We start from the raw sequence: 501,133 nt of genomic DNA on the forward strand, positions 1-501,133 counted from the left end.
CTCAGTCCTCCACATCACTCTCTCTCTTTCTCTCGCTCATTCTGGGTGGAATAGGGGAATGATTAGTGAGAACACATTCAGATTTTCCTTCCATGTGTCGTGCCAGCGAAACGCCTGTGTGCCCGCAGCATTTGGGACAGCTGTGCCAAGGAAGAAGTGGTGTTTGAAAGTGTGTGTGCGCATGTGTGTGTGTGTATTAAGGATTAGAAAGACTATGGTTCAAAAGCAACAGAGTATGATACAAGAAGCATAACCTGCGTAACATAAATGAGGAAGTGTGTATCTGGTTGTACAATGTGTGTGGTAGCTGAGTGTATTCATGCTCTGTGTGTTGTAGCTTTGTGGGAGTGCTTGTGCACATGCTCGGTGCTTACAGATCACAGATGTTTGTGTACCGATCGTGGTTCATCAAGGTGTGTGCAGACGCATGTGAGTGTGTGTAGACTTTGTGTTTTCAGTCGTGGGAAATCTAATTCTGCTCTTGCAGCCCAGATGTGCTGCATGGTGCTATGTAACCTGCCCCCCCCCCCCCCCCCCCCCACACGCACACACGCACACATACACCAACCTTAGCAGCCCCCTCTCCTCCCTTGTGCTCCAAACCCGCCCAGAACTCTGCGTTAAGACACATGTGGAAACAATTCAGTCAATGCCCTGAGCAGGGTAGCCCTCGCACACACAAACAGACGTGTGCACACACACACACACACACACACACACAAGGATACACAGTCAGTTCACACTCACCCCGCTCATATACTATGCACAGACGTACACACGTCCAGCATACGCTCGCATGTTGCTCTCATATGTCCCGTGTTGAGGCGCTCATTGAATGGCATTTGACAGTGTGTTAACTCTACTGTGATCCTAAACTGCTATCAGGTTGTCTACACTCAATCAGTAAGTCATGTGTATCCCCGGGATAGCTCAGGGTTTATGGAGAAGGTGAGCAGAGGGCTACATTTTCAGAACAATATGTGCAAAAGGGAGAGCCACAGATATTTGGGGCTGGTGTAACATTTTAATGATAGCTAATGTTATGTTAGTCTTTCATGCCAGTGTGTTGTCTGCTGTATAACCAGAAGGCGTGCCATGAAGCAGAGGAAACGATTAAGTTCTTTATTGGATGCCCATACTGTCATTACTGAATACATTAAATTCTTTAGAAGAATTCCTAATCACTTTTTTTAGATTTATTAGGCCCTTGGTTTTTTTTACACAACTGCATGCTTTCATTTTTGCCTTGAAGAACTATTATCTCTCTCTCTCTCTCTCTCTCTCTTTCTCTCTCTCTCTCTCAAGGACCACCATGGTAATTATCCTTTGGCTACATTTGTACGAATTGAATTGTATGTTCAGACAGGCTATTGGCAATATTTGCCTTTAAATTTAAAGACCCATGAGTGGTCATCATCAAAGTCTGGGACTGCTTATCTTTCAAACTGCCCTTAACTCAACATGTTTTTTATATCAGCACTGATCAGCCGGTTGCTTTTGTTAAGCCCAGTAAAAAAACAAACAAACCAAAAAAACGTTTCAATACGTTCCTCATTTAAACCATCCCTCGTTCATTGACAGCCAACAGGTGATGTCACAATGTGTTCTATAATGGAACCATGACACACGCAGTGATTCCAGTTCTCTGAGAATAACTGACTTTTTCTGAGAATTAGTTTGTTTTGTTACTTATCATAAATGTTTATGCTACTGTATTATGTACTATTTAGTTTCCGACTGGACTGAATTCCACAGATATCACTGATTCTCAACCACTTTTAACAACCAAATTGTGCAACTGCAGTGTCTCTTGATCTGACATGTTTGTGAAGTGAGTTAATTATGTTAGTAAGTTTTGTAAAACGTTTAATATTTTCCCAAAATGAAATTGAGAAGAACTGCTGTATACTTACTGTATGTAAGTAAATGTTTTTAACTAAAAATTAAAGTAATTTCCATGATGAGAAAATGTAACTAAATATTTTTCTGGCAATATTCTATTAACAGTGCTTATTTGATTCAAAGTAACATCATTTCTCGAACCAGATTACTTGAATTTATTGGTCCAATACTTGCTTCACTGCCTTTCGTTCTCTGCAACATCCAGTTTATGCTTTGTCTAATCATTATGTCTGGCTCAAACAAACTGCTACACACATTCATCCAATTTCACTCATTGTTTTATTTCACTACTTTTTCATCTTGTTTTAAAAAGTGCAGTCTGGGAAAGAGGAGAACTTTCATATGTATCTTAAGGTCCCTTTATATGCTGATGGTGGGGTTACCATCACTGCCATGTGTTTCTCCAGATATGGTATGGAGCCAAGATGAAGATGGTGGAGCAAATGGAACAGCGTGTGATAATGAGAGATAATCACACAAATCAATCAAGCAAACACACCCACCCAACAATCATTAATTTATCTAGTAACAGTTGTGTCTTTCCCACTATGATAAATCAAAATATCATGTGATGCCTCAGCAAAAGCTTATATGATTTAGTTTTTTACATGTACCATTTAATTTTGCTACAAAGAACTGGATCCAATTTATTTCATCAGCTACTGACATTGGCAATACCTGCAACAAAAAGTAAACATGAAACCATGAACATGTATATGCAACTAAATGGTCTGTTGACTTCAGTACAGTAAAGGCTTTCTTTTAGCCAGCATCTAGTGGTGTTTACTGGGACTGCACCGTGAGGCAATTTTATCAAAGATCCAGCTGTGGTGGCTGCGGCCTGACTCTGGTGCAGTGTGTGTGGAGAGGTTGTCCTCAAAAATAAACATTGCTTTAAAATTGAAAACAAGTAATATGCTTAGAATATAAGTCTGAACGCAAAATCAAACCACTGACTGAAAAAAAACCCAGTACACTCAGTAAGTACCAAGCATTGCTGTACTTTTCTCTTTTCACCTGCAGTGTATGGTCACACAGAGTTTGAAATGTGATAATCAAAGTGTGAGAAAGTGTGTGTCAGGTCAGGAGAGAGCAGAGGCTGGTTTGTTTTTGATATAACCAAAGTGCAAAAACAAGCCCATTTCTGTAATTTAATATTTCAATGCCTTCACATCTGGATGTGAAGGCATGTAAAAATGGAAAATTGAGGGGTGGGATATAAGACTGACATGGAGAGAGGGAGGAAGAAAGAGGAGAAAAAAACACACCCTCCTCTCCACCACACACATTCATATACCTTCACTCACTCACTGCTCACACACACGCTTGTCTGCGCACACACACACTTTTTAAGGTAACACAGGATGCATACTTGCTGCATGCACCTATATACTTCTTGTCTTTCGCTCTCTTTCTCCCTCTCAATCAGTCTTGCTTTTTTACAAATACACACACACACACACACACACACACCACTATGGGGTGACTGGTGTTGTAAGTTGGCGTGAGTGTGTAGGTGATCTGGGTGTGATTACTGCTTGGCTCTCCGACAGCTCTGATGATGACATTCAGTGCTTTGAGCTCCTCTGGCCTGGGCCCGCTCCAAACACAACCAGGCAGTACATTCTCTCTACCTCGCAACCATGCATACATGTGGCCTAGATACGACTGCACCACACACTATATTGTACCTACAGTTCAGCTGCAAATTCAGATTCTGGTTCAAGATTCAAAAGCCACGTCACCTTCTCTGTACACACACACACACACACACACACTATATACTCATCACTGTTATGTGTGTTTACAGCCCCAAGAATAAGTGCAACCTGCTCTTGAGTCTGCTGCTGCTCCTTAAATCTCTTCTATCGGCCTCTGTCTGTATTCCATTTTCTCCAAGTCTCGAATTGCTTCATTTAAATGCCAAGCTTTGGGAGCAGCTGTGTGTTGGATCGTTGCTATCAAGACAGAGTCAACATATACACACACAGACATGCACACACACCATTCTCTCAGTTGTGGGGCTTCATGCCCAGATTGTGTTAATCCTCTCTGTCCTCCACATATTTCTCTACACCCATCAACGTCAACGCCGCTTTGATGAAGATACGGACACACACATGCATGCACACACACACGCACGCACATGCACCCACGCACGCACACGCATGCACGCACGTTAACTATTCTCCATCATTATCATTGTTTCAGCTGGAGAAGAGTCAGCGCTTTTGTTTGTAATTACAGGGGTTTGAAGTGAAGAATTTTCAAGAAGAGAGAAAAGGATGAAAAAGGGAAAAAAGAAAGAGAAGGTCAGAAAAAAACACACCAGCATGTCTGTGACATATTAGTCACATTTTACCATAATTGTTGTTCGACCCCATCCCACACTTGTAAAAAAGAAGAAAAAAATACTTTGGGAATGCGCTTTGTAGTGGATGGCTTCCAAGGGTTGTCTGGTGTGTTCTGTACAAAGGGCAGAAGGAGCTTTGTGGCTGGCTGGTATGGCTTTAAAAACATTACAGCTATGGGTAGAGGCTTGTTCCGCTTCCTAAGCCTGGGGCTTCAGTTAGGATTGACCCCATCAAAGCAGAATAGATTGTACCATTTGTAGAGGTACTAAAGAGTCTTCAGCTGTAGTCTTTCAGTTTCCCTAAATTCAAAACGAATCCCTCAGTGCAAAACCCAAGATAAAGGAAACATGAAACCAACTCTGTTCCCCTCCATCTGGACATGTGGTGATAAGCCAACTTGATGATCTAAAAGACAGAAAAGCCAATTGATTGATTTACATTTCAACAGACCAATCGATTCAACAACAAAAAAAGTAAGCTTGTGTGTCAGAAGCATAAGCTTGTTTGACTGAGGCACCGAACTGTGCAAAAACTACACAGCTGAATGATGGCAGGCACGTGGCACGCAGCGACATCCACACAGCATGCAGCGATCCCTCAGCGTTCATAAAACACAAGCCTTGTTAAAGCTCGCGCCCCCACTGTGACGAGCAAGCGAAGGTCACAGATCTTGGATAAGGGTCGTCATGAGTCAAATCAGAGGACAAGGGAGACCTACTGTAGTAAACGATACTTATTCGTCCGACCATAATCCTTCCATCTTGCAGCTTGCCTCATTCCCATTTTTGATCACTTGTTTCCTGAACAATTCACGCACACTCTTATTCCAAAAATAATCACATGCATTTCTTGCATCATCTTGGATATAAGCACTGCTTCAACAAGCTGAAACTGGTTATGCAAAAGCTATATAATTCTCTGAAACATATGCACAAAAGGCAAAAACAAACTTCCACACATACAACTGCTTTTAAACTCAAATCGCTTGGGGAGGTGTGTGACCCATGTACGTCCTCTCCTGACTCCCAGTGTTGCCCAACAGGGAGTGTTTGTGTGGTATCCATGGGCAACGGCTAGAGAGGGTGGGGGAGGCTGATGTAAAGAGGCAGGGCTGCAGCCACACTTTCTACTCTGGTTTGTTTGCATGTCTGATTGCTGTATGTGTGTGTGTGTGTGTGTGTGTGTGTGTGTGTGTGTGTGTGTGTGTGTGTGTGTGTGTGTGTGTGTGTGTGTGTGTGTGTGTGCCTACTGAGCATGCAGGTGGGCTTATGCAAGATGCCATTGTGTGGCTATGTTTGTGTATGGCTGTGTGTGTGTATGTATTTGTGCATGCATGTGTGTGCAGAAGCAGAGTGTGGAAAGTGTTGTTGTCTACAGGCTAAATGTTACTGACAAGCACACACTGACTACTGGAGTCAAAAAGTTAAGCGCACTCTATGCTCTTCTCTCCCAGGAGACTCCCTCTCTCTGCTTCTCTAACTTTTTCTCCTCCCATTTTTATTTTCTATATTTTTCTCTCTGTCACACTCTCCTGCTTTTTCTCTCTCCCTGACGATTTCTTTCTTTTGCTTCCTCCTCCCTCCCTCCCTCCATCTCTGATGATTTTAACAGAGGTGTGACTCATTGGGCATCGAGCCACAATGTCAGGTAGTGAGAGGAGGAAGGGAATGAGGTGGAGAGGGAGAGAGAAAGAAAAAGAGAATGAGAGGAGGAAGGAGAGTTGATTTAAAAGTGGTGAGGTATAGCGCAAGTGTGTGTGTGGGGGGGTAAGAGATATGCAAAAAGGAGTGGAATGTGCGAGAGGGAAAGAGTGAGAGTGAAAGAGGGAGACTGGGGAGAGGGAGGGGTGCAGCTCAAGGAAAACATAAAAAGGAGGGAAATGAATAATTTCTGCAAATGGTTTCCGTCACGATTTACTTTTTTCCTCCTTGCATGTTTTCTCGATGGCTGCTCATGTTTTGGCCTTGGAGCACACTATGTGAGCTGACCACCGTGTTTATGTGCAAACCTGTTCATGGGCAGACCTCCATTCGTGCCTTTTTATGCTTTAAAGTAGCTAATTGCCGAGGGGGTCATTAATATGCGCCTGCCTCTCAATAAAAAAAGACCTGGAAGAAATAGAGAGGTGGAGGGACGAGGGATGGTTGGAAGCAGGGTGTAGAGGATGAAGAAGGGAAGTGGAGGTAGGGATGGGTCGGGAGGGTGGACAAAAGAGAAGAAGTGGTGTGATTATGAGGATTTGGTACGGAGACGGTTACACACAGGCACATTCATGTTCATGTAGCTTGTCAATCAGCTGACTTTGTGGCCCCTAAGGCAGGGGCTCTCCACTCTCATCTCAGCATTGGCACTCGCCCACACACACACACACACACACCACACACACACACACACACGCACTCTCTCTCTCACACACACACACACACACACACATACACGAACACACACACACACACACACACACACACACACACACACACACACACACACACACACACACACACACACAAAGACTTGGCTGATACTACAGATATTCTGATGTGTTCTTCCTTGTGATGAGACATTGTACTGAATGATTATGTTTAATGTGCCCTAAGGTGTGGGTCACCCTGAGGACACACACACACACACACACACGCACACACACATCCACAAAAACAAACTCACACACACTTGAACTTTGACTTCTGTCCTCACTACACACTGCATTTATGCCAGCGCCATGTCTCTGTCTCCTCTCTGTCTCCCTCTTTCCTTCCTTTTTTCCTTCATCGTGTTTTTCTTACTTCCCTCACATCTCCGATCACGTTGTTGACAATAACGAGAACTTATAAAGGTTAACTGATTAAATGTGTCTGCGTACTGGAAATGATGCAGATGTTGTTTCTTTTTCCCATCGAGACCAAAACATCCCCATGGTATTGTTTATGTTTCAGGTGTAGCGCAACTCCCTGAAGCCTCTCAACACTGCCCCCTTCAGATCACGTTGTCTTACTGCACACCGCTCTCAGAAAAGAGATGCCGCTGCTCTTCCACCTCTGCTTTACTTTAGACGGAACACATGGAAGCATGGGAAGACAACAAGACAGGCACCTACTGCCTAATTTAGGATGCATTTCAACTTGTGCTCATATTATCTGATGTGCACTCACTCCAACACTACAATTTTACTTTACGCGTATTTTGGTTTGGTGCTGTTATTGCCTCTTGGAGTGCCTATATATGCCCATTCTGATTAATTGGAGACCGGCCTGGTCCATCCAATGTGTATTTCAGCAGTGGTGACAGAGGCATGGGGAAGATCAAAGTCATCCTGATAGATTGCTATCGCCACTCCCACCTGTTCCCTCTGGAATTTCCTCCTTTCCCAGCATGTGTGCATGCGCGTGCACGTCTGTTATGTCTATGGGACTGTTTGTGTTTCTGCATGTGTGCCTGAGTTTGCATCTGTTACCAGGTGGACCTGTGTGTGAGTGTTTGTGCATGTGTGTGTGTGTGTAGTCTGTTTCAACACGTCTACAACTTGCGGGAATCTTATAATCTGGAGCTGGAATATGTGCTCATGTCTGTGTCTGTCTAGCCCTGCTCCACCTCTCTCTCTTACTTCCTCTCTCTTTTCTCTCTCACTCTCTCTCTTTTCTCTCACTCTTTGACAGCTCTAATAAGTTCAGTAGATCAGGTTACACCCCTTAATACATGCCAACTTCTCCCTGTTTTTCTCTTCTCTCATTCTGTCTTTTCGCTTCTCTCTTTTGCCCGTTACATGCCATGTCTCACCAACATGAGGATAGAGACACACACATACACTAACAGGGAGTGAGACACTGGACACGCACGCACTGTCTCTGTAGTCCTCTCAGGTTGCTGACATTTTCCATTTTTGCGCATATAAAGTAATAATAATAATATTAGTGGGTGTGACAGAGCAAGGGTCCATTCACTGCCACTGCCAGCCTCCTATAAATATCCTCCTGCTTCGGGGGAATTGGAGAAGCAGCAGAGACCTTCAGTTTACACAGCTGAGGAACATGTGGACGAAGCCCTCTCTCTCTCTTTCCTTCTTTTTCCTGCCTCTCGATTCCCCCATCCTGGCTCTTCATTTTCCTGTCATTTCACCACTTCTGCTACTGTGAGTGTAACATTTTTCTTCTTTCTTTCTATGTTTTGTCTTATCTCCTCTCACCTGTTTTCCTCCCCGGTGATTTATTATCTCTTTATCTTACATGGCGTCCCACCTTTCGTCTCAATTTTAAATCTCTCTTTTTCTTTTTTGTCTCTTCCGATATTGTGGTGACACCTTGGATAGAGTTCAGCAGTTTATTTTGGAAACTGCGGAAAGTGATGAGGTTAAGCTAATTGGAGGTGGAAGTCACCCTCCCTTTCGTCATGGCTCTCGGTTTTCTAGTCTCTTCACTTCACTTCCCTTTGCCTAAAGCTATCTCTCTCTCCCTCTCTCTCTCTCTCTCTCTCTCTCCCTCCCTCTCTCACTCTCTCTCTCTCTCTCTCTCTCTCAGAGAGTCAGAGGGGATATAGGTGGAAAGTGTACTGTGGCCAGTCTTTTATTAGTCTTTAGCTCCTCCTAGTGGACTTTCCATGTCAACGAGACAACATCCATATTCCTTTCCTTGAAAGATGACGTCATTCACAATTCAATCCGGGTATGCTGTGAACTGGTCCGGTCTCAGTTTCTCTAGAATTACGGAATATGCTAAAAGTTAAATTCCAATACATTGGCAATAGATCGAGTCGGAGTCATAACGTATCCTTTTTTTTGCGCATAGGCCATTCATGCAAAATACATTAAAAGAGTAAATAATTACATTTTTATTTTGGTTTCGTTATTGGTGTGCATAACTGAATAAACTAATCTGAATATCAGTGTCCACTCTTATGAATCATAATTTAGTCTGTGTTACTATACCACGTGATCTGCGATACACCTGCTTATTCAGGAAGTGTCTGTTTCACGTCATTTCACTTTTCTATTTCTCAGTAAATGTGGAAGTCACCCTCTCTTTCCACTGTCAAAGGAGACCATGTTGCTCTCATTTGAACTGCACCTTGGAAACAGACACCGTCAGCATGTCCACTAGTATTCTCACATAAATTACTTATATAAGTTTTACTCGCTGTTCCTTTGCATCGGTTTAGCTCAATGGTTACTTCCTACATCAAACGTATCTACTCAACCGGTCCGCGGGCTAGAGAGTTCAACCACGGGCGCTGTCCGATGTTTTTATTTATTTTCTCCCATACTTCTACAAATATAGATGTCTGTCTATTTTACAGTCGTCATGATGCCCAAAACAAACCGAATAGCACAATATGGTGACATATAATTTCCGATACATTGACACTGACAAAGTCAGTCATAACGTACATTTTTTGATCACAGGCCATTCATACAAAAGAAATAAAAGACAAGAAAATTATGGCATGGCATTTTCTTCAGGATTGATCTTGGTTTCTTTATTGGTGCGCAGAACTGAATAAGATGAGCTGAATCTCACTGCTCACTCTTTTATGAATCATCATTTAGTATAAACAAATCAAAACAAAGCATTGCACTGTCATCAGGGTTGAGTTACTATATCACGTGATCTGCAAGGTGCATAGACCGCGTTTGTGTCACGTCATTTCACTTTTCTTTTCTATTTCTCAGTAAATGTCCCTTGTTGTTTACCCAACAGTAGCGCGTTGCTCTCTTATGAACTGAACCTTGGAAACAAACTATCATAACGTGTCCACTATTTTGCTGACGTAAGTTACTTATAGAAGTTTTACTCGATATTTCCTTGCATCGGTTTAGCTCAATGGTTACTTCCTACATTTGACGTACATCTACTCTACCGGTCCGCGGACTAGTGAGTTCGACCATGGGCGCTGTCCGATGTTTTTCTTCCGTTTCTTTTATACTTCTGCTGAGCTCTTTATCTCATAACTACAAGCCACAACCCTTATCGTCACAACAACAACTTATGTCTGGGAGAAAGAACCTATGGTTGTGTCATGGTAGTGTAGTTTAGGAACTTAAACCCACACTATGAACTAACACGTGACCTTTTGTGAGAATACTTTCCCTTCATTATATACTCAAACGATGTCTTATAAATAACCGAATGAATACATTAAAAACAGATGTCCTCTGTCTGATTGTGATTTCACCACGAGAATAAATATTCACTGCAGTTGTTGTTATGGAAGTGTTGATAAAGGGTAATGAGAGCAGATCAGTCACAGACACTAGAAGTCGCTGTAAAACAGCTCAACATTTTACAATTTAACCTGGTGTTCTTGTGGTTTTAGTTACTCTCCAAAATGGATTCAAACTAATATATCAAGTGGGAAAAGATAGGTAGTTCTTAATCAAATTGGCTGATGATTTTAAGCATTACATTGGTTATTTAATTGAGTAACCTAAACGGTCCATTCTGATCTACACATGTCTATTTCAAAGTTGTCATGATGCCCTAAGCCAACTGGTATATGAATAATATTACATACTCTGAATCAATAACAATAATATTATTAATATTAAATATAATGTATTAATTAATATTAATATAAACGTGTATAATAGCTAATGATATTAATAAAATAGTGGTAGAAATAATATCGTTAGAGCTTTAGACTTTCCCCCATATGTTACCACATACAACATTTGGTTACAGAGTACTGGAAACGCTGTTTTGTTGTCCTCACTCTTTGGCTTCAGTAGCTGTTATACTAATCACATCCAGTAGATGGCAGACTAAGACCACAGATAAAAGAAAACAAGACCTCACACACTATACATACAATAACTAATGCCCTCTTATGGGGACAAAGGGACAACTGCTGAGAATTAATTGAAACATCCTGATAGGTGCTTCGGGATGTGTCAGTTAATGAGCTTATAATGCATTTCCCCCCGGTTTTCTTTTATATATATTGTAAGTGCCTGTGAGAGGCATATTCTAACACCCCTTCAGGCATTATTGTTTTATCTTATTTACTCCAATAAATTCATAAAGCCTGCAGGGACTATCTGTCACATCCAGCACCAGTAACACACCTCATCCTCTAACCAAAACACCACATGCTTAACTTATGTGTTGCCATATTCTGTATGCAAATGTATTGCGTGTTGATATTTTTTAGTTATATGTTTTCCCAAATTAACCTGATGAATACTGTTGGATGAAATAATGCATAAAGCCTCATGATGATGTTGATGAGTGGAGTTGTTATTATGTGTTTATATGTCTAAAACCTTTTGATGCATTGGGCAACTCAAACTATGATGCTCAAGACGGGACATGATTTACACATGAATCCTTTATGCTTTCAGTAGGTTGCATTGTGCAGGAGTGTTTTATGTTTTATAAGAACGACAGTAAAAACAATGTCTCAACAAATACAGCGTATCCTCTCTTTGGTCGCTGCGTAGAACATATTCATAACCAACGTCAACAGTAAAAAAAACACATATTTTATGTCAGGCTATTTATAGGATTATATATATTTGTCAATTGCATGGGAAATATATTAGATACATATACATTAATCAATTGCGATGTGTTGATGTTAGCTTGTATTCGTTTGACTGTATGTCTATATTCTGTATATTTTATCTTCCTAAAGATGTGTTCTCTGCACGCTGTATGTATTGAGAACAACTGAGAATCTGATTAAAATGTTCTTTATAATTTTCCTTGGGCTACTTGGCCAATTAAGTTGAGATTCTATAATGATAAGGTAAAATATCCAAAACTATATTATGCCTGTTTTAACAAGGACCTTAAATTATTGAACACACTGTTGCTGTGAGATTAGTCACTGAGACAGGCCTAATTATTTATTTGTTTACATTATCAGACAGTGCCCAGTAGATGGCGCTACAAGATGACAAACGGCATGCAATGAGTTGGTTTGAGAACATTGTGGGTTAAATAAGACGAAGCCTGTATCTGCTCAACTGAAATCCCTTAAAAAAGTGAACCACGTGCATCTTTACTTTTAAGCGTGAACGGATGACGCGTCAAAAGTTTCCCACCATTACTCCTCCACCAACCGTGATGCTCCCACCGCCACCCTCTCACCCCGTGACCCAGTTTCAGAGTGCAGAGTGACAGGTCACGGTCAGCTGGTCGGTGAGCAGTGTCAGAGGAAGTAATGGCTGTCTTTCTGTCGGACAATGGGGTGAGCAAGGCGATAGGGCCGGATGAGACCGGCTTAATGCTCCGTGTAATGCATGTTAATGTAACAGGCACCGAGGGACCGCCGGCCGGAGTGCTTTGGGATTATTTATCACAAAACATTTGTATTCTTCCGTCGGAGAACGGTTGATCCCGGATAGCTGCGCGCTAATCCTTCACTCCGTTAATTAAAAAGAAGAGGAAAGCAATGGAACTGGTGGTGGTGATTTTTTTTTTCTTTTCCAGAAATGTAATCATTTCTGGAGAAGCTTAACCATCTGCTTGAGGTTAAGTCTGCAAGCAGATTGTGTTTTCTGCTTATTTAAACCTGAGGATTTTAGTGTTTTTTTTTTCCTGAAAAGGGGAGGGTGTTGCATTTCAAGGGCTGCTTGTTTGAGAGACAGGTCGGGGACACTTTCTTGTTCCCAGGGAAAAGTACCAGTGACATATTATGTCACATATTATGCCACAATGAGACATTTAATAATTTGATAACATTCCAGATTGTACGCAGAAGAACACAAATGTGACCTCTCATGACCCTTTCAATAGCAGACTGAACATAAATTAGACAACAACTTCATCCATTTCCTCATTCCTGAAGTTACTCTTCTCTTAGCTACATATATATGTCAGAAACAACCACCATCCCCAAGTTGAGGTATTCCCACTAGGGATAACATTACAACATTATGAACATTGCTTGGTTTCCCCGATGATTCTCACAGAGGAGCAGCCATTAACACTATTTTCGACAAAGGACCTATAGTCTTCGGGTTTTGGGGCCAGTTTACCATAAAATGTAGCGTCTAATGAAAAAGAAAATGCTGTCCTGGGAAGTAGAAATGTTTGTTTCTTGTTCTTTCTCTCTCATCTTGCACTCCCCCCCCCCCTTCTTTTTTCCTGTATATCTAAGCTGAGCGTTGCACGGGGGCCAAGGCTGTGTCGTCAGTCTCAAGAAGAGACTTTCAGATTTCAAGCCACCGTTTTACATTAGGATGCCACTCGTGTCTGTCTAGAGACGAACGTGAATACACAAAGGCATCCTTTAGTTTATCTCTCTCTCTCTCTCTCTCTCTCTCTCTCTCTCTCTCTCTCTCTCTCCCTCTCTGTGGTTCAGTCTAACTGACCAGGATTAACAGGGAAAAGATCTGAACAAACATGTGCCGCACTCTAAAGAGGCCCGAGTTGTCCTCTTTGTCCTATAAAAACTACACTGCTCAGTCTAGTATAGTAGTTTGATCTACTGAAGTCACTGACATACCATTTTAGTCCTTGAACGCACCTCACAGCATCATGCTCGCCCTTTTCTGTCATCTGAAACATGTAAACACATCACCTATGGGGTATAATCCACAATAATACCTGATTAGAGACAAGTATGATTAAGGCTTTATGACATTGCTTTCATGTTGATTATGTTGATACATGTTCAAACCTACTTAAGTGAATTAAAGTCCTGTAACGCGCATTTCGATGAGTATCACCCGATCGTGATTGTCACTGTAATCACTTTCAGCACTAGATGTACTCATTTAAATATTAATTAAATTGAATATCCGGACGGATCAAAGACTCTTTTTGTAAAAAACAATTTCGTGTGAGATGATTAATGAATGGGACTGTTTTTGCAGTGTTGGCATTCATCTTCAAAGGGCTCTCATTAATAAGCATTACAGAATCCCAGGTGCCCACTGGCAATGGCCACTGGCCCATTTGAGGCAAAGAGAATGAGCGCTTTGGCCAGTGTATTTGTTTTTGTTTTCTGCATTGCAAAATGTAATAGTGGAACCATGGAGGAACAGCTTACACGTGGCTGTCATTATAACGGGGGTTATCACGAATCAAAGAACAATAATGTTAGCTCTAGCCATCCTGGGCCTATAGGGCTATGTGGTCATCAAGGCAAATCCTTCTCCATCCTCATCTGGTAAATGCAGCCTAGAAAACGACACCCACAACACTATTTGTCCCCTAATCCAAATCTCGCTCTGACGTCTGGTGTCAAATGTACGCCTTCTCGTCTCTTTAGTGGGTCAGAGGAACAGACACGAGGATGCGAAAGGGTTAAACGTCTCCAGTAATTAGAGTCGCACTTTGCGTCGGCGTCCTCCAATACGGAGCAGGGAGAAGCTACGTCCACCCCCTCCATTTCTCTCTCTCTCTCGCTCACACACACAAACAAACACACGCCTCCTCACCAGCTCCTCGGAGTGTCTCATACACTGGAAAAATCAAAGCGCGAGCCTCCCCACACTACCGGTGTTGCGCGTGGAGCACAACACAGAGAGAGAGAGAGGTGCTTTTTACTCTCCTCTCCTCTCTCGTCCCGCCATGTTAACTTACCCGCACACATTTATGATCCAAACTTACTTCTGAAGATATATTAATTTTGTTAATTTGGGAAAGGCGCTGTTTTTGTACTTTTTTCCTTTTTTTGCTGCACCTAAAGTAGAAGGACTGTATACGGCCAATGATGTCTGGATGAGGTGATTTGACGCACGCCGCTGAAATGGATCACATACTCTCCAGAGGCAGCTGGGTACCGGTGACTGGGCTGGTTGTATGTCTACTTCTGTGTGCGTGTGTTGTGGACCTGGTTCTTGCGCAAATTCGGTACTCCATTCCCGAAGAGCTGGAGCACGGAGCTTTTGTGGGCAACATTGCCGAAGACCTGGGCTTGGATGTGGCCAAGTTGTCAGCACGTCGGTTTCGTATAGTCTCCGGCGCAAAGAGGCAGTATTTAGAAGTGAACTTGGAGAATGGCATTCTCTTCGTCAACGAAAAGATGGACAGAGAAGATCTGTGTGAACGAAGCCCGAGCTGTTTTTTACACCTACAAGTGGTTATTGAAAACCCACTAGAACTGTACAGAGTGGAAGTGGAGATTTTAGATGTGAATGATAACTCCCCCAGTTTCCCATGGAGCGAGTTTAATCTTGACATCACAGAGTCGGCTGCTCCCGGCTCCTGTTTCCCGTTAGAGAGCGCGCAGGATCAGGACGTGGGCACCAACTCTCTGCGCTCCTACCAGCTAAGCGCAAATGAGCACTTTGTACTGAATATCCAGACGCGCAATGATGGGAGCAAGTTTGCTGAGCTCGTGTTGGACACCCCGCTGGACCGGGAACAGCAGAAAAGGCACGAAATGGTTCTGACTGCCTTTGACGGGGGGTCACCGGGACGCTCTGGTACAGCACTGATAACTATCACAGTGTTGGACTCCAACGATAACGTACCCGTATTTGACCGCTCAGTTTACCGGGCAAGTCTGGTGGAGAACGCACCGAGGGGGACGCTGGTGCTGAAGCTGAACGCCACAGACCTTGATGAGGGCTCCAATGGAGAGGTGACCTACGCTTTTAGCGGGCACGCACCCCTCAAGGTGCGCGAGCTCTTCAGCGTGGACCCATACACGGGGGAAATCCGAGTGAAGGGCATTGTGGACTATGAGAAAGCCAGTGTGTATGAGCTTTATGTGCAAGCAAAAGACAGGGGACCCTCGGCTGTGGCCGTGCACAGTAAAGTGCTTGTAGACATCCTGGATGTGAATGACAACGCGCCCGAAGTCATCCTCACATCAGTGTCCACTCCTGTCCAGGAAGACGCGCCACCGGGCACGGTGATAGCTGTCATCAGTGTTATGGACCGGGACTCGGGAGAGAACGGAAACGTTGACTGCCAAATTCCAAGCAACGTCCCCTTTCAGCTCCATTCATCTTTTAAAAACTATTATACTCTGGTGACAAGCGAGTTTCTGGACAGGGAAGCGGTGTCCGAGTACAACATCACCCTAACAGCCCGAGACTTGGGCTCTCCTCCACTATCCACCAGGAAAACCATCCTTGTTCAAGTGTCTGACATTAATGACAACCCCCCGCGGTTCTCTCAACCTTCGTACACAGTGTATGTGACCGAGAATAATGCCCCGGGCGCTTCCATTTGCTCTGTAACTGCATTCGACCCCGATTCGAACCAGAACGCCTATCTGTCTTATTCTATTCTCGAGGGTCAGATTCAGGGCATGCCCGTGTCCACTTATGTCTCAATCAACTCTGACAACGGTAATATCTACGCACTGCGCTCTTTCGATTATGAGCAACTTAGAAACTTTCAGATTCTGGTGCAGGCGCAGGACGCTGGTTTCCCCCCTCTCGCCAATAATATCACAGTCAACGTCTTTGTCTTGGACCAGAACGACAATGCACCTGTTATCGTGTCCCCGCTTCCCAAAAACGGCACCGTGGCCACAGAGGTGGTTCCGCGGTTAGTAGACGCTGGGTATCTGGTTACCAAAATAACAGCGCTGGACGCGGACGCAGGTCAAAACTCACGACTGTCCTATCAGGTGTTGCACGCTACGGACCCGGGGCTGTTCAGCGTGGCTCTGTACACGGGCGAAATCAGGACTATTCGCCGGCTCCTGGAAAAAGATGCAACAAGGCAAAGACTGGTAATATTAGTCAAGGACAACGGACAGCCACCGCTCTCTGCCACGGTCTCCATTGTCCTCAACGTGATCGACAGCGTGCCGGAGTCCCTGTCAGATTTCGGAGACCTCACGCTCAGCCCACAGCCCCCCTCAAACCTCGCTCTATACTTAATCGTGTCACTGAGCACAATATCTTTAATATTCCTTGTGGCTATAATTGTGCTCGCAGCAGTCAAGTGCTACAAGGACAGGGAGACCCTCAGCGGGTACAACCTCCCCCCGTTCGCCTGCTGCTGTTGTGCGGGGTTTCAGCCCGATCCGCCTCCGGAGGTGTTCAAAAAATCCAACCTCAACCTGCAGATTTCATCCGCGGCCAAAGTGCCCACGAACTGTATGGAGGTGAATGGAAACAGCAGTCTCTCCCAGTCTTATTGTTATAAAGTGTGCCTGACTCCCGAATCTGCCAAAAGTGACTTCATGTTTCTGAAGCCGTGCAGCCCCGGCAGCACGCCGAGGAACAACGAGGCGAAAAGCGCAGAAAGCTCGTGGAACGCGCAAAGCCGGAGCGCATCTGTGAACAATGGAGCAACTACTCCAAACGAGGTACAGTGAACACAGCGTAAGAGGCAAGAGCTTATGATATGCATTCAAACACATCTGGTTCACTCACTGCCACAACCAAAACCCATCTTAGTTTTCTAACTGATAACATGTGACATTCGCCCATGAAGGTCAAATCACGTGCATGTACCAGAACATTTAAACTAAATGTAAGCAAAGACTGAGCAAAGCCATGCTTTCATTGTCTTCTCTCTCTTATTAATAAGTGTATTACACACGTTGTCTCGACTGTTTTTATAATCATGGCAATAATGCATCCCAAGCGTGCAGCCTATGGTAATGTTGTGCAACCGGGAAATGATATGAGACGACGTGAGATTACATTCTAATTGACATGGTAATGAAAGTGTAAAGCCCCATCTAAAGGAGCATATTCTGTCCACACACCGTGTCATATGTTGGGAATGAAGTGAGATATCAATTACCGTGTGAGAGAGAAAGAGGAGATGTAGTTCAAGTCTTCACGACATGTTTTTGCAAATGAATTACACGAGGAAAAATACTTTAATAATAAGTCATTCACTTAATTATAATAGTTTGTGACCTCAGATATGAATACATCACCCAGTGCCACTTTTCACACCGTGAGGGAACATACCTGATTTCAGCACCTGAGTCTGAACAAAAAGTCAAGGTTATATCGGGCAAGGTGAATGGCAGTTATTGAATGCATCTGTCTTGGGTTCAGACAATTATTTTTCGACCAGTCGGGTTTGCGGCACACCCTTGTGTCCTCAAACTAACAATATAGGACAGATAACCTCACTAACTATGCCTCAAGGGCACAGGCACGGCCATTATACTACACACAAGGCCTATTCGCAAGGGGGGCTGTCCATTATTGATGAAAAATGGCAAATGGATGGTTTTGGGGAGACAGGGGAGGACATCCAGAGGGGAGGGGGCAAGGAGGGGGGAGGGGTGCAAGGACATGGCTGGACTGAGACGTGGGCCGCCTGTAGATCGGCCTCGATGTTGTCCTCTGAATGAGAGAGAGAGAGAGAGAGAGAGAGAGAGAGAGAGAGAGAGAGAGAGAGAGAGAGAGAGAGAGAGAGAGAGAGAGAGATAGATGGCTTCATATTTGTCGAGCAAGGTGGGGGTAGGAAGGGAGACGATGAGAAAGGGGAATTTACAGAGGCAGGACGTCTAGTGTTTTCTAATCATAATAGACGGGGCAGCAGACAACATGTACGTAATGCTCATTGTCCCCTCCCTATTTTCATCAAAACGCAGAGCGACAAAGACTCAGAGCTATGATACCATGTCTCCATCAGGCACACTGAGAAATGTCAGTTCGGTCACTGGCACATGCACCTCTGGCCACAAGAGGGATGTCGAGGTCACGGTGATTGTTCTGCCTGCAGCTATATGCTCCTTCGGGAGAAAGTGTCCTTCCTGTCGTTAATTGGTTCCCTTTATGCACCCGGTGTGAAACTTCTATACCCACATGAGTCGTCGCGAGGTTGTCTGTGACACTAAAACTATAAGACTAATCCCCATTAAACTATTTGAGCAGTACAAAACAGAAAGTACATGGGCCTGCTTAGATTGATGAATTGAAGGTGAAAAGAGCGATTAAACAAACATTCAAGCGCGTAAAACACGCAGGGCAGACGCGCGCAAGTGTGCGCGCGCGTGTATGCGCGTGTTGATTGAGCTCTCAGGGTTGTGCTGTTGCACATATACAGCTGCGAGGACCGCAAACTTTTCAAGGCTTTCTACGAGACTTTTAATTAAAAACCTTGCTCGAGGAGCATCAGGCAAATATTAATGTAAAAATGATGCATAAAATCCACAAAACAATGACGTGTGTAATTTTCCTAATTTCCTCCCTGGCACGGTTTCCTTTGAAGATTAAAATCATGTTTCGTTTCATCCCGGTGGGGTTCTAATTGGTTTTGTGCGTTGTTGGCGGGGAGTGTATTTTGAATACCGATTCTAATAATACGCTTACGTCGCATTCTCCGTGTTAACAACTTTAACAGAATTAATAGAGCGTAGAATCAACACTATGACACTCAGACCGGGAATAAATATCTCTCGGGTGCTCTCATTCACCTCTCACGCTGCGCCACATAGATACGAGCGAAACTAAGTGGCAATCGGAGCTGAAGGCAACATCACCGTCGTCGTTTGATATCAAGACCGATTTGATTGAGACGTGTATACTTTCAAGAGAGACATTTCTCGAAATAGACCTGGACAGTGACCATGCTTTATTATGTGCCTTTGCATGGGGATTTAAACATTTCACATTTGTTGTTGTTGTTGTTGTAAGAAACTGGAAATTAAATTTGTTTACATGTTGTTTTTCCTGCAGCTGAAGCAGCCGAATACAGACTGGACTCTTACGAAAAATCAGAACTCCTCCATTAAAAGGTAACATTTTTCATCTTTGATATTTGACCTTTGCACTCAGTCAACCCAACCAATTGTATGAAAGCATACAATGCTCGATAATAAGCTGAAGTTCACTCGTGTTAAAATGGATATAGACATTGAATTTACTATACGAGTAAAGTATGTTGTCATTACAGACTGGTATCTTGTTTGCAGTTATAACTCCATCAACATGGACGGCACCCTCATGCGTAAGGCCATGCATGCTGACCCAGAAAACTATGTCACATCCATGGCGCCTGGACAGTACTGGACCTGGGGTACTCAGATGAGAGGGGTGAAAGGTAAGAGAGGCCAAACATGGACTTATACAGGGGTTATACAGTATATATGCATTTAGCAAGTATACAGCACACCTCCATGCTTTTATGGAATGCCATCCTGTTTCCCTTTGTTCCCTAAATGGTTTGTTGGTGTATAGTCTTAATTCATCTCCGGTACATATATGATTCTCTTCATTATGGCTCCATTTATTTTTGTTGCCGTCGTCATTGTTTGTTGTCCTGACGGCAAAGCACTGAACTTAGTTTTAGAGAAGTGCTATGAGAATGAAAATACTAGACAGTCCTCTGTCAATATTGAATATTGCTTCTCCTCTCTTCTCTCCTCATCTATGTCATACAGACTATAAGATGTCTCCTTCGACCAGTGGGATCCCCTCTCGCCCCTGGACTCCTCGGTGCACACCTCCTCCCCAACAGCAGCAGCCATCTATCCCACCCAACCCTCAACCTCACCCTCAACCACACCCTCACCCTCAACCACACCCTCACTCTCAACCTCACCCTCAACCACACCCACACCCACACCCACCACCTGACTACCACCACAATGTGTACATCCCTGGGACACCATCGGGCTTTTGCACCCTGAGGCCCACAGCACAGCGAAGCGAGCTGGACGTCCATAATTCCTTCTCCACCTTTGGCAAGAGGCGACGTCTTCAGATGTCCCCCCAGGGAGAGGCTGCGATTATAAATAATGATCTGTACAATGACTGACTTGTCAATGACTGTCTGAATGGATTATTAAAATGGCATATAACCTGATATGAAAACAGAGGAAGAGAACATTCAGCGCATAGATTAATGAACGTATGATTTACAAGTTGGATGAGAAATACACAAGAGAAATAATGAATGAAGAATCCATTTTGCCTCAAATGCTGAAGGGAAATGAAGTATGATGGCTATTTATGTGACATGCCACAACAACAAGTCAATGTATGCCTATTATCATTATTATTATTATTATTTAGACAATCAAACATGGAGCAGCAATTACATTCAAAATGTTTTGAAAAAGGATTAGTGGACAATAATGTTGCACACCCTTATGAATTTATATTTTTGGTTTCATGAAATGAAAGAAGTGTTTTCTTTTTGTATATGTTTGTTTGCTGAGCTTGTGTGAATATTACAAAGTATAATAATGTATATGCAAGCTGCAACATGATGCAGACAATTGTAAAGAAGGGGGGATTTCCCCCACACATGTACTGTATACATTTATGAAAATAAAGTATTTTTTTCACAAGGTCTGTGTCATAAATCCTATATGTAATCCATAAAACTCGAAGCAAGCTGATCATTAGCATACTGATTTACGCCACTCAAACTCAGATTCGGTCGATCTGCATGAATAAAGCATTTAGATGTACGTTTATATGTATGATTAATTAGCTTGAGTCAATTATTGTTGGGGTGGTTAAAGTTTCACATCTACTCTTAGGGTGGAAAGCTTTCGCCTTGGTTAGCTGTTTTCTACAGTGAGGAATAAACATAGTCAAATGCTAACATATGCTAATTGGAGTGCCTGCATTTCCATTTGCCCGCGGAGAATATGGGGTTCATTAACTGAACAAACAGAACCTCTTCTCTCGAAATATCACTTTAATTAAGACCACGAACACGAATACAAGCATGGGGGGGGGGGGGGGGCTCAGCTCCAAATGCCATACCTGGATGTGAGCTAGAGGGCCTGTGACTTTTCTCTCTGTGCCCTTTTACATTTTACTTCTCAGGGAATTAGGTCCTACTATCAACAGATGAGAGCTGGCCACCGGCCATAAATGAGTAGGGTAATTAGGTCGTTGTATGGCTCAGACTGAAAATAATTCAGTTAATAAGAAAACGGGTGTCCGTAGAGAGCATGGGTGGGAGGAGGCTAACCTTCTCTGCAGTAAGGTGATCCATCGGGACGGCTGAAGGGGCAGCCGTATTTAGGTCAGCTTGGCTTAATTTCAGACGAGTGAGGAATTAGAGCTATGCTCCTCAAATAGAAGTGTAGGATCATTCTTTGTGCTCTTTGCTACAAGAACATTTAACTTTTTTTTTTTACACGTTGGTTCATTAATGAAAAGACATTTAGAGACACTAAATTCATGGATAATTCTAGAATGATATGGGCAAACTCCAATTTCGGTATCTTTTAAACGTGGAAGTTGTAGTGAAATAACGGTAATAAAATACATCAAATCCGCTCCGATTAACCTGTTACAGAAACATGCACCGGGCAACTCCTGTCACTATTTATCATTAAACCAGGTTGGTCATTTGCATTGGGAGCTGTCCATGGCCATGAGGCTGAAATTGTTTTGACCATGATTCTTTCCTAGCCAACTGCAAATTCTTCGGTCGTCCACCAGAGGGCGCGTATGCTATACTCAATACATATACTATGTTGTGGAGGCACACCATTTCTTCTTTAAGACAAGTGGTGGAAGAAGTATTCAGATCCTGTATCTAACAAAAAATTTGCTTAAAAAATAGTAAAACGTAAAGTAAAGTAAAACTATAAAATTAAATGGACATAAAGTATTAAAAGTAATGCAGAACATATTTACCCTGCGTGAGTGTTACAATGTTATATGCAGTGATGTGAATGAAACATTTGAATGTTGCAGCTGGTTGATGTACAGCTCATTTAACTACTTTATATACAGTTGGGTATCTATAACAATGCATCATATTCCATAAACGTATGTTTGGGAGTAACTATAGCTGTACAGGTTTAGAGTGGCTTTAAATATAAATATTCAAGTAAGGCACACGCATCACAAATATAACTACAGTATTTGAGCAATTGCACCTATAGTCACAATCCACTATTGTTTAATGAATACATACTCTTGTTATGTAGAATCCCACAAGCAATATACTTGTGACCAATTCACGTCCCAGTAAAATTAGAGTAGTGTACTCAGATTTTTAGCTTCTATTGCAGTCAAATACTGTATGATATTGTATACAAACATGATTAATATATAATCCCAATAAATGTCCCCATGTTGAGCATTAGCACCATCTTGTAACACTGGGGTGGCGCCATATTCCTCCAGCAGATGGCACCTTTGAGTAAGAATGATTGCGCAGCACAACAAACAAACAGACTTAGTTTAGAGGAGTGGATTTGGTTTACATTGTAACTCAGGGTATGAGGGTCTGGGGAGTTACAATGACGTCATCCAACAACCCCGTCAGGGGAGCGTGGCTGATTTCATTTCGGGGAAGAAAAAAAAGTCCTCTTTTTATTGAGACAGACACACTAGAACCACATCCAATTGAAGCTCTGTTTATGATCTCACTTTACATGGGAAAATACATTTAGAAATATTTCGATAAATTTACTTTACATCTCATGAATATCCAGATACTTTGTGCAAATACAGATTGCACAAACATGTATCAACACAACAGAGAGAGCAAGCTAATTAATTTCTAAGACTTGCTGCTGCTGCTTACAATTGAGTTATGAATAATGTATTATTATAACTGTCTGTGACTCCAGATGTTAATGTTAATTTCGTCCTTTATTTTCTTTTTGTATAAGTGTATGTCATTTTAGTATAAATCTTAGTGTAAAAGACATTTTTACGGATTTACAATGGGAGTGAGATCATCTCGGCAGCAATCCTTTTGGAATATCAACTATTTACAAATCCACAATTGTTAAATCAGGCTTTCATGCACAGTATGTACAGGGAGTTGAGCTCTTCCGTCTGCTTATTCTTACTCCACCATTGTACCAAGATGTGCTGTAGTCCCTGTTCTGAACCCTTCCATCTGGGCTTTAGAGTACCAGACGGGCCTCATTCCTCATCACCAGAATGTGGTTCAAATCCTTCTCCACAACATTTACACTTGTGTCCCTCGCAGCAGTGCGGTGAGCAGCACCCAGACACAGGTGCAAAGCGAGAGAGAGAGCCAGTAGTCGGAAAAAAAAGGCCAGAGGCCTGTCTATGGAGCATGACTGGAAAGGCATTTAGCCACAGTACCCCTACCCAGCCCTGCTCAACCCCACCCAGTTGCAAGTGTGTGCGTGTGTGTGTGTGTGTGTGTGTGTGTGTGTGTGTGTGTGTGTGTGTGTGTGTGTGTGTGTGTGTGTGTGTGTGTGTGGAGGGTTATAGGCATTGACACATTTTTCCCAATTATGTCTGACATGCAGTTTCTTTAAAGGCTACAGGTGCTGTGCTAAATGTATGTGTTCAATACAGATTCATAACCTTACATAAACAACAGGCTCTGGTTTCACTTGCATAACAATATCACAACTATTTTCACAGATGCTGTTAGCTAAGAGTTTCCTAATTGTTTTAAGATGAGCCACTATAGCCAAACCTGGAGCTTTGTCACCAAGTGACATAGGAAAGGGATACAATGTGGGTTGTCGTTGAGTTTGTTTTATTGTAATTTGATTCAATTTGAGTCACTTTGTTGGCTGCTCTCAACTCTAATAATATTATCCCTTGGAAGTGTCCTGCTGCATTTTCCTTTCAAACATTAAAAACTACAAAGTTGTGTTAGTTTTGGTCTGAACTAAGTTTAGTGTGCCAGTTGGAAGTATTTAAACATATTTTCTCAAACAATTGGTCTCACTAAAATCAGGCTACGATCTCAATTATGCTGCAGGGTCTTTTTGGATCAAGTATTCTGATATGTACTGGGATAGACATCAGAAAGCGTAAACCATACTGTATGGGCACGACATCGTTGTGGCTGCTACACCAGCTAGGATGGTTGGAAAAGTATTATGTCAAAACAAAGGGGCCGTTTCGAAAATAAATTGTACATTTCACCGAAAAACATATGCACACAGAAGAAAATGCTCATTGAATGAACATGTTAATAAATGGCAGATGATCAATTACAGGGTACTGCAACATTGTACATGCTGTACATCCTCAGTACGATGTCAATACAATACATTCCAGTTTTTTTGCATTTTGTGTTGCAATGTCCTTGCAAAGTAAAAAAAAAATGAAATAAAATAAGACAGAAAAAAAGTCTGTGTAAAAGATTATATGAATGGAAGCTAAAACATGTATCAGTGGAACAATGACTTTCCATGGCTCATTAGGGAAATACATGTTCCTTTTTATATATATATATATATATATATATATATATATATATATATATATATATATATATTTAGAAAAACTAGGCTTTCCCACAAACACAATACAGGATATTCTGTTAGACACACTGAAGATTTCAGACATATATATGACATGAGATATGATAGCATCAAAATATGGAATCCATCGCATACATCATATGTTACAGCCACATGTCACACCCAAACAACACTCATCTCTTGGGATCTTAAGGCTGCACCATCAAGAGCATTCCTGTGCAGGACAACGACCCCTCTTCCCAGAAAGTACATCTATCTGAGCCAAGAACAGCTCAACATGCACATATCTCATTATATTAGGTCATATTTGGTTCAGCCAAAAGATGCATGTGTACATACTCTTGCAGATACACACAATCGCAGATAAGGCTATCAGGGAAGATGGACCCCACAGCTGTGGGTCTTTATTTGCGTTGTGTAAAAGTCTCGTCTCAATTTCATCTCTAGTTGTGTCTCTAATTTGAATGATTCGTTGTTAATAAATTCAATATGAGGTTCTATAACATACAATGATCAAGTTGAATGTGATTTGACTCCTGATGAACGATAGGAAGTTTCTTTCTGTTTGGCTTTGGTAGTCTGTGTTGTCTCAAGCTGATACATTTTCTTCTTGTGCACACTCTGCATCAGAGAACATCCCAAGTCAGAGGAGAACAATAAAATAGTGATTTAAAATTGAATAAATCTCCCTCCCTCTTTTCACAAAACAACAAGAAACAAGAGGTTCAGGTAAATGCAAAAAATCTCTTAAAAAATAAAACCATTACCAAAGGTAGCATGATGTAAATAATTTGTACAGTAGACTGGGAGAGGTTACATAATATAATTACATGTATTGTCCATTTTCTTTATCTCTTTTCTTGGAGCTGACACTTTTACCATCATGGAATGGTTAAGCGGCTGGGTTCACCTAGTGGCCATCTTTTAGGTCTTACAGTTGAGTGCTATCTATCACCTGGCAACAGTGGTCGACACGATCTTGAACCATGACCTCAACACAAGCTGCAGAAAAGCCTGCAGGCACTTTACTTTCTGAGCTGACCAACACTTTATTGTACAAGACACTGACAGCTTTATTTTATAAACAACATATTGAGTCTATTTCTAACTTCTGTTGGATTTATTAGTCTGGGAAACTTACAGTGAAAACAAAAAAAGAAATGTTAAGATTAATTGCAGCTGCTTTCTTTAGCAGCTATATGACAGACATAAGACCAGCTGACCTGACCCATCTCTGACCCCACCCTTTTGGAGCAATTTGTTCTTCTCCCTTCTGGGCCGAGATGCAGCCCCCAAGATAAAAAACATAGGTTTACATTCTCCTATGCTCCAACTGCAATAAATACACTTAATTTGCACTGAACCTTAACTTGACTGCACTACTCAGTAACACTTTATCAGGGTTAAATACATATTTTTTAAATTAATGTCCAATCTCCTGTTGTGTTTGTGTGTTTGCCCTTAAACCAAAGTATATAATAATAATGAAACAAAATGGTAAATAGAGTGCACTTGTTAGTGCTTTAGTCTTCTGACCACTGGAAGCACTTTAACATTCACACAGTGATCAGGACTCCAACTACCCATTCACCCAACTGGAGCCATTTTTTAAGAAGCATTTACCCAGACTAGCAGAGCCGGGGATCAAACTACCGATCCTCTAATATGAGGACGACCCTGCCCTACCACTGAGCCAGAGTCGACACACACTGGCAGATTCATTCACTTGACCCGCATGTCTTTGAACAGTGGGTGGAAGACTGAGCACCCAGAGGAAAACCACTCAGCCACTTCCTTATTGAATATGAAAAACGCATATCAAAATCAATAAAGTGTGTGATGTCTGTGCTGTGAGAGTTTTTTCAGGTCTTCGCCAATAAAGCTGATTCTATCTGCACAGCTACTGCACGATGTTGAGTGTCTGTCACACGGTGTCACTGTTGACCACTAAAGCATAATGCATCCCTCTCCTGGTAGTCATGACACACCCATTTATAAAGGGTGTATTGCAGGACACAGCTTTTTGGAAGATATGCGTTTTATTTTATGATTACCAACACGACCCAAAGGCATGTCTTAAGATAATTGTCAGATCTTAGCATCACGTTTTCACAAACTGGAGTTCTTTCTGGCAGACGAAAGGATGATTTTTTGGGCGACGGTCTTTGTCCTGTCTGCAGTATGGCGCAGCGCTTTGTCGGTGACACGGTACTCCATAGCCGAGGAGATGGAAAGGGGCTCTGTTGTGGCTAATCTCGCTGCTGATTTGGGACTTGAGCTTGGAGGTTTGGCACAACGAGAGGTAAAACTTGATATTTTCCATAATAAAAAGTATCTCGATGTGAATAAAAAGACTGGGGAGTTGTACATCGTGGAAAAGATGGACAGGGAATATCTTTGTCAGACAAAAACTACCTCCTGTTTTCTAAAGCTTGATGTTATCATAGAAAGCCCTTTGCGGATCTTCAACATTGAACTTGGAATAACAGATATTAATGATAACGCTCCACACTTCCGACGAGACAGAGTTGAGCTCGACGTGTCCGAATCGGCCACACCAGGAGAGAGATTCTCCCTGCCTAATGGGGTGGATCCCGATGTCGGAATAAATACAATTAAAACATACAAACTCAGTAACAGTGAACATTTCACTATCGAAATTCAGACAGGCAGTGATGGAACTCAATATGTCGATTTGGTGTTGACTAAATCTTTAGACAGAGAGGAGAATGCCGTTCATAAGTTAGTACTGACTGCTGTGGACGGCGGGGTCCCCGTGCGCTCCGGCACTGCCAATATTATTGTGAGAGTACAGGATACGAACGATAATCCTCCGCGGTTTGACAAGCAGATTTACACAATTAATATGACAGAAAATTCCCCGATCGGAACATTAGTGAAGAAGCTTAACGCTACAGATCTTGACGAGGGTCCTAATTCAGAGATAGTCTACTCGTTCACACTTTACACATCAGAAAAAACACAAGACGTTTTTGAATTGGATCCTAACACTGGGGAGATAACTGTGAAGGGTACTATTGACTATGAAGACATGCAATTATATGAGATGCACATTGAAGCTAGAGACAAGGGGACGCATCCCTTGCTGGGGCAGTGTAAAGTAGTCGTGCACGTGACGGATATGAATGATAATTATCCTGAAATTACCATACAGTCCGTAAAAAACACAGTGGATGAGAACATCCCAGTAGGAAGTGTCATTGCTCTTGTAGGTATAAGCGACAGAGACACTGGCCATAATGGGAACGTAAGCTTATCCATAAATCAGCCCATGCCATTTATTCTTAACAAATCATCAGATAGACCCATGCATTATAAACTCATAGTGTCCGCCCCTTTAGATCGTGAATCAGTACCTGAATATGACATCAAACTGATTGTGACAGATGCAGGAACGCCGCCTTTGTCTGACAACGAAACAATAACTGTGCATCTACTGGATGTAAATGACAACGCACCACAGTTCCCTCAGTCATTTTATACTATACGTGTAATGGAGAATAACGCACCTGGGGCCTTGCTGAGTTCACTCACTGCGTTTGACCCTGACCTGCATGAAAACCAGTATCTAGTGTATTTCATCCTGGAGAGGGAGATAGCCAACACCTCCATGTCAATGCTGTTCTCCATCAATCCAGAGAACGGTAATCTTTACGCACTAAAAACCTTTGACTACGAGATCGAGAACGAGTTTTTTTTCCACATCGAGGCCAGAGACTCTGGCTCTCCTCCACTCAGCAGCAACGTGACGGTCCACATCATTATAGTGGACCAGAACGACAACGCTCCGGTTATTGTCTCTCCGTGGCGCGCGCACGGCTCGCTGGTGGAGGAAAAGATCCCCAGATCCACCGATAAAGGCTCTCTGGTGGCCAAAGTGATCGCCTTGGACACCGACTCGGTGCACAACTCTCGGATTACGTACCAGTTTCTACAAGTGACTGACGCCACCTTGTTCAGTCTGGATCAATACAACGGAGAGATCCGGACTATGAGGATGTTCAGTTACAGAGACCCGCGTCACCAGCGACTGGTTGTTGTTGCAAAGGACAACGGGGAGCCCGCTCTCTCCGCTACAGTCACCATCAAGCTGTCCACGGTGGAGACTGCCGTTAAGGCCTACTCTGACATGACGGAGGTGCCTCTAGAATATGACATCTTCTCAGACCTGAACCTGTATTTGGTCATCGGTCTGGGCTCGGTGTCATTTCTCCTACTGATCACCATTTTGGTCACCATCGTGCTCAAGTGTCAGAAACCCAAGCCCAGCAAAGCGGCTCCTCCCTGCAGGAACAGTGTGATCAGTGAGAGGAACTCCACCATCGCAGACTCCACTCTGGTCTCCAACGATGCCTACTGGTACAGTCTGTTTCTAGCAGAGACCAGGAAAGGGAAGATGGTGGTTAGACAGCCGGTGCCAAAGGGCTCCAGATACATCGTGTCCAGTCTACCAAGAGGCACAGGACTGACAAACACTAGTGACTCAGCGGCTTCCACTCTGCAGGTGAGAGTCCAATGTACACGTGTTTTTATATGTATAATGTATCAATATTTAGTGTTATTTCATTAGACATCGTAGTTATTTTAGGTCAATAACATTTATGAAGTTAAATCATGGATAGTGTTCATTAATTAATTAATTAGTTATCGTCAGCATTACTCATTTGAACTCACATTGAAACCAATAAACTATGTATGGTACACCGGTTGAACTGAGTTTGCAAGTCTTGAAAGCCTAAAGGGTGGCGCTGTTTTCTTAGTAACATTCCGGCTCATGAACGTCATGACAGTGAATCGTTGTCGTCAGGGAAGATCGTAAAACAACTGGAAAGCTCCGTGGTGCTGAACCTCACACACAATATGCGCTCGCTGCTTTCAGCACCGATACATCTTTGGGATTAAATTGTGAAAACATGCTCGAGACCAAGGCCGATAGAAAACAACCAAATATTAATGGACACGTACGTACTGTCCTTTGAAGTGCAGTAAACCCGCAGACAACAATGGAGTCCGTTGTAATGCGTTCTTGTAAAAGGTACGTCCTGCTCGTTATTCTTTTTTATTTCGTTGGTAACATATCGACTTCAGGGACTCATTACTCAATACCTGAGGAAATGAAAGAAGGATCAGTTGTAGCAAACCTTGCTACCGATCTCATCCTGGATGTTAAAACACTGAACCAGAGGAAGATGCGTCTGGACATCATTGCAAACAAGAAATATCTGGATGTGAACAAAGAGACTGGTGAGCTGTATGTTGTGGAAAAGATTGACCGGGAAAATGTTTGCAATACCAAATCATCAGCGACTTGTTATCTCAAACTGGAAATAATACTAGAAAATCCAGTCCGAATTTTTAATATAGAAGTAGAAATATTGGATATGAACGACAACGCCCCACAGTTTCGGAGAGACGCCATTCATTTAGATATATCTGAAGCGACGCCAAACGGAGAGAGATTCTCTCTCAGTAACGCAGTTGATCCTGATGTCGGAACCAACTCAGTGAAAACGTATCATCTGAGTGAAAGTGAACATTTTAATATTGAAGTTAAAACTGGCAGAGATGGGTCAAAATTTGCTGAATTAATCTTAACAAAGACTTTAGATCGAGAGCAGCATGCTGTCCATAATTTAATACTCACAGCTGTAGATGGAGGCACACCTGCTCGTTCTGGCACTGCACGTGTTATTGTTCGTGTTTTAGACACAAATGACAACGCTCCTACTTTTGACAAATTAAATTACACGTTAAAGATAATGGAAAATTCTCCCACTGGAAGCCTCGTTATTCATCTCAATGCAACAGATTTAGATGAAGGGTCGAATTCTGATGTAACGTATGCATATAGTTTATATACGTCAGAGAAAACACAGGAGACATTTCATCTGAATCCTTCTACTGGTGAAATTACTGTTAAAGGAATGTTGAATTATGAAGATTACAGGATTTATGATATGGAAATTATAGCAACTGATAGAGGAGCAAGTGCATTATCTGGACAATGTACTATTAAGATTCTGATTGAAGACATGAATGACAACCATCCAGAAATATCCATTAAATCATTCCAGAGTCCAGTCAATGAAAACATAGAATTAGACACAGTGATAGCTGTAGTTAGTGTCAGTGATAAAGACTCAGGTGACAATGGAGTGGTTGATCTTCATATTCCAGATAATATGCCCTTCAAACTGAGGGAGTCCTCTGATAACTATTATGAATTAGTAGTGTCACAGGCACTAGACCGTGAGAAGGTCACAGAATATGACATCACTTTCACTGTGACAGACAGAGGCTCTCCTCCTTTATCTGACAATGAAACGATGATGTTAGAACTGCTGGATGTAAATGACAATGTACCACAGTTCCCTCAGTCATGTTATACTATACGTGTAATGGAGAATAACGCACCTGGGGCCTTGCTGAGTTCACTCACTGCATTTGACCCTGACCTCCATGAAAACCAGTATCTAGTGTATTTCATCCTGGAGAGGGAGATAGCCAACACCTCCATGTCCATGCTGTTCTCCATCAATCCAGAGAACGGTAATCTTTACGCACTAAAAACCTTTGACTACGAGATCGAGAACGAGTTTCTTTTCCACATTGAGGCCAGAGACTCTGGCTCTCCTCCACTCAGCAGCAACGTGACGGTCCACATCAATATAGTGGACCAGAACGACAACGCTCCGGTTATTGTCTCTCCGTGGCGCGCGCACGGCTCGCTGGTGGAGGAAAAGATCCCCAGATCCACCGATAAAGGCTCTCTGGTGGCCAAAGTGATCGCCTTGGACACCGACTCGGTGCACAACTCTCGGATTACGTACCAGTTTCTACAGGTGACTGACGCCACCTTGTTCAGTCTGGATCAATACAACGGAGAGATCCGGACTATGAGGATGTTCAGTTACAGAGACCCGCGTCACCAGCGACTGGTTGTTGTTGCAAAGGACAACGGGGAGCCCGCTCTCTCCGCTACAGTCACCATCAAGCTGTTTACGGTGGAGACTGCCGTTAAGGCCTACTCTGACATGACGGAGGTGCCTCTAGAATATGACATCTTCTCAGACCTGAACCTGTATTTGGTCATCGGTCTGGGCTCGGTGTCATTTCTCCTACTGATCACCATTTTGGTCACCATCGTGCTCAAGTGTCAGAAACCCAAGCCCAGCAAAGCGGCTCCTCCCTGCAGGAACAGTGTGATCAGTGAGAGGAACTCCACCATCGCAGACTCCACTCTGGTCTCCAACGATGCCTACTGGTACAGTCTGTTTCTAGCAGAGACCAGGAAAGGGAAGATGGTGGTTAGACAGCCGGTGCCAAAGGGCTCCAGATACATCGTGTCCAGTCTACCAAGAGGCACAGGACTGACAAACACTAGTGACTCAGCGGCTTCCACTCTGCAGGTGAGAGTCCAATGTACACGTGTTTTTATATTCATAATGTATCAATATTTAGTGTTATTTCATGAGACATCGTAGTTATTTTAGGTCAATAACATTTATGAAGTTAAATCATGCATAGTTATCATTAATTAATTAATTAGTTATCGTCACCATTACTCATTTGAACTCACATTGAAACCAATAAAATATGTATGGTACACCGGTTGAACTGAGTTTGCAAGTCTTGAAAGCCTAAAGGGTGGCGCTGTTTTCTTAGTAACATTCCGGCTCATGAACGTCATGACAGTGAATCGTTGTCGTCAGGGAAGATCGTAAAACAACTGGAAAGCTCCGTGGTGCTGAACCTCACACACAATATGCGCTCGCTGCTTTCAGCACCGATACATCTTTGGGATTAAATTGTGAAAACATGCTCGAGACCAAGGCCGATAGAAAACAACCAAATATTAATGGACACGTACGTACTGTCCTTTGAAGTGCAGTAAACCCGCAGACAACAATGGAGTCCGTTGTAATGCGTTCTTGTAAAAGGTACGTCCTGCTCGTTATTCTTTTTTATTTCGTTGGTAACATATCGACTTCAGGGACTCATTACTCAATACCTGAGGAAATGAAAGAAGGATCAGTTGTAGCAAACCTTGCTACCGATCTCATCCTGGATGTTAAAACACTGAACCAGAGGAAGATGCGTCTGGACATCATTGCAAACAAGAAATATCTGGATGTGAACAAAGAGACTGGTGAGCTGTATGTTGTGGAAAAGATTGACCGGGAAAATGTTTGCCCTTCCAAATCATCAGCGACTTGTTATCTCAAACTGGAAATAATACTAGAAAACCCAGTCCGAATTTTTAATATAGAAGTAGAAATATTGGATATGAACGACAACGCCCCACAGTTTCGGAGAGACGCCATTCATTTAGATATATCTGAAGCGACGCCAAACGGAGAGAGATTCTCTCTCAGTAACGCAGTTGATCCTGATGTCGGAACCAACTCAGTGAAAACGTATCATCTGAGTGAAAGTGAACATTTTAATATTGAAGTTAAAACTGGCAGAGATGGGTCAAAATTTGCTGAATTAATCTTAACAAAGACTTTAGATCGAGAGCAGCATGCTGTCCATAATTTAATACTCACAGCTGTAGATGGAGGCACACCTGCTCGTTCTGGCACTGCACGTGTTATTGTTCGTGTTTTAGACACAAATGACAACGCTCCTACTTTTGACAAATTAAATTACACGTTAAAGATAATGGAAAATTCTCCCACTGGAAGCCTCGTTATTCATCTCAATGCAACAGATTTAGATGAAGGGTCGAATTCTGATGTAACGTATGCATATAGTTTATATACGTCAGAGAAAACACAGGAGACATTTCATCTGAATCCTTCTACTGGTGAAATTACTGTTAAAGGAATGTTGAATTATGAAGATTACAGGATTTATGATATGGAAATTATAGCAACTGATAGAGGAGCAAGTGCATTATCTGGACAATGTACTATTAAGATTCTGATTGAAGACATGAACGACAACCATCCAGAAATATCCATTAAATCATTCCAGAGTCCAGTCAATGAAAACATAGAATTAGACACAGTAATAGCTGTAGTTAGTGTCAGTGATAAAGACTCAGGTGACAATGGAGTGGTTGATCTTCATATTCCAGATAATATGCCCTTCAAACTGAGGGAGTCCTCTGATAACTATTATGAATTAGTAGTGTCACAGGCACTAGACCGTGAGAAGGTCCCAGAATATGACATCACTTTCACTGTGACGGACAGAGGCTCTCCTCCTTTATCTGACAATGAAACGATGATGTTAGAACTGCTGGATGTAAATGACAATGTTCCAAAGTTCCCTCAGTCATGTTATACTATACGTGTAATGGAGAATAATGCACCTGGGGCCTTGCTGAGTTCACTCACTGCGTTTGACCCTGACCTCCATGAAAACCAGTATCTAGTGTATTTCATCCTGGAGAGGGAGATAGCCAACACCTCCATGTCCATGCTGTTCTCCATCAATCCAGAGAACGGTAATCTTTACGCACTAAAAACCTTTGACTACGAGATCGAGAACGAGTTTCTTTTCCACATTGAGGCCAGAGACTCTGGCTCTCCTCCACTCAGCAGCAACGTGACGGTCCACATCATTATAGTGGACCAGAACGACAACGCTCCGGTCATTGTCTCTCCGTGGCGCGCGCACGGCTCGCTGGTGGAGGAAAAGATCCCCAGATCCACCGATAAAGGCTCTCTGGTGGCCAAAGTGATCGCCTTGGACACCGACTCGGTGCACAACTCTCGGATTACATACCAGTTTCTACAAGTGACTGACGCCACCTTGTTCAGTCTGGATCAATACAACGGAGAGATCCGGACTATGAGGATGTTCAGTTACAGAGACCCGCGTCACCAGCGACTGGTTGTTGTTGCAAAGGACAACGGGGAGCCCGCTCTCTCTGCTACAGTCACCATCAAGCTGTCCACGATGGAGACTGCCGTTAAGGCCTACTCTGACATGACGGAGGTGCCTCTAGAATACGACATCTTCTCAGACCTGAACCTGTATTTGGTCATCGGTCTGGGCTCGGTGTCATTTCTCCTGCTGATCACCATTTTGGTCACCATCGTGCTCAAGTGTCAGAAACCCAAGCCCAGCAAAGCGGCTCCTCCCTGCAGGAACAGTGTGATCAGTGAGAGGAACTCCACCATCGCAGACTCCACTCTGGTCTCCAACGATGCCTACTGGTACAGTCTGTTTCTAGCAGAGACCAGGAAAGGGAAGATGGTGGTTAGACAGCCGGTGCCAAAGGGCTCCAGATACATCGTGTCCAGTCTACCAAGAGGCACAGGACTGACAAACACTAGTGACTCAGCGGCTTCAACTCTGCAGGTAAATTAATTAATGTTCAAATAAATACATATCATATGCTTTGCACTTCATGAATAATCCCACAAATCATGAGTCTTTTGCCTTTTCCTCTCGTGTCCAGCAGTGAACATGTTATAACATGGAGGACACGTGAATGGTTGTTATTATTCTGGAAAGATCATTGTGTTTCTAATCTTCAAACTGCACATTCTTGGTACAGAAGTCAATGAAATATGTCATTTGAATACCGTTATCATTTTCTATACACTGATTCAATATTGTTATAACCTCCCTGCATATACATTCGATGATGCACATGCGTATTGTCTTGCACTTTAGCGTCGCTGTTCCCCAGTGTTACGTCCTCATCAGTGATTTCACTGGCACCATGACAGTTATTACGGAGACGGATCAGACATCGACAAAAGCAGGTTGGGCAGATCCTGATGCTGAACAAGGTTTAAGGATGTATAACGCACATATGTGACCAACGTTTTTTTTTCTTTTTCGGTTAATGTCTTAAAAGTGTATCAGCTTCGGATTTTTTAATGCTGCATCTTTATGGACTCACTGAAAATGATCATTTAATCAGCCGTGTAAGGAAAATGCATAACACTGGGAAGTCATGGAGGAGGTATGTGCCTGCGCTTTTGTTCATAGGTACTTTTGTGAACACGGTTAATTCCGTCACTCACTATTCTATTCCTGAAGAACTGGAGGAAGGGTCGGTCGTTGCCAATTTAGCTTCCGATTTAGCCTTAGACGTGAAGACTCTGAGTATGCGGAAGATGCGGTTAGACATCATATCCAGCAAACGATATCTGGATGTGAACAAAGACACAGGGGAGCTTTACATCGTTGAGAGGATAGACAGAGAGTATCTCTGTGCAATAAAGACAACGACATGTTTCCTAAAAATGGAGGCTATCGTTGAGAACCCACACCGGATATTTTATATCGAAATTGAGATAACGGATATCAATGACAACGCTCCTCATTTTCGACGAGACACTATAAATTTGGACATTATGGAATCCACCGCAGCTGGTGAGAGATTCTCTGTTAATAACGCTGTTGACCCAGACCTAGGATCTAATTCAGTCAAAACATACCTTCTGAGCGAATGTGAGCACTTTGACATAGAAATTCAAACTGGAAGAGACGGATCCAAATTTGCTGATTTAATATTAAAGACGGGTTTGGACAGAGAAAAGCAAGCAGTACACAATTTAATTCTAACTGCTGTGGATGGCGGAATCCCCACGCGCACTGGCACAGCCAGTATTGTTGTCCGTGTGGTAGACACTAATGACAACGCCCCAACTTTCGAAAGAGATCATTTTGACGTAAATATTATTGAAAACTCTCCCGTTGGATCTCTTGTTATTAAGCTGAATGCTACAGATTTAGATGAAGGGAACAATGCAGATATCGAATATACATTTAGTCTGTACACATCTGAAAAGACACAAGAATCGTTTAACCTGAATCCTTCCACTGGTGAAATAACAGTGAAGGGAATGATGAATTACGAAGACATTCGAAATTATGAAATGGAAATCATAGCAAAGGATAAGGCAGTCAACAGTTTATCAGGACAGTGTAAAGTAAAAATTACTGTAGCAGATATGAATGACAACCACCCCGAAATATCCATCAAATCATTTCAAAGTCCAATAAAAGAAAATGAACCGATAGACACAGTAATAGCTGTAGTTAGTGTGAGTGATAAAGACTCAGGTGACAATGGAGTGGTTGATCTTCATATTCCAGATAATATGCCTTTCAAACTGAGGGAGTCCTCTGATAACTATTATGAATTAGTAGTGTCACAGCCACTAGACCGTGAGAAGGTCCCAGAATATGACATCACTTTCACTGTGACAGACAGAGGCTCTCCTCCTTTATCTGACAATGAAACGATGACGTTAGAACTGCTGGATGTAAATGACAATGTTCCACAGTTCCCTCAGTCATTTTATACTATACGTGTAATGGAGAATAACGCACCTGGGGCCTTGCTGAGTTCACTCACTGCGTTTGACCCTGACCTCCATGAAAACCAGTATCTAGTGTATTTCATCCTGGAGAAGGAGATAGCCAACACCTCCATGTCCATGCTGTTCTCCATCAATCCAGAGAATGGTAATCTTTACGCACTAAAAACCTTTGACTACGAGATCGAGAATGAGTTTCTTTTCCACATTGAGGCCAGAGACTCTGGCTCTCCTCCACTCAGCAGCAACGTGACGGTCCACATCATTATAGTGGACCAGAACGACAACGCTCCGGTTATTGTCTCTCCGTGGCGCGCGCACGGCTCGCTGGTGGAGGAAAAGATCCCCAGATCCACCGATAAAGGCTCTCTGGTGGCCAAAGTGATCGCCTTGGACACCGACTCGGTGCACAACTCTCGGATTACGTACCAGTTTCTACAAGTGACGGACGCCACCTTGTTCAGTCTGGATCAATACAACGGAGAGATCCGGACTATGAGGATGTTCAGTTACAGAGACCCGCGTCACCAGCGACTGGTTGTTGTTGCAAAGGACAACGGGGAGCCCGCTCTCTCTGCTACAGTCACCATCAAGCTGTTTACGGTGGAGACTGCCGTTAAGGCCTACTCTGACATGACGGAGGTGCCTCTAGAATACGACATCTTCTCAGACCTGAACCTGTATTTGGTCATCGGTCTGGGCTCGGTGTCATTTCTCCTGCTGATCACCATTTTGGTCACCATCGTGCTCAAGTGTCAGAAACCCAAGCCCAGCAAAGCGGCTCCTCCCTGCAGGAACAGTGTGATCAGTGAGAGGAACTCCACCATCGCAGACTCCACTCTGGTCTCCAACGATGCCTACTGGTACAGTCTGTTTCTAGCAGAGACCAGGAAAGGGAAGATGGTGGTTAGACAGCCGGTGCCAAAGGGCTCCAGATACATCGTGTCCAGTCTACCAAGAGGCACAGGACTGACAAACACTAGTGACTCAGCTGCTTCAACTCTGCAGGTATGGAATGAACTCAATTCAACAGATATTTTTAGAGCATGTCCATCAAATGCAGACAAAAATGAATGTTTGAAACAAACTTTTTACAACCATTTTTGTTTTTGGCCTTGCAATGTTAAATATACCTTATATCCAAACTCTTGAAACATATACTTTTTTAGTGGTTCATATGTGAGTAAAGAAACACATGTAGCGTCTCCATACCGGTGAACATCCAGACATCGCCAAAATGTTAACATGATTCTTAAATTAGTTTTTGTAACATTATACAGAACAGGGAATTTGTAAATCTTGCTCCTTCAATAAATTAGTTTTTCTCGCACACGGATCAGGTAAACATTACATCTGTTATATTTCTCGAAACAACTGAGTGCCCTTCAGGTGGCAACATGACTTGAACAAACACATCTAATTACCGTCAGCATTGAGCAAATCCATTAAAATAGAGACTAAATCGCGTGGACAGAAATTATGTATTAATATTGCACTGGTTTTACGCGCACAAACCTGCACATAAACGAAGGAAATCATTGTGACATAAGTATTGCAACAATAGATTACCATGTAATATATGTGATATACAAAATTAAATTAAATACTTTAAAATATTTACATATTCCTTCAACAAAATCAAAGTAAAAAATAAATAAATAATAACAATAACACCTACAGTTATTTCTTCCACAGTACCAGGAAAGAAATGCCAAACGTTTGATTATTTGTTTACTTTTATCCAAAATTAGGTTTATACTGTACTTTTCTTTTTAAAACGAAATGTTGACTTCTCCGATATGTTACGAGGTGCAAAGGCACATAAAGGACATTTCATGTCGCTGCTCTCAACAAAAAAATATCTGAGGAAGTCATAGTTCTCGCGATAGTTTATTGGATGCTGGACAGGGAGACATAGGCAAATATCTGCTGATACCAGGATAAAGAAACGGGTTCCTTGAACACCTTCAAGGATTTTCATCATTGAATAAAAGGACTGTGTTTTTTAATTTTTCACCAGACGTCACATTTCAAGGGTTGAAATACGGATTCTTTACAATGGCCCGTCAGTATTCCGGGAGAGGGTACGTTTCAGTGATTCTCTTTCTTGCTGCCATGATAAACACGGTATCTACCGTCACCCATTATTCTGTTCCCGAAGAAATGGAGGAAGGCTCCGTCGTTGCTAATTTAGCCACTGATCTGGGATTAGACGTGAAGACTCTGAATAAAAGAAAAATGCGCGTCGACGTTGTTGGCAGTAAGAAATATCTTGATATAAACAAAGACACGGGAGAGCTATTTTTTCTGGAGAGGATAGACAGAGAGTTGTTGTGCCCTTCGAAGACCACTTGCTTTCTTAAATTAGACGCTACGATTGAAAACCCAATACGAATGTTTAATATCGAGGTCGAAATTATGGATATTAACGACAACGCTCCTCATTTTCGAAGAGGAACGATGCATTTGGACATCTCTGAATCAAGTCCCATTGGAGAGAGATTCTCATTGAATAATGCTGCAGACCCAGATGTTGGAACAAATTCTGTGAAAGATTACCATCTGAGCTCAAGTGAACATTTCTCCATTGAAATTCAGACCGGAAGAGATGGGTCGAAGTTTGCAGATTTGATTCTGAAAAAAGATTTAGATAGAGAGCAGCAGGCTGTTCATAATCTAATTCTCACTGCTGTGGACGGTGGCGTGCCCACGCGCACAGGTACAGCCAGCATCATTGTTCGCGTGCTTGATGTGAATGACAACGCCCCTTCATTTGACAAAGACAATTACATTGTAGATGTGATGGAAAACTCCCCGATTGGCAGTCTAGTAATGAAACTAAATGCCACTGATTTTGATGAAGGTTCAAATTCTGATATTGTTTATTTATATAGTTTATATACATCAGAGAGAACGCAACAGGTGTTTAACTTGAATCCAGAGAATGGTGAAATCAGAGTGAAAGAGATGATAAATTATGAAGATGTTAAACTTTATGACATGGAAGTTATTGCCAGTGATAAGGGGCCTAAATCATTATCTGGACAGTGTAAACTGTCAATTCAGGTGAAAGATATGAACGACAATCATCCAGAAATATCTATCAAATCATTTCAAAGTCCAATAAAAGAAAATTTACCGGTAGACACAGTAATAGCTGTAGTTAGTGTCAGTGATAAAGACTCAGGTGACAATGGAGTGGTTGATCTTCATATTCCAGATAATATGCCCTTCAAACTGAGGGAGTCCTCTGATAACTATTATGAATTAGTAGTGTCACAGCCACTAGACCGTGAGAAGGTCCCAGAATATGACATCACTTTCACTGTGACAGACAGAGGCTCTCCTCCTTTATCTGACAATGAAACGATGACGTTAGAACTGCTGGATGTAAATGACAATGTTCCACAGTTCCCTCAGTCATTTTATACTATACGTGTAATGGAGAATAACGCACCTGGGGCCTTGCTGAGTTCACTCACTGCATTTGACCCTGACCTCCATGAAAACCAGTATCTAGTGTATTTCATCCTGGAGAGGGAGATAGCCAACACCTCCATGTCCATGCTGTTCTCCATCAATCCAGAGAACGGTAATCTTTACGCACTAAAAACCTTTGACTATGAGATCGAAAACGAGTTTCTTTTCCACATTGAGGCCAGAGACTCTGGCTCTCCTCCACTCAGCAGCAACGTGACGGTCCACATCAATATAGTGGACCAGAACGATAACGCTCCGGTTATTGTCTCTCCGTGGCGCGCGCATGGCTCGCTGGTGGAGGAAAAGATCCCCAGATCCACCGATAAAGGCTCTCTGGTGGCCAAAGTGATCGCCTTGGACACCGACTCGGTGCACAACTCTCGGATTACGTACCAGTTTCTACAGGTGACTGACGCCACCTTGTTCAGTCTGGATCAATACAACGGAGAGATCCGGACTATGAGGATGTTCAGTTACAGAGACCCGCGTCACCAGCGACTGGTTGTTGTTGCAAAGGACAACGGGGAGCCCGCTCTCTCTGCTACAGTCACCATCAAGCTGTCCACGGTGGAGACTGCCGTTAAGGCCTACTCTGACATGACGGAGGTGCCTCTAGAATACGACATCTTCTCAGACCTGAACCTGTATTTGGTCATCGGTCTGGGCTCGGTGTCATTTCTCCTGCTGATCACCATTTTGGTCACCATCGTGCTCAAGTGTCAGAAACCCAAGCCCAGCAAAGCGGCTCCTCCCTGCAGGAACAGTGTGATCAGTGAGAGGACCTCCACCATCGCAGACTCCACTCTGGTCTCCAACGATGCCTACTGGTACAGTCTGTTTCTAGCAGAGACCAGGAAAGGGAAGATGGTGGTTAGACAGCCGGTGCCAAAGGGCTCCAGATACATCGTGTCCAGTCTACCAAGAGGCACAGGACTGACAAACACTAGTGACTCAGCTGCTTCAACTCTGCAGGTATGGCAAACTGAACACATGTTACATACAGATTTACTTCACTAATAGCCATCAAGTCCACTTACAATTGACCATTGTAATCCTAAACCTGTCATATCAGCGCTTGAGAACTGTACTTGCCCTTTCACCTTTTTTACGATACCAGTCCTGAAATGAACCACGCTTAACATGTAGAAAAAGTTATCATATTAACGTGTTGGATAAGTATTCTTACACTTGCTACGGCAGATAGTTTCTACTAAAATCTCTGTACATCGTGAAATGTAATAACTAATTTGATGATTATCTATACTCTTTTTTGTCATGCACTTTTTCCTACTTAAAGCTGGTTTATTTCTGCATAGATAAGGTATCTGGAGGAAAAAAGAGGCCAGACGTGGGGCATACGAACATTATATTATATTACAAGTAAATGGCAGGAGCAGCAATTATTTATGACACACACAGGGACACTTTTGCGACATTGTTTTAACCCACACCCATGTGCATAATATTTTAAGAGCACATAAGAAAGAGGATACTATTATACATAATCTACTCTTACAATCAGCATACACTTGTAAAAAAACAAGCAACCAAAGAGTTTTTAAAGAAATGTAAATATATACAATGAACAACATCTGAAGATTGCTTTCCATCTCCCACACATTAAATATAAATTAGAAACCAGAAATGAAACCTCTACAAAAGTAGTATTTCTAGCTTCTGAAACAGTCATACGAAATGCTTGCACCCTTTCTTAGTGTGACCTGCATGATATACCACACAACACCCAGAGTAAACTGGAGCCAGAGACTACGATATCAAAAATATAGGTTGTATTGATGGATAGAGTAAACTATAGTTTCATACAAATCCAAAGTGCACAAACAACAAAGTAAATCATGTGGGGCTAAACTGCAGTCAGGGAGGCCAGTGCAGTTTAATAACAAACAGTAAATAGTCCCATAAACCAAATAAAATGTATCTGTTCACAGCAACACAATAAGTGGCACAATACTAAAATGCCCATGTAAATTATATGGCTGCTCTATCTCTGTGTACCCCTTTCAGCCCATCACAAAACCCTGCAAGCTAAAATAAAAACATAAAAAGAAAGGCCCATGCAATTTACTACCTTAATAATGACACTAAATTAGGCCTGGGAAAAAAAAGAGTAGTTGCTCCTTCAAGTTCTCTTTAAAAACAAAATAAATATTAATATAGAAAAGGAACATGTACAAAAACATTTCATAAAAACATGCATACAAAAAAACGTGCATCGGAAGAGTAGTCCCCTCTATACTGATGGAACACAGCCCCCTCCCCGAGTTGAAAAACATGCAGGTGAGTTTTCTGGAGTCTCACTTAATTCTTCCACGTTAACGTCCCTCACCGAACACCGAACACGAAGACTGATAAACACATTTATGATTTAATACAATGAACTTAAAAGATCATATCATATTTCTAAAATCATGCTTTTGGAACATGCACAAACAGAAAGGAGAGTTTACTAAATGAGTCCCCTAACAAGGCTGCTCTCAGCTGCTCTCATTTGACTACTCAGGAAGAAAAGCCCAGGTGAGCTTCTCACCTTTTTTTATCAACTCTGCCCCTTATGCCTGGGTCCTTAATTGCAGGCTGCCTGTTTCCTGCCTTACCACATTAGTTTAAAACTAAATACTTTTTTAGGTGCAAAGGCTGACACAATACTATTTTCGTCGCTGCTCTCCGACAAAACATGTTCACTGATGAGGTCATCGTTTTCAGGGAAGTTTATTGGAGGAGGAGCAGTCAGATATTGTATTTAATTGACGTCACTCCTGTGTCTGCACGCATGCACCTTTTCTTTTCGGATCTTCGCTTCGTTTGTTCGTTTATCAAAAAGGCGGTTTATCCACATTTCAAAGCTATAAGGAATCTACATGATGGCGCATCATATCGGACATTCATGCGGGAGAGGGTACGTTTCAGTGATTCTCTTTCTTGCTGCCATGATAAACACGGTATCTACCGTCACCCATTATTCTGTTCCCGAAGAAATGGAGGAAGGCTCCGTCGTTGCTAATTTAGCCACTGATCTGGGATTAGACGTGAAGACGCTAACGGGAAGAAAAATGCGCGTCGACGTTGTTGGCAATAAGAAATATCTTGATATAAACAAAGACACTGGGGAGCTATTCGTTCTGGAGAGGATAGACAGAGAGTTGTTGTGTCCCTTGAAAACAAGCACATACTGCTTTCTTAAATTAGACGCTACGATTCAAAACCCAATACGAATGTTTAATATCGAGGTCGAAATTATGGATATTAACGACAACGCTCCTCATTTTCGAAGAGGAACGATGGATTTGGACATCTCTGAATCAAGTCCCATTGGAGAGAGATTCTCATTGAATAATGCTGTGGACCCAGATGTTGGAACAAATTCTGTGAAAGATTACCATCTGAGCTCAAGTGAACATTTTACACTCGAGATTCAAACCGGAAGAGATGGGTCGAAGTTTGCAGATTTGATTCTGAAAAAAGATTTAGATAGAGAGCAGCAGGCTGTTCATAATCTAATTCTCACTGCTGTGGACGGTGGCGTGCCCACGCGCACAGGTACAGCCAGCATCATTGTTCGCGTGCTTGATGTGAATGACAACGCCCCTTCATTTGACAAAGACAATTACATTGTAGATGTGATGGAAAACTCCCCGATTGGCAGTCTAGTAATAAAACTAAATGCCACTGATTTTGATGAAGGTTCAAATTCTGATATTGTTTATTTATATAGTTTATATACATCAGAGAGAACGCAACAGGTGTTTAACTTGAATCCAGAGAATGGTGAAATCAGAGTGAAAGAGATGATAAATTATGAAGATGTTAAGCTTTATGACATGGAAGTTATTGCCAGTGATAAGGGGCCTAAATCATTATCTGGACAGTGTAAACTGTCAATTCAGGTGAAAGATATGAACGACAATCATCCAGAAATATCTATCAAATCATTTCAAAGTCCAATAAAAGAAAATGAACCGGTAGACACAGTAATAGCTGTAGTTAGTGTCAGTGATAAAGACTCAGGTGACAATGGAGTGGTTGATCTTCATATTCCAGATAATATGCCTTTCAAACTGAGGGAGTCCTCTGATAACTATTATGAATTAGTAGTGTCACAGCCACTAGACCGTGAGAAGGTCCCAGAATATGACATCACTTTCACTGTGACAGACAGAGGCTCTCCTCCTTTATCTGACAATGAAACGATGACGTTAGAACTGCTGGATGTAAATGACAATGTTCCACAGTTCCCTCAGTCATTTTATACTATACGTGTAATGGAGAATAACGCACCTGGGGCCTTGCTGAGTTCACTCACTGCGTTTGACCCTGACCTGCATGAAAACCAGTATCTAGTGTATTTCATCCTGGAGAGGGAGATAGCCAACACCTCCATGTCCATGCTGTTCTCCATCAATCCAGAGAACGGTAATCTTTACGCACTAAAAACCTTTGACTACGAGATCGAGAACGAGTTTCTTTTCCACATCGAGGCCAGAGACTCTGGCTCTCCTCCACTCAGCAGCAACGTGACGGTCCACATCATTATAGTGGACCAGAACGACAACGCTCCGGTTATTGTCTCTCCGTGGCGCGCGCATGGCTCGCTGGTGGAGGAAAAGATCCCCAGATCCACCGATAAAGGCTCTCTGGTGGCCAAAGTGATCGCCTTGGACACCGACTCGGTGCACAACTCTCGGATTACGTACCAGTTTCTACAAGTGACGGACGCCACCTTGTTCAGTCTGGATCAATACAACGGAGAGATCCGGACTATGAGGATGTTCAGTTACAGAGACCCGCGTCACCAGCGACTGGTTGTTATTGCAAAGGACAACGGGGAGCCTGCTCTCTCTGCTACAGTCACCATCAAGCTGTCCACGGTGGAGACTGCCGTTAAGGCCTACTCTGACATGACGGAGGTGCCTCTAGAATACGACATCTTCTCAGACCTGAACCTGTATTTGGTCATCGGTCTGGGCTCGGTGTCATTTCTCCTGCTGATCACCATTTTGGTCACCATCGTGCTCAAGTGTCAGAAACCCAAGCCCAGCAAAGCGGCTCCTCCCTGCAGGAACAGTGTGATCAGTGAGAGGAACTCCACCATCGCAGACTCCACTCTGGTCTCCAACGATGCCTACTGGTACAGTCTGTTTCTAGCAGAGACCAGGAAAGGGAAGATGGTGGTTAGACAGCCGGTGCCAAAGGGCTCCAGATACATCGTGTCCAGTCTACCAAGAGGCACAGGACTGACAAACACTAGTGACTCAGCCGCTTCAACTCTGCAGGTACAGATGACAGCTCCTTTTACAACACTTTAAATAATAACCCCATATTCCTAAAATCAGTTTGGTGAGAAAAAATATCTGCTTATACTGCCATCATGGCAATGTTTTTCAGTTGCACTAAATATTGTGTGAAACAAGTAAAAGTTATTTCAAAGAGAATATTATACAATAATATATACATACACATTTGTATGATATGTTAAATACCTGCATTTATTGTTGAATTTAGAATTACGTTTGTGTTTGTGTGTATACTGTGTACACACATGTATATATTATACATTTTGTGTTTTCAAACAATGAGAAACTTCATTCTAAATTTAACAATTAATGCATGTATTTAACATATCATACCGGATACTCTCAGAAAAAGAACAACAAAACCAGTACACCGTATAGAATCATCAACAATTTAATTACATTTATGATTCAAATAGACAGCAAAAATCATTGGTCAATAAAGAAATAACCGTTATTCGAAACCACCGTGAAGAACAGATAAAAAATGAGGTTACAACTCAGATTTTGTGGTTGCTTTACAAAGCAGCACCTGCTAAAAAGGTTTTTCATTCAAACCGTTTTTTGTGTGACTTCCGTTTGTTGCCCGTGGATCAGTGGTACAGTTGTGTCTTGTTTTATTCACTCCAATGAAAACACAATCAAGTACATATCTGAAATGTAAATCTTGAACCCACTGTTTTTAGTAAACCTTTTTTTCCCCAGCACCAGTTCCATTTTATTATTGAATGATCTATCTATCTATCTATCTATCTATCTATCCATCTAAGATGGTAAGTATGCTGCTAAAGGAACAGACAATGATATAGCTAAATATAACATTGTTTTTAACCTACTTTCATAGACAAGCTGCTGTATCTGTTATCAAGGGTGACACTGACTATGCTTAGTCTGTGTAATTCTCAAAGTAAACATTTCATTCACTCTGTGATCATATATGGATACATACACATATAACCCTTTCTTGTGCTTGCAATGACCTGACCATTGAATTGCTTGTTTTGTTTCTCCCCACTCTTAAGTATCCTAAATGAGGAGTCCACACTGCAGTTGGAGGTATGCAGGAGTCTCACTCCCTCACCCTGGATGCCCTTTTTATGAATGATGTTACAGAACTTAGTGAATGAGTTGTTGTTGTTTTTGTTCTCAGTGGATCTTTTTTTTAAATGATCTTGTCTTGTTTAGTATCTTTTTTTAATGGCAAAGGGTTACTCAGTTTTAATAACACACGGCTTGTCAAATCTCCAGTGTTAACCTCTTCATGCCTACATTTTGATACTGTTACTCATTAACAGCCTCATCACAAAAGACCACTAAATGTGTCAATGCAAGCTAACTATCAAAGTAATTAGTACATTCTTCTGTCGGTATGTCATGATTATGTCCCTTCTCAAAGCCTAAACATATAGTCCTTATGATTTTTGATTGACCTCAGGGTAAAAAGACATTAGGTCATGATGATTTTGATTGTCTGCTAAACTGACTCTGTGTTCCGTTTAGCAGACAATCAAAAGTGGTGGTCCAGATGACATATTGACACCGTATTCCTGTCCTAGTCATTATCTGTGAAGTCACCGCACACACCTGTATCATAGGCTCATAGAGTATTCATCTTTCAACACAACAGAATAACATCAACATGCTGCTCAGCCTGTAGGTCATGTATCACAGTTATAAAAAATCCTTCACTTCAAATTCCAATGTTGAAATTAGCTGGCTTTGCATTTTTCACAATCTGGCTTTTGCTTTTAAAGCCTGGTTAATACACACATCAAGGACATATTGATATGCTGTTAATTAAATCACTATGTTCTCAAAAGGTCCTGTGCATGTTAATATCAATGAGTATTCATCCCGTACTGACCTATCACTAAGAGGTTATGAGTACATCTTATTTCTGAATGTGTATATGTTCGATTGGACTGTGATGTAGATGTATGACTGCGTTATGTATACTGTAAATCGACGTGGTGTCACTGAATTCACAGAATGACGATTTACTGTCTGTTGTAGTGTGAATTGTGACCTAATTCTTTGTGCAGGAGAGACGCAAAGTGAAACCAGTCACCCAGTTGCCTAGCAACCACTCTCCTTCACATAATACTGGAGCATGGTATCCATTGATAGACCTGCCACCTCACCACTACATGATCAAGGATCTGCCAAACCCCTCCACCCACTCTGTCTTCTGCCTGAAGTCTGCGTCACAGACATTGACTGCATGAGATGTGTCATTTTGGCCAGTCACAGTGCTGAGGTTTGTTTCCATATTTATTTAATTATTTTTGTCTAATTGGCAGGCATCCACCAGCAGCAGCAGCAGCAGTTCCACATAAGGCCCAACCTCCAGCTGTGTACTGGTTTGAATCCTTCACAGAGCAAAGGACAGACCCCAGCTCATTAACGCCCCCCATGTCCATCCTGCTCAGGTCTGATCCTTGGCTCTCACAATGTGTAGTTGTAATGCTATAACACCAAATGGACTATGGTGGCTGAACGAGGACCAAGCCCTCTCCCCTCTCTTTCTTAAAGCACATGAAAATCCAATGAACAATGCCTGCCTGCCAATTCAATATGCACGATAAGTCTGCATGGCTTCAACCTCACTCCAAGACCATCATACATCAAATATCCAGAGGAGATACTTGCAAAGAAGCAGACTGTATACAAAATTGCACATGTGGATATGTAAAGATGCCTCAACGAGGACTATTAGAGTGGACCCGGATGTTGAAATCCTCTTTAAAAATTAAACACATGTTGATTACATGATTAACCTCTGTGCTTTGTCTTGCCCCATAACAACATTGATGTATAATATTGAAGTTAAGTGAAACGGCACAAATAACTAAATGTCAGAAAAGCACCAACCTACAATGTAAAAGTATGAAACAAAAGGAAATCGTTTTTTTATAGATGTGGTAGCTTTTAGAAGTTTTATGTTTTGTACTTGTGCTTTATATGTGAGTGAGGCCTAAATATGAGTATTGAGTTAAGTTAGCCAGTACATCAAACCCATACAAGTGAAGCCTTCAGCAATTATGTATCTGCCTTTCAGTGGTTTTGGCATGAAATAAGTATTTTGATAGCTTTAGGTATTTTATGATACTGACCAATCCATTTTCTGTAGTCCATTTTTCTATTTAGTATTTTGCAAAACAATGATGAGAACAGAATAGAGAAGTGCAACAGCATAATACTTTTCAATGGATCCAGAAAGTTAAGTTTACTCATTTAAAATGTGCAGAGTGGGCTTTAACCTTCACTTGGACATTACTGTAGAGGGGTTGAGAGGATTTAACTGAACACAAGTGAATGCAGTGAGTGTTTGAGAATGGACTGATTAATATCTACTTATGACTACTGTATATACATCACAAGCATGACCATGTACTTTCACTTTTTTATTTTCAAAGCCAAACTCTGTATGTTCCTTCATTTCAATGTCTTCTGAGATTGTGTAACAACATGAAAACTCAATGAATGACTTAGTGTTTACTTACTAATTCTGAATACTGGTTTCATCCAATGAAAGCTGTGCTCATGTGTATTACTGACTACTGTGTGTATCTGCATATGAAACATATAAATAGGGATACAGATATGACTGGTATACAGTATAGACAGCATATATTTGTATCTATAAATATGCCTTTATTTGTCAATATCAATGCTGAACAGAAAAACAGTGGATCTCTTGTGCCATCAGATGTATGGGTAGTACTAGTATGTGAACCACTTCAATGATCAAACACCATGAAGTCAAACTCTTTAGCACAGCTCACATTGCATTACTTGTGTAACGTTGTAATCTTTTACAGTCAAACATCTACAAAAAGTGCTTTTGTACAGTGGTACTTTTATGGTGCAATGTGTAGTAAAGTGTAAAATGTGAGCTTATTGTATGCTGCGGTCTGTATTATCTATACAAAAACAAAATGGAACATTAAACTTAATGGTGAACTTGTGAATCTCTTGAGTTTTGCAACAAAAGGTACTGCTGATTATTGTAAAAAATAGTTTTCATTCCAGTTTACACAGCAGGTCAATGAATCTAGTACAAACTACGTGTGATGACAATAAGTCAAAGGCATACTTTACTTAATCATAATGCCGTTTCCACTGGTGTCAGCTAAACTAACTTAATTAAAGTTTCCCTTCACTTGATATATCCGTTTGAAAAACATTGATCTTATTTCTAAGGCCAAGGCTGACAATTCTGTTAGTGCTTCAACCTAACAGTCAAAGGAGAACACTGTCCAAACCCCACGAGCATTGTGGCTTTGCAGTAGCATTGCAGTCAATACTGTTATATATTTAACATTTCCAAATTCTAATAATGGGAGAGGATGATGATTTGAATACTCTGCCTACTCAAAAGCTTTGAACGGTTAAAAATAGCTACTTTTTCCTTTTAGAAAAGCAGCAAGAACACCTCATTTTAACATTCAAAAACATTTTCTTCTCCTATAAAATCTCCAGTTTTAATACCAGGAGGTACTACTCTTTCCACCATAGCTTCACATATGGTACAAGGCATTTCAGCCAATAAGTTATATATATATATATATATATATATATATATATATATATATATATATATATATATATATATATATATACAATTCTGATCCGATTGAGAACCACCAAGGGCTGCAGAACATGATATGGTAAAGGACTCTAGTGCATTTTTGATATATTTTCAAGTCAAGCATCATTTTTTAAATGAGAAAAGTGATTTTCTTATACAGTGAAAGTAATTCAAGTGCACAATATGTGTGTTAAAACAGGAAAGAGAGGCACTTGAGGAAGTCCATGACAATACCTCTCATGGCCCCAGCTAAGTGCCGTCTCTGGACCGTCAGCACATTGTGAGGACATCATGGCCATATTTATCCTAAAAAGAAACACAATATTAAAACTCAACCGAGCTCTAATCAATAGAGCTAAAGGCCACATGTTGTGTGTAGGTGCGGGATGTTTGTATTTAGTTTTTTTCCAAAAGGGTCTGTCTCTGCCTTTGTGCACACACATGACATCATCTCCCCAGAGAGATGAGCTCATGTGTGAGCAGGGCAGCTGGACATTTAGGCTCACAGGATGAGTTATTTTCACTGATTGATCCCCAATACCCTTAAATATTAGCACTTAAGGGGTGTGTGTCATTGTAATGATGTTTTTAAAAAAAAAGTGTTTTATATGGGGTTTAGTTTAGATAATATTATTTGTTTGGAGCAAAGTGGCAGCTTGAGATCCCCCCAAAAATGTTTCTCACCGCCTCCTGACACCGAGTGGAGACTCTAACATTGCCTGCTGTCTGCCTGTGAGTCCACTGGCAGACTAGAACCCGGATGCACAGCACAATGCACCAATGAGGAACAAAGCAATAGAACCACCACCAGCCGGCACTAGTAGGCTAACACATGTGCATCATGCAGCCCCGATGTGTTTTATGTATAGAATAAAACGGTGGTCTTATTTGCTATGCATCATTTTTGAAACTGAAGAAATAAAGATGATTTTAAGAGTGATATTTTACACGTTTATTTAACCAATATTGTCTGGGCTGTTTTCCTCTGATACATTCATTACAACATTATTATTTTATTATTTTTGATTAAATCATAAGGGAGATGTATACCTTTTTAAGAGGAATATGTATTGTATATGTTGTAGATAATGAACAGCATCAGGGCATGTGGAAACGGCTGACTTTCTTTGTCTGCAGCATTCACATCTCCTGCATCCCTCCCCCTCTGCTTCCTTCCTTGCTGAGCGCTGCTTGCTTTCAGCACCATGGGCAGTGACCAGCCCATTCGAGCTGCGTTGCCATGACAACGTGCTGTCTGTTCGCTGGAGGTCGCAGTGTGTTGAAGCTGCCTGTAATTTAATATTCTGAGATACCCCCCTTTCACATTCACAGCGCAGCACCCGCAGCGTGCAGACATCAGATGAACATTCTCTGTTAAATATTATCGATACATCTGCCTACCAAGGCCTGACCAGAAACTGAAATTAGGTGCTTTAAAACATTCTGTTAGCCTTAACGCAGCATGGGGGAAATGATGGAGGCACAAATTGGGAGGAGGTGTTGCACAATGCGGCAGCGCGTGGCCTAATTCCAGAACCAATACGTTGACTAGAATGTGGGAGGGCTGCGGAGATTCTTTTTTTTTATTTTTATTTTTTAAACTTTATTGGTCATTTTGTTTCCTTGCTCCCGTTACTGTGATTGTTATTTGTAATTATCTGTCATGGCTTATTCATAATCCCATGCACTGCAGCAGCATGGGGGCACAATGGCATATGAACAAATTAGAGTAGACATACGAGTGGGCTCGTCATAGCTGCATTTGCAGGTTCAATCCATGAGATGTCACTGCTCACCTCTTCAATAGGACAACCATTGTGGGAGTGTGCTGCATACCATAGTTTAAGCAGAGGATGTGAAGGTCATCTGATTTATCTGCATTAACACACAAAAGAACATGCGATTTATTTTAGGCTCCATCAGTTTGGAATGATGCAATTATTTTAAAGATATTTCCTGGAAAGAACTACGTAATTTGGCCATCAATATATACATAAATAGAGCCAGTGTTCAAGTACAGTTTCAATACATTAATTACATTTGCTGTCATAAATATGGAATGGGAATACATTATAGGTTGTTGTTGTTTTTAGTTTTTTGGAGTATTGCAGTTAATGTAATTAAGCACTATTAAGTGCGGTGGGAACAAGTACACATACTCATAGCATATACTGTCCTCCAACATCAGAGTGTGGTCGCTGTGCTCTCTCTCTCTCTCTCTCTCTCTCTCTCTTTCTCTGTCTGTCTCTATCGTTCTCTCTCTCTCGCACTCTCTCTGGCTCCGCCCCCAGGATCCATGCAGGTGACGCCGGTGATCCTGTCTGCAGATGAGCTGACAGCTGAGGGCAATTGGCTGATGAGAGCTGCGGGTGGATAAGAGGCTGGGGAAGCCAGCCAGGCGAGCTTAGTGTGCTATTATATAGTGCTCATCTTAATGTAACATTGCTATTGCCATATCGAGGGATACTGTGTTGCTTCCTCACTTTGAGGAAGTAGTTCTTGTTTCGTCTTTGGTTAATAAACCCACCTTTTGTTTATACCTTCGTTGCCGCTAGTTATTCTAAGTAACGCTATACACTCATTGTTACTCCCCGCTTCCCTACGGGATTCAATCGGGGAACCTACACACCTTTGCCCTTTTTTGAGAAGAAGTCACCAGGTGCTCAGGTGACTTATTAATAATAATAATAATAATACTTCGAATTTATATAGCGCTTTTCGAGACACTCAAATACGCTTTACATAAGGCATAGATAAACAGAACAAAATTAAATAGAAAAACAAGGAGCAAACAAATCAAACAAACAAACAGAACAGACATTTCGGGTAAAAAGGGAAGAAGAAAAAGAAAAGGTGATGTCTTTTAAATATTCCAATTCACTTTCGAGAAGGTGAGGATTAGAAGTCTACTGAAAATAGCTTATTTTGTCTTCAGATTTTTTCTTTATTTTTTTTGTTGAAAATAATAGAATAAATGAGAAACTTTTATGTTTTTATAGAAAAAACACAACATTTTCTCATTTATTCTATAATATGACCAGTTGTTTGTATTTAAGATAATTAAGGAGATTATACTCTCTTGCAATTTCTTCACTTCTGGTAGAATGCATTTGAGTCATTATTCCTTTATGTTAATGAGTATCCTTTTCTGATTAGATTGAGAGAGATGTAGGGTTTTGAATGGTTTACTGATACATTGAGTTTCCTGGAAAGACTTTTGCAATTTGGTACATCTAGAAAAAATAGAGCGTATTCAATTGTAGAGTTAATTACAATGAATTAAAGCACAACCACAGAATGTTTAACTAAATTCTAAAATTAGTCAAGGTTTGAATGTTTCTTTCAGGGAAATCTCATATTCACTATAATTCAGTATTACAGAGCTTTAGAGGAAACTAACATATGTTGCAGGTAGGAAAATTTAAATTGCTCCCGTGCATTCATTTTGTAATTGCTGTACTTTCATCTGACACACTTAAATTCCAATTGTTATTCTCTGAAATGTCTGTAGGGATAATTAAACTGGGATTTTACATTTCTTAGTAAATAATGGTTGTCTACGTTTCACATCTATGACAAAATTAAAAGACGACTGTTTTAGGCAAAGGTGATTTAAATGATAAATATGAACTGTTGTGGGAAACATGCATTGCAATGCAACAGGACACGAAATACAAGTGCAGGTTGAGCTATTTGATACATTGTTAAAAAGACAATAGCCTCGCTCTCAGTTTGTCTTTTTTCAGGATCCGCTTGTAAGAATTACACAGACATGCTAAAACAACAACTTCTCCATAACTGATGTGACTAAATGTTCGACTCCAACTTGGGGCGTAAACTACCTGCAGATGTGGACGTATTTCAGTAAGATCACATAGGCTGGTGGAAAACGTATTATCGTCACCGCACCATCATGACAGTGACAATGGGTGGTGCTGTTACACTATCTATCTACACGATGGCTGTGTGTGTGAGGGGGTATCATTAAGTGCATCCAGTGACGACCCAAAGAGACGGATTGAGAGACTGGACTAACACTCTTTCATTATTTTGTCAGAATGGAGGCAGAAGTAGGCCTTTCTCGTTAATTCTCCGTGAGAAGAATCTAAAAAAATCCGTAACAATTGTGTTAACGGATTGAAGACCGTTGCTTAAAAGGCTTTTTCCTAAAAATGGCGATAACGAACATCAAAGAACAATGGCTGGATGTGTGGATTTATTTTTCTCTGACACTGCTGATTGTGACTAATTTGGATGGAATATCTGCTCAAATACGCTATACCATTCAGGAAGAACTGAAATTAGGTACGGCAGTTGGAAATGTGGCAAAAGACCTTGGATTAGATATTGGACGACTGGCGGATAGGAATCTTCGTGTTGTGTCAGGAACAAAGCAGGATCTGTTTAAGGTAAATCCGAGAGATGGAGTTTTGTTAGTGAACCAGATAATAAACAGAGAGGACTTGTGTGCAAAAACGACTCCATGCATCACAAATCTGAAAGCAGTTGTAGAAAATCCCCTCGAGATGCACCAAATAACTGTGGAAATACTCGATGTAAACGACAATTCGCCGACATTTCATGAAGAAAACTACACATTAGAGGTGCTGGAGTCTGCCATAGTTGGATCTCGATTTCAAATGGAAGGAGCACACGACATGGATGTTGGTTTGAATTCCTTACAGTCATATAAGCTCAACCACAACCAGTATTTTCGCCTGGAAACGGAAGAATTTGGGGAGGATGGAAAGGTTCCATTCCTAATCTTACAGCGACCTTTGGATAGAGAACACTCCGCTCAACACCGGTTACTCTTAACGGCAAGTGATGGTGGTAAACCATCTAAATCTGGTACTATTAATATCACCGTTATTGTGTCTGACATTAATGACAACTCACCCGTGTGTGGTAAACAGAAATACACAATAACAATAAAGGAAAACGCAGCTGCGGGAACATTTCTGCTGACAGTAAATGCATCTGACTCGGATGCAGGAGTGAACGGCGAGATCGAATATTCTTTAAGGAATAAAATTAGAGGACTTTCGTCTGAACCGTTTGATTTGAATAGCAGAACTGGCAAACTAACGGTGAAAGGAAGTCTTGATTACGAGGCAAAGCAAGTCTATGAAATTAAGGTACTGGCTGCGGACAAAGGTGCAGTGTCTCTCTCCACACACTGCAACGTAATTGTTAGAGTGGAAGACGTGAACGACAATCAACCCGAAATAGACATCACATCCCTTTCAAGTCGCATTCCAGAGGATGCACCTCCTGGCACGGTGGTGGCATTGATGGAAGTGTCGGACCTTGACTCGGGAGTGAACGGACAGGTGGTCTGCAGTGTGCCCAGTCATTTACCTTTTGACTTAAAGCCGTCCCCTGACGGACAGTCATATTCGTTGGTCACCAAGGAAAAACTAGATAAGGAGACCATACACATGTATGAGATCACAATAATGGCTAATGATTTAGGGAACCCCACCCTGTCATCAACGAAGGTTATACAGGTAGATGTGCTAGATATCAATGATAATAGTCCTTTGTTCACTGAAAGCCCATATACTTTTTATGTGCCTGAAAACAACAAGGCTGGGATGCCATTTTTTTCTGTGAAAGCCGAAGACGCTGACGGAGGAGAAAATGCTGTAGTCACATATTCACTCGACCGCAAGAGTTCAGGGCCCACTATAATTTCCTTTTTAAATATAAATGAAGCCAATGGCACTATTTCCGCTCTAAAAAGTTTTGACTTTGAAACCCTGAAAACGTTCCAGTTCCAAGTTGTCGCCTCAGATTCTGGAACTCCGTCACTAAGCAGCAACGTCACAGTGAACGTGTTCATTCTGGATCAGAACGACAACGCTCCAGTCATCCTGTATCCAGTCAGCTCGAACGGTTCTGCTGAAGGTGTGGAGGAGGTTCCCCGCAATGTGAACGCAGGACACTTGGTGACTAAAGTCAGAGCCTATGACGCTGATATCGGATATAACGGCTGGCTGCTGTTTTCACTGCAGGAAGTTACTGACCACAGTCTCTTTGGGTTGGACCGCTATACAGGACAGATCAGAACACTTCGCTCATTCACAGAGACAGACGAGGCGGAGCATAAACTGGTCATACTGGTGAAAGACAATGGGAACGTGTCACTCTCAGCAACAGCGACTGTGGTTGTCAAAGTTGTGGAGCCCAAAGAGTCTTTTGCTGCCTCTGATGTTAAAAGTGCAACAAAGGATGAGGAGGATAACAATGTGACTTTCTACCTGATGATAACTTTGGGCTCAGTTTCAACACTTTTTCTCATCAGTATCATCGTCCTGATTGCAATGCAGTGCTCTAAATCCACAGACTACACTTCTAAATATCTACAAGAGACTAATTATGACGGGACCCTGTGTCACAGCATCCAGTACAGATCTGGAGAGAAACGCTACATGTTAGTTGGACCCAGAATGAGTATAGGATCTACTATAGTCCCGGGCAGCCACGCGAACACACTCATGCTCCCTGACAGGAGGACTCCTGGAGAGGTAAGACATATTTTCATATTTTGCATCATGCTTTTTTACAACGCATATTAAATGTTAATCTACAGGCAGAAGAAGATGAATTAGAATTTGTGTTTGCAGTTCTCTCCCCGCTTGTATGACATTGTGCTGTCCGTGGTGCTGAAATATAGTTTTGTGGGTGATTTTTTAGGAGAAGTTTAATTCATGGATCGCAAACATATGCAAATATTCCCTCGGACAGATGTTCTGAATGAACATTGTATTCCACATTCATCGTTACGTTCAGCCACTTGTTTTATATTAAGTGAATACATCGTTTTATTTAATCAAATTGAGATTTGGCCAGGATTACATTATGCGTCTCCTGTTCTAACAATTCATTTGATTACATGTGTTATTCTGTATCTTCATTAATTATCCAATAAGCACATACCTGACTCGCACGCTGATTAAGTGTGTCTTAAAAACATACCATGATGTGTTGGTTTTGTATAAGCCTCCTATGAGGGACGCATAAGGGAGGTTGGAATCAGCTAATCTCATGTTCAACACAACTGCACTAATTGCGTGGTCCATCGGGCATATCGTAATCTTTTTTAATAGATAAGGTGGTGAAGCAAACCATTTGGGATTTCATATGGTACTGTTGCCCACTGGTCACATGGTGTCAGTGTGGCCTATATAGTGGCAGTCTTGCTCATTCTGTAGAGGCCCTGCCCATCTCTGGTTCAACTCTTAAGGGGGAGGTATACGCTGACTGACGACACATCAGGCTATGTATCAAGTAATACGAACAGTGGTTAATATTTATGTTTGAAAAGCTTACATTTGAGAATCGTGACATGGATCTTATCAGACTGGTTCGATGAGCAATCGGTTCACTGAATTTTTCTATAAGAAAGTCTTCCTTTTTTGCTTCACAATGGGAGAAGGAAGACAAAGGCTCCGAGTGAGCTGCTGGTGGGTTGCCGGGATTCTGTTGCTGTGCTGTGGGGAGCGGATTCTGGGTCAGCTTCGATACTCGGTTCCAGAGGAAGTACAAGTGGGATCCCCTGTCGGAAATGTTGCCAAGGATTTAGGGCTTGACGTCAGCACTTTGACAGACAGGCGGTGTCGTATTGTTTCGGGGCCCAACCATGCTCTGTTTCAGTTAAACCAAAACAATGGAGTGTTGTATATTGGGCATATCGTGGACCGCGAAGAGCTCTGTGATGGCATCAAGGTTTGTTTGATAAACCTGAAAATTGTTGTCGAAAGCCCACTGGAAATACATTACGTCAGTGTTGAAATATTGGATGTTAATGACCATTCACCGATTTTTCCAGAAAGCGAGCAACAACTGGAAATAGCAGAGCATACTCCTCCAGGTACTCGTTTCCAAATCCATGCTGCTAGAGACCCTGATGTCGGTCCACAGTCAGTCCGATTATATAAATTGAGCCCAAATGGCTTTTTTGACACTGAAATCAGAGACAGCGAGGAGGACAAGATACCATTTTTAGTGCTGAAAAAGCCCTTAGATAGGGAGCAAAAGTCAGAACACCATTTTGTGTTAACGGCTCTTGATGGGGGAAGTCCGTCGAAATCTGGGAGTCTTAATTTGACTATAACTGTGCTAGATGCAAATGATAACCGCCCTGTGTTCAGCAAAGATATATATACTGTGTCATTAGATGAAAATGCCCCGATAGGAACTCTTGTAATACAATTAAACGCTACAGATTTAGATGAAGGATCGAACAGCGAAATTGAATACACGTTTGGAAAAACCCAGAAGAGAAAAGTGCACGATACATTTGAATTAGACAGCGTTACTGGTGAGATTCGAGTGAAAGGAAAAGTGGACTTTGAGGACACGGAGATTTATAGACTAGATCTGCAGGCATCAGATAAAGGCCAGCCACCTTGGACGGCTGAATGTAGAGTTGTGATAAAAATAAAAGACGTGAATGACAACCAGCCAGACATTGAGGTAACATCATTGTCCAACGTAGTAGCAGAAGATTCAAAGCCTGGCACAGTTATATCACTTATTAGTGTTATGGACAAAGATTCGGGCTTAAATGGGAAAGTTATTTGTAAAATCTTGGATAATGTTTCTTTTGATTTAACACCATCCATTGAGGAACATATGTACTCTCTTGTCACAAAAGGGCGTTTAGACAGAGAAATGGTGTCCCATTATGATATCACAATAACAGCTACTGACTGTGGTGATCCTCCGCTTTCCAATGTAAAATCCTTCCTTGTTCAGGTGGCAGATGTAAATGACAACAGGCCACTTTTTAGTCAGAATCCATTTGAACTTTATTTAGTAGAAAATAATGTCCCCGGGGAATTAATATATTCTGTTAGCGCTGCTGATAGTGATCTGAATGAAAATGCAGCAATAACATACCACATTGTGAGAGGTAAAGGGCTGCATCGTGATATGACATCTTTTCTGAATGTAAATTCGGAAAACGGACACATATCTGCGCAAAAAAGATTTGACTTTGAAACCCTGAAAACGTTCCAGTTCCAAGTTGTCGCCTCAGATTCTGGAACTCCGTCACTAAGCAGCAACGTCACAGTGAACGTGTTCATTCTGGATCAGAACGACAACGCTCCAGTCATCCTGTATCCAGTCAGCTCGAACGGTTCTGCTGAAGGTGTGGAGAAGGTTCCCCGCAATGTGAACGCAGGACACTTGGTGACTAAAGTCAGAGCCTATGACGCTGATATCGGATATAACGGCTGGCTGCTGTTTTCACTGCAGGAAGTTACTGACCACAGTCTCTTTGGGTTGGACCGCTATACAGGACAGATCAGAACACTTCGCTCATTCACAGAGACAGACGAGGCGGAGCATAAACTGGTCATACTGGTGAAAGACAATGGGAACGTGTCACTCTCAGCAACAGCGACTGTGGTTGTCAAAGTTGTGGAGGCCAAAGAGGATTTTGCTGCTTCTGATGTTAAAAGTGCAACAAAGGATGAGCAGGATAATAATGTGACTTTCTACCTGATGATAACTTTGGGCTCAGTTTCAACACTTTTTCTCATCAGTATCATCGTGCTGATTGCAATGCAGTGCTCTAAATCCACAGAATACACTTCTAAATATCTACAAGAGACTAATTATGACGGGACTCTGTGTCACAGCATCCAGTACAGATCTGGAGAGAAACGCTACATGTTAGTTGGACCCAGAATGAGTATAGGATCTACTATAGTCCCGGGCAGCCACACGAACACACTGGTGCTCCCTGACAGGAGACATACATCTGGAGAGGTAAGACATAGTTTTCGATTTTACATCATGCTTTTTGACAATACATAATTAATTTTAATCTACACGCAGAAGATGAATGTGGGTTGTTGTTTTCGGTGTTCTTCCCGCTGGTATAACATGGTGCTGTCCTTGGTGCTGAAATTTAGTTTTGTGGGTGATTTTTTAGGAGAAGTTAAATGAATGGTTCGCAGACATATGCAAATATTCCCTCGGCCAGATGTTCTGAATGAACATTGTATTCCACATTCAGTTAGTATCCTTACGTTCAGCCACATGTTTTGTATTAATTGAATCCATCGTGTATTTCATACAATTGAGATTTGGCCAGGTTTACATTAGCCTATGTGTCTCCTATATATATATTTATATCAATAAAGATACAGAATAACACATAACACATGTAATCAAATGCACAGAACGTGCATTTGATTACATGTGTTATTCTGTATCTTTATTGATTATCCAATAACCACACACACAAGTCTTAAAAACGTACCATGATGTGTTTGTTTAGGAATGCCTACGCCTCCTATGAGGGAGGTTGCAATCAGCTAATCGCATGTTCAAGACAACTGCACTAATTGCGTGGTCCATCGGGAATACTGTAATCTTTTTTAATAGATAAGGTGGTGAAGCAAAACAATTTGGGATTTAATATGGTACTGTTGCCCACTGGTCACATGGTGTCAGTGTGGCCTATATAGTGGCAGTGTTGCTCATTCTGTAGAGGCCCTGCCCATCTCTGGTTCAACTCTTAAGGGGGAGGTATACGCTGACGGACGACACATCAGGCTATGTATCAAGTAATACGAACAGCGGTTAATATTTATGTTTGAAAAGCTTACATTTGAGAATCGTGACATGGATCTTATCAGACTGGTTCGATGAGCAATCGGTTCACTGAATTTTTCTATAAGAAAGTCTTCCTTTTTTGCTTCACAATGGGAGAACGAAGACAAAGGCTCCGAGTGAGCTGCTGGTGGGTTGCCGGGATTCTGTTGCTGTGCTGTGGGGAGCGGATTCTGGGTCAGCTTCGATACTCGGTTCCAGAGGAAGTACAAGTGGGATCCCCTGTCGGAAATGTTGCCAAGGATTTAGGGCTTGACGTCAGCACTTTGACAGACAGGCGGTGTCGTATTGTTTCGGGGCCCAACCATGCTCTGTTTCAGTTAAACCAAAACAATGGAGTGTTGTATATTGGGCATATCGTGGACCGCGAAGAGCTCTGTGATGGCATCAAGGTTTGTTTGATAAACCTGAAAATTGTTGTCGAAAGCCCACTGGAAATACATTACGTCAGTGTTGAAATATTGGATGTTAATGACCATTCACCGATTTTTCCAGAAAGCGAGCAGCAACTGGAAATAGCAGAGCATACTCCTCCAGGTACTCGTTTCCAAATCCATGCTGCTAGAGACCCTGATGTCGGTCCACAGTCAGTCCGATTATATAAATTGAGCCCAAATGGCTTTTTTGACACTGAAATCAGAGACAGCGAGGAGGACAAGATACCATTTTTAGTGCTGAAAAAGCCCTTAGATAGGGAGCAAAAGTCAGAACACCATTTTGTGTTAACGGCTCTTGATGGGGGAAGTCCGTCGAAATCTGGGAGTCTTAATTTGACTATAACTGTGCTAGATGCAAATGATAACCGCCCTGTGTTCAGCAAAGATATATATACTGTGTCATTAGATGAAAATGCCCCGATAGGAACTCTTGTAATACAATTAAACGCTACAGATTTAGATGAAGGATCGAACAGCGAAATTGAATACACGTTTGGAAAAACCCAGAAGAGAAAAGTGCACGATACATTTGAATTAGACAGCGTTACTGGTGAGATTCGAGTGAAAGGAAAAGTGGACTTTGAGGACACGGAGATTTATAGACTAGATCTGCAGGCATCAGATAAAGGCCATCTACCTTGGACGGCTGAATGTAGAGTTGTGATAAAAATAAAAGACGTGAATGACAACCAGCCAGACATTGAGGTAACATCATTGTCCAACGTAGTAGCAGAAGATTCAAAGCATGGCACAGTTATATCACTTATTAGTGTTACGGACAAAGATTCGGGCTTAAATGGGAAAGTTATTTGTAAAATCTTGGATAATGTTTCTTTTGATTTAACACCATCCATTGAGGAAAATATGTACTCTCTTGTCACAAAAGGGCGTTTAGACAGAGAAATTGTGTCCCATTATGATATCACAATAACAGCTACTGACTGTGGTGATCCTCCGCTTTCCAGTGTAAAATCCTTCCTTGTTCAGGTGGCAGATGTAAATGACAACAGGCCACTTTTTAGTCAGAATCCATTTGAACTTTATTTAGTAGAAAATAATGTCCCCGGGGAATTAATATATTCTGTTAGCGCTGCTGATAGTGATCTGAATGAAAATGCAGCAATAACATACCACATTGTGAGAGGTAATGGGCTGCATCGTGATATGACATCTTTTCTGAATGTAAATTCGGAAAACGGACACATATCTGCGCAAAAAAGATTTGACTTTGAAACCCTGAAAACGTTCCAGTTCCAAGTTGTCGCCTCAGATTCTGGAACTCCGTCACTAAGCAGCAACGTCACAGTGAACGTGTTCATTCTGGATCAGAACGACAACGCTCCAGTCGTCCTGTATCCAGTCAGCTCGAACGGTTCTGCTGAAGGTGTGGAGGAGGTTCCCCGCAATGTGAACGCAGGACACTTGGTGACTAAAGTCAGAGCCTATGACGCTGATATCGGATATAACGGCTGGCTGCTGTTTTCACTGCAGGAAGTTACTGACCACAGTCTCTTTGGGTTGGACCGCTATACAGGACAGATCAGAACACTTCGCTCATTCACAGAGACAGACGAGGCGGAGCATAAACTGGTCATACTGGTGAAAGACAATGGGAACGTGTCACTCTCAGCAACAGCGACTGTGGTTGTCAAAGTTGTGGAGCCCAAAGAGGCTTTTGCTGCTTCTGATGTTAAAAGTGCAACAAAGGATGAGCAGGATAATAATGTGACTTTCTACCTGATGATAACTTTGGGCTCAGTTTCAACTCTTTTTCTCATCAGTATCATCGTGCTGATTGCAATGCGGTGCTCTAAATCCACAGAATACACTTCTAAATATCTACAAGAGACTAATTATGACGGGACACTGTGTCACAGCATCCAGTACAGATCTGGAGAGAAACGCTACATGTTAGTTGGACCCAGAATGAGTATAGGATCTACTATAGTCCCGGGCAGCCACGCGAACACACTCGTGCTCCCTGATAGGAGGACACCTGGAGAGGTAAGATTTTAAAAGCATCCCCCACAAATACTGCTCTTTCAATCATTTTGCAATTTTTTTCTATTGTCGAGTAAAGGAGACTTACTTAAAACAATCTAGAAAGCATTGCTCTGTTTAGGAACACTTGGTACATTTCTTTTTGACATCATGCGTCTCTAAACAGTCCGTGAGATTCTCACAAGTAAAGGATTGGGACATTGCGCTGTGTGAATATGATTGAATGTTGGTTATTCCTGATGGGCAGTAGCCCCCATCAGTGTTTGCATTGGAGTAAATGACAGTGTATATCGCTTCGTGTGGTCGAGAGACTAGAAAAGTCATAGTCCTTTTGCCATATTCATTACGCATGCGTTCGTTAAGAGACAAAGGGAGCGAGAAAGAGAAAACGAGAGAAAGAGAGACACGGAGAACAACAAACTAAATGTTAACTCGTGTTTTTATTATATCTTATCGGTCCGTATTATATTTTTGGGACACATATATTGTTGCAGACTATATATATATATATATATATATATATATATATATATATATATATATATATATATATATATATATATATATATCTTTAAAGTTACTAACTATGATTTGGACAACACTATATATTCTTGAATATATATATAGTCTATTTCGTTCCTTTAACGACCTGCGGGTGTCACTGTAACATTGGGAAATTATTGAAGAGGTTGTACCTCCCCTGGAAAATCTTTTGTCTGTCATTTACAGCAGGGCAAGGTATTTAAATTAAGCACGCCAGCCGACGGATTCACGTTATGCAGTTTTGTAATTATTCGATGGAAAACAGGTTGGACATAGATATTTTTCGTTGCAGTAAAATCCGTCATCGTGTTTTGTCAAAGTTGTAGTTTAATGATGGGGACCGACAGAAAAGGTGGAAAAATGGAGTACTACATTTTTGTGTTTCAAATGGCTCTATTACTTTTCATCGGAAAGCAGGCTTTTGCTCAGATACGATACTCTATTCCAGAGGAGGCGAAAGAAGGAACCGCTGTTGGAAATGTTGCGAAGGATCTCGGCATTGAAATTACCTCGTTATCTGACCGGCGGTTCCGTGTTGTTTCTGGATCAAAGGAGACATTTTTTGAGGTGAATCAGGACAATGGGGCTCTGTATGTCCACAGGAAAATCGACAGAGAGGAACTGTGTCACGGTGGTGGTGCATGTCTAATGGAGCTAAAAATCCTGGTTGAAAACCCCTTGGAAATGCACTATGTAGTTGTAGAAATTACAGATGTCAATGATCACTTTCCTAGTTTCCCCGAAAAAGAACAGACATTTGAAATATTTGAACAAACATTACCAGGAAGGCGATTCCAACTGCACGCTGCTCGTGATCCCGATGCTGGAATTTACTCTATTCGTACATACACTTTAACGGCAAACGATTATTTTGAAGTAGACATCCGTCAAAGTGATGAAGACAAAATTCCATTTTTAGTGCTGAAGAAATCGGTCGACAGAGAACAAAAGAATAAACATGCATTACTGGTTACAGCAGTTGATGGAGGTAAACCTCCAAAATCTGGGACACTAAATGTTTCTATTATTGTTCTTGACAGTAATGATAATCGTCCGATGTTTAGTAAGGAGATTTACCAAATTACAATACCCGAAAATGTCGTCGTCGGTACTTCAATATTTAAAATTAATGCAACAGATGCTGATGAAGGCACCAATAGCGAAATTGAATACAGCCTTGGAAAAACTTTGAAGAAAAAAGTATATGACATTTTTGAATTAGACAAATTAACTGGAGAACTCAGAGTAAAAGCAGTAGTGGACTATGAAGAAAACGACGTTTATAAACTTGATGTTGAGGCATCAGATAAAGGAACGCCTCCACTGATAGGTGAGTGTAGAGTCATAATAAAGATTAAAGACGTCAATGATAATGCACCAGAAATAGATGTGACCTCACTGTCAAATATAGTGTCTGAAGACTCCAAGCCTGGCACAGTCATTTCATTGCTTAGTGCTGTGGATAAAGATTACGGCGTCAATGGAAAAATTATAACAAGCATAACATCAGACGTGCCTTTTGAATTAAAACCTTCTTATAAGGAAAACATATATTCAATTGTCACTAAAGGATTTCTGGATCGAGAGAAGGTGTCACATTATGAAATAACAATAAAAGCCACTGATTGTGGTGAACCTCCCTTATCTACTGTTAAAACATTGAGTATTCAGATATCAGATGTAAATGACAACAGTCCACATTTCGACCAAAATCCATTACAGTTTTACCTGATAGAAAATAACATCGCTGGAAAGACAATATTATCTGTAAGCGCTACGGACAAAGACGTGAATGACAATGCAGCGATTTCTTTTCATGTAGTTAGAGGAGCAACTGAAAATGATATAACATCTTTTCTGAATATAAACTCTGAGAATGGAGATATTTTGGCTCTAAAAAGTTTTGACTTTGAAACCCTGAAAACGTTCCAGTTCCAAGTTGTCGCCTCAGATTCTGGAACTCCGTCACTAAGCAGCAACGTCACAGTGAACGTGTTCATTCTGGATCAGAACGACAACGCTCCAGTCATCCTGTATCCAGTCAGCTCGAACGGTTCTGCTGAAGGTGTGGAGGAGGTTCCCCGCAATGTGAACGCAGGACACTTGGTGACTAAAGTCAGAGCCTATGACGCTGATATCGGATATAACGGCTGGCTGCTGTTTTCACTGCAGGAAGTTACTGACCACAGTCTCTTTGGGTTGGACCGCTATACAGGACAGATCAGAACACTTCGCTCATTCACAGAGACAGACGAGGCGGAGCATAAACTGGTCATACTGGTGAAAGACAATGGGAACGTGTCACTCTCAGCAACAGCGACTGTGGTTGTCAAAGTTGTGGAGCCCAAAGAGGCTTTTGCTGCTTCTGATGTTAAAAGTGCAACAAAGGATGAGGAGGATAACAATGTGACTTTTTACCTGATGATAACTTTGGGCTCAGTTTCAACACTTTTTCTCATCAGTATCATCGTGCTGATTGCAATGCAGTGCTCTAAATCCACAGACTACACTTCAAAATATCTACAAGAGACTAATTATGACGGGACCCTGTGTCACAGCATCCAGTACAGATCTGGAGAGAAACGCTACATGTTAGTTGGACCCAGAATGAGTATAGGATCTACTATAGTCCCGGGCAGCCACGCGAACACACTCGTGCTCCCTGATAGGAGACATACTTCTGGAGAGGTAAGAAATATTGGAAGAATCTATTTTCTTCTCTGTTCGTTTTTTTCATTTTTAATCTGAGATTTATTGCAATGTACATTTAGTCACAAACTTCAGAACACAGGGCACAATTTCGTATTCAACATTGTATATGCAGTCTTTTTTCCTATACGTTTAGAATGGACGTATCTGAGAAGCTGAAAAACACATAACAAAAGAGTAAACGATAACATATAAGTCAATTCATGACATGCAGGGTAAACAAACCGTCTCAAGTTAATGAGATAACCGGGAAGAAAGATACTGTCAAAATGTATGTGAGCATATTCAACTGCTAAACGACACAATCCCTGTCCATGGCACTGAAGGGGTTTTCTTTTTTTCCCGGTCTTAATAATAAACTAACATTGATATAATGTGCAGTTCCATCATATTTCTGCAGTGATAAATAAGGTCGCGTGGTGTCAGTGTAACGTGATATCTCATCCTTAGATTAGCTTCGTGTCATTGCTGTTTGGTTCCACCTCCTGGCAACATTCTCGCTTCGATACTGACGGGATCGTTTCTGTGCTTATTTTGCGTAGATGGTCGGTTTCCCCCAATTTCTTTATATTTAGGAAGTCAATCTATATGAACGCATAAGGACGTGTTGGATTAATTCTATACATCGAAGCAGTTGTCCTTGTGATGGATTACTGATGTTTTCGGATTCAACCATGGAACAAAGAAGATACGAGAGACGCAGGGCGAGAGGATATTTGGTCGGCTGCCTGGTTGCGGTGCTTTTGTGGAGCGGAGCTTCTGCGCAAATACGATATTCCATTACTGAGGAAGTTAACGAAGGAACTGTGGTTGGAAATGTAGCAAAGGATCTGGGATTGGATAAAAGCACACTGAGAGACAGGAAGTATCGGATTGTTTCTAGTAATGCAAATCACCTTTTCCATGTAAATCAGAACGATGGTGTCCTGTATGTGAGCCGAAAGATTGACAGAGAAGAGATGTGCGCGCAGAGCAGTACGTGTTTAATTGATCTAAAAACCGTACTAGAAAACCCTCTGGAGGTACATTATGTCGTAGTGGAGGTGTTGGATATAAATGACCATTCTCCAAGTTTCCCGGAAAAAGAGAAAACATTGGACATTTCCGAATCTGTGTTGCCTGGAGTACGTATTCCTCTACAACACGCACGTGATCCAGACGGTGGTCTTTTCTCTGTTCAGCAGTATAAACTCAGCCCGAACGAACACTTTCGTTTGGAAGTTAAGGATAAAGGAGAGGATGGTAAAATACCTATTTTAATTGTGCAGAAATCTTTGGATAGGGAGGCAGCGGGGAGACATACATTAGTGCTAACAGCACTGGATGGAGGAAAACCTCCACAATCTGGGGAAATGGATATTCTAGTAAACATTTTGGATATTAATGATAACGCACCTGTTTTCTCGAAGGATGTTTATTCGGTGATGCTCGATGAAAATGCTCCAATAGGCACAACAGTCATACAAGTAAATGCAACTGATTTAGATGCCGGTCCAAACGGAGAAGTAATTTACTCGTTTAGCAGTATTGTGAATCGTAGATTATTAAAGCTTTTTGAAATAAATCCATCGACAGGTGAAATAATTGTGAAAGGATTAATAAATTATGAGGAGAGGGACACATATGAGATTGAAATACAAGCATCAGATAAAGGTATTGCTCCTCTGGCTACACAAAAAAGTGTCATCATCAAAATAGTTGACATTAATGATAACGCACCTGTGATTGAAGTTACATCATTTTCAAACTCCATCCCTGAAGATTCCAGACCTGGAACTACAGTTGCCCTCATTAGTGTAAATGACTTGGACTCTGGTCTCAATGGAAAAGTTATTTGTTCTATAGTTGAGGATGTTCCTTTTGCTTTATCACCATCTTTACAAGACAAAATGTATTCATTAGTCACAAAATCACCTCTGGACAGAGAGAGAAAGTCAACGTATGATGTCACGATTATTGCGAAAGACGCTGGCCAGCCTTCATTATCATCTGCAAAGACAATAAGTGTTGTTGTGTCAGATGTGAATGACAACCGTCCAGAGTTTTCACTGAGTCCTTATACTTTCTATGTCACTGAAGCTAATGAGCCAGGAGCCTCTGTGTTTTCTGTTAAAGCTTTTGACCGCGATGAAACAGAGAATGCTCTAATATCCTATCATATTCTCAGAGATGGAAGCAAAGATAATACATTTACTTCATTTGTCAACATTAATACAGAAAGTGGAGATATTTTGGCTCTAAAAAGTTTTGACTTTGAAACCCTGAAAACGTTCCAGTTCCAAGTTGTCGCCTCAGATTCTGGAACTCCACCACTAAGCAGCAACGTCACAGTGAACGTGTTCATTCTGGATCAGAACGACAACGCTCCAGTCATCCTGTATCCAGTCAGCTCGAACGGTTCTGCTGAAGGTGTGGAGGAGGTTCCCCGCAATGTGAACGCAGGACACTTGGTGACTAAAGTCAGAGCCTATGACGCTGATATCGGATATAACGGCTGGCTGCTGTTTTCACTGCAGGAAGTTACTGACCACAGTCTCTTTGGGTTGGACCGCTATACAGGACAGATCAGAACACTTCGCTCATTCACAGAGACAGACGAGGCGGAGCATAAACTGGTCATACTGGTGAAAGACAATGGGAACGTGTCACTCTCAGCAACAGCGACTGTGATTGTCAAAGTTGTGGAGCCCAAAGAGGCTTTTGCTGCCTCTGATGTTAAAAGTGCAACAAAGGATGAGGAGGATAACAATGTGACTTTCTACCTGATGATCACTTTGGGCTCAGTTTCAACTCTTTTTCTCATCAGTATCATCGTGCTGATTGCAATGCAGTGCTCTAAATCCACAGACTACACTTCTAAATATCTACAAGAGACTAATTATGACGGGACCCTGTGTCACAGCATCCAGTACAGATCTGGAGAGAAACGCTACATGTTAGTTGGACCCAGAATGAGTATAGGATCTACTATAGTCCCGGGCAGCCACGCGAACACTCTCGTGCTCCCTGACAGGAGGTATGCGACTGCAGAGGTAAGACATGTTTAAACATTATGAATACATTTTATAAATGTGATTCTCCACATTCATAGAAACATAAATCGTCTAACATCTCCGTGATCGTGAACATATTTTCTATCCACAATGATACAATGGTTATTCTTGTTTACACTGATAATGTTTCATACTATTATAATTAAGTATTTAAAATAGCATGCGATATGACAGGCGCATCGAAATTGTCTGTTGCTGTAAGGAGTTGAGATTATTCCGTGTTTGTGGTTGAATCGCATGGTGGCACTAAACAACCAGAAATACGCCCCACCTTAACCATCGGTCTGTGAGACTGCCTCTCTAGCGTTCAGGGGGCAGCCCAATATCCTCCGAATAAGCTTTGTACAAACAATGAACGCGTTCATACAACCGGCGGGCCTCGTAAAACGTTTTTTTTTCTTTAATTAATGTAAACAGTCTTTGTCACTTGGTATTCACTGGAGTTATACCTTTACACAAGACAATGGAACAAAGCGGACAGGAATCCTGGCGAAAAGGAAGACAATGGATGGCCTGGGTGCTGTCTCTGAGTCTGATTTTCGGCGAGGCATTGGGACAGATAAGATATTCTATATCAGAGGAGATCAAAGAAGGGACTTTTGTTGGGAATATTGCAAAGGATTTGGGAATAGATCCAATTATATTACAAGCAAGGGGATTTCGTATTGTTTCTGGCTCTACTGAACCCCTTTTCCAAGTAAACCGAAACGATGGGATTTTATACGTAAATCGTAACATTGACCGTGAAGAAATATGCCAGCGGACCAGTGCGTGTTTGATAAATCTTAAGACCGTCCTCGAGAACCCACTGGAGATCCATTATGTGGCTGTGGAAGTGTTAGACGTAAATGACCATTCGCCCTCTTTCCCGGAAGATAACAAAAGGATAGAGATTTCGGAGTCCACTTTACCGGGAACCAGATTCCAGTTGCATGCTGCTCTCGATCCAGATGGCGGAGTGAATTCCGTTCAACAGTACAAACTAAGTCCTAATAATAATTTTCACCTTGAAGTGAAAGACAGCGGAAAAGATGGCAAAGTGCCTATTTTACAATTACAAAGCCCGTTAGACAGAGAGGCCTCTAGCAGCCACACACTACTTCTTACAGCGCTGGATGGAGGTAAACCACCTAAATCAGGGTCCATGGAAATATGTATTGATGTTCTAGATGTAAACGATAATGCTCCAGTTTTTACAAAAGATGTGTACTCTGCAGATATACATGAACATGCAGCTATTGGAACAATAGTCATACGATTAAATGCCACAGATATGGATGACGGTTTGAATGGAGATGTCAGCTATTCTTTCGGCAATGTAAATAGTAAGGTACGTGAACGTTTTAATGTCGACCCGATCACAGGTGAGATTATTGTGAAAGGACAATTAGACTATGAAGTGGATGACAGTTACGAGATAAATATACAGGCATCTGATAGCGGTGCTGTTCCATTTAGAACAGAAAAAAGCGTTAGTATAAATATTAAAGACATCAATGACAATGCACCTGTAATTGAGGTGACGTCACTGTCTAGCAAATTGTCCGAGAATTCGAGACCAGGAACAACCGTAGCACTTCTTAGCATTACGGATTTGGACTCAGGAATGAACGGAAAAGTCCTCAGCTTTGTAAAAGGCGATGTCCCTTTCACAATAACACCTTCAATACAGGACAACATGTACACTGTTGTGACAAAGTCCCAGCTTGACAGGGAAAATAAATCGATTTATGATGTAACAGTAATTGCAAAAGATGCAGGCGAACCCTCTTTAACAACTGAAAAGACCTTGCGAGTTATTGTATCCGACGTTAACGATAACAGGCCAGAGTTTTCTATGAGGCAATACAATTTTTACGTCACCGAGAATAACCCTGCAGGAGTATCAGTATTTTCTGTAATCGCGTCAGATCATGACGAGGGAGTTAATGCTTTTATTTCGTATAATATTCTCAGAGATGCAGCTTATGCAAATACAGTGACGTCATTTCTCAACGTAAACTCCGGTAATGGAGATATTTTGGCACTAAAAAGTTTTGACTTTGAAACCCTGAAAACGTTCCAGTTCCAAGTTGTCGCCTCAGATTCTGGAACTCCACCACTAAGCAGCAACGTCACAGTGAACGTGTTCATTCTGGATCAGAACGACAACGCTCCAGTCATCCTGTATCCAGTCAGCTCGAACGGTTCTGCTGAAGGTGTGGAGGAGGTTCCCCGCAATGTGAACGCAGGACACTTGGTGACTAAAGTCAGAGCCTATGACGCTGATATCGGATATAACGGCTGGCTGCTGTTTTCACTGCAGGAAGTTACTGACCACAGTCTCTTTGGGTTGGACCGCTATACAGGACAGATCAGAACACTTCGCTCATTCACAGAGACAGACGAGGCGGAGCATAAACTGGTCATACTGGTGAAAGACAATGGGAACGTGTCACTCTCAGCAACAGCGACTGTGGTTGTCAAAGTTGTGGAGCCCAAAGAGGCTTTTGCTGCTTCTGATGTTAAAAGTGCAACAAAGGATGAGGAGGATAACAATGTGACTTTCTACCTGATGATAACTTTGGGCTCAGTTTCAACTCTTTTTCTCATCAGTATCATCGTGCTGATTGCAATGCAGTGCTCTAAATCCACAGACTACACTTCTAAATATCTACAAGAGACTAATTATGACGGGACCCTGTGTCACAGCATCCAATACAGATCTGGAGAGAAACGCTACATGTTAGTTGGACCCAGAATGAGTATAGGATCTACTATAGTCCCGGGCAGCCACGCGAACACACTCGTGCTCCCTGATAGGAGGACACCTGGAGAGGTAAGATTAAAAAAAATCGTTCTTTGCAATGTACGAGCATATGATTCTTTGCATTGATCGAAGTTTGCTTTTTATTGTTTCTCCAAAGCCGTTTGCACAGAGTAAAGTACCAAATATAATGTTCAACATAGTTGGAGTTTCGGTTATGGTCATGTCAAAGTGTTAATTTACATTGAGAGTTTTTGTAATACAAGTGGATAGTTCCTGTTCAATGCTCTCAGTTGTCTCTCTTGTTGGATGTCATTTACGTACAAACGCGTAACTATAATATATGTCATTTCATTAAGAACACTGTCCATGGTGCTGAAATGAAAATGGTCTGGATTCCCAGCCCAAAATGGCACTTAATCTGTATTTGGGAATATGTGGTGAGTGGGTGTTTGGCATTTGGTCCACGTGATATTCCAACTTCTTACCAACTGAATGAAAAGCTCGAATATGTTGCAGTGTTTCTATTGAGTTTACTATTATAGGTACATATTGCGGGTCTTCATGATGCTGCTGTCCATGGAACTGAAACGCATGATTAAACAGATATAACGTTAAAGAACACAATAACAAGTATTTAAATGATCAATTATTTGGCTATATATAGGCAGAGGCTTCGTAACAGAATGCATAATTGCAAACTATTAAAATAGTGCAGTTTACCTCTGGGTGTCACTATTACATCGGGAAGCCAACGACAGTTTTATCCCTCCCCTTTCAAGGCTTTTGTTTTCTACTGAACAGAGCACACAATATATTTGAATCAAGCACACGAGCCGATGGAATCACGCTTTGCTTTTTGAAAATGTGCGATATTCAGGGCGCTGGACATACATAATTGTTTGTTGGAGTAACAACCTGCTGTGTGTATATGTGTTGTTGGATAACGATGGGGATCGATTCAAAATCTCGGACAAAGGACTGCTCCTGGTTTGCTTTTTATTTGGCTCTTCTGCTGTTCGGAAAACAGACTTTGGCTCAGATAAGGTACTCTATTCCGGAGGAGGTACCAGACGGAACTGTAGTTGGAAATGTCGCAAAGGATCTTGGCCTTGACATCATCTCTTTGATTGCTCGGCGGTTCCGTGTTGTATCTGGAAGTAAGGACGCTATTTTTGAGGTAAACCAGCATGATGGGGCATTGTACGTCAACAAGCACATTGACAGAGAGGAGCTCTGTCATGGCAGCGGTGCTTGCCTGATGGAGCTAAAGATCCTTGTTGAAACGCCTTTGGAAATACACTACGTAATTGTAGAAATCACTGATGTAAATGATCACGCTCCTAGTTTTCCTGAAAGGGAACAGATATTTGAAATAGCTGAGCATACATTGCCAGGAAGGCGATTTCAACTGCACACTGCTCGTGATCCCGATGCTGGAATTAACTCTATTCGTACATACACGTTGACGTCAAATGAACATTTTGAAGTAAATATCCGTCAAAGCGATGCGGGTAAGATACCATTTTTAGTGCTGAAAAAGTCGTTAGACAGAGAAAAAAAGAATAAACATGCATTACTGGTTACAGCAATTGATGGAGGTAAACCTCCAAAATCGGGGACACTAAATGTTTCTATTATTGTACTTGACAGTAATGATAATCGTCCGATATTTAGTCAGGAGATTTACCAAATTGAATTACAGGAAAACGTTGCTGTTGGTACTTCTGTATTTAAAATGAATGCAACAGATCTGGATGAGGACACTAATGGGAAAATTGAGTATAGCCTCGGAAAAACCTTAGCGCGTAAAATCTATGAAATGTTTGAATTGAACAAACTAACTGGAGAGATTATCGTTAAAGGGGTAGTGGACTATGAAGAAAACGACGCATATGAACTGGACGTTGAGGCATCAGATAAAGGAACACCTCCACTAGCAGGTGAGTGTAGAGTCATTATAAAGATTAAAGATGTCAATGACAATCCACCTGAAATAGAAATAACATCATTGTCAAATGCAGTATCTGAAAACTCAAAGCCTGGCACAGTTATTTCACTTATTAGTGTCACGGATAAAGACTCGGGTATCAATGGAAAAATGATGTCGCACATATCGAATGACGCCCCTTTTGAATTAAAGCCTTCATATAAGGAGAACATATATTCAGTTGTAACGAAGGGAGTTTTGGATCGAGAGGAGGTGTCACATTATGAAATAACAATAGAAGCCACTGATTGTGGTGAGCCTCCATTATCTACTGTTAAAACACTGAGTATTCAGATATCAGATGTAAATGATAACAGACCACAATTCCAACATGCTCCTTTAGAGTTTTATCTGGTAGAAAATAATGTTCCAGGAAGATCAGTTTTCTTTGTCAGCGCAAAGGACGAAGATTTGAGTGAAAATTCAGCTATTTCATATCATATTGTCAGAGAAGGAATTAAAAATGACATAATGGCCTCCCTAAATGTAAACTCTGAAAATGGCCACATTTCAGCACTAAAAAGTTTTGACTTTGAAACCCTGAAAACATTCCAGTTCCAAGTTGTCGCCTCAGATTCTGGAACTCCGTCACTAAGCAGCAACGTCACAGTGAACGTGTTCATTCTGGATCAGAACGACAACGCTCCAGTCATCCTGTATCCAGTCAGCTCGAACGGTTCTGCTGAAGGTGTGGAGGAGGTTCCCCGCAATGTGAACGCAGGACACTTGGTGACTAAAGTCAGAGCCTATGACGCTGATATCGGATATAACGGCTGGCTGCTGTTTTCACTGCAGGAAGTTACTGACCACAGTCTCTTTGGGTTGGACCGCTATACAGGACAGATCAGAACACTTCGCTCATTCACAGAGACAGACGAGGCGGAGCATAAACTGGTCATACTGGTGAAAGACAATGGGAACGTGTCACTCTCAGCAACAGCGACTGTGGTTGTCAAAGTTGTGGAGCCCAAAGAGGCTTTTGCTGCTTCTGATGTTAAAAGTGCAACAAAGGATGAGGAGGATAACAATGTGACTTTCTACCTGATGATAACTTTGGGCTCAGTTTCAACACTTTTTCTCATCAGTATCATCGTGCTGATTGCAATGCAGTGCTCTAAATCCACAGACTACACTTCTAAATATCTACAAGAGACTAATTATGACGGGACCCTGTGTCACAGCATCCAATACAGATCTGGAGAGAAACGCTACATGTTAGTTGGACCCAGAATGAGTATAGGATCTACTATAGTCCCGGGCAGCCACGCGAACACACTTGTGCTCCCTGATAGGAGGACACCTGGAGAGGTAAGATTGTACAAAATCGTTCTTTGCAGTACACTTACGAGCATATGATTCTATGTTTGTGCATTTGTCGAAGTTTGCTTCTTATTGTTTCTCCAAAGCCGTTTGCACAGAGTAAAGTACCAAATATAACGTTCAACAAAGTTGGAGTTTCGGTTATGGTCATGTCAAAGTGTTAATTTACATTGAGAGTTTTTGTAATACAAGTGGATAGTTCCTGTTCAATGCTCTCAGTTGTCTCTCTTGTTGGTTGTCATTTACGTACAAACGCGTAACTATAATATATGCCATTTCATTAAGAACACTGTCCTTGGTGCTGAAATGAAAATGGTTTGGCTTCCCAGCCCAAAACGGCACTTAATCTGTATTTGGGAATATGTTGTTAGTGCGTGTTTGGCATTTGGTCTTCTTGATATTCCAACTTCTTACCAACTAAATGAAAAGCTCGAATATGTTGCAGTGTTTCTATTGAGTTTACTATTAGAGGTACATACGCGTCTTCTTGATGTTGCTGTCCATGGAACTGAAACGCATGATTGTGTCAAACAGATATAATGTTAAGGAACAAAATAAAAAGTATTTAAATGATCAATTAATCGGCACTATATAGGAAGAGGCTTCGTAAAAGAATGTATGACTTCAAATGATATATATTAAAATAGTGCAGTTTGCTAACTACCTCTGGGTGTCACTATTACATCGGGAAGCCAACGACAGTTTTATCCCTCCCCTTTCAAGGCTTTTGTTTTCTACTGAACAGAGCACACAATATATTTGAATCAAGCACACGAGCCGATGGAATCACGCTTTGCTTTTTGAAAATGTGCGATATTCAGGGCGCTGGACATACATAATTGTTTGTTGGAGTAACAACCTGCTGTGTGTATATGTGTTGTTGGATAACGATGGGGATCGATTCAAAATCTCGGACAAAGGACTGCTCCTGGTTTGCTTTTTATTTGGCTCTTCTGCTGTTCGGAAAACAGACTTTGGCTCAGATAAGGTACTCTATTCCGGAGGAGGTACCGGACGGAACTGTAGTTGGAAATGTCGCAAAGGATCTTGGCCTTGACATCATCTCTTTGATTGCTCGGCGGTTCCGTGTTGTATCTGGAAGTAAGGACGCTATTTTTGAGGTAAACCAGCATGATGGGGCATTGTACGTCAACAAGCACATTGACAGAGAGGAGCTCTGTCGGGGCAGTGGTGCTTGCCTGATGGAGCTAAAGATCCTTGTTGAAACGCCTTTGGAAATACACTACGTAATTGTAGAAATCACTGATGTAAATGATCACGCTCCTAGTTTTCCTGAAAGGGAACAGATATTTGAAATAGCTGAGCATACATTGCCAGGAAGGCGATTTCAACTCCACACTGCTCGTGATCCCGATGCTGGAATTAACTCTATTCGTACATACACGTTGACGTCAAATGAACATTTTGAAGTAGACGTCCACCAAAGTGATGACGACAAAATACCATTTTTAGTGCTGAAGAAAACGTTAGACAGAGAAAAAAAGAATAAACTCGCGCTACTGGTGACAGCAGTTGATGGAGGTAAACCTCCAAAATCGGGGACACTAAATGTTTCTATTATTGTACTTGACAGTAATGATAATCGTCCGATATTTAGTCAAGATACTTATCAAATAGAAATATATGAAAATACTCCGTTCGGTACTTTGATAATTAAAATGAATGCGACGGATCCTGATGAACGCAACAATGGGGAAATTGAATACAGCCTTGGAAAAACCTTGAAGCGAAAAATCTATGAATTGTTTGAGTTAGACAAATTAACGGGAGAAATTAGAATTAAAGGAATTGTGGATTATGACGAAAACGAAGTTTTCAAACTTGATGTTGAGGCATCAGATAAAGGAACACCTCCACTAGCAGGTGAGTGTAGAGTCATTATAAAGATTATAGACGTCAACGACAATCCACCAGAAATAGAAGTCACATCACTGGCAAATATAGTGTCTGAAGACTCAAAGCCTGGCACCGTTATTTCATTACTAAGTGTGACGGATAAAGACTCCAGTGTAAATGGAAAAATAATATCAACCATAACATCAGACGTTCCTTTTGAATTAAAGCCTTCTTATAAGGAAAACATATATTCAGTTGTCACGAAGGGATTTCTGGATCGAGAGAATGTGTCACATTATGAAATAACAATAAAAGCCACCGATTGTGGTGAACCTCCCTTATCTACTGTTAAAACACTGAGTATTCAGATATCAGATGTAAATGACAACAGTCCACATTTTCAACACAATCCTTTAGAATTATATCTGGTAGAAAATAACGTTGCCGGAAATTCAATTTTCTCTGTTTGTGCAACGGACAAAGACGTGAATGACAATGCAGTTGTATCATATCATATATTGAGAGAACGTAGTGAGAATGACATCATGTCTTTCCTAAATATAAACTCTGAAAATGGCCACATTTCAGCACTAAAAAGTTTTGACTTTGAAACCCTGAAAACGTTCCATTTCCAAGTTGTCGCCTCAGATTCTGGAACTCCGCCACTAAGCAGCAACGTCACAGTGAACGTGTTCATTCTGGATCAGAACGACAACGCTCCAGTCATCCTGTATCCAGTCAGCTCGAACGGTTCTGCTGAAGGTGTGGAGGAGGTTCCCCGCAATGTGAACGCAGGACACTTGGTGACTAAAGTCAGAGCCTATGACGCTGATATCGGATATAACGGCTGGCTGCTGTTTTCACTGCAGGAAGTTACTGACCACAGTCTCTTTGGGTTGGACCGCTATACAGGACAGATCAGAACACTTCGCTCATTCACAGAGACAGACGAGGCGGAGCATAAACTGGTCATACTGGTGAAAGACAATGGGAACGTGTCACTCTCAGCAACAGCGACTGTGGTTGTCAAAGTTGTGGAGCCCAAAGAGGCTTTTGCTGCCTCTGATGTTAAAAGTGCAACAAAGGATGAGGAGGATAACAATGTGACTTTCTACCTGATGATCACTTTGGGCTCAGTTTCAACTCTTTTTCTCATCAGTATCATCGTGCTGATTGCAATGCAGTGCTCTAAATCCACAGACTACACTTCTAAATATCTACAAGAGACTAATTATGACGGGACCCTGTGTCACAGCATCCAGTACAGATCTGGAGAGAAACGCTACATGTTAGTTGGACCCAGAATGAGTATAGGATCTACTATAGTCCCGGGCAGCCATGCGAACACACTCGTGCTCCCTGACAGGAGGTATGCGACTGCAGAGGTAAGACATGTTTAAACATTATTAATAGATTGTATAAATGTGATTGTCCACATTCATAGAAACATAAATTGTCTAACATCTCCGTGACCGTGAAATCTTTTTTCTAACTACAAGGATACAATGGTTCTTCTTTTTTACACTGATACTGTTTTATACTATTTGAATTCATTCGTAATATTTCAAATGTTATGTGAGATTACCGGTGCATCGAAATTGTCTGTTGCTGTAAGGTGTTGAGATTATTCCGTGTTTGTGGATGAATCGCATGGTGGCACTAAACAACCAGAAATACGCCCCACCTTAACCATCGGTCTGTGAGACTGCCTCTCAAGCGTTCAGGGGGCAGCCCAATATCCTCCGAATGAGCTTTGTTCAAACAATGTAGGCGTTTATACAGCGCGCACCGTGATTTTTCTTCAATTAATGGACATGTAAACAGTCTTTGTCACTTGGTATTCACTGGAGTTATACCTTGACACAAGACAATGGAACAAAGCCGACAGGAATCCTGGCGAAAAGGAAGACAATGGATGGCCTGGGTGCTGTCTCTGAGTCTGATTTTCGGCGAGGCATCGGGACAGATAAGATATTCTATATCGGAGGAGATCAAAGAAGGGACTTCTGTTGGGAATATTGCAAAGGATTTGGGAATAGATCCAATTATATTACAAGCAAGGGGATTTCGTATTGTTTCTGGCTCTACTGAACCCCTTTTCCAAGTAAACCGAAACGATGGGATTTTATACGTAAATCGTAACATTGACCGTGAAGAAATATGCCAGCGGACCAGTGCGTGTTTGATAAATCTTAAGACCGTCCTCGAGAACCCACTGGAGATCCATTATGTGGCTGTGGAAGTGTTAGACGTAAATGACCATTCGCCCTCTTTCCCGGAAGATAACAAAAGGATAGAGATTTCGGAGTCCACTTTACCGGGAACCAGATTCCAGTTGCATGCTGCTCTCGATCCAGATGGCGGAGTGAATTCCGTTCAACAGTACAAACTAAGTCCTAATAATCATTTTCGCCTTGAAGTGAAAGATCGCGGAAAGGATGGCAAAGTGCCTATTTTACAATTACAAAGCCCGTTAGACAGAGAGGCCTTTAGCAGCCACACACTACTTCTTACAGCGCTGGATGGAGGTAAACCACCTAAATCAGGGTCCATGGAAATATGTATTGATGTTCTAGATGTAAACGATAATGCTCCAGTTTTTACAAAAGATGTGTACTCTGCAGATATACATGAACATGCAGCTATTGGAACAATAGTCATACGATTAAATGCCACAGATATGGATGACGGTTTGAATGGAGATGTCAGCTATTCTTTCGGCAATGTAAATAGTAAGGTACGTGAACGTTTTAATGTCGACCCGATCACAGGTGAGATTACTGTGAAAGGACAATTAGACTATGAAGTGGATGACAGTTACGAGATAGATATTCAAGCATCTGACAGCGGTGCTGTTCCATTTAGAACAGAAAAAAGCATTAGTGTAAATATTAAAGACATCAATGACAATGCACCTGTAATTGAGCTGACGTCACTGTCTAGCAAATTGTCCGAGGATTCCAGACCAGGAACAACCGTAGCACTTCTTAGCATTACGGATTTGGACTCAGGAATGAACGGAAAAGTCCTCAGCTTTGTAAAAGGCGATGTCCCTTTCACAATAACACCTTCAATACAGGACAACATGTACACTGTTGTGACAAAGTCCCAGCTTGACAGGGAAAATAAATCGATTTATGATGTAACAGTAATTGCAAAAGATGCAGGCGAACCCTCTTTAACAACTGAAAAGACCTTGCGAGTTATTGTATCCGACGTTAACGATAACAGGCCAGAGTTTTCTATGAGGCAATACAATTTTTACGTCACCGAGAATAACCCTGCAGGAGTATCAGTTTTTTCCGTATTCGCGTCAGATCATGACAAGGGAGATAATGCTTTTATTTCGTATAATATTCTCAGAGATGCAGCATATGCAAATACAGTGACGTCATTTCTCAACGTAAACTCCGGTAATGGAGATATTTTGGCACTAAAAAGTTTTGACTTTGAAACCCTGAAAACGTTCCAGTTCCAAGTTGTCGCCTCAGATTCTGGAACTCCGTCACTAAGCAGCAACGTCACAGTGAACGTGTTCATTCTGGATCAGAACGACAACGCTCCAGTCATCCTGTATCCAGTCAGCTCGAACGGTTCTGCTGAAGGTGTGGAGGAGGTTCCCCGCAATGTGAACGCAGGACACTTGGTGACTAAAGTCAGAGCCTATGACGCTGATATCGGATATAACGGCTGGCTGCTGTTTTCACTGCAGGAAGTTACTGACCATAGTCTCTTTGGGTTGGACCGCTATACAGGACAGATCAGAACACTTCGCTCATTCACAGAGACAGACGAGGCGGAGCATAAACTGGTCATACTGGTGAAAGATAATGGGAACGTGTCACTCTCAGCAACAGCGACTGTGGTTGTCAAAGTTGTGGAGCCCAAAGAGGCTTTTGCTGCCTCTGATGTTAAAAGTGCAACAAAGGATGAGGAGGATAATAATGTGACTTTTTACCTGATGATAACTTTGGGCTCAGTTTCAACTCTTTTTCTCATCAGTATCATCGTGCTGATTGCAATGCAGTGCTCTAAATCCACAGACTACACTTCTAAATATCTACAAGAGACTAATTATGACGGGACCCTGTGTCACAGCATCCAGTACAGATCTGGAGAGAAACGCTACATGTTAGTTGGACCCAGAATGAGTATAGGATCTACTATAGTCCCGGGCAGCCACGCGAACACTCTCGTGCTCCCTGACAGGAGGACTCCTGGAGAGGTAAGAAAAAATGCATTGTTTCATATCATGTTTACGAGCAAGCCATTCCTACTTCCCCAGGAGTATGCACTTTGACACACATATGTCCAAAACGACGCCATACAATGACAGTTACAGTGGAGTTTAAAAACTAAACTAAACTAAACAGAAACATGATACCCCTTGCTTGTCTGTCACATTATTTCAGTTTCTTTAACGCTTGTATTTGTTATCTTTTTTATATGAATTAGTTAGTTAGATAAGCACATCTTTGGTAAAATTGATCGCTAACAAGAAGAGCAGTGATCGCTATCCATGGTCCTGTAATATGTTGATTTGACTATTTCGAAGCATATAATAGTCTACGGTTATAGACAAATCAGTAGTTTAATAGTAATTGCTTCAAAAGATGTAATTAGCATCAACACGAAGCAGCTCTTAGATTAGGCACTTTTGATAGAACGGTTTCTCAAAGTGTGTCTACATCTTTCCAGGTAGATTTGCTGACAAAACAAAACCATGTAATATAAAATAATTCTAAATGGTATACATGTTGTCCTCTTGGTGTCACTGTAACATCGGCGAGGCCATAACATACTTCGTCCCTCCCCAAAGAAAGCTTTTGTTTGCAACCTCACAACAGAGGATACATTTGATGTGAGAACGGGAGTAGGATGAGACCGTGTGGTGTTCGGATATAGAGAACAGATTGTTTGCATAAACCGGCTGTGGTGTGCATACTTTGTTGGATAACTATGGGGAGTGAAAGACGATATCGCTCATGTGACTATTGGTTTGCTTTTTATTTTTCCTTACTGCTGTGTTTCGGAAAGCAGACTTTGGCTGAATTGAGGTACTCTATCCCAGAGGAAATGAAAGAAGGTACCGTTGTTGGAAATGTTGCCAAGGATCTTGGTCTGGAAAAAACCTCTTTGATTGATCGACGGTTTCGAGTTGTTTCTGGATCTAAGGACGCTTTTTTTGAGGTAAACCCGGACAATGGTGCCTTACAGGTCCGTACGAAAATCGACAGAGAGAAGCTGTGTCACGGTAGTGGTGTGTGCTTAATGGAGCTGAAAATTCTTGTCGAAGACCCTTTGGAAATGCACCACGTAGTTGTAGAAATTACTGACGTAAATGATCACTCTCCTAATTTTTCTGAAAAGGAACAACAATTTAAAATAGCAGAACATACATCTCTGGGAACGCGATTTGAATTACACGCCGCCCGCGATCCGGATGCTGGAATTAATTCGATTCGCACATATACATTGACGTCAAATGATCATTTTGAAATAGAAATTAGCCAAAGCGATGATGATAAAATACCATTTTTAGTGCTGAAGAAATCGTTAGACAGAGAACAAAAGAATACACTCGAACTGATGGTAACAGCAGTTGATGGAGGTAAACCCCAAAGATCTGGCAAACTAAATGTTTCTATTATTGTTCTTGACATTAATGATAATCGTCCGATATTTAGTCAAGATACTTACCAAATAGAAATATATGAAAACCTCCCAGTTGGTACTACTGTTACAAGAGTGAATGCAATAGACCCAGACGAAGGGACGAATGGGGAAGTAGAATACAGCCTTAGTAGAACATTGGCACGTAAAGTTTACGAGATATTTGAATTAGATAGTTTAAGTGGAACAATTAAACTGAAAGGAGTCGTGGACTTTGAGGACTCGGAGATTTATAAACTGGATATTCAGGCGTCTGACAAAGGAACACCTCCATTAACAAGCAGGTGTAAAGTCATTGTAAAGATAAAAGACGAAAATGACAACAATCCGGAAATAGAAGTAACATCACTGTCAAATACAGTGCCTGAAGATTCAAAGCCTGGTACAGTTATTTCACTTATTAGTGTGACGGATAAAGACTCCGGTGTAAATGGAAAAATTATCTCACGCATATCAGAGGGCTTGCCTTTTGAATTAAAGCCTTCTTATAAGGAAAACATATATTCAGTTGTCACGAAAAGATTTTTGGATCGAGAGGAAGTGTCACTATATGAAATAACAATAAAAGCCACTGATTGTGGTGAACCTCCATTATTTACTGTTAAAACACTGAGTATTCAGATATCAGATGTAAATGATAACAGACCACAATACTCCCAAAATCCATTACAGTTTTACCTGATAGAGAATAACGTTGCAGGACATTCAATTTTCTCTGTTAGTGCAACGGACAAAGACGTAGATGAAAATGCAGCAGTGTCATACCATATTGTAAGAGGAAGGAATGAAAATGACGTAACGTCCTTCCTAAATATGAACTCTGATAATGGACACATTTCCGCTCTAAAAGGTTTTGACTTTGAAACCCTGAAAACGTTCCATTTCCAAGTTGTCGCCTCAGATTCTGGAACTCCGTCACTAAGCAGCAACGTCACAGTGAACGTGTTCATTCTGGATGAGAACGACAACGCTCCAGTCATCCTGTATCCAGTCAGCTCGAACGGTTCTGCTGAAGGTGTGGAGGAGGTTCCCCGCAATGTGAACGCAGGACACTTGGTGACTAAAGTCAGAGCCTATGACGCTGATATAGGATATAACGGCTGGCTGCTGTTTTCACTGCAGGAAGTTACTGACCACAGTCTCTTTGGGTTGGACCGCTATACAGGACAGATCAGAACACTTCGGTCATTCACAGAGACAGACGAGGCGGAGCATAAACTTGTCATACTGGTGAAAGACAATGGGAACGTGTCACTCTCAGCAACAGCGACTGTAATTGTCAAAGTTGTGGAGCCCAAAGAGGCTTTTGCTGCCTCTGATGTTAAAAGTGCAACAAACGATGAGGAGGATAACAATGTGACTTTTTACCTGATGATAACTTTGGGCTCAGTTTCAACTCTTTTTCTCATCAGTATCATCGTGCTGATTGCAATGCAGTGCTCTAAATCCACAGACTACACTTCAAAATATCTACAAGAGACTAATTATGACGGGACCCTGTGTCACAGCATCCAGTACAGATCTGGAGAGAAACGCTACATGTTAGTTGGACCCAGAATGAGTATAGGATCTACTATAGTCCCGGGCAGCCACGCGAACACACTCGTGCTCCCTGACAGGAGACATACATCTGGAGAGGTAAGATATATTCATGTGCAAAGTTTGAAATGATTTAATTGAACTGCTTTCTTACTAATAGTGCAAGGTACCCGTAACACTGCATCTGCTGGCTTCTCTTGTTACTACAAGCAATTGTATGCTTAATTTTCATTATTACATCCCTACATTTCTCTTGGGTTTTTTCTTGTTTTCTGGCGGTATGTTAAGTTTGTTTCATGTTGATTTTATACCATTTAATTGTTAACTCTTTCAACCGTCTTCCTTTGCTTGGTTTATCTATTTCACGCATGAACAACCCGAAACTATAACATCCTGTAATTGCAACTATGACAGGGTGGGTGAAAAACGGCTCACATTAAGCAGAGACAATTAAATAACTGGACAAAAGATACTGTCATAATATAAGGAACATACTCAACTGTAAAAACAACACAATCCCTGTCCATGGGGCTGAAGTGTTTTTCTTTGTTTCACGGTCTTAAAAACAAACTAACATTGATATAATGTGTACGACAACCATCACATTTCTGCAGTAATAAATAAGGTCACATGGTGTCAGTGTAACGTGATATCTCATCCTTACATTAGCTTCGTGTCATTGCTGTTTGGTTCCACCTCCTGGCAACATTCTCACTTCGATACTGACGGGATCATTTCTGTGCTTATTTTGCATAGAAGGTCGATTTGCTCCGATTTCTGGATATTTAACAAGTCAATCAATATGAACGCATAAGGACCTGTTGGATTAATTCTATACATCGAAGCAGTTGTCCTTGTGATGGATTACTGATGTTTTCGAATTCAACCATGGAACAAAGAAGATACGAGGGACGGAGAGCGAGAGGATATTTGGTAGGCTGCCTGGTTGCGGTGCTTTTGTGGAGCGGAGCTTCTGCGCAAATACGATATTCCATCTCTGAGGAAGTTAACGAAGGAACTGTGCTTGGAAATATAGTAAAGGATCTGGGATTGGATAAAAGCACACTGAGAGACAGGAAGTATCGTATTGTTTCTAGTAATGCCGATCATCTTTTCCATGTAAATCAGAACGATGGTGTCCTGTATGTGAGCCGAAATATTGACAGAGAAGAGGTGTGCGCGCAGAGCAGTACGTGTTTAATTAATCTAAAAACCGTGCTAGAAAACCCTCTGGAGGTACATTATGTTGTAGTGGAGGTGCTGGATATAAATGACCATTCACCCAGTTTCCCGGAGAAGGTGACAACGTTGGAGATGTCAGAATCTGTAACACCTGGAGTACGTATTCAATTAAAAGCCGCACGTGATCCAGACAGTGGGCAATTTTCAGTGGAACACTATAAACTGAGCGACAACGATCACTTCCGTTTGGAAGTTAAGGATAAAGGAGAATATGGTAAAATACCAATATTAGTAGTAAAAAAACCTTTAGACAGAGAAACTGCAGGAAGCCACTCATTGGTGCTGACCGCATTAGATGGAGGTAAACCTCCAAAATCTGGTGAAATTAACATTTTAGTAAATGTTTTAGATATTAATGATAACGCACCTATTTTCTCGAAAGATATTTATTCTGTTATGCTGGATGAAAATGCTCCAATAGGCACAACAGTCATAGAAGTGAATGCAACTGATTTAGATGAAGGTCTAAACGGAGAAGTAGTTTACTCGTTTACTATCAATCAAAGGTTATTACAATTATTTGATATAAATCCATTAACGGGAGATATCATTGTTAAAGGTTTAATAGATTACGAGGAGAGGGACACATATGAGATTGAAATTCGGGCATCAGATAAAGGTCTTGCTCCTCTGGCAACAGAAAAAGGTGTTATGATCAAAATAGTTGACATTAATGATAATGCACCTGTGATTGAAGTTACCTCATTTTCAAACTCCATCCCTGAAGATTCCAGACCTGGAACTACAGTTGCCCTCATTAGTGTAAATGACTTGGACTCTGGTCTCAATGGAAAAGTTATTTGTTCTATAGTTGAGGATGTTCCTTTTGCTTTATCACCATCTTTACAAGACAAAATGTATTCATTAGTCACAAAATCACCTCTGGACAGAGAGAGAAAGTCAACGTATGATGTCACGATTATTGCGAAAGACGCTGGCCAGCCTTCATTATCATCTGAAAAGACAATAAGTGTTGTGGTGTCAGATGTGAATGACAACCGTCCAGAGTTTTCACTGAGTCCTTATACTTTCTATGTCACTGAAGCTAATGAGCCAGGAGCCTCTGTGTTTTCTGTTAAAGCTTTTGACCGCGATGAGACTGAGAATGCTCTAATATCCTATCATATTCTCAGAGATGGAAGCAAAGATAATACATTTACTTCATTTGTCAACATTAATACAGAAAGTGGAGATATTTTGGCTTTAAAAAGTTTTGACTTTGAAACCCTGAAAACGTTCCAGTTCCAAGTTGTCGCCTCAGATTCTGGAACTCCACCACTAAGCAGCAACGTCACAGTGAACGTGTTCATTCTGGATCAGAACGACAACGCTCCAGTCATCCTGTATCCAGTCAGCTCGAACGGTTCTGCTGAAGGTGTGGAGGAGGTTCCCCGCAATGTGAACGCAGGACACTTGGTGACTAAAGTCAGAGCCTATGACGCTGATATCGGATATAACGGCTGGCTGCTGTTTTCACTGCAGGAAGTTACTGACCACAGTCTCTTTGGGTTGGACCGCTATACAGGACAGATCAGAACACTTCGCTCATTCACAGAGACAGACGAGGCGGAGCATAAACTGGTCATACTGGTGAAAGACAATGGGAACGTGTCACTCTCAGCAACAGCGACTGTGGTTGTCAAAGTTGTGGAGCCCAAAGAGGCTTTTGCTGCCACTGATGTTAAAAGTGCAACAAAGAATGAGGAGGATAACAATGTGACTTTCTACCTGATGATAACTTTGGGCTCAGTTTCAACTCTTTTTCTCATCAGTATCATCGTGCTGATTGCAATGCAGTGCTCTAAATCCACAGACTACACTTCTAAATATCTACAAGAGACTAATTATGACGGGACACTGTGTCACAGCATCCAGTACAGATCTGGAGAGAAACGCTACATGTTAGTTGGACCCAGAATGAGTATAGGATCTACTATAGTCCCGGGCAGCCACGCGAACACACTCGTGCTCCCTGACAGGAGACATACATCTGGAGAGGTAAGACATATGTACACACTTTTTAAAAATGATTTACTCTAACTGCTTTCTTACTAATCATATATGCAACGTGTCCTCCCTGGTTCGTGTTGCATAGCTTACCACTGCATCTGCTGGTTTCTCTGGTTTCTCCCGGTAATTGCGTCAGAACAAGTATGAATTATTCCCGTGTTAACTTTCTGAATGAGTATAGGATCTACTATAGTCCCGGGCAGCCACGCGAACACACTCGTGCTCCCTGACAGGAGGACTCCTGGAGATGTAAGATTACGAGTTTGTGATTGTTTTATTTATTCTCGAGCTTCTGGTACTTAACACTTGTTTAAAGTGTTGAACAAGACTCCATTGGCTGTGACTTGCTCTCTATCGCATGGAAGCCTTCACACAATCAGAATCTAAAAGTGTGAAACACGTTGGGATTTATGTTACTTTTTATGACATTGGGTTTAATTTTCAGATTGTGGTGTATTCACTTTTTTTATTATATAATTGCAATGATGCTCTTTTACAATGTATTGACAGCTACGTTCATGCTGATGGTAAGGAATATAGTGATACCCTTTGATTGGTGGTTCTATATAGGCCTTAAAAGTAAAAACAAAAAAGACGGACCAACGTGGCACAATGTGCATTTCCTCATTGTCAGACTGCCAAAGCACGACGTGTCTCAACGTGGGGATGTGTTGCTATGAACATTTGATAACGACTGCATTCTGTGTAAATAACAGTTCTAACGCTTGGTGTCAGTGCAGTTCAGGGATCCTGTGCATCTGACAGCACCTCAGGTCACGAGCTTTATTTGGACTGGCTCCTTGCATTTTACTCCGCATACTAGAGCGCAATATCGCAATTGGCATGCAAGGAGGGTTTCATTTTCAGCAGTTTTGGTGAAAAAGAAGACGCTGGGCATCGTTTAAGAACATGGCGGATTAGGTGTTGACATCACGAAGTATAGTTAATGGACAGGTCTTCGTCAAATGCAAGTCATGGAACAAAGAGGACGCAAAGTATGGTGGGCTCGGCAGTTTTGGTTTGCCTTCACGGTTTTTCTGGATGTTTTATGCAACGGAGCTTCTGCACAGATCAGATATTCCATATCTGAGGAGGTTCAACGGGAAACCGTCGTCGGGAATATTGCTAAGGATTTGGGACTAGATAAGAGTGCACTCAAAGACAGAGGATATCGCATTGTAGCAAGCTTAACTGAGCCCCTGTTTAGAGTGAATCAAAACGATGGCATATTGTATGCAAAAAGAGGAATAGACAGGGAGGAGGTGTGCGACCGGACGAGCCCGTGTTTGATCAATCTGAAAACCGTGCTAGAAAACCCACTGGAGATCCACTACGTGGTCGTGGAAATACTCGATATCAATGACCACTCGCCTGTTTTTCCAGAGAAAGAGAAAAGGCTTGAGATTTCCGAGTCGGCCTTAACAGGAGCGAAATTTCAACTACAGGCTGCGCGCGACCCCGACGTGGGCCAGTTCTCAATTCAGCAATATAAACTCAGCCAGAACGAATATTTTAGATTAGAAGTCAAGGATAGAGGTGAGGACCGTAAAGTACCATTTTTAGTTCTGCAGAAGCAGTTGGACAGAGAAACAGTCCGGAAACTGAAGCTACGTCTAACAGCTGTTGATGGAGGAAAACCGGTGAAGTCTGGCGCAATAGACATTGTTGTGGATGTGCTGGATGTTAATGACAACTCCCCGGTGTTTACCAAAGAGTTATATTCCTCTACACTTAAAGAAAACGCCCCCGCTGGCACTGTGGTGATTCAGGTAAATGCAACAGATATGGACCAGGGTGCAAATGGCGAAATTATATATTCATTTGGTCATGAAGTTGATTCTAAATTGAGGAATGTGTTTAGTGTAGACGCAAACACTGGTGAAATTAAGGTAACCGGTCAAATAGATTTTGAGGAAAGTAGAAGTTATGAAATTGACATTCAGGCGTCTGATAAAGGACAAGCTCCTCTAACAACTGACAAAAGTGTTATGATAACTGTTATTGATGTTAATGATAATGCACCTGAGATTGAAGTGACATCATTTTCTAGCTCGATCAAGGAGGACTCAAAGTTAGGAACTACAGTGGCCCTGATTAGTGTCAGTGATTTAGACTCTGGAATTAATGGCAAAGTCATTTGCACGATCAAAGAAGATGTGCCGTTTACTTTAGCCCCGGCATTGCAAGACAACATGTACGCTGTTGTGACCAGGTCGCAGATAGACAGGGAACATGTTTCCCAATTTGATGTCACAATTATTGCGATGGATTCCGGAGATCCATTATTTTCAACTGAAAAGACTATAAGCGTCGTGGTATCAGATGTGAATGACAATAGTCCAACGTTTTCATCAAGCCCGTATGTATTTTATGTCACCGAGAATAACAGCCCCGGAGATCCGTTGTTTTCAGTCAAAGCCTTCGATTGTGATGAAAGTGATAACGCTGTCATTTCATATCGTATTTCCAGAGAAGCAAGCGGAGATAATAAATTCACCTCATTTTTAAATATAAACTCTGATAATGGCCACATTTCCGGTCTAACAAGTTTTGACTTTGAAAGTCTGAAAACGTTCCAGTTCCAAGTTGTCGCCTCAGATTCTGGAACTCCGTCACTAAGCAGCAACGTCACAGTGAACGTGTTCATTCTGGATCAGAACGACAACGCTCCAGTCATCCTGTATCCAGTCAGCTCGAACGGTTCTGCTGAAGGTGTGGAGGAGGTTCCCCGCAATGTGAACGCAGGACACTTAGTGACTAAAGTCAGAGCCTATGACGCTGATATCGGATATAACGGCTGGCTGCTGTTTTCACTGCAGGAAGTTACTGACCATAGTCTCTTTGGGTTGGACCGCTATACAGGACAGATCAGAACACTTCGCTCATTCACAGAGACAGACGAGGCGGAGCATAAACTGGTCATACTGGTGAAAGACAATGGGAACGTGTCACTCTCAGCAACAGCGACTGTGGTTGTCAAAGTTGTGGAGCCCAAAGAGGCTTTTGCTGCCTCTGATGTTAAAAGTGCAACAAAGGATGAGGAGGATAATAATGTGACTTTTTACCTGATGATAACTTTGGGCTCAGTTTCAACACTTTTTCTCATCAGTATCATCGTGCTGATTGCAATGCAGTGCTCTAAATCCACAGACTACACTTCTAAATATCTACAAGAGACTAATTATGACGGGACCCTGTGTCACAGCATCCAGTACAGATCTGGAGAGAAACGCTACATGTTAGTTGGACCCAGAATGAGTATAGGATCTACTATAGTCCCGGGCAGCCACGCGAACACACTCGTGCTCCCTGACAGGAGACATACATCTGGAGAGGTAAGACATTTTTTTGTGGAAACTTTAAAATGATTTACTGTAACTGCTTTCTTACTAATCATATAACATATCCTCCCTGGTGCGTGATGCACATATGGGTCCTCTTGTTTCTCACGGCAATTGCGTCAGAACAAGTACGATTTATTCCCGTGTTGAGATCCTTAACTTTCTCTTTGGCTCTTTCTTATTTTATTGCAGTACATTGCGTTTGTTATGTGGTGATTTCATATCATTTAATTGGACGCTTTATCAACCGTCTTCTTTAAGTTTTTTTTTTCATTTGAAAGGACGGAGGAGCAACACCTGCATATGAAGACATGAATAACCCATGACAAATGAGTAAATGATAACATCCTATAGAAGTGCATTTATGACATGGTAGGGTAAAGAAACGTCTCAAATTAATGATATACAATCAAATAACCTGAACATAAAATGCTTTCTTAGGAACATACTCAACTACAAAACAACACAATCCCTGTCCATGGTGCTGAAGTGTTTTTCTTTGTTTTCCGGTCTTAAAAACTAACATTGATATAATGTGCAGTACAGCCATCACATTTCTGTAGTGATAAATAAGGTCGCGTGGTGTCAGTGTAACGTGATATCTCATCCTTACACGAGCTTCGTGTCATTGCTGTTTGGTTCCACCTCCTGGCAACATTCTCGCTTCGATACTGACGGGATCGTGTCTGTGCTTATTTTGCATAGATTGTCGGTTTCCCCCAATGTTTGGATATTTATGAACTTAATCAATATTAACATTGATGGAAGTGTTGGATTAATTCTCTACATCGAAGCAGTTGTCCTTGTGATGGATTACTGATGTTTTCGGATTCAACCATGGAACAAAGAAGATACGAGAGACGCAGGGCGAGAGGATATTTGGTCGGCTGCCTGGTTGCGGTGCTTTTGTGGAGCGGAGCTTCTGCGCAAATACGATATTCCATTACTGAGGAAGTTAACGAAGGAACTGTGGTTGGAAATGTAGCAAAGGATCTGGGATTGGATAAAAGCACACTGAGAGACAGGAAGTATCGGATTGTTTCTAGTAATGCAGATCACCTTTTCCATGTAAATCAGAACGATGGTGTCCTGTATGTGAGCCGAAAGATTGACAGAGAAGAGGTGTGCGCGCAGAGCAGTACGTGTTTAATTAATCTAAAAACCGTGCTAGAAAACCCTCTGGAGGTACATTATGTTGTAGTGGAGGTGCTGGATATAAACGACCATTCTCCCAGTTTCCCGGAGAAAGTGACAACGTTGGAGATTTTCGAGTCGGTGTTGCCTGGAGCGCGTATTCCTCTACAACACGCACGAGATCCAGACGGTGGCCTTTTCTCTGTTCAGCAGTATAAACTCAGCCCAAATGACCACTTTCGTTTGGAAGTTAAGGATAAAGGACACGATGGTAAAATACCTATTGTAATTGTGCAGAAATCTTTAGATAGGGAAATTGCAGAAAGCCAGTCACTAACGTTAACAGCACTGGATGGAGGGAAACCTCAACAATCTGGAGAAATGGAAATTATCGTAAATGTTTTGGATATTAATGATAATGCTCCTGTTTTCTCTAAAGAATTTTATTCTGTGATGCTGGATGAAAATGCTCCAATAGGCACAACAGTCATACAAGTGAATGCAACTGATTTAGATGCCGGTCCAAACGGAGAAGTAATTTACTCGTTTAGCAGTATTTTGAATAGTAGATTGTTGAAGCTTTTTGATATAAATCCATCGACAGGTGAAATAATTGTGAAAGGTTTAATAGATTATGAGGAGAGGGACACATATGAGATTGAAATTCAAGCATCAGATAAAAGTCTTGCTCCTCTGACTACACAAAAAAGTGTCATCATCAAAATAGTTGACATTAACGATAATGCACCTGTCATTGAAGTTACCTCATTTTCAAACTCCATCCCTGAAGATTCCAGACCTGGAACTACAGTGGCCCTCATTAGTGTAAATGACTTGGACTCTGGTCTCAATGGAAAAGTTATTTGCTCTATAGGTGATGATGTTCATTTTGCTTTATCACCATCTTTACAAGACAAAATGTATTCATTAGTCACCAAATCGCCTCTGGACAGAGAGAGAAAGTCAACGTATGATGTCACGATTATTGCGAAAGATGCTGGCCAGCCTTCATTATCATCTGCAAAGACAATAAGTGTTGTTGTGTCAGATGTGAATGACAACCGTCCAGAGTTTTCACTGAGTCCTTATACTTTCTATGTCAATGAAGCTAATGAGCCAAGAGCCTCTGTGTTTTCTGTTAAAGCTTTTGACCGCGATGAGACTGAGAATGCTCTAATATCCTATCATATTCTCAGAGATGGAAGCAAAGATAATAAAGTAACTTCATTTCTCAATATTAATACAGAAAGTGGAGATATTTTGGCTCTAAAAAGTTTTGACTTTGAAACCCTGAAAACGTTCCAGTTCCAAGTTGTCGCCTCAGATTCTGGAACTCCGTCACTAAGCAGCAACGTCACAGTGAACGTGTTCATTCTGGATCAGAACGACAACGCTCCAGTCGTCCTGTATCCAGTCAGCTCGAACGGTTCTGCTGAAGGTGTGGAGGAGGTTCCCCGCAATGTGAACGCAGGACACTTGGTGACTAAAGTCAGAGCCTATGACGCTGATATCGGATATAACGGCTGGCTGCTGTTTTCACTGCAGGAAGTTACTGACCACAGTCTCTTTGGGTTGGACCGCTATACAGGACAGATCAGAACACTTCGCTCATTCACAGAGACAGACGAGGCGGAGCATAAACTGGTCATACTGGTGAAAGACAATGGGAACGTGTCACTCTCAGCAACAGCCACTGTGGTTGTCAAAGTTGTGGAGCCCAAAGAGGCTTTTGCTGCTTCTGATGTTAAAAGTGCAACAAAGGATGAGGAGGATAACAATGTGACTTTTTACCTGATGATAACTTTGGGCTCAGTTTCAACTCTTTTTCTCATCAGTGTCATCGTGCTGATTGCAATGCAGTGCTCTAAATCCACAGACTACACTTCTAAATATCTACAAGAGACTAATTATGACGGGACCCTGTGTCACAGCATCCAGTACAGATCTGGAGAGAAACGCTACATGTTAGTTGGACCCAGAATGAGTATAGGATCTACTATAGTCCCGGGCAGCCAGGCGAACACACTCGTGCTCCCTGACAGGAGACATACATCTGGAGAGGTAAGACATTTGTTTGTGGAAACTTTAAAATGATTTACTGTAACTGCTTTCTTACTAATCATATAACATATCCTCCCTGGTGCGTGATGCACATATGGGTCCTCTTGTTTCTCACGGCAATTGCGTCAGAACAAGTACGATTTATTCCCGTGTTGAGATCCTTAACTTTCTCTTTGGCTCTTTCTTATTTTATTGCAGTACATTGCGTTTGTTATGTGGTGATTTCATATCATTTAATTGGACGCTTTATCAACCGTCTTCTTTAAGTTTTTTTTTTCATTTGAAAGGACGGAGGAGCAACACCTGCATATGAAGACATGAATAAACCATGACAAATGAGTAAATGATAACATCCTATAGAAGTGCATTTATGACATGGTAGGGTAAAGAAACGTCTCAAATTAATGATATACAATCAAATAACCTGAACATAAAATGCTGTCTTAGAAACATACTCAACTACAAAACAACACAATCCCTGTCCATGGTGCTGAAGTTTTTTTCTTTGTTTCCCGGTCTTAAAAACTAACATTGATATAATGTGCAGTACAGCCATCACATTTCTGTAGTGATAAATAAGGTCGCGTGGTGTCAGTGTAACGTGATATCTCATCCTTACACGAGCTTCGTGTCATTGCTGTTTGGTTCCACCTCCTGGCAACATTCTCGCTTCGATACTGACGGGATCGTGTCTGTGCTTATTTTGCATAGACTGTCGGTTTCCCCCAATGTTTGGATATTTATGAACTTAATCAATATTAACATTGATGGAAGTGTTGGATTAATTCTCTACATCGAAGCAGTTGTCCTTGTGATGGATTACTGATGTTTTCGGATTCAACCATGGAACAAAGAAGATACGAGAGACGCAGGGCGAGAGGATATTTGGTCGGCTGCCTGGTTGCGGTGCTTTTGTGGAGCGGAGCTTCTGCGCAAATACGATATTCCATTACTGAGGAAGTTAACGAAGGAACTGTGGTTGGAAATGTAGCAAAGGATCTGGGATTGGATAAAAGCACACTGAGAGACAGGAAGTATCGGATTGTTTCTAGTAATGCAGATCACCTTTTCCATGTAAATCAGAACGATGGTGTCCTGTATGTGAGCCGAAAGATTGACAGAGAAGAGGTGTGCGCGCAGAGCAGTACGTGTTTAATTAATCTAAAAACCGTGCTAGAAAACCCACTGGAGGTACATTATGTTGAAGTAGAAGTGCGTGATATAAACGACCATAGTCCCAGTTTCTCGGAGAAAGTGAAAAGATTGGAGATGTCAGAGTCGGTGTTGCCCGGAGCGCGATTTCAGCTAAAACCCTCGCGGGATCCAGACAACGGTCAATTCTCCGTGCAGCAATATAAACTCAGCCACAACGATCACTTCCGTTTGGAAGTTAAGGATAAAGGAGAAGATGGTAAAATACCAATATTGGTTGTTCAAAAACATTTAGACAGAGAAACTGCAGGAAGCCACTCATTGGTACTGACAGCATTGGATGGAGGTAAACCTCCAAAATCTGGCACTATGAATATTCTGGTGAATATTTTGGATATTAATGATAATGCACCTGTTTTCACTAAAGATGTTTATTCTGTTGTGCTTGGTGAAAATTCCGCAGTCGGCACAACAGTTATACAAGTGAATGCAACTGATTTAGACGAAGGACAAAATGCAGAAGTAGTTTACTCATTCAGCAACAGTATGAGTCAAAATATATTAAACATATTTGAGATCAATCCCTTAACAGGTGAGATCACTGTTAAAGGTTTAATAGACTATGAAGAGAAGGACAAATATGAAATTGAAATTGAGGCATCGGATAAGGGTTTTGTTCCTCTTACAACAGAAAAAAGTGTAATTATCCAGATAATTGACATTAATGACAACGCACCTATGATTGAAGTGACTTCATTTTCAAGCTCCATCCCGGAAGATTCCAGACCTGGAACTACAGTTGCCCTTATTAATGTAAATGACTTGGACTCTGGTCTCAATGGAAAAGTTATTTGCTCTATAGGTGAGGATGGTCCTTTTGCTTTATCACCATCTTTACAAGACAACATGTATTCATTAGTCACCAAATCGCCTCTTGACAGAGAGAGACGGTCAAAGTATGATGTCACGATTAATGCGAAAGACGCTGGCCAGCCTTCATTATCATCTGAAAAGACAATAAGTGTTGTGGTGTCAGATGTGAATGACAACCGTCCAGAGTTTTCACTGAGTCCTTATAATTTCTATGTCAATGAAGCTAATGAGCCAGGAGCCTCTGTGTTTTCTGTTAAAGCTTTTGACCGCGATGAGACCGACAATGCTCTAATGTCCTATCATATTCTCAGAGATGGAAGCAAAGATAACAAAGCAACTTCATTTCTCAACATTAATACAGAAAGTGGAGATATTTTGGCTCTAAAAAGTTTTGACTTTGAAAGTCTGAAAACGTTCCAGTTCCAAGTTGTCGCCTCAGATTCTGGAACTCCGTCACTAAGCAGCAACGTCACAGTGAACGTGTTCATTCTGGATCAGAACGACAACGCTCCAGTCATCCTGTATCCAGTCAGCTCGAACGGTTCTGCTGAAGGTGTGGAGGAGGTTCCCCGCAATGTGAACGCAGGACACTTGGTGACTAAAGTCAGAGCCTATGACGCTGATATCGGATATAACGGCTGGCTGCTGTTTTCACTGCAGGAAGTTACTGACCACAGTCTCTTTGGGTTGGACCGCTATACAGGACAGATCAGAACACTTCGCTCATTCACAGAGACAGACGAGGCGGAGCATAAACTGGTCATACTGGTGAAAGACAATGGGAACGTGTCACTCTCAGCAACAGTGACTGTGATTGTCAAAGTTGTGGAGCCCAAAGAGGCTTTTGCTGCTTCTGATGTTAAAAGTGCAACAAAAGATGAGGAGGATAATAATGTGACTTTTTACCTCATGATAACTTTGGGCTCAGTTTCAACACTTTTTCTCATCAGTATCATCGTGCTGATTGCAATGCAGTGCTCTAAATCCACAGACTACACTTCTAAATATCTACAAGAGACTAATTATGACGGGACCCTGTGTCACAGCATCCAGTACAGATCTGGAGAGAAACGCTACATGTTAGTTGGACCCAGAATGAGTATAGGATCTACTATAGTCCCGGGCAGCCACGCGAACACACTCATGCTCCCTGACAGGAGGACTCCTGGAGAGGTAAGACATATTTGATGAAAACCCTGGTTTGTTTCCAATGGATGTCTTACACTTACAGCATATATAGTAACAGTTTGCACAATTGACATTGTACACTTTCACTTTGTCCGTAAAGTCATTTTAACTCTCTGGGCTTCAGTGATGTAATCCAAGGACATGCATGATGTTTGACGGCGTTAAAAGTGGCTTAATTTGCTGTCCATGGTGCTGAGATGTTCTGCTCTGATGTCCAGATACCAGTTGATACCCTGTAAAAAAACCTAACAGACAAACCACTAATTTGTTAACAGTATTTAATTTCCACTTTTATGTTCATGACTGAACGGAATGGTATTTAAAAACAATTACACGTGAGCATCTAATATTTGAGGGGATGATGTCTCAAGCTCCATTCAAATGAGTCAACATGTTGTCTTTGCTTGTTAAATCTGCTTGATAAGGCGTTACCTCATCTGATGTCGGCTACTGATATTCACAGCTCCACAGGCAATGTAAATAAATATACAACTTTGGCAATGTGCTTTATAAAATATGGCTGTAGAAAGTTTGAGTTCCTTGCAGTGGGCAATGACATCGCATGGTGTCAGTGTGCATGGACAATAACGGCTTTAACTTCTCGTCACTTCTTTTTGGATCCACCTCTTTATTGCGCTCTCAGTTCGATGAAAAGAAAATCGCGTGGCGGCTTGCTGTGGTCTTTATACATATATTGACCATTATTTTTAACATTTTGTCACCAGGGTGATCATTTACATACACGGATGTGTTGGATTACTTACAACATGGTTATTTAATCCCTTGAGAAATCCATACGTGTTATTTTTAATCATGGAACAAAGAGGATGCGACACAAGAAGGGCGAGAAGACGGTGGGTCGGCTGCGTGGTTGCGGTGCTTTTGTGGAGCGGAGCTTCTGCGCAAATACGATATTCCATCTCTGAGGAAGTTATTGAAGGAACTGTGGTTGGAAATATAGCTAAGGACCTGGGATTAGATAAAAGCAGGTTGAAGGAGAGGACGTATCGGATTGTTTCCAGTGCTATGGAACCCTTTTTTTATGTAAATCAGAATGACGGCATTCTGTATGTGAGCCAGAAGATTGACAGAGAAGAGGTCTGCGAAAGAAGCACTATATGTTTGATAAATCTCAAAACTGTGCTAGAAAATCCACTGGAGGTGCACTATGTCGGAGTGGAAATTGTGGATATAAATGACCATTCTCCTTGGTTTTTAGAAAAAGAGAAAACGTTAGAGATTTCAGAGTCTGTGTTACCTGGAGCACGTATTCCGCTTCAAGCCGCACAAGATCCAGACGGTGGTCTTTTCTCTGTTCAGCAGTATAAACTCAGCCCAAATGACCACTTTCGTTTGGAAGTTAAGGATAAAGGAGAAGATGGTAAAATACCTACATTGATTGTTCAAAAGTCTTTGGATAGGGAGACCGCGGGAAGCCATGCATTAGTCCTGACCGCAGTGGATGGGGGAAAACCTCCGAAGTATGGTGAAATTAATATTTTGGTAAATGTTTTAGATGTCAATGATAACGCACCTGTTTTCTCTCAAAACATTTACTCTGTAGTGCTGAATGAAAATGCTGCAGTAGGAACAAAAGTTTTAGAAGTAAATGCAACGGATTTAGATAATGGACCAAACGGAGAAGTTGTTTATTCATTCAGCAACAGTGTGAGTCAGAGATTAATATACCTCTTTGATATAAATCCATCAACAGGTGAAGTTATTGTTAAAGATTCAATAGATTATGAAGAAAAAAACAACTATGAGATTGAAATTCAAGCATCAGACAAAGGCCTGGCTCCGCTGGCTACACAAAAAAGCGTCATCATCAAAATATTAGACATTAATGATAACGCACCTGAGATTGAAGTGACCTCATTTTCAAGATCCATTCCTGAAAATTGTAGACCTGGAACTACAGTTGCCCTCATTAGTGTAAATGACTTGGACTCTGGTCTCAATGGAAAAGTTATTTGCTCCATAGGTGAGGATGTTCCTTTTGCTTTATCACCATCTTTACAAGACAAAATGTATTCATTAGTCACCAAATCGCCTCTGGACAGAGAGAGACGGTCAAAGTATGATGTCACGATTATTGCGAAAGACGCTGGCCAGCCTTCATTATCATCTGCAAAGACAATAAGTGTTGTGGTGTCAGATGTGAATGACAACCGTCCAGAGTTTTCACTGAGTCCTTATAATTTCTATGTCACTGAAGCTAATGAGCCAGGAGCCTCTGTGTTTTCTGTTAAAGCTTTTGACCGTGATGAGACAGACAATGCTCTAATATCCTATCATATTCTCAGAGATGGAATCAAAGATAATAAAGTAACTTCATTTCTCAACATAAATATTGAAACTGGAGATATTTTGGCTTTAAAAAGTTTTGACTTTGAAACCCTGAAAACGTTCCAGTTCCAAGTTGTTGCCTCGGATTCTGGAACTCCGTCACTAAGCAGCAACGTCACAGTGAACGTGTTCATTCTGGATCAGAACGACAACGCTCCAGTCATCCTGTATCCAGTCAGCTCGAACGGTTCTGCTGAAGGTGTGGAGGAGGTTCCCCGCAATGTGAACGCAGGACACTTGGTGACTAAAGTCAGAGCCTATGACGCTGATATCGGATATAACGGCTGGCTGCTGTTTTCACTGCAGGAAGTTACTGACCACAGTCTCTTTGGGTTGGACCGCTATACAGGACAGATCAGAACACTTCGCTCATTCACAGAGACAGACGAGGCGGAGCATAAACTGGTCATACTGGTGAAAGACAATGGGAACGTGTCACTCTCAGCAACAGCGACTGTGGTTGTCAAAGTTGTGATACCCAAAGAGGCTTTTGCTGCTTCTGATGTTAAAAGTGCAACAAAGGATGAGGAGGATAATAATGTGACTTTTTACCTGATGATAACTTTGGGCTCAGTTTCAACACTTTTTCTCATCAGTATCATCGTGCTGATTGCAATGCAGTGCTCTAAATCCACAGACTACACTTCTAAATATCTACAAGAGACTAATTATGACGGGACCCTGTGTCACAGCATCCAGTACAGATCTGGAGAGAAACGCTACATGTTAGTTGGACCCAGAATGAGTATAGGATCTACTATAGTCCCGGGCAGCCACGCGAACACACTCGTGCTCCCTGACAGGAGGACACCTGGAGAGGTAAGACATATTTAGACAGCTGTTTTTCCCTTGCAAATACCTACATCCATTGACGCATTGGGCACTAACAACTGTGTTTTGGGAATGTGTTGATGATCAATTTATTGTTCATATTCAACAAACAATGTCTGTCAAATGTTCACTTTTGATATTCATAATGGACACAGCAGAAAAGTGTTCACTGTCCTTATTGAATGCGATGAGTAATGCATTCAGCCATGGTTAAGTTGAAGAGGCAATTACAACTATCAGTTAAGATGCAAGTTAAGTGGAAATATCGTCATCATGGTTGTATTGAGAGACAGCTTGTGATGGCTTCATAGTGAATGTAATTTCCTATTTGTTTAATTTAAACATAATTTTTATAATAATAATATTCATTGTATGGTGACCATTCATTATTATTGCACGTACATGTCTTCCTGGGGCCTTGATATGCTTTAGAATTGTATAGCATTGGATGTGTTGCCAGCTCTTTACTTTATCTTGGCAACTTTGATCCCTGATTAAGCCAGTGCCCATGGTGCATTATTTCATATAATTAATATAAATAATACCAATCCTTAAACTAAGGTGCTGGCTTTGGATATTGTGTAGTGAGATTGTTGATCGCATGGTGTCAGTGTAATGTAAAAGTCGGCATTGCATGTTCAAACTCTGCGCACTTTGGTTCCGCCTCTTGATGGATTCTTCAGTCAGAAATTAACACAATTGTTTATCAGTTGACGCTTGCCTTTGGAAATACTTCTCTCATGTCTGTCTTTGTAAGAAGACAATGAATATTTTCAGACATTGACGGATTGGATCCAGTGATTTTAACGCATGTTTTCGGGTACAACCATGGAACAAAGAAGATACGAGAGACGAAAAGGGAGAGGATATTTGGTCGGCTGCGTGGTTGCGGTGCTTTTGTGGAGCGGAGCTTCTGCGCAAATACGATATTCCATCTCTGAGGAAGTTAACGAAGGAACTGTGGTTGGAAATGTAGCAAATGATCTGGGATTGGATAAAAGCACACTGAGAGACAGGAAGTATCGTATTGTTTCTAGTAATGCCGATCATCTTTTCCATGTAAATCAGAACGATGGTGTCCTGTATGTGAGCCGAAATATTGACAGAGAAGAGGTGTGCGCGCAGAGCAGTAAGTGTTTAATTAATCTAAAAACCGTGCTAGAAAACCCTCTGGAGGTACATTATGTTGTAGTGGAGGTGCTGGATATAAATGACCATTCTCCCAGTTTCCCGGAGAAAGAGAAACATTTGGAAATCTCTGAGTCCGTGTTGCCCGGAGCGCGATTTCAGCTGAAACCCTCGCGGGATCTAGACAGCGGTCATTTCTCTGTGCAGCAATATAAACTCAGCCACAACGATTATTTCCGTTTGGAAGTCAGGGATAAAGGAAAAGATGGTAAAATACCAATATTGGTTTTGCAGAAATCTTTGGATAGGGAAGCAGCAAGAAGTAACTCATTAGAGCTAACAGCACTGGATGGAGGTAAACCTCCGAAAAATGGAAGTATGAATATTGTCGTAAACGTTTTGGATGTAAATGATAACACACCTGTTTTCTCAAAGGATATTTACTCGGTTACGCTCTCTGAAAACGCTCCAATAGGCACAACAGTTGTACAGGTAAATGCAACTGATTTGGATGAAGGTCAAAATGGGGAAGTGTATTACTCATTTGGTAACAGTGTGAGTAATACATTATTTAAGCTTTTTGATATAAATACATCAACAGGCGAGATAATTGTTAAAGCTCTGATAGATTATGAAGAAAAGGACAAGTACGAAATTGAAATTGAAGCCTCAGATAAAGGTCTTGCTCCGCTAACTACGGAGAAAAGCGTCATTATCCAGATAGTTGACATTAATGATAACGCACCTGAGATTGAAGTGACCTCATTTTCAAACTCCATCCCTGAAGATTCCAGAACTGGAACTACAGTTGCCCTCATTAGTGTACATGACTTGGACTCTGGTCTCAATGGAAAAGTTATTTGCTCCATAGGTGAGGATGTTCCTTTTGCTTTATCACCATCTTTACAAGACAAAATGTATTCATTAGTCACCAAATCGCCTCTGGACAGAGAGAGACGGTCAAAGTATGATGTCACGATTATTGCGAAAGACGCTGGCCAGCCTTCATTATCATCTGCAAAGACAATAAGTGTTGTGGTGTCAGATGTGAATGACAACCGTCCAGAGTTTTCACTGAGTCCTTATACTTTCTATGTCACTGAAGCTAATGAGCCAGGAGCCTCTGTGTTTTCTGTTAAAGCTTTTGACCGCGATGAGACTGAGAATGCTCTAATATCCTATCATATTCTCAGAGATGGAAACAAAGATAATAAAGTAACTTCATTTCTCAACATTAATACAGAAAGTGGAGATATTTTGGCTTTAAAAAGTTTTGACTTTGAAACCCTGAAAACGTTCCAGTTCCAAGTTGTCGCCTCAGATTCTGGAACTCCGTCACTAAGCAGCAACGTCACAGTGAACGTGTTCATTCTGGATCAGAACGACAACGCTCCAGTCATCCTGTATCCAGTCAGCTCGAACGGTTCTGCTGAAGGTGTGGAGGAGGTTCCCCGCAATGTGAACGCAGGACACTTGGTGACTAAAGTCAGAGCCTATGACGCTGATATCGGATATAACGGCTGGCTGCTGTTTTCACTGCAGGAAGTTACTGACCACAGTCTCTTTGGGTTGGACCGCTATACAGGACAGATCAGAACACTTCGCTCATTCACAGAGACAGACGAGGCGGAGCATAAACTGGTCATACTGGTGAAAGACAATGGGAACGTGTCACTCTCAGCAACAGCGACTGTGGTTGTCAAAGTTGTGGAGCCCAAAGAGGCTTTTGCTGCCTCTGATGTTAAAAGTGCAACAAAGGATGAGGAGGATAACAATGTGATTTTTTACCTGATGATAACTTTGGGCTCAGTTTCAACTCTTTTTCTCATCAGTATCATCGTGCTGATTGCAATGCAGTGCTCTAAATCCACAGACTACACTTCTAAATATCTACAAGAGACTAATTATGACGGGACCCTGTGTCACAGCATCCAGTACAGATCTGGAGAGAAACGCTACATGTTAGTTGGACCCAGAATGAGTATAGGATCTACTATAGTCCCGGGCAGCCACGCGAACACACTCGTGCTCCCTGACAGGAGACATACATCGGGAGAGGTAAGATACATATAATATTAACCATAATTGAACTACCTGTCTTTTCATTTGAATACGAAATGCAATAATGTCGTATCTGAATACAGCCACCCAGGCTAACATCAAAGTACATTGGATCATTTAGTACAGGAACACTTGTACTTCAATAAATGGACTCTGCCCTCAAGGATTTCCCTTCTATAAATGGTATCAACTGTCACTTAATTGCATTTTAATTCCGTAAAGCGTACAATGTTTGTGCGATTTGTATCACAGAGTTTACCCGCCTTCATCTCAGGCATTAATGTTTTTAACATTTTAGAGCCTTTAACGAACTTAAAAGTCAAATGTATTTTAGAAAATATATCCTGGCTTTTTTTGTGTTTATACATCAAGTTATATTTTTTACAGTTGCTGTCTTCTTACTGTTTCGGAAGTTAAGGTTTTTTCAATAATGTCTATCCCGACACCTCAGATTGCAGAAGGAACTGTCACTGTCCGTAGTGCTGAAGTATTTTTGTTGTTGTTGTTGTCTTTTTATTTTCTGTACATGTCACGGATATAAGGATTTAGTAGTGTACATTTTTCGAAATAATCTCTTTTTGAAGTGTAACTTTATTAGGCCATTGCTTAAGTACATTAACTTTTGCAAAGCTGTCCTCGTGTATGAACAAGCTGTGTGTCTCTTTTGCCTGTAGAGTTTTCGTTATATGAACTTTTGTCGTTATATTTTATTATCGAAGAGTGTTGCAATAACGTTTTGGATCGCATGGTGTCGGTAAAATTTGCAAAGTATGTGCCAAGAGCTTTTCGTCATCACCGTTAGGTCCAATCCTGTGTTTTTGCATTACGTGTCAAGGCTTCAACACAAAACTAGCTCTGTTTTATTCCACTGACTGTATTGGCGATGGAACGCGTTTTGCAAAGGAATAAGGCTGATTACATTTCTTGACCACGCAATTACAGATCTCGGAATTATTTATTTTTGTATGTACATTATGGAACAAAGCGGACGCATAGCGTGGATTGAACGATGGCGATGTGTCGCCTACATGTTGGCTTTCGTAACGTTTTGGAGCGAAGCTTCGGCTCAGATCAGATATTCCATTTCCGAAGAGATGAAAGAAGGAAGTGTTGTTGGAAACATTGCAAAAGACTTAGGAATTGATAAGGTTACGCTGAAAGATAGAGCATATCGTATTGTTGGCAGTTCAACGGAACCTCTTTTTCGTTTGAATAAGGACGACGGTGTCCTGTATGTCAGTAGGAAAGTGGACAGGGAAGAGATCTGTGAACGAAGCAACGCGTGCATAATTAACCTTAAAACCGTGCTCGAAAATCCTCTGGAAATCCATTACGTGGCCATAGAGGTGCTGGATGTAAACGACCACTCCCCTGTCTTTTCGGAGAAAGAGAAGCGACTGGAGATATTTGAATCAACGTTACCGGGAGCACGATTCCAGCTCCAACCTGCACGCGACCCTGATGGTGGTCAGTTTACTGTTCAGCATTATACACTCAGCCACAATGACCACTTTCGTTTGGAAGTTAAGGAGCGGGGCGAAGACCGTAAGATGCCCTTTCTGATATTAAAGAAGCAGTTAGACAGAGAGGCTTTGAGAGAGCACAGGCTTCTGCTCACTGCTATTGACGGTGGGAAGCCGGCGAGGTCTGGAACAATAGAAATACTAATTGAGGTGCTTGATGTTAATGACAATTCACCCGTTTTTACAAAAGATGTATATTCTGCTATCTTAAAAGAAAACGCAGCCCCTGGTACCTTAGTTATTCAGGTTAATGCTACTGATTTGGATGAGGGCGCGAACAGTGAAATTGTTTACTCATTTGGTAAAGAAGTGGAAATACATTTACAAAAACTGTTTAGCATAAACCCAGTGACGGGCAAAATTAATGTGACCGGTGTGATGGATTTTGAAGAAAATGAAAGCTATGAAATTGATATACAAGCTTCAGATAAGGGAACTATCCCTATGTCCACATACAAAACGGTGATAATAAAGGTTATCGACCTTAACGATAATCCCCCAGAGATTGAAGTCACTTCATTTTCCAAATCAGTTAGCGAAGATTCTAAAATTGGAACAACTGTAGCTTTAATCAGTGTTAATGATTTGGATTCTGGCCCCAATGGTCAGGTTTCCTGCTTTATACGTGAGGACGTTCCTTTCGCTGTATCTCCATCCTTGCAAGATAATATGTACGCGTTAGTGACCGAATCACGACTAGACAGAGAAGAAACGTATTTATATGAAATTACAATTGTTGCAAAGGACACGGGTGAACCATCGCTCTCATCGGAAAAGACAATACGTGTTGTTGTATCAGACGTGAACGATAACAGACCACAGTTTTCACTGAGCCCATACACGTTCTATATTACTGAAAACAATGACCTAGTAGCACCCGTTTTTTCAGTTAGAGCGTCTGACCTTGATGATAGTGATAATGCGCATATTTCATATCACATTCCGAGGGCTAGCAGTGGAAATAATGTCGGTCTGTTTTTAAATATCAACACTGAAAGTGGAGATATTTTGGCTCTAAAAAGTTTTGACTTTGAAACCCTGAAAACGTTCCATTTCCAAGTTGTCGCCTCAGATTCTGGAACTCCACCACTAAGCAGCAACGTCACAGTGAACGTGTTCATTCTGGATCAGAACGACAACGCTCCAGTCATCCTGTATCCAGTCAGCTCGAACGGTTCTGCTGAAGGTGTGGAGGAGGTTCCCCGCAATGTGAACGCAGGACACTTGGTGACTAAAGTCAGAGCCTATGACGCTGATATAGGATATAACGGCTGGCTGCTGTTTTCACTGCAGGAAGTTACTGACCACAGTCTCTTTGGGTTGGACCGCTATACAGGACAGATCAGAACACTTCGCTCATTCACAGAGACAGACGAGGCGGAGCATAAACTGGTCATACTGGTGAAAGACAATGGGAACGTGTCACTCTCAGCAACAGCGACTGTGGTTGTCAAAGTTGTGGAGCCCAAAGAGGCTTTTGCTGCTTCTGATGTTAAAAGTGCAACAAAGGATGAGGAGGATAATAATGTGACTTTTTACCTGATGATAACTTTGGGCTCAGTTTCAACTCTTTTTCTCATCAGTATCATCGTGCTGATTGCAATGCAGTGCTCTAAATCCACAGACTACACTTCTAAATATCTACAAGAGACTAATTATGACGGGACCCTGTGTCACAGCATCCAGTACAGATCTGGAGAGAAACGCTACATGTTAGTTGGACCCAGAATGAGTATAGGATCTACTATAGTCCCGGGCAGCCACGCGAACACACTCGTGCTCCCTGACAGGAGACATACATCTGGAGAGGTAAGCTAATTGCTATTTCCGATTCATGGATTTATGGATGAATTGCACATGTTCGTCATTATCTATTATTAAAAGTATAAGTTGTAATGATCAACATCACGTGAAAGTATCGGTCCATTCCGTCAAGTTTATAACTGTATGGAGTGCACTTTTTTCTTCTCTTTTATGCTCTCATTTTCAGCAGGCAAAAGACATCGCAGACGTAAAATATGTTTATTTTTCAAATGTGTTTGCATTGTCAGGTCAGCTCGCATGGTGTCACTGCTTGTGAACGTGAACGACTCTCGGTTTAACATCCTCTACGTCAGCAGTACCGAGCTATTTCGCGTCAGATACACTTGTGCGTGAGGGCAACGGTTATCACATATTTGTGTCGTTCACCAACCAGTCGAATATTGGGAACCTTGTTTGTTAAAAATGTGCGTTCCTGTGTAGATTCACATTTTGATATTTACAACCTTCGTTTTTTTGTTGTTTTTTTTAAACCAATATGGCACGACGAGGATGCAGCGCGTGCTTGGAGCGCCCGGTCCTTCTCATTCTTTGTTTGATTCTTACTTTTAATATCACTTCGGCACAGCTACGATACTCGATTCCCGAGGATCTGACGGTGGGTGCTGTTGTTGGGAATATCGCTAAAGATTTTGGGCTGGATACCAGTGCTTTGAATGCTAGAGGATTTCGCATCGTTTCCGGATCGACCGAACCCTTGTTCCAACTGAACAATAATGGCATCTTACATGTGTCCCGAAATATTGACAGAGAAGAAGTATGTGAACGGATCAGCACCTGCATCATCAACATAAAGACCGTGTTGGAGAATCCGTTAGAGGTGCATTACGTCGCTATTGAGGTTTTGGACGTGAACGACCACTCCCCCACCTTCTCTGAAAACGAGACGCATTTAGAGATATCCGAGTCTGCTTTACCTGGGGCGCGATTTCAACTACAAGGTGCCCAAGATCCAGACAGTGACACGTATTCTATCCAATTGTATAAGCTCAGTCAAAATGACCATTTTCGCCTGGAGGTTAAAGATAGTGGAGATGATGGGAAAATTCCTGTTTTGTATTTGCATAAACCGCTGGATAAAGAAACTGCAAGAAGTCACAGGTTACTGCTGACCGCCATTGATGGAGGAAAGCCTGCTAGGTCAGGAACCCTGAGAATCATCGTTCATGTGTTGGATGTAAATGACAATATGCCGGTTTTTGACAAAGACTCATATGTTGCAGTGCTGAATGAAAATGCTCCCATTGGCACAACTATCATGCAAGTAAACGCCACTGATTTAGATGATGGCTTAAACGGGGAGGTGGTCTATTCATTCGGCAATAATGTAAATAATAAATTACGTAAACTTTTTGAAGTGGACACTAATACTGGTGAAATTATAGTTAAAGGACTGATAGATTTTGAAGCAAAAGACAGGTATGAAATTAACATTAAAGCTTCTGATAAAGGACCAGTCCCCTTAGCAACAGAAAAAAGTGTTGTAATTACTATTGTGGACCTGAATGACAACACACCTGAGATTGAGGTGACATCCTTTTCAAGTGCAATTCCCGAGGACTCCAAACCTGGAACGACAGTAGCGTTGATAAGTTTGAATGATAATGATTCAGGTTTGAATGGAAAGGTGATCTGTTATATCAGTGAGGATGTCCCTTTTACATTAACACCATCTCTACAAGACAATATGTACTCTATAGTCACCAAATCTCTGCTGGATAGAGAGCATCAGTCCAAGTATGATGTTACAATAACTGGTAAAGATGCTGGTGAACAACCATTGTCATCTCACAGGACAATTAGTGTCACTGTATCAGACGTGAATGATAACAGTCCAGAGTTTTCAACAAATCCGTATACTTTTTATGTTATTGAGAACAACGTTGCAGGAGCCTCTTTATTTTCAGTGAGTGCTTACGATTGTGATGAGGGTGACAATAACCTTATATCATACAACATTGTGAGAAATGGGAATGAAAACAAAAAAATGACATCATTTCTTAACATAAACTCAGAAAGTGGAGAGATTTTGGCTCTAAGAAGTTTTGACTTTGAAAGTCTGAAAACATTCCAGTTCCAAGTTGTCGCCTCAGATTCTGGAACTCCGTCACTAAGCAGCAACGTCACAGTGAACGTGTTCATTCTGGATCAGAACGACAACGCTCCAGTCATCCTGTATCCAGTCAGCTCGAACGGTTCTGCTGAAGGTGTGGAGGAGGTTCCCCGCAATGTGAACGCAGGACACTTGGTGACTAAAGTCAGAGCCTATGACGCTGATATAGGATATAACGGCTGGCTGCTGTTTTCACTGCAGGAAATTACTGACCACAGTCTCTTTGGGTTGGACCGCTATACAGGTCAGATCAGAACACTTCGCTCATTCACAGAGACAGACGAGGCGGAGCATAAACTGGTCATACTGGTGAAAGACAATGGGAACGTGTCACTCTCAGCAACAGCGACTGTGGTTGTCAAAGTTGTGGAGCCCAAAGAGGCTTTTGCTGCTTCTGATGTTAAAAGTGCAACAAAGGATGAGGAGGATAACAATGTGACTTTTTACCTGATGATAACTTTGGGCTCAGTTTCAACTCTTTTTCTCATCAGTATCATCGTGCTGATTGCAATGCAGTGCTCTAAATCCACAGACTACACTTCTAAATATCTACAAGAGACTAATTATGACGGGACCCTGTGTCACAGCATCCAGTACAGATCTGGAGAGAAACGCTACATGTTAGTTGGACCCAGAATGAGTATAGGATCTACTATAGTCCCGGGCAGCCACGCAAACACACTTGTGCTCCCTGACAGGAGACATACATCTGGAGAGGTAAGATAGATCACTTCATCTCAAGGCAGTTCTGGTATGAATGCTGGTGATCGGTGAGATGTAAAACCTAATTATTACAGTGTGCCAAAAGTACTGAATCTCACCACATATTCAGAACAGATGAATGTTAAATGGACCACAGACATAAAATGTATCTGTGAGAGAAATGAGGAGGTTGTGCGTTGTGTAACTGTTAAGTTGAGTTGTTGGTTTACAAATGGTTGTATGGTTGGTTCTCACACAGCTTAGACTTTAACAGATTACTAAATAACACACTTGACTGCCATTAGTATGCTGTCTTTATATCTGAATGCTGTGTTGTCCCTGTAGTGAAATTAATATGCTATGTAAATTAGAATGATAAGAAGTTGTGTCTTTAAATAGCAGTGGACGCTTTCTTGTTGTACTGAAGACACAGTTGCTTTCTAAAACAAGAGAACCAAAGAAAACTCCTTCCTTTTTCCCCTAAGAAAATGAAAGCCTCTGGACTGTGCTTGTATATCACATCTGACTTTTTTCAGGCCGTTGATAACTTTGTATTCAGTGCGTTGACAAACTTTGACTAGAATTTTAAACTGTAATGGGTCTATTTCAGACTGTGCTTAGCTGTGTCGTAGTATTTTATAAACTGGCTGGAAAACATTAATGCATGTGAAATAGGTAACGGTTTAGTTCAGTTCATAGTTGTTCAGTTTATTCCAGTAACCACTTGCCCTTAGTGTTAGCTTAAAACATCAGAAGTCTCATTTGCAAACAATAAAAATTGTTTCTTTAACTAGTTCTGAAGGTTTTCCGAAAAACTGCATCATTGGAGCCACTGCATCAGATGTTCTTTCAGTACATTGATATTCATATAATGTAAGAAAGAGAGAGAAATTGTGGTCAGTGTTTTACATGCTTTTACACATATTTGTGGTTGTTTTCCCTCCGTGTGCCTTAGGGTTCTTGCGTGTGTGTAAAGGGAGTGACGGAGTGGCAAACAGAGTTACTTGAGGTCTGTGCTTGCTGATGTAGTTGAGGTGATTCAGTGGTCCATGAATGGCTGCAGCTATGGCAGAGAGAGGGGAAGAGAGGGGGCCTGTGGCTGGTGTGCAGTGAATCACAATGTACAGCCAGTCAGGTGGGGCTGAGGCTCTTTGCTTCAGCAGGGATCTTCACTCATTACAGGACCGCAAAGCAGCAAGCAGTATAATTTTACTATTTTCATTTGATTGGCTTGTTGTGCTTTGGAGCAATGCTAGACAGCAATGTAAGATAATGTATGTCTCCACAGTTTATGTATATATAATTATTATTATGATACACACCAGCTTCTGTGCAACTGATCCCTTTTGATTCAGTAAAGAAATAGGTCATATTTTATCACGTGTGTGCATGCTAGGCTTCTAGGCTGATTCTCGAACACTGTGTGTTGCCCATAGCAACACACAAGGAGATCCACCTCTATGTCTACTGGTTTCCACAGACTAGCATGTGCTCAGCTGTCTTAGCAACAGCAGCGGAAGAGGGAGGGAGGGGTGGAGAGCGCAGCAGAGGAGGGGGGAGGGGAAGTCGCTTTTGTACGGCTCATCTATAGACATCTCACACTATTTAATGAAAATGGGTGTATTAAGATGGAAACACATGGATTGTGTCAGTGAAATCTCCTTTGTAAATCAGGCAACAGATGGTGCAGATATCAAAGCAATAACGAAGGCTGAGAATAGTTGAGCTTCTAATTAGATATTGTACAGTATGGAGATCATCTTTTCTCTCAAACAACTGGGTGAACCTTAGATTTCCTCCCTAGAAATAATTTCCAGAAAAAAACATGTATTTGTACCTGTCATTAAATGTGTCTTTGTTGAAACCTAACGGAATACTTTGACCCACTAAGCAGCACGTGAAATAAATCTGGAAGCAGTGTGAATGCAAGAAGGAAAGCATCATATCAGATTCAGTGTAAGGCTGCAGCTCGGCTTCTGAACACACTTTCTCTGCGCTTCCTCTGTCCAGTTATATTCAGTGCCCTACTAGTCTGTGCGTATGTGTGCATATTTCATGTGCACTTGTTTGTGTGTGAGATTAAAATGTGTGAGGCATCATGTGTTTTGCAATACAGTAGCAGTGCTAAGCTGTGCCTGGACAGCAGATGCCCAGAAAAGATTTATTGATGCGATTAAAAATGAGTGCATCTCATTAAAGCTAAAAAAGTGCAGAGTGATGTCGCTGGATCACATTGGGTGTCACACAGTGAGCTGGTTACTTTTCCATGGCATTTCTAGGAGAAACAGGCAGCTTAGAGAAGAGTAGATGAAGGACAAGTATGAGCTGCATTCAGAACACAAGCACAAGGGGACGTGCCCTGGTCGGATGAATCAACACACAATGTTTGATTATGCACGTGCGTTGTGGTGATCTTGATTTTGATTTCAAACATTACTGTACAACGAGAGCCTATAAATTAAATATTAATGTCTCTCCTATATTCTTACATTTCCGTCCTGCATGCTCTCTTTGGCGGGGGTGTGGCTGCTTGCTCCAGCAGCTCTCTCTCTCTGCCTGGCTGGCTGAACAGATCTGTGCAGTTGTGATTGCATGCCGAGTGTCTGCACTGAAAATCCTTCACAGTGCAATGACCCTTGTGTTTTGTGTGTATGTTGTCTTTGTTAACTGGGTGAGAACATTTCCCTCATTAAACCGTATTCACGTGTCAGAGGGTGAGAGGGTGAGAGGGCAAGGGAACAAGCTAAATGTCAGTGAAGGAGGAGACACAGCTTGTTACAGCAAGACTGTGTACTGTACTGTCAGCAGCTTGAGATAAATGGCTCTATATTATGTGGCTGCTCTTCTGCATTTACACGTGCAGACATGCCCAAACCCTTTTTTGCCTTTGCTTTTTAACTTCCTCTGCATCAACTTCCCATTTTATGTTCACCTCTCAAAATGTGTTCTGTTGCATCATCTCCTTTTCATTTCACTGTCCATTCTTGACTCCTTTATGTCTGGATTTTTTAGTTAGATACTGCAATAGGAAGGCAACTCTACAAGACATCGTTGCTTCAATCCAGCTGTTCCGTCTCATGTTGTGAAATGCTTTTCCTTTCTCCATTTGTGCGGCTTCCCTCTCTGCCTTCTCACTATTTCTCTCCTCCTCCTTCAGTACCCTCCGTATTGATATCGCTCTAAGTTTCCCCCTCCCCCATCCCACTCTTGGCCTCCTTTTCCCGCTTTTATGTCTCCGTCCTTCGTTTCCCCTTTCATATGCCACCCTTTTCTGTCTCCTTATCATTTTCCGTCCGTTTCTTTCTGTAGTCTATCTCCTCTCTTATTCTGCCACATGCTTTTCAGCTCTGTGTTGCTGTGCCTCATGCCTGTAGGGTTGTGGCTGTGGATGGTGCATGTGCTGTTGTGTGTCAGTAGGGCACATCCTCTCTTATTGCTCCAGCTTTGTTGGAGGACGGCGCATTTCACATTGAGGTCAACAGCAGTGATGTTAATCTAATTTACACACACAGGAGGGTACATCGAAAACATACTATCTTTTTTGTTGACACTTCACATGTGCACACTCGTGCTCATAGAAGCACACACATTGCACACACTCACAAATGCCTAATCCACTTTACTGTGAGACACTTTCACAGAAGAAAGGGGGCTGGGAGAAAACCGGGAACAAGCAGAGCATGTTTCCTTTGGTGATGAGAGAAAGTAAGACATCCACTGTGAGACAATTATATCAATAAAAAATCAGATGTCCTGTATTGACAGAAAATAATTCTTATCATGAAGACATGAGTCAACTCTTGTGTTTTATAAATGGGAAGACTGTAGCAAACAGCTTTCATATTCCATCCCAGAGTTTCCACCACTGACATGAGACAGAGCACAGACAACAGCTTCCAAACATGCAAAATGTATCAAACAATAATGCAAGCTGACCCATTTCACTGGGAATATAATTATGCAGGTATTATAGCTAATGCTGGGATAATTTCAGTTTATGTGTCACACTGCTCATTCTGACTTGCTCAGTATACTGCATACATGAACCTATAGCCAATATGCTAGTTTGAACTATTTCATTATATCTGTGCCCTGCTCTCTACTGTCATGCTGTGCACACTTTAAGTCTCTATATACATATTTCATTAAGTGTGAACCTTGTTTTCCCTTGTTCCTTGAGATCAGTAATTGTAAGTCATTTATGGGCACTGAGATAAGCCCTCCCACCACATCAATATTAGATTATGTTCCTTTGCGCTCTCTTTTCCCATCATCTTTGCAGTTTGCAATCAGGAAAAAGAAATTCACATGCAGGCATCTATGGTTAGCAAACACAATTATTTAAAAATGTGATAAAGCTGAACCGTAGAGGGCACATATATAATGTTCACCTGTAACATTTCCCCAAATCAGCCTTATATGTAAAAAGAGAACAGGAGAACTTGGATCAGCTGAGGCTCTGGCAGAGCACACAAACAGCATTGAGGTCCACACCATCATCAATGTCACTTCCAACGCAGAACAAAAGGAAAAAAAGAAAAACAAAACATTGCTCTCCAAAAACACATCTGACATCTGTTTGATAACCATACTGTTAACTCAGAGTGCTAGGAAGCATTTCTGTTTCTGTGTCACCGAGTATTGAAGGTTGACTAGAGTTATGTTTGGCTGACGAGGCTCTGTGACTGGTGGTATATGAAGTTTGGTTGTTGACGATTATATTGGCATTGTGTTATGTAAATCCGCAGTTTTTGGTTATATTATATCATTCCACAAAAAACGGCATGCTGGCCAGATTCTGCTGAACAGTGTGATATGTACTTTCTGTCAGAGTGTGTGCATCGGTGAGTGTGTGTGTGTTTGCATTAGATGCCTTTCTTTGTGGACCATTCAGGTGATTGGTGTTGGTGAATCAGGAGGTTGTTGTTGTGAATGTCAGCAAGCACAGGCAGGAGTATTTGGTCAATAAGCAGTTTGTCTGTAGTGATGTGCTTTGAACGCCGCGGAGTAGCAGACAAGGGTTTGGAAAGTAAAATGAGTTGTCGATATCAACTAAGACTAAATGTAAATAACTCTTTCTCAGTAGTATATCATTAATATTTGTTTTACTTTAACTTGATGTACTTCATGTATCAAAGTTTAAAATGCTGCACCTTTATGTGAATATGTGACACTGTTAGATTTTAAATGTAGATAAAACCATTTTTTTAACTTCTTTAAACTGGTAACAACACAACACGCATCCGGGTTCATGGGGCAAAATCAGAGTCAGTGGGCCCAAAATTGCACTGTGAGCTGCATTCATAGCTATGGGCCAAGACTCCTTGGTACAGCTCCTTTCGCTCTTGTCATTTGTCCTAGGACTTGACGAGACTGGTTCAGAGCCATGTGAGGCTTTGATGTGAATTTGCTCATGCTACAGTACCTATTCTTAAGTATATAGGTCAAAGTTATATTTGTGAGCTCCAGCAAGTCTGACCTGCATGGTTATATTTGAATTATACTGTTACTAATACAGAAATAGTACATCTGTGTTTTTAATCCTTTTCTGTCTTACTCCCATCTCTTCCGTGCCTGATATTGTGTGAGCAGTGCTGACCCTTTCTCCTCCCCACCACACATTATATAAGCAGCTTCATTACTCTCAGTCCATTGCCTCATGGCTGTGTGGATGAGTATAGGTTGGACCTTTCCACTGTCACTTTACAATCACTCCACTGCAGCTGAATCAAGGCCTCTTTATATTGCGTTAATGAAAACCATCATATTAAATCCATTCTAGATAATATAAGCTTATCTTAGGGTTATCTTAGAGCTCTTCTTTTATTTTGGAATTAACACTAATGTCATAATTTACTTGCAATTATATTATTAATACAATTTAAGAAAAACACATCTGTGTCTGATGTAATAACCCGTGCTTGATAGCTTTGTTAAGTGCAGTTAAGATAAGTGCTATGTTTAAATAGTAGTTTATTTTCTGAATCAACAGAGACAGATGTAGGTCTGCACTGCACTTTTGGCATCGGTGCTCAAACAGCCACAACATCTGCTGCTGCGCTTAGGTCATGAGTGCATACCCGGAGGATTGAACTGACTGAGCAGCCAGTGCAAGACAGCATCTGCAGGACAGACAGGTATTTAGTGGAAAACAAGTGAAAATACAGTTGGTTAAATGTCTCCTTTATGGTCATCCTGTTGTAAGCGCCCAGTGTACTGAGATCTAAATGTATGGGATGGGGCTGTGATCTCCGATTAATAGAATGTATGAATGGGTGAGGGAAATCCAGAGTGAGCTGTTTAGACATTGGATTGCAGTAAGAGGATTGCTTTCTTACAGCAGTATCCCTGCACTGCTCACTGTAGAGTATATGGGGGTATAAGGCACAGTTGCTATACACTTGTCTGATTAAATATCGTATGCTGTATTCATTTCTGGTCATGCAGAAATGGATCGGATCAGATGTTGGCTGTTAGATGGATTCAGACTCTAGCTGCAGGGTTCCTCTTGCGCCCCCCCCCCCCCCCCCCCCCTATGTATTTTTAGTTATATATTGAGCTCATCTGGTCAAACTTTTAGAAAAATTGCAAAAGAACTGTAGTTTTTGTTTTTAATTTTCCTTAAAAGATACAATGTCAGTGATAAATAGTTGTACTACAAAATATCTCTTATATTAAAACAGGACAATGTAGTCAGTATTATATTTAGAGAAATATATTTCATGCTGTGGTCTTTTGGTGAAGCACAGGGAGTCACACTCCTGATATCAAGTGCATGTGATTACACAACGTTGATATGATCATGTAGACACAGAGAGAAAGTCATTTTTAACGCTAATTAAAGCTACAGCCTGAAACGTCTTCGCCGTTCTCTTCTTATTTTTCAAATGGTCTGAGCATCATTTGGCTCCTTCTGGTCATCTTCTGGAGTGTGAACCAGTGAGCTGTTCTGTTCAGTGGGTGAGTCATCTCATCCCACATGTAGCTTTTCATTTCGTAAAGTTGGTCTGCTGTGTTTATTTTTAGGCAAACCATCTGTCATGAAACATTTAAATCAGGGACTTTGCCATTTTTAGTTAAATCTATTACTTTATCATGACATTTGGGATATTTGTGTATGTGACTCCCTGTAACCACATACACTTGAACTGTGTATGTTTACATGTGTACCGATCGCTAAATATTCTGCATGTTTCCCGCCATCTTACCTTGTGGGTGCAGTGTATGAATAAAACAATGAGACATGGGTGTGGAAGATGAGTGTTAATGCTGTAAGCCTGACTCATATCCCACTCTCTCCTCCCACCGAATGGCTCCCCCTCTCCTTCTTCCCTGGCCTTTGTTCTTGTTATCACTACACCACTCTGCTCCAGCATGGTGTGCTTTCCTTCTCAAATTCACCTTCTACTGGTTTCTTTTCATTCCTTCAGTCCATCTCTTTGTTTCAGAATATATTCTTGCGCAAATAATCTCATTTCTGATTTTCTTTATCTCTGTCCTCCAACGGATCCTGATTTCATCTAGCTAGTACTCTCTCTTATGCCCCCTCCTGTCCTTTCATGTAATTACAAGCTGATAGAAAATGGCTGCCCGCTTTTGGAGACAGTTACTCTCTCACCAATCCTTTTTGTGTATGTCTGTTCTTCTTAGTTGAGTTGCTAATTACAATTCGAAAACATAGCTTTGCCCATGAGCCTTCGTTCTATCAAGCTCCTTCCTTTCTCCACTCTCTTTCTGACCACAGAGACAGCCTATCTTCTCTACACTACCTCCTCCCTCTGTATAATATGTAGCCATGAGTAGAGCTGAATGTCAAAGCACCTTCCTCTTTCTCTCAGTCTTATGCAGCAGTAAAAGAGGAAAGACGGGACCCCGCACTACCAAACCGTAGTCTGGCTCTTCACAGCCTCAGTCCTGGAGCCGATGATGGAATAATCTGAACCTATCCTCTTCTACTGTGCACTTGTATGTCCTATGTGAACCAAGAGTGGCTATTTCAATTATTTGTTGTTGAAATTACTTTGCATTAACAATTGTGAATGGCTACTTCATTTCCTGCGTGAGAGCTGCTATACAGCATACTGACCATGCATAGTTGTATATTACAAAAATGGTACTTTAAGCCCCTTATTTTTCATACTAATGTGTCTGCTGGTTATCACACTTAAATGTTTCATTTTTAAACACATAACTGCTTTTAAGAAAACCAACTTGACTCAAATGCATTTGTCTGGGTTTATTGAGGTCACAACAAAAAGTGGACATTTTATTTGTCTTCTAACTATTACAATTGCTCAACATTTGCCTTATCTTTAGTTAAGAATAGAGTTGTTGTATTCTTTGGTTCATGTTATGGTGCGTTTTGATCAGAGTGTTGCTTTGTTTGTTGTACTGTATAAAAACAACTCCACATGGTCCTGTCCTTTTCATATAATAAGGCAAAGACTTACTTGTTAGATAAGGCATTTGTGTTTAAGATTGTGTCGCAATATTGTTCTTTATGTTGGTTGATTTCATTGCATGCTATATGCACAAAGCAACTATCAACTTGCATCAAATGGACTATATGACTATATTGTTCTGTATTGTTAACTGACTCTTTATTGACAGTGCTTATCTCATTATGTCTCATTAAATGATGGAGCTCAGCTGGTTCCTTGTGTGCTGTGGCTTTAGTCTGTGTGTCTATGTGGCCTGCACTATTAGTAAACATGATTATGATTGACAATTACATATTGTTCTCAAGAAACAGTAATAATATTGCAGTCCATAAACATTGTTCAATTGGTAATTATTTAGTGCTTAATCATTTTGGGATCCAAGCACAATTCTGTGTCCACTTTAATATACATCTTATTTGTAATTATCTGATTTGAGGGTGTCTCCACAGGTTAGGGGATGATGCTTGTTGTGGAATTAAACATCACAATAATGTTCAGGGCTTTCTTGTGACGATTTAAAGATCTACAAGGTTGCTTACTTTTAGATGGTGACTTTTCCTGCGCTTTAATGTTAGTTTTGTTCATATTTGTGCATCTGCCCACTTCAAAGACTGGGATGATCTAATCAGTTTACACTTTAACTGTCACATAATGGAAACTATTGAACATGCTTAACTAAATGCTTCATTTCATTGTATGGTGACTTGACATTTTAAGGTACTTGTAGTTACAATCTATCTGAGTGACTCTCATGTCATGTCGTTTTGAATGCACAGTCCAGGTTTCAGTGCCATGCTGTTTGCTTCACATCAACAGTTGCTGTGTTTAGTCTGATGCTTTAGAGATCAGTGGGATTCAACAGCAGATAACCAGGTGCTACATGATACATTGAAAAGGAAAACAAAATGTTTCATGCACACCAAAACAAAATTGCCCACAGTAGACACTGCTAGATAATCTATGATTCATATTACAGATAATGAAGTGAGAACCTGCTTAATATGGGTATAGAGGAGAAAAGATGAGCAGAGACTACACACCTGTTAAAAAACATGATACCAAAATAACAAGGAGATTGGTCTGCTTGTTTGCAGACTACCGTAAACGGGTCTTTGCGATTAGACTGGAGTATAATTGTTCCATAAACCCTTGTTTACTCCCTAATGTTTGTCTTAATCCGGTTACACTTTGCTTTGTCCTCTAACTGAAAACTAGAGTAGTAGCCTGTAAAGTAACCTGTACAATATAAATAACTGTACAATGTAATCCTGCAATACATATTGACCTTTGTGGAAACAGATCTCCATGCATGTGGAAGTTAATAATATGTTGTAGCGAATGCTTTAAAAATCACAAAACATTGTCAGTGCTCCTTCAGGTGCCGTAAATAGGAACTTCCTGTCAAAGCCTATTTTCCATTCCGCCACAAATGTCAGTATCCCCAGTTGCCCTAGATTAAGGCTTCTGTGTGTAAAGTAATAATTCTATGTTGCTGCTCTAATGCGATTAGGTGGAATCATCTTAATGATGCCATGAAGGTATAGCTTTGAAAAGGCAACAGCACGCAGAGTAAACAAGGATGCCACTCACACTTAAATTCCAGGCTAATGTCCAGGCTCCACTTTTTTACCTTGTGCTCTTCTATTCTTGATGTGTTTTTGCCTTGGCCTTGATTGAGTGGATTACTAACCCTCATTTAGATACATGTAACAATTGTATTTTTGATGCTGAGAGGTGTTTCTAATGTTTACTCTGACTAAATAACGCAATGCGGTTCAACAGCACCATAAAACATCCAATAGACCATTAAGGTAAAGCAACATTGAACATGATAACCACCATGAATGCAGGATGTATTGCAGGACTGCATCAGTGTATTATTTTAGGTGAACCTAATACACTGGCAACTGAGTATATTCCCTCTACCCATCTATTTATCAAGAGCACACACCAACTAAATTACCAAACACATACAAGCTATAATGCACACTCGTGGTACACTTAACATCACCACATGATAAGAACTTTCTGTTGCTAAAGATGGTAAGGTGATGTCCATGTAGCTGTTTAAGTTTTGATGCTGGTAAGAGTGGAAGATGGTGTTTGCTATTCTCGGAGACCGGCTGCAACAGAGTTGAAGCTTAAATGATTGGTAGGCAAGTCATTACTTTATAAATAGTCATCTTCATTTTCTGTGGAGCAACTTCACAAAACCATTTCAGCCGTTTCCAACGTCAGATTCTCTGCAGGCCAGCACTCTCCTCTATTATTCAGAGCCTTTTTTTTTTTTTAAGAAATGGGCCAAGCCCTAGCACAGCAGGCCTGCACCTGCAGTGCACTTCACATGCTGCATATTCTCTACTGCATGACTGATAAAAAACTAAAAATAGGCATTACACATGGTGCCGTTGATATACACAGGTCGAATTTGCTGATGCTAGGGAAATATAAATGAGACAGCAAAGTGTGGATGAAGTGCTTTAGTTAGTTGCCCTTGGAAAGTGAATGATGTACACTAGTATGCATGTGCTCTATAAGGGACACAGCATATTCTGCATCATCTTCATTTGTATTGATGGAATTCTCTCTATTTTCTTTCCCTCTTTGTTTTGATATGTATCAAGCTGGATGTGAATGTGCAGTTATTGTTAGATACATCCACATCTCCTTTCCCATCTGGGAGACTTGACATTTTAATTTCCGCAGGCAGAGGAGATGTTTGAGACCAAGGCTGCTAGTGTATCTGTACCCTGATACCATTTTTGGAGTGGGTGAGCGTGCTAAACTAATACAAGGCATACGGCTTTAAAGCATCGCCTGCCTCAGACATCAGTGTGTGTCTGTGCGTGTAGAAACTGCTATAAAACAAAGACAATGGTAAAAACGCTCCCCCTGGTGGCATAATATGGTAAGGACATGCGCCTTCTATTTTGCCTTATGTGTCTGTGTGTCAATACATTCAATTATTTAGCTTGTTGCCACTCTGTGTGTGGCAGTGTATTGACTGGTATTGTTATGGAGTTTCTGTGTCATTATTGATCGGTGGATAGAGAGTCCTGTCCCATTTTACATTCTGATTAAAGCCTGACAGTCCCTGCCCTCTTCCCCAGTGAACTGTTTGATTGACAAATCTAGGTTATCCATGCCAGACTATGAAGATAGATTTATTCTTAATCCAATAAAAAATGTTTTGGTCAGGCAGTTTCTCTGTGTGAGTGTACTAAAACGTGTGTCCTCAGCCATATTCAATGTTTGTTTAAAATGGGTGAATGGCCACAATGTGGAAAATATATGTATTTTAATTTAATATAACTGCCATTTTTGTATTTGTCTGGTTGTTATTTAAAAAGAAAATAAATGCCTTGTCCTTGTTATAAGTACAGCATGTTCATAAAGATGGATACGATGGAGGAGGGTGTAGGGAGGGGCACTGATGGGGGCTGCATCTGCGTCACCATGGATACAAGAGGGGAACTAGTGAATCTATTATGGGTGCACCCTGTTACAGCAGCGATCTATCAGACACTGCCTTTGTCTCCAGGCACTGTTGAGCCAATCAGAGTGTCCATTACAGTCAAGCGATTCTAGTTGAGGAATCAGATTTCCATGCTACCTTTGCAGTTATCAAAGCTTGTTGTACATCCTGTTTTCTTTACACTTTTGATTAATGGTATGTTGATTGTGCTTCTGCTCTCATAAGATAACCACATTCTCACTGAGCAACAACTAACTATATGAATGGAATTCATGCACACACACTTTTCTCTTTTGTCCTTCTCTCTCTCTCTCTCACCAGTTATGTTACTCGCCATCACACCTCTTTTACACATGGAAATCTTACAAACCCTAATGATTCCCCCCTGCAGTTAAACTCCACAGACACACTGTGACTCATGCAGAGGGGTATTGCTTACCATGAACCGTACATTCACTGTTAAAAGGTTCAATGACTAAAATAGTAATTGCATAGCTCCATTATATGATGAAGAGATGTTGGCTTTTACGAACAGATGGCTTTTTACAATAAGGATCACCTGTAAACTGGCAATTTATGAATGTCCTTACTGAATGGAAACAATAGCTTGTGTTGGTGCGTTGATAGAGAGGCTAAAACGTCAAATAAAGTGACTGCAAAATTGTAAAGAAACAAAGTGCTGGATAGACATCTTATGCGGATTAGGCATATGGACCGAGTTCAAATCTAAAAATCACACTGTCCCAGCTCCCCATTTGGCCAATGACAGTTCATAACAACATCAAATGGAGCAATCACTCAGGCCGCAGCAGCATGCCGTTTCTCCGGCCTGTTGTTTTACACTCGAGTAACTAATTATGTGAGATTTGGGTATTGTGCCATTACTTCCCATATGAGTGAACACTGTGTTGGTGTGCCTCTAGTTTTATCTCAAGGGTATGTGCATGTGTGTGTTTGGGCATGCTCCATATTGCTGTGTCCTGGTTTTCATCTTGTTCCGGCTCATGTTACCCTAGACCCGCCCCTGGCCTACTTACTCCAGAAACCAGTGGAAGCGAGCGCAGATTCAGAAATAAATGATTGAGTAGTTGTTGGATTAAATATTAGAAGTAATTCATCTTCCCCAAACCTCTTTCTCTCCCTCTCTCTTTCTATACATCTATCATATATGATGTTATGGATGATATGTTTGTGTAGCTGTTTGTGTCTACCAGTCTAGTAAATATGTTCTATAGAGTGCTACTTGTGTCTGCACAGCTGGGGATCATAATCCTGCAAATAGAAACATTTTACAATTTTTTCTTCAAATACCAATGTCATATGTAGCGAGGGGTCATTGTTCCATGGGAAAGCAAGTACGCTCACCTTTATTTTTAGACTGGTTACTTCTTCATCTACATTCATCCCCTCTGTTTTATTAGTGCATCTTAGACATGAATTAGTGTACGGCTGCAGTTGGGTGTGGTTCTAGTCAAACTGTCACTAAAAATCTACTGTTATAGGAGTCATCACAGCTAGTTCTCAGAGAAATTGAAACCGTTCAGCAGATCAACACACAAAGAAAAAGAAAAAAATGTGAATCTCAGAATAAAAAAACATGAGGTTTGGTACTGAGTAAAGGAGGAGACATGGAGTAGGTTGCCCCCTTGTGTCGTAATGAGCTCGACTCCAAACAAAAACTGCACTATGACATCAGTATCGCGTCACATGAAGCAGGATGTAGCGTGTGGACTGAAAGAGTGGGGGGTGGTCCCCAGAGCCCTGGCCCAGAGTGGGCAGATACGGTGGGGTTGGGCATGGCTGAATGCAAAGGTCAAGCTCGCTGTGGGGGTGGAAAGGGAAGCAAGCACTGCTGTAAAAGTGAATCTGCCATAGTGAATATGCTGATGCAGTGCTACATTATCAATGCATGAGCAGCCCAACCGCAACTGGGGACGGCCTGGTGTGGTACAAGCGTGGTTTGAGTTTGTGTGTGTGTGTGTGTGTGTGTGTGTGTGTGTGTGTGTGTGTGTGTGTGTGTGTGTGTGTGTGCGTGTTGCTTGTCACAATCGGATATGATTTGTTTAGTGAGATAAAAGGACTATGTGAAAGTGAACAGTAGGAGATACAAATCTAGAGGTGGGTAGGAAATCCAGCGGCGTATTACTTTATATCCCATGCCTTTTGAAAAATAAACCCATATGCTTCGGCTTTAGTGAGGGTGTGGGTGTGCGTTTGTGCAAACATGCATCATGTCTGTGCCTGAGATGGCGTTGCTATAGAGACAAGAGAGCAGTGCAGAAGGAGAGAGGAGAAAAGGGGGGGGGGGGGCTCGCCTTGGAACATGTTCAGATAGCACCCTTCCCCCATCTACTCACACACAGATGGACAGCACAGTACACGCCCTTCTAACATGCATTAACTCACAAGCACACACACAATGATGGCAAAGGGCTATCATGAAATTCTTAGTATGGAGGAGATACATAATATAATTGGTCGATTATATGTGGTGGTTTGCCTTTAATAATGCATTGAACACGCCTAAAACAAGGCTGTTCACTGCTCCTGCCCAAGCTCTCCCAACCCCCCCCCCCTGTACTGCTCCCTCTGCACCTTTGATCACACTGCTCTTGATGCTGCTACTGTTTCTCCTATTAAATTCATCACGTGGTTGGTAAACCACTGACAGAGACGCAGGTTAACAGGCACATATGTATATCTAAACAATACATTTATTATGCACAGCTCCTTAAGGGACTAAATAGTGTGTATTTTCTTAACTACCCGTTTAATCACTTTAAATTATTCAGAAAATTCAATGAACATATCCTCAGGAAATGTGACTTGCATCTATGGAAAAAAACAGTGAAATACTGAGCCATGAGCACTTGGTTGTTTTAATCAACTACTATTTAATCATTTCAAGCAACACATCTCTTTTAGAAGACTATGTGTTTGAAAATGTTGATTAATTATTTCTGTATAGTGCTTACAGAGCTATTAATGGATTAATTGACCCTTCTGCAGATGCTTCCCCGAGGAGCTGTATCTGGCATTGGAAGAAGAGCTGATGTGTTCTCATCATCTTTTATTAACTTAATTCACAATCGGTGTTTCCTCCATATGGCCTAGTGCATTCAGGCCCCGATGTCGCTCTCAGGTTGGGTTCAATACTACACTCTCTGATATCCTTCATTCTGTGTGTGGACAATACCGAACAGTACTAGGTTTACTTGGGGATTGCAAATGTAGACATCTGGTTCTCCTTCCAGTCACACTCTTCCAGGAGATAATTAACAGACACAAGTGGTGTAATACACATTTACATGGCTTGTTTACATTTAACCTAGAAAACAAGTTAACAGCAGAGGCAGCAGGCCGCGAAGCAGAATCCCTGGAAAAATATAGACAGATTATCTTTAGAGTGCCGAGTAAACTGTTGCATCAGTGGTCCGTGTGTGTCATGGTGAGTTTATGAGTAAAATAATCCAGACTGAAGGCCTGTAAGGCTGGCACAGTATAGACAGTGACCTACAAATAAAGTATGACTCATTGAATTTCATCATGATCTGTCTCGTTCCGTTGGGCCAGGCGGCCTTTGTGTGTTCACTTGTTCACTTATGTAAATAAGCTGAATGTGCAATATAATCAGAGTCCGAGAAGAACATACTATTTTCCGTTGCCATACATAATTGAGTAAACAGGTCATCTTTTGTGAGCTATTATGATTATTGCATTTTTGGGTTTACGGATGACTGCGGCTCAGTGTGTGCTGGTTATTAATATTTTCAAATCAAATCATGTTTCCTATAATGGAAATAGGACAGGAGTTTCTGAACCCAGGCCTTAATCCTGGGATTACAAACGAGGGAATGTGCATAAGCTCATGACTACCATCTCTGTGGAAATGTGAAGAAACACTCAAATGCACCAAGTACACCGCAGCACGGATCTGCATGCAGCAGAACAAAAGTGTCCAATTAACTTCATGCAATACCCTCAAGGCAAACAAAATGAGAAGGGAAGGATGTAGTGAGAAGATGACATACTTATTTCTAGTATAATTCAAATGTTGAACAACCTTCTATTGCAGTTTGTTGTTATGATTGTGATTGCAATTATGTGTTATAAATAACCATTGTGCTATTCAGAAATTGCCAACCGAGCAGAGTGCCCAAATAAATAGCTGGATGATTTCTGCCCAAGGTGAAATTTTAGCAAAAGTGAATATACAAAAAACGTATCGCAGTCTCCGCATTAATGCACATTTCTGCCTAATTAAATAAATGGGAACAGGATTTGGGTAGAGAAGTGGACAATATGCTGTATGTGTGTGTGTGTGTGTGTGTGTGTGTGTGTGTGTGTGTGTGTGTGTGTGTGTGTGTGTGTTGCTTGTATATTTAGCAGCACTTACAATGATATCGAAATGGTATGGTCTGACGTAATGGCTGCTTAAATGGCTGCAACATTAGGCCTTCATCTTCACTGATCTCTGCATGTTGTCTATTTCACCACGTGGCGCCGCTGTTGATCCATCCGAGACAGCGCTACTCTCTGAAAGAAGTAGGCCACTCCCGTTTACAGGCGATTGGGGCATTTATTCAGTCTTTGTTAGAGAGGGAGCACGGTGGAACAAACACAGAATTTCCCAATCAAATTCAAAGCTCAGCTCGGTTGATATTTTCCATACTACCTGCAATATCCTGACTTGAATTCATATTCATGCTTAATTGGACAGAAACATGTCTTCGCCTTGTCAATGGAGATATTTTGGGATCTGTCTCGGGCTCTTTCTAGTGGAATTATACTGGGAAACGGTGTCTGGTCAGCTCTCCTATTCCGTCTCAGAGGAGGTAAACCTGGGGACTCCTATTGGAAACGTTGCAAAGGACCTAAACTTAAATTCACAGGAGTTGGAATCACGTATGTTTCAAATTGTTTCCGGATCAAAGAGAACATTCTTCGAGGTAAATCTAAAGACGGGTGTTCTGTATGTCAGTGAGAGAATAGACAGAGAGGAGCTCTGCGCCGAGGAAATTAAATGCTCAGTAAGTGTGGAAGCCGTCATAAATAACCCTTTGAAGCTTTACCGTATTGACGTTGACATTTTAGACGTAAATGACAATGCCCCATTGTTTACGACCAAATTGCAAAATCTGTACATCGCAGAGAGTACGTTACCAGGGGTGAAATTTGCATTATCTGAAGCAAGTGATGTAGATGTGGGGAGAAACGGGGTCAGTACTTACAAACTAAGCCAGAATGCACATTTCTCTTTGGATGTGCACAAAGCAGGTGACAGTGTGTCTGCTGAGTTAGTGTTGCAGAAAGCCTTAGACCGAGAGAAGCAGCCTGTGGTCACCATGACACTGACCGCTGTAGATGGAGGGAGTCCTCCGAAATCAGGCACCTCGCAGCTCGTTATTAATGTTTTAGACATCAACGATAACATTCCAATATTCAGTGAAACGTTGTATAAAACTAAAATCACAGAGAACACGCCATTGGGCACAGCAGTTATTGCCGTGAACGCCACCGATGCAGATGAAGACATCAACAGTGAGATTGTGTATTCACTGAGGAGCAAAGATCAAGATCACGTGCTTGATATCTTTGAAATTGAAAGTCGAACGGGAGTCATCAGGGTAAAAGGAAATATAGACTTCGAAGACAAAAGGGCTTTTGAGATACGTGTAGAGGCAAGTGATAAAGGGCAGCCTCCGATGTCTGCTCATTGTAAAGTGCTGGTAGAAGTGGTGGACGTAAATGACAATGCTCCCGAGATCACTGTGACGTCACTCCACGCCACAGTGAAAGAGGACGCTCATGCAGGCACCGTGGTGGCTCTCGTGTCAGTCTTCGATAAGGATGGTGGGAAGAACGGTGATGTGAACATTCAAATTAAAAACGGGGTTCCACTCAAACTCGAAACAAACTACAAAAATTATTATTCGTTGTTAGTTGACGGACCACTAGACAGAGAGAGTGTCTCTAACTACAACGTCACCATAGTGGCCACTGATGGAGGAACCCCGTCACTCTCCAGCACGAGTGTACTGTCGATACACATTGCTGATGTAAATGATAACCCACCTCGGTTCCCAGAGCCCCACATTAATGTATACCTGAAGGAGAACAGCCCAGTGGGAGAAATTATTAAAACAGTATCTGCCACTGATTCTGACGTGGACCAGAACAGCCACGTGAGTTATTCGTTTTTACAAAGTAGCCGTGACCCATCATCTACAATGGTGAATATAAATTCAGAGACTGGAGACATAGTCAGTCTGCAGTCTTTTAACTACGAGGAGTTAAACACCTTTCAGTTCAAAGTTCAGGCCACAGACTCTGGTGTTCCTCCGCTCAGCAGCAACGTGACTGTGAACGTTTTAGTCCTGGATGAGAACGACAACAGTCCCACGATCCTCGCGCCCTATTCTGAGCACGGCTCCGTTAACAGTGAGAGCATCCCCTATTCTGCTGAAGCGGGATACTTTGTGGCAAAGATCAGGGCTGTAGACGCAGACTCTGGATACAATGCGCTTCTTTCGTATCACCTGTCTGAGCCCAAAGGAAACAACCTCTTCCGGATCGGAACCAGCACCGGAGAGATCAGGACTAAGAGGAGAATGAGTGACAACGATCTGAAAGCTCACCCCTTGGTGGTGTTGGTTTCTGATAACGGAGAACCCTCCCTGTCAGCTACTGTGTCTATTGACGTGGTGGTGGTTGAAAGCACAGTTGACATCCAGACTCAGTTCAGACATGTTCCCCTAAAGGAGGACAGCTTCTCTGACTTAAACCTGTATCTGCTGATCGGCATCGTGTCGGTCTCGGTGATCTTTCTGCTGAGCCTCATCAGTTTAATAGCTGTCAAATGCCACAGGACCGACGGCAGCTTCAGCAGGTACAGCGCCCCAATGATCACCACCCACCCTGACGGGAGCTGGTCTTACTCCAAATCTACTCAGCAGTATGACGTGTGTTTCAGCTCAGACACGCTGAAGAGTGACGTAGTGGTTTTCCCCGCACAGTTTCCTCCTGTCGATGGTGAGCTGATCAGTATTAATGGAGGAGATACTTATACCAGAACTCAGACGTTACCCAACAAAGACAAGGTAAGAAAATGTTTCCTTTAGATGTGCTACTTTATTCTCCAGAGCTGCGGCTGACGTGAATCCCCGTGTTCCTTTTGTTAACATGTAGGAAGGAAAATACTTTGAACAATGTATTTGTCAACGTGTTGTATTATGTATATTAATGTGCTAACACAATATTGAAGTAAACATACAAGTTCTCATTCATCCGAGAGAACTGCCGTGTGTAGTTCGTTGTCCATGGTGCTGAAATGAGCACCACAGCTTGTTGCGTGCGCAAAACAAACTGTGGTGTGCTGTCTAATAACTATCGACATGTATTAATATATGTGAAGATTTTAGCACATTTAAAGAGTGTGTTTCTCTGAAGAACTTGCGCCTTTGTACTATTACACGTCCGTGAAGGATTACATAATGACATTCTACTTTTTGCTTATTTTGGTGTCCTTTGATTTTTGACTTATTGTTATCAGTATATTGACTTGGCCGTGTGACATGTGTTTTATCAGCTTTAGCATTTATTGTAGTTAATAAAACGACCACAAGGTGACATTGCAGACCGTCAGATGTAGATGTTCATGCTGCTTCAGGCTCCTCCCAGATTCAGAAGATGATTATGTTTCTCTGGGCTTTGTTACAAAGAGACGCAGCGCAAGAATGGACTGTGTGGCCATCATTTTGTCGGTTCCCACTCAAACAGCGAGGCAACTGGATTGTGGATCCTAGCTTTCATCCTGAACTATTACCCGGAATTGTGGACATTGGAATACAGGCACTGTTCACTTTGGATCAAAATATGTCGACGGGGATGTTACGGAGCCCTTTGGGTATTTATATACTCGTTGTTCTCTTGGATTGGTGCTGGGAAGCGGCGTCTGGGCAGCTCTCTTACTCTGTATCAGAAGAGGTAAACCCGGGGACTTCTGTGGGGAATCTCGCTAAAGATCTAAACATTAATGTCCACGACTTGGAGCCCCGTATGTTTCAGATCGTGAGCGGAATGAAAAGAAAATATTTCGATGTAAATCTGAAAACTGGTGTCCTTTATGTCAATGAAAGAATCGACAGCGAGGAGCTTTGTGCTAAATCTACAAAATGTTCTGTGAACGTCGAGGCAGTGATCAACAATCCACTGAAGCTTTACCGTTTAGAGGTAAATATAGTCGATATAAATGACAATACGCCATATTTCCCTGAGAAAGTGCAGTTTCTTAACATTGCTGAAAGTACCGTGTCAGGGGGGAAATTTGGATTTATAGGAGCATCGGACCTCGATGTTGGCAAGAATAGCGTTAGTACATACAAACTAAGTCCAAATGATTATTTTTCTTTAGAGGTCCACAAAGGGGGAGAGAGTGTGTCTGCACAGCTTGTGCTCCAGAAAGCTTTAGATCGAGAACAAGAACGCACTGTGAGATTAACAGTTACTGCTGTGGACGGGGGAAATCCACCCAAATCAGCAACCTCTCTCATCATTATCAATGTGTTAGACATCAATGACAACGCTCCGGTTTTCAGCAGTTCGTTATACAAGGCACGGATTTCTGAGAATTTAGCAGTCGGCAAAACTGTGATCGTTCTTAATGCAACAGACGCAGATGAGGGATTAAATGCAGAAATAGAATATTCTTTAAGGAATAAAGGACAGGATCGCATTTTACATTTATTTGAAATAGACTCGAAAACGGGTGCAATTTTTATCAAAGGTAAGATCGACTATGAGGAAAACCCCGCGTTTGAGATTCATGCAAAGGCCAGTGACAAAGGCCAACCTCCGATGTCTGCGGATTGTAAGGTGCTGGTAGAGGTGGTGGATCTAAATGACAACGCACCTGAAATCACTGTGACGTCACTACTAAACACAGTGAAAGAGGACACAGAAGTAGGAACTGCTATAGCACTCGTCTCTGTGTTGGACAAAGATGGAGGGGAACACGTTGCAGTAAAAGCTGTCATTCTAAACCAAAGCCCCTTTAAATTGGACAAAAATTATAACAATTATTATTCGTTAGTAGTTGATGGTCCACTTGACAGAGAAACTATGGCCGAGTACAATGTCGTCATCGTAGCAAATGATGAAGGGACTCCACCTCTCTCCAGCACCAGCATAGTGACCGTTCATGTTTCTGATGTCAACGACAACCCTCCTCGCTTCTCAGAGTCAATGGTTAATATATATGTTAAAGAGAATAGTCCAGTAGGAGCAGTTATCAAAACAGTGACTGCAATTGACGCCGATATAAGTCAAAATGGTGAGGTGAGATATTCTTTCTTAAAAAGTAACACTAACGTGTTGCCTCTCTCAACAATGGTGAATATAAACTCAGAGACTGGAGACATAGTCAGTCTGCAGTCTTTTAACTACGAGGAGTTAAACACCTTTCATTTCAAAGTTCAGGCCACAGACTCTGGTGTTCCTCCGCTCAGCAGCAACGTGACTGTGAACGTTTTAGTCCTGGATGAGAACGACAACAGTCCCACGATCCTCGCGCCCTATTCTGAGCACGGCTCCGTTAACAGTGAGAGCATCCCCTATTCTGCTGAAGCGGGATACTTTGTGGCAAAGATCAGGGCTGTAGACGCAGACTCTGGATACAATGCGCTGCTTTCTTACCACCTGTCTGAGCCCAAAGGAAACAACCTCTTCCGGATCGGAACCAGCACCGGAGAGATCAGGACTAAGAGGAGAATGAGTGACAACGACCTGAAAGCTCACCCCTTGGTGGTGTTGGTTTCTGATAACGGAGAACCCTCCCTGTCAGCTACTGTGTCTATTGAGGTGGTGGTGGTTGAAAGCATAGCTGACATCCAGACTCAGTTCAGACATGTGCCCCTAAAGGAGGACAGCTTCTCTGACTTAAACCTGTATCTGCTGATCGGCATCGTGTCGGTGTCGGTGATCTTTCTGCTGAGCCTCATCAGTTTAATAGCTGTCAAATGCCACAGGACCGACGGCAGCTTCAGCAGGTACAGCGCCCCAATGATCACCACCCACCCTGACGGGAGCTGGTCTTACTCCAAATCTACTCAGCAGTATGACGTGTGCTTCAGCTCAGACACGCTGAAGAGTGACGTAGTGGTTTTCCCACCCCAGTTTCCTGCTGTCGATGGTGAACTGATCAGTATTAATGGAGGAGATACTTATACCAGAACACAGACTTTACCCAATAAAGACAAGGTAAGAAAAGTATGAAAAGGCTATTTGTAATAATGTATTCCCGAGAGCTGAGGCTCAAAGCATGCTCCCTCCGTGTTTTATTTGTCTTCGTTGTAAAGTGAAATTACTTTGTGAGAAATACCCACAGTGTATTAAAATTAGCTGTCATGTTCAGTGCTACGAGCCAGTGCTAACAATATATAAGGTAATAAGACTTTCACACTACAGAAAGTGCGTTTCGCTGTCCATTGTTCTGAAAAAAGCACCACGGGATGCAGAGTGCGGATAGTGTATTGCGGAGTGTATATATTGTAAAAAGAGTAGTTTCATTTCCTGCCACATATATTTAGATTTTTCGAAATTATTCGTATTTATTCATGACATGTAAAACAAATTTCCCAATAGGAGATATTACACTAGCTTACTCCATTACTGTAATTACCTTTCCATGTGTTCCTTTCAGAAAATATCTAAATGTTGCAATTTTGAATTGCAATTAACATCTTCAGTTATCTATTTCTTCAGTGTGATGTAATGCTTTGCTCCAAATATATTAAATGTTTTTAAATGAATGCCTGGCTAAAAAGCTACACAAATTAACAGAGGAAGGTCTAATTGTATGGATAAGCAGATAGAAAGTCAGAAAGAGAACATGGGAAAATTAGAGTATATTAAGTCGAGATGTATAATTACTATTATTTGCCATATTTACAACTATATTTACTTTGACGGAATAGCTCTGTTTGAGTTGGTTAGTCATTCCATTGCTGCTGTAAGAGGTTGAATGTAGTTATTATACATCACCACATAGGGCCACTGTAGACCATGACATCTGAACGTTATTTTAGGAGGCGTATGACTCCTCCCAGAGACATGATGACGTTCCTCTGGGCTTTGTTACAAAGAGACGCAGGGCGAGAGAGAAAAGGGTGAAAGGCATTTCCCAGCTGCATATGCGAGAAACTGGAATGTGTACTTTCATTAGGATTTTTTGACGGGATTGGCTAACCTGGGATTTATGTATTTTTCGGGTTGGATTTAGTTATGTATCTCTCAAGCAAAGCAAACTGTTTTCGGATGTATCTTGTGGCCGTGCTGCTGAATTGTTGCTGGGAAGCGGCTTCTGGACAGCTCTCGTATTCCGTACCAGAGGAGGTAAACCCGGGGACTTCTGTTGGAAATATCGCCAAGGATCTAAATCTCAACGTGCAGGATTTAGAGTCTCGTATGTTTCAGATTGTCGCGGGTTCAAAGAGAAAATATTTTGATGTAAATCTGAAAACTGGTGTTCTTTATGTCAATGAAAGAATCGACAGAGAAGAGCTTTGTGCGAAGGCGACAACATGTACAGTCAATGTCGAGGCCGTGATCAATGACCCACTGAAGCTTTACCGGTTAGAGATAACTATAACTGATATGAATGACAATGCGCCCGTTTTCTCTGAACAATTGCAGTCAATTAACGTAGCGGAGAATACCTTTCCGGGAGTGAAATTTGGATTAATAGAGGCATCGGACTTGGATGTTGGAAAGAACGGCGTTAATACATACAAGCTTAGTAGTAATGATTATTTTTCTTTAGACATTCACAAAGGGGGAGACGGCGTGTCGGCCGAGTTAGTGCTGAAGAAATCCTTAGACCGAGAGCACGGCTCAGTAATACAACTCACACTAACTGCGCTGGATGGAGGGAATCCAAGCCGATCAGGAACCTCACAAATCGTTATCACTGTTTTGGATAATAACGACAATAATCCTGTTTTCAGTCAATCTTTATACAAAGTTAAAATGTTAGAAAACTTACCAACAGGGTCTGCTGTGATCGTTCTTAATGCAACAGACGCAGATGAGGGATTAAATGCAGAAATCGAATATTCTTTAAGAAGTAAAGGACAGGATCACATTTTACATTTATTTGAAATAGACTCGAAAACGGGTGCAATTTTAATCAAAGGTAAGATCGACTATGAGGAAAACCCCGCGTTTGAGATTCATGCACAGGCCAGCGACAAAGGCCAACCTCCGATGTCTGCTCACTGTAAGGTGCTGGTAGAGGTGGTGGATATAAATGACAACGCACCTGAGATCACTGTGACGTCACTACTAAACACAGTGAAGGAGGACACAGAAGTAGGAACTGCTATAGCACTCGTTTCTGTGTTGGACAAAGATGGAAGGGAAAACGGTGCAGTAAAAGCTGTCATTCAAAACCAAAGCCCCTTTAAATTGGACACAAATTATAAAAATTATTATTCGTTAGTAGTTGATGGTCCACTTGACAGAGAAACTATGGCCGAGTACAATGTCGTCATCGTAGCAAATGATGAAGGGACTCCACCTCTCTCCAGCACCAGCATAGTGACCGTTCATGTTTCTGATGTCAACGACAACCCTCCTCGCTTCTCAGAGTCAATGGTTAATATATATGTTAAAGAGAATAGTCCAGTAGGAGCAGTTATCAAAACAGTGACTGCAATTGACGCCGATATAAGTCAAAATGGTGAGGTGAGATATTCTTTCTTAAAAATTAACACTAACGTGTTGCCTCTCTCAACAATGGTGAATATAAACTCAGAGACTGGAGACATAGTCAGTCTGCAGTCTTTTAACTACGAGGAGTTAAACACCCTTCAGTTCAAAGTTCAGGCCACAGACTCTGGTGTTCCTCCGCTCAGCAGCAACGTGACTGTGAACGTTTTAGTCCTGGATGAGAACGACAACAGTCCCACGATCCTCGCGCCCTATTCTGAGCACGGCTCCGTTAACAGTGAGAGCATCCCCTATTCTGCTGAAGCGGGATACTTTGTGGCAAAGATCAGGGCTGTAGACGCAGACTCTGGATACAATGCGCTGCTTTCTTACCACCTGTCTGAGCCCAAAGGAAACAACCTCTTCCGGATCGGAACCAGCACCGGAGAGATCAGGACTAAGAGGAGAATGAGTGACAACGACCTGAAAGCTCACCCCTTGGTGGTGTTGGTTTCTGATAACGGAGAACCCTCCCTGTCAGCTACTGTGTCTATTGAGGTGGTGGTGGTTGAAAGCATAGCTGACATCCAGACTCAGTTCAGACATGTCCCCCTAAAGGAGGACAGCTTCTCTGACTTAAACCTGTATCTGCTGATCGGCATCGTGTCGGTGTCGGTGATCTTTCTGCTGAGCCTCATCAGTTTAATAGCTGTCAAATGCCACAGGACCGACGGCAGCTTCAGCAGGTACAGCGCCCCAATGATCACCACCCACCCTGACGGGAGCTGGTCTTACTCCAAATCTACTCAGCAGTATGACGTGTGTTTCAGCTCAGACACACTGAAGAGTGACGTAGTGGTTTTCCCCGCTCAGTTTCCTCCTGTAGATGGAGAACTGATCAGTATTAACGGAGGAGATACTTATACCAGAACTCAGACTTTACCCAACCAAGACAAGGTAAGAACATGCATTAAGTCAGTAATTGGATGGGAATTGATGTCGTTTTACTCAAAGTCCTTTTCAAAAGGGATTTGCGCCATGGCGGGTGACTACAACATGATAAAAACACTTCTGTTTGCGTTGCAAAATAAACACTCAACATGATTTGAGTATGTTCATGTGAATAAGCCTGCATGGTCTTAATGTTTTTTTGGGATTTGGGATCTCAGTCTTCACTTCATTTATAAACCCCAGTAAAACAATCTTTAACCTTAGTTGTTTCCTTTCCTTTTTTTGTGTTTTTTTATAGACAACGGCTATATTGTTGATGTTCTTACTAAACCGTCTTCCTGGAACGTTGTTGCAAAACCTTCTTTTGTAACAGCAATACTCGACTTGTGGATCTTTGTCTGGAAATGTTTCTAAAATAAGTCATATTGTCAAAAACATAGGGATGAAATGTTAAACCAAAGGATATGCATAACGTATGCAGTCATGCTGACTCTTCTTGGAGTTGTGGATTGACTTGGCATGTTCAATGATAATTGAAGCATGCAAGTCTAATACAGTTCATGTTCAGTGTAGTTATATGTGTCCACAAGGGGACATTGTAGACCATCACATTTGAACTTCCTCTAGTGGCTCGGGGCTCCTCCCAGATTCAGAGGACGACGCTGTTTCTCAGGCGATTGAAACAAAGAGACTTAGACGACGAGAGAGAGCGGTATTCTTATTGCAGAGGAAATATTCCAAACAACTCCTTTATGGGGGATATTGTATTTAGTTTCTTGATTTGATGGTCGTTATTGGCCGAATCTATGATTTTTCACAACGAATGGAATTATGCATTTGCCGAGCAGAACGAGCTCTGCGTGGATTTATCTCATGTGTCTGCTGCTGGATTGCTACTGGGAAACGGTATGTGGGCAGCTCTCTTACTCCGTCTCAGAGGAGGTAAATCTGGGGACTGTTGTCGGAAATATCGCCAAAGATTTGAACATCAATGTCCAAGACTTGGAGTCCCGCATGTTTCAACTCGTTGCTGGATCAAAGAGGAAATATCTGGAGGTAAATCTAAAGACTGGTGTCCTGTATGTTAATGAGAGAATAGATCGAGAGGAACTCTGCGGCGATGAACCCAAATGTACCCTCAGCGTAGAAGCAGTTATTAATAACCCGTTAAAATTGTACCGGATTGAAATAATAATTTTAGATGAAAATGATAATTCACCATCATTTCTCAGCACGTCACAGGTAATTAACATTACAGAGATTACAGCAGCAGGGGCTACATTTCCTCTGCATACGGCTGACGATGCAGATGTCGGAAGAAATACTGTAAATACCTACAAGCTGAGCCCAAATGAACACTTCTCTCTAGCCACGCACAAAGGAGGGAGTGTATCTGTCGAATTATTGCTTCAGAAAGTTTTAGACAGAGAAACACAGCCTGTGATTAAACTCACACTGACGGCCATTGATGGAGGAACTCCTGCTAAATCAGGGAGTATGGTAATTATAGTTAATGTCTTGGACATTAATGATAATCCTCCTGTATTCAGTCAAACTCTGTATAAAGCTAGTGTGTATGAGAACACTAAGATTGGAACATCAATATTCACTCTAAATGCTACCGATTTAGATGCAGGTCAAAATGGACAAGTGTTATATTCATTCGGTAATTTAGGTCGAGGGAAACAAACTGATCTTTTTGCAATTGATGAAAAAACTGGGACTTTAACGAATAAAAAGAATATCGATTTTGAAGAAAATAATGCTTTTGAGATCAGAGTACAAGCTAGTGATGGAGCTTCCTCACCGATGACCTCACATGCCAAATTATTGATTGAAGTTTTAGACGTCAACGACAATGCCCCTGAAGTTTCAGTGACATCATTGTTGAACACCGTGAGGGAGGATGCGGCCATTGGCACCGCTATTGCACTGGTTTCAGTATTTGATAAAGACGGAGGTAAAAACGGGATGGTGAACTGTGAAATTTCCAATGATGTTCCTTTTAAATTAGAGTCAAATTATAAGAATTACTATTCGTTGGTTGTGGACGGACCTCTTGACAGGGAGAGCAGATCTCAATACAGTATTAGCATTACTGCGTCTGATGAGGGCAGCCCACCTCTCTCTAGCACGAGCGTTATCAATGTACATGTATCAGATGTAAATGATAACATACCTCTATTTACAGAAAACATGATCAATATCTATGTGAAAGAAAACAGTCGAATAGGAGCAGTTATAAAAACAGTTTCAGTAATTGATGCTGACATCGATCAAAATGGTCAGGTGACCTATTCATTTTTAAAAAGTAACAGTAACTCATTGCCTCTCTCAACAATGGTGAATATAAATTCAGAGACTGGAGACATAGTCAGTCTGCAGACTTTTAACTACGAGGAGTTAAAAACCTTTCAGTTCAAAGTTCAGGCCACAGACTCTGGTGTTCCTCCGCTCAGCAGCAACGTGACTGTGAACGTTTTAGTCCTGGATGAGAACGACAACAGTCCCACGATCCTCGCGCCCTATTCTGAGCACGGCTCCGTTAACAGTGAGAGCATCCCCTATTCTGCTGAAGCGGGATACTTTGTGGCAAAGATCAGGGCTGTAGACGCAGACTCTGGATACAATGCGCTGCTTTCTTACCACCTGTCTGAGCCCAAAGGAAACAACCTCTTCCGGATCGGAACCAGCACCGGAGAGATCAGGACTAAGAGGAGAATGAGTGACAACGACCTGAAAGCTCACCCCTTGGTGGTGTTGGTTTCTGATAACGGAGAACCCTCCCTGTCAGCTACTGTGTCTATTGACGTGGTGGTGGTTGAAAGCACAGCTGACATCCAGACTCAGTTCAGACATGTTCCCCTAAAGGAGGACAGCTTCTCTGACTTAAACCTGTATCTGCTGATCGGCATCGTGTCGGTGTCGGTGATCTTTCTGCTGAGCCTCATCAGTTTAATAGCTGTCAAATGCCACAGGACCGACGGCAGCTTCAGCAGGTACAGCGCCCCAATGATCACCACCCACCCTGACGGGAGCTGGTCTTACTCCAAATCTACTCAGCAGTATGACGTGTGTTTCAGCTCAGACACACTGAAGAGTGACGTAATGGTTTTCCCCGCTCAGTTTCCTCCTGTAGATGGAGAACTGATCAGTATTAATGGAGGAGATACTTATACCAGAACTCAGACTTTACCCAACCAAGACAAGGTAAGAGTAACAAGTTTATAATCGCCTACAGATTAAGATTATACTGTGATTATGCTGTCCTTGCTTTCTAGTTAGTTATTTTTTAATTCCTTCTTTTCTGCATTTTTTGACATATAACACACAGTGTGAAAACAGATCTATGCCATTTTCACCTATTTCAAAATGGTGAAGTTGTGTATCCGTCATCGTCTACAATGTGTAAGCCAGTCTGTTCTGTTTAAGTTCGCTTTCCATGGTGCTGAAGTAAAAAAATAGTCAAACCCGGTTAATAAGATTGGTGTAGATAGAAGATTTGTACTGTATTTCTACACATCAAGGAAAGTTAGATAATTCTTGACCTGAGCTGCTGATAATGTGACACGGATTTTAAAAAAAAACTTTTTTACTTTTATTCACGCCCAGGGGCGTCTCTAGACCCCCTGGGGGCCTTAGGCAAGAAGGACCATGGGGCAAAAACATAATTCCAAATACAAATTAGCACCAGTTTAGACAGACTAAACTGACAGAAAAATTGATTTGATGCTGGTATCAGTTTTAACATTTGACAACAAATGCTTTATTATGGGAGAAAATATCATTGGCTTTGGCAGCAAAGGACTAACTTATTGTGTGGCTATGAATGTGTTTAGAAGAAAATGGCTGAATTCACTTTACACGGAATCTGCGGAGTGTCTGCTCTCTTATGCGACGCTGTTTCATTGTGTAGCATAATGCTACGTAGCGTTAGCCACCAAAACGCGCCAATCGGTTGACGAAATTCTGCGATATGAAATTTGATATTTGGTAATTCATTTAGTTAGTGTTTGGAGCTTATATATTCTTGTAGCCCAGATTATTCTGTTTAATTTGATGGCTATATTTGTTTGTGATCAGTCTTCGTATGAAGCTTATCTGTTGTTAAATGTTTTGATTTGCACCCGGGTTCAAGAGGTTGATGTGCAGTAAACGTATTTGGTGCCTGGTGGATGATGTTTGGGATGGCAGGCTGGCTGGCAGCACTACTTGTTCATAATGTAACACACATAGCTTCCACATTCCCACTTGCCACTGTCACGTTTTTTCTTTTCATCCTCTTATTGTTTTTTTTTTCGTTTCGTGTGCCCAGAGTGATATGTTCGCTTCATTTTTTCATTTTGTTTGTTTGTGTTTGACCGGCAACGCAGGTCGATGCCGGCTAGTAAGGTGGCCCCATTAGGGAGATTCCCGATGTGTCATTGCAGTGTCTACGGGGGTTTCAAGTTGTGTCGCTGATATGGAGCGATATCAGCCGTCTGTCGGGGCCCCCTACTAGCAACTAGCCAGTGACAACTCGGAAAGGGCCATGTGGGGGCATTTCCGATGCGTAGTCGTTGCAGCGTCTAAAGGGGTTCCATTATTTTGTCATTGACGTCGGCCGTCCCTCGGGGCCCCCTTCAGCTCGGGGCCCTAGGCAATTGCCTAGGTTGCCTGTTCAGTTGCGGCGCCTCTGTTCACGCCGGTTCTAAGTGTCCCGGTTCATCTCTCTTTTGACAATAACTCTGATGGAGTTTGTTTATGGTGGCGCACAGTTTGGCATCATATATATGGCCGAATTGTTTGCAGGGGTTGCTTGGTTTTGTTTCTCAAAGTCCACTAATGTACTTTATATATAAGAGACGTGTGTTACTTCCGTGCGGTATCGGCCTACTCCTTCATATTCTGATAATGCTTTCAATTTGCTATACTTACATTTATTTTGAGCATATCAACAAACATCCTTTGATAAATTATTATTCTATTGTTATTGTTGCTATTGCATTTGCGGTATATTGTGAAGGATTGCGTGGATTACATATCAGTTAAATAAGCATGCCAATCCCAAAGGTATAGTTTACCCTCATGTTGAAATGCATAACACGTTGCGTATTAACAGATAATACAATCAGCTTTTTAAAAAAAAACACGTGATATTTCCTATATAGCTTTCTGTTCGTTTTAAAATAAATTAGCCAGTTTTGTGCTGAGCATCAAATAGAGATGGCTTCTGTGACCTTGTGCTGTTTTTCCTTCTGGTTTGTAATGTAATGAATCCAAAAGACCATAGGGGGGCACTATAGACCATAACACAGATGATTGTATTTAAATACCCAGGCCCCTCCCAGATAAAGAGCGTCATGATGTCTTTCTTGTTGGGCTTTTGACACAAAGAGAGACAGAAGCAGAGCGCTACGGCTGAGAAATCAGCTGCATTGTGGACAAATCAGAGGAAAAAGGAACACAGTTTCAGTCAATACTCGGCATCCAAAAGACTTGGTTCTATGTTGGTTTCACGTCGGATTGGATTATGTCTTCGATTAACAGGCTTCCTGTAGTGGCATACGTGTTATTTGTGCTGCTGGGCTGTTACTGGGAAGCGGTGTACGGGCAGCTCTCCTACTCCATATCAGAGGAAGTGAATCCGGGGACATCTGTTGGAAATATAGCCAAGGATCTAAACCTCAATGTCGACGATCTGGAGTCTCGTATGTTTCAGATTGTTACCGGATCAAAGAGAACATTTTTCGAGGTAAATCTTAAGACTGGTGTTCTTTTTGTCAGTGAGAGAATAGACCGAGAGGAGCTCTGCGCTAAGGCAACGAAATGCACAGTGAGCGTAGAGGCAGTGGTAAATATCCCATTGAAGCTGTATCGTTTAGAAATACATATCCTAGATGTTAATGACAATTATCCGTCTTTTAGTGCTAAATCTCAAAGTATCGAAATAGCAGAAAGCACTCTACCTGGGACTGCATTTCTTGTGCTGTCGGCCTATGATGCCGATGTCGGCAAAAACGGTATTAATACATACAAGCTAAATAAAAATGAACACTTTTCGTTGTCTGTAAACAAAGGAGATAGTGTTTCTGCTGAGATAGTGCTCCAAAAACCTTTGGACCGAGAAAAACAGACTGTAATTAATCTCACATTGACTGCAGTAGACGGAGGGACACCTCCAAAATCCGGAACATCGAACATAATAATACAGGTCTTGGATAATAATGATAACACCCCGATATTTACAAAAACATTATATAAAACAAGTATTACTGAAAATATACCTAGTGGTACATCAGTAATTACAGTAAGGGCAACAGACGCGGATGAAGGACCAAACGGGGAGATTTCATATTCACTGAGCAACAAAGATCAAGACCATGTTTTAGAAATATTTCAAATTGATGAGCACACGGGCATATTGACAGTCAAGGGAAAGATTGACTTTGAAGAGCACCCTGCTTTTGAAATCCGTGTGCAAGCTAGTGACAAAGGCGTTCCTCCAATGGCAGCACAGTGCAAAGTACTAATAGAGGTGTTGGATTTAAATGACAACACTCCTGAAATAGCTATTACATCATTAATAAACAGAGTGAAAGAAGATGCCAAAATAGGCACTGCTGTTGCACTTGTCTCCGTCCTGGACAGAGATGGAGGTGAAAATGCAGCAGTTTATTGTGCTATTAAAAATGACAGCCCCTTTAGATTGGAAACGAATTATAAAAACTATTACTCGTTGGTGGTAGACGGTGAGCTCGACAGGGAGAGTGCTTCACATTATAATGTCACCATCACAGCTACAGACGATGGAATCCCTGCTCTCACGAGCACCAGTGAGCTTACGGTTTATATTTCCGACGTCAATGACAACTCGCCCCGTTTTTCAGACACGTTGGTCAATGTCTATGTAAAAGAGAATAGTCCGGTTGGAGAAGTTCTAAAACGAGTCTCTGCAGTTGATGCTGACATCGATCAAAACAGTCAGGTGAGCTTTTCGATAATCGAAAGTAACAGTAACTCATTACCTCTCTCAACAATGGTGAATATAAACTCAGAGACCGGAGACATAGTCAGTCTGCAGTCGTTTAACTACGAGGAGTTAAACACCTTTCAGTTCAAAGTTCAGGCCACAGACTCTGGTGTTCCTCCGCTCAGCAGCAACGTGACTGTGAACGTTTTAGTCCTGGATGAGAACGACAACAGTCCCACGATCCTCGCGCCCTATTCTGAGCACGGCTCCGTTAACAGTGAGAGCATCCCCTATTCTGCTGAAGCGGGATACTTTGTGGCAAAGATCAGGGCTGTAGACGCAGACTCTGGATACAATGCGCTGCTTTCGTATCACCTGTCTGAGCCCAAAGGAAACAACCTCTTCCGGATCGGAACCAGCACCGGAGAGATCAGGACTAAGAGGAGAATGAGTGACAACGACCTGAAAGCTCACCCCTTGGTGGTGTTGGTTTCTGATAACGGAGAACCCTCCCTGTCAGCTACTGTGTCTATTGACGTGGTGGTGGTTGAAAGCACAGCTGACATCCAGACTCAGTTCAGACATGTCCCCCTAAAGGAGGACAGCTTCTCTGACTTAAACCTGTATCTGCTGATCGGCATCGTGTCGGTGTCGGTGATCTTTCTGCTGAGCCTCATCAGTTTAATAGCTGTCAAATGCCACAGGACTGACGGCAGCTTCAGCAGGTACAGCGCCCCAATGATCACCACCCACCCTGACGGGAGCTGGTCTTACTCCAAATCTACTCAGCAGTATGACGTGTGTTTCAGCTCAGACACGCTGAAGAGTGACGTAGTGGTTTTCCCCGCACAGTTTCCTCCTGTAGATGGTGAGCTGATCAGTATTAACGGAGGAGATACTTATAACAGAACACAGACTTTACCCAACAAAGACAAGGTAAGATATTGAATACATTAAGGACTCTTTGTTTCACATTTTCTATCGGCAGAGGGATCATTTGTTACAATAAAATGCTGTTTTATGTCGGCCCACGACAAAGAGCCCTGGATAGCGGTAAAAAAACATCCATTTACACTTACTCTCCCTTTAAACTGTGACAGTAATACAAAGTCGAAGTAAACAAAGTTATAGCTTTTGTATAGACACATGTAACTGTACGGGTAAGAAAAAAAGAGCGGTGCTCTGCAGTGATCATGGCATTTATATTTAGCACTGACACTCCTTTTTTTCATCAAGACAAAAATCTAAATCTATATGTGCAAGTTTTATGGGTGTTTCTTTGTTGGTTTATGTTTTTAATTCAGTAATGTTTGGCTGCTGTTTCTTATTCTATGGGTGTGTCGCTGTCCTTGGTGCTGAACTAAACTTGTTAAACATTCGCAGGACATGATGCAAAACCAAACGTTGTTTAAGATTGTTTTTAAATATATTAACACATATATTTTGCAATAACGGTTCAACATGAAGTCACATATTTCATCATTTATCAGTCAGATTGCGCTTCAGTTTTGTCCGCGTTTTTGTATAAAGGGTTTCAGTTCATTTCTCAAAGATGCTGTCTTCCAAATAGCATCATCGTTAGGTTGTGAATATTTACGGTGCTGAGCGTCCTATATTATTTTACCCTTTGGTTTCAGCAATTGTTTCTTGTTTAAGGAACATTTTAATGTATAATTTATTCCAATGCCATTGTTTTATTAAGCATGTAGTTATGGTAAATGTCCACATGGAGACACTGTAGACCTCCACATGTGTACGGTGCCTTTGGTGTCGTTGGGCTCCTCCCAGATTCAGAGGACGATGCATCGCTGGGCTTTGTTACAGAGAGAGGTCGGACGACAAAGAGCGGCTGGCTGGTTTGATCATGGAAATCTCGACGTTTCAGATTAGAATATATCATCTTTGATCTTGATCTCGTGGTAGTTGTGGAATATTACCCATGTTGTCCTACATGCTCCTTCTCGATTAATGGAATTATGTATTTACCGAGCAGAACGAGCCCTGCTTGGATTTATCTCGTGTTTCTGCTGCTGGATTGCTACTGGGAAACGGTATGTGGTCAGCTCTCTTACTCCGTCTCAGAGGAGGTAAATCTGGGGACTGTTGTCGGAAATATCGCCAAAGATTTGAACATTAATGTTCAGGATTTAGAGTCCCGCATGTTTCAGCTCGTTGCTGGATCAAAGAGGAAATATCTGGAGGTAAATCTAAAGAGTGGTGTCCTGTATGTTAATGAGAGAATAGATCGAGAGGAACTCTGCGGCGATGAACCCAAATGTACCCTCAGTGTAGAAGCTGTTATTAATAACCCGTTAAAATTGTACCGGATAGAAATTATCATTTTAGATGTAAATGATAATTCCCCGTCTTTTCGAAGCACGTCACAAGTGATTAACATTACCGAAAGTACAGCAGCAGGGGCTAAATTCCCCTTGCAACGAGCTCACGATGCAGACGTCGGTAAAAATACTGTAAATACCTACAAGCTGAGCCCAAATGAACACTTCTCTCTAGCCACGCACAAAGGAGGGAGTGTATCTGTCGAATTATTGCTTCAGAAAGTTTTAGACAGAGAAACACAGCCTGTGATTAAACTCACACTGACGGCCATTGATGGAGGAACTCCTGCTAAATCAGGGAGTATGGTAATTATAGTTAATGTCTTGGACATTAATGATAATCCTCCTGTATTCAGTCAAACTCTGTATAAAGCCAGTGTGTATGAGAATGTAAAGATAGGCACGCCAATAATAACAATAAATGCTACTGATTTGGATGTAGGTCACAACGGACAAATATCCTATTCCTTTCTTGAAATAGACCAGGGGAAACAAACTGATCTCTTTGCTATCGATGAAAAAACTGGGACTGTAACAAATAAAAAGAATATCGATTTTGAAGAAAATAATGCTTTTGAGATCAGAGTACAAGCTAGTGATGGAGCTTCCTCACCGATGACCTCACATGCCAAATTATTGATTGAAGTTTTAGACGTCAACGACAATGCCCCTGAAATGTCAGTGACATCATTGTTGAACACCGTGAGGGAGGATGCGGCCATTGGCACCGCTATTGCACTGGTTTCAGTATTTGATAAAGACGGAGGTAAAAACGGGATGGTGAACTGTGAAATTTCCAATGATGTTCCTTTTAAATTAGAGTCAAATTATAAGAATTACTATTCGTTGGTTGTGGACGGACCTCTTGACAGGGAGAGCAGATCTCAATACAGTATCAGCATCACTGCGTCTGATGAGGGCAGCCCCCCTCTCTCTAGCACGAGCGTTATCAATGTACATGTATCAGATGTAAATGATAACATACCTCTATTTACAGAAAACATGATCAATGTCTATGTGAAAGAAAACAGTCGAATAGGAGCAGTTATAAAAACAGTTTCAGCAATTGATGCTGACATCGATCAAAATGGCCAGGTGACCTATTCATTTTTTAAAAGTAACAGTAACTCATTGCCTCTCTCAACAATGGTGAATATAAACTCAGAGACTGGAGACATAGTCAGTCTGCAGACTTTTAACTACGAGGAGTTAAACACCTTTCATTTCAAAGTTCAGGCCACAGACTCTGGTGTTCCTCCGCTCAGGAGCAACGTGACTGTGAACGTTTTAGTCCTGGATGAGAACGACAACAGTCCCACGATCCTCGCGCCCTATTCTGAGCACGGCTCCGTTAACAGTGAGAGCATCCCCTATTCTGCTGAAGCGGGATACTTTGTGGCAAAGATCAGGGCTGTAGACGCAGACTCTGGATACAATGCGCTGCTTTCTTACCACCTGTCTGAGCCCAAAGGAAACAACCTCTTCCGGATCGGAACCAGCACCGGAGAGATCAGGACTAAGAGGAGAATGAGTGACAACGACCTAAAAGCTCACCCCTTGGTGGTGTTGGTTTCTGATAACGGAGAACCCTCCCTGTCAGCTACTGTGTCTATTGACGTGGTGGTGGTTGAAAGCACAGCTGACATCCAGACTCAGTTCAGACATGTTCCCCTAAAGGAGGACAGCTTCTCGGACTTAAACCTGTATCTGCTGATCGGCATCGTGTCGGTCTCGGTGATCTTTCTGCTGAGCCTCATCAGTTTAATAGCTGTCAAATGCCACAGGACCGACGGCAGCTTCAGCAGGTACAGCGCCCCAATGATCACCACCCACCCTGACGGGAGCTGGTCTTACTCCAAATCTACTCAGCAGTATGACGTGTGCTTCAGCTCAGACACGCTGAAGAGTGACGTAGTGGTTTTCCCCGCACAGTTTCCTCCTGTAGATGGAGAACTGATCAGTATTAATGGAGGAGATACTTTTACCAGAACACAGACTTTACCCAACCAAGACAAGGTAAGAATATTTTTTTCTTTAGTTTAGTTTATTCAGTAAAAGTTGTGTTTCAATACGGCATTATATTTACTTGTATACGTCTTCTATAAGTTCCTAAAGTAAAACAAGCCATAACATTTAATACACATCATTCAATACACATATACTGCTCTGGAAATAAAAGCAATGTATTGCTTTGACATCATGTATCTAAATGTCTATAAACTATAAACATGGTATCATCACACAATTTAAATTAATAAAGAGATGAATTGTTAGATACTAAATTTGATATATTTTGGTTGATTATACATTATAAGACATACGATATCATAAATCATATGGAGATACCGTAAATAATAATTACACTGCTTATAATGTGCACTGAGAATATTTCTTCACATAAACACCACATTTAAAGTGAAACAATTCACTCACGGGTGGTAGTCTTGTCTAATTTTAATAGGGATCAAGAGGTTTTTTTAGGTATTAATGGCTGCTTCGACTCAAGTGTGCTTTGAATACCCCACTGCATCAGCATAACGAAACTCTATACTTCTGAAATATGTGGCGATTGCACTCTCCTTCGTTGTCAGGGCAACACGGTACACTCAGTAATGAAGATGCGGTCGTTTTTGACAACTATCACTGACAATAATGACGTTAATTCTAGTGGTTTCTATAGGATTAGTAATGTTTGATTGTGTATTTTAAAACATTGTAGTTATTTAAAATGGCCATGAGGTGACACTATAGACCGCCACACCGCCGGCATGTCAATGATGTGTGGAGGCCACTCCCACATTGAAAAGAATGCATTTGAGTCAGTGCTTTGTTAGAGACGCAGGGCGAAGGGAGATGAACATTGAACATATACGGACATTTGATTCGGTCTTTCTAGCGATCTTTTGGGCTCAATAAGCAACCAGCATATGGATTTGAGGATCTATGCTTTTTTCTCGTTGTATGGAATTATGCATCTGTCAGGAAGAAAGACCTCCATCGGGATATATCTGGTCTTTGTTGTCTTGGAGTATAACTGTGGAGCGGTATCAGGACACCTCTCTTATTCCGTTTCAGAGGAGGTAAACCTGGGGACTTCTGTTGGGAATCTCGCCAAGGATCTAATTCTTAATGTGCATGATTTGGAGTCGCGTATGTTTCAGATCGTTGCTGGTTCAAAGATAAAGTATTTCGATATCAATTTGAAGTCAGGGTTTCTCTACGTCAGTGAAAGAATAGACAGAGAAGAGCTCTGTGCGAACGCTGCAAAATGCATAATGAACGTAGAGGCTGTGATTAATAATCCACTGAAACTTTACCGCATTGAGGTTAATATCCTTGACATAAACGATAACCCCCCTTCTTTCAGTGCCAAATCCCAAACTATCGACATAGCAGAGAGCATATTGCCGGGTGCTAAATTCCCTGTCCTGTCGGCCTACGATGCCGATGTCGGGATAAATAGTATAAATACATACAAGCTAAATCCCAATGAGTATCTGTCTTTAGCAGTGTACAAGGGAGAGAGCGTGTCAGCCGAGTTAGTTCTTCAGAAAGCATTAGACCGAGAAAAGCAAGCTGTAATTAAACTCACACTAACCGCTGTAGATGCAGGAACACCGCCCAAATCCGACACTTCAGAGATCATTATTAATGTTCTGGATATCAACGATAATATACCGACCTTTACAAAAACATTGTATAAAACAAGCATTACAGAAAATGCTGCCATTGGCACGACAGTAGTAAGAGTGACAGCAAATGACGCTGATGAGGGGGCAAACAAAGACATTGTATATTTACTTAATTCAAAAGATCAGGACCAGGTTTTCGAAGTTTTTGAAATTGATTCAGAAACAGGAATAATAACCGTAACAGGAAAAATTGACTTCGAAACAAATGCTGCCTTTGAAATTCGTGTGCAGGCTGCTGACAAAGGCCAGCCTCCATTAACAGCACAGTGTAAAGTACTCGTGGAGGTGGTGGACCTGAATGACAATGCGCCTGACATAACGGTGACGTCACTGCTCAGCACCGTGAAGGAGGACGCTGAAATCGGTACTGCCATTGCACTTGTTTCAGTTCTTGATAGAGATGGGGGCAAAAACGGTGACGTCAAATGTGAGATATTAAATTATGTTCCATTTAAATTAGAGTCAAATTATAGAAACTATTATTCTTTAGTCATTGGTGAAGCTCTCGACAGGGAACTAATTTCCCACTATAAAATCATTATCAAAGCATCAGATGAAGGTACGCCTCCTCTCTCTGCTACCAGCGTGGTTATTATTCAGGTTTCTGATGTAAATGACAACAAACCTCGGTTTTCAGAGACTGCAATTAATATGTATGTGAAAGAAAACGGTCCTGTTGGGACAGTCTTGAAAGCAGTGTCTGCAACTGATACAGATGTTAGTGAAAATGGTCAGGTGAGCTATTCATTAGTCAGTGATAATAACTTAGCTTCGTTATCTCCAATGGTGAATATAAACTCAGAGACTGGAGACATAGTCAGTCTGCAGTCTTTTAACTACGAGGAGTTAAAAACCTTTCAGTTCAAAGTTCAGGCCACAGACTCTGGTGTTCCTCCGCTCAGCAGCAACGTGACTGTGAACGTTTTAGTCCTGGATGAGAACGACAACAGTCCCACGATCCTCGCGCCCTATTCTGAGCACGGCTCCGTTAACAGTGAGAGCATCCCCTATTCTGCTGAAGCGGGATACTTTGTGGCAAAGATCAGGGCTGTAGACGCAGACTCTGGATACAATGCGCTGCTTTCCTACCACCTGTCTGAGCCCAAAGGAAACAACCTCTTCCGGATCGGAACCAGCACCGGAGAGATCAGGACTAAGAGGAGAATGAGTGACAACGACCTGAAAGCTCACCCCTTGGTGGTGTTGGTTTCTGATAACGGAGAACCCTCCCTGTCAGCTACTGTGTCTATTGACGTGGTGGTGGTTGAAAGCACAGCTGACATCCAGACTCAGTTCAGACATGTGCCCCGAAAGGAGGACAGCTTCTCTGACTTAAACCTGTATCTGCTGATCGGCATCGTGTCGGTGTCGGTGATCTTTCTGCTGAGCCTCATCAGTTTAATAGCTGTCAAATGCCACAGGACCGACGGCAGCTTCAGCAGGTACAGCGCCCCAATGATCACCACCCACCCTGACGGGAGCTGGTCTTACTCCAAATCTACTCAGCAGTATGACGTGTGTTTCAGCTCAGACACGCTGAAGAGTGACGTAGTGGTTTTCCCACCCCAGTTTCCTCCTGTCGATGGTGAACTGATCAGTATTAACGGAGGAGATACTTATACCAGAACACAGACTTTACCTAATAACGACAAGGTAAGAATTTTGAAATCACGTAAACCCTTCATTTAATTTGAGTTAAATCAAAAGTCCATGAGGCTGCTGTCATATGTTGATCCATGCTTGTTATCTTGTTCCAATCTCCCCTCTTTTGCTCACTCAGCAAGTGTGTGTCACTGTCCGTGGTGCTGAAGACAATCTCTGATTGTGTTGAGAATAGAGTGTAAAAAGAAATTGGTAGGAGCGACATGTTTTAATCTTGTTCTCTAACGGTCATTTTGGATCTTTGCAATAACGTCTTATGCTGTTACAAAGTCCAGTGTGTTGTTAAAAAATAATTCTGACTAATATGACTATTTTGTCAAAAATGGTTAAGACAGTGTATGTTTGACCTATTTCGTATTTTATATCCTCTTTAAATAGTTAATCTGTTGAGTGAATTTGGCAAATCGTTTGTAATACGTAATGTGAATCCCTTACTTCCATCTAAACTTCAGGGATTCTACTGCAAATGTGAATATATTGGCTGATATGATGCAAACTATACTACATACAGTAAAAGAAAAAATACAATATGCAGTTTACAGCATTTCACTGTTGACGTTGAATAACAGTTGAATGTAGGCTATTCATAATTACCATAATTTAATAAATTAAAGTCACAGCAGATTATTTTCCACAATGCTTTAAAATCCGCTTTCCACCGTGCAGTCAAAAGTGCGAGATTGCCCATGGATTTTGAAATACGTATTTTCTTTTTATGTTTTCCACTTATTGCAATAATGTATAGTTCTATTTGTAATTACGTGCTCGTTGGCGTTCATGAATGAGGAGGTGTATGTTACAGTTGTTTTATGAGGTGTAGTTCTTATAGGTGACCACAAAGTGACGCAATAGACCGTAACAAAGACAGGTCGAGGCTCCTCCCTGGGTACAAACGGAATGACTGTGGATTTGTATCACAAAGAAACACGGGGGGAGAAGGGAGGACCTAATGGAGTCTTCCTCTCTAAACTGAACATCGAACTAGTGTTGGACTAAATATTGTCACATCTCATCCGTCCACGGTAACCAATTGTGGACATATGCTTTGTTCTTTTTCGGTCGGGATTATGTCTTCACAGAGTAGCAGGAGGTCCATTGTGACGTATCTTCTGCTGTTGATGTTGGATTGTTTCTGGAAAGCGGCGTCTGGGCAGCTCTCCTACTCCGTCTCAGAGGAGGTAAACCCGGGGACGAATGTCGGAAATATCGCGAAGGATCTAAACCTCAATGTGCAGGATTTGGAGTCCCGTTTATTTCAGGTTGTTACGGGATCCAAGAGGAAATACTTCGAGGTAAATCTCAAAACCGGATTCCTGTATGTCAATGAGAGAATAGACCGAGAGGAGCTTTGTACAGATGAACCCAAATGCACTGTAAACGTAGAGGCAGTTATAAACAGCCCACTAAAGCTATACCGCGTAGAGATAGAAATTAGAGACGTGAATGACCATTCTCCCTCTTTTACCACGAAATCCCAAATACTGGACATCGCAGAGAACACCTTGCTTGGGTTTAAATTCGCGTTGTCGGAGGCAAGCGATGCCGATGTGGGTAAAAATGGTGTCAGTGCGTATAAGCTCAGTCCAAACGAATACTTCAGTCTGTCGACACACAAACGAGGAGAGAGTTTATCTCCAGAGTTAGTGCTGCAGAAAGCCCTGGACCGTGAGAAGAAGCCACATATGCAGCTCATGTTAACTGCGGTAGACGGGGGAACGCCACCAAATTCAGGCACATCAGAAATTAAAATAAATGTACTCGATATAAATGACAATGCGCCAATGTTCAGCAGCACTCTTTACAAAGTTCAAACGTTTGAAAATATCCCTCTTGGTACGGCAATCTTCACCTTAAATGCGACCGACGCTGACGAAGGCACAAACAGTGAGGTAGTGTATTCTCTTCGTAATCAGGATCAGGAGCACATTCTAGATGTTTTCAAAATAGACCCTGAAACGGGGATCATTTCAGTGAAAGGGAAGATCGACTATGAGGACAGAAAAGCTTTTGAAATACGAGCGGAGGCAAGAGACAAAGCCCAGCCTCCCCTGTCTGCTCATAGTAAAGTGCTGGTAGAAGTAATTGATGTAAATGACAACGCTCCTGAGCTCACTGTGACGTCACTGCTCAAAACAGTGAAGGAGGACGCTGATGTGGGTATTGCCATTGCACTTGTTTCCGTTCTAGACAGAGACAGTGGAAAAAATGGGCAAATCAAATGTGAAATCTTGAATACGGTTCCGTTCAAATTGGAGACAAATTACAAAAACTATTACTCTTTAGTGGTGGACGGACATTTAGACAGAGAGGTAACTCCTCAGTACAATGTAACAATTTCAGCAACCGATGAAGGGAGTCCTCCTCTTTCAAACATCACCGTTGTTACCGTTTATGTTTCTGATGTTAATGACAATGCCCCAAGTTTCCCGGAAGATTTAGTAAATATTTATGTGAAAGAAAACAGCAAAGTAGGGACAGTTATTAAAACGGTGACGGCAACCGATGCTGACTTCAGCAACAACGGCCAGGTGAGCTACTCGTTTTTAAAGAGTAATAGTAAAACTCTGCCTCTCTCGACAATGATAAACATCAACTCGGAGACTGGAGACATAGTCAGTCTGCAGTCTTTTAACTACGAGGAGTTAAACACCTTTCAGTTCAAAGTTCAGGCTACAGACTCTGGTGTTCCTCCGCTCAGCAGCAACGTGACTGTGAACGTTTTAGTCCTGGATGAGAACGACAACAGTCCCACGATCCTCCCGCCCTATTCTGAGCACGGCTCCGTTAACAGTGAGAGCATCCCCTATTCTGCTGAAGCGGGATACTTTGTGGCAAAGATCAGGGCTGTAGACGCAGACTCTGGATACAATGCGCTGCTTTCTTACCACCTGTCTGAGCCCAAAGGAAACAACCTCTTCCGGATAGGAACCAGCACCGGAGAGATCAGGACTAAGAGGAGAATGAGTGACAACGACCTGAAAGCTCACCCCTTGGTGGTGTTGGTTTCTGATAACGGAGAACCTTCCCTGTCAGCTACTGTGTCTATTGACGTGGTGGTGGTTGAAAGCACAGCTGACATCCAGACTCAGTTCAGACATGTGCCCCTAAAGGAGGACAGCTTCTCGGACTTAAACCTGTATCTGCTGATCGGCATCGTGTCGGTGTCGGTGATCTTTCTGCTGAGCCTCATCAGTTTAATAGCTGTCAAATGCCACAGGACCGACGGCAGCTTCAGCAGGTACAGCGCCCCAATGATCACCACCCACCCTGACGGGAGCTGGTCTTACTCCAAATCTACTCAGCAGTATGACGTGTGTTTCAGCTCAGACACGCTGAAGAGTGACGTAGTGGTTTTCCCCACCCAGTTTCCTCCTGTCGATGGTGAACTAATCAGTATTAACGGAGGAGATACTTATACCAGAACTCAGACGTTGCCTAATAAAGACAAGGTAAGATATACCTCGCTTTGATCAAAATAAGTTAATCTTTTCTGCCGTTAAGTAACATATGTGCGTAATTTTGTTCCAGCGATATTGAGAAAAAACATTTCGTCATGCCTCCAGACTGACCGATGTCGTCTATGTGTTGTTCTAAAGTCATTACATCATTTGCATTCATTTCTAAGTCGATATCCACTTTACCTATGAAAAACACTTATCTGAAGCTATTATAACTATTCGATATAATTGAGATCTTGAGATGGGGGCGTAACTCTGACATTTATGTATCTTCTCTGTGCGATGCCAAACTTAACTATCTGGTTTTGATGGTGCTTAGTTACGTAGTTGTCCGTATTTTATTGAATATCAACTGTGTCGACGATGGTTTGACAGAAGAACAATTCCATTACATGTGCGACGTATATTTTCACTGTGTCTTAGGGTGTTTTGGAAAGTAATCTGCAGTTATTTGAGCAATGGCAAGAGATTCTTTAAAACGTCTCATGGTCGCTGTCCATGGTGCTGGAACAATGTTCTCTTTTTTCTGCTCTCTGTGTTGAGATGTGGGTGCTGTCTGTGGTGCTGATTTTGCAGGTTATTTTCCTTGTTTCAGCGAATACAGACTAAGGTCATGAAAAAAAGCATGAACAACAAGACGAATGTATTAAACTATATTTCACAGATAACAATGATCCTAAATAAAAACACAATTATCTCTTTTGGGTCGTCTTTCTCCATACAAAAGCTTCACGAGATGTCGCTATAGACCACGGAACAATATCATGGTCACCGTTCAGAAACTCCTCCTACATTTATGACAGAAGAAAACGTCACCATCTGGCAGTGCTTTGTGGAAATAGCCTATAGATGAGTGAAGCCCTGAAGAGAGAGGACCCGACACGAGAATACATAACAAACAAAAAAAGATAGTTTTCATTTTCCTGGAGAGTCCGAAAGGAAGAAACCAGGAGTCGTTGCTTTTGCCTAAGCAGCGATGGCTGCTCGGGAACCATGTAGTCTTGGAGGTCTGTTTTTCACTCTGCTTTGTCTCTGCGACTGGTCCGTGGCTCAGATATCCTATTCGATGTCAGAGGAGGTGGACAAAGGGACCGCGGTGGGAAACCTCGCGAAGGATTTAAATCTCAATATGCAGCAACTCCATTCCACGGGTCTTCAGATTACCTCTGGATACAAACAACAGTATTTTGACATAAATCATGAATCCGGAGTACTTTTCGTTAGCGAGAGGATAGATCGGGAGGAGCTGTGTCCTAATACGGTAAAATGCTCTTTGAATGTAGAAGCCGTATTGAGTAACCCTCGCAGCCTCCATCGAATTGAAGTTGTTATTAATGATGTCAATGACAATGCGCCATCTTTTCTGGAAGAAATAAGTACAATTGATATGTACGAGTCTTCATATGTCGGAGAAAGGCATCCACTGCCGATAGCGTATGACGCAGACGGAGGCGCTAACTCGGTGAAGACTTACACATTAAACCCGAATGATCATTTCTCTTTGGATATACAGAACATTGGTGACCAGAGTGTGTCTGCTGAGTTGGTGTTGCAGAAAACGTTAGATCGAGAAAAACAGGCTCTTATTGAACTCACACTGACGGCAATAGACGGAGGAAAACCTCCCAAAACGGGGACTTTACAGATACAAGTTAATGCACTGGATGTGAATGACAATTCCCCTTTGTTCAGTAAATCTCTTTATAAGGTCCACGTAGCTGAAAATGCAAACGCTGGAACAGCATTATTATCACTGTCAGCTATTGATTTAGATGACGGTGTGAATGGTCAAATCGTATACTCTTTCACAGAAAGAGGGCGTTTGAATCCCGATGATATATTTGCCCTGAATGATATTACTGGAGAAATAACCGTCAAAGGCAATATTGATTATGAGGAAAATCAAGCATATGAGATTCGTGTGCAGGCACGAGATAGAGGCACTCCTCCTCGCAGTGCACATAGTAAGATCTTAGTGGAAGTTATTGATGTCAATGATAACGCTCCAACAATCTCGGTGTCATCCCTCATGAGTCCAGTGAAAGAGGACGCTGACATAGGCACAGCTATTGCTATGGTAACGTTCACTGATAATGATAGCGGCAAAAATGGTGTGACAAACTGTAAAATTACAGGTTCTGTGCCATTTAAATTAAAATCTAATTATAAAAACTATTATTCGCTGTTGGTAGACGGGCCTCTTGACAGAGAGAGTGTTTCCCAGTTTAATGTGTCAATTACAGCGACAGATGAAGGAACTCCCTCATTGTCGAGCACCAGCGTCATTACTGTTCAAGTTTCTGACGTGAATGACAATCCTCCTCGATTCCTGGAGTCTATTATCAATGTGTATGTGAAAGAGAATGGCCCGATTGGAACTACTATTCATACACTGACTACACTAGATTTAGATTTGAATGAAAATGCGAAAGCAACATACCGCTTTATAGACAGTTCTACGAAGGCTACACAGATAGCTTCAATGGTGAATATCAACTCAGAGACTGGAGACATAGTCAGTCTGCAGACTTTTAACTACGAGGGGTTAAACACCCTTCAGTTTAAAGTTCAGGCCACAGACTCTGGTGTTCCTCCGCTCAGCAGCAACGTGACTGTGAACGTTTTAGTCCTGGATGAGAACGACAACAGTCCCACGATCCTCGCGCCCTATTCTGAGCACGGCTCCGTTAACAGTGAGAGCATCCCCTATTCTGCTGAAGCTGGATACTTTGTGGCAAAGATCAGGGCTGTAGACGCAGACTCTGGATACAATGCGCTGCTTTCGTATCACCTGTCTGAGCCCAAAGGAAACAACCTCTTCCGGATCGGAACCAGCACCGGAGAGATCAGGACTAAGAGGAGAATGAGTGACAACGACCTGAAAGCTCACCCCTTGGTGGTGTTGGTTTCTGATAACGGAGAACCCTCCCTGTCAGCTACTGTGTCTATTGACGTGATGGTGGTTGAAAGCACAGCTGACATCCAGACTCAGTTCAGACATGTCCCCCTAAAGGAGGACAGCTTCTCTGACTTAAACCTGTATCTGCTGATCGGCATCGTGTCGGTGTCGGTGATCTTTCTGCTGAGCCTCATCAGTTTAATAGCTGTCAAATGCCACAGGACCGACGGCAGCTTCAGCAGGTACAGCGCCCCAATGATCACCACCCACCCTGACGGGAGCTGGTCTTACTCCAAATCTACTCAACAGTATGACGTGTGTTTCAGCTCAGACACGCTGAAGAGTGACGTAGTGGTTTTCCCCGCACAGTTTCCTCCTGTCGATGGTGAACTGATCAGTATTAATGGAGGAGATACTTATACCAGAACTCAGACGTTACCCAACAAAGACAAGGTAAGAGCCCTAAAGAATGAACACTGTCAATCACTCAATGTTGTCTTTGACGTCTAGCTTCTGTTCCTCGTACATTAACACATTAATACGAACTCTCTGGCAATATAAGAAGTATAATAGATTGCATACATCTACAGTTTTTTTTAAGGTATAATAAACTGCTCAACGTAAAAGGCGCTCTCCGTGGTGCTGAAACCTATATGCGGGTCTCTGTCTCCTGACACGTGGTTGACTTCATGTACTTAAGACTAACTGTTATTACACGTGGCAGAGCTTGTTGGTGGGTGCAAGGGACGAAATGAAGGGTTTCGTCCTAAAAAATACCGAACAGCTTGTTTTTAAAAATGCTTTGTTTTGTATGTTTTTGTAGTGGAAGAACATTACTAAATATGTTCAACAGCAACAATTCGGAAAAGTCATACAAAAGTAAATTATTATATTACTTAACCGTTTCCTACTTTACAATAATCAATATATTACCGTCTCTCTTTCCAGTTAAAGCCTTCTTCTCTGATTAATTCATTCTTCTTTTCTTCTTTCTCTCATATCAGTATTTAAGTTTGCCAATAAACAAATATGCGGCTTCACAAAATCGATCATGACACATGTAGGTGTATCTTTCATGAAAACGCCCTTCCCGTGGATATTAAGAGTCCACTGTGGTCTGTCGAAGCAACGCAAGATGTCGCTCGAGACCACACATCGTGTTTATTAACGACATAAAACTCCTCCTCCGCTGTCTGTGAAATGGGAATCCGCCTGTATGTTTCGTGGGGGCTGGGTTATAGTTACTCACGTCCTCTTGAAAGATGGTCCATGAATGAAGAGCGCTTCACTGTCTTGTGGATCTTTTTCCGTTTTCGTGGATAAATGACGTCTGGTTCCCTGATTTTCTCCTCCAAACTAAAGGATGAGTAGTCATCAGTATAGCGAGGCCGTATGGATGCTGTGCGCCATTCTCCTTTGTTTATCTGACTGGTCTGGAGCTCAGGTTTCCTATTCAGTTTCGGAGGAGGTGGACAAAGGCTCAGTGGTGGGAAATATCGCGAAGGATTTAAACATCCAAACACAGCAACTGCAGGAACGGGGATTTCGGATTGTGTCGGCCTACAGTAAGAAATATTTCGAGGCAAATTTAAGAACAGGGCTTTTGACTGTTAACGACAGGATAGACCGCGAAGAGCTGTGTCCGAATTTACCGAAGTGTTCCTTAAATATAGAGGGACTATTGAGCCATCCCATGAATATTTATCGCATCGAGGTCATTATTGTCGACATCAATGATAATGCGCCATCATTCCTCGAGCAAACCCATGTGTTTAATATCTCCGAGTCGTCTTCAACGGGAGAGCGGTATCCGCTCCCAGTGGCCCAGGATGCGGACACAGGCAGCAATTCAGTGAAAACATACAAGTTAAGTCCGAACGAGCATTTCTCCATAGATGTGAGTAGCGGAGGGGAAAGTGCGTTCGCTGAGTTAGTGCTGCAGAAAGCTTTAGACCGAGAGAAACAAACCGCTGTTAAGTTAACATTAACCGCGGTAGACGGGGGGAAACCTGCAAGGTCCGGCACGATGCAGATTCTTGTGAACGTGATAGATAGTAATGATAACACGCCTTCGTTTAACAAACCGCTTTATAAAGTAACAGTCAGAGAAAGTGCACCCATTGGGACAACAATACTGACACTAATTGCAACCGATTTAGACGAAGGTCTACATTCAGACATCAAATACGCTTTAATGAAAAGAGTAAATGTTAACTACCCAGAAAAATTCATTGTTAATCCGGAAAGCGGTGAGATCACAGTGAATGCTAATTTGGATTACGAGGAAAGCAATGCATATGAATTACGAGTACGAGCAACAGACCAGGGGCCTTCCCCTCGCAGTGGTTATTCTAAAGTACTGGTAGAGGTTGTCGATATCAACGACAACGCACCAGAAATCTCTGTAACCTCACTAATGAATCCAGTAAAGGAAAGTGCTGAAATTGGAACCGTCGTTGCATTAGTAACTGTGACGGATAAAGATGGAGGGAAAAACGGCATCACCACTTGTAAAATGGAAGACTCAGCCCCTTTTACATTAACGTCAAATTACAAAAACTATTACTCTCTCACAGTTGACGGTCTCCTTGACAGAGAAATTGTAACACATTACAATGTAACCATTACTGCCACGGATGAAGGTAGTCCGCCTCTTTCTAGCACTGCTGTAATCAATGTGCACATTTCTGATATTAACGACAACGCGCCTCATTTCTCAGAAGCCAATGTCTATATTTACGTTAAAGAGAATAGTAAAGTGGGAGATATTGTAAAAAGAACAACTGCACAAGATGCAGATGCTGATGAAAATGCTAAATTGACTTATTCATTAATGGATAATTATCCGAAAAGTTTCCCAATTTCAACAGTTGTAAATATAAACTCAGAGACTGGAGACATAGTCAGTCTGCAGTCTTTTAACTACGAGGAGTTAAACACCTTTCAGTTCAAAGTTCAGGCCACAGACTCTGGTGTTCCTCCGCTCAGCAGCAACGTGACTGTGAACGTTTTAGTCCTGGATGAGAACGACAACAGTCCCACGATCCTCGCGCCCTATTCTGAGCACGGCTCCGTTAACAGTGAGAGCATCCCCTATTCTGCTGAAGCGGGATACTTTGTGGCAAAGATCAGGGCTGTAGACGCAGACTCTGGATACAATGCGCTGCTTTCTTACCACCTGTCTGAGCCCAAAGGAAACAACCTCTTCCGGATCGGAACCAGCACCGGAGAGATCAGGACTAAGAGGAGAATGAGTGACAACGACCTGAAAGCTCACCCCTTGGTGGTGTTGGTTTCTGATAACGGAGAACCCTCCCTGTCAGCTACTGTGTCTATTGACGTGGTGGTGGTTGAAAGCACAGCTGACATCCAGACTCAGTTCAGACATGTTCCCCTAAAGGAGGACAGCTTCTCTGACTTAAACCTGTATCTGCTGATCGGCATCGTGTCGGTGTCGGTGATCTTTCTGCTGAGCCTCATCAGTTTAATAGCTGTCAAATGCCACAGGACCGACGGCAGCTTCAGCAGGTACAGCGCCCCAATGATCACCACCCACCCTGACGGGAGCTGGTCTTACTCCAAATCTACTCAGCAGTATGACGTGTGTTTCAGCTCAGACACGCTGAAGAGTGACGTAGTGGTTTTCCCACCCCAGTTTCCTCCGGTCGATGGTGAACTGATCAGTATTAACGGAGGAGATACTTATACCCGGACTCAAACCTTACCCAACAAAGACAAGGTAGGCTATGTGCTGAATGCTACAACATAATAATACCATCATAAAACTATAATGTAACTTAATTTCCTTTATAAAAAAAAAAAAAAAAAAGCCAAATAATAACCTTGACTCACAATTCATTACCTGTGTTGAAACAGCCAATACCATAACTTCTTAGGAGACGTTTAATGCATGTTTAAGCCATCGTTATCTTGGAGATCAGTTGCCTCCAATAGTTGTGATACAAATTCTAGTCCTTTTAGAACTTGCTGCTTATGTTCTCTACTTATGCGGTCCATGCAGAAATACCAAACTTCTGTCATGTTCTAAGTAAACAGTTTGAATGTTAAAGTGTGAATATCAAACTAGTATATTATTTAGATAGAGCTCTCTGTGTGTGTGCAATTCAGCTGCAAAACCTGCCGTTAGTCCTGTTGAAAGTATTTAATTTGTGATTTAATTGATTAAAGCGGTTCTTTACCTGAATATAATCAGCAGTAAACTTTGCTCTTAGTTTGCTACGTTGTGTATCTGATATCATTCTACTGTGATCTAACATTTGCAACAGCCCCTGAAATCGAATGCAGTCTGACAAGGTGCTGTCCGTGGTGCTGGACTGTGTGTTGACAATTTGTATTTCATGGTGCCTTCAATCAAACTTGTTTCTTTAATTCACGATTAATTCTGAATATCGGACTTGTTTTAGTATGGCGTGTACACTCTGAAATTAAATTTGAAGTATTTTGTTGGGAGGATATATTGTAAATTAACAGATCATTTAGCAATTGAAAAATGAATCTTGAAAGTTGTTGCTCGATAAATATTTAAACCAGACTACTTTTGCTATCCGTTTAAAATGATATATGTGATACAACGGATTGCAATTGTATATATATATACTTCACCACACGATGTCGCATGAGACCATGAACATGAAAGTGTTTGTACTTCCAAAACTCCTCCTCCCTGCATGGGAACAAAATGAAATCGTCATAGACCATTAGTACACCCGCGGAAGGGGCAGTGACCAGGACAGGAGCTTCCAGAGACAATATTTATTCGTACGGATGTATCTGTACCGAGGATAGATGATCGACTGGCTTCAGGAGTTTTGATGAATCAATAATGTATATTCGACGACACAAGGAATACGACTGGATTCACCTTGTTGTGTTTCTTTGTCTTTGCAACTGGGCGGCTTCGCAGTTGTCCTACTCGATTTCTGAGGAGGTGGACAAAGGCACTGTGGTGGGGAATATTGCAAAGGATTTGAACCTCAATTTACAGGAACTAACGACAAGGGATTTGCGTGTTGTTTCGAGCTACAGTAAGACATATTTTGACGTGAATTTGCGGACCGGGAACCTCTTTGTTAACGAGAGGATAGACAGAGAGCAGCTTTGTCCGAGTGTGGTGAAATGCTCAATCAAAATACAAGCCGTTTTAAACAACCCGATGAGTGCACACCGCATAGAGGTCAATGTGTTAGATATAAATGATAATTCGCCCGCTTTCATTGAAACAACGTATTCTTTGAATATTTCAGAATCGTCTTTAAGTGGAGAGCGATATCTTCTCGCAATAGCAGAAGACAAGGACATCGGCAGTAACTCAGTAAAGACGTACAAGCTGAGCCAAAATGAATATTTCTCTCTTGATGTGCAGAGCGGTGGAGAACACGGTGTGTCTGCTGAGCTAGTGCTGCAAAAGGCTTTAGATCGAGAGAAACAGCCGGTGATCACACTTGTCTTAATGGCTGTAGATGGAGGGAAACCTGCTAGATCTGGTACATTAGAAATAAGTATTAATGTAATAGATGCCAATGATAATATACCAATTTTTAGCAAATCACTTCATAAAGTACGTGTACCTGAAAATACTTATATTGGAACAGTGGTAATTAAGTTAAATGCAACAGATTTAGATGAGGGCATGAACAGTAAGATCCTGTACTCGTTTATTAAACGCGGAAACATTGATCCATCAAATATGTTCGATCTAAATTCAGAAACAGGAGAAATCTCTGTGAAGGGGATATTAGATTATGAAGAGACGCCTGCTTATGAAGTTAGAGTTCAAGCCACTGATCAAGGCACATCTCCTCGTAGTGCGCATGCTAAACTGCTGATAGAGATAATTGACGTGAATGACAATGCCCCAGAAATATCTGTGACGTCACTCATGACTCCAGTTAAAGAAGATGCGGAACTGGGGACAATCGTTGCTTTGGTTACAGTGAGTGATAAAGATGGAGGAAACAACGGTGTGACTAACTGTAGGGTAGTTGAGTCTGTTCCATTTAAACTGAAGTCCAACTACAAAAATGACTATTCATTAGTAGTAGACGGCCCACTGGACAGAGAAAACACTTCTCTTTATAATGTCACTATTACAGCCACAGATGAAGGAAGTCCACCTCTGTCCAGTATCAGAGTCATTACTGTTCATGTTTCTGATGTTAACGATAATGCACCTCGATTTATGGAGCCTGTGATTCATGTTTATGTGAAAGAAAATAGCCCAGTAGGCTCCGTTATTCATACAATAAATGCGTTTGATCCTGATCTGAATAGTAATTCAAAATTGACTTACAAATTGTTGGAAAATTCTGCAAGAAATATTCCAAGTTCATCCATTTTAAACATCGACTCTGAGACTGGAGACATAGTCAGTCTTCAGTCTTTTAACTACGAGGAGTTAAACACCTTTCAGTTCAAAGTTCAGGCCACAGACTCTGGTGTTCCTCCGCTCAGCAGCAACGTGACTGTGAACGTTTTAGTCCTGGATGAGAACGACAACAGTCCCACGATCCTCGCGCCCTATTCTGAGCACGGCTCCGTTAACAGTGAGAGCATCCCCTATTCTGCTGAAGCTGGATACTTTGTGGCAAAGATCAGGGCTGTAGACGCAGACTCTGGATACAATGCGCTGCTTTCTTACCACCTGTCTGAGCCCAAAGGAAACAACCTCTTCCGGATCGGAACCAGCAGCGGAGAGATCAGGACTAAGAGGAGAATGAGTGACAACGACCTGAAAGCTCACCCCTTGGTGGTGTTGGTTTCTGATAACGGAGAACCCTCCCTGTCAGCTACTGTGTCTATTGAGGTGGTGGTGGTTGAAAGCACAGCTGACATCCAGACTCAGTTCAGACATGTGCCCCTAAAGGAGGACAGCTTCTCGGACTTAAACCTGTATCTGCTGATCGGCATCGTGTCGGTGTCGGTGATCTTTCTGCTGAGCCTCATCAGTTTAATAGCTGTCAAATGCCACAGGACCGACGGCAGCTTCAGCAGGTACAGCGCCCCAATGATCACCACCCACCCTGACGGGAGCTGGTCTTACTCCAAATCTACTCAGCAGTATGACGTGTGTTTCAGCTCAGACACGCTGAAGAGTGACGTAGTGGTTTTCCCCTCACAGTTTCCTCCTGTCGATGGTGAACTGATCAGTATTAACGGAGGAGATACTTATACCAGAACACAGACTTTACCCAACCAAGACAAGGTAGGCTTGAATTGAACGTTTCCATAATAGATTGGGGATTTTTTTTTATCCCGCTGAGCTCCAATTGTACTATTTGACTTATCAGTACTGTATTGTGATATAATGTTGTATTAACGCGTGGACGAATATGTAATCAAATGAAAGTGTCATCTTGGCAACAACACCGACTTCTCCTTTTTTCATCTGTTAATCAACAACTAATATCGTTTTTGATTAACGCAAAACTAAACTTTATGAAAGCTTTTGTATTTCATGGAGATCATGTTACTTCACTGAAAATGTAATTATTAAACATATTTCGTCCTGTGAGAGTTTGTTCCATTTAGCTTGCACTCCTCTTCAAGCAACTCGCCTCACTGCACACACAAATGGGCTATTTTAGGGTACTATTTTGCACATCTTGGTTCAAGCATCCAAATAACTAAATTGTCAGTTTGCGTCTAATCAGGCAATGTGGCAAAGTAAAGAGGAAATCGTTTGAATCTCCGTACATGAGATAGTTTCACTTTAAAACGTGTAATACTGAGTTGAAACCGGGCTGTCCATGGTGCTGGGTTCATATAGTTTCTGTACAACTCCATTGTGCCGCCAACCCGCTCTTTAATGCCCGTTGGAAAATGCTCAATGTGGCAACATGACCTGATCATGCAGCTCGTTACTTATATTGAGACATTCTCGCCATTTTGCTTAAATAAACGATATTTGGTTTTGTTGCCATTCTGCTGTATATCTTTTGTTTCACATTGAACCGAAAATAGCTTTTACGAATGTAACATGTTTGGAAATGGTGGTCTTCTTGATGCTGAAGTACGGCTTGTAATATACAGTTTCATGCCGTTCTATTCCGAAACAAGCACATTTATATAATTATTAGCTGTTTCAGTCAAATTACTTTATATTGCATTTTAATCTCACGACGAACTATTTGTTATGTTTTGGTTTTCTGGATCATTACAGTATTTTAATTGTGTGGTGGCTTATCTAGCTTTGGAAATGTCCATCAATTGATATTGTTTGCACACTTAACATTGAACAGAATATGTATACACTGAACATTGAAAACGTGGACGTGATGATTTCTTAACTAATGGTTCGTTATTTGAGGCCAATCACCGTGCGATGTTGGTTCGGATCCCCTAGAATATTATTTGTGGAGAAGTACATGACAAATAAATTGACCAAGCATAGAATATATCCATGATTCCCCACATGATGTCGCAGGAGACCGCAGATTGAAATGTCTCTGTTTATCCAAGACTCCTCCTCCATTGATGGTAAAAAGGAAAACGTCATCAGTCATATACACTCGGCACTCAATGGCGTTGTGAGAAGATAGGCTGGATGTTAAACGGAGCACATTTGCTTTTGAAGGAAATACTAATACGAAGGATTAATGATTGACTCGGTTCAGCTCTTTTATTGCAGCAAGGATGTATGTGCGACGACAAAAGGAATATGCCTGGATTCATATTGCAGCGCTGCTTTGTCTTTGTGACGGCTCTGTCTCTCAGATATCTTACTCAATTTCCGAGGAGGTGAACAAAGGCACCGTGGTGGGAAACATCGCAAAGGACCTGAACCTAAATGTGCAAGAATTAGAAAACAGGGACCTCCAAATCGTATCCGGCCAAAATAAGAAATATTTTGATGTGAATTTGCGCACCGGGAACCTCTTTGTTGACGAAAGAATAGACAGAGAAGAGTTTTGTCCAAATACGGTAACATGTAGCTTGAAATTGCAGGCCGTTCTGAACAATCGAATGAGTGCACATCGTATTGAAGTAAATGTTTTAGATATAAATGATAACTCGCCTGTATTCATGGATCAATCACATTTACTGAATATCTCAGAATCGTTGTCACCGGGAGAGCGATATTTTCTCCCAATAGCAGAAGACGCGGACACAGGCAGTAACTCAGTAAAGACCTACAAGCTGAGCCAAAATGAATATTTCTCTCTTGATGTGCAGAGCGGTGGAGAACACGGTGTGTCTGCTGAGCTAGTGCTGCAAAAGGCTTTAGATCGAGAGAAACAGCCGGTGGTCACACTTGTCTTGACGGCTGTAGATGGAGGGAAACCTGCTAGATCTGGAACATTGCAGTTAATTGTTAATGTTTTAGATGTCAATGACAATACACCCACTTTCAGTAAATCTCTTTATAAGGCACGTGTTCATGAAAATGCTCCTCCTGGAACTTTAGTAATTAAGTTAAATGCAACAGATTTAGACGAAGGCATGAACAGTAAGATCCTGTACTCGTTTATTAAACGAGGAAACATTGATCCATCAAATATGTTCGATCTAAATTCACAAACAGGAGTAATTTCTGTGAAGGGGATATTAGATTTTGAAGAGACGCCTGCTTATGAAGTTAGAGTTCAGGCAAGTGATCAAGGCACATCTCCTCGTAGTTCGCATGCTAAACTGCTGATAGAGATTATTGACGTGAATGACAATGGTCCAGAAATATCTGTGACGTCACTCATGACTCCAGTTAAAGAAGATGCAGAACTGGGGACAATCGTTGCTTTGGTTACAGTGAGTGATAAAGATGGAGGAAACAACGGTGTGACTAACTGTAGGGTAGTTGGGTCTGTTCCGTTTAAACTGAAGTCCAACTACAAAAATGACTATTCATTAGTAGTAGACGGCCCACTGGACAGAGAAAACACTTCTCTTTATAATGTCACTATTACAGCCACAGATGAAGGAAGTCCACCTCTGTCCAGTATCAGAGTCATTACTGTTCATGTTTCTGATGTTAATGATAATGCACCTCGATTTATGGAGCCTGTTATTTACGTTTATGTGAAAGAAAATAGTCCAGTGGGCTCCGTTATTCATACAATAAATGCATTTGATCCTGATTTGAATAGTAATTCAAAACTGAGCTACAAATTGTTGGAAAATTCTCCAAGAAATATTAAAATTTCATCTATTTTAAACATCAACTCGGAGACAGGAGACATAGTCAGTCTTCAGTCTTTTAACTACGAGGAGTTAAACACCTTTCAGTTCAAAGTTCAGGCCACAGACTCTGGTGTTCCTCCGCTCAGCAGCAACGTGACTGTGAACGTTTTAGTCCTGGATGAGAACGACAACAGTCCCACGATCCTCGCGCCCTATTCTGAGCACGGCTCCGTTAACAGTGAGAGCATCCCCTATTCTGCTGAAGCGGGATACTTTGTGGCAAAGATCAGGGCTGTAGACGCAGACTCTGGATACAATGCGCTGCTTTCTTACCACCTGTCTGAGCCCAAAGGAAACAACCTCTTCCGGATCGGAACCAGCACCGGAGAGATCAGGACTAAGAGGAGAATGAGTGACAACGACCTGAAAGCTCACCCCTTGGTGGTGTTGGTTTCTGATAACGGAGAACCCTCCCTGTCAGCTACTGTGTCTATTGAGGTGGTGGTGGTTGAAAGCACAGCTGACATCCAGACTCAGTTCAGACATGTTCCCCTAAAGGAGGACAGTTTCTCTGACTTAAACCTGTATCTGCTGATCGGCATCGTGTCGGTGTCGGTCATCTTTCTGCTGAGCCTCATCAGTTTAATAGCTGTCAAATGCCACAGGACCGACGGCAGCTTCAGCAGGTATAGCGCCCCAATGATCACCACCCACCCTGACGGGAGCTGGTCTTACTCCAAATCTACTCAGCAGTATGACGTGTGTTTCAGCTCAGACACGCTGAAGAGTGACGTAGTGGTTTTCCCACCCCAGTTTCCTCCTGTCGATGGTGAACTGATCAGTATTAACGGAGGAGATACTTATACCCGGACTCAAACCTTACCAAACAAAGACAAGGTAGGCTATATGAGCTGAATGCTACAACATAATAATGCCATCATACAACGAGAATGTAACTTCATTTCCTTTATAAAAACAAACAAACAATAAGGCTAAATATTAACCTTGACTCACAATTCATTATGTGTTGAAACACACACTACCATATTCTTACGAGACTTTTAATGCATGTTCAAGCCATCCTTATCTTGGAGATCAGTTGCCTCCAATAGTTGTGATACAAATTCTAGTCCTTTTAGAACTTGCTGCATTTGTTCTCTACTTACGCGGTCCATGCAGAAATGACAAGCTTCTATCATGTTCTAAGTAAACAGCTCGAATGTTAAAGTGTGAATATCAAACTAGTATATTATTTAGATAGAGCTCCCTTTTTGTGTGCAATTCAGCTGCAAAACCTGCCGTTAGTCCTGTTGAAAGTATTTAATTAGTGATTTAATTTGTCAAAGCGGTTCTTTACCTGAAAATAATCAACAGTAAACTTTGCTCTTAGTTTGCTCCCTCGTGTATCTGATATCATTCTACTGTGATCTAACATTTGCAACATCTCCTGACATTGAATGCAGTCAGAAAAGGTGCTGTCCGTGGTGCTGGACTGTGTGTTGACAATTTGTATTTCATGTTGCCTTCAATCAAACTTGTTTCTTTAATTCACGATTGATTCTGAATATCGGACTTTTTGAGTATGGTGAGTACACTCTGAAATTAAATTTGAACTATTTTGTTGGGAGGATATATTGTACATTAACAGATCGTTTAGCAATTGAAAAATTAATCTTGAAAGTTGTCGCTCGATAAATATTTAAACCAGACTAGTTTTGCTATCCGTTTAAAATGATATATGTGATACAACGGATTGCAATTGTATATATATATATATACTTCACCACACGATGTCGCATGAGACCATGAACATGAAAGTGTTTGTACTTCCAAAACTCCTCCTCCCTGCATGGGAACAAAATGAAATCGTCATAGACCATTAGTACACCCGCGGAAGGGGCAGTGACCAGGACAGGAGCTTCCAGAGACAATATTTATTCGTACGGATGTATCTGTACCGAGGATAGATGATCGACTGGCTTCAGGAGTTTTGATGAATCAATAATGTATATTCGACGACACAAGGAATACGACTGGATTCACCTTGTTGTGTTTCTTTGTCTTTGCAACTGTGCGGCTTCGCAATTGTCCTACTCGATTTCTGAGGAGGTGGACAAAGGCACCGTGGTGGGGAATATTGCAAAGGATTTGAACCTCAATTTACAGGAACTAACGACAAGGGATTTGCGTGTTGTTTCGAGCTACAGTAAGACATATTTTGACGTGAATTTGCGGACCGGGAACCTCTTTGTTAACGAGAGGATAGACAGAGAGCAGCTTTGTCCGAGTGTGGTGAAATGCTCAATCAAAATACAAGCCGTTTTAAACAACCCGATGAGTGCACACCGCATAGAGGTCAATGTGTTAGATATAAATGATGATTCCCCCGCTTTCATTGAAACAACGTATTCTTTGAATATTTCCGAATCTTCTTTAACTGGAGAAAGATATTTTCTCCCAATAGCAGAAGACGCGGACATCGGCAGTAACTCAGTAAAGACGTACAAGTTGAACCAAAATGAATATTTCTCTCTTGATGTGCAGAGCGGTGGAGAACACGGTGTGTCTGCTGAGCTAGTGCTGCAAAAGGCTTTAGATCGAGAGAAACAGCCGGTGATCACACTTGTCTTGACGGCTGTAGATGGAGGGAAACCTGCTAGATCTGGAACATTGCAGATACGTGTAAATGTATTAGATGTAAATGATAATATACCGAAGTTTAGCAAATCGCTGTATAAAGTAAGTGTACCTGAAAATACTGCTCGTGGAACCGTGGTAATAAAGTTAAATGCAACAGATTTAGACGAGGGCATGAACAGTAAGATCCTGTACTCGTTCATCAAACAAGGAAACATTGATTTATCAAATATTTTCGAACTAAATTCAGAAACAGGAGAAATCTCTGTGAAGGGCACGTTAGATTATGAAGAGACGCCTGCTTATGAAGTTAGAGTTCAAGCCACTGATCAAGGCACCACTCCTCGTAGTGCGCATGCTAAACTGCTAATAGAGGTAATTGACGTGAATGACAATGCCCCAGAAATATCTGTGACGTCACTCATGACTCCAGTTAAAGAAGATGCGGAACTGGGGACAATCGTTGCTTTGGTTACAGTGAGTGATAAAGATGGAGGAAACAACGGTGTGACTAACTGTAGGGTAGTTGAGTCTGTTCCATTTAAACTGAAGTCCAACTACAAAAATGACTATTCATTAGTAGTAGACGGCCCACTGGACAGAGAAAACACTTCTCTTTATAATGTCACTATTACAGCCACAGATGAAGGAAGTCCACCTCTGTCCAGTATCAGAGTCATTACTGTTCATGTTTCTGATGTTAACGATAATGCACCTCGATTTATGGAGCCTGTGATTCATGTTTATGTGAAAGAAAATAGTCCAGTGGGCTCCGTTATTTATACAATAAATGCGTTTGATCCTGATCTCTACAGTAATTCAAAACTGACTTACAAATTGATGGAAAATTCTGCAAGAAATATTCCAATTTCATCTATTTTAAACATCAACTCGGAGACAGGAGACATAGTCAGTCTTCAGTCTTTTAACTACGAGGAGTTAAACACCTTTCAGTTTAAAGTTCAGGCCACAGACTCTGGTGTTCCTCCGCTCAGCAGCAACGTGACTGTGAACGTTTTAGTCCTGGATGAGAACGACAACAGCCCCACGATCCTCGCGCCCTATTCTGAGCACGGCTCCGTTAACAGTGAGAGCATCCCCTATTCTGCTGAAGCGGGATACTTTGTGGCAAAGATCAGGGCTGTAGACGCAGACTCTGGATACAATGCGCTGCTTTCGTATCACCTGTCTGAGCCCAAAGGAAACAACCTCTTCCGGATCGGAACCAGCACCGGAGAGATCAGGACTAAGAGGAGAATGAGTGACAACGACCTGAAAGCTCACCCCTTGGTGGTGTTGGTTTCTGATAACGGAGAACCCTCCCTGTCAGCTACTGTGTCTATTGACGTGGTGGTGGTTGAAAGCACAGCTGACATCCAGACTCAGTTCAGACATGTGCCCCTAAAGGAGGACAGCTTCTCGGACTTAAACCTGTATCTGCTGATCGGCATCGTGTCGGTGTCGGTGATCTTTCTGCTGAGCCTCATCAGTTTAATAGCTGTCAAATGCCACAGGACCGACGGCAGCTTCAGCAGGTACAGCGCCCCAATGATCACCACCCACCCTGACGGGAGCTGGTCTTACTCCAAATCTACTCAGCAGTATGACGTGTGTTTCAGCTCAGACACGCTGAAGAGTGACGTAGTGGTTTTCCCCGCACAGTTTCCTCAAGTAGATGGTGAACTGATCAGTATTAACGGAGGAGATACTTATACCAGAACTCAGACTTTACCCAATAATGACAAGGTGAGTTTTTTGCAGCCTTTTAATCTTCTCTCCTTGCTTTCACATACATGACTTTCAAAACTCAGATATTCTCAACTAAGAATGTTGCATTCAAAAAAGAATATTACTCTAATTACATCTGCAAATATTTGAATTTTTCGAGATAACAGGTTTGCCTTAAGTTGTCAAATAGTGGACATATCCGTTAAGTATGTACATTATTTGCTTTCCATGGTGCTGAATACCTATTCGTGCCTTGTTTGTTCTCTTGGGTTACAATCCTAAAGCTCTTGCATGAATAATCCTTTCAATCATGTTTATGTACAGGCTATCATTCATAAATCATTAATACTTGAAAATATCTGAACTGCTTTCAAATATTAACACGTGACAGTATTGTTTCCTATATACTTGAAAATAATGTTGATGCCTTTGAACTCTGAACAAGTTTGATGTACCTTGTCCATGTGTTGCATTACAGATAGTTATCTCAGTAATTGTTCCGCAGTAATCTCATCTCATCGTCTTTGGTAAAAACCCTCAGGCAATGTACTACAGGTTTTAGACATGCAATGTGTGCAACTCGATTAGAATAACTAGTTTCATGTCCACGTTGTAACGCGTGGGGTCGCTGATGACCACGTGTTGTTGTGAGCGCGGCGTTTTCAGTCTCCTCCTTCCCGTGTGAAGCGTCAGCAGACTGGGAGAGCTTTGTGAGGAACAAGAGCGACGAGGAAAAGGAGAGAACTGGAGTGGATGGGATTTGAAATGTTGGCCGATCGAGTGGCGTTTTATGGATGAATATAATTTGCATCGCGTCACTTTCTTTGCCAGCAGCGATGGGCCGTGGAAAGGATGACGGGAGGCTCTGTTGGCTGTTTATCCTGTTTTTATCGGACTGGTCCGCTGCTCAGATATTCTACTCTGTTTCCGAGGAGGTGGACAAAGGGACTGTGGTCGGGAATCTCGCAAAGGATTTAAATGTCAACGTACGAGACTTGCAAACGAGGAATCTAAATATCGTGTCCGGGTACAGTAAGAAATATTTTGAAGCCAACTTTAAAACGGGGGATATGTACGTCAATGAGCGACTAGACCGCGAGGAGCTTTGTCCAAACACGATGAAATGCACGCTCAACTTCGAGGCGATACTGAGTAATCCTATGGTACTCCACCGCATTGAGGTGGTTATTGTTGATATGAACGACAACGCTCCGGCCTTCGTTGAGAAGTCGTATTCACTTAACATATCTGAATCATCACCCACGGGGGAACACTTCTTGCTTCCCCTGGCTCTTGACGCAGATACGGGAAGCAATTCAGTGAAGACTTACAGGCTGAGCCAAAATGAATACTTCTCCCTCGATGTACAGGGCGGCGGAGAACACAGTGCATCTGCTGAGTTGGTGCTACTGAAAGCTTTAGATCGTGAAAAACAAGCTGTAATTAAACTGTCGCTGACCGCTGTAGATGGAGGAAAGCCTCCTAAAACGGGAACCTTGCACATACATGTGAATGTTCTGGATGTCAACGATAACACGCCGTCATTTAGTAAAACACTTTACAAGGCGCGGGTGAATGAAAATGTGCCAGGTGGATCTTCGGTGATTCAACTTAGTGCGACAGATTTAGACGAAGGGGACAACGGGAGGATCACTTATTCTTTTGTCAAGCGGGGAAACTTCGATCCTGCAGATGTGTTTTTCATGGATGCAGAAACTGGGGAAATCGCAGTGAAGGGTTATTTGGATTACGAAGCACAGTCAGCATATGAAATTCACGTTCAAGCAACAGACAATGGGGGTTTACCTCGAAGGGCAAATGGAAAGCTGCTGGTCGAGGTAGTTGATGTGAACGACAATGTTCCGGAAATTGTGGTGACGTCACTCACGAACCCGGTTAAAGAAGATGCTGACATAGGAAGCGTTGTCGCCTTAGTGACAGTGACTGATAGAGACGGAGGAAAAAACGGCCAGACTCGCTGTGCCCTTATCGGTTCTGAACCTTTTAAGCTAACTTCCAATTATAAAAACTATTACTCTTTAGTAGTAGATGGACCTCTTGATAGAGAGGGACACTCGTTTTACAATGTCACGATTAGAGCTGCTGATGATGGGGCCCCGCCTCTATCCAGCACCAGCGTTATAACTGTTCAGGTTTCTGATGTCAACGATAACGCGCCTCATTTCCTTGAGCCCGTGATTAACATTTATGTAAAAGAAAACAGTCCAATTGGAGCTAGTATCTATTCGATAACTGCAGTCGATCCCGATATACATGAAAACGCAAGAGTAACATACTCATTAGATGGAGATTCAAAAGGTATTCCTATTACTTCTGTTGTCAACATCAACTCAGAGACTGGAGACATAGTCAGTCTTCAGTCTTTTAACTACGAGGAGTTAAACACCTTTCAGTTCAAAGTTCAGGCCACAGACTCTGGTGTTCCTCCGCTCAGCAGCAACGTGACTGTGAACGTTTTAGTCCTGGATGAGAACGACAACAGTCCCACGATCCTCGCGCCCTATTCTGAGCACGGCTCCGTTAACAGTGAGAGCATCCCCTATTCTGCTGAAGCGGGATACTTTGTGGCAAAGATCAGGGCTGTAGACGCAGACTCTGGATACAATGCGCTGCTTTCTTACCACCTGTCTGAGCCCAAAGGAAACAACCTCTTCCGGATCGGAACCAGCACCGGAGAGATCAGGACTAAGAGGAGAATGAGTGACAACGACCTGAAAGCTCACCCCTTGGTGGTGTTGGTTTCTGATAACGGAGAACCCTCCCTGTCAGCTACTGTGTCTATTGACGTGGTGGTGGTTGAAAGCATAGCTGACATCCAGACTCAGTTCAGACATGTTCCCCTAAAGGAGGACAGCTTCTCTGACTTAAACCTGTATCTGCTGATCGGCATCGTGTCGGTGTCGGTGATCTTTCTGCTGAGCCTCATCAGTTTAATAGCTGTCAAATGCCACAGGACCGACGGCAGCTTCAGCAGGTACAGCGCCCCAATGATCACCACCCACCCTGACGGGAGCTGGTCTTACTCCAAATCTACTCAGCAGTATGACGTGTGTTTCAGCTCAGACACGCTGAAGAGTGACGTAGTGGTTTTCCCACCCCAGTTTCCTCCTGTCGATGGTGAACTGATCAGTATTAATGGAGGAGATACTTATACCAGAACTCAGACTTTACCCAATAAAGACAAGGTGAGTTGTTTGTAACCCAAAAGTAGATTTATTTCTGTAGATTGTGTCATTACATTTCTCAAAAGCTGGATGTTGGGGAAATCATGTGGGATATTCTTCGAAACAGTTGCTGAACTATGTTTTTTTAGTTGTGAAGTCGTTGGTCAAGTTAGATACTGATGACCAGTGGTGACGCTGTCCATGGTGCTGAACTCTAGTTGTTACACGCTGCCTCGCTTTGATTGTATTTCAACCTATAGACAATGCATTACTTTGTTAATGTGGTCTGCCGTTGATAACACTTTTTAAGTTGTCCACTGAAATATAGTTTTCATCTGCTTTGATGTTTGGGCTATATTTATGTGTATACTATGCATGTCTATTTGTTTTTTGTATATTAGCACCAACATAACAGCCGGTGTCGCTCGAGACCACAATATGAATGTGGCTCCTTTTTCTCAGACTCCTCCTCCCCGTACGAAGCAGTAGTCCACCCGTGGTTTGTCAGGAAATATACACATGGTCACATAACAGCGACGGCTTCGTCTGTTAGTCGCCTAAAGTGTGGACATGTTGGAAAATGATCATTTCTTTCACTCTGTGGCAGCGATGGGACGCGCGAGACCAACAGTCACGATTTGGATACAAATAGCGTTGCTTTGTGCGTGCAGCGGGTCCGCAGCGCAGCTCTCGTTCTCTGTTTCCGAGGAGGTTGACAAAGGAACGGTAGTGGGAAATCTCGCCAAGGATTTACAGATTAACGTCCACGAATTGGAAAAACGTGATTTACGAGTTGTGTCTGGGAATTCTAGGAAATATTTCGATGTGGATTTAAAAACGGGTGCGCTCTATGTTTGCGATAGGATTGATCGTGAAGCGCTGTGCCCAAATACAGCTAAATGTTCCCTGAACGTCGAAGCCATTCTGAGCCACCCAATGCATCTGCATCGCATAGAGGTAAACATTATTGATATTAACGACAATGCACCGTCTTTTCGTGAAAGAGAGAAGACTTTCAACATATCGGAATCATCTTTTACCGGGGAGAGATATCTCCTCCCGATGGCTAATGACGCAGACACGGGCGGTAACTCGGTAAAGAGCTACAAGCTGAGTCTAAATGAGTATTTCTCATTGGACGTACAGAGCGGCGGACAACACAGTGAGCCGGCTGAGCTGGTACTACAGAAAGCTTTTGACAGAGAGAAGCAGTCCGTTATCCACCTTACTTTAACTGCTGTGGACGGAGGAAAACCAGCCCGGTCAGGGACACTTAAAATAGTGGTACATGTTATGGATATAAACGACAATGCTCCGGTATTTAGTCAGCCTCTGTATAAGGCCCAGGTCAGTGAAAACGCTCCATTTCAGACACCAATACTGACTGTAACTGCCACAGATTTAGATGAGGGAATAAATGGAGAGGTTGTGTATTCATTCATTGAAAAGGGGAATTTCAACCCCGAGGCTTTATTCTCAATAAACCCAGATACAGGGGAAATATGTGTAAGGGGAAAAGTAAACTATGAAGAAAATACAGCTTATGATATCCGTGTGCAGGCAATAGACAAAGGTACTCCTTCTCGAAGTGTGCATGGTAAAGTGTTAGTGGAAGTAACTGATGTTAATGACAATTTGCCTGAAATAATTATGACCTCTCTCATGAGCCCAGTTAGAGAGGACGCTGAGGTAGGCACAGTGGTCGCTTTGGTGACGGTGACTGATAAAGATGGGGGTAAGAATGGTCTCACGAGTGCTAACATTCTTGGGTTGGTGCCTTTTAAACTCAAGCTAAACTACAAAAACTATTATTCATTAACAGTCAATGGACCGCTTGACAGAGAGACTGTTTCTCAATATAATGTCACCGTCACAGCTGCTGATGAAGGCACACCGCCTCTCTCCAGCACCGCTGTTATTCCTGTTCAAATTTCTGATGTGAATGACAACTCCCCTTTTTTCTCAGAGCCAGTGATTAATGTATATTTGAATGAGAATAGTGCAGTGGGAGCTACGATCATTACTATAACAGCAGTTGATCCTGATACAGGAGAAAATGCTAAAGTAACATATTCATTATTAGATGGTATTTCTAAAATGATTCCACTAACTACTGTTATTAACGTCAACTCAGAAACAGGAGACATATTGAGTCTGCAGTCTTTTAACCACGAAGAGTTAAAAACCTTTCAGTTTAAAGTTCAGGCCACAGACTCTGGTGTTCCTCCGCTCAGCAGCAACGTGACTGTGAACGTTTTAGTCCTGGATGAGAACGACAACAGTCCCACGATCCTCGCGCCCTATTCTGAGCACGGCTCCGTTAACAGTGAGAGCATCCCCTATTCTGCTGAAGCGGGATACTTTGTGGCAAAGATCAGGGCTGTAGACGCAGACTCTGGATACAATGCGTTGCTTTCGTATCACCTGTCTGAGCCCAAAGGAAACAACCTCTTCCGGATCGGAACCAGCACCGGAGAGATCAGGACTAAGAGGAGAATGAGTGACAACGATCTGAAAGCTCACCCCTTGGTGGTGTTGGTTTCTGATAACGGAGAACCCTCCCTGTCAGCTACTGTGTCTATTGACGTGGTGGTGGTTGAAAGCACAGCTGACATCCAGACTCAGTTCAGACATGTGCCCCTAAAGGAGGACAGCTTCTCGGACTTAAACCTGTATCTGCTGATCGGCATCGTGTCGGTGTCGGTGATCTTTCTGCTGAGTCTCATCAGTTTAATAGCTGTCAAATGCCACAGGACCGACGGCAGCTTCAGCAGGTACAGCGCCCCAATGATCACCACCCACCCTGACGGAAGCTGGTCTTACTCCAAATCTACTCAGCAGTATGACGTGTGTTTCAGCTCAGACACGCTGAAGAGTGACGTAATGGTTTTCCCCGCACAGTTTCCTCCTGTAGATGGAGAACTGATCAGTATTAACGGAGGAGATACTTATACCAGAACTCAGACGTTACCCAACCAAGACAAGGTAAGGGTGACAGCACAGAAAAAATGGGCTACGGTTATGTAATGTTTAACTTTTTCAGTTCATGCGATTTAATTGCAAAAACATCTAACCATTCCCGGACTACAATGAAAATAAGTCTTCGACTTTATTGTGTGTCCTCGACACACATTTGTGTATTTCTGCGCAATTCAGTATACGTATCCACCAGTCATATTTTTTTAAAGGCAAAATGCTCCTGTCTAAATGTGTGCCACTGTGAACTGTTGGTCACTGATTTTAGCCCTTGTTCAACTTCCACCACTTTTGAACTTTCCAAAAAATGTTGCCTCTTACGCAATAATCTTTATTAAGGCTACCGACTCATGCTAGAATATCACCTGAGTATTTGTGTTGCTTTCTATTTGAGTTTCAGACGCTTTAAAAAAGATTACACTCAAGATCATCATTATCTGATCCTTCATTCTTGTGTTTCTTTGTTCTTGGCCCTGCCTGACCACAAGATGTCGCTATCAGCTCACAGAGTTAAAACCGTTGTTTTCTCATGCTATGCTCCTCCCTTTTCGTTGAGAGAGGTTTGCAATTCTTTGTTCGTCATGACAAGCACATTCTCACTGTATTGGTTGACTGTGATCTGTATGTATCACTGAGCAATGTTACCGCCTTAGCCAATTTTTCGACTTGACTTATTTGGCAGGCTGTGGACAGAATGCCACAAAGGAATATTTTCCGGCATTGGATTATATTTTTACTTCATGCATCTCGGTTATGGAGTCTTGCAGCAGCACAGGTTGCGTATTCTGTTACGGAGGAATCGAGCCCCGGTACCACTGTCGGTAATTTGGCGAAGGACTTGCATCTGAATGTACAAGAATTGGAGACTCGCGGTTTTAAGATTTCAGGACCTAATACGAGATATTTCGAAGCAAGTGTTAAGACTGGGATACTTTTGGTGAAAGACAGAATAGACCGAGAGGAGCTCTGCTCTCGTCATGTGAAATGTTCTCTGGAAGTGGAAGCCAGTGTGAACTCACCACTGAATCTCTATCGCTTTGAGGTTAAAATTGTGGATATTAACGACAACGTACCCTCTTTTCGGATACCGGGAATTGTTTTGAACGTGTCAGAGTCAGCTTTTCCTGGTGAAAGCTTTTCACTGGCAAAGGCCTACGATGCAGATGTCGGCAGTTATTCGGTCAGAGGCTACAAGCTGAGTCAAAATGAACATTTCACCCTGGATATACAGAATGGCGGAGAGCCGACTATGTCTGCTGATATGGTGCTGCAGAAAGCCTTAGACCGCGAGAAACAGCCCGTTATCAAACTGACACTGACCGCTCTCGATGGAGGGAAACCTCCTAAATTAGGCACATTACATATCACCGTTAATGTGCAAGATGTAAATGATAATATTCCAATATTTGACAAGCCGTTGTATAAAGCCACGGTGCTGGAGAACACACCGCACGGTGCCACCGTGATTTATGTCCATGCTCAGGATTTAGATGAGGGTCTGAACGGAGAAATAGTGTATTCTTTTCTCAATCACGACAGTGATAATGATGTCGATAAATTTGCAATTGATCAAATAACGGGAGAGATTACGGTAAATGGAGAATTGGATCACGAAAAAAGCAATGCAGTTGAAATCAGGGTTCAAGCGAAAGACAAAGGGGCAAATCCCAGAGCATCTCATTGTAAAGTACTCGTTGAAATCAGGGATGTCAATGACAATCCACCAGAAATATCAGTAACATCCTTAGTCAACGTGGTGAGGGAAGATGCACCGCGAGACACAATGGTTGGGCTTATAACAGTGAGAGATATCGACGCAGATAAAAATGGCGTTGTTCGGGTTAGAATAGTTGATTCAGTGCCTTTTTCAATTAAGAACACGTATAAAAATCATTATTCTTTAGTCGTAGACGGAACTCTAGACAGAGAACACGCTTCTCAATATAATGTAACAATAGCAGCAACTGACGAAGGGGTTCCGCCTCTTTCCAGCACAAGCGTTATTACAGTCCACGTGTCTGATGTCAATGACAACGCACCTCGTTTTAAGGAGCCCGTGATAAACATTTTCGTCAAAGAGAACAGTCTCGTGGGCGCTGTTATCTATACCATGACTGCAGATGATCCGGACGTAGACGAAAATGCAAAAGTAACGTTTTCAGTAATTAATAAAAACCTGAAAAACAATATAATAGGGTCAGTAATAAACGTCAACTCAGAGACCGGAGACATAGTCAGTCTGCAGTCTTTTAACTACGAGGAGTTAAAAACCTTTCAGTTCAAAGTTCAGGCCACAGACTCTGGTGTTCCTCCGCTCAGCAGCAACGTGACTGTGAACGTTTTAGTCCTGGATGAGAACGACAACAGTCCCACGATCCTCGCGCCCTATTCTGAGCACGGCTCCGTTAACAGTGAGAGCATCCCCTATTCTGCTGAAGCGGGATACTTTGTGGCAAAGATCAGGGCTGTAGACGCAGACTCTGGATACAATGCGCTGCTTTCTTACCACCTGTCTGAGCCCAAAGGAAACAACCTCTTCCGGATCGGAACCAGCACCGGAGAGATCAGGACTAAGAGGAGAATGAGTGACAACGACCTGAAAGCTCACCCCTTGGTGGTGTTGGTTTCTGATAACGGAGAACCCTCCCTGTCAGCTACTGTGTCTATTGACGTGGTGGTGGTTGAAAGCACAGCTGACATCCAGACTCAGTTCAGACATGTGCCCCTAAAGGAGGACAGCTTCTCGGACTTAAACCTGTATCTGCTGATCGGCATCGTGTCGGTGTCCGTGATCTTTCTGCTGAGTCTCATCAGTTTAATAGCTGTCAAATGCCACAGGACCGACGGCAGCTTCAGCAGGTACAGCGCCCCAATGATCACCACCCACCCTGACGGGAGCTGGTCTTACTCCAAATCTACTCAGCAGTATGACGTGTGTTTCAGCTCAGACACGCTGAAGAGTGACGTAGTGGTTTTCCCACCCCAGTTTCCTCCTATAGATGGTGAACTGATCAGTATTAACGAAGGAGATACTTATACCAGAACACAGACTTTACCCAATAATGACAAGGTGAGTTTTTTGCAGCCTTTTAATCTTCTCTCCTTGCTTTCACATACATGACTTTCAAACTCAGATATACCCAACTAAGAAGTGTGTAACTTGCGTACAGCCCGTCTCCTCCAGTATATTAAGGAGTGTTCCCTAATATTTGTTTCAGCAGCTTTCTTTTTCCTCCTCCTCTGGCTGCCTTTGGTAAAGCGCTATCCATGGTACTGAAATAGCCTGTTGATTGTGCTTATTATCGACCAGGACCTTCTCAGAGCACAACACAAAACGATATACAACGTTTACTAATTATTAACACGTAAAGTAACAGTGCCCATATATATATATATATATATATATATATATATATATATATATTGCACAGTGGACAATGACAATCTTTCAAAGGGAGCACTTCTTATCTGTAGTTTGAGGTGATACTGAGTCACTGAAACATAAAAACAATATTTAATACTTTTTAAACTAAAATGTGGGACACAAGCTATAACGTCGCTGTCAAGCGCCTTCCCCTGGTGCTCATGATTTGCAGAGCCCCGCCCTCGGTAAACTTTCAACATTAAAAAAAAATAAAAAATCGCGGACAAAAATAAGAGTTCAATTTTGCGCGGACGTATTCATTTGCTTTCACTGCCATCGATGCTGCTTGTATGCTTGATATGTGGCAAGAAATCAGTAAACAACAAAAGATGCACATAGCATTTGCTGAAAAGGATCAAGCTGAGATGAGCGAAAAAGAACGATTGCTGCAGCAAACTGAGCAAAGTAAAAACTCCGGCGTAGTGAGGACGCTCAGTGTAAACGAAGCAACATATATGCGTTTTAAATCGGAAATGTAGTGTTGACATGGCCTTTTTATTTCAGAGTTGTTTTATTTAAATAATAAGTTATTGCATTTAAATCACCCTTAACATTCTAGGTGCAGTGGGCTGCTGTAAAGTGCCCGGGGATAAACTGGGGGTTGTCTTGCTTAAGGACACTTTGACATGCGAAAGGTGGAGGGCCTTGTGGTTACAGGACGGCCACTCTACCCATTGACCAATAGGCCGACACATGAAAGTGGATTTTTTTTGGAAAACGAGAATAACTTCACTTATTGATGAATTTTAGACATTAGGCACAACATTATCAGACTTGTCTGCACGGTGCTCTCATGCACTGACCGGAAAGCAACGTTTAGTGCTCGGTTTAGGTAGCAGTCCAGAAACTGTTCTTCATATATTCCTATATATGTATATTCATTGTTTAATATAGTTTGTAAACTGCAAGGCGCCTCGACTAAATCATAGATTTGTTCACAGAAAAACATAGTAACAAAAAAACGCACAGAGACTGGTGGCCTGGGCAGGTTATTGCACACCGATACAACGTGGGGTCTGCATCACGAAATGTCAGCTAGATAATCACAACTCGCTGTCTGTAGACCTCCGAAAAAGCGTGGATTCAAATGACGACCCCGTCACTGGAAAATACGAGAGTACACATGTAGTATAACATGTAATATCTTCCCAATCCACTTGTGTATCATAACACACTTCTCCAACATCTCCACTAAAACAGAGCCAACACACTACTTCCGGTTTGCCATAAAGGCGCCACTGCATCCAGGCTCAGGTGAGCTCATTCATGAGTGATTTAGCTCCGAGCAAAGCAGGGGTTGTTTGGATTTAACATACACTTAAAGCGTGGGTTATGGATTTTGTTTACTTAGCCTTGGTGGTGCTAAGTTTATATCTTGAGAAATCCGTGGCGACAAATCACCATAATATTACGGTCAACTGCAGTCTCATATATCGGTGGTATGTTGAAAACCTAAACTGACCGGATATAAGTTGAACTGCTAAGCAAACAGTCGGGTTAAATGGGTCGATGCCACGAGGACGTTAACGCCAAAGAAACAGCTTGGTCTCAGAGGGGCCAAAAGATTTCCAGATTTTAAACACGCCATTTTAAAAAAGACGGTGCTTCTTCTTCGCCCACCTCTGGTCAGCAGCACTGCGCTCAGTTCTGCCACTGATGGCTTCAAGCGGTACTGCATCCGTTCTGATAACTAACGTTGTCTGTAGTCCACACGCGAGGCCACGTTGGACTCAGCACGCGTTGTATTGTCTTCCTCCTGCATGCAAATCACCTCAGTCCATCTGAGTAAGTATTCATGTTGTTACTTCATAAGCGCCTTACATGGACATGCAGAGTTTTTAGCATGTTGACCTTTGAGGTCAGCTGTAATCGAAATTTGGCTAATTACAAACTGTGCTTCATGTGATGCTCTCATGGCTAGGTTGTGCAAACCATAAGTAAACACTGCTAGTGACCAGCTTGTTGATGACCTGTGGTGACCTAGTTTCTTTCTTTTTGTTGGCCAAGTGAAACCAGGAAGTAGAGCTGATGACAATAGTCTTGATGTGGCATTACAGGGAATTATTGTTAGCAGCTATATGTTTATTGGGTTAGAAGTTGTTTTGATTTTCTTTGGTTTAGATTTTAGCATTCACATAAAACCTGTTGTCTGATTGCTCTCGTCCGTTATAGTTCTGCATTCAAGCTATAGGCAGTGCACTGTCTTACCCTTACATTAACTGTAGCCTATAACTTGATGACAGAAGTACAAACACCTTCATCAGCCTATCGAAATGTATTTCTGTAATACATGTAATCACAGGCTACATCTGCCCATATTGCTCTCTCTCTCTCTCTCTCTATGTGTGCATGCATGTATACTATAGCTGATTTAGCTTTGTTTTAGTGTTTTGTTCAGATGTTGGTGTGGAAGGCTCTGCACATTTACACAGGTGTTTTCTTCAGTTGGGAAGAGTTATGCTGGAAATGATGTGAGGTCACCAGACTACTTGCTGCAGACATTTTCACTCGTCATAGTAGTATTATTAACATTAATGACCACTCTGTTCTGTTCATGTGTCTCTGCAAACTGTTACAGTGAGCTAGGACCCTGAAACTGAAGCAGTTAAATTGAATTTGGCTATCATAAAATGTGTCATTTACACCTGGGCTTTCCTGACTTTTCATGTCAAAATGTAGTCTGTGAAGAAGGCCGATGAGAACGATGAAGGCACAATCTGTCCCACCTTATCGGGTGTAGCGATGTGAGGGAGATATTATTCAAGAACAATACATGCCCACACTGTTTTTAGCGGTTGTCAAATTCAGAAAAATAAGTGAAAACACCGTTGTGCGTGGATCATGGGTGTGATACAGCCATATTTGTTCTCTGTCTTTGATATTGCTTATTCATATTTGTTCCACTCTTGCAATTTAATGGATTTCTCCTGAGATAAGGACACATTATTCTTCACGTTATTCACCATTAGAGCTCTCAATTCTCTCCCATTTGTACTCCTAATATCCCTGCATTTACCCAGAGAAATTACATACATACATATGTTGGTTAAGTAACATTCTTCTTAAAAATCCACTGGTCTTGTATGTTTTTAACCTACTACGCCATTCCCCTTGTCTATAGCACTTCAAGACCATAGTGTATTGTGAAATGCAGCACCTTTTAGAGGATAGTGTGCTAGTGTATTTCTAATAATAGATTACTACCCTGAGAAAGGGTCACTGTTTGCCAAGCCATCTTTTTACTTTCAATATCAATGAATAGTGACCCTCAGAAATGATTTGTGTTCCTTGGATGCTTTTTCTCTGCTCTTCAAATAGAAGGGCTTACCACAATTTAATTATTAAAAGAGCATACTCGCATCCCCAGATGTTCTGTGCAATTGGATCCACTAGTTATTCATTCTTTCTTCTTTATTTTATCTTACTCTTGCCTGCTCAATATCTCCATTTTATATTGCTCTGCAATATCTCTCCCTTCTCTGTGCTGCCAGGACTCCTTCCCCTCCCCCTCTCCTTCACCAGCTCTCCCTGAGAAGGGGAGCAGCTGAGAGAACTAACAGGGAATTAACGTCCATCTCTGCAGACATGCGTGCCATCAGCCTTAGAGCGCTGTAAACACGATCTAATATATGTTCATTAACATCCCTAATGTGTGTACATAGTACTGAGTCAACCCTGATCCACTGATGCCAAATAGGACACAGTCGGTTTTGATTGCATTTATCAATGGTTAAATCTATCTTTATTTGTGTGGTATATATGTATCATATTTAATGGTGTTATCATCGCTCCGGACTGTTGGCGTGTGTTCAGACATTTCCAGTGAAGCTAACAGGCCCACATTGTGTTGTGGTGATCTATGATGCTTTGAGTGACTCAGACGAAGTGACCTCATTTCAGGGAGTGGTCCAGCACAAACAAGCGTGACAGCTCATCTGTCAAAACTCAGTTCATTTACTTCGTTCAGTGCGAAGGAGACTGAACCAGGGCGTCATGCACTCTCAAACAGACTTAACATATTGCAGGCCTATGCGTATGGGCAACGTGAAGCTCCTAAGTGGGTCAGCGTGTGATTTAAAAATGGCAGCGCGCTTCATGCGTCTGAATGAACCTGTGTTTTCGTTGCCTCGCTCTCTCCCACCGTTAAAGCCTCCGCTATATGTACACGCTCTCCATACTGTGGTTCCTGAAACAATGCCTGGAGCATTGTCTCTGCGTAAAAGTGGTTCAGTTTGCGTTCTGTGTGCTGCATCTCTGTGCATGTGAGAGAGGGGGGAGGGGCAGGTAATTTTCCGCTCCTCTCTGCAGCAGCAGGAAGCTTCAGCACCGATCGAGGTATCGGCTTCGCTCGGCTCAGCTCTCCCTCCTTCTCTGCTCTGCGGCTGGGCGGGGCCGACAACACCAAGTGTCAATCACAGCCAAACCGGTTGGGTGGGGCAAAAGCCAGGGCGGATGAGGAGGAGAGGCTTTTATCCACGCAACCATCGGAACACCGTGTTTCTGTGCCAGTGTGTTGTTAAAGGATATGTTTTAATGGAGAAGCAAAACCTCTGCTTTTTTTCTTTTTCTTTTTCCATACAGCAGATGTAGCCTGATGTGTGTGTTATATAGAACCAAGATGATACTAGATACACAGCTATTGGGAGAGCTAAGATGATGACGTGTGGTTTAGAGTGTCTGATGAAAGCTTCTACCTCTGCCTTCCCCGGTGCTGCATTAAATTATTGATTCTACAGTAGGCTGCATTATCCTGGTTGAAGCATATCTAAGTGGTTCACAGCTCATAGATTGCACTCCTACATTAGAGGCATTCACCTCAGTCATTTTGGTGCTGGTGACATATGGTTCGACAGCTGGACTAAAAGCATTACGTATTAACGTTGTTACCTCACCAATTGTAATACCACAACAGAGTAGCAGAGTGGTTGGCACATAATATATTCATTAGTCTTCTTCAGCCCACTGTCACTTCCTGTTTTTCTCCTTTACAAGGGTGTGTCCTTTGTGTGAGTGAGGTTAGCTGCTATGTGGGGTTACCATGGAGACTGTTCTGAGCCTTAATGAAATGATGAACTAGTCTGTTTCCAGGGAGCTGCCTGTATGTACCCACCCCCACCCAGACATCAGTCCCAGTATGGGATGTGAGATGCACGCAGGAAGGAAACAGGGTGGACACAATGGGGGATGAGAGAGATGGGGAGAGAGAGAGAGAGAGAGAGAGGTAGACAAGGAGAACGATGCAAACCAAAGATATGCAGCATCTTGATCAGAATTGCCCAGTCAGACGAAGGGTAAAGAAAGTGAGCAAGCCAGGGAGAAGTGTGCGTGATTAGAGAATCAGTTCTAAAAAGGAAGAGGGGTTTTAGGGAAAGTCACAAATACAGCAGCACAGACATCAGCCTTGAGCATTAGATAGTGAGAAAACTGGAGCTTCTGAGGATGAGATGGACAAAAAACACATTAAATTCATGCCCTGCAGCTGAGTGAGAACATCACAGGCTTGCAATTGGTCACAGATAAAAGGAAGAACTTATCACCATCCCTCCCCTTCTCCCCCCCTTCTACCAACCCATACACCCGTACTCCCTCTTAGTGGCATCGGGATGTTGTTGCAGTCATTAGATTAGCTTTGTCATGCTCAGAACCACGGGTTCCATCCTCTCCCATCCAGCAAGTATACAAAGCCAGGGCATCCTAAGAGGGAAGTATCCAAAGCCTGCCTGCATTTTCTGATAGCTTTGTTCAGTGCCACAACAAGAATCTGTTTGATTTATGCACAGGCTCAACCAGGACAAACAAGGAACTGTTTAACCCTTACAGGACCCCAGAGGGAGGGATTTGTGGCTACTTTTAGTTCTCTCGCCCTTTATTTCTGAAAGCAAGGTACACAAGGGATCAGCACAAACAGGCATACCCAGAGAATTACTGTGCCCGCTTATTGTGTCCACCTGAGTAAAAGGATTGTGTTTGCCTTGGGACTTTTGTTTTGGAGATTACAAAACAGAAAAGTTCTTGTGAGAAAAGTACACGAACACAACTTTATCAAAGTGGCATAAATCTATTTATAAAAATACCTCTCACCAGTTGAATTTTTGTGAATACAATTGACCAGTCTGTATTTTTTGGTTTACGTTTTAGAAGGTTTATTTAATTTAATTTGAAAGGGTGATGCTGATAAAGCAAGTGCTGATATGTTGGAGCAGATGACTGTATCTTGGTTGTTTATTTCCTTTTTTGGTGAGGGAGACAGTACCCAATGTATGTGAAATTTATAGTTATTGTTTTGATAAATATATACATGGCTTGCTAGTACTGATTACAGACAGTGGGTACGGTTGATTTTATCATAAGTATGCCTTGTACTGCTTTTTCTCAACTCACCTCTGGAGGGTGTCTTGCTTTATCCATAGCGGTCACTGTATTGAAAACGAGAGAGAGAAAATGACTGCCACTGCAGTCTGACGTCGGTGCCCTTCTCGCTCTCTCTTTCTCGCTATCCCTCTCTCTCTAACTCTATCTCTTAAACACACACACATTCATGGCTGGGATTATGTGTTAGTGCTTTGGCTTAATGAGAAAGACTGTGGATGGGCAGTGGGCTGATCACGTGTCCAACCCTTGTACTACCGATTTAATCCAACAGAGGGACCAATTTCACTATCTCTCTGTTCAATTTCTGCTCCCTCTTGCTCAGCCTGCCTCTCCCACCCATACAGTAGGATTGGATTTGCAGTGCTACTGGCATTGGCTTCTTCCTTTTTCCATTTACTAAAGCATACATTTTAAATTCTAAAGCCTTTTACTAAAGATAATGTTTTGTTGCCATACCTATTTTAAGTAGAAGCAATAATCCAAGGACAGCATTGTTATGATTGGCTGATGAATGACAATATTTACCCTTTCCATCAAAAACTACATTTTGATTTATACGCCCTATAATAACACTGACTAAGGGAACCGTTAATCTTTACAATACTTTACAGTTGTAAATGCTGTAACTTTCTCTTCTTGGACATGGTCTGTTTTGTCAGATTCTTCGTTTTGGTGCATCTTTTTTATTTAGCTAAATCTGAAAGCACATTTCCTAACACCACAGATGATGCCGCCCACCTACTCAACAGCCTGCAGACATTTCCTCCATTTTTCTCACTCACCTTATTTTTGAACTAGCATGTATAAAATGGAGAATAGTACCATTATCAACCTAATCCATAATACAATCAAACTGGCACTAAAGCATGACTTTATGACATTTTGAATAACATGGATATACAAACTTTGGTCCAGCAGTTTTGATTATAGCACGTGATAAATAATCTTTTCCCTCTTCATCCATCCAATGCTTTAAAATAGGGCACATTATGAAATCCATCTGTGAACCAGTAGGTTTAGTCAGTCAACGTCAGTGTAACCTCTGAGAGCCTGCATGTGTCTATTCCCTGCAGTCAGTGCATCTGTTTATCAAAGCCCTTGGTGGCTGTTCCCTGCCATTTAAGAATATAGGAACCAACAGCAGAAGATGCTCTGACATTCATTCAGACAAATTAGTGATGTCCTTAGATAGCGTTTCAATCTTTATAGTTGTGTACACACTGCTTGTGCCTACAGGCACAAATGCCCTTTAAGTTTACATGAATGCCTCTGTTTATATATGTGTTGACCGGAGCAGTGATGTAAGGAGTCCTGCTTCATGATAGCCCAGCCGTGACCCGTTTCTCTGTGGATCTCTGCTCTCATCTGACTCACTAAAATGTGGGGATTCCAGATAACAGACTCCGAGGCAAAGTAATATGAGTGGCTTTTAGAGTGGCCGCTTACAGTATTAATGAGATTGAGACTTAGTGAAGGGAATGTTATTAATATGGTGTCCGTCATGCATTATTGATGACATTGGGGGAGGTGAAGTATTCTGGCAGAGAAAAGGAACAAAGAGGGATTTTTTTTAAAATCTGAATAATCTCTCTTCCCCATATCTTTCAGAGTTTTATATCACCACTGATTTCTGTATCTGTCTGCAAAAGGCATGAGCTACTGTGTTTCAGACCCCATGCCCCTCAGCCAGCTCTCAGCTGGAACTGCGGATGAGCAGCTGGAGACTTTCCAGATTGGAGAAAGTAAATCATAGACGATTGTGGAAAGGGAGAATATTAATATGGATGGATTGGGCGGTGGGGGAGAATACTAAAGATGTCACGGTCAGGTAAATTAATTGACAAGGAGGGAGAACAAAGTTGACAGCCTGTGTCTTTTTTAAGACAAGATAAGTAAACATGAACAGCTATCAGCCATTTAGCTCTTTGGAATCTGTATTTGTTGATGCGTAACATGCGTCTGTCTGCAGTTGAAATAATGGTGATAGCTTTATCTGCAGAACCCTTGGGTGAAAAAGGAAATAATTCACAGCTCAAAGACGTGCAAATATTGCTGAAACAGATGGACAAATTTGAAACGGGTACAAGAGAGCTGTAATATATCCAACACATCGGAAGAGCAGAGGGGGAAAGGAGAAATGAGAGAGATCGGAGCAAAGTTCAGGTGTGAATCCAGCTCTGCCTTTGTTGTTGGAGAGATAAACAACTCTTGTTTTCATTTTTGTGTCATTGCCAGACACAGAGGCCCACGTGTCCGACCGGGAAAATCTGCTAAATGTCACGGTTAGCGTGGCAGACCGTACACGTATACCACCAGAGACCCGGTTGAAAGAAACTCTGTGTTATCACCGCTGCTCAGTGGGATATAATGCAGAGAGAGAGAAGTAAATGCCAAATACTCCTGAAACAGTTTTGCAGAAGGACTGCAAATGTCGGCAGAGTTATCGTAGATTTAAATGCACATTGTTTTCTTACTGACTAGTAGGCTGCACCATATTATTATTATGCTTTTAGAGTGATAGGCTGCCACAAATTTAATGTTTTAGAAATGCACTGTTTGCAGAAGGGGTTTCTGTATATGGCTCATAATTTGTCTTGCTTCAACGGACATTTGGCTGCTTCTCCAACTCCCCATGTTGCCACTTCCTCTGCGCCTTGGAGTGGGAAGAGTCACTGTGTATCTACACATCAACTAGTATCCGAGTGAGTCACTGTCTTCTCCCCGTCTCCCTGGATGCCAAGCGCTGTCATCGCCGTGGGCGATTATGTGGGCGGTGGACGGACACCCATCTTGGCCCGTGGCCGGGGAGAATCGAGAAGGCTCAGGGTCTCACAAGGCCACTTCACAGCATACCTTGTGTAAAGAGATTTTATGGCGGTACCTTACTGGATGCATCGTTGTGGTTTCTCAGACAAATTATTATATTTATATTCTGGGTGGCTCTCCAGGCTCAATTAACGTGAAACTGAACAATGAACTTGGATTCATTATGTTTTCCACCACCTTAGCTTGACTAGTTAGTTAAAATGTATAAACAAAAACCTTGAGTTTATCTCTGTCACGTTGAACCCATTGCAACTTCCAATTCAAATCTGTATTCTATTTAGGGACATGGGAGCAATTACAGGACAGCCAGAGTTGGATGATTTAGGTGTTCATGTCAACACCTGCCAGGTTTAACCACGCATGCGCTGTTCATACTGTTTTCAGGTTCCTACCAGCAACGTATCCTCATAGGATGATATATACATGAAGTTACTCCTCTTTAAAATGTAGTAACGTGAATCAAAGTCAAACGCTGAACATTACAGAGTTGATGCACCAATTCGCATGAAGTCTTTTTCTTTTCTTATTTATTTATTTTTTACAAATGCTTTATTTCTTTATGTATGCGTTTCCTTTTCTAAAAAAATGTATCAGGAATCTGCTATTCCGTTTGGCTCGAGGGTTCCCGAGTAATTGCGGGTTTGCATCAGTGAAGAAATTAAATCGGCAGGCTGGTTCATAAATCAGTTCCCCCAGCGCACAATGAAAAGGGCGGTGGCGCTGACAAAACAAGAGGGAAAACGATTGTGTCGAAATATTTCCCCAGAAATCGGTGTGGCCGCTCCATGCACGGTGTCCAGATGTGTAGATAAGATAAAACTCGGGAGTCTTTTTATTTGTTATTTGATGGTGCTCGGTCATTTTATTGGGAGGTGCTGAAATGCACCCAGCATCGTTTGAGCGAGTGGCTCCCCCTCCCCTTTTGCCCACAGACACCATCGCCACATCGCATGGAGAGAGAAAGAGAGAGGGGGAGCAATAGGCAGCATCAGTGAAAGGAGCCAGAGACATTTAAAAACAGCAACCAGCACAGACAAAGGAAAACATGGATGCACGCGGGAAGATTGTGGTTACACAGACGGCAGAGGGGATGCAGTGGTCGTCCTGCACATAGTTGGAGTTATGCCAGGACTATTCCCTCGTTTTTAATGAGGCGGGTGCGCTCGCACAGCAAGCTGAGAAGGCGGAAAGATTTCTCCAACCCGTCTGCACATCCCGCCTGCCTGCGATGGCTGTAACGGCGCGATGCCGTTACAGTGTGAATGAGAATGTGCCTTTTTCTTTATATTTCGTTATTTTCGTACTCAGTGGCCTTACAACTGCACAAATTCGATACTCCATTCCGGAGGAGCTGGAGAACGGGGCATTGGTCGGCGACATTGTCCGAGATTTGGGTCTGGACCTGAGAAAACTTTCCACGCGACGAATCCGAATCACATCCGACAGTGGACGGAGATATTTCACGATCAATCACAAAACCGGGAAGCTGGTGGTGAGTGACCGCATTGACCGAGAGACGGTGTGTGAGTTCAGTGGCACCTGTTCGCGCAACCTGGAGGTGGTCTTAGAGAATCCACTGGAGGTGCACAACGTGGAGGTGGAGATTTTGGACGTGAACGATAACGCGCCACAATTCCCTCGAGATGAATACCAGCTTGAGGTGTCGGAGTCCGCTCTCACCGGCTCCCGCTTTCACATCGAGGGAGCTCAAGACGTAGATGATGGCTCCAACTCTGTGAAGCAGTACCGCCTCAGCCCTAACGACCACCTCGCCCTGGACTCGATTAAGCCCTTTTCCAATGATAAGCACATCGAGTTTATTCTCAAAAAGCCCTTTGACCGCGAGCAGATGCCCTCACATCAGCTAATCCTGACAGCAATAGATGGAGGCACCCCGCAGCGAACTGGCACGGCCAAAATCAATGTACGTATCCTTGATGCCAATGACAATGTACCTGCGTTTGGCAGCTCTGTGTACAAAATAAAACTGTCCGAAAACTCCCCAAAGGGCGCTCTTGTGATCAAGTTAAATGCAACAGACCCCGATGAGGGCTCAAATGGGGAGGTGTTTTACTCCTTCAGCAGTTACACACCAGAAAGAGTCAGACAGATGTTTTCCATGGACACAGAAACTGGGGAAATTAGGGTGAAAAACAATATAGACTATGAGGAGACCAACACATATGAAATGTACATACAAGCAATGGACAAGGGGCCGGCTCCTGTGGCAGTTCACTGTAAAGTAGTTGTTGAAGTTTTGGACGTCAATGACAACATTCCTGAGATTGTACTGTCTTCACTCTCCAGCCCTGTACGTGAGGATGCCCGGGCTGACACAGTTGTAGCATTAATCAGTGTGAATGACCGTGACTCTGGACCAAATAAACAAGTTACCCTGGAGATCATGCCCCATCTGCCTTTTAAGATAAAATCTTTCCGGAACCACTATACCATCGTCACATCCGCTTTCCTGGACCGGGAAACCATCTCTTCTTACAATGTCACAGTCAACGCTGTAGATGGAGGCACCCCACCCCTGTCATCTCAAATGACCTTTAAAGTGGATGTTGCAGACGTAAATGACAACCCACCTCGATTTGAACAAACATCCTATACTGTTTACATTACAGAAAACAATGCTCCAGGTGCACCTCTGTGTGTTGTTAAGGCCACGGACGCTGATGCTGCAGAAAATGCACGCATCACCTATACTGTCCTGAATGACAACAACCATGGTATCCCTGTAGCCAGCTACGTCAGCATCAAACCTGATAAAGGTCAAGCCTATGCCCTGCGAGCCTTCGACTTTGAAAAGCTGAGAGAGTTTCACTTTCAGATCAAAGCCCAGGACAATGGTGTGCCTCCCCTCAGCCGTGTGGCCACAGTGTATATTTACATTATGGATCAGAATGACCATGTGCCCAGGATAGTCTACCCACCTGCCAATGGGAGCCGCACCACAGAGACACTAATGAAAAATGCTGAAGCAGGAGTGTTGGTTGGCAAGGTGACAGCGTGGGATGGGGATGCAGGGCAGAATGCTTGGTTGCTCTATGCCCTGGAGCAGACCAACGCCGGCCTCGACCTGTTCAAGGTGCATGAGTACACAGGGGAGATCCGCACCACAAGGCGCGTCATTGAGGACAACTCCACCTCCTTCCGTCTGACAGTGCTGGTGCACGATAGCGGCTTACCACCACTCTCCTCCACTGCCACCATCCATGTGCACGTGATGGAGCTGCTACCTAAATTGACCCCTGACCCCAAGCGTATCATCAGGCCCAACAGCCCCCTCATGTTTTCCAATGTCACCCTCTACCTTATCATTGCCCTAAGTGCCACAACCTTTGTGTTCCTTGTAACTGTCTTTGTTCTGGCCATTGTCCGTTGCCATGCATACTGCACCCAGCCTGGCTCCTGCTCTCCATGTTGTGTGTCAAAGAAGAGTGCTCCAGAGGGGGGCAACCCAGCCGGTGGGGGTGGAGGAAGAGCTACAGGTGTAGGAGGTGGAGGCCAACCAAATGAAAATGTAGCCCTGCGCCGTGACCTCAAAGTGGAACCGCACTATATTGAAGTGCGGGGTAATGGGTCTTTGACCAAGACATACTGTTACAAGACATGCATGACCGCCACATCAGGAAGTGACACTTTTATGTTCTACAACACGGGACGGCCACACAGTGGCACCTGGGGCTCGGGGTACGTCACCAGCCACAGCGGACAGAGCCAGTTATTTGTACGGCGTCTCAGTATGCCAGATGCAACTGCCATTCAGGTCTGTGTCTAGTGTGATGTCTGTGTTTGTTATTTTAGATTTCCTCCTAGTAAATGACACACAAAGCACAAGCCATCAAAGGAAAACTCTCAGAATTGTGGTTCAGGTTTAGCTCTAGGGCGGTGTTCTTGCAGGAGGATTGCAGTTGATATTTACGGCTCTGAAGCTGTTAAATCTCTTCATCTGTTCTCCTGCCGTGTGATGTCTTAAAAATATTCATTTTCTTACCGCTTTTTCTGACTGATGGTTATTCTTGTACAACAAGGCCTTGTAGGCACATTTATTCGGTCCATATCTTACATAGAAAACATCTTTTTTTAAAAGGTTACAATTCTTCTGCCACTCCCAGGATCTGCTTAGTTGTTTTAAGTTCTCTCAAACTAATTTATACAATCTATGAATATGCCTATCAGGATCTAGAAAGATATACAGTATACCAACAATTTGTTTATGTAAATGCTTCCATTCTTAGATGTAGTGTTCTTGTATACATTCCATCTAACTTGAGCTCTTCATCTTAGAAACCTGGCATACACAAGTGTGGGTAGTTTCTTCGGCCTGTGTGTTTATTTGAGTGGGTAGGTGGGTGCACTCTGATTTGCTGGATGTGGTAAATGGTGTCTCTGTGTGCGTTCCACGCTTGCTACAGACCAGTTGTTTGGTGATTCAGAGTATTGAGATGTTCAAGTGCAACTGTCCTCCACATTTCTGCAAAACGCTGTTATCAAAATATTTTTCACGAACCACTTCTCTCTCTCTGCTTCATGTTACTGACTGTCTTTTCACAACAAACCAGTAGCTTTCAGCTTGTTCACCTTTGACCCCACAAAGCCAGTGTTATTTGTCTACTGTGAGCTGTGTGCCATCATATTCAAGCCCAGTAGGTCCAGCGGGCATTCAGTGGTCATCTCTATAGAGAGGAAGAGTCTGGGAAATAGTGCAGCATTCGCCAGTTATGAGAGCCACCAGTCCCACTGCACCAAAATATCCTCTGCTGGTCACGTACCTCTCTGGTACTGAGCAGTAAGCCAGAGTTTAGGGATCTGTGCAGAAAGCAGGAATAAGGCAGATGATATGTCAGAGTTTCACTAGATTAGAGCTTCATTTCATGGTACTTTTAGCATTATATAAGATTGATGTCAATATGCATACATATTTGCATATGTTTTGGTTGTCGTAAAACTAACAGTATTATTAGGATGAAGCTACCATTATTTGTTTTCTACATGGTTGTTTTGCCCAGAGCATCTCTGAGTCTGTCTATGCAATGCAGAAATGAATATTAGAGAAAATAAGTGATAAAAAGAGGACTAAAGAAATGTTTACGGTAATTGTTCTGTGATCACTTAAAGTCTTCCTAATTAAATGCCAGTCATGTTTATTCTTGCGATGTAATTAACTGGCAGTGATGTGTTTCTCATTACTGTGCGTGGATTGGCTCGCTCCGGAGTTAAGGCGAAGGATGAAAGGTGATTGGACACAGTGTTGATGGCGGAGGTGTGAGCTCTGTATCCATGCAAGGAGTGTTCACACAGAGAGAGAGATAGAGAGAGAGAGAGAGAGAGAGGGAGAGGGAGAGAGAGAACAAATAAAAGCCATATTCTCTCATTACAAAGTTCAAACAGGAAAGGAAATAAAAGACTCTAGTATTTTATTCTATTTCTACTTATTTTGATTTCTTCCTTTCAAATGATGAACCAGAATGCATTAATATATCATCTCCTGCATGAGTCTGAATTGTTTTTGCCTGTTTACATTCATCACGTGAACTGGTAACATCTTAGTTTTCCACGTATGTCTTCCCTTGAGAGTATATCAGACTGTGGACATGTTTAGGTTCCAGATGCTTGTATCTAATGTGTGTATGTGCTAGTGTGTGTGTTTTTAATTTACCCCCATAAACGCCATACAGCCAAACAGACTTCTCCCTTCGGCCACACACGTTTAGCAAAGCCGTTTAGTCCCATTTGTGTACAATCTGGTCTTACTTTAATGTTTTTTGTATCACTCTCTTCTCATGTATTGTGCAGTTGGTAAAACTAGGAAAGAGCTTTTGCTTAATGTGTTTTAATGCCATACTAATGCATTTTTCCCTTTCAGTATTCAGTATCCATCTAAACTATCACTCTAGCAATTGATTGTTTTTTTGAGGAAGGATTATCTTCGAATAACCAATTGCACCCTTAGTTTTCAGTACGGATAAGTATCGACGATGTTACAGTGCTCCGTATCCCTGTAGACACCCTGCTCTGTTTGAATGACTCCAGGTGGAATACCAGGCTTCTCTCATTAAGACCAAATATTGGATTTCCATGGTGATGAATGTCCACTGCAGACTCATAGAGGTCAATGCAGCTTCATCAGCAAGTGAACATCTGTCATATTTGAAAGGAAATGGGATTGCAGATGGGTCTCTTATGAACTGCATGGCCAAGCAAGGATAATGTAGGTTCTCAATCAGATTGGTATCTCTGTCAGTGGTTTATCTTAAAATTAGAGAAAATGCAATCTCATTTCCGTTACGTGCTTAGATTAACTGCAGATTTTGCTGCACCATTAGCTGAATCTCTAGTGAATTGTAGTCCTCTAACCACATTTTGTCAGTTATTATAATGTAGTACCTTTTATATATTTGTGACAATAGAATTGATCTGAATGAACAGAAGTTACAAATGAATTTCATCACTGGCAGACAGGCAGAGGTTTCAGTGGTGTTGTGTCCTTTGTGTCTGTTCTGTTGTGGTGTGTCTGAACCTATGCAGGGCCTAGGGGGTTAATCTGATATCTGCCCTCCCCCCTCCTTCCTCCACCAGTGACCTTCACAGGAGTGAAATGACAGAGGGATGTGGGTAGAGAGTAAAATGTAGACCGTGCTCTGCATAGTTACCATGGTGAGATGTGTCGGACTGTGTGCCAGTGACACTCAAGGTTTTGATCAGTGTTAAGAGGATATAACAGAGAGAAAGAACAGCAGCGCAGGAGAGGGGGTCGAGAATATACAGTATAGATGAAAAAGAGAACTGAAACCATGGTCATCAAAAAACATCATTATAATTCAGTATTGTCAGACATTTTGAAATATGACAGAGGGATAGAGAATGTAGAAGAAGGGATGGAGAGCATTGGGTAGAAAGCTGCAGCTTCATCAACACATACTAGAGAGCATATGAGACTTCTGCAATGTTTCCATGGTAATAGACTATCACAACCATACTGGAACGAGTGGACTAACCCCAGATGTGTCGTCTCGGGGCCAATGCATCTCAGTACGAGGGTCAGTGCGCCTCTGGAGGGAAATCTCTCAAAGTCATGTTTTTTAGAGGACATGGCGAGGAAGAAGGGAGGGGAGAGGAGAAGGTGTGGAGAGGAATGGGAGGAGTGCACCAACAAGCTTTAATTCATCATTCACTTCTCTCCAAAGGCCCCGGCAAGCTGTCACTGCTGTGTGTGTGTGTGTGTGTGTGTGTGTGTGTGTGACTTTCCTTTGAAGGTTTGGTTGTTTATGTGCGCACGTGACGAGCATGCACGAGCACTTCTCACCATGACTTATTAATGAGACAGTATTGGCTTTCACCTGTACTTAAGACTCAATTCCTCTCACTCTCTCTTGCAGCCCAAAGGGCCGGGTGCCGACTGGAGATATTCAGCCTCCCTGAGAGCAGGAGGTGTAATGCAGAGGTAAGCATCCATTTAAAAAAAAGTTTCTTTATCATCGTACCTCACCAGTCACCTTCAGACCAAAAGACATTCACACTACACTCCTACCTAATAATATTATCACCATTTTCTAACTTACTTAAGCACCACCAACTTCTTCAATAATGATGATTACGACCTCTTTGAACAAAGTTTCATTTATCCAGTCATCAGTCATGGAACATATCCTCAAATAGTCTACAGAAATGGCCAATGCAGCCAGACGTTACATTTTAAGATGTGAATGTGAACATAAAACATGCAATTATATATTTAATTCAACTGGAATGCAAAGGCGTTCTTCTGTCAGTTCAAAGGAAGAAGTCATCCTCTGAATCCATTTAATTTTGTTGAATTGAAATAAAGAAAAACTCAAAATACAAAGGATACAGAGTGTCCCTATGACATGGCCACCAGGCAATCTGTTTAAATGTCTTGATAGCCCTACTTATCTTTGCACCAGTCAGGTGAGGCACATGGGTCCATTCATTGGCCTATTCATCTGCCAGCTGTTGCTCCAATGTGATTACAGTCCTGAGGGGAAACGGGTGCTACTTAGTATCAGGGTTTTCCAAAACAGAATATTTATTCTTGTTTTACCCAATCATATTTATATTCATCAGTGTAAATATACAGTGTTGGTGAGAAAATCCCAATTATCTCAATCTTATTAAAAAACGCATTATTGTTGTTGTTGTTGTATAATGATCATTGAAAATAATGGCATGTGAACAATGAGAGAAGACACACAGTGAGGAGAAATGCACTTGGAAATGGCTCTCTCAACCACAGACAGATTGAGAACTGACGGGAGAGAAGGGTAAGCAGAGAGGGGGTCAGTGATGGATGAAGGGCAGGTAGTCAGGTGGAAAGATGGCTTATCAGGGATTGCTGCATGACCACACCAATGATCAAATTACTCATACAACACTGGGCACCTGCTCTGGGATCAGATGGGCCCGACCAAATCAAGGGTAATGCTAATGAGATGGCACCATAATTACAAAAAATATCAGTTTAATGAGTTAGCTATGATATCTTCATTGATATTGGGCTGCACGGTGGTGTAGTGGCTAGCACTGTCGCCTCACAGCAAGAGGGCCGCGGGTTCGATTCCCGGTCGGAGCGGTCCTTCTGTGTGGAGTTTGCATGTTCTCCCCGTGGCAGCGTGGGTTCTCTCCGGGCTCTCCGGCTTCCTCCCACAGTCCAAAGACATGCTGCAGGTTAATTGATCTCTAAATGTCCCATAGGTGTGAATGTGAGAGTGAATGGTTGTATGTCCCTACATGTGCCCTCGATGGACTGGCGGCCTGTCCAGGGTGTCCCCTGCCTTCGCCCTATGTCAGCTGGGATAGGCTCCAGCGCCCCGCGACCCTAATGAGGATAAGCGGTATTGAAAATGGATGGATGGATGGATGGATCTTCATTGATCATTATCATATTCAACTAATCTATCCACCTATAGATGGATATATTTGAGACACTGGCCACAAGCTTTCCAATCTCTGTGTCAGAGACGATATTGGTGTTTCTCTGTAACAGCCAAACCCATAAAAATGATGATAAGTGTACTGTATGCATACCCACCTAGCAGTTAACCACATTATAAGATGGCCTGGACAAGTCTTTCAGAGCTTTATTTAAACAGCATTCTTCTGTTGCTGCTCATCGATGTGAGTCCCCTGAAGCCCAAGTTTGTGTTACATTATCTGTATACTGTAGATGCAAATACTATGAAATATATATATATATATATATATATATATATATACACACATATATATCTATATATATATATATATATATATATGTATTTATGTATGTGTATATATATATATGTATGTATGTATGTATGTATGTGTATATATGTATATATATGTATGTGTGTATATATATATATGTATATGTATATATATGTATGTGTGTATATATATGTATGTATGTGTATATTTATATGTATGTATGTGTATATATATGTATGTATGTATGTATGTATGTATGTATGTGTGTATATATATATATATATATATATATATATATATATATATATATATATATATATATATATATATATATATATATATATATATATATATATATATATGTGTGTGTGTGTGTGCACTCTGATGTCCATGTCAGAATAATAAGCATGCACCATCTGAGTGATTAATGTTACACAGATTCCCTGATAATTACAGCAGGGATTACTGAGCATTTGTGTGCTTGTGTGAACCAGTCTAACATATTAAATATTTCTCGTGACTCACTGATGTGTTTTAAGTTGACGATTCCCCATGTCCCATTACCAAGCCTCTCTAAATGTTCATTTATAATCAGAGCTTGTAAAAGAGATTTTGGATTTCACACCCAAACAGCATGTAATGGCACTGACCTATTTAATTTAATTTAATTTAATTTAACCTCTGATGAAATGCACATGATTTCCTACTAATTGTGTTGTTTAGGGGCTTGTGTTTGGGTTCATGTTGTGATCACTATAGTTATGATTTGAGAAAAATAAATCTAACATTGCTGGAAAGTTTTTATGCTGTAAAATTATGAAGAAGCATGCGGTTACAGACAGTAGGAGAAGATGAGAGAGAAGGACATTAGCTGAAAAGTGTATTATAAGCCCAGTGTTTGTCAGTAATATTTGATGTGTACCTTAATGATGCTGGTGCTTTGCAGCATTTAATAAAATGACCTCCATCACCAAATCACTTTTGTTCCCTTCACAGAACCACTGCACAGACCGATCTAGATTCATACATATGTTGACAGTTTTTAGCATTCTTAATGTAAAGATGTCTACACAATTATATTTCAATACTTCCATTATCTTTTATAAAGACTGAAAGCTTCTTGTTTTCAAGACGTAAGCCAATTAATAGGCACAGATTACCAGGAAGAAATACCGGCTCAGTAAAGGTTTTAACTTTTAAAGACCTAGTTTTTCACTTCGGGGGGGCAGTGGGGAGAAGTGTGGACAGGGGGATTACGGGGGATTATGGGGGACTAGCAGCAGGTAAAGATTGAGAATCAGAATATTGGTTTTAGAAGGTAACGATTAAATTGATGGTGCTGCCAAATCACAGACAAATAATATGATATTATGGTTAGTTCAAGGCTATGGTTTGTATAATTTGGGTGAAGTGACCCTTTAAGAGCTGCCCTTCTTGCTTGGATCATCATACCAGAAAGCAGAAATACACACAGGTCGCTTTATGTGTCTTCGTGACTAAAATGTTATTGTCAGAGCTAGAAAATATAATCTGTCCCTTTTAATAGATATGGTGGAAGCAGGGAGAGAAAGCTGTGGTTTGTAGCAGCATTTCTGTTCTGTTGGTATTGTTCAGCACTACAGAGACTGTGGTGTTTTTCACTAGAGGGGAGGGTGCTGAAATCCCACAGAGTGTGTGAGAAAATCTAAGAGTGTCCATCTGTAATCCATAATCCAGAGAATATCAGAAAAATGTAGGGTAAATATTTTAATCCTAATCTGAACGTTACATTTCCTAACCTCCACCAGTACCAAGCTTTGGATTTGTAATGTTCTGTATTATAGGACACATATGGAGACAGGAAAGTTAAATATGTGGCAGTTTATATTTCAGTGATGGGAAACAATCATAATATAGAGCTTCACAAGTATACAATTACTGGATGTGTATGGCTTCCTTCTCTTTTGCAGTTTAATTTAGCATGATTTAACATATAATATGTGAGAGAAGGCCTTTCCAGTGTGTAAAATGTGCATGTTTTGTTTTGTTTGTGTTCCAGCTCAGTGCACATGGAAGAGTCCTCGGTAATGCAAGGAGCCCAAGGTGTCCTGGTCCAGAACTGGCCCACTGCATCCAGCGCCGCCGGTAAGAATCAATCATGCTACTCTAAGCTACTCTAACCTCAACCAATCACGGCAAACCATGAAACCATGAGAGAGAGTAATAAAAGGAGGAATACAGCGATGTCAGCTACGTGATCGCCGCGACCCACTCCTACCACTTCCCACTGCTGCAGTGAGAGGAAATGACACATGCTACGTAGGCGTAGATGGATATCTCTGCTCTCTGCTTCAGGAAGAGAGACAATACAGACAAAAAGAGGGCGAGCAAGAGCCAATAGTTCAGACCAATCAGCAAGATGTTTACAGAGGCATAACTTCTCTGAGCCTGAGGACAAACATTGGAGAACAAATTAGAGAAGAAGAAGAAAACAGTTACATTCCTTTTAATGTGGATCTGTATCAGTCTCTGTCTGGGAGATTGTATTACATACTCACAAAGACCAAGATTAAATGGCAGTGATGTGGGCAACTAATCATATCATTTTCAAATATTTTAATATGTTTGTAAGCTTTCATTCTTTTATATAACATATGGACATTTAAAATGGTGCATTTGTGCATCATACAATTGAATTGTGCCCCTACATTTAACATGCAGTTTAATGTTTTGCTGATAGATTATATAATATAGATTATTAAATATCACACTTATGAAGGAAACAATATCTTAAAAAATGTTAGCCATTAGGCATTGCAGTTGTCAAACTGAGTCAAATTCACAGTTTTGTTCAAAACTGAATAGTAATTGTTGGCGGTGCCTTTACTGTGACGCAGCTGCAGGAAAAGTGACTCACATGGAAGTGTCATCTTCAGCTTGTTGAGAATCGTGAAGTCTAAATTTAACATTTTACACCATTTGACACATTGTTTTTGTGAGGCACACAATGCCATATTCACTTCCCCCAACCAAGATTTATGAACAAAGATGAACTGCATACAGGAGAATGCAGTTGTCAGCTCTTGACTTTCCTCATGATGACAGGGAGCTGGGTCAAATAGGATTAAGAGTGGAGGAGAGAAAAGAGTGGCCTGGTAGAGAGAAAAGGAAGGAGGAGGCAGGTGAGATAACTGGACGGACGCATGTAGAATGAGTGAACTGGAGCGAGAACGACAGTGTAATTAAGTTCAGATAAAGAGGCGATTCGTTGTAATTAAGAAAGTATGGCCTGGCCTGGTGTCTTTTATAGACAGGAGGCGTGGGGCTGGGCAGGCAGACAAACTCCCCACACAGTAACGACTCTCTCTTCCTATCCACACACACACACACAGCCTCCTCCGCTCTGCCATTGATTTGTTGCTGTGGCTGAGGACTTACAGCCTGCAGGCACTTCAAAACATGAGAGATGGAGAGAGAGAACAGAACAGGCTGTGGTGACGTCTTCGGGGTGGGTCAGTGGTAATAAGATCAGCTGGTGAGGATTTAAGGTGGTCTAATTGAGCTGTGGCAGTTCAAGAATAACACATTGTGCACACGCTCTTGCTTTGCTTAAGGGCTAACTGTCCCTTCTTTATCTCATTTTAACCATGTTAAAAATGGAAATATTAGCTGGGGGCTATATTGACTTCAGGTCCAATTTTAGGGTTGCATTAAGGATAAATTTGGGTTAAGAGTGTCGGATAATATGAAAAGCGTGTATTTCTAAAGCTCCCTGACTGGAGATTGGGAAAGATTTGTTTTCGGACTTTGAAGATGGTTCATGTCTCAGAAATGAGAGAAATGGATATATTGATTCAATGTGGTTTGTCCCATCACTATGAGTCACAGTCTGTGCTATTTATAACTAAATCATCTTGTTTGCGAGGCAGGTTCTGAGGTGGAGAGCAGGAGTATATGGGAGTTGTTTCAGTCTGGTTGCTGTACCAACAGGGTGATGTTTTACTTCACACTATTCTTTTCTTCGATGTGAGACACAGAGATACATCCGACAACGCCCCTGTTTCTTCCCCTTAGATTTAAAGCATGTGGATTTTGTGTGTCTTTTGCATCTTGTTCAGGGTTTTTCGTGTGAACATGCATGCATGTGTGCTTGCTTGGCTGTGTTTCCAAGTGTGTTTTGGCTGCCTGCTTTGTGTGCTGCTCCTGCTGTGACAGATGGAGCGCAGCCCACGCCCAGATTAACAGACGCACATTAATGAAATCAGGGTCTTGCTTGCTGTCTAACTCTCTCTCCCGATCTGTTTCTCACTCCCTCTGTCTTCCTCCTCAGCTAACCAAGGGCACATGGGTTATTCAGAGAGAACTGTGCAGTATTGTATTGGGGATTGAAAAAGAAACGAGAGAACAAGCAATAAAGGATAAGGTGGAGAGGAAGGTGACGCGACACGATGAATCATAAACAGTTTGGACTGACTAAATCAGAGTGATTGACTGTAGCAACGTTTGCAAAGGAAAGAGAGGACGTTGTGTGAGGCTGCTGTTGCTAGGGGAGAGTGGTTAGACTACATGCATCAAGGGAGGAGAGAGAGAGAGAGAGAGAGAGAGAGAGAGAGCTTGCAGCATTATTCTCCATCAGCAAAAGCCGCTGTCACCATGACTCCAATGTCCTACTGCTTCACTGGAGGACGTAGTTTCCAAGGTAACCATTCACGGCCCCTTATATTGGCAGGAGAGAAGAAGGAAAGGGGGGCTGTTATATAGAGGGGAGTGCCAACATATGGTGTGGGAGAAAAGGTGCTGAAGGAGGGGGAAAAAGGGTTAATGAAAAAAACAGACTGGCATCAGGTGAAGGACAAAACAAAGGGAGGCTTTGGCTGAAATGCACATGCAGTACATGAGCAAAAGCTAAAACAGAGCGGGATGGGGGTGATGTAATTAAAAGAGGGATGGGTGTGTTTTGGAAGGTGAGAGTTAGAGGTAAGAGGTGTAAAGGAAAGGAGAGAGCAGAGGAGTGGGTAACAGAAGGAGAGTGACCTACATTCACTTGGGCGGTGGTGTGTTGCAAAGGTGGATGCAGGTTTAATGTGTTCTGCATCACCCCAGATTACAGACACACAAACACACTGATATATACACAGAGAGAGACAGATGTGATGCAAGTTAATGGTAATCAACTGCAGCAAGCATGTCGAGGCAAAATAGACTAAAGAGTGGAGGCAAAATGCCAAGAGAAAAAGGTGGACGAGAGGACACTACTGAGGAGTTATGCTACATTTTGTTACTGCAATGTGTCAGACCTCAGCCATATTATGATGTTTACTAATTAGCATCTAGGATCATGGCATTATGCATTTACCTTACCTTTACCTTAATTGTGTCAGTCTCATTAGGATGGGTCGGTGTGATTACATGTTGTGATATTTTTGTCGTGAATAAAATGAAACAAGGAGGTAGGCAAAGAAGAGATAGAAGATTCAAGGAAGGTTCAATTCAAAGCTTTATATCTTACTTTTGAGATGCAGTCTTAGTTGAAGTGAATTTGATATGAAAATATGTGTTGGCACAATCCTAAAGGCAAAATAAAACTGTCTTGAAGCTGTCAGGGACTTTTCACATGTTCTAAATCCCTACGCCCCATCTGTTTCCATTTCTCAACTTCACTTATTTGTTTTTTATTCCTATCCTGCTATCTCCTGAGTCTTTATATATCTTGCCAGCTCTCTCCATAACTTCCTCTCTGGAGAATTAATCAATTTCTCCTTTGCCATTTAAAAAATAACATAATACCTACATACTGGCATAGATACACAGATAAAAACTCAAACTCCCACACATACAACTACAGTCAGTGTTATTTTTATTGTGTTAAGCCCTATCAATTTCGGATGCGTGTGTCAATCTGCCACATGATCTAGCTGGGAGTGGAAAGCAAGGTGTTCAACCCAGCATGAAACCCAAAGAGACACACACACACAAACACAAACACACACACACACATACATACATAATTGTAAACTAAAATATACATATGCAGAGGCATAATTGCTCTTACCATAATTATTGTATTATTACCCACTACAGTTCGTTTTCTTTATTGCATTTACTGTGAGTAGATTGGGGAATATATGGTAATTTATGCAGACACAAAATGTATTCTTCTTTCACCAACCATGCATAGCAGTGAAAACACAGACACATGAATAATAATTAGGTTTTGAATAGACGGCAACATCACATTTTGTTTTTATCACAAATAGCACACACTGCTCATCACCCTTAACAAACACAATGTCTATCTTGAAGTAGGGTGTGGTCCCAACTGACTGTTTGCTATCATGACAAGGACATATTTATTTATCACTGCAGTATAGGAGAGAAAGAAAAAACATTCGCACCTTCAGGATCTTTTAATCCTTTTTTTTCCTCCTCCCACCCACAGTTTTGGTGGTGAGCATCATGTTTCATATCTGCATCCCTGCAATCCTTGGCCCCTCTTCTTCTTCCTCCTCAGCTAGTTATGTAACGCTGCACTGCGCTCCACTGCGCTTTCTGCCCAACTGGACGATAGGGCGAGACAAGGGGATGAATAAAGTAGACGTGGCAAAATGGAGCTTTGGTGATTTAAGTTGCTGTGAAAACCCTCGGCTGCAACATGGGAGTGATGGGACATTCGCACGCAGAGATTCAGGGTTGAAGAATCCAGAGATCAAACTCAAGGGAAAATGCTAAATTATTGATTACAGTAACAAGGTGTTTAAAATTCTGCTAGTTGCAGATACATAGAAAAAGTAATAAAGCTGGGGGCAAATAGGAAACAAATAACCCATCCTCCTCTCTACTGTGCCTGGTAGTTATCATTGATGGACAAGCTGTTTGATACCCAATCACATTGATGTTACAATAGACACTGATGGACATGATTAAGACTTGTCAATAACTGTGTTTGCTGGCGGAGTTTTCACACACGATTAGCTGAAAGGTCAGGGGAAATGATAGAGTGAGAGGATGGCCAGGAAAAGAGAAGGAGGGAGGCTGTGCAAGAGGAACACACAGAGAGAGAAGGGAGGAAGTTTTGCTCTGCAACAGCCATCGACAAATCAGATTGAAGCAATGGCTGTGTGGGGATGAGTGTTAGGCGAGGTGAAGGAAGAGACGCAGAGAACAGTGAGAAAAGACTAACAGTATGAGAAGACAGATAAAAGGGATTAGATATAGAGGGAATGGATTACAGGTCAAATCTCATATTGTCAAAGTTGTCTGTAGCATCAAAATGACTTGAAAGGAACCTCCCAAAGCAGTGAAGACTATTATAACATGGCGTTTTCTGTTGCACCAGTTTAATGCAGCTAGACAACAGTGTGTCCCATGATTTGTCTTTTTAAAATTTTATCTAGCATAAGACTCTTTTCAAGAGACTTCGCCTTCCCTGCATGGCCCATCTGTCTGCATCAGCATAACTCATCACTCTCCAGTGTGTTGCTTTGTTTGTGAATGTAATTTTGCATTGGGGCACTGGCATTGTTATGCTCCTTTTTTTCTGTTTCTATTTTCTTTTAGGATTTTAGAATCGGGGTCATGTTTCCTCTTGGGCAGTCAGATGAGGACTTATCATCTGGGTGAAGACTCTCACCTTGTACATGAATGTGACTCTAGCTGTCTCTGTTTCTGCATGTGGAAGAAGCAGTGACTGGATCTAGCCTGTCCTGTCCTAATCCCCTCAGTCTCTTTGTCAATTTCAGTCTCCTTTCTGCTGCTCTTCCAGCTGTGTTGTCACAGACGGTGAATGATAGCTTTTTGGGCAATTGTAATAATTTAAATGGATACCCAAAGTAATTATTTTACAGTGGCCCCATTCTGATTATACCTGACGGAATTAAATATGAATTAGAAAATGAAAAATCTGAAAAGGGGCCACAATTAACAACTGTTTTCATTACTGAACAACCTGCCAACTATTTCTCAATTTATTGTTCAATCACTTGGGCAATAAATTGTAAGTAAATCATAATAGGCGCTCATCACTTAAAGCACAATGTAACATCTTCAAATTAATTTATTTGTCCAACCAACAGTCCAAAACCCAAATCTATTCGATTTGCAGTGGCATTTGTTGATTGTTAATCAACTTATCAGCGTTGCTCTAAGTCAGACTAGAATCTGTTTATGTTTAGATTCACTCATAAAAAAAGAAAAGACAATTGATGTAATGCCATTTTCTGCTTTGACTTGGGCAGTTTCCCTGCAGAAGGAGGAGCTTTACAGCAGTGCGTGTCTATGACTGATTGTTTTTTATGCCAAGCAAGAGATGTCATGTTTGCATGTATTTACTCCTTGTTTGTTTCAAAGCTGTAAGGGATAATTAATTAATTTACTTGACCACTATCTCTTGTATCAATCAGATCATCATTACATGGTCAAATTCAGCTAACAACATTCATAGTTTATTCAGAACTATGTTTGCATTCATGATATTTGTGTAAGAGATGCATGCAGGTGAAGAAAGCTGAAACTAAACATATAGTGTATATTTTGAGGCTGCCTGGGTAATATTGCATTTTTAGAAAATTGGAATATGGTATTCTCTGCCCTGGGTACTGTATGAGGTTAGGCTTCTTCTTCCAGACACTTTTCCTTCTGGTTGGATGAAGTCCTGCTCAGTTAATCTCCCCTTTGGAAATAACTCAGAAATGGAGACATAGAAATAAAATGAATATGTGGCAACTAGGTCATTTCTATGAGGAAAGAACCAAAATGATTGGGTCTTCTGATTGTAGACTGTGCTTAGTTATGTTATACACGGCATGTCAACATTTATATAATGAAACGCACCCATACAATAAAGGAAGGGAGTCATCTCTCCTTGATGGATAGTCAGATTGTTTGCTAATATGCCTTCCTAAATACAGTGACATCTGCCAATTACTGAATACTGACGTGTTTGCTTTGTGCCCACATTTGTCACTTGTCTTGCAAAACAGTTCAGTTAGATTCCGCTAATATACTGTATTACCTTTCTCAGCCTTTTAATATACAGATGAAGGGCTTAATGTTTCATCAAACAGTGCACAGATGTTAGCTTTGGCCAGGAGGGAGCCTTTGATTCATTGCCCACTTAGCGGTTTCATCTTGTAAACCTCCCATTAAGTTACACCATCTCCCACCTTTTTATATCATGTCATGGCTGTTCCCTCAAGGAATGCCACTCATTAACCGATTATATTTTTACAATGGCTGCAGTAGATATCAGTAAACTCTACTTGCAGCCATTTATGTATATAAAAGTGCAGGGGACTTAAAAGCACATTCTGTGAGCTCAAAAGGTCCAGTTCAGTGGAGGGATTCATCTGAGAAGAAATCAAAATCGGGTGATACTTATATAAATGAATTATATTTATTTATAGAAAGGTTTGTGGAGCTAATGCAGAGGAGTCATTAAATATATATTTAATGAAATCAAAAAGAGATGTAAGGACATACACATGTTCAACTTTAAATTCAACCTGAAGTCTATAGAAATGAGTGTCGGATTAGTTTTTTAATAGTTTTAGAAAAATGTGAGAGCACTATAGCCATTAATATATAAATTAATTAGATATCTATAAATGTTTATAAAACAAAAGTTGTGGGTTTGCTTGTTAGACATCACAAATGCCACTTGAATGTATACACCTTTTTATATATACATTTTCACATAAAACTGTAAAGCCATCATCATATCTCTTAAATTTGCAAGCATGACGGAAAAACACAACCTGTACGTTAGATGGCTAGCAAATTGTCCTTCTTAACTGGTGTGTCTTATAAGTAATCAAAGGTGAAAAATGCTTAGTACATCTCCCCTTGTGTCTCTGAATAATTATATATTTACATTACAATTCTAAGAGTATGAGTCCATCAAAATCAGTCCACTGATAACATACTATTATAGAATAATAACCTCATCTGTTTAAAGCAAATAGATAGCAAACAATAACACATCATCCATCTCTTTCAGATGCTGAAGGGGGAGAGGTGTCCCCTCCAATGGGTGCTGGAGTAGACAGCAACAGCTGGCATTTTCGCTATGGAGCCGGCGGTCCTGGTGCACCCCCGCAACACCTGAAACCTGGTGATGTTCCCCCAGAAGCCTTCATCATACCCGGCTCACCTGCCATAATATCCATCAGACAGAACCAGGGAGGAGAGGACGACAAGAGCGATTTCATCACCTTTGGAAAGAAAGAGGAGGCCAAGAAGAAGAAGAAGAAGAAGAAGGAGAAGAAAGACAAGAAGGATAAGGGGAAGGATGATGGAGATGAGTAGAGGAGCAGAAAGAGGAAATGGCAAAGAAAAGGGCGTTGTTAAAACAGAGGTACCAACCAAAGTCCACTGGGCAAAAAGAAAATGTGAAAACTATTTCATATTTTACTATTTCATTTTATTACCCTTTTTCGCTGATAATATTTTTGAAAAACCTGGCCTTACCAAGATTTATTTTACGTTGAGTCTCTTTCTGAGGTAAATTATTGATCTTGCCTTGATAAACAACAAAATGATTGATTTTGCTCCACGCCCCTATGTGCCTATACACCCCAAGTCAACTCATGTCAGTCAACCTTTCCGGTAATAATTGACCACTCTTTGCCCTAGTCTTGAATTGGTTTTCCTTTAACCCACTGGGCATGTTGGCACCTCTGTCTTACCCCCTCCCCAACTGATGTGTAAACCGTTCTCTCTGAGAGAAGACAAATACTTTGTACAAGAACAACAAAAAGCTCTGTGCCAGCTGAGGAAAAGAAGAACGACGACAAAGAAGATTGAGACAGATGCATGCCATCTGGAGCTGGACACGTACTACTTGTAAATAGCACAGGAGTCACTGAAACTAAGGCTTACATGACACTGCTGCAGATTCCTCTGATACTTACCAACAGTGTTTCCTAAGATCTCAATGAAACCACATGCACACATACGCATGCTCACACATTCAAACATGCAAATACAAATACACATACTTACCATGACTAAATAGATACTTGAGACCTAGAGAGAGGGTGAGAAATATAAAAGGAGAGAAGATCAACTGACATCCAAGAAATGTGCTTAAAACTAGACACTGCAAGCATTTTGTCCTGCACCGTCACCTATGCGGTGCGCATGTGTACATCAACTCTCAGGATGGAAGCAGCATCCTTTGCTACCACTCTGTATTTTCTCACTGCATTTGAAGGACACAGAGCTTCATTTCCTGCTAGAACGCCAACTGAGGAATGCAGAGAGCACCGGAAAGATGGAGAGATGGGAGGAGACTTCATGTTCTCCTGAGGATCACAGAGGGGAGAGTCCAGCTGAGCTGGCTTGTGACTCCACTTTCAGTCAGTGGACTCTGATGAAACCGTACAGAATAAAAGGAGAGTCTTGAGATTTTGATAACACCTTCTCTTCTCCCCCTGCCGCAGCAAAAGCCTAATGCTTTCTGCTTTGAATGTTTGGTAGCAACCAGTCCTTACCTAATTCCTTGAGTTTACAACTGCTCACTTGCTTGCATTTGCCCCAAGCTGCCACGAGCCGTCCTCTCCTCCCCCAACTGCCTTTTTCCTCACAATCACCCATCCTACTGACTGCCTCTTCATGTGATGATACAGTTTAACTGGTTCTGTTGTTCATTTATTCTCAAAAGTGATTTCCTGTTACATACTCCTGTAATTTTTTCTTTCTCACAGTTTTAACTGCTTTTTGAGTGTCGTGCCCACCCCTATTTACCCTCAGACACTGCCCCGAAGCCCTGCTCTGACCCCCTGCTCAGGATCAATCCTGGGAATGGCCTGCTCTGAACATTGTGGTGTGCTGAGAACAGCATGGAGTAATGTGGATGTGGCCTGGGTAAGCCCAGTCGGGGGTCTACGCCCTGAACTCTTATCAGATGTCTCTCGAAGTTCGGTTCAGTGCTTTTAACTTGCGAATACTAGCCTACACTGTTAATTTCATGTGCGTAGCCACTGATGAGAGAGGACCAGGTGGGATGAAGCAGATGACAGCAGTGGAGGCCTGGGATTAAGTGAGGAGAAAGGTGCCGTGGGCTGGCCCTCCATCTCCATGTACAAGAGAAGAAAGTTGTTCTCCAAATTGATTGTTTAGGATCTTTGAGTCACATTAGCTTTTATCTACGCTGTAAATGTAGCGTAGGCTTTTCATAGATTGTCTCTGCATTAGTAATTGAAACTTGCTTAATATACAGGCATCTAGGGATTCCACTCCCACAGCTACACTATATCCCACCAATCCTCTCTCAGGAGGCTTTGAAGAAGGGGCACACTCATGCCTCAAGGCCTGCTTCTGTCGGTTCCCCTCCCCTGCCTGTAACTTGTCGCCACGTCCCCAAAGTTTTGCGGCTCAGTATGACGTCACTCCATTAAGTGGCTGCTGCATGTACTGCTCTAAGGAAACACATACTATATAGAGAAATATATATATAAATAGATAGATGGCTATGATTTTATTCTTTTGTATCATAATTTTTTCTTCATTACTTGCACAGGAGATATTTGTATGTACTTCCGTCTCTGCCAAACATCTATGTACTACAATCTTCACACTCCACAGATGTTGTATGGCATCCACTAAACCTCTTTAAATATTTGTAAATGCTATAGTGTGATACCTTTCCCTGCAAGTTTATCATTTTTCTTTTACCAACTATAATTTTTGTTTTTGAAAACGAGCAAAGCAAGAAAAAAAATCACTCTGTGTCCAGCTTTGACATGACGATCTTACTAACACTGTAATATTGTAACTGAAATATGTATGATCCTATGATGAGCTATCACTTCCCTTTCACTCTTGAAAAAAAAGAAAGAAAAAAAAAAATATTCCAGTGTATAAAAAGATATATGTTGTGTATGCTTGTCTTTAGTGAGCGTTCATGCTGTCATTTTTTTCCAATGTATGGTGGTGCACTATGGTGGCAATGTGCTGTCCTAAATGGACTAGCCCAGATCTGTTGTAAAACCCTTTTTTTGTAGACCCGCTCATCAACTGTGACAGTGAAGTAGTGAATTTCATTTATTCCATTTTTATTTTATTTTATTTTTTTATTTTACCTAAATGGATACAGTGGTAATGTGTTTTGTTTATAAATCACTAATAAAGTTTTCTTTCTTAAAGTACATGTAAATGTATTGTCTTTGGGGCGTGTGTGGAAACCTTAATTAGAAATCAGTATCAGACTTGTACTTGTTTTAAAGTCATGGCTTTTTTCTCGGGAGAGTATTTCTTTTAAACACTCCAGAAGAGTGGGAACGATCCTGAAATGGAAAAAAGAGTACATCTCTTCATGTCACTGAGGACATGACTGACGAACTGTCCACAGGCTGCTCTCCTCTATGGCACAGGCTGCATCCCACTTCTTTGTTTGCACTGGCAAGCACTCAGAGGACACAGACAGAATGACCTGCCCATCACTGATGCCTCTTTTCTCCTTGTTAAAAGCCATGGTCACAGATGGTCCAAAGAGTCCCTTGTGAAAAGAAGCTTCCAGACAAGTTTTTTTTAATTTAATAGTGGCTAAGTAGATTTATTGTATCCCAGTGGGTGAGTAAAAAAATCACAATAGAGAGACATTACTAATGCTGACCTAGATAAAATGCAGCATAGATAACCAATACTTTTATCCAGCCATCTACTCAGGCAGCAAGCTCAATCGTTTCATAAAGGGTCATTTAGAGCTCTAGGAATTACAACCTATCGCATTTATGTATTTTTTATCTGGAATAAATTCCTGTCTTTAAAAGTGATGCTGCTCTTGGAATATATAAAGTTATTGAAGTCTCCCTCTCTCCAATCTTGGCTTGCATCTTGCATCTACAGAAGGGAGATGAGGTAAAAGTTCATGTTGAAATAATGCTTTTGAAAATGCTACACCCCAATCTTTATTTAATTATCTCCAGGAGACAATTGTTTCTATGGTTACAGCTATTTAGGGAATCGTCTCTATGGTAACAGCCTTATATATTTAGCAAACAGAGAAGGGTTGAACTGGTGTGTTCACTGTAAAACAACGTCTGAGAAATCCACAGTATTTTACTGTGTTTGTGAGCAGTAATGTACTGTATACTAATTCCCAGTAAAATACTGTGTATTCATTCAAAGATTACAGTATTCAAACCTTTATTGTCAAAATCTCAGTAATAAATCGTGTACTGTATTAAAACAGTAACACAACAAATGCTGTGGAAAATCACAGTAACCAAGAATCTCCTGTAAAATATCACTACCCAAGAAAGTACTGTATAAGATTACAGTAACTAATAATCTACTGTACAAACACTCTGTACCTGACAGAACTGTAGGAAATCAGAGTAATCAAGAATCTTCTGGAAAAAATCACGATACCCAAAAAGATACTGGACAATCACAGTTACCAACAATATACTGTAAAACAAAGTACTGTAAATAATTACATTAACTAACAATATACTTTAGAAATCACTGTACCTAACAAAAGTACTGTAGACAATTACAGTAACTAACTCCGTACTGTGAAAAATCAAAGGAGCCAACAGTATGCTATAGAAATATAATAATAAATAACTGAACATTTTTCTGATAACTGCATTGAAATGGATTTAATTCAATATCTAATTCATTCATTAATAAATAAACATTCCTCTGAAATAAATCAATATGGCTATGAACAAAATCTAGAAATAAATAATTGAGACACACTGAAGATTGGGCTGCACGGTGGTGTAGTGGCTAGCACTGTCGCCTCACAGCAAGAGGGCCGCGGGTTCAATTCCCGGTCGGAGCGGTCCTTCTGTGTGGAGTTTGCATGTTCTCCCCGTGGCAGCGTGGGTTCTCTCTGGGCTCTCCGGCTTCCTCCCACAGTCCAAAGACATGCTGCAGGTTAATTGATCTCTAAATGTGCCATAGGTGTGAATGTGAGAGTGAATGGTTGTATGTCCCTACATGTGCCCTCGATGGACTGGCGGCCTGTCCAGGGTGTCCCCTGCCTTCGCCCTATGTCAGCTGGGATAGGCTCCAGCGCCCCCGCGACCCTAATGAGGATAAGCGGTATTGAAAATGGATGGGATGGACACTGAAGATCCAGTGTCACTGCCTCTGCCAGTCAAGAAGGATGAAATATAACTGGTGGGAAACCAAACAATACCATGAAGTAAAACAAACTGGGAATCGTGGGGACAAGTAAATACAAAATAATAGAGGAAGTAAAGTTAACAAGAGTCGGCACAGAGTAAGATCAATTCACAAGAATTAGCTAGTAGGTACCTCTGAAAAAGCTTGTATTGCTGCATGAAGTCCTTGTAAGCCGTGGTGTTTACTGTGAGTCCGGTTTTATTGGAGAGTCGCTCTAGTCTGCGTTTCCGGGATTTCATGAGTCGGAGTTCAGGTGTGAACCAGGGGGCATTGTGGGTGAAAGAGACAGTTCTGGTTTTGAGAGGAGCAAGTTGATCAAGGCAGGACAGTGTGTTATTGTAGAGGTTGAAATTAGTAATCTAAATGTTATGAATTTACTGTTTATCAGACCACAAAATTAACTAGCTAGCAAACCCTTTTATCCTCAGCCTCACACCTGACCACTCAACAGGATTGTTTAGAATACAGACTGGAACATGTTCAGGGAGGCTGCCATTCAGGAGAATAACATACATGTGGATGAATATACATCAACAGGGTCAACATACATCAGTAAATGTGTTGCTGATGTGTGGACCACAGACAGAATAAAAGCATTCCCCAACCAGCACGTCTGGGTGATTGGAAAGTTGAGGGCCCTATCCAGACAAAAAGATGCCTTTTGGTCAGCTCCTCCAGAAGACCGGCCACTGACACTCTTGTCACGAACCGGGCCGCACGGCCATGACAACAAAGGGGGACACACACAGGTAATCATTATCAGCATGGGTTTTTATTTAACTTAGATAGTCTAACATAACTTAGGTAGCAAAACAGTGGTGTGTGGAGTCATTAGTTTCAGTGGTGGAGGTGAGTGCATGCGTGGGAAGTGTGATGTTGTTGTATGGTGTCAAATCATACTCTCCTATAGACAGCCAGTCGGGGTCTCAGGACGGCGAGGGAGAGTGAGCTCCTGAGACCAGAGGGCCTTTTAAGCGCAGCACTTGCACACAAGGCCCAGGTGTTGCCAGTGCTGCCAGTATGTTGGTAAGTCTATACAGTTTGTCACTGTTAAATGTACAAACTATTTGACTGATTACAGAAATAGACTGTAGTATATGTAACAGCCAACACTGTAATCTTTACAAATATTTGTAAAATGTAAAATGTACAAACCACTGGGCTCATAATGGAAATATTCTGGAAGATACGTTTAAAAGCCAACACTGTAATTTCTGTATTCATTTTTTGTAAAACATAAATTGTGTCACTGTTTCAACACACACTAACATTTAACCAACAAACGATACAAAACAATAAATTATAGTTCCAAACTCTTCTTCTCATTCAAAGCAGTGGATGTATATGGACCCGTACATAAGTTCTCCTTGTTTAGCAGAGCATAAAATGCATCTCACACCATCCCCCACTCCTCTTTTGTAATGTTACAAAATACTGACCAACAGAGAGTTGGTCAGTATTTTGTAACATTACAGGTACTTGTATTTGCAGGTGCAGATCTTGTGACAGTTTCAAGGCCCTATGACGTTGTTCCTTATGTGTGTGTGCACCATATAGGATCATAGCTGTTTACTGCTTTGAGATTCCCCCAATGACACTTAACGATTAAAAGGTGCCTGTCTCAGTAAATAACCTGAGAACATGTGGCAGGAAGACAGGTGGTTCTCGTGACAGTGTCAATGTCCCCTGTGAATTCACTGTCACATTATATTTATACACAGACATGACAAAAAGTTTCACGTTTAAGATTCCTTAGAAAGAAACATACAGACACAGAGAGAGAGAGAGAGAGAGCGAGAGAGACCAAAGGAGAGAGAGTGAGAGAGAGCGAGAGAGACCAAAGGAGAGAGAGTGAGAGAGAGCGAGAGAGACCAAAGGAGAGAGAGTGAGAGAAGTGTCAGTGTTCAAACCAACCCAGCAATCCAATATTTAAAAAAACGCCCGGAGATTGAACTTTTGAACCACTTCTAGCGCCACTTCTAGGCGTTTCGCGCTGCGCTTCTCCTTCAGTGATTCATGAAACGCCATTGAAGGAACAACATCCAGACTCCTGGGAACATGACACCTCTTCCGGAGGTAAGAATGCCAACATAATGTAACGTTATTACAGTCACAGAGTAAAAGCTTAATTGAACGGTCGATATGCTGAAAGCGCTGGACATTGTTGGGCTGTCTTGGTTGACACGCCTTTTCAGTGTCGCATGGGGGTCGGGAACAGTGCCCATGGACTGGCAGACCGGGGTGGTGGTTCCCATCTTCAAGAAGGGGGACCGGAGAGTGTGCTCGAACTATCGTGGTATCACACTGCTCAGCCTCCCGGGAAAAGCTTATGCCAGGGTGCTGGAGAGGAGGCTCCGACCGCTTGTCGAACCTCAGATTCAGGACGAACAGTGCGGATTCCGTCCCGGTCGTGGAACAGTGGACCAGCTCTTTACCCTCGCAAGATTACTGGAGGGGTCCTGGGAGTTTGCCCAACCAGTTTACATGTGCTTTGTAGACCTGGAGAAGGCTTTCGACCGGGTCCCTCGGGGGTTTTTGTGGGGGTGCTGCGGGAGTATGGGGTGCCGGACCCGTTGGCACGGGCCATCCGGTCTCTGTATGCCTGCAGTAGGAGCTGTGTTCGTCTCCTCGGTAGTAAGTCAGACACGTTCCCGGTGGGTGTTGGCCTCCGCCAGGGCTGCCCTTTATCACCGGTCCTGTTCGTGACCTTCATGGACAGGATATATAGGCGCAGCCAGGGGGCGGAGAGGATCCGGGTCGGGAGTCTCGGGATCGCCTCTCTGCTGTTTGCGGATGATGTGGTCCTGTTTGCCTCCTCGGACCGTGACCTCCAGCATTCACTGGGGCGTTTTGCAGCCGAGTGCGAAGCGGCAGGGATGAGAGTTAGCACCTCCAAATCTGAGGCCATGGTGCTCTGCCGGAAACCGGCGGATTGCTCCCTCCAGGTGGGGGCAAACTGCCTACCCCAAGCGAAGGAGTTCAAGTATCTCGGGGTCTTGTTCACGAGTGAGGGTAAGGTGGAGCGGGAGATCGATAGGCGGATCGGTGCGGCTGCAGCAGTAAAACAGGCGCTGTACCGGTCCGTCTTAGTGAAGAGGGAGCTGAGCCGGAAGGCAAAGCTCTCCATTTACTGGTCGGTCTACGTTCCAACCCTCACCTATGGTCACGAACTCTGGGTCGTGACCGAAAGAACGAGATCTCGGATACAAGCGGCCGAAATGAGCTTCCTCCGTAGGGTGGCCGGGCTCAGCCTTAGAGATAGGGTAAGGAGCTCGGACATCAGGGGGGAGCTTGGAGTCGAGTCGCTGCTCCTTCGTGTCGAAAGGAGTCAGCTGAGGTGGTTCGGGCATCTAGTTAGGATGCCTCCTGGACGCCTCCCATTAGAGGTTTTCCGGGCACGTCCAACTGGTAGGAGGCCCCGGGGAAGACCGAGGACACGCTGGAGGGATTATATCTCCCGGCTGGCCTTGGAACGCCTCGGGATCCCCCAGAATGAGCTGGAAAGTGCTGCGGGTGAGAGGGAAGCCTGGGTCGGCCTGCTGAACCTGCTGCCACCGCGACCCGACCCCGGATAAGCGGGTGATAATGGATGGATGGATGGATGGATGAACGGTCGACGTTAGTGACACCTTAAGTTTACTACATAATTTCAGTAGCGTTATGTTAACCTCTCCGGTAACCACGGGGTTTAGCTAACGTTATGTTAGCTACATTTAAGTTTGAGGCTTGGTTTTCGGCCTTTCTGTGTCGCTTTGGACGTCAAGAGTAAGTTAACTTAGCTATCTAATACTTGAGCGTGTTTACTTTTCTTTAACACCGTCGATATAACGTACGTTAGGTTATAGCCGTTAGGTTTCTGTGTTGAATGTTAGCTAACATTAGCTTACCTTACCACAGGTTAGCTAAACTAATGTTTAGCTATATTAGTTATAATTAACTAGCTAATGTGGCAGGTCGGTTAAGACAACGAGAGTTACGTGCTACACACTTCTAATAATCACGTTTTTATTTAAGTGCTTTGAAGCTGGTTCCAAGCGGACATGTGTTAGCTAGCTAGATATGGAGGTTTAAGGCTCATTTATACTGGAAGCATGACATTAACATATCTGCTGTTCACGTGACCGCTTAGAAATGCGCTATGGCGTTATATGAACGCCACTGACACTTCTGAGGAGCTGTTAACTGTTTAGTTGCACTTTGCAACGGTGTACGTGTGATATAAAGTTATATTATTGTTAATGTTTTCTATTTAGTTTTTTGTCTGCCCACAACAAACACCAAATTGACTTGTGAGTCTTCAAGCAGAAATGATGACAACACCTGCTGAAAGTTCCAGATTCCTGAACATCATGCCATGTCTGTATGATATTCTGTCTTCAATCTGGACCCTGGACCCAATGATTCAGACACCAATCTTGTCAAGGCTAATTAGAGGTATGTGGTGGTATAGTTCAGTGTTGCAGATGATAGGTGCAAGCACAACTCAAACGTCACTTAATGGGTCATCCTCAGGTCCATGGTCCGAGCCAACAGCTCATGCAAACATAGAAGAAATCATAAAACTGGAAGATAGTTTTGCATTAGTAAAGAAAAAAAATGTTGTGCTCTAAACTGATATCCCCCGTAGATTTCGTTTCACGTAGCAGTAACATTTAATTAATTCTAGGGCATTTCCACATTGTTTCCCATTGGACTGGGTCTCTTTATTAACAACAATCACTGTATGGCAAAGGCAGTTATATTAGCTATTGTATATTGAAGTCAAGTCATTGAATCTTAAAAAATACAAACAACATTGTTTGTATTGATAGAATTAATTAGATGTGCAGTTACCCTGGTTGTTAAAACATGAACCACGTGAAACGTGATGATAGTCTTGATTGCTTGAGTGGAGGCTTCTTTAGGCTGTACGATTATAGAAATCTAACATGTGTTAATGATGCCTTTGTGATAACATTTTTCCTTTTTTAACAATTGACCTGATACTTATTAATTTGTATTAACTATACAGGTGACTTACACAATTATATTCCAGAGTGGTGGTTTCTTCTAGGTCAGTGAAGCTCAGTTTATCAATCTAACTTTGCCTTTTGTTTTTGGGCTGCAGAGAGGATCATCCCAATCTAGTTGATGGTCAGCGTACGAGTCCTCAAGCAGAACTTCCTGAACAGCTCCGCTTCCTGAACTTTGTGTCCGTGTGAGACTATACCATGTTGGGTGCCCTCTTCAGTCCATTCCGGCCACAGTGACTTATTCCTCTTGATCAACTCAGGGCAAGTGGCTAATCTTTTCATGTTTATTAATGGCTTTTGATCATTGTATAAACTTGTTGATATGACCTGAAAGAACTGATGTGCTTGGTTCTAAATATGAACTTCCATTTTCATTTGTATTAGGTTCCTTGTCAGGATAAATCCAGCCTCCAGTAAGTGCAGTGCCAAGGTAAAAAAAAGCCTGGAAACTGGAAGACCAGTCAAGCGAAATACCTCCGATAGGAACACACCCGTCATCTCCTTCATAAGGGACTTCACTTCGTTTGCCTGGCAAAATGACTAGATGGAGGTAAAGTTCTTATAACGCGGCCTCAAAAGAGTTCCCTCTTTTTAACTTCCATTTTCATTTGAGTTCCCTCTTTTAAGGCCACAAAAACAAACTAGCCATGAAGCTAGGTTTGTTATTTGTCAAAGGTTTGCAATATTAGAGGTTTTAGATAATGTTAATGTTAAATCTGGACTGAGTGTGTCCACGACACTTTGGATAATACATGATACACATATAATAATAATAACTTTATATTAATTATGATACACATTTGAGGCAGTTTTCATTGGAGCTACTTTCCACTGAAGAAATAGTCATTTTATGAATTAAGACAACACTAGAGGAGCGTGACATTTAAAAAAAAAAAAAAAATCATATACATTTTAAACTGCATAGCCGTAATAGGGATATTTTTTTTACTCTGTGCAGGCATAGTAGATATTGCCATTTTCTAGTCACACAAATGTACTAATGTGTGGCTATTCACCCTTACATACTGTTCATATTTAATGCCTTCACAGTATAGTTTTGCTCAAATTGGACCCATACCAATAATTCCCTCCATAGTGGGAACACAGACAGTTCTTGTGACAGGGCCAAGGTGCTCTTAGAACTCTGTCACCACTGTCCCATAACAAATACACACAAAAATGGCCTGTACAGTTTCCCTTTTCCAAGATTCCTTAAAACCACCAGTTCCGTTGATTTGACCCACACTGGTAGACCTAAAATAGATACGGGTCAAATTTGACCCAAAATGGCCTTGGTGTAGAAAATGTGTAGCACCTATACAAAAGTATAACATTTTCAAAATATTTAAATGTGGGTGTATTTTGGCTAAAATAATTATGTTTGGGGTATTTTTACAGCATGTACGGGTTAATGGTATGAAGGCAAACAAAAATAATACGAATACAACTCTTGTGACACTGATCGACAGAAATTAAACAGACATAACATTCTAGGGGACGCGCGTCTATGCGGCTAATTGCTTTCACAATAAATCCCTCTTGTCTTTCACATGCAGTCTAGTCCTGGAAGAATTGAATCTATTCAGGTCTGATGTTTACCAGCTGGGACAGGATTGAAGTAGCAGGTCAGTTGATTCCAAAATCAAAAGATTTAAAAAAATTAGGGCCATTCCTAGTTGTTTTTTTTAACCTTGTATTTTGTATGTAGAGACATTATACCTGGCCCTAATCACACAAAAAAACTCAATTAAATATATAAAAAGTAATTCTTTTTATTACATTGTAACTAAACTAACAACAGCAAATACTATATAAATACAGAAAAAAATCCAAGTTTAAATATTCTCAACTTTTAAGCACCAGGCGTGAAGTAAAAAACTAAGTTTGTCATTGCCACAATTGACCGAGGCAGCCAATCAAATTAAGCAAGATTTACCACTGACTTCCTGTTTTTATGCCGGTAGGTGTGGTTGGAACGATCATCAGTATTGGCGAACTATATAATTTTCTCTCATCCTCATTCAACAGAACAAGAGCTTGATGTCCGCATTGAATCACTTTTGCATTTGATTGTGTGTATTCAAAATGTTTAAAAAAAAATGTTTTTCTATATTTACCAAACAGTGCCTTATGGTGTGTTATTGTTGTTTGTTAGCATTTCAAATATTGCAATATTCATATTTTAGTATATTAATAGCCATCTGTGGCAGCGGGGTGTGGCTAGGCTCATCTGCAGAGTGGGTGAAGCGGGGGTGTGGTTCAGGGAACGGTGTTGTGATGTGTAAATCAGCCTCAGCTGGGATCAATTGTGTGTGTGTTTTGTGTTCCATATAAGAGCAGGAGTAGCTGGAGAGGAGAAAAGAGCGGGTAGCGGATGCCCGGATCGTTTGCTACCAGAAGCGTAATCAACACAAATAAAACCTGTTACTGCCTCACGATTGTGTGTGTTGCCCTCTTTGGTGCCTGCCGAGACTCAAACCTGTCACACCATCATTTTATGACTGCTAATATTTTTGTTTAGAGATTACAGCTGCTTGTCAGTTATTCACATTTTAGAAGACATGGAAGATAATTGTCATTGGGTTATCAAAAATGTGTTATCCTTGCTACTTTTGAACAATTAAAAATATAACTACTACTGTAACAAATACTTTAATTACTTTGTTTGATTTCACATTCAAAACACTCCTACTCTATTCAAAGTTAGTTATAGCCTGTGCTTTGTTTCCCAGTAAGTTTCTTGCCAATGCCTAACAGTTATTTACTGTGGGGGTTTTTTACACTAAATTACTTGTCAATGGCTGCCCGTTAATAACTGAATTTCACTGTGTGTGTGTGTTTGTGTGTTCTTTCCAATACCACAGATAGCACAGAGGACTCTGGCTGCTATTATGATGATGTAATAGCACAGTGTCTCTGACTCATCTGACATTTTATCAAGGAACAACACTTTTAACAAAAAACACTAACACCCACACATTTGATGTGTAAACTGTTACATATTCCCATGAGCATTCACACAATGCTCTCCGGTTTCTCATACAAACAAAATAATAAACAAGGAAATTGGCTGAGTGCGCAGGAAAGTAGCCTGCAGTGTTTGGTCTGCAGAGCAGTGAATCTTTGGCTAATGAATATGGACATATATTATGGCAGAGTGAACGGAGCCATGCAAGCAGATCAGTGAGCCACTGTGCTCACTCTCTTAAGATGTTCAGTGCACAGAGACGGATGGGAAACCAGTGCAAACAACATAAACATATACTACATTGTAATATGCAGTGCATGAGTCCATCTTCAACTATGTAATGTGGACTGAACAAACTAAGAAAGGAAGGCCAAATAGTCAAATGTAAATAACTTAAATGGTCTAATAATATTCAGAGGATCTTAAAACACATATATCAAAATGTCCCAGGATACACTGGAGCTGAACTGACATGTTTGTCTTGCCAGGTGTGTTGGTTGGTGATGTTGCCTAGCTGCAGTGACTCAGCATAACCAACATCCTGCTGAGGAAAGCAAATGGAGGGATTTGGAAGCAACCAGAATGAAGATGGAGAGATTAATGTGCACAATAATTGTCTCCTTTGGCTATAACAACTCTCTCTCTCTCTGTGTGTGTGTGTAAAAAAAAAAACGGATTTAATGAAACAGGGACGGACAGTAAATTGAGAATTGATTTAATTTGATTCAGCCTGTCTTGATAATTGCAAATGATCCTAATTGGTCTACGGGTAGCCAAAATACAAATGCAAAGTAATTTAAATATTTGATTAAAGAGGCTTAAATACAGCTTGTGTGTATATATATATATATATATATATATATATATATATATATATATATATACACACAATATATATATATATATATATATATATATATATATATATATATATATATATATATATAGACACAAGCTGTATTTAAGCCTCTAGTTTCCACTTGAACAATTCTATAAAACACCAAAAGTGTTATTGGTGGTTGGAAGAATTGTGGTAACACCATCTTACAAGTCCAATACTGAGCAAAACCTATTAAAATTGTCATTCTTGTACATCAAACTCCACACTTATAATACCAATAAGCAGTATTTTGGAAGTTATTGAGGAAACCTATTAGTTAGTGTTCTAGTAACTGTAGAATATGGCCATGTATAATAAGGCATTGATAAGTGTTTATAGGTTACTGTTACATGTCAGTGTTGTGTGTTTGCCCCTCCCTCCTTGTTTTCCCTTCCAGGTGCCAATCAGTTGCCACCTGTAGAGGCCAATCTGGCTGCACCTGGGTTCCAGAAGGCCAGCTAGCCAATCAGCTGAGTGGCCCCATTATAAAAGGGTTCAGGGGTGTTTGATGTACCCACTGACACTGCTATAGGTGTGCAGGTTTGTGGTGGGAGGTTGAGGTCTGTAACTAAGTTTGGGGTACCCTGTACATTTGTGCACTCATTTGTGTCTAAAACATTAGACTTGGTTGGTGCCGCCTCTGTATTGTTTTGATGGAACTTTGTTAGATAAGCAGGTGAAGCCATTTTGTTTGTTTCTTTCCTAGAAGTTAGCCAGGCCTAGTTTTGTTGTCTTGATTTCTTTTGTTTGGCACAACCACAACTGTCCCAACCTCTCCCACTTAATAGAACAGTTGGGTTGTGTGTTACACGCGTCATAATAAATGTTATTTGAAACAGTTACTCCTTCTTTTCACTTATTTTTTGACTGCCATGTGTTCGTTCGTTTCGTTCCCCCCCTAGGGAAAAAAGAATTGGTCTCCACCATAATAATCTCTTCATGCCAGCAGTACCATGATGCAGCACGTATGGGAGTTATCACTTTGGCGACTGCTTGAGTCTCTTCATTATTTTCAGTGAGCTTATTATATCGTAGATGTTTGTGAATTTGCAATGTCAGATGACCAGATACTGTTAAAACTGAGATTCATGTTATAAAAACCTTACCGTCTGAAAATACCACGTGATGCTGTTTTCATTGTCCATCCATTTCAATCTGCTGCACCTGTTCTATCCGCAGGAGTGATAAGCAAAAGGCGCCATCTCCTGGACAAAGTATCATAGCACATTTGTTTTCTTGCCTTTTTATGAATATTTTGATGCTTTTTAAACTTAATTGTGAAATTGTAACTCTTATATCATTAGTTTGTGTGACTGAAAGATTGAGTCATTTTAGTTCACATCTGCTTTCAATAACATTTTCCAAGAGATTGTCTTTTCATTCAGTTAATTCAGATAGCAGATTATTTTCTACATACCGTAGTATGCAACATTGTATGGCAATAAACACTGTTTGTAATCATACATTGTTGGTGTAAAAACGTACAGCACTTTTACTAAATAACATAATCACATTAATATTGGAAATACACATGGAGTTCCTTCGTTGGCCTGTCACTGAAATATAAATTACGTGCCAGTTTTTGAGCAGGAAAGGTAAGTATGAGATGACAATCTACAAGAGCTATGTCAGTAAATATACTCATGGATAAAGTTAACAGTTTACCAAAAGTTAGTTGTAATTCTCAATAATGGATGGTACACTAATATCTAGTATGTATGTTTATGAATGCAATCCTCATAATCCAGAACTAAGAAAACTTCTCAACAATCCCTTTTCTACAACTCAAAGAAAAGCTTCAACTACCCATCAGAACATATTACACTATGAAGCCCATTAAATATTAAACTGTGTCCTTCACCTGAGATGCAAACTTATTGAGAACAGTATTAATTGTCTTATTTGCATCAACTATGCAAACAAACATTATACCATATTTAAAAGATGTTCAGTTAGGGGTGGGGGGATACAATAATGATCAGAATATACTATCTTTTTTACAGATTCAACTCTGTTTAGCTTTATAAGCGAATCCTGTTTCAATGAGCTGCTAGTCCCATGGAAGATACGTTTGTGGTTGGGATTAGGCGCTGCATGGGTGTGTGGTTAAGGTAAGGGTACATTGCATCCTCAAAAGAGCCGGGTGGGAAGACCATGGGAAATGCCAGCTATGTTGGCCGGGGGAGAGCTCCATACACTAATACAAATAAAAAACCTTGGGAAAACTTAAAATCAAGACAACATGATGCAATGATTTTCAAAAGGTGTTCTCAACTTTTGACTGCAGTAGTTGACTTAGTAGACAAAAGTTCTGCCAACTTAAATGTTATTGTTCACCTAATTAGGACATTCCTTTGAGGCTAACAACATTCTTGTTTCAGTGCCATGTATCTTCAACAAACACAGATATTTGTTGAATGAACAATTCTTGTTTCAGTGAGAGAAAACCTTTTCGTTACAAATCAATAAAATGTTATTGGCACAAGGTTTGTGTTACCCTGTGAGTCTCCCCTTCAGCACAAAGACACTTCAGTCACCATAGCATTCTTCACATTGTTTATTGGGTGTGACAGTTGAAAGCGTCCTCTAGCAGCCGATTGTCCCCGCTCGCTTTCTGACTGTCTTGCTGAGTCACTCCGGTCTCTCACGGCTTCATTCAGCCTCTAATACTACGGAGTGCCCCCATTTGCCCCAGCTGAGGCCAACTAGCCTCTTCCCGGAACTGTTCCCTGAACCACCTCCCACTTCCCACTTCCCACTTCCCACTTCCCTCTGCAGCGGAGCCCAACCACGCCCCTGTCACCACAGTTATGTTGTTGTAATTGTATTTTGAGTTCTGCCAACTTAGATTTTCTTGTTCAGAGAATTATGATATTCTTGTGAGGTTAAATGTTTCAATGGCATGCATTTCTTCTACCTTCAACAAACACAGACATACTAGTTGAATAAACATATAATTTCTGCGTCAGTAAGATAGAACTTGTCCTTGATAACTCAATGAAAATGTATGTTGCTGGATTTGCATTAAAGGAATTCTCAATCAAAAAAAAATAATATATATATATATATATATATATATATATAATAGAAGGGCACACAGCTAAAATCTTGTTTATGCCTTGGTAAACACATTTTGAACATGAGTTAAGTGCACAATGAGGTCATTCTGGCGTTACATACACAGAACATCAAACAGATTTGTGTCACATTACAATATTCCCTCGCCTCAACCACCTCAACATAGTCAAGTGGCTGTACAAGTGTACGTTTTCCATGAGCACTAACCACAATGAACTAGCCCAGTTAAAAGTTATACATGCACGGAAATAACAAATATGTCCGTACCTCTTGTGAACTGGCAACTGACATTTCTACCAGTTATGTGAATCTCTATTCACTAAAACTAACAATGCACTAAAAAAGAAAAAAACCTTTGAATCCTGTTTGGCTTCCCCATTAATATTTAGAGCAAAAGCTTTACTTTCAGAGAACGTATCCGCTGCGAGCATCGAGAGCCAAGCTCAAAAAAAGTCTGAATCGCTTCAAAGGTATACCTCATCTCCTTTGGATAATCAATGTTCATGGCATACAGTAGGCCAAAGAGGTATGCAAAGGCAGTAGAGAGGTCTGGTAGATCATGAAGCACAATGGTCCCTTCCAACACCACTGCTACATCCCGCACATTTGGTGATGAGGCAGCGTCATCATCTTCAATGACGGTGAGGATGGCAACAGACACACCTCTGAGCACTGAGGAAAAGCAACACATGCATGATTGAGTGCGAATGAAAATTTAAAGACAAAATTCTACCGACCATTATATTTGTGGCTAGATTGTAAATGAAACATGTAGAGTAAAAAGTTTTAAGCTTTGTTTTGGTTGAGTTTACTGACTGAAGTGTTCGTCGCACATGATGTTCAAGGACTGTGGCAATGATGAGAATCTGACAATTAAGTTTTTTTTCATAGCTTCATGCAAGGATTAACAGTGTAGTTTTGGCAATGGTTTAAAGAGAACATGCTTTTGAATCCCGCTGGCAGGTTTTTGGAGTTCAGCACTATTACTTAAGTCCATTTCCTACAGTTGTTATTACTTACCAAACACTCCAGGAGAAACTTTGTTGTGTCGTCCCACACACAAATGGGCAGGCCTCTCAGTGCTGCTGTCTTTCAGTGAGACGCAATGTCCGATGTCTTCGGAGTATTCAGTGGCAAACACAAAAGCATAACAATTAGTATAGTGTCATACTGAAGTTACACAATCTGACATAATTTATAGCAATGAGGAAGATAAAGCTCAGTTCAGACCCAAGTATCATGCTTAAGAAAAAGAAAAAAAAGAAAACGCAATCCTGCAGGTAATTTTACTTTCTACTTTTACGAATTAAAAATAAGATTTTCAACTAGGGAGAAAGGCTTTGGTGGACAAGGCTCCGTAGACTGCTTATGATAGCAAGTGCTAAAACATTTGAGGTCAAAAGGAAGACTGGCCAACAGGCTAACTGTTGCATGTCTTGAGCTTCAGGCACTTCACTCACCTGTTTATCAAGCTTTTCCAGGTCTTCCATCTTCTGACCAAAAGCTCCCTTCCTCGTCCGGTAAAGTCTCCGCAGGCCAGGGACATATTTTTCAAGGGATGCACTGAAGTCCCCAGGAGGTCTTTGCTGGTGATCTGATGGAATTCTTCAGATATCTGAACAACATAATAACAAGACAATGTCATACGATGTGTACATACAATTTCTTGGGAGCAGCCTTGTTCAAAGTATACGCCATTTTTTTCCACAGAAATTGTATGCAAATATATACAATTTAGTTCCAATAAGATTTATCACTGCAGATGTCATGATTGTGCAGGGTTGAACCCAAAAGAAAGAATACAGAGCTGGAGTTAAACACAAATAATATACATTTCGAAGTCCAGAGAAAGGTGTGGAACTCGTGCTGGCGTCCGCTGCAGGCTGGTGGCTGGTTGGGTGGCTAAGCTGTTCTTCAGGGGGATTCCGGGGAAGCAGAGGGGCTGTAGCTGGAAAAGCACAAGTTAGCAACTAGAATGTATAGGTAATCAGAGAGGTAGTTGTGGGAAAGTGAACTGACGATCTGGCGAGGAGTTGAGGGAGAACTGAGGTAGATATAGTGGGGAGCTTGATGAGAGAATGGGTTTCATGTGTGTGGGTTGATTAGCAGCAGGAGGGGGGGGGGGGGAATGCCACGCCCAGGCAGACACACAGATAAACAGGGGACCATGACAGCAGATCTCTTTAAAATCACACAATTCACAACAAAATGTAGTGATTGTATGTCATTTTCATTGGATTTTCCCAGTTGTGTGTGATCTTGAGAGGTGTGATCGTAATGCACCAGGTGTTTTAAATACACATACAGTTAGTGTAAATACAAGGCCACTGTGCACCTTTTCCGTGATAAAGACAATAATGTTTTAGAAGAATCTCTTGAGTGGAGCTTGCGAATTTGCACTGCATCCAATCCACCCCTAAAACAAGAGAGACACATATAGAACATATTCAGTTTTGCTAAAAGCATTTAAGCTGCAGACTTTGTAATGTGCAAATATATATATAAAACTACCACAATACAGCTTTATTTCACCCATATAACACAAAGCCATAACAACCGCATTCATGTTCCATCACTGAATAGATAATGGCATGGATGAATATATCATACATGGATTAGTTTATGGCTTTCTGCTGGTTACACCTACAGTCTATAGACCATATCTAAGATTAACAGTCGTCATCTTTTTGATTCCTCACAGTTCATTTTATTTGTACAACCTTCTGCTGCCGGCCAAACTGAATAACGCTGCATATATTTAGTTATGTCCCCATGTTATACGCAAAACATACGCACTACATACATTAGCGCCTTGAAGAGGATGTGTAAAACTGTTTAATGTTATAACATTATACTGCTTGTAGGTCGACGTAATTACCATATTGGTCCGGTGTTTAGAGTGATACAGTATTCGACACCTGTCGACACCAGACTGGCCTGTGTTAAATAAATACAATTCAAGTAGCTAACCTAGCTAACTGGCAGCGGGTCCACGAGAGCGCTGTCGTATTGCAGCAGCTGCATGTTGCAATAGCGGGGTTACGGAGCACTGACCGTGTGGAATGCTATGTGTCATGTAGCTAACGAAGCTAACGTTGGTAGCTAGTTGAACACATTTAATTCCTCTCTCCGTTCAAATAGGTCCGTAATGAGAACACTGGTTGTCTAGTAAAAAAAACACACTTACCTAATTAGGGAAACTTCAGGTCGACAAGTAGTTCGAGAATCTCTAACTTCGAGACCAAGTTGAATTTGCGTTCACAAGATGTCCGACCACCACGCTCAGCCTCATTTTCAGTACTGACTCAAGACTCAGAAACCCTGTACTTGACCGCAAGGCGCATGCGCGCAGTAATTACGGAGTTTTCATTAAAAAAAAAAAAAGGATCCATTCAAAAGTGCTGGTTAATCATGAAAGTCACGAACATTACCAGTGATAAAGGGCAGCCCTGGCAGAGGCCAATACCCACATGGAACGTGTCTGAATTTACTGCTACTCTGAGAATGTAATGATTTATGTGTCCCTTAACTTTTGCCCCTTAACTTTCCTTAACTAAGTATGAATATTTTGCAACATAAAATAAAATATGAACTGAGCTAACTATCAGCATGCATGCATTTATAAATATATATTCCTAAAAAGGTAATAATAATGAAAATTGTTAGCAGCACATATTGTATATTTGAGCATTCTGTTTGCTTTGTCCATACATAATGCCAATAAGTCAAACGACCTTTTACAGTGATATGAACAATGGTTATCATGGGTGTTGTTTACCAACTTAAACTTTTCTATCTAAATTTATGATCTTTTTGTGAACATCCAATTTTTACATTTTAGGTTTTATTTTCTACAATAATCTACAATAATTAAATATATATTGTGCCGTCTGTCTTATTTGATGGCATACGGTTGGCTTTAAAGAGGATGAAGATGGGGCGGGTCTAGACTTCATGGAGAATATTGCATGCCGGTGCAAAGAATAAAAAGTGACTCATGGTGCCGCTGTAGGCCAGCACACAAGTAGCACACACATCTCCACCCAATGGTAGGCTACTGCTTGACAAACGGTTGGAATTTCTCAGAACAAATCTTTCACGACTGTTTTTCATTGCGGTCGCTGTTGCGAAATATTTTGGATTACTGACTAAGGTTTTGATTACAATTTATTTGTTTAGGTACAGTAATTTCTACAAGCAGCGGGTGTGTTTTTTTCGAGGATGGGAGACAAAGGATATTCGTCGCTTCGTCTGGTTCTCTGCATCGCTTCCTTCACTGTAGCGCTGCACCTCGTTAATGGAGACCTGAGTTATTCTATTCCAGAAGAGATGAAACGCGAGTCTGTTATTGGAAATATCGCCAAAGATCTCGGTCTCGATCTGAGGACCTTATCTTCCCGAAAGGCCCGTGTTGATTTTGAGGGGACTCGTAAACGGTACAGTGATATTAATCTGAGTACCGGAGATTTGATCACATCGGAGAGAATGGACCGAGAAAGTGTTTGTGGAAAGAAACCTTCTTGTGTTGTGAAAGTAGATCTGGTGTTAGAAAATCCTCTGGAGCTTCATCGTGTAAGTCTTCATATTCAAGATGTAAACGACAACTCGCCGCAGTTCAAATATAATTTGATTGAAATGGAAATAAGAGAGTCCGCTGACAAGGGAAACCGCTTCTCTATCGAGGAGGCCCATGACGCAGATATAGGTCAAAATGCTGTTCAAAGGTACAACCTGCAAAAGAACGATAACTTTATTCTCGCTGTTGACAGCAACAACGTTGAACTCGTACTGGAGAACAAGCTTGATCGAGAGAAACAAAAATACATTAATTTGCTTCTCACAGCTTTAGATGGAGGCTCCCCTCAGAGATCCGGTACTGTGGTCATACACGTCACTGTACTGGATGCTAATGATAACGCCCCGGTGTTCAGCCAGGCCGTTTATAAAGCACGTCTGCCTGAAAACTCTCCTCCAGGTACCATCGTGATTAATGTTAGTGCGAATGACGCAGATGAAGGAGCAAATGGAGACGTGACATATGACTTTGGTCACGTTTCTGATGACGATATAAATGTATTTTCCATTGATCCTAAAACTGGAGAAATTAAAGTAACTGGTGTGATTGACTTTGAAGAAAGCAGTTCTTTTGAAATGAGAGTGAAAGCTAAAGATGGATTAGGACTAACCTCTTACGCTAAAGTTATAATAGATGTTACTGATATAAATGATAACGCTCCTGTGATATATCTGAAATCACTGACTAGCCCGATACCTGAGAACGTGTCACCTGGTACAGAGGTGGGCATCATCAACGTGCAGGATAGAGACTCTGAGACTAACAGACAGGTCCGCTGCTCCATTCAGCAACACGTCCCTTTTAAGTTGGTTCCTTCTATTAAAAACTATTATTCTCTGGTGACCACAGGACAACTGGACCGTGAACTAGAGTCTGATTACAACATTACAATCACTGCCACTGACGAGGGCTCTCCACCTCTGTCCTCCTCTAAAACTGTCCAGTTGTCTGTAGCAGACATCAACGACAACCCACCTGTGTTTGAGGAACAGTCATACAGCGCTTATGTGACTGAAAATAACAAACCTGGCTCCACTTTATGTTCTGTTACTGCTCGAGACCCCGACTGGAGACAAAACGGTACCATGGTTTATTCTCTGTTACCTGGTGAGGTGAACGGTGCCCCGGTGTCCTCCTATCTATCTGTTAACGGAGACACGGGGGTGATCCACGCTGTGAAGTCGTTTGATTATGAACAGTTCAGGAGTTTTAAAGTGCACGTGATGGCCAGAGACAACGGTTCTCCTCCACTCAGCAGCAACGTGACTGTCAGTGTGTTCGTATCGGATGTGAATGACAACTCTCCTCAGATACTGTACCCCGCCCCGGAGGGCAACTCCTTCATGACCGAGCTGGTCCCCAAAGCTGCACACGGAGGCTCTCTGGTGTCCAAAGTGATCGCTGTGGACGCGGACTCTGGACAGAACGCCTGGCTGTCCTATCATATAGTCAAATCCACTGATCCGGGTCTTTTTACCATTGGTCTCCACACCGGAGAGATCAGGACCCAGCGGGACATTTCTGAGTCTGACAGCATGAAACAGAACCTCATTGTGTCCGTGAAGGATAACGGACAGCCCTCTCTCTCTGCCACCTGCTCCATGTATTTACTTATTTCTGATAACTTGGCTGAGGTGCCAGAACTGAAGGATATTTCTTATGACCAGAAGAACTCCAAACTGACCTCTTATCTGATCATCGCGCTGGTGTCTGTGTCCACCTTTTTTCTGACCTTCATCATCATCATCCTGGGTGTGAGGTTTTGTCGCAGGAGAAAGCCCAGACTGTTATTTGATGGAGCAGTTGCCATCCCCAGCGCGTATCTCCCTCCTAATTACGCAGACGTTGACGGCACAGGAACTTTTCGCAGCACATACAATTATGACGCGTACCTGACAACAGGTTCTAGAACCAGTGACTTTAAGTTCGTGAGTTCTTACAATGACAACACGCTGCCTGCTGACCAGACTCTGAGGAAAAGTCCATCAGACTTCGCTGACCCTTTTGATGATTTAGAGCCGTCTGTAGAGGTAGGAACCTTTTTAAAGTATACTTTTAATCACAATCATTGTCGGCTTGTTGGCTCAGTTCTAAATGCCTCTAGCTGCAGCATGTATTTACTTTTGAAATGTATTGCGCGATTGCTGGAGTCAACCTTTAGCACCAACACTGCATGCATTTATAATTTTGATGAAGTTTATTTGTTTCTATCTTGTCAGAAATTCGAAACCATGGTACTCCTGACCTGGAGTCTATTTTAATTTTTTTTTTCTTTTATCTATTTGTTCTTGCTCACACAGGTGGCAATTATTTTCAGGTCTTCAAATATAAACTTTGGAAATGATTATTTGACCAAAGTGTTTTAACATCATTCAGTTTGTTTCATGAAGTAGCGATTCATTAATTCTTTGTTAAGTGAGACTAATTTGTTATTTAGAATAACAGAATAATTTGCGGACAAGCAGTTATTCCAACCCGTTCTTTGCCATCGAACAAAACTGGGCCTTATCGAAAAAATATAATTATAAGAAAAACACGTTAGTATGTTCGATGATTGAAACTGTCACAAAACTATTTCTCACCAATCATGTTGTGTAATCTTTCATTTGTACTTATGTTTATTCGATGAGCCCAGTTTGGCTGTCCAACATTTGTTCAGTATCTCAGTCAAGTGATGAACATTATAGATCCTATTTCAGAGTCTGCTGAGGGTGACGTAGAAAACGTTTCAAGTGTACCGTGAACTCACGTTAGAAGTCTACAACTCTGATTAGAAGACCAACAACAGCGTTCAATATTGTTGTGCCATCAACTGTTCGTGGTGCTGCAATGCTTCTCAGGCGCTCACTCAGCCCCAAGATGTCCTCTTCTCTTCAGCCATGCTCTCTGAATTTCATTACTATATAATTATAATGATAATAACTATATCTGTAACGATAATATTTGGTGTCTGTCTAGTTCATGTCATTTGCCAGTGGATATGTTGTTTTGTTGTAAACGTTTTGCTGGCCTTCTCTTTAGGAGGCTAACATCACAATATATATGTTGTATTGTTTAACAACTTTTAGAAATCTAAAGCAAAAGTAACCTATACTTTCAAACCATGATTCATTGAGCTGAGTTGTATGGGAACAACACCTACTTTTCTAAACATTTGTCAAATAATAGATGGCATGTGTCTTTTAAGGAATTTGTAGATTTACCGCATATGGGCACCTAATTTTAACGTGAGTCACAGTTAGCTTAATCCGGTTTTAGACTTTTTTTTAAATATTTCATTATATACTATAGTGAAGACACAATGTGACTCATGGTGTCGCTGTTGGTTGACAGATAAAAGTCTCCCATCACTCCACCTTCTATATGTCAGCTGCGGATTTTCCAGACAAACGGTTACATTTCAGAACGTATTTCACATTGTTGTGACCTGTTGGACTATTTTGTGTTTTTGACAGTTGTTTTTTCGCACTGTAAAGTATAAGTTGTACGAGCTGAGGTGGCCTTTTGAGTTAAGATGGCAGACAAAGGATATTCAGCGCTTCGTCTGATCTTCTGCATCGCTTCCTTCACTGTAGCGCTGCACCTCGTTAATGGAGACCTGAGTTATTCTATTCCAGAAGAGATGAAACGCGAGTCTGTTTTTGGAAATATCGCCAAAGATCTCGTTCTCGATCTGAGGACCTTATCTTCCCGAAAGGCCCGTGTTGATTTTGAGGGGACTCGTAAGCGCTACTGTGATATTAATCTGAGTACCGGAGATTTGATCACATCGGAGAGAATGGACCGAGAAAGTGTTTGTGGAAAGAAACCTTCTTGTGTTGTGAAAGTAGATCTGGTGTTAGAAAATCCTCTGGAGCTTCATCGTGTAAGTCTTCATATTCAAGATGTAAACGACAACTCGCCAACATTTAATGATAATTTGATTGAAATGGAAATAAGAGAGTCCGCTGACAAGGGAAACCGCTTCTCTATCGAGGAGGCCCATGACGCAGATATAGGTCAAAATGCTGTTCAAAGGTACAACCTGCAAAAGAACGATCACTTTATTCTCGCTGTTGACAGCAACAAGGTTGAACTCGTACTGGAGAACACGCTTGATCGAGAGAAACAAAAATACATTAATTTGCTTCTCACAGCTTTAGATGGAGGCTCCCCTCAGAGATCCGGTACTGTGGTCATACACGTCACTGTACTGGATGCTAATGATAACGCCCCGGTGTTCAGCCAGGCCGTTTATAAAGCACGTCTGCCTGAAAACTCTCCTCCAGGTACCATCGTGATTAATGTTAGTGCGAATGACGCAGATGAAGGAGCAAATGGAGATGTTACGTATCACTTTGGTCATGTTTCTGAAGACGATATAAATGTATTTTCCATTGATCCTAAAACTGGAGAAATTAAAGTAACTGGTGTGATTGACTTTGAAGAAAGCAGTTCTTTTGAAATGAGAGTGAAAGCTAAAGATGGATTAGGACTAACCTCTTACGCTAAAGTTATAATAGATGTTACTGATATTAATGATAACGTTCCTGTGATATATCTGAAATCACTGACTAGCCCGATACCCGAGAACGTGTCACCTGGTACAGAGGTGGGCATCATCAACGTGCAGGATAGAGACTCTGAGACTAACAGACAGGTCCGCTGCTCCATTCAGCAACACGTCCCCTTTAAGTTGGTTCCTTCTATTAAAAACTATTATTCTCTGGTGACTACAGGACAACTGGACCGTGAACTAGAGTCTGATTACAACATTACAATCACTGCCACTGACGAGGGCTCTCCACCTCTGTCCTCCTCTAAAACTGTCCAGTTGTCTGTAGCAGACATCAACGACAACCCACCTGTGTTTGAGGAACAGTCCTACAGCGCTTATGTGACTGAAAATAACAAACCTGGCTCCACTTTATGTTCCGTTACTGCTCGAGACCCCGACTGGAGACAAAACGGTACCGTGGTTTATTCTCTATTACCTGGTGAGGTGAACAGCGCCCCGGTGTCCTCCTATCTATCTGTTAACGGAGACACGGGGGTGATCCACGCTGTGAGGTCGTTTGATTATGAACAGTTCAGGAGTTTTAAAGTGCACGTTATGGCCAGAGACAACGGTTCTCCTCCACTCAGCAGCAACGTGACCGTCAGTCTGTTCGTATCGGATGTGAATGACAACTCTCCTCAGATACTGTACCCCGCCCCGGAGGGCAACTCCTTCATGACCGAGCTGGTCCCCAAAGCTGCACACGGAGGCTCTCTGGTGTCCAAAGTGATCGCGGTGGACGCGGACTCCGGACAGAACGCCTGGCTGTCCTATCATATAGTCAAATCCACTGATCCGGGTCTTTTCACCATTGGTCTCCACAGCGGAGAGATCAGGACCCAGCGGGACATTTCTGAGTCTGACAGCATGAAACAGAACCTCATTGTGTCAGTGAAGGATAACGGACAGCCCTCTCTCTCTGCCACCTGCTCCATGTATTTACTTATTTCTGATAACTTGGCTGAGGTGCCAGAACTGAAGGATATTTCTTATGAGGAGAAGAACTCCAAACTGACCTCTTATCTGATCATCGTGCTGGTGTCCGTTTCCACCTTTTGTCTGACCTTCATCATCATCATCCTGGGTGTGAGGTTTTGTCGCAGGAGAAAGCCCAGACTGTTGTTTGATGGAGCAGTTGCCATCCCCAGCGCGTATCTCCCTCCTAATTACGCAGACGTTGACGGCACAGGAACTTTACGCAGCACCTACAATTATGACGCGTACCTGACAACAGGTTCTAGAACCAGTGACTTTAAGTTCGTGAGTTCTTACAATGACAACACGCTGCCTGCTGACCAGACTCTGAGGAAAAGTCCATCAGACTTCGCTGACCCTTTTGATGATTTAGAGCCGTCTGTAGAGGTAGGAACCTTTCTAATTAATTCACTCGTCTATCCTTTGACTCTTTCATTGAGTCATTTGAATATCTGTTTGTCCCGCTGCAGCATGAATATTCGTCTAACAGTTAATTTGTGACTGCTGAAGCTAAAGTTTTAATTGTATTGCCTTTCACTTTGTCATTTATAGCTGAAATGTATTATACATTTGCCTTTTGCCCTTCAAAACCACGGGACTTCTCACTTGGTGTTTCATGGACATATTCTATTTATACATATTATATAATTTTTACACATTGTGTCAATTCTGTTCACGTCTTGTGTCAGAAAGATACAATTTGAATGTCATTCCTTTGTGTATTGTTGTTGTTTATTGTGGATTTAGCGTTTTTGAATTAAGTGAAATGAGATTAATTATATAGGTAGAATATCACGGTAATTCGCGACTACGAGTTTTTTTCAATCATCAGAAATCTTGGGACTCAAGGAGAAGTGGATATGAAGTGAATATATGAGTGAAGCTTCAACAGATTCATTCTTTTTTAATCATTCATGTTGTATTGGCTGTTGTGATTATAAACTTTTACCTTGACGGCTGTACATTGTTTCAGTATATATCTATATATCTATATATCTATCTATATATATATATATATATATATATATATATATATATATATATATATATATATATATATATATATCTATATATCTATCTATATATATCTATATCTATATATATCTATATATCTATATCTATATCTATATATATATATATATATATATATATATATATCTATATCTATATATATATATATATAATATATATACATTGTGTCAGTTATCAGCAGATGAAAGAACAAGCTCTAATGTGTGAGTCAGCGGAGGGGAAGGCTAACGGTGTAGGTTTAAGGATAAGTCTGTCTACTTTTGTTAAACTGTCTTTGGCAGGGAGACCAAAACAGCGTTCAATAGTTTTGTGACCTGCGGGAATTGGTTTATGCCTTTTGTGTTTAATTATTCTATATTTCCAATATTGAGCCATAAAACAATGAATATTTTGACATTGTTTGTCTTCTGAAGTATAGGTGCCTCTCTATAGTCTCCTTGCACAATAGATGCATTGTGGCTTTCTTGTTCAACAGTTTAGTTTGTTTGCATCAAACTTTTTTATATTCAAAGATGTTTTTTAGATTTATAATTTTAAAGTGTGGTTAGTGTAGGATGGATTTTTTTTAATGAATATCAATATTGTTCATTTTGTCAGCAAATGTTTACACATTTCTGCTCCACAATCTTGAAAACATTGGAGCCCATCATGTTTTGCCTGACGCGTTTCTTTCATCTCTTTATGTCAACATGTTTCTGGATTTTGTTCGTGCATCTTGTTTCACAACGTTACTTAGATTCATTATAAACAATATCCAACTGTAATTCAGTGTTAAATGGTTTCACAAAGCCGTTTTTTACGTCTCGAATGTTACTAATTAGCTAATTAGATCAACACAATTATGGACGGCCAATTGTTTTTTTTCAACTACTTTTTTCCCGTGAAAACTTTACCCTAATATTTGGTTTTACAATTATATAATTATAGGAACATGGATTTCAAAGCGATGTAGAAGCAGAAGTTCTTCAGAAAATGAAGCACCAAGGTGGCTTCTTAATATTCGCTGTACAACATCTTCTCTTGTTATATTCCAGCAGTAATACTGGTTATAACCCAACCTTTACTGCCATTGAATAAACACAGCAGTTCCTACACCTGAATCCATCTGAGTGTGTGACTGACGTTATAGGTTAAAGGGCAAGTTAGTATTTTCTTTTGTGCTACAGTCTTACTCAGTAATGGATACATTGGCCTTGGTAGACAAAGTTTAACATGCAGCATCCTGGTGAAACTTGTCCTTCCAAATCTCGAGGTATCTGTCTGTAGTGCTGAAACTCTCTTCATACAAAACCACACCTGTATTTATCTTTTTTATTATTATCTTGAGCCACGCTGTACATTTTGAATGGGATGAGTGATTGATGAAAATATATTGCTCTGAATTTCATTATTAATATACATGGTAATTATGATGATATCAATAATAATAACAAGCACTTTCACTTCGTAATACATGTGCATTTATTGATGAAGTTAAAATTCCGAACAAGCTCTTAATATTCCGATCAACTCTGAGCAAATATTTTTTTGTTCGTTTTAAAATGTGCGACTATAATTTGGTTAAATGTTTTCATCAATTTTGTTACAGTTAAGATTGTCCACTTTCCCCGACTGCCTCAGCTCATGATCTTACAGCCCTCACCCATATTTATATGTCAGCGTTATTTTACAGTCTAGTGCGTTTCAGTGTCATGCTCAAAGGTATCTCGGCTTCTTTGTCTTAAATTAAGCAGTATATGGTCATGTATAGCCAACACATTAAGGCACTTTGACTGAATTAAAGCCACACATATACATTATTTACAATATAAATGTCCTTAAATGCTACTTTGGAATGTCCTTGAGCTCAGTTGTATTGCACATGTCTCCAACCCTGAGGAAATTACAATGAATGGATGGTGTGTTTTAGTTAAAATGTTTACAACACAGACACACTTTTTGTGATAAGTTTCTTGTATAGTGACATTAACTCACCACATATATCTGTCAGATACAGTTAATTTGTAGATTAACCAATAGGCTGGGAACCGTTGGCCATATTGCGTATTAATTAAATCTACTTTACATCTTCAGCTTCAAAAGTGTAGTGCTGCTTAAATATTAATGCAAAGCTATCAACAGTCTAATATTTTTTAGATAATGATATATCAGTCACTGTGGCCTTTTTACTGCAACATGACTGCTTTTACTTTTGATACTTCCAAAATATTTTAAATGATAATAGTTCTGCACTTTTGCTACGAACAAATTGTATATGCAGGAGTTTAACTTGTTATGGAGTTTATTCTTTTCATTTGTTACGTTAACCTTTCTCGCAAAAAATCAGAGTATTTCTTCCACCACTGTCCATGGTGCTGAACCTTGCCTCTCTGTTTTACTTTGGCAGACATGAATGACATTGGACTGTTATAGTGACATTTAAGATGTTTTCATAGTAAGATCTTGAGGATATACTAAAATGGTCATATTCAATCATAACACTGTGAAGATAACAAGCGACTCATGGTGTCGCTGTTGGCTTACAGACTATAAACACACCACTCCACCCACTAGTACTGAGTGAATGTCAGTTGTAGTTTTCCGAGAAAATTCGTTCAATCGTCAACGTATGTTTGTGAACACTGGTGCAGAGTTTTGGATTATTTACTCTTTTTTACTTTTACTCTTGATATATCAACCATTTCACTCCGACTAAGAAGCTAACTGCGCCTTATTTTGTCAAGATGGGAGACAAAGGATACTCGTCGCTTCGTCTGGTTCTCTGCATCGCTTCCTTCACTGTAGCGCTGCACCTCGTTAATGGAGACCTGAGTTATTCTATTCCAGAAGAGATGAAACGCGAATCTGTTATTGGAAATATCGCCAAAGATCTCGGTCTCGATCTGGAAACCTTATCTTCCCGAAAGGCCCGTGTTGATTTTGAGGGGACTCGTAAGCGCTACTGTGATATTAATCTGAGTACCGGAGATTTTATCACATCGGAGAAAATGGACCGAGAAAGTGTTTGTGGAAAGAAACCTTCTTGTGTTGTGAAAGTAGATCTGGTGTTAGAAAATCCTCTGGAGCTTCATCGTGTAAGTCTTCATATTCAAGACGTAAACGACAACTCCCCAAAATTCAGAGAAAATGTTATTGAAATGGAAATAAGCGAGTCCGCTGAAAAGGGAAACCGCTTCTCTATCGAGGAGGCCCATGACGCAGATATAGGTCAAAATGCTGTTCAAAGGTACAACCTGCAAAAGAACGATAACTTTATTCTCGCTGTTGACACCAACAAGGTTGAACTCGTACTGGAGAACAAGCTTGATCGAGAGAAACAAAAAATATTAATTTGCTTCTCACAGCTTTAGATGGAGGCTCTCCTCAGAGATCCGGTACTGTGGTAATACACGTCACTGTACTGGATGCTAATGATAACGCCCCGGTGTTCAGCCAGGCCGTTTATAAAGCACGTCTGCCTGAAAACTCTCTTCCAGGCACCATGGTGATTGATGTCCGTGCGTCTGACGCAGATGAAGGTGTAAATGGAGATGTTATGTATCACTTTGGTCATGTTTCTGATGACGATATAAATGTATTTTCCATTGATCCTAAAACTGGAGAAATTAAAGTAACTGGTGTGATTGACTTTGAAGAAAGCAGTTCTTTTGAAATGAGAGTGCAAGCTAAAGATGGTTTAGGACTAACCTCTTATGCTAAAGTTATAATAGATGTTACTGATATTAATGATAACGTTCCTGTGATATATCTGAAATCACTGACTAGCCCGATACCCGAGAACGTGTCACCTGGTACAGAGGTGGGCATCATCAACGTGCAGGATAGAGACTCTGAGACTAACAGACAGGTCCGCTGCTCCATTCAGCAACACGTCCCCTTTAAGTTGGTTCCTTCTATTAAAAACTATTATTCTCTGGTGACTACAGGACAACTGGACCGTGAACTAGAGTCTGATTACAACATTACAATCACTGCCACTGACGAGGGCTCTCCACCTCTGTCCTCCTCTAAAACTGTCCAGTTGTCTGTAGCAGACATCAACGACAACCCACCTGTGTTTGAGGAACAGTCCTACAGCGCTTATGTGACTGAAAATAACAAACCTGGCTCCACTTTATGTTCCGTTACTGCTCGAGACCCCGACTGGAGACAAAACGGTACCGTGGTTTATTCTCTATTACCTGGTGAGGTGAACAGCGCCCCGGTGTCCTCCTATCTATCTGTTAACGGAGACACGGGGGTGATCCACGCTGTGAGGTCGTTTGATTATGAACAGTTCAGGAGTTTTAAAGTGCACGTTATGGCCAGAGACAACGGTTCTCCTCCACTCAGCAGCAACGTGACCGTCAGTCTGTTCGTATCGGATGTGAATGACAACTCTCCTCAGATACTGTACCCCGCCCCGGAGGGCAACTCCTTCATGACCGAGCTGGTCCCCAAAGCTGCACACGGAGGCTCTCTGGTGTCCAAAGTGATCTCGGTGGACGCCGACTCCGGACAGAACGCCTGGCTGTCCTATCATATAGTCAAATCCACTGATCCGGGTCTTTTCACCATTGGTCTCCACAGCGGAGAGATCAGGACCCAGCGGGACATTTCTGAGTCTGACAGCATGAAACAGAACCTCATTGTGTCAGTGAAGGATAACGGACAGCCCTCTCTCTCTGCCACCTGCTCCATGTATTTACTTATTTCTGATAACTTGGCTGAGGTGCCAGAACTGAAGGATATTTCTTATGAGGAGAAGAACTCCAAACTGACCTCTTATCTGATCATCGTGCTGGTGTCCGTTTCCACCTTTTGTCTGACCTTCATCATCATCATCCTGGGTGTGAGGTTTTGTCGCAGGAGAAAGCCCAGACTGTTGTTTGATGGAGCAGTTGCCATCCCCAGCGCGTATCTCCCTCCTAATTACGCAGACGTTGACGGCACAGGAACTTTACGCAGCACCTACAATTATGACGCGTACCTGACAACAGGTTCTAGAACCAGTGACTTTAAGTTCGTGAGTTCTTACAATGACAACACGCTGCCTGCTGACCAGACTCTGAGGAAAAGTCCATCAGACTTCGCTGACCCTTTTGATGATTTAGAGCCGTCTGTAGAGGTAGGAACCTTTCTAATTAATTCACTCGTCTATCCTTTGACTCTTTCATTGAGTCATTTGAATATCTGTTTGTCCCGCTGCAGCATGAATATTCGTCTAACAGTTAATTTGTGACTGCTGAAGCTAAAGTTTTAATTGTATTGCCTTTCACTTTGTCATTTATAGCTGAAATGTATTATACATTTGCCTTTTGCCCTTCAAAACCACGGGACTTCTCACTTGGTGTTTCATGGACATATTCTATTTATACATATTATATAATTTTTACACATTGTGTCAATTCTGTTCACGTCTTGTGTCAGAAAGATACAATTTGAATGTCATTCCTTTGTGTATTGTTGTTGTTTATTGTGGATTTAGCGTTTTTGAATTAAGTGAAATGAGATTAATTATATAGGTAGAATATCACGGTAATTCGCGACTACGAGTTTTTTTCAATCATCAGAAATCTTGGGACTCAAGGAGAAGTGGATATGAAGTGAATATATGAGTGAAGCTTCAACAGATTCATTCTTTTTTAATCATTCATGTTGTATTGGCTGTTGTGATTATAAACTTTTACCTTGACGGCTGTACATTGTTTCAGTATATATCTATATATCTATATATATATATATATATATATATATATATATATATATATATATATATATATATATATATATCTATATATCTATCTATATATATATATCTATATCTATATATATCTATATATCTATATCTATATCTATATCTATATATATATATATATATATATATCTATATCTATATATATATATATATATATATAATATATACATTGTGTCAGTTATCAGCAGATGAAAGAACAAGCTCTAATGTGTGAGTCAGCGGAGGGGAAGGCTAACGGTGTAGGTTTAAGGATAAGTCTGTCTACTTTTGTTAAACTGTCTTTGGCAGGGAGACCAAAACAGCGTTCAATAGTTTTGTGACCTGCGGGAATTGGTTTATGCCTTTTGTGTTTAATTATTCTATATTTCCAATATTGAGCCATAAAACAATGAATATTTTGACATTGTTTGTCTTCTGAAGTATAGGTGCCTCTCTATAGTCTCCTTGCACAATAGATGCATTGTGGCTTTCTTGTTCAACAGTTTAGTTTGTTTGCATCAAACTTTTTTATATTCAAAGATGTTTTTTAGATTTATAATTTTAAAGTGTGGTTAGTGTAGGATGGATTTTTTTTAATGAATATCAATATTGTTCATTTTGTCAGCAAATGTTTACACATTTCTGCTCCACAATCTTGAAAACATTGGAGCCCATCATGTTTTGCCTGACGCGTTTCTTTCATCTCTTTATGTCAACATGTTTCTGGATTTTGTTCGTGCATCTTGTTTCACAACGTTACTTAGATTCATTATAAACAATATCCAACTGTAATTCAGTGTTAAATGGTTTCACAAAGCCGTTTTTTACGTCTCGAATGTTACTAATTAGCTAATTAGATCAACACAATTATGGACGGCCAATTGTTTTTTTTCAACTACTTTTTTCCCGTGAAAACTTTACCCTAATATTTGGTTTTACAATTATATAATTATAGGAACATGGATTTCAAAGCGATGTAGAAGCAGAAGTTCTTCAGAAAATGAAGCACCAAGGTGGCTTCTTAATATTCGCTGTACAACATCTTCTCTTGTTATATTCCAGCAGTAATACTGGTTATAACCCAACCTTTACTGCCATTGAATAAACACAGCAGTTCCTACACCTGAATCCATCTGAGTGTGTGACTGACGTTATAGGTTAAAGGGCAAGTTAGTATTTTCTTTTGTGCTACAGTCTTACTCAGTAATGGATACATTGGCCTTGGTAGACAAAGTTTAACATGCAGCATCCTGGTGAAACTTGTCCTTCCAAATCTCGAGGTATCTGTCTGTAGTGCTGAAACTCTCTTCATACAAAACCACACCTGTATTTATCTTTTTTATTATTATCTTGAGCCACGCTGTACATTTTGAATGGGATGAGTGATTGATGAAAATATATTGCTCTGAATTTCATTATTAATATACATGGTAATTATGATGATATCAATAATAATAACAAGCACTTTCACTTCGTAATACATGTGCATTTATTGATGAAGTTAAAATTCCGAACAAGCTCTTAATATTCCGATCAACTCTGAGCAAATATTTTTTTGTTCGTTTTAAAATGTGCGACTATAATTTGGTTAAATGTTTTCATCAATTTTGTTACAGTTAAGATTGTCCACTTTCCCCGACTGCCTCAGCTCATGATCTTACAGCCCTCACCCATATTTATATGTCAGCGTTATTTTACAGTCTAGTGCGTTTCAGTGTCATGCTCAAAGGTATCTCGGCTTCTTTGTCTTAAATTAAGCAGTATATGGTCATGTATAGCCAACACATTAAGGCACTTTGACTGAATTAAAGCCACACATATACATTATTTACAATATAAATGTCCTTAAATGCTACTTTGGAATGTCCTTGAGCTCAGTTGTATTGCACATGTCTCCAACCCTGAGGAAATTACAATGAATGGATGGTGTGTTTTAGTTAAAATGTTTACAACACAGACACACTTTTTGTGATAAGTTTCTTGTATAGTGACATTAACTCACCACATATATCTGTCAGATACAGTTAATTTGTAGATTAACCAATAGGCTGGGAACCGTTGGCCATATTGCGTATTAATTAAATCTACTTTACATCTTCAGCTTCAAAAGTGTAGTGCTGCTTAAATATTAATGCAAAGCTATCAACAGTATAATATTTTTAGATAATGATATATCAGTCACTGTGGCCTTTTTACTGCAACATGACTGCTTTTACTTTTGATACTTCCAAAATATTTTAAATGATAATAGTTCTGCACTTTTGCTACGAACAAATTGTATATGCAGGAGTTTAACTTGTTATGGAGTTTATTCTTTTCATTTGTTACGTTAACCTTTCTCGCAAAAAATCAGAGTATTTCTTCCACCACTGTCCATGGTGCTGAACCTTGCCTCTCTGTTTTACTTTGGCAGACATGAATGACATTGGACTGTTATAGTGACATTTAAGATGTTTTCATAGTAAGATCTTGAGGATATACTAAAATGGTCATATTCAATCATAACACTGTGAAGATAACAAGCGACTCATGGTGTCGCTGTTGGCTTACAGACTATAAACACACCACTCCACCCACTAGTACTGAGTGAATGTCAGTTGTAGTTTTCCGAGAAAATTCGTTCAATCGTCAACGTATGTTTGTGAACACTGGTGCAGAGTTTTGGATTATTTACTCTTTTTTACTTTTACTCTTGATATATCAACCATTTCACTCCGACTAAGAAGCTAACTGCGCCTTATTTTGTCAAGATGGGAGACAAAGGATACTCGTCGCTTCGTCTGGTTCTCTGCATCGCTTCCTTCACTGTAGCGCTGCACCTCGTTAATGGAGACCTGAGTTATTCTATTCCAGAAGAGATGAAACGCGAATCTGTTATTGGAAATATCGCCAAAGATCTCGGTCTCGATCTGGAAACCTTATCTTCCCGAAAGGCCCGTGTTGATTTTGAGGGGACTCGTAAGCGCTACTGTGATATTAATCTGAGTACCGGAGATTTTATCACATCGGAGAAAATGGACCGAGAAAGTGTTTGTGGAAAGAAACCTTCTTGTGTTGTGAAAGTAGATCTGGTGTTAGAAAATCCTCTGGAGCTTCATCGTGTAAGTCTTCATATTCAAGACGTAAACGACAACTCCCCAAAATTCAGAGAAAATGTTATTGAAATGGAAATAAGCGAGTCCGCTGAAAAGGGAAACCGCTTCTCTATCGAGGAGGCCCATGACGCAGATATAGGTCAAAATGCTGTTCAAAGGTACAACCTGCAAAAGAACGATAACTTTATTCTCGCTGTTGACACCAACAAGGTTGAACTCGTACTGGAGAACAAGCTTGATCGAGAGAAACAAAAAAATATTAATTTGCTTCTCACAGCTTTAGATGGAGGCTCTCCTCAGAGATCCGGTACTGTGGTAATACACGTCACTGTACTGGATGCTAATGATAACGCCCCGGTGTTCAGCCAGGCCGTTTATAAAGCACGTCTGCCTGAAAACTCTCTTCCAGGCACCATGGTGATTGATGTCCGTGCGTCTGACGCAGATGAAGGTGTAAATGGAGATGTTATGTATCACTTTGGTCATGTTTCTGATGACGATATAAATGTATTTTCCATTGATCCTAAAACTGGAGAAATTAAAGTAACTGGTGTGATTGACTTTGAAGAAAGCAGTTCTTTTGAAATGAGAGTGCAAGCTAAAGATGGTTTAGGACTAACCTCTTATGCTAAAGTTATAATAGATGTTACTGATATTAATGATAACGTTCCTGTGATATATCTGAAATCACTGACTAGCCCGATACCCGAGAACGTGTCACCTGGTACAGAGGTGGGCATCATCAACGTGCAGGATAGAGACTCTGAGACTAACAGACAGGTCCGCTGCTCCATTCAGCAACACGTCCCCTTTAAGTTGGTTCCTTCTATTAAAAACTATTATTCTCTGGTGACTACAGGACAACTGGACCGTGAACTAGAGTCTGATTACAACATTACAATCACTGCCACTGACGAGGGCTCTCCACCTCTGTCCTCCTCTAAAACTGTCCAGTTGTCTGTAGCAGACATCAACGACAACCCACCTGTGTTTGAGGAACAGTCCTACAGCGCTTATGTGACTGAAAATAACAAACCTGGCTCCACTTTATGTTCCGTTACTGCTCGAGACCCCGACTGGAGACAAAACGGTACCGTGGTTTATTCTCTATTACCTGGTGAGGTGAACAGCGCCCCGGTGTCCTCCTATCTATCTGTTAACGGAGACACGGGGGTGATCCACGCTGTGAGGTCGTTTGATTATGAACAGTTCAGGAGTTTTAAAGTGCACGTTATGGCCAGAGACAACGGTTCTCCTCCACTCAGCAGCAACGTGACCGTCAGTCTGTTCGTATCGGATGTGAATGACAACTCTCCTCAGATACTGTACCCCGCCCCGGAGGGCAACTCCTTCATGACCGAGCTGGTCCCCAAAGCTGCACACGGAGGCTCTCTGGTGTCCAAAGTGATCTCGGTGGACGCCGACTCCGGACAGAACGCCTGGCTGTCCTATCATATAGTCAAATCCACTGATCCGGGTCTTTTCACCATTGGTCTCCACAGCGGAGAGATCAGGACCCAGCGGGACATTTCTGAGTCTGACAGCATGAAACAGAACCTCATTGTGTCAGTGAAGGATAACGGACAGCCCTCTCTCTCTGCCACCTGCTCCATGTATTTACTTATTTCTGATAACTTGGCTGAGGTGCCAGAACTGAAGGATATTTCTTATGAGGAGAAGAACTCCAAACTGACCTCTTATCTGATCATCGTGCTGGTGTCCGTTTCCACCTTTTGTCTGACCTTCATCATCATCATCCTGGGTGTGAGGTTTTGTCGCAGGAGAAAGCCCAGACTGTTGTTTGATGGAGCAGTTGCCATCCCCAGCGCGTATCTCCCTCCTAATTACGCAGACGTTGACGGCACAGGAACTTTACGCAGCACCTACAATTATGACGCGTACCTGACAACAGGTTCTAGAACCAGTGACTTTAAGTTCGTGAGTTCTTACAATGACAACACGCTGCCTGCTGACCAGACTCTGAGGAAAAGTCCATCAGACTTCGCTGACCCTTTTGATGATTTAGAGCCGTCTGTAGAGGTAGGAACCTTTCTAATTAATTCACTCGTCTATCCTTTGACTCTTTCATTGAGTCATTTGAATATCTGTTTGTCCCGCTGCAGCATGAATATTCGTCTAACAGTTAATTTGTGACTGCTGAAGCTAAAGTTTTAATTGTATTGCCTTTCACTTTGTCATTTATAGCTGAAATGTATTATACATTTGCCTTTTGCCCTTCAAAACCACGGGACTTCTCACTTGGTGTTTCATGGACATATTCTATTTATACATATTATATAATTTTTACACATTGTGTCAATTCTGTTCACGTCTTGTGTCAGAAAGATACAATTTGAATGTCATTCCTTTGTGTATTGTTGTTGTTTATTGTGGATTTAGCGTTTTTGAATTAAGTGAAATGAGATTAATTATATAGGTAGAATATCACGGTAATTCGCGACTACGAGTTTTTTTCAATCATCAGAAATCTTGGGACTCAAGGAGAAGTGGATATGAAGTGAATATATGAGTGAAGCTTCAACAGATTCATTCTTTTTTAATCATTCATGTTGTATTGGCTGTTGTGATTATAAACTTTTACCTTGACGGCTGTACATTGTTTCAGTATATATCTATATATCTATATATCTATCTATATATATATATATATATATATATATATATATATATATATATATCTATATATCTATCTATATATATATATCTATATCTATATATATCTATATATCTATATCTATATCTATATCTATATATATATATATATATATATATATCTATATCTATATATATATATATATATATATAATATATATACATTGTGTCAGTTATCAGCAGATGAAAGAACAAGCTCTAATGTGTGAGTCAGCGGAGGGGAAGGCTAACGGTGTAGGTTTAAGGATAAGTCTGTCTACTTTTGTTAAACTGTCTTTGGCAGGGAGACCAAAACAGCGTTCAATAGTTTTGTGACCTGCGGGAATTGGTTTATGCCTTTTGTGTTTAATTATTCTATATTTCCAATATTGAGCCATAAAACAATGAATATTTTGACATTGTTTGTCTTCTGAAGTATAGGTGCCTCTCTATAGTCTCCTTGCACAATAGATGCATTGTGGCTTTCTTGTTCAACAGTTTAGTTTGTTTGCATCAAACTTTTTTATATTCAAAGATGTTTTTTAGATTTATAATTTTAAAGTGTGGTTAGTGTAGGATGGATTTTTTTTAATGAATATCAATATTGTTCATTTTGTCAGCAAATGTTTACACATTTCTGCTCCACAATCTTGAAAACATTGGAGCCCATCATGTTTTGCCTGACGCGTTTCTTTCATCTCTTTATGTCAACATGTTTCTGGATTTTGTTCGTGCATCTTGTTTCACAACGTTACTTAGATTCATTATAAACAATATCCAACTGTAATTCAGTGTTAAATGGTTTCACAAAGCCGTTTTTTACGTCTCGAATGTTACTAATTAGCTAATTAGATCAACACAATTATGGACGGCCAATTGTTTTTTTTCAACTACTTTTTTCCCGTGAAAACTTTACCCTAATATTTGGTTTTACAATTATATAATTATAGGAACATGGATTTCAAAGCGATGTAGAAGCAGAAGTTCTTCAGAAAATGAAGCACCAAGGTGGCTTCTTAATATTCGCTGTACAACATCTTCTCTTGTTATATTCCAGCAGTAATACTGGTTATAACCCAACCTTTACTGCCATTGAATAAACACAGCAGTTCCTACACCTGAATCCATCTGAGTGTGTGACTGACGTTATAGGTTAAAGGGCAAGTTAGTATTTTCTTTTGTGCTACAGTCTTACTCAGTAATGGATACATTGGCCTTGGTAGACAAAGTTTAACATGCAGCATCCTGGTGAAACTTGTCCTTCCAAATCTCGAGGTATCTGTCTGTAGTGCTGAAACTCTCTTCATACAAAACCACACCTGTATTTATCTTTTTTATTATTATCTTGAGCCACGCTGTACATTTTGAATGGGATGAGTGATTGATGAAAATATATTGCTCTGAATTTCATTATTAATATACATGGTAATTATGATGATATCAATAATAATAACAAGCACTTTCACTTCGTAATACATGTGCATTTATTGATGAAGTTAAAATTCCGAACAAGCTCTTAATATTCCGATCAACTCTGAGCAAATATTTTTTTGTTCGTTTTAAAATGTGCGACTATAATTTGGTTAAATGTTTTCATCAATTTTGTTACAGTTAAGATTGTCCACTTTCCCCGACTGCCTCAGCTCATGATCTTACAGCCCTCACCCATATTTATATGTCAGCGTTATTTTACAGTCTAGTGCGTTTCAGTGTCATGCTCAAAGGTATCTCGGCTTCTTTGTCTTAAATTAAGCAGTATATGGTCATGTATAGCCAACACATTAAGGCACTTTGACTGAATTAAAGCCACACATATACATTATTTACAATATAAATGTCCTTAAATGCTACTTTGGAATGTCCTTGAGCTCAGTTGTATTGCACATGTCTCCAACCCTGAGGAAATTACAATGAATGGATGGTGTGTTTTAGTTAAAATGTTTACAACACAGACACACTTTTTGTGATAAGTTTCTTGTATAGTGACATTAACTCACCACATATATCTGTCAGATACAGTTAATTTGTAGATTAACCAATAGGCTGGGAACCGTTGGCCATATTGCGTATTAATTAAATCTACTTTACATCTTCAGCTTCAAAAGTGTAGTGCTGCTTAAATATTAATGCAAAGCTATCAACAGTATAATAATTTTTAGATAATGATATATCAGTCACTGTGGCCTTTTTACTGCAACATGACTGCTTTTACTTTTGATACTTCCAAAATATTTTAAATGATAATAGTTCTGCACTTTTGCTACGAACAAATTGTATATGCAGGAGTTTAACTTGTTATGGAGTTTATTCTTTTCATTTGTTACGTTAACCTTTCTCGCAAAAAATCAGAGTATTTCTTCCACCACTGTCCATGGTGCTGAACCTTGCCTCTCTGTTTTACTTTGGCAGACATGAATGACATTGGACTGTTATAGTGACATTTAAGATGTTTTCATAGTAAGATCTTGAGGATATACTAAAATGGTCATATTCAATCATAACACTGTGAAGATAACAAGCGACTCATGGTGTCGCTGTTGGCTTACAGACTATAAACACACCACTCCACCCACTAGTACTGAGTGAATGTCAGTTGTAGTTTTCCGAGAAAATTCGTTCAATCGTCAACGTATGTTTGTGAACACTGGTGCAGAGTTTTGGATTATTTACTCTTTTTTACTTTTACTCTTGATATATTAACCATTTCACTCCGACTAAGAAGCTAACTGCGCCTTATTTTGTCAAGATGGGAGACAAAGGATACTCGTCGCTTCGTCTGGTTCTCTGCATCGCTTCCTTCACTGTAGCGCTGCACCTCGTTAATGGAGACCTGAGTTATTCTATTCCAGAAGAGATGAAACGCGAATCTGTTATTGGAAATATCGCCAAAGATCTCGGTCTCGATCTGGAAACCTTATCTTCCCGAAAGGCCCGTGTTGATTTTGAGGGGACTCGTAAGCGCTACTGTGATATTAATCTGAGTACCGGAGATTTTATCACATCGGAGAAAATGGACCGAGAAAGTGTTTGTGGAAAGAAACCTTCTTGTGTTGTGAAAGTAGATCTGGTGTTAGAAAATCCTCTGGAGCTTCATCGTGTAAGTCTTCATATTCAAGACGTAAACGACAACTCACCAAAATTCAGAGAAAATGTTATTGAAATGGAAATAAGCGAGTCCGCTGAAAAGGGAAACCGCTTCTCTATCGAGGAGGCCCATGACGCAGATATAGGTCAAAATGCTGTTCAAAGGTACAACCTGCAAAAGAACGATAACTTTATTCTCGCTGTTGACACCAACAAGGTTGAACTCGTACTGGAGAACAAGCTTGATCGAGAGAAACAAAAAAATATTAATTTGCTTCTCACAGCTTTAGATGGAGGCTCTCCTCAGAGATCCGGTACTGTGGTCATACACGTCACTGTACTGGATGCTAATGATAACGCCCCGGTGTTCAGCCAGGCCGTTTATAAAGCACGTCTGCCTGAAAACTCTCTTCCAGGCACCATGGTGATTGATGTCCGTGCGTCTGACGCAGATGAAGGTGTAAATGGAGATGTTATGTATCACTTTGGTCATGTTTCTGATGACGATATAAATGTATTTTCCATTGATCCTAAAACTGGAGAAATTAAAGTAACTGGTGTGATTGACTTTGAAGAAAGCAGTTCTTTTGAAATGAGAGTGCAAGCTAAAGATGGTTTAGGACTAACCTCTTATGCTAAAGTTATAATAGATGTTACTGATATAAATGATAACGCTCCTGTGATATATCTGAAATCACTGACTAGCCCGATACCTGAGAACGTGTCACCTGGTACAGAGGTGGGCATCATCAACGTGCAGGATAGAGACTCTGAGACTAACAGACAGGTCCGCTGCTCCATTCAGCAACACGTCCCCTTTAAGTTGGTTCCATCTATTAAAAACTATTATTCTCTGGTGACCACAGGACAACTGGACCGTGAACTAGAGTCTGATTACAACATTACAATCACTGCTACTGACGAGGGCTCTCCACCTCTGTCCTCCTCTAAAACTGTCCAGTTGTCTGTAGCAGACATCAACGACAACCCACCTGTGTTTGAGGAACAGTCCTACACTGCTTATGTGACTGAAAATAACAAACCTGGCTCCACTTTATGTTCCGTTACTGCTCGAGACCCCGACTGGAGACAAAACGGTACAATGGTGTTTTCTCTGTTACCGGGTGAGTTGAACGGTGCCCCGATGTCCTCCTATCTATCCGTTAACGGAGACACGGGGGTGATCCACGCTGTGAGGTCGTTTGATTATGAACAGTTCAGGAGTTATAAAGTGCACGTTATGGCCAGAGACAACGGTTCTCCTCCACTCAGCAGCAACGTGACCGTCAGTGTGTTCGTATCGGATGTGAATGACAACTCTCCTCAGATGCTGTACCCCGCCCCGGAGGGCAACTCCTTCATGACCGAGCTGGTCCCCAAAGCTGCACTCGGAGGCTCTCTGGTGTCCAAAGTGATCGCGGTGGACGCGGACTCCGGACAGAACGCCTGGCTGTCCTATCATATAGTCAAATCCACTGATCCGGGTCTTTTTACCATTGGTCTCCACACCGGAGAGATCAGGACCCAGCGGGACATTTCTGAGTCCGACAGCATGAAACAGAACCTCATTGTGTCAGTGAAGGATAACGGACAGCCCTCTCTCTCTGCCACCTGCTCCATGTATTTACTTATTTCTGATAACTTGGCTGAGGTGCCAGAACTGAAGGATATTTCTTATGACCAGAAGAACTCCAAACTGACCTCTTATCTGATCATCGCGCTGGTGTCTGTGTCCACCTTTTTTCTGACCTTCATCATCATCATCCTGGGTGTGAGGTTTTGTCGCAGGAGAAAGCCCAGACTGTTGTTTGATGGAGCAGTTGCCATCCCCAGCGCGTATCTCCCTCCTAATTACGCAGACGTTGACTGCACAGGAACTTTACGCAGCACATACAATTATGACGCGTACCTGACAACAGGTTCTAGAACCAGTGACTTTAAGTTCGTGAGTTCTTACAATGACAACACGCTGCCTGCTGACCAGACTCTGAGGAAAAGTCCATCAGACTTCGCTGACCCTTTTGATGATTTGGAGCCGTCTGTAGAGGTAGGAGCCTTTTTAAAGTATACTTTCAATCACAATCATTGTCGGCTTGTTGGCTCAGTTCTAAATGCCTCTAGTTGCAGCATGTATTTACTTTTGAAATGTATTGCGCGATTGCTGGAGTCAACCTTTAGCACCAACAGTGCATGCATTTATAATTTTGATGAAGTTTATTTGTTTCTATTTTGTCAGATATTCGAAACCATGGTACTCCTGACCTGGAGTCTATTTAAATTCGTTGTCTTTTATCTATTTGTTCTTGCTCACACAGGTGGCAATTATTTTCAGGTCTTCAAATATAAACTTTGGAAATGATTCTTTGACCAAATTGTTTTAACATAATTCAGTCCGTTTTATGAAGTAGCGATTCATTAATTCGTTGCTAAGTGAGGATAATTTGCTAATTAGAATAACAGAATAATTTGCGGACAAGTTGTTATTCCAACCCGTTCTTTTCCAGAGAACAAAACTGGGCGTTATCGAAAAAATATAATTATAAGAAAAACATGTGTGCAGGTTCGATGATTGAAACTGTCACAAAACTATTTCTCACCAATCATGTTGTTTAATCTTTCATTTGTACTTATGTTTATTCGATGAGCCCAGTTTGGCTGTCCAACATTTGTTCAGTATCTTAGTCAAGTGATGAACATTATAGATCCTATTTCAGAGTCTGCTGAGGGTGACGTAGAAAACGTTTCAAGTGTACCGTGAACACACGTTAGAAGTCTACAACTCTGATTAGAAGACCAACAACAGCGTTCAATATTGTTGTGCCATCAACTGTTTGTGGTGCTGCAATGCTTCTCAGGCGCTCACTCAGCCCCAAGATGTCCTCTTCTCTTCAGCCATGCTCTCTGAATTTCATTACTATATAATTATAATGATAATAACTATATCTGTAACGATAATATTTGGTGTCTGTCTAGTTCATGTCATTTGCCAGCGGATATGTTGTTTTGTTGTAAACGTTTTGCTGGCCTTCTCTTTAGGAGGCTAACATCACAATATATATGTTGTATTGTTTAACAACTTTTAGAAATCTAAAGCAAAAGTAACCTATACTTTCAAACCATGATTCATTGAGCTGAGTTGTATGGGAACAACACCTACTTTTCTAAACATTTGTCAAATAATAGATGGCATGTGTCTTTTAAGGAATTTGTAGATTTACCGCACATGGGCACCTAATTTTAACACGAGTCACAGTTAGCTTAATCCGGTTTTAGACTTTTTTTTAAATATTTCATTATATACTTTAGTGAAGACACAATGTGACTCATGGTGTCGCTGTTGGTTGACAGATAAAAGTCTCTCACCACTCCACCTTCTATATGTCAGCTGCGGATTTTCCAGACAAACGGTTACATTTCAGAACGTATTTCACATTGTTGTGACCTGTTGGACTATTTTGTGTTTTTGACAGTTGTTTTGTCGCACTGTAAAGTATACATTGTACGAGCTGAGGTGGCCTTTTGAGTTAAGATGGCAGACAAAGGATACTCGTCGCTTCCTCTGATCTTCTGCATCGCTTCCTTCATTGTAGCGCTGCACCTCGTTAATGGAGACCTGAGTTATTCTATTCCAGAAGAGATGAAACGCGAGTATGTTTTTGGAAATATTGCCAAAGATCTCGGTCTCGACCTGAGGACCTTATCTTCCCGAAAGGCCCGTGTTGATTTTGAGGGGACTCGTAAGCGCTACTGTGATATTAATCTGAGTACCGGAGATTTGATCACATCGGAGAGAATGGACCGAGAAAGTGTTTGTGGAAAGAAACCTTCTTGTGTTGTGAAAGTAGATCTGGTGTTAGAAAATCCTCTGGAGCTTCATCGTGTAAGTCTTCATATTCAAGATGTAAACGACAACTCGCCAAAATTTAAAAAGCAATTGATTGAAATGGAAATAAGCGAGTCCGCTGAAAAGGGAAACCGCTTCTCTATCGAGGAGGCCCATGACGCAGATATAGGTCAAAATGCTGTTCAAAGGTACAACCTGCAAAAGAACGATAACTTTATTCTCGCTGTTGACAGCAACAAGGTTGAACTCGTACTGGAGAACAAGCTTGATCGAGAGAAACAAAAATACATTAATTTGCTTCTCACAGCTTTAGATGGAGGCTCAACTCAGAGATCCGGTACTGTGGTCATACACGTCACTGTACTGGATGCTAATGATAACGCCCCGGTGTTCAGCCAGGCCGTTTATAAAGCACGTCTGCCTGAAAACTCTCCTCCAGGTACCATCGTGATTAATGTTAGTGCGAATGACGCCGATGAAGGAGTAAATGGAGACGTTACATATGAATTAAGCCATGTGTCTGACGAAGATGTAAATGTATTTACTATTGATCATAAAACTGGAGAAATTAAAGTAACTGGTGTGATTGACTTTGAAGAAAGCAGTTCTTTTGACATGAGAGCAGAAGCTAAAGATGGTTTAGGACTAACCTCTTATGCTAAAGTTATAATAGATGTTACTGATATAAATGATAACGCTCCTGTGATATATCTGAAATCACTGACTAGCCCGATACCTGAGAACGTGTCACCTGGTACAGAGGTGGGCATCATCAACGTGCAGGATAGAGACTCGGAGACTAACAGACAGGTCCGCTGCTCCATTCAGCAACAGGTCCCCTTTAAGTTGGTTCCATCTATTCAAAACTATTATTCTCTGGTGACCACAGGACAACTGGACCGTGAACTAGAGTCTGATTACAACATTACAATCACTGCCACTGACGAGGGCGCTCCACCTCTTTCCTCCTCTAAAACTGTCCAGTTGTCTGTAGCAGACATCAACGACAACCCACCTGTGTTTGAGGAACAGTCCTACAGCGCTTATGTGACTGAAAATAACAAACCTGGCTCCACTTTATGTTCCGTTGCTGCTCGAGACCCCGACTGGAGACAAAACGGTACCGTGGTTTATTCTCTGTTACCTGGTGAGTTGAACGGCGCCCCGGTGTCCTCCTATCTATCTGTTAACGGAGACACGGGGGTGATCCACGCTGTGAGATCGTTTGATTATGAACAGTTCAGGAGTTTTAAAGTGCACGTCATGGCCAGAGACAACGGTTCTCCTCCACTCAGCAGCAACGTGACTGTCAGTGTGTTCGTATCGGATGTGAATGACAACTCTCCTCAGATACTGTACCCCGCCCCGGAGGGCAACTCCTTCATGACCGAGCTGGTCCCCAAAGCTGCACTCGGAGGCTCTCTGGTGTCCAAAGTGATCGCGGTGGACGCGGACTCCGGACAGAACGCCTGGCTGTCCTACCATATAGTCAAATCCACTGATCCGGGTCTTTTCACTATTGGTCTCCACAGCGGAGAGATCAGGACCCAGCGGGACATTTCTGAGTCTGACAGCATGAAACAGAACCTCATTGTGTCCGTGAAGGATAACGGACAGCCCTCTCTCTCTGCCACCTGCTCCATGTATTTACTTATTTCTGATAACTTGGCTGAGGTGCCAGAACTGAAGGATATTTCTTATGACGAGAAGAACTCCAAACTGACCTCTTATCTGATCATCGCGCTGGTGTCCGTGTCCACCTTTTTTCTGACCTTCATCATCATCATCCTGGGTGTGAGGTTTTGTCGCAGGAGAAAGCCCAGACTGTTGTTTGATGGAGCAGTTGCCATCCCCAGTGCGTATCTCCCTCCTAATTACGCAGACGTTGACGGCACAGGAACTTTACGCAGCACCTACAATTATGACGCGTACCTGACAACAGGTTCTAGAACCAGTGACTTTAAGTTCGTGAGTTCTTACAATGACAACACACTGCCTGCTGACCAGACTCTGAGGAAAAGTCCATCAGACTTCGCTGACCCTTTTGATGATTTAGAGCCGTCTGTAGAGGTAGGAACCTTTTCTAATTAATTCGTCTATCCTTTGACTCTTTCATTGAGTCATTTGAATATCTGTTTGTCCCGCTGCAGCATGAATATTCGTCTAACAGTTAATTTGTGACTGCTGAAGCTAAAGTTTTAATTGTATTGCCTTTCACTTTGTCATTTATAGCTGAAATGTATTATACATTTGCCTTTTGCCCTTCAAAACCACGGGACTCCTCACTTGGTGTTTCATGGACATATTCTATTTATACATAATGTTTACACATTGTCTTAATTCTGTTCACGTCTTGTGTCAGAAAGATAAACTTTGAATGTCAATCCTTAGTTTATGTGTGTTGTTTATTGTGGATTCAGCGTTTTTGAATTAAGTGAAATTAGATTAATTATATAGGTAGAATATCACGGTAATTCGCGACTACGAGTTTTTCCAATCATCAGAAATCTTGGGACTCAAGGAGAAGTGGATATGAAGTGAATATATGAGTGAAGCTTTCACAGATTCATTATTTTTTAATCATTCATTTTGTATTGGCTGTTGTGATTATTAACTTTTACCTCGACGGCTGTACACATTATTTCTGTATATATATATATATATATATATATATATATATATATATATATATATATATATATATATATATATATAATATATATACATTGTGTCACTTATCAGCAGATGAAAGAACAAGCTCTCATGTGTGAGTCAGCGGAGGGGAAGGCTAACGGTGTAGGTTTAAGGATAAGTCTGTCTACTTTTGTTAAACTGTCTTTGGCAGGGAGACCAAAACAGCGTTCAATAGTTTGGTCTCCTGCTGTAAGAGGTTTCTGTCTTTTGTGTTACATGATTCTATATTTCCAATATTGAGCCATAAAACAATGAATATTTTGACATTGTTTGTCTTCTGAAGTATAGGTGCCTCTCTATAGTCTCCTTGCACAATAGATGCATTTTGGCTTGCTTGTTAAACAGTTTAGTTTGTTTGCATCATTTCTTTCTTTTTTATATTCAAAGATGCTTTTTAGATTTCTAATTTTAAAGTTTGGTTAGTGAAAGATGGATTTTTTAAATGAATATCAATATTGTTCATTTTGTCAGCAAATGTTTACACATTTCTGCTCCGCGATCTTGGAAACATTGGAGCCCATCATGTTTTGGCTGACGCGTTTCTTTCATCTCTTTATGTCAACATGTTTCTGAATTCTGTTGGTGCGTCTTGTTTCACAACGTTACTCAGATTAATTATAAACAATATCCATCTGTAATTCAGTGTTAAATGGTTTCACAAAGCTGTTTTTTTACCGTCTTGAATGTTACTAATTAGCTCATTAGATCAACACAATTATGGACGGCCAATTGGTTTTTTTCAACTACTTTTTTCGCGTGAAAACTTTACCCTAATATTTGGTTTTACAATTATATAATTATAGGAACATGGATTTCAAAGTGATGTAGAAGCAGAAGTTCTTCAGAAAATGAAGCACCAAGGTGGCTTCTCATTGTTCGCTGTACGACATCTTCTCTTGTTACATTCCAGCAGTAATACTGGTTAAAACCCAACCTAATAAACACTGCAGTTCCTACACCTGAATCCATCTGAGTATGTGACTGACGTTATAGGTTAAAGGGCAAGTTAGTATTTTCTTTTGTGCTACAGTCTTACTTATTATTGGATATATTGGCCTTGGTAGACAACGTTTAACATGCAGCATCCTGGTGAAACTTGTCCTTCGAAATCTCGAGGTATTTGTCTGTAGTGCTGAAACTCTCTTCATGCAAAACCACACCTGTATTTATCTTTTTTTTATTATTATCTTCAGCCACTCTGTACATTTTGAATGAGATGAGTGAGTGATGATAATATATTGCTCTGAATTTCATTATTAATATAGATGGTAATTATGATGATATCAATAATAATAACAAGCACTTTCACTTCGTAATACATGTGCATTCATTTATGAAAAAAAAATTCAGAACAAGCTCTTAATGAAGAGCAACTCTGAGCAAACATTTTTTTGTTTGTTTGTAAAATTGTAACTATAATTTGGTTACATTTTTTTCCTCTATGTTGTTACAGTTAAGATTTTTCACTTTCCCCGACTGCCTCAGCTCATGGTCTTAGAGCCCTCACCCATATTTATATGTCAGCGTCATTTTACAGTCTAGTGCGTTTCAGTGTCATGCTTAAAGGTATGTCGGCTTCTTTGTCTTACATTCAGCTTTGGAATGTCCTTGAGCTCAGTTTTATTGCACACATCTCTAACCCTGAGGAAATTACAATGAATAGATGGTGTGTTTGAGGTAAATTGTTTACAACACAGACACACTATTTGTGTTAAGTTTCTTGCTAGTGATATTAAGTGACTATATTTATCTGTCATGCAGTTCATTTGTAGATTAACCAGGCTGAGACCCGGCCGCTGGACATATTGCGTATGAATTAAATTTACTTCACATCTACTATATTCAACAGTGAAATGCTGCTTGAATATTAATGTATCGCTATCAACAATCTAATCATTTGTACATAATGATATATCAGTCACTGTGGCCTTTTTCTGCAACACGACAGCTTTAACTTTTGCTACTTCAAATATATGTTTAATGATAATAGTTCTGCACTTTTGCTACGAACAAATTGTAGAAGCAGGACTTTAACTTGTCATGGAGTTTATTTTTTCATGTTACGTTTACCTTTCTCGCAAAAGATCAGAGTATTTCTTCCACCACTGTCCATGGTGCTGAACCTTGCCTCTCTGTTTTACTTTGGCAGAAATGAATGACATTGGACTGTTGTAGTGACATTTAAGATGTCTTCGTAAGATCTTGAGGACATAATGAAATGGCCATATTCAATCATAACACTGTGAAGATAACAAGCGACTCATGGTGTCGCTGTTAGCTTACAGACTATAAACACACCACTCCACCCACTAGGACTGAGTGGATGTCAGTTGTAGTTTTCCGAGAAAATTCGTTCAATCGTCAACATATGTTTGTGAACACTGGTGCAGAGTTTTGGATTATTTACTTTTTTTTGATATATTAACCATTTCACTCCGACTAAGAAGCTAAATGCGTCTTATTTTGTCAAGATGGGAGACAAAGGATACTCGTCGCTGCGTCTGATCTTCTGCATCGCTTCCTTCACTGTAGCGCTGCACCTCGTTAATGGAGACCTGAGTTATTCTATTCCAGAAGAGATGAAACGCGAATCTGTTATTGGAAATATCGCCAAAGATCTCGGTCTCGATCTGAGGACCTTATCTTCCCGAAAGGCCCGTGTTGATTTTGAGGGGACTCGTAAACGGTACAGTGATATTAATCTGAGTACCGGAGATTTGATCACATCGGAGAGAATGGACCGAGAAAGTGTTTGTGGAAAGAAACCTTCTTGTGTTGTGAAAGTAGATCTGGTGTTAGAAAATCCTCTGGAGCTTCATCGTGTAAGTCTTCATATTCAAGATGTAAACGACAACTCGCCAAAATTTAAAAAGCAATTGATTGAAATGGAAATAAGAGAGTCCGCTGACAAGGGAAACCGCTTCTCTATTGAGGAGGCCCATGACGCAGATATAGGTCAAAATGCTGTTCAAAGGTACAACCTGCAAAAGAACGATAACTTTATTCTCGCTGTTGACAGCAACAACGTTGAACTCGTACTGGAGAACAAGCTTGATCGAGAGAAACAAAAATACATTAATTTGCTTCTCACAGCTTTAGATGGAGGCTCACCTCAGAGATCCGGTACTGTGGTCATACACGTCACTGTACTGGATGCTAATGATAACGCCCCGGTGTTCAGCCAGGCCGTTTATAAAGCACGTCTGCCTGAAAACTCTCCTCCAGGTACCATCGTGATTAATGTTAGTGCGAATGACGCCGATGAAGGAGTAAATGGAGACGTTACATATGAATTAAGCCATGTGTCTGACGAAGATGTAAATGTATTTATTATTGATCCTAAAACTGGAGAAATTAAAGTAACTGGTGTGATTGACTTTGAAGAAAGCAGTTCTTTTGACATGAGAGCAGAAGCTAAAGATGGTTTAGGACTAACCTCTTATGCTAAAGTTATAATAGATGTTACTGATATAAATGATAACGCTCCTGTGATATATCTGAAATCACTGACTAGCCCCATACCTGAGAACGTGTCACCTGGTACTGAGGTGGGCATCATCAACGTGCAGGATAGAGACTCTGAGACCAACAGACAGGTCCGCTGCTTCATTCAGCAACAGGTCCCCTTTAAGTTGGTTACATCTATTAAAAACTATTATTCTCTGGTGACCACAGGACAACTGGACCGTGAACTAGAGTCTGATTACAACATTACAATCACTGCCACTGACGAGGGCTCTCCACCTCTGTCCTCCTTTAAAACTGTCCAGTTGTCTGTAGCAGACATTAACGACAACCCACCTGTGTTTGAGGAACAGTCCTACAGCGCTTATGTGACTGAAAATAACAAACCTGGCTCCACTTTATGTTCCGTTGCTGCTCGAGACCCCGACTGGAGACAAAACGGTACCGTGGTTTATTCTCTGTTACCTGGTGAGGTGAACGGTGCCCCGGTGTCCTCCTATCTATCTGTTAACGGAGACACGGGGGTGATCCACGCTGTGAGGTCGTTTGATTATGAACAGTTCAGGAGTTTTAAAGTGCACGTGATGGCCAGAGACAACGGTTCTCCTCCACTCAGCAGCAACGTGACCGTCAGTGTGTTCGTATCGGATGTGAATGACAACTCTCCTCAGATACTGTACCCCGCCCCGGAGGGCAACTCCTTCATGACCGAGCTGGTCCCCAAAGCTGCACATGGAGGCTCTCTGGTGTCCAAAGTGATCGCGGTGGACGCGGACTCTGGACAGAATGCTTGGCTGTCCTATCATATAGTCAAATCCACTGATCCCGGTCTTTTCACTATCGGTCTCCACACCGGAGAGATCAGGACCCAGCGGGACATTTCTGAGTCTGACAGCATGAAACAGAACCTCATTGTGTCAGTGAAGGATAACGGACAGCCCTCTCTCTCTGCCACCTGCTCCATGTATTTACTTATTTCTGATAACTTGGCTGAGGTGCCAGAACTGAAGGATATTTTTTATGAGGAGAAGAACTCCAAACTGACCTCTTATCTGATCATCGCGCTGGTGTCCGTGTCCACCTTTTTTCTGACCTTCATCATCATCATCCTGGGTGTGAGGTTTTGTCGCAGGAGAAAGCCCAGACTGTTGTTTGATGGAGCAGTTGCCATTCCCAGCGCGTATCTCCCTCCTAATTACGCAGACGTTGACGGCACAGGAACTTTACGCAGCACATACAATTATGACGCGTACCTGACAACAGGTTCTAGAACCAGTGACTTTAAGTTCGTGAGTTCTTACAATGACAACACGCTGCCTGCTGACCAGAGTCTGAGGAAAAGTCCATCAGACTTCGCTGACCCTTTTGATGATTTGGAGCCGTCTGTAGAGGTAGGAGCCTTTTTAAAGTATACTTTTAATCACAATCATTGTCGGCTTGTTGGCTCAGTTCTAAATGCCTCTAGCTGCAGCATGTGTTTACTTTTGAAATGTATTGCGCGATTGCTGGAGTCAACCTTTAGCACCAACAGTGCATGCATTTATTTTTTTGATGAAGTTTATTTGTTTCTATTTTGTCAGATATTCGAAACCATGGTACTCCTGACCTGGAGTCTATTTAAATTCGTTGTCTTTTATCTATTTGTTCTTGCTCACACAGGTGGCAATTATTTTCAGGTCTTCAAATATAAACTTTGGAAATGATTCTTTGACCAAATTGTTTTAACATAATTCAGTCCGTTTTATGAAGTAGCGATTCATTAATTCGTTGCTAAGTGAGGATAATTTGCTAATTAGAATAACAGAATAATTTGCGGACAAGTTGTTATTCCAACCTGTTCTTTTCCAGAGAACAAAACTGGGCCTTATCGAAAAAATATAATTATAAGAAAAACATGTGTGCAGGTTCGATGATTGAAACTGTCACAAAACTATTTCTCACCAATCTTGTTGTTTAATCTTTCATTTGTACTTATGTTTATTCGATGAGCCCAGTTTGGCTGTCCAACATTTGTTCAGTATCTCAGTCAAGTGATGAACATTATAGATCCTATTTCAGAGTCTGCTGAGGGTGACGTAGAAAACGTTTCAAGTGTACCGTGAACTCACGTTAGAAGTCTACAACTCTGATTAGAAGACCAACAACAGCGTTCAATATTGTTGTGCCATCAACTGTTTGTGGTGCTGCAATGCTTCTCAGGCGCTCACTCAGCCCCAAGATGTCCTCTTCTCTTCAGCCATGCTCTCTGAATTTCATTACTATATAATTATAATGATAATAACTATATCTGTAACGATAATATTTGGTGTCTGTCTAGTTCATGTCATTTGCCAGCGGATATGTTGTTTCGTTGTAAACGTTTTGCTGGCCTTCTCTTTAGGAGGCTAACATCACAATATATATGTTGTATTGTTTAACAACTTTTAGAAATCTAAAGCAAAAGTAACCTATACTTTCAAACCATGATTCATTGAGCTGAGTTGTATGGGAACAACACCTACTTTTCTAAACATTTGTCAAATAATAGATGGCATGTGTCTTTTAAGGAATTTGTAGATTTACCGCACATGGGCACCTAATTTTAACATGAGTCACAGTTAGCTTAATCCGGTTTTAGACTTTTTTTTAAATATTTCATTATATACTATAGTGAAGACACAATGTGACTCATGGTGTCGCTGTTGGTTGACAGATAAAAGTCTCTCACCACTCCACCTTCTATATGTCAGCTGCGGATTTTCCAGACAAACGGTTACATTTCAGAACGTATTTCACATTGTTGTGACCTGTTGAACTATTTTGTGTTTTTGACAGTTGTTTTTTCGCACGGTAAAGTATAAATTGTACGAGCTGAGGTGGCCTTTTGAGTTAAGATGGCAGACAAAGGATATTCAGCGCTTCCTCTGATCTTCTGGGTCGCTTCCTTCACTGTAGCGCTGCACCTCGTTAATGGAGACCTGAGTTATTCTATTCCAGAAGAGATGAAACGCGAGTCTGTTATTGGAAACATCGCCAAAGATCTCGGTCTCGATCTGAGGACCTTATCTTCCCGAAAGGCCCGTGTTGATTTTGAGGGGACTCGTAAACGGTACAGTGATATTAATCTGAGTACCGGAGATTTGATCACATCGGAGAGAATGGACCGAGAAAGTGTTTGTGGAAAGAAACCTTCTTGTGTTGTGAAAGTTGATCTGGTGTTAGAAAATCCTCTGGAGCTTCATCGTGTAAGTCTTCATATTCAAGATGTAAACGACAACTCGCCAAAATTTAAAAAGCAATTGATTGAAATGGAAATAAGCGAGTCCGCTGAAAAGGGAAACCGCTTCTCTATCGAGGAGGCCCATGACGCAGATATAGGTCAAAATGCTGTTCAAAGGTACAACCTTCAAAAGAACGATAACTTTATTCTCGCTGTTGACAGCAACAAGGTTGAACTCGTACTGGAGAACAAGCTTGATCGAGAGAAACAAAAATACATTAATTTGCTTCTCACAGCTTTAGATGGAGGCTCAACTCAGAGATCCGGTACTGTGGTCATACACGTCACTGTACTGGATGCTAATGATAACGCCCCGGTGTTCAGCCAGGCCGTTTATAAAGCACGTCTGCCTGAAAACTCTCCTCCAGGTACCATCGTGATTAATGTTAGTGCGAATGACGCCGATGAAGGAGTAAATGGAGACGTTACATATGAATTAAGCCATGTGTCTGACGAAGATGTAAATGTATTTACTATTGATCATAAAACTGGAGAAATTAAAGTAACTGGTGTGATTGACTTTGAAGAAAGCAGTTCTTTTGACATGAGAGCAGAAGCTAAAGATGGTTTAGGACTAACCTCTTATGCTAAAGTTATAATAGATGTTACTGATATAAATGATAACGCTCCTGTGATATATCTGAAATCACTGACTAGCCCGATACCTGAGAACGTGTCACCTGGTACAGAGGTGGGCATCATCAACGTGCAGGATAGAGACTCTGAGACTAACAGACAGGTCCGCTGCTCCATTCAGCAACAGGTCCCCTTTAAGTTGGTTCCATCTATTAAAAACTATTATTCTCTGGTGACCACAGGACAACTGGACCGTGAACTAGAGTCTGATTACAACATTACAATCACTGCCACTGACGAGGGCTCTCCACCTCTGTCCTCCTCTAAAACTGTCCAGTTGTCTGTAGCAGACATCAACGACAACCCACCTGTGTTTGAGGAACAGTCCTACAGCGCTTATGTGATTGAAAATAACAAACCTGGGTCCACTTTATGTTCCGTTACTGCTCGAGACCCCGACTGGAGACAAAACGGTACCGTGGTTTATTCTCTGTTACCTGGTGAGTTGAACGGCGCCCCGGTGTCCTCCTATCTATCTGTTAACGGAGACACGGGGGTGATCCACGCTGTGAGATCGTTTGATTATGAACAGTTCAGGAGTTTTAAAGTGCACGTCATGGCCAGAGACAACGGTTCTCCTCCACTCAGCAGCAACGTGACTGTCAGTGTGTTCGTATCGGATGTGAATGACAACTCTCCTCAGATACTGTACCCCGCCCCGGAGGGCAACTCCTTCATGACCGAGCTGGTCCCCAAAGCTGCACACGGAGGCTCTCTGGTGTCCAAAGTGATCGCGGTGGACGCGGACTCCGGACAGAACGCCTGGCTGTCCTATCATATAGTCAAATGCACTGATCCGGGTCTTTTCACTATTGGTCTCCACAGCGGAGAGATCAGGACCCAGCGGGACATTTCTGAGTCTGACAGCATGAAACAGAACCTCATTGTGTCAGTGAAGGATAACGGACAGCCCTCTCTCTCTGCCACCTGCTCCATGTATTTACTTATTTCTGATAACTTGGCTGAGGTGCCAGAACTGAAGGATATTTCTTATGACGAGAAGAACTCCAAACTGACCTCTTATCTGATCATCGCGCTCGTGTCCGTGTCCACCTTTTTTCTGACCTTCATCATCATCATCATCCTGGGTGTGAGGTTTTGTCGCAGGAGAAAGCCCAGACTGTTGTTTGATGGAGCAGTTGCCATCCCCAGTGCGTATCTCCCTCCTAATTACGCAGACGTTGACGGCACAGGAACTTTACGCAGCACCTACAATTATGACGCGTACCTGACAACAGGTTCTAGAACCAGTGACTTTAAGTTCGTGAGTTCTTACAATGACAACACACTGCCTGCTGACCAGACTCTGAGGAAAAGTCCATCAGACTTCGCTGACCCTTTTGATGATTTAGAGCCGTCTGTAGAGGTAGGAACCTTTTCTAATTAATTCGTCTATCCTTTGACTCTTTCATTGAGTCATTTGAATATCTGTTTGTCCCGCTGCAGCATGAATATTCGTCTAACAGTTAATTTGTGACTGCTGAAGCTAAAGTTTTAATTGTATTGCCTTTCACTTTGTCATTTAGCTGAAACGTATTATACATTTGCCTTTTGTCCTTCAAAACCACGGGACTCCTCACTTGGTGTTTCATGGACATATTCTATTTATACATAATGTTTACACATTGTCTTAATTCTGTTCACGTCTTGTGTCAGAAAGATAAACTTTGAATGTCAATCCTTAGTTTATGTGTGTTGTTTATTGTGGATTCAGCGTTTTTGAATTAAGTGAAATGAGATTAATTATATAGGTAGAATATCACGGTAATTCGCGACTACGAGTTTTTCCAATCATCAGAAATCTTGGGACTCAAGGAGAAGTGGATATGAAGTGAATATATGAGTGAAGCTTTCACAGATTCATTCTTTTTTAATCATTCATTTTGTAGTGCTGTTGTGATTATTAACTTTTACCTCGACGGCTGTACACATTATTTCTGTATATATATATAATATATATACATTGTGTCACTTATCAGCAGATGAAAGAACAAGCTCTCATGTGTGAGTCAGCGGAGGGGAAGGCTAACGGTGTAGGTTTAAGGATAAGTCTGTCTACTTTTGTTAAACTGTCTTTGGCAGGGAGACCAAAACAGCGTTCAATAGTTTGGTCTCCTGCTGTAAGAGGTTTCTGTCTTTTGTGTTACATGATTCTATATTTCCAATATTGAGCCATAAAACAATGAATATTTTGACATTGTTTGTCTTCTGAAGTATAGGTGCCTCTCTATAGTCTCCTTGCACAATAGATGCATTTTGGCTTGCTTGTTAAACAGTTTAGTTTGTTTGCATCATTTCTTTCTTTTTTATATTCAAAGATGCTTTTTAGATTTCTAATTTTAAAGTTTGGTTAGTGAAAGATGGATTTTTTAAATGAATATCAATATTGTTCATTTTGTCAGCAAATGTTTACACATTTCTGCTCCGCGATCTTGGAAACATTGGAGCCCATCATGTTTTGGCTGACGCGTTTCTTTCATCTCTTTATGTCAACATGTTTCTGAATTCTGTTGGTGCGTCTTGTTTCACAACGTTACTCAGATTAATTATAAACAATATCCATCTGTAATTCAGTGTTAAATGGTTTCACAAAGCTGTTTTTTTACCGTCTTGAATGTTACTAATTAGCTCATTAGATCAACACAATTATGGACGGCCAATTGGTTTTTTTCAACTACTTTTTTCGCGTGAAAACTTTACCCTAATATTTGGTTTTACAATTATATAATTATAGGAACATGGATTTCAAAGTGATGTAGAAGCAGAAGTTCTTCAGAAAATGAAGCACCAAGGTGGCTTCTCATTGTTCGCTGTACGACATCTTCTCTTGTTACATTCCAGCAGTAATACTGGTTAAAACCCAACCTAATAAACACTGCAGTTCCTACACCTGAATCCATCTGAGTATGTGACTGACGTTATAGGTTAAAGGGCAAGTTAGTATTTTCTTTTGTGCTACAGTCTTACTTATTATTGGATATATTGGCCTTGGTAGACAACGTTTAACATGCAGCATCCTGGTGAAACTTGTCCTTCGAAATCTCGAGGTATTTGTCTGTAGTGCTGAAACTCTCTTCATGCAAAACCACACCTGTATTTATCTTTTTTTTATTATTATCTTCAGCCACTCTGTACATTTTGAATGAGATGAGTGAGTGATGATAATATATTGCTCTGAATTTCATTATTAATATAGATGGTAATTATGATGATATCAATAATAATAACAAGCACTTTCACTTCGTAATACATGTGCATTCATTTATGAAAAAAAAATTCAGAACAAGCTCTTAATGAAGAGCAACTCTGAGCAAACATTTTTTTGTTTGTTTGTAAAATTGTAACTATAATTTGGTTACATTTTTTTCCTCTATGTTGTTACAGTTAAGATTTTTCACTTTCCCCGACTGCCTCAGCTCATGGTCTTAGAGCCCTCACCCATATTTATATGTCAGCGTCATTTTACAGTCTAGTGCGTTTCAGTGTCATGCTTAAAGGTATGTCGGCTTCTTTGTCTTACATTCAGCTTTGGAATGTCCTTGAGCTCAGTTTTATTGCACACATCTCTAACCCTGAGGAAATTACAATGAATAGATGGTGTGTTTGAGGTAAATTGTTTACAACACAGACACACTATTTGTGTTAAGTTTCTTGCTAGTGATATTAAGTGACTATATTTATCTGTCATGCAGTTCATTTGTAGATTAACCAGGCTGAGACCCGGCCGCTGGACATATTGCGTATGAATTAAATTTACTTCACATCTACTATATTCAACAGTGAAATGCTGCTTGAATATTAATGTATCGCTATCAACAATCTAATCATTTGTACATAATGATATATCAGTCACTGTGGCCTTTTTCTGCAACACGACAGCTTTAACTTTTGCTACTTCAAATATATGTTTAATGATAATAGTTCTGCACTTTTGCTACGAACAAATTGTATATGCAGGAGTTTAACTTGTTATGGAGTTTATTCTTTTCATTTGTTACGTTAACCTTTCTCGCAAAAAATCAGAGTATTTCTTCCACCACTGTCCATGGTGCTGAACCTTGCCTCTCTGTTTTACTTTGGCAGACATGAATGACATTGGACTGTTATAGTGACATTTAAGATGTTTTCATAGTAAGATCTTGAGGATATACTAAAATGGTCATATTCAATCATAACACTGTGAAGATAACAAGCGACTCATGGTGTCGCTGTTGGCTTACAGACTATAAACACACCACTCCACCCACTAGTACTGAGTGGATGTCAGTTGTAGTTTTCCGAGAAAATTCGTTCAATCGTCAACGTATGTTTGTGAACACTGGTGCAGAGTTTTGGATTATTTACTCTTTTTTGATATATTAACCATTTCACTCCGACTAAGAAGCTAAATGCGCCTTATTTTGTCAAGATGGGAGACAAAGGATACTCGTCGCTTCGTCTGATCTTCTGCATCGCTTCCTTCACTGTAGCGCTGCACCTCGTTAATGGAGACCTGAGTTATTCTATTCCAGAAGAGATGAAACGCGAATCTGTTATTGGAAATATCGCCAAAGATCTCGGTCTCGATCTGGAAACCTTATCTTCCCGAAAGGCCCGTGTTGATTTTGAGGGGACTCGTAAGCGCTACTGTGATATTAATCTGAGTACCGGAGATTTTATCACATCGGAGAAAATGGACCGAGAAAGTGTTTGTGGAAAGAAACCTTCTTGTGTTGTGAAAGTAGATCTGGTGTTAGAAAATCCTCTGGAGCTTCATCGTGTAAGTCTTCATATTCAAGATGTAAACGACAACTCTCCAAAATTCAGAGAAAATGTTATTGAAATGGAAATAAGAGAGTCCGCTGAAAAGGGAAACCGCTTCTCTATCGAGGAGGCCCATGACGCAGATATAGGTCAAAATGCTGTTCAAAGGTACAACCTGCAAAAGAACGATAACTTTATTCTCGCTGTTGACAGCAACAAGGTTGAACTCGTACTGGAGAACAAGCTTGATCGAGAGAAACAAAAAAATATTAATTTGCTTCTCACAGCTTTAGATGGAGGCTCAACTCAGAGATCCGGTACTGTGGTCATACACGTCACTGTACTGGATGCTAATGATAACGCCCCGGTGTTCAGCCAGGCCGTTTATAAAGCACGTCTGCCTGAAAACTCTCCTCCAAGTACCATCGTGATTAATGTTAGTGCGAATGACGCCGATGAAGGAGCAAATGGAGATGTTACATATCACTTTGGTCATGTTTCTGAAGACGATATAAATGTATTTTCCATTGATCCTAAAACTGGAGAAATTAAAGTAACTGGTGTGATTGACTTTGAAGAAAGCAGTTCTTTTGAAATGAGAGTGCAAGCTAAAGATGGATTAGGACTAACCTCTTACGCTAAAGTTATAATAGATGTTACTGATATAAATGATAACGCTCCTGTGATATATCTGAAATCACTGACTAACTCGATACGGGAGAACGTGTCACCAGGTACAGAGGTGGGCATCATCAACGTGCAGGATAGAGACTCTGATACTAACAGACAGGTCCGCTGCTCCATTCAGCAACACGTCCCCTTTAAGTTGGTTACATCTATTAAAAACTATTATTCTCTGGTGACCACAGGACAACTGGACCGTGAACTAGAGTCTGATTACAACATTACAATCACTGCCACTGACGAGGGCTCTCCACCTCTGTCCTCCTCTAAAACTGTCCAGTTGTCTGTAGCAGACATCAACGACAACCCACCTGTGTTTGAGGAACAGTCCTACAGCGCTTATATGACTGAAAATAACAAACCTGGCTCCACTTTATGTTCCGTTACTGCTCGAGACCCCGACTGGAGACAAAACGGTACCGTAGTTTATTCTCTGTTACCTGGTGAGGTGAACGGCGCCCCGGTGTCCTCCTATCTATCTGTTAACGGAGACACGGGGGTGATCCACGCTGTGAGGTCGTTTGATTATGAACAGTTCAGGAGTTTTAAAGTGTACGTGATGGCCAGAGACAACGGTTCTCCTCCCCTCAGCAGCAACGTGACCGTCAGTGTGTTCGTATCGGATGTGAATGACAACTCTCCTCAGATACTGTACCCCGCCCCGGAGGGCAACTCCTTCATGACCGAGCTGGTCCCCAAAGCTGCACACGGAGGCTCTCTGGTGTCCAAAGTGATCGCGGTGGACGCAGACTCCGGACAGAACGCCTGGCTGTCCTATCATATAGTCAAATCCACTGATCCGGGTCTTTTTACCATTGGTCTCCACACCGGAGAGATCAGGACCCAGCGGGACATTTCTGAGTCTGACAGCATGAAACAGAACCTCATTGTGTCCGTGAAGGATAACGGACAGCCCTCTCTCTCTGCCACCTGCTCCATGTATTTACTTATTTCTGATAACTTGGCTGAGGTGCCAGAACTGAAGGATATTTCTTATGACGAGAAGAACTCCAAACTGACCTCTTATCTGATCATCGCGCTGGTGTCCGTGTCCACCTTTTTTCTGACCTTCATCATCATCATCCTGGGTGTGAGGTTTTGTCGCAGGAGAAAGCCCAGACTGTTGTTTGATGGAGCAGTTGCCATCCCCAGCGCGTATCTCCCTCCTAATTACGCAGACGTTGACGGCACAGGAACTTTACGGAGCACCTACAATTATGACGCGTACCTGACAACAGGTTCTCGAACCAGTGACTTTAAGTTCGTGAGTTCTTACAATGACAACACACTGCCTGCTGACCAGACTCTGAGGAAAAGTCCATCGGACTTTGCTGATGCATTTGGTGAATCAGACGAATCTCCAGAGGTAAGAATATAAATATGTACTGTATTCATTTCTTTAGCTCCACTTCCTTCTCTTTAAAGTATCATTAACGTTTTATATAATCCTCCTTCTATCACAACAAATGAATGATATTAGATTCGCTCTGCAATTTTTAGGTCGTCCAGACTTACCTCTAGACTTTATTTCGTTTGCGATAGAGCGGACAATTATCTGTAAATCTAAACCCTCATACTGTGTCAGCAGCACTGTTGTTTCAGTACACTGACTGTCTTTATATTCTCATTCCTCTTCGATAACCGCACAGTAACACCGTTGCTATAAATGTTACATCTAATGTTTGTAAAATTGTCTCAACTGTAAACACACGTGAGTGGGCCCTGCACAGGTTGTGGGCATGTTATATTACAATAAATTCCTGTTGTTGCACACAGATTAACACTAATTACCACATAGTTATTGTCAACATGAAGGGAACGAGAAAGAGGACACGACTAGTTGACTTTAACTACATTCTGATAAACTAAAATACGACTTTAAATATATCAAGTATATGTCCGTAAAATAATGTTTGTTGCATTTTAATAAGACAAGTATTGCTATCCACAAAGTAAAGTGTTACAAAATAAAATCAACACAGAAGCCTAAACCACACCTGAGGGCATAGAGAGACTAAATCCTCAGTAGTTGACGAGCAAGCCAGCTAGCACATTTAACACAAACCCATCCATAAACAAGCCAGTAACCAGTAACAAGCAACACTCCTCAATTGAATGAATACTGCCCAGGTCTGCAGCAGCTAATGTTATCACAACGCACATTTACAGCTTTTAAGTTTTGACCCCTGTTTATCCATCCTGTGGTACCCAGTTTACACTACAAAGTACCTCAAAGACTCCTCGGGCCATTAAGACCATCTTCATACCCTATTGCCCTGATATATTCTGACGATGCACTTGTATGCAGTGCAATAGTGCTTTCAATAGGGTTTTACATTGAAATGTGATGCAGAAACATTATTAACGAGTGAATTTATATTGACCATACAAATATTTTGCTTAATAATAATGTTATGTGTGCACAGCAATATAACTACATGTGTATGAGCATGGTAGCTCTCTATTATGCATGAACATATTCTATAACAGCTCATTTAATTATGGTTATATTTTTCCATTTGAGCTCTCTCTTAAATACTGAGGCCCTTAACTAATGTCTCTCATGTTATAATATTGGCTGTGTGTGTGTATGTATATATAATTTCAGCCCTCACTATGCAACTTTGTCCTTACCACGCTAGATCACTGCTTATGTTCATCTCTTCAATACTTTGTGCATTCACTTTCTCGGTGGTACCCTTGCCTATACGAACGTTTTACTGGACTGTAGTATTTTTTCTCTTCTGTAAGAGTTAAATTGGTTTGGGCCATCCCAAAGACGCTTGATTTGCAATTTGTTTATTATCTCCAGTACAACTCAAACTATTCTTTGACTTAAATATCCATTAGTTATTTTTCTATTTTTGCGCTTGAATTGGCGGCAGCATATCATAATTGAACAAGAAAATAATTGCAGTGAAAACATTTACTGTTGACCTTTAACGTGCAGCGATTAAATTGAACTCAGAGTGTCGCTATTCACCAAGCAGAGGAAACACGCCTCCACCCCTTGCTCGTGCTTTGTAGGCTTGATTTTCTTCTTGTCAGATTGTACACTCGGGTGTGCTTTTCTCAGCCGTTAGCTTCACGTACACAGTTTGCAAGTGCAACTGTTGTTGTCTTATGTAATACTGGATCCCACAGATAGTCGCACGGGGATAAATAACACCATTCAACGTCAACGACTGGTTTTTCGTTCTTGTCTCAGGATGGCACACAATGGATATTCAGCGGCTGGTCTGCTTTGCTGGTTTGCTTTCTTTCTTCAGCTGCTTCACACCGTTAATGGAGACACAAGCTTTTCTATTCCAGAGGAAATGAAACCCGGATCTGTGATTGGAAATATAGCAAAGGACCTCGGATTGAACGTGGGGAAGTTATCGACTCGAAAGGCCCGCATTGACAGCGATCTGAACCGCGAACGGTACTGTGACATTAATCTTAACACTGGAGATTTGATTGTTGCTGAACGAATTGACAGAGAGGCGCTTTGCGGCGAAAAGGCATTGTGTATTCTGAAATTTGAGTTAATCTTAGAGGCACCTCTGGAGTTGCACCGTATTTCACTACAAATACAAGATATAAACGATAATCCGCCTGTTTTCACAAAAGATGATATCAAGATCGAAATCAATGAACTGGCTGTAAAAGGATCTCGCTTTCGTGTTTTGGAGGCACATGATATAGATATCGGGCAAAACACTGTTCAAAGCTATGCATTACAGACAAACAATTATTTAGTATTGAAAATTCAGTCAGAATCAGATGGGGGAAAATTTGCAGAGCTAGTGTTGAACAATGAATTAGACCGTGAAGAACAGCAAGAATTGAGATTATTGCTCACTGCTCTTGATGGAGGCAGTCCTCAAAGAACTGGCACTGCAACTGTGCATGTGACTGTACTGGATGCTAATGATAACCCCCCAGTGTTTAGTCAGGCAGTGTATAAAGCTAGTTTGCCTGAAAACTCGCCTCTTAATACTTTAGTGGTCACAGTTTCTGCAAATGATGCAGATGAAGGTCTAAATGGTGAGGTGACTTATGAACTAAGTCGCATCTCAGAAACAAGTAGAAGAGCATTTGCTTTGAATCACAAAACAGGAGAACTTAAAGTAATAGGGCTTTTGGATTTCGAGAAAGAGTCAATATATGAAATGCGTGTAGCCGCCAAAGATGGATATGGCCTAACCTCAGATTCCAAAGTGATAATTGAAATCTCCGATGTTAACGACAACGCACCAGAAATCAATTTAAAATCTCTTAATAGCCCCATACCTGAGAACGTGTCACCTGGTACAGAGGTGGGCATCATTAACGTACAGGATAGAGACTCTGAGACTAACAGACAGGTCCGCTGCTCCATCCAGCAACATGTCCCCTTTAAGTTGGTTCCTTCTATTAAAAACTATTATTCTCTGGTGACCACAGGACAACTGGACCGTGAACTAGAGTCTGATTACAACATTACAATCACTGCCACTGACGAGGGCTCTCCACCTCTGTCCTCCTCTAAAACTGTCCAGTTGTCTGTAGCAGACATCAACGACAACCCACCTGTGTTTGAGGAACAGTCCTACAGCACTTATGTGACTGAAAATAACAAACCTGGGTCCACTTTATGTTCCGTTACTGCTCGAGACCCCGACTGGAGACAAAACGGTACCGTGGTTTATTCTCTGTTACCTGGTGAGGTGAACAGCGCCCCGGTGTCCTCCTATCTATCTGTTAACGGAGACACGGGGGTGATCCACGCTGTGAGGTCGTTTGATTATGAACAGTTCAGGAGTTTTAAAATGCACGTGATGGCCAGAGACAACGGTTCTCCTCCACTCAGCAGCAACGTGACCGTCAGTGTGTTCGTATCGGATGTGAATGACAACTCTCCTCAGATACTGTACCCCGCCCCGGAGGGCAACTCCTTCATGACCGAGCTGGTCCCCAAAGCTGCACACGGAGGCTCTCTGGTGTCCAAAGTGATCGCGGTGGACGCGGACTCCGGACAGAACGCCTGGCTGTCCTATCATATAGTCAAATCCACTGATCCGGGTCTTTTTACCATTGGTCTCCACACCGGAGAGATCAGGACCCAGCGGGACATTTCTGAGTCTGACAGCATGAAACAGAACCTCATTGTGTCCGTGAAGGATAACGGACAGCCCTCTCTCTCTGCCACCTGCTCCATGTATTTACTTATTTCTGATAACTTGGCTGAGGTGCCAGAACTGAAGGATATTTCTTATGACGAGAAGAACTCCAAACTGACCTCTTATCTGATCATCGCGCTGGTGTCCGTGTCCACCTTTTTTCTGACCTTCATCATCATCATCCTGGGTGTGAGGTTTTGTCGCAGGAGAAAGCCCAGACTGTTCTTTGATGGAGCAGTTGCCATCCCCAGCGCGTATCTCCCTCCAAATTACGCAGACGTTGACGGCACAGGAACTTTACGCAGCACATACAATTATGACGCGTACCTGACAACAGGTTCTAGAACCAGTGACTTTAAGTTCGTGAGTTCTTACAATGACAACACGCTGCCTGCTGACCAGACTCTGAGGAAAAGTCCATCAGACTTTGCTGATGTGTTTGAAGATTGTGATGCTTCTCCTGAGGTAGGAACACCTTCCATATTAATGAACCATCTAAAATCAACTATCGAAACACTGTACCAATATCCGCATACGGAAGCCTAACAGCTCTTAAAGCAACACTCTCCCATCCACTCACCTTCTGCACACTCACATACACATGTCCTCAATGTGCACACTATTTGTCAGCTCAGTGTTGTGAATAATGTTTGCACATTTGTTTTCCTCAAGTCTTTTATATCTGTTGGCGTGATTGCTGCATTTTATGTTTCATTCGGGAAGCATGTCTGAAATACGCTAGTTTCTCTCTCCTTGGTGCTGATTTCTGTTTGATCTTCTGGTGCATTTTGTAAGCAGTTTTCCTCGTTTATTAAGCTGTTGTCATTTTCTCTTTGCTGAATTGGGTTTCAGTATATTTGTTTTTTTACAGACTTTGCTCAAATAATGTGCCTTTGTATGCCTTCACTTTTCACTGTAAACTGCAGTTTCAGTAACTTTTCTCGATTTATATTTATTAGAGGTTTACCAGTAGTAACGGATGTTGAGTCATATTAGAGTCATATTAGAACAGTATGAATACATTCTAAAACTAGTCTCTGTGTTTCTTCCGTTTTGCTTGGTAACATTATTGCTGCTATTTCCTCGTTATACATGTTATATGTTCTCTAGTACTAAAAACTGTTACAAACGTTCTTCAACACAAAATGAAGCAGACAACGCAGTCAGGTTTTTACAGGGCAGCTCACGATACAATAGTTTGAAACTGAAAGTTTTATAGTCTTGTATTTGGTGCATTTACTTTTATAAATTAGGAAATGGAATTCCAGCCCGATTTGATTTCCCTTTGCAACAACTTTTGATCATAGCTAACTTTTTTTTATGTTGTCCAATTTTTGTATGTAAAAATATATCAAAAAACCAGAAGCACACACTCAAACCATGTTTAAACCTGTAATCAAGCCATGAGTTCCTGATGTTTACCTGTGAGAACATATCTCTTTGTATTAGTTGATGTTAAAGCATTCATGCAAATATCTTTTTAAGCTATCTGATCTTTGCTCAGAGTCATCTAAATGCTCACAATATTTTAGCCTGAGTATTCATTGAATGCAATGTGTTAACTTTCAGCATTACACTGTATGTGATATGATGAAAAACACAGTTCAGTCTGCAGTCTAACAATCAAATATAAGCCCAACCTCCTTGGTCAAAACTCTGTAGTAAATTTCCACATTGTTTCAATCTGCATAATTCCAAAGTGAAGATAGTTTTTTCAATGTGAGCAATACAGGTCATGAAGAGTGTAAACACATTCATCTGTGTTACTTGATCTTAAACTGGAGATGTGAATAAGTGCAGAAATATAAATACATATATGAATACCATTTCATCAGGACATCCGTTCTCATACAGTTTGGGAATTAAATGGAAGAGGAACAAAACAATCTAAAAGTCCCCATTCTTCAGACATCGTTTCTAAAATGATCCTGACTGTTATTGTGAAACAATGGCTCTTTTCGAGAGAGTAACATTTCATATTGTGTCTTCTTTATCTATCTCATGTGTGCACGCTGTGTACCATCTCGTCTCAATAGTCATTGTAGAACAACCCTATAGTAAAGCTATTTAGTTTTATTTTTTAATGTTTATTACATAAATATTACTGAAACGGTCAATCTTTTAAATATATAAATCCCAAAATCCCATATGAAGCTGTTATACCTAAACTAGCACTCATGGTGTCAGTGTGTACCAGCAAACGAGAAGGCACAGTCTTTCTCCACCCTTCTTCCTCTGCGAATGTAAAGCCTGACTCTGCTGTTGTACCGTAGTTGAACAAAAAAAAACATATCGTGTTGGATTGCTATGCCACAATTGTGTATAGATTTTTAAAAAATCGTTCATTTTTTACATTTCTTCTCCTACTTCGTAGTTTAGTGTATATCGTTTATCTCCCAGTAGCAATGGGATGCAGAATATTTGCGCGTCTTTCCGGCCTTGCTTTTATATTTCTTGTCCTCCAACCCGTCTATGGAGACCTGAGCTACTCTAACCCGGAGGAGATGAAACGTGGATCTATTATTGGAAATATCGCTAAGGATCTGGGACTTGATTTGGGAAGACTGTCTGCTCGTAAGGCCCGTATCGATACTGAAGATAGCAGTGTTAAATACTGCGGTATAAATATCAATACCGGAGACTTGATTGTACAAGAAAGGATCGACAGAGAAGGGCTTTGTGTGAAAAAGGCATCATGTGTTCTGAAACAGGAACTCGTATTGGAAAACCCTCTTGAACTGCACCGTATTAGTATCCGCGTTCAAGATATCAACGACAATTCACCTCAATTCAAAGAGGATTCGCTTAAAATAGAAATTCAGGAATCGGCTGACAAGGGTGCGCGTTTTCTCTTGGACGAGGCTCACGATGGAGACATCGGAGATAATGCTGTGCAGGGCTACTCACTTCAGCAGAATGACCATTTTAAACTCAATGTGAAGACAAAGGGTGTTGGACGGAAATGTGGTGAATTGGTTCTATACAAAGAATTAGACAGAGAGGACAAAAAGGAGATAATGTTATTGCTCACCGCATTTGATGGAGGCTCTCCTCAGAGATCAGGTACTGTAGTCATACACGTCACTGTACTGGATGCTAATGATAACGTACCAGTGTTTAGCCAGGCCATTTATAAAGCCAGTCTGCCTGAAAACTCTCCTCTGGATACATTGGTGATAACAGTGAGTGCCGATGATGCAGATGAAGGGATTTATGGTGAAGTTACTTATGGATTTGATCACGTTTCAGATGCAAACCAAGTTTTCTCTCTGAACCCTAAAACAGGAGAAGTTAAAGTGGCTGAATCTATTGATTATGAAAAAGAATCGTCATTTGAAATCCAGATTAGCGCAAAAGATGGTCTGGGATTGGCGTCATATTCAACAGTAATAATAGAAATTACAGATTTAAATGACAACGCTCCTGTGATATATCTGAAATCCCTGACTAGCCCCATACCTGAGAACGTGTCACCTGGTACAGAGGTGGGCATCATCAACGTGCAGGATAGAGACTCTGAGACTAACAGACAGGTCCGCTGCTCCATTCAGCAACACGTCCCCTTTAAGTTGGTTCCTTCTATTAAAAACTATTATTCTCTGGTGACCACAGGACAACTGGACCGTGAACTAGAGTCTGATTACAACATTACAATCACTGCCACTGACGAGGGCTCTCCACCTCTGTCCTCCTCTAAAACTGTCCAGTTGTCTGTAGCAGACATCAACGACAACCCACCTGTGTTTGAGGAACAGTCCTACAGCGCTTATGTGATTGAAAATAACAAACCTGGCTCCACTTTATGTTCCGTTACTGCTCGAGACCCCGACTGGAGACAAAACGGTACCGTGGTTTATTCTCTGTTACCTGGTGAGGTGAACGGCGCCCCGGTGTCCTCCTATCTATCCGTTAACGGAGACACGGGGGTGATCCACGCTGTGAGGTCGTTTGATTATGAACATTTCAGGAGTTTTAAAGTGAACGTGATGGCCAGAGACAACGGTTCTCCTCCACTCAGCAGCAACGTGACCGTCAGTGTGTTCGTATCGGATGTGAATGACAACTCTCCTCAGATACTGTACCCCGCCCCGGAGGGCAACTCCTTCATGACCGAGCTGGTCCCCAAAGCTGCACACGGAGGCTCTCTGGTGTCCAAAGTGATCGCGGTGGACGCGGACTCCGGACAGAACGCCTGGCTGTCCTATCATATAGTCAAATCCACTGATCCGGGTCTTTTCACCATTGGTCTCCACAGCGGAGAGATCAGGACCCAGCGGGACATTTCTGAGTCTGACAACATGAAACAGAACCTCATTGTGTCAGTGAAGGATAACGGACAGCCCTCTCTCTCTGCCACCTGCTCCATGTATTTACTTATTTCTGATAACTTGGCTGAGGTGCCAGAACTGAAGGATATTTCTTATGACGAGAAGAACTCCAAACTGACCTCTTATCTGATCATCGCGCTGGTGTCCGTGTCCACTTTTTTTCTGACCTTCATCATCATCATCCTGGGTGTGAGGTTTTGTCGCAGGAGAAAGCCCAGACTGTTGTTTGATGGAGCAGTTGCCATCCCCAGCGCGTATCTCCCTCCTACTTACGCAGACGTTGACGGCACAGGAACTTTACGCAGCACCTACAATTATGACGCGTACCTGACAACAGGTTCTAGAACCAGTGACTTTAAGTTCGTGAGTTCTTACAATGACAACACACTGCCTGCTGACCAGACTCTGAGGAAAAGTCTATCAGACTTTGCTGATGCGTTTGGGGATTGTGATGATTCTCCTGAGGTAGGAACATGCTCACATATCTTTTGACATTTTTTCCTATTCAGACAAGTGTATAAGCTGTAACACACTTACGCTGTTGGCTATCTGCTCTAATCTTTTCTGCAACTTTCTCGGTCTCTGTCGGTTCAAGTCTAAAGTTACGGTAGCGAATGTGTCGCTATTTTTTAATTTAGTTCTACACTTGTTCCCTATTGTTGGCCTTCGTTTCATTACTTTAATTATGTCAGTCGGTTGTCCCTTTAATTTTTGATTCAGTGATCCTTTTTTGAGTTTAGGGGAATTAATTCCCAATGTTGGGAGCCTAAGTGTCTTGATTTTGTAACGAGTCACCAATCATGTGTTAGTTGGCTATACTACACACATCAATTGCATTTCATATTGGTAGAACCGTTGCAATATTTCCATCGAAACATCATGGATTTTTCCCCTCACATGTTTCATCCCATATGCTCTTTCCGGTCTTTTGTGTTTACACATTATTCAAATGCCTGTTGTGTTAAGTCAAACATTATACTGTATTACGAATAATTGTCTTTTCATCTCATTATGTTTACCTATTAATCAGCTGTGTGTTCGTCTGTGTCATTCTAATGGAGCGGCATTTTTTCTTGCCTCTGTCCCTGGTGCTGAACAGCGTTATTTCTCTATTGATGTATGATGAGGAAAACTTACATATGTCTTGTTAATTTTGGCCTTTAAAAATAGAGACATACATGTTAGACTTTAGTTGTTTGTACAATCAGACATTTTTCGCTTTGACATTAACGTTGGACCTCTGGTCTTCAATGATAAGAATTACATCATGTGATATGAATTATATCCCCAATCAGTAAAGTGTAATGCATTTTGTTGCTACTCAATAGCATACACGTTACATCCATTACAATTTCCTGTTTGATACTGTTGTCGACATTCATTTATTTTGTTTTATTATTGATATTATTATTATTGCAAATATTATCATTGACTCTATCCTCAAATGTCATCTTCAGTCTTTGTACGACCAATTGATCTATGTTGGTAACTTTAAAAAACATTACTCTCAAAACCTATTTAGCTCGGCAGAGATTCCATCTCAAATACAAGATGAAGAACAATCATTAGCTTCTTCAGGCTTCAATGTTTAGTGGACTGATTCCAACATCTCTTGAACATTTAATGTTGCGGGACTCCAGTGTGTGGTTTGAACAGACCGACTGTCTCAGAGCTTGCCTCGAATTTAACCGCAGAATAAAACCAGGGACATGAACGGTGGAATTTGTACTATTTACTAAAGTTACCGTAGATACATAATTCAGTGTGGAACAATTCAGAACCAATCCGTGGTCAGATAGTGTACATCGTTCGGGAGTGTCATCTTATTATGATCACTAGTCATTATTTAAAGATGAATATTTATAAAAGTATTATATCACAAGGAGAACAGCATCTCATTTTATTTAAAAAGTAAATTACACAATACTTCAGCGTGACACTGCTTGATACCTTATTCGAGTGCATTTTTATTTAAACATGAAACATGAACTTTCGGATAGTATATTTTAGAATATTGCTATATTTCCTTTGTACTCACGGTGTCACTATAGACCAGCTAAGGAGTCAAGTGTTCAGGCGGCTTTGCACACCACCCATTATTTTGATGGACCCGCCTTGTGTTCTTTATTTCAATCAACACCGACGACTAATGCTTGGAAGACACACATATTGATCTAATAGGTCTTTTAAATGCTCGATATTAACGTGTTTTAACTTGTGTATCTCTGTCTTAGGATGGTGACTAGAAAGCGTGTTGTTCAAAGCTATGGCTTTGTCTTTTTCTTTGTTGTGGTGCAGTCTGCACACGGAGACCTGAGCTATTCTGTACAGGAGGAACTCAAGCGCGGATCTGTTATTGGAAATATCGCCAAGGATCTCGGCCTGGAGGTGGGAAGGCTGTCTGCTCGCAAAGCTCGTGTTGACATGGAAGGAAACGACGGACAGTATTGCGGGATTAACCTTCGAAACGGAGATTTAATTGTTGCGGAAAGAATCGACAGAGAGGAGCATTGTGGAGAAAAGCCTTCGTGTGTTCTTAAATTCGACTTGCTATTAGAAAACCCATTGGAGTTACACCGGTTGTCCCTGCAGGTGCAGGACATAAACGACAATGCACCATTTTTCCCGAAGGATTTTATAAAGCTTGAAATAACAGAATCAGCTGTCAAAGGAGCTCGGTATCGTATTAATGCAGCACACGATGCCGATATAAACAAGAACTCAGTTGAAAGCTACATTTTGCAACAAAACCCTCACTTTGTTTTCAGTAGTCAGACGACAAGTGCTGGTAGTAAATATGGTGAGTTGGTTATAGACAAAGAGTTGGACCGAGAGGAGCAGCAGGAAATGAAATTATTACTCACAGCTGTAGACGGTGGTTCTCCTCAGAGATCCGGTACAGTAGTCATACACATCATTGTACTTGATGCTAATGATAACGCCCCAGTTTTTACTGAGGCCGTTTATAAAGCCACATTACCTGAAAACTCAGCTATTAATACTCTAGTTATCACTGTAAGTGCATCAGATGCAGACGAAGGTGTCAACGGAGAGGTTACTTATGAATTCAGCCGACTGTCTGATAAATCACGAAAGATGTTTTCACTAAATGAGAAAACTGGAGAAATCATTGTAACAGGTAACATTGATTACGAAGAGGGATCGAAGTATGAAGTGATTGTGCAGGCCAAAGATGGTTATGGACTATCCTCTGAAGCTAAAGTGATTATTGATATAACTGATGTAAATGACAATGCCCCTATGGTATATCTGAAATCACTGACTAGCCCGATACCCGAGAACGTGTCACCTGGTACAGAGGTGGGCATCATCAACGTGCAGGATAGAGACTCTGAGACTAACAGACAGGTCCGCTGCTCCATTCAGCAACACGTCCCCTTTAAGTTGGTTCCTTCTATTAAAAACTATTATTCTCTGGTGACCACAGGACAACTGGACCGTGAACTAGAGTCTGATTACAACATTACAATCACTGCCACTGACGAGGGCTCTCCACCTCTGTCCTCCTCTAAAACTGTCCAGTTGTCTGTAGCAGACATCAACGACAACCCACCTGTGTTTGAGGAACAGTCCTACAGCGCTTATGTGACTGAAAATAACAAACCTGGCTCCACTTTATGTTCCGTTACTGCTCGAGACCCCGACTGGAGACAAAACGGTACCGTGGTTTATTCTCTGTTACCGGGTGAGGTGAACGGCGCCCCGGTGTCCTCCTATCTATCTGTTAACGGAGACACGGGGGTGATCCAAGCTGTGAGGTCGTTTGATTATGAAAAGTTCAGGAGTTTTAAAGTGCACGTCATGGCCAGAGACAATGGTTCTCCTCCACTCAGCAGCAACGTGACCGTGAGTGTGTTCGTATCGGATGTGAATGACAACTCTCCTCAGATACTGTACCCCGCCCCGGAGGGCAACTCCTTCATGACCGAGCTGGTCCCCAAAGCTGCACACGGAGGCTCTCTGGTGTCCAAAGTGATCGCGGTGGACGCGGACTCCGGACAGAACGCCTGGCTGTCCTATCATATAGTCAAATCCACTGATCCGGGTCTTTTCACCATTGGTCTACACAGCGGAGAGATCAGGACCCAGCGGGACATTTTTGAGTCTGACAGCATGAAACAGAACCTCATTGTGTCAGTGAAGGATAACGGACAGCCCTCTCTCTCTGCCACCTGCTCCATGTATTTACTTATTTCTGATAACTTGGCTGAGGTCCCAGAACTGAAGGATATTTCTTATGACGAGAAGAACTCCAAACTGACCTCTTATCTGATCATCGCGCTGGTGTCCGTGTCCACCTTTTTTCTGACCTTCATCATCATCATCCTGGGTGTGAGGTTTTGTCGCAGGAGAAAGCCCAGACTGTTGTTTGATGGAGCAGTTGCCATCCCCAGCGCGTATCTCCCTCCTAATTACGCAGACGTTGACGGCACAGGAACTTTACGCAGCACCTACAATTATGACGCGTACCTGACAACAGGTTCTAGAACCAGTGACTTTAAATTCGTGAGTTCTTACAATGACAACACACTGCCTGCTGACCAGACTCTGAGGAAAAGTCCATCAGACTTTGCTGATGCGTTTGGGGATTGTGATGATTCTCCTGAGGTAGGAACTTGCTCACACATATCTTTTGACATGTGTTCCTACTTATTCAGACAAGTGTATAAGCTGTAACACACTTACGCTGTTGGCTATCTGCTCTAATCTTTTCTGCAACTTTCTCGATCTCTGTCGGTTCAAGTCTAAAGTTAGGGTATCGAATTTGTCGCTATTTTTTAATTTAGTTCTACACTTGTTCCCTATTGTTGGCCTTCGTTTCATTACTTTAATTATGTCAGTCGGTTGTCCCTTTAGTTTTTGATTCAGTGATCCTTTTTTGAGTTTAGGGGAATTAATTCCCAATGTTGGGAGCCTAAGTGTCTTGATTTTGTAACGAGTCACCAATCATGTGTTAGTTGGCTATACTACACACATCAATTGCATTTCATATTGGTAGAACCGTTGCAATATTTCCATCGAAACATCATGGATTTTTCCCCTCACATGTTTCATCCCATATGCTCTTTCCGGTCTTTTGTGTTTACACATTATTCAAATGCCTGTTGTGTTAAGTCAAACATTATACTTTATTACGAATAATTGTCTTTTCATCTCATTATGTTTACCTGTTAATCAGCTGTGTGTTCGTCTGTGTCATTCTAATGGAGCGGCATTTTTTCTTGCCTCTGTCCCTGGTGCTGAACAGCGTTATTTCTCTATTGATGTATGATGAGGAAAACTTACATATGTCTTGTTAATTTTGGCCTTTAAAAATAGAGACATACATGTTAGACTTTAGTTGTTTGTACAATCAGACATTTTTCGCTTTGACATTAACGTTGGACCTCTGGTCTTCAATGATAAGAATTACATCATGTGATATGAATTATATCCCCAATCAGTAAAGTGTAATGTATTTTATTGCTACTCAATAGCATACACGTTACATCCATTACAATTTCCTGTTTGATACTGTTGTCGACATTCATTTATTTTGTTTTATTATTGATATTATTATTATTGCAAATATTATCATTGACTCTATCCTCAAATGTCATCTTCAGTCTTTGTACGACCAATTGATCTATGTTGGTAACTTTAAAAAACATTACTCTCAAAACCTATTTAGCTCGGCAGAGATTCCATCTCAAATACAAGATGAAGAACAATCATTAACTTCTTCAGGCTTCAATGTTTAGTGGACTCATTCCAACATCTCTTGAACATTTAATGTTGCGGGACTCCAGTGTGTGCTTTGGACAGACCGACTGTCTCAGAGCTTGCCTCGAATTTAACCGCAGAATAAAACCAGGGACATGAACGGTGGAATTTGTACTATTTACTAAAGTTACCGTAGATACATAATTCAGTGTGGAACAATTCAGAACCAATCCGTGGTCAGATAGTGTACATCGTTCGGGAGTGTCATCTTATTATGATGACTAGTCATTATTTAAAGATGAATATTTATAAAAGTATTATATCACAAGGAGAACAGCATCTCATTTTATATAAAAAGTAAATTACACAATACTTCAGCGTGACACTGCTTGATACCTTATTCCAGTGCATTTTTATTTAAACATGAAACATGAACTTTCGGATAGTAGATTTTAGAATATTGCTATATTTCCTTTGTACTCACGGTGTCACTATAGACCAGCTAAGGAGTCAAGTGTTCAGGCGGCTTTGCACACCACCCATTATTTGGATGGACCCGCCTTGTGTTCTTTATTTCATTCAACACCGACGACTAATGCTTGGAAGGCACACATATTGATCGAATAGAGGTCTTTCAAATGCTCGATATTAACGTGTTTTAACTTGTGTATCTCTGTCTGAGGATGATGACTAGAAAGCGTGTTGTTCAAAGCTATGGCTTTGTCTTTTACTTTGTTGTGGTGCAGTCTGCACACGGAGACCTGAGCTATTCTGTACAGGAGGAACTCAAGCGCGGATCTGTTATTGGAAATATCGCCAAGGATCTCGGCCTGGAGGTGGCAAGGCTGTCTGCTCGCAAAGCTCGTGTTGACATGGAAGGAAACGACAGACAGTATTGCGGGATTAACCTTCGAAACGGAGATTTAATTGTTGCGGAAAGAATCGACAGAGAGGAGCATTGTGGAGAAAAGCCTTCGTGTGTTCTTAAATTCGACTTGCTATTAGAAAACCCATTGGAGTTACACCGGTTGTCCCTGCAGGTGCAGGACATAAATGACAATGCACCAATTTTCCCGAAGGATATTATAAAGCTTGAAATCAGAGAGTCAGCTGACAAAGGAGCTCGGTATCGTATTAATGCAGCACACGATGCTGATATAAACAAAAACTCCGTTGAAAGCTACATTTTGCAACAAAACCCTCACTTTGTTTTCAGTAGTCAGACGACAAGTGCTGGTAGTAAATATGGTGAGTTGGTTTTAGACAAAGAGTTGGACCGAGAGGAGCAGCAGGAAATTAAATTATTACTCACAGCTGTAGACGGTGGTTCTCCTCAGAGATCCGGTACAGTAGTCATACACATCATTGTACTTGATGCTAATGATAACGCCCCAGTTTTTACTGAGGCCGTTTATAAAGCCACATTACATGAAAACTCAGCTATTAATACTCTAGTTATCACTGTAAGAGCATCAGATGCAGACGAAGGTGTCAACGGAGAGGTTACTTATGAATTCAGCCGACTGTCTGATAAATCACGAAAGATGTTTTCACTAAATGAGAAAACTGGAGAAATCATTGTGACAGGTAACATTGACTATGAAGAGGGATCGAAGTATGAAGTGATTGTTCAGGCCAAAGATGGTTATGGAGTATCTTCAGAAGCTAAAGTGATTATTGATATCACTGATGTAAATGACAATGCCCCTATGGTATATCTGAAATCACTGACTAGCCCGATACCCGAGAACGTGTCACCTGGTACTGAGGTGGGCATCATCAACGTGCAGGATAGAGACTCTGAGACTAACAGACAGGTCCGCTGCTCCATTCAGCAACACGTCCCCTTTAAGTTGGTTCCTTCTATTAAAAACTATTATTCTCTGGTGACCACAGGAACACTGGACCGTGAACTAGAGTCTGATTACAACATTACAATCACTGCCACTGACGAGGGCTCTCCACCTCTGTCCTCCTCTAAAACTGTCCAGTTGTCTGTAGCAGACATTAATGACAACCCACCTGTGTTTGAGGAACAGTCCTACAGCGCTTATGTGACTGAAAATAACAAACCTGGCTCCACTTTATGTTCCGTTACTGCTCGAGACCCCGACTGGAGACAAAACGGTACCGTGGTTTATTCTCTGTTACCTGGTGAGGTGAACGGCGCCCCGGTGTCCTCCTATCTATCTGTTAACGGAGACACGGGGGTGATCCACGCTGTGAGGTCGTTTGATTATGAACATTTCAGGAGTTTTAAAGTGCACGTGATGGCCAGAGACAACGGTTCTCCTCCGCTCAGCAGCAACGTGACCGTCAGTGTGTTCGTATCGGATGTGAATGACAACTCTCCTCAGATACTGTACCCCGCCCCGGAGGGCAACTCCTTCATGACCGAGCTGGTCCCCAAAGCTGCACACGGAGGCTCTCTGGTGTCCAAAGTGATCGCGGTGGACGCGGACTCCGGACAGAACGCCTGGCTGTCCTATCATATAGTCAAATCCACTGATCCGGGTCTTTTTACCATTGGTCTCCACAGCGGAGAGATCAGGACCCAGCGGGACATTTCTCAGTCTGACAGCATGAAACAGAACCTCATTGTGTCAGTGAAGGATAACGGACAGCCCTCTCTCTCTGCCACCTGCTCCATGTATTTACTTATTTCTGATAATTTGGCTGAGGTGCCAGAACTGAAGGATATTTCTTATGACGAGAAGAACTCCAAACTGACCTCTTATCTGATCATCGCGCTGGTGTCCGTGTCCACCTTTTTTCTGACGTTCATCATCATCATCCTGGGTGTGAGGTTTTGTCGCAGGAGAAAGCCCAGACTGTTGTTTGATGGAGCAGTTGCCATCCCCAGCGCGTATCTCCCTCCTAATTACGCAGACGTTGACGGCACAGGAACTTTACGCAGCACCTACAATTATGACGCGTACCTGACAACAGGTTCTAGAACCAGTGACTTTAAGTTCGTGAGTTCTTACAATGACAACACACTGCCTGCTGACCAGACTCTGAGGAAAAGTCCGACAGACTTCCTTGAAGCGTTTGTCGATTCTGATCATTCTCCTGAGGTAAGAATATAAGTATAATATTAAATGGTTTGGTAATTCAGAGATTACATTCAACATGTGACTGTAAGTAAGAACATATATAGGCTATATCCCATTGTTGCTTTATCGACACGTTTCGATCTTGACTATAGAGGACATACATTTTTTTGTATTATTGTTGTCGCTCACAACACAAATCCAAATTAGTGTTCGGTCTGTGTGAAGCACAATTTTAAAATGTTGTTGATCTTTTGCTAGAATGATGATGATTTAATGAATTCAGTCCAATGGCACAAGTTCCAAGTCATTATTTAGAAAAAAAAGTGTTACCTTCTCCAGCACTCCCATTCCTTCTAAACCTGCATGTTATCACTTGTTACATTTCCCCATCTTCATATTGTGTTGTATTAAGTTAACAGTTATTTGTGGAAGTCCCTGCACTGATGTGCAATAACGAAACATGAACATTTCCACTGCGCTACGAATAATTTACAGTTAATAACAATTGCCCTTTTAGTTTAGTGATATTGTTTCTAATCTGCTTTCTCCTGAGTTTCCTTGACATCAGACAGACGTGCCGCTTTTCTCCTCAACCGAATCAGTACATATCAGCTCAGTCAAACTGACGCATTCCAGCCACCTTGATATGAGTTCCATGTTTCTACCTAACTCAAGACGTTGACTGTAACTAACGCCATGTACAACTTTTCTCATAAGCCGAGTTATGCAGTAAGGTAGTTGGTCTGTTATGTAGGCGTCTCTTGGTTTTGAAATTATCACTGATCAAGCAAATCATTTTTTGAGAGCTACGTTTTTTTCAAACAGCAGACTTGTGGTCTTGATTTAGGTGAAGCAGCTCTGTCCATGGTGCTGAAAACATGGAATAGAAAGGCAGTTCCAATGCATCTTTCTATACGCTCTTTAGGTTGTCAGCTCATGTTTAAGATACACGTCATGAAAAGGTGAAAACAAACAATATTATTTTGGAACTTAATCTTTGAATATTCCCGTTAATTTATTTCCCAATTAAATATTTTTTTTATCTGACTCATTCAATGTAACGTGCTTGAAGCATTAACTGTTACATTACTAAAATAATAACTGAATGAATTAAACTATGACTCTCAACACTATTTAATCCTGTCATATAAACACACACACACACACACACACAGACACACACACACACACACACACACACACACACACACACACACACACAAGCTCCAATCTGCTAACGTGTCACAGCTCTCTATGCTGAGGGGGGATCTCAACATCTCGCCATCAAGCTTTCACCCGGATGCCTGTCATTGTATCACATGCTCTTTCTCAAACGAACACTATGTGTCGCTATCTACCAGTTTACTCGGGAATGCTGCAATGCTGTGGAGCAGAACGTCTCCACCCATTGTTCCCCAGCTTTCTATTTCCAGTTATGTTGTGGCGTTCGAACGAGCTTTGGGATCGTGTTGCTGATTTCTGTTTTTGAATTTGTCTGAAATTTTTCCACCTCAAATGTATATTAACGAGTTGAACTAGACCTTCAAATATTTTATTTTTCCTGCGGATATTTGTCATTTTGAATGATGGAAGACGAAGGATTTTCAAAGCTTGGCCTGGTTTCTCGCTTTGTCATCTGTCTACTTGGTTTGCAACCCGTGTTTGCCGAGGTGAGCTTTTCCATCCCAGAAGAGATGAAACCAGGGACTGTCATTGGAAATGTAGCTAAAGATCTTGGTCTGGATATAACTACACTGTCAACTCGCAAGGCCCGCATTGATTCCGAAGGCAATAACGAACGATATTGTGTTATCAGTTTGAAAACCGGGGAATTAAGTGTTGCTGAGCGGCTTGACCGAGAGAGTCTTTGTGGCATTAAACCATCTTGCATTTTAGTCCTGGAACTCGTACTGGAGAATCCGTTAGAATTGCATCGTATAAATCTACACGTCCAAGATATAAATGACAACTCCCCGCAATTCAGAAGAGATTTAATTACGATGGAAATAAGCGAGTCCGCTGAAAAGGGCACTGGTTACTTAATGGAGGAAGCACATGACGCGGATATTGGTCAAAATGCTGTGCAGAGGTACAGCCTACAGGCAAATGCTAATTTCATTCTAATGGTCGATGTGAACAAAGTTCAACTTGTTCTACATAATAAACTTGATAGAGAGACACAACAAGAGATGGATTTGCTTTTAACAGCTCTTGATGATGGCTCTCCTCAGAGATCAGGTACTGTAATGATACACGTCACTGTACTGGATGCTAATGATAACGCCCCAGTGTTCAGTCAGGCCGTTTATAAAGCCAGTCTGCGTGAAAACTCTCCTCTTGACACTATAGTGGTTACAGTAAGTGCTACCGATGCAGATGATGGAGTGAATGGAGACGTGACATATGACCTTGGTTACGTTTCAGTGACAGATGAAAAACTGTTTTCAATATACCTTAATACTGGAGAAATAAGAGTAATTGGCTCCACGGACTATGAGAAGAAAAAATCATTTGAATTGCGAGTCATGGCAAAAGACGGACTCGGATTAAGTTCATATGCCAAGGTTTTCATAGACCTATCTGATGAAAATGATAATGCTCCGGTAATATATGTGAAATCACTTACTAGCCCGATATCTGAGAACGTGCCACCTGGTACAGAGGTGGGCATCATCAACGTGCAAGATAGAGACTCTGAGACTAACCGACAGGTCCGCTGCTCCATTCAGCAACACGTCCCCTTTAAATTGGTTCCTTCAATTAAAAACTATTATTCTTTGGTGACCACAGGACAACTGGACCGTGAACTAGAGTCTGATTACAACATTACAATCACTGCCACTGACGAGGGCTCTCCACCTCTGTCCTCCTCTAAAACTGTCCAGTTGTCTGTAGCAGACATCAACGACAACCCACCTGTGTTTGAGGAACAGTCCTACAGCGCTTATGTGACTGAAAATAACAAACCTGGCTCCACTTTATGTTCCGTTACTGCTCGAGACCCCGACTGGAGACAAAACGGTACCGTGGTTTATTCTCTGTTACCTGGTGAGGTGAACGGTGCCCCGGTGTCCTCCTATCTATCTGTTAACGGAGACACGGGGGTGATCCACGCTGTGAGGTCGTTTGATTATGAACAGTTCAGGAGTTTTAAAGTGCACGTCATGGCCAGAGACAACGGTTCTCCTCCACTCAGCAGCAACGTGACCGTCAGTGTGTTCGTATCGGATGTGAATGACAACTCTCCTCAGATACTGTACCCCGCCCCGGAGGGCAACTCCTTCATGACCGAGCTGGTCCCCAAAGCTGCACACGGAGGCTCTCTGGTGTCCAAAGTGATCGCGCTGGACGCGGACTCCGGACAGAACGCCTGGCTGTCCTATCATATAGTCAAATCCACTGATCCGGGTCTTTTCACCATTGGTCTCCACAGCGGAGAGATCAGGACCCAGCGGGACATTTCTGAGTCTGACAGCATGAAACAGAACCTCATTGTGTCAGTGAAGGATAACGGACAGCCCTCTCTCTCTGCCACCTGCTCCATGTATTTACTTATTTCTGATAACGTGGCTGAGGTGCCAGAACTGAAGGATATTTCTTATGACGAGAAGAACTCCAAACTGACCTCTTATCTGATCATCGCGCTGGTGTCTGTGTCCACTTTTTTTCTGACCTTCATCATCATCATCCTGGGTGTGAGTTTTTGTCGCAGGAGAAAGCCCAGACTGTTGTTTGATGGAGCAGTTGCCATCCCCAGCGCGTATCTCCCTCCCAATTACGCAGACGTTGATGGCACAGGAACTTTACGCAGCACCTACAATTATGACGCGTACCTGACAACAGGTTCTAGAACCAGTGACTTTAAGTTCGTGAGTTCTTACAATGACAACACACTGCCTGCTGACCAGACTCTGAGGAAAAGTCCATCAGACTTTGCTGATGTTTTTGTAGATTGTGATGATTCTCCTGAGGTAAGAGCATCAAACATGTTATCCATTATTTTATTTGAAAAAAAGCTTCTCAAATTGTCAGTCTTGTGACGGTCATTTCTTTCTAGTCTTTGCAAGAGTTTATTGGTTTTGAACAAAGCAAATGAGAACACTGCAGTTAGATCAAGGGCTATCCTTTTTGTAACGTACTTTTTCCCTCGTTTTTTATCTCTTTCCGGTATTGCGGTTTCAGTTTAAGGGTAGTTTGTCATTTTACTGAAAGCAAATGTTACATTTTACTTAAAGACTAGGATATGATCAGTTTATTTTCACACACCCAAGAAGCAATGCTAAATATGAGGTACATGCTGTTATCTCAGATGTGCTCTTTCCACTTACTCCTCTTAATATGTGGCATTTCAATATATGATTCATCTTGAATTTTAATTTGCTCTTTAAAGGCGGTTTTCATAAATGTACTGATTTGCCCAGTATTATATGATGTAATTTCTAGAGGAAACTCACGATGTCGCTATCCACCAGGTGTATTAATTGTGTTGATATCAACCCACTGTGGTCAACCCACAATGTGACTCAATGTGCTGCAGTTGATCGTCTAGTGAGGAAGAGACCTGGTCTTGGATTAAGTGGATTTTGGTTTAATTCTTTTTTTGGAGTCTATACGTCCCGGGACACTGACTAGGAAACATGTACTGTTCCGTCGTCCTGAAGACTACTGGGCTCGCATTGCAAAGCTCTGTCTTTGCTGTACTGCTCTTTTCTTCATATTTTGCAAATGGAGATGTAAGCTACTCTTTTCCGGAGGAGATGAGACGCGGATCCGTGATCGGTAATATCGCCAAATACGTGGGTCTTGAAAAGAGCAGTCTATCCGCTCGAAAAGCCCGCATTGATACCGATGGGAACGACAAACGTTATTGTGACTTAAACCTCAGTAACGGGGATCTGACGACTGTTCAGCGGATTGACAGAGAGAGCCTTTGTGGAGACAGAGCGTCATGCATTATAAAACAAGAACTCATGTTAGAGAATCCATTAGAATTGCATCGAATTAGTCTCCATGTCCAGGACATAAATGATAACTCTCCTCACTTCAAAAAAGATTTAATCCACATAGATATAAGTGAATCCGCGGCAAAGGGTGCTCGTTTTCCAATAGAAGAAGCACATGATGCAGATATTGGCAAATATTCAGTTCAGACATACAACCTCGAAAGCAACGACAATTTTATTCTGGGCGTTGGAAGTAATTCTGTGGAACTAGTCCTTAACAAAGAGCTAGACCGCGAAACATTACAAGAAATCAATCTCGTTCTTACAGCTCTGGATGGAGGCTCTCCTCAGAAATCCGGTACTGTGGTCATACACGTCACTGTACTGGATGCTAATGATAACGTGCCGGTGTTTAGCCAGTCCGTTTATAAAGCACGTCTGCCTGAAAACTCTCATCTTGGTACGGTCGTGCTGACCGTGAGTGCTACTGATGCAGACGAGGGACAAAATGGAGATGTTATATTTGATTTTGGACACATTTCAGAAGATATTAAGTCAATGTTTGCCATAGATCATAAGACAGGTGATTTAAAATTGACAACAACAGTTGATTTTGAAACCGCATCATCGTTTGAACTGCGCGTCACAGCAAAAGATGGTTTGGGTTTAACCTCTTATGCCAAAGTCATCATAGATGTTACTGATGTTAATGACAACGCCCCTGCTATTTATCTGAAATCACTAACTAGCCCGATACCCGAGAACGTGTCACCTGGTACAGAGGTGGGCATCATTAATGTGCAGGATAGAGACTCTGAGACTAACAGACAGGTCCGCTGCTCCATTCAGCAACACGTCCCCTTTAAGTTGGTTCCTTCTATTAAAAACTATTATTCTCTGGTGACCACAGGACAACTGGACCGTGAACTAGAGTCTGATTACAACATTACAATCACTGCCACTGACGAGGGCTCTCCACCTCTGTCCTCCTCTAAAACTGTCCAGTTGTCTGTAGCAGACATCAACGACAACCCACCTGTGTTTGAGGAACAGTCCTACAGCGCTTATGTGACTGAAAATAACAAACCTGGCTCCACTTTATGTTCCGTTACTGCTCGAGACCCCGACTGGAGACAAAACGGTACCGTGGTTTATTCTCTGTTACCTGGTGAGGTTAACGGCGCCCCGGTGTCCTCCTATCTATCTGTTAACGGAGACACGGGGGTGATGCACTCTGTGAGGTCGTTTGATTATGAACATTTCAGGAGTTTTAAAGTGCACGTGATGGCCAGAGACAACGGTTCTCCTCCACTCAGCAGCAACGTGACCGTCAGTGTGTTCGTATCGGATGTGAATGACAACTCTCCTCAGATACTGTACCCCGCCCCGGAGGGCAACTCCTTCATGACCGAGCTGGTCCCCAAAGCTGCACACGGAGGCTCTCTGGTGTCCAAAGTGATCGCGGTGGACGCGGACTCCGGACAGAACGCCTGGCTGTCCTATCATATAGTCAAATCCACTGATCCGGGTCTTTTTACCATTGGTCTCCACACCGGAGAGATCAGGACCCAGCGGGACATTTCTGAGTCTGACAGCATGAAACAGAACCTCATTGTGTCAGTGAAGGATAACGGACAGCCCTCTCTCTCTGCCACCTGCTCCATGTATTTACTTATTTCTGATAACTTGGCTGAGGTGCCAGAACTGAAGGATATTTCTTATGACGAGAAGAACTCCAAACTGACCTCTTATCTGATCATCGCGCTGGTGTCTGTGTCCACCTTTTTTCTGACCTTCATCATCATCATCCTGGGTGTGAGGTTTTGTCGCAGGAGAAAGCCCAGACTGTTGTTTGATGGAGCAGTTGCCATCCCCAGCGCGTATCTCCCTCCAAATTACGCAGACGTTGACGGCACAGGAACTTTAAGCAGCACATACAATTATGACGCGTACCTGACAACAGGCTCTAGAACCAGTGACTTTAAGTTCGTGAGTTCTTACAATGACAACACGCTGCCTGCTGACCAGACTCTGAGGAAATGTCCATCAGACTTTGCTGATGTGTTTGGAGATTGTGATGATTCTCCTGAGGTAGGAACATCTTCCATATTATTTAAGTAATCGTCCTGAAAAAGCTCAATTTTTGTTTATCGCTTTCTTTTCTTGCAGTTCCGCTTTCTGTGGTTTTGATTGAATATAAGTGTCAAACGTAATGAAGCTGCCTTCAGAATTAAGCAATGTGTATTTGCTGACAAGATTTTGCATCAGACTTTGCTGATGTATTCGGTCATTCAGAGGAGTCCCTTGAGGTAGGGCCAACATATTATACTTTCCTGATTCCTTATTCTTCATATAACTTCCTAACTACAGCTGATTTTTCCTGGTTGTTAGGGGTCCAACATTGTCCTCTAAAACATTGCTTACTATCATTTCACATTGGCTATTTCTTTACTAAATGTTTTTACATCAATTTAAAGTTATATGAATCATGTTTCAATTCAAGTTGGTTGATACACCTTTGGTGCAGTCCACATTCTTGTTGAATGTTTCTTTGCCCTGAAAGTCTGTTGTTTATCATTTAGTTTTATTGGCCTAATAATTATAATCCTAGGTTTAGTACTGAAGGAGTACTTTTTCAAAGTATTTCAGACTTAATGGATCATCACAACATATATTTTCATCGTGCAACAATTTAATCTTTCATTTGATCATTAAAACATCTATATTTTCTCCACTTAAATAGTATTTTTCAATGATTTATGGAATAAGAGCTGTATTTAAGCATAATCTTAAATAATATTCAGATATAATTGCAAGTATTAAAGCATTGCAGGTGTATTATTTGTATGAAGCTGGCAAATTTAGAAATGACAGACTGCTGTTTGAAAATTGAGCACGACAGGGGGGTTATAGGGACACATTTATTTTGTTCTGTTGTATTTTTTTAAGGTGCTGTCTTTAACACGTTAATATCTGATTCATGAATCCTTCAGCTAATTGTCAGCCAGTATAATATTACACAAGGATGTTAGGTTGTATCTTTTATTAGATTGTAAAATTTTGTATGGGTTTTACAAATACAGTATGAATTTAATCTTCAGCTTTAATCCAACACATTGAAAATAAAATATATCTTTTGTGTGCACTTTGGAACAATAGTTCCCCTGCAGAAATGTTGGTGATATCTCTCTGTTAGATTCCCAGTAACCTGTTGTCACTTCTTTGCCCCTGCATCTGGGATGTTAAATTGAGTCATGCCGGTTTTTAACTTGAAAATATGCCAAAGAGATGATTGGTACGTGCTGAATACAGTGCTTTGTGCATCATTGATCATTACTGTATTTAGTTTGGGTTTATAGTGCAGTTTTCTGCTTCCTTTTTTAATTCAGTTCATCAGAATATTTGTGAACACATTTTTCCATCTTTTAATTAAATTGTGATGGGTTATTTATTCCAATGCAGCAATTGGTACTGTGGAATATGGTGCATTTTTGTAGTATTACGAAGAGTCAATTTGTGTTAAAGACAGCTTATGAAGCACACAATGCAGAAAACATATTCAATAGATCTCACAGGAGCCACTATGGAAAATACATTGATAAAGCAATCACAACAGCCCGGTCATTTACTTGCTTGATTCTTGTTGTTCTGAGTTTTTACTCATGGCTTAATGCACTTATTGTAAGTCGCTTTGGATAAAAGCGTCAGCTAAATGACATGTAATGTAATGTAATATACACAATCGACAGTTATGATAAACAGAACATGACTGAATAGCATTATGTTTTGCCTCGATAGAGCCAACGAAGTTGTCAACTTGTTTAAGTTAGTATAGTGCTATAACGGATTTAAACTATTGGTGTCACTGTGCACCAACAAAGGCCGAACGTGTCCCCAGCTTCATCCTTTTGTTTCCTCCATTGCAAAGCGTTATTGTGGTGCGGTGTGTCTGTCGGTTAACGGCAACACAAAAGGACTTTGTGGACCATATTCAGACCACTAATTACAAAGAGGAATACAACCGTCGTTGATCACTTTGAAATAATTGGCCAGGAAAGGATGAACGTCCCATCGATCATGGGACACACGGTGCACAGAGGATTTTCTATGAATCGCTATTGTGTTTTCCTTTTCATCAGCTTGCGTTTCGCATACGGAGATGTGAGCTACTCCATTGCAGAGGAGATGAAACGAGGGGCTCTGATTGGAAATATCGCCAAAGACGTCGGCCTCCGGATTGCCTCACTCTCCTTGCGTAAAGCTCGCATTGACACAGACAGGAATGACAAGCGGTATTGTGATATTAACCTGAGCACTGGGGATTTAATTATTACTGACCGGATCGACAGGGAAGCTCTTTGTGGTAAGAAGGCGACGTGCGTTTTAAAAGAGGAGCTTGTTTTGGAAAACCCGTTAGAGCTTCATAGTATCAATATTCATGTACAAGATATAAACGACAACGCCCCACAGTTTAGTGAGGACTTGATTTCATTTGAAATAAGAGAATCTGCAGCCAGAGGAGCTACATTCTTACTCACTGAAGCTCAAGATGCAGATATTGGTACAAATACTGTACAACGCTACGATTTACAAAATAATGAACATTTCACTATTAATGTAGATACAGGCAGTGGAAGGAAACACCCTAAATTGGTTTTGGTAAAAGAATTAGACCGAGAGCAAGAGAAAGAACTCAAACTAGTTATGACAGCTCTAGATGGAGGCTCTCCTCAGAGATCCGGTACTGCGATTATTCACGTGACTGTTCTGGATGCTAATGATAACGCCCCAGTGTTTAGTAATGCCGTTTATGAAGCCAGTCTTCCTGAAAACGCACCTTCAGGGACAGTCATCATTACAGTGAGTGCATCTGATGCCGACGCGGGACCCAATGGTGATATTACGTACAATTTTGATCATGTTTCTGATGACCATGTCTCGTTGTTCTCGCTTGATCATAAGACAGGAGACATACGAGTAGTCGGCTCTATCGATTATGAGACTGAGACCTCCATTGAATTGCGAATAAGAGCAAAAGATGGACCAGGTCTTACCTCGTATTGTACAGTGATTTTAGATATAACAGATGTCAATGATAACCCTCCTGCTATCACTTTGAAATCACTGATTAGCCCGATACATGAGAACGTGTCACCTGGTACAGAGGTGGGCATCATCAACGTGCAGGATAGAGACTCTGAGACTAACAGACAGGTACGCTGCTCCATTCAGCAACATGTCCCCTTTAAGTTGGTTCCTTCAATTAAAAACTATTATTCTCTGGTGACCACAGGACAACTGGACCGTGAACTAGAGTCTGATTACAACATTACAATCACTGCCACTGACGAGGGCTCTCCACCTCTGTCCTCCTCTAAAACTGTCCAGTTGTCTGTAGCAGACATCAACGACAACCCACCTGTGTTTGAGGAACAGTCCTACAGCGCTTATGTGACTGAAAATAACAAACCTGGCTCCACTTTATGTTCCGTTACTGCTCGAGACCCCGACTGGAGACAAAACGGTACCGTGGTTTATTCTCTGTTACCTGGTGAGGTGAACAGCGCCCCGGTGTCCTCCTATCTATCCGTTAACGGAGACACGGGGGTGATCCACGCTGTGAGGTCGTTTGATTATGAACAGTTAAGGAGTTTTAAAGTGCACGTGATGGCCAGAGACAACGGTTCTCCTCCGCTCAGCAGCAACGTGACCGCCAGTGTGTTCGTATCGGATGTGAATGACAACTCTCCTCAGATACTGTACCCCGCCCCGGAGGGCAACTCCTTCATGACCGAGCTGGTCCCCAAAGCTGCACACGGAGGCTCTCTGGTGTCCAAAGTGATCGCGGTGGACGCGGACTCCGGACAAAACGCCTGGCTGTCCTATCATATAGTCAAATCCACTGATCCGGGTCTTTTTACCATTGGTCTCCACAGCGGAGAGATCAGGACCCAGCGGGACATTTCTGAGTCTGACAGCATGAAACAGAACCTCATTGTGTCCGTGAAGGATAACGGACAGCCCTCTCTCTCTGCCACCTGCTCCATGTATTTACTTATTTCTGATAACTTGGCTGAGGTGCCAGAACTGAAGGATATTTCTTATGACGAGAAGAACTCCAAACTGACCTCTTATCTGATCATCGCGCTGGTGTCTGTGTCCACCTTTTTTCTGACCTTCATCATCATCATCCTGGGTGTGAGGTTTTGTCGCAGGAGAAAGCCCAGACTGTTGTTTGATGGAGCAGTTGCCATCCCCAGCGCGTATCTCCCTCCTAATTACGCAGACGTTGACGGCACAGGAACTTTACGCAGCACATACAATTATGACGCGTACCTGACAACAGGTTCTCGAACCAGTGACTTTAAGTTCGTGAGTTCTTACAATGACAACACGCTGCCTGCTGACCAGACTCTGAGGAAAAGTCCATCAGACTTTGCTGATGTGTTTGGAGTTTGTGATGCTTCTCCTGAGGTAGGAACATCTTCCATATTAATGAACCATCTAAAATCAACTATCGAAACACTGTACCAATATCCGCATACGGAAGCCTAACAGCTCTTAAAGCAACACTCTCCCATCCACTCAACTTCAGCACACTCACATACACATTTCCTCAATGTGCACACTATTTGTCACTTCATTGTTGTGAATAATGTTTGCACATTTGTTTTCCTCAAGTCTTTTATATCTGTTTGCATGATTGCTGCATTTTATGTTTCATTCGGGAAGCATGTCTGAAATACGCTAGTTTCTCTCTCCTTGGTGCTGATTTCTGTTTGATCTTCTGATGCATTTTGTCAGCAGTTTTCCTCGTTTTTTAAGCTGTTGTCATTTTCTTTTTGCTGAATTGGGTTTCAGTATATTTGTTTTTTACACACTTTTCTCAAATAGTGTGCCTTTGTATGCCTTCACTTTTCACTGTAAACTGCAGTTTCAGTAACTTTTCTCGATTTATATTTATTAGAGGTTTACCAGTAATAACGGATGTTGAGGCATATTAGAACAGTATGAATACATTATAAAAGTAGTCTCTGTGTTTCTTCCGTTTTCCTTGCTAACATTAATGCTGCTATTTCCTCGTTACATGTTAATTTTCTCTAGTACTAACTACTGTTACAAACGTTCTTCAACACAAAATGAAGCAGACAACGCAGTCAGGTTTTTAAAGGGCAGCTCACGACACAATAGTTTTAAACTGAAAGTTTCATAGTTTCGTATTGGGTGCATTTACACTTATAAATTAGGAAATGGAATTCCAGCCCGATTTGATTTCCCTTTGCAACAACTTTTAAACATAGCTAACTTTTTTTATGTTGTCCACATTTTGTATATAAAAATCTATCAAAAAACCAGAAGCACACACTCAAACCATGTTTAAACCTGTAATCAAGCCATGAGTTCCTGATGTTTACGTGTGAGAACATATCTCTTTGTTACATATTAGTTGATGTTAAAGCATTCATGCAAATATATTTTTAAGATATCTGATCTTTGCTCAGAGTCATCTAAATGCTCACAATATTTTAGACTGAGTATTCCTTGAATGCAATGTGTTAACTTACAGCATTAGCATTACACTGTATGTGATATGATGAAAAACACAGTTCAGTCTGCAGTCCAAAAATCAAATATAAGCCCAACCTCCTTGGTCACAACTCAGTAGTACATTTCCACATCGTTTCAATCTGCATAATTCCAAAGTGAAGATAGTTTTTTCAATGTAAGCAATACAGGTCATGAAGAGTGTAAACACATTCATCTGTGTTACTTGATCTTAATCCAGTAAACTGGAGATGTGAATAAGTGGAGAAATATAAAAAATATATGAATACCATTTCATCAGGACATCCGTTCTCATACAGTTTTGAAATTAAATGGAAGAGGAACAAATCCATCTAAAAGTCCCCATTATTCAGACATCGTTTGTAAAATGATCCTGCCTGTTATTGTGAAACAATGTCTCTTTTCGAGAGAGTAACATTTGATATTGTGTCTTCTTTATCTATCTCACGTGTGCACGCTGTGTACCATCTCGTCTCAATAGTCATTGTAGAACAACCCTATAGTAAAGCTATTTAGTTTTAGTTTTTAATGTGTATTACATAAATATTACTGAATCGGTCAACATTTTAAATATATAAATACCAAAATCCGATATGGGGCTGTTATACCTAAACTAGCACTCATGGTGTCAGTACCAGCAAACGAGAATAAGGCACAGTCTTTCTCCACCCTTCTGCCTCTGCGAATGTAAAGCCGGACTCTGCTGTTGTACCGTAGTTGAACAAAAAAAAACATATCGTGTTGGATTGCTATGCCACAATTGTGTAGATTTTAAAATTGTTTTCATTTTTTACATTTCTTCTCCTACTTCGTAGTGTATATCGTTTTTCTCCCAGTAGCAATGGGATGCAGACGATTTGCGCGTCTTTCCGGCCTTGCTTTCATATTTCTTGTCCTCCACCCCGTCTATGGAGACCTGAGCTACTCGATCCCGGAGGAGATGAAACGTGGATCTATTATTGGAAATATCGCTAAGGATCTGGGACTTGATTTGGGAAGACTGTCTGCTCGTAAGGCCCGTATCGATACTGAAGATAGCAGTGTTAAATACTGCGGTATAAATATCAATACCGGAGACTTGATTGTACAAGAAAGGATCGACAGAGAAGGGCTTTGTGTGAAAAAGGCATCATGTGTTCTGAACCAGGAACTCGTATTGGAAAACCCTCTTGAACTGCACCGTATTAGTATCCGCGTTCAAGATATCAACGATAATTCACCACAATTCAAAGAGGATTCGCTTAAAATAGAAATTCGAGAATCGGCAGACAAGGGTGCGCGTTTTCTTCTCGGAGAAGCACATGACGGAGACATCGAAGAAAATGCTGTTCAGAGCTACTTACTTCAGCAGAATGACCATTTCAAACTAAATGTCAACACGAAATCTGGCGGAAGGAAATATGGTGAATTGGTCCTAGACAAAGAATTAGACAGAGAGGACAAACAAGAGATAATGTTGTTGCTCACCGCATTTGATGGAGGCTCTCCTCAGAGATCAGGTACTGTAGTCATACACGTAACTGTACTTGATGCTAATGATAACGTACCAGTGTTTAGACAGGCCATTTATAAAGCCAGTCTGCCTGAAAACTCTCCTCTGGATACATTGGTGATAACAGTGAGTGCTACTGATGCAGACGAAGGATTAAATAGCGAAATTACTTACGGATTTGACCACGTTTCAGATGAAAATAGCAACGTATTTTCTTTACACTCTAATTCCGGAGAGGTAAGAGTAGCTGAAACTATTGATTACGAGAAAGTATCGTCGTACGAAATGCAGATCAGTGCGAAAGATGGTCTGGGATTGGTTTCTTACTCAACCTTAATCATTGAGATAACGGATGAAAATGACAACGCTCCTGTGATATATCTGAAATCCCTGACTAGCCCCATACCTGAGAACATGTCACCTGGTACAGAGGTGGGCATCATTAATGTGCAGGATAGAGACTCTAGGACCAACAGACAGGTCCGCTGCTCCATTCAGCAACACGTCCCCTTTAAGTTGGTTCCTTCTATTAAAAACTATTATTCTCTGGTGACCACAGGACAACTGGACCGTGAACTAGAGTCTGATTACAACATTACAATCATTGCCACTGACGAGGGCTCTCCACCTCTGTCCTCCTCTAAAACTGTCCAGTTGTCTGTAGCAGACATCAACGACAACCCACCTGTGTTTGAGGAACAGTCCTACAGCGCTTATGTGACTGAAAATAACAAACCTGGCTCCACTTTATGTTCCGTTACTGCTCGAGACCCCGACTGGAGACAAAACGGTACCGTGGTTTATTCTCTGTTACCTGGTGAGTTGAACGGCGCCCCGGTGTCCTCCTATCTATCTGTTAACGGAGACACGGGAGTGATCCACTCTGTGAGGTCGTTTGATTATGAACAGTTCAGGAGTTTTAAAGTGCACGTGATGGCCAGAGACAACGGTTCTCCTCCGCTCAGCAGCAACGTGACCGTCAGTGTGTTCGTATGGGATGTGAATGACAACTCTCCTCAGATACTGTACCCCGCCCCGGAGGGCAACTCCTTCATGACCGAGCTGGTCCCCAAAGCTGCACACGGAGGCTCTCTGGTGTCCAAAGTGATCGCGGTGGACGCGGACTCCGGACAGAACGCCTGGCTGTCCTATCATATAGTCAAATCCACTGATCCGGGTCTTTTTACCATTGGTCTCCACACCGGAGAGATCAGGACCCAGCGGGACATTTCTGAGTCTGACAGCATGAAACAGAACCTCATTGTGTCCGTTAAGGATAACGGACAGCCCTCTCTCTCTGCCACCTGCTCCATGTATTTACTTATTTATGATAACTTGGCTGAGGTGCCAGAACTAAAGGATATTTCTCATGACGAGAAGAACTCCAAACTGACCTCGTATCTGATCATCGCGCTGGTGTCTGTGTCCACATTTTTCCTGACCTTCATCATCATCATCCTGGGTGTGAGGTTTTGTCGCAGGAGAAAGCCCAGTATATTGTTTGATGGAGCAGTTGCCATCCCCAGTGCATATCTCCCTCCTAATTACGCAGACGTTGACGGCACAGGAACTTTACGCAGCACCTACAATTATGACGCGTACCTGACAACAGGTTCTAGAACCAGTGACTTTAAGTTCGTGAGTTCTTACAATGACAACACGCTGCCTGCTGACCAGACTCTGAGGAAAAGTCCATCAGACTTTGCTGATGTGTTTCGAGATTGTGATGCTTCTTCTGAGGTAGGAACATGTTCACATATCTTTTGACAAATTTTCTTACTTATTCAGACAAGTTTGTAAAACTGTAAATCACTTACGCTGTTGGCTATCTGCTCTAATCTTTTCTGCAACTTTCTCTGTCTCTGTCGGTTCAAAGTTGGGGTAAGCGAATGTGTTGCTATTTTTTTGTTTAGCTCTACACGTGTTCCCTATTGTTGGCCTTCGTTTCAGCACTTTAATTATTTCAGTTGTTTGTCTCTTTAGTTTTTGATTCAGTGATCCTTTTTTTGAGTTTAGGGGAATTACTTTCCATTGTTGTCAGTCTAAGTGTCTTGATTGTGTAACGATTCATTAAGCATTTGTTATTTGGCTATATTACACACAAACATCAATTGTATTTCATATTGGTGAGCATCTTTGTAATATTTCCATCGAAACATCATGGATTTTTCATGTACTTCCCCTCACATGTTTCATCCCACATGCTCTTTTCGGTCCTTTGTGTTTACACATTTTTAAAATACTTGTGTTAAGTCAAAGATAATACTGTGATTAGAATAATTGTATTTTCAACTCATTATATTTACCTCTTAATCAGTTCGTCTGTGTCATTCTAATGGAGCCGCATTTCTTCGTGCCTCTGTCCCTGGTGCTGAACAGCGCGTTTGCTCGATTGATGCATCTGTCTTGTTATGCGTTGACCTTTGAAAATAGAAATTAATTATGTGTTGGAATGTAGTTTTTTGTATGATCGGAAATTCTTCACTTTGTCAGTAACGTTGGACCTCTGGTCTTGAATTATAAGAATTACATAATGTGATATGAATCATATCCCCAGTCAGTAGTGTTATGTCTTTGATTGATACTTAATAGCATACACGTTACATCCATGTTTAAAGTTATCTCCGTTAGTAGTTTACATTCCATAACATTCAGTGACAGTGCAACAAGTAAAGTTTTATTGTGAAGAAAATAAAGTCATCCTTCCAGAGTGGTGGAAAGAATTTTCCATTCAAACTGTCAGACATTTTCCTGCTTGATACTGTTGTCGACATTTATATATTTTGTTTTATCATTTATATTATTATTATTTCTAATATTATCATTGACTATTCGACCAATTGATCTACATACGTTGGTAATCTTAAACAACATTAATCTCAAAATCTATTAAGCTCGTGGCAAAGATGCCATCTCAAATACAAGATGAAGAACAATCATTAGCTTCTTCATGGGTGAGGCTTCTGTAATTATTGTTCCAGTTGACTCTAATGCCAACATCTCTTGAATATATAATGTTGCGGGACTCCAGTGGACAGACTGACTCTCTAGAGTTGGGCTCAACTTTAACTGCGGAACAAAAGGTACAAAACCAGGGACATGAACGGTGGAATTTGTATTATTTACTAAAGGTACCGGAGATACATAATTGAGTGTGGAACAATTCAGAACCAATCCGTGGTCAGATAGTGTACATCGTTGGGGAGTGTTATCTTATTATGATCACTAGTCATTATTTAAAGATGAATATTTATAAAAGTATTATATCACAAGGAGAACAGCATCTCATTTTATTTAAAAAGTAAATTACACAATACTTCAGCGTGACACTGCTTGATACCTTATTCGAGTGCATTTTTATTTAAACATTAAACATGAACTTTCGGATAGTAGATTTTAGAATATTGCTATATTTCCTTTGTACTCACGGTGTCACTATAGACCAGCTAAGGAGTCAAGTGTTCAGGCGGCTTTGCACACCACCCATTATTTTGATGGACCCGCCTTGTGTTTTTTATTTCATTCAACACCGACGACTAATGCTTGGAAGGCACACATATTGATCGAATAGAGGTCTTTTAAATGCTCGATATTAACGTGTTTTAACTTGTGTATCTCTGTCTGAGGATGATGACCAGAAAGCGTGTTGTTCAAAGCTATGGCTTTGTCTTTTTCTTTGTTGTGGTGCAGTCTGCACACGGAGACCTGAGCTATTCTGTACAGGAGGAACTCAAGCGCGGATCTGTTATTGGAAATATCGCCAAGGATCTCGGCCTGGAGGTGGGAAGGCTGTCTGCTCGCAAAGCTCGTGTTGACATGGAAGGAAACGACGGACAGTATTGCGGGATTAACCTTCGAAACGGAGATTTAATTGTTGCGGAAAGAATCGACAGAGAGGAGCATTGTGGAGAAAAGCCTTCATGTGTTCTTAAATTCGACTTGCTATTAGAAAACCCATTGGAGTTACACCGGTTGTCCCTGCAGGTGCAGGACATAAACGACAATGCACCAATTTTCCCGAAGGATATTATAAAGCTTGAAATAACAGAGTCAGTTGAAAAAGGAGCTCGGTATCGTATTAATGCAGCACACGATGCCGATATAAACAAGAACTCAGTTGAAAGCTACATTTTGCAACAAAACCCTCACTTTGTTTTCAGTAGTCAGACGACAAGTGCTGGTAGTAAATATGGTGAGTTGGTTTTAGATAAAAAATTGGACCGAGAGGAGCAGCAGGAAATGAAATTATTACTCACAGCTGTAGACGGTGGTTCTCCTCAGAGATCCGGTACAGTAGTCATACACATATTTGTACTTGATGCTAATGATAACGCCCCAGTTTTTACTGAGGCCGTTTATCAAGCCACGTTACCGGAAAACTCAGGTATTAATACTCTAGTTATCACTGTAAGTGCATCAGATGCAGACGAAGGTGTCAACGGAGAGGTTACTTATGAATTCAGCCGACTGTCTGATAAATCACGAAATATGTTTTCACTAAATGAGAAAACTGGAGAAATCATTGTAACAGGTAACATTGATTATGAAGAGGGATCGAAGTATGAAGTGATTGTGGAGGCCAAAGATGGTTATGGAGTATCTTCAGAAGCTAAAGTGATTATTGAGATCACTGATGTAAATGACAATGCCCCTATGGTATATCTGAAATCACTGACAAGCCCGATACCCGAGAACGTGTCACCTGGTACAGAGGTGGGCATCATCAACGTGCAGGATAGAGACTCTGAGACTAACAGACAGGTCCGCTGCTCCATTCAGCAACACGTCCCTTTTAAGTTGGTTCCTTCAATTAAAAACTATTATTCTCTGGTGACCACAGGACAACTGGACCGTGAACTAGAGTCTGATTACAACATTACAATCACTGTCACTGACGAGGGCTCTCCACCTCTGTCCTCCTCTAAAACTGTCCGGTTGTCTGTAGCAGACATAAACGACAACCCACCTGTGTTTGAGGAACAGTCCTACAGCGCTTATGTGACTGAAAATAATAAACCTGGCTCCACTTTATGTTCCGTTACTGCTCGAGACCCGGACTGGAGACAAAACGGTACCGTGGTTTATTCTCTGTTACCTGGTGAGGTGAACGGCGCCCCGGTGTCCTCCTATCTATCTGTTAACGGAGACACGGGGGTGATCCACGCTGTGAGGTCGTTTGATTATGAACAGTTCAGGAGTTTTAAAGTGCACGTGATGGCCAGAGACAACGGTTCTCCTCCACTCGGCAGCAACGTGACCGTCAGTGTGTTCGTATCGGATGTGAATGACAACTCTCCTCAGATACTGTACCCCGCCCCGGAGGGCAACTCCTTCATGACCGAGCTGGTCCCCAAAGCTGCACACGGAGGCTCTCTGGTGTCCAAAGTGATCGCGGTGGACGCCGACTCCGGACAGAACGCCTGGCTGTCCTATCATATAGTCAAATGCACTGATCCGGGTCTTTTCACCATTGGTCTCCACAGCGGAGAGATCAGGACCCAGCGGGACATTTCTGAGTCCGACAGCATGAAACAGAACCTCATTGTGTCAGTGAAGGATAACGGACAGCCCTCTCTCTCTGCCACCTGCTCCATGTATTTACTTATTTCTGATAACTTGGCTGAGGTGCCTGAACTGAAGGATATTTCTTATGACGAGAAGAACTCCAAACTGACCTCTTATCTGATCATCGCGCTGGTGTCCGTGTCCACCTTTTTTCTGACCTTCATCATCATCATCCTGGGTGTGAGGTTTTGTCGCAGGAGAAAGCCCAGACTGTTGTTTGATGGAGCAGTTGCCATCCCCAGCGCGTATCTCCCTCCTAATTACGCAGACGTTGACGGCACAGGAACTTTACGCAGCACCTACAATTATGACGCGTACCTTACAACAGGTTCTCGAACCAGTGACTTTAAGTTTGTGAGTTCTTACAATGACAACACGCTGCCTGCTGACCAGACTCTGAGGAAAAGTCCATCAGACTTTGCTGAAGTGTTTGGAGTTTGTGATGCTTCTCCTGAGGTAGGAACACCTTCCATATTAATGAACCATCTAAAATCAACTACTTTCGAAACTCTGTACCAATATCCGCATACGGAAACCGAACAGCTCTTAAAGCAACAATCTCCCATCCACTCACCTTCTGCACACTCACATACACATTTCCTCAATGTGCACACTATTTGTCACTTCATTGTTGTGAATAATGTTTGCACATTTGTTTTCCTCAAGTCTTTTATATCTGTTTGCATGATTGCTGCATTTTATGTTTCATTCGGGAAGCATGTCTGAAATACGCTAGTTTCTCTCTCCTTGGTGCTGATTTCTGTTTGATCTTCTGGTGCATTTTGTAAGCAATTTTCTTTGTTTTTTAAGCAGTTGTCATTTTCCCTTTGCTGAATTGGGTTTCAGTATATTTGTTTTTTACACACTTTGCTCAAATAATGTGCCTTTGGATGCCTTCACTTTTCAATGTAAACTGCAGTTTCAGTAACTTTTCTCGATTTATATTTATTAGAGGTTTACTAGTATTAACGGATGTTGAGGCATATTAGAACAGTATGAATACAATATAATACTAGTCTCTGTCTTTCTTCCGTTTACATGTGAGAACATATCTCTTTGTTGCATATTAGTTGACGTTAAAGCATTCATGCAAATATCTTTTTATGATATCTGATCTTTGCTCAGAGTCATCTAAATGCTCACAATATTTTAGACTGAGTATTCCTTGAATGCAATGTGTTAACTTTCAGCATTACACTGTATGTGATATGATGAAAAACACAGTTCAGTCTGCAGTCTAACAATCAAATATAAGCCCAACCTCCTTGGTCAAAACTCTGTAGTAAATTTCCACATTGTTTCAATCTGCATAATTCCAAAGTGAAGATAGTTTTTTCAATGTGAGCAATACAGGTCATGAATAGTGTAAACACATTCATCTGTGTTACTTGATCTTAATCCAGTACACTGGAGATGTGAATAAGTGCAGAAATATAAATACATATATGAATACCATTTAATCAGGACATCCGTTCTCATACAGTTTTGAAATTAAATGGAATAGGAACAAAACAATCTAAAAGTCCCCATTCTTCAGACATCGTTTCTAAAATGATCCTGACTGTTATTGTGAAACAATGTCTCTTTTCGAGAGATTAACATTTCATATTGTGTCTTCTTTATCTATCTCACGTGTGCACGCTGTGTACCATCTCGTCTCAATAGTCATTGTAGAACAACCCTATAGTAAAGCTATTTAGTTTTAGTTTTGAATGTGTATTACATAAATATTACTGAATCGGTCAACATTTTAAATATATAAATACCAAAATCCGATATGGGGCTGTTATACCTAAACTAGCACTCGTGGTGTCAGTGTGTACCAGCAAACGAGAAGGCACAGTCTTTCTCCACCCTTCTGCCTCTGCGAATGTAAAGCCTGACTCTGCTGTTGTACCGTAGTTGAACAAAAAAAAACATATCGTGTTGGATTGCTATGCCACAATTGTGTAGATTTTTAAAAATCGTTCATTTTTTACATTTCTTCTCCTACTTCGTAGTTTAGTGTATATCGTTTTTCTCCCAGTAGCAATGGGATGCAGAAGATGTGCGCGTCTTTCCGGCCTTGCTTTTATATTTCTTGTCCTCCACCCCGTCTATGGAGACCTGAGCTACTCGATCCCGGAGGAGATGAAACGTGGATCTATCATTGGAAATATCGCTAAGGATCTGGGACTTGATTTGGGAAGACTGTCTGCTCGTAAGGCCCGTATCGATACTGAAGATAGCAGTGTTAAATACTGCGGTATTAATATCAATACCGGAGACTTGATTGTACAAGAAAGGATCGACAGAGAAGGGCTTTGTGTGAAAAAGGCATCATGTGTTCTGAAACAGGAACTCGTATTGGAAAACCCTCTTGAACTGCACCGTATTAGTATCCGCGTTCAAGATATCAACGATAATTCACCACAATTCAATGAGGATTCGCTTAAAATAGAAATTCGAGAATCGGCAGTCAAAGGTGCGCGTTTTCTTCTCGGAGAAGCACATGACGGAGACATCGAAGAACATGCTGTTCAGAGCTACTTACTTCAGCAGAATGACCATTTCAAATTAAATGTCAACACGAAATCTGGCGTAAGGAAATATGGTGAATTGGTCCTAGACAAAGAATTAGACAGAGAGGACAAACAAGAGATAATGTTGTTGCTCACCGCATTTGATGGAGGCTCTCCTCAGAGATCAGGTACTGTAGTCATACACGTAACTGTACTTGATGCTAATGATAACGTACCAGTGTTTAGCCAGGCCATTTATAAAGCCAGTCTGCCTGAAAACTCTGCTTTTGATACATTGGTGATAACAGTGAGTGCTACTGATGCAGACGAAGGATTAAATAGCGAAATTACTTACGGATTTGACCACGTTTCAGATGAAAATAGCAATGTATTTTCTTTACACTCTAATTCCGGAGAGGTAAGAGTAGCTGAAACTATTGATTACGAGAAAGTATCGTCCTACGAAATGCAGATCAGTGCGAAAGATGGTCTGGGATTGGTTTCTTACTCAACCTTAATCATTGAGATAACTGATGAAAATGACAACGCTCCTGTGATATTTTCGAAATCCCTGACTAGCCCCATACCTGAGAACCTGTCACCTGGTACAGAGGTGGGCATCATCAACGTGCAGGATAGAGACTCTGAGACTAACAGACAGGTCCGCTGCTCCATTCAGCAACACGTCCCCTTTAAGTTGGTTCCTTCTATTAAAAACTATTATTCTCTGGTGACCACAGGACAACTGGACCGTGAACTAGAGTCTGATTACAACATTACAATCACTGCCACTGACGAGGGCTCTCCACCTCTGTCCTCCTCTAAAACTGTCCAGTTGTCTGTAGCAGACATCAACGACAACCCACCTGTGTTTGAGGAACAGTCCTACAGCGCTTATGTGACTGAAAATAACAAACCTGGCTCCACTTTATGTTCCGTTACTGCTCGAGACCCCGACTGGAGACAAAACGGTACCGTGGTTTATTCTCTATTACCTGGTGAGGTGAACAGCGCCCCGGTGTCCTCCTATCTATCTGTTAACGGAGACACGGGGGTGATCCACGCTGTGAGGTCGTTTGATTATGAACAGTTCAGGAGTTTTAAAGTGCACGTGATGGCCAGAGACAACGGTTCTCCTCCGCTCAGCAGCAACGTGACCGTCAGTGTGTTCGTATCGGATGTGAATGACAACTCTCCCCAGATACTGTACCCCGCCCCGGAGGGCAACTCCTTCATGACCGAGCTGGTCCCCAAAGCTGCACTCGGAGGCTCTCTGGTGTCCAAAGTGATCGCGGTGGACGCGGACTCCGGACAGAACGCCTGGCTGTCCTATCATATAGTCAAATCCACTGATCCGGGTCTTTTCATCATCGGTCTCCACACCGGAGAGATCAGGACCCAGCGGGACATTTCTGAGTCTGACAGCATGAAACAGAACCTCATTGTGTCAGTGAAGGATAACGGACAGCCCTCTCTCTCTGCTACCTGCTCCATGTATTTACTTATTTCTGATAACTTGGCTGAGGTGCCTGAACTGAAGGATATTTCTTATGACGAGAAGAACTCCAAACTGACCTCGTATCTGATCATCGCGCTGGTGTCTGTGTCCACATTTTTTCTGACCTTCATCATCATTATCCTGGCTGTGAGGTTTTGTCGCAGGAGAAAGCCCAGACTGTTGTTTGATGGAGCAGTTGCCATCCCCAGCGCGTATCTGCCTCCTAATTACGCAGATGTTGATGTCACAGGAACTTTACGCAGCGCCTACAATTATGACGCGTACCTGACAACAGGTTCTAGAACCAGTGACTTTAAGTTCGTGAGTTCTTACAATGACAACACGCTGCCTGCTGACCAGACTCTGAGGAAAAGTCCATCAGACTTTGCTGATGCCTTTGGGGATTGTGATGATTCTCCTGAGGTAGGAACATGGTTCCTATCATAGATGTATACACACACACACACACACACACACACACACACACACACACACACACACACACACACACACACACACACTTACACGCACACACACAACTTGTCTCTGTTTGTTCATTCAAGTGCTCTCAAACACATCAGACTTTGCTGATGTGTTTGGAGATTGTGATGATGCTCCTGAGGTAGGAACATCTTCTATATTAGTTAAGTAATCATCCTGAAAAAGCTCAATTTTTTTATCGCTTTCTTTTCTTGCAGTTCCGCTTTCTGTGGTTTTGATTGAATATAAGTGTCAAACGTAATGATGCTGCCTTCAGAATTAAGCAATGTGTATTTGCTGACAAGATTTTGCTTTCAAGGAAACCCGTTTAAATGATTCCCTTGTGCTCTCTCCTTGGTGCTGAACTCCATTTAATAATAGACAAATTCATGACTAACTTACAACTCTTGTTTATTCGGATGTAATTTTCTTCTTGCCAATTTCTTTCCAATTCAAACTCGTTAACAGTTGTTATGATATTAGTACCCAGAGCTTCTCTTTCTGCTTGGGCCGGGCTTCCTTTATCTGCTCCATGTGTGCAATGCCAAACATATGTTCTCTTTTCTAAAATGTATATCAATATTGTACTCGGATGATATGGTATTTTCTTTTCCATGGTTTTGCATGATTTTTTTTTAATGTATTATTTTACTTGCTATATATTATATTTTGTTCTCCATGCGCAAACATTATTACTCAACTCATTGAAGTACCCTTATTGTTAGAGGTGTTTTCACACCATAATTATACTGGAGGAATACGTTTTAAAATCAATGATAAGGTCTTGTATCTTTGGAAATATTTTATGGAACTTTGTTAATCTACTAATTAAATATTGAGGACAATGAATTCACATTATCTCTCCATAGAAATCGAAGAAATTGAGATTTCGTTTTTACAAAGAACCTCGCAAAAGTAGTTTATGCTTCCTGTCAAACTCAGATTTGGTCTTTTTTATGTGTTATATCTTCTAACATAATTATTTTATTAGCACTATCTATCCCTGTGTAATAGCTGATGGTCAGCTTCTCTGAAAATGTGTTACAATTCATGGTTAATTCAGGGAACAATAGCAAAAGGTGTAACACGCTCAAATAAAAGATGTATTCTTTTACTGATGTTTACTACAACAACATAACACTTATTCAAATGAAATTGTTCTTGCTCACTAGGTTAAGGATTCATCCATATACCTTATTTGTAGATATATAAATGACTGATGTTTTTTGCATCCAAATTGTCAAATATTTCATGAAAATCATGGCAATAGATCACCACAAATTACAACACTGTTGGTGATTTTCGGAGGCTCACAATAATATACAGTCACTTTGAATGATTGTTCAGAAGGTTTAATCTCATTGGTTATCATTCCTATAAATATTGTTCCCTATATGTTTTCAATCTGAAAAATTAAAAGATACAAAAGTGTGTGACCAAAAATAATATTAGAAGACATTTAACAACCATTTGACCTAAAATGAAAGTGTCCCTCCCTCTCTTCTGTCAATGTTTTGACATCCCAACGATTCTCTGAATGCATTGGACTGTTTTTGCGACACAGTTTGAATAGTTGTATGTTATTCCCCACTTATTGTGTTTTATTTTTCAATGTTTTACATCACGAGAGGGCAAAGCTGTCCTGTATTAAGGTATGTTAATCATACAATGGCAAAGCTATTATTATAATTAGTATTATTGTTGTTGTTAGTTTGAACAACAGGTTATCTAAAAAGGTCCATATTTCAACATGTCACATCTCCGTCATCGTCGTGTTATACCCCGACAAATACTCATGGTGTCAGTGTGTACCAGTGAACAAGAGGGCTGGGTAACTCTCCACCCTTTTATCTCATCGAATGTAAAACCTGCTTCTGATATTGTACTGCAGTTGACAATATCGCTTCGTGATACTGCAGCGTGAATATTGTCTTATATTGGAGAAAGTCACAGCGATATTTCTGAATATCTGGACATACTTTGTGGCAGTACAGGTGATTCTCTCAGTAACTATGGGGTGGAGCAGATTTACGCGTCTTTCCGGCTTTGCTTTTATATGTATTGTCCTCCACCCCGTCTATGGAGACCTGAGCTACTCGATCCCGGAGGAGATAAAACGTGGATCTATTATTGGAAATGTCGCTAAGGATCTGGGACTTGATTTGGGAAGACTGTCTGCTCGTAAGGCCCGTATCGATACTGAAGATAGCAGTGTTAAATACTGCGGTATAAACCTCAACACCGGAGACTTGATTGTTCAAGAAAGGATCGACAGAGAAGGGCTTTGTGTGAAAAAGGCATCATGTGTTCTGAACCAGGAACTCGTATTGGAAAACCCTCTTGAACTGCACCGTATTAGTATCCGCGTAGAAGATATCAACGACAATTCACCTCAATTCAATGAGGATTCACTTAAAATAGAAATTCAGGAATCGGCAGTCAAAGGTGCGCGTTTTCTTCTCGGAGAAGCACATGACGGAGACATTGGAGAAAATGCTGTTCAGAGCTACTTACTTCAACAGAATGACCATTTCAAACTAAATGTCAACACGAAATCTGGCGGAAGGAAATATGGTGAATTGGTCCTAGACAAAGAATTAGACAGAGAGGACAAAAAAGAGATAATGTTGTTGCTCACCGCATTTGATGGAGGCTCTCCTCAGAGATCAGGTACTGTAGTCATACACGTCACTGTACTTGATGCTAATGATAATGCACCAGTGTTTAGCCAGGCCGTTTATAAAGCCAGTCTGCCTGAAAACTCTCCTCTGGATACATTGGTAATAACAGTGAGTGCTACTGATGCAGACGAAGGATTAAATAGCGAAATTACTTACGGATTTGACCACGTTTCAGATGAAAATAGCAACGTATTTTCTTTACACTCTAATTCCGGAGAGGTAAGAGTAGCTGAAACTATTGATTACGAGAAAGTATCGTCCTACGAAATGCAGATCAGTGCGAAAGATGGTCTGGGATTGGTTTCTTACTCAACCTTAATCATTGAGATAACTGATGAAAATGACAACGCTCCTGTGATATATCTGAAATCACTGACTAGCCCCATACCTGAGAACGTGTCACCTGGTACAGAGGTGGGCATCATTAACGTGCAGGATAGAGACTCTGAGACTAACAGACAGGTCCGCTGCTCCATTCAGCAACACGTCCCCTTTAAGTTGGTTCCTTCTATTAAAAACTATTATTCTCTGGTGACCACAGGACAACTGGACCGTGAACTAGAGTCTGATTACAACATTACAATCACTGCCACTGACGAGGGCTCTCCACTTCTGTCCTCCTCTAAAATTGTCCAGTTGTCTGTAGCAGACATCAACGACAACCCACCTGTGTTTGAGGAACAGTCCTACAGCGCTTATGTGACTGAAAATAACAAACCTGGCTTCACTTTATGTTCCGTTACTGCTCGAGACCCCGACTGGAGACAAAACGGTACCGTGGTTTATTCTCTGTTACCTGGTGAGGTGAACGGCGCCCCGGTGTCCTCCTATCTATCTGTTAACGGAGACACGGGGGTGATCCACGCTGTGAGGTCGTTTGATTATGAACAGTTCAGGAGTTTTAAAGTGCACGTGATGGCCAGAGACAACGGTTCTCCTCCACTCAGCAGCAACGTGACCGTCAGTGTGTTCGTATCGGATGTGAATGACAACTCTCCTCAGATGCTGTACCCCGCCCCGGAGGGCAACTCCTTCATGACCGAGCTGGTCCCCAAAGCTGCACTCGGAGGCTCTCTGGTGTCCAAAGTGATCGCGGTGGACGCAGACTCCGGACAGAACGCCTGGCTTTCCTATCATATAGTCAAATCCACTGATCCGGGTCTTTTCACCATTGGTCTCCACACCGGAGAGATCAGGACCCAGCGGGACATTTCCGAGTCTGACAGCATGAAACAGAACCTCATTGTGTCAGTGAAGGATAACGGACAGCCCTCTCTCTCTGCCACCTGCTCCATGTATTTAATTATTTCTGATAATTTGGCTGAGGTGCCAGAACTGAAGGACATTTCTTATGACGACAAGAACTCCAAACTGACCTCTTATCTGATCATCGCGCTGGTGTCTGTGTCCACCTTTTTTCTGACCTTCATCATCATCATCCTGGGTGTGAGGTTTTGTCGCAGGAGAAAGCCCAGACTGTTGTTTGATGGAGCAGTTGCCATCCCCAGCGCGTATCTCCCTCCTAATTACGAAGACGTCGACGGCACAGGAACTTTACGCAGCACCTACAATTATGACGCGTACCTGACATCAGGTTCTAGAACCAGTGACTTTAAGTTCGTAAGTTCTTACAATGACAACACGCTGCCTGCTGACCAGACTCTGAGAAAAAGTCCATCAGACTTTGCTGATGTGTTTGGAGATTGTGATGCTTCTTCTGAGGTAGGAACATGTTCACATATCTTTTGACATTTTTTCTTACTTATTCAGACAAGTTTGTAAAACTGTAAATCACTTACGCTGTTGGCTATCTGCTCTAATCTTTTCTGCAACTTTCTCGGTCTCTGTCGGTTCAAGTCTAAAGTTGGGGTAAGCGAATGTGTTGCTATTTTTTTATTTAGCTCTTCATGTGTTCCCTATTGTTGACCTTCCTTTCAGCACTTTAATTATTTCAGTTGTTTGTCTCTTTAGTTTTTGATTCAGTGATCCTTTTTTTGAGTTTAGGGGAATTACTTTCCATTGTTGTCAGTCTAAGTGTCTTGATTTTGTAACGATTCATTAAGCATTTGTTATTTGGCTATATTACACACAAACATCAATTGTATTTCATATTGGTGAGCATCTTTGTAATATTTTCATCGAAACAACATGGATTTTTCATGTACTTCCCCTCACATGTTTCATCCCACATGCTCTTTTCGGTCCTTTGTGTTTACACATTTTTAAAATACTTGTGTTAAGTCAAAGATAATACTGTGATTAGAATAATTGTCTTTTCACCTCATTATATTTACTTCTTAATCAGTTCGTCTGTGTCATTCTAATGGAGCCGCATTTCTTCGTGCCTCTGTCCCTGGTGCTGAACAGCACGTTTGCTCGATTGATGCATCTGTCTTGTTATGCGTTGACCTTTGAAAATAGAAATTAATTATGTGTTGGACTGTAGTTTTTTGTATAATCGGAATTTCTTCACTTTGTCATTAACGTTGGACCTCTGGTCTTCAATTCTAAGAATTACATATCGTGATATGAATTATATCCCCAGTCAGTAAAGTGTTATGTATTTGATTGCTACTTAATAGCATACACGTTACATCCATTTTTAAAGTTATCTCCGTTAGTAGTTTACATTCAATATCATTCAGTGACAGTGCAACAAGTAAAGTTTTAATGTGAAGAAAATAAAGTCATCCTTCCAGAGTGGTGGAAAGAATTTTCCATTCAAACTGGCAGACATTTTCCTGCTTGATACTGTTGTCGACATTTATATATTTTGTTTTATCATTTATATTATTATTATTGCTAATATTATCATTGACTATTCGACCAATTGATCTACATACGTTGGTAATCTTAAAAAACATTACTCTCAACATCTATTAAGCTCGTGGCAAAGATGCCATCTCAAATACAAGATGAAGAACAATCATTAGCTTCTTCATGGGTGAGGCTTCTGTAATTATTGTTCCAGTTGACTCTAATGCCAACATCTCTTGAATATATAATGTTGCGGGACTCCAGTGGACAGACTGACTCTCTAGAGTTGGGCTCAACTGTAACCGCGGAACAAAAGGTACAAAACCAGGGACATGAACGGTGGAATTTGTATTATTTACTAAAGGTACCGGAGATACATAATTGAGTGTGGAACAATTCAGAACCAATCCGTGGTCAGATAGTGTACATCGTTAGGGAGTGTTATCTTATTATGATCACTAGTCATTATTTAAAGATGAATATTTATAAAAGTATTATATCACAAGGAGAACAGCCTCTCATTTTATTTAAAAAGTAAATTACACAATACTTCCGCGTGACACTGCTTGATACCTTATTCGAGTGCATTTTTATTTAAACATTAAACATGAACTTTCGTATAGTAGATTTTAGAATATTGCTATATTTCCTTTGTACTCACGGTGTCACTATAGACCAGCTAAGGAGTCAAGTGTTCAGGCGGCTTTGCACACCACCCATTATTTTGATGGACCCGCCTTGTGTTTTTTATTTCATTCAACACCGACGACTAATGCTTGGAAGGCACATATATTGATCGAATAGAGGTCTTTCAAATGCTCGATATTAACGTGTTTTAACTTGTGTATCTCTGTCTGAGGATGATGACTAGAAAGCGTGTTGTTCAAAGCTATGGCTTTGTCTTTTACTTTGTTGTGGTGCAGTCTGCACACGGAGACCTGAGCTATTCTGTACAGGAGGAACTCAAGCGCGGATCTGTTATTGGAAATATCGCCAAGGATCTCGGCCTGGAGGTGGGAAGGCTGTCTGCTCGCAAAGCTCGTGTTGACATGGAAGGAAACGACGGACAGTATTGCGGGATTAACCTTCGAAACGGAGATTTAATTGTTGCGGAAAGAATCGACAGAGAGGAGCATTGTGGAGAAAAGCCTTCGTGTGTTCTTAAATTCGACTTGCTATTAGAAAACCCATTGGAGTTACACCGGTTGTCCCTGCAGGTGCAGGACATAAACGACAATGCACCATTTTTCCCGAAGGATTTTATAAAGCTTGAAATAACAGAATCAGCTGACAAAGGAGCTCGGTATCGTATTAATGCAGCACACGATGCCGATATAAACAAGAACTCCGTTGAAAGCTACATTTTGCAACAAAACCCTCACTTTGTTTTCAGTAGTCAGACGACAAGTGCTGGTAGTAAATATGGTGAGTTGGTTTTAGATAAAGAGTTGGACCGAGAGGAGATGCAGGAAATTAAATTATTACTCACAGCTGTAGACGGTGGCTTTCCTCAGAGATCCGGTACAGTAGTCATACACATCATTGTACTTGATGCTAATGATAACGCCCCTGTTTTTACTGAGGCCGTTTATAAAGCCACATTACCTGAAAACTCAGCTATTAATACTCTAGTTATCACTGTAAGTGCATCAGATGCAGACGAAGGTGTCAACGGAGAGGTTACTTATGAATTCAGCCGACTGTCTGATAAATCACGAAAGATGTTTTCACTAAATGAGAAAACTGGAGAAATCATTGTAACAGGTAACATTGATTATGAAGAGGGATCGAAGTATGAAGTGATTGTTCAGGCCAAAGATGGTTATGGACTATCCTCAGAAGCAAAAGTGATTTTTGATATCATTGATGTAAATGACAATGCCCCTATGGTATATCTGAAATCACTGACTAGCCCGATACCTGAGAACGTGTCACCAGGTACAGAGGTGGGCATCATCAACGTGCAGGATAGAGACTCTGAGACTAACAGACAGGTCCGCTGCTCCATTCAGCAACACGTCCCTTTTAAGCTGGTTCCTTCTATTAAAAACTATTATTCTCTGGTGACCACAGGAACACTGGACCGTGAACTAGAGTCTGATTACAACATTACAATCACTGCCACTGACGAGGGCTCTCCACCTCTGTCCTCCTCTAAAACTGTCCAGTTGTCTGTAGCAGACATCAACGACAACCCACCTGTGTTTGAGGAACAGTCCTACAGCGCTTATGTGACTGAAAATAACAAACCTGGCTCCACTTTATGTTCCGTTACTGCTCGAGACCCCGACTGGAGACAAAACGGTACCGTGGTTTATTCTCTGTTACCTGGTGAGGTGAACGGCGCCCCGGTGTCCTCCTATCTATCTGTTAACGGAGACACGGGGGTGATCCACGCTGTGAAGTCGTTTGATTATGAACAGTTCAGGAGTTTTAAAGTGCACGTGATAGCCAGAGACAACGGTTCTCCTCCGCTCAGCAGCAACGTGACCGTCAGTGTGTTCGTATCGGATGTGAATGACAACTCTCCTCAGATACTGTACCCCGCCTCTGAGGGCAACTCCTTCATGACCGAGCTGGTCCCCAAAGCTGCACTCGGAGGCTCTCTGGTGTCCAAAGTGATCGCGGTGGACGCGGACTCCGGACAGAACGCCTGGCTGTCCTATCATATAGTCAAATCCACTGATCCGGGTCTTTTTACCATTGGTCTCCACACCGGAGAGATCAGGACCCAGCGGGACATTTCTGAGTCTGACAGCATGAAACAGAACCTCATTGTGTCCGTGAAGGATAACGGACAGCCCTCTCTCTCTGCCACCTGCTCCATGTATTTACTTATTTCTGATAACTTGGCGGAGGTGCCAGAACTGAAGGATATTTCTTATGAGGAGAAGAACTCCAAACTGACCTCGTATCTGATCATCGCGCTCGTGTCCGTGTCCGCCTTTTTTCTGACCTTCATCATCATCATCCTGGGTGTGAGGTTTTGTCGCAGGAGAAAGCCCAGACTGTTGTTTGATGGAGCAGTTGCCATCCCCAGCGCGTATCTCCCTCCTAATTACCCAGACGTTGACGGCACAGGAACTTTACGCAGCACCTACAATTGTGACGCGTACCTGACAACAGGCTCTAGAACCAGTGACTTTAAGTTCGTGAGTTCTTACAATGACAACACGCTGCCTGCTGACCAGACTCTGAGGAAAAGTCCATCTGATTTCGCTGATGCGTTTGGGGATTGTTATGATTCTCCTGAGGTATGGACATGGTTCCTATGTACACACACACACACACACACACACACACACACACACACACACACACACACACACACACATACACACACACAACGTGTCTGTGTTGTGAGTGCTCTTCTTGTTATGCCCACTGTTTTCAACTAATTTCTCTGTCCTTGGTGCTGAACAGCTTCTGTCATTTCAGAAACTTTTTGTTTACTTTTTTCCACACTTTCAACAATTTGACTCCACTACTCGGCCTGATATGTGATTGAAATAACCAATTGGACTTTAGGAAGTCCACTTGTAGTTACATATGATGATAACACCAAATAGTTAAATGCATGTGATGCGATGTGAGGACCTGGGACAGGGATGTCGTATGTGTACAGAGTGTAAAGCCCTCTGAGGCACATTTGTGATATTGGGCTGTATAAAATAAACTGAATTGAATTGAATCGTATATGTTTAACGATTTAAATGGAACTTAAATATATAAACACATACCTGCGTTAATTCTTTCAAGGTTTAGTGCCTCATTGTAAAATAACTTAACTTAAACTTTTTCAGAAACACTTTTATAACTCTGTATAGATGTGCAACACGTGCTTGTATGTATTGTGGTGAATTTAGATTAACCATTAATCATCCAGCTTCAGATAGTCAGCAAAACTATCTGGACTTCATTTATTTAAATGTTTTGCTGTAAAGAATATAGTCAAACAATATGAATGAGACAACATTAGAAACGATTAAATGAAAGATAAACAATTCACCATTCTGATCTTGGATTCAATCAGCGAGGGAAAACATGTTAGGGTCATTGTATCCGGTGTAAAAAACACTAATGCAGGTTAGCATTACATCCTGGGGGAGGAAATATACAGGTTTGGTTACCAACTGTAACAAAACTCCAATTAGAAAAGTGTAGTCATATTTGTATATGCTAACATCCATACATTCATAGCCTGAACTTTAATACCAGGGTGCATTTTACGCATACTGGAAGACTTATTTGTTGACGTTGCTTGTTTCTCTATTGTTTCCTGATTTAAATCTCAAGGATAACTGAAGTTTCAACTAGTGCTTCTTAATCATAGTTGTATAGAGTTTGTTTCATTCACATATAAACTTAAATATAAGCAAAAAATGTTTTTGAAGTGTTCCGTTTTATTCATGATTATGAGTGTTTTTTGTCGAATTTGACTCACGGTGGCGCTATACACCAGCCTTAAGATGTTTGAATTCCTCTAGCCTATAGTGTGGACGAACATCGTTGTGCTCCATTGTCAAAATAGGAACAATCAACAGCGACTTCCGTCGCTGTTGCTTTTTGCGTTATGCGGTTGAACGGAATTGTTCGTTTTATTGCTCAACCTGTTAGGAACCAATCGACGATGATGGATTCTAAAATAATCTGGTTTCCAGCGTGCTGCTTCTATTTCCTCCTGTTTTTTCTTCATGTCGCATATGGAGACATGAGCTACAATTTTCAAGAGGAGATGAAGCGAGGATCAGTTATTGGAAATGTGGCCAAGGATTTGGGGCTCGACAGGGCGGCGTTCTCCAACAGAAGAGCTCGCATTGACACCGATGGGACTGATACACGTTACTGTGACATAAACCTGAATAACGGAGAGTTGATTGTCGGTGACAGGATGGACCGAGAGGGGCTTTGTGGAGAAAAGGCTTCGTGCATCCTAAAGCACGAGCTTGTGTTGGAGAATCCTCTCGAGCTCCATCGGATTAATCTACACATTCAAGATATTAATGATAACTCCCCACAATTTAAGGAAGACTTGATTAATATAGAAATGCAAGAGTCGGCAGTCCGGGGAGCTCGTTTTGTGATTGAAGAGGCGCACGATGCGGATGTAGGACAGAATTCAGTTCAGCAGTACAGCCTTAAAAAGAATGATCATTTCATCTTGTCTGCTGATGGAAACACAATAGAGCTTGTTCTTGAAAAAGAGCTTGATCGTGAAAAACAACAAGAGATCAATTTACTCCTTACAGCTTTAGATGGAGGCTCCCCTCAGAGATCAGGTACTGTAGTCATACACGTCACTGTACTGGATGCTAATGATAACGCCCCAGTGTTTAGCCAGGCCGTTTATAAAGCCAGTCTGCCTGAGAACTCCCCTGTAGATACTGTAGTGGTCACAGTTAGCGCTACTGATGCAGACGAGGGGATCAATGGTGACGTCACTTATGAATTTGGACATGTTACTGACGATGTGAAGAAGATATTTAGTATTGACCGTAAAGTTGGTGAGATACGAGTAATTGGCATTGTTGACTATGAAACTACGACCTCATTTGAAATACGCGTTAAAGCAAAAGATGGGTTAGGGCTGTCATCATATGCTAAAATAATAATTTCGATCACTGATGCGAATGACAATGCACCTGTAGTCAATTTAAAATCCATAACAAATCCAATAGCAGAGGACACCCCACCTGGTACAGAGGTGGGCATCATCAACGTGCAGGATAGAGACTCTGAGACTAACAGACAGGTCCGCTGCTCCATTCAGCAACACGTCCCCTTTAAGTTGGTTCCTTCTATTAAAAACTATTATTCTCTGGTGACCACAGCACAACTGGACCGTGAACTAGAGTCTGATTACAACATTACAATCACTGCCACTGACGAGGGCTCTCCACCTCTGTCCTCCTCTAAAACTGTCCAGTTGTCTGTAGCAGACATCAACGACAACCCACCTGTGTTTGAGGAACAGTCCTACAGCGCTTATGTGACTGAAAATAACAAACCTGGCTCCACTTTATGTTCCGTTACTGCTCGAGACCCCGACTGGAGACAAAACGGTACCGTGGTTTATTCTCTGTTACCGGGTGAGGTGAACGGCGCCCCGGTGTCCTCCTATCTATCTGTTAACGGAGACACGGGGGTGATCCACGCTGTGAGGTCGTTTGATTATGAACAGTTCAGGAGTTTTAAAGTGCACGTGATGGCCAGAGACAACGGTTCTCCTCCACTCAGCAGCAACGTGACCGTCAGTGTGTTCGTATCGGATGTGAATGACAACTCTCCTCAGATACTGTACCCCGCCCCGGAGGGCAACTCCTTCATGACCGAGCTGGTCCCCAAAGCTGCACACGGAGGCTCTCTGGTGTCCAAAGTGATCGCTGTGGACGCGGACTCCGGACAGAACGCCTGGCTGTCCTATCATATAGTCAAATCCACTGATCCGGGTCTTTTCACCATTGGTCTCCACACAGGAGAAATCAGGACCCAGCGGGACATTTCTGAGTCTGACAGCATGAAACAGAACCTCATTGTGTCAGTGAAGGATAACGGACAGCCCTCTCTCTCTGCCACCTGCTCCATGTATTTACTTATTTCTGATAACTTGGCTGAGGTGCCAGAACTGAAGGATATTTCTTATGACGACAAGAACTCCAAACTGACCTCGTATCTGATCATCGCGCTGGTGTCCGTTTCCACCTTTTTTCTGACCTTCATCATCATCATCCTGGGTGTGAGGTTTTGTCGCAGGAGAAAGCCCAGACTGTTGTTTGATGGAGCAGTTGCCATCCCCAGCGCGTATCTCCCTCCTAATTACGCAGATGTTGACGGCACAGGAACTTTACGCAGCACCTACAATTATGACGCGTACCTGACAACAGGTTCTAGAACCAGTGACTTTAAGTTCGTGAGTTCTTACATTGACAACACACTGCCTGCTGACCAGACTCTGAGGAAAAGTCCATCAGACTTTGCTGATGTGTTTGGAGATTGTGATGATTCACCTGAGGTAGGAACATGGTTCCTATCATAGATGTATACACACATACACACACACACACGCGCACACACACACACACACACACACACACACACACACACACACACCCACACACACACACACACACAGCCAACTTGTCTCTGTTTGTTCATGTGAGTGCTCAGTTGATTATACTGTTTTAAACCAGTGGGGTGAATTTGACTCTCCCAGCTTCTCGCTGTCCTTGTGGCTGTATTTCAATTAAGTGATCTTTTTTAAGATTTTGGCTTCATTTATTCATGCTTCATGATACGCTCTGAATGAATGAATGACCTTTATTCTATTTCTAACATGAATTTCATCTGTCTTATCCTGTCTGTGTTTTGTTCTATTATGATTGAGACTTGTTGTTGTGTCTTTTTTTTTACCCTTTGTTGATCATTAAAATACAGAGTGAGTTTCATAAAGGCAGACAGGTCATGTTGACAGAAAGAGGGACTTTTCTTTCCCGGTTACCCAGAGAGTTTTCTTCAAGTACATTTTATCAGCTGTCTGATGTTTTTTTCTGGATTGACTGGGTTTAAAGTGATTGTTCTTAATTTGTGTCTTTGGTATGTTGCCATCTCCGGTTGTTTTAACATGTATTATGTTCTATCGAAAGTGTTCAATCTAATGCAACTTCTATCTTGTTGCTGCTCTAATCGCAAGACAGAGGTTTTATTCAATTGTATTTTTCAGAAAAGAGCAATGGTTGGTTCATTGCATCTCTAACTGGTGTGGTGTATTGCAATTGCCTTGATTCACCAAAGTACTTGTAGATCTGCAGTACACAAGTTGGTAGACGTATACCGGTGGTCTTTAAGGGGCATGGCCTTTTTTTCTGAAACAAACGCCAAATACACCTCTCTCTCCCACATCTCACTTTTCATTCAGTCACACACACACACACACCGTGTCTCTGTGTTGTGTGTGCTCTTCTTGTTATGCCCACTGTTTTCAACTAATTTCTCTGTCCTTGGTGCTAAGCAGCTGCTGTCATTTCAGAAACTTTTTGTTTACTTTTTTTCCCACACTTTCAACAATTTGACTCCACTACTCTGCCTGATATGTGATTGAAATAACCAATTGGACTTTAAGAAGTCCACATGTAGATACATATGATGACAACGCCATGTAGTTAAATGCATGTATATGTTTAATGACTTAAGTGGAACGTATACTGTATTATACCTGTGTTAATTCTTTAAAGGTTTAGTGCCTCATTGTAATGAAAAAAAATAACTTAACTCAAAACTTTTTGAGAAACACTTTTATAACTCTGTAGATGTGCAACACATGGTTGTATTGTGGTGTATTTAGATTAACCATTATTCATCCAGCTTCAGATAACTAGTCAGCAAAAATATCTGAACTTATTTTATTTAAACGTTTGGCTGTAAAGGATGCAGTCAAACAATATGAATGAGACAACAGAAGAAACGATTAAATGAAAGATAAACAATTCACCATTCTGATCTTGGCTTCAATCAGCGAGGCTTTACATGGTATAGGGTCATTATAACCGATGTGAAAACACTAATGCAGGTTAGCATTACATCCAGGGGGAGGAACACAGATATACAGGTTTGGATACCAACTGTAACAACACTCCAATTAGAAAAGTATCAGTCATAATTATACATCCTAACAGTACATTCATAGCCTGAGCCTTAATACCAGGGTGCTTTTTTTGCATATACTGGAAGACTTATTTGTTGAAGGTGCGTGTTTCTCTATTGTTTCCTGGTTTAAATCTCAAGGATACCTGACGTTTTAAAGAGTGCTTCTTAATCATAGTCGTAGGGAGTTTGTTCCATTCACATATAAACTTAAATATAACGCAGGATACCGGAGGTTTGAAGTGTTCCGTTTTATTTATGATTATTAGTGTTTTTTGTCGAATTTGACTCACGGTGGCGCTATACACCAGCCTTAAGATGTTTGAATTCCTCTAGCCTATAGTGTGGACGAACATCGTTGTGCTCCATTGTCAAAATAGGAACAATCACCCGGGACTCGCTGTTGCTTTTTGCGTTATGCGGTTGAACGGAATTGTTCGTTTTATTGCTCAACCTGTTAGGAACCAATCGACGATGATGGATTCTAAAATAATCTGGTTTCCAGCGTGCTGCTTCCATTTCGTCCTGTTTTTTCTTCACGTCACATATGGAGACATGAGCTACAATTTTCCAGAGGAGATGAAACGAGGAGCAGTTATTGGAAATGTGGCCAAGGATTTGGGGCTCGACAGGGCGGCGTTCTCCAACAGAAGAGCCCGCATTGACACCGATGGGACTGATACACGTTACTGTGACATAAACCTGAATAACGGAGAGTTGATTGTCGGTGACAGGATGGACCGAGAGGGGCTTTGTGGAGAAAAGGCTTCGTGCATCCTAAAGCACGAGCTTGTGTTGGAGAATCCTCTCGAGCTCCATCGGATTAATCTACACATTCAAGATATTAATGATAACTCCCCACAATTTAAGGAAGACTTGATTAATATAGAAATTAGAGAGTCTGCAGACCGCGGAGCTCGTTTTGTGATTGAAGAGGCGCACGATGCGGATGTAGGACAGAATTCAGTTCAACAGTACAGCCTTAAAAAGAATGATCATTTCATTTTGTCTGCTGACGGAAACACAATAGAGCTTGTTCTTGAAAAAGAGCTTGATCGTGAAAAACAACAAGAGATCAATTTACTCCTTACAGCTTTAGATGGAGGCTCCCCTCAGAGATCAGGTACTGTAGTCATACACGTCACTGTACTGGATGCTAATGATAACGCCCCAGTGTTTAGCCAGGCCGTTTATAAAGCCAGTCTGCCTGAGAACTCCCCTGTAGATACTGTAGTGGTCACAGTTAGCGCTACTGATGCAGACGAGGGGGTCAATGGTGACGTCACTTATGAATTTGGACATGTTACTGACGATGTGAAGAAGATATTTAGTATTGACCGTAAAGTCGGTGAGATACGAGTAATTGGCATTGTTGACTATGAAACTACGACCTCATTTGAAATACGCGTTAAAGCAAAAGATGGGTTAGGGCTGTCATCATATGCTAAAATAATAATTTCGATCACTGATGCGAATGACAATGCACCTGTAGTCAATTTAAAATCCATAACAAATCCAATAGCAGAGGACACCCCACCTGGTACAGAGGTGGGCATCATCAACGTGCAGGATAGAGACTCTGAGACTAACAGACAGGTCCGCTGCTCCATTCAGCAACACGTCCCCTTTAAGTTGGTTCCTTCTATTAAAAACTATTATTCTCTGGTGACCACAGGACAACTGGACCGTGAACTAGAGTCTGAATACAACATTACAATCACTGCCACTGACGAGGGCTCTCCACCTCTGTCCTCCTCTAAAACTGTCCAGTTGTCTGTAGCAGACATCAACGACAACCCACCTGTGTTTGAGGAACAGTCCTACAGCGCTTATGTGACTGAAAATAACAAACCTGGCTCCACTTTATGTTCCGTTACTGCTCGAGACCCCGACTGGAGACAAAACGGTACCATGGTTTATTCTCTGTTACCGGGTGAGGTGAACGGCGCCCCGGTGTCCTCCTATTTATCTGTTAACGGAGACACGGGGGTGATCCACGCTGTGAGGTCGTTTGATTATGAACAGTTCAGGAGTTTTAAAGTGCACGTGATGGCCAGAGACAACGGTTCTCCTCCGCTCAGCAGCAACGTGACCGTCAGTGTGTTCGTATCGGATGTGAATGACAACTCTCCTCAGATACTGTACCCCGCCCCGGAGGGCAACTCCTTCATGACCGAGCTGGTCCCCAAAGCTGCACTCGGAGGCTCTCTGGTGTCCAAAGTGATCGCGGTGGACGCGGACTCCGGACAGAACGCCTGGCTGTCCTATCATATAGTCAAATCCACTGATCCGGGTCTTTTTACCATTGTTCTCCACAGCGGAGAGATCAGGACCCAGCGTGACATTTTTGAGTCTGACAGCATGAAACAGAACCTCATTGTGTCCGTGAAAGATAACGGACAGCCCTCTCTCTCTGCAACCTGCTCCATGTATTTACTTATTTCTGATAACTTGGCTGAGGTGCCAGAACTGAAGGATATTTCTTATGACGAGAAGAACTCCAAACTGACCTCTTATCTGATCATCGCGCTGGTGTCCGTGTCCACCTTTTTTCTGACCTTCATCATCATCATCCTGGGTGTGAGGTTTTGTCGCAGGAGAAAACCCAGACTGTTGTTTGATGGAGCAGTTGCCATCCCCAGCGCGTATCTCCCTCCCAATTACGCAGACGTTGACGGCACAGGAACTTTACGCAGCACCTACAATTATGACGCGTACCTGACAACAGGTTCTAGAACCAGTGACTTTAAGTTCGTGAGTTCTTACAATGACAACACGCTGCCTGCTGACCAGACTCTGAGGAAAAGTCCATCAGACTTCGCTGATGCTTTTGGAGATTGCGATGATTCTCCTGAGGTATGCACATGGTTCCTATCATAGATGTACACACACAAACACCCCCCCCCCCACACACACACACACGCACACACTCATTCGCACACACACACACACACACACACTCTCTCTCTCACACACACACACACACACACACACACACACACACACACACACACACACACACACAAGCACACACAACGTTGTCTCATGTTGACCATGTTAGTCTTTTTATTTGTCTACTATTTTTAAATATTATTGTACATTTATCAAGCAATAGCCATGTGATTTTGTATTATTCTCTGTAAACATCTCTCCCTTCTGAGTTCGTAATTTGTACATACATTTATTGAAGAATATATTGTCAGCTATCAGGTGATGTTGCACTATAAATAACAAACATATAGTCCAGTAAGATGATTTTCTTTTGCTGTGCTAATACAGATAATTAGTTTCGACTTATGGCATTTAATTCTGAGTGTTATGGCATGTGGAAGGAGGCTATTTGTAGAGTGCTCTTTAGCACCTCCATGATGGAATAACTTGAATCAAGGCAGAGGATGTGAGGGGTTTGATGTTTTTTTCTTTTTCTCTGTGTCATGTCGGGATGTTTATAAGTTCTGGAGCCATTTAGTTCCAATTATATTTTCTGCAGACTTTCTGCTCTCTGCCTGCTGTCCTGTTTGGACACAGATGTGATTAATGTGACAACAACAAACTCAAGTAGTTGCACTGGATCAACAGCTAAACTTATGCAGCACAAGCCCACCTAATCTGGAAGATTGCAGATCACAGAAGCTTTAATGTTGCAATGACCAAACCATTTATTGTGGTAACCTTTGGAACTGTGTGTCCGTCAATGTTGTGTGTGTGGTTTGGGCTCTCACCCATCTTAAATGCATTGTAATCAATTCGAGTAGAATCAAATCATTGTGTCACTGGGATAATCGCTAAGAATATCAACAACACATAAGCATTCGTTTTCAGAGCTATACATGATTGCATTGTTTAGGTGCATGCTTTTCCTTTCCATCCCCTGTTGCCATGAATGTTCATGTTATATGATATTAGGATTACGACTTCCTGATCTTAGTTTGTTTATATAATACAAGGTGATGTTCATGGCATATTGTCCACTGTTGTAATAATGTTTTCGGTCTCATGGGGACGCTCTTTTATAATGTCTGATTCATGGCTGCTAGCGTGTCTCACATCATCTGTGTCAGTGGAACTGGAGTATTGGGTTAGAGCCGAGGGCTGTGTATGCATGCTGTTTGTGTGTGGGTGTGGAAGAGGGAGAGAAGGAGAGAGAGACTGGGTATGAGAGAGAGAGAGGGAGAAATAGAGTGAAAAATAGAGAGAGAGAGAGAGAGAGAGAGAGAGAGAGAGAGAGCGCAGCAGTGAAATGGGGACAGAGAGAGAGGAATCCGAGCAGACAGCGTCCTTAATAGAGCATGATTAACTCAGCGAGAGAAGCAGGCAACCGTTGGATTACAGCAGCATTTTCAGTTGAATATTTGGATGTATACGTTTAGAATTTAGCTATAATGTCGATTATACATCTGTTTCCGAAAGCATGTTTAATAATGGATCAGCGATTAAACTTTAAACCGTGGCTGCATTTTTTATTGTTTTGCCTCCTTTTTGGTTTTTCGTTTGGAGAAGTCCGTTACATCCTTCCAGAGGAGATGCTGCGGGGGTCGGTTATCGGGAATGTTGCGCGGGATCTGGCGCTGAAAGTGACGGAACTTGACGCTCGTCGAGCCCGTGTTGTTGCAGAAGGAACTAGCCAGCTGTGTGAACTGGACACTGCGTCAGGCAATCTTTTGATCAGCCAACGGATAGACCGAGAGGAGCTATGCGTGCAAGTCAATGTCTGCATCCTGCAGTACCAGCTCCTGCTTGAAGATCCCCTTCAAGCTTACAGCATAGTTCTGGATATTGCAGATATAAACGACAACAGCCCAGTGTTCGCTGCAGGGGAGATACGACTAGATTTAGTCGAATCCACTGTTCTGGGGAGGCGCTTTCCGTTGGAGAGCGCGCATGACCCCGATCTCGGAACCAACTCAGTCCGTGAATATAAACTGAGCCCGAATAATCATTTTGCACTGGAAATGAGTACCCAAATAAACGGCAATGCTTATCCGGAACTAGTTCTTAAAAAGGCGTTGGACCGGGAGGCACAAGCTGAACATGTACTGAAAATCAATGGAATTGACGGGGGTAATCCAGTCAGATCAGGAACTGCTTCTATTCATATCCGTGTTTTGGATGCCAACGACAATGTCCCAGTTTTTAGCCAACGAGTTTACAAAGCATCTGTGTTGGAGAACTCTGCCATAGGGACTGTCATAGCAACGCTGAATGCCACGGACTCAGATGAAGGTGTTTATGGAGAGATAACATACTCTTTCAGTCACCTGTCAGACAAAATGGGAGGAGTTATTGAAATTAACCCTCTGAGCGGAAAAGTTCGTCTGGCAGGTGTCATTGACTACGAAGAGTCTAGTACGCACGAGCTGGATGTTCAAGCTAAAGATGGGGGTGGCCAGGCGTCTCACTGTAAACTTATAATTGACGTAATTGACGTAAATGACAACAAACCAATGATAGAAGTAAAGTCAGCCTCTGCTAACGTGGTGGAAGGCTCTAAACCAGGAACTATGGTTGCTCTGATTAATGTGTATGACTTGGACACTGGAAGCAGTGGGCGCATCACCTGCACAATCCCAGACAATGTTCCATTTAAATTAGTATCAGAGGTAAAAAACTATTACATGTTAGTGACTGACGGAATACTAGACAGAGAACTTCAATCCGAGTATACCATCACAGTCACTGCCACGGACGCGGGCTCTCCCCCACTTTCCAGTGTTAAAGTTATAACAATCTTAGTCTTAGATATAAATGATAACCGTCCAACCTTTACGCAGAGCGAGTGTAATGCCAACATCTTGGAAAACCAACCCGTTGGCACGTTTGTCATGAAAGTAAAAGCAGTGGACATTGACAACGAATCTAATGCTAAAATACGGTACGAAATATCAAAGGACACAAAGTCAGAAGTGTCCTCCTTCCTAACCATCAACGCAGACACTGGTGAGCTATTCACATCACGCCTTTTCGACTACGAACAGTCAGTACACTTTCAGATTAAGGTGACAGCTCGAGATGGAGGCGACCCTCCACTCTTCACCACCTGTACTGTTAACGTGTTTATTATGGACCAAAATGACAATGCGCCTGCTGTCTTATATCCTGTCCAAACCACCGGGTTCATTGGTGAGGATATGGTGCCAATTGAAGCACCAAGAGGTTACCTGGTTACAAAGGTGGTTGCTGTGGACGCCGACTCTGGTCATAACGCCTGGCTCTCCTATAGAATAATCAAAGCAACGCGTCCTAACTTGTTTATGGTCGGTCTGCATACAGGAGAAATCCGAACTGTACGAGCATTCACGGAGGACGACGAAGCGAAACAAACTGTTGTTGTTTCAATAACGGATAATGGGCCTGAATCTCTCTCTGCCACAGCTACTGTCCACGTAATGATTGGCGATGGGCTGCCTGTTTTAAACGAACTCTTTGAGTTTGCAGATGAGTCACAGCACAACGATAACTTAACACTATATTTGATTATCGCTCTTACAACCGTTTCCTCTCTTTTAATCATGTTAATTAGTGGTGTGTTTTATTTTAAGCTTTGCAGGCGTAGTTATGCTTATCGGTCAACCACCGATAGTCTCCCCGTTTTCCCCACAACCTACCTCCCCCCTTTCACGGATATAAGCCGTTGTGGGACCCTGCTAAAAGATGAGCGCTATGATTCCTTCTTGACCACGGGGTCGTGGAGAGGCGACTTTCGTTTCGGTTCAAGCACAGACACTGACACACTGAAGCAAAGAAGCGCAGCCTATCAAAAAAACACACTACGGCAGGCTAGTCTGAAGGTGAGGGCAGGTGCACCTCATCCTTGTTACGTTATCAAATGAGAGTCGGCAATAACAATATGTTAAGGATGTTGTACAATACTCCCAGTGCGCTGAATTATGTGTCGACCCTTTGCCTGCCAAATATGTTAGAATTGTATTTGTGCGTGAATATGATGTCGATGCCTGGTTGGATATATGTTTTGTAATGTTTTTGGAGTTTTGCTAATAACCTCAATCTCATCCCCAATCACCTGACTATCGACGGTAACCTTAACCCATGTACATAGGCTATATTATTAAATATTATCGAAAATAGAAGCATATTAGAACAAATAAATTAGTTATACTATTTACATCTGGTGTTTTTAGATTTTGTATTGTATTTTTTATCTTTGAAAAAGTTTTTCAGACAGTTTACTTGTTGTGACTTGTTTGTTTACCTGCCTCTTCTAATTGTTCTACTCTAATCTGTTAGTAGTCTCTCTCTTTATCTTTCAGTTTTTGTTAAATGCATGGTATACCTTTCTGATTCATCTATTTATCACTTTATCTTCTGATTTTATGAGAACAATACAGTTGAGGAACTGTAGATATAGCTATTAATAGTATTGCTTTGTCCCCGGTATTTCTCATGCCTTTGTGATTGTTTGTTGTGTAAAACATTCTTCACCTTTATTCACTGTCGATTTTTTTGACTTGGAGTAAACTGCAGACACGTTATTAATGCCATGTTATGTTTTCACAAAATATTACATGATTTATTGTGTGACTCAAACGTAATAAAACTTTTGCACTATGCTATGAATTGAACAATATGTGAACAGACCATGTGTGTACTGATGAAAAATAAACTTGAAGAGAAGATTGTGTCTTACTTCACCATTTGCCCATGACCTTTTGCAAAGAACATGAAAAGGACATAAATGTAGCACAAACCAAAACGATTGGCCAGCACAAAAATCCAAGACAACTCTAGTTAACAAGAAAATAAAAACTTTCACACTAACGAAGACTCAAATTAATACATTGCTATCACTACTGCTAATAATAAGGAATGATACAAACATCATTTTCTTTATTTTGTTCTTTTAAACCATACGTTTTTAGATTAACTGTGAATTAGACTTTTCCAAAGCCTCTTAAGACATATGCAGGTTTCAGTTATCAAATAAGAAAGTAAAGGTAAAATTGTACTGCTAAAACGAAGCACTTAAAGTCAAAAGCAGTGTAAAACAAAATGCTGTGATGAATCATGAAAGGTGTGGATCTGCACTCAGACCATTTGAGTCTTAGTTAAATGGTGATTTTTTTGTTTGTGTGTGTGTGTGTGTGTGTGAGTGGACCTGCCTGCTACTGACTTTTCCATGAAGCAGAGAGGTTTTGTCATCAAAATAATTCCCATGTGAATTCATGCATGTTGCTGAATCATGTTGCAGCTGCAGGCTCATCTGTGCTCCTAATTTCAGTCATGGAAGGAGGTGGAAAAACAAGCAATGCTTCATGTATGTTGTTATCTGGGTTACCTTATCACGGGTTTAAGCAGTGTGGTTAACAAAATTGGAGAATGATAGAAAAGTATGTAACTCTAAGCATGCATGCTTAGAGTTACATACATGGCTATAGTTGCTCCAAAATAGACCTAAAAGTTATTTAGAAAAACGTATACTCCAGGTTAAATAAGAGGTGAGAGCTGTCTTTCCGGTAACATTTCATCACAAGTTGCTGCCAATTGACAGTCAAAGCTTCTGAAGGCTCAATTTAAAAAGGAATAACAGGGCTCTATTTTTGTGAGCAGAACATAACTCACCCAGTTGAAGCTCTTATCTTGGTTGACAATAACTTATTATTATTTAACAAGAAGAAAGTCTTAAGTAAGTCAAGAATGAGACAGCTTTGTTCTGGAAATAACACAAGATCAAATCATTATATGAGTCAACAGTTCACTGTTCATGTGTGTACAATGCCTATATTAATGTAAGAGAAATCATGACAAGATCAGATTTCTTTTTTAGGACTCATACTAACTGTTATCTATTTTCTCCTTCCTTTTTTGGTGCACTCCTTGAATACAACGTCAAATTCCATCCAGCAGGTAAGACGATTGTCCTTATTCTTTAAATGTCAAAACAATGTTGGTATTGCATCTTCATCAACACCACACTCAAACTCATCAATCAAATCTTTTCCAAGAATGAGATTCATTTTCTTTACTCTTGCTCTCTTCCTTTGCATCTATTTTCAGTACACACAGAGTGTATTTAAATCTCCTAGCTTTAAAAGTCTGTCAAGACTGAGATTTTATGCTGCAGTTTTAGAGCACAGACAGCTGTATTGCTCTTATTTTTGTGTGCTGTGTGATTCCACTCGAGGTTTTAAACTACATGCATATTCATCATCCTGATGTTCAGTCCTTGCCTGAATAATGCAATATCACGATGTGCAGAATGTTATTTTCTGCGGCCGTATGCTAATATTGTATTTGAACAGACATTATTGTGACCTACTAAAAAGAAATAGACATTACTTGTGCGAACATTATGTTGTAGCTGAATGGAGAAGAAATATATACTGCTGTGATATGTGTCAGCTTTCGTTCATGCTCATGGTTGAGCGTAACAGTTTCATACTAGATGGACATCCACAGCTCAAATGTAGGTCACAGTCCGATTGCATCAGGGGACAAAAGATGATCTATTTATCTATCTATCTATCTATCTATCTATCTATCTATCTATCTATCTATCTATCTATCTATCTATCTATCTATCTATCTATCTATCTATCTATCTATCTATCTATCTATTTTCGTGATGACAACGGACAGTTATCTGTCCAATCTAAAACTACAAAGTGTAGCATTGTTTTAAGTTATTTCATTTTTCCAATTAATTTGGATGTTCTACATCCCCGTTATTATAAATTAGGCAGGAAGGGCTGGTTTGGACACACTAGTGATTATACAGTTGGATCATTGGTCCCCATGATGACGATGATGATGTTGTTGTTTCTCTTCGTCACTGTTGGTGGTGCTGTTGCCTAAGCAGACTTTGATTCGTCTAACGTCAGCCTTATCACAAATCACCGCCCGTCTTCAACGTTGTGTGCATATCCCGTACGGTTCTGTTATAGATGTTGTCATTGTGTGGATTTGAGGGAATACTGAGTTACACTTCATTTTGTAATCGAGATACAAGGCCTCTCTCCTTATACGGATAACTGTTTCATTTGTTAGCTGAAATTCGTGGGAAGAAATGGATATTCTGAAGAGCAAAATCATCTCGGATTGGAGTGTCTCCATTTTGCTATTCTGCCTTGTTGCTGCAGTTAGCGGACAAATTCGTTATTCTCTACCAGAGGAGATGAGAAAAGGATTGTTTGTCGGAGACGTTGCAAGAGACCTTGGCTTGGATGTCACAAGGTTGGTTTCTGGTCGGGCTCGACTTGTTATAGATGATGATAACCAATATGTCGCGCTGAACCAGAACAAAGGGCATATTGTCGTCAATGAAATAATTGATAGAGAAAAATTATGCGCCAAGAAATCACCGTGTAGCTTTAGTCTAGAAATTGTCCTCGAAGATCCACTTGAATTATTTTCCATAACCATCGAAATTCAAGATGTAAATGATCATGCTCCGTCTTTTCCTAAAAAGGAGATTCATTTGGAAATAAGCGAATCAACGCCCACCGGGACAGTGTTCCTGCTTGAAAGCGCAGCTGATCCTGACGTAGGAATAAACTCACTGCAAAGCTACTCTTTGAAGGAAAATCGTCATTTTGTCCTCAAACAACACACTCGCACAGATGGTAGTAAAAATGCTGAAATGATGCTTCGGACTGGTTTGGACCGCGAGAAGCAAAGCGAGCATGCGCTTATTCTAACGGCTGTAGATGGTGGGGAACCGCAGAGGTCTGGGACAGTAAAGATACACATAGCTGTTCTGGACGCAAACGACAACGCACCCGTTTTTACGCAGTCTGTATACAAAGCATCTGTCTTGGAAAATGTTTTGCAAGGCAAAATTATTGCTAAAGTCAGTGCTGTAGATGCGGACCAAGGTTACAATGGTAACGTTACATATTATTTCACTCACTTAGAGGAGGATTTGTCGTGTCCTTTCGAAATAAATTCTTACACGGGGGATGTTAAACTCACTGGCGAAATCGATTACGAAGTGTCTTCAAATTACGAAATAAACCTTCAAGCAAAAGACCCATGGGGTGTAGTGGGCGCCAGCAAATTAATAATCGAAATAGCAGATGCAAATGATAACAGTCCAATAATCACAATGGCTTCTTTTTCGGGTAAGATTTCAGAGGATTCCCTCCCTGGCACGGTTGTGGCGTTAATTAGTGTTCAAGATAAAGATTCAGGTAGAAATGGCCAGGTTCATTTAAATATTGATGAAAACCTCCCGTTCAAAATTAAATCGTCTCTCCGAAACTATTACACATTGGTCACGCAGCAAATCCTTGACCGAGAAAAGCTTTCCAAGTACAATATCACCCTTACTGCCACAGATGAGGGCTTCCCTGCCTTATCCAGCAGAAAAACTGTAGTGTTAGACGTTACTGATATTAATGACAATGCACCAACTTTCAGCCAGAGTGTTTACATCACGCAGGTAATGGAAAACAATTCACCTGGTGTAGCTATGTTGCAGATCCACGCCACTGATCCAGATCAGGATCGGAATGCACGGGTATCATATTTTCTTATTGACGGAGAAGTGAATGGAAATCCGGTATCCACATATTTCTCCATCAATACGGAAAGTGGAGTCATTCAGTCTTTGCGTTCACTTGACTTTGAACAAGTCAAAGAGTACAACATAAAGGTCCAAGCGCAGGATGGAGGGTCGCCACCTCTAAATAGGAAAACAACTGTTATTATACGTGTCCAGGACCAGAACGACAACCCTCCACAGGTTCTGTACCCAGTCCAGACTGGTGGCTCTCTGGTGGCTGAAATGGTGCCTCGTTCAGTCGATGTGGGCTATCTGGTCACTAAAGTGGTGGCTGTGGATGTGGACTCTGGACAGAATGCCTGGCTCTCCTATAAACTGCAGAAAGCCACAGACAGGGCGCTGTTTGAAGTGGGCTTACAGAATGGAGAAATAAGAACTATCCGCCAAGTCACTGATAAAGATGCTGTGAAACAAAGACTGACTGTTATAGTGGAGGACAACGGGCAGCCCTCTCGTTCAGCTACAGTCATTGTTAACGTGGCGGTGGCGGACAGCTTCCCTGAAGTGCTGTCTGAGTTCACTGACTTTACACAAGACAAGGAGTACAACGACAACCTGACTTTCTACTTAGTGCTGGCTTTGGCTGTAGTTTCCTTCCTCTTCATCACGTGTTTAGTGGTTATTATATCCGTGAAGATCTACAGGTGGAGACAGTCTCGCGTCATGTATCACTCCAATCTCCCTGTGATTCCGTATTATCCACCACGTTACTCAGACACTTTGGGGACAGGGACTCTCCAACACGTCTACAACTACGAGGTGTGCAGGACGACGGACTCCAGAAAGAGTGACATACAGTATGTGCAACCCATGAGTCAAAGTTTGGTTAGTGTGGATGACGCTGGAACTGAAAATCTGCAGAATGGAGAGCAGCCATCCTCAGTTTCTAACACGTCTACTCTGGTAAGTTGGTCTGTGGGACTTTACGCAAGTTATATAATCTGCTCGTATTATATAATGTTGATGGTTAACGTGCAGGTGTTGTTATTGATACAAATATTTGTAGCGAGAATAGAGTTATGCAGTCATTTTGCTCTCCATGGTCCTGAAATAATATATTGCACTGAGAAACAGTTTTCATTTGAAGACTTTGCGCTGGCTTTACTTTGAAATCCTCGTAGAATTTAATTTCACAATTTCATGACTAAGCGTAATAATACTAACACTAATTATTATTATAATATCATGAATAATCAAGTAGTAGCATGTTGTGATTTGTAAGCGTTTTGAGGTTTGTTAACTATATATTTTGTACTACTATCTCCTTTATTTCTAGTATTTTGGCAGTGCATTGTACACAGGGAAATATTGTCTTTATGTGTATTTCATTTCTTTACATACACAATATGCTAACATTAAAATAACATGCGTGGCATTACATTTAGCTCAAATTATTTTTTTATTTTTTATTTTTTATATACCATTACGCTAGATATTATCATCTGGAACACCAAACTCGTGAAGTTGTATTTTCGGTTATACAATTTTCGTGTTTTAGCCTCTAAGTGACGCTGTTGCCTGGTATATAAATTCAACCGTGCAGTGAGGCAGGGCTTTCCACTCCTCTGTCACTGCGTTATACAAGAGGATATGCTATTCGTTTCATATAGTTTAGGCTCATCGGAGACAGAGTTGACATGTTTAACGTAATCTAAATTTACCTGGAATTCATGTGTTTCCCCCAGTGAGTTGAAATATTTACTTCCTTCTTCAGTTTGCTTTAAGGGCTCTGTTTTCACATGGCATTTAAAGAACATCCTCGTGACAGAGGACTAACATGGCGATTGTTTGGACAATTGCGAGGAGCAGTGTATCTTTTTATTTTTCTATTTATTTTTGTGAATGAAATGGAGGCACAGATCCGGTATTCAATCCCAGAGGAGATGAAGAAAGGTTCCCTTGTTGGGAATATTGCACAAGACCTCGGTTTGGATCTGAAAAGGATGCGTACTGGCCGGGCCCGCATCGTTACCGGAGAAAACATCCAGTACGCCGAACTGAAGACAGACAAAGGGATGCTAGTCGTGAATGAGAGAATAGACCGAGAGCAGCTTTGTGGAGAGGTAACACCGTGTAGCTTTACCTTTGAGATTTTGTTGGAAAAACCAATGGAGTTGCACCCTGTTACCATAGAAGTGTTGGACACAAACGACAACGCTCCCACTTTCCAAAACAGTAATCTAAAATTTGAAATAAGCGAATCCGCTGTGCTTGGTTCTCGTTTTGTTTTGGAGATTGCGGACGACGCTGATGTCGGGGAAAATGGTCTGCAGAACTACATTTTAACTCTGAACGACAATTTTGTTTTAAAACAAAACGTCAATCCGGACGGGAGTAAATATGCTGAAATGGTGCTTCAGAAACCCTTAGACAGAGAAGAACAGCCACGCCTGTCTCTAAAACTGTCGGCTGTGGACGGCGGAAATCCACAGAGATCGGGTACAGTAAATATAGATGTCCACATTATAGATGCTAATGATAATGCTCCTGTGTTTAATCAGTCATTGTATAAGGGCATGGTGGTTGAAAATGCACCAAAAGGAACTCGTATTGTTACTGTGAATGCAAGCGACATAGATAGCGGTTCAAACGGAAAGATAGCGTATTCATTTTCAAAATCTAAAGCAGGGATTGCTGACTTTTTCGATATAGATGAAGCTACTGGAATAATATATGTGGCAAAGGAAATAGATTTTGAAAAAGACAAAAAAATTGAGTTTAGGGTTGAAGCCAAAGATCAAGGCGGACTCACAGATTCTAGCAAAGTTGATATTGAGGTAATCGATGTAAATGATAATGCTCCGGTCATTAACGTTATGTCATTCACGAGTCCTGTGTCAGAAGACTCCCCTGCTGGAACAACTATTGGCATAATCAATGTTAAAGATCTTGATTCTGGTGGAAATGGACAAGTAAGTTGCACGATCGAAGGCAATGTTCCTTTTAAAATTAAATCCAATGTTAGAAATTATTATGTATTGATGACTGATGCTGCATTAGATCGTGAAAATCTGTCGGAATGTAACATCACTGTAATTGCCTCAGACGCAGGATCGCCCCCCCTCTTAACTAAAAGGACCTTTTATCTTAAGGTCTCGGATGTCAATGATAATGCCCCGGTATTTCCACGAGTCCCCTACAGTGCATTCGTCACAGAGAATAACAGCCCAGGTGCATTTGTTCTAAGAGTTAATGCTAAAGATCTGGATGAAAACCAGAACGCCCGTGTTTCCTATATTTTAGAAGCGTGTGAGATAGGCGGATCTCAAGTTTCTGAGTATATTTCTATTAATGCAGAAAGCGGAGTAATACACGCAGTGCGCTCATTTGATTATGAACAGATCAAGCAGCTAGTATTCACTGTCAAAGCGCAGGATGGAGGCTCCCCTCCACTCTGTAGCAACGTGACTGTGAAAGTACTGATCCAGGATCAGAATGACAACCCTCCTCAGGTTCTGTACCCAGTCCAGACTGGTGGCTCTCTGGTGGCTGAAATGGTGCCTCGTTCAGTCGATGTGGGCTATCTGGTCACTAAAGTGGTGGCTGTGGATGTGGACTCTGGACAGAATGCCTGGCTCTCCTATAAACTGCAGAAAGCCACGGACAGGGCGCTGTTTGAAGTGGGCTTACAGAATGGAGAAATAAGAACTATCCGCCAAGTCACTGATAAAGATGCTGTGAAACAAAGACTGACTGTTATAGTGGAGGACAACGGGCAGCCCTCACGTTCAGCTACAGTCATTGTTAACGTGGCGGTGGCGGACAGCTTCCCTGAAGTGCTGTCTGAGTTCACTGACTTTACACAAGACAAGGAGTACAACGACAACCTGACTTTCTACTTAGTACTGGCTTTAGCTGTAGTTTCCTTCCTCTTCATCACCTGTTTAGTAGTTATTATATCAGTGAAGATCTACAGGTGGAGACAGTCTCGCGTCATGTATCACTCCAATCTCCCTGTGATTCCGTATTATCCACCACGTTACTCAGACACTTTGGGGACCGGGACTCTCCAACACGTGTACAACTACGAGGTGTGCAGGACGACTGACTCCAGAAAGAGTGACTGTAAGTTCGGCGGAGCCGGTAGTCAGAACGTGCTGATAATGGACCCCAGTTCTACAGGGACGATGCAGCGGATACAGAGTGAGAAGAGCATCCTGGATGAACCAGACTCTCCTCTCGAGGTGAGTTAAACATTTAGCTTCATGGGTTTCCCCTGTGTCCTCTTTTTTTAATAATTTCCATTTTAAAAAGCGTTACACACCATGCAGTCACTTTCAGCACCATGGACAGCATCTTGATCAGCGTCTCATTACAGTAATGCTGCTTTTTTCAAAGTGTTCATCAATGCACGTTTGTAAAGCATTGAATTCTGGATGAAAGCCACACAGACTTTGTTTTGTAACTATGTTATACTGCCTTAATGCGTTTTAGCCAAAGTCATACTCCATTACTTATGGTCACACGTCACGTGTCTGCTCAAAGTTATCTGCCAATGTTCTGATTTTGTTCTTTATACCATTTCCTTTTGGCAAGGAATGATGGTGTCATCATGTCAGACATGAAGGCAGCAGGAAAAGTTAAAGAATACAGTCTCAGTAAATTGATTGGAATATTTTCTTTCGTTTTCTTCACGATTATTTTAGTGACTCGCCCTCATTCTGCATTGTTTTCTTCTGACCGGTGATATTGCCGTTAAACATTTCCTTATATAGGATTGTTGGGCATGAGTGTATTTTAGAGGGTAGTGCTTCATTTCGGTATCAGTCTTCAAGAAACGAGACAAACAGTTGAATCCTTGTACTCATTAATTTGGTTTTATGGGTTTCCTGTAAATATACATTATTTCGATTTCTTTCTTTGGGACTGAGTGCGCTGTAGTCAAATCATTTTAGAATGAGATTTAATGTCCTCATACGTTTTGAAAAGTGCTTTGTGTTTTCATTTAAAACATGACATAATACATTTTTGATGAGCTGAATTGGTTTTAATTCACACATACTATATTTAAAGACATTCCAGAGTGATTTCCACAATATAGATTTGTTCAGTCCGTGTGCTACAGAGCTCAGCGGCAGGGGCTTTATTTGATGTTCAGCTTTTTCACTCTAAGGGACGCTGTTGGTCAGTAAAACATTATTTCATGTTATGTCGTCATTCAGTCCATCATACAACTGCTACAGTGAAGACCGCGCTCTGTTTTGTCGAGGATTAGTACGAGAGAACATGATCTCACATGCTTGGATGTAAAGTTGAAGACGTGTTTAGTTGTCAGGGATATATCAGAACCGGCTTCGCCATCATATCAATTGGATATTTATTTATTTATTCCTTGTTGCAACGATGGCAACTGGAGGATCTTTTACATGCACAAGATGGCGATTGTTTTATGGATTTCGATGTCAAATTGGACTGCTTGTGTTTCTGTTTCATGCGGTTAACATGGTAGGTGGTCAGATTCGTTATTCAATACCAGAGGAGATGAAGAAAGGCTCTGTTATCGGGAATGTAGCGCAAGATCTAGGTTTAGATCTGAAGAGGCTCCGTTCGGGGCGGGCCCGTATCGTGACCGGAGAAAACATTCACTACACCGAGCTGAAGACAGACAAAGGGATTCTAGTCGTGAATGAGAGAATAGACCGAGAGCAGCTTTGTGGAGACGTGACTCCGTGTAGCTTCAGCTTTGAGGTGATTTTGGAAAACCCTATCGAATTGCACAGAATAACTGTTGAGGTTTTAGATATAAATGATCACGCACCCGTCTTCCCAAATAAAGATACGCCTATTTGCCTTGAAATCAGTGAATCAGCTGTAGTTGGAGTCCAGTTTCCACTGCAAAGTGCAGAGGATCTAGATGTCGGCCAAAACGCGTTGCAAGATTATGTTTTGTCGCCAAACGAACATTTCATATTGAAGCAACATGCAAATCCAGATGGAAGTAAATATGTTGAAATGATTCTCCAGAAGCCTTTAGACAGAGAGCGACATCCACATCTGTCTTTAAAACTCATCGCAGTTGACGGAGGAACACCACAGAGATCGGGGACAGTAAATATAGATGTCACCGTGTTAGATGCCAACGATAATGTTCCCGTGTTTAACCAGTCGGTGTATAAAGCATCTGTGATGGAAAACACAACGAAAGGAACTAGTATTATAACTGTAAATGCCACGGACGCTGACAGTGGTTTAAATGGGGTCATCGCGTACAGTTTGTCTAAGACGAAAGGAAATGTGAGGAATGTATTCAGTATTGATGAAAACACAGGCACAGTTTCTGTTTCTGGTCGGATAGATTATGAAAAAGACCGAAAATACGAGGTCAGAGTCGAGGCAAAGGACCACGGTGGCCTAACCGGGACGAGTAAAATAACATTAGATGTGTTTGATGTCAACGACAATGCGCCAATTATAAACATTATGTCATTTTCTAGCCCTGTATCAGAGGATGCACGTCCTGGTACAACTGTTGCTGTTTTAAATATAAAAGATGCAGATTCTGAAACAAATGGACAAATAAAATGTTCTATTGATCGTAAACTTCCTTTTAAGATCGAATCATCTTTAACAAACTATTACAATTTAATCACAGATCAACATTTTGATAGAGAATCCGTCTCAGAATATAATATAACAATAACAGCCACTGATTTGGGGTCTCCCCCACTTTTTAGCTCCACAAAGTTACACCTTAAAATCTCTGACGTAAACGACAACGCACCTATATTCAATAAAAACAGCTATTCTGCTTTCATCACAGAGAATAATTCCCCTGGAACTTCCATATTTGCTGTCAGCGCGCGAGACTCTGATTGGAATCAAAACGCAAGAGTATCCTATCTTTTAGAGGACACACAAGTCAGTGGGAGTCCAATCTCTACTTATGTGTCTTTAAACTCGGAAACTGGGGTTCTTAGCGCAGTTAGTTCTTTTGATTATGAACAAATTAAACAGCTTCAATTGGTTGTCAAAGCGCAGGATGGAGGCTCCCCTCCACTCAGTAGCAACGTGACTGTGAAAGTACTGATCCAGGACCAGAACGACAACCCTCCTCAGGTTCTGTACCCAGTCCAGACTGGTGGCTCTCTGGTGGCTGAAATGGTGCCTCGTTCAGTAGATGTGGGCTATCTGGTCACTAAAGTGGTGGCTGTGGATGTGGACTCTGGACAGAATGCCTGGCTCTCCTATAAACTACAGAAAGCCACAGACAGGGCGCTGTTTGAAGTGGGCTTACAGAATGGAGAAATAAGAACTATCCGCCAAGTCACTGATAAAGATGCTATGAAACAAAGACTGACTGTTATCGTGGAGGACAACGGGCAGCCCTCTCGTTCAGCTACAGTCATTGTTAACGTGGCGGTGGCGGACAGCTTCCCTGAAGTGCTGTCTGAGTTCACTGACTTTACACAAGACAAGGAGTACAACGACAACCTGACTTTCTACTTAGTGCTGGCTTTGGCTGTAGTTTCCTTCCTCTTCATCACCTGTCTAGTGGTTATTATATCAGTGAAGATCTACAGGTGGAGACAGTCTCGCGTCATGTATCACTCCAATCTCCCTGTGATTCCGTATTATCCACCACGTTACTCAGACACTTTGGGGACAGGGACTCTCCAACACGTGTACAACTACGAGGTGTGCAGGACGACTGACTCCAGAAAGAGTGACTGTAAGTTCGGCGGAGCCGGTAGTCAGAACGTTCTGATAATGGACCCCAGTTCTACAGGGACGATGCAGCGGATACAGAGTGAGAAGAGCATCTTGGATGAACCAGACTCTCCTCTAGAGGTGAGTTAAACATTTAGCTTTGAGGGTTTCCCCTTTGTGCTCTTTTTGTATTAATTTCCATTTAAAAAAGGGTTACACGCCATGCAGTCACTTTCAGCACCATGGACAGCCTCTTGGTCAGGGTCCCATTGTTGTAAAGCTGCTTTATTCACTGTTTTTTACGAATGCACGTTTTTAAAGCAGTTCAGACTTTGTTTTGTAACTATGTTATACTGCCTTAATGGGTTTTAGGCAAAGTCATACTCCATTATTTATGTGCACGTGACGTGTCTGCTCAACGTTATCTGCCAAAATTCAGATTGTGTTCAGCATATAACATTTCCTTTTGAAATGAATGATGGTGTCATCATGTCAGACATAAAAGCAGCAGGAAATGTTGAAGAATACAGTCTCAGTAAATTGATTTAAATATCTGTTTCTTTATTTTTTCACGATTTTTTTAGTGACGAGACCACATTCTGCATTGTTTTCTTCTGACCGGTGATATTGTCGTTAAACATTTCCTTAGGATTGTTGGGCATGAGTGTATGTTAGAGGGCAGTGCTTCATTTCGGTATCAGTATTCAAGAAACGTGACAAACAGTTGAATGCTTGAAGGGACTCATTAATTTGATTTTACGGATTTCCTGTAAAGAGAGTTTTATTCTTTCTATTTTTTTCTTTAGCACTGAATGGGCTGTAGTCAAATTATTTCACATGAGATTTAATTTTCTCATACGTTTTGAAAAGTGCTTTGTGTTTTCATTTAAAACATAATATAACATAATACAGTATGATGAGCTGAATTTATTTGATTTACAAATACTATATTTAAAGACTTTCCAGAGTGATTTCCACAATATATATTTGTTCAGTCCGTGTGCTACAGAGCTCAGCGGCAGGGGCTTTATTTGATATTCAGCTTTTAGACTCTAAGGGACGCTGTTGGTCAGTAAAACATTATTTTATGTTCTGTCGTCATTCAGTCCATCCTCCAACTGACTACAGTGAAGACGGCGCTCTGTGTTTTGTTGCGGATTATACGAGAGAACATGGTCTCACTTACTTGCATGTGAAGGTTGAAGACGTGTTTGGTTGTCACGGATATATCAGAACCAGATTCGCCATCATATCAATTGGATACAGATTTTTTTTTAATTCTTCGTTGCTACGATGGAAACTGGAGGATCTTTCAGATGCGCAAGATGGCGTTTGTTTTATAGAATACGATGTCAAATTGGACTGCTTGCGTTTCTGTTTCATGCGGTTAACATGGTAGGTGGTCAGATTCGTTATTCTATTCCAGAGGAGATGAAGAAAGGCTCTGTTATTGGGAATGTAGCGCAAGATCTTGGTTTAGATCTGAAGAGGCTCCGTTCGGGGCGGGCCCGTATCGTGACCGGAGAAAACATTCACTACACCGAGCTGAAGACAGACAAAGGGATTCTAGTCGTGAATGAGAGAATAGACCGAGAACAGCTTTGTGGAGACGTGACTCCGTGTAGCTTCAGCTTTGAGGTGATTTTGGAAAACCCTATGGAATTGCACAGAATAACTGTTGAGGTTTTAGATATAAATGACCACGCGCCCGTCTTCCCAAATAAAGATACTCCTATCCGCCTTGAAATCAGTGAATCAGCTGTAGTTGGAGTCCAGTTTCCACTGCAGAGTGCAGAGGATCTAGATGTCGGCCAAAACGCGTTGCAAGATTATGTTTTGTCGCCAAACGAACATTTCATATTGAAGCAACATGCAAATCCAGATGGAAGTAAATATGGTGAAATGGTTCTCCAGAAGCCTTTAGACAGAGAGCGACATCCACATCTGTCTTTAAAACTGATCGCAGTTGACGGAGGAACACCACAGAGATCGGGGACAGTAAATATAGATGTCACTGTGTTAGATGTCAATGACAATGTTCCCGTGTTTAACCAATCGGTGTATAAAGCATCTGTGATGGAAAACACAACGAAAGGAACTAGTATTATAACTGTAAATGCCACGGACGCTGACAGTGGTTTAAATGGGGTCATCACGTACAGTTTGTCTAAAATGAGAGGAAATGCAGTGAATGTATTCAGTATTGATGAAAACACAGGCACAGTTTCTGTTTCTGGTCAGATAGATTATGAAAAAGACAGAAAATACGAGGTCAGAGTCGAGGCAAAGGATCAGGGTGGCCTAACCGGGACGAGTAAAATAACATTAGATGTGTTTGATGTCAACGACAATGCGCCAATTATAAACATTATGTCATTTTCTAGCCCTGTATCTGAGGATGCACGTCCTGGAACAACTGTTGCTATATTGAATATTAAAGATGCAGATTCTGAAAAAAATGGACAAATAAATTGTTCTATTGATCGTAAACTTCCCTTTAAGATCGAATCATCTTTAACAAACTATTACAATTTAATCACAGATCAACATTTTGATAGAGAATCCGTCTCAGAATATAATATAACAATAACAGCAACTGATTTGGGGTCTCCCCCACTTTTTAGCTCCACAAAGTTACACCTTAAAATCTCTGACGTAAACGACAACGCACCTATATTCAATAAAAACAGCTATTCTGCTTTCATCACAGAGAATAATTCCCCTGGAACTTCCATATTTGCTGTCAGCGCAAGAGACTCTGATTGGAATCAAAACGCAAGAGTATCCTATCTTTTAGAGGACACACAAGTCAGTGGGAGTCCAATCTCTACTTATGTGTCTTTAAACTCGGAAACTGGGGTTCTTAGCGCAGTTCGTTCTTTTGATTATGAACAAATTAAACGGCTTCAATTGGTTGTCAAAGCGCAGGATGGAGGCTCCCCTCCACTCAGTAGCAACGTGACTGTGAACGTACTGATCCAGGACCAGAACGACAACCCTCCTCAGGTTCTGTATCCAGTCCAGACTGGTGGCTCTCTGGTGGGTGAAATGGTGCCTCGTTCAGTCGATGTGGGCTATCTGGTCACTAAAGTGGTGGCTGTGGATGTGGACTCTGGACAGAATGCCTGGCTCTCCTATAAACTGCAGAAAGCCACAGACAGGGCGCTTTTTGAAGTGGGCTTACAGAATGGAGAAATAAGAACTATCCGCCAAGTCACTGATAAAGATGCTGTGAAACAAAGACTGACTGTTATAGTGGAGGACAACGGGCAGCCCTCACGTTCAGCTACAGTCATTGTTAACGTGGCGGTGGCGGACAGCTTCCCTGAAGTGCTGTCTGAGTTCACTGACTTTTCACAAGACAAGGAGTACAACGACAACCTGACTTTCTACTTAGTGCTGGCTTTGGCTGTAGTTTCCTTCCTCTTCATCACGTGTCTAGTGGTTATTATATCAGTGAAGATCTACAGGTGGAGACAGTCTCGCGTCATGTATCACTCCAATCTTCCTGTGATTCCGTATTATCCACCACGTTACTCAGACACTTTGGGGACCGGGACTCTCCAACACGTGTACAACTACGAGGTGTGCAGGACGACTGACTCCAGAAAGAGTGACCGTAAGTTCGGCGGAGCCGGTAGTCAGAACGTGCTGATAATGGACCCCAGTTCTACAGGCACGATGCAGCGGATACGGAGTGAGAAGAGCATCCTGGATGAACCAGACTCTCCTCTAGAGGTGAGTTAAACATTTAGCTTCTTGGGTTTTCCCTTTGTTCTCTTTTTGTATTAATTTCCTTTTTTTTTTAAACTTTTTTTTTAAAAAGCATTACACGCCACGCATTCAACTTCAGCACCAAGGACAGCATCTTGGTCAGCGTGCTATTTATGCTGCTTTTTTCAAAATATTCATGAATGCACGTTTGTAAAGCATTGAATTCTGGATGAAAGCCACACAGACTTTCTTTTGTAACTATGTTATACTGCCTTAATGCGTTTTAGGCAAAGGCATACTCCGTTAATTATGTTCACAGGTCACGTGTCTGTTCAAAGTTATCTGTCAAAGTTCAGTTTGTGTTCTATAGACAACATTTCCTTTTGACAAGAGATGAATGTGTCACCATGGTTAATGTCAGACATGAAGGCAGCAGGAAACGTTTTAGAATACAGTCTCAGCAAATTGATTTAAATATCTTTTTCTTCTTTTTCTTCATGATTGTTTTAGTGGCGAGTCCTCTTTCTGCATTATTTTCTTTTGACCACTGATATTGCCGTTAAACATTTTCTATTATAGGATTGTTGACCATCAGTGTATTTTAGTGGACAGTGCATCAGTTCGGTATTAGTCTTGATATAACGAGACAACCGTTGCTTCCTTGTAGGGACTCGTTCATTTGGTGTTACGGGTTTTCTGTAAAGATAGTTTTATTCTTTCTATTTTACTTTTTTTCTGTATGACTGACCGCTGTTTTCAAATTACTTTAGATCAGATTTATTTTCCTAATACGTTTTGAAAATTGCTTTATTTGTCTCTTTCTTTCTTTTTTCGTCATATTGATAGAGAACCGCTGAACACTATTTTAATTTTCAGCACCATAGACAGCATCCCACCTTGGCTCATTGAATAAGGCTGCTCCTGCAAAAGTATTTGCTGTTGCAGTGGCTTTCAAATGTCATGCTATGGAAATAATATGTATTGATTTTTCATTTCCACAATATGATAGGAATTATTTTGATCTATGTGAAATTCAATACTTTCTCTGCATTTCCACTTCTCAACACTATTAATCCCCTTCCTAAATCTATTCTTATACAGTATTATCTAATCGGGATAATACGTAATTGTTAAAGCTTCAATATCTTTATAACTCTCTGCAAACGAGATAGTAGTTTTAATACAAGTATAATTGATGTTACTTTACAATAAAATCATTCGTATTTATTTTTAGGTTTTAGCTTGTGTTGAACTAAAGGTAAAAGTAGGTGTCCCAATTGGACTGTGATGTGCGATGTCCTTTGGCAATTGGTTTTTTTAAGGTGGTTGTTTTTCCCATATTTCTGTTCTTTAGTGCGTACTGATTTACATCATTAGGTATGTCAGGCTTTTATTCTTTTGCAGATACTAATGGAAGGCACCATAAATGATCATGACCCCGGTGTACTGTTGTCATGTTTTTTCAAGCTCAATTATAATACTCATCTCTGTAAGGGGAATTGTCGGTATCTTTTTAGATATTCAATTTGAATAATTGTCCTTCCTTATGTTGATATTCATGGTCTGGACTCTAAGGGACGCTGTTGGTCAAGTAAAAACTAATCTGAACAAGTGTTTTAGGCGGTGCCTTTGTGCTCTGTGGAGAGTCGGTATGCTTTAGACAGTGAATGACGTTGAGGTGGGCGCACACAGACTGCTCGGTTTCATATTTTTCACCAGGAGAGAAAGGACGCTTGGAATACAAATATTTTTTGTCATAGAATAACCGGTTTTATAAGATAAGAGTTTGGACAGTATCATTTCATATTGTTTTTTCGAGAACATGGATTGCGGAAAATATAACTATCGGCCTCTAAGATGGCGTTTGTTCTACAGACTTACGTCGCAAATCGTTCTGTTTTGCCTTTTTCTCAGCCATGTTGCCAGTGGTCAAATACGTTATTCTATGCCAGAAGAGATGAAGAAGGGATCGCTTATTGGTAATGTTGCATTGGACCTTGGAATTGATGTGCAGAGGCTCCGTTCTGGTCGGGCCCGTATCGTGACCGGAGAAAGCATCCAGTACACCGAGCTGAAGACAGACAAAGGGACGCTGGTAGTGAATGAGAAAATAGACCGAGAGCAGCTTTGCGGAGACGTGACTCCGTGCAGCTTCAGCTTTGATTTGATTTTAGAAAACCCGATGGAGTTACACCAGGTTACGGTCGAAGTTTTGGACATTAATGACAATCCACCTTCTTTTCATCAGCAAGGCATGCAATTAACGATTGGAGAATCATCCGCACCGGGAGCACGTTTTGTTTTGCCTACAGCCAATGATCCTGATGTCGGAGCCAACGGGCTCCAGGATTATAATTTATCTCCAAATGATAATTTTATTTTAAAAAAACATTTAAATTCGGACGGAAGAAAATATACGGAAATGATACTTGAGAAACCACTGGATAGAGAGCGATATCCAAGTATGTCCCTAAAGCTGATAGCAGTGGACGGTGGGACGCCACAGAAATCTGGTATAGTAAATATAGATATCACTGTCCTAGATGCTAACGATAATTCTCCTATCTTTAATCAGTCGGTATATAAGGCCAATGTAATGGAAAATGCCGGAATAGGTACTTATATCATCACTGTGAATGCAACTGACGCTGATAGTGGATCCAATGGGTTGATATATTATTCTATTTCCAAAATGCAAGGCAATATTGACCGCATATTCAAAATTAATAAAACAAATGGTCTGATATTTCTCTCAGGGCAAGTTGACTATGAAAAAGTAAAGAAATATGAAATAGGCATCGAAGCCACAGACCAAGGAGCTTTAACCGACTCGAGTAAAGTTATAGTTGAGGTGATTGATGTGAACGATAACCCACCTGTCATTAATGTGATGTCATTCACTAGTCCTGTGTCAGAAGACTGTCCTTCTGGTACAACGATTGGCATTGTAAACATAAAAGATCTTGATTCAGGTGATAACGGACAAGTACATTGCAGAATAGAACAAAATGCACCTTTCAAGATTAAATCTAATTTAAGAAATTACTACACTTTAGTAACAGATACTGTATTAGACAGTGAAACTGTTTCAGAGTATAACATCACGGTTGTTGCGACAGATTCAGGAATGCCTCCTCTCTCAACTAAAAGAACATTTTACTTAAAGGTCTCTGATGTGAACGATAATTCTCCACTATTTTCAGAAAGTGTTTACAATGCGTTTATTTTAGAGAATAACTCTCCAGGAGTTTCTCTTCATACTGTGAGGGCTAAAGACCCTGATGAAAACCAAAATGCCCGTGTATCATATATTCTGGAAGAAAGTTATATCGGTGGGTCTCCAATTTCTGAATATATTTCTATAAATGCAGAAAGTGGAGTGATTCATGCAGTGCGCTCGTTTGATTATGAGCAAATCAAACAGCTGCTTTTCGTTGTCAAAGCGCAGGATGGAGGCTCCCCTCCACTCAGTAGCAACGTGACTGTGAAAGTACTGATCCAGGACCAGAACGACAACCCTCCTCAGGTTCTGTACCCAGTCCAGACTGGTGGCTCTCTGGTGGCTGAAATGGTGCCTCGTTCAGTAGATGTGGGCTATCTGGTCACTAAAGTGGTGGCTGTGGATGTGGACTCTGGACAGAATGCCTGGCTCTCCTATAAACTGCAGAAAACCACAGACAGGGCGCTGTTTGAAGTGGGCTTACAGAATGGAGAAATAAGAACTATCCGCCAAGTCACTGATAAAGATGCTGTGAAACAAAGACTGACTGTTATAGTGGAGGACAACGGGCAGCCCTCTCGTTCGGCTACAGTCATTGTTAACGTGGCGGTGGCGGACAGCTTCCCTGAAGTGCTGTCTAAGTTCACTGACTTTACACAAGACAAGGAGTACAACGACAACCTGACTCTCTACTTAGTGCTGGCTTTGGCTGTAGTTTCCTTCCTTTTCATCACCTGTTTAGTGGTTATTATATCAGTGAAGATCTACAGGTGGAGACAGTCTCGCGTCATGTATCACTCCAACCTCCCTGTGATTCCGTATTATCCACCACGTTACTCGGACACTTTGGGGACCGGGACTCTCCAACACGTGTACAACTACGAGGTGTGCAGGACGACTGACTCCAGAAAGAGTGACTGTAAGTTCGGCGGAGCCGGTAGTCAGAACGTGCTGATAATGGACCCCAGTTCTACAGGGACGATGCAGCGGATACAGAGTGAGAAGAGCATCCTGGATGAACCAGACTCTCCTCTAGAGGTTAGTGTATTAATGTAGCTTTGTCTATGTGCTGCTCTTTCTCTTTCTGACATTGATCGTGAAGTGTCACCACTACGCTACTTGATCATTATATTTTACACGGGCACATTTTGACATAATTGCATTCAGTGTTAACGTGGACTAGTATCTTGCTAGCTTCTGAATGTACTTTTACATTTTGGGTGACTTTTTGGGACTATTAATAATATTTAACTCGTGATTAAAAAATAAAATAACTTTTCTAATATTAATTGGTATAGGACATTTAAAAACGCTCCTTTAACTGCTCTTACTGAACATCAACTACTAAGCTCCTTTGTATTATTCATCCCAATGCTTCATTTTATCATGATAAAAATATAGTTTGATTTGCTTTTCTTGATTTGTGTGTTGCAATATTTCAGTTTAAATATTTTTATTTTTTATTGCAAACTCTACAAGACCAGAATAATGCCAATAGTTATTTATCTTAGTACCGTGTTGTAATCATTTTAGATAATGTTTAGTACCCACCAATCAGCTTTACTCAACCACTTAATATTTCCTGATTTGCGGTGTTACTGATTTGGGACTCTAAGCGACGCTGTTGGTCAAGCCAACACAATCTAAAACATTACCACACAGTCTCCTCCCTTAACACATTGGTTTATGTGGGGAAATGAGACCGTGCGCTTTATGTGAGCTGGCATTCGAGGAAAGCAGACTTGCATGTATTAATATCTCAATTCAGACATCGTGTACATTGAAAAATCGACATTGTTTTTCTTTGGATATATGTTGAATCTTTTTTTCATAATACCTCTCGTACTGGGATCGTTAACGCCGTTATTAATATTTTTGTTTTGCAATGGCATGTGGAATACCGCCCTCCTCCCGGTGTGTACAATGGCGCTTTGGCTGCGAACACAATTGGAAGCTTCTGTTGTTCTTTTTTTATCTCAACCATTTGGTGAGCGGACATATCCGATATTCAATCCCGGAGGAGATGAAGAAAGGATCCCTAATCGGCAATGTAGCTCAGGACCTTGGTTTGGATCTGAAAAGGCTCCGTTCTGGTCGGGCCCGTATCGTCACCGGGGAGAGCATCCAGTACACCGAGCTGAAGACAGACAAAGGGATTTTAATAGTGAAAGAGAGAATAGACCGCGAGCAGCTTTGCGGAGACGTAACGCCGTGTAGTTTCAGCTTTGAGGTCATTTTAGAAAACCCAATGGAGTTGCATCAAATTACAGTTGAAATAACAGACACAAATGATCATTCTCCCACGTTTAAAAGGGACACAATTCATTTTGAAATAAGTGAAATAGCAAATACTGGCAGTCGTTTTCCTTTAACACGTGCAGAAGACTCAGATGTGGGCGTCAATGCACTCAGAGAGTACTTTTTGACCGATAATGAGAATTTTATATTGAAACAAATCTCTAATGCAGATGGAAAGAAATATGCAGAGATGGTGCTCCAGAAGCCATTAGACAGAGAGACAAACCCTAATCTGTCCCTGAAGCTAATTGCTGTAGATGGTGGAAGTCCGCAGAGATCTGGTACAGTAAATATAGATATTACCGTTCTTGATGTCAATGATAATGCACCTCTATTTAATCAATCTGTGTACAAAGCTACGGTCTTGGAAAACTCTCCTAGAGATACTTACGTTACCATTGTTAATGCGAGTGACGCAGATTTTGGCTTAAATAGTATCGTAACATATTATTTTTCAGAGCTCAACAGTGGTTTAAACAATGTATTTACAGTCGATGAAAAAACGGGTACAATTTTAATCACAGGTTTAATTGATTATGAAAAAGACAAAAAGTACGAACTTAGAATCGATGCAAAAGATCAGGGAGGTTTGACAGATTCAAGCAAAGTCATAATTGAAGTGACTGACGTAAATGACAACATCCCTACGATTAGCGTCATGTCATTCACTAGTCCTGTGTCAGAAGACTCTCCACTTGGTACAACTATTGGCATTATAAACGTAAAAGACCTCGATTCAGGAGAAAACGGACAAATAATCTGTAAAATAGAACAACATGCACCTTTCAAGATTAAATCTAATTTAAGAAATTACTACACTTTAGTAACAGATACTGTATTAGACCGTGAAACTGTTTCAGAGTATAACATCACGGTTGTTGCGACAGATTCAGGAATGCCTCCTCTCTCAACTAAAAGAACATTTTACTTAAAGGTCTCTGATGTGAACGATAATTCTCCACTATTTTCAGAAAGTGTTTACAATGCGTTTATTTTAGAGAATAACTCTCCAGGGGTTTCCCTTCATACTGTGAGGGCTAAAGACCCTGATGAAAACCAAAATGCCCGTGTATCATATATTCTGGAAGACACTTATATCGGTGAGTCTCCAATTTCTGAATATATTTCTATAAATGCAGAAAGTGGAGTGATTCATGCAGTGCGCTCGTTTGATTATGAGCAAATCAAACAGCTGCTTTTCGTTGTCAAAGCGCAGGATGGAGGCTCCCCTCCATTCAGTAGCAACGTGACTGTGAAAGTACTGATCCAGGACCAGAACGACAACCCTCCTCAGGTTCTGTACCCAGTCCAGACTGGTGGCTCTCTGGTGGCTGAAATGGTGCCTCGTTCAGTCGATGTGGGCTATCTGGTCACTAAAGTGGTGGCTGTGGATGTGGACTCTGGACAGAATGCATGGCTCTCCTATAAACTGCAGAAAGCCACAGACAGGGCGCTGTTTGAAGTGGGCTTACAGAATGGAGAAATAAGAACTATCCGCCAAGTCACTGATAAAGATGCTGTGAAACAAAGACTGACTGTTATAGTGGAGGACAACGGGCAGCCCTGTCGTTCGGCTACAGTCATTGTTAACGTGGCGGTGGCGGACAGCTTCCCTGAAGTGCTGTCTGAGTTCACTGACTTTACACAAGACAAGGAGTACAACGACAACCTGACTTTCTACTTAGTGCTGGCTTTGGCTGTAGTTTCATTCCTCTTCATCACGTGTTTAGTGGTGATTATATCAGTGAAGATCTACAGGTGGAGACAGTCTCGCGTCATGTATCACTCCAATCTCCCTGTGATTCCGTATTATCCACCACGTTACTCAGACACTTTGGGGACAGGGACTCTCCAACACGTGTACAACTACGAGGTGTGCAGGACGACTGACTCCAGAAAGAGTGACTGTAAGTTCGGCGGAGCCGGTAGTCAGAACGTGCTGATAATGGTCCCCAGTTCTACAGGGACGATGCCGCGGATACAGAGTGAGAAGAGCATCCTGGATGAACCAGACTCTCCTCTAGAGGTGAGGAATGAAATGCAAAAATTACTCTTTTATTGAACATTGTTACTCTGAAATTAACTTAAATTGCAATATGCCGTTTAATCCAAAAACAAGTACACGCCGTTATTTTCAGCACCACAAAACGGACAGCTCCTCTTTAACTGAGAGGGCTTTTAAAAATTAGTTTTCACTGTCCTCATGACTTCAAAACAGTTATGTCAGATGTGTATTATGTATCCTGTGATACTCCTCTTCTTCCTCCTCCTCTTCCTCTGACTCGTCCACCTACTCCTCATATACAACAGTTTTAATGTTGCATTTTTCATTTCATAATGCTAATTTGGTATGCTTCTCCATATTTGCAAATAATAACTGTCCTACAAATTGTTTTAACTGCCCTCATTGTTGCTATTCTCAATAACAATAATAATAATAATTATTGTTGTTATTATTAATTTTAGTAGTAGTTAGTAATAGTAGAAATACTAATTTGAATCCTGTCAATAATAATCATAACTTTTGTAATAATGATCATAATATTTCTTTGTAATGTGACTATATATTGCAGACATTAGTAGTTATATATTGTGTACTCCCTTGGATACTGCCTTCTTGATTTACCAGTCAGTTTGGTGTGCACCTTTTGGACTCTAAGTGACGCTGTTTAACAAGAATACAATGTCTACATGAAATCTCTCTGACGCAGTTCCGTGATGTTCTTTGTAAAATCACATTGAAGCGGCTGCGAGGGAACATCAGGAAACGTATCTCAGAAAGAAACGGTGTTTTTTGGATTCTATCGGCTTTATTTCTCGTTTCTAATATGCACATTTGCAACAGTGGATGTTATTGAATTGAGTTGGGAGGTTTTCTGTGTTTTTTCTTTCTTTTTGAAACTGTCCATTTCTGAAATGGAGAATCAACAACCCCTCTGCAAATGGCGTGTGCCTTTCGGACATCCGCGGGTAATGTTTCTTTTATTCTTGTACTTCTTTAATATCGTCGCAGGGCAGATCCGCTACACCATACCAGAGGAAACGAAAAAGGGGTCTCTTGTCGGTAATGTAGCTCAGGACCTTGGTTTGGATCTGAAAAGGCTCCGTTCTGGCCGAGCCCGTATCGTGACCGAAAGAAACATCCAGTACACCGAGCTGAAGACAGACAAAGGGATGTTAGTCGTGAATGAGAGAATAGACCGAGAGCAGCTTTGCGGGGACCTAACGCCGTGTAGTTTCAGCTTTGAAATTATTTTAGAAAATCCTATGGAGCTACACCACATAACAATCGAAGTGTTGGATGTAAATGATCATCCTCCGGTATTCAAGAAGTCAAATATTATGTTAGATATTAGCGAGGCAGCTAACGTTGGGGCACGATTTGTTCTGGACAGTGCAGAGGATCCTGATGTTGGTGTCAATGGCCTTCATAATTATGCTTTATCTTCAAACGACAACTTCGTTTTAAAGCAGCATGTTAATCCCGATGGAAGTAAATATGCTGAGATGGTACTTCAGAAGCAATTAGACAGGGAAACGTTTCCTCATCTCTCTTTACAGCTTATTGCAGTAGATGGTGGGAATCCACAGAGATCTGGCACCGTAAATATAAACATAATAGTTTTAGATGCCAACGACAATGCTCCCGTTTTTAACCAGTCCGTGTATAAAGCTACGGTGATAGAAAACGCAGTAAAGGGCACTTATATCGTTACTGTTAATGCTACAGACGCAGATAGTGGATCGAATGGTTACATCACATATTCAATGTCAAACGTGAGAAGCAATATCGCTGATTTGTTGTCCATAGATGAGGTCTCTGGTTTATTGTCGGTTTCGGGCCAAATAGATTTTGAAAAGGATAACAAATATGAACTTAGAATCGATGCAAAAGATCAGGGAGGTTTGAAAGATTCAAGCAAAGTCATAATTGAAGTAACTGATGTAAATGACAACGCCCCTACGATTAGCGTCATGTCATTCACTAGTCCTGTGTCAGAAGACTCTCCTCCTGGTACAACTATTGGCATTATAAATGTAAAAGACCTCGATTCAGGAGAAAACGGACAAATAATCTGCAGAATAGAACAAAATGCACCTTTCAAGATTAAATCTAATTTAAGAAATTACTACACTTTAGTAACAGATACTGTATTAGACCGTGAAACTGTTTCAGAGTATAACATCACTGTTATTGCGACAGATTCAGGAATGCCTCCTCTCTCAACTAAAAGAACATTTTACTTAAAGGTCTCTGATGTGAACGATAATTCTCCACTATTTTCAGAAAGTGTTTACAATGCGTTTATTTTAGAGAATAACTCTCCAGGGGTTTCCCTTCATACTGTGAGGGCTAAAGACCCTGATGAAAACCAAAACAACCGTGTATCATATATTCTGGAAGACAGTTATATTAGTGGGTCTCCAATTTCTGAATATATTTCTATAAATGCAGAAAGTGGAGTGATTCATGCAGTGCGCTCGTTTGATTATGAGCAAATCAAACAGCTGCTTTTCGTTGTCAAAGCACAGGATGGAGGCTCCCCTCCACTCAGTAGCAACGTGACTGTGAAAGTACTGATCCAGGACCAGAACGACAACCCTCCTCAGGTTCTGTACCCAGTCCAGACTGGTGGCTCTCTGGTGGCTGAAATGGTGCCTCGTTCAGTCGATGTGGGCTATCTGGTCACTAAAGTGGTGGCTGTGGATGTGGACTCTGGACAGAATGCCTGGCTCTCCTATAAACTGCAGAAAGCCACAGACAGGGCGCTGTTTGAAGTGGGCTTACAGAATGGAGAAATAAGAACTATCCGCCAAGTCACTGATAAAGATGCTGTGAAACAAAGACTGACTGTTATAGTGGAGGACAACGGGCAGCCCTCTCGTTCAGCTACAGTCATTGTTAACGTGGCGGTGGCGGACAGCTTCCCTGAAGTGCTGTCTGAGTTCACTGACTTTACACAAGACAAGGAGTACAACGACAACCTGACTTTCTACTTAGTGCTGGCTTTGGCTGTAGTTTCCTTCCTCTTCATCACGTGTTTAGTTGTTATTATATCAGTGAAGATCTACAGGTGGAGACAGTCTCGCGTCATGTATCACTCCAATCTCCCTGTGATTCCGTATTATCCACCACGTTACTCAGACACTTTGGGGACAGGGACTCTCCAACACGTGTACAACTACGAGGTGTGCAGGACGACTGACTCCAGAAAGAGTGACTGTAAATTCGGCGGAGCCGGTAGTCAGAACGTGCTGATAATGGACCCCAGTTCTACAGGGACGATGCAGCGGATACAGAGTGAGAAGAGCATCCTGGATGAACCAGACACTCCTCTAGAGGTGAGGAAGAATATTCAATGTGTTTACTCCTTAATGTATTGCTTCTCTAAGTTCAAGTGACATTGCAAAAGCGTGTTACAGTGTAACTAAACACAAGATTATTTTCAGGACCACAGTGTGGACAGCTCTTTTTTTTCAGAAAACGCTTATTCTCTTGAAAACTTTTCACTTCCCTCATAATTTTAATCTGAAATAAATCCAACGTAATGCAACTACTACCACTACCATTAATAATATTAACAACAATAATAATAATAATAAAAATAATAACAATAATGATGATGATTATTATTATTAATGTACTTATATAACAACAATAAAAGATCCATATATATATATAGACGATAATAGTAATATACATAATAATTATAATAATAACAATAAAATAATATTAAATGCATATGTTTTTCAATATTTGCCAATGTAACGAACTATTATAATATATTATATGAAATGATATATTTTGCATGTTCTATGATAAAACAGACATCAATATTGACATTTCATTTTCTATATTGCAACATTTGAAGTTTGACTAATATTGTATATCATACATTACCTTGGATGGGCTCTGAGTGCCGCTGTTGATACATCACTGAGTATCAGTCAAAGCAGTTCACCGGTCCACCCCTTTCATTTCGTTCAGTGTTTCACTGCTTAGAGAGAAGACGGTCTGGCTGCTGCTGGTTTAAAATGTAGCATTTTTTCGAGGACTTTCTCTGCTGAAGATACTGTTACTTTTTTTCATAGCGGATTTAAGTACACTAGCTGTGCATTGAAAGGGATTACCGTGTCTGTGCCTTTGGATTCATGATGGCTCGTATGTGGATAACCGATCTCAGAGGCCGAGGACAAGCACTGTTTGTCATTCTTTGTCTTTTTACGCGGAGCTCAGTGACTGGACAGGCTCGCTATTCCGTTGCAGAGGAGCAGGGAGAGGGGTCTTTTGTTGGAAACATCGCCAGAGATTTAGGTTTGGATGTGGCGAGGCTCGTTTCAGGTAAAGCTCGTATCATTACAAAAGGGAGCCGACAGTACGTTGATTTAAACCGAGACAAAGGCACCCTTGTGATTAAAGAGCGAATCGACCGAGAACAGCTCTGTGGAAAGACGACGCCCTGTAGCTTCAGTTTCGAGGTAATTTTAGAAAGTCCAATCCAGCTTCATCGGGTAACCGTGGAGGTTATAGACATAAACGATAACAGTCCGTCCTTCCCAAAGGATGAAATCAGTTTGAATATTGTTGAAAATGCTGCAGCAGGTACTCGCTTTTCACTCGAGAGTGCATACGACCCCGATGTTGGAATTAATGATATTCAAAAATACATACTCAAACCCGTAGTTAATTTCAAATTGGAAGTACAGAGTCGGACACATGGAGGAACACTGATCGAAATGGTTTTACAAAACCCATTAGACCGAGAGACAGAGGAGACTCACACGCTGGTGCTGATTGCTTCAGATGGAGGGGAACCACACAGATCAGGGACAGTACGTATTCATATTACTGTGCTAGATGCCAACGATAATGCTCCAGTGTGTAGTCAGCCTGTTTATAAAGCAGAAGTCAATGAGAACTCTCCAGAAGGAACTGTCGTAACCACTGTGAGCGCAAATGACGCAGATAAAGGAGTCAATGGTGATGTAACATTTTCCATAGCACATGTCACCAGAGAAGCGACGCAGCTTTTTGAAGTTAATGTTAAAACTGGAGAGATTAAAGTTTCAGGTAAACTAGATTTTGAAAAATCCAAGACGTATCAATTAAATGTTAAGGCTAGTGATCACGGAGGATATTCTGATACATGCAACGTAATAATTCAAATAATTGATGAGAATGACAACGTCCCGACAATACAGATGATGTCATTTTCTAACTCGATATCCGAGGATTCTCCTCCAGGTACAACTATAGCTGTTATTAACGTGGATGACGAAGACTCTGATAGTAACGGTGTTGTCAAGTGCTCCATTAACGCGGACATGCCTTTCAAAATCGAGTCTTCTTTAACAGGATATTATACCATTGTAACCGATAACTTCTTAGACAGAGAAACTATTTCTGAGTATAACATCACCATTACCGTCTCTGACCAAGGCTCCCCGCCTCTGACTAGCAGGAAACACATTAATGTAAAAGTGTCTGACGTGAATGACAACCTTCCCACATTTTACCAATCAGAATATATTAAGACTGTACCAGAGAATAACTCTCCCGGGTTTTCTGTGTTCACTCTCAGTGCTAGTGATGCAGACTGGGGACAAAACGCTCGGTTTTCTTATTTCTTGGAGGAAAAAATGATTAATGGAGCAGCTGTGTCTTCGTTAGTGTCTGTGAATTCAGAAAGTGGTGTCATTCACGCAGTGAGGTCGTTTGATTACGAGCAACTCAAGTGGTTTGAATTTAACGTAACTGCTCGTGATGCTGGATCCCCTCCTCTGAGTTCAGTGGCAATAGTTAGAATAGTAGTCCAGGACCAGAACGACAACCCTCCTCAGGTGCTGTACCCAGTCCAGACTGGTGGCTCTCTGGTGGCTGAAATGGTGCCTCGTTCAGTTGATGTGGGCTATCTGGTCACTAAAGTGGTGGCTGTGGATGTGGACTCTGGACAGAATGCATGGCTCTCCTATAAACTGCAGAAAGCCACAGACAGGGCGCTGTTTGAAGTGGGCTTACAGAATGGAGAAATAAGAACTATCCGCCAAGTCACTGATAAAGATGCTGTGAAACAAAGACTGACTGTTATAGTGGAGGACAACGGGCAGCCCTCTCGTTCAGCTACAGTCATTGTTAACGTGGCGGTGGCGGACAGCTTCCCTGAAGTGCTCTCTGAGTTCACTGACTTTACGCAAGACAAGGAGTACAACGACAACCTGACTTTCTACTTAGTGCTGGCTTTGGCTGTAGTTTCCTTCCTCTTCATCACGTGTTTAGTGGTGATTATATCAGTGAAGATCTACAGGTGGAGACAGTCTCGCGTCATGTATCACTCCAATCTCCCTGTGATTCCGTATTATCCACCACGTTACTCAGACACTTTGGGGACAGGGACTCTCCAACACGTGTACAACTACGAGGTGTGCAGGACGACTGACTCCAGAAAGAGTGACTGTAAGTTCGGCGGAGCCGGTAGTCAGAACGTCCTGAAAATGGACCCCAGTTCTACAGGGACGATGCAGCGGATACAGAGTGAGAAGAGCATCCTGGATGAACCAGACTCTCCTCTAGAGGTGAGGAAGAATATTCAATGTGTTTACTCCTTAATGTATTGCTTCTCTAAGTTCAAGTGAAATTGCAAAAGCGTGTTACAGTGTAACTAAACACAAGATTATTTTCACGACCACAGTGTGGACAGCTCTTTTTTTTCTGAAAGCGTTTATTCTCTTGAAAACTTTTCACTTCCCTCATAATTGTAATCAGAAATAAATCCAACGTAATGCAACTACTACCACTACCATTAATAATATTAACAACAATAATAATAATAATAATAATAATATTAACAATAATTATGATTATTATTATTATTATTATTATTAATGTACTTATATAACAACAATAAAAGATCCATATATATAGACAATAATAATATAAATAATAATGATAATAATAACAATAAAATAATATTAAATGCACAGGTTTTTCAATATTTGCAAATGTAACGAACTATTATAATATATTATATGAAATGATATATTTTGCATGTTCTATGATAAAACAGACATCAATATTGACATTCCATTTTTTATATTGCAACATTTGAAGTTTGACTAATATTGTATATCATACATTACCTTGGATGGGCTCTGAGTGCCGCTGTTGATACATCACTGAGTATCAGTCAAAGCAGTTCACCGGTCCACCCCTTTCATTCTGTTCAGTGTTTCACTGCTTAGAGAGAAGACGGTCTGGCTGCTGCTGGTTTAAAATGTAGCATTTTCTCGAGGACATTCTCTGCTAAAGATACTGTTAACTTTTTTCATTGCTGATTTAAGTACACCAGCTGTGCATTGAAAGGGATTACCGTGTCTGTGCGTTTGGATTCATGATGGCTCGTTTGTGGATAACCGATATAAGAGGCCGAGGACAAGCACTGTTTGTCATTCTTTGTCTTTTTACGCGGAGCTCAGTGACTGGACAGGCTCGCTATTCCGTAGCGGAGGAGCAGGGAGAGGGGTCTTTTGTTGGAAACATCGCCAGAGATTTAGGTTTGGATGTGGTGAGGCTCGTTTCAGGTAAAGCTCGTATCATTACAAAAGGAAGCCGACAGTACGTTGATTTAAACCGAGACAAAGGCACCCTTGTGATTAAAGAGCGAATCGACCGAGAAGAGCTCTGTGGAAAGACGACGCCCTGTAGCTTCAGTTTCGAGGTAATTTTAGAAAATCCAATCCAGCTTTATCGGGTAACCGTGGAGGTTATAGACATAAACGATAACAGCCCGTCCTTCCCAAAGGATGAAATCACTTTAAATATAGCGGAAAGTGTTGCATCAACTACTCGCTTCTCACTAGAGAGTGCATACGACCCCGATGTTGGAATTAACGACATTCAAAAATACATACTCAAACCCGTAGATCATTTCAAATTGGAAGTACAGAGCCAGTCTGATGGAGGGAAATTCATTGAAATGGTTTTACAAAACCCATTAGACCGAGAGAAAGAGGAGACTCACACGCTGGTGCTGATTGCTTCAGATGGAGGGGAACCACACAGATCAGGGACAGTACGTATTCATATTACTGTGCTAGATGCCAACGATAATGCTCCAGTGTGTAGTCAGCCTGTTTATAAAGCAGAAGTCAAGGAAAACTCTCCAGAAGGAACTGTCGTCACCACTGTGAGCTCAAATGACGCAGATAAAGGAGTCAATGGTGATGTAACATTTTCCATAGCACATGTCACCAGAGAAGCGAAGCAGCTTTTTGAAGTTAATGTTAAAACTGGAGAGATTAAAGTTTCAGGTAAACTAGATTTTGAAAAATCCAAGACGTATCAATTAAATGTTAAGGCTAGTGATCACGGAGGATATTCTGATACATGCAAAGTAATAATTCAAATAATTGATGAGAATGACAACGTCCCGACAATACAGATGATGTCATTTTCTTACTCGATATCCGAGGATTCTCCTCCAGGTACAACTATAGCTGTTATTAACGTGGATGACGAAGACTCTGATGGTAACGGTATTGTCAAGTGCTCCATTAATGCTGACATGCCTTTCAAAATCGAGTCTTCATTAACAGGATATTATACCATTGTAACCGATAACTTCTTAGACAGAGAAACTATTCCTGAGTATAACATCACCATTACCGTCTCTGACCAAGGCTCCCCGCCTCTGACTAGCAGGAAACACATTAATGTAAAAGTGTCTGACGTGAATGACAACCTTCCCACATTTTACCAATCAGAATATATTAAGACTGTACCAGAGAATAACTCTCCCGGGTTTTCAGTGTTCACTCTCAGTGCTAGTGATGCAGACTGGGGACAAAACGCTCGGTTTTCTTATTTCTTGGAGGAAAAAATGATTAATGGAGCAGCTGTGTCTTCGTTAGTGTCTGTGAATTCAGAAAGTGGTGTCATTCACGCAGTGAGGTCATTTGATTACGAGCAACTCAAGTGGTTTGAATTTAACGTAACTGCTCGTGATGCTGGATCCCCTCCTCTGAGTTCAGTGGCAATAGTTAGAATAGTAGTCCAGGACCAGAACGACAACCCCCCTCAGGTTCTGTACCCAGTCCAGACTGGTGGCTCTCTGGTGGCTGAAATGGTGCCTCGTTCAGTCGATGTGGGCTATCTGGTCACTAAAGTGGTGGCTGTGGATGTGGACTCTGGACAGAATGCCTGGCTCTCCTATAAACTGCAGAAAGCCACAGACAGGGCGCTGTTTGAAGTGGGCTTACAGAATGGAGAAATAAGAACTATCCGCCAAGTCACTGATAAAGATGCTGTGAAACAAAGACTGACTGTTATAGTGGAGGACAACGGGCAGCCCTCTCGTTCAGCTACAGTCATTGTTAACGTGGCGGTGGCGGACAGCTTCCCTGAAGTGCTGTCTGAGTTCATTGACTTTACACAAGACAAGGAGTACAACGACAACCTGACTTTCTACTTAGTGCTGGCTTTGGCTGTAGTTTCCTTCCTCTTCATCACATCTCTAGTGGTTATTATATCAGTGAAGATCTACAGGTGGAGACAGTCTCGCGTCATGTATCACTCCAATCTCCCTGTGATTCCGTATTATCCACCACGTTACTCAGACACTTTGGGGACAGGGACTCTCCAACACGTGTACAACTACGAGGTGTGCAGGACGACTGACTCCAGAAGGAGTGACTGTAAGTTCAACGGAGCCGGTAGTCAGAACGTGCTGATAATGGACCCCAGTTCTACAGGGACGATGCAGCGGATACAGAGTGAGAAGAGCATCCTGGATGAACCAGACTCTCCTCAAGAGGTGAGGAAGAATACTCAACATGTTTACTCCTTGAGATATTTCTTCTCTGAGTTTGACTGAAATTGCAATTGCTTCTTAGATTTTGTTTAACCACACACAAAGGGATTTTCAGAACCACAGGGGGGAAAGCTCCTCTTTTTTGTCCATATTCACAGACATCAACACGCTACAGTATTTTCTTTAGATTGCAGATATTTCCTTTCTTAATGACTTTTTTCACTGGCTTTTTAGAGTGCGTATTCAGCACCAGTAGTGCTGGACAGCTCCTCTCAGAGTTGAGTTCCTGAATTGAGAAAGTTAGTTAGGGAAATGCACACTTTAAAAATCCTGTATTGATACAGGTCATCAATCTCTAAAGTATTTTGAATATATCTTTGCACCAGTTGTTTTATTTATTTATTTTTTTAGACCGCTCATCCAATACAATTTCGGAAGTGTTTTTACTCCCATTTTTCTATTTGTTTTCACCTAAAAACCCTCGTAAGCTACATTTTTCAGATGTTTATTTTAAGCATATGCACACTTTTAATTAAATACAACTTCTAAAAACATACAACCTTAGCTGGCTAACACTCTCATCTGCAAATATGTTTTTTTCTGTCTTTACTGACATCCCTTGTTATCTTCATATCCGACTCTAAGGGCCGCTGTTGGTCTTTAAAACACAAGTGAAGCTTTTGAAATGCAGCTGCACCTCTTATCTTAGTGTACCACGGAGAGCAGGGCATTCGGTCTTCTTTTTCACGAAGGATTGTTGTGGGATTCTAATGGATACGTTGTCACACTGTGGATTATAAACACACCAACAGATGGACGATACGGGGTAGTAGACTGGCTTTTTGCATTATTATTTATTGCGGAGTTTGTTGGATTGCTTCTTCAATATGTATTTTATCAACAGTGAAGCCCCGATTGCATGGCAGGTACGGGCCTTCATCCTTGTTTTTCTCATTGATTCGGCAGTCAGTCAGATCCGTTACTCCGTACCGGAGGAGATGAGAAAAGACTCCTTTGTAGGAAATGTGGCCGAAGATTTAGGCATCGACTCTAAAAGACTGATGACAGGCGGTGCTCGAATTGTTAGCGGCGATAGCAGCGAGTTTATTAGGCTGGATGCAGACAAAGGGATTCTTGTCGTGGGAGAAAGAATAGATAGAGAGCAGCTCTGCGGGCAGTCAGCGCCCTGCAGCTTGAATTTTGAAATGATTATGATAAATCCAATGCAACTTCATAGCGTTGTCGTAGAAGTCTTAGATGTAAATGATAATGCACCTCTGTTTCATGAGAAAGAAGTGCGCGTAGACATACTAGAATCTGCTCTCCCAGGCACCGAAATATTACAAGAGAGTGCCACCGACCCGGATGTCGGCATCAACGCTTTACGCAGTTATACGTTACACCCAACAACACATTTTAATATAAAGGTACTGTCCAGCCCAAATGGTCATAAATATGCACAGTTGTATCTTTCTACTGCCTTAGACCGCGAGAAAGAGCAAAATATGATTCTTACGCTAACTGCTGTGGACGGCGGGGAACCACAACGATCAGGGACACTTAAAATCCATGTAACTGTCCGAGACACGAATGACAACGCTCCGGTTTTTACTCAATCAATTTTCAAGGCATCTGTTAAAGAAAATGTTCCAAAAGGAACCTTAGTGGTGAGCTTGAGTGCAACCGATGCAGATGAAGGGATGAATGGCCTTGTCACATTCCACTTTAATCGCATGTCTAGTAATGTTGCTGAACTTTTTCATTTGGATGAAAACACCGGCGATTTAACTGTAAACGGAATGATTGATTACGAGGAGAATAACATATACGAGATTGGTGTGCAAGCAAAAGATCAAGGTGGACAAAGCACATCGACAAATGTTATAATTGAGGTGACTGACGTAAATGACAATGCACCTGTAATAACAGTAACGTCGTTCTCTAGTGCCATCGCAGAGGATTCTCCAAGTGGAACTACTGTAGCTATTATAAACATCAAAGATTTAGATTCTGGCAAAAATGGAAAAGTAGACTGCTCAGTTAACGGCAATATCCCGTTTGCAATCCAATCATCTCTAAAGAATTATTATACTCTAGTGACAAACGGTGTCCTTGACAGAGAGCGTAATCCTAATTACAATATCACTTTCACGGCTATGGATGAAGGTAGCCCACTACTGTCGACTAACAAAACAATAACACTTCTGGTGTCTGATGTAAATGATAACGCACCCATGTTTGAACAGAGTCATTATGAAGCTAGTGTCATGGAGAATAACGCCCCAGGATTATCTGCGTTTTCCGTTAAAGCACACGACTCTGACTCCGGGCAAAACGCACGAGTGTCTTACCTGCTTATTGATACTCAGATAAACGGTAACCCAATATCCACTTACATATCTGTGAACCCAGAAAGTGGAGTTATTCAGGCAGTTCGAACATTTGACTATGAGCAAATTAAAACTCTAAATATTTTCGTGAAAGGACAGGATGGAGGCTCCCCGCCTTTAAGCAGCAATACCACAGTTAAAATAAATATTCAAGACCAGAACGACAACCCTCCTCAGGTTCTGTACCCAGTCCAGACTGGTGGCTCTCTGGTGGCTGAAATGGTGCCTCGTTCAGTAGATGTGGGCTATCTGGTCACTAAAGTGGTGGCTGTGGATGTGGACTCTGGACAGAATGCCTGGCTCTCCTATAAACTGCAGAAAACCACAGACAGGGCGCTGTTTGAAGTGGGCTTACAGAATGGAGAAATAAGAACTATCCGCCAAGTCACTGATAAAGATGCTGTGAAACAAAGACTGGCTGTTATCGTGGAGGACAACGGGCAGCCCTCTCGTTCAGCTACAGTCATTGTTAACGTGGCGGTGGCGGACAGCTTCCCTGAAGTGCTGTCTGAGTTCACTGACTTTACACAAGACAAGGAGTACAACGACAACCTGACTTTCTACTTAGTGCTGGCTTTGGCTGTAGTTTCCTTCCTCTTCATCACTTGTCTAGTTGTTATTATATCGGTGAAGATCTACAGGTGGAGACAGTCTCGCGTCATGTATCACTCCAATCTCCCTGTGATTCCGTATTATCCACCACGTTACTCGGACACTTTGGGGACAGGGACTCTCCAACACGTGTACAACTACGAGGTGTGCAGGACGACTGACTCCAGAAAGAGTGACTGTAAGTTCGGCGGAGCCGGTAGTCAGAACGTGCTGATAATGGACCCCAGTTCTACAGGGACGATGCAGCGGATACAGAATGAGAAGAGCATCCTGGATGAACCAGACTCGCCTCTGGAGGTGAGACCGTTGACACATTAATCTTTACATTTTATTATGTATGTTTCTTTTCATTGGTCTTGTAGTGGAGGCCCTTTGGTTTCACGTTTGTGAGCATTTGAAGAACCACAACTCATGGACATTTAAGTGACAGGAAGTTAAATGTATTTTGTGAATTGCTGCTTATTTTATTTTAGAGCAGGAATTCAGGCTTGAATTGAATTGTGAGTAGTTTGTGTAATCGTTTACCAGAATGGTTTTTGATACGTTTTCAGATATTCTTGACTTGATTGCAATTAGTCAAATGCTGATCCAAATATTATAATGTTGCTGTTATTATATTGTAATTATTCCCCACCAGAGGTATTGGCAAGTTATTTTTTATAATTGTTCCATTGTTCATGATATTCGTGCTTTGGACAGTAAGGGACGCTGTTGGTTAGTGAAACAAGTGTTCACAGTTCAGTGGAGGCATAGCCCTCATTTTGCCGTCCAGCCAGGGGAGAAGACACACTGTGCTTAACAAGCAGGACTACGGCCCCAATTTCATTCGAAGCGAGGACTTTAAAATCATAGGACTACTTGATTCAACTGGCTTTGTTTTCTCTGGATTGTATACAGTAGGTGTTGCTATGACATGTGTACAATGGCGTTTGGAAAATCTCCTTGTGAAAAAAGGCGTTTGAATAGCAGGTCAGTGTGGCTGTTTATGCTCTTCTTTTGGTGTCTCAATGACATCGTGTCCGGACAAATCAGATATGCAATTCCAGAGGAGCTGAAAAAGGGGTCACTTATTGGTAACGTGGCACAAGACCTTGGTTTGGATGTGCAAAGGCTTCGTTCTGGCCGAGCCCGTATCGTGACAAGACAAAGCATCCAGTACACGGAGCTGAAAACAGACAAAGGCGTTTTAGTCGTGAACGAGAAAATAGACCGAGAGCAGATTTGTGGAGACGTAACACCGTGCAGCTTCAGCTTTGAGGTGATTTTAGAAAATCCCATGGAACTACATCGAGTGACAGTGGAAATAATTGACATAAATGACAATTCTCCGACATTTAGGAAGAACGAAATTAAATTCGAAATAAGCGAATCTGCCACACTGGGATCACGCTTTTTGTTAGCCAGTGCTGAAGACGCAGATGTAGGCAGTAACGGTCTTCAAAAATACATACTAACTACTAATGATATATTTGCTTTAAAGCAGCACTCAAGTCCAGATGGTCGAAAATATGCTGAAATGATTTTACAAAAACCGTTAGATAGAGAAAGCGAGCCACGCATATCATTGAAGCTCATCGCTGTTGACGGTGGAGCTCCCCCTCGATCTGGTACCGTAAATATAGATATTACTGTTCTTGATGCTAATGATAATCCTCCCATTTTTAACCAGTCTCTCTACAAGGCTACTGTCTTTGAAAATGCTTCTAAGGGCACCTATATTACGACAGTGAATGCAAGTGATGCAGACAGTGGATCAGATGGTCTTATCACATATAGATTTTCAAACATGAAAGAGCAGCTGGCTGACGTATTTAATTTAGACGATCGTACGGGAACCATAACACTTTTAGGACAAGTGGATTATGAAAAAGATAAAAAATATGAAATAATGATTGAAGCGATGGACCAAGGTGGTCTGACCGATTCAAGTAAAGTGTTAATTGAGATTGTAGACGTAAACGATAATGCACCTGTCATAAATGTGATGTCATTCTCCAGCCCCGTTCCGGAGGATTCTCCCTCGGGTACCACAGTGGCAATTATTAATGTTATTGACGCAGACTCAGAGCAAAATGGCCAAATTATTTGTACAACAGACAGTATCTTACCATTTAAAATAAAATCAACATTAACTAATTACTATGCATTGGTAACGGACTCAATTTTTGACAGAGAAGTCGTCCCGGAATATAACATAACTATCAGAGCAACAGATTCTGGCTCGCCATCATTGTCAAGCACAACAAAATTACGTTTGAGAATCTCTGATGTGAATGACAATGCCCCAGTATTTGATACAATTAGCTACGTTGCTCATGTTATTGAAAACAATTCCCCTGGGGTGTCCATATTTTCTGTCAAAGCAGAGGACGCTGACTGGAGTCAAAACGCTAGAATATCATACTTCCTCGAAGAAACACAGATCAATGGCAGTCCGACCTCTTCTTACGTCTCCATAAATACTGAAACTGGAGCTATCCATGCAGTGAGGTCATTTGATTATGAACAGATTAAACAACTTCAGCTAGTAGTAAAGGCGCAGGATGGAGGCTCCCCTCCTCTCTGTACCAATGCCACGGTGAAAGTACTGATCCAGGACCAGAACGACAACCCTCCTCAGGTTCTGTACCCAGTCCAGACTGGTGGCTCTCTGGTGGCTGAAATGGTGCCTCGTTCAGTCGATGTGGGCTATCTGGTCACTAAAGTGGTGGCTGTGGATGTGGACTCTGGACAGAATGCCTGGCTCTCCTATAAACTGCAGAAAGCCACAGACAGGGCGCTGTTTGAAGTGGGCTTACAGAATGGAGAAATAAGAACTATCCGCCAAGTCACTGATAAAGATGCTGTGAAACAAAGACTGACTGTTATAGTGGAGGACAACGGGCAGCCCTCTCGTTCAGCTACAGTCATTGTTAACGTGGCTGTGGCGGACAGCTTCCCTGAAGTGCTGTCTGAGTTCACTGACTTTACTCAAGACAAGGAGTACAACGACAACCTGACTTTCTACTTAGTGCTGGCTTTGGCTGTAGTTTCGTTCCTCTTCATCACGTGTCTAGTGGTTATTATATCAGTGAAGATCTACAGGTGGAGACAGTCTCGCGTCATGTATCACTCCAACCTCCCTGTGATTCCGTATTATCCACCACGTTACTCAGACACTTTGGGGACAGGGACTCTCCAACACGTGTACAACTACGAGGTGTGCAGGACGACTGACTCCAGAAAGAGTGACTGTAAGTTCGGCGGAGCCGGTAGTCAGAACGTGCTGATAATGGACCCCAGTTCTACAGGGACGATGCAGCGGATACAGAGTGAGAAGAGCATCCTGGATGAGCCAGACTCTCCTCTAGAGGTTGGTTTAATAATGTAGCGTTGTCTCTGTTGCACTCTTTTTCCATCTGTTTTTAGTTATATTGCTAGTGAACTGTTGCAAGACAAAGCATGTTAATTCATACAACTCATTTCATCAACAAGGCAAGTCAAAAGCATTGAGAAAAAGTGCAAAAGAAACCCCAAAAAGGGCATTAAAATGCAATTAAAACAGTCATTGGAGAGCCAAAAGAACAAAATATATAATAGTTGAAATAGAACAAGATAGGTAATCGTATTATTTTTTTGAGAGACTATAAATTATTTTCAGCACCATGGACAGCATCTATTTGTAAATCTCTTGCATCTGTTTTCATATTAATAACTTAAAAAAACATATTAAGACGTTCCTGATAATATCTATCATTATGTCGTGTATCATAACATTCACGTAACATTCCACCATTTTACGCAGTTAGTATTTTTTGTTTACATAGCCCAGTATCACGAATACAATTCATAAAAATGACTCGAGGGGCTTTACAACATCTGATACACGTACAGTTCTTCACAGTGTGACTCATGGTTTTGTAACAGTGTTCTTATTCTCCGGTTTTCTTTTTGTGGTTTGATTATGTGTTAAGTGTTTGAATTCCATATTCCATCTAATATGTTTTTCGTTGCAGCATATTTTTGTTGTGTATTCCCTTCGGTTCCCACGTTAGATTGAATAGATTTATTTTTTTAATAAGTTGTTCTTCTTTTCCTCTGTTTGAACTCTAAGGGACGCTGTTGATCAGCAAAACAGAGTGTAGTGTTGTTCGGACTGTGAGGAGAGAGGAGGAGAGAAAGAGGAGAGGGGGAAACGCTGACTTTCATTCAAGGAGGCGTTCGACGGAAATTCAGTGGCTTTGACACGGCATTTTTTGTTTTATTATAATCGAACAATTTTGCTCCAAAAAAGAAATGCAGCACGTTTGAACTGAAGTGTAGATCGCATCTACGTCGTGGCTGTGGTTTTAAATTGCTTTTATATTCAGGATTTTACTCTCAACGACATGGGGATACGCCAGCAACGATGCGGAAAATGGCTGTTGTGTTGGACACTTACAAGGAAACTGTTCATTTTTCTCTTCATGATTTCCACCATCAACGGTCAAATCCGTTATTCAATACCGGAGGAGTTGAGGAAAGGTTCTCTCATCGGTAATGTAGCACAAGACCTTGGTTTGGATCTGAAAAGGCTTCGGTCCGGTCGAGCCCGTATTGTGACAGGGGAAAGCAATCAGTACACCGAGCTAAACACAGACAAAGGGATTCTAGTCGTGAATGAGATAATCGACAGAGAAGAGCTTTGTGGAGACCTTTCGCCGTGCAGCTTCAGCTTTGAGATTATTTTGGAAAATCCAATTGAACTGCACAGGGTGACAGTCGAAATATTAGACGTCAATGACCATGCGCCGACTTTCAAAAATAATGTAATTAATCTAGAAATCAGTGAATCTGCAACAGCGGGGTCTCATTTTGACTTAGAAAGCGCATATGACCCCGATGCAGGGATTCACAGTTTGCAAAAATATGTTTTATCCCCTAATGACAATTTCGTTTTGAAGCAACACTCCAACGCAGATGGAGTCAGATTCGCTGTAATGATTTTACAGAAGCCACTGGACAGAGAGTTGAATCCACACCTCTCTCTAAAGATGATTGCAGTAGATGGAGGAACTCCAACGCGATCTGGTACAGTAAATGTGGAGATCACTGTTCTTGATGCCAATGATAATCCTCCTGTATTTAATCAATCTGTATACACTGCTACTGTGACTGAAAATGCCCCCATAGGCACATATATTACGACTGTGAACGCCACAGATGTCGACAGTGGATCTAATGGATTGGTCACATATATTTTTTCTAATGTAAAGGGAAACTCTGGGGAGAAATTTGCACTTGACAGTTTATCTGGCAAAATAACTGTTGCTGAAAAAATTGATTTCGAAAAAGACAGAAAATACGAAATAAGAGTGATCGCCAAAGATCAGGGTGGCCTAAGTGACGCAACCAAAGTTGTGATTGAGGTCACTGACATGAATGATAATGCTCCAGTTATAAATATAATGTCATACTCTAACTTGATTTCAGAGGATGTCCCCGCAGGCACAACTATAGCTGTTTTTAATGTTAAAGATGCAGACTCTGAAAGAAACGGTCAGATAACGTGCTCAATAGATTATTATCTTCCATTTAAAATCCAGTCTTCTTTGACTAATTATTACAATTTGCTTTCAAATGTACCTTTTGATCGTGAAACGAAACCAGAATACAACATAACATTAACTGCAACCGATTCAGGGTCGCCTCCTCTTTCTACAAAAATAACGTTACACCTTAAGATTTCTGATGTGAACGATAATGCTCCGTCCTTTACTAAACCTAATTACTCTGCCTTCATCTCTGAAAATAATATCCCTGGTATGTCAATCTTCGGTGTGAGCGCACGAGATTCTGACTGGAATCAAAACGCAAGAATATCGTACTTTCTAGAGGACACACAGATCAGTGGCAGCCCCGTTTCTTCTTATGTGTCCATAAATTCTGAAACTGGGGTTCTTCACGCAGTGCGCTCATTTGATTTTGAGCAGATCAAGCAGGTTGTGTTCACTGTTAAAGCGCAGGATGGAGGCTCCCCTCCACTCAGTACTAACGCAACTGTGAAAGTACTGATCCAGGATCAGAACGACAACCCTCCTCAGGTTCTGTACCCTGTCCAGACTGGTGGCTCTCTGGTGGCTGAAATGGTGCCTCGTTCTGTCGATGTGGGTTATCTGGTCACTAAAGTGGTGGCTGTGGATGTGGACTCTGGACAGAATGCCTGGCTCTCCTATAAACTGCAGAAAGCCACAGACAGGGCGCTGTTTGAAGTGGGCTTACAGAATGGAGAAATAAGAACTATCCGCCAAGTCACTGATAAAGATGCTGTGAAACAAAGACTGACTGTTATAGTGGAGGACAACGGGCAGCCCTCTCGTTCAGCTACAGTCATTGTTAACGTGGCGGTGGCGGACAGCTTCCCTGAAGTGCTGTCTGAGTTCACTGACTTTACACAAGACAAGGAGTACAACGACAACCTGACTTTCTACTTAGTGCTGGCTTTGGCTGTAGTTTCCTTCCTCTTCATCACGTGTCTAGTGGTTATTATATCAGTGAAGATCTACAGGTGGAGACAGTCTCGCGTAATGTATCACTCCAATCTCCCTGTGATTCCGTATTATCCACCACGTTACTCAGACACTTTGGGGACAGGGACTCTCCAACACGTGTATAACTACGAGGTGTGCAGGACGACTGACTCCAGAAAGAGTGACTGTAAGTTCAACGGAGCCGGTAGTCAGAACGTGCTGATAATGGACCCCAGTTCTACAGGGACGATGCAACGGATACAGAGTGAGAAGAGCATCCTGGATGAACCAGACTCTCCTCTAGAGGTTTGCTTTGTCTTTTTTATTAAGTTCTATACATCTGTAATTCAGTGTTACTTTGTATACTTGTTTAATCCAAACACAGTAACCAGATAACTATTCAAAAATAATTTACGAATTGAAACAAGTGGCTTTTTGAAAAATATTTTCTTGTGTTTATTGACATTTAGTGTTTAAAATGATAGTCTTTGTCTAAATTGAACGAATACTAGACATCCACAATCAAAACTAACCTCACATACATTAATGTAAACTCTAAGAGTGAAACATCCTGTCTTCATGTTGCCACAGTCATTTCCAGTGTCTGTCAGCACCATGGACAGAGCATCAACATCCAGTACACTTGGGATGTGTTGTATCTTTCCATTTTCAACATGTTCTCTTGGTGTGTGAGTATAGCTGGCTCAGTATGTGTGTGTGCGCGTGTGTGTGTGTGCGTGTGTGTGCGTGTGTGCGTCCGTGCGTGCGTCTGAGAGAGATAGTTAGCTGATGTGCATCTACACGTTTGTTAACAATTAACGGGTAAACAGTATTCATTTAAAAATATATTTGGATTGACCTCTGAACAATCATGGTCGCTTGCTGTGTAATCAGTGCTTCCAACTCACGGGGACGCTGTTGACCAGGCTGCTAAGATTTCAGAGCTCATTGCATCAGTACCTCCCCCATCATCTCGAAATGTGACAGAGAAAGAGAGACACAAAATAATTAAAGGGCACTAAGAAGGAGATGATCGACTACGGAGATAGCAGACGTTTTATCAGCATTGTTGGGAGTGTTGATTCTGAATTATTTTACTGACATTTGTATCTTAACTCCTTTCTTTGGATACCGTATTTTATGTATTTTTTTGCGGACTGGAAAATGTCGGACAGAACAATGACACGGCAAGTCGGACTACTGCTGTGCATCTCTGTTTTTGCTCTCAGCTCGGTTGTCGGGCAGGTTAGCTACTCTATTCCTGAGGAAATGGCGAAAGGATCATTGGTCGGTAACATAGCACAAGATTTAGGGTTAGATGTGAAGCGGCTGAAATCAGGGAAAGCTCGTATATATACCGGAGAAGGTACAGCATACATGGAGCTGAATAAAGAAAGGGGAGTCCTTGTAATTAAAGAGCGGATCAACAGAGAAGCGCTCTGTGGTCAGACGACGCCCTGTGCTCTTGATTTTCAAATCATTTTAGAGAATCCTATGCAATTTTACAGCATCACTGTCGAGATAACTGATATTAACGACAACTCTCCCAGTTTTAAGAACAAAGCAATTACATTTGAAATCAGTGAAATTGCTCAAATTGGATCTAAATTTCTCTTAGACAAAGCTGTTGACGTCGATGTGGGTGTCAATGGGCTCCAGGGATATTCACTCAGTTCAAGCGACACATTCACTTTAAACCCTTACAGAATTGGCAGCAGTAGGAATGTTGAGATGGTTTTAAAGAAGCATCTTGACCGAGAGAAACAGGAGCGGTTGTCTTTATTATTAACTGCTATAGATGGTGGCGACCCGCAGCTCTCTGGGACAATGCAAATTGTCATTACTGTCTTGGACGCAAATGATAACGCACCTGCTTGTATTCAAGCAGAGTATAAGACTAACGTGAAAGAAAACGCGTTAAAAGGAGCTGTTTTAACCACGGTCAGCGCAGCTGATGCAGACGAAGGTCCGCATGGGCACATACAATATTCAATTTCTAACGTTGCAGAGGGCGCACTTGAATTGTTTTATGTTGATAAAGAAAATGGTGTGATTACGTTAATGGGACAGCTTGATTATGAGAAATTTCGGCATTATGAGATAGACGTCCAAGCATCAGATAACGGTGGTAACTCAGACGTGTGTAAAGTTATAATTGAGGTGTTGGACACAAATGATAATCCACCAGCTATTAATATTATGTCAACGTCATCCAGTATATCGGAGGATGTTAAGCCAGGAACGGTTCTGACATTGATGAACGTCCAGGACCCAGATTCAGATGAAAATGGAAAAGTCCACTGCGTTTTAAATGAAAATGTTCATTTTACTATTACGTCAACTTCGAATAATTTCTTTACTTTAGTGACAGAAGGTGAGTTAGATAGAGAGACATCCTCACAGTATAATATATCGGTGACCTGCTCTGATGAGGGAGCCCCCTCCCTCTCCAGCAGCGTCACTCTCAGCTTACAGATCTCTGATGTGAATGATAACGCGCCTGTCTTTGAGAGGAGCTCATATGAGGCCTACATTGTAGAAAACAACACACCAGGTCTCTCTATATTCACAGTGAAAGCCAGAGACGCTGACTGGAACCAGAACGCCCGTGTTTCTTACATACTGGAGGACTCCTCTGTTAACGGAGTGCCAGTCTCCTCATATGTGTCCGTTAGTGCTGATAGTGGAGTCATCCATGCAGTAAGCTCTTTTGACTACGAGCAGATCAAAGACTTCCACATCCGCGTCAAAGCGCAGGATGGAGGCTCCCCTCCACTCAGTAGCAACGTGACTGTGAAAGTACTGATCCAGGATCAGAATGACAACCCTCCTCAGGTGCTGTACCCAGTCCAGACTGGTGGCTCTCTGGTGGCTGAAATGGTGCCTCGTTCAGTCGATGCGGGCTATCTGGTCACTAAAGTGGTGGCTGTGGATGTGGACTCTGGACAGAATGCCTGGCTCTCCTATAAACTGCAGAAAGCCACAGACAGGGCGCTGTTTGAAGTGGGCTTACAGAATGGAGAAATAAGAACTATCCGCCAAGTCACTGATAAAGATGCTGTGAAACAAAGACTGACTGTTATCGTGGAGGACAACGGGCAGCCCTCTCGTTCAGCTACAGTCATTGTTAACGTGGCGGTGGCGGACAGCTTCCCTGAAGTGCTGTCTGAGTTCACTGACTTTACTCAAGACAAGGAATACAACGACAACCTGACTTTCTACTTAGTGCTGGCTTTGGCTGTAGTTTCCTTCCTCTTCATCACGTGTTTAGTGGTTATTATATCAGTGAAGATCTACAGGTGGAGACAGTCTCGCGTCATGTATCACTCCAATCTCCCTGTGATTCCGTATTATCCACCACGTTACTCAGACACTTTGGGGACAGGAACTCTCCAACACGTGTACAACTACGAGGTGTGCAGGACGACTGACTCCAGAAAGAGTGACTGTAAGTTCGGCGGAGCCGGTAGTCAGAACGTGCTGATAATGGACCCCAGTTCTACAGGCACGATGCAGCGGATACAGAGTGAGAAAAGCATCCTGGATGAACCAGACTCTCCTCTAGAGGTGAGGAACAATACTCATGCGTTAACTCCTTCTTTAGATATTTAATTTAATTTGAACGAGCATAGATATAAATTTATGTGGCATATGTTTTTTCTCGGACAACCTGTGCTTCATCATCATTGATATTGTTGCAGTTTCTTGGCATGATTTTGTATCATGTCTTCATATTTTATTCTTATCTGGTTTTGGAAAGACTAGATTAATTACTTTTCGATTAATCTGTGTTTGATCATATTGAGTTAATACTTTAAAAATATTGTTATTATTGATCTATACGATATATATATATATATATATATATATATATATATATATATATATATATATATATATATATATATGCCTGATTCAGAGATTTACAGTTTTGTTTATTCTCTCAACATTGATTTCAAGCCGCAGCTCTAAAGGTTAATTGTCACATGGTCTCCCCAGATAACATGTTTCCACTTGATAGCTGTATGTAGTACATTAGATTGATCTCTAAGGGCCGCTGTTGGCCAGCGTGTGATGAATGTAGGACATGGTTTTTGCAGTACCTCCCTTTCTTCTTCTTTTTCTTTTCATACATCTGAGCGAAACGGAATCGCAGTGCGAATAATACAGAGTAAGAAAGCAGCATTCGTCGACGCAGACAGCTATATACTGCATGGATTACGTTAAATTGTTGTATACACCGAGGAAGTATATTTATCGGATTTCTTTTCAACGGAAATAGGATTTTAACGGGACTCGTGTTGCATGGAAATACCGGACAGAACAATGAGGCTGCAAGTGCTGTTGTTTATTGCAATCCTTTATCTCACATCGGTGATCGGGCAGGTCAGCTACTCCATTCCAGAGGAAATGGCGAAAGGGTCAGTAATTGGTAACATTGCTCAAGATTTAGGTTTAGACAGAAAAAGACTAACATCAGGCAAAGCTCGTATTTTTACAGGAGACAGCGCAGAGTACATCGAGCTAAACAGAGAGCGAGGTGTCCTCCTTATAAAGGAGAAAATAGACAGAGAGGCGCTCTGTGGCCAGACGACGCCCTGTGCTTTGCATTTTCAGGTTATTTTAGAAAATCCTATGGAATTATTCACCGTTGTGGTCGAAATCACAGATATAAATGACAACATCCCAATATTTGAAAGATCGGACATGCAATTTAAAATTAGTGAATCTGCTGTAATAGGAGCAAAATTCTTGTTGGAGAGGGCCATAGATCCCGATGTTGGCATGAATAGTCTTCAGAGTTACTTTCTGACAAAAACAGATAATTTTGTTCTGAAATTGAAAGATCAGCCTGACGGAGAAAATATAGTTGAAATGGTTTTACAAAAATCACTTGACAGAGAAAAACAAGAGGATATATTTCTAATGTTAACTGCGGTAGACGGAGGGGAACCAAACCTATCTGGCACAGCACAGATACACGTGACAGTGCTTGATATCAATGACAATGCACCGGTTTTTACAAAGACGGTTTATAAAGCTACCATATCTGAGAATGCCCCAACAGGTACAGTCATAACCAGGGTCAGTGCTTCAGATGCTGATAAAGGATTACATTCCAAAATTATGTATTCCATATCCAACACAGTGGCAGATGTACGAGACATGTTTGAAATTAATGAATTAAATGGAGATTTGATCTCGAAAAGCAACGTAGATTATGAAAAGTCGCGTCACTATCAAATACATGTGCAAGCTAGTGATGAAGGCGGGCTGACAGATTCTTGTAAGATTACGGTTGAAGTAATAGACATTAATGATAACAAACCAGTTATTAATATAATGTCACAGACTAATGTAATTATTGAGGACTCGAAACCAGCAACAGTTGTGACTATGGTAAATGTTCAGGACTTAGATTCCGGAGATAATGGAAAAGTCCACTGCGCCATAAATGATCATATTCCTTTTATATTGAAGCCAACGTCAAATCATTTTTTTAACTTAGTGACAGAAGGTGATTTAGACCGAGAGATCTCTTCTCAGTATAATATAACGGTGACCTGCTCTGATGAGGGAGTCCCCTCCCTCTCCAGCAGCGTCACTCTCACCTTACAGATCTCTGATGTGAATGATAACGCGCCTGTCTTTGAGAGGAGCTTATATGAGGTTTACATTGTAGAAAACAACACACCAGGTCTCTCTATATTCACAGTGAAAGCCAGAGACGCTGACTCGAACCAGAACGCCCGTGTTTCTTACATACTGGAGGACTCCTCTGTTAACGGAGTGCCAGTCTCCTCATATGTGTCCGTTAGTGCTGATAGTGGAGTCATCCATGCAGTGCGCTCTTTTGACTACGAGCAGATCAAAGACTTCCACTTCCGTGTCAAAGCGCAGGATGGAGGCTCCCCTCCACTCAGTAGCAACATGACTGTGAAAGTACTGATCGAGGACCAGAACGACAACCCCCCTCAGGTACTGTACCCAGTCCAGACTGGAGGCTCTCTGGTGGCTGAAATGGTGCCTCGTTCAGTCGATGTGGGCTATCTGGTGACTAAAGTGGTGGCTGTGGATGTGGACTCTGGACAGAATGCCTGGCTCTCCTATAAACTACAGAAAGCCACAGACAGGGCGCTGTTTGAAGTGGGCTTACAGAATGGAGAAATAAGAACTATCCGCCAAGTCACTGATAAAGATGCTGTGAAACAAAGACTGACTGTTATCGTGGAGGACAACGGGCAGCCCTCTCGTTCAGCTACAGTCATTGTTAACGTGGCGGTGGCGGACAGCTTCCCTGAAGTGCTGTCTGAGTTCACTGACTTTACTCAAGACAAGGAATACAACGACAACCTGACTTTCTACTTAGTGCTGGCTTTGGCTGTAGTTTCGTTCCTCTTCATCACGTGTCTAGTGGTTATTATATCAGTGAAGATCTACAGGTGGAGACAGTCTCGCGTCATGTATCACTCCAATCTCCCTGTGATTCCGTATTATCCACCACGTTACTCAGACACTTTGGGGACAGGGACTCTCCAACACGTGTACAACTACGAGGTGTGCAGGACGACTGACTCCAGAAAGAGTGACTGTAAGTTCAACGGAGCCGGTAGTCAGAACGTGCTGATAATGGACCCCAGTTCTACAGGGACGATGCAGCGGATACAGAGTGAGAAGAGCATCCTGGATGAACCAGACTCTCCTCTCGAGGTTAGACTGTTTCAATATTATTTCAGTGTATTCTACATGTTATAAAATTATGACATGCCACTTAGTTCTTTGAGTTACAATTAGAGGAGTACAACTTGTCTTTGTGGCGTTTTGTGTTGAGTGTCAACGTTCCCCCCAGGTTTAAAATACATTTTTATTTTAACCTTTTTTTTTTATTTGCACAATGTGTCTGAACCAGACTCTCCTCTAGAGGTCAGTTTTCCAAAAGACACATTTACTTCAGCCACTCTTTTTGTAGGCTTCGTTCTGACATAGTGAATTGTGCTTTTTAGGTATGTGTACTTACTGCATTTAGTTTAGCTTGTGTGGACTGGTTGTGTACTTTATTTTGCGGTTGGTCAGATTTAGCACCGTGGACAGCGCACGTAACATTTCACCCTTTAGATGCTCTCTCTCTCTCTCTCTCTCTCTCTCTCTCTCTCTGTCTCCCATTCCATTCTGCACATTAGAAAATGTAGCTTTGTGTGTGTTTATCTTTATTTTTCTACTCCTTCATAATCTTATTCATGTTATGTGTTGCGTGACTCATTTGTTTGTAATTGGTCAGTAATGTAGACAGGTGGATATTTAAGTATATGATGTTTCAATCAATCCAAGTATATTGTTGTCATTGTCTTTGTAATTTTTTTGCAAAGTTCTTTGAAGGCGTCATGTTGTTTGGTCAGTTGAACAGAGAGGGACGCTGTTGGCCATCGAGTTGCTCATGAAGCGTTAGTTGTAGTACCTCAATATATTACATAGAGGCAGTTAACAGTCGGGACTCCCACGGCATAAGACTGGACGGCACAATGGGATTTCTTTGTTCCACAATTTAGGATAATTGCTCACTTAAAGACCATCCTCCTGTATCTACAAGACACACCCGTGAACCTGGGGAGAAGAAACTGAGGATTTTCAAATTTTCTTCACTGACGTGTCGATCGGAACGATGGGATGGCAAGTGTTGTTGTTTATCTCGCTGCTCTCTCTCGGTGTTGTGCACGGGCAAGTCAGCTACTCCATTCCTGAGGAAATGGCAAAGGGGGCTTTAATAGGCAATATAGCCCAGGATTTGGGTTTAGGTGTGGAAAGACTGAAGTCCGGTAAAGCTCGTATTTATACTAGTAACACTGAGGAATATATTGAGCTCAAAAGAGAAAGAGGAGTCCTCCTTATTAAAAGCAGAATTGACAGAGAAGCGTTATGCGGTCAAACAATGCCATGCGCACTCCATTTTCAAATGATCCTGGAAAATCCAATGGAGTTTTTTACGGTTACTGTCGAAATCACTGATATAAATGACAACCCTCCGACGTTTGAAAAAAGTGAGATGAAATATGACATTAGCGAATTAACCCCTTCTGGAGCTCGATTTGTCTTAGAGAAAGCAATAGACGATGATGTTGGTGTAAACGGCCTGGACAGCTACGCCCTGAAACCAAGCGATAATTTCGTTCTGAAAATCATCAGCCGAGGAGATGGGACTAAACATGTTGAGATGGTTTTACAGAAACCATTAGACCGAGAACAACATGAGCATATATCATTAATACTAACCGCTCTGGACAGTGGTGAACCACAGCTTTCTGGGACGATGCAGATTATCATAACTGTGATGGACGCAAATGACAACCCGCCCGTTTGTTCTAAACCGGAATACAAAGCAAGCGTTACAGAGAATGCTCCTGATGGCACTGTAATAACCACGGTAAGGGCTACAGACATAGATAAAGGCAATAATGGAATAGTAACATACATGATTTCAAAATCTGGAGCAGCAGGTCTCTTTGAAATCGATGCAAAGAATGGGTTATTGACTCTAACTGGAAATGTAGATTATGAAAAAAGGCGACATTATGAACTAGATGTTAAAGTGGCCGATCAGGGAGGATTGTCGGACGCATGTAAGGTAATTGTGGACGTGACTGATAAAAATGATAACCCGCCCACCATTAACATAATGTCAAACTCAAACACAGTATCTGAGAACATGAAACCGGGAACGGTTGTGACGATGCTTAATATACAAGATGCGGACTCAAACGATAACGGGAAAGTAATGTGTGTTTTAAACGAAAATATTCCTTTTGACATTAAATCAACAACAAATAATTTCTTTACCGTTATAACCGACAGTGAATTAAACCGAGAGAGATCCTCACAGTATAATATAACGGTGACCTGCTCTGATGAAGGAGTCCCCTCCCTCTCCAGCAGCGTCACTCTCACCTTACAGATCTCTGATGTGAATGATAACGCGCCTGTCTTTGAGAGGAGCTCATATGAGGCCTACATTGTAGAAAACAACACACCAGGTCCCTCTATATTCACAGTGAAAGCCAGAGACGCTGACTGGAACCAGAACGCCCGTGTTTCTTACATACTGGAGGACTCCTCTGTTAACGGAGTGCCAGTCTCCTCATATGTGTCCGTTAGTGCTGATAGTGGAGTCATCCATGCAGTGCGCTCTTTTGACTACGAGCAGATCAAAGACTTCCACTTCCGTGTCAAAGCGCAGGATGGAGGCTCCCCTCCACTCAGTAGCAACGTGACTGTGAAAGTACTGATCCAGGACCAGAACGACAACCCCCCTCAGGTTCTGTACCCAGTCCAGACTGGTGGCTCTCTGGTGGCTGAAATGGTGCCTCGTTCAGTAGATGTGGGCTATCTGGTCACTAAAGTGGTGGCTGTGGATGTGGACTCTGGACAGAATGCCTGGCTCTCCTATAAACTACAGAAAGCCACAGACAGGGCGCTGTTTGAAGTGGGCTTACAGAATGGAGAAATAAGAACTATCCGCCAAGTCACTGATAAAGATGCTGTGAAACAAAGACTGACTGTTATCGTGGAGGACAACGGGCAGCCCTCTCGTTCAGCTACAGTCATTGTTAACGTGGCGGTGGCGGACAGCTTCCCTGAAGTGCTGTCTGAGTTCACTGACTTTACTCAAGACAAGGAATACAACGACAACCTGACTTTCTACTTAGTGCTGGCTTTGGCTGTAGTTTCCTTCCTCTTCATCACGTGTCTAGTGGTTATTATATCAGTTAAGATCTACAGGTGGAGACAGTCTCGCGTCATGTATCACTCCAATCTCCCTGTGATTCCGTATTATCCACCACGTTACTCAGACACTTTGGGGACAGGGACTCTCCAACACGTGTACAACTACGAGGTGTGCAGGACGACCGACTCCAGAAAGAGTGACTGTAAGTTCGGCGGAGCCGGTAGTCAAAACGTGCTGATAATGGACCCCAGTTCTACAGGGACGATGCAGCGGATACAGAGTGAGAAGAGCATCCTGGATGAACCAGACTCTCCTCTCGAGGTTAGACTGTTTCAATATTATTTCAGTGTATTCTACATGTTATAAAATGATGACATGCCACTTAGTTCTTTGAGTTACAATTAGAGGAGCACAACTTGTCTTTATGGCGTGTTGTGATGAGTGTCAACGTTCCCCCCAGGTTTAAAATACATTTGTATTTTAACTTTTCTTTTTTACAAGCACAATGTGTTCTGTGTATTATTATTATAATTTGTATTATTATTATTATTATTATCAATATCATTCTCTATTTTTATTAGTAGTAGCAGCAGGGATAATGGAGGCTGTATACATAATTTACATATTGTTTCAATACATTTCCCAGATGTTCGGCATTACAGTATTCAATCCGCTTTTGCAGTCTGGTGTTTCATTCAGATGTTCTTCACTTCAGAACTGCAGACAGCGACATCCATAGTACAACCTGGTGTTTATCTTGTCATTCAACGACCTATTGCACACCTTAAATATCTGTGTTTTTTTCTCATTATGTTGTCTATGATTATCATCATGTGCGGAAACCTTTTATTTTCCAATATGTTTCCCTTTCCAGTCTTCATTTGTATTTGATATCATAACGCTTTGACATATGACACATTTGAATGACATAGTGTCATTAACTGTGTTTCTATTATATTAGAATGCAATATTATGATAACCTAAACCGTAAACCTGATGGTGTTCAATAATGTCTTTTTGTAGTCGTTAGTAAAGTCCAAGATATTACTTAGATACATTGTTTATCCCCAGATTGTTCACACTCAGTACTCGTTAGTTGAATTTGAGTCGGTGTTCTGCAGTTTTATCTTATGGACTCTTAGGGCCGCTGTTGACCAGAGTGTGGTTGAATGAGAGCAGGGTTGTAGCAGCACCTCCCATGTAACATCGACACAGTACAGAGAGAACACGACGAGCATAGAGCGGACAAATGTGGTTGTGTCACATTATTATAAGAAGAAAAGAGGAACAACTTCGGTGTGCAATACATTTGCTAACAATGAGTGGATTATGAAGCGTTTCATTTGAGATTTGACATTGGAATCTGAGGAGGAATCTGTTGTTGTTTCGACTCTACTCAGACTGTGGAAAATCGGAAAGAACAATGAATCGGCAAGTGCTGTTGTTTATTTCTCTCCTTTACCGTTACTCGGTGTTCGGGCAGGTCAGCTACTCTATTCCGGAGGAAATGTCGAAAGGCTCATTAGTGGGCAATATTGCGCATGATTTGGGTTTAGAAATAAAACGTTTAGTGTCCGGAAAAGCTAGGATATATACGAGGAACAGCGACGAGTATGTCGAGCTGAATAGAGAAAAGGGAGTCCTCCTCGTCAGAGAGAGAATCGACAGAGAGGCGCTGTGCACAGAGACGGCACTTTGCGCGTTGCATCTTCAGATCATTTTGGAGAATCCGATGGAATTTTACACTGTTACAGTCCAGATTACAGATATTAATGATAACGTGCCAACCTTTGAAAAAAGTGAGATGAAATTCAAAATTAGCGAGTCGGCAATCACCGGAGCAAAATTTGTGCTGGAAAGGGCTGTGGATCGTGATGTTGGAATTAATGATCTGAAAAATTATGAATTGAAACCATCGGATCATTTTGTTTTAAAACTCCACAATAACGCAGATGGGAATAGAAACGTTGAGATGGTGCTACAGCAGCCGCTAGACAGAGAGAAACAGGAGCAGATATCTCTCGTGTTAACGGCTGTAGATGGAGGAGAGCCGCAGATGTCAGGAACAATGCTGATTGTTATTACAGTTTTAGACGTCAATGATAATGCTCCAGTTTTTACGCAGCCAACATACAAGGCTACAGTTCATGAGAACTCACCTAAAGGAACAATTGTTGACATTGTTTCAGCCTCAGATGCAGATCAGGGTTCTAATGGCAAAATAACATATTCAATCACAAATACGTTAGATAATGTAAGGAAAGTGTTTGAGGTAAATGAAGAAAACGGCGAAGTTTCATTGATTGGTGACATTGACTTCGAAAAGTCAAGACACTTTCAAATAAATGTACTTGCTAGTGACGAAGGAGGACTCACAGATTCGTGTAAATTAATTGTTGATGTGCAGGACATTAATGACAACAAGCCTGAAATTAATATAATGTCAAAGTCAACTGTTATATCAGAGGATGCCAAGCTCAATACTGTGGTTATGATGATAAATATCGAAGACCTAGATTCAGCAGAAAACGGCCACGTTAAATGTTTCATCTTCGAAAATGTACCATTCATTTTAAAAACATCAACGAATAACTTCTATAGTTTAGTGACAGACAGTGACTTAGACAGAGAGACATCCTCACAGTATAATATAACGGTGACCTGCTCTGATGAAGGAGTCCCCTCCCTCTCCAGCAGCGTCACTCTCAGCTTACAGATCTCGGATGTGAATGATAACGCGCCTGTCTTTGAGAGGAGCTCATATGAGGCCTACATTGTAGAAAACAACACACCAGGTCTCTCTATATTCACAGTGAAAGCCAGAGACGCTGACTGGAACCAGAACGCCCGTGTTTCTTACATACTGGAGGACTCCTCTGTTAACGGAGTGCCAGTCTCCTCATATGTGTCCGTTAGTACTGATGGTGGAGTCATCCATGCAGTGCGCTCTTTTGACTACGAGCAGATCAAAGATTTCCACTTCCGCATCAAAGCGCAGGATGGAGGCTCCCCTCCACTCAGTAGCAACGTGACTGTGAAAGTACTGATCCAGGATCAGAACGACAACCCTCCTCAGGTACTGTACCCAGTCCAGACTGGTGGCTCTCTGGTGGCTGAAATGGTGCCTCGTTCAGTCGATGTGGGCTATCTGGTCACTAAAGTGGTGGCTGTGGATGTGGACTCTGGACAGAATGCCTGGCTCTCCTATAAACTGCAGAAAGCCACAGACAGGGCGCTGTTTGAAGTGGGCTTACAGAATGGAGAAATAAGAACTATCCGCCAAGTCACTGATAAAGATGCTGTGAAACAAAGACTGAATGTTATAGTGGAGGACAACGGGCAGCCCTCTCGTTCAGCTACAGTCATTGTTAACGTGGCGGTGGCGGACAGCTTCCCTGAAGTGCTGTCTGAGTTCACTGACTTTACACAAGACAAGGAGTACAACGACAACCTGACTTTCTACTTAGTGCTGGCTTTGGCTGTAGTTTCCTTCCTCTTCATCACCTGTCTAGTGGTTATTATATCAGTGAAGATCTACAGGTGGAGACAGTCTCGCGTCATGTATCACTCCAACCTCCCTGTGATTCCGTATTATCCACCACGTTACTCGGACACTTTGGGGACAGGGACTCTCCAACACGTGTACAACTACGAGGTGTGCAGGACGACCGACTCCAGAAAGAGTGACTGTAAGTTCGGCGGAGCCGGTAGTCAGAACGTGCTGATAATGGACCCCAGTTCTACAGGCACGATGCAGCGGATACAGAGTGAGAAGAGCATCCTGGATGAACCAGACTCTCCTCTTGAGGTTAGTTTAATATCGCAGCTTTGTTTCCGTGCCTTCATTTGTCTTCCAGTGTAATTGAAGAAATATTTAACTGTTGCACACTAGTTCTGCATTTCCAGGACCATGGACAGCACTCCGTTACCAACAATCTCAATTATTTGGAGGTTTTATGTTATTCTTCAGGCATGTTACTTGGACATAGTTGCATATTAAAACGACCTGATATCTCCCTTTAAAGGTTAAACTGCTTTCACCTTGCTATTTAATGCAATACCCTTCATAGGTTTCAACCGCAAACTATGGGGAATGGCAATTTTAACGTGTGTATCAATGCGTCTATCCACTTCATTGCTCTATTGTACAAGATTTCGATAGAACATATTTTATTGGCTCTTTTTCAATTTGCTATTATGTTTGTTTCACTTATCTGGCTGTATAGTTATTTTTTCTGAAGGTATTTGATTGAATGTCCAAATGTCTGTTTTGCTATTTATATAGTATATTTTGTTCTATTTCAGATTGAGCATTCAGTACTATGTTCACTTGATGCATTTAGACACATGGTTTCAGAATGTAGTTTTTTTTAATAAATATAATTAATCATGTGTTTAAATATGTTAGATGCATTATTTGTATCTGCATGAAAAGACTTATGATGGGCAGTAATGTCGACCATCTTTACGCGTTCTTCTTTTCAGGGCCTCGGACAGTGACATATTACCTTTCCCCCCTCCATTTCCGTCCCAGAGATGTTTTTAAATGTATACTTTTTTGGTATTTCTTTTCCCCTTCCTTTCTAATTTTATTTTGGGTTTTTTTCTGATATTTTTGTTAAGATGCGATTCATATAACTTACGGACACTATTATTGCGCAATATTCAGAGAAAAATTGAGAAATACTATCCTGTTTGTGGCATTTCACCGTTTTACTTCCGCTATGTTTACTGTATTTCAAGTTACATTTTCTACTAAGTCTGCTGGATGATTACTCAATGTTGGTTCTCTGTAGTTTTGTGTTATGAACTCTAAGGGCCGCTGTTGACCAGAGTGTGCACGGCTGAGAGTAATGCTGTAGCAGCTCCTTCTATGTAACATCACCATAATGAAAAGAGACACGAAGGGAAAGAACGGACTTTCGGGATGTATGATAAACGACACCACGACCTCCAAAACCGTCTATTTTTACTCTGTGGATTGTACAGCTGCAAAATGGATGTTTGACACTTCGATTGATTTCAGTTGATCGGATATTTAACCGGACTGTCGACCCTTGAGGAGAAAATTCACCGATAGAACAATGAAGGGACAAGCGCTGTTGTTCATCTCTATCCTTTTGCTTGGCTCCGTTATGGGGCAGGTCAGCTACACAATACCCGAGGAAATAACGAAAGGCTCTTTCATTGGTAATATAGCACAAGATTTAGGTTTAGAAACCAAACGTTTGACTTCTGGTAAAGCTCGAATTTATTCCCGAGACAGCGATGACTACATCGAGCTGAACAGAGAAAGGGGAGTCCTCCTCGTCAAAGAGAGAATCGACAGAGAGGTGCTTTGCAGACAGACGACGCCTTGTGCTTTACATTTTCAGATTATTTTGGAGAATCCTATGGAATTTTATAGCGTTACAGTCCAGATCACAGATATTAATGATAATAAACCAACCTTTGAAGAGGGAGAAATCAAATTTAAAATAAGTGAGTCGGCGTTTATCGGGACAACATTTGTGCTGGAAAGGGCTGCGGATCTTGATGTTGGAATTAATGCTGTTCAAAGCTACGAACTAAAGCCTACTGATAATTTTGCACTGAAACTGCACAATAATGCAGATGGGAATAACAATGTTGAGATGGTGCTACAGCAGCCTTTAGACAGAGAGAAACAAGAGCAGATATCGCTGGTATTAACGGCTGTAGATGGAGGAGAGCCACATATGTCAGGAACAATGCTGATTGTTATTACAGTTTTAGACGCTAATGATAATGCTCCAGTTTTTACACAGCCAACATACAAGGCTACAGTTACTGAGAACTCACCTAAAGGAACAATTGTTGCTACTATTTCAGCCTCAGATGCAGATAACGGTTCTAACGGCAAAATAACATATTCAATCACAAATATGTTAGATGATGTCAGAAAAGTGTTTAGGATGAACAGGGATAGTGGTGATGTTACTCTAATTGGAAATATAGATTTTGAGGAGTCACGGCATTTTCAAATAAATGTACGTGCTAGTGATGATGGAGGACTCACTGATTCGTGTAAATTAATCGTTGATGTGCAAGACATAAATGACAACAGGCCTGACATTAACATAATGTCTAAGTCAACTGTTATATCAGAGGATGCCAAGCTTAATACTGTGGTTACGATGATAAATATTGAGGACAGAGACACAGGAGAAAACGGGAAAGTGCAGTGTTTTATTAGCGAAAATGTACCATTCATTTTAAAAACGTCTACCACTAATTTCTATAGTTTGGTAACCGACAGTGAATTAGACAGGGAGATATTATCTGAGTGTAATATAACAGTGACCTGCTCTGATGAGGGAGTCCCCTCCCTCTCCAGCAGCGTCACTCTCACCTTACAGATTTCTGATGTGAATGATAACGCGCCTGTCTTTGAGAGGAGCTCATATGAGGCTTACATTGTAGAAAACAACACACCAGGTCTCTCTATATTCACAGTGAAAGCCAGAGACGCTGACTGGAACCAGAACGCCCGTGTTTCTTACATACTGGAGGACTCCTCTGTTAACGGAGTGCCAGTCTCCTCATATGTGTCCGTTAGTGCTGATAGTGGAGTCATCCATGCAGTGCGCTCTTTTGACTACGAGCAGATCAAAGACTTCCACATCCGCGTGAAAGCGCAGGATGGAGGCTCCCCACCACTCAGTAGCAACGTGACTGTGAAAGTATTGATCAAGGACAAGAACGACAACCCTCCTCAGGTGCTGTACCCAGTCCAGACTGGTGGCTCTCTGGTGGCTGAAATGGTGCCTCGTTCAGTCGATGTGGGCTATCTGGTCACTAAAGTGGTGGCTGTGGATGTGGACTCTGGACAGAATGCCTGGCTCTCCTATAAACTGCAGAAAGCCACAGACAGGGCGCTGTTTGAAGTGGGCTTACAGAATGGAGAAATAAGAACTATCCGCCAAGTCACTGATAAAGATGCTGTGAAACAAAGACTGACTGTTATAGTCGAAGACAACGGGCAGCCCTCTCGTTCAGCTACAGTCATTGTTAACGTGGCGGTGGCGGACAGCTTCCCTGAAGTGCTGTCTGAGTTCACTGACTTTACTCAAGACAAGGAGTACAACGACAACCTGACTTTCTACTTAGTGCTGGCTTTGGCTGTAGTTTCCTTCCTCTTCATCACGTGTCTAGTGGTTATTATATCAGTTAAGATCTACAGGTGGAGACAGTCTCGCGTCATGTATCACTCCAACCTCCCTGTGATTCCGTATTATCCACCACGTTACTCAGACACTTTGGGGACAGGGACTCTCCAACACGTGTACAACTACGAGGTGTGCAGGACGACTGACTCCAGAAAGAGTGACTGTAAGTTCGGCGGAGCCGGTAGTCAGAACGTGCTAATAATGGACCCCAGTTCTACAGGGACGATGCAGCGGATACAGAGTGAGAAGAGCATCCTGGATGAGCCAGACTCTCCTCTCGAGGTTAGACTGCTTTAACATTTGTTTTTACAAACCATTATCCGTAAACTGTTTCAACTTTAAAGCTCATTGTTTCCAGGTGGGAATAATGTTACATGTGGTTCAGCGATGATCTTCTCCTAAACTCGCTGTACTGACCCTCTCAACCTATATTCTGTTTAGCCTAAAATATGTATTCCATCAATGCTTCAATCTCTTTTTGGACTTTGCTGAATATGATCAGTTTTTATTTCTTGATGTTTCTATATTTTTACATCGGCTTCATCTGAATATAAAGGCAGATGCATGCAGATACAGACATGCTGTCATTTTAGCTTTCTGACTTAGTATTCTGAAATCGTATCTGATTGTTTTACTACTTCCTATATCAACTGGTTTCCATTGATTCGTATATTTTTTTTGGACAACAGTCATGGTATGGGAAGTTAATTTGGGCAGGTGAATCCGTGTCTTTTGGCGAGACTTATTTCTTGTTGTCGGTCCTTCATCAGAATATATTGATTTCAGAACATCGGACAGCGAAAATGAATTAATCTGCTTGTTTGTCATCTTTGTATTGTTTCAAATGCATCTAGTGAGATGTGTTGATCCATTAACCAGCTCCATAATTTATTTTGTGCCCGCCAGTCTTCTGAACATACTCTATTGTGTTGGTTTACTGCAGTTTTATAGTGTGGACTCTTCGGGCCGCTGTTGGCCAGAGTTTCAACGGCTAACAGTAGGGCTGCAGCAGCACCTCCCATGTAACATCGACATAATAAAGAAGGAGCACGAAGAGAACCAACGGACACTCTAGTCGTGTAGAACATTTTAAAGAGGACGTGGACCTATGGGACTTTATTTTTCTTGTGTGGATTATACAGGCGATACGTTAAGGTTTGATACTGCAATCTGTATCCGTTTTGTGAGCTATAAACGCATGGAGACAGTCTAGAAGAACAATGACGAGGCAAGCGCTGCTGTTTATCTGCCTCCTCTCCGTTGGCACGGTGTTTGGGCAGGTCAGCTACACTATTCCTGAGGAAATGGTCAAAGGATCTTTAGTGGGTAATATTGTACAGGATTTAGGTATACAAACCAAACGTCTGGTATCTGGTAAAGCGCGAATTTATACTCGAGACAGCGACGAGTACATCGAGCTGAACAGAGAAAGGGGAGTCCTCCTCGTCAAAGAGAGAATCGACAGAGAGGCGCTTTGTAGGCGGACGACGCCTTGTGCTTTACATTTTCAGATCATTTTGGAAAATCCTATGGAATTTTACAGCGTTACTGTGAAGATCACAGATATTAATGATAATAAACCAGTCTTTGAAAAAAGTGAGATGAAATTCAAAATTAGCGAGTCTGCGATTACCGGAGCGAAATTTGTGCTGGAAAGGGCTGTGGATCTTGATGTTGGAATGAATAATCTTAAAAACTACGAATTGAAACCAACGGATAATTTTGCTCTGAAATTGCGCAATAACGCCGATGGGAATAGAAATGTTGAGATGGTGCTACAGCAGCCGCTAGACAGAGAGAAACAAGAGCAGATATCTCTGGTGTTAACGGCTGTAGATGGAGGAGAGCCGCAGATGTCAGGAACAATGCTGATTGTTATTACAGTTTTAGACGCTAATGATAATGCTCCAGTTTTTACGCAGCCAACATACAAGGCTACAGTTCATGAGAACTCACCTAAAGGAACACTTGTTGACATTGTTTCAGCCTCAGATGCAGATCACGGTTCTAACGGCAAAATAACATATTCAATCACAAATACGTTAGATAATGTAAGGAAAGTGTTTGAGGTAAATGAAGAAAACGGCGATGTTAATTTAATTGGAAATATTGATTTTGAAGATTCGCGAAACTATCAAATACATTTACTTGCTAGTGACAAGGGAGGACTCACAGATTCTTGCAAATTAATTGTTGATGTGCAGGACGTGAATGACAACAAGCCAGAAATTGATATAATGTCAAAGTCAACTGTTATATCAGAGGATGCCAAACTCAATACAGTCGTTACAATGATAAATATTGAAGACAAGGACTCAGGAGAAAACGGAAACGTGAAATGCTTTATCAGTGAAAATGTACCATTTACTTTAAAAACATCAACAAATAATTTTTATAGTTTAGTGACAGACAGTGATTTAGATAGAGAGATCTCTTCTCAGTATAATATAACGGTGACCTGCTCTGATGAAGGAGTCCCCTCCCTCTCCAGCAGCGTCACTCTCACCTTACAGATCTCGGATGTGAATGATAACGCGCCTGTCTTTGAGAGGAGCTCATATGAGGCCTACATTGTAGAAAACAACACACCAGGTCTCTCTATATTCACAGTGAAAGCCAGAGACGATGACTGGAACCAGAACGCCCGTGTTTCTTACATACTGGAGGACTCCTCTGTTAACGGAGTGCCAGTCTCCTCATATGTGTCCGTTAGTGCTGATAGTGGAGTCATCCATGCAGTGCGCTCTTTTGACTACGAGCAGATCAAAGACTTCCACTTCCGCGTCAAAGCGCAGGATGGAGGCTCCCCACCACTCAGTAGCAACGTGATTGTGAAAGTACTGATCCAGGACCAGAACGACAACCCTCCTCAGGTGCTGTACCCAGTCCAGACTGGTGGCTCTCTGGTGGCTGAAATGGTGCCTCGTTCAGTAGATGTGGGCTATCTGGTCACTAAAGTGGTGGCTGTGGATGTGGACTCTGGACAGAATGCCTGGCTCTCCTATAAACTGCAGAAAGCCACAGACAGGGCGCTGTTTGAAGTGGGCTTACAGAATGGAGAAATAAGAACTATCCGCCAAGTCACTGATAAAGATGCTGTGAAACAAAGACTGACTGTTATAGTGGAGGACAACGGGCAGCCCTCTCGTTCAGCTACAGTCATTGTTAACGTGGCGGTGGCGGACACCTTCCCTGAAGTGCTGTCTGAGTTCACTGACTTTACACAAGACAAGGAGTACAACGACAACCTGACTTTCTACTTAGTGCTGGCTTTAGCTGTAGTTTCCTTCCTCTTCATCACCTGTTTAGTAGTTATTATATCAGTGAAGATCTACAGATGGAGACAGTCTCGCGTCATGTATCACTCCAATCTCCCTGTGATTCCGTATTATCCACCACGTTACTCAGACACTTTGGGGACCGGGACTCTCCAACACGTGTACAACTACGAGGTGTGCAGGACGACCGACTCCAGAAAGAGTGACTGTAAGTTCGGCGGAGCCGGTAGTCAGAACGTGCTGATAATGGACCCCAGTCCTACAGGGACGATGCAGCGGATACAGAGTGAGAAGAGCATCCTGGATAAACCAGACTCTCCTCTAGAGGTGAGGCCTTCTCCAATAACATACGCTTTTTGGAGCAAAAAAAACCTGTTCTTTAGTCGATTTAGATCATTTGGTTCACTGTGTGCTATAATACATGCAACACCACAGAGCTTGACGAAGTTTCGCATCAGAGCTCAGTTATCCTTTCAATCTTGAAGTTACAAGCAATTGTGTGTGCTTGTGTGTCTTTAGATGTGTCTCACTGTATTATATCATGTACATTTGTTAAGTAAAAAATGTCAGCAGCAACTAGTGGAATACATCGGACATACATAGGACAAGTTTATAGTTCTTTCCTGTTTCATTATTTATTTTTTTATAATTGTTTTTAAACGAGTTTGTTAAAACGGAGAATCATGCTACAGAAATCAACTGTTTCCTTCACTTTTAAAATATATATAAGTGTGTGTCTGTGTGTGCCTGTGTGTGTGTGTGTGTGTGTGTGTGTGTGTGTGTGTGTGTGTGTGTGTGTGTGTGTGTGTGTGTGTGTGTGTGTGTGATATGATCGGTCTCCCTAAAGTCCAGTCGTGTGCAGTTTCGTGTTCTGTACTCTTAGGGACGCTGTTGGCTAGTGTGTGGTAGTTTCACTGCAGATTTTAACAGCACCTCCCAGATCATTTATATTTCTGAGAAGCAAGGCGGACACAATGCACAGTGGGAGCTACCAGGAACACTGCATACATGCAAAGAAATTGGAAATATATTGATCGACATTTTTGTTGATGGTTCTTCCTTCTTAATCATCCAGTGATTGGAATACAACTATACGGATTTTATTTTACTGGTTGTTGTGATCCTAATCGTTGAACGAAACAATGAGACGGCAAGTACTATTGTTTTCCGCCATGCTGTTTTTATGTCCCGTGCTTGGGCAATTCAGCTATTCTATTCCCGAGGAAATGTCAAAAGGCTCGTTGATTGGCAACATAGCACAAGATTTAGGTTTAGATTTAATACGTTTGAAAACAGGAAAAGCTCGCTTGCATGTTGGAAATGGCGCTGAATACATCGAGTTGAATAAAGAAAAGGGTCTCCTTCTCATCAAAGAGAGAATGGACAGAGAGACTTTATGCAAGCAAACGACTCCTTGTGCTTTACATTTTCAAATCATTTTGGAAAACCCCATCGAGTTCTTTCGCGTTACGGTAGAAATAAAAGACATAAACGACAACGCCCCAATATTTAAAATGAATAATATGATATTTGAGATCAGCGAATCGGCTGTCAGCGCGTCCAAATTTGTATTAGAGAAAGCATTAGATTATGACGTTGGTATGAACGGGCTCAAGAGCTATTCCCTGAATCCAACAGATAATTTCGTTTTAAAACTCAACGACAACGCAGGTGGAGAAAAGGAGGTAGAGATGGTCTTGGAAAAACCTCTCGATCGCGAGAAAAAAGAGCAACTGACTTTAACACTAACAGCCGTCGACGGAGGAGAACCTCAGCTGACAGGGACAGTGCAAATTCATGTTACTGTGTTAGATGCGAATGACAATGCTCCGGTGTTTACGCAGTCAACTTATAAAGCGAATTTAATGGAAAACTCCCAGAAGGGAACTTCATTAATGACTGTAACAGCCACTGATATGGATCAAGGCACGAATGGTTTGGTAACGTACTCCATTACCAGTAACACTGATGGAATTTTTGATTTATTTGAAATACATGGGACAAGTGGTGAAGTACGTTTGATTGGCAAAATAGATTATGAAATATCAAAACATTATCAGTTAGATGTTAAAGCAAGAGATCAAGGGGGGCTTACTGACTCGTGCAAAATACTATTTGACATAATTGATGTGAATGACAATATTCCAATAATAGATTTAATGTCAACAACACAATCTATTCCGGAAGATTCCACGTTTAAAACAGTTGTTGCGGTTATGAATGTGCATGATGCGGACTCGAATAATAACGGAGAAATTACATGTTTTTTAAGTGACAGTTTTACTTTTATCATTGAAAATACATCGACTGGTTTCTATGGCATACGAACAAACAGCAATTTAGATAGAGAGATCTCTTCTCAGTATAATATAACGGTGACCTGCTCTGATGAAGGAGTCCCCTCCCTCTCCAGCAGCGTCACTCTCAGTTTACAGATCTCTGATGTGAATGATAACGCGCCTGTCTTTGAGAGGAGCTCATATGAGGCTTACATTGTAGAAAACAACACACCAGGTCTCTCTATATTCACAGTGAAAGCCAGAGACGCTGACTGGAACCAGAACGCCCGTGTTTCTTACATACTGGAGGACTCCTCTGTTAACGGAGTGCCAGTCTCCTCATATGTGTCCGTTAGTGCTGATAGTGGAGTCATCCATGCAGTGCGCTCTTTTGATTACGAGCAGATCAAAGACTTCCACTTCCGCGTCAAAGCGCAAGATGGAGGCTCCCCTCCACTCAGTAGCAACGTGACTGTGAAAGTATTGATCCAGGACCAGAACGACAACCCTCCTCAGGTGCTGTACCCAGTCCAGATTGGTGGCTCTCTGGTGGCTGAAATGGTGCCTCGTTCAGTTGATGTGGGCTATCTGGTCACTAAAGTGGTGGCTGTGGATGTGGACTCTGGACAGAATGCCTGGCTCTCCTATAACCTACAGAAAGCCACAGACAGGGCGCTGTTTGAAGTGGGCTTACAGAATGGAGAAATAAGAACTATCCGCCAAGTCACTGATAAAGATGCTGTGAAACAAAGACTGACTGTTATAGTGGAGGACAACGGGCAGCCCTCACGTTCAGCTACAGTCATTGTTAACGTGGCGGTGGCGGACAGCTTCCCTGAAGTGCTGTCTGAGTTCACTGACTTTACACAAGACAAGGAGTACAACGACAACCTGACTTTCTACTTAGTGCTGGCTTTGGCTGTAGTTTCCTTCCTTTTCATCACCTGTGTAGTGGTTATTATATCAGTGAAGATCTACAGGTGGAGACAGTCTCGCGTCATGTATCACTCCAATCTCCCTGTGATTCCGTATTATCCACCACGTTACTCAGACACTTTGGGGACAGGGACTCTCCAACACGTGTACAACTACGAGGTGTGCAGGACGACCGACTCCAGAAAGAGTGACTGTAAGTTCGGCGGAGCCGGTACTCAGAACGTGCTGATAATGGACCCCAGTTCTACAGGGACGATGCAGCGGATACAGAGTGAGAAGAGCATCCTGGATGAACCAGACTCTCCTCTAGAGGTTAGAATGCCCCTCCTTTGTTTTTGTCAAAGCTCCATGTTGAGATATGTGTCTGATTTCTGACAGCTGAATTCCAGCACCTTGGACAGAGGCCGTACAATGTAAACCCACTTGCACTTTATATTTCGCTCTCTCTCTCTCTCTCTCTCTCTCTTTATTTTGTCTCATGTAGTCGTATTAATGTTTGGTCAGTTGCCTGTGTGTTATAGTATTTTGCTGTTCGGTTTATGTGGTAATTGGATGCACGGCGCTCCATTCTAGATTAATGTTTTTAAAGTCATTGCATTGTACCTTTAATACATTTAATGCATATTCTGAAACAGTTCCAACTGATATATGCGTTGATGCTCTTGCAATATCACGTTATGGACTCTATGGGCCGCTGTTGGTTAACGTGTTGAAGCTCTGGACAGGATTTAAGGCAGATCCTCCCACGTTATGTCGTTATTTTAAAGAAAGAAAAAGAGAGAAAGCACTCAATACGAGCATTGCCCCTTAGATGGACACACAGAGTATATAGACTCTCCTGCATAATTCATGGATTTGCTCGATATTATTTTATCAATTAATTTTCACATGGATATATTTTTATTGTGAAACCGAGAGTTACACCCTTTTTGTGTCGCGAACGTACGGATAGAACAATGGGACGGCAAGTATTGATTTTCATCACGATCTTCTCGCTCGGTTCAGTTCTCGGTCAGGTCAGCTACTCTATTCCGGAGGAAATGGCGAAGGGTTCTGTAGTGGGCAACATAGCACGGGATTTAGGTTTGGATTTGAAAAGAATCAAGTCAGGTAAAGCCCGTATATTTACCGGCGACAGTGCAGAATACATCGAGCTGAGTAGGGAAAGAGGAGTCCTCCTCGTGAAAGAGAGAATCGACAGAGAGTCGCTGTGCAGACAGACTACGCCTTGTGCTTTGCATTTGCAGGTTATTCTAGAAAACCCAATGGAGCTTTTTCGGATAACAGTAGAGATAACCGATATCAACGATAACAGTCCCAGTTTTAAAAATGACGAGAAACGTTTTGAAATCAGCGAATCCGCAGTTACAGGATCTAAATTTGTCTTGGAAAGAGCGGTTGATGCAGACATTGGCATAAATGGACTGAGAAATTACAGCTTGAAACCTACTGACAATTTTTTATTGAACATACAAAGTCATTCAGATGGCATTAAAAAGGTCGAATTGGTCTTGCACAAGCCGTTAGATCGAGAGAAAGAAGAACACATATCATTGTTGTTGACAGCTGTAGATGGAGGAGAACCTCAGATGTCCAGTACAGTAAAGATTTATGTTACCGTGCTCGATGTAAACGACAATGCTCCTGTGTTTATGCACTCGCTTTATAAGGCAGCCATGTCCGAAAATTCTCCGAAGGGAACCACATTGATAACAGTGAGTGCATCTGATGCAGATAAAGGCACAAACGGGGACGTTTCTTATTCCGTATCGACCACTATGGACAGTGTATCTGATATATTTAATATAAATGAAAACGGTGAGGTAATATTAGTTGGTGAAGTTGACTTTGAAAAAGCTAAGTATTACCGAATTGATATCGAAGCTCAAGACAGTGGTGGACTTTCTGATTCCAGTAAGATTATTGTTAATGTTATTGATATTAATGATAATAAGCCTGTAATCAGTATACTTTCCAAATCTGATTCAATCCCAGAAGACTCTTCCCAAAATACAATTATAGTTATGTTCAGTGTCCTTGACGCAGATTCAAGTAACAATGGCCAAGTGAACTGCAGAATAAATGGCAACATACCATTAATTATTACTTCTGCGAATGATTTCTACAGTTTAGTGACAGACAGTGAGTTAGACCGAGAGACAGCTTCGCAGTATAATATAACAGTGACCTGCTCTGATGAGGGAGTCCCCTCCCTCTCCAGCAGCGTCACTCTCACCTTACATATCTCTGATGTGAATGATAACCCGCCTGTCTTTGAGAGGAGCTCATATGAGGCTTACATTGTAGAAAACAACACACCAGGTCTCTCTATATTCACAGTGAAAGCCAGAGACGCTGACTGGAACCAGAACGCCCGTGTTTCTTACATACTGGAGGACTCCTCTGTTAACGGAGTGCCAGTCTCCTCATATGTGTCCGTTAGTGCTGATAGTGGAGTCATCCATGCAGTGCGCTCTTTTGACTACGAGCAGATCAAAGACTTCCACTTCCGTGTCAAAGCGCAGGATGGAGGCTCCCCTCCACTCAGTAGCAACGTGACTGTGAAAGTACTGATCCAGGACCAGAACGACAACCCTCCTCAGGTTCTGTACCCAGTCCAGACTGGAGGCTCTCTGGTGGCTGAAATGGTGCCTCGTTCAGTAGATGTGGGCTATCTGGTCACTAAAGTGGTGGCTGTGGATGTGGACTCTGGACAGAATGCCTGGCTCTCCTATAAACTGCAGAAAGCCACAGACAGGGCGCTGTTTGAAGTGGGCTTACAGAATGGAGAAATAAGAACTATCCGCCAAGTCACTGATAAAGATGCTGTGAAACAAAGACTGACTGTTATCGTGGAGGACAACGGGCAGCCCTCTCGTTCAGCTACAGTCATTGTTAACGTGGCGGTGGCGGACAGCTTCCCTGAAGTGCTGTCTGAGTTCACTGACTTTACACAAGACAAGGAGTACAACGACAACCTGACTTTCTACTTAGCCCTGGCTTTGGCTGTAGTTTCCTTCCTCTTCATCACCTGTCTAGTGGTTATTATATCAGTGAAGATCTACAGGTGGAGACAATCTCGCGTCATGTATAACTCCAATCTCCCTGTGATTCCGTATTATCCACCACGTTACTCAGACACTTTGGGGACAGGGACTCTCCAACACGTGTACAACTACGAGGTGTGCAGGACGACTGACTCCAGAAAGAGTGACTGTAAGTTCAACGGAGCCGGTAGTCAGAACGTGCTGATAATGGACCCCAGTTCTACAGGGACGATGCAGCGGATACAGAGTGAGAAGAGCATCCTGGATGAACCAGACTCTCCTCTAGAGGTTGGAAAACTTTAATAGTTATTTTTTCATTTTAATGCAAATTTACGTTTTTGTCATTGTAATCAAGGCAACTGCTTTCTGCAGTATTCTGAATATATATATATATATATATATATATATATATATATATATATATACATATACCTGAGAAGTTTAGGTATTGCAACACTTTTTTATATTCAGCACCATGGACAGCGACACTTAACACTGCTACCAGAGGTGAACAAACTCGTGTCTTGTGTTTTTTTATTTTTCGTTTTGGCTTCATACCACCTATATGTATAACTAAAAAACACGTTTTGTGTTCACATGATTCAAACATTTAACTAAATTGTTGGAACAAAATAGCAGCAAACATAATGTGTGACGTGTAAGTATCCCACATTATTATTTGATTGTTATTCCTGTTTTTAACCGTTTATTTTGCACTGCACCAGTTCTCTGTATTGTAATCTGTATTTTCAACTCAGAGGGTCGCTGTCGGCAAGCGTGTTGCGATTTAACTAGATGCTATGTTGTTCCTGTCTCTGTCCTGCCCCTTTGTATATATTTACAGCGGACATAATCGGAGAAAGACAGAATACACAGTTCGCTCTCATAAGAAACCACGCGAGGAATTGAATCACTGGATATTTAGTTTTGATTCTTCACGCTGGAGTGTGGATGATTTTTTTGTTTTCTACCTTCACATCGACTGCTTTGGTAAAGCTTGGAATTTAATTAATGGTGCAGGAAACCACCACGGAGAGAACAATGAGACGGCAAGTACTGCTGTTTCTCTCGGTGCTCTGTCTAAACTGCGTGCTCGGGCAGGTCAGCTATTCCGTTCCCGAAGAAATGGCGAAAGGCTCTGTTGTTGGTAACATAGCGCATGATTTAGGTTTGGATCTTAAAAGGCTGAAATCAGGCAAAGCTCGCGTCTATACGGGAGGCAGCGTGGAATACATCGGGCTGAATAAAGAAAGGGGCGTCCTTTTTATCCAGGAGAGGATAGACCGAGAGGCTTTATGTGGAGAGACGACGCCTTGTGCTTTACATTTCCAGTTGATTCTGGAAAATCCAATGGAACTGTTTCGTGTAACAGTAGAGATCACCGACACAAACGATAATACCCCCACTTTCACAAATGCAGAAAAACGCTTTGAAATCAGCGAGTCCGCTGTGATTGGATCGAAATTTGTATTAGAGAAAGCAATTGATTCCGATATTGGGATGAATGGTTTACAACAATACTCACTTGTTCCCACTGATAACTTTGTATTAAAACTCGAAAATCAGGCAGATGGCAGTAAAAAAGTGGAGATGGTTTTACAGAAGCCTCTCGATCGAGAAAAGCAGGAACGCATGTCGCTGTTATTAACTGCTATAGATGGAGGAGAGCCGCAGATGTCAGGGACATTAGGAATATTTATCAATGTATTAGATGTGAATGACAACGCACCTGCATTCGCTAAACCGCTGTATAAAGCAAAAATACTAGAAAACTCTCCCAAAGGCACCAGCGTAACGACTGTAAGTGCAACTGATAAAGACATCGGCGTGAACGGAGAAGTCTCGTATCTAATATCTACCAGCAAACGTATTTTATCCGAACTGTTTAATATTAATTCAAAAACAGGTGATATTATCCTAGTAGGTGAAATAGATTATGAAAAAGCGAAATTGTATCAAATAGATATTGAAGTTGTGGACAGCGGGGGACTCTCTGATTCTACTAAAGTAATAGTTGATGTTGTTGATATAAATGACAATAATCCTGATATAAACATTGTTTCTAAATCTGAGTCCATATTCGAGGACTCACCTCCAAATACTATTATTGCTATGTTAAGTGTAAATGATCCAGACTCAGAGAATAATGGAGATGTAGAGTGTAATATAGACGGTGACATTCCTTTCAAAATACAAACTACATCAAATGGATTTTATACTTTAATTACAGAGGTCGATTTAGACCGAGAGATCTCTTCTCAGTATAATATAACTGTGACGTGCTCTGATGAAGGAGTCCCCTCCCTCTCCAGCAGCGTCACTCTCAGCTTACAGATCTCTGATGTGAATGATAACGCGCCTGTCTTTGAGAGGAGCTCATATGAGGCTTACATTGTAGAAAACAACACACCAGGTCTCTCTATATTCACAGTGAAAGCCAGAGACGCTGACTGGAACCAGAACGCCCGTGTTTCTTACATACTGGAGGACTCCTCTGTTAACGGAGTGCCAGTCTCCTCATATGTGTCCGTTAGTGCTGATAGTGGAGTCATCCATGCAGTGCGCTCTTTTGACTACGAGCAGATCAAAGACTTCCAATTCTGCGTCAAAGCGCAGGATGGAGGCTCCCCTCCACTCAGTAGCAACGTGACTGTGAAAGTACTGATCCAGGACCAGAACGACAACCCCCCTCAGGTTCTGTACCCAGTCCAGACTGGTGGCTCTCTGGTGGCTGAAATGGTGCCTCGTTCAGTCGATGTGGGCTATCTGGTCACTAAAGTGGTGGCTGTGGATGTGGACTCTGGACAGAATGCCTGGCTCTCCTATAAACTGCAGAAAGCCACAGACAGGGCGCTGTTTGAAGTGGGCTTACAGAATGGAGAAATAAGAACTATCCGCCAAGTCACTGATAAAGATGCTGTGAAACAAAGACTGGCTGTTATAGTGGAGGACAACGGGCAGCCCTCTCGTTCAGCTACAGTCATTGTTAACGTGGCGGTGGCGGACAGCTTCCCTGAAGTGCTCTCTGAGTTCACTGACTTTACACAAGACAAGGAGTACAACGACAACCTGACTTTCTACTTAGTCCTGGCTCTGGCTGTAGTTTCATTCCTCTTCATCACGTGTCTAGTTGTTATTATATCAGTGAAGATCTACAGGTGGAGACAGTCTCGCGTCATGTATCACTCCAATCTCCCTGTGATTCCGTATTATCCACCACGTTACTCAGACACTTTGGGGACCGGGACTCTCCAACACGTGTACAACTACGAGGTGTGCAGGACGACTGACTCCAGAAAGAGTGACTGTAAGTTCAACGGAGCCGGTAGTCAGAACGTGCTGATAATGGACCCCAGTTCTACAGGGACGATGCAGCGGATACAGAATGAGAAGAGCATCCTGGATGAACCAGACTCTCCTCTAGAGGTTGGCAAATTTTAATAGTTATATTTTCATTTTAAATGCAAATTTACGTTTTTGTCATGGTAATCAAGGAAACTACTTTCTGCAGTAATTTTAATATATATACCTGAGAAGTTTAGGTATTGCAACACTTGTTATATTCAGCACCATGGACAGCGACACTTAACACTGCTACCAGAGGTGAACAAACTCATGTTTTGTGCTTTTTATTTTTCGTTTTGGCTTCATACCACCTATATGTATAACTAAAAAACACGTTTTGTGTTCACATGATTCAAACATTTAACTAAATTGTTGGAACAAAATAGCAGCAAACATAATGTATGAGAGACAAATATTACAAATAATTATTTGATTCTTATTCCTGTTTTTAACCGTTTATTTTGCACTGCACCAGTTCTCTGTATTATAATCTGTATTTTCAACTCAGAGGGTCGCTGTCGGCAAGCGTGTTGCGATTTAACTAGATGCTATGTTGTTCCTGTCTCTGTCCTGCCCCTTTGTATATATTTACAGCGGACATAATCGGAGAAAGACAGAATACATAGTTTGCTCTCATAAGAAACCACGTGAGGAATTGAATCACTGGATATTTAGTTTTGCTTCTTCCCGCTGGAGTGTGGATAATTTTTTTGTTTTCTACCTTCACATCGACTGCTTTGGTTAAGCTTAAGATTTAATTAATGGTGCAGGAAACCACCACGGAGAGAACAATGAGACGGCAAGTACTGCTGTTTCTCTCGATGCTCTGTCTCAGCTGCGTGCTCGGGCAGGTCAGCTATTCTGTTCCCGAAGAAATGGCGAAAGGCTCTGTTGTTGGTAACATAGCACATGATTTAGGTTTGGATCTTAAAAGGCTGAAATCAGGCAAAGCTCGCGTCTATACGGGAGGCAGCGTGGAATACATCGGGCTGAATAAAGAAAGGGGCGTCCTTTTTATCCAGGAGAGGATAGACCGAGAGGCTTTATGTGGAGAGACGACGCCTTGTGCTTTACATTTCCAGTTGATTCTGGAAAATCCAATGGAACTGTTTCGTGTAACAGTAGAGATCACCGACACAAACGATAATACCCCCACTTTCACAAATGCAGAAAAACACTTTGAAATCAGCGAGTCCGCTGTGATTGGATCGAAATTTGTATTAGAGAAAGCAATTGATTCCGACATCGGGATGAATGGTTTACAACAATACTCACTTGTTTCCAATGATAACTTTGTATTAAAATCAGGAAATCAGGCAGGCGTAAGTAAAAAAGTGGAGATGGTTTTACAGAAGCCTCTCGATCGAGAAAAGCAGGAACGCATTTCGCTGTTATTAACTGCTATAGATGGAGGAGAGCCGCAGATGTCGGGGACATTACGAATATTTATCAATGTATTAGATGCGAATGACAACGCACCTGCATTCGCTAAACCGCTGTATAAAGCAAAAATACTAGAAAACTCTCCCAACGGCACCAGCGTAACGACTGTAAGTGCAACTGATAAAGACATCGGCGTGAACGGAGAAGTCTCGTATCTAATATCTACCAGCGAACGTCTTTTATCTGAACTGTTTAATATCAATTCAAAAACAGGTGAACTTTTACTTGTCGGTGAAATAGATTATGAAAAGGCAAAACATTATGAAATTGATATCGAAGTTGTAGACAGAGGTGGACTCTCTGATTCTACTAAAGTAATTGTTGATGTTGTTGATATAAATGACAATAATCCTGATATGAACATTGTTTCTAAATCTGAGTCCATATTAGAGGACTCACCTCCAAATACTGTTATTGCTATGTTAAGTGTAAATGATCCAGACTCAGAGAATAATGGAGATGTAGAGTGTAATATAGACGGTGACATTCCTTTCAAAATACAAACTACATCAAATGGATTTTATACTTTAATTACAGAGCTCGATTTAGACCGAGAGATCTCTTCTCAGTATAATATTACGGTGACCTGCTCTGATGAAGGAGTCCCCTCCCTCTCCAGCAGCGTCACTCTCACCTTACAGATCTCTGATGTGAATGATAACGCGCCTGTCTTTGAGAGGAGCTCATATGAGGCTTACATTGTAGAAAACAACACACTAGGTCTCTCTATATTCACAGTGAAAGCCAGAGACGCTGACTCGAACCAGAACGCCCGTGTTTCTTACATACTGGAGGACTCCTCTGTTAACGGAGTGCCAGTCTCCTCATATGTGTCCGTTAGTGCTGATAGTGGAGTCATCCATGCAGTGCGCTCTTTTGACTACGAGCAAATCAAAGACTTCCACTTCCGCGTCAAAGCGCAGGATGGAGGCTCCCCTCCACTCACTAGCAACGTGACTGTGAAAGTACTGATCCAGGACCAGAACGACAACCCCCCTCAGGTGCTGTACCCAGTCCAGACCGGTGGCTCTCTGGTGGCTGAAATGGTGCCTCGTTCAGTAGATGTGGGCTATCTGGTCACTAAAGTGGTGGCTGTGGATGTGGACTCTGGACAGAATGCCTGGCTCTCATATAAAATACAGAAAGCCACAGACAGGGCACTGTTTGAAGTGGGCTTACAGAATGGAGAAATAAGAACTATCCGCCAAGTCACTGATAAAGATGATGTGAAACAAAGACTGACTGTTCTAGTGGAGGACAACGGGCAGCCCTCTCGTTCAGCTACAGTCATTGTTAACGTGGCGGTGGCGGACAGCTTCCCTGAAGTGCTGTCTGAGTTCACTGACTTTACACAAGACAAGGAGTACAACGACAACCTGACTTTCTACTTAGTGCTGGCTTTAGCTGTAGTTTCCTTCCTCTTCATCACGTGTTTAGTGGTTATTATATCAGTGAAGATCTACAGGTGGAGACAGTCTCGCGTCATGTATCACTCCAATCTCCCTGTGATTCCGTATTATCCACCACGTTACTCGGACACTTTGGGGACAGGGACTCTCCAACACGTGTACAACTACGAGGTGTGCAGGACGACTGACTCCAGAAAGAGTGACTGTAAGTTCAATGGAGCCGGTAGTCAGAACGTGCTGATAATGGACCCCAGTTCTACAGGGACGATGCAGCGGATACAGAGTGAGAAGAGCATCCTGGATGAACCAGACTCTCCTCTAGAGGTTGGAAGACGTTAATAATTATATTTTCATTTTAATGCAAATTTACATTTTGTCATGGTAGACAAGGCAACTGCTTTCTGCAGTAATCTGAATATAAATACCTGAGGAGTTTAGGTATTGGAACAATTTATATATATTCAGCACCATGGACAGCCACACCTAACACTGCTACCAAAGGTGAACAAACTTATGTCTTGTGTTTTTTTATTATTAGTTTTGGCTTCATACCACCTATATGTATAACTAAAAAACACGTTTTGTATTCACATGATTCAAACTTTTTACTAATTTGTTGGAACAAAATAGCAGCAAACATAATGTGTGACGTGTAAATATTCCACATTGTTATGTGATTGTTATTCCTGTTTTTAACCGTTTATTTTGCACTGCACCAGTTCTCTGTATTGTAATCTGTATTTTTAACTCAGAGGGTCGCTGTCGGCAAGCGTGTTGCGATTTATCTAGATGCCATGTTGTTCCTGTCTGTGTCCTGCCCCTTGGTGTATATACAGCGGACATAATCGGAGAAAGACAGAATACACAGGTCGCTCTCAGAAGAAACCATGCGAGGAATTGTATCACTGGATATTTAGGTTTGCTTCTTACAGCTGGAGTGTGGACCATTTTTTTGTTTTCTACCTTCACATCGACTGCTTTGGTAAAGCTTGGGATTTAATTAATGGTGCAGGAAACCACCACAGAGAGAACAATGAGACGGCAAGTACTGCTGTTTCTCTCGGTGCTCTGTCTAAACTGCGTGCTCGGGCAGGTCAGCTATTCCGTTCCCGAAGAAATGGCGAAAGGCTCTGTTGTTGGTAACATAGCGCATGATTTAGGTTTGGATCTTAAAAGGCTGAAATCAGGCAAAGCTCGCGTCTATACGGGAGGCAGCATGGAATACATCGGGCTGAATAAAGAAAGGGGCGTCCTTTTTATCCAGGAGAGGATAGACCGAGAGGCTTTATGTGGAGAGACGACGCCTTGTGCTTTACATTTCCAGTTGATTCTGGAAAATCCAATGGAACTGTTTCGTGTAACAGTAGAGATCACCGACACAAACGATAATACCCCCACTTTCACAAATGCCGAAAAACGCTTTGAAATCAGCGAGTCCGCTGTGATTGGATCGAAATTTGTATTAGAGAAAGCAATTGATTCCGACATCGGGATGAATGGTTTACAACAATACTCACTTGTTCCCACTGATAACTTTGTATTAAAATCTGGAAATCAAGCAGGCGTAAGTAAAAAAGTGGAGATGGTTTTACAGAAGCCTCTCGATCGAGAAAAGCAGGAACGCATTTCGCTGTTATTAACTGCTATAGATGGAGGAGAGCCGCAGATGTCAGGGACAATGCGGATATTTATCAATGTATTAGATGTGAATGACAACGCACCTGCATTCGCTAAACCGCTGTATAGAGCAAAAATACTTGAAAACTCTCCCAAAGGCACCAGCGTAACAACTGTAAGTGCAAATGATAAAGACAACGGAGTGAACGGAGAAGTCTCGTATCTAATATCTACCAGCGAACATCTTTTATCTGAACTGTTTAATATCAATTCAAAAACAGGTGAACTTTTACTTGTCGGTGAAATAGATTATGAAAAGGCAAAAAATTATGAAATTGATATCGAAGTTGTAGACAGCGGGGGACTCTCTGATTCTACTAAAGTAATTGTTGATGTTGTTGATATAAATGACAATAATCCTGATATAAACATTGTTTCTAAATCTGACTCCATTTTAGAGGACTCACCTCCAAATACTGTTATTGCTATGTTAAGTGTAAATGATCCTGACTCAGAGAATAATGGAGATGTAGAGTGTAATATAGACGGTGACATTCCTTTAAAAATACAAACTACATCAAATGGATTTTATACTTTAATTACAGAGGTCCATTTAGACCGAGAGATCTCTTCTCAGTATAATATAACGGTGACCTGCTCTGATGAAGGAGTACCCTCCCTCTCCAGCAGCGTCACTCTCACCTTACAGATCTCTGATGTGAATGATAACGCGCCTGTCTTTGAGAGGAGCTCATATGAGGCTTACATTGTAGAAAACAACACACCAGGTCTCTCTATATTCACAGTGAAAGCCAGAGACGCTGACTGGAACCAGAACGCCCGTGTTTCTTACATACTGGAGGACTCCTCTGTTAACGGAGTGCCAGTCTCCTCATATGTGTCCGTTAGTGCTGATAGTGGAGTCATCCATGCAGTGCGCTCTTTTGACTATGAGCAGATCAAAGACTTCCACTTCCGCATCAAAGCGCAGGATGGAGGCTCCCCACCACTCAGTAGCAACGTGACTGTGAAAGTACTGATCCAGGACCAGAACGACAACCCCCCTCAGGTGCTGTACCCAGTCCAGACGGGTGGCTCTCTGGTGGCTGAAATGGTGCCTCGTTCAGTTGATGTGGGCTATCTGGTCACTAAAGTGGTGGCTGTGGATGTGGACTCTGGACAGAATGCCTGGCTCTCCTATAAACTACAGAAAGCCACAGACAGGGCGCTGTTTGAAGTGGGCTTACAGAATGGAGAAATAAGAACTATCCGCCAAGTCACTGATAAAGATGCTGTGAAACAAAGACTGACTGTTATCGTGGAGGACAACGGGCAGCCCTCTCGTTCAGCTACAGTCATTGTTAACGTGGCGGTGGCGGACAGCTTCCCTGAAGTGCTGTCTGAGTTCACTGACTTTACACAAGACAAGGAGTACAACGACAACCTGACTTTCTACTTAGTCCTGGCTTTAGCTGTAGTTTCATTCCTCTTTATCACGTGTCTAGTGGTTATTATATCAGTGAAGATCTACAGGTGGAGACAGTCTCGCGTCATGTATCACTCCAACCTCCCTGTGATTCCGTATTATCCACCACGTTACTCAGACACTTTGGGGACAGGGACTCTCCAACACGTGTACAACTACGAGGTGTGCAGGACGACTGACTCCAGAAAGAGTGACTGTAAGTTCAACGGAGCCGGTAGTCAGAACGTGCTGATAATGGACCCCAGTTCTACAGGGACGATGCAGCGGATACAGAGTGAGAAGAGCATCCTGGATGAACCAGACTCTCCTCTAGAGGTTGGAAAACTTTAATAGTTATATTTTCATTTGAATGCAAATTTACGTTTGTGTCATGGTAGTCAAGGAAACTATTTTCTGCAGTAATTTGAATATATATACCTGAGAAGTTTAGGTATTGCAACACTTGTTATATTCAGCACCATGGACAGCGACACTTAACACTGCTACCAGAGGTGAACAAACTCATGTCTTGTGCTTTTTATTTTTCGTTTTGGCTTCATACCACCTATATGTATAACTAAAAAACACGTTTTGTGTTCACATGATTCAAACATTTAACTAAATTGTTGGAACAAAATAGCAGCAAACATAATGTATGAGAGACACATATTCCACATTATTATTTGATTCTTATTCCTGTTTTTAACCGTTTATTTTGCACTGCACCTGTTCTCTGTATTGTAATCTGTATTTTCAACTCAGAGGGTCGCTGTCGGCAAGCGTGTTGGGAGATGCTATGTTGTTCCTGTCTCTGTCCTGCCCCTTTGTATATATTTACAGCGGACATAATCGGAGAAAGACAGAATACATAGTTTGCTCTCATAAGAAACCACGCGAGGAATTGAATCACTGGATATTTAGTTTTGCTTCTTCCCGCTGGAGTGTGGATAATTTTTTTGTTTTCTACCTTCACATCGACTGCTTTGGTTAAGCTTGGGATTTAATTAATGGTGCAGGAAACCACCACGGAGAGAACAATGAGACGGCAAGTACTGCTGTTTTTCTCGGTGCTCTGTCTCAGCTGTGTGCTCGGGCAGGTCAGCTATTCCGTTCCCGAAGAAATGGCGAAAGGCTCTGTTGTTGGTAACATAGCGCATGATTTAGGTTTGGATCTTAAAAGGCTGAAATCAGGCAAAGCTCGCGTCTATACGGGAGGCAGCGTGGAATACATCGGGCTGAATAAAGAAAGGGGCGTCCTTTTTATCCAGGAGAGGATAGACCGAGAGGCTTTATGTGGAGAGACGACGCCTTGTGCTTTACATTTCCAGTTGATTCTGGAAAATCCAATGGAACTGTTTCGTGTAACAGTAGAGATCACCGACACAAACGATAATACCCCCACTTTCACAAATGCAGAAAAACGCTTTGAAATCAGCGAGTCCGCTGTGATTGGATCGAAATTCATTTTAGAGAAAGCATATGATTCCGATATTGGAATTAATGGTTTACAGACATACTCACTTGTTCCAACTGATAACTTTATATTAAAACTGCAAAGTCAAGCAGATGGAAGTAAAAAAGTGGAGATGGTTTTACAGAAGCCTCTCGATCGAGAAAAACAGGAACGCATTTCGCTGTTATTAACTGCTATAGATGGAGGAGAGTCGCAGATGTCAGGGACAATGCGGATATTTATCAATGTATTAGATGCGAATGACAATGCGCCTGCATTCGCTAAACCGCTGTATAAAGCAAAAATACTAGAAAACTCTCCCAAAGGCACCAGCGTAACAACTGTAAGTGCAACTGATAAAGACATCGGCGTGAACGGAGAAGTCTCGTATCTAATATCTACCAGCAAACGTAGTTTATCTGAACTGTTTCATATCAACTCGAAAACTGGTGAAATAATTCTAGTCGGTGAAATAGATTATGAAAAGGCCAAAATATATCAAATGGATATTGAAGTTGTAGACAGCGGGGGACTCTCTGATTCTACTAAAGTAATTGTTGATGTTGTTGATATAAATGACAATAATCCTGATATAAACATTGTTTCTAAATCTGAGTCCATATTAGAGGACTCACCTCCAAATACTGTTATTGCTATGTTAAGTGTAAATGATGCTGACTCAGAGAATAATGGAGATGTAGAGTGTAATATAGACGGTGACATTCCTTTCAAAATACAAACTACATCAAATGGATTTTATACTTTAATTACAGAGGTCGATTTAGACCGAGAGATCTCTTCTCAGTATAATATTACGGTGACCTGCTCTGATGAAGGAGTCCCCTCCCTCTCCAGCAGCGTCACTCTCAGTTTACAGATCTCTGATGTGAATGATAACGCGCCTGTCTTTGAGAGGAGCTCATATGAGGCCTACATTGTAGAAAACAACACACCAGGTCTCTCTATATTCACAGTGAAAGCCAGAGACGCTGACTGGAACCAGAACGCCCGTGTTTCTTACATACTGGAGGACTCCTCTTTTAACGGAGTGCCAGTCTCCTCATATGTGTCCGTTAGTGCTGATAGTGGAGTCATCCATGCAGTGCGCTCTTTTGACTACGAGCAAATCAAAGACTTCCACTTCCGTGTCAAAGCGCAGGATGGAGGCTCCCCTCCACTCAGTAGCAACGTGACTGTGAAAGTACTGATCCAGGACCAGAACGACAACCCTCCTCAGGTTCTGTACCCAGTCCAGACTGGTGGCTCTCTGGTGGCTGAAATGGTGCCTCGTTCAGTAGATGTGGGCTATCTGGTCACTAAAGTGGTGGCTGTGGATGTGGACTCTGGACAGAATGCCTGGCTCTCCTATAAACTGCAGAAAGCCACAGACAGGGCGCTGTTTGAAGTGGGCTTACAGAATGGAGAAATAAGAACTATCCGCCAAGTCACTGATAAAGATGCTGTGAAACAAAGACTGACTGTTATCGTGGAGGACAACGGGCAGCCCTCTCGTTCAGCTACAGTCATTGTTAACGTGGCGGTGGCGGACAGCTTCCCTGAAGTGCTGTCTGAGTTCACTGACTTTACTCAAGACAAGGAGTACAACGACAACCTGACTTTCTACTTAGTGCTGGCTTTGGCTGTAGTTTCCTTCCTCTTCATCACGTGTTTAGTGGTTATTATATCAGTTAAGATCTACAGGTGGAGACAGTCTCGCGTCATGTATCACTCCAATCTCCCTGTGATTCCGTATTATCCACCACGTTACTCAGACACTTTGGGGACAGGGACTCTCCAACACGTGTACAACTACGAGGTGTGCAGGACGACCGACTCCAGAAAGAGTGACTGTAAGTTCGACGGAGCCGGTAGTCAGAACGTGCTGATAATGGACCCCAGTTCTACAGGGACGATGCAGCGGATACAGAGTGAGAAGAGCATCCTGGATGAACCAGACTCTCCTCTGGAGGTTGGTCACTTCGTGTAATTTTAGTTAGTTTGTATGCTCCTTGTGACTGGTAAATTCCTAACGAGGCTCCATTTTCACTATTTTGCAATCAGCACCATGGACAGAGACATAGTTGTTGCCCTGGACTTTTGATATTACTATTTTGAATTTCTTATAACTGCAGTAATGACGAGTGTGTTCGTTTGCAAAGCGTGTATATGTGTGCATTTGGGTCTTTTCATTAGCTTATGTTTATTCGTTGGTACATAAGCTATACTGCCGAATTACACGTTCTATCTTCTCTTTCTATCTATCTATCTATCCATCTATCTATCTAAGTCTGTCTGTATCTAACATGTACACATTTACATAACGTACTCTTTTCCAAGTGTCGACTCTTACAATTCGGTCGTACTCATCATTTGAATGTAATTATTTTTCTATAAATAATAATATTGTATTCTCACCGTTCATGACGTAATGTATGAATAACGTTTTCAACGAAAATATCAAGTATTACCATTTATCATGCAGTTTTTTTTTTGGTTGATCAACATCGTGGCTTTTTATCCTTTAAAATTCAAATATGTAGTACTTTTTTTTCTTTTTCTTGGCGTTTTCTGTAGTTCTTTGCTGTATACTCTTAGGGCCGCTGTTGGCCAGTGTGTTGATGGTTGATGTTGGAAAAAGAAACCTCCCCCATAATGATTATATCAGAGAGGAAAAGACATTCACAGGGTTACAACGTCGGCGCCGTTAAATCGAAGACACAGCGGAAGCCCTTTTTTTTTTTACCGATGTGGACGATTATGGATTGACACCTTATAAGCGTTTTTCTTAAAATTGTATGGACTATAGATATCCGTGGAGCGTGGAATATATTTTGCCTTATTAAATTTCGCGAGGAAAATGTCGAGCAGAACAATGAGACGGCAAGTACTGTTGTTTTCGTTGGTCCTTCACCTCAGTTCAGTGATCGGCCAAGTCAGCTACTCTATCCCCGAGGAAATGCCGAGTGGCTTTTTAGTCGGTAATATAGCTCAAGATTTGGGTTTAGATATAAAACGACTGAAATCAGGTAAAGCTCGCGTGTATACAGGTGACAGTGCGGGATTCATGTCGCTAAATAAAGAACGAGGAGTCCTCCTTATCAAAGACAGAATAGACAGAGAAGCGATTTGCAGACAGACTACGCCTTGTGCTTTACATTTCCAGATCATTTTGGAGAATCCGATGGAGTTCTACAGTATCACGGTGGAAATTACAGACATAAATGACAATCCTCCCACCTTTGAAAAAAATGAAGTCAGTTTTAAAATCAGCGAATCTGCTGTAATTGGCGCAAAATTCGTATTAGATAGAGCAATAGATCTTGATGTCGGCAAAAATGATCTTCAAAGCTACGAGCTCAAACCTACTGATAATTTTGTACTAAAACGGGACAGTCAGGGTGATGGAACAGAAAAAGTGGAAATGGTTTTACAGAAGCACCTAGACAGAGAGAGGGAGGATATGATTGATTTAGTTCTGACAGCTTTTGATGGAGGAGACCCGCAAATGTCAGGAACAATTCGGATTTTCATCACAGTGTTGGATGCAAATGATAACGCTCCTGTTTTCACACAGTCAACCTACACAGCCACCGTTTTTGAAAATGCCCCAGAAGGGACGGTTGTCACGGGCGTCACTGCGTCAGACGCAGATCATGGAACGAATTGTAGAATCAAGTATTCAATTGCAAACAGTTTGGATCAAGCCCATGCACTGTTTCAGATAAATGAAGACAGTGGTGAAATTAAATTAATTGGAAATATAGATTATGAAAATGCGCGAAATTACCATATACATATACGTGCAAGTGATGATGGTGGACTTACAGATTCATGTAAAGTCATAGTTGAAATTGTGGATGTAAATGACAATAAACCAACGATTAACATAATGTCAAAAACAAACATGATATCTGAGCACTCCAAACCGAGCACTGTTGTAGCAATGATGAACGTTCAAGACCCAGATTCAAATGAAAACGGTAAAGTTCACTGTTTTATCAACGAAAACACCCCTTTGACTATAATGTCGGCATCAAATAATTTCTACAGTTTAGTGACAGGCAGTGAGTTAGATAGAGAGACAGCCTCTGAGTATAATATAACGGTGACCTGCTCTGATGAAGGAGTCCCCTCCCTCTCCAGCAGCGTCACTCTCACCTTACAGATCTCTGATGTGAATGATAACGCGCCTGTCTTTGAGAGGAGCTCATATGAGGCTTACATTGTAGAAAACAACACACCAGGTCCCTCTATATTCACAGTGAAAGCCAGAGACGCTGACTGGAACCAGAACGCCCGTGTTTCTTACATACTGGAGGACTCCTCTGTTAACGGAGTGCCAGTCTCCTCATATGTGTCCGTTAGTGCTGATAGTGGAGTCATCCATGCAGTGCGCTCTTTTGACTACGAGCAGATCAAAGACTTCCACTTCCGTGTCAAAGCGCAGGATGGAGGCTCCCCTCCACTCAGTAGCAACGTGACTGTGAAAGTACTGATCCAGGACCAGAACGACAACCCTCCTCAGGTTCTGTACCCAGTCCAGACTGGTGGCTCTCTGGTGGCTGAAATGGTGCCTCGTTCAGTAGATGTGGGCTATCTGGTCACTAAAGTGGTGGCTGTGGATGTGGACTCTGGACAGAATGCCTGGCTCTCCTATAAACTGCAGAAAGCCACAGACAGGGCGCTGTTTGAAGTGGGCTTACAGAATGGAGAAATAAGAACTATCCGCCAAGTCACTGATAAAGATGCTGTGAAACAAAGACTGACTGTTATCGTGGAGGACAACGGGCAGCCCTCTCGTTCAGCTACAGTCATTGTTAACGTGGCGGTGGCGGACAGCTTCCCTGAAGTGCTGTCTGAGTTCACTGACTTTACACAAGACAAGGAGTACAACGACAACCTGACTTTCTACTTAGTGCTGGCTCTGGCTGTAGTTTCCTTCCTCTTCATCACCTGTTTAGTGGTTATTATATCAGTGAAGATCTACAGGTGGAGACAGTCTCGCGTCATGTATCACTCCAATCTCCCTGTGATTCCGTATTATCCACCACGTTACTCAGACACTTTGGGGACAGGGACTCTCCAACACGTGTACAACTACGAGGTGTGCAGGACGACTGACTCCAGAAAGAGTGACTGTAAGTTCGGCGGAGCCGGTAGTCAGAACGTGCTGATAATGGACCCCAGTTCTACAGGCACGATGCAGCGGATACAGAGTGAGAAGAACATCCTGGATGAACCAGACTCTCCTCTAGAGGTGAGGAACATGCGGCTAATCCCTGTTATATGTTAGCACACAGTAGGAGGCGGATATGTTATTTTGAATTCGTCAGTTTGGCAAATTTGGCAGCACCTTGGAAAGTTCTACATTAATTCCCCTTTGAACCCTCCCTCAACATAGACTAAAAAAAACTAACATAGGTTAGACTATCACGCTTTCGTCGTCGGAGCCATATTAGACTAAATAAGATGTGTCTTATGTGGGAACAAACATGTTGAAATGCTCCTTGAGTTCCGCTACTTTCGTCATAGCCAATATCCCTCAGTCGAGGTTAATCCGTCTGCAGTGAAAGACAATTGTTTGACCGTTGTGCTACGTTGAGAACATAAGGAATCGTGTAACTTTATTGTTGATAAGTAAACCATTTAAAATTGAGTAATTTCCGGTCAAGCTGATTGCCATTACACATGAAACCGTAATGTAACCGTACAAAAGATGCTGCTTCCCTGATGTTTTGAAACCATGACACAATTGTTGTTTCATCAAGTGACTTCTCTTTTGCTTTGTGTCGGTTTGTTTAGGTGACATTGCAAAGTTATCAATAGAGGTGTTTTGTGTATAGTTAGTTTTGCTCTTGTTTAATTTTATCGTTATTGTACTTTCAACAAATAATGATACTTTTATATATTTACGGAACTAAAATCTGATCATATTACTCATTGTTGTATTTTAGTGAGCATGTATTTGGGTTAATCTCTAATCAAACACCTAAAATCCTACTTAAACCAGTCAAATACAATTCGACTCTTGCTCAGTTTATTATTGAAAGACAATACCCCTGATAGTAATTAGCAGTCATTGTTATTGTAATTATATAACTATTATGTTTTGTCTTCTTGTTCTGTGCACCTGCATTTCTCTTCCCACATAAAAACAATTGTTGTTTGGTATATTGAACAGAAAGGGCCGCTGTTGGCCAGAGTGTGGCAGTCTTCTATCGGGCTTGCAACTGTACCTCCCCTTTATATTGTGACATGGGAGACAATAAAACAGGCTCTAACAGCCGGTCCTCGCCTAAATGGAAAACTGCTGACGATCAAGGAACGCTGTGATTTGTGTTGATCATTTCCTTTAGATACTATCGGAAACCTAACTGTATTCATACGGATTATATATATATTTTTTTAAACGAGACTGGAATACAACGGCGAAACTATGAGACGGCAAGTGATGTTGTTCATCTTGGTTCTCTCGCTCACCTCCGTGTGCGGGCAAGTCAGCTACTCGATTCCCGAGGAAATGGAAAAAGGTTCATTAGTCTGTAATTTAGCTCCGGATTTAGGTTTAGATGTTATTAGGCTCAAATCGGGCAGAGCGCGTATTCATTCGGGAGACAGTGCAGAATATATCGTGCTGAACAGAGACAGGGGAGTCCTCCTTATCAATGAGAGAATAGACAGAGAAACGTTGTGCGGAGAAACGACGCCCTGTGCTTTACATCTGCAGATGATTTTGGAAAATCCGATGGAATTGTTTCGCATAACAATAGAAATCACAGACATAAACGATAATGCTCCCAGCTTTGCGTCGAGCGAGAAACGTTTTGAAATTAGTGAGTCAGCCGTTATTGGGTCTAAATTTGTGCTCGAGAAAGCCATCGATGCTGACATCGGTGTGAATGATCTCCAAAGCTATTCGCTTAATCCAAAAAACAACTTTGCATTGAAACTAGAGAATCAAGCGGACGGAAGTAAAAAGGTAGAAATGGTTCTTCAGAAGCCTCTAGATCGAGAGCACCATAATCAGATATCACTGTCATTAACTGCTCTAGATGGCGGACAGCCGCGTATGTCTGGTACAATGCAGATAACTGTCAACGTGTTAGATGCGAACGACAATGCACCGGTGTTCACTAAGCCAGTATACAAGGCAACAATAACGGAGAATTCCTCGAGAGGAACCAGTGTTATAACTGTTAGTGCATCTGACAAAGATGGAGGCTCAAATGGAGTGATTTCATACGCTATTTCAAATAGCAAGCGTCGCTTATCCGACCTATTTCAGATAGATAGAAAAACAGGAGAGGTTATCTTGATTGGTGAAATAGATTATGAAAAAGCAAAGCTTTTCCAAATTGATATCGAGGCTATAGATAATGGAGGACTCTCTGATTCAAGTAAGATATTAATAGATATCATTGATGTTAATGACAATAGTCCTCAGTTGAAAATACTCTCTAAATCAGAAACCATTTCAGAAGACTCTCCTGAGAATACTGTAATTGCTATGCTAAGTGTAAATGACCCCGACTCTGACAGGAGTGGAGAGGTTAAGTGTAATATCAATGATGACATTCCATTTAAAATAAAAAACACAATGAATGGATTTTATAGCTTAGTTACAGAGACTGCTTTGGATCGAGAGGTAGCATACCAATATAATATAACGGTGACCTGCTCTGATGAAGGAGTCCCCTCCCTCTCCAGCAGCGTCACTCTCACCTTACATATCTCTGATGTGAATGATAACGCGCCTGTCTTTGAGAGGAGCTCATATGAGGCCTACATTTTAGAAAACAACACACCAGGTCCCTCTATATTCACAGTGAAAGCCAGAGACGCTGACTGGAACCAGAACGCCCGTGTTTCTTACATACTGGAGGACTCCTCTGTTAACGGAGTGCCAGTCTCCTCATATGTGTCCGTTAGTGCAGATAGTGGAGTCATCCATGCAGTGCGCTCTTTTGACTACGAGCAGATCAAAGACTTCCACTTCCGCGTCAAAGCGCAGGATGGAGGCTCCCCACCACTCAGTAGCAACATGACTGTGAAAGTACTGATCCAGGACCAGAACGACAACCCTCCTCAGGTGCTGTACCCAGTCCAGACTGGTGGCTCTCTGGTGGCTGAAATGGTGCCTCGTTCAGTCGATGTGGGCTATCTGGTCACTAAAGTGGTGGCTGTGGATGTGGACTCTGGACAGAATGCCTGGCTCTCCTATAAACTGCAGAAAGCCACAGACAGGGCGCTGTTTGAAGTGGGCTTACAGAATGGAGAAATAAGAACTATCCGCCAAGTCACTGATAAAGATGCTGTGAAACAAAGACTGACTGTTATAGTGGAGGACAACGGGCAGCCCTCTCGTTCAGCTACAGTCATTGTTAACGTGGCGGTGGCAGACAGCTTCCCTGAAGTGCTGTCTGAGTTCACTGACTTTACACAAGACAAGGAGTACAACGACAACCTGACTTTCTACTTAGTGCTGGCTTTGGCTGTAGTGTCCTTCCTCTTCATCACGTGTTTAGTGGTGATTATATCAGTGAAGATCTACAGGTGGAGACAGTCTCGCGTCATGTATCACTCCAACCTCCCTGTGATTCCGTATTATCCACCACGTTACTCAGACACTTTGGGGACAGGGACTCTCCAACGCGTGTACAACTACGAGGTGTGCAGGACGACTGACTCCAGAAAGAGTGACTGTAAGTTCGGCGGAGCCGGTAGTCAGAACGTGCTGATAATGGACCCCAGTCCTACAGGGACGATGCAGCGGATACAGAGTGAGAAGAGCATCCTGGATGAACCAGACTCTCCTCTAGAGGTTAGAATGTTACAATTATGATAATCAAACTTATACAATTTTACTTTTCAGTGATGTTATTTCCAGCCGATCCCGTTTCAGTACCATAGACAGCAACATAACAACATATCTCCTTTTTCCCCCCTCTCTCTTCATATTTCTCCTTAATCTTAAAGTGGTTTGTCTTCCTTGTTGAATGCTCGTTCCCTTGGGTTGTTTTGTGTTGCTGTTATTTATTCAGAGAAAATGCTGTGCTGTTGTGCATCAATTTGCCAAAAATACCGTAGAGGCTATACACATTGTATTTGCTGAGTATTGGATTGTTCTGATGCTATCGGTAAACAGTCAAACTTGAGTATTCTTTCATTAACTCGTGTAATTTCGTCTTCTGAACTCAGTGGGCCGCTGTTGACCAGCGTCTTGGCGTTTACATTTATATTTGTATACGACATCCGATGCACTCTCACAAGCGAAGGACTCTGAAGCATAACGCACAGTCGTCAGTGGATGAAACACAACGGAATATCAAGCTGGAATAATATCACCGTCCTTTGTTGATTAAACAGACACTTCTGCAATAGTATTTGCATCGAGCACGCTGGTTACAAAAGGTAGAACACGTTAGTTTGATTCGACGGGTGAGCCTGACAGAACAATGAGACGGCAAGTATTGTTGTTTTTCTCGATCCTGTGCCTCAGCGCAGTGCTCGGCCAGGTCAGCTACTCCATTCCGGAGGAGATGGCAAAGGGGTCCTTGGTCGGTAACATAGCTCACGATTTAGGGTTAGATGTTAAACGACTGCTAGCGGGTAAAGCTCGCATCCACACAGGAGACAGTACAGAATGCATCCAGCTTAACAAGGAAAGGGGACTTCTCACTATCAAAGAGAAAATAGATCGCGAAGCTCTCTGTGGTCAGACAACGCCTTGCGCTTTGCATTTTCAGATTGCCTTAGAAAACCCAATAGAAATATTCCCGATTACAGTCGAAATTACAGATATTAATGACAATGCTCCCGTATTCGAAAAGGGAGAGAGGAGGTTTGAAATTAGCGAGTCTGCAGTCATCGGCTCTAAATTCATGCTGGAGAAGGCATTAGACCCTGATATAGGACTGAATGGTCTACAGAGCTATACACTGAAGCCCAATGATCATTTTATGCTTAAATTGCATAGTCAGTCTGATGGCGGTAAAAAGGTAGAGATGGTTTTACAGAAACCTCTGGATAGAGAGAAACAGGAGTTTGCATCATTATTGTTAACGGCTATAGATGGAGGAGAACCGCAGAGGTCTGGGACGATGCAGATTTATATTACTGTTTTAGACGTAAATGATAACGCTCCTGTTTTTACGCAAAACATTTACAAAGCAGGTGTAAAAGAAAACTCACTCACGGGAACACTCATTACAAAAGTGAGTGCCTCCGATGTAGACAAAGGTTCGAATGGAGAGGTTAGCTACGTAATTGGAAATAGTATGAGGAGCATTTCAAAACTATTCCACGTTACAGAAGAGGGGCATCTTATATTAAATGGGCCCATTGATTATGAAAAAGCCAAAAAGTATGAGATTGATATAGAGGCAGTTGACCGAGGTGGTTTATCTGATTCCTGTAAAGTAATAATTGATGTCGGTGACATAAATGATAACAATCCTGTTATTAATATTATTTCATCGTCAAATTCAATAGGAGAAGATTCGCGTCCCAAAACGGTGATAGCTGCAATGAGTGTAAATGATCCTGATTCTGAAGAAAACGGAAAGGTCCGATGTGTAATTAATAAAAATATCCCTTTTACAATCAAACCAACATCAAGTAATTTCTATAGCATCGTGACAGACAGTGAGTTAGACAGAGAAACAGCTTCTCGGTATAATATAACGGTGAACTGCTCTGATGAAGGAGTCCCCTCCCTCTCCAGCAGCGTCACTCTCACCTTACAGATCTCGGATGTGAATGATAACGCGCCTGTCTTTGAGAGGAGCTCATATGAGGCCTACATTGTAGAAAACAACACACCAGGTCTCTCTATATTCACAGTGAAAGCCAGAGACGCTGACTGGAACCAGAACGCCCGTGTTTCTTACATACTGGAGGACTCCTCTTTTAACGGAGTGCCAGTCTCCTCATATGTGTCCGTTAGTGCTGATAGTGGAGTCATCCATGCAGTGCGCTCTTTTGACTACGAGCAAATCAAAGACTTCCACTTCCGTGTCAAAGCGCAGGATGGAGGCTCCCCTCCACTCAGTAGCAACGTGACTGTGAAAGTACTGATCCAGGACCAGAACGACAACCCTCCTCAGGTTCTGTACCCAGTCCAGACTGGAGGCTCTCTGGTGGCTGAAATGGTGCCTCGTTCAGTCGATGTGGGCTATCTGGTCACTAAAGTGGTGGCTGTGGATGTGGACTGTGGACAGAATGCCTGGCTCTCCTATAAACTGCAGAAAGCCACAGACAGGGCGCTGTTTGAAGTGGGCTTACAGAATGGAGAAATAAGAACTATCCGCCAAGTCACTGATAAAGATGCTGTGAAACAAAGACTGACTGTTATCGTGGAGGACAACGGGCAGCCCTCTCGTTCAGCTACAGTCATTGTTAATGTGGCGGTGGCGGACAGCTTCCCTGAAGTGCTGTCTGAGTTCACTGACTTTACACAAGACAAGGAATACAACGACAACCTGACTTTCTACTTAGTGCTGGCTTTGGCTGTAGTTTCCTTCCTCTTCATCACCTGTCTAGTGGTTATTATATCAGTGAAGATCTACAGGTGGAGACAGTCTCGCGTCATGTATCACTCCAATCTCCCTGTGATTCCGTATTATCCACCACGTTACTCGGACACTTTGGGGACAGGGACACTCCAACACGTGTACAACTACGAGGTGTGCAGGACGACTGACTCCAGAAAGAGTGACTGTAAGTTCGGCGGAGCCGGTAGTCAGAACGTGCTGATAATGGACCCCAGTTCTACAGGGACGATGCAGCGGATACAGAGTGAGAAGAGCATCCTGGATGAACCAGACTCTCCTCTAGAGGTTAGAAAAGTGACGTATTACACACGCTCGCCCTAAATTCTTCTCAATGTTTTAATCTTCTTGCATTTTGGTAACATTGTTTGGTCGTTTCTTTTTAAGCACCATGGAGAGCAACACGGTGTCTTTTTACAGCCATTTTTCAGTGTCCCCCATACTTTGCGTGTTGTTGAGATCTACTGAAATATGTTTCGTCTGCGTTTGGATTGTATTATAATTCAACTTCTTTTTATTTAACTAGAACAAGAATTGCAATTTATTTCCCACCTTGAAACGTTCTTTTCAGCATTTCCACCTCTCCTTTTACACTACACGTTTTTTGCAGTGTTGCTTTCTGAACTCAATGGGCCGCTGTTGCCTCGTCTGTTGCAGTCGACGTATGCTTACAGCAGCACCGCCTCTCCATTTCAATGTATTTGAGAGAACAGGGCACGCAGATCGCATTGTCTTCTGTGGAGGGAATGATATACACGAGACGGCATAACGTTGATTTCTTCGCTTCAATTTTGAGGATTGTTTTTGCTCTATATTTTTTTATTTGATTGTTTGTCCATCTTTCTGACGGATTTTACAAGGCTGCTGTTTCTTCTTGCCGAGATCATTTAAAACAATGAGACGGCAAGTACTGTTGTTTATCTCGATCCTCTCTTTTGGTTTAGTCTTCGGCCAGGTCAGCTACTCGATTCCGGAGGAAATGGCAAAAAGCTCTTTGGTTGGTAATATAGCTCAGGATTTAGGTTTAGACGTCCAACGGCTGAGGTTGGGTAACGCTCGTGTTTATTCTGGTGATAGCAGAGAATACATCGAGTTGAATAGCGAAAGAGGAGTCCTCCTTATCAAAGAGAGAATAGACAGAGAGGCGTTGTGCGGTGATACGACACCATGTGCTGTGCATTTTCAGATTGTGTTAGAGAATCCTATGGAATTTTACAGTCTAACAGTGGAAATTACAGATATTAACGATCATGCACCGTCTTTCGAAAAGAGCGACATTAAATTCAGAATTAGCGAGTCTGCAGTGGTCGGGGCCAAATTTGTTTTAGAAAGGGCGGTTGATTTAGATGTCGGTATAAATAGTCTTCAAAGCTACGTTCTCAAGCCAAGTGATCATTTTTTACTTAAACTGCTCAACCAAGCAGATGGTACAAAGAACGTTGAGATGGTTTTACAAAAACCTCTGGACAGAGAAAAAAACGAGTTAATTTCTTTGGCGTTGACGGCTGTCGATGGAGGAGAACCACAGATGTCCGGAACAATGCAGATCCTCATCACCGTGTTAGATGTCAATGACAATGCACCTGTTTTTACACGGCCGATATATAAAGGCAGTGTAGCTGAAAATGCTGCAAAGGGCACGATCGTGACCACTGTCAGTGCTTCAGATGCTGATCATACATTAAATGGTCAAATATCGTATTCAATCACAAACACTCTCGATGACGTCAGACACATGTTTGACATAAATGAGGACAGTGGTGAGGTTAGGTTGACTGGACATTTGGATTATGAAAAGAAACGAAACTTTCAAATAAATGTACGCGCAATGGATAACGGGGGACTCACTGATTCTTGTAAAGTGATTGTCGATGTCGTTGATATGAACGACAACGAGCCACTGATTAAAATCATGTCTAAATCAGCTATTATATCAGAGAGTGCAAACCCCAACACAGTCGTTACTATGATTAACATACAAGACCCAGACTCAGGTGAGAATGGGAAAGTTCAGTGTTTCATAAATGAGAATATTCCTTTCGTTTTGAAATCGACATCTAATAACTTCTATAGTTTAGTGACAGACAGTGATTTAGACCGAGAGACAGCCTCTGAGTATAATATAACGGTCACCTGCTCTGATGAAGGAGTCCCCTCCCTCTCCAGCAGCGTCACGCTAACCTTGCAGATCTCTGATGTGAATGATAACGCGCCTGTCTTTGAGAGGAGCTCATATGAGGCCTACATTGTAGAAAACAACACACCAGGTCTCTCTATATTCACAGTGAAAGCCAGAGACGCTGACTGGAACCAGAACGCCCGTGTTTCTTACATACTGGAGGACTCCTCTGTTAACGGAGTGCCAGTCTCCTCATATGTGTCCGTTAGTGCTGATAGTGGAGTCATCCATGCAGTGCGCTCTTTTGACTACGAGCAGATCAAAGACTTCCACTTCCGCATCAAAGCGCAGGATGGAGGCTCCCCTCCACTCAGTAGCAACGTGACTGTGAAAGTACTGATCCAGGACCAGAACGACAACCCCCCTCAGGTTCTGTACCCAGTCCAGACTGGTGGCTCTCTGGTGGCTGAAATGGTGCCTCGTTCTGTAGATGTGGGCTATCTGGTCACTAAAGTGGTGGCTGTGGATGTGGACTCTGGACAGAATGCCTGGCTCTCCTATAAACTGCAGAAAGCCACAGACAGGGCGCTGTTTGAAGTGGGCTTACAGAATGGAGAAATAAGAACTATCCGCCAAGTCACTGATAAAGATGCTGTGAAACAAAGACTGAATGTTATCGTGGAGGACAACGGGCAGCCCTCTCGTTCAGCTACAGTCATTGTTAACGTGGCGGTGGCGGACAGCTTCCCTGAAGTGCTGTCTGAGTTCACTGACTTTACACAAGACAAGGAGTACAACGACAACCTGACTTTCTACTTAGTGCTGGCTCTGGCTGTAGTTTCCTTCCTCTTCATCACCTGTTTAGTGGTTATTATATCAGTGAAGATCTACAGGTGGAGACAGTCTCGCGTCATGTATCACTCCAATCTCCCTGTGATTCCATATTATCCACCACGTTACTCAGACACTTTGGGGACAGGGACTCTCCAACACGTGTACAACTACGAGGTGTGCAGGACGACTGACTCCAGAAAGAGTGACTGTAAGTTCAACGGAGCCGGTAGTCAGAACGTGCTGATAATGAACCCCAGTTCTACAGGGACGATGCAGCGGATACAGAGTGAGAAGAGCATCCTGGATGAACCAGACTCTCCTCTAGAGGTTAGAATTTGCTATATTTCTATCAAAGTAAATATTGAAATCACTTTCCTCTTATCTTCAGGACCTTGGACAGCGACATGGTTTATATATTCAAAAACAGGTTATTTTCACGTTTTACTTCAATTTTTTCTTTAAATGGGTTTTACATTTGTTACACTCTATGTTTTTATTCAACAGCTGTAGTCTGACATATTACTGGCCAGTCTCAGGAGAAGTGTTTTTTTGTTTATTTTCTGTTTCTGATACTTTGCCAGAGCTGCGTCAGTTTGTTTTGCACTTTTCAAATGCACTTTTACTGTATGAACTCAGAGTGCCGCTGTTGGCCAGTCTGTATTAGATTTTCTGCAAACTCATTGTACCTCCCACCATGTCTTTATTTTAGAGAGAGAAAGAGACAGAAGCAAAGCACACCGTCTGGACTCTACCGGAGATACAGGGATTTTTGTTTTCATATCAGGAATATGCTTTAAAAACCGGCGTTGACTGAAAAAATCACACGGCAAAAAAACCAAAAGACATAGCACTGGTTTTACACTGGAATAGCATCGGGCAGAACAATGAGGGGGCAAGTACTGTCGTTATTCTTGGTCCTCGCCATCAGCGTGGTGCTCGGGCAGGTCAGCTACTCAATTCCCGAGGAAATGTCAAAAGGTTCGTTAGTAGGAAACATGGCGAGGGATTTTGGCTTGGATGTTAAACGACTAAAATCGGGTAAAGCTCGCATTTTTACTCGAGACAGTGACGAATATATTGAGCTGAATAACGAAAGAGGAGTCCTCCTCATCAAAGATCGGATAGACAGAGAGACGCTCTGTGGACAAACGACACCTTGCGCTTTGCATTTAAAGATTATATTAGAAAATCCGATGGAATTTTACAGTGTAACCATTGAAATCACAGATGTTAATGATAACTCTCCATCCTTTGAAAAGAACGACGTCAAATTTAAAATAAGTGAGTCCGCTGTTGCCGGAGCTAAATTCATGTTAGATCGGGCAGTTGATCCTGATGTCGGCTTAAACGGGTTGCAAACATATAAACTCGAACCGACCGACAATTTTGTTCTTAAATTTCATGATCAAGCAGATGGAACGAAAAACGTCGAAATGGTGTTAAAGAAACCTCTTGACCGAGAAAGGAACGAAGACTTTTCTTTAGTCCTTACGGCGGTGGATGGAGGAGAGCCGCAGATGACAGGAACAATGCAGATTCTAATCACTGTTTTAGACGCTAATGACAATGCACCTGTTTTTACCCAAGCTATTTATAAAGCATCTATAAAAGAAAATGCACCAGTAGGAACAGCTGTAGTGACAGTTACTGCAACAGATGCAGATCATGGATCTAATAGAAGAATAACGTATTCAATTTCGAGTATTTTAGATCATGCCCGTGGGTTATTTGAAGTAAATGATGGAAGTGGTGAAATTCGGGTAAAAGGAAATATTGACTATGAAAAAGCTCGAACATTTCAGATAAACATCCGGGCTAGTGATGATGGGGGTTTGGTTGACTCCTGTAAAGTGATAATTGAAGTCATTGACATTAATGATAATAAACCCGATATCCATGTATTGTCAAAATCAAACGTGATTTCAGAGGATGCCAAATCCGGAACTGTTGTTACAATGATACATATTGAGGACGCAGACTCAGGTGAAAATGGCAGGGTTCAATGTAGTATAGATGATGATATTCCTTTTGTGATGCAGTCTAGTACAAATGATATCTACAGTTTGATTACAGATAGTGATGTAGACAGAGAGATTGCTTATCAGTATAATATAACGGTGACCTGCTCTGATGAGGGAGTCCCCTCCCTCTCCAGCAGCGTCACACTCACCTTACAGATCTCTGATGTGAATGATAACGCGCCTGTCTTTGAGAGGAGCTCATATGAGGCCTACATTGTAGAAAACAACACACCAGGTCTCTTTATATTCACAGTGAAAGCCAGAGACGCTGACTGGAACCAGAACGCCCGTGTTTCTTACATACTGGAGGACTCCTCTGTTAACGGAGTGCCAGTCTCCTCATATGTGTCCGTTAGTGCTGATAGTGGAGTCATCCATGCAGTGCGCTCTTTTGACTACGAGCAGATCAAAGACTTCCACTTCCGCGTCAAAGCGCAGGATGGAGGCTCCCCACCACTCAGTAGCAACGTGACTGTGAAAGTACTGATCCAGGACCAGAACGACAACCCTCCTCAGGTGCTGTACCCAGTCCAGACTGGTGGCTCTCTGGTGGCTGAAATGGTGCCTCGTTCAGTCGATGTGGGCTATCTGGTCACTAAAGTGGTGGCTGTGGATGTGGACTCTGGACAGAATGCCTGGCTCTCCTATAAACTGCAGAAAGCCACAGACAGGGCGCTGTTTGAAGTGGGCTTACAGAATGGAGAAATAAGAACTATCCGCCAAGTCACTGATAAAGATGCTGTGAAACAAAGACTGACTGTTATCGTGGAGGACAACGGGCAGCCCTCTCGTTCAGCTACAGTCATTGTTAACGTGGCGGTGGCGGACAGCTTCCCTGAAGTGCTGTTTGAGTTCACTGACTTTACTCAAGACAAGGAGTACAACGACAACCTGACTTTCTACTTAGTGCTGGCTTTGGCTGTAGTTTCCTTCCTCTTCATCACGTGTTTAGTTGTTATTATATCAGTGAAGATCTACAGGTGGAGACAGTCTCGCGTCATGTATCACTCCAATCTCCCTGTGATTCCGTATTATCCACCACGTTACTCAGACACTTTGGGGACAGGGACTCTCCAACACGTGTACAACTACGAGGTGTGCAGGACGACTGACTCCAGAAAGAGTGACTGTAAGTTCGGCGGAGCCGGTAGTCAGAACGTTCTGATAATGGACCCCAGTTCTACAGGGACGATGCAGCGGATACAGAGTGAGAAGAGCATCCTGGATGAACCAGACTCTCCTCTCGAGGTTAGAAATGATAGTAAAGTAAACTACCGCCATCCTATTGTCCAGTCCCATGGACAGAGATCGATACATACAGTATATATCTCTGTCCATGGTACACACACACACACACACACACACACACACACACACACACACACACACACACACACACACACATATATATATATATATATATATATATATATATATATATATATATATATATATATATATGGCTGCACGGTGGTGTAGTGGCTAGCACTGTTGCCTCCCAGCAAGAGGGGCCGCGGGTTCAATTCCCGGTCAGAGCGGTCCTTCTGTGTGGAGTTTGCATGTTCTCCCCGTGGCAGCGTGGGTTCTCTCCGGGCTCTCCGGCTTCCTCCCACAGTCCAAAGACATGCTGCAGGTTAATTGATCTCTAAATTGCCCAGAGGTGTGAATGTGAGAGTGAATGGTTGTCTGTCCCTACATGTGCCCTCGATGGACTGGCGGCCTGTCCAGGGTGTCCCCTGCCTTCGCCCTATGTCAGCTGGGATAGGCTCCAGCGCCCCCGCGACCCTAATGAGGATTAAGCGGTATTGAAAATGGATGGATGGATGGATATATATATATGTACAGTTTGTACAAGTAAGATTATCTAAATCCGTTTTTTTAAAGATATTTCTGCAGTTTCTGTTCGAGTCCCTAAGTGCCGCTGTTGGTTAGTATGAGGAAAGTGAGGTTATTTTCTGTGTAGTCTTCCTCGTCTGTCTGATGCATTTTTAGGGCTTCATTCTAATCGTAACTAGACTGACGAAGACGTTCAATGCGCTCATGATCATTTGGTCGCAATTTGATACGGTTGTTTTGTAATTTTACTTTTAATTTACGAATGCGTTGATCATGATCGGTGTTCTTTGTTGCGTGACCGGAAAAAAAAACCTTTTCATGGCGGCCGCTGCTTCTCTGCATTTGTGTCGCAGACATGGCTCTGGGGCAGGTCCGGTATTCTGTTCCCGAGGAGATGGCGATGGGGTCGGTTGTCGGAAATATCATTCAGGACCTCGGCTTGGATGTTAAACGGATGAAATCTGGGCGGGCTAGGATATTTACCGAGGACGGCAGTGAGTACATTGGTCTTAATGCAGAAAAGGGGACTTTGGTCGTGGCTAAAATAATAGACAGAGAAGAATTGTGCAAGCAAGTGTCTCCCTGCTCTCTTCATTTCCAAATAATTCTAGAAAATCCAATGGAGTTGCATCGAATTGATGTAGAGATTGCAGATATTAATGATAATGCTCCGTTTTTCTCGAAGAAAGAATACAATTTCCAGGTTATTGAATCTGCCTCACCAGGGGCTCGCTATTCGCTTGAGAGTGCTAAAGATCCCGATGTAGCACATAACAGCCTTCAAACATACAAACTCAACCCGACAGATAATTTCAAATTGAATGTTGTCTCCCTGCCCGATGGCACCAAATATATTGAAATGGTACTGCACACGTCGCTTGACCGAGAAAAACAAGAAGAACATAAATTAACTCTGACAGCATTTGACGGTGGTAATCCTCAGAAATCGGGTTCTGTCAAAATAAGTGTGGTCGTTTTGGATGCAAATGATAATGCCCCAGCATTCAGTCAGTCTGTTTACAGAGTAACCGTTCCTGAAAACGCTTCTCGGGGCACTTCTATTTTAAGAGTCAGTGCCACTGATAATGATAAAGGAGCAAACGAAGAGGTAGTGTATTCGTTTTCCCAACATACCGATAGTGCATCATCCCTGTTTAATATGGATCCCCACACTGGGGAAATGATCGTAGTTGGTATGTTAGATTATGAAAAAGCTAAACATTATGAAATAAACATTGAAGCTACAGACCAAGGTGGGCTGACAGACACCAGCAAGGTGCTAATTGAGGTGACTGACCTTAATGACAATGCCCCTGTCATAAGCATAATTTCCCTCTCCAATCCCATACCAGAAGATTCGGTTCCAGATACTGTTATAGCAATGCTCAATATCAAAGACATGGACTCAGATAAAAATGGCCAAGTTAAGTGTTTTATTAGCAAAGATTTGCCTTTCAAAATCAAGTCATCATCGACTAATTTTTATAGCTTGATGTCTGACGATGTTTTGGATCGTGAAACAGTGCCAGAATATAACATAACTATAATGGCAATGGATGAGGGTTCCCCGCCTTATTCCACAAACAAGACAATTAATTTAAGAATATCCGACGTAAATGACCACGCCCCAATGTTCCCTCAATCATTTAGCACAGCTTTCATCAATGAAAATAATGTACCTGGTATGACACTCCTCTCTGTCAAAGCCAGTGACAAAGACCATGGCAACAATGCACGCATTTCCTATTTCCTTGAAGATAGCCAACTGAATGGAATGTCAGCCTCTACTTATTTTTCAGTGAATGCAGAGAGTGGAGAGATACTTGCTGTCCGCTCCTTCGACTATGAGCAAACCAAAGAGTTCCATATTCGTGTCAAAGCGCAGGATGGAGGCTCCCCTCCACTCAGTAGCAACGTGACTGTGAAAGTACTGATCCAGGACCAGAACGACAACCCTCCTCAGATTCTGTACCCAGTCCAGACTGGTGGCTCTCTGGTGGCTGAAATGGTGCCTCGTTCAGTAGATGTGGGCTATCTGGTCACTAAAGTGGTGGCTGTGGATGTGGACTCTGGACAGAATGCCTGGCTCTCCTATAAACTGCAGAAAGCCACAGACAGGGCGCTGTTTGAAGTGGGCTTACAGAATGGAGAAATAAGAACTATCCGCCAAGTCACTGATAAAGATGCTGTGAAACAAAGACTGACTGTTATAGTGGAGGACAACGGGCAGCCCTCTCGTTCAGCTACAGTCATTGTTAACGTGGCGGTGGCGGACAGCTTCCCTGAAGTGCTGTCTGAGTTCACTGACTTTACACAAGACAAGGAGTACAACGACAACCTGACTTTCTACTTAGTCCTGGCTTTGGCTGTAGTTTCCTTCCTCTTCATCACATGTCTAGTGGTTATTATATCAGTGAAGATCTACAGGTGGAGACACGAGCGTGTGTTTTACAAATCCAGTGGAAATCTTCCTGTTATTCCGTATTACCCACCCCTTTACGCAGACGTAGGGGGTACCGGTACGTTGAAGCAGGCATGCAGTTACGAAGTGTACGGAACGACTGACTCCCGGAGGAGTGATATCAAGGGCTCCCGACCCTTCAGTCACAGCACTCTGAGTGTTGACCACAGTGCCACCAGGACAATGCCAAGGCATAAAACAGAGTCAGAGATTTTGCTCACAGAGGTGAGATCAACCACTTCCCTATTTCTTTAAAATCTTTGCTCTTTTTTTATTTTGTATTAATATGCTCTAGGCTTTATTTGGCAAAAAAAAAAAAAAAAATGGGATCATCACTAAAGCTGTATATCTTAATATCTACTATTTGATATGCTCTTCAAGGTGCCAATTAACGTTCCAAATCTTTACTGCATATACTCTAACACAGTTGTTGATTTTTATAGCATGCTTTAAACAAAGGCTTCACCTTTGTCTACCTGTGTAGTTTCATATCTTGTTTGTAAGGTACACTGTGTCAGACACTTGTTACTTTTGCTTAATGACACTATCTCCGCCATGATGTATTTTGTGCTGCATTTTTCAGTTGTATTCCATTCTCTGACATTTATATTGATTAGTTCATCATGCAACAACCTGGAAATTATATGTGCTCACAAACCAAGAATAAAAAGGTTACGTTACCTATGTTCAGATCTGTTTTAACTGTAACAGACTGACTATTAGCAAACTGGTTTTGTGAGAAAACAATACAAAAGCTACAATCAAAGATAGAGATGCTGGGCATCATCCCTGCTAAAGGACTGCTACAGATATGTCCTGCATAGAAACACAGCCACACAGTGCACTACTTTATCAGTGACCTAGTTCCCTTAATAACACGGTGCAGGCATGGGCATAGGGCTACACACACAGAAAAGGAGCAGGGATCCATCCATGCCAACAATAAGAAAGGGAGATATTGCAGATCAATAGGAAATGCAAATATTGACACAATGATATTGTTTAAGAGGTTTAAAATGTGGTATTAGGGAAAAGGGAATGGTCACTACTGACGCTTGGAAGATTGAGAGCCAATGAGGAAAGCAGTGTGATGGAGAGGCAGAGAGAGGCAGCGGGGGAGGGGTTGAGGCACGTGGTAACCGGCACAGTCTCCAACATCCCTGTGCAGCATTTGTGTTAGTGATGCACGGCAGCCATTTTGATCTGCAGCCCTCTTTGTCTGTTGGAATAGAGGGCTCAGGGAAGTTGTATGTGTGTGAAATAGTTTGATTTAATGACTGCCTGTAAAGGACACAAGACAGCCTGAGATGTTTCTTGACAAAATGTAAAGGAATATAAGGAGAGAGACACATGGAGAGAGAGAGTGAGAGAGGGGGAGAGAGGGAGAGAGAGAGAGAGAGAGATCTCATTAGTTATATAACAAATTACATGGGGATGTCAAAAATGATAAGAAATGCTGAATATTTTGAAATGGAAACATTGCATGGCAAAAATGGAAACATTGCATGGCAAATGCTCAGTTCGGTCCAGTGTAGGAGAAAACATCACATTATATAGTGTGCCTGGCCTGGGTGCTGTATGTGCTTTAGTAGTAGTCTGCAGGATGTTGTGTGTGCAAGTGGAAGTGGAAGTTGACAAACTACAAGGCAGAAACACAGGTTAATTGTCTTAATCCCCATATCTGCTGTATGCCGTCTGTCATCATTATGTGCCCACATCTGTGTCTGCTTTACCTGTTTCCACTGTGTTTAAACCATTGTGTCTCATTTTGTCAGGGTTGTTGTTAGTACCATACATTATTTTGGCCAGTGTCTCCACAGGGGCAAATGCTCACAGAAACATATTTTCAAGCAACAGTTCAACCTGTTTTTTTATCTTGTACCCAGCAAGTTGTTATTTTGGTCTTTCTTTTGAGAATTCATGTTGTTGTTTAACTTGTTCCTGCCTGCTAAACTATAATCAAGTGCAGACGCTCCTGGCCCCACAGGCCCAGGCTCTTAGGTTCCCCGCCTTCCTAGCCAAGCTGTCTGGTGAGCAGCTGTGGACCCATGTGTATGCCGTTGGCGCTTGTCCACGCACTGTGAACTATGTGTGTGTTTGGGGATGTGGTTAATGTTTGTACTACAATCCTTTATTGTATTTTTGTTTACAAGTTTCCCAGATAACAGGGACCTTAGGGTGGGACTTAATTCCCACAGAGCAGACATACTACACGTTAATACACTGATCTTTTAATATCAGTTGATGATATCAATAGAAAAAACAATAATACTCTCTCCATGTGATGAATGTTGCTGTCCCTCTGGGACTGTTGGTATGCTGCTTCACACAAAAGGGCACATTTAAACTGGAACAGGATTGGGCCCTGCAGTTGGAGCAGTTGGAAAGCATCCCTAAAGTGAAACTTGTGCTCCCCTTCAGTAAGCATCCACACTGCTTAGGGACATAACACTATTCTAAAAAGTAAATTTGTAAAAAAAGTACATTTTCTTTTATAAGTATATTAGAATATACCTGTACAGATATATTAGTGAAGAACATATTTTGAACGTGGCAGTTGTTAATACATACATGTACAACTGGCAAATGTTTATTATGGTGCAGGTATCAATTTGACTGTGTTCCTCAGGTGCATCATATGATGGGAGGACACAAACTGATATGTGCTCAGGATTTATTTACAAGGAAACCGAAGACAATACAATAATGGCAATGCATACTTTAATTAGGTGTACCTTTCCTTACATGAAGGTGTGTAAATCTGATATGTATGTGCTTGAGAACACGTAAGATTTTGCGTTTGGATGTGTGTTGTTGTCCCAGAGGTTGAAGTGTGGAGTTCTGCACCGACTGATTCTCTGGAAAGGATTACACTAGGGATTACCTAGAACTGTGTAATATGGGGCAATGGCAAAGTTGTGTCAATCACTGAAAGACTCCATAACCACACATGTATTGCTAAAATATATTCTCAAAGGTCAAATTTTGACATCATTGTAGTGCATTATTGCATCTGTGTGTTTAATCAAACACACACAGCTAGTAATGGGATTTAAGAGAAGGACAGCATCGTGCCTTGTATACATATGTAGTCAAAAAGAATCATTATTATGCTATTGTAGTTACATAATATTACTTCCACATGTATCATAGATTGTGTTCACTTCTTATTCTATTGCAGTCTAATTGACCATTTAAAATAACTTGCTAACTGCCATTTACCCAGTTACTATAGTTAACATTGTGTCAATTTGCAGCTAAAACTGGTTAGCCACTGTTCAGCAGTCCTTCTTGGTTTCCAACAGTCTCCCTTTTTCCTCCTGATCTCATTTTCTGCATCCCTCCCCTCCCCCTCTCCAGCTGCACCACTCTGCTGCAGAGAGAGAAAGAGACAGAGAAAGGGAGAGGAAGATTGCTCAGTGAAGGACAATTTGTTCTGTCTATAAAAAGAAATTATACACCATACGGTGCATGCCATTTCATCGTTGTGTAGGTCGCCATGTTCATGATGAGAATAAATATATCTTCTACGTATCACTTTTCATCAGTCCATAAACATGAGCTTTGTTTAAACATATAATCAAAGTACAAATGTGTGTGATCATCATGTCTCTATCATCCTCTGTCTTCTTTATTGCATGTTGTTTTTCTAGCTCTTTTTTTTTGCCACCATCCAGCTCACAGGAAGCAGGGTGGGATGCAAAGGGAGGGAGGTGGGATGTGTTACCATAGAAACAAGCTGACTCACTGGCAGGGCTGTACCATTTTACATTGAGCCAGAGGGGGTCAGCAGCAGATACATCCTTTAAGCTTTGATGGCTCCATGCATTTGTTGACAGTTAGAGGACAGGAAACACCCCCGCTTTGGCCAAGGAAGTGCAGCATCCTTAGACTTGGGGTGATGAAGAAAGGGGAGGAGGAGAGGGTGATCATGGCTGCTCTTGAAATTTGTCCTGATGGATGCTCCCGTTTGTTTTACCTTCCCCTGTTTAGGAAAACGTCCATGATGCGATATTGACTAACATATGGGCTTAAAATATCCCATCTCTTGTTGAATTCTTTGATTCTGTTAAATGAAAAGAGCAACACCATTTTGGTGTCCTTTTTTCTTCTTTCCTTGAGCTGTTTGCTTTGGATGGATATGTTTTTTGGACCAACATTGTATTATTACTTAAAATGTTCTCCTGTGCACAAATAAAAGGTATATGACAGGGTATATAACAAAAACAGTAGCTGCTTTGCTTTGTTTATGAAGCTTATATTTGCGCTAAAAAAATACACACAACAACTGTGACAAAAAACAGGGTCACAGAGCAAATAATCTCATTAATAAGGCATGGATTTTTCTCAGGGCATCGCCTCAAGGCCCCCTGCTGTTGCTTTTAGGGTAGTGGCTTTGTGCAGCAGTGCAGTATGTTTGGTTGTGATTCATACATTTGTGGTTTCCAAAGTCATCATTATTGTGTTTGTGTTTTGGTGGAGACCGACGTGGCTGTATTGTGCCAAAGTATATATTAATGCTTCTTTTTGAAGGGCAAGTTGATTGTTGTACCCACTTTCTATTTTTTAGCATAATCTAACGTAACAAACTATTAAGTGAATGCTGTTTAAAATCATTTACAAAGCAATGACTAGATATATATTTTGGTACGGCAACATGACCTGTAACTCTGCACTGTGTGTCAGTCTCTATCCTCTGAGAAAGAGCGACTGCCATGTCTTTCTCAATGATATTATTTATTTTTGTTTCATAATGATTATCATCCCACATACAAGGACAGCAATGCTAAAACAAAGTTTATTTGAAGATCCATCCTCTCTCTCTGTCTGTCTTTCTCACTCTCTAATTCATTCACACACACACACACACACACAAACATCACACACACACACACACACACACACACACACACACACATATATACATTCACATGGCAATGTGTTCCATTTGTGTGTGAGATTGACACTTTACACCCAGCTTGGTTAATTTTTAGATCAATAAAGGTTTTCCCTGTTCAGTATTGTTAAAACAAACAACTCTAATTGTTACAGTATTATCATACTTTTGTATTTGAATACTTTCTGTTGAAAGGTAAGCCACAATATAGTATTACAGTATGTGCTGATGCAGACTCAATCATATCATCATTATATTGACTGAAGGAAGACAAAGACACAAATCAAACAATACATAATTGTTATATAGATATTTATTAAACTTTAATAGTTCATGTGCACACACATTGGACTGTTTTTAAGCAATCCAATTATGAGAGCATATTTATTATAAACCAAGACTCTATGAATGACTACATGAACAAGCCACATGGTAAGTATGTTGGTTGCTTCCCAGAGCCAGAATCTATATGCTGACCACCAGTCTAAGTGACATCCTTTGTCTTTTGTTTTTTCTCTTTCATGTGTGCCTCTGCCTGGTGCTGTCCTGTCTCCTCCCTAACTCCTGTTAAATCCTGACTCACCAAATAAGGTAAGAAATAGTTTTCATCTTTGTTCTTCACAGCCATCAAACACAAAGAGTGGTACAAACATTCATGATTCTACAAATAGCACTGACAATTGATGCACTTGCAACTGAACATCATACTCCATCACTATGCAGTAACACAATTAAAACACAGATGAGCAGCAGATACTAGTGTTACAGTGGCCAAACATTACACATTGGCACTGAGTTAGATTAAGGTTCATCAGATTTTCCTCAAGCAACAGATCTGTTCACAGACCTCGCAAACCATCTATTGTCACTGATGATTGCTTTATTCAGGCATTGGTGGACTTACCAATTGTTGACAAGCGATCCTGTGTGACAGTGTGAGTGACTTTGTGCTCCAATATGATGTGTTGTATCTGACTGGGATGTCATTATCCCATCACTACAGTCTATACTGGATTGTGGAAAATGCCAGTGTCATACTTGTCATTGGCATTGAATGCTATGGTAAACCTTTAGACTCTAATCTATTTAAAATATACATTTTAGCTTCTTTGTACACAATCTTTTTCAAGGTGCCAACGCACTTCACATTTGAACAAGAAGTTAAACAGCTCTTCTTACTAACAGGCTTAAGTAGAGGGAAAGTATTACCAGAGGAAACTAGCTGGTGAAGTTACCTGTGCGTGATTGGAAGTTGCAGTGATTATACTGCCCAGCACTGTGTCTTGGCTTTTCACCCATGTGTATGTGCTCTGGACCACCATCTAAGTCAATCAATCATAAAAAAAGACATTACAGGCAATAGATAAAATATTGATATACAGTGGGTAAAGAAAATACAGCACAAGTACAAAAGAAATGCAAACCATGTGATGCAAACATATCAATATTAAGAGGACGTCATAAGCCAACTTGCAGTATTCTAACATATCAGAGGAAATTGACTGAAACTTAAGTGTTGATTCAACTCTTTGTTCATTTTTGAGGATGTAATTTGTGGTGTTGGTGTACCGGATTGCATTATATTGTAAGGTGTTCTTTACACGCTTACTTGCCAGTTGTAATGCCTATAGTTAAAACTAATTCAGCCTAATACAGTCCTTAAATAAATAATTTAACAAAGGTTATAATGTTAAATTTGTGTTGAAACTGTTTTGGTTAAACTTTTCTATCATTATGGAGGATGAGGTGTTTCTGTTAAATATTCTATCCCCATTCATATAAATAGGGGGGACTAAATAATAGAAAACCATACAAGTAAAAGATTTAACAATTCAACAGCATCACACGCTGCAGCCTCCAAAATGACCTTCAACACATCTCTGAAACAATTTCAACATAACATTAGAATATTTATAATATTCAAAACTGTTGTATTAGGTGGTATTCATTTTAGCTATAGGTTGCCTAATCAACTTGAAATGAGTGTTTATGTAATTGAGATAGAAAACTATAAAGCTGATTTAACATAAAGTGTAGAATGTGGAATTAGCACTGTCAACTCACAACAAGTTCAAATCCCCTGGCTTGCTTGGTCCTTTTTTGTGGAGTTTGCCTCTTTCTGAGTGGGCGTTATTGTGCTTGTTTGTTGATGTGTGTGGGCAATGTGATAGCCGGATGACCTATTCAGTGTGTAACCTGCCTCCTGTCCTGTGAATGCTGGGATAAGCTCCAGCCTGAACAGGATAAGTGGGTATGGGAAATAAATAAATGGATAGATGGATGGAATCATTTTAGTCCATGAAACTTCAGCGATTTGTGTTGTAGATCAACACCTGACAGTGAAAACATGTATTGTGAGGCTTAACATGACATTTAAAGTATGAATGAAATGCATGGGTGCTTCCAAATGTTCACATCAGAATTACACTTTGCGTGTGCTACCCAAGTCTTTATTATAGAAGGTCTGATTTTATTACCCTAAAACGATTCATTATATATTTATTTATAATAGAGTTATATGCTGCTTTTCCTTGCTGATAAAATACAAGTATGAATTTAGCAAGCACTATATTGCATTTTTAATTGTTCAAACTTGATTGTTTTCATGTGACAATCCATTCTTGAGCTTTATTTTCTTCTTTTGTATTCATCGTTCTTTTCGTGTCCTGTGTTTGCAGCAGTATCATCGAATTATGTTTTTTAGTCTTCTGGACGATCACCTCCTGTATTTATTCCTGTATGCTCTAAGAAAAATAGTACGGAAGTTAATATTGTGTTTCTTGGTTGCCTGCTGTCTTGAGGGCGTGTGAGGCTGTCTGCCTCTCCAGCAGCATGCAGCAGCAGCAGTTGGCCGCCTGTGTGGCGCTGTCCACACGTGTGGTGCTGAAATCAGCTCAGGCGCTCTCCCCCTCGCTCTTGCTGTCTCTCACACAGCCTCTCTACATTTCCCTCTGTCGCCCACCTCCATTTAGAGCAGATGAGTATCCCAAAAACGTATTTATGGGTGTGTATGTTTCATATTAATTTATCTATGGTGTTACAGATTATGTTTCCCTTAGCACCATTGAATGTACGCGTTTTGAGCGTTATTGCTCTTATACATATCAAAGGGATATTGCATGATTATGGTTCATGGTTTTCCGAATTATTGTATTGCCAGTGGTGGACATCTATAAAAACGTAAGTGTAACACATACGCCCATAAAGCGGAGAGAGAGGGAGAGGGGAAGAGAAAGAGAGGCACCATCTGCACTCCCCCTCCCTTTTCATTTGCTCTACAGATCTCCATACGGGTATTTTACGTTGGTCGCTGACAGAATAATTTCTCCCGTGCTTGTGGAGAGCTGTGAACACGTACTGACGTATGCAGGCTGCATTGGCTTTCTCTGGCCACAGGAAGGCAACGAAGAGCCTTGTCAGCCACAAAGGCATGTGCAGGATGCAGTTCGTTACAGGCAGAGTTTGGTTACAGGCAAGAGTATGGTTTAACACCGTATATGAGTGATCATTAAAGGCAGTTATTTATAGAACATTAGATATAGTTGTAAATAAGAATTTGTTCTTAATCTGTTTCGCCTGGCTAAATAAATTATCCATCTATTATCCACAGCGTTTATTAATTATTAAATTAATCATATCGTTTTCATATTTATATTTATAGTCTTCAAGTACACATACAACCGTTGAAGTTAATTGGTGAGACAGTTTAATGGGTATAGTCAAATTATTTTTTATATGATAGAGTCGTAATAACTACGATTATCTTCCTATGACTATTCCAGTGACTATTTTTACGTCACTGTTCTGTGTAAGCCTACTGATGCCACCATTGGTGGAAATAGCTATACTGCGTCCACCAATGAAATGCAGAGCTGTACAAAGAGATCTACTCCGTCTCACCGAGTAGCTTCAGCATCGTAGCCATTACAATGTTCTGTACAGGAGAGGAGGGATGCATATGCAGACACAAAGCATGACTGTCTCTGTGGACGCATCTACATTGGAGCAAAGACCTTTTACACTTAATCAGTTAAGAAGTTGGGATCGGAGTGAGAAGATATGGGATTTTTGGAACGAAGAATAATGTGGAACAAATTGACTGCATGGCAGGTGTTTTTGTGGTGGCATCATTTCTTTCTCTTGTGGACTATAACAGATGGACAGACTAGCTACAGCATCCCGGAGGAACTGAAACAGGGCTCTGTGGTAGGACATCTAGCCAGAGATTTGGGGTTGGTTGTATCTGAACTGTACCGACGTAAATTACGGATAACCTCGGAAGCTGGTAAGCAGTATTTTAGTGTTGACTTGGGGAAGGGAGAACTGGTGGTGATTGATAGGATAGACAGGGAAGATCTGTGTGGACAAAGACCGTCCTGTGTGTTCCCTTTGGAACTAGTCATTGATAACCCCCTACAGCTGCATAGAGTCGAAATTGAAATTCAGGATACAAACGATAATTCTCCCAGTTTTCTTACGAAAGAGAAAGTATTGCAAATTGCAGAACTGGTCAATCCAGGCGCGCGGTTTCCATTAGAAAGCGCACACGATCCCGATGTGGGCTCCAATTCTGTACGCTCTTATCTCATAAGCAAAAATGATCATTTTAAATTAACTGTTAAAACCCACAAGGATGGTAGAAAAATCCCTGAACTGGTCCTCGAAAAGCCTCTTGATCGAGAAAAGCTGTCTGTACACAATCTTATCATCACAGCTGTAGATGGTGGAGATCCGGTGCGCTCAGGTACATCTGAAATTACAGTTATAGTACTTGACAACAACGATAATGCGCCACAATTTGAAAAGCAGGTATATGAGGCTAATATCAGCGAAAATGCCAGACCTGGAATTGAAATAGTGCATGTTAAAGCTACGGATGCAGACGAGGGACAAAATGGAGAAATCGAATATTACTTCGCAGAGCAAACTACAGATTTGATTTTATCATTATTTGACATTGAACCTTCTTCTGGAGCTATTGTGGTCAAGGGAAGTTTAGACCATGAAACGAACCATTTTCATAGATTTGACATAACTGCTAAAGACAAAGGAAACCCTAAAATGGATGGGCATTGTGGCGTCGAAATTAAAATAGTTGACATTAACGACAATATTCCCGAAATAATTGTAACGTCTTTAACAACACCTGTTCCAGAAGACTCTGCAATCGGAACAGTTATTGCACTGATAAGTGCAAAAGACCCAGATTCAGGGGACAATGGTAAGATTACGTTAAGCGTGTCTTCTAAATCACCCTTCAAGTTAAGTCCTTCGGGGTCTAACCATTACTCATTAGTGACGAAAGGGCCACTTGACCGTGAAATAAATGGCCAGTATAGTGTCAAGATAAGTGCTACTGATTCTGGGAAGCCCCCATTATCGAGTGAAAAAGTTATACTTGTTGAATTGTTAGATGTAAATGACAACCCACCAGTTTTCTCCCAGCGTTCATATGTAGTTTATGTAAAAGAGAATCATGCTCCTGGAAAAATTGTGTCCTCAGTGTCAGCAACGGATCCTGATTCGGGGGACAACGCGAAAATCTCTTATTCCATCTTGGACTCTAAAGTGCAGGACGTTTCTGTCTCATCGTATGTTTACATTAACTCAGATAACGGCAGCATCTACAGCATGCACTCGTTTGACTATGAGAAACTGAAGGTGTTTCAGATTCAGGTCCAGGCAAAGGATCAGGGCTCTCCGTCTCTCAGCAGCAACGCCACTGTCCGTGTTTTTATCCTGGACCAGAACGACAACGCCCCCGCTGTTATTTACCCCTCCTCCGCTGCCCTGGGCTCCCTCTCCCATCAGAGGATGCCCCGCTCCGCTAAAGCGGGACACCTGGTTACTAAGCTGACGGCCGTGGACGCTGACTCGGGCCATAACGCCTGGATCTCCTACAAACTAACGGAGGCCACAGACGCCTCTCTGTTCACGGTCAATCTGTACACAGGGGAGGTGAGGACTAAACGCGCTGTGTCCGAGCAGGACGACTCCTCTCAGAGGCTGCTTATAGAGATCAAGGACGACGGGGAACCGGTCCAGTCCGCCACCGTCACGGTGTCCATCCTGCTGGAGGACGGCCTCCATGAGCCCATTTTAGACCTCCGACAGAAAGTGTCCGAGCCCAGCAAGAAAACTGGGAGAATCACTCTGTATTTGATTCTCTCTCTGGCCTCGGTGTCCGTGCTGTCTCTGGTGACGTTTCTCATCTTAGCGGTTAAATGCATGAGGAGCAGCAGAAGCAGCGACAGTTGCTGCATGACACGGAGCGACTGTGATAATTACAAGAACCCCAACAGAAACCTGCAGATTCAGCTCAACACGGATGGACCTATCAAGTACGTGGAGGTCCTGGGAGGAGACATGTTGTCTCAGAGTCAGTCCTTCAGGTCCTGTATGTCTCCAATGTCAGAGTACAGTGATTTCACTTTGATTAAACCCAGCAGCACCACTGACTTTAAGGAGGTGATCAGTGTTCTGGATGCGTCTCTACCCGACAGCACCTGGACCTTTGAGAGCCAGCAGGTGAGCAAAACGAATTCATTCATTCAAAATGCACATTCTCTAAATAAAAATCCATAACATATATATATATATATATATATATATATATATATATATATATATATATATATATATACATATATACATATATACATATATACATATATATATATATACATATATACATATATACATATATATATATATACATATATACATATATATATATATATACATATATACATATATATACATATATACATATATATATATATATATATATATATATATATATATATATATCCGTCCAGCCATACCCACATACATCAATACATACGTTTGGTTAAAATATTTGAAAAAGTCGGCAACAGTGTCTTCAGAAACTGTTTGAAATTGCGTTCAAGCCATATTTCAATATAGTCTCCCACTCACATATTTCCAGAGCCCTTTTCTGAATAGTTCAGCACCACAAAGGTTGATAGCGACTCTTATTGAATGCAGGGATGAGGCACAAAGTGCGTGTCTTGCTGCTGTTGCTGATCCCCTTTCAAATATCAAGGAATAATCACGTTGCACAAACTTGTTTATTGTGATTGGTTTAAGTAAGAACTCTGGACCTGTGGCTGATATCATTGTTTACAACTGAAGTTGTATGAGGCTAATGTATTGTTGTTGTCTTTCTTGTCAAAATTCGTACTTAATAATGATATTATATCCACATGATACCTATATTGGCGTCCCATAAGTCTCAAAAGTAATAATTCATGGTTAAAGTGAAGGCACACAGAGACTAGATGCTGCCACTTTAAGAGTGGAGATCAGTTCCCCTCTCATTGGACGGTGGAAGAGGATGATGTGCACCAATAGGATTCAGAACTGTACAAAGCAATCTAGTCCCTGCCCCCATGCAGCTTCAGCGCCGTAACGCTTTCAATTCAACGAGCTAGAGGACAGAGACAGCAATGAGCCTGTATTTTATTATATATTATTTTTATAATTCATCTTACAGCCATGCTCAGTAATTGTCGGATATCGTCTATTGGAATAACACCTGCGATGATGGATTTCAGCGTTATTGTATACAACATGACGATTGGAATTAATGTGTTATAGCGAACCAAGGATGACAAATACAATAGGATACCGAGACTGGAGATGGCTCGCGCTTTGGTGGCATCATTTCTTCCTCTTGTGGAGTACAATAAACGGACAGACTCGATACAGCATCCCAGAGGAACTAAAACCAGGCACGGTGGTAGGAAATCTTGCAAAGGATCTGGGTTTGGGACTCTCTGAGATTTTTGATCGTAAACTGCGTGTCTCCTCAGAGGCTGGTAAGCAGTATTTCAGCGTTGATGCGGGGAAGGGCGAGCTGGTGGTGAATGACAGAATAGACAGAGAGACTTTGTGTGGACAAAGCCCCAGCTGTGTTCTACCTCTGCAGATTGTAATTGAAGACCCTTTACAACTGTTTCGAGTTGAGGTAGAAATACAAGACATTAATGATAATGCGCCTATATTTCCATCAAATTATATCACATTGGAGGTTGCGGAATCGACGAGTTTAGGAGTTCGTTTTCCGTTAGAAGGCGCCATAGACCCAGATGTTGGCAGTAATTCCTTAAAGTCATACACTCTCAGTAAAGATGAATGTTTTAATATTAGAGTTAAAGAACTTGCCGGTGGAAGGAAAGTCCCTGAATTGATTTTAGCAAAACATTTAGATAGAGAGAAAAAGGCGGTTCATACGCTTTTGTTGACAGCTGTAGATGGAGGCAACCCAGTGAGATCAGGGACCGCTCAGCTTTCTATAAGAATACTCGACATCAACGATAACGTGCCAGCGTTTGAGAAAACCGTGTATAAAGTATCCATTAGTGAAAATGCTGCAGAAGGTGCATCAATAGTACAAACAAAAGCGACAGACATGGACGATGGTCAAAACGGAGAGATAGAATATTCTTTTGGAGCGCACACTTTAGATACAGTTATCTCGGTTTTCAGTATTGATCATATGACGGGGACAATATTTCTTCAAGGAAAACCAAATTTCGAAACCACTCCAAATTATGAATTAGACATCAGTGCAAAAGATAAAGGCAGTCCGAGAATGGAGGGGCATTGTACTGTGCATATTGAAGTTTTAGATGTGAACGATAATGCCCCAGAAATAATACTCACATCTCATCCGAAACCAGTGCGTGAGGACTCGCCTAATGGCACAGTAGTTGCCCTGCTCAGTGCCAGAGACCTTGATTCCGGTGTTAATGGTAAAGTAACATTACAGCTCCCCAAGAAATGCCCATTTGCCCTAAAACCGTCGTTTTCTCACAATTACGCACTGGTTACCAGTGGTGTTTTAGATAGAGAAAATGTCTCGGTATATAATATAGAGATAACAGCCACCGATTCAGGCTCTCCTCCGCTGTCCAGTAAGAGAATTGTACCTGTCAGCATCACTGATGTGAATGACAACCCCCCTGTATTCACTCAGCCCTCCTATAATGTGTATTTAAAAGAGAACGGGGTACCAGGCTCTATACTGTACTCGGTTTCAGCATCGGATCTGGATTTTGGTGAAAACGCCAAAATCTCTTATTCCATCCTGGACTCTAAAGTGCAGGACGTTTCTGTCTCATCGTATGTTTACATTAACTCAGATAACGGCAGCATCTACAGCATGCACTCGTTTGACTATGAGAAACTGAAGGTGTTTCAGATTCAGGTCCAGGCAAAGGATCAGGGCTCTCCGTCTCTCAGCAGCAACGCCACTGTCCGTGTTTTTATCCTGGACCAGAACGACAACGCCCCCGCTGTTATTTACCCCTCCTCCGCTGCCCTGGGCTCCCTCTCCCATCAGAGGATGCCCCGCTCCGCTAAAGCGGGACACCTGGTTACTAAGCTGACGGCCGTGGACGCTGACTCGGGCCATAACGCCTGGATCTCCTACAAACTAACGGAGGCCACAGACGCCTCTCTGTTCACGGTCAATCTGTACACAGGGGAGGTGAGGACTAAACGCGCTGTGTCCGAGCAGGACGACTCCTCTCAGAGGCTGCTTATAGAGATCAAGGACGACGGGGAACCGGTCCAGTCCGCCACCGTCACGGTGTCCATCCTGCTGGAGGACGGCCTCCATGAGCCCATTTTAGACCTCCGACAGAAAGTGTCCGAGCCCAGCAAGAAAACTGGGAGAATCACTCTGTATTTGATTCTCTCTCTGGCCTCGGTGTCCGTGCTGTCTCTGGTGACGTTTCTCATCTTAGCGGTTAAATGCATGAGGAGCAGCAGAAGCAGCGACAGTTGCTGCATGACACGGAGCGACTGTGATAATTACAAGAACCCCAACAGAAACCTGCAGATTCAGCTCAACACGGATGGACCTATCAAGTACGTGGAGGTCCTGGGAGGAGACATGTTGTCTCAGAGTCAGTCCTTCAGGTCCTGTATGTCTCCAATGTCAGAGTACAGTGATTTCACTTTGATTAAACCCAGCAGCACCACTGACTTTAAGGAGGTGATCAGTGTTCTGGATGCGTCTCTACCCGACAGCACCTGGACCTTTGAGAGCCAGCAGGTGAGCAGATCACAACTATTTATTTTAATAATGAAGGAAAAAAAAAAAATTTCGTTCATAATTTAATACAGAAAATGATCAATCATAGCATTGGTTATGGAATCTAACTGTGGAAAATGAATCATCTATCCATCTTTTTGTTTGGTCTTTCCAGAAAAGGCTCTTTCTTTGTCGGTTGGTATGCCTGTCTGCCCTCTTCCGTCTGTTAACTTCACGATATGGTGTTTTCGTTATACGTACCCAATGTAAGATTGTCCTCCAATGTAGGTAAATCAAAGTAATGTGCAATAAATGTATTCCGATATGGTTAAAATAGTTAAGGTAAGCATCATGTTAGTGGTACATGTACGTTTGAACATTTCAGCACCACGACGGCGGACAGCGAATGTGAAATCCTACGGCATCCTTCAATTTAGGAACCGAGTGCTATGGTTTACTCTCCGATTATATTGACAAGAATGAACTATTAAATATGTGTTTTACTTTTACTGTTTTTCTGTCATGCAAAATATAATTCAATTTTTTTTATTTGTGGGAGATACTAATTGCAAGGAGGTTTGGTGTATTTTTAATTTCTGACAAGGTTGTCTCATAGTATTTATTATTCAGTGTCATAATCATTTCAGATGAGAGCTCGCAAAGAGAATAGATGCTGCCACTTTAAGAGTGTCGATCAGTTCCTCTCTCATTGGATGGTGGAAGAGGATGATGTGCACCAATAGGATTCAGAACTGTACAAAGCAATCTAGTCCCTGCCCCCATGCAGCTTCAGCGCCGTAACACTTAGAATGCAAAGAGCTCGAGGAGAGACGACATTGAGGTCGAATTTTCTAAGATATAATAATTGATTTTAGCTTACAAACATGCTCCAACATTGTGGCACTTTTTATTTTGGGGTATTTCATATTATCATGGATTCCTACATTGCTATACAAAATATCTTGATTGGAATTCATTTGTTATAGCGGACCAAGGATGACAAAGACAATGGGATACCGAGACTGGAGATGGCTCGCGCTTTGGTGGCATCATTTCTTTCTCTTGTGGAGTACAATAAACGGACAGACTCGTTACAGCATCCCGGAGGAACTGAAACAGGGCTCTGTGGTAGGAAATCTAGCCAAAGATCTGGCTTTGGGACTATCGGACATTTTTGATCGTAAAATGCGTGTCGCCTCTGAGGCTGGTAAGCAGTATTTCAGCGTTGATGCAGGGAAGGGCGAGCTGGTGGTGAATGACAGAATAGACAGAGAGACTCTATGTGGACAAAGCGCCAGCTGTGTGTTGCCTCTGCAAGTAGTTGTTGAAAATCCTTTACGGTCTCATCGAATTGAAGTGGAAATAAGAGACATAAATGATAATTCTCCTAGTTTTCTTACACAGGAGAGTAACCTTAATATACCAGAATCAGTTGCACTAGGCAAACGTTTTCCTTTGGAGAGCGCGGAGGACCCTGACGTTGGAAGCAATTCTTTGAAAACGTACTCACTAAGCAAAAATGAATATTTTTCTTTAAAATACAAAGACACAAAGAATGGTAAAGCTGTCCCAGAATTGGTGTTAGAAAAGCCATTAGACCGTGAAAAGAATGCTCTCCATCAGCTGCTTTTGACCGCATTAGATGGAGGAAACCCGGTCACATCGGGAACCTGTAAGATTATCATTAACGTACTTGACATCAATGACAATTTTCCGGTATTCAACGAAAATGAATACAAAGTGTCTTTAAAGGAGAACAGCACCAAAGGAACATTTGTAATCAAACTTTCAGCTACAGATGCCGATGATGGTCTTAATGGTCAAGTTAAATATTATTTTGGGTCCCGTACTCCAGATTCAGTGTTATCAACATTTGAAATAAATGATATAACGGGACAAATTGTATTAAAGGGGGCACTAGATTTTGAGAGGTCTAAATCATACCTTATTGAAATAACTGCTAAAGACAAAGGCATTCCGGAGATGGAGGGTAACTGTCGTGTACAACTGGACGTAGAGGACATCAATGATAATGCTCCTGAGATTGTGCTAACTTCAAAACCCAGTCCTGTACCCGAAGACGCACCAGGTGGCACAGTAGTGGCTTTGATCAGTGTACGAGACCTTGACTCCGGTGAAAACGGTAAAGTGACACTTCGGCTTCCCAAAGGTTCTCCTTTTAATCTGAATCCATCCTTCTCTAATAATTACGAACTGGTAACCAGTGGTCCTTTAGACCGAGAGAGTTTCTCAGAGTATAACATTGAGATAACAGCCACTGATTCAGGCTCTCCTCCTCTGTCGAGTAAGAAAATTATAGCTGTCAGCATCACTGATGTGAATGACAACCCCCCTATATTCAAGCAGCCATCCTATTATGTGTATTTAAAAGAGAACGGGGTACCAGGCTCTATACTGTACTCAGTTTCAGCATCGGACCTGGATTTTGGTGAAAACGCCAAAATCTCTTATTCCATCCTGGACTCTAAAGTGCAGGACGTTTCTGTCTCATCGTATGTTTACATTAACTCAGATAACGGCAGCATCTACAGCATGCACTCGTTTGACTATGAGAAACTGAAGGTGTTTCAGATTCAGGTCCAGGCAAAGGATCAGGGCTCTCCGTCTCTCAGCAGCAACGCCACTGTCCATGTTTTTATCCTGGACCAGAACGACAACGCCCCCGCTGTTATTTACCCCTCCTCCGCTGCCCTGGGCTCCCTCTCCCATCAGAGGATGCCCCGCTCCGCTAAAGCGGGACACCTGGTTACTAAGCTGACGGCCGTGGACGCTGACTCGGGCCATAACGCCTGGATCTCCTACAAACTAACGGAGGCCACAGACGCCTCTCTGTTCACGGTCAATCTGTACACAGGGGAGGTGAGGACTAAACGCGCTGTGTCCGAGCAGGACGACTCCTCTCAGAGGCTGCTTATAGAGATCAAGGACGACGGGGAACCGGTCCAGTCCGCCACCGTCACGGTGTCCATCCTGCTGGAGGACGGCCTCCATGAGCCCATTTTAGACCTCCGACAGAAAGTGTCCGAGCCCAGCAAGAAAACTGGGAGAATCACTCTGTATTTGATTCTCTCTCTGGCCTCGGTGTCCGTGCTGTCTCTGGTGACGTTTCTCATCTTAGCGGTTAAATGCATGAGGAGCAGCAGAAGCAGCGACAGTTGCTGCATGACACGGAGCGACTGTGATAATTACAAGAACCCCAACAGAAACCTGCAGATTCAGCTCAACACTGATGGACCTATCAAGTACGTGGAGGTCCTGGGAGGAGACATGTTGTCTCAGAGTCAGTCCTTCAGGTCCTGTATGTCTCCAATGTCAGAGTACAGTGATTTCACTTTGATTAAACCCAGCAGCACCACTGACTTTAAGGAGGTGATCAGTGTTCTGGATGCGTCTCTACCCGACAGCACCTGGACCTTTGAGAGCCAGCAGGTGAGCAGAGAGTAAAGTATTCTTCTATATGTATACTCTCACAAAATGATTCTATTTTTCTCAGGTTTTTGTTTGAGTGGCGGGGGGGAGTGCTTGGCTTTGAGGGCAGGTTTTATTTTCTACTTACGTTTAAAGCATTATCACACTCAGGTTTATATTTTCTACATTCTTACGAGACTTACACGTTTCCTTTTAGCGATGATATTCCTATGGTCTTCTTCTGACGTCATTTTCCAATACCTGTTCATCTTCTGAAACAGCTCACTGAATAAACAAAATGAAAGAATATTAATGCTGCTTCAGCACAATCCAGGTTTTGAGATTTACAAAGACTGCCCGTTACTGACGGTCATGAGTGTCTGATTTGTGGCTTGATAATGACTCAAACAGCAACGGAAAAAAGCAACAATCATTTTGAGAATTGTTCATTGATCTATTAAAATACTATGTGCAGGAAGTATTGTGTTCCAATTAATTACATATTTGAGTGTGGATTTCATTTTGTACACCTGGCTAGATTGAGGTGAATGTTATAATATACATTGCAATATGAATGAATTTAGAGGAAATATTAAAATTATAACAATCAAAATAAAGAGACAAATATTCTAAATTTAAATTGCATATCAGCATTGGCATCGTGCAATTTAATACAGGTTTGAATCGTAGTGCTGCTCCTGGAACACTTTGCTGTTTCGATCTTATTGGATGTTGGGTAGATGCTGTGCACCAATAGCATTGGTAGTTGTACAAAGAGATCTACTCCCTCCCCCAACCATCCTCACTGTAGCCAGTGCATTGCTTCGAGCCCGAGATGAGAGGAGGATGCGTTTAAACACTCAGACTAAATAATATACTTTGCAACGCTTCTCATGGTGTGTGTGTGTGTGTATATATATGGATATTTCTGGATTACAGCAAGTTTATCGTTGATGGATTTTAACATTGACCTCTATATTCTGAACAATATTTCGATGGGAAATAACGTCGTATTGTAACGGACTGGGGATGACAAAGAGAATGGGATACCGAGACTGGAGATGGTGGGCGCTTTGGTGGCATCATTTATTTCTCTTGTGGAGTACAATAGACGCACAGACTCGTTACAGCATCCCAGAAGAGTTGGAACAGGGCTCTGTGGTAGGAAATCTAGCCAAAGATCTGGGTTTGGGAATATCGGACATTTTTGATCGTAAGCTGCGTGTCGCCTCTGAGGCTGGTAAGCAGTATTTCACTGTGGATGCGGGGAAGGGCGAGCTGGTGGTGAATGACAGAATAGACAGAGAGACTCTATGTGGAGAAAGCGCCAGCTGTGTTCTACCTCTGCAGGTTGTAATAGAGAACCCGCTACAGTTACACCGAATAGAAGTGGAAATAAGAGACATAAATGATAATGCTCCTAGTTTTCTCAAAAGTGATCACATAATAGAAATTGCTGAATCCACTGTAGTTGGTGTGCGTTTTCCTTTAGAGAATGCAGAGGATCCCGATGTTGGGAGTAACGGATTAAAGACGTACACAATAAGCAAAGATGATTACTTCATTTTAAAAGTTAAAGAAATTGAAAATGGGCGTAAAATACCAGAATTAGTATTGAATAAATCATTAGATCGAGAGAAAAAAGCCATTCACAATTTATTTCTTACTGCTATGGATGGAGGAAATCCGGTAAAAACTGGAACTTCAAAAATAACTGTTAATGTGCTTGATAATAATGACAATGTCCCGTTATTCGAGAAAACTGTCTATAAAGTTGCTGTTCAAGAAAACAGTGCAAATGGCTCCTTTGTCATTACAACAAAAGCAACAGACATAGATGAGGGTCCAAATGGAGAGATTGAGTACTCACTTGGTATACACACACCACCAGCGGTGTTATCATTGTTTCATATTGACACTGTAACGGGAGATATATTTTTGAGAAACCAGCTGGACCACGAAATTCAACCCTCATTTCGAATAGATATTAGTGCAAAAGACAAAGGCTGGCCGAAGAGTGAGGGTCACTGCAGTGTTCAGGTGGATGTTTTAGATGTAAACGATAACCCTCCAGAAATTGTCCTGACTTCAAAACCTACTTCTGTGCCAGAGGACTCTCTCAGTGGGACTGTCGTGGCTTTACTCGGCGTCCGTGACTTTGATTCCGGTGATAACGGTAAAGTTACGTTAACACTTCCCAAAAAAACTCCCTTTACTCTTAAACCCTCTTTTTCTAATAATTATGCGCTGGTAACCAGTGGTCCTTTAGACCGAGAGAGTTCCTCAGAGTATAATATTGAGATAACAGCCACTGATTCAGGCTCTCCTCCTCTGTCGAGTAAGACAATTATAGCTGTCAGCATCACTGATGTGAATGACAACCCCCCTATATTCAAGCAGCCATCCTATTATGTGTATTTAAAAGAGAACGGGGTACCAGGCTCTATACTGTACTCAGTTTCAGCATCGGACCTGGATTTTGGTGAAAACGCCAAAATCTCTTATTCCATCTTGGACTCTAAAGTGCAGGACGTTTCTGTCTCATCGTATGTTTACATTAACTCAGATAACGGCAGCATCTACAGCATGCACTCGTTTGACTATGAGAAACTGAAGGTGTTTCAGATTCAGGTCCAGGCAAAGGATCAGGGCTCTCCGTCTCTCAGCAGCAACGCCACTGTCCATGTTTTTATCCTGGACCAGAACGACAACGCCCCCGCTGTTATTTACCCCTCCTCCGCTGCCCTGGGCTCCCTCTCCCATCAGAGGATGGACCGCTCCGCTAAAGCGGGACACCTGGTTACTAAGCTGACGGCCGTGGACGCTGACTCGGGCCATAACGCCTGGATCTCCTACAAACTAACGGAGGCCACAGACGCCTCTCTGTTCACGGTCAATCTGTACACAGGGGAGGTGAGGACTAAACGCGCTGTGTCCGAGCAGGACGACTCCTCTCAGAGGCTGCTTATAGAGATCAAGGACGACGGGGAACCGGTCCAGTCCGCCACAGTCACGGTGTCCATCCTGCTGGAGGACGGCCTCCATGAGCCCATCTTAGACCTCCGACAGAAAGTGTCCGAGCCCAGCAAGAAAACTGGGAGAATCACTCTGTATTTGATTCTCTCTCTGGCCTCGGTGTCCGTGCTGTCTCTGGTGACGTTTCTCATCTTAGCGGTTAAATGCATGAGGAGCAGCAGAAGCAGCGACAGTTGCTGCATGACACGGAGCGACTGTGATAATTACAAGAACCCCAACAGAAACCTACAGATTCAGCTCAACACGGATGGACCTATCAAGTACGTGGAGGTCCTGGGAGGAGACATGTTGTCTCAGAGTCAGTCCTTCAGGTCCTGTATGTCTCCAATGTCAGAGTACAGTGATTTCACTTTGATTAAACCCAGCAGCACCACTGACTTTAAGGAGGTGATCAGTGTTCTGGATGCGTCTCTACCCGACAGCACCTGGACCTTTGAGAGCCAGCAGGTGAGCAGATGACAGTTTATTTTGATGCCCCCTTTATAGTTTGTTATTTGAATCACATTGTGCCGTTTGGTTGTCGTCTGATAATCTTGTTTTCATGGTAAAAACTGAACGCAGACAAGCCATGTTTGATCAGTCTCATATGTTTTGTATTAGTGTCCACTTATAATGATGTTATTGTCCATACTCAATCAATAATTGCATATATTCGTCACAATGCGTCAGCAACTTGTAATTACAAAAAAACATTTAGGCTACATAACTCAAACATAATGAAATATTATATACAATCGTATGGCGGCAGACGTGTTATTCATTTTTATATAACCTGAAGTATGTCGGAGTTCAAGAACATTTATATGCTTTGTTACAGAGGATGGGTTTTTGACTTGGCTTCAGCTAATATTCGTTTTTGAGAGTATTATTTTAAAAACGCAGTTGTTAAGCCACATTAATGATATATGCATCTGACTCCTTTCACACACACAGCACAACATCTGGTAGATTATAAGCACAGCAAAAGCACTGTTCAGTCCCGTTCCCATTGGATGGTAGGGATGGATGCTGTGCACCAATCACATACAGAATTGTACAAAGAGATCTATCCCCTCCCCTTTTGCAGCCTCAGCACTGTAGACGTTTACCATGCAAAGAGCTGGAGGATGTGGGTGATGCTCTCATATCCCAGAGCAGAAAATAAATCGCTAATTTAAGCTTCAAACATGAACAAAAATGCTTCACATCTTTTTATGGGGATTGCTAACGCTCGTTGGAACTGGATATAATTTCGTTTTTCTCCATGGGAAATAACGTATTCTAACGGACCGGGGATGACAAAGACAATGGGATACCGAGGCTGGAGATGGCTTGCGCTCTGGTGGCATCATTTCTTTCTCTTGTGGAGTACAATAAACGGACAGACTCGTTACAGCATACAAGAGGAACTGAAACAGGGCTCTGTGGTAGGAAATCTAGCCAAAGATCTGGGTTTGAGACTATCAGACATGTTTGATCGTAAACTGCGTGTCTCCTCTGAAGCTGATGAGCAGTATTTCAGCTTCGATGCGGGGAAGGGCGAGCTGGTGGTGAATGACAGAATAGACAGAGAGACTTTATGTGGACAAAGTGCGAGCTGTGTGTTGCCTCTGCAGGTTGTTCTTGAAAACCCACTCAGCTTACATCGGATCGAGGTAGAAATAAAAGATATAAATGACAATTCGCCTAGTTTTCATGCAGAAGACATGTCTTTGAAAATCTCTGAAACGGCAGCAGTGGGGACTCGTTTTCCTCTAGAGGGTGCAGAAGATCCTGACGTTGGCAGTAATTCGGTCAAATCCTATATTTTGACAAAAAACGACTGTTTCATTTTGAAAATGAAAGAAGTTGAAGATGGCAAAACAGTTCCGGAGTTAGTGTTGGAGAAGCCCCTTGACCGAGAGAAGAAAGCAGTCCATCAGCTACTACTGACTGCATTAGACGGGGGAAACCCAGTCATGTCTGGAACATCACAGATTACAATCTCAGTGCTTGACGTAAATGACAATTTCCCCGTTTTTGATAAAAGTACATATAAAGTTTCGTTCGGGGAAAATACTGAAAAAGATACATTTGTTATCAAAATTGGAGCAACTGATGCTGACGAGGGTTCTAATGCAGAAGTCGAATTTTCCTTTGCGTTGCGGACACCGGATTCAGTCTTATCAGTATTTGAAATTAATTCATTAACAGGGGAAATACATTTAAAGGGAGCCTTAGATTATGAGAGAGCCACGTCTTACAAAATTGAAATAACTGCAAGAGACAAGGGGGTTCCTGAGAATGAGAGTCACTGTCGTCTACAGATAGATGTCGGAGATGTTAATGATAACACTCCAGAAATTGTTCTCACTTCTGAACCACAGCCCGTACGTGAAGACTCACCAAGTGGCACAGTGGTGGCTTTGATCAACGCACGTGACGCTGATTCCGGTAATAATAGTAAAGTAACATTGCGACTACCCAGAGGTTCTCCTTTCACTTTAAAACCATCATTCTCTAATAACTATGCACTGGTAACGAGTGGTCCTTTAGACCGAGAGAGGTTTTCAGAGTATAACATTGAGATAACAGCCACTGATTCAGGCTCTCCTCCGCTGTCGAGTAAGAAAATTATACCTGTCAGCATCACTGATGTGAATGACAACCCCCCTGTATTCACTCAGCCCTCCTATAATGTGTATTTAAAAGAGAACGGGGTACCAGGCTCTATACTGTACTCAGTTTCAGCATCGGACCTGGATTTTGGTGAAAACGCCAAAATCTCTTATTCCATCCTGGACTCTAAAGTGCAGGACGTTTCTGTCTCATCGTATGTTTACATTAACTCAGATAACGGCAGCATCTACAGCATGCACTCGTTTGACTATGAGAAACTGAAGGTGTTTCAGATTCAGGTCCAGGCAAAGGATCAGGGCTCTCCGTCTCTCAGCAGCAACGCCACTGTCCATGTTTTTATCCTGGACCAGAACGACAACGCCCCCGCTGTTATTTACCCCTCCTCCGCTGCCCTGGGCTCCCTCTCCCATCAGAGGATGCCCCGCTCCGCTAAAGCGGGACACCTGGTTACTAAGCTGACGGCCGTGGACGCTGACTCGGGCCATAACGCCTGGATCTCCTACAAACTAACGGAGGCCACAGACGCCTCTCTGTTCACGGTCAATCTGTACACAGGGGAGGTGAGGACTAAACGCGCTGTGTCCGAGCAGGACGACTCCTCTCAGAGGCTGCTTATAGAGATCAAGGACGACGGGGAACCGGTCCAGTCCGCCACCGTCACGGTGTCCATCCTGCTGGAGGACGGCCTCCATGAGCCCATCTTAGACCTCCGACAGAAAGTGTCCGAGCCCAGCAAGAAAACTGGGAGAATCACTCTGTATTTGATTCTCTCTCTGGCCTCGGTGTCCGTGCTGTCTCTGGTGACGTTTCTCATCTTAGCGGTTAAATGCATGAGGAGCAGCAGAAGCAGCGACAGTTGCTGCATGACACGGAGCGACTGTGATAATTACAAGAACCCCAACAGAAACCTACAGATTCAGCTCAACACGGATGGACCTATCAAGTACGTGGAGGTCCTGGGAGGAGACATGTTGTCTCAGAGTCAGTCCTTCAGGTCCTGTATGTCTCCAATGTCAGAGTACAGTGATTTCACTTTGATTAAACCCAGCAGTACCACTGACTTTAAGGAGGTGATCAGTGTTCTGGATGCGTCTCTACCCGACAGCACCTGGACCTTTGAGAGCCAGCAGGTGAGCAGAATAGCACTGTGTAATTTTATTTCGGTGTATACACTTTTTTATTGATTTACTGTCCTTTAAGAATATGTTATTGTGCGGTTCTGGGTTGAAGTAATCCGGCACAAGCAGGTGTTGTTTATTTATTATTTATTTTCGCTGCGTTCCTAAACTAAACTTTGCGTTTGGCGTTCTGGTGATATTTGTCCTTGGTCATCCTATCCGTAGTTTACACTTATAATGTTACACCCTGTCATATTATATAATCGTTTTGTCGAGAGGTTGTTAGTTTGATAATACAAACAAGATATTGAGCTGTTCCTCATTTCCACCATGCCATCTTCCCTAACACATCAACAACATTACATGCTAGACTTCTGTTGCTCACATACTTTTTATTTTACATTGAAGACCTACCTTGTGCCAACGCTCCGATTCTGCAGTTAGCACTGTGTACATGCACGGTACTTGATTTTAAGGTTGTTGGATTGCTCCCTTTGTAGTTTCAGCACCACACAGTAGGACAGCGACACACTCAGGCTTCTTTATAACAAAACTGAACTGCTTACAGTAACCACGCTGCACAATAGCATCACTTGTTTCTCATTTAAGTCACAAATAGAAAAAAAAACATAATACAGATACTATTTGTGTTGTCATTAACAAATTACATTGTATTTCAATAACATTACTGGCGACTCTTACTTGCATCTCATCATTTATTTTTCAAGCTCTGAATCGGTCAAGGCAGATTGTTTCAAGGCCGGATGTGTCTTTAAATGCACTGCCCACCCCCCTTCTTATTGGATGGTAGAGTTGAATATGGTGCTCCAATAGGATTCAGAAGTGTACAAAGAGATCTACTCCCTCCCCCACGCAGCCTCAGCACCGTACTCAGTTACATTGCACCCAGCTGAACGAGAGGTAACGACACTCTTTTCAGAATTAAAAAAGAAAAAAATGTGTCTAGTTTTCGGTATGAACATATTTTGTATTTTTGTTTTGGATTAATGCGTTACGCAATGGATAACTATCGGCTTTTCAACAACCTCAATGTGATATAATTCTAACGGACCGGGGATGACAAAGACAATAGGATACCGAGACTGGAGATGGCTTGTGCTCTGGTGGCATCATTTCTTTCTCTTGTGGAGTACAATAAACGCACAGACTGGTTACAGCATCCCGGAGGAACTGAAACAGGGCTCTGTGGTAGGAAATCTAGCCAAAGATCTGGCTTTGGGACTATCAGACATTTTTGACCGTAAGCTGCGTGTCGCCTCTGAGGCTGGTAAGCAGTATTTCAGCGTCGATGCGGGGAAAGGCGAGCTGGTGGTGAATGACAGAATAGACAGAGAGACTATATGTGGACAAAGCGCCCGCTGTGTTCTACCACTGCAGGTCGTCATCGATAAACCGTTACAATTGCACCGGGTTGAGGTGGAAATACAAGATATCAATGATAATTCTCCAAGATTCCCCTCGCAAGACATAACATTACAAATAGCAGAGTCGACAGCGGCAGGGGCACGTTTTCCTTTGGAGGCAGCGCAAGATCTTGATGTCGGAGTGAATTCAGTGCGGTCCTATACTTTGAGTAAAGACGATTTTTTCAGTTTAAAGATTAAAGATTTGTCGGGTGGGAGGAAAGTCCCAGAGCTAGTCTTGTCTAAATCTCTAGACAGAGAAAAGAAGCCTGTTCATCTGCTTCAACTAACAGCTATAGACGGGGGGAACCCAGTGAAATCTGGGACCTCGCTGATAACCATAAATGTGCTTGATAATAACGATAATTTTCCTGTATTTGAGAACAATGTTTACAAAGTCTCTATTAGCGAAAATAGTGTACAAGGTGCATGCATCCTTAAACTGACAGCAAAAGATATTGACGAGGGTCCTAATGGGGAAATAGAGTACTCTTTTGGAACTCACACACCAGATACTGTACTATCGATGTTTGATGTTGATTCGTTAACTGGGGAAATACGTCTTAAAGGGAAACTAGATTTTGAAACAAATGCAAATTATGAAATAGACATTAGCGCACGAGACAGAGGGACTCCGTTAATGGAGGGACATTGTACTGCTCATATTGAAGTATTGGATGTTAACGATAATGCTCCACATATATTTCTGACCTCCAAACCAAACTCTGTGCCTGAGGATGCACCAAGGGGTACTGTGGTAGCTTTAATCAGTGCCCGAGACCTCGACTCCGGTGACAACGGTAAAGTTACATTACAGCTACCCAGGAGTTCTCCTTTTAATCTGAAACCCTCCTTTTCTGATAATTACGCGCTGGTTACCGGCACTGCTTTAGACCGAGAGAGTTTCTCAGACTATAACATTGAGATAACAGCCACTGATTCAGGCTCGCCTCCTCTGTCGACAAAGAAGACTATAAATGTAAATGTTACTGATGTGAATGACAACCCCCCTGTATTCACGCAGCCCTCCTATAATGTGTATTTAAAAGAGAACGGGGTACCAGGCTCTATACTGTACTCAGTTTCAGCATCTGATCTGGATTTTGGTGAAAACGCCAAAATCTCTTATTCCATCTTGGACTCTAAAGTGCAGGACGTTTCTGTCTCATCGTATGTTTACATTAACTCAGATAACGGCAGCATCTACAGCATGCACTCGTTTGACTATGAGAAACTGAAGGTGTTTCAGATTCAGGTCCAGGCAAAGGATCAGGGCTCTCCGTCTCTCAGCAGCAACACCACTGTCCATGTTTTTATCCTGGACCAGAACGACAACGCCCCCGCTGTTATTTACCCCTCCTCCGCTGCCCTGGGCTCCCTCTCCCATCAGAGGATGCCCCGCTCCGCTAAAGCGGGACACCTGGTTACTAAGCTGACGGCCGTGGACGCTGACTCGGGCCATAACGCCTGGATCTCCTACAAACTAACGGAGGCCACAGACGCCTCTCTGTTCACGGTCAATCTGTACACAGGGGAGGTGAGGACTAAACGCGCTGTGTCCGAGCAGGACGACTCCTCTCAGAGGCTGCTTATAGAGATCAAGGACGACGGGGAACCGGTCCAGTCCGCCACAGTCACGGTGTCCATCCTGCTGGAGGACGGCCTCCAGGAGCCTATCTTAGACCTTCGACAGAAAGTGTCCGAGCCCAGCAAGAAAACTGGTAGAATCACTCTGTATTTGATTCTCTCTCTGGCCTCGGTGTCCGTGCTGTCTCTGGTGACGTTTCTCATCTTAGCGGTTAAATGCATGAGGAGCAGCAGAAGCAGCGACAGTTGCTGCATGACACGGAGCGACTGTGATAATTACAAGAACCCCAACAGAAACCTGCAGATTCAGCTCAACACGGATGGACCTATCAAGTACGTGGAGGTCCTGGGAGGAGACATGTTGTCTCAGAGTCAGTCCTTCAGGTCCTGTATGTCTCCAATGTCAGAGTACAGTGATTTCACTTTGATTAAACCCAGCAGCACCACTGACTTTAAGGAGGTGATCAGTGTTCTGGATGCGTCTCTACCCGACAGCACCTGGACCTTTGAGAGCCAGCAGGTGAGCAGATGACAGACCAGCTTATACAGGTGTTCAGTCATTCTTAGCCTGAATGAGCTTTGATCATTATTTGGACGGTTTAGCATTTTTTATTATTTATGTAAAAAGAAAATAAAGAAGTTTTTTTTTAAAGTGAATGTTTTGAAGCGAATCAGAGCACTACAAACATATTCCTTTTAATAATCAGACGTTAGTTCTACCTTTTCAAATGTTTTTTAGTCACTTGTGAATTGAATTTTATGAGATTTAAGTATTCATGTTTTCTTACTGATTGATATTTTAATCATTATTAGTTCTCAATCGTTTGCAAATATATTGTACAGTGGATTAGGGGGTTTAGAATTAAATCCTTGAATTTTTTGTCCTTTAAGTTTTTATTTTCTATGAAGACAATTATTGGTCGAATCTGACACTGTAATGTTAGATTAGTTCAAATGTTCGGCTGCCTTGAGGGGGTGCAGTAGCGTTAAAGGCAGAGTTAGGTCGTTGTGATTGGATAGCAGGGATGGATGCAGTGAACCAATAGCACACAAGACTGTACAAAGAGATCTACTCCATCCCCCATTCAGTCACACCACGGTAACCCTCACAGTGAGCTGGAGAGGAGATGCTCTCATCGAAGGCGTCCAGAATATATCTTTTAATACCAATTATTTAAGGATTTATTTATATTGGATTTTCCATTCTGGCGATGGATTTGAATGGTTGATTGTGTTGAAGAATATCTCGATGGGAAATAACGTATTCTAACGGACCGGGGATGACAAAGAGAATAGGATACCGAGACTGGAGATGGCTCGCGCTTTGGGGGCATCATTTCTTCCTCTTGTGGAGTACAATACACGGACAGACTCGTTACAGCATCCCGGAGGAACTGAAACAGGGCTCTGTGGTAGGAAATCTAGCCAAAGATCTGGGTTTTGGACTATCAGACATTTTTGACCGTAAACTGCGTGTCGACTCTGAGGCTGGTAAGCAGTATTTCAGCGTGGACGCGGGGAAGGGCGAGCTGGTGGTGAATGACAGAATAGACAGAGAGGGTTTATGCGCACAAAGCGCCAGCTGTGTGCTGCCTTTACAGGTCGTTACAGAGAATCCGCTACAGCTACACCGCATAGAAGTGGAAATAAGGGACATAAACGACAATTCTCCCATTTTTTTAACAGAGGAGCGATCTTTAAAGATAGCAGAATCTACTGCCATGGGCATACGCTTCCCTTTAGAAACCGCACAAGATCTGGACGTCGGTAGTAATTCGCTAAAATCTTACATGCTAAGTAAAGATGAGTGCTTTGGTTTGAGGATTAAAGAGCTGTCTGGTAATCGAAAGGTTCCGGAACTTTTACTAGAGAAATCACTTGATAGAGAGAAACAAAGTGTCCATCAGTTATTACTGACAGCTTTAGACGGAGGCAATCCAGTCAAAACTGGAACCACAAAAATCATAGTGACTGTCCTCGACAACAACGACAATGTCCCTGTTTTCAAAAGGCCGTTGTATAATGTAACTGTACATGAAAATAATATCGCTGGTTCTGTGCTTGTAAAAGTTGAAGCAACTGACGCGGACGAGGGTGTTAATGGAGAGATTGAATACGTATTTGCAGAGCACACACCTCAATCACTGTTTTCTATCTTTCAGTTGGATTCAGGTACAGGTGCAATTTCCTTGGTAGGTCAGTTAGATTATGAGAACAGTCCAATGCATGAAATAGATATCACTGCAAAAGACAAAGGCGTCCCTGAGATGGAGGGCCACTGTCGTGTGCAAGTAATAGTAATAGACATTAATGATAATGCTCCAGAAATAGTTCTCACGTCAAAACCAAACACAATACGCGAAGACGCACCAAGAGGCACAGTTGTGGCTTTAATCAGAGCACGAGACCTTGACTCCGGCGATAACGCAAAAGTGGCGTTAAAACTCCCCAAAAGTTCTCCCTTCAGTTTGAAACCATCATTTTCTAATAATTATGCACTGGTAACCAGTGGTTTATTAGACCGAGAACATTTCTCAGAGTATAACATGGAGATAACAGCCACTGATTCAGGCTCTCCTCCGCTGTCGAGTAAGAAAATTATAGCTGTCAGCATCACCGATGTAAATGACAACCCCCCTGTATTCACTCAGCCCTCCTATAATGTGTATTTAAAAGAGAACGGGGTACCAGGCTCTATACTGTACTCAGTTTCAGCATCGGACCTGGATTTTGGTGAAAACGCCAAAATCTCTTATTCCATCCTGGACTCTAAAGTGCAGGACGTTTCTGTCTCATCGTATGTTTACATTAACTCAGATAACGGCAGCATCTACAGCATGCACTCGTTTGACTATGAGAAACTGAAGGTGTTTCAGATTCAGGTCCAGGCAAAGGATCAGGGCTCTCCGTCTCTCAGTAGCAACGCCACTGTCCATGTTTTTATCCTGGACCAGAACGACAACGCCCCCGCTGTTATTTACCCCTCCTCCGCTGCCCTGGGCTCCCTCTCCCATCAGAGGATGCCCCGCTCCGCTAAAGCGGGACACCTGGTTACTAAGCTGACGGCCGTGGACGCTGACTCGGGCCATAACGCCTGGATCTCCTACAAACTAACGGAGGCCACAGACGCCTCTCTGTTCACGGTCAATCTGTACACAGGGGAGGTGAGGACTAAACGCGCTGTGTCCGAGCAGGACGACTCCTCTCAGAGGCTGCTTATAGAGATCAAGGACGACGGGGAACCGGTCCAGTCCGCCACAGTCACGGTGTCCATCCTGCTGGAGGACGGCCTCCATGAGCCCATCTTAGACCTCCGACAGAAAGTGTCCGAGCCCAGCAAGAAAACTGGGAGAATCACTCTGTATTTGATTCTCTCTCTGGCCTCGGTGTCCGTGCTGTCTCTGGTGACGTTTCTCATCTTAGCGGTTAAATGCATGAGGAGCAGCAGAAGCAGCGACAGTTGCTGCATGACACGGAGCGACTGTGATAATTACAAGAACCCCAACAGAAACCTACAGATTCAGCTCAACACTGATGGACCTATCAAGTACGTGGAGGTCCTGGGAGGAGACATGTTGTCTCAGAGTCAGTCCTTCAGGTCCTGTATGTCTCCAATGTCAGAGTACAGTGATTTCACTTTGATTAAACCCAGCAGCACCACTGACTTTAAGGAGGTGATCAGTGTTCTGGATGCGTCTCTACCCGACAGCACCTGGACCTTTGAGAGCCAGCAGGTGAGCAGAGAGTAAAGGAAACAATGATATCATACAGTTGTATAAGACTATTACTTACGCTGCATGTAACTGCAAAGAAAGCACGCATTTTGCTTTCGCTCAGAAGTCATGAAAACAAGTTTTTAATATTCATCCCCAACATGTGGGATATGTGTTACCTTGTTAGTTGGTGTATTTGTAATGTAAATAACAAATGTAAATGCACAATAAAACGTGTAATTAACTTCGACAGCATGTGTGGCACCGTAGCTGTTGTCATTTGACCTGAAGAGTGAGTTGGATGTTGACTAGCGTTTCGAGCTGAGCGTTTCAGCACCACAGTGTTGGACAGCGACTCTAATTCATGAGGCGCACGGTGGGCACAGTATAAGACTGTTCTTGATGGCTTCTGGGTAACGATGAAAATGCTTTACCGTTTAACTAACAAACCAAATAACTTTTTTTATTCAACATCTGGACCTATTTACTCACAACAACGCTGATGGTTGCATTTTAAAGCCAAATATGTATATTTAGTCTCATCAGATCAAATGTAAACTGTTGACGTTTATTTTACAACTATTGATTTTACTATGAGTTTGTATTTAACGTTCATATAAGTCATGGGGATTTGAATGGCATGTCCGGTTGTGTGTGGGGTTGTTGTGCCTTTAACGATGCTGCAGTTTCACTCTCTCTCATTGGATGTGAGAGATGGATGCTGTGCACCAATAGCAATCTGAACTGTACAAAGAGATCTACTCCCTCCCCCATGCAGCTTCAGCACCAAATCACAATGCTCGGGGATGGAGGAGAGTAGGCAAATCGTTCATATTGCCTCCTCTGAGTTTATGGTTCTGTAATTTAATCGTTGACCATGAACAAGCATATTTTTAAGGGAATATGTCACGTTCTCGGAATACGGATTTTAACTTTATGTTTGCTGTTCTTGTGGATTGGAAATGATGCAGTACACTGAACCGGGGATGACAAAGACAATGGGATACCGAGACTGGAGATGGCTCGCGCTCTGGTGGCATCATTTCTTTCTCTTGTGGAGTACAATAAACGGACAGACTCGTTACAGCATCCCGGAGGAACTGAAACAGGGCTCTGTGGTAGGAAATCTAGCCAAAGATCTGGGGTTGGGACTATCAGATGTTTTTGTCCGTAAACTGCGTGTCGCTTCTGAGGCTGATAAGCAGTATTTCACTGTGGATGCGGGGAAGGGCGAGCTGGTAGTGAATGACAGACTAGACAGAGAGGCTCTATGTGGACAAAGCGCCAGCTGTGTTCTACCTCTGCAAGTGGTTATAGAGGACCCGCTACAGTTACACAGAATGGAAGTAGAAATACGAGATATTAATGACAATTCTCCGAGTTTCCTTTCAAATGAATTTTCTTTAAAAGTAGCAGAATTAGCAGCAGTTGGCACGCGCTTTCCTTTGGAGAGCGCAACGGACCCCGACGTCGGAAGCAATTCCTTGAAAACATATACTCTAAGTAAAAATGAGTGTTGTTCCCTCAAAATAAAAGAAATTGAGGGTGGTAAGACCGTTCCGGAACTTGTTTTAGAAAAGCCTCTAGATCGAGAGAGAAAAGCTGTTCATAAAATATTACTCACAGCATTAGACGGTGGGAATCCACCAAGATCCGGAACTTCACAAATAACCATAAACGTGCTAGACATAAATGATAACTTCCCGGTGTTTGAAAAAAACGTGTACAAAGTAACCCTGGGTGAAACAAGTGTAAAGGGGGCTATCGTTATAAAGCCAAAAGCAACAGATGCAGATGAAGGTTTAAATGGTGAAATTGAATTCTCATTCGGCTCTCGGACACCAGATGTGTTATTGTCAATCTTCGATATTGACCCTTTAACGGGTGAAATTACTCTTAAAGGGAAATTAGACTACGAAACCACCAAGTCATATGACATTGATGTAACTGCAAAAGATAAAGGCAGCCCTGAAATGGAAGGCCACTGTCGTGTGCAGATTGATGTAACGGATTTCAATGATAATGTTCCAGAAATAGTTTTTACTTCTGAGCCGAAGCCAGTACGCGAAGACGCACCAAGTGGTACCGTGGTTGCTTTGATCAGTGGGCGAGACTTTGATTCCAATCATAACGGCAAAGTGACGTTGCAACTCACGAAAGGCTCTCCTTTTAATCTGAAACCATCGTTTTCTAATAACTATGCGCTGGTTACCAATGGTGTTTTAGACAGAGAGAGTTTCTCGGAGTATAATATTGAGATAACAGCCACTGATTCAGGCTCTCCTCCTCTGTCGAGTAAGAAAATTATAGCTGTCAGCATCACTGATGTGAATGACAACCCCCCTGTATTCACTCAGCCCTCCTATAACGTGTATTTAAAAGAGAACGGGGTACCAGGCTCTATACTGTACTCAGTTTCAGCATCGGACCTGGATTTTGGTGAAAACGCGAAAATCTCTTATTCCATCTTGGACTCTAAAGTGCAGGACGTTTCTGTCTCATCGTATGTTTACATTAACTCAGATAACGGCAGCATCTACAGCATGCACTCGTTTGACTATGAGAAACTGAAGGTGTTTCAGATTCAGGTCCAGGCAAAGGATCAGGGCTCTCCGTCTCTCAGTAGCAACGCCACTGTCCATGTTTTTATCCTGGACCAGAACGACAACGCCCCCGCTGTTATTTACCCCTCCTCCGCTGCCCTGGGCTCCCTCTCCCATCAGAGGATGGACCGCTCCGCTAAAGCGGGACACCTGGTTACTAAGCTGACGGCCGTGGACGCTGACTCGGGCCATAACGCCTGGATCTCCTACAAACTAACGGAGGCCACAGACGCCTCTCTGTTCACGGTCAATCTGTACACAGGGGAGGTGAGGACTAAACGCGCTGTGTCCGAGCAGGACGACTCCTCTCAGAGGCTGCTTATAGAGATCAAGGACGACGGGGAACCGGTCCAGTCCGCCACAGTCACGGTGTCCATCCTGCTGGAGGACGGCCTCCATGAGCCCATCTTAGACCTCCGACAGAAAGTGTCCGAGCCCAGCAAGAAAACTGGGAGAATCACTCTGTATTTGATTCTCTCTCTGGCCTCGGTGTCCGTGCTGTCTCTGGTGACGTTTCTCATCTTAGCGGTTAAATGCATGAGGAGCAGCAGAAGCAGCGACAGTTGCTGCATGACACGGAGCGACTGTGATAATTACAAGAACCCCAACAGAAACCTGCAGATTCAGCTCAACACTGATGGACCTATCAAGTACGTGGAGGTCCTGGGAGGAGACATGTTGTCTCAGAGTCAGTCCTTCAGGTCCTGTATGTCTCCAATGTCAGAGTACAGTGATTTCACTTTGATTAAACCCAGCAGCACCACTGACTTTAAGGAGGTGATCAGTGTTGTGGATGCGTCTCTACCCGACAGCACCTGGACCTTTGAGAGCCAGCAGGTGAGCAGATGACAGAAGTCCTTGTGTGACAAGTGTATCTACAAATGTGGCTGAACAGAATTCTCCTCATTTGTTTGTTACAAAACGCGACACTTTTTTTACACTATCACTTTGTATCACTATGGCAAATTAAGCTTTCGATTTAGATTATATTTTAATATTAAGGCTATGTAATATATTTTTGTGTATACATTATATGTTTTAGCAAAAGTAACTCCTATAGAATAACACTTTGTACTAAGATAATCTGATTTTATATTTCGATGAATGATTATAAACCTAAAACAAGATATAAATATTGCATTCCCTTTTGTGAAAACATTGTTTTAATATTAAATTAAAATGTCCAGGTTAAACTAGTTTATTTGCCATCTATATCTTTCGCTCTAACTTTCTGCGGTGCATTTTTATAAACTACATTCAGTTGTATAGTTTGCAAAAATGATACTTTCTCATTGATGTTGCTTCCTTAACAAATCATTGTTCGTTGCTTTAGGCTGCATTGCCTGTATCTTAAAATTGTTGTCTTCGTGGCTTTTTATAGCTTATTTTTTATTTTATTTCTTCATTTGTACATCTTAATGAAGCCCCTTTTTAACTTCCCATCGATAGACGTAGGTGTTACGGGAAAGTATTTTTGGAAACCATGCCACCCTGCGGATACTAATAGTATTGCTATAAATAACATCTGCTTGGCACTCGCTGTGTGTTGATAATGAGGAGCTCCTGCGGCATTTTTAAACGATATAACATTAAGATAACATCTATTCACCATAGTTTTATCTCGGAATAAGAACAATGGCATTTTTCAAAGTCATGCCATACTCCTCTGTGGTTCAGTGGGCCTTGTCTTCTCACACTTTTACAATGAGAATTAGGTTGATACTTGCCTGCCAGTGGAAGAGGAGTCACTGGAAAGTTTTCACTCTGTGTGTGAGATGTGTGACAGAGCTGGTCCAGCCCTGCCCTCCAATGGGGGGAGGCCTCTGTGGCCTCTCCCCGCCCATGTGTGGAGCGAGGCAGAGACAGAGCAGGGAGTTTCAGCGAAGGCAGAAAATACATTGATTTTTTCGTCTTCGTTTTTTCTTAAAAGACGGCCGAAATGATCACATCAAAACTTCCCATCGCTCTATTTTTAAAAAGGAAATGTCTATCATCAAGCCTGACCTCCTCGTTTTAACATTGCTATGGATACGTTACGGTGAAAGAAGAAGTTAAAAACTTTCCCATTCTCCGATCCTCGGAGCGCAGCACAATGGACTCCAAACAGAGGAAGCGCTCCGGAGGAGGGAGGCTGTGGAGGCTTTGCTTTTATCTAGCGTGCCTCTCCTGTGCCTCGGCTCAGCTCAGCTATTCCGTATCGGAGGAACTAAGCCCGGGCTCTGTCGTTGGGAATATTGCTAAAGATTTGAGTCTTACTGCTCAGGGGATTGTTCAGAGGAGATTGCGGGTGGTCTCGGAGTCCACAACACAGTATTTTGAGGTGAAGCTGGCGACCGGCGATTTGGTCATCAAGCAAAAAATTGACAGGGAACAAATGTGCGAACTAAGTTCAGCGTGTTCACTACATCTTCAAATACTTCTGGAGGAACCTTTAGACATTCATCGCGTCGTGGTGGACATTCTGGATGTGAATGACAACGCTCCGCAGTTTTCAACCAGCAACATTTCTCTGGAGATATCAGAGGCGGCGGCTCCAGGCACAAAGTTCCGTTTGGAGAGCGCACACGACCCGGACGTGGGTACCAACTCGTTACGTACTTACCATCTCGCAGCTAATGACTTTTTTATTTTGAATGTGGAAACTAAAAGTGACGGCAGTAAGTTTCCAGAGCTACTAGTGGATAAACCTTTGGACAGGGAGACGCAGGCCTCGTTTCGCCTTTTGCTCACTGCTATAGATGGGGGCCAACCGGTGAAATCTGGCTCAACACTTATGCTCATTAAAATTCTGGATGTAAATGACAATGCTCCCATCTTTGACGAGCCGGTAAAGAAAGTTAGGCTTTTAGAAAATGTTGCACGGGGCACTTTAGTTACAAAATTGAACGCGACTGACGCGGATTCGGGTAACAACGGAGAAATATCTTTCCTTTTTAGTAAGTACACACCGGAACGCGTTTTCAACCTTTTCAGTGTGGATTCTAAAAGCGGGGAGATCCGTGTGAAGGGTGATGTGGACTACGAGAAAGCCACTGCATACCACATCACAGTGCAGGCCAGAGATGGTGGTTCCCCCGCTATGGAGGGGTCTTGTAACGTCATAGTGGACATCATTGATGTGAATGACAACGCACCAGAGGTAACACTGACTAAACTGACCAGTCCTATCAGAGAGGACTCGGCACCAGAGACTGTGATAGCGCTCATAAGTGCACGGGACCTGGACTCTGCTGTAAATGGGGAGGTTACATTAACTGTCCAACCAGGTTTACCATTTAAACTTAATTCAGCTTTTGGCATGCATTACAGCCTCACCACTGCTGGAAACCTGGACCGTGAGACTGTCCCAGAGTACACAGTGGTCATCAAGGCCACTGATGCTGGCTCCCCTCCCCTTTCATCACAAACCACCTTTGTGGTGAAGCTCTCTGATGTAAATGACAACGCTCCCACCTTCTCCCAGCCTTCATACTCTGTGGACATCCCAGAGAACAACGCTGCCAGTGCCCCCATTGCTGCCGTTTCAGCCTCTGATCCGGACCTTGGTGACAATGCTCGCATCTCCTACTCTATATTTCCCAGCATGGTCCAGGGCTCACCTATCTCTTCTTATGTCTACATTAACCCAGAGAGTGGCCAGATCTACAGCATGCGCTCTCTGGATCATGAACAACTTAAAGCTTTCCGCATTGAGGTGCAGGCCCGGGATGCTGGAGTGCCCCAAAGGACAGCCAACGTCACGGTGCATGTATTTGTGGTGGATGTGAATGACAATGTGCCAGTGATTGTTCACCCCTCCTACCTAAAAGACAAAGGATTACAGTTAACTGTGCCCCCATCTGTGGGCCCAGGGCACCTCGTAAATAAACTTGTAGGGGTGGATGCAGACAGTGGGCACAATGCATGGTTGTTCTACTCCATCGTCCCTGGACCAAATGCTGGCATGTTCCGTATTGGGGCCCACACTGGTGAGCTCCGTACAGCCCGCAAATGGGCCGAGGAGGAAGGGGGCTCGACTTATGACATCATGGTCATCATTCAGGACAATGGTGACCCACCGAAGTCCAGTTCTGTGAACATTACAATAACTGTCGATGAGAAAGGCACAATTAATGATGCTCCGGCAAGCCCTCGCCACACACCTTTCTACCATCGCACTGGGATGTCGGACATCACTTTGTACCTCATCATCGCTCTAGCCAGTGTATCAGCTGTATCCTTTATCACTTTTGTCATCCTCATGGTACGTTGCCTAAGGCACCGTGACCCAGGGCTCGGAGACTCTGACTGCTGCTGCTGCTACGGTCATCACAGGTCCAGCCGCTACCATCAGAGGCCGAGCAAGGACCTGCACCTGCAGCTCAATACTGATGGGCCCATACGATATATGGAGGTTGTGGGTGGTTCCCAGGACCCCAACACACGTACCTACAGGCCCTGTTACTCCACCATATCCAGCCGGAATGACTTTGTATTTATGAAGACACCCATGCTGAGTCACAACAACACGCTCAACATGACACTCAGCAGGAAGCACCTTATGAACTCAGCCAGTGAGGTGAGGGATTAGAGCAAGCATGGCATTGGTGGGATGTGCCATTGTGGGATGAGACCATTACAGGTGTTTTAGTATCTAGATGGGTTCAGGAAATGCCTTAAGTATTTTTTAAAATGTTGATTTTGTAATGGTATAGATTCCCTATGTCACGTAGCTCTGCATTATTTTGAAACCTCACAAGTTTCATCTGAAGGATCTCTGTCTACATGGTGAAACAGCTCTCCGTTGTCCTACTACACAGGTTTGGGAAGAGTGAAGAACATCTTAATATGTAATCTAACCTGAGGCTAGGAGATGTGGTGTTACTATCCCTGACTTCAAGTAACTAAACAACAGAGAGGAATTGTTCTTTATGGACTGAACGTTACAGATATCATCATGCAGAAAGAAAGTAGTTGGAGCGGAAATGTCAAAGGAGGTGGAAACACAAGTGCTCCTAACAGATGGAGAGGAGGAGACAGACAGATGAAAATACCCTGCAGTGTTGGCTCAGTGTAATGGCTGGGAGACAGAGGGGAACAGGATGACAGGGGGAGAGATATGGGGGGCAAGGAAAGAAAATGGTCAGAGGGTTGGGGTGGGGTAGTCAAAGAATAAAGCAGTAGCTGAAAAACAGGAATTCATGAGGTCAGTGGCTTGACCCCTGACTTCCTGTTGTCCTCTGAACTTTGGGTGATTGGTTCCAGGACTCTACTTCACAAAAGTGAGGATGTGTTCACTGTGTAAATTCTGCAGAAAGATTTATATTTTCATTCTTAGATCCTTGACCAGAAATTACTTTTGTCCATGTATTCAGAGTCGGGTGTGAAGCAAAGCTAATCAGATACTCATCACAAGCATAAGACACAGACACATTTAGTATTTTGACGTAAAAGAAGCACAGTCAGGGATAGAAGACTGCTGGTGTTGTCACCAGGATGAGTCACTTCACGGGATTCCATGACAAAGTATGAGGTTTTCTCTTTCTTAACCCATTCATCCTCAGAGTTCATCCTTAACCATGTCATATGTAATATAGAGTTAAATTTAAGATTATTATTGTTGCTGTGGTGTTTTGGTGATAGCTATTTCTTCTCAACACAACAACAGGATCTTTACCCTTGTGTCTGTTTAACATCCATAAGATTCTCCTGTTTCTCATAAGTCTTTATTACAGAGACAGTCTCTCTGTGCTGAATTAGGTTGTTCCTGAGGTCAGCAGGATACCATCTGTCTCCTTGTTCTAGTGACACGTGTCGATGCGGACAACAGAGGAAAAGAGAGAGAGGGCTCGAGAAAAATAAAAGGAGGATGGCTCTTTACGCACGTGTGCCATGGCGACAGACGCCGCAGGCTATAATGGCTTTAGAGTGGGTGTTTCTATGCTTGCGTGTGAGATTGTGAAACAGCCATGCACGAGGAGCCTCCAGTAGTGTGTAACTTTAGCAGGACCCTGGGGCCTTACTACCCAATTGTCAGTCACTTCCCACTGTCCTTCCCTGTATGCTCTATTCATCAGCAGTGTGTGGTGTTGGTATACCCTATTTAACCACGTGCAAACACAGAAAGTTTGGGGGGTATGTATAATGATCTTAGAAACATTAGTAAATAAATTAAATGGTTGATTTACTCCCACTTGGCCTGCAAAAGATTCCCATGATTAACTGACTCAGTGGTGCCATGTAATCCTGATGGGACGAGTTTCACTGACCAACTAAGTTGCCTCTTCACTTCAATCTTTGAAGCAGGATGTGAATAGTCCCATGACCATGTTAGTTCAGTCTTTGAGTCTGTGGGAGTGTACAAGAGTTGGCACGTGCACTGAGTTCGGACGAGTGTTTTGTAAATATACTTTTATATGGATGACGTAGCTGCACATGCGACAAACTGGCTCATGCGGTTCAGAAAAAACTGTCCTCAGGGGTTTTGTGAGTTGAGTCATGATGTTTGTTTAAAGAAGAGCAATATTTAAATCAAGCAGCACACATTGTGCTTTTATCTTGTCACAGCGCTCAGTCTTTCCCTTGTAATGAATTAACAATATAATGAATACAGCATTTTAGTGGTAATACATTCTATATTTCTTTAGATTTTTACTGGCATAATAATTCCCTTTGTGCTGAAGGTTATGTTATAGTGACGGGTGTGGTGTGTATGTCTAAGCATGTTGAAAGTGATCAGAGCCACAGAACAGACATGCTATCCTCTGTTCAGCCACAGTTCCCTTAACATAAAAATAATGTGTGCACGTGGTCAGAAACTGAATCTTTCATAAGGAATACCAGATGGACCTGTATGTGTGAAGTGAGTTTCTGCATATAATGTATCGTTTCACCCATGTCACAGGGAGAGAAAGGGATGAGAATGTATTGGCTGTGCAAACCTGATAAACCTTTGTGGATCATGATAGAGAAGTAGTTAAGCAGTAAACCAGATGTTTTAGCTCACATTTACTCAAACATACTGGATGAAGTCCAGATGTGCCCATGAGCTGATCAGTCCGGTTTAATCCGGTGCTCACATAATCACACATATTGAATATCCATATCATCTCTTCATATGATAGTTGTTCAACTGTTGTATATTGTGTTGTTGTAGTTAAGGGACTCTTTCAGGTTGTAAGCACCTGGAGAGCCCTCAAAGCTCTTTGGTTCAATTTATAGATGGAAGGAAAGTGTATACAGCTTCCAGGCTGGTTTGAACATATTTCAATTGTATGAGAATCGGGGCCCACAGAGCTGTAATCCCTTCATCTCTCTTCATTGACCCTGACTAGTATTTTACTTCCTCTCTCTATCTTCTGCCTTTTAAATTGAACATGCACTCTGGAAGAAAAGAAAAAGGTCTTAAACATTGTTTATGTCTTCATCTCATTTTAAGTAATCAACTCACTTCAGAGACTATGAAACAACAAAAACAAGCACATCTTAAGATGCTCAGATAACTAGACTTAAAGTCAATAATTTTGTATCCCTGTATGTCATTAAACCTGGCTTGAGATTTGTTTTTCCTGGCAACTGTTGTTGTCTAAACAACCTAAGGACACAGCAACTCTTTGCAGTTTATGGTCCGGCTGAGTGAGAAGATGAAGTGTAATTTTCTTCTTGAGCAGATATCCATTATTATGGATATTACCGGTCTGCTTGTGATATGTATGTGCAGCCAAGTGGACCATATTGAAGCATGCAGGATACAGTACTGTTTACCTTAAGTAAGCAGTGGGGCCACATATTCCACTGTTACTCTTTATTCCACATGCCTGTATGGGATTAGACCTTGGAATTGACAAGCGTGTGTCTGTGAGTGTGTGTGCGGTGAGAGCGAGTCACACAGCTGGAATGCTGGGCCTCTCTGGATGTTTGCCTCCACTCAGTGCGGATTTTTCTCTCTATACCAAAGCTCAGACATACTTGCACACATCTTTGAGTCCACTTTTAAACTCGAAACATCGACCAGGTTCTGGTCTGAAAGGAGGACAAGAGTTCAAATATGCCCTCCTATTCTCATCCTCGTCCACCATGGTTTTATGGTGCAATAATGGCAGTTTGTTATAACGATATATCCAAGCACACTTTTCTTGAGTGTTTCGGACTCAACTGATTGTGTTGAGTAGCCACCACGGTGAAACAGACCCGTTTGTAGACGACATTGAAAGGAAATTGACCACATGTGCTTACCACGTTATCATTCACACTCCCCCTCACTATTAGCAGTGTCCTTCATAGGTCTCAGTAGATCAGACAATATACCAAAGTTTCTTCTTTCTCTCCCCTATTTAGATAGCTGTTGAGTTCTCTGTAGTTCTCTTTTCATGGCGTGGCAGTCACTTGTTATGGTACTGAACACTATTCTCTATTTCACCTTTTTTTTTTAACAACCTGTGTTCCTTTGTCCGTCTCTTTTTGTGCATTCAATAAGTCACCATTCAGGTGTTCCTTGTTTACCTGCGTGCTAATAGATGCTCCAGTCTCAACTGTTCCTTTTGTGTAGGTATTTACTCTTTCGGTCTTCTCTCCTGCTTCTTTGCATCATTCCCTCGGGTAGAACATCTCTTTTAATAATGCAGCACATCATCCTGCTGGCCTCTCTCTCCTGGGAGCTCTTGTGTCGATTAGGCTGCAGAATCTGGAGCCAAGCCAAGGTCTATTCTCCGCATCACTGCACAACAAGAGAGCCGGAGAGAGAGGGAAAGAGCTAGAGAGATGGAAAAGACATGGTGGTATGGCCAGCGAGGTGGAAATGGACAAGAGTGCAATGGGCTTGAAGACATTTATAGAGAGAAGCAGGGACACATAAAGAAGAGAGAGGCTTTTAGCACTGCTGAGCCACCATTGTTGCCTTATCTCGATGACGTTTTGGTATCAAAATAACACAGGTTACCTTCCACGGACTCTTTCTGTCCTCTGCGTCTATTCAATAGATTCTTATGAGAGCCATGTAGTTACTCAATTGACAGGAAAGCTCACCAATCTGTTCCCCAAAAGGTCTTATTGTAGAGTTATGTTTTGCCTGCATTTCTTCACCAATGATACTTGATTGTGATTCATCTTGCGGTGTATGTGCATTTTCAGGGCTTCTATAGTGGATTTTGCAGTCATGTGATTCTGTAGTTCTCTTTTTGATATGATCTGCCTTTTGTTTTTGTTGCGAGTCCCATTTTGTCTTTGTTTCTGCGTGTGAGTTTCCTTGCTGCATTTGATGCTCCACAGCTTTTGGAACAACATGGATGCCTGAGCATATATATATATATATTTCTTTCCAGATGTAACCCTTTGTTGAGCCTCACAGACATGCAGACATACACCATCTCACACAGATGTGCCAGGCACAAAGCAACATCTCTTGAACCAAAAGTTCCATCTCTGAACGGTCTTGCTGTTGTTGCAATGAAACATACAACTCATGTTGCAACTTCTCTTCTCTTTACAGCAAAAGCCCCCCAACAATGACTGGCGCTTCACACAGGGACCGAGACCTGGACCTAGTGGGTGAGTAAAGTGAGACACACACATATATATGATATATACAGTGTATATATATATATATATATATATATATATATATATATATATAGGATAACATCCTGAGTAATGTCAAGGACATGTTGTTGGGCTGCACAAGGCAAGCTTATCATTAAGACAGAGGGAGTGAGGAAGGATGAGGAATACAAAAAGAGGGGGATGGTAGCGGGTGCTGTAACCATAAGAACTCGCTGATTGTAAAGAGCTGATGACATCAAAGTCACAATGCAACCATCTGAATCAGACTTCGAATTACACTGTGGTGATGATTTTACTTGCAGTGAATTCCAATTCTTGATTTACACTCCTGAATGAGCATCTCTGCCTTGTTGCTGGCTGCTTTATAAAATGGCTGCCGCAGCTTCCCCTCCCCCTCCCCTCCCCTCCCCTCCTGTTCCTCTCGTCTCTGCGCTCCCTGAGCCTGTGCGCCATCACTCAGTACTACTGATGAGGGACGGTGACCAGAGCTGGTGGGGGGATTGGATCCTGTATTTATCCTTCTTGCTCTCTTTACCGCTTCTGCCACACTTGCGAGGCTTACTGACTTGCTTAAACGATAGATTAATTGTCTTTATATGTTTCAGTTGTGTGTTTTAGTGAGTGTGTATGACAATGGTTAATGATTGCTCCTTTGCCCATATTGTGTGGGCTAAAACAGAGTGGGTGCAGTAACAGTTTTCACAACAATGATTGTACACATTCTTCCTGAAACATACCAGCTGGGGCAAATTGTTCTTTTAAGTCAGGAAAATGTTAGACACACACTGACACAAACACCACTGTTGTTATACAATACCACAGGGAATACTAACACTAACACTAACTCCAGCCTTCAGTCAAATACACAATGGTTCTTGCAGACTGTATAACATGTTGTGTTTTTAGTCCCCACATGCCATACGGTACACACATACGATGGACGCCGAAGAGTGGGACAAGGTACTAATTTAGACGTAGACACTAAATGGTCACTTTCTGTCCTTAGAAGCTTACCAGTGTTTAGGTTTCTCAAGTCACTGCTCAGTGAAAGAGGGACCTGATCACAAATCAGCTGAAAAGGGCAGAGAGTCTAACATATTTTAGGTAGTGCACTGCAGTTGAGTGCTGTACTGTGTGTAGATGTACCTAACCCATAGCTTCTGTTAGTCTCCCTAAAAGTTTGATGGGGTTTGTTGATTGATGTGCTTAGGCCACAATGCCTGCTGTGGCGTAGAAAGGATTGTGACACGTTTGCGTGCAGTGATTTGTTATGCCTTGTATGTGTGCTATACATAGTCATTATACCCTGAGAACTCTTGTTTTCTCTACTTCTAGGAGACTGGCTTACCATACAGTGTTGCCTTTGATGCGTGTCTGTGATGGTTGTAGCTCAACATCACCACGTGTGATTTATCAACAACAAAGAGACAATACAGACAGCTGTTTCATGATTAATTTCTTTAAAACACCCGTGAGGGGTTACAAAGTTCCTCAATTAAGTAAACAGCACTCCATATCCAACTCCTGAGGTCAGATGCCAGCATGTGAATCATGGGACTGGATGAAAGACCTTACATTAAATAAGTTAATGTCTACAAGGTTCTCTGCAAAACAAGGAGACCCAGCCTTAGAGATAAAACAGGTCATGTGAGGTTGCAGAGGAAAACGACATCCTTGTCTGGCCAACCAAGGACATCCCCCTGGACCACAGTTGACAATCTTGCCCACAGGAAGTGATAATCCTGGGCACAGGAAGCGCTTAACACAACCACAGGAAATTATAGGAAATGACAGTACAGAGAGATGCTAATTTAGCTCAAATTAAGCATGCCCTTTTATCTAAATGTGAAGAGGCACAAAATGGCTGCCCTGGCTTTACTGACCATGCTCTTACACAGCCTGTTTCTCATTGGCTGTCTGGCACAGACCTAACATGTTTCTCTCCCTCAGTCTCTCTCTGGCGCCAAACTGCGAAACACTTCAGAGTGTTGGCAGCGAAATCTGGCAACTTGCACTTGAACAAATTCCTGTTTTTATGTTAGAATTCCTTTTTGTGTCCTTTACTTTCCCTTAATACCCTGATGGAGACCAATTTGTCCAATACTTGTTTTAGTTGCTTTTAAATAGGAAAGAGAGTGTCCCTCTTTATCTCCCATCTATTTAACACACTAGCTATAAGCATATAGTCCTATTTTTCTCATTTATTGCTACTGCCTGTATTTGTCAGATAGTGAGTTCTCAGACTTCAATGTGTAATGTGCTGTCCTCTTTAAAGCTGTTCACTTAATGATCATCCACTAAATGCCCTCATGGTCAAACCACCAATGTATTGACACTCAATTCAGGAGGATGAGAAATTAGTTAAAAACACGGATATTGTTTTTGCACTCCATAATGGTTTCATAGAATTTGTTGTGACTTCTACTGAAGTGGAGAGACATTTATTTATTATTTTTCTGACAGTGTACCACTAGTGTGAAGAAAACATACTGGAGTTTCATGGTCGTACCAAAATATGATCTAAAAATCCACATATGGAGGTTTATTGGTACATTGGGAAAAGGAGCAGAGCCAAGATTAAAGCATTGTGACCTCGATCTAGTTGGAAAGTTTGTGCTGGTGTGTCACAAGAGTTTGAGTGGAAATAAGTAGGTGAGCATAATAAATGGCAGGATTGCGTTCTCCTTTGTTGCCCCCACATGCAAATTGCAGACTTTAAATAAACAAGCCTTTTGAAGCTGAAATTTGCCCAGATGGAAATGCTTAGTGCCTACCGAGCGCTGCATGTGTGACTACGCAGACAGCTATTTCCTTTAAAAGGGGGATCATTAAATATTTATTAAGATTTGCTAGACGGCGCAGTGCTCATGGTCATACCGGAGAGTGTGAATACCGTAAAATGTTGACCCTGTGAATGCGTGAACACGCTTGCTTCTGTGTGTAAGTGTGCAGAAATACAAGAGTGTGCTTAAGAGTGCGTATTTGTTTGAGACACACCCTGTTTGTAAACTATACATCCTTGTTTTCCTTGCTGAGTTCCCGTCAGGCTGTGTATTTGGCCATCAGCTGCTTTGCCTTAACATCATAAACCACCAACTGTCAAACCAGTGAGCTAAAGACGCATTGGAGAGGATGAACAACCAGTTATTTACAGTTGTTCTTTCCTTGTTTTCGCCACAGTGCAACTGGAGGACCTGAGGTTGCCATGGGAACTGGCCCATGGCCCCAACCCCCAACTGAGGCTGAGCAGCTTCAGGCCCTGATGGCTGCAGCTAACGGTGAGTCCTATAACTCGTCATCTTGTTCCTCCCTTCTATCGATTCATCTTCTCTTTTCCAAATCAATTTATTGTTCTCTTCATAACCTTGGAGAGGGTGCTTGGGCAGAGGTTGTTTATTTGGGTTCCTGTTTAGTTGCAGGGCAACTAGCGAGACTCGCTCATTGATAAAGCTCTCTCTGTCCACATTGATGTTTCCATTTCGTGCTTGTGTGTTAATAATTATCCGGAGAATATTCAGACGGTTAACGCAACTACCTGTAGTCCCTCAGATAAACGGTACAGTTGATTTGTTGAATTCGACTACACAAAAGAGATGCATGTTTCCACTTTAAACACTCATCACAAGCGTAGTGTTTTGCCATAAGCAGAAGCTATAGAGCTACATGAAAGGTTATGTAATATGCCACCTTTAGGCTCATACGTAACTAAAGATTCCCGTGTTGCACAACATGTCCCCCTTCTACTGCCCTATTTCTCTTTTCCTGCAGTGACTGCTGAACCAGGCACTGCAGAGGGACACACGCAGTTATTAATCTGTGGGCTTTTACTGTGGAAGTCACAATAATAACATGAACAAATACACAAACTAAATATGCAGAAAAGATCTTGACATGATTTATTCACAAATAGACAATCAAACTCACTGTTTCCACTGTTTTTTAAACCATTGACAAATCCCATCTCTCTTCCTCTACACAATCTCCCCTCCCCCCCTCCTCTTGGACACTGCACCGGACATTGTGTGGAATTTTTCCATCGGAGTGAACAGAGAGAGGAAAGACTTGTCTTGGGATTAGTGGTAACCTGCATGTCAGCACAAAGACAGAAATAACAGTTAGTGTCATCAGGAAGAAAGAACAACATCGTGCCGGTGTTAAATATTGAACATCTCTGGTCCATACATACGGACACTATTGATCAGCACAGCGCAATCGGTTAACAAAGCCCTGATTAAGTGCATTTTATACCATTTATTATAAAATCTGTTTTCAGATACTGCAGTTGGCAGCATTACAGTTTTTGTGTGCATGTGTTTATATAGGCTGAGAGGAGCTCCAGGATGGGGGAGGGAGCATTGGTGTCTTTGGTTCTGCAATGCAGGGGCTGTGGGAGAATGATGAGCTGAGCAGCTACGTCATGCGCACGCACACACTCAGGGAATGCATGATAGAAAACCAGAAACACTGAGGCGTATGATGGGAAGGCAGTATCATAATCTGCGTTAAGAAAAAAAAAAGCTATGCACAATCAACCACTGTGTAACACCTCTTTTGCCTTTTTTTGATATTTTTCTACTCCTGTCCCTTGTTAGTTCAATGCATCCTCATGGTTTGCCTGAGCAGTGGGATATGTGTATAACAAATGTAATATTCAAACAGAATCTACCTTATTTCTTGGTTTAATCTTCTCGTATGACCTATTTTCATTTCACTCCTTTAATATAACGCTGTCACACGAAATGTTAGTTTTCTAACAAATTTCATCCCTGTCTCCTCCCCCGCCTGTCCATTCCCCCACTCTGTTACTCTTCCCCCCAGAAGTAAGTGAGGCTACGGCCACACTGGGACCCGGCACCATGGGCCTGAGCACCCGCTACAGCCCCCAGTTCACCCTGCAGCACGTGCCCGATTATCGCCAGAACGTCTACATCCCCGGTAGCACGGCCACACTAACCTCCAACCCCCAGCAGCAGCAGGCCACAGCCCAGCAGGCGGCCCAGCAGGCGCTGCCCCCGCCCCAGGTCATGGCCCAGCCCGAGCCTCCCAAGGCCGCTCAGACCCCTGCCTCCAAGAAGAAGTCCACCAAGAAGGAGAAGAAGTAGAGTTGGAGGTGGAGGAATGATGAACCCGGCCTGATCTGATGAGAAATGCAACCCCCCATATCCCCCCATAAGGTATCTAATGCTCTGCTGTCAATCATGTTAGCCACGGTTTAAATAATGACAGCAAATCACTTTTGACTACATGGACGTTGGATAGATGTTGATGGTTCTTTGAAAGTGTCTTGAATGTGCTGAAGGCGGTTGTTGGTGTTGATAACCCGTGCTGTGCTAATATTTTAGAATTGCTCACATAATCTTTGTTGGTAGATCATTTTGGCAGGTTATGGGGGGTTATTGTGATGATTTCTTTTTCTTTTGGCAAAATCCAATGAACTTGGACAAAGAGATTCAGTGTAAGGAACCTTGCTGGGATGACAAGGCTGTACGGAGTGATGTATTCAGAGATGAAATGTTAATGTCTTTCACGTTGGATTTATTGTGCTCTTTCCCTGAGATGGAAAGTCAGCTATTGTAAAGTTCGCTAATTACCATCCATTAGATTCCTATATAGGGTCGGCATATAAGTCCTGTCAATATACGGCTGTTGTTTGACAGGTATTACAAACTCTTCTGCATGCTCTTTAAGGTTCAAACCACATATACTAGTTTATAGTTGCAAACTATGCATTGCAAAAGCAAAGAGGAGGACATTCTGAATTCGTTATCCTCCATCCAATCGCAGGTCAATATGATGCACATGTAGCATTTACTTGACACAAAATTAAAATGACTTTTTCAAGCATAGTAAAATAGTAGTAAAAATTAATCTCAAGAGATTTTTAGGATCTGAGCATGCATCCAGAGGAAGGTGCTGGCAGAGGGTGGGTGGCATGATTTTGTGTCATTGGGTCACGAGCCATGCTGACCATGCAGGTGGTATAGCAGCAGAGACTTGTGTACGACCTCCAGATGGGCACAGACATTTCCTGCTGCCTTGCATCCTCTACCCTCTGCTCCTCCTCACACCCAGCTTGTGTCCTCTCCTCACTTACTACCCCAAGTTGAGAGCCAAACAAAGAGAAATGCACTGTTCGTATTTTGAAGATCAGATAATTAAGGGGTAGTAATCACTTTGGTCTTTGGGGAAACGCATATAAATTTGAGTGCTTAGGACTATCTAGAAACTTTACAGGCCTTTAGGGTCTCGACTGAGTATTACCCCTCACTATTCTGAAGTGTTGAAGAACTTCTTGATGTGACACAGTAACATGTTTTTTTTTCTTTGGGAGATAATGATTCAATAGTATAGAAGAATTGTTTGTATAAGATATGAAGTCTTTACTTTGCCGTCCATCTGTCCTTCAGGCCTCTGGCCAGATACAACTGCATGAGAAAAAGCAGGCTGGGTCAGGGAGAGTGGAAGGGGTGTGGTGAGGGGTTCACAGACTGAGGTGGCACCATAACATCAACCAGAGGGGTGATAAACAACATTGGCTCTACCCACTGAATGTACAGAGGAACCACTGTTGATCTGTCCACTCCGTAAACTTTCTCTAATGCACTGACCCCGGTAGAGGTCAACAGAGCCAAGCACAGCTGTCCCTGTTGGTGATGAGATACCACTCGAGAGCTCTTTGAATTGTCCCTCCTCTATTGCCATCATGAGAAACCTTAGCCTCTCTTCCACTCACCTCTCCGCTCCACTCCCTGGTCCTTTTGAGGCTCTTCTCCACTGTAAATAAACACACAGTCCTGTCGATGGTATGAGCCAGTTGTTTGTATAGTAGGGATTAAGTCCAACAGTTTCAAAATAAAAGTCCCTCCAACAAGGCGTGGCTTACTACTGGAATGTGTTGCATTTTGTTTTTCAAGAAAAATAAGAAAACCACAGTTAAAAAAAAAAAAAAAAAGAATCAATAATGAATAAAAATCTGAGATGTTCTTCAACAGTTTGTGTTGCAATGTAGTAACTAAGCACCATGGAAGCCAACTAACACTTCAGTGTAAATAAATGAATTAAAGACAACTTTAGATAAGTAAACAAAGTGACACACGTAGACTAGTTAACTTGTGATATGTGTTGCGCATATTTTTGTGTTCAGTTTCTCTCTACTATCTTTTGTCACCCTTTAAAGAAACAAAACAAAACAAAAAAATATGGAAATGTTTCTATCCTTCTGTAACCTCTTAATGTTCTTTTGCGGTGATTTTATCTTGTGCATTTGTGAAAGAATGCCTCTCATTCTCTTTCTGTCCATATGAACAAATGATTATAAATATTATATATGTGTAAGTCCGTCCGCTGCTGAATTAATACTACTCTATCCTGCTGTATTATCTTTCTTATCAAATGCTTTGCCCCCACGCTATACCCCTGTGTTACTCTCTTATTTTTATGCTAATATTTATATTGCTGTTTTATTTTCTCTTGAACACTGACATTTCAAATAAAAAGATTCTGAAATCATAAAAAAAATCATGTGTGGGTTTTTTGTTTTATACTTATATTTGTACAGTAACTATCATATAGGCTATATTGAGTGACTTAATGTGCATCATTTACACTGCTAATATAACTAAAAGCAAGTAATCTTACTCTGTGTGTGTCTGTCTTTAGTATATCTCGAGAACCGTTCATCCGATCTACTTTACACTTGGTGGGTATGTTGCTGGAGACCCCGTTGAGTGCTTTGCCAAATTTGGTTTAATTTGGATATTTTGTAAAATACTTTGAATAGAAAAACAAACAGCACTCTGGATAGCAACAGGGTTCAAGGCTCTTCAGACGCGACTCATCGACAGCGGTTCATTTTTGCTGCTGAATGCTAAATATACCAACACTAGTGGAAGCCAAGCAATCGTCATGCATTCCGAATGGCCGGCGCACAACAAACGGCCACGCCCCTCGACAAAGCTGTAAGCAGCAGGCCCATTCCAAACGTGCACGTATGTATACTGATATGACAACTTATCTCTTCTTCACTTCCCTGTAGCATGTCCATGAGCCGAGCAATCAGGCCGCTCTTTTGGGACACATTCTAAACAGCCCAAGAAACGGGCACGCCCCTGTGCAGCGCTGTGGACACCCATACTACGAGCCAAGCAATAGGCCCGCTCTGAACGGGCATGCAGATCTACTACCACTATCACTAGTTGGGTACAGCACTAGCCTTAATAATTCATGAAGCTTGCCTATGAAACGCATGAAATGCTATAAGGGTGGGTTCACACTAAAAGCTCCATTCCTTGAATTTAACAAGCAAGTTAAAGTCTTATTTGTATTCTGTATAGCAAATTCATCAAATTCAGTGTTAACAAACACGCACATAGACTATGAGTTGGCCAGTCACCAAAACAGGAAAGCTAAAGTTTTTTAACCAATGATATGACACATATATGGTACGGTGCCTGAGATTGGTTTGAATGGTGGTCATACTAGAAATGAACTGCTCAAGAGTTTACTTGACAGTAGACCGAGAGCACCCTTTCAAGGGGGAATAGAGAGGTTAAGTTTGGAGTTCGAGTCTGGCGTTGAAGCTAAACCAAACAAACCTTTTCTCTGTCCCTTGTCCTTTTCTGGTGTTATTTGTGACTGTGGCAGAAAAAAGAGAATAAATGAGACCACAAAATCTTATTTACTATTAAATTACATCAGACTTTTTTACCTACTCCTCCCTTTTCGTATAACACATGGGAGTAATTAATTCTGCCCCTTTATTGCCATGCTACTTCTGTTAAATAATTATATCCAACAAATCAATTGTGAGTCTGTTTTGCATGCATCGTCATTGAATTGATTGGAATGGCCATTTTACTCACTGTTCTCTTTAGAATCTTGATTAATATAATTGACATAAGATGAAATAGCATGACACCTGAACTTATATTATACGATGTTGGCTATTGTATACATGTTGAGAATAGATTGATGGTACCAAGACATTGAGGAAAGTATCAAATTAAAAACATTCATACGGCTCATTCCATCTTCCAACTCACTGTCTCCTCCTCTAGCTCACCCTACCAGAGCCACGTGTTCTTTAGCTTTCCTCTCAGATCCTGGGGCCACTAAAGGGAACATGGCAGCCTGCTTTGTGCCTTTCACAAGGTCTTACACAATACCATAGTCCCTATAAATAGCCCATGGGACGTCACTAAGCAAAACAAAAGGAGCAGGCTTTAACTGCACCGCTGCAGATGTTGAGGGATGGAAGAAGGGACTGAGGAGCTGAAGGGATGGAGATGATGCGAGTGTTTATGAATCCGACGTGACGTCCATTCAAAGTCTAGCTAATGAATTTTGTCAAAATTAAAGCCACTGCCTGAAGAGTGCACACAACCAAAAGCTAAGAGAGAATACCTGAAAACCTTTGTGTTCATTAAAAACATTCCCAACCACTGTTTTAAAGTATTAAATAATCCCTCTTTTAGATTAAAGAAAATAATTTCAACACCGCCCACCATGTCTTGCTTAATTAAGCACATTCCTATTGATTATACACACACAGAGATAGAGACAATAGTGACACACACACAGGGGAAAAAAAGAATTCAAACCAGTGATGTATAGCAGGGTTGACCAAATAGGGGCAGCAGTAGCAGACTGGACCTTGACAATGGACTGCCTGTGAGCAATACCAACATTAGCCAGTCAGTCTGGACATAAGAGATGATAACAGGCATCATCACATCCTGAATGTCACACATGAACACTCACACTTATACACCGTGTAAAGTGTGAGTGAAGAAGAAACAAAAGTGCATCATGGTCTCATAATCAAATGTACTTTGTCTAGATTCTCATTAGAATATTGGAGCAGAAAGTAGAGCAGAGCTGCATTTCCTCCCTCACACACCTTCCTGTGAGCTGGACGAGCGAGAGGAAGCCAGGATCTCATTTCAGTGCAAGGAGGATCACATCTGATTCATGTCAGGAAAGAGCAGGATGTGACGTAGCGGCTGCTTGTGGCGGGACAGGGAGGGAGTTTCCGCGCCTTTTTTGCTCTTTTTTTCCCCTCTCTCAGTAGTTCAGCAAAAGGGAGACCACCCCACCACCCTCATCCCCCCCTGCCTTCCTCTCTTCTTCCTTCCCTTCCCCCCCCCCCTTTTCTTCCATCCTGCAGCTGTTGGATTCCCACATGTTGAAGGACAGAGAACAGCTCTGTGGATATGCACAAAACACAGCAGGGATAAAGACCAGCTTAATCTGGTCTATGCCAGGGAATAACTGATGAAATATATATATGGACACTGCCACAGTCAAATTAAGCATGGCCTAAATCCAAATGACACACTTAGGGGAGATTACAGCTAAAACTTTCAGAAACCCAGAAACAGACAGCAGTGTGTTAATGTGATTTCTTCTCATGCAGTGCACCGAAGGAGACTGGATTGATGTTCCTGGTAAAGGCAGAGACAGGAATGGGATCTTTCTCTCTGTCGGCACACTCAGCCAATTCCCAAAAAACACCAACTGTCCTTTAATATCCACTGATTGATATAAGGTAGGAAAACACATTATATACATGCATTGTCTTGCATGTATCCTCTCTATACACGCTAGTGGTAATTAACACATGTATTACATAATTGCAAAATGGCTGGTTTTCATTTATTTCCGCTGAGAGGGACGTGCCCCTCAGGCAGACTTAACAGGGAGTTCAGTGGTCTCTGGCTGAAAAAAGAGGAAGAGGCCATTGAGCAGGAGCAATGGAGCACTGGAGCCTGAACGTTGCTAAGGCTAACAGCACCCTGATTTCAAGAGACACAGTAATGTGCTGGCTGCTGGCTCGACTAAATCACAGAGATGGAGCTGTAGCAAAGTGGAAGATCAACACAATGCTCCCTTTCAAAGCAGAAACCCTTTTTCTCTCTTCATCTGAAAAGCCCCCTCTCTACTCTCTTTCTCTCTCCCTCCATCACTGCCAAGAGCTCTCGCGCCTGTTTTCTCAGCTGCAAGGATGGAAATCAGACAGGGGGGAGACAGGAATGAAGGGGGAAAGACACACTGAGAGATGGAGAAGCAGGGTTAATTGTCTCATTATAATTTTGCTGCAGCAAGGTTGGGGGGGAGAAGATGAGTGGGAGACGTGTCCTCTCATGATTGCACCAGGTGTCATGTAAAGGTTACAAGTCGAGGGTAAAGTGCGTTTAATAAAGCATGTAATCTATTCACAGGTAATGTGCAGAAAAAGTGCAATCCAATGGACTCAAATTTGGTTTCCATTCACTCACCAAGATAGAACAATGTGTGTGTTTTGAGGGGATAATAAGCTTTCATCTGGTACAATGTGGTTGGAGGGCATCTCCTGCCCCCACTCAGCCTCTACACTGTCTCCAGCACACACACACACACACACACACACACACACACACACACACACACACACATACAGTACACAAGCTACAATCAACCATAACCCCAATCCCTCTTTACAAGCCCCATAAGTACCCCTTCCCCCCTATTCAGCACTTACATTAACACCGGCACCAACCACCCCCCCAGCACAGACGGTGCAGAGTATCTAATCCATTTCCTCCACCACTGTGGTTGTCATGGAAACCCAAAATTCCCCATCTGACTAGAGAAGGAATAAAGAGGAGGGATCGGCAAGGAAGGGGGGGGGGGGGGGAATTGGATACGGAATGATGCAACAAAGAAGTAGCAAAGCTAAAATGTCCTTACTTTACATCTGTTTGTTCAACACTGCCATTATAGAGGTGTGTGTGTGTGTGTGTGGCTACATGTTGGCACCAATGTCTACGAGGATGATGTGCTGCAAATATAATATTTTGCACATGCCAAGCAATAGTTGTGTGTACGTGTGTGTGTGTTTGTGTGTGTATGTGTGTGCTTGCTCTCAGAGGTCGGACACTATGAATGTGTAGCACTTCAGACATGCAGACTCTGACACAGAGGCATGTCGACAGCTCAGCGCCATGGCGACAGGTGTTGCCGCGGAAATGGTGCAGCTGCTGCATGGATATTTCAGGCTAATAAGCGTGCACCATCAAGCTCCACTCCTCTCCTCTCTACTTTCTCCCTCTCCTCTCCTCTCTTCTCCTGTCTGTTTCCTGAACAACACACCGCTGCCTGATAGGGGGCTGGAATGCAAATTCTGAAGGGAATCAATGTTGAGCATAATAAGTTTATACTGTCTGATTGATAAAAAGGAACCAGATGCAGAGGTGGAGATAGTGAAGATTTCCACCAAAAATATATTCAAACTGTTGTCATAACAAGAAAACGTAACTTAAACAATACACACCAAACATATTGTTATGTGCAGCTCGACAGGACAGGACCCAAACGCCGTCAACGATGGAAAAGCAACTTTTATTGCTAAACAGGATTCCAAAACAGGATTCCAAAAAACCAGGATACAAAACATGCACACAAGATCTTCCACGATCTAGACAAGACGAACCGACAAAGGGGAATGACATGAACAGGACTTAAATACAGAGGGCTGGTGCAGGTGATTGGACACAGGAGGAAACAATCAGGAACAGGGCAGACAATCACAGGGACAGGAAGTGAAGAGAAACAGAGGACACGAGAGACAAGGACTTCAAAATAAGACAGGAAACACGAAACAACACTACAGATCCTGACATAACCCCCCCCTCAAGGGGCGGATTCCAGACGACCCAACACAGTCCCCCAGGGTGGGTGGAGGGGAGCCGGAGGCGGGACCAAAAGCCTGGCAGAAGAAGTCCGGGGGACGGGCCGGAGGACGACCACCAGGAGGACTGACCTGCTCCGGAGGACGGGCAGGAGGACGGCCACCAGGAGGACTGACCTGCTCCGGGGGATGGGCAGAAGGGCGACCACCAGGCGGACGGAAGGGCTCTGGGGGACGGGCTGAAGGACGGCCACCAGGCGGACGGAAGGGCTCCGGGGGACGGACAGGAGGATGGCCACCAGGCACATAGACCTGCTCCGGGGGACGGGCAGAAGGACGGTCACCAGACGGACAGACGGACTCCGGAAAACCGGGCTCAGGGGAACCGGGCTCTGGAGCCGTAGGTCGTGTCAAAGGAAGCGGCCAGGGTGGCGACCGAACACAGGGAGCCTGAGTCGGCCGGGGCGGCGGCGTGAACCGGGGAACTGGGGTCTGCCGGGGCGGCGACGTGACCCGGGGAATCGGGGTCTGCCGGGGCGGCGACAGGACAAGGGGAGCCGGGGACGGCCGGGGCGGCGACGGGACACGAGGAGCCGGGGTCGGCCGGGGCGCCGACGGGACACGAGGAGCTGGGATCGGCCGAGGCGCCGACGGGACACGAGGAGCTGGGGTCGGCCGAGGCGCCGACGGGACACGGGGAGCTGGAGTCGGCCGGGGCGCCGACAGGACACGAGGAGCTGGGATCGGCCGAGGCGCCGACAGGACACGGGGAGCTGGAGTCGGCCGGGGCGCCGACAGGACACGAGGAGCTGGGATCGGCCGAGGCGCCGACAGGACACGGGGAGCTGGAGTCGGCCGGGGCGCCGACAGGACACGAGGAGCTGGGATCGGCCGAGGCGCCGACGGGACACGAGGAGCTGGGGTCGGCCGAGGCGCCGACGGGACACGAGGAGCTGGGGTCGGCCGGGGCGCCGACGGGACACGAGGAGCTGGGGTCGGCCGGGGCGCCGACGGGACACGTTGAGCTGGGGTCGGCCGGGGCGCCGACGGGACACGAGGAGCTGGGATCGGCCGAGGCGCCGACGGGACACGGGGAGCTGGAGTCGGGCGGGGCGACGACGGGACAGCATCGGCAGGAACCGGCGGGGACTGCGGCCGAAGCAGGACCCTGTCTAACGCCTGGAGGGACTCCATCATGTCCCGGAAAGCGTCCTGGGACAAGGCAAAGGAAGCAAGGGCCGGCCGGAAGTCCAATAGGTCCCAGGAAGTTGGGGTTGGCCGGAACACGGAGGCGGCAACAGGAACAGGCGAGGGCTGCAGCACGGAGGCGACTGCGGGAACCGGAGTAGTCTGCGGCACAGAGGCGGCAGCCGGAACCCTCCACCGACGCGGTCCGGAGGTTTGCACCCCCCACTCCGGGGCTGGGCCTGGGTGACCTCTGCCCCTGGGGCTACGAGGCCCCCCATAAGCCAAACGGGTCCCGTTGAAGGGGTCTGGTGCCGAGACCCTATGGGGGTTGTAGTTCCCCTTCTGGAGGCAACGAGGGCCCCCATAGGCCAAGCGGGTCCCTTCGAATGGGTTTGGTGCCGAGACCCTATGGGGGTTGTAGTTCCCCTTCTGGAGGCTACGAGGGCCCCCATAGGCCAAGCGGGTCCCTTCGAAGGGGTTGTAGGCTGGGTCCATCTTTGGTCGGTTCGTTCTGTTATGTGCAGCTCGACAGGACAGGACCCAAACGCCGTCAACGATGGAAAAGCAACTTTTATTGCTAAACAGGATTCCAAAACAGGATTCCAAAAAACCAGGATACAAAACATGCACACAAGATCTTCCACGATCTAGACAAGACGAACCGACAAAGGGGAATGACATGAACAGGACTTAAATACAGAGGGCTGGTGCAGGTGATTGGACACAGGAGGAAACAATCAGGAACAGGGCAGACAATCACAGGGACAGGAAGTGAAGAGAAACAGAGGACACGAGAGACAAGGACTTCAAAATAAGACAGGAAACACGAAACAACACTACAGATCCTGACACATATGTCCTATCCAAAAATACAAACCCGTGTTTCTAATCACCGTAAAACTTGATTTCATATTTTAAAGAAATACACATATTTACTTTGTTTCGAAGAGTTATATGAGAATGTCAATAATCCCATAATGCCTGCAAAACTATGGCGCTGGAGCTAGCACATAGAAGGAGGCTGTGGGAAAGGTTCCAGGTTTATTTGATCTGTACATAAACAGAAATGTACAAAAAACAAAGTTTTACATGGAGTTACGTGCTGTATGTGCTGTTGCCTGGTAACATAGTGACAAAGGGAAGTCACTGCTCGCCAAAAAATAGTTTCAACACGAACTATTGAAAACACCCTGAGAAATGTGTCTTTGTCCAGATTAAATGAATGAGATGCAATGGATTACATACATTTTAGAGGAGCTGGTAGGCAGATTTCTTAATATGGCCGGAGCAGGCCAGCGGTTTCCCTCTGCTTCCAGGCTTCATGCCAAGCTGACCAATTACCTTGCACAGCAGCTGGGTTCTCGCGATGTCACAAGATTACATGACAATCATAGGATCACATATCACATGAAAATCTAGTCAGGTTTGAAGTAATGCGCTTGTGTCCCGCGAGCCAGTGCATGGACCAATCAGCTTCTTGCGAGAAGCTACTGGCAGCTACAGTTTAGCTGTGTATGAGACGACACGGAGAGGCAACTTAGTTATAAATAACAATGGCGGTTACTAAAGAGGAAATGCGTAGATGCTGCAGTATCATCAGTTATATCAGTAGAGATTATTTATTCAATGAGAGAAAAGCAAAGAACAGCACTGAAGGCTTTTCTCAATGGAAAAGATGTTTTCGCTCTCCTTCCGACTGGCAAAAGTTTGATTGACAGATGGATAATCCAATCGCGTGCCAAGAATATGTTGAACGCGCCTGCCGTTTCCAATGAAAACCCTTCTGGATCCAGCTCTTTAGGCTACTTTATGCACAAACATGAAAGTGGTATCAATCGTATCATCCAGCTGTCAGCAAAAAGAAAATAAGGGTATTTTAAAAATCTTTGAATTATTCCTCTAAATATTTTCCAGCAGAGCTATATATCCATACATTCCTAAAAAGATGCTAGGTTACAATAACCTGCTCCAAAAAAAGAATGATATCAAAATCCACGATGGAACTTTCACAATTTTCTTTTCGCAATAATGGATCGGGGCAGAACTATATAAATAATATATAGTCCAGGACCTCTGGGACAGGTGTTAAACCCATCCGCAATGGAGGACACTCACAAAGCTGGGAATTTATTTTTGGACCATGGGAAATACTCAAACACGAGCCATGCCATAGGTTTAAACTGATCATCATTACAAATAAATATGCAAAAGGAGGGCTAGACACATTCCTACGGCATGAGACCCATTCAAGCATGTATTATATAAACTGCATTTATTTTAAGACTGCAAGGAAATCCATGTGAGCATCATGACACAGAGATGTAAGCTGCTGAGGATACAAACACATAAGCCATATATGTTCTAGTTTCTGTGCTTTTTGACGCTGCGCAGTCAGATTGTGCAAAATTAAACTTGCCAAATCAATTCACACTTTAGTAATATGCTTTGGTAATATGCATGAATCATTACTAGCTTGTTTGCATGAGAGAGTGTGTGTGTATCAACAGCAGGTAGGAAACAGCCTTAGAAAATACTGCAGGACGTTCTGAGTAAGAGAAAATAAATGAGGAGAGAAAGGGAGGAGGGGAGAGGAAAAAAAGCTCCAGTGCCCCAATTTACTGCTCTCATCGCACGTCAACCCCCCATCTTTCTCTTTGTTCTTTGCCTTCCATCATATACTCTGCATTTCTGTTGGCACATTTAGATTTAAGTGGTCAAAATCCTTTAAATTTCTTCATTTTATGTCTATCATTGTCCCTATATTCATCTGTCTCACCTCTCATGTGTACCAGACAGCTAGACACTCTCTGCCCTAGATAAAATGGAGGTCTGTCAGTCTCCATTTGTGACCCCGCCTTTCCTCCATCCATCCATCCATCCATCCCTTCCCTGCCTTCTCTCCTCTCCCCCTTTAGTGACCTCCCTGTACTTTCCATCTGAGGTGCTGGTGGAGGTCCATAGAGCAGTTTTGGTCTTTGTCTGTCCGTGTCTATAAAGCTCAAATATTCATGTGCCTGCTCCGCACCGAGTAACAACAGATGATGTCGGAGGCAACAGACTCCCAGTTTCCATGGCAACCTCCACATCCCCACCTCTCCTCCGCTCTCTGACTCAGTTGGGTGGTGAAGGGATGGGGGGGGGGGGGGGGGGGGGGGGGGGGGGGGATTAGCTATCTGGTATAATGTAGCAACAGGGGGAGACATGTTAGCATCACAGCAAGTAGATCTCTAGGAGGTGAGAGAGAATGACGTGGAAAAACTACAAATAATAATGTTCGTCAGAAAAAAACAGATGACAAAAGAAAAAAAAAGCTGTTTGGTGATTTTACAATTAAAGTAAAACAACAAAACAAACATCTCTGAACAGGGGCGGATACCAAGGCGGTACCGCCTGCCTCTCCTTGTCTCCTCCTCTGCCTCTTTGTCCTTTCTCTGCCCCCACACATAAAGAAGCAGCCCGACACAGGGACTGTAAGCTGCTTACTATAATACAGCTTCACAATGCCTCTTAATACTCTCTTCCCCCCCACCCACTCAGTCTGTCTACAAAATGGATTGTAATGCAGTACACTGCCCCCTATCCCCATGTTCTGCTTTACAGTGGATGCTTCTGGGATGCAGCTTTCTGAACGGGAGGTCGCAGCACGTTACCCTTCCTTTCGGCAGAACGATGGCTCTGAAATAAATTTTAATGCTGCACTTGACCCCGCCTGCCCTTTATGTTATCAATAGACTAGTGACTCTACAGCCTGCATGGGTCAGCTGGAACTGTCCACCAGTCTCACTTCGTTGCCGTTTACAGGCTTGATCTTTTCTTCTCATCGTCTTGAATGTATTTCCTATTTTATGCCTGATTGGGTAACACCCGTTATGTTGTCCTCTGTTGAGGATGTACTGCCTTTTCAGCTGCAGCTATGGTGAGTTCACGTCAGTATGTCCTTTGTCTATTGAGGTTATGTATACCTCTGCATTGTCTTTGTTTTAATACCAATCTTATCTCTGGTTATGCCACCTCAGCCTCCATTTTAAGGTAAAACCATCAAAGCTTAAAGACAAAATACATAAAGCTCAACATGTTGTGAGACAGAATAAGGAAGCAGTATAGGGAATAGACAGGGAGGACATGAAAGAGAGAAGAAAATGCATACAAGGGTGTCGTTGAAAAATAAAATAAATATGAAGTGGAAAAGATGAGAGAAGAAAAAGAGAAATAAGAGAGGAACCAACGTGAGATAACGCAGACAGAGGGGTGAGGTAAGCAGAGGAGACGGGCAGGGACTAAAAGAACAAAATCAAGGAATGTCGGGTTTGGGTGCTGATTTTTACCAGCAGGAGGTAAGTGTAACCATGGTAACCAGGCTAAGGAGTGATGTCATTGCCTCTAAGAAGAGCTTTGCATAGTGGGGGTATTTTGTTGGGTTGGCAGTACAAATCTGTTCTTCACCCTCAGTAGCAATTAACAATTTTTGTTGTATGGATTAATCAACTACTAAACTACAAAGGAGTATATATGTGTGTCCAAGCACTTTTTTTCATACAGATCAAGGTCAACATGAAATTCTTTGTGTTAAATGTCTGTATCTGTTCAAATCTGCTCCATGAAACCTCTAAATGCCACTGTGGATGGAGGCAGGTTATCTTCACCCCACATTCACCCTCTTCAGATGGGGATATATGTTATTTAGGACACATACGCACACACATGTAGACCGCATCCAGATATGTAGTGCCCCCAGAGGAAATCAGACTGCTGCAGGCTCAGCTAATGTAGGTCAATTGACTACCTCCATCAATGAGTATGGACAGATAGGGGGCAGGAGGGAAGAGACACACCCACACCCACACACTTAAAGACACACACAAGACAAAAGAGACTCTCTTGAGCCCTCCTTCGATAACATCATGAAATGTAACCAGCGAACTTAATCACGTGTGTGTGCACATGGACACATAAACCTACAGTAAACAAACAGGATGCTCTCTCCTGATGGGTCAGGGGCTCATAACTCTTGTGATTAGAGTCAGAACAGACGCAACAGCCTAAAGGGTTCCACGTGGATACCAGTCTGTCGTCGTCTACTGCACCACCACAGTTTGTGGCAATTTTTGTCTCATCAATAACGACCATTTATTTCCATCTAAGAGAACAAGTGATTTATGTCAAAAACAATAATGCACCTTGAGGACAAGCTGGGACAAAGGGTCAAAAATCATGACCGTCTTCTTTTATGCACCAAACATTCAGTATGAGCCAGAGAACATCTCCAATGTCACAACTATCCAGCACAAACCACTCCGTAAATATTAATGGAGACTAAAAGATGTGATTAAATATGCTGACTTTTAATCTTGCACACTTATATTCACGTGATGTACTTATCTCAGCGACACCCCATGGCAGTCAGCTCCGGTCACATTAACACTTTGTCACCACCACCAACAACATTAGGAACCATGGCTGACAGCATTACACTTAAGTGTAAGATTACCACACTAAAGTCTGGACTGCTACTGATTTCAACACCTCCACAAGCGCCTTCGTCTATTTCAGCAACAATCAAGGTACTTCTCCCTTTACCATGGTATTTATTTACTATACAAGGGAGGACTCTGTGGTATTCCTGACTGCTTGGTGGTCGTGAGAAAGAGCTCTATGGTCATGAATGTGGCTGTGTGACCCCTCGTGCTTATTGATATTCTGTTTGCATCAGCCTTCAGCAGCCTGCAGAGCAGACAGACCCTCCTCTCACTAAATGGCTCATACTCAGGAGAGAAATCCTTCCCCCAAGTGAGACGATGCTCTGCTGGGGTGAGCCATCACATTGTGGTTTAGGGAAAGACAATTAAAAAAAAAATTAAAATTGGTGGTGGCAGGATTCATGTGTGTTGAAGTGGTTATGGGATTGCAGGGTTTATGGTGAATCTGGGCAGCGTGAGATCAGCATGCCTTAGAAATGTATTCGTAAAAAGTGTCGACATAAACAAGTCTGGTGCTTAAATACATGTTGGATCTGATGTTTCTCACAGTTTCATCATAGCCAGTTGCCTGCAGAAGAAAAATCTAGTTTGCAATGATGAGTAGAAGAGAAAAGTGAGAGAGCAAAGGCAGGCAAGAAAGGGTGAGGAGGTTGAGGCAGAACATGAAACAGACTTGAATTCTTCAGTCTCTGCTGGTATTACATGAAGTTTTGTAAAACTTTTTAAAATGTCCTATACAATGTACACGGAGGCCTGTTTCAGATAATGCACAGTTCTCTTGGCAATAGCCCCATCTGCTCTTTAATGGGATTTAATACTTAGGTTGTCTCTCTATGTCAGGTGTTCTCAAATCTTGCACACACAACAACAACAAGTCATTTTCATAAGATGATGGCAGTCACATAAGTTCATGCTGCACGCAGGACTGTTTTCTCAGCAGACAAACATCACATTGTTTTAGTGCATGCCATGCTTCACTTCCAGATGAACACACACACAAACTGAAGTCATATAGTCAGAACAATCTTACGACGGGCTGGGATGGGGAAATAATTACAAACAAAGGGATGGAGGAAGCCAGGAAGAAGAGAGCATCGAGGAAGCATGGACATATAAGGAGAAACAGAATCCTATATTGAAGCAACTGAACAGACAGGAATGTTTATGGACACGGAGAACCAGACAGACTGACACAGATTTGTGCCTGAGACCGGCAGACAGTGTTTTTATCTCAGGGTGCTTCAGGCAGCGCCGGGATGATGGAGATGTCACTCAGCGGTGTGATGGCACAGCCAATCGGTTGACACTCACTGGCCCAATGTTAATTGTCTGCTAATTGTGCGTCACATGAAGAGTGTTATACAAGCCAGCGAGTAATTTGATCAAAGGAATATTATTAAGATATGAAGGCCGATGCAGGGACGGACACATTTACTAAGAAGCAGGCGTGTGATTTCATGCCCTTCCTTGCAGGCACATTCAAAATTATGCAAACAAGCACACAAATGCCCAGACATATCCAGCACATATTCAAATATATGCAGTGTGCTAACATTTAAAGACAGCTGGGTTTTTTGCATTCTTCAGAAGTCT

General features: G+C 42.0%; 79 protein-coding genes and 2 pseudogenes across 104 annotated transcripts; all 81 read left to right on the forward strand.

Annotated features, from left to right (window-relative positions):
* The first annotated feature begins 14,945 nt into the window (after nucleotides 1–14,945).
* si:ch73-233f7.1 (uncharacterized protein LOC100537710 homolog) lies at nucleotides 14,946–20,887 on the forward strand. The gene is made up of 4 exons (XM_034543401.1): nucleotides 14,946–17,468; nucleotides 19,807–19,865; nucleotides 20,043–20,170; nucleotides 20,511–20,887. The coding sequence occupies exons 1-4, from the start codon at nucleotides 14,946–14,948 to the stop codon at nucleotides 20,885–20,887; spliced, it is 3,087 nt and encodes a 1,028-aa protein (XP_034399292.1).
* Nucleotides 20,888–27,447: 6,560 nt separating this feature from the next.
* Nucleotides 27,448–30,227, forward strand: pcdhb (protocadherin b). Its single transcript, XM_034544195.1, has 2 exons — nucleotides 27,448–29,842; nucleotides 30,133–30,227. Exons 1-2 carry the CDS (start codon nucleotides 27,448–27,450, stop codon nucleotides 30,225–30,227), a joined length of 2,490 nt encoding a protein of 829 aa, XP_034400086.1.
* Nucleotides 30,228–30,340: 113 nt separating this feature from the next.
* Nucleotides 30,341–33,132, forward strand: LOC117737939 (protocadherin alpha-C2-like). The gene is made up of 2 exons (XM_034544196.1): nucleotides 30,341–32,747; nucleotides 33,038–33,132. Exons 1-2 carry the CDS (start codon nucleotides 30,344–30,346, stop codon nucleotides 33,130–33,132), a joined length of 2,499 nt encoding a protein of 832 aa, XP_034400087.1. The 5' UTR covers nucleotides 30,341–30,343.
* A 113-nt stretch (nucleotides 33,133–33,245) lies between these two features.
* On the forward strand, nucleotides 33,246–35,745 carry LOC117737940 (protocadherin alpha-C2-like). The gene is made up of 2 exons (XM_034544197.1): nucleotides 33,246–35,639; nucleotides 35,740–35,745. The coding sequence occupies exons 1-2, from the start codon at nucleotides 33,249–33,251 to the stop codon at nucleotides 35,743–35,745; spliced, it is 2,397 nt and encodes a 798-aa protein (XP_034400088.1). The 5' UTR covers nucleotides 33,246–33,248.
* A 266-nt stretch (nucleotides 35,746–36,011) lies between these two features.
* On the forward strand, nucleotides 36,012–50,373 carry LOC117737648 (protocadherin alpha-C2-like). Its single transcript, XM_034543736.1, has 4 exons — nucleotides 36,012–37,358; nucleotides 45,122–46,386; nucleotides 47,427–47,460; nucleotides 48,705–50,373. The coding sequence occupies exons 1-3, from the start codon at nucleotides 36,167–36,169 to the stop codon at nucleotides 47,436–47,438; spliced, it is 2,469 nt and encodes an 822-aa protein (XP_034399627.1). The 5' UTR covers nucleotides 36,012–36,166; the 3' UTR covers nucleotides 47,439–47,460; nucleotides 48,705–50,373.
* On the forward strand, nucleotides 39,674–42,882 carry LOC117737328 (protocadherin alpha-C2). The gene is made up of 2 exons (XM_034543209.1): nucleotides 39,674–42,067; nucleotides 42,811–42,882. Exons 1-2 carry the CDS (start codon nucleotides 39,674–39,676, stop codon nucleotides 42,880–42,882), a joined length of 2,466 nt encoding a protein of 821 aa, XP_034399100.1.
* Nucleotides 50,374–55,167: 4,794 nt separating the features above from the next.
* Nucleotides 55,168–58,021, forward strand: LOC117737941 (protocadherin gamma-A11-like). The gene is made up of 2 exons (XM_034544198.1): nucleotides 55,168–57,525; nucleotides 58,001–58,021. The coding sequence occupies exons 1-2, from the start codon at nucleotides 55,168–55,170 to the stop codon at nucleotides 58,019–58,021; spliced, it is 2,379 nt and encodes a 792-aa protein (XP_034400089.1).
* Nucleotides 58,022–58,426: 405 nt separating this feature from the next.
* On the forward strand, nucleotides 58,427–60,826 carry LOC117737942 (protocadherin alpha-3-like). The gene has a single exon (XM_034544199.1). It carries the CDS (start codon nucleotides 58,427–58,429, stop codon nucleotides 60,824–60,826), a length of 2,400 nt encoding a protein of 799 aa, XP_034400090.1.
* An 893-nt stretch (nucleotides 60,827–61,719) lies between these two features.
* LOC117737943 (protocadherin alpha-3-like) lies at nucleotides 61,720–64,080 on the forward strand. Its single transcript, XM_034544200.1, has one exon. It carries the CDS (start codon nucleotides 61,720–61,722, stop codon nucleotides 64,078–64,080), a length of 2,361 nt encoding a protein of 786 aa, XP_034400091.1.
* Nucleotides 64,081–64,938: 858 nt separating this feature from the next.
* LOC117737945 (protocadherin alpha-8-like) lies at nucleotides 64,939–67,356 on the forward strand. The gene has a single exon (XM_034544201.1). It carries the CDS (start codon nucleotides 64,939–64,941, stop codon nucleotides 67,354–67,356), a length of 2,418 nt encoding a protein of 805 aa, XP_034400092.1.
* Nucleotides 67,357–67,991: 635 nt separating this feature from the next.
* LOC117737946 (protocadherin alpha-8-like) lies at nucleotides 67,992–70,364 on the forward strand. Its single transcript, XM_034544202.1, has one exon. It carries the CDS (start codon nucleotides 67,992–67,994, stop codon nucleotides 70,362–70,364), a length of 2,373 nt encoding a protein of 790 aa, XP_034400093.1.
* A 469-nt stretch (nucleotides 70,365–70,833) lies between these two features.
* Nucleotides 70,834–73,245, forward strand: LOC117737947 (protocadherin gamma-A11-like). Its single transcript, XM_034544203.1, has one exon. It carries the CDS (start codon nucleotides 70,834–70,836, stop codon nucleotides 73,243–73,245), a length of 2,412 nt encoding a protein of 803 aa, XP_034400094.1.
* Nucleotides 73,246–74,065: 820 nt separating this feature from the next.
* LOC117737948 (protocadherin alpha-3-like) lies at nucleotides 74,066–76,462 on the forward strand. Its single transcript, XM_034544205.1, has one exon. The coding sequence runs from the start codon at nucleotides 74,066–74,068 to the stop codon at nucleotides 76,460–76,462; it is 2,397 nt and encodes a 798-aa protein (XP_034400096.1).
* Nucleotides 76,463–77,316: 854 nt separating this feature from the next.
* LOC117737949 (protocadherin alpha-8-like) lies at nucleotides 77,317–79,683 on the forward strand. The gene has a single exon (XM_034544206.1). The coding sequence runs from the start codon at nucleotides 77,317–77,319 to the stop codon at nucleotides 79,681–79,683; it is 2,367 nt and encodes a 788-aa protein (XP_034400097.1).
* A 470-nt stretch (nucleotides 79,684–80,153) lies between these two features.
* Nucleotides 80,154–82,704, forward strand: LOC117737950 (protocadherin gamma-A11-like). The gene is made up of 2 exons (XM_034544207.1): nucleotides 80,154–82,508; nucleotides 82,696–82,704. Exons 1-2 carry the CDS (start codon nucleotides 80,154–80,156, stop codon nucleotides 82,702–82,704), a joined length of 2,364 nt encoding a protein of 787 aa, XP_034400098.1.
* A 526-nt stretch (nucleotides 82,705–83,230) lies between these two features.
* LOC117737951 (protocadherin alpha-8-like) lies at nucleotides 83,231–85,627 on the forward strand. Its single transcript, XM_034544208.1, has one exon. It carries the CDS (start codon nucleotides 83,243–83,245, stop codon nucleotides 85,625–85,627), a length of 2,385 nt encoding a protein of 794 aa, XP_034400099.1. The 5' UTR covers nucleotides 83,231–83,242.
* A 756-nt stretch (nucleotides 85,628–86,383) lies between these two features.
* On the forward strand, nucleotides 86,384–88,777 carry LOC117737952 (protocadherin alpha-3-like). The gene has a single exon (XM_034544209.1). It carries the CDS (start codon nucleotides 86,384–86,386, stop codon nucleotides 88,775–88,777), a length of 2,394 nt encoding a protein of 797 aa, XP_034400100.1.
* Nucleotides 88,778–89,715: 938 nt separating this feature from the next.
* Nucleotides 89,716–92,115, forward strand: LOC117737953 (protocadherin alpha-3-like). Its single transcript, XM_034544210.1, has one exon. It carries the CDS (start codon nucleotides 89,722–89,724, stop codon nucleotides 92,113–92,115), a length of 2,394 nt encoding a protein of 797 aa, XP_034400101.1. The 5' UTR covers nucleotides 89,716–89,721.
* An 810-nt stretch (nucleotides 92,116–92,925) lies between these two features.
* Nucleotides 92,926–95,316, forward strand: LOC117737954 (protocadherin alpha-8-like). Its single transcript, XM_034544211.1, has one exon. The coding sequence runs from the start codon at nucleotides 92,926–92,928 to the stop codon at nucleotides 95,314–95,316; it is 2,391 nt and encodes a 796-aa protein (XP_034400102.1).
* Nucleotides 95,317–96,126: 810 nt separating this feature from the next.
* On the forward strand, nucleotides 96,127–98,496 carry LOC117737956 (protocadherin alpha-3-like). The gene has a single exon (XM_034544212.1). It carries the CDS (start codon nucleotides 96,127–96,129, stop codon nucleotides 98,494–98,496), a length of 2,370 nt encoding a protein of 789 aa, XP_034400103.1.
* An 813-nt stretch (nucleotides 98,497–99,309) lies between these two features.
* LOC117737957 (protocadherin alpha-8-like) lies at nucleotides 99,310–101,679 on the forward strand. Its single transcript, XM_034544213.1, has one exon. The coding sequence runs from the start codon at nucleotides 99,310–99,312 to the stop codon at nucleotides 101,677–101,679; it is 2,370 nt and encodes a 789-aa protein (XP_034400104.1).
* Nucleotides 101,680–102,504: 825 nt separating this feature from the next.
* Nucleotides 102,505–105,475, forward strand: LOC117737958 (protocadherin alpha-8-like). Its single transcript, XM_034544214.1, has 2 exons — nucleotides 102,505–104,862; nucleotides 105,464–105,475. Exons 1-2 carry the CDS (start codon nucleotides 102,505–102,507, stop codon nucleotides 105,473–105,475), a joined length of 2,370 nt encoding a protein of 789 aa, XP_034400105.1.
* A 364-nt stretch (nucleotides 105,476–105,839) lies between these two features.
* Nucleotides 105,840–108,206, forward strand: LOC117737282 (protocadherin alpha-3-like). Its single transcript, XM_034543090.1, has one exon. The coding sequence runs from the start codon at nucleotides 105,840–105,842 to the stop codon at nucleotides 108,204–108,206; it is 2,367 nt and encodes a 788-aa protein (XP_034398981.1).
* Nucleotides 108,207–108,687: 481 nt separating this feature from the next.
* LOC117737283 (protocadherin alpha-8-like) lies at nucleotides 108,688–111,048 on the forward strand. Its single transcript, XM_034543091.1, has one exon. The coding sequence runs from the start codon at nucleotides 108,688–108,690 to the stop codon at nucleotides 111,046–111,048; it is 2,361 nt and encodes a 786-aa protein (XP_034398982.1).
* Nucleotides 111,049–127,664: 16,616 nt separating this feature from the next.
* On the forward strand, nucleotides 127,665–130,061 carry LOC117737959 (protocadherin alpha-3-like). Its single transcript, XM_034544216.1, has one exon. The coding sequence runs from the start codon at nucleotides 127,665–127,667 to the stop codon at nucleotides 130,059–130,061; it is 2,397 nt and encodes a 798-aa protein (XP_034400107.1).
* Nucleotides 130,062–130,815: 754 nt separating this feature from the next.
* LOC117737960 (protocadherin alpha-3-like) lies at nucleotides 130,816–133,212 on the forward strand. The gene has a single exon (XM_034544217.1). The coding sequence runs from the start codon at nucleotides 130,816–130,818 to the stop codon at nucleotides 133,210–133,212; it is 2,397 nt and encodes a 798-aa protein (XP_034400108.1).
* A 1,008-nt stretch (nucleotides 133,213–134,220) lies between these two features.
* LOC117737961 (protocadherin alpha-3-like) lies at nucleotides 134,221–137,277 on the forward strand. The gene is made up of 2 exons (XM_034544218.1): nucleotides 134,221–136,602; nucleotides 137,224–137,277. Exons 1-2 carry the CDS (start codon nucleotides 134,221–134,223, stop codon nucleotides 137,275–137,277), a joined length of 2,436 nt encoding a protein of 811 aa, XP_034400109.1.
* A 192-nt stretch (nucleotides 137,278–137,469) lies between these two features.
* Nucleotides 137,470–145,438, forward strand: LOC117737962 (cadherin-related tumor suppressor-like). The gene is made up of 4 exons (XM_034544219.1): nucleotides 137,470–139,812; nucleotides 140,912–140,919; nucleotides 142,126–144,484; nucleotides 145,337–145,438. Exons 1-4 carry the CDS (start codon nucleotides 137,470–137,472, stop codon nucleotides 145,436–145,438), a joined length of 4,812 nt encoding a protein of 1,603 aa, XP_034400110.1.
* An 86-nt stretch (nucleotides 145,439–145,524) lies between these two features.
* LOC117737963 (protocadherin alpha-8-like) lies at nucleotides 145,525–147,930 on the forward strand. Its single transcript, XM_034544220.1, has one exon. It carries the CDS (start codon nucleotides 145,525–145,527, stop codon nucleotides 147,928–147,930), a length of 2,406 nt encoding a protein of 801 aa, XP_034400111.1.
* Nucleotides 147,931–148,856: 926 nt separating this feature from the next.
* LOC117737964 (protocadherin alpha-8-like) lies at nucleotides 148,857–151,268 on the forward strand. The gene has a single exon (XM_034544221.1). The coding sequence runs from the start codon at nucleotides 148,857–148,859 to the stop codon at nucleotides 151,266–151,268; it is 2,412 nt and encodes an 803-aa protein (XP_034400112.1).
* A 1,040-nt stretch (nucleotides 151,269–152,308) lies between these two features.
* LOC117737965 (protocadherin alpha-4-like) lies at nucleotides 152,309–158,108 on the forward strand. The gene is made up of 3 exons (XM_034544224.1): nucleotides 152,309–154,690; nucleotides 156,627–156,776; nucleotides 157,260–158,108. Exons 1-3 carry the CDS (start codon nucleotides 152,309–152,311, stop codon nucleotides 158,106–158,108), a joined length of 3,381 nt encoding a protein of 1,126 aa, XP_034400115.1.
* An 886-nt stretch (nucleotides 158,109–158,994) lies between these two features.
* Nucleotides 158,995–161,367, forward strand: LOC117737966 (protocadherin alpha-10-like). Its single transcript, XM_034544225.1, has one exon. It carries the CDS (start codon nucleotides 158,995–158,997, stop codon nucleotides 161,365–161,367), a length of 2,373 nt encoding a protein of 790 aa, XP_034400116.1.
* Nucleotides 161,368–162,339: 972 nt separating this feature from the next.
* Nucleotides 162,340–213,216, forward strand: LOC117737284 (protocadherin alpha-C2-like). Of its 4 annotated transcripts, none has more exons than XM_034543096.1 (4): nucleotides 162,340–164,820; nucleotides 198,269–198,333; nucleotides 202,132–202,217; nucleotides 210,067–213,216. In XM_034543096.1, exons 1-4 carry the CDS (start codon nucleotides 162,442–162,444, stop codon nucleotides 210,372–210,374), a joined length of 2,838 nt encoding a protein of 945 aa, XP_034398987.1. In that variant the 5' UTR covers nucleotides 162,340–162,441; the 3' UTR covers nucleotides 210,375–213,216. The 4 variants fall into 4 exon arrangements, with proteins under 4 accessions (XP_034398987.1, XP_034398986.1, XP_034398984.1 ...); XM_034543095.1 differs by lacking the exon at nucleotides 162,340–164,820 and adding an exon at nucleotides 175,853–178,267; XM_034543093.1 differs by lacking the exon at nucleotides 162,340–164,820 and adding an exon at nucleotides 192,109–194,661.
* On the forward strand, nucleotides 166,251–168,647 carry LOC117737891 (protocadherin alpha-3-like). The gene has a single exon (XM_034544137.1). The coding sequence runs from the start codon at nucleotides 166,251–166,253 to the stop codon at nucleotides 168,645–168,647; it is 2,397 nt and encodes a 798-aa protein (XP_034400028.1).
* On the forward strand, nucleotides 169,620–172,166 carry LOC117737892 (protocadherin alpha-2-like). Its single transcript, XM_034544138.1, has one exon. It carries the CDS (start codon nucleotides 169,737–169,739, stop codon nucleotides 172,164–172,166), a length of 2,430 nt encoding a protein of 809 aa, XP_034400029.1. The 5' UTR covers nucleotides 169,620–169,736.
* LOC117737893 (protocadherin alpha-8-like) lies at nucleotides 178,953–181,379 on the forward strand. The gene has a single exon (XM_034544139.1). The coding sequence runs from the start codon at nucleotides 178,953–178,955 to the stop codon at nucleotides 181,377–181,379; it is 2,427 nt and encodes an 808-aa protein (XP_034400030.1).
* Nucleotides 213,217–229,736: 16,520 nt separating the features above from the next.
* LOC117737967 (protocadherin beta-16-like) lies at nucleotides 229,737–233,965 on the forward strand. Its single transcript, XM_034544226.1, has 3 exons — nucleotides 229,737–229,851; nucleotides 231,443–233,768; nucleotides 233,941–233,965. Exons 1-3 carry the CDS (start codon nucleotides 229,737–229,739, stop codon nucleotides 233,963–233,965), a joined length of 2,466 nt encoding a protein of 821 aa, XP_034400117.1.
* Nucleotides 233,966–235,235: 1,270 nt separating this feature from the next.
* Nucleotides 235,236–237,734, forward strand: LOC117737968 (protocadherin beta-16-like). The gene has a single exon (XM_034544227.1). The coding sequence runs from the start codon at nucleotides 235,236–235,238 to the stop codon at nucleotides 237,732–237,734; it is 2,499 nt and encodes an 832-aa protein (XP_034400118.1).
* Nucleotides 237,735–240,988: 3,254 nt separating this feature from the next.
* On the forward strand, nucleotides 240,989–243,486 carry LOC117737969 (annotated as a pseudogene).
* Nucleotides 243,487–246,731: 3,245 nt separating this feature from the next.
* Nucleotides 246,732–249,230, forward strand: LOC117737970 (protocadherin beta-16-like). The gene has a single exon (XM_034544228.1). It carries the CDS (start codon nucleotides 246,732–246,734, stop codon nucleotides 249,228–249,230), a length of 2,499 nt encoding a protein of 832 aa, XP_034400119.1.
* A 3,244-nt stretch (nucleotides 249,231–252,474) lies between these two features.
* LOC117737971 (protocadherin gamma-A11-like) lies at nucleotides 252,475–255,381 on the forward strand. Its single transcript, XM_034544229.1, has 2 exons — nucleotides 252,475–254,859; nucleotides 255,373–255,381. The coding sequence occupies exons 1-2, from the start codon at nucleotides 252,475–252,477 to the stop codon at nucleotides 255,379–255,381; spliced, it is 2,394 nt and encodes a 797-aa protein (XP_034400120.1).
* A 960-nt stretch (nucleotides 255,382–256,341) lies between these two features.
* LOC117737974 (protocadherin beta-15-like) lies at nucleotides 256,342–258,747 on the forward strand. The gene has a single exon (XM_034544231.1). The coding sequence runs from the start codon at nucleotides 256,342–256,344 to the stop codon at nucleotides 258,745–258,747; it is 2,406 nt and encodes an 801-aa protein (XP_034400122.1).
* A 3,074-nt stretch (nucleotides 258,748–261,821) lies between these two features.
* On the forward strand, nucleotides 261,822–264,894 carry LOC117737975 (protocadherin gamma-A11-like). The gene is made up of 2 exons (XM_034544232.1): nucleotides 261,822–264,206; nucleotides 264,874–264,894. The coding sequence occupies exons 1-2, from the start codon at nucleotides 261,822–261,824 to the stop codon at nucleotides 264,892–264,894; spliced, it is 2,406 nt and encodes an 801-aa protein (XP_034400123.1).
* A 794-nt stretch (nucleotides 264,895–265,688) lies between these two features.
* Nucleotides 265,689–268,097, forward strand: LOC117737976 (protocadherin gamma-A4-like). The gene has a single exon (XM_034544234.1). It carries the CDS (start codon nucleotides 265,689–265,691, stop codon nucleotides 268,095–268,097), a length of 2,409 nt encoding a protein of 802 aa, XP_034400125.1.
* Nucleotides 268,098–271,005: 2,908 nt separating this feature from the next.
* On the forward strand, nucleotides 271,006–276,687 carry LOC117737722 (protocadherin gamma-A11-like). Its single transcript, XM_034543851.1, has 2 exons — nucleotides 271,006–273,503; nucleotides 276,566–276,687. The coding sequence occupies exons 1-2, from the start codon at nucleotides 271,119–271,121 to the stop codon at nucleotides 276,584–276,586; spliced, it is 2,406 nt and encodes an 801-aa protein (XP_034399742.1). The 5' UTR covers nucleotides 271,006–271,118; the 3' UTR covers nucleotides 276,587–276,687.
* A 2,999-nt stretch (nucleotides 276,688–279,686) lies between these two features.
* On the forward strand, nucleotides 279,687–282,101 carry LOC117737977 (protocadherin beta-16-like). The gene has a single exon (XM_034544235.1). It carries the CDS (start codon nucleotides 279,687–279,689, stop codon nucleotides 282,099–282,101), a length of 2,415 nt encoding a protein of 804 aa, XP_034400126.1.
* Nucleotides 282,102–283,844: 1,743 nt separating this feature from the next.
* LOC117737978 (protocadherin beta-15-like) lies at nucleotides 283,845–286,307 on the forward strand. Its single transcript, XM_034544236.1, has one exon. It carries the CDS (start codon nucleotides 283,845–283,847, stop codon nucleotides 286,305–286,307), a length of 2,463 nt encoding a protein of 820 aa, XP_034400127.1.
* A 1,621-nt stretch (nucleotides 286,308–287,928) lies between these two features.
* Nucleotides 287,929–290,422, forward strand: LOC117737980 (protocadherin beta-15-like). The gene has a single exon (XM_034544239.1). It carries the CDS (start codon nucleotides 288,017–288,019, stop codon nucleotides 290,420–290,422), a length of 2,406 nt encoding a protein of 801 aa, XP_034400130.1. The 5' UTR covers nucleotides 287,929–288,016.
* Nucleotides 290,423–291,972: 1,550 nt separating this feature from the next.
* LOC117737981 (protocadherin beta-15-like) lies at nucleotides 291,973–294,598 on the forward strand. Its single transcript, XM_034544240.1, has 2 exons — nucleotides 291,973–294,360; nucleotides 294,572–294,598. Exons 1-2 carry the CDS (start codon nucleotides 291,973–291,975, stop codon nucleotides 294,596–294,598), a joined length of 2,415 nt encoding a protein of 804 aa, XP_034400131.1.
* A 428-nt stretch (nucleotides 294,599–295,026) lies between these two features.
* On the forward strand, nucleotides 295,027–297,453 carry LOC117737982 (protocadherin beta-16-like). Its single transcript, XM_034544242.1, has one exon. It carries the CDS (start codon nucleotides 295,027–295,029, stop codon nucleotides 297,451–297,453), a length of 2,427 nt encoding a protein of 808 aa, XP_034400133.1.
* Nucleotides 297,454–299,409: 1,956 nt separating this feature from the next.
* LOC117737983 (protocadherin beta-16-like) lies at nucleotides 299,410–301,887 on the forward strand. Its single transcript, XM_034544243.1, has one exon. It carries the CDS (start codon nucleotides 299,410–299,412, stop codon nucleotides 301,885–301,887), a length of 2,478 nt encoding a protein of 825 aa, XP_034400134.1.
* A 1,852-nt stretch (nucleotides 301,888–303,739) lies between these two features.
* LOC117737984 lies at nucleotides 303,740–311,374 on the forward strand. The gene is made up of 3 exons (XM_034544244.1): nucleotides 303,740–306,140; nucleotides 308,010–310,467; nucleotides 311,359–311,374. Exons 1-3 carry the CDS (start codon nucleotides 303,740–303,742, stop codon nucleotides 311,372–311,374), a joined length of 4,875 nt encoding a protein of 1,624 aa, XP_034400135.1.
* A 612-nt stretch (nucleotides 311,375–311,986) lies between these two features.
* Nucleotides 311,987–314,401, forward strand: LOC117737741 (protocadherin gamma-A11-like). The gene has a single exon (XM_034543890.1). The coding sequence runs from the start codon at nucleotides 311,987–311,989 to the stop codon at nucleotides 314,399–314,401; it is 2,415 nt and encodes an 804-aa protein (XP_034399781.1).
* Nucleotides 314,402–316,446: 2,045 nt separating this feature from the next.
* On the forward strand, nucleotides 316,447–323,743 carry LOC117737985. Its single transcript, XM_034544245.1, has 4 exons — nucleotides 316,447–318,847; nucleotides 319,421–319,481; nucleotides 320,732–323,145; nucleotides 323,739–323,743. The coding sequence occupies exons 1-4, from the start codon at nucleotides 316,447–316,449 to the stop codon at nucleotides 323,741–323,743; spliced, it is 4,881 nt and encodes a 1,626-aa protein (XP_034400136.1).
* A 759-nt stretch (nucleotides 323,744–324,502) lies between these two features.
* Nucleotides 324,503–326,908, forward strand: LOC117737742 (protocadherin gamma-A11-like). Its single transcript, XM_034543892.1, has one exon. It carries the CDS (start codon nucleotides 324,503–324,505, stop codon nucleotides 326,906–326,908), a length of 2,406 nt encoding a protein of 801 aa, XP_034399783.1.
* A 1,989-nt stretch (nucleotides 326,909–328,897) lies between these two features.
* LOC117737731 (protocadherin beta-15-like) lies at nucleotides 328,898–331,392 on the forward strand. The gene has a single exon (XM_034543881.1). The coding sequence runs from the start codon at nucleotides 328,930–328,932 to the stop codon at nucleotides 331,390–331,392; it is 2,463 nt and encodes an 820-aa protein (XP_034399772.1). The 5' UTR covers nucleotides 328,898–328,929.
* A 1,401-nt stretch (nucleotides 331,393–332,793) lies between these two features.
* LOC117737735 (protocadherin gamma-A6) lies at nucleotides 332,794–335,439 on the forward strand. Its single transcript, XM_034543885.1, has one exon. The coding sequence runs from the start codon at nucleotides 332,895–332,897 to the stop codon at nucleotides 335,340–335,342; it is 2,448 nt and encodes an 815-aa protein (XP_034399776.1). The 5' UTR covers nucleotides 332,794–332,894; the 3' UTR covers nucleotides 335,343–335,439.
* Nucleotides 335,440–338,533: 3,094 nt separating this feature from the next.
* LOC117737986 (protocadherin gamma-A11-like) lies at nucleotides 338,534–341,576 on the forward strand. Its single transcript, XM_034544246.1, has 2 exons — nucleotides 338,534–340,933; nucleotides 341,529–341,576. The coding sequence occupies exons 1-2, from the start codon at nucleotides 338,534–338,536 to the stop codon at nucleotides 341,574–341,576; spliced, it is 2,448 nt and encodes an 815-aa protein (XP_034400137.1).
* A 193-nt stretch (nucleotides 341,577–341,769) lies between these two features.
* On the forward strand, nucleotides 341,770–344,223 carry LOC117737988 (protocadherin beta-16-like). Its single transcript, XM_034544248.1, has one exon. It carries the CDS (start codon nucleotides 341,770–341,772, stop codon nucleotides 344,221–344,223), a length of 2,454 nt encoding a protein of 817 aa, XP_034400139.1.
* Nucleotides 344,224–345,373: 1,150 nt separating this feature from the next.
* LOC117737989 (protocadherin beta-16-like) lies at nucleotides 345,374–347,827 on the forward strand. The gene has a single exon (XM_034544250.1). The coding sequence runs from the start codon at nucleotides 345,374–345,376 to the stop codon at nucleotides 347,825–347,827; it is 2,454 nt and encodes an 817-aa protein (XP_034400141.1).
* A 1,183-nt stretch (nucleotides 347,828–349,010) lies between these two features.
* On the forward strand, nucleotides 349,011–351,424 carry LOC117737990 (protocadherin beta-16-like). Its single transcript, XM_034544251.1, has 2 exons — nucleotides 349,011–349,353; nucleotides 350,647–351,424. Exons 1-2 carry the CDS (start codon nucleotides 349,070–349,072, stop codon nucleotides 351,422–351,424), a joined length of 1,062 nt encoding a protein of 353 aa, XP_034400142.1. The 5' UTR covers nucleotides 349,011–349,069.
* A 1,631-nt stretch (nucleotides 351,425–353,055) lies between these two features.
* On the forward strand, nucleotides 353,056–355,667 carry LOC117737733 (protocadherin gamma-A3-like). The gene has a single exon (XM_034543883.1). The coding sequence runs from the start codon at nucleotides 353,214–353,216 to the stop codon at nucleotides 355,665–355,667; it is 2,454 nt and encodes an 817-aa protein (XP_034399774.1). The 5' UTR covers nucleotides 353,056–353,213.
* A 3,735-nt stretch (nucleotides 355,668–359,402) lies between these two features.
* LOC117737991 (protocadherin beta-16-like) lies at nucleotides 359,403–365,543 on the forward strand. The gene is made up of 3 exons (XM_034544252.1): nucleotides 359,403–362,271; nucleotides 363,148–363,252; nucleotides 364,156–365,543. Exons 1-3 carry the CDS (start codon nucleotides 359,826–359,828, stop codon nucleotides 365,541–365,543), a joined length of 3,939 nt encoding a protein of 1,312 aa, XP_034400143.1. The 5' UTR covers nucleotides 359,403–359,825.
* A 598-nt stretch (nucleotides 365,544–366,141) lies between these two features.
* Nucleotides 366,142–368,930, forward strand: LOC117737729 (protocadherin beta-16-like). The gene has a single exon (XM_034543878.1). The coding sequence runs from the start codon at nucleotides 366,299–366,301 to the stop codon at nucleotides 368,777–368,779; it is 2,481 nt and encodes an 826-aa protein (XP_034399769.1). The 5' UTR covers nucleotides 366,142–366,298; the 3' UTR covers nucleotides 368,780–368,930.
* A 575-nt stretch (nucleotides 368,931–369,505) lies between these two features.
* Nucleotides 369,506–372,036, forward strand: LOC117737992 (protocadherin gamma-A5-like). The gene has a single exon (XM_034544253.1). The coding sequence runs from the start codon at nucleotides 369,604–369,606 to the stop codon at nucleotides 372,034–372,036; it is 2,433 nt and encodes an 810-aa protein (XP_034400144.1). The 5' UTR covers nucleotides 369,506–369,603.
* A 171-nt stretch (nucleotides 372,037–372,207) lies between these two features.
* LOC117737732 (protocadherin gamma-A1-like) lies at nucleotides 372,208–375,257 on the forward strand. Its single transcript, XM_034543882.1, has one exon. It carries the CDS (start codon nucleotides 372,632–372,634, stop codon nucleotides 375,086–375,088), a length of 2,457 nt encoding a protein of 818 aa, XP_034399773.1. The 5' UTR covers nucleotides 372,208–372,631; the 3' UTR covers nucleotides 375,089–375,257.
* A 169-nt stretch (nucleotides 375,258–375,426) lies between these two features.
* Nucleotides 375,427–380,860, forward strand: LOC117737739 (protocadherin gamma-A10-like). The gene is made up of 2 exons (XM_034543888.1): nucleotides 375,427–378,512; nucleotides 380,779–380,860. The coding sequence occupies exons 1-2, from the start codon at nucleotides 376,086–376,088 to the stop codon at nucleotides 380,779–380,781; spliced, it is 2,430 nt and encodes an 809-aa protein (XP_034399779.1). The 5' UTR covers nucleotides 375,427–376,085; the 3' UTR covers nucleotides 380,782–380,860.
* Nucleotides 380,861–382,196: 1,336 nt separating this feature from the next.
* Nucleotides 382,197–387,327, forward strand: LOC117737734 (protocadherin beta-16-like). The gene is made up of 2 exons (XM_034543884.1): nucleotides 382,197–384,917; nucleotides 387,251–387,327. The coding sequence occupies exons 1-2, from the start codon at nucleotides 382,512–382,514 to the stop codon at nucleotides 387,251–387,253; spliced, it is 2,409 nt and encodes an 802-aa protein (XP_034399775.1). The 5' UTR covers nucleotides 382,197–382,511; the 3' UTR covers nucleotides 387,254–387,327.
* On the forward strand, nucleotides 385,840–390,847 carry LOC117737740 (protocadherin gamma-A2-like). Its single transcript, XM_034543889.1, has 2 exons — nucleotides 385,840–388,245; nucleotides 390,738–390,847. The coding sequence occupies exons 1-2, from the start codon at nucleotides 385,867–385,869 to the stop codon at nucleotides 390,738–390,740; spliced, it is 2,382 nt and encodes a 793-aa protein (XP_034399780.1). The 5' UTR covers nucleotides 385,840–385,866; the 3' UTR covers nucleotides 390,741–390,847.
* LOC117737736 (protocadherin beta-16-like) lies at nucleotides 389,021–392,178 on the forward strand. Its single transcript, XM_034543886.1, has one exon. The coding sequence runs from the start codon at nucleotides 389,348–389,350 to the stop codon at nucleotides 391,784–391,786; it is 2,439 nt and encodes an 812-aa protein (XP_034399777.1). The 5' UTR covers nucleotides 389,021–389,347; the 3' UTR covers nucleotides 391,787–392,178.
* Nucleotides 392,179–392,332: 154 nt separating this feature from the next.
* LOC117737743 (protocadherin gamma-A2-like) lies at nucleotides 392,333–396,003 on the forward strand. Its single transcript, XM_034543893.1, has one exon. The coding sequence runs from the start codon at nucleotides 393,009–393,011 to the stop codon at nucleotides 395,406–395,408; it is 2,400 nt and encodes a 799-aa protein (XP_034399784.1). The 5' UTR covers nucleotides 392,333–393,008; the 3' UTR covers nucleotides 395,409–396,003.
* A 328-nt stretch (nucleotides 396,004–396,331) lies between these two features.
* Nucleotides 396,332–398,772, forward strand: LOC117737993 (annotated as a pseudogene).
* Nucleotides 398,773–402,560: 3,788 nt separating this feature from the next.
* LOC117737744 (protocadherin gamma-A8-like) lies at nucleotides 402,561–407,164 on the forward strand. The gene is made up of 2 exons (XM_034543894.1): nucleotides 402,561–404,939; nucleotides 407,083–407,164. The coding sequence occupies exons 1-2, from the start codon at nucleotides 402,561–402,563 to the stop codon at nucleotides 407,083–407,085; spliced, it is 2,382 nt and encodes a 793-aa protein (XP_034399785.1). The 3' UTR covers nucleotides 407,086–407,164.
* Nucleotides 405,652–408,092, forward strand: LOC117737737 (protocadherin beta-16-like). The gene has a single exon (XM_034543887.1). The coding sequence runs from the start codon at nucleotides 405,663–405,665 to the stop codon at nucleotides 408,090–408,092; it is 2,430 nt and encodes an 809-aa protein (XP_034399778.1). The 5' UTR covers nucleotides 405,652–405,662.
* A 695-nt stretch (nucleotides 408,093–408,787) lies between these two features.
* Nucleotides 408,788–446,668, forward strand: LOC117737726 (protocadherin gamma-A1-like). Of its 5 annotated transcripts, none has more exons than XR_004610062.1 (3): nucleotides 408,788–411,172; nucleotides 414,085–414,266; nucleotides 417,171–417,199. XR_004610062.1 is itself a non-coding variant. In XM_034543874.1 (3 exons), exons 1-3 carry the CDS (start codon nucleotides 408,788–408,790, stop codon nucleotides 441,782–441,784), a joined length of 2,754 nt encoding a protein of 917 aa, XP_034399765.1. In that variant the 3' UTR covers nucleotides 441,785–446,668. The 5 variants fall into 5 exon arrangements, 3 of the variants coding, with proteins under 3 accessions (XP_034399765.1, XP_034399766.1, XP_034399767.1); XR_004610061.1 differs by lacking the exon at nucleotides 417,171–417,199 and adding an exon at nucleotides 416,358–416,455; XM_034543874.1 differs by lacking the exon at nucleotides 417,171–417,199 and adding an exon at nucleotides 441,692–446,668 and having other exon boundaries at nucleotides 413,991–414,266.
* On the forward strand, nucleotides 414,962–487,160 carry LOC117737724 (protocadherin gamma-C5-like). Of its 19 annotated transcripts, XM_034543854.1 has the most exons (6): nucleotides 424,839–427,220; nucleotides 429,937–430,212; nucleotides 480,138–480,196; nucleotides 481,115–481,168; nucleotides 483,389–483,486; nucleotides 485,030–487,160. In XM_034543854.1, exons 1-6 carry the CDS (start codon nucleotides 424,839–424,841, stop codon nucleotides 485,308–485,310), a joined length of 3,150 nt encoding a protein of 1,049 aa, XP_034399745.1. In that variant the 3' UTR covers nucleotides 485,311–487,160. The 19 variants fall into 19 exon arrangements, 18 of the variants coding, with proteins under 18 accessions (XP_034399763.1, XP_034399756.1, XP_034399761.1 ...); XM_034543872.1 differs by lacking the exons at nucleotides 424,839–427,220; nucleotides 429,937–430,212 and adding an exon at nucleotides 414,962–417,352 and having other exon boundaries at nucleotides 485,027–487,160; XM_034543855.1 differs by lacking the exon at nucleotides 481,115–481,168.
* Nucleotides 418,241–451,672, forward strand: LOC117737723 (protocadherin beta-16-like). The gene is made up of 3 exons (XM_034543853.1): nucleotides 418,241–420,640; nucleotides 446,771–447,628; nucleotides 451,185–451,672. The coding sequence occupies exons 1-3, from the start codon at nucleotides 418,241–418,243 to the stop codon at nucleotides 451,248–451,250; spliced, it is 3,324 nt and encodes a 1,107-aa protein (XP_034399744.1). The 3' UTR covers nucleotides 451,251–451,672.
* Nucleotides 421,820–424,225, forward strand: LOC117737894 (protocadherin beta-16-like). Its single transcript, XM_034544141.1, has one exon. The coding sequence runs from the start codon at nucleotides 421,820–421,822 to the stop codon at nucleotides 424,223–424,225; it is 2,406 nt and encodes an 801-aa protein (XP_034400032.1).
* LOC117737728 (protocadherin gamma-C5-like) lies at nucleotides 451,016–455,184 on the forward strand. The gene is made up of 2 exons (XM_034543877.1): nucleotides 451,016–451,184; nucleotides 452,150–455,184. Exons 1-2 carry the CDS (start codon nucleotides 451,141–451,143, stop codon nucleotides 454,626–454,628), a joined length of 2,523 nt encoding a protein of 840 aa, XP_034399768.1. The 5' UTR covers nucleotides 451,016–451,140; the 3' UTR covers nucleotides 454,629–455,184.
* On the forward strand, nucleotides 458,885–461,719 carry LOC117737745 (protocadherin gamma-C5-like). The gene has a single exon (XM_034543895.1). The coding sequence runs from the start codon at nucleotides 458,903–458,905 to the stop codon at nucleotides 461,408–461,410; it is 2,508 nt and encodes an 835-aa protein (XP_034399786.1). The 5' UTR covers nucleotides 458,885–458,902; the 3' UTR covers nucleotides 461,411–461,719.
* On the forward strand, nucleotides 462,201–465,041 carry LOC117737730 (protocadherin gamma-C5-like). The gene has a single exon (XM_034543879.1). The coding sequence runs from the start codon at nucleotides 462,422–462,424 to the stop codon at nucleotides 464,885–464,887; it is 2,466 nt and encodes an 821-aa protein (XP_034399770.1). The 5' UTR covers nucleotides 462,201–462,421; the 3' UTR covers nucleotides 464,888–465,041.
* Nucleotides 487,161–501,133: the final 13,973 nt, after the last annotated feature.

This window comes from Cyclopterus lumpus, chromosome 10 (genome assembly GCF_009769545.1).
Source record: "Cyclopterus lumpus isolate fCycLum1 chromosome 10, fCycLum1.pri, whole genome shotgun sequence".
Lineage (NCBI taxonomy): Eukaryota > Metazoa > Chordata > Actinopteri > Perciformes > Cyclopteridae > Cyclopterus > Cyclopterus lumpus.

Excerpts from the sequence above, each read along its gene's own strand:
- LOC117737284 (XM_034543093.1), top strand. The coding sequence starts at position 192,109 with ATGGCTGTAACGGCGCGATGCCGTTACAGTGTGAATGAGAATGTGCCT. Across the intron at positions 194,662-198,268 it reads CAACTGCCATTCAGGTCTGT|CCCAAAGGGCCGGGTGCCGA; the intron begins GTCTAGTGTGAT and ends TCTCTCTTGCAG. Across the intron at positions 198,334-202,131 it reads GCAGGAGGTGTAATGCAGAG|CTCAGTGCACATGGAAGAGT; the intron begins GTAAGCATCCAT and ends TTTGTGTTCCAG.
- LOC117737733 (XM_034543883.1), top strand. The coding sequence starts at position 353,214 with ATGGATTGCGGAAAATATAACTATCGGCCTCTAAGATGGCGTTTGTTC.
- LOC117737959 (XM_034544216.1), top strand. The coding sequence starts at position 127,665 with ATGTCTTCGCCTTGTCAATGGAGATATTTTGGGATCTGTCTCGGGCTC.
- LOC117737939 (XM_034544196.1), top strand. The coding sequence starts at position 30,344 with ATGCGTTCTTGTAAAAGGTACGTCCTGCTCGTTATTCTTTTTTATTTC. Across the intron at positions 32,748-33,037 it reads TCTGCAGGTGAGAGTCCAAT|GGAAGATCGTAAAACAACTG; the intron begins GTACACGTGTTT and ends CGTTGTCGTCAG.
- LOC117737740 (XM_034543889.1), top strand. The coding sequence starts at position 385,867 with ATGGGATGGCAAGTGTTGTTGTTTATCTCGCTGCTCTCTCTCGGTGTT.
- LOC117737984 (XM_034544244.1), top strand. The coding sequence starts at position 303,740 with ATGGGATGCAGACGATTTGCGCGTCTTTCCGGCCTTGCTTTCATATTT. Across the intron at positions 306,141-308,009 it reads TTCTTCTGAGGTAGGAACAT|GTCTGAGGATGATGACCAGA; the intron begins GTTCACATATCT and ends TTGTGTATCTCT.
- LOC117737951 (XM_034544208.1), top strand. The coding sequence starts at position 83,243 with ATGGGGAGTGAAAGACGATATCGCTCATGTGACTATTGGTTTGCTTTT.
- LOC117737962 (XM_034544219.1), top strand. The coding sequence starts at position 137,470 with ATGTGTCTGCTGCTGGATTGCTACTGGGAAACGGTATGTGGGCAGCTC. Across the intron at positions 144,485-145,336 it reads CTTTACCCAACAAAGACAAG|ATTCAGAGGACGATGCATCG; the intron begins GTAAGATATTGA and ends GGCTCCTCCCAG.
- LOC117737963 (XM_034544220.1), top strand. The coding sequence starts at position 145,525 with ATGTATTTACCGAGCAGAACGAGCCCTGCTTGGATTTATCTCGTGTTT.
- LOC117737988 (XM_034544248.1), top strand. The coding sequence starts at position 341,770 with ATGGCATTTAAAGAACATCCTCGTGACAGAGGACTAACATGGCGATTG.
- LOC117737893 (XM_034544139.1), top strand. The coding sequence starts at position 178,953 with ATGCCACAAAGGAATATTTTCCGGCATTGGATTATATTTTTACTTCAT.
- LOC117737731 (XM_034543881.1), top strand. The coding sequence starts at position 328,930 with ATGCGGTTGAACGGAATTGTTCGTTTTATTGCTCAACCTGTTAGGAAC.
- LOC117737976 (XM_034544234.1), top strand. The coding sequence starts at position 265,689 with ATGGCAGACAAAGGATATTCAGCGCTTCCTCTGATCTTCTGGGTCGCT.
- LOC117737989 (XM_034544250.1), top strand. The coding sequence starts at position 345,374 with ATGGCAACTGGAGGATCTTTTACATGCACAAGATGGCGATTGTTTTAT.
- LOC117737745 (XM_034543895.1), top strand. The coding sequence starts at position 458,903 with ATGACAAAGACAATGGGATACCGAGGCTGGAGATGGCTTGCGCTCTGG.
- LOC117737735 (XM_034543885.1), top strand. The coding sequence starts at position 332,895 with ATGTCGATTATACATCTGTTTCCGAAAGCATGTTTAATAATGGATCAG.
- LOC117737974 (XM_034544231.1), top strand. The coding sequence starts at position 256,342 with ATGGCAGACAAAGGATACTCGTCGCTTCCTCTGATCTTCTGCATCGCT.
- LOC117737730 (XM_034543879.1), top strand. The coding sequence starts at position 462,422 with ATGACAAAGACAATAGGATACCGAGACTGGAGATGGCTTGTGCTCTGG.
- LOC117737958 (XM_034544214.1), top strand. The coding sequence starts at position 102,505 with ATGGAACAAAGAAGATACGAGAGACGAAAAGGGAGAGGATATTTGGTC.
- LOC117737970 (XM_034544228.1), top strand. The coding sequence starts at position 246,732 with ATGGGAGACAAAGGATACTCGTCGCTTCGTCTGGTTCTCTGCATCGCT.
- LOC117737985 (XM_034544245.1), top strand. The coding sequence starts at position 316,447 with ATGGGGTGGAGCAGATTTACGCGTCTTTCCGGCTTTGCTTTTATATGT. Across the intron at positions 318,848-319,420 it reads TTCTTCTGAGGTAGGAACAT|TTCGTCTGTGTCATTCTAAT; the intron begins GTTCACATATCT and ends CTTCTTAATCAG. Across the intron at positions 319,482-320,731 it reads TCTGTCCCTGGTGCTGAACA|GATGATGACTAGAAAGCGTG; the intron begins GCACGTTTGCTC and ends TCTCTGTCTGAG.
- LOC117737941 (XM_034544198.1), top strand. The coding sequence starts at position 55,168 with ATGGCGATAACGAACATCAAAGAACAATGGCTGGATGTGTGGATTTAT. Across the intron at positions 57,526-58,000 it reads ACAGGAGGACTCCTGGAGAG|CCTCCTATGAGGGACGCATA; the intron begins GTAAGACATATT and ends GTTTTGTATAAG.
- LOC117737949 (XM_034544206.1), top strand. The coding sequence starts at position 77,317 with ATGGGGATCGATTCAAAATCTCGGACAAAGGACTGCTCCTGGTTTGCT.
- LOC117737942 (XM_034544199.1), top strand. The coding sequence starts at position 58,427 with ATGGGAGAAGGAAGACAAAGGCTCCGAGTGAGCTGCTGGTGGGTTGCC.
- LOC117737892 (XM_034544138.1), top strand. The coding sequence starts at position 169,737 with ATGTATATTCGACGACACAAGGAATACGACTGGATTCACCTTGTTGTG.
- LOC117737982 (XM_034544242.1), top strand. The coding sequence starts at position 295,027 with ATGTACTGTTCCGTCGTCCTGAAGACTACTGGGCTCGCATTGCAAAGC.
- LOC117737961 (XM_034544218.1), top strand. The coding sequence starts at position 134,221 with ATGTATCTCTCAAGCAAAGCAAACTGTTTTCGGATGTATCTTGTGGCC. Across the intron at positions 136,603-137,223 it reads CTTTACCCAACCAAGACAAG|TGGCTCGGGGCTCCTCCCAG; the intron begins GTAAGAACATGC and ends AACTTCCTCTAG.
- LOC117737957 (XM_034544213.1), top strand. The coding sequence starts at position 99,310 with ATGGAACAAAGAGGATGCGACACAAGAAGGGCGAGAAGACGGTGGGTC.
- LOC117737282 (XM_034543090.1), top strand. The coding sequence starts at position 105,840 with ATGGAACAAAGCGGACGCATAGCGTGGATTGAACGATGGCGATGTGTC.
- LOC117737986 (XM_034544246.1), top strand. The coding sequence starts at position 338,534 with ATGGATATTCTGAAGAGCAAAATCATCTCGGATTGGAGTGTCTCCATT. Across the intron at positions 340,934-341,528 it reads TTTCTAACACGTCTACTCTG|CCTCTAAGTGACGCTGTTGC; the intron begins GTAAGTTGGTCT and ends TTCGTGTTTTAG.
- LOC117737975 (XM_034544232.1), top strand. The coding sequence starts at position 261,822 with ATGGGAGACAAAGGATACTCGTCGCTGCGTCTGATCTTCTGCATCGCT. Across the intron at positions 264,207-264,873 it reads ATTTGGAGCCGTCTGTAGAG|AGTCTGCTGAGGGTGACGTA; the intron begins GTAGGAGCCTTT and ends ATCCTATTTCAG.
- si:ch73-233f7.1 (XM_034543401.1), top strand. The coding sequence starts at position 14,946 with ATGGATCACATACTCTCCAGAGGCAGCTGGGTACCGGTGACTGGGCTG. Across the intron at positions 17,469-19,806 it reads GAGCAACTACTCCAAACGAG|CTGAAGCAGCCGAATACAGA; the intron begins GTACAGTGAACA and ends TTTTTCCTGCAG. Across the intron at positions 20,171-20,510 it reads TCAGATGAGAGGGGTGAAAG|ACTATAAGATGTCTCCTTCG; the intron begins GTAAGAGAGGCC and ends TATGTCATACAG.
- LOC117737648 (XM_034543736.1), top strand. The coding sequence starts at position 36,167 with ATGCTGCATCTTTATGGACTCACTGAAAATGATCATTTAATCAGCCGT. Across the intron at positions 37,359-45,121 it reads TGTGAGTGATAAAGACTCAG|GTGACAATGGAGTGGTTGAT; the intron begins GTGACAATGGAG and ends ATAAAGACTCAG.
- LOC117737945 (XM_034544201.1), top strand. The coding sequence starts at position 64,939 with ATGATGGGGACCGACAGAAAAGGTGGAAAAATGGAGTACTACATTTTT.
- LOC117737891 (XM_034544137.1), top strand. The coding sequence starts at position 166,251 with ATGTATGTGCGACGACAAAAGGAATATGCCTGGATTCATATTGCAGCG.
- LOC117737981 (XM_034544240.1), top strand. The coding sequence starts at position 291,973 with ATGATGGAAGACGAAGGATTTTCAAAGCTTGGCCTGGTTTCTCGCTTT. Across the intron at positions 294,361-294,571 it reads ATTGTGATGATTCTCCTGAG|TTTAAGGGTAGTTTGTCATT; the intron begins GTAAGAGCATCA and ends TTGCGGTTTCAG.
- LOC117737328 (XM_034543209.1), top strand. The coding sequence starts at position 39,674 with ATGGCCCGTCAGTATTCCGGGAGAGGGTACGTTTCAGTGATTCTCTTT. Across the intron at positions 42,068-42,810 it reads CAGCTGCTTCAACTCTGCAG|TGTGACCTGCATGATATACC; the intron begins GTATGGCAAACT and ends ACCCTTTCTTAG.
- LOC117737947 (XM_034544203.1), top strand. The coding sequence starts at position 70,834 with ATGGAACAAAGCGGACAGGAATCCTGGCGAAAAGGAAGACAATGGATG.
- LOC117737991 (XM_034544252.1), top strand. The coding sequence starts at position 359,826 with ATGGAGAATCAACAACCCCTCTGCAAATGGCGTGTGCCTTTCGGACAT. Across the intron at positions 362,272-363,147 it reads GGTGAGGAAGAATATTCAAT|TGACTGGACAGGCTCGCTAT; the intron begins GTGTTTACTCCT and ends CGCGGAGCTCAG. Across the intron at positions 363,253-364,155 it reads TGTGGCGAGGCTCGTTTCAG|GTACAACTATAGCTGTTATT; the intron begins GTAAAGCTCGTA and ends ATTCTCCTCCAG.
- LOC117737742 (XM_034543892.1), top strand. The coding sequence starts at position 324,503 with ATGATGGATTCTAAAATAATCTGGTTTCCAGCGTGCTGCTTCTATTTC.
- LOC117737723 (XM_034543853.1), top strand. The coding sequence starts at position 418,241 with ATGTCGAGCAGAACAATGAGACGGCAAGTACTGTTGTTTTCGTTGGTC. Across the intron at positions 420,641-446,770 it reads AACCAGACTCTCCTCTAGAG|ATTCAGGTCCAGGCAAAGGA; the intron begins GTGAGGAACATG and ends AAGGTGTTTCAG. Across the intron at positions 447,629-451,184 it reads GGACCTTTGAGAGCCAGCAG|GTGAGCAGATCACAACTATT; the intron begins GTGAGCAAAACG and ends GAGAGCCAGCAG.
- LOC117737964 (XM_034544221.1), top strand. The coding sequence starts at position 148,857 with ATGCATCTGTCAGGAAGAAAGACCTCCATCGGGATATATCTGGTCTTT.
- LOC117737728 (XM_034543877.1), top strand. The coding sequence starts at position 451,141 with ATGCGTCTCTACCCGACAGCACCTGGACCTTTGAGAGCCAGCAG. Across the intron at positions 451,185-452,149 it reads GGACCTTTGAGAGCCAGCAG|CGGACCAAGGATGACAAAGA; the intron begins GTGAGCAGATCA and ends CATTTGTTATAG.
- LOC117737744 (XM_034543894.1), top strand. The coding sequence starts at position 402,561 with ATGGGACGGCAAGTATTGATTTTCATCACGATCTTCTCGCTCGGTTCA.
- LOC117737946 (XM_034544202.1), top strand. The coding sequence starts at position 67,992 with ATGGAACAAAGAAGATACGAGAGACGCAGGGCGAGAGGATATTTGGTC.
- LOC117737980 (XM_034544239.1), top strand. The coding sequence starts at position 288,017 with ATGATGACTAGAAAGCGTGTTGTTCAAAGCTATGGCTTTGTCTTTTAC.
- LOC117737940 (XM_034544197.1), top strand. The coding sequence starts at position 33,249 with ATGCGTTCTTGTAAAAGGTACGTCCTGCTCGTTATTCTTTTTTATTTC.
- LOC117737992 (XM_034544253.1), top strand. The coding sequence starts at position 369,604 with ATGTATTTTATCAACAGTGAAGCCCCGATTGCATGGCAGGTACGGGCC.
- LOC117737968 (XM_034544227.1), top strand. The coding sequence starts at position 235,236 with ATGGCAGACAAAGGATATTCAGCGCTTCGTCTGATCTTCTGCATCGCT.
- LOC117737966 (XM_034544225.1), top strand. The coding sequence starts at position 158,995 with ATGCTGTGCGCCATTCTCCTTTGTTTATCTGACTGGTCTGGAGCTCAG.
- LOC117737954 (XM_034544211.1), top strand. The coding sequence starts at position 92,926 with ATGGAACAAAGAAGATACGAGAGACGCAGGGCGAGAGGATATTTGGTC.
- LOC117737739 (XM_034543888.1), top strand. The coding sequence starts at position 376,086 with ATGGGGATACGCCAGCAACGATGCGGAAAATGGCTGTTGTGTTGGACA.
- LOC117737732 (XM_034543882.1), top strand. The coding sequence starts at position 372,632 with ATGTGTACAATGGCGTTTGGAAAATCTCCTTGTGAAAAAAGGCGTTTG.
- LOC117737948 (XM_034544205.1), top strand. The coding sequence starts at position 74,066 with ATGGGGATCGATTCAAAATCTCGGACAAAGGACTGCTCCTGGTTTGCT.
- LOC117737737 (XM_034543887.1), top strand. The coding sequence starts at position 405,663 with ATGGTGCAGGAAACCACCACGGAGAGAACAATGAGACGGCAAGTACTG.
- LOC117737734 (XM_034543884.1), top strand. The coding sequence starts at position 382,512 with ATGGAAATACCGGACAGAACAATGAGGCTGCAAGTGCTGTTGTTTATT.
- LOC117737977 (XM_034544235.1), top strand. The coding sequence starts at position 279,687 with ATGGGATGCAGAATATTTGCGCGTCTTTCCGGCCTTGCTTTTATATTT.
- LOC117737978 (XM_034544236.1), top strand. The coding sequence starts at position 283,845 with ATGGTGACTAGAAAGCGTGTTGTTCAAAGCTATGGCTTTGTCTTTTTC.
- LOC117737990 (XM_034544251.1), top strand. The coding sequence starts at position 349,070 with ATGGTAGGTGGTCAGATTCGTTATTCTATTCCAGAGGAGATGAAGAAA. Across the intron at positions 349,354-350,646 it reads ATGGAATTGCACAGAATAAC|CGTACTGATCCAGGACCAGA; the intron begins TGTTGAGGTTTT and ends CGTGACTGTGAA.
- LOC117737950 (XM_034544207.1), top strand. The coding sequence starts at position 80,154 with ATGGAACAAAGCCGACAGGAATCCTGGCGAAAAGGAAGACAATGGATG.
- LOC117737722 (XM_034543851.1), top strand. The coding sequence starts at position 271,119 with ATGGGAGACAAAGGATACTCGTCGCTTCGTCTGATCTTCTGCATCGCT. Across the intron at positions 273,504-276,565 it reads AATCAGACGAATCTCCAGAG|GACAACTGGACCGTGAACTA; the intron begins GTAAGAATATAA and ends TGGTGACCACAG.
- LOC117737953 (XM_034544210.1), top strand. The coding sequence starts at position 89,722 with ATGGAACAAAGAGGACGCAAAGTATGGTGGGCTCGGCAGTTTTGGTTT.
- LOC117737283 (XM_034543091.1), top strand. The coding sequence starts at position 108,688 with ATGGCACGACGAGGATGCAGCGCGTGCTTGGAGCGCCCGGTCCTTCTC.
- LOC117737967 (XM_034544226.1), top strand. The coding sequence starts at position 229,737 with ATGGATGAATATATCATACATGGATTAGTTTATGGCTTTCTGCTGGTT. Across the intron at positions 229,852-231,442 it reads TTTGATTCCTCACAGTTCAT|ATGGAGACCTGAGTTATTCT; the intron begins TTTATTTGTACA and ends TGCACCTCGTTA. Across the intron at positions 233,769-233,940 it reads GAGGTAGGAACCTTTTTAAA|AAATTCGAAACCATGGTACT; the intron begins GTATACTTTTAA and ends CTATCTTGTCAG.
- LOC117737943 (XM_034544200.1), top strand. The coding sequence starts at position 61,720 with ATGGGAGAACGAAGACAAAGGCTCCGAGTGAGCTGCTGGTGGGTTGCC.
- LOC117737894 (XM_034544141.1), top strand. The coding sequence starts at position 421,820 with ATGAGACGGCAAGTGATGTTGTTCATCTTGGTTCTCTCGCTCACCTCC.
- LOC117737960 (XM_034544217.1), top strand. The coding sequence starts at position 130,816 with ATGTCGACGGGGATGTTACGGAGCCCTTTGGGTATTTATATACTCGTT.
- LOC117737726 (XM_034543874.1), top strand. The coding sequence starts at position 408,788 with ATGAGACGGCAAGTACTGCTGTTTCTCTCGATGCTCTGTCTCAGCTGC. Across the intron at positions 411,173-413,990 it reads AACCAGACTCTCCTCTAGAG|ATCTACAGGTGGAGACAGTC; the intron begins GTTGGAAGACGT and ends ATATCAGTGAAG. Across the intron at positions 414,267-441,691 it reads AACCAGACTCTCCTCTAGAG|GTAAGAAATAGTTTTCATCT; the intron begins GTTGGAAAACTT and ends TCACCAAATAAG.
- LOC117737724 (XM_034543854.1), top strand. The coding sequence starts at position 424,839 with ATGAGACGGCAAGTATTGTTGTTTTTCTCGATCCTGTGCCTCAGCGCA. Across the intron at positions 430,213-480,137 it reads AACCAGACTCTCCTCTAGAG|CAAAAGCCCCCCAACAATGA; the intron begins GTTAGAATTTGC and ends TTCTCTTTACAG. Across the intron at positions 481,169-483,388 it reads ACGCCGAAGAGTGGGACAAG|TGCAACTGGAGGACCTGAGG; the intron begins GTACTAATTTAG and ends TTTTCGCCACAG.
- LOC117737729 (XM_034543878.1), top strand. The coding sequence starts at position 366,299 with ATGATGGCTCGTTTGTGGATAACCGATATAAGAGGCCGAGGACAAGCA.
- LOC117737983 (XM_034544243.1), top strand. The coding sequence starts at position 299,410 with ATGGGACACACGGTGCACAGAGGATTTTCTATGAATCGCTATTGTGTT.
- LOC117737952 (XM_034544209.1), top strand. The coding sequence starts at position 86,384 with ATGGAACAAAGAAGATACGAGGGACGGAGAGCGAGAGGATATTTGGTA.
- LOC117737971 (XM_034544229.1), top strand. The coding sequence starts at position 252,475 with ATGGGAGACAAAGGATACTCGTCGCTTCGTCTGGTTCTCTGCATCGCT.
- LOC117737965 (XM_034544224.1), top strand. The coding sequence starts at position 152,309 with ATGTCTTCACAGAGTAGCAGGAGGTCCATTGTGACGTATCTTCTGCTG. Across the intron at positions 154,691-156,626 it reads CGTTGCCTAATAAAGACAAG|GCACGAGATAGAGGCACTCC; the intron begins GTAAGATATACC and ends ATTCGTGTGCAG. Across the intron at positions 156,777-157,259 it reads TAGGCACAGCTATTGCTATG|TTTAAAGTTCAGGCCACAGA; the intron begins GTAACGTTCACT and ends AACACCCTTCAG.
- LOC117737743 (XM_034543893.1), top strand. The coding sequence starts at position 393,009 with ATGAAGGGACAAGCGCTGTTGTTCATCTCTATCCTTTTGCTTGGCTCC.
- LOC117737736 (XM_034543886.1), top strand. The coding sequence starts at position 389,348 with ATGAATCGGCAAGTGCTGTTGTTTATTTCTCTCCTTTACCGTTACTCG.
- LOC117737741 (XM_034543890.1), top strand. The coding sequence starts at position 311,987 with ATGGGATGCAGAAGATGTGCGCGTCTTTCCGGCCTTGCTTTTATATTT.
- pcdhb (XM_034544195.1), top strand. The coding sequence starts at position 27,448 with ATGATTTTTTGGGCGACGGTCTTTGTCCTGTCTGCAGTATGGCGCAGC. Across the intron at positions 29,843-30,132 it reads TCTGCAGGTGAGAGTCCAAT|GGAAGATCGTAAAACAACTG; the intron begins GTACACGTGTTT and ends CGTTGTCGTCAG.
- LOC117737956 (XM_034544212.1), top strand. The coding sequence starts at position 96,127 with ATGGAACAAAGAAGATACGAGAGACGCAGGGCGAGAGGATATTTGGTC.